Source organism: Melopsittacus undulatus, chromosome 3 (assembly GCF_012275295.1).
Source record: "Melopsittacus undulatus isolate bMelUnd1 chromosome 3, bMelUnd1.mat.Z, whole genome shotgun sequence".
Classification (NCBI taxonomy): Eukaryota; Metazoa; Chordata; class Aves; order Psittaciformes; family Psittaculidae; genus Melopsittacus; species Melopsittacus undulatus.
This window is the reverse complement of record NC_047529.1, coordinates 14884779-15312626: the sequence shown is the minus strand read 5'-3', so window position 1 is coordinate 15312626 and position 427848 is coordinate 14884779. Positions and strand designations below refer to the sequence as shown.

Genomic DNA, 427848 nt, shown 5'->3' with positions numbered 1-427848 from the left:
TTTTCAATCAAGGGAACTGGAGACTCCTAAGTACCACAATTCGCTTTGGAAACAAGAGACCCAAATTCCCGTATCAACAGCTGTCTCTGTTACCCCAGAAGGACAGTGAAGATGGTAATACAGTAAAACAATCTTCATGAGACAGTTTCTAGAGAGGTGGGAAGATTAATTGGTCCTTCATCTGCTTCCATTTGGGATCTAGATGAGCATTTAGATACAGATTAAGCTACAGAAATGATACTAAAAGTGGAACTGACATAGAAGAGCCATCAGCACTGTACCTCAGGATAATGCAGTGATTTGGGATTAAAAGGGGATGTCAAAAACAATGGGCAATTTAATGAAATAGAGGCTACAGCACATGCCAGGGAGAAGGCAAAAGTGCAGGATGGAAGTATCTCTTCACACAGATTCTTTATTTTTTCATTGCACTATAGCAATTACAGAAGAAAAGTAATGCAACAGGCAAGCTATCTGCAAGGTTTGTTACTGGCAGGCTTAACCTCTAGTTCTCTCTTTCCTTCGCTGGAGCTTCAAGGTGTGGTTTTGTAACTAGTTTTCATGTGTTTACACAAGCCTGGGTGATGCAGGCACCTGCATTTGGGTGTCTGCCCATGTGTGACTCAGCTTTGAGCTCCCACGATAGCCACTGAAGTGCTGGTCAGTGCAAGGCTTGGTTTTGCTGCCTGCACATAAGCATGTGGTGCCATTCCTGATGCTGTAGGGCACATCACCTACAGTTCAGGTGCTCCTCCAGGTTGACACTGGTTTCACAGTGTCATATCTGGAAGCTCTGCAAAGACATCTTTGATACTGTAAATCATTTCAAACAGTTCAACTCCTATATGGGTGCAGCTGAAAAAAAGTTGTACCATCAGTGGTGTGAGGAGAGCAATTTCAGCCAAGAAATGATCACTGGTTTAAGAGCTCATTCACTCCAGTGACCACCAAACAGAAAAGCCTTGCACATCTTCAGAGTTCGGGTGTCCCGTGCGTATCTAGACACCTAAAACGTATCCAGACCTTTAGCCATAACCCACCCGGGCACTGAAGTCAGAAACCTTAGCTGTCACACAGGTTTGTGCAGTGTTGTCTGTCACCACTGAGCTAAGGTCCTGCAGAGATACAAACACCTACAAGAACCAAATGATCATTTTGCAGCCAGGCAACTGGTAGCCAAAGAAGCTGCAGATAGCTCCTTCAATGGTGTGGCTTCTCCCAGCTCCAAAAAGTCCCTGGACTGAAGAGAAGTGACCAGCAGCTGGTGCTCAATCCTGGGTTTTTTTAAATCAAGATTTCCCACTGTGGTACAAAAAGTTGTGTAGGTCAAGTTCCAGTTTCTGAGAGAGCAAATTACTGGATACCTTGAGTGGTTGTTGCTACATACATCAGGTGAGATTGTCATTTAGCATCATTTCCTGCCTAAAATCTGAAATTTTAACACAGATTTCACTACTTGGAAGCCATCATGACACAGCTCTTCTCTTGGTAACACTGTAACTTCGGTAATTGAATTTCTCAATAAATACTTTCTATACAGTTCACTTTGGAATTTTTATCAGCTTGAATTCTTCCTTTTGCAAGATGGACTTTATGAACAGAAATAAATCACTATGGGTGAGGGCACAAAAAAGGAGTTTTGGGTGGGACTGATACCACCTAACTCTACCCACTTAGAAGTATGGCAGCTCATCCAAGCTGGGCATCTAGGTGTTTTCCATGGCAAACAAAGGGAGAGTGATGTCTTCAGAACATAATTCATCCCTTCTTCAAAGATGAGAGAGGGGATGGACTGTTCTCCAGAGAGTTTTATCTCATTCAACTCATACCAGGTGCCCTAGTAAGTCCCATAGAGTAGATACCTTGATTTTTTGATTAACTGAAATTTGTCAGAAATTATTTCCTTTATTTACCTGGGGGAAACTGCACAGTATGAGAGCAGATTTCCACCTCACAAAACTGTTACTTGAATTACATGTTGACTACCCATTCCAAAATAAATTGACTATGTAACATAACGTGTCCCTGCCCATGGCAAGGGGGTCACAACTAGATGATCTTTAAGGTCCCTTCCAACCCAGACCGTTCTGTCGTTCTGTGATAACATCCTTTACATTCCCCATCATAAGTAGTCTTTTATATTCCCCACTCCAGATTTTCCTTACTGATCTCATAGTCCTCAAGATTTTTTCCCTCACTAAGACCTTTTTCCTTCCTGAACCCCAAATTCATATTTGCTGAAATACTTATCTTTTTCAAGTTCTTCCAAATTAGTGAAAGTCTTAAACCCATTCAGGTAAACCCATACAAGTGTTTAAAGTATTTTAAGGACTTTACTTAAACTATCACTAGTGAAGAAATAAGAAGTGGTGACATTAAGGCTGTCCCTGTAACATTTCTCTAAGGCAACTGTACAGCTCTGCTGGAAGTACTGATGGGATCTAACTTGCAAATACAAAAAAAAAAAAATCTGAGTTTCCTTTACAATCTCCCGTAATAAATTCTGCAGATAATACACAGTATCTTCAAAATCTATAAAAACATCACTTCTGTAAATATAAAAAAGTATTTTTTTCCTAGCAGGCTGCCTTGCAATAGTGGAAAAAGTATTACGTATCGCCTAATACATTGCTGGCAGGCTGTTTTGCTTTTATGCATAAGTATGCACTTGGTCAAAATATTGTGGCTTTCTGTCTGGTTTCATTTTCATGTGACTGTAAACTGCACAATAGAAAACAAAACAGTAATGAAATCAATTGAGGTTTTTGGTGGAAAATTATGCAACGTAAACATGCTTCACCGGTGATTTTAAATGCATTGCACAGTGTCTAGTAGCTTCCTTGGCTTTGTCAGTCAGTTCTGGTTTGTATGCAGTGGCACTGATGACTTTATAAAAACAAATGACAAGTTTATGCTGCCCTACTAAAGGAAATAATCATATTTAACAGTGCTGGTTTCCCAGTTTAAAAAAAAAAAAAGAAAAAAACAACTCTGGTGCTATATGCTGTAATAAGCTCTTTATAAATGTGCTCCTGTGGTGCTCAGCAGAGCCTGCTGTGCCGATACTATAAAACCGAAAGGAAGCTTCATAAGCTGTAAGTGTGATCATATATTACCGTACAGCACCATGCCCTGTTATTAATAAAGTTTGTAAAAAATACACAGGCAAAGATTAAAAATACATGTATGATGCTCTCCATGGTAATAAAAGCTGATGTTGTTTGGACTGCTCGTTTATTTGCTTGCCCTATATGAGATGTTTTAAGGAGTATGGTGAATATGACTGAACAGATGAGCTATCCCTCAAGGCCCGGCTTTGCCCTGCCCAGTCTGTTCCTGGGAATGCTGGTCCAGGGATGCAGGCTGCTTCCCTGAGCCCTCTCGTGGGCTCCTTCCTCCACTGCAGCAGCCGGTTACTACAAACGAGGCAATTAGATGATCTTTATGAACCGTGAGCTGTTTCCTCACCTCCATGCATATGAAAAGCACGTGAAAATAAAATATAAAAGGCGATGAGAAATTTTTAGGGCTTTCACCACAGATACGTTATTTTTGCTCTGGCATCCAGCAATAACGGCGATTACTGAATTGCAACACAGAAAGCTCTTCTGGGAATAGATATGCAGCACAGCCCATCATTGCGTTGCAAAATGCATTCAGGTGCTGATGTAAATGGAAAGGTTGTATGTTTGAGAGAGTTTCACTGGAGAAAGCATAATAAAATGGATTAAGAGACACGTGAAATGCTTAAACAAAAATACCAGGACATTTCCTGGCAGCAGCTAGATTTGTGAGGGAAATGAAATGCCAGGTAATACTCTGTTTAGAAGAAAATAACAGCAAATGTAAAATATATCTGACTGCCTAATGAATTATCTTTATCATCCATGGGATGTACTGACTTTTAATTCCATTCTTTATTGGATTTGCAGTGCAGTATATTGCTATGTGGTACATACAGGAAGGCACAGGTCCAGGTGATCAAAGGTAATTTGGTATCGAGATTCTGTCAGTACCTAGATACTTTAATCCCAGTGGAACCAGTGGGACTTTGTCACCTCTTCTGCCCCCAATGAACTCACATTCCAAATGAGGCAGAATATCCCAAAGACATAATAAGCCCAGTGCAGGTGGTGTTTAATGAATATAGTTTTTTTGTGGTGATGAGATAGAACTACTAGGCTAGTTTAGAAACAGTGGCGTGAAGAGAATTCTAGTACAGGTCCTCCACAGAAGAATGTGTTTCAACAACTGTATAAAATAAGGCACCGAAATGAGCGTAAGAGGATTGCAAGCAACACAGAAAAAGAGTCTGCTACAAAACCAGATTATGGAGAGGAGTGGGACAGGGAAAAATGGGGTGTGGAGAGCTGCAAAACTGAGCAGAGCATAAATCACAACCGGTGTACGTGAATTAAACAAAGGTTATGACTTTCCACAGCAATGTTCTTGGACGATGAAGTGTCCTACAGCTGGTGTCATTAAAAATTCAACATTTGTCATATCTCAGTAATTGCAGTCCCATGGTATCTTCTATTCTGAGTGTGGGAGGTTATAAATATTGTTGATGACTCAGCATTTGCTTTAGACTTCTTGGTCTTTACTAGTCATGTTTGCACTACTTATTCATATTGTCACTGTTCGTCAATGTGAACCTTCACCCAAGTGGAGGAGATTTACAATGAAGTCTGGGTGACATTTGCCTTTAGCTCAATTAATGCAAATTTGGGCCCTTCTTTTATAAAGGAGATTTTTTAAATTGCTTTTCCTTTTCTTTAAAAGATGCAAAAGAAGAACAAGATGTTAGAGTTTTTACCTGTCTTTGAGAAGGACATGTCCCTTCAACTATTTTCCAGGATAGCTGGAAGGATACAAAATATCCTGGTTTGGGGATGAGCAGTTCTGGCACAAATACCAAGAGATGACACTTCCATCCTTAAAATAAGCCCCCCGACATAAGTGATAATTTAATATACATCATGCCATCTGCTTGCAGAATTGTGCAAGCTGCTCCCGAAGAAGTCAATGGGAAATGCATTTTCCTATTATTTTAAACATTCCAAGATCTAATTTGATGTCATAAAAGCCTGTGATGGTCACCTTTCCTCAAAGACAAAAACAGCTTGCCACCAGAGACAATAACAACCAATGCAAACCCCACTATTTCTCCTCCTCCCTCTGCCCTTCACAACCTGCCAGATGAAAACACAGACACTGCAGAGTGCTCTGCCAGTTAAAAAAGCAGATGGGAAGGGAGAAGGTTTCAGAGATATAAGGCATAGGAGCCCTGGCAGCAGCTTTTCTCTTCATCCACTGTGAGCTTCCATCTTGAACACTTTTCATAGACTCATAGAATCATAGGATAGTTTGGGTTGGAAGGGACCTTAAAGATCGTGTAGTTCCACCCCTTACCATGGGCAGGGACACCTTCCACTAGACCTGGTTGCTCCAAGCCACCTCCAACCTGACCCTGAAACACTGCCAGGGATGGGGCAGCCACAGCTTCTCTGGGCAACCTGTGCCAGGGCTCACCACCCTCACCAGCCTTTTACTAACCCTGACTTCACCTGCAGAAACATGTGTCATCATGCTAACAAGCAGCATTTGAGAGGATGGAGCTCTCCGTTTCCCCTATATACCTACTGGTCTACACAAAATGCTAGGCTGGGACAAGCCATGCAAAGGTATTTCTGTGTGTAAGTCTTCAGCAAAATGCCCACAGGCTCACTAGAGCTTGGGTCCAGCCTTGGCAGGACAGCACTGACTCCACTGAGGAGTCTTCTCTTTCTAAGCAAGCCACCCACAAACACTTGTAGAAAACTCTGAGAATAAGGAAAATGTGCCATGGCACTTCCCCAGAACCTCCTCAGCTTGTGGTGAACAAGTCTTTACAGCCCTTGACAATCTGCAGTAGATACTCCTCCCTTCTTCTCCAGGCTCAATTGTCCATTGCAGTCAAATTTACCTCTTCTCATGTTAGTCTTGTTCCATAACCTCTGTCATCCTCACTCTCCTTTCACTGACACTTTCCCAGCATCCCAGTGTCCTTTTTGAGGGGGAAGAAGGTGACCTGAACCAGTTTCCAAGGTGCAAAGGCAACATGATCTATAGACATGCAAAGCAATCCTAGATTTACAAGTGGTTTTGGTTGGAAGGGACAAGTAGAATTCGCCACTCAAATCGTACACTTAGCTTAGACCAGGTTGCTCAGGACCTTGGACTCAGGTTTTGGGTATCTGGAAGGACAGTGGTTCCACTGCCTTTCTGGGTTGCTGTCCCAGTGTTTGACCACCCTCATAGTGGAGATTTCTTTCCCATACATCTAGGTAGAACCTCCCTTGTTCTGTACATTTGTGTATGTGCGCAGCTTGTGCATGTTTCAATCTTGTCCTTTTGCTGTGCACCTCCAAGAAGAGTTTTGCTCCATCTTCTCAACACATTCCTTCAAGTTGGACTAATATAGCAACAAAATCTCCACTTGGCCTTTTCTTAATGCTGAACAAACCCAGTTCCTACAGCATTGGTTCATATTCCATGTGCTTCATTTTCCTAAGCATATTGATGATGCCATTGGACTCCCAATTTGTGAGCATCTTTCTTGCTGACTGGGGAGTTTAGAAATTGGATGCAGTTCCCTAAATGGGCTTTTACACATGTGAAATAATGGGATTTATTTTATTCTTTTTCACTTCCTAACAATTCCTAGCATTCAGTGTGTCATTTGGAGGGAAAAGAATTTGGGGTTTTTTTATTTCCTACTGGGCAGTGTTTCTGCTTTTTTTTTTGCAGCCCTATCTGCCATAGCTCTATACTTGCTTAATCAGTAAAAAAACACGTGTCTTGTCCATGGCAGCTTGCTTTTCTTAGCTCTTTGGTAAGGATCTTTGAAAGGTGACAGACACAACATAACCAGATTAACATACCAGTTGCTGGTGAAGTACTTTAGCAATTTTGTTAAGAGTTAACAGCAAAACCCATGTGGACTCTTCCCCAACTTCATGCACTTACTGTATCAGTTCTTTGTTATTATCACAAGCAATTTCCCTTACACAGACAGTTCAGATTCACATTCTTTTGGTGTTCTTCCACACATGCGCTATGGCCTGCGCATCTGAAGTTACTAATTTTAACACTCCTGTCCTCTGTTGGTTCTCCACACTGCCTAGCAGGCTTCTTAATCCAGTCCTGTTTGGGAAAGGATTGATAATTTCCTCATGCTCTTAGAAGCTTGTTCTTCAAATCTTTTAGTCTACCTTTTTAATAGAATGTATGCTCTATATTTTATCTTGTTTGAACACAAAGTCTTCTTACTTGTAATAGCCTCCTTCGCTCTGATCTTTAATTACAGTAGCTTTCTTCCAGTCTTTTTAAAGTCTTTCTTGATACACTCCATGTATTTTCTCTGAGCCTCTAATATGGTGTCTTTAAACAGTATCTCTGCTGCTTGCAAACATTTCACCCAGTCATGGCTTGTACTAATTTCCTTTTAACAAGTTGCCTCATTTTTCATAGGGCTCCTTTATAATCCAAGATTGTACTGGTGATATTTTTGGCTTTCTTGTTCCTACGACTGTACTGAAGACCAACACATTAAGCTTCTCGTACAGAGTGTCTCTTTCATAATACCTTAGTAAACCAGGAGTTCCTTTTTCACTGACTACATCTCCAAGAAGTGTTTGTTCACAAGTATCTAAAAATTTACCCCCAACATTGAGTTTGGACATTATATTTATCCAGTGTACATGATCTTTCCCCTTTTTATTGCATCATCTACACCCACAGCATCTCTGATTCCATTTAGGACATCTCAAGAAGTGTCACCACATGACCAAGCAACTGAGGAATAGCTCTGTAATAGAATCATAGAATCATAGATCTGGATTAAAATAAAACCAGCAAATACATATATGTATGTGTGTGTATATGTATATATCTAGATATCAACATATATAGATATAGATGATAGAGATAGAGGTAGTTATATTTGCTCATGGTTTTGAGGGATTAAATATTTTCTCAGACCTACTCCTAAAACTCTTTGGAGATGAATGCCACCAAAACCCAGTAGCACTGTCGATCTGCATGTTCTTCACTAACATAAGGCTCTGGTAAGGTCTGGGCATTATCTTCACCCTCCCGTGAGAGCAGAGCTGCTGATTTGGAAACAGAGTTGGAAACCATTCAGATGCTGGGAGGTGCGTGTGCTTGCTGCGAAGCCCTTACAGGTGCACTAATGAGAGACAGCGCTCTGCTCATCACAAGCCTGAGACCTTGGAGAATATTAGTAAAAATGCCAATTTTCATGTCTTGGGGTTAATTGAGGAAATCTCGGATGGAAAATCTTGCTGTCACTTCTGAAGCCTGTTCTGAATACAAATTGTATGTCTCCACAGGATATTGTGAAAGCTTTTCAACTTCTTTGCAAACCTGTAGAAACAAGGAAGGTGTTAGCTCCCAGAGCTCACAAAGCAAGTTTTCCTCTAAATTCCATAATCTTTTTACCTCTGTTGACATTAACACGAGACTCATAGACCAAGCATGGACAACATGTGAGATCCTCTACCAAACAAGCAAGAAAGCGGCCTGAGTATTTTCTCATCTGTAACCTAGGCCACATGCTTTTCAAAGGAAAACTTCCCTAGAAAATTCCCTTACTTTATGCACTTACTGTAATTCAAATTTCTTGTCGCTAAAAATAATTACTGGATTTTTATTTTTCTTTAATCTTTGATTAAGATGAGAAATTGTTTGACAATATGCAGTTGCCTCATAGCTTATGCAAGCACAGAAGAAAGGAATTAGTTAATTCACCTGATACTGGTGAAAAATCAGCACAGATTTCTATTATCCCAGGATCACAACGTGTTTCTTCATCATCTGATCTTCTAAGGGGGCTTCTTTGCTTTTACAGCTGTTTTATTATATGCCACTACAAGATGACCACCAACAGTGCAACTCACAACCTGAAATCCAGAATATTTCTATGTTTAATTGCAAATGCTCTGTGATTCTCTGATCATTTGATCAGCCGTGAGGGGATTTTATAAATGTCTTGCTCCACATTATGTCTGTATAATTAACTGCTCTCATTGAAACACCTTATTTTTTGAGGAGTTTCTGGAGAACACTAGGGAGAGGCATTGGTTTGATGCTGATTTTAAATGAATTATTACTTGGTTTTCAAAGTTAGCTTTTAGTAATTTTGACATTCAGTCTTTTTTTTAAACCAGCATGTCCTATGGGGGGAAGAAAATAATTAGAAAAGGCAAGAAAAGGGAGCAAAAAGACCAAATTTTGCCTTCAGCAAGAGTTCTGTGAAACCAAACTCAGTTTCTTAACCTCCATCAGAACAGGAAAGTTTTACCAAATCCCTTTCACTTATATTTCCAGTTTTCTCATTTGAGCATTCAGATGTTGCTGTGTGATGTGCTGATTTCAATGTGTCACATAGGGTATAATTAAAAGCCAAATTCTACCTTGATTATTGCTCTGATAGGTGCTCTTACCGGCAGTCGCAAGATGATGAGCTGCTAAAACCATACAACCATGTACAGTATTACAAATAGCACAGTGTGCTTTCATTTGGAGTGGCTTTCTAGTTAGTGCCATGGAGCCAGAGGGAGATTTTCTTGGGGTGAAACCTGCAAGAAGGGTGCTGGAGCCACGTGTGTGTTTGGTGGTATTGTGGTGCCTCCCTCTCTGGCGCTTTCTTGTGTGAGTATCAATTCTCCATGCCTAAGTACTGCATCAGCAAAGTGGGGACAAGCACACAGTATTCTTTCTCTTGCAAAAGCAAGGGACATTGAGAGGATAAATAGAATTAATTAGTGACTGAAATAGTAAATATACGTACTACAATGGTTAACTGCACAATGAATACAGGTCTCAAGTCTTGTCACAAGCTGCTGAAGGAAAAATAAAAATTCATTTTTTTCACTGGTGTTAACATGGGGAAAGCAACCCAGGCAGTCACTTCTGAAGAGAAATTAGGAACAAAAGAGAACACATGTGGTAAAATGTTATAATAGAGCCAGAAGATCCTACTCATTTCCTGTAGGAGGAAAGTCACCAAGAATTGGAAAGGGGAAAGCCCACATGATTAAAAGAAGAACAAGATTGACTTCTCTCTGACTGACAGTCTGTGCATCAATGCTATTCTGTTTCAAGACAGTTGTGTTCACAGGATAGTACAATCAAGACAAATGTAACACTGCAGAAAGGCACAATGACTGGCAGAGAGAACATCAAAGATTCACTTACTGATAGAAGAAAGAGAGAAAATTAAATCTCAAGTGGCAAACAAAGTTTCAACCCCTGCTAAGGTTGACCAGAAAGATACCCTAAATACAAGATATAAAACAGAGACTGCAAGACTGGAAGAAATAGGGTGTTGGGGGTGCGTTTAACATTCTGAGAAGTGTTGGGCTTCACATCCATCTCTAGTCACAAGGTAGGTATGAGTCTGGTGAAGCCATGGCAAAGTTCTGCATCCTGAAGTATTATGCTATAATAAATATTTTGGAAAAGACATGGTTCCCTATTTTCTCTTTATTGTGAAATTATTTTTAAGCTTCAGTGATTTTTTTGGGATGAAAGTGAGTTTCTATAGATGTGTTTACATACAATCATGTAAAAATATGTTTAAATGTATAAATATATACATGTATTCACATCCTTATATCCTCATTATCACCACATTCCAGTATTTAAAAGGTGGCTACAAAGATGGAGACTCCTTTTTTTACAAGGAGTCACGTGAAGAAGACAAGGGGTGATGAGCACAAGATCAGATGTTTTCACAATGAGAACAATTAGCCATGGGAATAATTTATCCAGGGAAGTGGTGGACTCCCTAACGTTGGACACAGTTTGAATTTGGCTGGACAGGGTGCTGGGCCATCTAGTCTAGGTCCTGCTTTGCCAAGAAATGTTGGACCAAATGATCCTTGAGGTCCCTTCCAGCCTGGGATTCTATGAGTCTGTAATTCTATAGACAGCATTACCACAAAAGAGATCTGCAACATATGGCTGGGACATACGCACTGAAAAATTTCCTTGCCAGACCATGAACTCCTCTGACCACAGACCTGGGATTAAATTTTCTAGGATTAGGACTAAATTTCCAAATGAGGCTTGGCTTGTGTCAATACCATAAAGCCATGAGCAAGGGCAGCCTTAATGTCTTCTGAGACCCACGATGCCTTATGTCCTTCAAATGTGGTAGAGCCGAGATGGGCAGCACTAGCCTCTGCAGCCTTGATCATGGCATCATAATGGCACTTGTTACTGCATATAACATATAAGGGACTTCCTCTTTGTAGGTTTAACAGTCCTGCATCTACTCCAGGTACTCAAGACTTTGCTTTCATGAAAAAGAGGGTCTTTCTGTTCAAACTCAGCAACTGTCACAATGCATCCACCCATCAGAGCATTCAGAGCATGTGGAAAGGACAAGCACGTCTTTCCCTGCCCAGAGCAGGCTTCTCCTCTCATTTGCTTTTCTCTGACCCCACTATAGACTCTTCTCAGTGAGGGGATGAATTTACCTCCTGCTGAAGCCGTTGAGATGGGTCTCTTAAGTGCCATATGTTCTTCGAGCTGCTGGGAGAGACCTGTGACCCAGACCTTGCTCCATAAATTAATCCCTCACTTTCATTCACACTAACAAACTAAACGAGGTTTAGTGAAGGCTGGGGAATGGTGCTTTGCCCTGAGGCCAAGCAGTACAGCTAAGCTTATTGTCCCAAAACAAGGGTGGCCGTGTCCACGCCATTCACTGGGAATGACACCTGGTCCATGCTATACCCTCTGCTATGCCTGGGGAATATTTGGGTCAGGGTTATTTAGCACAGACCAAAACTATGCCAGAGAACATGCCGACAATTTAATACTGCCTTTGCACCCTTATAGCCTGAACCCATAGTCATAAGCTGAGCCTCCCCCTGTCAGAGTCAAGCTAAAGGGTCATGTTTCCTCTTCCTCCCTCAGGTGCAATTAATATTTAAATGCTAAGGAAAACTGAAAAGCTCTTCTTGAAGGAAGATACCACACCTACATCCTGTCCTGGGATTGCAGCCTAAGAGCTTTGCAGAAAGATGGGGGCTCAAACTCTTCAGAGAAAGGAAGGAATAAAACTTTGGTATCAACATCCTATCAGAAAGCCTCGTTCCTAGAATTAATGAAGAAAAAACAGTCCTCCATTTCTGTTTTGTGCTGGTCCTGGCTTGCTAAAACCTTCCAAACAGATTGAATTGAAATGGAATTGATGGAAGAAACTTAAAATGTAAACCCTGACAGGTTCAGTGTCTAATAACATCCCCTGGCACTGTTAAATATGCTGGTAAAAAGGCCACTCACATGCTTGGGAATACAAATATTGCTAATTTGAGCATGGCTGTACATCAGCTATCTCCTAGGTTGTATAGCAACCTGGCTGGGACTCTGATGAACAGGGCTTAGGAATGGCACATCTAATGCAACCATTAGATTCATGAGATCTACCCAGATCCCTCTATTAGTCTTGCTTTTAATGTCTCTCTGCCTTATTTTCCTGCCTACAGAAGGAGGCTCAAATCTCTCTGCTCCCTATCCCAATAAGATTGTGATATGAAAATAAAGACATTGAATTGCTGGGTGCTGGGGTATTGAATGAGTAGCCTTCTCCTGTTCAGTCTTGCTTCCAAAATCCACGCTGTCTCTCTGCAGCAGGGTACCTCTTTTCTTCATCTTCATAAGACGTTGCAAACAAAGACCAGCTCAGAGAGGCACTTCTGACACCCTGTTCAGCTGGGAGCATTTCTGCATCTTAATATCAGGGGAGAGAGACAAACACAGGCACCCAGGTGAGAAGGGTGTGGGCACTGAGATCGTAATGTGGGTACGTGGCACCGGAGCAGTTGGGATGTGCCATGGAGAAATCCCTTTGCACTGAAAGCACACCCCAAGGTTATTAACATGCTGTGTTTTGTTTAGAAGGTAATAATGCTGATTTCCTGGAAATCTCACACAACCCCAAGTTTGCAAACCATCTGCCTTATGCCTTTTAAATGGTATGAAAAAAAAGGTCATGATTATTGCTAGCGCTCATAACTGAGCATTGCAATGTAGCAGGAATACAACCACAGCAAGGAAAATCTTTGGTTCTCCAAAATTTCCAGGTTCCTTGCATGCAGAGGGTCTAGGAGAAGCTGATCCCTTTACACCAAGCATCCAAGTGTCATCCATGTGTGCTTCCAAGCATCACAGTTACAATTTATCACAGTGGTGTACGCCATGACAGCCCCTGTTCACTCACCATCTATTAAACCTCTAACACCTCTCCAGAGCCTTTGCTTTCCAAGAGCAATTCACCTTTTTTATTCCTAATGCATTTAAGTTTGGATTAGGGTGCAATAAAACCAGCTGTCCCTTCCTCATTGTGAGTGCAATAAATCTAAAGGATACCTGGGACGTTCATCAGCAGTGCTTCTATGTTTATTTCTCAGTGACTAATAAAAACGTGGAACGATGTCAGACCTTGTTTTGATCTATGTGAGACTTTCATAAACATCCTTCCTTTTGACAGTGATTCTCCTCTGCAGACTGCTTTGTGAGATCATCCTGTACTGAATCCATTAAAGGGGTATTTCTTTGACACTGAAGTGTTATATCGTGCTAATTTAAATGCTTTGCAGAAGTCCAAGGACATTGGATTTACTCAAAAAGCAACATTCATTTTTGGCACTGACTGCCTGTTCACAAACATTATTAAGTTGCTGGCTGTTCAGTATGAGTTACTTCCGCAGAGTCTCGTAGGAGATAATCCCACCTATTGCATGCTGTAGAGGCCTTACATTAGGTGAGATAAAGCTGGTCAAGAGTTTCTGCATCTATCCCAATGTCTAAACCTTGTTGGTCTTCCCTGTTCTTGGGCAAAATTCGGAAGATGATACTGTACCATGACACCAAGGTGGCACCAGCCAATCTCTGAAGTGCCTCACAAGAGTACCCCAAAATCATTTGCTGTGCCCCAGCTCCATGCTTTGTACAATGTTTGATTGACCAGCACGTACATTGCTTCCTCCTGTTAAAGATAGGTTCTTTGAGGAGTGCAGATCCACACAATAGTAGTCTGAGATTTGTTGGGGCAGAAATGATTTTCAAGGTATGGTTTTGTGCAGAACCAGAAGAGCCCAGGCTGATAAGCAGGTCACCTACCTACCGATAAACAAGGCTGTTCATTAACAACCATTTTTAACATTTTACCTATGAGAGCAGAAAACCAGGCAAACAAAGCTTGAGCTGCACAATGAGAGCATGAAGACACAAGACCTTGTACTGACTTTGTGTACAAATGTGAGATACTTAATATGCATAGAATCATAGAATGGTTTAGGTCTTAAGGGACCTTCAAAGATATCTAGTTCCAACCCTTATTCCACTGCATCAAGTTGCCCAAAGCCCCGCTCAACCTGGCCTTGAACACTGCCAGGGATGGGGCAGCCACAGCTTCTCTGGGCACCCTGTGCCAGGGCCTCACCACCATTGTCATAAGAAATTTATTCTTTATACCTAGTCTGAATCTACCCTCTTACAGTTTAAACTGTTGCCCTTGCCAAATTGCTACAAACCCTATTAAGAAGTCTGTCTCCATTTTTCTTATAAGGCCCCTTTAAGGATTGAAAGGCTGCTCTAAAGTCTCTGTGGAGCTTTCTCTTCCCCAGGCTGAACAAGCCCAGCTCTCTCAGCCTGTCTCCATAGCAGGGGTGCTCCAACCCTCGGAGCATCTTTGTGGCCTCTTCTGGACCCAGCCACACAGCTCTACACCCTTCTTGTGTTGAGGGCTCCTGAGCTGAACACAGTACTGGCCACCTATTCTAGGTCATGGTTTGCCAACAAAGGTTGGACCAGATGACCCTTGAGGTCCCTTCCAATTGGTATTCTGTGTTTCTGTGTTTCTTTCAGGCTGTACCAGGGCAGTATTTAACAGGGGCAATATACCACAGGGTCTGTCTGCTGTAAGGTAGAAGTGAGAATGTTGGGGAGCACCATATGAAAGGCCTCACAGAAATCAAGGTAAATGACATCCATAGGTCTTTCTTTCCTGGTCCTGACAGTCACTCCATCATGGAAGGCCACTAGACTAATGAGGCACCATTTGCCCTTGGTGAAGTCATGGTGGTTGTCTCTAAAGGGGCTGCAGAGCTGTTGTCTTTCCATTTCCTAGCTTTGCAGCCAGCAGTCATGAAGCATTTATGATTCTCAGTCACTGTTAATTTACAAACTGGTAAAAATGAGCTCTCTAAAGCAGAAACATCCTTTTCTATGAACTGCTTTGGCATTTTATTTGAATCAGGTTTAGTTTTCTCGCTATGTCTGCAAATCGTGTAAATTCTTCACTGCTGCTTCTGTCACTGTTGTTAATGATACCGTTCCCCAAATATAATCAGGTTCCCTTCTGCGTGAAATCACTTTTGAATTCACTCACTACTATGACACCACAAACTGATTTGCTGCACACCTACAACATCTCCAAGTAAACATTCTACAGTTGGACTTTTTCGATGTGCCAAGCTAATAGATATTGTTTCATTTTGCACTTTTCATAATACCAGAGAATGTGAAATACTCTCATTTTTATTTTTAACATATTGCCACCTATCCTCACTTTCTGTAAGTTTCACAGATTTTCAGTGTTTCTGTCACTATTTCAGTTAATCACCAGATTTTCTGCAGAATAGCCTATTTATATCAACAGAATCACTATGACCAGAACTGTCAGCAGAGCTCAACAACTCCAGATGTTCAAGTGTGCACAACTTAAATTTGATATACCCCTGCCTGGTTTGAAAATCTGATCAGATTTGCATCAGGAGTCAGATGCTGAACACTTCTGAGAACTTTCTTGAAGAGCCTACAGTGCAGACCTGAAGTGCCTTTTACCCTGATGTAACAGAACACATACAGTCTGTTTGTCCACAGTTGTCTTCACACATAATCATAGAATCATAGAATAGTTAGGGTTGGAAAGGACCTCAAGATCATCTAGTTCCAACCCCCTGCCATGGGCAGGGACACCTCACACTAAACCATATCACCCAAGGCTTCATCCAACCTGGTCTTGAACACTGCCAGGGGTGGAGCATTCACAACCTCCCTGGGCAACCCATTCCAGTGCCTCACCACCCTTACAGTAAAGAATTTCTTCCTTAGATTCAGTCTAAACCTCTGCTGTTTAAGTTTCAACCCGTTGTCCTGTCACTACAGTCCCTAATGAATAGTCCCCCTCCAGCATCCCTACAGGCCCCCTTCAGATACTGGAAGCCTGCTATGAGGTCTCCACACAGCCTTCTCTTCTCCAAGCTGAACAGCCCCAGCTTTCTCAGCCTGTCTTCATCCTGGAGATGCTCCAGTCCCCTGATCATCCTCATGGCCTTCTCTGGACTTGTTCTAACAGTACCATGTCCTTTTTATGTTGAGGACACCAGAACTGCACACAATACTCCAAGTGAGGTCTCACGAGAGCAGAGTAGAGGGGCAGGATCACCTCCTTCAACCTGCTGGTCACGCTCTTCTTGATGCAGCCCAGGATACGGTTGCTTTCTGGGCTGTGAGCGCACACTGAAGCTGGCTCATTTTCATTTTCTCATTGACCAACACCGCCAAGTCCTTCTCTGCAGGACTACCATGAATTTCCTTTTTGCCCAACCTGTAGCTGTGCCTGGGATTGCTCTGACCCAGGTGTAGGACCTTGCACTTGTCATGGTTACACTTCATGAGGTTGGCATCAGCCCACCTCACAAGCGTGTCAAGGTCCCTCTGAATGGAATGGAGAAAAAACTCTCCAATATAAGACAAGAACTGCAAAGTTTATGGCATAGGCACAGAAATGGCCCTAGCACTGCTTCCAAGATAACGTGCTTGCTCCAGAATCCTTCCCTGTGGGAGTTTTTAGTTGGTTGGTTGGTTGTTGTATCAATTTCTGTAGTTTTCAACAGTGTTAACTTGTGATGATAAGTCACAAGATAAGTCCCCACAATCAGGTGATTATCTGAGGCAAAAAGAGGTTTAGTTTGAATAGCAAATATTTCTATTCACCTCCTGTGTTTTGCAATGCTCCTTTTTTTTTTCAAGAATACCTCTGCAACTCAAAGAATTAAAAACCTGCACGACAAATGAAAATTGATTTTCTCATACAAGCAGATACTGGATGGTTTCTGAGAGGGGGTCTCAGGATTATCGTGAAAATCATGAGATTTGGAATAAAATCATGAGATTTGGAATAAAACCTTGAGGGGTAGTGACCTCACATGTCTGCCTGGGTAGGACACGGTGTGTATTTTATATCCTAAGGTACAACAGTAAAATATTTCAAAAATAAAATAAATGTAATGTATTCATAATTGCTAATGTGATTGAGAACGTACATTTAAGAAATATAATGGCATAAACCTGAAGAAATCTAATTCTGAAAGGAAGCTGTCTAAATTTAGAGTGATGTAGTACTAATTAATCCATTTAGCATTCCATGCTGGTTTCAGCCCTAGGAATGACTAAACAGAGGACTGCCCTCAGCTTAGGAGGAGCAAGGAAAATGAAAGAGGTTGGATTTTTTTGCATTTTTATTTCTGTCAAGTCAAACCAGATCATCTCTGATCATCCCAGTGACAGAAGTATTTTTTCCAGGTCAGTTTGCACCAGTTGGGTTTGGATGGAAATGCTTTCTAGCAAAGTGAGGCCTCAGCTCACTGTTTTTCATGCATGTAAAAGCCCTTCAGTTAGGGCTTTATTTGCATCGGGCCAGCAAGACCCGATGTGATCGGTGGTATAGAGATTTATATACTATATAGTGGTGTGTAATGTACACACACATATATATATGTGTACATACGCATAATCCAGGGACTAACCAAAGTCTTATGGAGCCAAGCCAAGCCTAATATTTCCATCAGTGCAGTGAGCTTGGGATGGAGCTCTCCAGTTACCTGCAGGAAACCTTCTTGTGGGCCCTACAGTGCACATAGGAGAACGTCACATCAAGGCTTCAAGGGTGGAATGAAATTTTCCCACCAAAGATGAGGCCACTGCTCTAGTCCCCAGGCCCAGGAGGGGATTGGCTGAGTTTTAGCTTCACAGAGGAGAAAGACAGTAAATTCACATGATGTTGGCACGGATCAACAGGATCTGGCATCATATCGTCATCAAAGGGAGGCTTCAAGTCCATACTGTTTTCTTCCAGAAGTGGGCCAAGGATTAGAGGTTTTAGGGTTTTCACTCTCAGTCCTTGTTCCCCATAAAAAAAGGTAAATTGAGGCAAAAAGGAAGAGTCACTGTGACCATGGGACATAAACAGAGACAGAATCAACGTCCATAAAAAATCCTGGTCTCTGAGTCATGATACCTTCCATATAAACAATACAGCAGGGATGTTTTTGTTGTAGAAATCAGCAGATAGCAATGAATTCTTCTCAGCCAAGCATCATCAAGTCCCAGCCTTTTTATTTTCTGGAGGGCTGTCAAAAATTCAGCCAGTTGTTTAACTTGTTTTGTTCTCATTCCTTATTTTTACCCTTCTCCCTGTGAGAAGCCTTATAATTGTCTTCAAAACCTGCTTAAAGTCTGAACCAAGATGTTACTGCAGCATTGAAATCTCTCACAGCTCTTACTTATGCACATACTTCATTCTCCATGAAGGAGAATGCGTGAAAAGACATAGTATTTGACAGCTGTGGCCAGCATCACTGCACGCTGGTCTGTGCTACTATGGGACTAGGCCTAAAAAATATTCCAGATTCCTTTATAATTTTCCTTGCTATTATGAAGGAAGGAGTTCAAGTACAGGGTTGAAGACTAATGCGTCTTTGGAGTATCTTGGCATAGAGAACTGAGACTGCAGAGACATCAGAGACAGAACTGTTGCCTGAATTAAAAGTGTTAGGTGTCAAGGGACGTTACACTGAGCTACTGGGACAAGGGCATTTTCTTCTGTGATGTTCAGACATGTGTAACTGTGGGGCCCTGCTCCAGGGACACAAAAGGAGGTGCTGAATAGCAATTGGGCTATGCTTGAGCTATCACTGAGGTTGTATGGGAGATGCCACGCCATGCAATGCATTCCTTTTTGGGCATGAGCAAACATTTCCCATAGCCCATTTTCAGTATCCACTGGGAAGTCACAGGTCTGGGGCCACACTGGACAGTCTGAGAGGGAGGTCCTTTCAGGGACTGTGATGCTGGGATGCTCCCTTGGTATCAGTGGTATATAGAGTGTCTAGAAGGAAAATGGCTTCTAAAACCAGAATATTATATATACTCACACACACATCCATATCACTCTGTTCATATAAATATGGTCTTCCTTTCATGTTAACCCCTTACATCGTACCTGTCTTGCCCTTCAGGTGCTATAAAGTGATGTGCCAAGGTTGGCCAAGTTCTGCCATTTCAGCAGCAGCTCAGGAATTCACCGTTGCATCTCAGTGCGAGCAGCTGCGGACATGAAGTCATAGGGGAAGAGGAGCAGGAACCAATGCAGCTTCACTCGAGCAGATTCCCTGGAATTACGTAATTACTTTCTTCAAGCTAAAAGTATTTCAAGTGTTTAATTGCCAGTGCTACATAACAATCTGGAGTAATTATATAATTAGCAAGAAATTGCAGCTCCCATTAGGTACTTAGAACAAGTCAAATTTAGGTTTGATTTTTTAAAAAGGTGGGAAGTTGTGCACATGTGGATTTTTGCATAACGATATGACCTCGAAGAAGTGAAGGAGTCGATTTTCTTTTTCCTTTCCATAAATGAACATTTTAGTATTCATTTAGAAAATAGTTTGAGTAAGACTTGGTTGAAAATATTCAGAAAGCTAGTGAAAATGGTGCTTAAAAAGTTCATTGGGATTAAATTTTTTTCCTTACCAGAGTGCTTGCCAGGATAGGTAATATTGGATCTCAGTATCACTTTGAATAGAAAAAGAATTGGATCAGCTCCAGGACAAAGTCTTGCTAGGGAGAAGATGGGAGAAGAAACAAGATCTAACACCCAGATCATAATTCTTCCCTTCTAATGGGAGTTGCCCTCTGACACAACAGTGTTATCTGGTACTTTATAACCAGGACTGGAAAAAAAGGGCTATCACATCCATGCCATATTGCTGATCCTGTTGTTCAAGTGATCAACATTGCATTTATTAAAGCCATTGGAGTCTTGCCATATATATCAGCCAAATTTCTTCTCTGAGTGAGCTCCTGACTCTCCCAATGATAAACAATTTTATTGAAGAAACAGTATGAGCTGTTGGTAACATGCAGGTGGAGGGGAAAATGCCGGTGCGTTTTCCACCCAGATGTGCAAAACAAAGATCCTGCCTAACTAACCTCTTTTAAAGTCTTGAGCAGAGCCCAGGAGATATAATTGATTTGGATTTTTTAAAAGCCAGTGCCAATTTCATCAGAAAGACATCTTGTGCAGCTAAAACCCACCGGGAACTGGCATGAAATAATGGAATGGTTAAGTAACTTATTATGGACATCAAGGAGAATCTATAGCAGAAACTGTAGGCATGTCATTCTGGTGCCAGGTCAGAGAAATCAGTTACAAAATTGTTTTCATTTGGTGGGGATGCAAAAAAAACAAAGGTGACAGACAAAGGGAGATCAGACAAATATAATATTCTGGTTTCAACACTGAGCCTCTAAATGGGGAGAGAACGGTAAAGCAATGGGAGGGGGAAATATGGTTCAAAGAGCTGCACATGAAGACTGAAATTATATTGCAAACTTTGGAAGCTCTGTTGTCACGTGGAAATGTAATTTAATAGCTAGGCAGACAGATAGCTATGTCTCAGCTAAATGCAGGGCTGAGCAAACCTCATTGATTTCAGTGGAAGGCAGCAGCAGTCAGGAACAGATCCTGCAGTAGGGCCACTAAAATATGGAGCACCTCGACACAGTGATGGGGAGGAAAGCAGCATCCCATGCCATTTGGGTGCATCAATTCTTCAACCCAGCAACAACCTCCCTCATGCTGCAATGTGTCCGATCAGGGCAGAGGGTAGCCAGGATGGGAGCTGCCACTGCACTGTGCCCCCACTGCTACAAACAAATCTTACAGCTGCCTCCTAAGCAGAAAAAAAGCAAAGAGGGGGGAAGCAATAAATTATCAACAAGGACAAGGAATCTGATGGTGGAGATGGTGAAGTGGGGAATGGGTTTTGGAGATAACTGGTGTCATGCCATAGTGGATGAAAATCCCTACAGTGGAGTCTGGTCGTTTACACCGTGAGGATCCAGCCCTTTGTTCCCTGCAGGCTCCAGGATTAGTGGAAATGAAAAGGATAAAGAACAGACCTCATGAAGCTGCGATTCACCCGAACATTAATGTATGCGCATAAAGGGAACGGCCACCCGGGCCAGGCTGCAGAGAGAAAAGATGCTAAGGTCATTCAGGAGCAGATGTCACCTTAGCAGAAAACAAAGCAGTAAAATGAACAAGCCTCAATGGACCAAATGCCTTTTCAGGCAGGCTCCAGAATTCATGTTCCAGTAACAGAAATAAATGTACAGGGTAAATGTGTGTGTTTGTTTCTTTCTTTTGCAGCAATATAATCACATACCCACGTCTGTGCAGGAGCTACTTGAAATAAAGCTAGAACAACGCTTATCTCTTATCAGCACTAGGGATTTGCAATAATGAAAAGATTTGCATAACAAATGTTTCTTCTCCTTGTTCTGCTTGGGATGGAAGTATTAATTTCCCCTACCTTTCTACCATATTTTTTTACAATATATCTACCTTAGAGTCAAAAATACAAAACCCTCTTCTTTTTAACTACTGCCAGACCCCTTCTGTATGCTGATTTTCTCCTACCCCAGTCTGGGGATTTAAATTATTACACTTTTGCCCTCGTTTATATCCTTACAGACTCCTTATAGCTTTTATGTACTTTCAGAGAAAATAAAGACAAAAGGCCACATTCATCCCTTGCATGGCTCAGTTTTACACTCATGTTACCCTGCAGCCTTCTGCAGCCCTATTTAGAACAAGGGAGGTGCAAGAAGGATCTACCCCGCATAGTCAATTAATTATGAAGTCAATCAGGAGGTAAATATATGCATTAGCATCAGTGAGGGCTAGAGGGGATCTCTTCTGCTGTATCACAGCGTCTTTATGCACATCAGCCTGCTCTGCCCTTTGATCATTTATGCTCACCGCTGTGCCCCCTCCTGCGTGCTCATGTTAGATCTCCCGAGCTTTGTGCCTCAGATGGGCAGCAAAGAGAAATGCTCGGTGCTGCTCCAAGGGCTGGGAGCCAGAGAGATGGATGCACTTCCAAACGGTCTCCTGGCCAGCGCTCAGCCTCCACTTGCACTAAAGTGGAAAGAAATAGGCTCAGTGCAGTCCCAGCAAATATTTGACTCATTCCTTCGACCCAGCAAGAGCTCTCAGAGACCTTCCCTAGGCCATGTACCAACACAAAACATGGCAGAACAATAGCCTACAGCTAGGATCTGTATGAAACATGATGTGAGTCATGTTATATCTATGAAGTTCCCCATTCAAAGCAAATGAAGAGTTCTTGTTGAAGAGGGCACAGCCATACCGATGCCTTATTTTTCTTTTTTCAAGACCTTCTTGGAAAAGGGCTTTTTCAACTTTCAGGGTAGAACAGCTTTCCTAATATTTAGCCTAAACCTTCCTCCCCCAAATAAAACCTATTTCCTCTAATCCTCTTCCTGGGGAGCAACCTGCATTTACTCCAGAACAGCCTTTCACAAGTTTATGCTCTTCTGCTGTCCCATCATTGTACTTTCCCTTTGGTACCAAAAAACCCTGCTAAATGCAGCTTTCTTCTGCCCTTCCCTTTGTCCTTACTCCTGCAGCAGCAGAAAGCACACATGAGATACCAAAGCTATTGTCAGCCCAAGCTCCTGCCCTGGATCATGTTTGCAATTTGTCCTGCCTGTTTGGGGTGACTTTGAGGATCTGGGTTTTACCCCATTCACTGCTGTCCTTGGCACATCAGTGCCTTTGCACAGGAGCATCACAGGAGCGTGATGGTCCAGCCCAGACATGGGATGGGCAACTCCTCCTTCAGGACCGTGCCACGAGTCCCCCATTCTGACCTGCAGGGAAGCAGCGTGTTTACTCTTTCATGTCTTTCTCCTCCACTAAAACCTTCTGGAGCAGTAAAAGGGTATTTTCACCTTAAATGATTCTTCTTTTTTTTTTTTAAATATAACAAAGAAAGATCAAACATACTGTGCCCATTGGGGCCTGGAAAATTGCTAAGTGTACTTACAGTGTGACTTTCTGCATATAAACTAAAATCCAAGCTGTTTTTTTTCCTCTACTTTGAAAGGACAAAGTGCATAGATAGGGGTTAGAGCAGCTCCTTTCAGTCCTGCAACAAAGAGCATGTGAATCAGATGGGACCACATAGCCCACAGAGTAGCAAACTCTTTGGGAGACAGAAAAGAGAAGATGATTACTGATTTAGTTGTTCCTGTGTTTCTTTAGGAAGATTGTTAGCAAAATGATTTTAAGCAGTAAAATGAAAGGCTGGGAGCTGCACTAAGGGAATGAATATGTTCCCCTGCAAACTTCCGAGTCCGTTTTGCTTCTCCCCTTTTCTTGTGCCTGGCTGCAGGTTGGCTAGTCAGTGAAAGCTGTTCTGGTAACTGATTTCTAGCTAGTTAGTATCACTTTCAATTATCATGTAAATTATTCTTGGGAATAACAATGGCAAATCTGGGTAAAGCTGGGAGCATCATCCAGCACATAAAAGCTGAATGACACCTGGAACTTACTACAAAATCATATTTATGCTACCAAACAGGGACAACTGTGGATTTGTCAGCCAAGTGCCTGGCTTTATTACCAAGGGTGGCCAAGCTGCCTACAGGAATTGGGAGCTGGTTTTGCTCCAGGTCACCTGGGAAGAGCCTCAGTGAGTTGTCTCTGAAGGTTTATCAGAATTTGTGGCATGAATGTTCTGTCCCAAAGTAATCAGACCCTATTCTGACAGACCCACAATATCCAAGATAAAGTCCTGTTTCATGTCAGCCAGAAGTCAGTGTATTACCCATGCAGGCATTACTGTGGTAAAGCATCTATTTCTGCCGAAGAGAGGAAATTAAAAATATTACCATTCTTTCCAGTTCATTGTGCTGGAACAGTCCATATTAATGATATCCATAGGTCAAAAAGGGAGAGGGGGATGCTTCCTCATTCAGGAACATTATGTAGAAAAATTAACAGGCCCTTTATTTATTTATTTTTCTCTATTTAGGACATTCATGCATACCATCTCTTCTTTAAGGGCACTGTGCTTTTTAATTAGGACATAGGCTTTGGAATAATCGCATTTGAGAAGAATTGGGAAAGAAATAAAACTCGAGGACGTTAAACTAACATGACAAGGAATTAAAAATGCACATGATTTTCCTGATTTCTGTCCCACCCCGGGGAATAATTTTGAGATTGTTGGGTCATCAACATTTTTTCTAACTTAAAATAGAAGAAAATACATTCTTTCCCTAATATGACCAGAGAGGGAGATGAATCTTTGCAACATAACAAATAATTCTCAGGTCTCTAATTCCACACTTCTGTAAAGTCTAATTTAGTTTAGTATCCAGCCACCATGACAATGTCCATGGCTGACTTCCACATTCCTAACAACTAGGGAAAAATAAGTCAGGTATTCCATTTTCATTCTGGCTGTTTGGTCATACAAGAAATGATGCCTGTCTTCCTCAATTTCTCCTCTTGACAATGAAGTGCTGAACAAAAAACAGGAACAAAAAGGATAAGCATGAAAAGTTAATGCCACAGCATTCAGCTTTTTCTTCTCACTCAGAGGGGAGAAATTACAGTGACAGGTAAATTGATCTGGTTTTCCTGCCCAGGGATGGGTGCCCAGAGAAGCTATGGATGGTCTAAGGATCTTCTTGTGGAGGTCTTTCAGAGTACTTGCCTCTCTGCCCTGGGCAGGTAACAAGTACATATGTGTTTCAGAACGAGCACAATTTAGATGCAGATTGCATGCCTGTATCAGGTAGAGTAGATCCTACTTCTAAATCATACACAGGGTTCATATTTTGTTACCAGGACTAGAACTTCTTGGTTTCATCAGTAAAATCATTAGCCTCCATCTGATGAATTTGGTCCCTCTTCCAAGTTATGCTTGCAGGGACTTACTGGGCTGATCCTTGGCAGAAGGATGCAGAAATGCGTCAGACTGTGGGCAAAGGGCACCAACAGTGGAGCAGGTAACAGAAATGCAGTCTCCATCCTTGCATATTTTTGAGATCCAACTGGATGAACATTCTGGTCTAAACCCAGGGCTGACCCTGCTTTGAGGAGGAGCTTGTACCAGAGATGTCCTAAGGCCCCTTCCAGCACTGATTCTCCCACAGTCCAGTAACATACCATCTTGTTAGCTTTTCCTTTTGTAGCTTGAACCCCTCATACTCAGAACTGTTCCCACCTTCAAACAAGGATCTCTGTTACTAGCTGACCACCTGGGACATCCTATTTCAATCTCTACTTCCACCAGGTTTCTTACATGGCTTTCCATGTCTCTGATCTCTGTCTGCAGAATGGAAACATTGCTCTGTCTGCCAAAGGCAGCTGTGAAATTGAATTCATTAGAGATCAACGGGTCCTAAATTCAGTGGAAATAAGGGCCGTAAGACAGACAAAATACAGGGTGGGAAAAATCTGACAAGATTTTGATATCTGGTCTAGTTGCCTGGATACTCTCTCCTGGCACAGAAAACACATGCGCCACTGCCACCGTCACATGGTGTGAGCTCAGAAGTTGATTCACTTCAAGTCAGGATGAATAAACAGAAAATAAAATGTCTTCCATGATGATTTCAGGGCCAGAGCATTAGCGGTTATAAACTGCTAGAGACCTTTATCTTTCACACCTCAGGGTACCTTAGCTGATGCAGAGGAACAAACTTGTCTTCTTGCCACAAGCTTTGGATCTGGAGCAGCCTATGGTTGTGTTATGTTAGGAGCATGGTTTTGGAAACTGGGGAGTGTTAGACAGTCAAGATCTGCAGCCTACTTCCATATGGTCACATTAATTTCACGCCTTTACCAGCAGCTGTGCGGAGAGGAAGATGATGTGCCTCCCACCATCCTTGTGGGGGACAAGCAGTTCTTCTGTCAAGCGGTTTGCACAGGACAATAAACCCAAGTGCTGTCCCCTCCATGAACAGCATAGGAGCTTCAGATGGGGCTGTTGAAGCCTCCCATCACTTATGGAAACCACAGTGTCAGGGCAACCTGCTGTAAACCTTGTAAGAGCCCAACAAATTTCCTTTTCCTGGGCCACAGAAGAGTAGAACAAGAAAAACAAAGAGAAATAACTTCCGTTTTCTGAGGAAGGAGATGGTATGTAACTGTGGTTCTTAAAAAGGTTAATGAACTCCCAAAACATAAGAGTTGAAAGTCCAAAGAATACCAGGAGGTCCTTTTAAGGACATTATTATATTGCATCAGCAAGAAAAATAAATGTATGTCAAACTTTAAGACCTGTAGTCTTTTTATGGCAAGAAACAGGGCAATACATATTCTGGAGCATCACCATCATGAAGGTTCATTGCTAGCTGTAAACCAGTGCATACCTGCTTCATCTGAGGAGAGACACCAACACACCGTATTCCACAAGCTGTGGGGTTTGGGTGGATCTCCAATTGGGATTCATTTAAAGTTAGGAAAGACTTGCAGGAAATGGATTATTGGCACAGTACCTTTCTTCTGGCGGTCTGGTGTTGTGGGCATTTATCTCCGAAGAAATTACTTCTTCACCATCTTTTTTCTCTCATTTTGTTCGGGCAGGATTTCTCAATGAAATTTTGATTCCCATCAAAATTTTGGTGGGAATTTGAATTTGAAGCTTTGGCTTGGAGGTTTAAATTTCTGGATGTACAATGGAAATGTCCTGAGCCTCTTTTGATGGCTGTACAAGAGAGGTCAACAGTATAAATATGTAACAAAATCAGTTTGTTTATTTATTACAAAGCTCCTTTCAGAAGACTTTGTGAAGGTGGCACTGTCTCATATAGCTTACCTCAAAGTTTAAGATACCACCAAGACATGCCAATTAATCTCAGCAGAGCAACTGGTAGGCATGAGTGCCCATAAATATGACACTGTAGGAAAGATTTAAAACTCCAAAGACTGATAAATTTAATAAGCTTTAAGGGCTATACCTAAAGTGCCAGCTGCCAATCTGAGGGCAGCACTAGATGCTAACATGCCTGTGCATGACTGCTCAGCATTACAATTGCAAATGGCCTATTCTGCTGTTTCACAACATTAGCCTAAGCAACAAATGAGCAGGAAAAAAAACTACTTACTCTGTAGCACATTTGAAAAGGCATTTCATATGCATTTAACAAACTGCCCAGTGCAAAACCTACACACAAGAACTACCTGCTGGGTGGGAACTCCTCTGAAACCTCACAGGATTAGTGTCGGCCTAAAAGTGGTGGAAGGAAGGAAGACAGAAAGAAAAGCAGAAAGGAAGGCAGGAAGGAAGGAAGGAGGGAGGGAGGGAGGGGAAGGAGAGAAGGAAGGAAGGAAGGAAACCCAGGTTCAGCCACAGAAGTTTAATTTTCATTAACACTATTCTTCCTTAGTGCAAGTTAAATCTTGTTTAAGCAAGAAAAGCAAAAGGCAACCCTTCTTACAGTAAGTTTACCATTTAAACCAGGAGGAGATACTCATCTTTAAGAGTCTGGGTTATCACCAGCAGAGATAGCAATTAATTTTCTGGAAGATTGCATGATAATAAAGCCCAAATCAGTCCTGGCACTTGATCAGGCTGGACATTCTGATATTATTAAAAGGCCAATTACTATCACTTTGTGTTCCAGATGACAGCATAGTACCGTAGGAGCAAGCAACTGCTGGGAGAAAGCGTAGAGCAACCAGGGGATCTTAACAGTAGGACAAATAAATTCTTGCACTGCTAGTGCTAGTTAAAGCCCCCACCTAAGGAATCATTCAGCTGTAAGATCAATTCTGATTAAGAGGCTTGCAAAAACTTTACTAACAAGCAGGGAAATTCATCCTCACCTCTCCCTGAAATATTTAAAATTAAATATACCTTTCCTTGAAATATTTCATGTTATCAGTTTCAATCAGATAACTCAGATATTCCTAAATTAAAATCCAAAATAAGATGGAATATTTCCTCTTGACCTCCACCCAGCAGATAAAATGAGGACAATAAAATAAATTAAATTCACTCCAGCTCTCAAAACCCTTATCTCCCCAAAGCTTTGTTCAAGTGATGGGGGAAGACAGGAAGTCTAACACGGATAATAAACCACCCAGCTTCTGTAAAGGTAAAGTCAGGGCACTGTTCTGTGCCAGCCTTTGTAGAAGAGTCAGCATGGATACAGAAGGACCAGGAGGTGCAGGAGGTGTGGAATATCCCTGTCTGATATTGAGGTCTTCAGGAATGTTGTGTTCCTGAGCTAAACTCAGATCTGGGTAGTGTGAACGCCACCACCACAGCCACTTCTCTGACATTCCCAAGCACATCATCCTCGTCTTTTGTAAGTTTGTGGCAGAAGAGGATGTTGACCATGCTGTGTATTCCCAGTGGCTTACTGGGATATGTGGGACCATGCCATCCCACCTTGCACAAGCAGGAAGCTGTTTGTGCTGTGTTTGTAGGACTCAAAGATAACACAAGCATGACAAAGCAGATGTGTGTCTGCCACAGACCTGTTTATTAATGAAGGCTGAACACACGTTCTCATGGGGATCACTCACAGGGGAGACACAACTCCACATTTCCCTCTCAGCTCCCTGGACTTCAAGCCTTTCCATCAGTGATGGGACATATAAACCAAATCATCATGAATGACTTAAGTTGGTCTCTTGGGGGAAAAAAGGAAAACTCTTACCATTGGTTTCAATGGCAACTGCTTCAACCGCCAATGAAGAAAGGATCCTTCCCCACTGTCAGCTGTTAGCTAATTGCTGTTATTTATTTGTACCAGCATAGTCATTAAGCAGTACCATTACTGAGGTAACACTATGAATACCAAAAATGTTTTTCAGTTTAAAGATCCCTTTTGGGCAGAATGTACTTTCTAATTTCCTTGGCCTCTGTGTGTATGTATGGAGATCACTATGTTGGCCAGAGACACATCCTTTCAGGACAACTGGCCTTCTGAGGAGGAAGAGGTAGTTCAGACGTTTCATTGGGCTCTATTGAGTGAGACAGCCTTACAAGTGCTGGCTGCACAATGTTGGCATCTGCAGCCTCTGGCTGATGCTGGAAGTTGCAGATGGCTTTCCCCTTCTGTACTTGATTAGTCCTGAGTAGGTCTCTGCTGCTGATAGCAACATCCTCCAAAGGATTTATCAAGTCTGGCTTGGAACTATTTGTGATCATTTATGGTGCTAGCACACATATTTTGATTAACAGAATTAACCCCAGTGCTCTGGCCAAGCTCTAACTTGAATAACTAAGGTCTGTCCTGGAATTCTAATATGATACTTTAATTCATCCTAATGACCTGAGGAAGCATCTTGATGTTCTTCATCATATACATGTGGGTCCTCTCTTGTGGCTCTTCATGGATACCTCCCCATGTATGACCATGGGATTTCTTTCAAAGGAAAAAGCTACGTGGAGAAGGTAGGGAAAGAGCTGTATTTTATCCCCACAGTAGCAATGAATCTTTATGTCTGTGTCCATGGTGTATCATACAGCACTTTCTCAGTCACTTGCTCACTCAGTAAATGGAGGACTAGCTTGAGGTCCAGGAGCTATGAGAACATAGCTCAGAGGACAACCTGAAGACCAAGTATGATATCTCCCCAGGAATTCCAGCAGGGTTACTCCAATGACTGCCTCAGGGTTGGGTGGTCCTGTAGGGAAAAACAGCAGTGGCCTGGGAGCTTTCTGCACAGCATTAGAGATGCAATCCTGATCTCCCTGACTTAATTCACAGGGTTCTTCAATGCACTTTATTTGGTTAATATTTGTGAAGAGCTTTGAATAAAGGCACAGCAAGGGTATGAGGCAGGCAGCACTAAGGATGGCTATTCTGCCAGTTATCTGCCAGTTATTCTAATAACAGTTATCTGTTATTTGAATCTTGAGCTTTGAATTTGTTGCCATGCCACAAAATCCACAGGCATCTCATTGAGCAGGACACATCAACTGAGTGCAGCAAAGCTGAGCAGCCCCAGATTTTTTTAGCTTGTTTCCAATGGATGGAAAACAAAAGGATGAACAATATCTGCATCCATGCTGCCTGTGCAAGTCTCATATCACGCAGCGGTGCGAGCTGCCTTTCTCCCTCACCAGGTTTCCAGGCTGGGAGTTAAAGCCGTTCAGAGCCCACTTACTCCCACCTCAGCTCACTCACAAGCACAGATGAGCCCCATGGTTTCTGATTTGGGGTCTGACTCGTTGCACTGACTTCGGTCCTGTGCCAGCCAGCAATGCTACCCTGCCAGAACAGCACTTTGAGCCCACTTCACAATCGCTTCGAGCAGATATAAATGAGGACAGCAGGTGGGAGATGGGCCGGGTCGGCAACGTGCAGAGACACTTCTCTCTTATTGTCTGATATTTCCAGTCTTCACATAAACAGGCGGCTCTTGTTTCCTTCCCAAGGAAGACATACCCTACAAGAGGCTGTTATATAGCGCGATAAACAATTTTGATTGTCAGGTTTTCCCCCTTAATTGACTGGCAGAGAAAAATAAAACATCAGCAACAATAACAGCTCCATGCTGTCTTTCACTTGAACTTTCCCAAGCACTTTGCAATCCTGAGTGAAGTAAGCTTCACAGCCTCTTCTGAGGCAGGTGGGGAGGATAGGAAGGAAGGTGGAAGGGAAATAATCTCCTAAGGTTACCAAACAAATCAAGATACAGTTTCATCTATCTCAACTCACCATCCCATCCTCTAGCTGTCAGGATGGTACTCAGCATGAGAATCAGGGTAGTATTTGCTTGGCACTGGGCTAGAGTGAGGACGGTCACCCTGATGCTGAAGACCGCCTTGATGCTGAAGGTTTATTCCCTGTTTTTCACCCTAATGCTCAAACTGTCCTTACTGCAATTCAGTGCTTTGTTTCCTAGTCACAATTTTCTGGCCTGTGGAAAGGAAGCACGGGTCTGCATCTGTCGTTATCTCCTCTGCGTCTTTCTTAAAAGCAAGGTCCTTCTCAAGAAGCAGCACTTGCTTGCAGGATGTCCTAAAAAGACCTTGTTCTGCTGGGGTGAAGGCATTGGTTTCACTGGGAGCACTGGAGTGGCTGCCATCCCCAGCACAGAACAGGGCATCAGCAGCCCGCTGCTCACGGCATGCCAGGGCTCAACGTGCCGCAAGTGGAGGACGAGCTGCTGCCGCCCTCTGGGAGAGCCGTCAAAACATCTGTGATATTTGGTACCGTTCCAGGACGAGGGAATCAGAAGTGGATCCTGGAAATCTGCCTATTATCCTAATGAGGATGTTTCCGTATCATGGCAGACCATTCGTGCACGAGACGGGGAGCCTGGCACAGGGGAAGAGGTTGGTCCAAGTGACCTTCTGGTTTCCCAAAGGGTGGCCCAGCACAACGGCATTTCTGTCCTCCCCACTGGGGATCGGTTACTGGTTCATGTTGTGTGTTATTGCCTGTGTAACTTCAGCTCCCAGGAGGATTTTCCCATTAAGAAAAACAACAAAAAAGCTTTACACGGGCTTTTAAGCAAACAAAATGTGGAACATGTGTGCACACAAGACTTCACACCCACACACAATTTCCCTTCTAACGTCGCAAATGGCTCGTGTGCGAGGCCCTGGTGTAGTGCAATGGATCAGTGCTGCAAGCAGGGAGAGGGGGGAAAACCAGGGGGAAAACAGAACAAATACAAGCACATTTCAGCTACTATTTCATCTTAGAGAAATCATGTCAGTTTTTAGCAAAAAACACAAAACAGCTCTGCTTTATCTGATTGATGGAGTTGAAAACCCATTGGCATTCCCTCGCTGCACACTGCCACGAGGGTACTGTAAAGAAAATAAGAATTTGAAATAATAATAACAGATCTGGGGTGGCAAGTGATTTTATTTAGCATTTATTGCATCAGTGATTCTGGGTTTGCTGGTCCCCTTTGGACTTCCAAGTGGGTAGGGAGGACTTGGTGTGGCAATCGCAGCCTGGCTTGTAGGGCAATGGCCTGAGAAAGTTTCTGGATCATGTTTAAAACCTACCGAAGACTTTATGAGCGACATCAGGGAAGGAAAATCCTGCTATTCCCAGATTCTGGGAGAAAACAAACAAACAAACAAAAAGATATAAATGAAAACCAGAGTTTTTATGTTCACATCCAACAGTGGGCAATTTGCAATCTGTTCTGAATCCCAAAAAGTGGACCCTTTTTGTGTTTTCACTGGTGAAGCTGGCCACACAATAGAGATGACTTTGCTTGTCTATTCACCAGCAGAAATAATTCACAGACCTTCAGGATGCCCACACTGCATCTCACACCTGCTGCTCAAGGAGCAAAACTGCACATGCACAGCCCCCATATGCCTCTCCATTCACTCCACCTGCATCTAAAAATCTGGCAGACTGACCAAAAGCTGTGGGGGGCTATTCCCATGGCCTTTTTTGTCAGTGAAGGTTTTCCACCAATTTATAGATGGAGTTTGGATAAAATTGTTGTAATGCAAAAACCCACTTGCAGAGGACTATCTGAAATAAGGTCCCAGCCAGGACCCAGAAATTGTGTGTGCATGTCAAGTGTGAGCAGTGTTAATCCTGATATAAGTATCTACATGGTGTGACACTGAAACAGGAGGTGTTGTCTATAGACCAGTCTATTACGATGGCCATGTGGACATCATCAACTGCCTTAGCAGGGGACCATTAACACACACACACACACGCACACCCAACACTGAATTTTGTGCACCAGCTTGAGTCACTGTCAAAGGGTTGCATCATTACTCCTGGTCTTCTCAAAGCCAATTCCTACTACGTTCATTGAGTGTCCAAGTGCCTCCTCCCTGCTGCATCAGAAACACAAATGTGAAACACGTGCTCTGCTTCATTAAAAATTATGCTAATAGGAGACATAATTTAAATTGCTAATAGGGTCGGCTGTTTCTAGTAAGACATGACAAACTGTCTGGAAGGAATTTTTGCATTTTTAAAGATCCCCTTTATTCCCAAAGGGAAGCAAGTTGTTTCAGAGGGGAAAATATATATATGTATTTATATATACACACATGCACCACACACAAACACATATACACATACACAAATACTTTTTTTTTTTCTACCTAAAATGCAAGCGCTATGAAGCAGCCTTTCTTCCGTCAGTTGGATTCGGGACACCAGCTTGAATCTGGTTTTGCCACAGAGGCTTTGAGCTTGGGAAAAGGGATGTTTTGGTGATGCTGGAGGCAGGAGCCTGGGCAGGAGCTGCCGGGAAGATGTCATTTCATCACCCCAACCACCTCCCCACATTCCGCATGCACTCACTACTGCCGGCAAATTAGCAGCTGCTCTTTGCGAGGAATGCTGATTAGCAGCAGCCAGGGGATAGAAAAGCCACAGGGATGGATAAAAGATGAGGCCAGAAGAAGAACCAGGATTTGGTCTTCTGCTCCCTCCTGGGACCAGATCATCTTGGAATAAGTTATTTTTATAGCAGATTGGAGCAGACCCTACAGAAAAGGGGAAACCTCCCTGTATCCACTGTGTCTTAACTAAGCAGGATGCTTTGTCCTGTGGTCGGGCACAGTTTTCAGGTGCTTGCATCTCACCAAGAGAGAAGTTTGTTCCACATAGCAGTCATTAGAGGGAAAACCTGACCCCTGGAAGCATGCAGGAAACCCACCCCAAAGTGGTGGTGCCTCTGGGTTGTGCCAGTGGGAGGGGGACAGATGGCAGCACAGACACTGTGAACACCCCCTGTAACATCATCAATCTGCCAGAGGGAAAGGGCTTCCAACAGGGAGCAAAAGAGGACAGAGAAGCAATCAGAGGTGAAGCCAGGAGATAATGTAAACTGAGGACCACTGGCAGGAGCAGGTAGCTGCCAGGAGACTGCAGCTAAGTTTCTCCAAAGGATCTGGGCATCTTCCACAAAATTCACAGCAGCCCTCCAGCTGGGAACATGTTCACATGGTGCTATAGTGCTGGCATCAGTGACCAGAGAAAATATGCTATTTGCACCCACAGAACAGTACTTTGTGTCAAAACCTGAATCAACCCTTCCCCCCGCATAGGCTGGGCTCCCTAGCAGCAGCTCACAAATAGTCACTGCTTAAATGATGCTGTTGGTACTTTGTGATTTCAGTGGTTATTAATAAATTTAAGCTGTAATAGGGATCACCATGAATTCACTTTTAATTTTAGGTTACTTTTTCTTAAAGGCATTTACATTGAACATCTCTGGTTCTGTGGTGGCTCTTCTTTGTTGGGTTTTTTTTTTTGGGGGGGGTGGTGTTCGGTTTTGACTCACAGCTACATAATAAAAGCAGGAGCAGCCCAAATTCATGGGGTCTCCCTGTGCGTCAAATTTGAATGTAAGCTTGAAAAACACGCTTTAGCCCAGGTAACTTTACTATATGGCTGCTTGGGGGTTCTATGGGTATTTCAACAGAAACGGGTGCAGACAGATGTGCATTCACCAATGCCCTGAGCCGATCCTCCCAAGCAGAGGGTCTGGCTATGGACAAGCCGGCATAAACAGAAGAGGTGATCATGACCCCTCTGACCAGGGCTGCCACATCCACTGGAGGTGATTTTATCTCAGAATTACAAGCAAAGTGAAGATCACCCACGTAGACAGACACGAAACAACTTTGTTTCTGCTGCAGAGTCATTTCTAACATCAGCTCCTATCCATCCTCTCAAACATTCTCTTCTTTCCCTTTCCTAGTCTTGGCAGAATATACATTATTAACAATGTGACAGCCATAAGGCTGAGGTTGTTATTTTATCTTAACTTAACCACTGCTTGGCCTTTCAATTTTGGAGGTTTTTTCACCATTTCTCTTTATTTTCCCATGTATCATCACAACTCAACACACTAACACCCATAGACAAGAGTCACAAAACCAAATATGTGCACATGTCATAGAAAAAAGAACAAATAAAACCAAAACAAACCCAACCCTAAGGATACCCAGCAGCCAATAAACTTGTGCTGTACTTAGTAATTCAGGACATACTGGCTTATTCTGCCTCTGATGGAATATGATTATGTCTGGCCAACAATGGGCATAAAAACTGCCCGACAACCAGGCAACCGCTAAATTAAATTTCAAGGTTCCAATTACAACTTTCTTAGAGCACAGCTTTAGAAAATACAGATGAAGCCTATGACAAAACAAATGCACACTAGCAGAGGAAGATGGCTACTTTAATAACAGGCAGGATACCAGCAAATGGAATGGTAACTTCAGGGCTGTATCTGTCCTGATAAAATAAACAGCACTTGGGTCTGTCCTCTGGCCCCAGGATGGCTGGAGTGATGTGGCCACATCTGCACTGCCAACCCCCTTGTACCCCTAAACAGGGTGGCTGCACCCAGGCAAAACACTAAGAACAATCTCTAACCTGTGCTAATCTGGATTTAGGGATTATTTCATAGAATCATCAAATCATAGAATGACTGGGTTGGAAGAGACTTTTAAAGTATAAACCTCTGCCATGAGCAGGACATCATCTAGATCAGGCTGCTCACAGCCCCTTAGCTCAGTGCTACTTGTCCCAGATCAAACCATGCCAGGGTAGTGCTGCTGATTACCATTGGGCTCCAATATCCATTAAATTTACTATTTCTGACAGAGCCTACCATGACATGAACACCGGTCCCCAGGGACAAGATGTTCAGGTCTTACAACCAATTTGTAACTGCCTGAGGCATTGGGTGATGGAGACAGAAGTCCCATACCCACACGAGCCTGTGGGCAATGGAAGAGCAGAGTCAAGCAGCACTGAACTCAAAAGATTGGCTTTGTGAAGAAACATGAGCACTAACATTTAGGTCAATCAGGCCTTCCCACTTGAAGTGCACCAGGGCTCATTTAACTGCTACAGAAGGCACTGAGAAAACCCTTGATTATGTTGGGGGGTTTGTATTGTATGTAAGTTATACATTAATGTTGGTACAGATATTATGATATGCGCTTCAGTGAAAAGTAATTTCTTTGCCACATTTCAAGGGAATTTTGTTGAAAATGTATTTATTTATAAGAAGAGGCTGTTCTGGAAGATCTTTGCAGCCCGTGTTTCTCATGAGAGAAAAGTCAAGTGTCAGAGCCACCTCCAACATTCACAACAGAAACATTATGAAGATGGGAACATAGTGTTCAGCCCTATAGAACAGGTCAGTAAGATCCTCAGTTGCACCCAGAGGTGGAATAAAGAAACATGATCGTTCCAGGTGGGATGGTACTCAATGTTTCATAAGATTGAACTCAAAAGGATAACCTCAACTTCAGATTTATTTTAGATATTAGAGCATATCAGCACAAGTTTATACCAAGGGTAGGTCCCAAAGGAGTCACTCTATACTAAAAAATATCCAACTGCAGTCCTTTAAAAAGGTTTTTATATCATTAAGAGATGTGTTCCTTCTCAGTTCCTTTCTTCTTTTTTGCTATATTGATATTTGGGGATGTGTCTGAAGTATAACCATCTGTAGAGGCTACAATGACATAAAAAGCACATTTAAGAGATCTTTGAGTCAGAAAGACAGAAAGAAAACCCAGCCATGGGGTTCAATGCAGGGAATCAAGAATGGTACCTGCAGGCTGCAGATGGAAAACTCAAACCTGACTTCTATACCAATAGGTCTTACAGTAACATAATAAGGTCTTGCTCAGCACAGCAGGACAAGTGCCAATCCCAAAAAGCAGTTGGTATGTGTCCACCTGGTTTTGGAGACCCTGATAATATGGACATGGCATGACTCTTACAGTTGTCTCCTGGGTTTAGGCATGAACTAATAAAAGGGTAGTCAAAAAGCCAGGATGCAGCTCATCTCTGACATGGAGCAGCTGTGCTACATTATCCAGGTCACCTCCTCCACCACTGAGAAGTCCACTTAGATTGTATCATTGTGTGGTTCCAGGTTGCTTCAGGATTATTTGGGAGGGGGAATAATGTATTAGTATATGAAACTGATTTCAGGGGGGGCTCCTAGCCACATGGCCTTCATTGCACCTCTTAAGTAGTAGTGGAAGAGGTCTGATGTTGGGTGGCTACACAAATAAATCTGTAGAATAAGAGTTATCAAGCCTCTAAGATGTGGATGAGGAGCCTGTACCTCATATGGAGTAGTATAAGCCACCTCTGTGGGGTTTTAAGCAAGACAGACACAGCGGAAAACATTGTGCTTTTGAAGTATGGGTTAGCACTTGTGGATGCAAAGCAGAACACTGCAAGGCCAAAAAGGGACAGCAGCAGTGATCAAATCAAGAGTTCTCAGCATTTTTCCATGGCTCTGCCTCCCAAAATAACCTGCAGCATGCCACAAGAGCTCACCAGCTGCATCCACATTCAGCCAACTTGTAGATGCAGCTCCTTGAGTTTGAAGGGTTGTGTGACATCTCATGTTCCTGGCCCAGAGTTGCCAAGAAGATTATGCTTATAGCCAGCCTTAACAGGATCAGTAAGCATCTCAGAGCAGCCATGTGCAACCACCCACGTGTCAGCAGCAATGGGATGCTCTCAATCTGGCAAAGTTTCACTAGAGTGGTCAACCCATAACTCCAGGGCCATTTGCCACCTCTCTGGATAAAGCTGAGTCTCAGGGTAAAACAAGCAGCATCAGTTGGAGCTGTTTGCTTATGGGGCATGCAGTAATGCTTCTCTAGGCAACCTGTGCCAGTGCCTCACCACCCTCATAGGGAAGCACTTCTTCCTAACAGCTAACCTAAATCTCCCCTCTGTCAGTTTAAAGCCATTCCCCCTTGTCCTGTTACTACTTGCTTTTATAGAATTCGCTAATGCAAAGCACTTTGGTGCATACTATTGTTGCTATTGTTGCTATTAACAAGGACATTTCAAAGTGTTTCTTCGCTATTTTGATGCCAAGAGGTACCCATCACCATGACAATCTCATCACCAGTAAGGTCCCAGTCTGGTGGACAAATATAGGAAGGATGCATTTAGATCAACAAAGTGAAATAGTTTGAAAGGATCAGATGGTTCTGAGATGGTTAGTGGGAAAAATGGCCAGCTGAGCTGTTCTTTAAAATAGCAGGATTTCTGCTTATTGGAAGTCATATATCAAATTATAAAGCTAGGAAACTCCAGGACGTCCTTAAGCTGGGTAGGCCCTTGACTCTTGCTATGTGGTTTCCAGGAACACAGACCTCCATATTCTACAGGAAACAAACAGTATTTGATGATGCCTAAAGGTACGTTGCCTGGTCTCATGTTTGTATGCTGAAAAGTCTTTTGAGGTATGATGGTGTAGACCGTCAACAGCTCAGATCACACCCAGCTTGAATCAGTGAATTCACAGGCTGTGATATTAAAGCACAGACTATGCAGCAGGTAGGGCACACTTACAATTCTTACTGAAGTTCAATATCCATGGCTCAAACATAACCACGAGAGAATGTAAATTCACAGGTCTTCAGATTATTCCACTGGCTTGGGAAAATACATTTTCACACAGTTTATTAAGAGTACCATGTGGGGAACAAATACATTAGCAGATTAGTTTTTCAGAAATCAAAAGGGAAGCAAAAGAGTGAATCTGGGCCCCCACTCAGATAACTATTTTTGCTGCATGAATTTGCTGTCACACCTGTCAGAGCATTTTGAGGTGAGAAAGCTAAGAGTAGTTGAAACAACGATCACTCCATGGCTACCAGACTGCAAAGGAGAGGTGGCCTTAAATAGTCTCTTTTTGATGCATACAGCTGTCCATGCTCCCAGCAGCCAGCAGCCCCAGTAGCCCTGGACCATGTCAGTACTAGCGTACGGCACAAGCTGGTGTCCAAGTGACAGTGGGACATCTCATTAGGCACAGGGACTTTTCTTGTGGATGGAAAATGTGAGTCCAGGCTGTCCTGCAGCAGAGGTGCTGAGGTTAACTAACCTGACGCGTGCACTGCACGTGGCACCACTTGCCCTTAGCAGTAAGTGCACTCTCCTGGCATCCGTTTTTGTTGTATCTCCCGCTAATCCTTCCTCTCGCATGCCTCATGAAATCTCTTCAAACCTTTTCTCCTATTGGTTGTTGCCACTTAATCCTATTACAAGGAATGCTGTTTTAAAAGTTCAGCTGAATGATGCTCCAAACCCTGCCCGGTGTTTCACCTGTTTCTGAGGTTTGCTGAGGAAATAGCTGACCGGCTGGCAGCCCTGGCAGCAGATCATTCAGGGTGATGCATTGAAATACCATTTCCGAGACAAAGCCTAAATCCCCTGGCTCTTCTTTAGCCCTCACTCAACAGAGCCTCTCATGGAGTTTGTCCTTAGAGACCTCTGCAGGAAAGGAGAGAATTTGATATTGCACAGTCATTTTAAGGTTGTTTTACATTTTTTATTGGGATGGGAAATAATGCAGTATAAATATAAATCAGGATCTCTGATCTCAAAACCCATCCTGACCTATTAATGTGTTTTGGGTTAGACCCTTTCCCATTGCATCAGTTTTCACCAAAATTGGAGGGGGCCTGGTTTCAGCTCAGTCACATCAGCTGCTAAGCAGGTTGCATGAAGGTGAAAATGGGGTGACTTCTCCTTTGAAAAGCAGCCTCCAAATCTCTTGCCCTTTCCTGCATTCTGTGTGGAATGGTTCATGAGACACAAAACCAAAAGACCTGTGCCCATATCTTCTGGTTTAGCCCTGAATTTAGGCACGCCATAGACTGCCCTCACCCTCCCATTCATTGTCTGAGCAGTTGGGAATATTTTATTTACATTGCAAATGATGCACAGGCACCTGTAAAGACCTTCGTAGGTAAAAATCTCATCTAGGGGAGGCTTGTTTGGAGACATGAAACAAAGCTTCCTCATTACCAACCACTTCTCTTACACATATTTAATTATGAACAACTCTCAGACCTCCAAAATTTCACTTTTAAAACATATGTATCTGTATGTGGAGAAGTTAGGATTCATGTGAAAGGAACTGCTGTCACGTCCCATGTAAATTCCTTTCCAAAAAGCCACTGATTTCTCCCAGCTCTGTGTGCAACAGCGATGAAACATCAACTGCTTTAACTTCCCGGTGTGTTTTCCAGCTAACAACTGATTTCCAACACAGAAATAACACCTAAAATGCTCACCAAATTTTCCTCCTATGCTGACTAATTTCTGCTGACATTGCATACTTTTTCAGAGTAATGATATTGAAAATAGTAAAATTTCTAATCACATAATCCAAACAAGACAGGTTTCAGCTCCTCTTGCTAGAGATTTTCCTTCTGGTCTCTCGTTAGAACCTGGATTTTAACTGTTTTGTTTGCTGGAAAATGATCTCCTGCTTTAAACACTTGATTTGATGATTATTTGTGCTCATTATGATGTTTTCTCATTGTCTGAATCCTTCTTCATGTAAACAAACTGACCCACGGTTGGGAACTGCTTCCAGGAGAATTTATTCCTAAAGCAACAGCAGAAGCATTTTCTAAGGTAATGTAAATGAGAGCAAACATAGATGAAGACATCTGATTCAATTGTATCTGATCCCACCCTGGCAGAGCCCATGCCATTACTAGGCATCCTGTATCCATACAGGATAACCCAGTGCCATGTTCTCTCCCACCCTTGAATCATGTCATATCCCACCTGCAGCTCTGGCTGTCCTCCAAGCTGCTGGAAAACCAAGGCAAGGCTGGAAACCTTTCCCATCAAGGATGAACACCAGCTGTAAAGCTCTCTCAGCTTCCTTCATGGACCCAGAGCTTTCCATAGGGCTCAGAAATGTGAGGTGTCCCTCCGTGCAGAGCCACGCATCTTAAAAACAGGCTGAATATATTCCTGGTCAAAACATGTTATAAATATTAAACTGTGCTGCCTGCTGACACACTCAACTCAGCTGAAGCAGCACAGCATAGAGGGGGAGTCTTCATTTGCAGGTCCATGCTCCACAGTGCCACAGCTCAGCTGCGGGATGGCAGGATCCTAGCACAACTCCAAGGTATTAACAGCTCTGCCAAAGCTTATTTATAATTTTCTTCTCCTATTTGTGGCATTCACCAGGCTTTACAAGAAAGGAGAGAGCGAGAGCACTGTCCACTAATGAGCTCCTTCCCTCTCTGATCTCCTCTCTGCTTTCTTCTCTCCTGTCCCACCAGAGAATCCAGAAAACCCAAATCTAAGAGGCCCTATGAGCACTTGGACTGCAAAAGGGTGATACTTGTTGCCATTAAACATGGGTCCATTATCAAGAGAAGTGTTTCCCACAGAAGATGAGGAGAGACAAAGTACAAATACAACTCCCCATCCCTTCAGAATGGCACCTCTTTTCCTTTCTGTGCTAATACAAATCATTTTCAAAGTCACAGAAGCACATTAATTTCAGATGAACGAGGTTGTGTAAGTTCATTAGCATCAACAGTGGCAAACTCCCTCTTTTCTCTTTCTTGAGAGACAGATTTTGGCATTCCTTCTTCCACAAGCACAGTGCTGTTCATGGACATGGTCGTTTCTTGTTTGGACACAGCTCCTGCTGTTTTGACCCCGCACCAGTACTAGAATAGACTGCTTCATGTTAGCAACACATCATATATTTTCCAGAATTTATATGCAGACAGACAACGTCCCCCAGACATGCTACAAGTCACCATGCATGATTTCTGATCATGGATCAGGGCCAAAGCAACCAGTGTTTTGCAAGATCAAGCCTAAAGGAACATTATGCTTCTGCTCAGAAAAATTAAAATATGAATAAGTCTAATTCTAACTCAGCTTGTGTCACAAACATCTCTTTGCCTGGATACAGAAGGAAGAAAAAGAGTCTCTTCTGCTTCAGGAACCAGCACTGGTGATGGAATTCTGACAGCCAAACTCAGCATATAGCCACAGAGGATGGAAAAAGCAGAAGGAGATTTTGATCTCCAAATAACCTAGAGAAGAGCTTAAAGCCTTGTAGATGTGACACTTCAAGGTCAGGAAGTGCTGAGATACTCACCACCACCAAGTAACACCATAACCAGGACTGTGAGATGCTTAAAAATTCACTTGTTTATGTGGGTGACCACCAAAGCCTAGCCTCACAGAGGAGCAGAAAATGTGCCTCCTACATCCCCAGGATGAGGGATATGGCATGCAGTTACATTTCTGTTCCTATGTGTTAGGATCCATGGTGGAGGCATAAATACCTTCATGGATTGACACCTGGGCTAGGCAGTAAGCATGATGTGGTTGCAGCATGGGAGAGCAGCCCCTACAAATTCAGCTTCCTGTACAAATCCAAATCCTTCAGGGTCAGTTAAACACACATTGCCCTGAAGAAGTTGGGATTTCATGTTTGCTAGAGGGCTTTCTGGACTATTGTAGTGATACTGAAAAACGAGTTCAAAAATCTGTTTTGAAGACCATAAGGGATATATAGCTTGTGCTCAGCCTTGGTGCTGAGACAAGGGTGATCACTGAATACAGCAGACCAGACCAAGAGCTTGCTTGAGAAAGCTGACACTGTTGCTGGGAGAAAATGTAGGATGCCATGCTCTGAAAGCTCTGTGGGGGCTTACAAGGTGCTTGTGCATTAACAGGAGAGCATGGTTAATAGTAACAGCAAGTGCTGGTATTTAAAGTTTGGCTGTAAATCGGTTAAATAAACAAACCTGTTTTGTTGGGTTTGTCTGTGAGGGATGTAATGCAAAATTGTGCTCAACAAATACATGGTGGAGGACTAAACCTGTTAGAAAGAATTAATGTACTTCACATCAAGGCTGCGTGTTTCAGAGCTCCATCTCTCAATGCAAGAATTGATTACCAAAGAAGTAAGCATTACCAATCATGTAAATCTCAGATTAGACTGTTCGATCCAGCTGAATTACTCCTGCATAACCCCCTTTAAGCACTCTGAAAAAAAAATACAGCTCTGGGATAGATCCTACCATTAATTTCAAGATGCTTTAAGGAATCTGTGCATTACAACTCCTTCTGATTAGCCTTGGCTATGCAAGATTCGTCTGATCAATTGGAGACGGTTGTATATAGATTTTCAGATTTATTTCTATTGTGAAAGCAAGCCTCATATGAAGCAAATCACTCCACTGAAAAGGTGACTCTTGAATAATATTGTGTGCTCTATCTTGCAGTGGCTACGTGCCACAGTCTCCCTTCTCCCCATTCGCCAGCAGCTTTTCATCTGCTGGGCTCAGCACTTTCGCACTGGTGCAGTGGCCGAGGGAGGGGAGGGACCATTTCTGCTTCACACTGTGGCATCTCAGCCTAGAAAGAAGCAGAACAGGGGTCCCCGGGGTAATCAGGTTAAGGGGGTGAGTAGGGCAGCAGAGCACACAGCACGATTTGGGGGTTTCAGACCATATCAGAGTGTGGGTCCATCAAGAATGGGAAGATACTCACATGCAATCTGAGTTTTCTCCTCAGTTAACTGAACCAAGATGACATTGAAGTAGGAACTGGAATAAATATATGCAAGAAGTCTTTTCACAACGTTATTTAATTCACCAGAAGGGACACTTAAACATACAGCAGCACCTTATTTACATTGAACTACTCTTTATGCATCCTGTAAACATCAGAAGCAATTTCTAATAAATTACAATCCAGGGAGCAGCAAATCAACAATATCACCTGAGTTGCTTAAACGAATTCATTACAAAATATATTGCCTTTTTTTCCCTGTGACTTTCTTCGGATTGCATTTGAAAGAGTTATTCTTCCAAATTCTCTTTTCAGGATACATATGTGCAAAAATATCACCAAGCAAGAACAGATTATATTTTAAACTTTATTGCCCTTGACCTCAGATCCTTTTGAGTCTATTGTGTTACAGCCTTTCTGGCGTCACCATTGCTAGTGACATCTAACAACAAACAGCCCAAACAGCAGGTACCAGCTAATTCAAATTGAGATCACAGATTCAGCCATGGAAGAGTATGAAAAAGAAATCCTTAAAATTTCTATAACCTCTGGGCTTCTCTTTACCAGAAAGGATGTTCTCTGCAAAGTAATAGGAAAATGTAATATTGTTTGCCAGTTTAATTGGAAGTGTTCCTGTCCTATTATGAAAGAGATTGCCTCTTGCTGACCATGTATAAAACATAAGAAAAGAGCTGATCCTGGTCGTTCAAAGCAAAGAAAAAAGAGCAGTGATTTGAGACAATGTGACGGCAAGTGGGATGTTTTCTTGATCTCCATTTCAAGTGCAGAAAGGGGCTTTGGAAGAGCCACAAAGAGCCATTTTCTTTATGGTGGACATCAGCTTGATGAAGACAGTTCCAGCATGCCCAGATCCCTGCCTTACTGAAAATGAGGTCCAAGGAAACCCCAAAAACACAACTCCTGATATGTGAGATTAGTGGCTGTGGTCCCCTGTATCCTGCTGCTGCTGGCAAAACAAAAATCCATAGCAGAGAGGCACTTGGGTTTTGGGGTGTGATGAAGAGCAAAGCAAGAGGCTCTGGGGGCTGTTATTGCTCACCCTTCACAGACCCATTCACTAATTATTCCAAAACCAGGAGCTGGAAGAGCAGAAAAGGGAATGTGGGCAGAGATGATAAAGCAGTGGGCTCATTCACGGCAGAAAAACTTTGTCCCAGCAATACTCTTGCAGGCTACAAATTGCCAAGTGGAGTGGTTCAAGTAGCTGCTGTCTGCCCTGCTTTTTCTCCCTTCATTTACAGAAAGCCATGAGAAATATTTCATCCTCTTTGTTGAGGCAGTTTCTTTGCACTCAGGAAGGCAGAACAAGTGCATTTATGCTCTCACTCCAGGGCTTGCTGATGGCCATGAGAAGCAGTTGGGGACTAGGACCAGGCTTGTTACAGCTTCAGAAATTCAGCGGTGAAGTGCCTTTGCATTGAGTGAGAATGAGGAGAGCTCTCCTGTCAAACAGGAACATGCTGAGTGACCTCAGCTCCCCTGCAGAGCAGCCAAGGTTACAGAAGGCACCTTTCCACCATGGGGAGGTGGTCTCTGGTTACTTCCCAGGGCCAGATGTCCCTTTGGAGGTGTGGAGCTGCAACTGGCTGAAGTCCAGAGAGACCCTAGACATGGGAGAAGGTGTAAAGAGCTGCCTGGGGGTATCATAGGAGTTGCAAGACCCTGGCTTTGGTGACAGCTTTGGTGATGCCCTTCCAGCAGCATGTAAGGAGCTGAAAGAGAGTAAAGCATCAAGGCAAGCTGCTGGGGCAGCACAGGCTAATGAACCAAAACCATCCCATCCCTGACCTAAAAAGCTGGACCACTCTGTTTCCCATCTCTCATTCATCCTGGGCCACTACCAGAGTAGATATGCAAACCCCTTGGGACAAGTACCGAAATTTAGCTATGCATTTACTAATACATAAACCTGTGCCAGATGTTCTTCCCTAGGTCATGAGGTCTTTGGGGCAGGGGAGCTGTGATCATAGGGTGCATATGCAGTCTCATCCTTTCTTTGGTACCCCCAGATTGCTGCTTCAGAGACAGCTGGGAGCAAGTCTGGGCACTGGGAAACAAAACAACTGGAGTTTGGAGAGCTGAATCCCACCCCACCATGAGCAAAGAGACCTGGGTGATGTGTAAGCTTTGCTCTTCCCCTCCAGCAAAGAGTCAAAGCATATTTTGTCATTTTTTAAATTAGGTCATGCAAGAGGGCCTAGCTGGGGTTTTCTCTGCTCTCTAGTGTGATGCTGTCAGCGGCAAGCCTAGTACAGGGCTGGTGTAAATGCAGATCTGATCTAGCGCCACTAGGGTCTTTTTTGGTTTCTTTATCTATAAAAAGCCTTCCCTAGTCTCTAAAAAGAAAAGGACCCTGCACTTCAGGGCATTTCTGCAGCCAGAAATCCTTTCAGACAAGAAGGAAGACTCTTCCTTGGATGTAATTATTTCCTTGGCCAGACCTCCTATGGTAGACTGGTGCTCTGCTCATCTTTCCAGTCCCTGCACCAGCTCTGTGTGTTGCGGTACCTCTCAAAACTCAGAAAAGGTACAATTTGTTCCTCCAATCTCTATAGTATTTGCTATGAGTTGTTGCATTTCGTTAATGAGTTAGGTAGGACCATCAGCAGTTTGATTAAGGAGAAGACCACATGAGGCTCAGTCCAAAGAGGAGGGCTCAGACTGTGAGGATGTGGATCAAGTCTCGGTGGACTCCGTAGGCCACCCTCACTAAGGCACTTCTCCCCACACCTCCATTCTGCACGTGCAAACCAGATCTAATTCTCTGTACTTTACTTAGTGTGTGAGCCTTAATTAACGTTTTTGAAGAAGACCTGGGAAGACCTAGGACAGGAGTGGGTTTTGCCATATCTGAGCAGGCACCCTTCCAGGCCTGGACCAGCAGCAGCAGCTGGCTGCTGTCCAACCTCCCTCCACTCGCCGCACTCCGGGTTTGTTAACATCCCAATCAATAACACCGCGACATCAAATTCAGATTCAACTTTTCTCTGCGGGTTCAGCTGCAGCTCAGGGGTTTTCTTTTTCCCCCTCAGCTCGCACCCTAAAGCCTATTTTTCCAGCTCTTTTGAGCCCTGCTGGGAGGTATTAAGGTATTATTATTATTCCTCGTTGCCTTGGGAAGGGGTGAAAGCTAACGAGGGAGATGTACTCCCCATCCTCTCCTGTAAATCTGTTCATCTTTTCATGTCCCACTGCTGTGATCTTCTAAAAATAACAAATTACGGGTTAGTCTTCCTTTCTTTGGGAGGATGACCTTTAGGCTTTGCAACACACAGCTCTGGTGGATAAGAAGTTTTATTTTCCAGGGGCAAAATAAAAAGGAGAGGAAACCTGCAATTCTCACATGATCATACGGCGTTAGGAATTGGAACTTTAGGGGGAAAAAATCAGGCTGTTGAGTAACTTGATAAATTTAAGAGCTTCAAGTGCCCATTGCAGGACTGGAGTGGGTTGGCTCTTGCTGGGCACTGGCGCAGAAGTCAGTGATATGAAGGATGCGATCTAAGGCGGGCTCGTGCAAATATTACCCTGTTAATAATCAATAACTGCTATCAGGGTGAGATGATTCAGGCCAGATTGGTATATAATTGCTATTATTGTTATTCCTGTTTAAAACCAGTTCCTGTTCACTACTGCCACAAGTGATCTGAAGCAATGTATTTTTAATCTGTTCGCAGGCACAGCACAATCCATCACCCGGTGCTGCACTGGCTGGAATCAAATGTCAGCCCCGAGTGGTGAAACAGTTTTGTTATTTAAGTTACTGTATGCTAAGTTTATGTTGATTGCTCTGAGTATCATCTTGGAAAGTTAACTAGCGTTAAAGTGTTGATAATGTCCCACTTTCGCAATCATATTTGCATAGTGCACAACAGAGTTTAGCAGGAAAAAAAATTAGCTTAAGTGCTGTTTTTCATCAGCCCTGTCAGTCTCATACTGTTTGCTTCATCTCAGTACACGGGGCATTTGGTGACAAATGGTTATGACATTTTCCATCTAAGCATTACGTCATAATATAATCTCTGTCTCAGGTCTCGCGGCTGTATCCTTGCCACACGGCAGGAGAGGGGAGGGGATGAACACGGGAGCAGAGGAGAAAGAATTCAGATTTTTTGCATTTCTATTATTTATTAGTTTTATTCTCTTGGGGAAAAAATATATATATATATATATATATTTTCAACCTCCCTCCCTTCCCCCCTGCTCGAGGCAGCATCGCCAGAAGTATTCCCATGGGCAAATGGAAAGCATCCTGTTCCCATTGAAGTCAGCAGCAAATCGCTCAATATACAGGACCCATATACAAACAGGGGCAACCTCTCTTTGTTCAGGGTATGGTGCGGCGGAGTGAGGACTACTGTCACCAGAGGCCTTCTCCTCCCTCCCAGCCCAACCCGGGTGAAGTTCCACCCCACCCCACCCCCAATTTAACCCAGCTACATGATATAGAGTCTGGCTTTAGATTCTTTATTGCAGCAATATTTTTAAAAGATAATTGAAACATTTCCACAGCTCAGGAATAAAATCCCCAGAGTTCAGGAATAAAGCAGGAATAAGAGATCTCTGTAGTGATTTTGGTTTGGTTTTGTGTTTTTCTCCCCGCCCTCAGCCACTTTTCATCTTGATTTTGTAACTGAATTTAGGAGAGCCATTTATTCCTAACCTGGATCAGTTAGAAGTTTTAACCAGCATTTTGCAGGGTATTACAGTGGAAATTCCTCATCTGGGGCTCCAGCTCCTGTTTTGCATGTCAAGCTTTACACTTCTACGGGTAAATACAGTTATATTAAGGCTTAGAATTATTATGGACTGTGTTTTTAGCCTGAGCACCCCCTCCATACGTTAAGTAATTCATCCTTATTGCCATTAAGAATTCAGACGTTATTTTACGGAGGGGGAAGGGAGGGATGTATGCAGAGCACTGCTTATATTTTGCAGAGTTATTATTATTTTTTTGCAGTGAATAGTGATGATTTACTCTAAGAAACCTCCTGGAGAAAGGCTTGAAGGAAGCTTTATGGGGAAAAAAAGAGATTTCTAATATCACTTCCCTGCTAACGTGCAGCTCTTACAGCCTTGCTGTCTGAGTGTGCAGTGCAGTACAGGACACATTCGCCTTTGCATTAATAATAGTCCAATAAAAACAGACAATATTCTTGCCTAAATGCATTGAGTTATGTAGACCCTAATTCTAGCACAGAAGCAATGAAAGAAAAGCAGATATTTTGTCCTCGCTAAAAAACAAATCCTGTGATACAAATGCAAGCCGACATATGGTAAAAATTGCCTGCAGCCCTGCTGATTTACAGAACTGTTTTCACTCACAGATAATTCATTAAAAATCATTTCATATGGGCTGTATATACATAAAAAATATTTACTTGTGTAAATATCAGTCATGAAGGTATTGCTTTTTTTTATTATTCCATTCCCTTCTTTTTTGTTTTTTTGACAGCTGATGAGGGTAAAAAATAATCCAGAGATATATGATCAACATAGGGGAAAGCAAAGGTATGCCTGGCATTCATCCATTCGCCTTGCGATATAGGTCAGGGCTGGGGGTTGGCTAGGACTGCTTTTAAATCCGCTACCTGAACCATCTGCTGTTCAATGCCAGCTGAATCTGCGTATGGGAAACACACACTAGGCAGACATTTATATTGTGGCATACGGCACAAAAGGGACTAGGAAAGTGCTTTTACCTGATTCAGGGCTCTCACGTTGACCTATAGAACAATAGGAGCCAAGATAATGTATACGCCAGGAGATGTCACCGTAAAGCTGAAGCTGTGGGATTTCAAGGCCGTTGCTGCTGTAGCAGAGCAGCTTGGAAAATAAATAGCAAATTCCAGCAAGGGCGAGGCGAGTTTTTGGGTTTAATCCGCTTTGCAAATACTCACAAAATGACAGAGGCGCAAAATGTGAAGGGGTCAAACGATGCGATGGGGTTTGCGGCTCCCAAATATGAATGGCTCAGGTACATCTGAGATGAGCACTGATATCTCACTACCACCCTGCACATTTTAGTCTCTAAAATATGTGTTGCATTCTCAAAACCCTTAACCAGGCTCCAGCCTGCCACTACCTCTTTCCTTTTTTCTCTGTGCTTACTCCAACATTATTTGCTTACATACGATGCGTTATTTTAAACCCTCAGCTCAGAGACCTTTAGCTGATTTTTCCCCCCCCCAAGGAAAATTCAGAAATAAATCATAGAGTACAAGAGGTTTGGGTTGGTTTTTTGTTTTGTTTTTTCTCTACAGCCAGTTGATGAAATTATATTATTAAAAATGAGGAAGGGAATAAGTAATTGAAATAAGGATCTAGTCCATCAGCTTTCGTGCTCCACAAAACCCAGTAGTAAACAAAGCAAGAATATTTGGGGGCTTAGAGAGGGCTGCTCTTGGGGGAGCTGGGGGGTTAATTATGATGAAATGGCTACTTGAGGAAAGAGGGAATGTAGGCTTGCATCCCATGCCTGCATCCAGCATCTCATGCCTGCACCAATTACTGCATCAAGGGGAGAAAGTTTGGGCCCATTTCCCATGGGATTCAGTGCAATGCCGTTCGCCGCGGAGCAGAGGGCCACTGCCTCAACAGGGAATTTTCATATTAGGCTGAACCTGAAAGGGAAGGTAGAATAAACTCTCCTTTTGCCATTGCAGTGCCTACATGGAGAAAGCTTCTCCTGCTCTATTTTTACACTGTATAAATCGGTCTCCAGACTGTTACCATAGATAACAGAGGTTTTTTCTGCTGTTGTCTCTAACAGCTTCTTTTTTCCCCCCACTATATTTTGTGCAATTCCTACCTATCACCTTGGTGAGTAATTCTCCTGGTTTAAAGCAAATTACAACTTGGGAGCAAGCTGGGTTTTTCCAGAAGAGAGAGATTCTTCATCCCCCTCTTGCTGAATTTTGCTCCCAGTTCTCTACATAGCCCTGAGAAATCCTGCAGAAAGGGGAGCTATAGGTGACTGCATCTGATCCTGATACGTATTTAACCTTCTTGCAGTCTCCAGGAATTAACTATTTAGGAGGTAAGCAGCAGACGCGGGCGTCGCACCAGAATAACACGGTCAGGCTGCTTCGCAGTGATGCCGATGCTTTCCGCAGAAACCGTCATTAATTCTCAGTACAGAGCTTGTGCAGGACACATTGTCACAGGCTGGGATTTTCATTTGAAACAACTAACTAAATAAATGGGGCAGGTCCCTATTTCAGGGACTGATGGATGCAGCATTTCCCCTCTCAGGGATGGCGAGTTAATGGGATTTGTTGCTCCTGGCTGGGGGGGTGAGGGGGGTTAATCCCTTCCTTCATGTATATCCCCACTAAGCTGTTTTAGGTCGTGTTTAGAGTTAAAGTTTGTCAGTATGGGCTCTGACTATCCATCTCCTCAGTGCCAGGCATGGGGCTGAACCAGAAAGGTGCTGCCGGCTCTGGGTCTGCCATCTTCACCCCTTGCACCTTGCAGCACCCAGAAATTGAGCAGAACCCAAGGAAAAAATGTACAAAATATGAAAAATGAGGTTTAAATTTCACGAAAGCAGTGAAAAACCTTGTGAAGGCTTTTAGAAACGCTGCCATCATCGCTTGGGGAAAACCCACAGCAAGGCCCAGAGCCTATTGTTTGCTGCAATGTAATGTATCGTGGAGTGGATAGGGCAGAAAAGGGACTCAGCACCCACCTGCATGGATCCATTCCCCCAGAGCCACCTCCAGCAGTCATTAAGCTGATTGTGGGGATGTGGGTTTGGGTTTGTTTTCTTAAGTGCGTGGTCTTTTAGGAGCTGTCCTAGAAAGTGTTAAATAGCCTCACCTGACCTCCTCCAACAAAGCAAAGCTCCACATCCTTATTTCAGGGCATACATCACCTCTACAGTTTTCCCTCTGGCACTGGGGGTGGAGCAGAGATGTGAAATGTCATGGAAAAAAAAAGAAAAAAAATAGTAACTCTAAATCCATCCGAATTCGCCTTGAAACCCTTTTCCCATCCCAGCCAGCCTGAGTGTGCATCCAGGCGATTCCGAGCGGGGCGCGCAGGAGGGCCGGACACATATGCCATGCCATATGGAGCGGCGCGATTCTGGTCAATCGGATCTTTAGGAGTTTTATCGTTTAATTTCTTAATGTGCTAATAGTGCAGAGGGAGGGAATGGGTCATCGGTTAAGTCCAAGGATTTATGTTTTTAAGGGAGCCTAATGTATTGTCAAGCGGGTTGGAGTATGCTTTAAAATACCCCCAGTAAACACAGTGGGGAATGGGTAAGAGTGTGAACTAGAAAAGACCCTGGAAGAATTAACCCAGAATGGGTTTATAATGTAGCACCCAGCCCTCATGTGAGTGGGCTGAAATTCAGGCTGAAAATCCCTAGGTCCATTTTGCGAAGACATATTGCCCAGTGCTGAGGGCTGTGAGCGATGTGAGCCCTGCTCTGAGTTTGCATCTCCAGCCGCCTCCACGGTTTTCCATTTCCATGGCTTGGCTCTTTAGGCGTCTCCCTTCCATTTGAATCCATGAAGGATAGGTGGCAAAATGTCCCTGAGGCACTGATCCTCAGTTTCTCCGTTTGTGTAAAGGGGGAATTGCATTTACTTCCTTGAAATTGCCGCTTGGGACTGGTGCTTGTGCAGATTCCCACAGCATTTTGTTGTCCTCCAAAGGAAGGTAGATAGAGACAGAGCACTGTTACTTATAAAAAACATAGAAGTAATTTTGGAGGGGTGCTGAAATTGCAACTTTTCACCTCTAACCGTTACCTCCCATGAAACTCACATATTTATTTTTAGATAAAACAGCCCAGTTCTCTATAATCTCCAAGACAGAAAACCAAGGAGGAGATAAATAACATGATAATGCTGTGACCCCATCCCCAGCACAGGCTGCAGCACGGTCCCCATCGGGCAGCTGCCTGTGGGCAGTGGCTGATGCTCCTGCGGCCCCTGGCTCCAGCTGTGGTTGGAAGCGTGGCGGTCTCAGAGGGATGCTCTGGCTGTTGGTTTCTGTCAGTGAGACCTTTAAAATGTGTGCTATATGATTCCTTATTTGAATTGCAAACAGTTTAAAGGAGGTATATGAGAAGCAGCTCATTTAGGGCAAATAGGGTTTGGGTCTTCATTTTTAGCAAACAATATTGTGTCATCTTTTTTGGAGGGTGACATTATAAAGGGAAGACAGCAAGATTCTTGTGTCCCGGCTAGTGGCTTTCATGAACAATTTTAAACATCTAATTTCCAGTATTTCCTTGAAAACTCCTACGATTTGGTGCATTAGATGAAATGTCATTAACTCAATGGTAACAAAATGGTCCTACTGTTAAGCAACACTAAGGAGAAAAGGGCCACATCTCCCGTCCAGCTCAAAACGAAGATTTCAAGCACATCGGGCCTCCCCATCCCCCCACCCCTCAATGCGCACAGGGCTCTTGTGCTTATTCGGAGCTGGATACTATGAGCACACACAGTCTATGTTGAGGGTATAAACCTTGTGCTTGTGCTTCCATGAGGTTTTATCTCAGCAACTTCTGGGCCTTGATTGGGGGGAGTGAAAAAAAAAGGAAGGCACATATTTGTCTTCACGCAATGAGAAGGAATATACATGCGATGCGGTGTGATGCGTAGCTGAAATTATCTCAGCAGCACTACTAGCCGCGGCTTGTGCAAAGAGATCCCAGGAGCGGGCACATGCCCTTGACACGAAATCACCCGGCGAGTAATAAAGGATTTCCTGCCTCCAGAGCCTGCTTTAGCCAGGGGTTTAGCCTGGGTTACGCTGTGCAGCACCCTGGCAAGGTTACAGGGTCTGACAGGGCGCTCTGGAAGGACCAGTGATGCTGGGAATATAGAGATATCCCTGGATATAGATACAGAGATAGCCACAGCATACACTTCTTAGCACCAGTGTACACCAGGACCTCACCATCAACAAAAAGCACTCTGTTCTCCTTGAAATTCACCTTCAACGCAGTGAAATGGGGTAGGTTTATATTATTTGGGGGGGTTATTATTATTATTATTATTCCCCCCCTTCACTAGCAATTGTCAGCAGAAAGGCTGCAAAAAAAAGCAGAGGAGCCACTGCAGCCCGAGCGGAGCTGTCAGCCCCACGCCACTGCAGTGATGTCAGCCGCAAAACACAGCCACTGCCACCCCCAGCCCCTCGCACACACGCACACCAAGTCGCAAGAAGAAGAATTCATAATTACAGTAGCGTAGCCATGAAACCAGCAGTGCTGGGGGGGCTGAGGCGGGGGGAGAGAAAGTGAAGCCTCATCCAAAACTGGTCCTTTATGATAATTTTTTTATTATTATTTCCTTTTTCCTCGCGAAGCTGCGGCCAGCCCTGCAGCATCCTTTCTCCGCAGCGGGGCCTGGGGAGGCCGGGGGGGGGGCCAGGGTAGGGGTTCCCCCCTCCCCAGCCAGTGGGGGGGTGGCGGGGGGACTGGGCTGGGCTGGGGGCTCTCTCCCCGCGGATCGCTCCTTGTTTTAAAAGGCAGCATTTCTGCGGACAACACCCGGAGCATCTCTGCGGGAGAGGGGCTGGGGGCGAGGGCTGCAGCCGCCTTGTTTTCGGCGCACGGAGTCAGCAGCTGTGATTTTTTTCTCTTTTTTTTTTTTTCTTTTTTTCTTTTTTTTTTTTGGCTGAATAATCCTTTACGGGGAGGGGGTGTGCGGAGAAAGGGGGGGGGGGGGGAGGCTGGGGGAGGAGGGAGGGAAAGTGGATCAACATCACCGAAGGAGGACAGCGAGCGAGATTAGGGCTGGCTAATGATAAATGAGAAGGCGCCGCTGACAGCTCCTCTCTCCGCGCAGCGCCCGCCCGGCTGCTCCGCGCTGCGCGCTCCCTCCGCGCCCTCCAGCCGCCCTCTCCGCTCCCCGCCGCCGGCCCGACTTGATCCCCCCCGCCTCTTCCCTTTTCTTTTATACATATATATATATATATTATACGCATATATATAATTTTCACCTCCGCATAGCGCGGCGGGGGGGGAGCAGTCCCCTCTCCACCCCCAAGCATCATCCGCGGGATTACGCGCCTGGCCGCGCTGCTGCATCGGCTGCCGGACGGAGGGACCACAGCGGGGCTGCACAGGGGGTATTTCCTTCGCTCCTCGTATGGGGGGGACGGTTTGGGGTTGGGGTCGGGAAGTGGGGGGGGCACGACACCACTCAGCACCCCACGGGGGAGGGGGGGTGCAGGGGGGCTGCGGCCCCCGTTTTCCGCACCCTTTTCTCCCCCTTCGAGGGTTGGGGAGGGGGGAGCAGGGATGGTTTATGGGGGGGGGGGGAGGGGGGGGCTCTGCCTGTGTTTCCCCCTCCCCCCCCGTCGTACCCGGGTGACCTTTCAAATCCAAGCCCCGCTCGTACCTACCGAGGTGCATTGGCCAGCAAGGGCTGGGGGATGATGGGGAGGGGGGTGATGCACCCGGGCTCCCCCACTCCCCCTGCCTCCCCCCTCCCTCTATCCATCCCTCCCTCCCTCCCTCCCTGCTCCCTCCCTCCCTCTCTCTGCTGCATTTTGCATGAGCTATCTAGGTCATTAGCATTTTAGCGTATGCAAGACTTGACAAAGCTGATGAGAAGCCAGATGGGCCCCTCTCCTCTTTTTTTTTTTGCACCACTTGGGATCCGAGCGGAAGGACTGACTGCAGCCGGCGGTCGGGGGCAGGTTCCTACCGCTGCCCGGCCCCCCCCCCCCCCCCCCCCGGCAGAGCAGAGCAACGCGGCGGGGCTGGGGAAGGCTGCGGAGCGGGCAGCGGCGGGCAGAGCAGCGGGCAGGTAACGGGCAACGCCGGCCCCGCCGCCGGCCCCTTCCCCACTGCTCCTCCATTCATTTCATTTTATTTTATATCCTCTTTTTCTTTCTTTTTTCCCCGGGGGAGGGGGGTTAGGCTGGATTTTATCCCCCCCCCCCCGCCCATCGGGAAGGGCGCGCCGAGCCCTCCGCGGGGCGCGGAGAACAAAGGCTGCTCTCCGCGGGAGCGGTGGGCAGCGCGGCCCCTCTCCCACCTCCTCCCTCTTCCCCCCACGCTTATTTTAACCCGTTTCCCCCTCTGATCCTATATTTTTCCCTCCCGAGGAAAGGCCCCTCTCTCCGTGTTCACAGCGGACCTTGATTTAAATGTCCATACAATTAAGGCACGCGGTGAATGCCAAGAACGAGGCTGACCAGCATCGAGGCCGGAGGATGCTCTCCGCACCCGCGGAACCCCCCGAACCCCATTAATCCCTCTACCCGCCACACCAGGCTCTGCCGTTCTGCGCACCGGCGCAGGTGGCACCCGCAGCGGGAGGGGGGGGGGGGGTGTTGGGGAAGAGGGATGGGGAGGTCGGCACTTTTTTGGGGGGTCCCGGGAAGAAAAGCGGGGTGGTCCCTGCTCGCAGAGGCACCCGGGGGATGGAATCCGGAGCTGTCACTCGGGGTGACCCGCGGGGGGAGAACAGGGGGTCTGCTGCTTTGTGCTTTGCCTTTTCTCTCCGCTTTTCTCGGCGGGATGGTGTGGTTTTCCTTGCTAAAAGCAAGGGCAGGTCTTGGGGTCACCGGGGCTCACACTGCTCCCGCGGCGGGGGGGGGATGGGGGGGTGGCGGGGGAGGCTAGGGTAAAGCCGCTTTTTTTCTTTATGTTTTTAAACCTTTATTATTATTATTGCATATTTTTTCCGGTGGCTGTTTGTGTGTCTTTCCCCTCCACCCCCCACCCCACCCCCCCCCCTTTATTTCTCTTTTAATCCTTATAATTTAAATCAAAAGTGCCGGGGAGAAGAAGGGGGGAGCGCTGTGTCTGCAGGGCGAGGCCGGGAGTAAATCTCTTGGAGGGATAAACATGTCATTTGTTCCCTTTGTATGGTAATGCTGTCCCCCCCCAGCTGCCCCCCCACTCCCCCCCCCCCCCCCCCCCCCCCAGCAGCTGCCCCGGCCATACATCCTCCCTACAAAAGACCCCAATTACCCATCGACTGCCTCATTATACTCCTTACACAGCCCCGGCGAGAGGCGTGTGTGTGCGAGGAGCCGAGGGGAGCAGGGGAAGGAAGGGGAGGGGAGAAACAGCACCTGAATTATTCAAAAAATAAAATAAAATTCACGAAACTGGAAGCCCCGGGGGGGTGGGGGTGGGGGTGCTGCGGGGGGATGCTGCGACCCCGCGGCCTAAGCGGAGCAGGTGCCCCGCAGAGCTGCCTGCAGCGCAGGGGCTGCTCCGCACCACCTCCCTCTCTGATTTTCCCTTTCCTTTTTCATGCTTTGCTTTTTACTTCATTTTTTCCCCCTTCACCTTTTCAGCCGGAGAGGTGCCTGGGAGCCCATCGCCAAACCCCTGCCCTGCTCCCCGCTGGGGCCCTTCCCTTCCCTGCCTTTCTCCCAGCCCTTCTTCTCCCTTCCCTTCTCTTTGCAGCTGGAGGCCGACCTGCCCTGCATCCCTGCATGCCTGCATCCCTCCATCCCCATGTCATCCCTTCATTCCCATGGCCAGTTCGTTGCTCCCAGCAGGTGCTCTGAACTGGGCAAGAACAGGCCTTACTGGAAGGGATGGGGTGGCTGCACCCAGGCTGGTGGGGGTTGGGGGGTCCATCTCTCTTTGCAGCTCTGCGTGCAGACCCTCACACATGGGATGGTGCCTGTGGGAGAACTGACAGGAGCTCGGGGTCCCTGGGACGCATCTTTGCACCCTGTCCCCAGGGTGCTGCAGGTATTTCAGGGCAGCCCTCCCTAGGCTTGCATCTTGGGTGGTGTCAATGTCGCAAGGAGCCCTGTCGGGTCATGCCGTGCTGTGCCAATAAAGCTCTTTTGCTGCGGGCTCCTGCATCCTCTCCTTTGTTCATGGAGGTTTCTCGCCCGATTCTGTATTGCGGCAGAGGCAGGACCCCTCCCGAAGGACTCATACTTATCACCAGGTGGGGGATGAATGTTAAAATCCACCCCAAAATAAAAACCTTGACCTTTCAATTTGGCAGCTCACAGTCACCTGCTCAACCCTGGGCAGGCATCTCCACATCCCAGACCTCCAGGAGAGTCTGAACTGCCAGAGGAATCCTGTTTAATTAATAAAAGGGAAAAAGGGAGGAAAAGAAGTAGATCTGGGGTGCTTTCTATTTGGGATCGCCACCATCCCCACAGGCAGATCCGTGCCTCACCACACTATGTGCTGAGCATCCCTCTGCAGCACTGCTGGCCTCAGCCGCACACGGCCCTCACCCAGAAAACCAGCAAAACAGCTTTTCCATTAGTGAGCTACTGCATGGGAGAGAAAAACAAGATCTAAATAACCCCAAATAAATAAACAATCCATTTATTGCTTGTGAAATAGTTGGGATGAAGAGACGCCATCACCTCGCACCCGAAGGCAGGAGGCCTGGTACCCCACCGGGGCCCAGCTGCCTCCCTTGGGCTCAGCTCAGGGGGATGGAGAGGAGGGGGCTGGAGGCTCTTATTAATACTAATCCCAAGAAATATTGCTATGTCCTGAATAAATCATGCTGGGGGTTTCTCAAAGACCTTTGCCCCCTTGAGATGAGCTGCAGCATGGCCCCTCCTCTTCAGGGTGGACACTTTGGATAGGGAAGTGGCTCAGGGGGGTGGACAGATGCGTTTGCTGAGGGATGGAGGAGGAGGTGGCACAATTTTATTCCAAGCACGTCAGCTCCCCCCCCACCTCTCTGTCCCCTCCTTCCTCCCTCCACCCGCAGTCCGATGTAAACATAACGGCTAGAAACCTGCCGGGCTCCAACCCCGGCTGGATTACGGAGGGGGGGAGGAATTAAGCAGCTTGTGCGAACATTTGATTAACACAGTGATGCCCCTGAATAACCTTCAGGCATCTGGCCTCAAGGTCGCATGCAAGAAGGGACCAGCAGGGCTAGGGAGAAGGACCGGCAGGTACCCATGATGCGGGGAGAGGAAAGGGATGGACGGAGCAGAGAAGTGGGGTGCGCAGATCCTTCCATCTGCAATTTTGTGCCATTTTTATTCCTCCCAGCCCACGCCCACCCCCTGACCGATCCGCTCGCCAATGCAGTGCTGCTTTGACTTGAGATGCTTTGGCTCCAGCAGGGAGGCAGAAAGGAAGATGTGGGAAATTCCTCCATTTCCCTCATTTCCCGGCTCTCTGTGGAGTTCTAGCCCCATCCAGCTCTGCTGTTCATCTGCTCCCATGAAGGATGATGGTCTCCATGCAGAAAGGTCCTTTCCTCCACATCCCAGCATCATGCAGCTCCTTTTTTCCTATTTTTATGCCGCATGCCTCCTTGAACCGCAAACGAACATATCTCCTAGCAGCAGTAGTCAAAGTGGGCGTTTTATTGGGAAATCTAATCAGGATTCGAGGGGAAAATCCTTTCTTAATGTCTTGGCTGAGCAATGAGCTTGCTTAAATTGTTCAGACTATAACAAGGGCCAAGAGTCTCTTATTTTTTTCCTCCACTCTTCCTGGACAGCACCATCATCTTCACGCACCACTCCACTGTCTTCAAAGTCCAAATAAGCCTTGATGACACAGGACTTACATGTCATTCCCCAACACCCCCTTCCCCGCCTCCCCCCAGCAACAGAGTCACAAATCATCTCAAGCACTCTAAATTTAGACTGCCAAGGAGACCACAAACAGGGATTTCGGTGACATCACTGCTGGAAATTAAGGGGTCAAACAGGGAAGTTGAACACGGCACCCCAAGGAGTGGAGATGGAGCTTTAAGGATGCTCACACACAAGAAGGCCATCCTGTTTCTCCTATTAAGACATCTCAAAGCAGCCCCTCAAAATATATTTTTCCCTTTATCCAAAATGCCCAGTAATTAGATTAATTCCAGTCAGGAGCTGCACTTATAGACCAGGGGAATCTAACCGATCAGCATGGCTGAGATGCTTGATGTGAGTGGGTTTGCTCTAAGCCTGCGGGTGATGAGAAACCAAAGGAGCAGAGCCGGTGATGAGCCATGCCTGGTGCAGGGGTTGGGAAAAAAGGCAACTCGCATCTCCTGCCGCCCTGGAGCTGGAAGGCGGGTCCAGTATTTGCTATGCGGATGGTGGTGATGGAGGATACGCTGTTACCATGGCACTTGCACAGTTGTGTGTGCATGCGGTCCCAAATGCTGCTGTGATTATGGGGTGGTGATGCTGTTGTGGTATCCTGGTACCTATAGAACTTTCTGCATGCTTTGCTCTGCAGATGAAGCCAGAGCAAAAAGCACAGCACACAGGGGAAAGCAAGCCAGGGCAGAGTCCAAGGATGGGAATGGGGCTGTTCTGAAAAAGAGGCCTGTATGCCAAAGGATGAGTAAAGAAGAGGAATGCCCATGGCTTCCATTGTGCTGCAGTTAAAGGGGCAGATCCTGACCTCCTCAACAAGATCAGGTAGGTTGGAGGGCAAGAGTTGGATAAGAGGAGCACAAGAGATACTGATCATCCAGAAACAATCATCTGGACTTGCATCTAAAGGTTTAGCAGCACCATGATACCCAGTGCCATCACAGTTCTTTAATCACTAACAATACCAGGAAATATTTGAGTGGCATCACTCATTGAACCTATGTATACATTGTGATACAGAAATACACCTATACTCACCCCAGAAACACTAGTCCATAAAATGTCTATCCCACCACCCAGTGTAAGCACCCCAATTTTAGGACATGAACGTGTTCCAGCACTAAAAGCCAAGTTAGCAGGAGTCCAGACCCTTCCTTTTCCACAGAAAGGACACAGTGTGTTCCAGTGAGAAGGCTGTGACTGAGCCTCTTTTGGGGCATTTTGGGACCATTTCAGCCGAAGTGCAGGATAGAAAGAGGATGAAATGCCCCAGTGATTGGTCACTGGAGGTGGCCATCAGCACAACCTCTCCCCATACCCAAGGCAAGCTCTGAGCAGCCTGGCCACAGGATTTACTCTTGGTCTTACTCCTGAGAGCTAGGGAGCTGGGGCAGCCTGGAGGCTCAGTGGAGTACATTCCCCCTACCCACTGAAGTATTTTAGACAGGGTCTAGTCCTCAGCAAGTGCTTTCCAAGTTTCCCAGCCTCTCTTCACCAGCCTTTAGGTTAGGGAGGTAGAGGAGGTGCAGAGGTGTGATTCACCCTGCCAAATCTCAGCTGCCAAAACATCCTTTCATGCCTGTGAATCACATTGTGTGAATGTCCATTGCTGATGGATAGCCATCCCTTGTCTCTGATGAAAACTACCCTCTGGAAATCCCAACCTCTCTGCCTACTGAGGAAGCAGTCCAGCATATGCCACTCAGATGGGTGAAATGAAGAGAAGTGCTCCCCACCCCAATCTACATATATGAAAAGGGTTTAGGCAAAAAACAGAGGCCAAGGGACCCAGTTCTGCCAAGATCATAGAATCATGGGTTGGAAGGGACATTTAAAGGTCACTTAGTCCAATCACATGCAATGAGCAGGGACACCTTCCACTAAGCCAGGCTGCTCCAAGTCCCTTCCAGTCTGGCCTTGGACACTGCCAGGGATGGGGCAGCCACAGATTCTCTGGGCACCCTGTGCCAGGGCCTCACCACCCTCACAGGGAACAACTTCTGCCTAAGAGCTCATCTCAATCTCCCCTCTGTCAGGTTAAAGCCATTCCCCCTTGTCCTGTCCCTACAGGCCCTTGTCAAATGCCCCTCTCCAGATTTCTTGTCAGTCCCTTCAGGCACTGGAAGCTGCTCTAAGGTCTCCCTGGAGCCTTCTCTTCTCCAGGCTGAACAAGCCCAGCTCTCTCAGCCTGTCTCCATAGCAGGGTTGCTCCAGCCAGCCCTCTGGGCTCCTTCAGGGCCCCCTCCACGTCCTTCTTATGCTGGGGCTCCAGAGCTGAACAAGGGACTGCAGGGGGGTCTCACCAGAGCGAAGGAAAGGGGGAGAATCCCCCCCCTTGTCCTGCTGGTCACGCTGCCGGTGATGCAGCCCAGGACACGGTTGGTTTCTGGGCTCCAAGTGCACACTGCCAGGACTTGTCCAGCTTTTCATCCACTGGTACCCCCAAGTCCTTCTCCTCAGGGGTGCTCTCAATACCTCTATCCCCAGCTTCTATTTGTGCTTGGGATTGCTCCAGCCCTGGTGTGGGACCTGGCACATGGCTGCATGAGGTTCACACAGCCCCACTCCTCAACTTTCCCTGGTCCCTCTGGATGGCATCACTTCCCTCCCACATTGACCACACCATATAGCCTGTGTCATTGGCAAAATTGCTGAGGATCAGATGAGCTGCTCCTGGCACAAATTACTACTGGGAGGGCCACAACCTCTTGTAAAATCTGGTGACATCCAAGAGAGGCAGAGATGGTGCTTTTCAGGACCTTCCTCTCACAGAACCTTTGGTGATCAGTGACCCTTCACTGCCCTCCTGCTGGTTGGGGATGGAAAGATAGCAGCCATCGGTGCCTAAATCTGATATAAATCATTCTGGTCATGGCAGCATGAGAGGATTTCTTCATCTCCGATATGCAGAGTGGCAATTTTTTAATGTTTGCTTATTGGAGACTTTTTATTTTAAACCAAGATAGGCTGAAGTGTTTCCATGTGGCATCAGCTGTGGAGATGAGCTAATGCAAAGCTCAGTCATTTCCCAGCTAACACGGGTCTTCCTCTGCAGTCATAGTCGCACCAATAATATCTTACATAGGGAAAGACAAAAGTAATGCATATGCATGTGTAATTTTCAATGTCAATGTGTTCAACTATGAGTTAGAATCATAAAAGTTATTTCATTTATTACAATCGTACATAAAGCCTTTTAGAGCTGCAGACTTGGAATAGGCAATTATGCCCATAGGTTAATAACATACAGCGATTTGACTGACAACTGGAATTAGATTTAAACACGGCAGAGTGGCATGCTAACGGCACTTTATTAAAACTGTGGCTGGGGATTTGTTCAAAATACCAGTTGCATACCTTTCCTGGTAAAATATTTATAGATAGCACTATACCATGGCCTATTATATTGCATTTTCTTCTCTTTAAGTTCTGCTATATAGTGAGGCATTTAGCTGGTCAGACCTTCCTAAAGAGAAGGCAAATGCCCTTAGTTGCTTAAAATGAGGTGATGGAATGGAATGTAATATGCAGTGGGAAGGGCAGTGATCATCTCTACACCTACAAGGGACCTGAATTTACTTCACATCCTCTCTCCGTATACTCTCTCCAGTGCAGCATCCTCTTAACACTGCCCTCATTATCACAGTGTTAATGATCCCAGTAGCTCAGACAAAACCAGGATTCAGTTACTGACACCATCAGTAAAATAAAATGTTTGATTCAGTTGATACTGTGAGTTTTTGTTACCCTGCTACCAGGAAAGTTTGCTTTTATGAGGTTAGATTAGCATGGGGATGGATTGCCTGCAGCTGGGGTGGACACTCTGATCCTGGAAGGTTTTAATACCAGGTTAGAAAAATGTGTGTCAGGAATGACAGAAGAAAATACTTGATCCTGCCTTGGGACAAGGGTGCAGATTAGAGTCCAGTATTTTCCACTGTTCTTGGAAAAAAAACACTAAATGGCTTTAAAATGACCAGCAAGGCTTCTGAGGCTGCACCAAATGACAGCCATAAGTTTTGTTGAAATGTACATTGGTCCATGTAGGCTGTAAATTAGGGCTAAAATCCCAAGGGCTCTTTGTATACTATAGCCATCACCTGCAGCCAAAGGAAGACAGGTTATATCTGAAATGCCCATAAAATCACATAATTTCTTGCTTTCTTGCCTCGTTTCCACAGTGTTGAAAATATATACCAAGAGCTGGCTTGCAGCATGGTCCAAACCAGCAGCCATCCATGAACCAGGGACTAAAACCTACTTATCCAGACACACTGTGTTTGATTCAAGGATTTCTTTTCAAAATTAACAAGACCAAAATCAGCAGAGAAGAAAGAACAATATAATCTCTGGAGAAGAGAAAGGGACAGTCCTTGTTTTTTAATGCACTAAAGTCAAATGGTGTGAGTAGACCTTCAAGCTGGTGGCCAAATCCAGCAAAGTACAGAGAGAATTACGAATGTGTTTAGCAGAGGAAAAGCTTCTCATGTAGCACATCATTGGCAGAACAGAACATACAGTCAAGATCTCCAGATTCCTATTATTCTGGAACAAAATCAGAGTCTAATAAAAAAGATTGTCCTTAGTTTCAAGGGAGGGGAAGCTGGAGCTGCACTCTGCTGGGTAGTTCTGCTAGCTAGGAGACTGAATCTACCCCTCCATCATATTATTCCCTGTCTGGCTGAGCAGCATAGTCCAGACCACCCCATGGTCAAGGGGTCCCCAGTGGCCCATGGTCCCCAAGGATGAGTAACTGGCTCCATCAGTGTTCCAGCTCCAGATATTGGTCCTACAGACCTCTCCTACCAACCTGGGGATTCAAAGATTTTCAAAGCCTTTATTACCTGACAAATAAAAACCCAGCAAATCCTGAGAGCACCACCTATAAAAAGATCATCCCAGTGCTCCTTATGCATTAAATATGAAGACTCAGAGCCTTCCTGTGATGCTATGCCAGGCAGGAGCACAGGTCTCTGTAGGGGATTACCCCACAATGGTCCTGATGCTGGAACCTTTCCCCAAAGATCAGCCTGCTGAGCATCTCTCTATGGGGTGACCACTGCCCACAGCAGGGGTGGCACCATCCCCATACACACAAACACCCGCAGTGCACTTTCCCAGCAGCTTTTTCCAGCAGATTTACTGAGTGATGGTGCCAACGGCAGCTTTGGAGGAAAAAGTGCCAAGAGATGAATTAACCAGAGGCGTGTGCACAGGAACATGGTGGGCACCAACTCAATCCCAGGGCAACCTGCTTTGCTAAATTGCCCATGGGAGAAGAGACCTCTGGGTTTTTCTATGCTCTGAAAGATTTACAACATTTTTTGTCAGATACTCCCTCCTATCACTGATAATACTCATCCTGGCACAACTTCAGCCCAGCACCAGCTTTTAAAGCATGGCAGGGAAGACCTCTGTGATTTAAAGCAAACATCCAGTCCTTGGCAGTAGCCCAGTCTGAATTCAGGGAGGTTTCTAAATGGTTCAAGGCAAGGGAAGTGGGTGCACGTGTGAAACGTGCAGAAGGTGACATGAAGGATCAGGGCTGACAGGGCTTGATTTAACCAAGCCAACATTTGCCCTCTCATCGTGGTCATGGGCAAACAAAGCATGGTGCACTGGGCGTAGGTAGCTCATCACCCTTTTGAAGAGAGTCTTGTGACAGGGCTGCTGTGTTATCAGCTCATGTAATTTTACCACGCATCTCATTTTATGAAAGTATAAATATGTGTAGGAATACATATACATACGTATATGTTGGTTTTCTTAAAACCCCAAGCCCTAGAGGCAACTCCATTTCTTAAAAACCTCCATTTTCAAATGTTTGAGGGAAGAGCTGAGTTTAGTAGCTGAACACAGAAGGCAAATTCAAAGCACATTAGAGAGAGCACTAAAAATACAAGCAAAAACTTCGAGCCAATTTTGTGATCTGGGGGTTACTGGCTGTGATTTCTGGGCATTTGGGGCTGGAGATAATGGAACAGGAGTGAAGTGTGGATTGAGTTTATTTCAGGATCAATATCAGGGTGGAGCAAATGGTGTATTTATCTGCTAGCACACCTCTTAAAAGGTCTGATTGTGCCCTGCTTTACATTAATGTGGCTGCATGGCACCACCAGTGAGTACCAGGATATCCAAAATGTGGTTGTTTTCTAGTGCTCCCCTAGTTTTTGTCGTGCATCCTGTCCATCCCGGTATGCAATGCACACAGTATGTTCTACGGGTTATTGCGAGGATACCCAAATCTGTGCTCCAATCCCTCACTCATGCCTCAGGGTAAAAAAAAGGGACTGACATCATCTTGCAGGGCTTACCACTGGGAAATAGGTCCATATAGATGATATTAACTGGGGGGAGACTTCAAGGACATACCTTGACCAGCAGAGATCTCCAAGAGCAATAACTGCATGAAGAGCTGAGATTCCAAGGGAGACCCATCCCAGCAGCATAGACACAAAACCACAGTTGTCATCTGTGATGAACAGCCAAGAGGGGAACATACAGGAAACAGCAATTAAACCATTAAAGTCTTGGGCAGCTTCCCAGTGACCAGCAGCCCTTAGCTACATAAATATCTCATATGGCATAAAAGGAGCTATTCTTTACCTGTTATATGCCACCAATGACCTTCAAGAGGGGCACTCGAGTAGTGATTGCCATCAGACACATCAAACTGGCATCTTCTGCTCCATCTGGGGAGTGACACATCTAGAAGGGGGTTTGGTTCCCTTTGGACAAAGACCTTCTGCTTCCCACCAGCAGTGCTTGGCAGTGTCAGTGCAAGTTGAAATTATCCTATGGCCTAATTACTGCCTAGATCTGCTGCCTATAAATAGCTGGCCGCAGTGAAGGGAAATAACCCACCTGTCACTGCAGCCAAACTTGGGTGGTTTGAGCACACCTAGTGACAGGGAGCATGAAGGAAGTGAGTGAGGTTCCTCTGTGAGCATGAGAATGTGGCAAATGTACTGTTATTAACACACTTCAGAGTTAAGATAGAGGTCTTCATAGTTACCCTGAGTTCTTTGTATTCATGTTTTGTACCACACCCTGGACATCTTGAGCCTCAGTTCACTCCAGCCTGGGGCAGGTATTATAACACCTGCTGTGTACATTATCATAAACAACCATACACATGCCAGCACACAAGGAAACATTAGCAAAGCCACAGAGAAACCATGACACTCATCCCTCTGTTATCCTGTGCAATGTGCAGGGGCCAATGTGTTCTCCTGTAGTTTCAAGCAGAGACATTTCAAGCAGAGACATCTTCAGAGGGTCTGCAAGCAGGTCAAGGGAGGTGATTTTGCCCCTCTGCTCTGCTATGGTGAGACCCCCCTGCAGTACTGCATCCAGTTCTGGCTCCCTAACATGAACTTTAAGGTCCCTTCCAGCTCAAACCTTTCTATAATTCTATGATATTACGGTCTCACTGTGCATGTAACTGCAAAGCTCCAGCTCCTGGATTCAAGGGATAATCTGTTTTGCTTTTTTTATAAGCTTCCAGGGACCATCACAGCGGGGAAAGGCTGGGAGATGCAGTAGGCACTCCACAAGCAGCAGTGGAAGGGAAATCAGAAGAAACTCTTTTTTATATGGATAGTAACAAGCAGTCCCTATGCAAGGACATGGGCAGTACATGCATGGAACTGTTCCCAGCAGACAATTTGGATGCAGCTACCCTGTTAGGATGGGAGAGCATTTAATAAACTCCTTCTGCCACTGGTTAGTTTATTGGTTACTAACTAACTAGTACAGATGCAGCTTTAGGGGAAGCCTGGTGCCAGGTGAGTGGGCTTTGCCCTTCCTGCTGTGTGCAAGGCAGAACTACTCAGAGCACAGAAGTTCTTCTCATTTTGAACCTAAATGTTCTTGATGCTAAATAGAGAAATCTCTCATAAGAAACAAGAGGGAAGGCATTTTTAATTTAAATCTATGTGTTCCCTGCAGCAACAGACACTTGAGCACAGACAGTTTTGTGCCGGTGCCTGAGAGTCAGCAGTAACTGGGAAATTGTCCAGTTTATTTTAATAGTCAGGCTACTGAAATACAAAATAATTTAATGACTGCTGAAAAATTTGGTCAGTAGTTACAAACAGTTGTCTTTTAATTAGCCACAAGAATGGCCAGGAGACCAAGACTGGAACTGAAATAACCCAGGGAAGATCCAGGACCACAAAAGACAACTACAAGTAAAGTTTTCAGTAGTCAAAAATCATTCTTGGCATTCATCAGTATGGCCACATGTGCTGCTTGTTGGGAGAGCAGTTTTGTGGATTAATACCAAGACTGATTGCTCCATTCAATCTGGATGGGTTTTGTTAAAACCACCAACAGAAGGTTTAGCTGTGTTTACATTTAAATAAGTATCCTGGGTTTTCAAAGCCTTTTCTCCTTTGAGGGGTCTGGATCTCTGAGTCTCTGAGATGAGCAATATTCACAGACCTCTCAGGGATCTTCAGGTATGAGCAGAGCCAGGCATATATATTCACTGTGGGGAGTGTCAGATGTGCTGTTCTGGTTGTACCCAAGCCAGGAGGAGATGCTATGCTGCAACCTGCACTAGCCCTGTCTTCCCAACATCTACATAGCTACTCCCAGTTGTCCAGAAAAACCCTACTATGTGCTGTTGTTACCACATTTGGTGGTTTAACTCTGAGAATGACTGTTACGTTGGCTGAGCTCCATGGCAATGGAGAAGTAGAGATGTCCATGGGAGTCCTGTGTCGAATGGCAGCACTCTTCTATCAGCCATGGAGGCTTCCACTGCAATTCCTCCTGCTGCAAGGAGTGATGCTGCAGCAAATAGTGTGTCTGCAGGATGATGAAACACAGAGGAACTGTAACGAGATTTAAAATAAAGCCAGCTATTACCCTGGCATGTCTGGTCTGAATGACTCTGAAATGTTAGCAGTACAAAACCCATGTGGAGAAGTGCCCTTGACCAGACATACAGCAAGTCCCAGACGGGAAGCCTGATGCAGCTCTTCCCATTCACATCCCTCTCTGCTGTTTCAGGAGAAGAAATCCTGCATTGCAAACAGCCCATCCTAAATCAAGGAATGGCAGGAATTACATCAAGGTGTCCAAACCCCATGCAGGACAGCCAGGCACGACACAAGCAGTGAGTATGCTATAGGTCTGGCTTCCCAGCCTGCAGGGGCCACAGATCTCTGGCAGAAGATCTGATTTTGGCACTGCTGTCCATTCCTGAGCAGAGATGAACTGAAACGTGCAGCGCATCTCTCAGCATTTTGGTGCGGCAGCCACTAGAGGGAGGGTTCAGTCATGTACAGCCACAAGCTCAGTCCAAGAGTGGGACTCAGAAAAACCCTGCAGCCTTTGGGAAGGAAGAGCAATTTGAAACTCTGTGTGAAGGAAGGCGGGAGGCTTGCAAAGAAGGACTAGTGCAAGCAGTGCAAAAAAAGAAACCACACCAAACTGCCTATAGAGTTCACCATCAGGCTGTCTCTAAGCGATGTATCCCTTTGTTAAATATTCATGCATGCCCTTGCAGAAAGCAGTATCTTTCTAACAGCACTACAAAGCTGCACTGCTGGAAGGAGGAAGGAGAAGTTAAAAAAATTGCAAATTCTTTTCAAAACAGAGAAACACATCAACAACTTGCTAGTTTTAAAGAAAGCTGTCATAAATATAGAATCATAGAATAGTTAGGGTTGGAAAGGACCTCACAGTCATCTAGCTCCACCCCCCCCCCCGCCATGGGTGGGGACACCTCACACTAAACCATATCACCCAAGGCTTCATCCAACCTGGCCTTGAACACTGCCAGGGATGGAGCATTCACAACCTCCCTGGGCAACCCATTCCAGTGCCTCACCACCCTAACAGTAAAGAATTTCTTCCTTATATGCAATCTAAACCTCCCCTGTTTATGTCTATGACTACATCCCTGTAACCGAGCGTTTTACTTCCTATGGAAAAACAAGTCTCAGCAATGGAGAGTTGCAAGGTCCAGCCACATGCTTAGGATGCTAAAACTGAATAGACATGTGATGGACATATCTAACAGCTAAGGCACTCTTGAGGTCTCTCTGCCTGCAAGAATAGCCAGCACTGGAGATTTTACAGGAAGCCAAGCACGGTGTTTCCATCTGTAGCACCCACCCTGCCCCTCACCAACCTGCCCCACACACTCTCCATTGCTTCACATGGTTTATAAGAAAAATGGGGGCACACTCTTTAGCAGAGTTTGTAGCGGTAGTACAAGGGGTAACAGTTTCAATCTAAAAAGGAGTAGATTTAGACTAGATATAAGGAAGAAATTGTTTATAATGAAGGTGGTAAAACACTAGCAGAGGTTGCCCAGAGAGGTCGTAGATGACCCATCTTTGGAGATACACAAAGTCAGGTTGGACTGGGTCCTGAACAACCTGATCTACCTGAAGATCACAAAATCATAGAATAGTTTGGGTTGGAAGGGACCTTAAAGATCATCTAGCTCCAACCTCCTGCCACAGATGTCCCTGCTCACTGAAGAAGTGTTAGACTAGATGACATTTAAAGGTCCCTTCCAACCCAAACCATTCTATGATTCTATGATCATTCAACACATGGTGCCAGAAGACCTACAAATACTGCATATTGCTCATGCTGATGAACATCCACATCATCCCTAAGTAACCCCCCTATGATCCAAAGCAGAGGTGATTCATCTAAAGACCAGGTCATCTTCTACTTGTTTATGTGTTCTTCAAAGCTGTGGTCAGCTCTGGGGTTATTCTTGACTGGGGAGAGGGAAGGATGAAGCAATAGCTGCTACAGAACAAAATGGTACCCAAGCATCTATGTCGCACTATACTTGTGGTGGTGATGCTGCTGGTTGCTAGATGGATAGAGGTTGCTTAGCAACTTCTTAGTACTCGAGAGGGAACATAAAAGCTGGTTTGGCATAGAGGTAGTGTTGTCTACCTGAGGGGTCAGGGAGAACAGGAGCGCCACTGCCACTGTTGTTTGTGGAGCCATACACCATGTTCCCTAGAGCATCTGAGACCTTGCTCCCCTCATGACACTGATGTGGCAGTGCAATGCAGTATTGCAGAATGTCCTGATGCCCAAAAGTGTGTGAGGAAACACACTGCTGTGCTTCGGCACCTGCATCCAGTGATGCTCTGGCATGGGAGCCCAGCCACACTCCTTGACTCTCCCATGAGACAGTAGCCCAAGCCCAACTGGTACCCAGCACACCAGCTCTGGGACACACATGCCATGAAGGTGCAATCCAATGGCAGCCAAGAAATTGGCTCCTGGGATAAACCCCATGAACAGCGTAACAAGGGAAGCACGGCTCCAGCAATGGGATCCTGGCTGGGGGTGCTCCTGGCATCTCCAGTGCCAGACCAGCACCTGGATAAATGGCATATCTGGAAAGGGAATCTTCTAAATAACTTAAAGTCACTCTTAAAAACAAATCCATAAACCCTTGGTTTTGGGCTAGCTTACAGTTTTGCCAATACAAATCTGAATCTGCTAAAGTTAGTCCTGTGAAGCCCTGCTGCTGTAACCTTGTCTTGCAAGTGCTCTTAGCTAGGAGAAAACTTCCAATATAGCCTGAACAGTTAAAAATATGACTGTCTCCATGTCCAAGGAAGTGCTCAGTCATGAATGCTGTCTGCTCCCTCCAGTCCTCCACAGCCTGTTTTTCCAGTTTTCCTTGAGTACTGAAAATCCACCTCTTCTTTCCCCCCCTTGCAGAAGGTGTCTCTCACTTTCTCCACCCACTGAAGTCTGCACATGGAAATCGTACCTCCAGACAGGGAAGCAGGATCATATAAACATACCCTGTTCTTCTACTCTTCCCTAGACACCACTTATCACCATGCTTGGAGACATGATCTTGGGCTAGATGGACCTTCAGACTCCTCCACGACAGCCATCCTTGTGATGTGGAGATCTGCCTTTGCCTAGTACCTACCTTACTGGAGTGAGGAGCATCTTCTTTACTGGCTACTGCTCTTTTTGCCTACATTTTAATATCATCTATGCATTATTCTAAGGCTACAAAGACTTGAAACTGTGCAGTCCTCTCACAGTAGACAGACATCTGTGTTTCTAATCCAGAGCTAACATGTGTTTTCTAACATCATAAATCAATAATTTATGCCACTTCAGATCAAAAATTTACAGATTTCTCAAATAAATTTGCCTTCACAATATAAAACTCTGGTGTTTTTCTATATTTCTGTGCTACAGTTTTTCAAATTTCTCCTAAAAGCACGCAGAAGCTCTTTAACATTACAGCAATGACCTACTCTCCATCACTTACCTACCCAATGTTTTGCAGATTCACTGTCAATCATGCAATACCCTGCTCTCCTAACTCCTGTCATTAGACTATTTTTATGTTCTTCACCCTCCTGTGACCAAATTATTTGGTGAATACAATTTTTTCTCTGGTTTTATATTTGTTTCTATTAAAATACCAACAAAGATACAACTGTGTGCAGTACAACATTTAAAGTAATTTGATATTATGTTATTTAAGGATCACACCAACGCTATCATCTTGTGCCTTTGTTCAGGGATGGGTTTTGGATGGGAATGATTTTAAGCTGCAGGATAATGTCCCTGTGCATTTCAATTGCTCTATTACATTAATTCTTATGGGAAAATTTGTTTTCCTTTCCACCAAAGCACTAACCAGTATATTTTTCCAAGCCACAGTCCCGCTGTTCAATGGAGCTCCTCTATACTAAGTTTTTCTACCCAAAATTTTTATTTGTGACATTTTTCTTTTAAAATTTTTGCCTTTCCTTTGCAAGAAGTACAGTATTTCTATACTTATGCACACAGGGCTGCATTTTGTTTGTATGTTTTGCTTTCTATCTTCCTGAATTCTGGTTCCTCCACATATAATCTTTAACAGTGCAACAGACTGGCAGACTTTCAACCTTTGAACAAACACACAGTTTCCATAAGCAATTTCCAGTTTATCTTTTGAGTTTTCCTGTTTTATCAGGTGCACGAACACCAACATTAGGAAGGACTTCTCCTCCGCATAGTCTGAAACCTGTCCCTGTTCAATAGGATGAGGTTGTATTCTTGGACTGATTATATTCTGTATTCTCCAAAGTCTCACTTCTAATTTTAAGGGATCTTCTACCAACTGAGATTTCCATCTCCAGCTTCCATTGCATACTCAGATTCCTTCAGCCTTCCAAACCTATATATTAATTTCACAGTCTCAAATCCTTTATCACAAACCAAATATCTGACATAGAGTTGATATCTCTTAGGAGTTTCACTACTTCCAGACGTACATTCTCATTGTGTTTGTGCAACACAACTTGCTCTTTTTCATTTAAATGGAAGCTATGAAACAAATCTAATTCCTCAGACCTATACTGGCTGGGGTTTTTTTATGGCAACATTTAGGCAGTATCGTTTTCCCTCTGGAAAAGACCAGACTCCTGCAAGGATTTTCCCCTGTGGGGATTTTGGCTGCACACATGCTCCTGTAAAATCCTACTTGTCTTGTCCATTGAAAGGGGCAGAACAATCATCCAAGGCACTCTGAGCTGTACACTGTGTTCGGAGCAGCCTCTGGGCATGGTCCTTGTGGTTCTCTGTTGGCTCCATCCTTCTAACTTTGTGAGGACATCAGGCAGGAATAATAATCCAGGCTCCTTCCTTACAGAGACCACATAATCACTCCTAAAAGATCCCTGATGTTGCCTTTGGCAAGGGCAGATGAAACCTAGGCACAGTCTGAGACTGAAAACCTGCACAAGATGAAGCTGGTAATGAAGTTTGTTTTATTCAGAGTTCATGGAGATTCAGAACTATCAAACAGGTTGTTTGAGCACTACTAGTCCAGGTTATCTTACCACATATTTGGTGTTCATTAGCCAGTTCTTTGTACACGAGGAGCTACATAGGCAAAATGACTGATTTAGTGATGTAACTACATCTATGCATCTATGCAGGTTTATTCACACAGCCAGGAAAATGGGATAAAACTATAATTGTGACTAATAAATCCTTCTAAGCTAGTAAAACTCCACGGTGTCTATGAAATCCAACACAGCATCAATTAACCAGGTGGAAAAGACCCACTTGTACATATGGTGTCATATAAATCTAACCAGTGCTTATGTTAATGTACCTTCATGTGGTCACAAGATTTAGGGCCAAAATCTTTCACTTGTCTAGTTCTCAGAAGTATTAATAGCAGCCAGCAGGTGGGTAATGCCACTAAAGGATAGCACAGATGGTGTTAAAGCCATGAGTAGAAAGAACCTACTTGCTTTCAAACCCATCAGAAACAGCAATCAAACCCTTTCTTGGAGGAGAAGTAACAAGAAACCTATCTCAGGGGATGAACTGCAGAGGTCCTCAGAGCAAAAATGGATTTATGGGATTCCCTGGATGCATATGCAAGGACCAAAATATTGGTTATAGGGTAGAGAAGGAGCTGTGGCTGAAGGACATGACAGCAGCATGCTTGTGAGCTTCTATGCTGAGAAAATATTTGAAAGGAGTTTGGGCGGTGATGAGAAAGCCTGCACAGTGCCTTTATTTTGTTGCTCATCCTCATAGAAGAAAGAACCCTACAAAAGACCAAAGCTTGTTTAATAGTCTAACATTCACTTGCATCCTCAGGAAACATCTGACATATTGGTTCTGTACAAATAACCATAGCAGTACTGTAGAGATGATTTACTTGGTTTCCCAGTGGGTGTGTGAGTAAATTAGCAAAAATAAATGTCATGCGGCTATGACTTATTCTGTGTCTAAAGGGCCTGTTTTCCCTCTGTATTTTTGTTTGTTTAACAAGTTCTTAATTAAATACTGTTTTCTAGCATTTGAACTAATGTGATGACACATGATAAAGTTGTTTAGAATTCAAACCTTCCTTGATTTCTCATTGTTGCAAAGGAATAGATAACAGCAATCTGAGCTCCACAAGCCTGCTTTCCCCTAGTTATATGCGTCTGTAACATCAGCTAAACGGAAGCGCTCATGTTCAAAAAAAAAAAAAACCCTACTGATCTGATGGCTTTCTATTGGTATTTTGAGATGACTACACACAAAAAACTAATGTATGGGCTCCCCCTTCTGCCTGAGAACATCAGTGCATGAAAAGGAAGGGTCAGGATGATTTTCTGAAGTGCTAAATAATGGACAGTTCCTGTAAAGTACACTGGGAGATGCATTGAGCATCTCTGAGAAGCAGGAACAACCTGTTCCCAGAGCCATACACCTCTTTGTTTATCATGTCAGGGCTGGCAGGGTAGAGGAAAAGGATCTCTGAGCACTGAGATGGCAATGGAGAGCACTGGCAATCTGCATTCTCCAAATGTAAAAGGTCATCAGGTTGTTTGGAGGAGGAGTTGCTCCCCTTTACCGAGCTCTAAGTCAGGTCCTCTACATCTTCACTAGGAAGCTCAACTCTTGCTATGCCCTGTGGACAGAGACCAGCATGAGAAAGGGTGATTTATCTCATGTATCTTCAACACCTATTTTAGGAAAGGAATATTGTCTTCTAGATACTTTAGTAAGTAATTCTAGGTACTTCTTACTTTTCTCTTTCAACTGCAAAGACAGGGTAGATAATTTATGTTGATGGGATGCTATATTTTTAGGAGCTGAAGTAAATGAGAAAGGTGCTCTCTAATTCCTATTCAAGCCTTCCACAAGTTTCAGAGCATCCTTGTAGAAAAAAAGCATGGAGTGGGAAGCAGATGATCTCATCTGTTTAAAATACAATTTAGCTCATGAGGCCAGAATGATCTGAAGACTGGAAGAAAAAGCAAAACTGACTCAAACTGGAGATAAAACATCAGCAGCTCTAATTATGGAAAGAATCAAAAGTATACAGAAAGTGACAGTGTGCAAATTCATGGTTTATGTAGACCAGAGGAGCTGGGGGCCTCAGTGGTCTCTCCTAGCTCTAGAATACACCACTGAAGGCAAATTTTGATATGGGACAAATCTAGATGTGCCCTTGCAAGTTCAGAAGCAACCACTCCAGTATTTCTTGTTCTGCTGTGAGTTAATGAAAGTTTGCTCCTTGTGTGGGGCAATATGTTAAGCTAATTCATGTGAATATTCGACCTGTAGGTGTCTGGTTTAATTCAAGTACTGCCTTCAAGTATACATACAGCATCACCTATGAACTCAGGTGACTTATGGGAAGGGAGATTAAGGGATGGCCCCCTCCCACACAGCAGGGCAGCCAAAAACTGATTAAGGAAGGTTTGTACAAAGCTGAAAGTAGAAAACCTCGTGTGGCAGGCAGTGGGCAAAGATCCCACTAACCTCTTGGCTGGCAAGATGGCTTTCCTTCACTCTTTTAACAGTGACAATTCATTATTTGACCATAGCCTAGCGGTGACTTAGCACTTGCAGCGTGTACAGTGGAACGTTTAATGTTACATGAGATGTCTCAAATAATTTGAGGCAGTGAAGGCTGGCTGCGTCTGGCAAAGCCTTGAGCACATGATTTCTATGAGAGTCCCCAAACACAACTGTCGTGAAACATCTCTATCTCGTTAGCTGGTTGATTCTTCCCAATGCTTTACATTTTGATGTCTTTATTTGGCTTTTCATTACTTTAATTTCACAAGGGAGAGAAAAAAAAAACAAAAACTCAGAGAACTGAGGTTCTGCACTGAGTCTGAGCAAGGGTTTCTGCATGACTTTAGGCTGTGTATTTCTGAGATAAAGATGCTGAAAACTCACATTTTGCTACATCTTCACCAGTAACAATACATCATGAAGAGAAAAGAGAGATGCAGATGGAGAAGGGAATTGTTAAGAAGAAAGAAACGCAGGGTAGCCTGTTACAAAAGAACCTGGGGGACATTTTCATTCTGGAGACACTTTCTTCAGATGCAATTTTTTGATCCAACATTTGCTGAATATTAGGAGCAACATGATAGCTGTGAAGCTGTTTGACTATGGAAGAGCCTCTTAAGAGACAACATCTCCTCCAGGCAAGCAATAAGTCATATGCTATACAGTGCAACTCTGTGCAAGAGGGATGTCTCCATAAAGAGATGTAACTATGAGCAAAGGGCTGGTGGTACCTTTGTCCTTCTGGCAGCTACACACTTCTCCTTTTTTCTTTGGTTGTGATGGCCTTGTGCTGTGCAGCAACCTCTCCTTCATGTTCTTTGCTTGTAATTACATGGTTCCTTACCTTTCTGAAGATTCTATAAACTTATTGACACAAAAATGATGCTCCTTCCCATCCCAAATATTAAGAGAAAATACATCAGTGTTTTCTTAGTTCTGCAGTCATCCATGAGGGAGGGACCAAAGTACATTGACCTGCCTCTCCAACAATCGTCCCCTGCTCCCTGTTTTCTATCAGAAACAGCATCAACAGGCTCCTAAACCTGGGTATTACCAGCACCAGTGAAGCAGAGGTCTGGAACCAGAGTCAGCACCAAGGTCCAAGTATCAGAGCTGGGCTTCATTTTCCTAGCAAGCTGAATCAAAATACTTAGATCCAGACCTAAGCCTAAGCTCTATTTACATAAAACATTGAGGTATGGGTAGGTAGCTTAGGGAGCATGTAACATCAGTGCTCACACACACCATGGGGGCTTTTGATTTAGGAGCCAAACTGGTTTGTTTGTTCAATGGGCACATTTCCAGTGAAGGCCCATGACACCAGCTTTTAGCAGTACACTGCCAACACTTGGTATTTATTAAAGCCACAGCTTAGTGAGGGATGTAATTACCTGGGCATTTCCTTTTTAATTTTTAATAAGTTCAAATTAAAGTCCAAATAAAGTACATTTTTCACCAAAGATTACTACTCCTTTTCTTTTTTAGCACTTCCCTTGAGGTGGTTAACCATTCTTAATACCCATCAATAATTATGTAGCTGAAGTTATTAGTGTTACATCCACAGCAGTAGTCAAAAATGCTGTTTCATTCTTTCTGTCACATACTTCTTAGTGTACAATAAGCAGTACCTATTAGGCACAGAGCAAAAAGGAGCCCGCTGGTATTTACCTCTCTCTGATAATATGTGCTAATGAGTTTGTTGGCATTTTATATGAACCATGGTTAAAAGAAATCCCATCTCTTGTCTGTCCTAACAAGAACAAGCCCTGAGCCCAGACTTTGGGAAGAGCCATGTAAGGTTTGTGGCAAGATCAGTGGAAACCTGCTGCCCAAATTCAGGGTGCCAAGACCACATCTGTGCCTCCATGTTTGGCTGCAGTCTTTCAAGAGCCATGGGAGGGTTGCCAGCATCCCTTTGCTCTCCCAAAGGAGCTGGTCCAGGGGAATCAGTGCCATGAGGCGAGGAGTGCTTGTGCTGCAAGGGGGTAGAAGTAATCCCCTGTCCCTAGCTTGCTTTTTAAAAGCAGCGGGAGAAAGTTATTGAATAACGACAGGCAAGCAGGACATTACAGTTAGACCTGATCTTGTTTTGTCCTTTAGCCACCGGGTGTCACTCTTGTCTATAGAGGAAATTACGGTCGCTGTTAAAATGTTTCACCGATAAATCCTGCAGCTCCCAGCGGTGACAGCAGCATCCCCATTTATCACAGCTTCCCAGGTTTCAAATCAAATCACCAGCTCATTAAATAGGGGAGTATCTGGAGCCGACATTTTGGCCTGAGGTGCTATTTGCTAAACGCAGGCAAAACAGATTAACTGTTTTATTATTATTAATGTAAATGCAGGTGGAAAATTTAGATCTGGATTTGGATTGGGAGCTCAGCTGGTGTCTGATGGTGTCTGAGTCGCTGTGAAGCTTCTGGAGAGAGGGAAGGTGAAAAAGTATGGAATGGGCAGAAAAGCAAAAGTGTCTTTTGCAGGTGTCTCCTCTGCAGAAGTCGAGTCAGAACAACATGATTCAGCAGATAAAGCTGTAACACAGCCCAGACTCTGAAGTCAAGTCAATTCATCTCTTACCGATCATCTATGTCAGGAGTACTAGGAGGTAAATGCTGCAAACATTACGTAACTCTCTAAATATGCATTCTTCAGAGAATCAGTGATTGCCATTGTGTTGGGTTCTTTGCTTTTCAAGGACTTTGACAAGATCATCTTGCAGCAACTAAATAAACCCATTAAACTAAACAAAAAAAAAACCCTGCTAATTTTGTGGTTTTCAAGTTCTCTACAGATTCTCCATTACCTGCAAAGACAGAAAATCTATTTTATTTTCAAACGAAATCCAAAGTCAAATCTTTATCTGAGGAATGAACCACTCGCATAAAATGCCACGCAGCTGGTAAAACCAGTTGCTTTGAAACACGTTGTATCAGCAAACTGGGCAGCTGATAAGAATAATAAGAATTTTTAGTCAATAAGATAAGAAAATTCTCATTTGAGCTTCATTCTGCCAGCACATAAATTGCTAATATTACCTGGCACTGCTGCCAGAGTTATGAATTTGCATTGAAATCTCACTGTACAGGAGAAGCACCCCGGATAAAGCTAAGCTAAAAGCAATTTCACTGCCATAAACAGGGCACAGATGAGGTTTATGGAAAGATGAGAGCCTGGCTATCGATTTGGGATTCCCTCTGGGTCATAGAAGGAAGAGTTTTATGTCACATAATGCAATGAATTTTATGACCAGGACTTTGAACTTTGGAATAACCTTTAAAAAGTGGGGGCTGGTTACAAAATGTTCATTTCAAGCTTTACTCTTTTATAATCCAGTACTGCAGGAAGACTTCAAGAGTTCATTTATTCACCCAAGACACTGTCCTCTGTGAGGGGCCCAGTCTCAAATACCCTTAAAAGTCCATAGTAGGATCAGTAAAAATCAGTTATGAATGATCCTGGAAACTATTAATCCTTCAGTTTTACAGAGTTCCTATCAAAATAATAGAACACAGAAAGGGTCTTGCTTAAATTAATGTGTGCCTCCTGAACCTGTGCATGTGTGTAAAGCATTTCATGAAAAATTCAGCAATTCCTTAATTAAAAAAATAAAAAAATGGGGGGGGGGGGGGGGGGGGAAGAGATTTGATAACACGCAGAAAATTGACACAGCTGATTTGGAGAAATTGATTTTCTGCTTTATCCAGACTTTCTGACCTGTTCTTAATTTCTTTTGTTGCTTTCTTTCTCAATTATAGTTGAAAGAAATATATAACTAAGCTGTCTTCTGTTTTTACCTATTTACCTAGGCCTGCAAATTTCTACTACATTTATATATTGGTATCTCCAAGCTGAAAAGCAAGATAAACCTGAAGACAAAATCAGTGTATCAGAATAAAACTCAATACCCCAGGGACTGGATAAAACAGAAATGTACAACAGAACAGGTCTTGTATTTTAAATGCTTTGCCGAATACTTTTGTGCTGAGGACCTGATCACTGAAGATGCTAAAGAGCTGCTGGATGCCCTGAATGCCTCCCAGTGTCTCACCAGGGTTGTCCCAGTGGTGCTTGGCTTCTTGCAAAAGAGGACCCCAGTGGCAGTTCAGAGTTTGCATACAACTCACTAAGCATTGGAAGATCCTCTGGCTTAGATTTCTAATGCCTGAATGATTTATGGGCAGAAACTAGGTCTACAGCAAATTCATAATTGATGCATCTTGTTTGATACGCAGTCTAACAAAAGGGGAAAAAAGGACTGAAAATATGCTTGATTTGTTGCCTGTTATAATTTGGAAGAAGACACATCCAAAAGACGGTTACGTTTCTAGATGGTTTGTGTTTTAACCCTAAAAAAGAAAGCCAATTTATTCCATTGCAGCCTGATGAAATGTGCACCCCAGGCAGAGCAGAAATACAGGACACATGAAATCGCTTTGATTTGGTTACTTCTGAACAAAGTAAATCAAATTTAGTTACATATAGAGAATGAGACAGAGTTGTTTTTCTGTCCTCTCCATCACTGTCTTAATCCCTAATATGACCAGGTGGGTACAGCAATAACTGTGGCTCCTCAACCTGACGAAAATAGTGTTGCATTCAGAAACTCAATAAATGAATGGGAGGGACAACCAATGCCTCCCCCCAAGGATGTTTTGTTAATTAAATTAGCATTTAAATAGCCAGAGCTAATCTGGGAAGTCAGCCCCTCATTACAGTAACTAGGAAGGGGGGAAAGAGCTGCAGACAATTCCCTACAAGATGGGGTTAAGTTGGCGTTTCACAAACTATTTGCCCAGCTTGTCCCTCCCAAGTGAAAGCTGGCACCCCCCCTCCTTTCCTCCCAGCATAATTAGCATGTTCCAGTGCTGTGAATGGAAACAATATCCTCCCTCCAAGCTGTGCCCCTCCAGGGAGATGCTTCCCACAGACTGTGAAACACCGAGCCAGGGAAAAGGCTTGTCGAGGAATTCACAGTAGGGTAATTACAGAGATAGCTTGTGCCAGTGCAGGAGAAGTTGCATTACTGTAATTCATTGCAGGAGGCAGGAGCTTGCATAAAGGAAATGTCCAGAAGCAGGACCGGAGGGAGCCATGAGAAGTTATTGCCCCTGTGTGCCTTCCTCAAGCCCTGATAAAACCCAATGTTGAAGCTGAGGATGGTTCTTTGGGCTCTAAGGACATCTCAGTCTTTGAAGAAGTTTGCAGAAGAAAGGAGCAATGATTAGACGTGATTGTGGTTTCTCCTTGGCAATTACAGCTGAAATAAGGCTAAAAGGGTGACTGTTCAGATTTTAAATCAAGTTCTTCATTCTGAATAGATAACTGGAGCAAAACTGGCAATAATTGTATGCTTGCATTTGTTATCATCCATGTTCATGACACTTAAAACATGCGGGCACTACTCACTAACAAATAAAAAGGTGGTATGTGATCCTTTCCCCAAAAGAATTGCTGTTTAGTTTTACATATAACAGAGAGACCAATGATAACTAATACCAGAGGAGAAGACGCAGGAGGAAGAACTGGAGTTGGATGACACTTGCTATCCCCAGAAGTACACACATCTGGTGGGTTTCAACCCCTTTATTTAAATCAGATTCCAGGTGACTCAACCTGATGTAAAAAGAAACCAAACCACCCTCCACATGCTGCTCAGTGTGCCCAGCTGTAAAGCAGAGATTATATTTATCTCCATCGCAAAGTACTCCGTTTCAGAAAACACTGGTGTGGTTTGTTGAGGCCCCAGCTGGAAAATACCACAAGAAGTTTAAAGCTGGGTTTCATCCTGTAATTGGATCCTCAAGTTCACAAGTGCAAGAACCAACTGTGCAGGCTGAAAGTGGGGCGCTCCCTCTCCCAACAAGAAACTGTCCACAGCATCAGGCAGAACCAAGCTCTTAGGAACATGTACATTAATCCCATGTGTTACATGCCAACTTAATATCTGTATCCTCTCTGCTTTGCCAAGCTATTCTTCAGGTCAAGTAGGCATGAAATAATAGACATTGAGTGTAATTCTTCTGGGCAAAAAGTGTTACCTTCTGAAATCTTACCTCAAAACCACTCGGAAACGTGTTATTTATTTATTTATGTCATAAACCCTCATTCAGTGTTGAAGGGCCAAAGGATTACAGTTCTGAATTCAAGTTATTTTCCTGCCCTTGACAAAATCTGGCTTTTCAAAATAACACAGAGAGAATCCTTGTTTCGAATTACAATACCAGCTGCGAGGGTTTTCATCCATGACCATTTAAATGAGATTTTTGGGTTTTTTCCATCTTTGCATTATAGTTTCATTCTCAGTCTTTGTGATCAGTAGCTGTGATTGAGTGGTTGAGTCTTTATTCTAATAAAGATAAATTGCAATATTGTTCAAACTGTGTCTGATTATTAATGCTGAGCTCTTTTAGAGAGCCACCTTCGCCAAGCAAATCACACTGGGCCCGTTAATACCAGTGTGTTGATGGAATATCAGAGGTTGTCCAGTGTTACCAGACCCAGACACCACCCAAAACCATGGTCTATATGTTAGGTTACAGTTTGTGATCTTTAATGTGGGGTGATCTTCAATGTGATTTCTAGCAGGTGAAAACCCCAAAGGCCAGCAAAGGAATCCCTGGTTGGTTTTTACTCCCAGAGTAAACCTTGTGAGGTTTTTAATCTCGATAGTGATGCTGCTGTCTGCTTGGCATGAAATATCACAGTGCTCCCCAAAAAGGGGCACAGGGCAGGACTGAGGTGCAGTGGGGTTCACCCGCAGACACCCAGGGATTGAGTGGCAGGACACGGGGTGACCCTCAGACCTTCCTGTCCGTGCCCTGTTGTACAATATAGCCCACAGGCTCCATATGGGGCACCCCACAAGCCGAAACCCCTCTGTTCTGGAGGACTACATATCCCAGCATGCAACGCTACCCCCGCAGGCGGTCACAGCAGAAAGAACTACAGCTCCCAGAGTACACCGCGCCGAACTGCCCGCCCCTGTAGGCCGCGAGCCGCCGCGATGCACGCCGGGAGCTGTAGTCCAGCCGGACGTTGGTCACGCACGGTGCCTCCCTCTCGCCGCCGCCGGTCTCACCCCCCTCCCGCCCCGCTCCGCCCTCCTCCCCGCGCCGCCGGGTCTCCCTCCGTAGACGGAAGCCGAGGAGGGACGAGGGAGTCGGGGAGGTTGGAGCTGCACGATGGGGGACTCTAAAGTGAAGGTGGCGGTGCGCGTCCGCCCCATGAACCGGAGAGGTGAGACCCTCCTTCCTCAGCCACCCCCGCTCCCTTCCCGGGGGGCGTGTGAGTGGGGAGCGGCCTGAAGGACAGAGCGGGGCGGGAGGCCGGGGGTGCCGGTCCCCTCAGGTGTCCGTGGGGGCAGGTGTGCGAGTGTCCCGGCGCCGGAGCGCGTTTAGAGGTGTATATGTCGGCAGCTGGGAGTGTGTGTGTGTGTGACTGTTTATTTATGTGTTATCTACGCGTGTGTAGGTGCAGGGAGATTTATGGGCGAAGCACAAGAAGCAGCTACCTTCGCTCTCCTCTCCGACATCGGTTTCCTAAACCCGCCCTGGTTTATGGGGCTTTTATCTCCCCCTCTCCTTCTCGGGGTACACCCCTCCCTATACCTCTTGCACCTGCTTTACAGCCGGGCTGTACCCTGTTACCAGCTGGGAAAGCTCTTCCTCCTTCCTGGGGTTTTGGGGGGAAAATGCCTCTTTCTGTATTTTATTCCTGTACTCATTCAGCCCTCAGCTCTGTACCCCCTCTTCTTACCCCTCGATGTTTGTGTGGGACAGAGTTAACCAGGTAACCGAGACACTATAAGGACGGAAGAAACAAACCCAAGAAAACATGGAAGAGGAAGTGGGAATTGATAAGATTTTTTTTATTGTTGTTGGGTTGGTGGTTTGGTTTTTTTTCTCCCCTCAGTGAAACTTGCCTAAGGGTTATGTTAATCAGACCGTGGTCTGGGCATCTGTTTAAGTGTTCATTACTTGTCTTAATTAGAAAAACTTGCTCATGATGATGAGGAAGCAAGGATGAGAAGGCAACTCCAGCCAAGGAATGAGCAGGTGAAGAAGGCAAAAAGCCAAGAAACATGTAGGGTGGCTTTTTCCCCCACATTTTCACACTTCTCACACAAGTATGCCAGTAATTCCTTTTGGGGAAAGGGAATCCAGTGAAGTCAGTTTAATAGCTGACGCAGAAAGAGGGGTGTGTGTGTTCTTTATCTCCTGTATGATCTGAACCAAAATTGCTCTTTAATTCCTTTCAGTAAATTAGGATGAAAGGTTAAGGTGTTGAATAGAGTATTTCTATACCTTTTAAAATAAAAACAAGGGAGTTCATCAGCACTCTACAGTCCCACATTCAGAACAGAGAAGATGGAGTTGATGTCCCTACAGTCTGGTGTATTAGGGCAGTTGAGGAGCTGAAAGATGGTGCCTTGTTTCAGTGACAGACAGGCTTTCCTCTTGCTCATGTCCCTTTCCTGCCGTAGATCATTTCCTTGGCTGTGACCCAGACATCTGACTGTATAGTGCTCTTTACCCCTGGGATTATAAGGTGATTCAGGTTGGAAGGGACCTCTGGAGGTTTCTAGTGCAACTCACTGCTGAAAGCAGGTCAGATTAGGTAAGGTTGCCCAGGGCCTCCTTCAGCCAAGACTTGAGTCTCCAAGGATGAACAATGCACTTCTCCCTCCTGGTGGATGTTCTACATGTGTTCAGCCTTGAGTCTGTGCCCATGTAACAGGTCTTCAAGATGTTTCCACTTAGGGATTGAATTCAGAAACTATATGTGGGGAAGAAGTGGTGGAAATAAAGGGGAAAAATTATGGAAGAGTATAGATTTAGAGGAGTATGTGTATTTGAACCTTCTGGGGAATATCCTAACACTAAGCTGCATGAATCTGGGAGAATGGGAGAGTGTGTCTTGTTATTGGAGCTGTTTTATACTGCATAAACTTAAAAATGTTATGGACTGGAGAGGATGACTGTAGCCTGGTTAGTAGGAGGCTCATCCAGGAGTGAGGGACATTTGAGTTCATCAGAAGAAAGAAGGACCTGAACCCCATGCTCTTTGGCATGTAGCTGGGCAGTCAGGGCATTCCTGTCTAAGAACCACTTTGCAGCTAGTAAGCATCCTGTTATTTTGTGAGTGATACCTAAATCTATGTAAGCCTAGCCTAAAAGATCCATGTCTTTTTCTCCCTAAAACAAAATGTTCTGGAATTGATTGTTTTTGTTAGTTCTAAAGAATTGATGCCTCTGTGTATTATTTCTGATGCTCCCAGAATTTATAGAAACAAAGGGATATGAAGCCTTGTATCTTTCTTACCTATTTAATGGTAAATTAAAGAATCGTGTAACTGATTTTCTGAGGAGTCATCCCATTGTAAGACTTCTGTGGCTTTGCTTTTTCAATAGGCTTTGAGGCAGGAGGCAGCTCAAAGGAAGCTCTCTAATACGTACTTTTTTCTAAGTAGTATTTATATGAAGTTTTGGGGCTTTGGACCTGAAGCAAGTATTTGTTTTCTTTGGGATCACGAGTAATGTTCTTTCCTTCCCTCTGCACCGAAGGGCTTAAAATTACAAATCTATCAGATGGTTATGACTGTTGAAATTTAAGCTTTGAAATATTTCTTAGTGTTTATTTGTGGTGGTGGTGGTTGTCTAGTGTTTGAATTATGAATTTCTTAAGGCGAGGGTTTATTAGGTTAATAAAAGTGGTTTGTTTAACTGTTACTAATTTATGCAGCTCATAAAAGTATAATAGGTTCTTTGCATGCATATTGAAGAGATTTCAATATTTCCATTCAGTTCATTATTCATAGTGTTTGCATTTCAAGGTGATAGTATTGAGGGTCCTGCTTCAGTCTTATGCAAGATGGTAATCTGTTGGTTTATAGTACTAATTTTTAGCAGTACAGAGGAAGCATTCCTAATTGTCCTTGGGGTTTCTTGGGTATGGATTGTTTTTTTGCATCTACATTACTTTTTTGCAATTTGCTTCAAATTAGACCCCAATTCTTCAAACTGCTTGTGGAATATGTGCTTTTGTAAAACTTCTCCGTCAGTACACTGCAGCATCAAGTCTGGAGTTGTAGGCTCTGCCAGGTAGCAGAGTGACTTATGGTTTTACATACTTTCTACTTTGCAAACTGACATCTCAATTAGCGTGCTATTATGAATGAAATAATTCAGTACTGTTTTGTTAGCTAAGAGTATGTCTTTTGTTTTCTCAGTTTTGTCATTCATTAAAGTGTTCTCTAGTGCACTGCTTTTTTTCAGATGGGTTTTTGATAACAATCAGTAGTTCTTTGGTTGTTGCATTGTAGGTTTGTAGTGGATTTCTTTTTGTGAATATCATCAGTGTTTGACTTCGTTTAGCAGATATTCATTATATTTTGAGTAAATGCTGTGCAAAGTTCAAGCCATACCTTGAAGCAAAGCAAAAGACAGCTGGAGGCTTTTTAATTAAGATTTGCCTTACTTAGTATTTTGTTTTCAGGCGATGTTGGTGTACAGGCATCCCAGAAGTACATTTTAAGTCCTTGTGTTTCCCTGTGCCTTTGAATCAATTCAATGCACTGTTAATTAAAATATAACCTCTTTTATCAGTACTGAAAGAATATGACTTATGCTAAAGGGTCTGGCTGATGACACCTCAAGCCAGTCAAAACTTCCACTACTGTGTTGCTGCATCTCACTTGGGTTAATGCATTATTGTTTGAACAAGAAAGGCAGGAATCTAACTGAAAGAATATAATGTGTTTAGTGCTTTGGGTGAGTTTCTCAAGGAGCAGTAGAAGTACCTGGGACAGGGGTGGGTGGTGGCACTGCACGACTTGGGTCGGGAGTGGTGGCATGGGTGTGCCAAATTTAAACACTGAGGGGCCACAGCCTGTATTCCACCAGTGCTGCCGGATTAAACTGTTCATAGAATTGTGGTGTAAGACCTATAGCTTCCAGTTTAAATAGCAAAATTGCCTGTAAATATATTCCGGTATCTATTATGTTAATGTGTATATTCATGCAGACTAGTTTCTGTGTTCAGTCATAGATCTTTTTGTGCTTTGATGGTAAAGGTTCTGTCTGCAGTTCTTATAAGGGGTGAATTTTCTTCTATATCAGTGCAAGCTCCTGATCACCTTCTTAGGAGCTAATTTTGTGTCCTTCTCTTTGGAGGAGGTTGCCTTTCCAGTCACTTGAAATGTTTTTTGTTTTGGGGGAGGAGATGGGGATTGTTCTTGCATTTTTGTTTGTTGTTTGCTTGTTTTTTCACTGGGGATTACAACAGAAATAATTTATCTATAAATTGGAATTTGTGGAAGCAGTTTTACAAGATTAATTTTGATATTGGAGTAAATGAAATGGCGCCTGTTGTAACTTCATGGCAATATGCAAAACACAAGGCTTTTCTTCACCATTATCCTTGTCACCCATGAGTGTCTGGATTTTTTACTGTTCCCTGGTGATTGTCGATAACCTATAAAATCTTTGTGGTATGAGCGGGATTAGCCCAGAGATACTGTGGTAAATGGGTGAAGCATGTAGAGCTAGTGTTTCATCTTGAGTTCCTCAGTGAGGCAACTGTATTTTAAGAACTCCAAGGTGTTACAGGCTTACTCCCACAGCCAGTCTCTAAGACTACCAGTCAGTCCAACGTGGGTGCCGCAAAGGCAAGCAATTCTTGTGCTAATTACATCTTCAGAGCTAGCCTAAAGGGCGGTATGAGATTACCTTGCTGCTCTGGTTTCACTTTGCTCCTCCTTAAGTCAACAGAAGATCAGATAGACACACTGTGAATAGTTCTGCCTTGGTTTTTGGATGGCTAGTGGCAGACCAAACGCTATTGTGTTTCATTCTTGTTAAATCTGAAGCCTGAAACAAATGCAGCAGCACAGAGTTGTGTGTTGAACTTCCTCAGAGCTATTTGCTGCATTAGAAAGTTACCAGGCTGATTTAGTTACTTAGTCTCCATGAGTTGAGCATTGTATGCAGCAGCAGAACTGGCTGTGCATACAGGTAATGTCCAGATACACGGAGTCCCTTTACTAAAACTGCTTGGCAAGCTCTTTTTTTTTTTTTTTTTTTCAGAAAATGAAACAGCAGAAGATAGAATACACTTTTTGTATCATTTGTACAATGTAGCATTAACATGTGAGGAGAGCTTGCTTGGATTCAACACGCTTGTGAGCTTGAGTTCACTTGCACCTCATCCTGAAGATTAGATAGTATTGTGTGCCCTTCCAGATGCACTCATGCATATTTAATGATTTCTAATTGCTGCAAAATGAAAATTTCATGAATCATATTTGCACAGTTCATATATATATATATCTCAGAGAAGCTTGAAAGATGCCTGCTTAGACTTCATGTTTGTATAACTTAAAGGAATCAAATTACTGTGTTTTTGTCCAGAATCTATTGGTCACTATGTTATTAGTGTCCTAAAAGCACCATTACTCTTCCCCCACCCTCCCCATTTAAGCTCTTAGCATTGTCTTTTAGATCTAAATTACTTTCATGCTCTCTCATATAGTCAGTTAGTTTTTCCTTTATTTGTGTTGGCTTCTACATAATGGAAGACAAAGAGAAAAGTCACTCTAAGGCAGCAAATAGGGGCAGGGAAACTTGGAGACCTGTTGTCTTCAAGCTTGCTTTCCGATTTCTTTTTCAAACAAACAAACAAACAAAAAACCAAAAAAACCCAAACAGCCTCTCTGATTTGATTTTGCTTGGTTTTGCTTTTGGTTTTAGTTGGCATTCATTTAATTTGTGTGATAAATAAACTTTTAAATATTTCAAAGTTACTATTTAGACATTTCTCAGTGTTACTGCAGTTTGCTTTTCCAGACCAAGTAAGGTACAAGAAACCTACTGTACTTTGTTACTGAATGCAATTGAAGGCTTGGGCCGTAACATTCCAGTTCTAACCTTCGAGGGAATGTTAATCTCCCAAAAATCTACTGGCAATTTAAAATGTAAAATTTCCATCCTCTGTACAAGAGATTATTTTGAGCTTTTGTACTTGGGGCCAATTTTGGCTTATGAGCTTAGTGCATGCACTTTAAACCTTTCACATTTTATTTTTTATACTTCAGTTAGCTTTGCAGAAAGACTACAAGAGCAGCCATGCTGGTTCCCAGGGATACTACCAAGTTTAATGCCTGTCTCTAAGAGGTCCTTAGGTGTTAGTGCACATGCCCTAAACCTGGTGGCAGGATGAGGAAGAATCCCACAGATTTTATTCGACCTGTGTTATAACACCAGGTTCACATCTTCATTTCAGTGTGGTTTAGGATCAAATGGTATTTGAAAGGGCTGAAAAACTCAACCATCAGAAACTAATTTCTTAAATTGAGATCTGATGGGGAAAAATATATATATATATATATATATATGGAAATAAAAGCTCTTGATGAACTGGGAAATGCTTTCCCTTAATTCAGCTTGTACAATGTGGAAAAAATAACGTATATAAAGAGATAAATATGGAAGGTCATGCAGGTTGTAACAGACTTTTCAGCTACTGTGGCTGTTGTACTAAAAGCTGTTATGATACCATGGCCCCAACCACTAATTTAATAAATTGCAGGCAATCTTATTTACTGTATTGTTGCTCATTTTAAGATTATTTCAAAATGCCCTGTAAAAGCCATCTATTAGGATAATTCTGTTTGGTTCTGAAATTCAGTAACCTTAAACGTGGGATTACTTTTTAGGGTAGTGGCTGAAAAAGCTCCACTATCACTGCATGGCACTTCAGATGTTTTCATTATGCCACCTGATGCAGTTGGGCTTGATTCCGTACCCCACTAGGATGAGGGAGTTGCACCTAATCTAGTAAGACAGTTCCTTAACTGATCCATGAATGAAGATGGAGCTTTCCCAGAGTTGAGAACATTCCATGTTTTCTAGAATACTTCTCCTTTCCCCTTCCTCCAGGATTCACATAATTTTTGTCTTTACACCAAACCTGTTTAGTACATTTTAAAGTTGCACCTTTGCTGGTTTTTCCTAATGCTGTTGTGGAAAATCTGCCCTGTTGAGTTTATGATTACCAGACACGTGACTGCTGTTTCAGAGGGAATGCATACTCCTGCCTGTTGTTTGGAATATACCAGTGCCTGCTGAACCCACCATGGCATGCAGTGGTACACTGCTCCTGGTTTTGCTTTTCCTCCTCTCTTTTGCTTCGTGACTTTTCCAACATGTTTGAAATGTATCAAATTTCTTTGGCTAGTGAAAAAGCCCAAAGCATATATGGGTGGTGTGAATTCTTTTTACAACACCCATAAGGCTCTTGTCAAAGGCATAGTCACGTCTGTTTTATACACGAGTGTGGTTTCAGCTGAGATCTGCATTGCTTGAACTTAAGCCTTAAAACTTTTTGGGGAGAACTTGAAAAATCAAGGGAGATGGGAAGGAGAATTGTCTCTTTTAAGACCCACCTTCCAGTTTCACAAGTTAAATAAAAAGTCATTGACAGGCTTGAGAGGTAAGCCCATGCAAACTTCATGAAGTTCAGTAAGGCCAAGTGCAGGGTCCTAGGCTGGGGTAAGTAGACTGGGGAAATCTCAAGTGCAAATACAGGCTGAGTGGAGACTGGATTGAGAACAACCCTGAGGAGAAAGACTTGGGGGTGATGGTCAGTGAGAAGCTCAACATGAGCCTTCAGTGTGCGCTTGCAGCCCAGAAACCAGCCTGTCGTGGGCTGCATCACCACCAGTGTGACCAGCAGGTCGAAAGAGAGGATTCTCCTTCCCTACTCTGCTTTGATGACACCCCACCTGGAATACTATGTTGAGCCCTGGAGCCCAACATAAAAAGGACATGGAGCTGTTCGAGTGAGTCCAGAGGAGGCCCTGAAGATGCTCTGAGGGCTGGAGCACCTCTGCTATGGTAACAGGCTGAGATTGCTGGGCTTGTTCAGCCTGGAGAAGGCTCCAGGGAGACCTTACAGCAGCTTCTAGTGCCTAAAGGAACCAGAAGGGCACATGTAGAGGGGCTTTTGACAAGGGACTGCAGAGACAGGACAAGGAGGAATTGCTTTAAATTGACAGGGAGGAAATTATAGGAAGTTCTTCCCTGTGAAGGTGGTGATGCACTGGCACAGGTTGCCCAGGGAAGCTGTGGCTGCCCCATCCCTGGCAGTGTTGAAGGCCAGATATGATGGGGCTTGGAGCCTCCTGGTCTAGTGGAAGGTGTCCCTGCCTGTGGCAAGGGGTTGGAGCTTGATGAGCTTTAAGGTCCCTTCTGACCCAAACTATTCTGATTCATCTGAGAGACTCTCTGTGAGTCGCTTGGGTGCACACGACTTAACAATTATTTTTACACTCAGCCCAGCTTTAAGATTTCTACAGCTCTGAAATGTAAATGTGGAAAAGTGACTAAGATACGTGTTACCCTTTAATTATGGATGTCACAGCTCTCTTACTCTAAAGCTATGAAAGAGGCTTTCATTCCCTGCAATAAATGTTTCTTGAGGTGTTAAGAGTTTGAGTTTTAATTTTTCAAGAAGAAATTAACTGATTAGTTTTCTTGATTTGATGAAGCAAATGAGTAGTTGATTGTGTTTGCCTAGTAATGACTGAAGCTAGAAGCAGGTTAGCAGTAATAATAAGTGAGATCTTAAATCTTGTTGAGCTCAAAGATCTGTGATAAATCTCCAAAGTTTGACAGTGAGCCACTTCTGCTGTCTTTTAACTTGTCCAAAGTTTCATGCTGTCTGAAAAAAGCCCTTGGTACAGGTGAAAGAAATAATAATACTAGGCCTCAAGCAGCAAGTCCTTACTACAAAATGAACTAATTGGTGGTTTGGATGTGAAAGCTTATCATCTTTATCTTGTTGCATGCTCAGTCTGCATGTTGTTCAGGGGCAGCAAAAAGGCTGCTTACCTAGGAGACACTGAAACTAGTAAAAGTAAGGGTGAAGTCCTTATGTGATCATATTCAAAAGACCAGGAAGATATTTTTTCTATAAGGCTAACCTGCTTTAGTAATATTAAAAACTTAATGATATAGAAATTACCATGATATAGTAGCCACTACTGAAAATCATAAGATTCATCTCTCAGCCTACTGGAAGCATTAAAGAAATCAGAAATCAGAATTACACAATGGTTTGGGGATGGGACCTCAAAGATTATCTATTTCCATCCCTCCTGCCATCTTCCACTAGACCAGGCTGCTCAAATCCCCGTACAATCTGACCTTGAACACTGCCAGGGATGGGGAAGCCACAGCTTCTCTGGGCAACCTCTGCCAGTGCCTCACCACCTTCACAGGGAAGATCTTCTTCCTCATATCTAGTCTAAATCCTCCGCTCTTTTAGCTCAAATTGGTCAAAGAACATGCTTTATAATGGAGCCAGAAAGTGTATGATGTGCTATTAAAACAGAATTTAAAGTATTTCTTCAGCTAGAAAGAGTTACTATTTAAGTCTTTTGCCAAGGTAACTGGGATAAGTAGCCTTACGGCTGTCTGGATATATAACCCTGCTTAGAGGCTGAATACATCTGTTTCTTAAGGGTTTATTTCATGGGACACCATGAGCTGATGTAGCAGTTGGTCTCTGCTGGGAGGTCTCACTCTTCTGCCTGGTATCTTCATCTCTGTATAGGCCTACCCACTTGTTTGCATGGCCTTTGATGTTCTCAGAGCTTTTACTGGGTTGGTGTAGCTTTCCATAGTGTCCAAATACATCCATTTTTCATGTTGGTGAGTTTTCTGCTGTTGAAGTGACTTACAGAGGAGTCTGCTGAGGACAGTAGGGTGGAAGGTGAGCAACAGGCAGAGGTAGCCAGAAGGAAGGACTGAGACCTCCCTGTTTGGCAATAGCTGTTAGGTTGGCTCACCACATCTTCTGAAACCGTGCTGTCTGCAGAATGCCTGGGTGAGGAATTTTAACCTCACCTTTGTGATGACAGTAATCAGAGAGGGTGTGTTGTACATGACAAATTGTCTTTGAATCTTTTTTTTTTCTCTGTGGGGATATATGACTTTAAGGAACTATTATATCCTGTCTGTGTGCTTTCCTTAAAGGTACTTCACAAAGAGAGCTTTAATGAATGCCAGATTGAGATCACTGGGCAGTCATAGATGTGAAACCTGCCAGCAGCATTCTCTTTCAAGAGATAGATTGAGAAATGTGATAGAGACCACACTGCTTATATAGACAGTGCACATACCTTATGCTTTGCATAAGGGAAGTAGTGTGTAAAAACCTTCTTTAGCTGTTGAGGAAAAGCAGGTCACTGCAATACCGAATGTTAATCACTAACCAGCCAGACCAAGATAAAGTGGCTTGTTGGATATGGGATGTATAAAGAATATAATTTCATCTGAGCAAACACATATTGCATATTAATGATAGGTAAATTTTCTTTCAGGGTGTGGAGAGAAATTAAAATAAACACTGGTTTCTGAAACTTGTCTGCCTCTTCCTTCTACAAAAGCACAGTTCAATAACAGAGGAGTGGTTTTGTTCAGAAGGATTTCGGTTTCATGTGACTGCCTGCTATGACCAAGAATCATATAATCATGTAGGTTGCAAAAGGTCATTGAGTTTAACCGTTAAGAGTCTTGAGCTTTGTCCCTTCTTTCCAAAAATGACAGTGAAAGAAATCTTCTCTTACCATGTTATTTTACAGTAGCAAGGAGTCTGCGAGGTGCTGTGCAATAATTAAGATCTGCAGTCTTTGCCTGAGAGATTTTCAGTCTGAGTTTATAAGGTGCTGTAAGGTGAAAGAGCAAGTACAGGTGACGGAGAAGGAAAGAGCAGAGATGAAGGAGGATGAGGATTGTCATTAACATGATTACACAGGATATTCTGGTGATTCAGCTGAGGTGCTGTACTTCATATGGAGGTTATTCAGTGTAGCCCCTCATCATCATGGTGTGTGAGGGTGGTGCAGAGTGCTTGCTGGGTGTGATTAGTGTGTCATGCTTATAGGTATCGGCTCTTGGGTGTACTTTCCAGGTTTAGCATCGGAGTGTAAGGACATAGGACTGGACTTGTTTGTGTCCAGGCCTCTGCGTCTGTCGGCAGTGACTTCGACTGCAAGTGGCTGTGTGCTTTTTTTATATCTAACTCCATTTGTCATTGGGTGGATACCTTGGATGGTTGTCAGTGTTATCTGAAGCTTTTGTTTTCTCCACCTCTGTGGCTCAGAATTCTCATACATTCCAAATATTCTAATTACTCATAGCATATATCCCATTGCTTAGTGTCATGGGGAAAAGTTGGGCTTTTCAGCTGGCTGGGAGCCCGTGGGGAAGGATAAGCTCTTTTCTACATGATTGCACCTGCATTTTTTTTATGGGACTTGAATTTCTCTAAGCAGGTGCCCCAGGACTGACAGCTGACATGGCATGCTGCAGTAGCACAACAGTGGCTGGGGAAAATGTGCTGCAGATGGTAGGGGCAGCTTTCCCTCTGAACGTGTGAGGCACTGAGGGAGCAATAAGAAGAACTGTCAAAGTGATACCGTGCCTAATGGTTCTTTCCCTAGAAGAAATTTCATACTGCCTTGTGTATGTTGATTGTACTTCAGTAAAACCAAAGTGCTTTTTCTTGTTTTGAAAGGAGTGCATGCTTTAAAGCTGGACAGGATCCATCCCATCAGAATATCTCTAGAAGCGGAATTTGGCAATAGTCCTGTTTCTATTCTCTATCTGATGGGTGGCTGTCAGACTGCATGAATAAATTTGGTGTCTGGAGGAAGTAATGGTGTATGTAATCCTAGCGCTTTAGGAGTAGCACTTGACACTTTCTCATTTCTTTATAGAGCTTGATCTGCATACAAAATGTGTGGTGGATGTGGATGCAAACAAGGTTATTCTTCATCCTGTAAACACCAACCTTTCAAAAGGAGATGCCAGGTAAGATTTTTGAATGAGGAAGCTCAGGTTTCATAAATTAAATCTAACAACTAAGAAATGTAGGCCTTGATAGAGGGCTTTCTGTTTAAAAACTAATATATATTCTTTCTGCAATATAATTGCCATCATCTATAAAATGAAGCTGATTTTACCACACTGGGAGGATGCTTTGAGAACTTAATGCTTACTGCATTTGCTTCCTGCTCTAAACATGTTAGCAATTAATGCATCTGTGAACAGTTTTGTTTATTCTCATATGCTATTATGGAACACGAGAAATTTAAATCTGCAAAAGAATTTGACCAGGGCACAGTTTGTAATTTTGGAATGAAATTAATTTTCACAATTATTTTCTCATAATGGGCTTGTATTCACTCTGTAAGAAGGGGAGTGGAAACCTGTCGGGGAGGTGTAGCTTTAAGAGTGTCTTAACCATTGCGTGCATCAGAAATACTTGGAAAGGTGTCTGAGGGTAAGGACCAATTTAGATCAGAACTGACATCAGTTTGTTAAACTACTATGAAACTGGAAAGTTCTGTAATAGCTCATAAGGTTAAGGTTGTGACTACGGGATTTATTGCTTGTTTGTGAAAGGAGGAAATGAAAAAAAATATATGCATGAAACAAAATAACAGGGGTGCAGGAAAAGGTAGAACCTGTTACTGGACATCTACGATCAACTGTGATTCCCCTTCTGTAGGGGGAAGAGTCAAGGAGGTGGTCTTAAGGGTGACAGAAATGAGAAAAATCCAGTTAAACACATACAGAAGAGTTTTGTGTAAATGCATGGTAGCCTTTTCCTGTAAAGCAGAACTGTATGTTAGTGGTCAGTAGAAATATTCTTTACCTGTTCTCTCATAATTTAAACTTTTCAAACCCAGGTGATAGTAAATGGAAAAGCAAAGATATCATCAGGTCATCAGCTGAAAAACTTACTACAGACAGTGTGACTGGAGCTTTAATAAGTTACTTAAAATCAATCAGGCTGTGTGCGGTTGGGGTGGTTTTGTTTGTGTCAGTAGCTACCTCCTCCTGAAACACGTGTATTGTTTAGCTGCCAAATACCTATGTTGATTTGAGCCTTTAGAACTACTAAAAATGGCAGGAAATTGAGATTCTTAGAAGCCTGATCAGCCAGAGCTGTATTAAAAAATGTTATTCAGAGTTTCTCTCAAACATGGCAACCAGTCAAATGCTGCATGGTGTATACTCCCCAATATGTGTTTAAAAAGTGTTCACACTGCAGTCATGAGAGAATACGTCATGCAAATCGTGCCCCCTGGCAAGGGAGGAATCAGTTGGCAATTGCGTTGATATCCCAGACAAGATGGTGAGCCTAGTGTGAGAAACCAGCATGCCAGACCGAAGAATGCTTCATTTGCATATCCACAAATACCCATTGCTAATCTAAGCAGGAAGCATAGTAAATTTATATTGGGTGATCTAACAGAAGAAGAAAAAGTGGAGGCCCATTAATTGCACTAAATGCTTGCCTCTGCAAACAGCAAGGCAGCATAACTGCAAAACATAATTGGAGTAGTAAGGATTTGGAACAGGGTCCTATCTAACATGTAACAACACCCCTGAGAGGCTTGTCTTGGCTTCTGCCGCTCTGTCAGAGGAATCTTAAATATGAGTTAAAGGAAAAGGTTAGTTTTAGCTGCAGTTCTTCTAAGTTTGGTGGTTAATTTATGCTCAGGTTCTGCTTCTGTTTCCAAATCCACTGTCAACAGCTTCGCCTTGTGCTATGAAATCATTCACTTTGATTTCAGACTTGCCTAGTGTCTAAAGTGAGCTGAAAGAAACCTGGCAAACCTGGAGTGCTTTTAATTAAACAGAGAAAAGTAAATAATATTGCAGATATATTTTATATGCTTGCAAACCAGTTTAAGTTTGAAAATCTTGGAAGTTTTGCTGCATTTCTCATTAAGATGCCATGGTCAATATAGGAACTGGGAAAAGAATATTAGAAACAAGAATGTGTGCTGTCACATCCCCACTTGTCGTGACTCAGCCATGTTCTGGCAGGGAGTGGTATTTGGAAAACAGCTGATGACTTCTGGAAATAATGTTTTCCCACTTCTTTCCAGTAGAAACCAAGTCTGGGAGTGGGGTAGGTGTAAATAAATAGTTTAATGGCTGAATTGAAGAGTCATGCATATTTGTTTCCCCCAGGTGGTCCTGTCACGCCAGAGATCTACATTGTGTGTCTGTCAGTCTGATCAGTTAAAATGGCAAATACCTGATTTGCTGGTTTCAGTTGTCTCTGAGTTAGAAGAGAAGCAAGTTTTGAAGTTTGGTAGTGATGCATATACCTCTCCTTCTGCTTTTTCTATGGGACCTGAGAATAAAGGTGTGCAGAAGTCAGGAATGTCCAGTCTCTTCATATATCTCATGTTGCGAGATACCCAACTTGACATGTGTGTGACCTGACCTTCAGAGATAAGTGAATTGCGTTGATGCAATTGCCATTGAAACAGAAAAAGATGCTTTTTCAGAAAAATAGTATCTCTAGCTCTTTTTTTCTTAAATATTGAATTAAAAATTAAGGAAATTTGCATATTTGCAAACTGAATATATTATTTACACTTTTCTCTAGAGACTTGGGGATTAATAAATTCATGTAAAACGCATGCTCTCAAAAAGGGAAGTCTATTTTCATATGACTTCAGAAATCTAGCATTCTCCTGTTGGTCATTCCTTAACCAAGAAATGACCTTTCCTGAGATAGAGAAATGCAGTTGTTATGTTGAGCTATCCTTTGCATTGCTGTGCAGGTTTCAGTAATCTGGTCACATACGAAAGATCAATTTTTCAGTCCATTGGACAACCTCTGGGCTGCGTAGGATTTGTTACTAACCTTGGGCTACTGGGGGCAGGTTTGACCATTTGTGTGAAAATGGTCAACATTTAATTGCTTTTACAAAACTTGTTACAGAGCTTGGAGTTTTGTCACATTATTTCCCCAAATGACCTCTTTAAATCAAAATCTCCCTTCTCCAGGATGCATGAACCTCCAGGAATTTGCTGTAAATGAATAATATCATTAGCATGACTTGTGACTTCTGTTTGTCTGCTGTCTGTTCTCTCTGTTGCAAAGGTCAAGGCTGAAGTTTCTTTATCAACCTGGGATTTACTGTCTGATGCAAAGAATACTCCCAGCATTATTACTTGGTGGCTAGGGCTTGAAAGAGGGTGTGAACTCAGTTTGATTGACATGAATAGATAAGTAGATAAGTCCTAGGCAACAACTGAAATATTTATAAGAATTAATTGTTTGGAAAACTTCCAAATAGACTCTTAATTATGTTACTTTACAACTTTTTTTTTTTTTACCATCAGTTTGTTTGTGCTGTCATTTTAAATTTCCCAGGCAAAACCTATTAAAAAGACTTAAAAAATCATTATTTTTGACAGGTCAGACAAAGGAGTTTTGTTATATACTGCAGACATAAGGGTAATTGATGTGTAAGTGATACAAGCTCATGAATCAGTTGTGTATTAGGCTGTTGCAGGCCTATGAATGAGCCGTGATATTTGTAAAACAAAGCATTTATTAAATCTCTCCAACATGCCACCTTTGAGACTTTTTATTAAGAGTGCTGACTTCTGTGTGCTTCTGTCACAATATGTGGTTTGTAGAAGCTTTCCCCCTTGTTTTGTAGAACAGAGATTCCAAAGAATGGCACAGGGTAAAAACTGTTCCAAGGAGTGCGTGCAGCTAACTGGAGCTGACAAGTGTGTGAAGCCAGGCTGGGTTTTTCCTTTTCAGCTATTGTAATATCTTTACAATTACTGCTTTGTAGTAGATATTTCAGTAATTGTGCAGTTTTATAAATATTTTTGAAAGTGGTTTGCTTTTCAGGTATCTGTTCCTGGATTTAAACCAGTTTTCTCTTGTGTATCCACACAGACAATGTTTTTGTTCAGGAATCTGTGATGCTTAAACTCAGTTTGATTTCTCCTTAGTTTTCTAAGGAGTCTGGAAACTGAGAAGAGGCATACTATTATCTTAGACTTGGGGATTTCTGTAGCCTTGCAACATCTGAGCTTGATGATTTCTGCTTTGATGAGGAACTAAATGAAACCCAAGTATATTTTACTTACAAAGGAATACTTTTATAAAGCTTTGCAATACCTTGCACTCTTTCATGCTCTCTTGATAAAATGGAAAATGGCAATAGTGTAGATGACTGCACGGCAAATGCCTCAATAGTGAGGTGGTAGAACTTGAACAGAAATTTATTTGCTTTGCAATATATATATACAGGGAGGGTTTTGGTTGGGAAAATGTATATAAAAAAAAAACTTACCTTAAAAACTTACCTTAACCAATTATAAATAATCTCTTGCTGATGTGAAGAAGTATACGTATTACTTGTACAATTCCCTAAAATATGGTATATATGTGGAATGGCAGGCAAAAATCCCCCAAAATTATCATTACTTTTGATCTAAGTTGTAGTATCCTACAGCTTTTGCGTAGTTAATTGATTCTCTTCATACCTTCCAGAACAGCATACAAGACAGTCAAGATGCCAAGAGAGGAAATACTGACATGATTATTGAGATGTTCTTGTATGTGTGTATAGATATGAACTGGAAAAGCTGACTGGTAGGAGTAACTGGGAAGACTTTGACTTTTAAAAATAATATATGATAGCAGGAGAACACTTCATTCTTTCTGCCTTAGGAAAGAATGTGCATAATCAGAAAACGAGGAAAATGTATGAAGACAGTGCTATATATGGAATTAATCTGCAGAACTCCTTTACCCAAGAAAACAGTAAGAGGCAATTTCTGGCATATAGTAATGGGAAAATGCACACATTTTGCACACGTTTTCATAGAATCGCAGAATGGTTTGTGTTGCAAGGAACTTTAAAGATCATCTAGTTCCAACCCCGTACCATGGGCAGGGACACATTCTACTAGACCAGGCTGCTCAAAGCCCTGTCCAGCCTATTTTCTTGAAAGTACACCATGATCCTGCCTGATGTTGGGTTAAGAACTTCCTGAAGAGCTGCCTCATCTTAGGCTGTGTTTTATGTCTGTGTCCCTATTTGTTCACACGTTTTACATAGAAGCATCAGCTGTTCAACACAACCAGAAATTGAATATTGAACTTGGTGGAACAATTTGCATGATGACTCTTTGACAGCATGTCCTGGGTTCAGCAGTAGCAGTCATTTTTCTCCTTCTTAGTAGCTGGTGCAGTGCTGTGGTTTTGACTTTCAGCCTGGGAACAATGCTTGACACAGCAAAGCAATTTAAAGAAAGAAATATTATAGTCTTTGTAGATGGGTGAAAACTAATTGCGAGCATGTGCCTTTGCTTCTGTTTATTTTTGTATTAATTGTATTCCTTCCTCCAACATTAATCTATTTGGGATAGGAACAATTCAGACCAGGATGTGAGCATGCAGAAGCAACCCTAACTGCATAGCTGGTTGTGTTACCTCCTTATGCTGAAGGAAATGGCTTGCTATGTGGGTAAGGGTTCATAGTGATGTGTAAAACTGAATGAAATTTCTAGGTTAAATGTTAGTTCAGCTTTGTCTTACAGGGAACAGGTTTATGCAGTGTTTCATAATGGAGAAACATTGCAGGAAGTTGTGGGGGGAGGGAAAGAACATGTTTGTATTCCTGAAACTGATAGCTGACATCCAGAAGAAAGGGAAGCTTGCTTCTCTCAGCATCATACTGTTGTGGGTGCAAAACAGCTCACAGGAAATTTGTGTTTGTGAAAATAGAGCTATGGGATTTTTCTGTATTGCTGACCTTGCCTGTACAGCACTGTTGCATCTCTGTATGCAACTCTTACTTGAAGCATGGCCTTGTTCTGTAAAATGGGGAGTGTTACTGATGAGCTCTCTCAAGTATAGCTGCTTTTGCCTGATCAAGTGACTGAACAGCCTGAATAAGCTGGGGGGGGGGGGGGGGGGAATAAGATTCACCTAAACTGAACACAGTCATTTAAGTGGTTGAATGAAATAATGGTAAAAACATTGCTTTTTCAGTCTATTATCAGAGTTTATTTTGTAGTAAGTCTTATTAAACCTGTATCATGGAGCACATTCCATACATGTGCGTTAGGCTGCCAGTCATCTATGTTTTACTGAAAAATGTCTTCTGATATAAAAATTGTATGTAGAAATATGTCTGATGAGTTGCTGTAGTAAGAAGAAATCATTTTCTGTCTTAAAAGTTTGAAGGTCATCTGTTTGTCCTGGTAAGATCTTAAATAGGAGATGAGTTGGGACAGATGAAGGACAAAGATGATGTCTTGAGGACAGCAGGGCTAGCACACAAGCCTGTTATGGTGCACTCCTGAGTCTTTAGTTGTACGAGTGAGGGGTTATATTGCATAAGGAGGTTGCATATAAAAAACTTACCTCATGTAAAATTGAGAAGTAGGAGTTCTGCCAGGAGGGAAGGGGGTTGCTGCACTTCAAGCTGTGCTTTTGAGGAAGTGTATTTGCTACAACTCACATGCTTTGACTTGAGTAGAAGTGAAAATGCGAGATGATAGAAACTCCACAAATTCTTGTCACAAACAAAAGTTAGAACTTTGAACTGTGCTTATGTGTGTCAATGTGCTTAAAGAGAGACCTGTACCCTATTTTGTATTGCTTAACAAAATAAAACAGTAGCACTGTGTTAACAATTCTTTTATAGACAGTTCCTTTCCCACCAGTTGTGTCACACCTATTTACTTCTAACTTTATTACAGCTAACATAGCCATAACAAATTAGGATTGTTTGTTATTTATAAACTCTGTGCCCATATTGTAAGTGAAAGCCAGTTCTCACATGAGCCCTGTGGAATCATCCTTGGCCACCTTTATATCCCTTAGCTGAATATGAAAGAAACTTTATTACCAAGTCATTAATAAACTACTGTATTTGAGGGAAAGAGTAAAGATAATAAGTGAAGAATTAATTTGATTCACGCATAGTGATCTGAACCTTACACTTGTGTTTCATGGATTCCTAACCTCTAGTGCTTTTTCTTCTGTATAAAGTACCTGCAACCTTAATTTTTCACTAAACTGAAGGCTTTTATTAGATAACATAATCTAGCAGCACATTCTGGAGTACACTTAACATTATTGACCTGCTTACAGACAGTGTTTGGAGGTTGGTGGTGATAGTTGCTAAACAGCCTGTCCTTTATGCAGATGCCTCTGAGTTGGCAGAGGCTCCTGATAGTGAGTTCTGCTGCAAATAAGAAGTAATTTGTAGTCCCTTCCCATAGCAATGAGGTGTCAGCAGTAAGTATCAGGCCAGTCCCAGAGGTTTGGTTGGTTGGGGTTTTTTTAAATCCACAATCACTAAACCAAACCAAGATGCCATTCAACATGATTGATTAATAATAGTCAGAATAACTTTGCGCTGAACAAATCTAATTGTCTTTGCTGCAGGTGTTTTAGATTATGTGGATGTGTCCCTCCAGCTAATTTGAGATAAAATAATCTGAATGTGTTCAGAGTTGAGTATCTGTGGCAGACATGCTTTAATGCTCTCCTGAGAAGATGGTTAAATGCTTCATGGACTTATCAGTGATTGTAACACATATACTTTATGGCCAGCTAGAATACATGGGTAAGTAATGCCACATATAGTCTCCTGTGTTCCTTAGATTTTGGAAAATGGAATGTAAAGACTGTCAGGGTTAGTTTTCTAAATTATTTATAGGCTTACTATTACCTCTTAGTGTCTTACGTCCATTGTCCTGAGGAACTTGGAACAAGTTGCTGGAGTTACTTTTGTGCATCAGTTTGAGGTTACTTGTCCTTTTTTGTTGTGGTGGCAATAATGCAAATAATTAAAGAATAATAAAGAATTAGAAGTGCAAAAGATTACACTATTACACTTGATGCTCCATTATATTTAAGAGGGTTTGCAAATTTCTTCCATTGTTTTACAGCTTTGTAAAGTTGGAAGTAACTCTATGGAAGGCAGAGGAAATTGTTTCTGTGTATCTTTGTTTTCAAGCTCTTACAGTAAGAAGGAAAAATTGTAACTACTATAGCACCTCAGGATTTGCTTTCATTTTTTATATTCTTTTACCTATTTCAGTTTCAGTAGATGGGAATGAGATAAAAGGACTGTTTTTTCCCCTCTTCTGAGGAGGAGAAATGAACAATCAAGCTCTTGAAGGTATTTTGGGGGGTTTGTTTCTCATGAGCTAGATCTGCAGGAATGCAGCATCTGCTACTCTTGTACGGGCAGCACCCTTCCCTCTGGGTTGGAATGTCAGTCCTTCCTGGAAAGAAGCTGTGGAGAGATGACAGTTTATGGCCTCCTCCTAAAAGGCACACTAAATTCTGGTCGTCTTGCAGTTTTAAAGGCACCAAGCTATTCTCCCCTTGTTCTAATTTACATTAAAATAACTTGTGTCTTTATCCATTCTTTTGATATGGAGCAGGACAAAGTCTGATCATATAAACTTTGTCTTCTTGTGTGCTCCTGTGATATAAAGTGTCTGTATTCAGTAATCTGGGTGTATGTGAAATAAAATAACAATTTAATTAGTGCTTTAAAGTTCACAGCAGCTTTGATATGCATAAACCATCTTACAAAAATGCAAAGCCCAGTTGTCCAGTAAGTGATCCTCTGAGGAGAGACAATCAGGTTAAGCAGTGCTTTTTTTGCTATGTAAGTGTAGAGGGAGAGGGCTGGACTTTCAAGATACATAGGGAGAGGAAGGATGGGTGTTTGGTAAGGTCAGTGGCTGCATTGGGTGATTGAGGTTTTGCCTCAGCTTTACTGTATGCTTCTTATCTGATTGTAGGACAGTCACTTAACATTCTTTTCTTCCATTTCTAGCCTCTAAAATAAATTGGCATTTTTCCCAATCCTTTCTGTTCGATATCTAGTGCAAGAAGGGTTTTATTGTATGAGGAAGGTAGGGGTTTTTATTGTTTGAGAAGAGTGGGTTTTGGTTTGGTTTTGCTGTTGTTTTAGGGTTTTTGGGGGTTTGGGGTTAGGGTTTTCTGGTCTTTGTTTTTTAGAAACAGAAAGCTTCCTGTGCTGGTGTACAATTAATTAGGTCACATAGCTCAGTGGGACCACAGCTCAGGGCCTCTGTGTTGTGGTAGTGACACAAAGAAACCCTACATCTTAATGTGTATTGTCAGAGGTTCTCAGGCTTGTCCACTTACTGTCATTTTTAGCCTTTTGGAAAGCACAGTATCATTTTCATTCTTTTTCTTCAAGGTTTGTAGGCTTCTGACAGCATTTTATTCTGTTCTTCAGCAGTTACAGCTCTACTGTGCTGATCAGATAAATGAAACTAAGAAACAGGATATCCACACAGCTTTTATCTGAATAGCCCTTCCGCAATGAACACTTCCATCCCTCTGAATTGTTTTAAGCAGTATTTGCATATGTTTATGATCTGAATTTTATACTTGGTAACAAATGTAATTATTGAAATGTTACTGGATATGTATAACTCTGATCAGAAGTGATATTATCAATTGGTTTTTTTTTCTGTCCAGTCTTCTCTTTACTCTTCTGAGCTCTTTGACTGGTATTTGTCACTGGCCAGCCTTCAAGTGATAGCCCAGATAGTTCTGGTTTCTTCCTGAAAATGTATCCAGAGATAATGACTTATCCTGTGTCCTGGTTTTCTAGGAAGAAAATTAACTCTATCCCAGCTGAAACCAGGAGACAGTTTGCAGCGATGGTACGATGTGAAGGGAAATTGCAGTGTGCTGAGCAGAAAAAGAAATACTTCAGGGGTGTGAAGGAAGAAAAAAGAAGGCAAAAAGCATATGCTAATTTTGTGGCAGAGAAGAGAGAAATAGGGATGGTTCTGGGAGGAAGCAATTATCTGATTGCTTTACTCAGCTGCTGAAACCACATATGTACCAGCTGAGACATAGAAGCATCTCTACAGCCTGCAATCTTAGTACCTGTACTGCCCACAACAGCAAATAAATTACACAGTAACTTCATGTTAAAACCTTACATCCTTGCTTCACTCCAGCCTGTGCAGCTCTTCTCTGCAAAGTTTCACGCATAGTAATTATCTCTTCCTGTCACCACTAAGATACCTTTCTTTGCTGCTGCTAGTGTTTAATTGAATTGCAGGGAGAGCACTGGCTGGTTCTTTACAGCATACCCAACACATGAATTATGCTGGATTAGTAGAATCATGGCAGGTTCACACTGTAATATGGGAGTACAAGTGATATGCTTCTGGAAGCTGGATAATTACTGCAGCATTTTGACACAGGTTTGGAAGTAGGCATAGAGGTGTCCTCCATGACCCAGTCTCTGGTGACAGTAAACAGCCTTGTGCTTATGCAGTGAGGTGTTTTACTTGTCAAGGTGACACAAGGTGAAACTGATAGAGCTCACTAGTATCCCGTGACTTATGTCCTGGTACAGCTTCCTGTGAAACTGTGTTATCCTTCTATACTAAAAATATTGTATACTTTATAATCAGACATTTCCTCACACCTGTATTTTCCTTGTCTGTGCTTCTAGTCCCTGTTCAGGTCTCTTGGATGATACTTTCCCAGCTAAGGTGATGTCAGCAACCTGCTTCCACAGGACACTGCTGTGATTCCGAGCACTTCTGAGCGCTTCTACGCAGGCTGTTATGCTCAGCTGGGAGGTCAGCCCTGCCTTCAGGCTGGAGATCTGAGAGGCAGTGGGGTTCTAGAATATTTTAGAGCTGCTGTAGTGGTGAGCTGCTATAGTAGTGATAGCAAGCTTACTCATGGCAGTCTTAAATATAGTAATGTATGTGTAGAGTCACAGGCTGGTTGAGGCTGGAAGGGTCATCAAATTCAACCCTCCTGCTCAAGCAGGGTCTCCTATTGCTGGTTGCCCAGGAATATGTCCAAATGGTTTTCTTAATATCTCCAAGGATAATTCATGTAGCTCTGTACCTTAATAAAATCATGAATTGTTTGCATACTGTTAAAGAGTGCCCTTATACAGAATGGTGGAATTTGGAAAACACCTACCTTACAGAGACATGGTAACAGCTGACAGTCCTCAATATAAATACTAGCTGTCACCGTATAATTGTATCTATAATTAATATGTTTGAAAGTGAGAGACAGGTTCATTTTCAAGGCAGTAGTGATGTCAGCAGTTACTTGTAAGTTAATTTGTGAGGGGTTATTGGCAAGATGCAAGTCTTTGCCTTCTGGTGAATTATATTTAGCAGAACATCCATCCAGAAAGTAAAAAATAAATATATAATAAAAATCATACTGATCAAATGTTCACCATGAGTAATTCTTTTCTAAATTAAAATGTAGTTGATACCTCATGCTGGAACAAGACCCAAAGAAACTCCAAGGTGAATATTTTTGCCTCTGTGCCGAGTTGTAGCTGTTGGCTGCTTTGGCTTCTGTATAAACAAGCTTTGAAGGATGTCATAGGTTTCAGCCTTCCTAAGCATTGGAAATAGGACATTGATCATTAGGTGTTTTAATCGTGTATCATATGACCAATGCCTTATGTGGCAATGAACTATGGAAGCATTGTGAAACTTCTGGATTTTAAATAGATGTTGGGCAAGACTGAGTATTCTAAGTATCATGTGAGGTAACCTGATGTTCAGAAAAGGTTGAGATTTCATATGGTGAGTAGATGCAGCTGTGTTTTTTCACCCATCAGTAAGTGTGGGTGTACCTTCAATTTCTGAAGGTCGAAATCAAGCTTCCTGTTTCTTTGCTGTACCAGTTCTTGAACTCAGTTAACTGTCCCACTTTACCTAAATCATCTTCTGTAGCACTCAATGAAAATAGCATGTAGACTATTCTAGTAAAAATTGCTAGCTGTGAAATGGTTCATACAGATACCTTGAATTCTGCTCATGAGCTTCCCTGAAATGTTTGCATTCATAAAGATGACACTGCTGGTGCTACTGTCTGGGTTTGGGGATTTATGCCAGTTTGCTTTTTATGTGATTATCTCACCTGCAAACCCATAGAGCAGTGTTCTCACCTGTGTTTTTTGAACCCTTGCGAGTGTGTGTGTCTGGTGTAATTCCCGTGGTCCTTTTTCCTAAATAATCGCAGATTTTCTTGACTTACTGGTTTTCTTTCCTTCAGTCATTTGAGGAAGATCTTGCCTGACTTTGGGGGATCTTCACATTAGTGATTACAGACTGTAGCAAAATTTTCCAGAAACACTCCAGGTTACCATGAACTTTGAAATACTTAACATTTTTCTTTGCATTCTGAACATTAACTGCTACTTGAATCCTTGAACCTTGACAATGGCAGATGTTGGAAATGTAGGGTTTAAGTGATAGAGTCACTCAGGTGGATACTGCATTGGTAACAAATAAATCACCCCATGTAACAGATTGAAACAGCTCCTTTGTACGATCAACCAATTCAGAGATGATTTTATACAGAATTTTACATTTCCTAATGTATATTGGTATTTACTGCATCCTAATAAAAGGGCAGTCTGCCACATAACAGTTTTCTCTCATACCATCCAGAGTCATAAATGCTTGGATTTTTATGGTGCATATTGGATGGATACTTGCAAAGTGAAGTCCATACCTCCAAAAGCTTGTAATATGAAAAAAAAAAAGCTGTGAAGTGTTGGAAAGGAGAAGCTATAGTTTGAATATATTCAGTTTGACACAGCAGGTTAGGCAGAAAGAAGATTGGTGTTTAGAAGCTCATGGGTCCTGTTTGTGTCTGTGCTTTATCCTTGCAAATTTTGGCAGATAAAATTCTGAAGACATCATTGGCACTAAAAGTTTTAAAACTGTCGCCAAATTGCATAAAAGTCATTAATCCTTGTTTATTGTCAGAGTTAATGCTCAGAATGAGCTTGATTATTTAGGGAAAAGTACTGAAAAAATCCACCCTTTGCAGAAAAAATGAAGTTAATTTTTATGACAAAAGAAACTAACGTGATGACTTAGTCTGTCCTGGCCTCTCTAGGCCAGCTAGAAACTAATTACAACATAATTGTGGTTTTCTCCCACTGTCGTCCCCATCTGTATGTAGTGGTTTATAAAGTACTATAAAAATGAATGAGATGGCCATAACATAAATATATTTGATATTTTGCAAATAATAATAAATATTATAAAAATTAATAAATAATTATTAACAGCTAAAGTTTTTAAGCAAGTTTTTAACCTGTGCAATTGCAGAGGACTGTCATGAAATATAATGAGTTTATAATCAGACTTGAAAATATTGATGTTTACTCTAAAATGAGAAAGAATCTTACTTTGAAACAGTTACTCAAGGGATTTTTAATTGTCATTTGAAAACCTTTTAAATCTGATTTTAAAATTCAGATCCTTTTAGAATACAGTAACAAAGGCAGAATGTAAAATGTGTAATGATCGTAGTTCAGTATATTATCTTTGTTCAGCCTTAAAAGGAGATCTCTGTTTTATTATTTGATTTCCAAGTCACTGCACCATATTCTAATATGAATCTCTTGCTGCTGATGCTTTTTAGCGAATCTTTTTCATTGCTAAACCAACTGAACAGATACAAATTATAGCTTCTCCTGTAAGGCTCTTTTGTAGCCTTCTTCATTACTTAATGCTAAACGTTGCTAGAAAAAAATCATGTTGACAGTGCATCTGAGGTTTGGGGAGGGAAGATTTCCTCCCCAACTGAAACCCTCTTCCTTAAGGTATTTGAGTAACAAATGGGAAGGGACCCCAAAATGGCCTTGAAAATTCACTTTAGAGGGACCTTATACTGTTGCCATGCTGTTGTCTTTGGGCAGGAAGAGCATGGTGACCGAGACATTCAAACACAAAGCAAACTTGTCAAAATAGACAATTATCAGTTGCTGCATGTTCTGTAGAGATAGAGAGCCTGTGGTCATCACAAAGGATGAAGAAGAATCTGTTGTCAGTGTTTTCTGTATTTGCAAGCCATAGGCTTGTTTTGGAGATGCCTCTTTTTCTTGTCCTTGTCTTCTCTTCTGCCTTTCATCTAGGTGCCATAACATGCAAAGATGGCTTGATCAGAGTAGAATATCTGTTTCTTTGTGTTAGGTCTGTGCATGAATCCAAGTTACTTGGACTTGTGAAGACTTAGGAATTGGCAGATAGGGCCTCAGATGGTGCTGATTTAATTTTTTTTATACCAATTATATTTTGCATCACTGATTTTGTACTGGCAGAATTATTTTGGGTGGGCCTAAGACAGCGGTGGCTGAATACGGTGATATAGACACACTGCAGGTGTCGATAATGAATGATTTACAAATTTTGTAGTGTTTTGGGGAGCACGGTTTTCTTTCCTGCTGGAATAATGTTCTTGTCTGATAGATCAGTTTGCGGCAATGGAAGCTGCATTACTAATTTTATGGGTTACAGTCAGTTGTGGAATGCTGTAGGGCAGCTGTAACACAAAGCTGATGTGTGAGGCTATGTTTGGGAGGCTTGTGCATTGTCCAAACTTTGCAAAAGCAAATGATGTCCTAAGTTCTTCATAGTTACGCTGGGCAGGATGTCTGATGAAGGACTGGAGAGAAGGCCCTTGCTAGGCTTTGTCTTACCCAGCATGTCAGCAGTGCTCTGACACCTTGGTTTTGTCCATCCCTGTGGTTCACAGATGTGCTACATGCCCCAGAACCATGCTGGGTGAGGCTATTACATACACATGCTGTATCCCTCCAAACCCCTGATGTCACCCACTGCCTGCAACCACTGTCCCACAGTGCATCCTGCAAACATAGAATCATGGAATAGTTAAGGTTGGAAGGGACCTTAAGATCATCTAGTTCCAACCCCACTGCCATGGGCACGACAGACATAACATTCTGCCATCCATACTTTCGCCACTGAATGCATGTTTCTCTACTCTGGACATTGGAACATGTTGCTCGGTGAAGCTGTGGCTGCCCCATCCCTGGCAGTGTTCAAGGCCAGGTCAGATGGGGCTTTGAGCAACCTGGTCTAGTGAAAAGTGTTCCTGCCTGTGGCAGGGAAGTTGGAACTACATGAACTTTAAGATCTCTTCCAACCCAAACTGCTCTAGATACACTTCTGAGTCAAGTCACTTTCTTTATTTTTGTCCTGTGTTGAGTCTGAGTACCAGTTTCCCACCCAGGAACTGCTGAGTGCAGGGTACTTACTAAAGTTCTGGAAGGTCAACCCCAAACTTGAGTACTTAGCAAGCATCAGAGAACAGCATATCCTGTTATCCTGGGCAAGTCTTCCTTTTTGGAGGGCACAGCTGTTCTGGCCTGATGTACCTGCCTTATGTGACCAGAGATGCTATTAATAAGCAGTTTTGAAGTATTGCACATAGAGTTACCTCTCCAAAAACTTGGAGTATTTAATGGAATGAGTAGGGAGAAGTGAGTACGTGACAGTTCTGCCTGCTGGCTGACATTTCTCCCTGAAGCTATAAAATAGCTGCAAGTCTTATGGCTTTATTTTAACCCCCTGGGAGGTTTACCTTGCATTTAACAGCTGAAACAATGCGGCCATGAAGAACTTCAAAGTGACTTTGCTTCCACAGCAGTGAGATCCAGGCAAAGCAGGTTCCTTCCTGTAAACACTCGCTTTCCATGGCTCAAATTCTTTGCTTTTTTAAAAGCACTTTCATTAAGAATCACCTACTAATATTGTGTCCAGGAGTTTGACGGTGTGTATCATCATCCTGGTTTGTGCTGTGGGGAAGATAAACTAATCTTTTCACGTTCTTAGAAAATTGGATAGGATGGATTGAATTGTTTTTATGGTCAGTGGAGACCTTATATCAGTCTTCCAATACCTAAGGGGGCCCTCCATGAAGTGTGGAAAGGGACTTATGTCATGCGCATGTCATGACAGGACAAGGGAGAATAGCTTTAAACTGAGAGAGGAGAGATTTAGATGTGGTATTGGGAAGAAGTTGTTCCCTGTCAGAGGGTGGTAAAACCCTGGCATAGGTTACCCAGAGAAGCTGTGGCTGACCCATCCTGGCAGTGTTGAAGGCCAGGTTGGATGGGGTTTGGAGCAGCCTGGTCTAGTGAAAAGTGTCCCTGCCTGTGCAGGGGATTGGAACTGAATGGGCTTTCAGGTCCCTCCCAAACTATTCTGATTGTTTTTTTTAGTATTTCTATATTTTAGAACCTATTCTGGGCCTTCCTTGTGCACACAACCAACAATGTATACAATATGTTTATCTGTGAATCAGCGCTTCAGAAAGGTTTGTTCTATCAGTTTTTAATCAGCAGTGGTTGAGGATCTGATGCAGATAGAAATCTTATTTTTTGTCATCGAAGACTGCTTATTGCAGTGTAAAGTTCACTGCTGGCAGCTACCGTGGTGTCAGCAACCAAGTGATGCTGGTTTAATTAACATTGCCAACTTGAGCTGCAAATCCTGCAAGCTGAAAGGTAAGTAGGAGGCAACTGAGTTATTTGAAATGACAAGGTTATTTTCTCACAGTCTAAGTGGTTCTATTCTACCTTATCCCACTTGTTTGCTGATACTGTCTGCTGGCACTCGAGACTGTTTTGATACCATGGAGATTTTGTCTGAAGCTGATTGCTGCTCTCATTTGGGGTTCCTTATTTAAGTGGAGCTTTAGTGTTGCAGTTTCCTTGACAGAAATGTGAAGTGTGAATTGATAGACTAATGCTGTCTATTTAGCTAAACCAAAAAAAAAATCTTGATTTCTGCGCTTTGGTATTTGAAAGTTAAGGGATTTGATTTCTATTGCAGTACTCATTCTGTAAAAGCAAGACCATTTTCTGTGCTGTAGCCTTGCATACTTGTGCTTTGCTATGGCATTTTCCATTCTGGGATTTTATAAGAATCATTCAGTGTTTCCTGGTTTTAGCTTAAACCATGATGCCATAAAATATTTGTTCCTATGACATAAACCAGGTAGTCTTTGAATAGGTAGTCTTTGACACATAGTTTTAAGTCAGTAGTATGAAATGGCTTTAGCTGCTTATTGTTTGCTTCAGTTCCAATAAGCAAATCAAAACCTTTCCAATGGAAAGGTTTGGAAGTGGAAGTCACTTTTTCATAGGACTGAGTATAAAATATGGTATTTGTGTGTAAGATACATGCTACCAGCAGATATTTGTCTCATTACAGAATTTTGTTTTGCTTAAATATATCTTCACCGTAAGCTTTAGAGACTGAAGGATCAGACATGTAAAGTTATTCACATGCTGGTGCTAACACATGACTTGTGCATGATAGGAAGTGCTGTCATCATGTTGAAAACTTGCACTGTGAGAAGGGAAGGGTATGACAAAGACTAAGTGTATGAAAGCCTAAAGCTAGAGAAATACAAATTAGGAGTTAGTGTATGATTTTTAACTGCAAAGGTTATGAACTATTGGAGCAAACTATGACAGGTAGCAGTGGGCTCTTGTTTGCAATAATAAGAATGTTTTTTCAGAAGGAGCTATGATAGCCAAGCACAAGTTGATGGGTGTAATTTTGCAGCTGGTACTACAAGGTCAGGTTAACTGTTGAACCTGACCAGTTTTGATATTTCTGAATATATAGAGGATATGGAAGTACGGTGCATGGTCATAGGACAGATATAAATCGGTGATGATCAAGGCTAGGGAGGACAGGGCTTTGAGCAACCTGATCTAGTGAAAGATGTCCCTGCAGGGCTTGCAACTAGATGATCTTTAAGGTCCTTTCCAACCCAAACCAATCTGTGATGCTATGATTTATCGAATTTATTCAGTTTTAATATGCTCCAAGTTGTTCGCAGTTGCATTTAAACGAGATATTACATGGGCCATGTGACAATGTCTGATAACCACCCTGAAGTCTCTGTTTATATTCAGTTCAAAAAGCTGTTCATATTGATATGAACAACTCTGTGAACAAACCTCATTTAATTTGGTGGCTGAAAGGAAGGCTTCATGTGGGAAAAGGCAGTGCAATGCATTACTATTAGGTCTTAAGTGCAGTCTCCCTCCCCTTGCCTTATTTCTAAAGCCCTTAGATGCTGGACAAAATGAGTTGTGTTGTGAAATTCTCTTCCTCACGTTGGCATGACAGGCAATAAAGTGTGTAGCGGGAGAAGGGGACAAAGAAGGCTCTGAGCTCTGCCTTTGCTGCCAGCGCAGGCAGCCTTGGATAAGTTACTGTTCCCCTTTATCATATCTGTACAGTGGGAACAATGCAAGAGGCTTTCAGAGACTCTTGATGCTTTTCTATTATTTAAAAATTAAAAAAAAAAAAAGAAAAGCTTCACATTTAAGGAATCTGGTTTTGAATCATGGTTGATTTTGTTGATGGCACAGGTAGCAGAGTTAATGCCTCTGAACCAGGTGACAAACGTGCTCACAAGCCCCAACACTGCCTGAGCTAAGGTTTGTAAAATTTTAATGTAGATTTTTTTGAATCATATCCATATGCTGTGATGTGTTTAAGATGTGTTTAAGAACATAAAGCGAATAAGCTCGCTGGGCTTGAAAGACTGCTTCATTGCATATTGCTCATTGATAAATGATCGCTAGGCTTATTTGTTAAACTAAGCAGGGTTGTTTTTAATGAAGGTTTACTTTGCATCTAGTACGGGAAGGGTTATATGTGTACTTGTCCATGATTTTCTTTCTAATGAACTATGAAGGGCTATATATTGATGTTCTAAGTGCTGGAGCACCTCTGCTATGGAGACAGGCTGAGAGAGCTGGACTTGTTCAGCCTGGAGAAGAGGAGGCTCCAGAGAGACCTTAGAGCAGCTTCCAGTGCCTGAAGGAGCCAAAAAGGAACATGGAGAGGGGGTTTTGACAAGAGCCTATAGGGATGGAACAAGGGGGAATAGACGTAAACTGACAGAGGGGAGATTTAGATGAGATATGGAGGCAGAAGTTGTTCCCTGTGAGTGTGGTGTAAGGCCCTGACACAGGTTACCCAGGGAATCTGTGGCTGCCTTGTCCCTGGCAGTGCTCAAAGCTAGGCTGGATGGGGCTTTGAGCAACCTGGTCTAGTGGAAGGTGTCCCTGTCCATGACAATAGGGTTAGAACTGGATGACCTTTAAGTACTTCCCAGACAAAACCATTCTGTGATTCTGTGGTGTTTGAAAGGTTTTAGTATTGGATCTTCTAAGCACTCATAAGTCATTGGAAAAAATACATTTAGCAGTTGAACTTAAAAACCATTCCATTGGGGAAGAATAAATATCTTGGGGAGGATACCAAGTGCTTTATTTTATCTTTTTTTTTTCCTGCTAATTTCTATTGGGTTTGCTCAGTGATTTTTAGGCAGGCTAAGTCAGTTGCCTGATTTTTGACAGGAGCATTGGACTTGACACAAGCTAGGACCTTTGAATGGCTTACAAAAGAGCTTGAGAGTTTTAAAATCTCTTTTGGTATCTGAATCCTAATTGTAACTGTATGGCAGCTAAAAGAGCAAATATTAGATATTCCTCAAGTTTATAACGTGGGGGATTGCAGCATTGGCAGCCTTTCAAGCAGTCGCTTACAATACAGCTTTATGCCTGTAACATATTTTCCTTTCTTTTTGCAAGTCATGTTTTAAACAGATTTCTTTCCCTTTCAACTCTGGAAGGCAAATGTAATGTTTCAAACGCCGTGTTGCACTTGGAGAGGCTAGATTTTCCTCTCATTCTGTAGAACAATAAATGGGAACTTGCGTGTTTGGAATTGCTTCCCCTGGGAGCATTCAGTCATTAAATTGCTGATGGGAAAATCAAAGTTCAAGGGGAAAAAATAAGAGGTATAAGGAGCAAGTTAGAAGCAAGGGAAGGTGTCTTTAGGTGCTTGCTTTTAACACAGAGCCAAACACAAACTGTGTTTTGAAGCCCTTGTGTGTGGGCCAAGTGTCTGAATTCTTTCCAGCTCTGACACTTGACAGTTTCAATAGCCTGTCTCCTTTTGCTATCTCAGTTCTACCCGAAACTGTACAGCAATATGTGCCTGGACAGTCTGATCAGCCATGAAGGTGAAGCTGCATTCCTAAGGGCTGCTCCAGTCCTGCATAAGTGCTGATTTATTATTGTCTGTTGGGGGTTTAGGGACAGAACTGTACCCTCAGCCCTTTGATTTATAATTGTACCACTTATATAAAGTGCTTTATTCCCTGGAGACTGATTTCCTGGTCACTGTAACCAGCACAATAGCAGCAGTGCATTTCTGTCTCCCCCTCAATTCAATACTACAATAACTAGAGCCAGTGAAGGTTGCCAGCAAGGATAAATACCCTCTGCTCATTCTACACATGTTTCAGCAGCAATAACTCATGGTGGTAGTGCAAATACTGCAAATCAGGACAGCAGACTCCACTTTGCACTACTGGTAAGTAAGGTGTGGTAAGAAGCTTAGAATCACAAACTGGTTTGGGTTGGAAGGGACCCTAAAGCTAGTTCCAATGCCCACTGCCATGGGCAGGGACACCTTCCACTAGACCAGGTTACTCTGAGCCCTGTCCAACCTGGCCTTGAACACTGCCAGGGATGGGGCAGCCACAGCTTCTGGGCACTCTGTGCCAGGGCCTCACCACCCCCACAGGGAGCAACTTCCTAATATCTAATCTAAAAATTGGGTGTGATGTCTTAGCAGTGATGCTTCATCTTTAAACACCTTTTATTCATCTTCTGCTTAAAATAGCAGCTTAAATTTATTTATTTTTATGGGACCTAGTTATAAAATCACAGAATACATGTTCCAAGAGCATGTACAATTCTAATATGGTAACAACTGCAGCTGCAATACCTGTAGAGAGGAATTTTATCTCTGTGTCCTGTTTTTTGGAGCATCAAAAGGACCAAATTGAATATCCAGCATATCTTCTGTTCTTGTGGTTATGCTTGGACAGACTTATTCAATCAACTGCATGAATGAGCACTTGGGGATTTCATAAGCCAGAGTGGCCAAATTATGGTAATTAGGCATCTTGTCTATTTTGTTATTCTGTCTGCAGAGCAGTAATGAGGTTAAAGGAATACTGTCAAGTTGATGAAGGTACAAAATTGGCTTACCAAAAAGCTGTCGTTGCTCTGCTCTGTGTATCTGAGTGCTTTGAGTTTTAGGGTGTTCTTTCTGCATGTGTTTATTTTCATGACTGCCTTTCATGTAAAGGCAGGCAGAATGGTGCAGGTGTGTGGTATGGAAGTCACATGAGGTTATTGCTTCTTGGAGTTTGTCTCTTTTCAATAGTGTCAAATAACTTGACAATCTCTAAAGTTCATTTTATGCAGTGGGTCACCTGTAATGGTTCTAGAGATGCGTCCTCCTCCATTCTGCTGGGTATGGCATCTGTACATCGAATATTACAGGAAATTGAATGCAATAGAGAAATGGATAATGTTTTTAGAGTATTGCTGCTTGTGAATTCTGTTGTCTTCTATAGGTGCTTTGCTAAATGCGTGCACAACTGTCATAAGACCAGTTTTCTGGTCTTACTGTGTTTACATGGCTTAGAATGCAATGCTCATAATTAGAGGTGCTTCAAAGAACTCCCCCCCCCCAAACCAGCCAAAAAACAATAAAACACCACAAAAAAACCCCCAACCAACCAACCAAACCAACCCCCAAACAGACAAAAAACCCAACCCAAAACTGCCCGAAGAACCAGCTGAATAACACCAAAATTAGGTGAGCTAGCTTGTTTGCTAAAATTGAGCCAGTGTTCAGAAAGAAGTTCCGGCTGAGGAAAAGCCAGTGTGCTGAAGCCTGGTGTCTGAGGAGCTCACTCAGCTGTAACATGTGATCTGATCTTTACATGAATATCCCTTTGCTTCTGTTTCCTCTTATGTAAATTGTCACCTGTTATATTTAGTTCTTATGATGTCCATCAGCTTTTATCTGAAAGTCAGAGATTAATCTCACATTCATTAAGTGGTTTTTATCAAAGTAAACTATTAAGTCTTTTCCCTTTGCAAAAAGAAAATGCTAGGGGAAAGAGATGACTTCTACCCACCAATTTTCAAGGCTGTGTTTTGGGGGAAACAACTGTTAACAAATTGTTTCTTTTGCAACACAGGCTTTAGCCTAGAGCAGCTGACCTTGGATGATCTCCCAACCTGCCTGCAAACTGACAGCGTTTGCTTTCTTGCTTCCTGTCAGCAGGAGAAGGAGGATAGCTTAGCACATCCAAAAGACACGTTGCAGTGCTGGTTTAGAACTGACTGTGGGAGGTGGGCACGGGTGTCGGGCACTGTCCCTAAAGGTCTGCAGAAGAAATAAAGTCTGCTGCCTGTAGATGTAAATTTGTTCCTTCAGGGCTCACAGGTCCTTTAGAAAATTAATATGGCTTTATCAAGTGTGTGTGTATGAAGAATGAAAAACTTTTCTGGATGGCATAACAGCTAAATCACTTATTTTTCACTACAGCTTCAACCATTGCTGCCATGGCTGGTGTGGTACTATTGCTAGCAAGAGCAGAGAATCTGAAAAAGGAAAGTATACGCAGGGCTGCTTAAAGTCATTTTACCATGGTGGCTGCATGATCTTAGCCCTGTGCTCCAGATGAGACAGACAATGTGTCAACTCTCAGGGAGAATTTTGGCTGTTGACTATTTCCTCCCACCCTGTTCAGATGGAAAATACTAGCACCATGTGTGGCTCTATCATTGTGCTGCATATTTTCAGTTTGTCTCTTTAAGTATATACTGACTGGTGGTATATAGCAAACTTCTTTGTAAACCAATCAGGTTTGGGAATCCTTTTTTCCCTTCAGTTACTGCTTTTATGAATATGTGATAATTTATAGTGGTGGGCAAAGTGTGATCTCTGTGGAACAGCTAACCCACAAATACACTGTAGACTATTTTTAACAAGACTACTAGTACGTTTTCATGCAATAACTTTTCCTCCTTTCAAATAGAGAGCCCTCCTTCCTGTTCCCGCTACAAGCCCCCACTAAAACAGGTCAGACATTAAAGATAATGCTTCCTTAAGCAACTTGTATGTGTGGGGGTTTTGTTTTGTAGGGAAGTAGCATGCCACTGAGTTGATACATCTGCACTGTTTGGGGCAGTTATTGTCAGGAAAATGTCTACATGGAAAAGACGACAGTTGAGTTTAACTGATGTATGTGGTCTAACTGTAAAGCATTGTAGCTTCCACCCATTTGAGTTTCTCTGCTTGTATCATGTACTGTGGAAACTTGAAAATCATCCCCCTACTTCATTGGGAAGGGGTGTAACATTTTGGTTACAACTTCATGGTTTATTATTACACAGTATTTTATATGGTAACAATACAAATGCAAAGGAGACCATCTGACTCTTAAATTCCATACTGAGTTATGTTGGGTTGTTGTTTTTTTCGGTGTGACTGCAAATCTGCTGTGTGACTTCGAGTGGATGATGCAGTAACCATGGAATCTAGCAGTGACATTTTAGGAGTACATTTGATTAACAGTTCTTGTTTTGTCATCCTACATGAATTGTGTTAAGGATTAGATGTATAGCCTTAAACTAGCAAACAAATTAGTATTTGGTTTTCAGCTTCTCAAGAAGGCCTGATGTCTTTTGGATTTAGAGAAACACAGTATGGGTGATACAAGGGAATGGCTACAAACTGTTTAAGTCAGTGCTGTTCATCTGTTAAAATTCCAGTATCTTCCTGTTCCTCAACATAGATATTCATAACTGCTTTTTGTAGTTCATAGAATCATAGAATCACAGAATGGTTTGGGTTGGAAGGGACCTTAAGGCTCATCCAGTTCCAATCCCCTGCCACAGGCAGAGACACCTTTCACTAGACCAGGTTGCTCCAAGCCCCTGTGTCCAACCTGGCCTTGAAAACCGCCAGGGATGGGGCAGCCACAGCTTCTCTGGGCAACCTGTGCCAGGGCCTCAGCACCCTCACAGGGAACAACTTCTGCCTAAGAGCTCATCTCAGTCTCCCCTCTGTCAGTTTAAAAATATTCCCCCTGTTCCTGTCTTTTCTTGCCCTTGTCCAAAGTTCTTCTCCAGCTTTCTTGTCAGGCCATTTACACCCTGGAAGCTGCTCTAAGGTCTTCCTGCAGTCTTCTCTACTCTAGGATGAACTGCAGGTATTGCTCAGCGCCTTTCTAATCTCTGAATTTGTTTTAGCATTAGCAAGAATAATGCCTTTCTTGGTGATGATGCTTAAAATAATTAAAAGGGATTCTCTTGATACATGTAGAAACATCTGCTTTTATTATTGTTTATAGGGGCACTGCTGCATACAGTACTAAATCGCGATTGTGTCATATAAAGTGCATATGCTGTTCCATATGGATCACAGTCACGCAGGCAACAACTTGCATTTAAAAGCAAGACACTTCAGTTAGAAGAAACAACCAGCAGGCAATCTGGAAGTTCAAAGTTAGAATTAAGCAGAAACCATCATTTGACTCCTTTCAGTACACATGAAAGACTGACATCTCATTACTGTTTATGAATACCAGCAACTAGCTTTGTAGCCTGCACTTGCAGACTTAAAATAGCTTCTTTGCAATGCAAACTTGGCATTAGGAGTTGTCATGGTTATGTGATACTCCCTTTGTGTTGGTTATTTTTCAGAAGAATGAATGACTCCTTAACTGTGTATGTGAGCTATCATGCTATCACTGAAATAATCACTGAGACCACAGAATATATAACACTTTCCACATGGCACATACCACATTTTCTCTCCCAAATAGATCATTGGAAAAGGGAAAGAGAGGTGTAAGTGAAACCAGCTGCTAACAAGTGTCTAGTGCTGGTGGCTACTGTGGAACAAAAGAGCAGTGTAAGGAGGTAAACAGGTCACATTTTAGGTTGGAGATGACTTTTTATCTTTTACTTGGTTTAAGTTTTTGTACTTAAAGAATTTCAGCTTCTTCAGAGAGTATTCTGCCCAGAATGTAACAAAACCCATATTGATCATAGGCTACATAGAATCATAGAGTAGTTAGGGTTGGAAAGGACCTTAAGATCATCTAGTTCCAACTCCCCTGCCATGGGCAGGGACACCTCACAATAAAGCATGCCACACAAGGCTTCATCCAACCTGGCCTTGAACACTGCCTGGGATGGAGCATTTACAACCTCCCTGGGCAACCCATTCCAGTACCTCACCGCCCTAACAGTAAAGAATTTCTTCCTTATATCCAATCTAAACCTCCCCTATTTGAGTTTTAACCCATTACCCCTTGTCCTGTCACTACAGTCCCTAATGAAGTGTCCCTCCCCAGCATCCCTATAGGCCCCCTTCAGATACATCCACATACACTTCACAAAGAAATTGCATAGTATTTGGTTAAAATGTGGTCTTCTAGTGATGGTAGAATTATTTTAAGAAGGATGCGTATTTAGGTGGAGAATTCAGAAGTAGGAGCTAGAAATTTCGTTAGACTACAACAAGGAAATGTGACTGGTTTTCTGGATTATTAAGGGGTTTTCCTTCTTTAATTACAACACCTTATAGCAGGATTGACTGGTGACACAGAGACTTTTGCTTTATCCCTGTACCACCAGGCCAAAAGCTATTCTCATGATCAGTAATGAGAATGAAGTTGTTTCTACATTTTCTGCAGTGCCTGAGTATGCATTTTATATTAATCATTCCTGGCAGTGGGAACCAGCACTCAGGTCTCACTTCCTGGGTAACTGATAGTTTTGTTCATTAGGACTTTCTAAAAAACCAGTTTATTATGGCAGAGTTTACAGAAAAGCCAAATGACTGTTGTCACCACCCAGGATGGACATCGTAGATGCTTTAGTCCAGAAAAAGGCTCTGAGCTTTGAATTCACAATTAGCATAGGATCTGACCTGCAGTTATTACACTTTTAGTCATGGTGGCTTGTTCATATGTGGCTCTTGGTGCAGAGATTTTTGTTAGCCAGCTCTGGTTCCCTGCTCTATGTGCTATTTTCCTTATTTTGAGGTCTTTTACATGGTATAAGTGAGTGAGTAGGTACTTAAATAGCTGCATAGCTGCATTCTTGCAGCACAGGACATTTAAACATACAATGAACCTTTAATTGGCCTGAACTGCATGTAGTACGGCACGCATAACATCATGAAAAAAGACTTTTTTGTTATATATCTACAATCATTAACAGTTTTTGCTCCAGGAACAGTTTATGAAAGGGTTTAAGGCTCTTTTTGGGATTGCTTTTGGGTTCTTCGGGATTTTCTTTGAGGGAGAGGTGTCGAAAGGGATTTCAAAAGAAAAGGCATGCTGGGGGGAGATAAACAGCTCTGTGTTCAAGAGCAGTGCAGGAAGCGAATAGATGGCGTTGCTTTAGGACGCTCTTAGAAGTAATTAGTGATAAGAGTGAGGAAGGAGAAAATCTGTTTGGCAGCTGCTGCACATTTAGCAGTGCCTCTGACCTTGGCCTGTAGGTGCTTCAAAGCTGATAGGGGAAGATTTGCTGCCAGTGCTGCTGGATTTACCTGAATTCCCTTTGAAAGACTTAGTGAAATCTGCTGAAAACCTGTGGGGCATAACTTCTCATCTAAAAGGCCTGCATCCCTTACTCAGGTATGATGTAGTATATGTGATATAAAGTTAGTGACAGACTGAAAGACTCATGTTTGCACTTTTTAGGTGCCTAATAAGAGTACTAGGAATGGTCTCCTGTCAGTCTGCTGTAGGGTGGGAATTATATCCTCCATACAAACATGTCTTTACCCCGCCATGGGATAACACAAGAGCTGGCAAGAATGAACGAGTCATTGGCCAGTGTCCAGAGCCCAGGAGATTGGTTGGCAGGGAAGTACATGGCAGGATTTAGTCTGACACAATTTATTTGGATAAAAGGGATAACTGATGGTGCACAGTGCATGTTTCACCTTGCTAAATATCTGAGTTCTCTTGCCAGAGCTGTGAAATGATAACTTAATCCTTGATTGCTTCTTACAGTGCTGCAGGCCATAGTCTCTGGAAGAATGTTTTGCCAGCCAAAAATTACGCATAGCTTTGCCATCCCCAGTTGCAATGCCTATTCCAGCTACCTAACTTTGGAATTAGTTTGTGGTCAGATGCTTTTACACTGTCTACATTGTGGCTTCTGCAGTTGGTATTACCAGTCATACTTCTTTGCTGATGCCTGTTACTGATTCTTATTTTTTCCCAGCATGATTAAATCACAAATAGTAATATACAAGCACTAAAGCAGCTGCCAGATTGGGTTTTGGAAGTGAAGGGTGTTGGTAGATGTGTTTAAGGGATTTTTTGTACACAAGAATAAATAAAGATCACTGGAACAAGAAGTAGGGAATTAAAGCTTATTCAAAATTACCTTCCCCATTAAATACTTCAGGATTATCTGATTTCCCAAACAAGAGCTTCCAGTTGGAACACCATGGGCATGAAAGAACTGCAGTGCTTTGAAATAGTTATGTGGTGTGTTGACTGAGGAATAGTTCACAAAATATTTCCTACACTTAAAAATGACCACAGTGATTTGTTGAGGTGGGAGGGAGAAGAATAGACAAAGCAGATGTGTAAATTCATCATGTGGACAAAAGATGAATTTAGGAAATTTAGAGGCACAGAGGAATGTTGTGGTGAATCAGTAGCACTTATTTAGGAAGAAATAGTTGGGCTTTACCCCAAATACTGAAGAAATTTATATTTTTCAGAGAGCAAGAAATGGAAGTGCTGGATGTGGAAGCAGTATTTTAGTCTGGTAGCCAAGGACTCCTGCACCTTCAGGTTTCTGTCTTGTAGCTGTACATTCAGCTGCACCTTGGCTTCACTGCATGCATTGTGTGCCCACAAGCTGAATTATCTGTCTTTCCTTTTCACTCCAGAGATGTTTGGGGTTTGTTTGGTTTGTTTTGGGTTTGGTTTTTTTTTTTGTCTTCAGAACATGTTCTTGATGCATTTCTTTTATGCAATTCTAGATTTAAGCAAATTTAATTCTGCCTAGAGCACTATGACATTTTTTCAGCAGTGTGGAGCCATTAGTAGGGCATATACAGGACGTGGGATCTGAGCTGTCGTGGTGAAGGCTTGGCTGTAATTTTCTTAATACGCTGTATTTTCCCTTTGCTTCTGAGCAAAAAGGTCAATTATAGCCTATTTACCATCCTTGTGCTGGGAAAAGAACAGCTGACTTGAATGTACAGGGGGGATAAGGATTTCTTTCTAGGTCATGCAGAAGAGCAGTTTGATGCAAAAATGTCACCCTGAAAAGCAGTAGTCAGAGGGGCTATGCAGGGATCTAGGCTGCTTGTCTTGATGGTTCTTTCTAGTCTTAGTTTCTCTGGGGCAAATATTTTACTTATTTCTTCATGCCAAGTACTCCAGTAGTAAGGTTGCAGTCCTGAAAGCTCATTATAGTTTGGGAAAATGACAACAGATAGTAACTACTGCTTTCTGTAGTGAGGATACGAGTAGGTGGGGAAAGTAATCCCTTCTTAACATCATTCATGGCATAACTGTAATCTTGCATCTGCTGAACTGTTTGAGTGAATTTGCATAAATAGAATGCTAGGCTTGAAATCTTCCTGAAGAAAAAGTAATATATTGGTGCATGCCAAAATGCTTCAAATTTCTGTTGGCATTCAGCATATGGGAAATGTCAAAGTGAATATTGGAATCATATTTAGGTTAGAAAAGATGCTTCTGATCAAGTCTAACCATTAACCCAGCACTGCCAAGCCCACCACTAAACCATGTCCCTGAGGACCACATTTACACGTCTTTTGAATAACTCCAGGGGTGGTGACAGGGATATTGACTGCTGCCTGCTTTCTTATCTTCATGTTATCAGTCAAGTTTGCTAAAATGGGTTGGAGGAATATAGGCAGTATTGAAAGAAGTGACTGGGGGAGGGAAGTTATGTAGTCTGTGTTCTTGGGAAGAGTGAAAGACAGTATGACAAACTTTTCTTTTTTTGAGAGAGATCAAACCCTAATTTTACTATAGCTGAATGTTTGAGACTTCTAATGTATGTCAAGAGTTTTTTGAAGTGCTCTTTTTTGAGATGCCGGTGTCTTGACAAGCTGTCGTGCTTGGATCCCTTCTTTACTCAAGTGGTTCCGATACATTGTGCTGTTCTTTCACCTCGCAGGCTCCTTGGATGTCAGTGGGAGGTTTGAGTTGAGAGTATGTAGACATTGTGCAACAATCTCTGGTTTATCTCTGTGATCATGAAATGTGTGTTCTGAAGTGAGGAAATCCAGGCAGTTACTGAACCATGAAGGAAAGACAAAATAACTTGTATGCTGATGACCCACCCTTCTTGCCTACAGCTCCTACTTTCTCCCTCCTCCCCATACACAATTTGATCAACATCATTTGTGATTTCAAGTGTATGTATGTAGTTTTAAATACTGCTTGAGTCCCTAATTTGGGGTTGGATCCAAACCAGTTTATGAATTGACTTACCACATGGAAAAGGTAGTTTGATTTGTTATTTAGACCAAGCTGGAAAGTATCTCCTGAGTTGCAGTCTCTGTGATTATCTAGCATAAATTGCATGGACAGTCATGAGAGAAATGACTGTAAGTTCTCTGGGGATATGGTCTGTACAGAAGGAAGTGTATAGTGGTGAGTGTTATACTACAGACCTTCTTCATAGCCTAAGTAATTCAGTGGAAGGGAAATAGCAAGTATGCATGTATTTAAAATTAAAAATAATCTCTATTAAAAATTCAAGCATAGGAGAGGCACCTCTTGTACGCACTGTGTTTAGAGGGACTTATTATCTAAAAGAAATAGACAACATTCCCAAAATTTTCTGAAAGTTCTCAATGAATCATTTTTCTCCCTGGGTTGGAGAGTTCTTGCAGTAATTTGTGTAACTTGCAGTGATTGCCTGCTTCCTATGAGGGTTGAAAGCTCGAGGGCTACTCTGGAGGCTTGGAACCCCCATGGCTGCAGATTCACTCCTTCTGCAAATGGTTCTTGCTCTTGATCATGGACTGTTCTCTTTTAGTCTTCCTTGTCTGAAGCAGAGAGGTGCTGAAGTATATTGGTTTGTTTTTTTTGTCAGAGGATACTGAATGGATACACACACTTGTGTATAGCTAGGTAAGTTCATATAAATAAAACTGGGTTGCTGGGGAAAAAACCTAACAAACAACTCTTCCAGGATGGTTCTGGATGATGTATTTGTATTTTCAAGGAAGACAAATTCAAGAAGGTTTCAGGTAGAGGCAATGATGAGTTTACGAATTGGATGATATATCTGGCTTGTCTATAAAAGGAGTTTTTAAAATACACTTTCAGGGATTAAAAAAAGTGTGTTCTCATTCCTAGGTGTTCATAAAGTACTCTTCTCTCCTGCCACTCCTCTTTCCCACCTTTACTTTCTACTTCCAGCTGCCATTAGACTGCCCTTAGAAATGTCTCTGGATGTCAGCATGTTTTTCTTTGTGAAGTGAAGGAGTGTTGACAGTTCCTAAATCCTGTACAAGGGAAGTGAGCAGGGAAGTGCCTGGGGAGTTTGTCTGGTGCAGTTCCTACTGGTGGAGGAGGTACTGGCACTGGTTTGGCTTGTTCCCAATTTCTGTCCTTTTGCTGAGTCTGTAGGAAAAAACATCTTGCAACAAGGAATTGCAGTAAGCCTTGAGATGACTTTCAAGTGAGAATAGTGAAACAGATTTTTCCAAAATACTGCTCTGGACTGCTTTAATGGACTGAAAACAGACAGAAAAAGATGTTTTGAAAGATTTTCCTTTTTCCCCAAGAGACCAGGTGACAGGTTCTCTGCCCTGGTAACTCTGCCATAAATGCACACACAGAAGTCAAAAGCACTTTTCTATTCAGAAGGCTGCAAAAATAGGCATGGCTATTTGACATTAGAAAGGCCTCACAAAGAAAAAAATCTATATTAAATTTATGTTAAAATTTCTCTTTGTGTTTGAAATAATTATCTAATTGTTTTGTGAATGTGCTTTTGGTGTATTTAATCTCACAGCTGAAGAAGCTTAATTGTTCATGGTGGTTATCATAAGGTCTCCTAAATCCCACCTGCCACACAAGAAAAAAAGCCACTGCATTTTTAAAATAGGCATTTCAAAACCTTACTATGAAGAAGCTGGAGTTAAGGAGCTCTAAACACAGTTTTGTTCTCTGCAGCTTACCTTTGCATTACACCAGTTGCACTGTGTGTTGTGTGGTGAACTGTCGACTTGCTCACAAAAAGTCCTAAAAAATAAAAACGTTCAAAGTGGTAGCTATTCTGGAACTGAGGCTTCATAACACAATTTAGATATTAATTGCAGATTAATTCTGTGTATTGACAGAAAATAGAGCTGATAGTGTGTCCTGGTTTCAGCTCTAAGTTATTTTTCATTCTAGTAGCTGGTGCAGTGCTGTTTTGGCTTTAGTCTGGGAATAATGCGTATAATAGTGATGTTTTAGTTGTTGCTAAGCAGCATATACCCTGAATTCGGGGCTTCTCAGCCTCTCATGCTCTGCCAGTGAGGACGGAGCAGAGACAGGACACCTGACCCAAACTATTCCAGACCACAGTATGTCATGCCTAGTATATAAACTGGAGAGTATATAAGCTGGAGAGAGACTTTTGACAAAGGCATGTAGGGACAGGACAAAGGGAAATGGCTTTAAACTGACATACAGGACATTTAGATGACATCTTAGGCAGAAGTTGTTACCTGTGAGGGTGCTGAGGCCCTGGCACAGGGTGCCCAGAGAAGCTGTGGCTGCCCCATCCCTGGCAGTGTTCAAGGCCAGGTTGGACGGGGCTTGGAGCACCCTGGTCTAGTAGAAGGTGTCCCTGCCTGTGGCAAGGAGTTTGGAACTAGATGGGCTTCAAGGTCTTAAACCAAGCCGTTCTGTGAAAGCAAGTTGTGCAGTTGTCCCAGAGGTAGAACAGCTTTTTTTTTGCCAAATTCCAGGGCTAGGACCATCATGTTTTCATGTGGAGATCTATTGGTCAAGTTAATAGGCTGCCAAATCATAAGAGGGCTTCTTTCCTCCCTCCCATCATTATAAAATGATAGCTACATGAGGCTCTATTAAAAAACTGTGAATAAATTCACAATAGTAATTGAAAGTTTGGGTACTGGCTGTTCACCAAACATTCTCTAGAACATAATAGTATCCTGACATCTAAGTGTTTGCAAACAAAAGGATAAAGTTGTAATCCCCTTGTCATAACACCAACTTTATGGGATACATCATGCACCACTTGAATGTAGTCAGGTCTAAGCAGGTTATTATACTGACAATACTGAAAGTTTAGCTCCAAGTAGAAACACCCCAAACCCACAGAGCTGCTGTTCAGCTGGAGTTCTTCGGGTTTGGTTGTGGGTTTTTCTTTTTTTTTCTGAGTGAGCTGGCAAAAATTAGTTTTGTCAGTAGAAACTAAGTAACCACCAACTATGCCTGGAATGCCTTGGAGCACTGGAGGAATTTTCCAAGTAACAGTGATTACTTTTGTTCCTTTTAGGCTTTGAACTGTGTATGCTCTTTCAGATTTTCTTTGACAAATATAGGGATTTTGTTTTAACGAGACTGTTCCTGTTAGCAAAAAAGCTTTTTGTGAAATAGGGCAGTGCGATTTTCTCTCAAAGAGCTCTGTATTGCTACGGAGGTAAAATCAAAACTCCATAAGAACAACATTAATTGGAGGATACCATGCAGAAACTGGACTCCAGTGGGACTCTGCATTTTAATACCACTTGGTCTACATGTGTTGCATTAGTTATTTGATTATGGGGAGTAGGTGATACGTGATGCAGTTGTGTGTGTCAGAACCTGGCACAGTGATTATGCTGTTTTTACCTGCAAATAAAATCTCAGAATCACAGAATGGTTGTGGCTGGAAGGGACCTCTGGAAGCCATCTACCATTTGTCCTCTGGTGCTATGCTGGACTTTCTTTCCTTTGACTCAATACTGAGACCATATCTGAGGCTGCTTGTCGTTTTGTGTACAGTGAGTGAGAGTGAAGCTAAAGTTGCAACAGGGCATTTCTCTTCCAGATTTGCTTGAAAGTGTAGAGCAGGTGTCATGGCTCATATTTTCACAGAATGGTTTGGTTTAGAAAGGACCTTAAAGCTCATCTGGTTCCAACCCTGTGCCATGGGCAAGAGCACCTTCCACTAGAGCAGGTTGCTTAAAGCCCTGTCCAACCTGGCCTCCTAGGGATGGGGTAGCCACTGCTTCTGTGGGCAACCTGTTCCAATGTCGTACTACCGTCACAGGGAAGAACTTCTTTCTAATATCTCATTTAAGTTTCCCCTCTGTCAGGTTAAAGCCATTCCCCCTTGTCCTATTGCTACTTGTCCTTGCAAAAAAAAAAAAAAATCCCTATTCAGACTTCTTGTAGGCCCCCTTTGGTTACTGAAATGCCACGATAAGGTCTTCCCAGAGCCTTCTCTTCTCCAGGCTGAACAAGCCCAGCTCTCTCAGCCTGTCTCCACAGCAGAGGCCCTCCAGCCCTTGCAGCCTCTTTGCAGCTTCCTCTGGACTCACTTCAACAGCTCCTTGTCCCTCTTGTGCTGGGGAGCACAAAGCTGGATGCAGAACTCTAGATGATGTCCGTAGCTGTGAGTATTCTGACAGGGTCTGTGAATTTGGGATATGAATAGTTTACCTGGTACTAGATTTAAGAAGTGTCAGAAACAGTGGTTTGCACTATATCCATACAAACTTAAAAAAAAAATAAACTTGCCAGAAAGTGGAGTTGTTCCTGCAGCTGAAGGATAAATTGTGATGACACATAATGCCAGCTTTTTTAACGTGTGTGAATACAAATTGATTTAAGGCAAAGTAATTCAGCCAGGAGCATGAATATGTGGCTTTACAGAACTGGGAGATATGCATTTCTGCTGTTAAACCCCAAGTAGTTTTTGCCTATCAATATGTTTTTCTAGTTTTAGCTGCTTTCTAGTTCCTGAAAGCAGTTCCTGCTTGAGGGCATGAAACAGTACTTATTATATTGGAATTTGATATGCTTGTTTTTGCAGTGGTTATGGAAGATTGAAAGTGGAAAGCAATAAGAATTTCTGGAGGTTTGCTGAGACTCCTAATTCGTAGTTATTGTTGGAATTGTTCCCTCCCTCCCCCCCTTTTTTTTTAACCTGCAAATTCTTATTCTATTTCACTATTCCAGAAACAAATAGTAAAATGCTATGTTCCAATTCTGTAAATTCAGCATAGCCTTGTGCCCCTGAGGAGTATCAACCAACTTTATAGTTTGGATGTTGTTGTGGTCGCTGTTGGCATAGGAAATGTTCTTCTTTTTTTTTTTTTTAAGAAGAACAGAACAGAAAAAAAGTAGTCTGGCTTGTCAGATCTTGTCCTGCTGCCTCTCTACCTCTTTTCCCTTTTTTTCTGGCATGCTGCCTCCCACCTTTCTCCTCCTGTTTGCCCCATCTGCCCATTTGTGATTCAGGCAAAAAGCAAGATGTGCTGTGACTGATTTAGAGCATGTGCTGATTTGCCAGCTGGCCGCTATCTCGGAGCTGCTGGGTCAGCCAAACAGAACAGATAAGGTCTGAGCTGTCCTTGCCTCTTCCCAGTAATGTTTCACCTCATTTGCTGTGGCATTTTCCCCATGCGATATACAGAATCTCAAATATACTTTAAGGTCACTTTACCTTCCCTCTCCTTTTGAACATGGAAAGCCAGAGTAAAATTTCATTTGAAATGTTATTAAAATAGTGCTAATAACTGATGCTGAACAGAGTAGCTGTTTGTGTTCAAATATATAGTTTAAATATTAGTAACCACACATGAAGCTGTCTGATGCAGTTGACATGTTGGAGGAAAGAGATGCCATCCAGAGGGGCCTGGACAAACTAAAGTGGTGGACCCTTGAGTACCTCATCAAGTTCAACAAGGCCAAGTGCAAGGTCCTGCACCTGGGGCAATCCCAAGAGCAAACACAGGCTGGGCAGACACTGGATTCAGAGCAGCTCTGAGGATCAGAACCTGGGGATGTTGGTTGATGAGAAGCTCCCCATGACCCTGCGATGTGCGCTTGAGCCCAGAAATCAACCGTGTCCTGGGCTGCATCACCAGCAGCATGACCAGCAGGTTGAGAGAGGGGATGCTATGGTGAGACCCCCATCCCTGCAGTCCTGCATCCAGAAGGACATGGAGCTGTTGGAGCAAGTCCAGAGGAGGCCACAAAGATGCTCTGAGGGCTGGAACACCTGCTATGGAGATAGGCTGAGAAAGCTGGGGTTTAAGCTCCCTTCCATCCCAAAACATACTGTAATTCAATTGGGTATCCTATTACTTTTTAAAAAACAAAAGTGGTAGTGGTGTTGGACATAGAATTATGTGCTGGTGGTCTCAGCTGGAAGCTGTTCTGTTTCTGTCTGGTGTTTAAACTGTGCCTGAGATCTGTGAAACCAAATGTGTCCTGATGAAGAAGCTTATGCTGTGTGAGAACTAGCTTAAAAATAAATAATTACTCATGGCTGCATGTCTTCACTGTCAAGACATCACGTATATATTCACTTGGCTGTAACAAACAAAATACTAATAAACGTAGGCAGGTTTTTTTAGAGTATTCTCTTTCTCCTTTTTTTACTTTTAGAAACAGGTGCATTAGATCCCACCTTCTGTTCAACAGCGAGTTGAAAAAAGGTAAAAAGGGAACTGGTGGAGGGAATTCCTGTCAGTCTTGATTCAGGTGAAAATACATAGCTGAGTACATCTTAGTGACATTCTTCAGTACCTAAAAGACAAGTCTTCCATTCCTGTCCTGGATGGTTCTGCTGCATCTGAGATAGATGTAAATTGCTGCCTGCCAGCAGAGGAGCAAAAACAAGTCCTGCCCTCACCTCTGAAATGGCCCTGTCCTAGGTGATAACATGTGGATAGCCACTGGCTGGTGCTTTGAGTCCTGCCACAATCACTATGCTGTGTGCTCCTTTCACCCTCTACCTTGCAGATGCTGGCTTGGATGCGGGTTTTGGTGTGAGCAGTTTGCAGGTGACACAACACTGCATGATCTTGTCTGCTTTAGAACTACTTCAGTTCATTACTATTCATTACAGTTACAAGTTGTCAGTATTAGGATCCTCTGGATGTTTTTGTTAATGCCACTCTCAACCATAAAAAATGTTCTTTGCATACTTTGTCGTCTTCTGTGGTTTTATTGTAGGAGATAATTCCCTGCTCTGAAGGTGATGCTGTAGCTTCGTGTTTACCTTTTCATCACTGCTGAGACAGACTGTAGCCATGCACTGTACTTGGGCATGGAGCCTCTAAACACCCAGCACTTCTCATCTGTGCTTGTAGCTAAGCAGGCTGCTGTGGGTGCAGTAATTTCCCATGGGATTTTGAATCAGGCTGAAAATCTTTTCATGGATTTCTGGGCCCAGCTATCGCAGCTGCTGCACTGATGGGTTCATATGCTCAGCACAATGCTGCGTAATGCAGTGTGCACTGTTAATGCTTTCCTTAGGGAAAAACTTGTCTGATTTATTCTTTTCTTGGCCTAAAGTACACAGAACAAACTACAGCTCTAGATATCTCTGCTGTATCCTAAATGTTGTATGCTGGGTTTCTTAGATGTAGGGCTTCCTTTTGCTTGTGTTGGGATTAAGTGAGGCTGTAAGACATGGGTTTGTGTGTTTGTGCAGCTCTTTAGAAAATTAGATACTTACTTTAAGACCTTTAGTCTGAATTAAGCCTCATGATTTACAGAGCCTAACATCCTCTTAAAAATGTATCTGTGATAGGACTTCTGAGATTATATACTTATTGCTGTTTTAATCCAAATACTCAATAATACATCCTGTATTGAGGCTGCATTGCCACATTATAATCCTGCCTTGGGACTGGGCTGGACAATATGAGTGCTGCCTCTTGCTGAATTAAGAGCAGTGTCACATCTCTGAGTGCTGAACTCAAACTCTAATCTAGGCTTGCTATTCTCCTTATTTTACAGCAAGAATGGTCTTCCTGTAGGAATATGAATAAGACTGCCTTGTAAGCAGGAGCTTACAAGCGAAGTCCTTCAGCAAAACCACTAGCTTTTCAGAGCACAGAAAGCCAACCAAATCCTCTTGCATCTGTCTTTGAATGATGACAGAATGGTTTGGGTTGGAGGGGACCTTAAAGATCATCTAGTTCCACTCCTCTGCCACAGGCCAGGGATGCCTTCCAGTAGACCAGGTTGCTCCCAGCCACATCCAACCTGGCGCTGAACACTTCCATGTATGGGGCAGCCACAGCCAAAGATCCAGAGAGGCTCTCTCGTGTTCTCTGTTGGTATCAAAGCCCTGGTGAAGGAGAGTCCCTCAATACACCTTCATATCTATAACTCACCCATAAGCAACAGTCAAGAGACTGCAGCAAGCATGCTGCTGAGGATCCTAGAAGAGCTTCTATTCAAAGTTAGCCAGGTGCAGGTTGCATGTTGTTGCTGCTTACTTGAATGACCCTGCATTGAATAACCCTTACTTGAACGACCCTGGCCTGTCGTGGGGCAACCTTGGCTTATATAGTCATATAGCACAGCTGGTTACGCTGACTGCGATCCAAAGTCACTGTTGTTCCTGTTATGTCATACAGATACGCATATTAGATCCAAGCATGAGTAAAAAGAGATGATGGACTTGCTTAATACATAATTATTTTTGAGAGATGCTGCTGAGAAACTACTATTTTTAAACTTGCTTCTCAACCCCTCTGAGCAGCAAGAACTCTGAGAGTAATCTTACATGGCTCCCATGTCTTTCTCCTGCTCTGTTCGAAAGAAATCAGTGATGCTTGTCAGAAGACTTCACTTGTTACTGATGTCAAGAGCTTCTTAATATCATTTAGAAGGTCCAGGACAAGGAAAATACCACTCCTTTGTTGTGCTTTTGTTGCATTCTTCCATCTTCTGTAAAGGGGAGGCTGTGTAACCTGCTCTCAGGGCACTGATTGATGCTGTGCCATTATGTTAAAGATCACTGCAGTAATTTTGTATTTGCTCTTAAAAACAAGCAAAAAACCCTAAACAAACTTTTAAATTATGCACATAACAGATTAAAGGTATTGCTAGTCTCTGCTGCTGCTTTTAAAGGAAACAACTGTTTGCTCTGTGGTCCCAGCAGCCATGAGAGAGCTGAACTGGGCAAGTCCAAGGGTTGGACTCTGAAATTTCCTCTTGAATAACGTATCTGAAGTTCCTGTTCAAGTGGTTTTGGAAATTTTTATGTTGCCTGGGTACTTTGTTTTTAAGAGACAGTAACACCCACAAAGCTGGAGAGAGAAGTGTCACAAGAAGAAAAAAAACTGGGAGTGAATGAGGAAGAGATGTTGGCAGCATGAGGAAAATCAGTAGCTTTAGAGTTAAAAATCAACTTACTCTGAGCGCATCTCAAATCTTACTCCTGAAAAGAGATGAGCATTGGTTTATAAAATGACTTGGGATCTGTAAGCAAGCAGAGATCTTAGGAGATAAATGATTTTTTTAAATACAGCGCTCCAGTGATGAGGCATTAATGATAGAGCAGTTATGCTACAATCACTGCAACTAACAGTTTGTTTTTTCTTTTGTTTTTCTTCCCCCAACCCTGTATCAAATCCTTTCTGCTCCTGATGCTTTGGGGAACAGCAGGACCCAACCAAAGGTAAAGGCTTTTAGAGCACATTTAAGTCGCTGTGTGAAAATTGTTGTATCGCTTATTCAGCCTTGGGTTATCCAAATATTAAAAGCATTTTGACAAAACAACTCTGTAGTTGATCAGCTGTTGAGAAAGAAACTTCAAGCATCTCCTTGCTGCAGAAGAGCACTGTACAGCCTGTGCCAAATAATGAGTCACAGGAACAAATGAGAACATACATGCTCAGCATTACAGACTGTGAATGGAAGACTCCTTGTTGTTTGTGGGCTTTTAAAAGCATTTTCTGATATTTGTGTTAAAGCAAACTCATTTTGCTGTTACAGCTTATGATCCTGTGACTTTGTACTTTGTATGAAGACATCAATCTCTACCCTAGCATATCAGGATTCAGCTTTATTGATGTGGTCCTATAGCAAATATTTTATTAAGCCAATATTTTATAGCTAAGTGTTTTATTAAGGCCTGGCATGTTATAATAGCATGTTTAATTGTATAATGAATTCAAGGAACAAAAAACCACTTAATTTTAAATAAACAAGCCATTGTTTCCTCAGAGGATATAAAGTAACTCACTTTTATCTCTTCATGCAGAGATGTTAGCATAGTATAGGGAAAAAACCAAAGCAAAGCACAAAATCAAAATTTTGAGGATTTTTCTATATTAAGCATTTTCATAAATGTAGGTAGTAAGTTGGGATATGTTGGTAGTATGGATTTTCAACTCCTGCATTATTTTTCTAACTATTTTAGTTTAATTACTCGAGCAAGATTTGTTTTATCTCTACTTTACTAAAATGGAACTTAAAAATGTGTTAATGGATGAAATGAAATTTTCGAATGAGGGTTCAGAAAGTGAATGTGCAATGCTGAAGGGGAAAGAGCAGCCTTCATGAAGCTTTAGGAGAAATAAACAGCCAAAGAACGACACATTGCACTTCCCATTTCCTTTATCCTACAGAATGAAATTTGCCCATGTGACTACAGGTCAGACATTACCCTGATCTTTGGGTTTTTTTCTTGCAAATACAGACCATGGGGAGTTATTTTTGCAAACATCTGTCCCAAAATGCACACTGTCTTACTGCAGGTCAGCTTTCACGATGAAAAGTGCCTGTGCATTTTGAATGGATTGAGATTCTCTATTTAAAAAGTTTAGTTTTATCTAATCGAAACCTATCTATTAAAAAGTTTAGTTTTATCACAAGAACAGTAGCACTATAAATTGCTCTGTGTTGTTCTTTATAAGTCTTACACTTTGGTAATCACTGCTTCTGTTTGTTAACAGTATAGAAATACTTCTTCATAAAGAGATTCCTACCCTAAGGTGTGTTTTTAATTTATGTAGATGGGAGACATGGGGAGATGGTAGGCAAGAACAGCCAGAGGACATCTGTAATTTTGTAAAATAGAAATTTTGGGGAAAAATTAATTGCAAGGATAGGTTTAAAGGAAGATAAGAATAGTTCCTTGTCATCCACTGTCTTTCCATATGGAAAACTTTTGGAGAGCATGGAACAGGATTTACATAGTAGAGAGTCAGAAATAAAAGCAAGGATCAGGCTGGCATATGGGATAATCATAGAATCACAGAATGTTTTGGGTTGGAAGGGACCTTAAAGCTCATGCAGTTCCAAACTCCCTCCCATGGGTAGGGACACCTTCCACTAGACCAGGTTGCTCCAAGCCCCGTCCAGCCTGCCCTTGAACACTGCCAGGGATGGGGCAGCCACAGCTTCTCTGGGCAACCTGTGCCAGGGCTTCACCACCCTCACAGGGAAGAACTTCTTCCTAATATAGAATCTAAATGTCCCGTATGTCAGTTTAAAGCCATTCCCCCTTGTCCTGTCCCTACAGGCCCATGTCAAAAGTCCCTCTCCAGCTTTCTTGTTGGCCCCTTTAGGTATTGGAAGAGTAAGAAGATGCACTATTTGTTTAGGCTTCAAACTCATAGAATATGAGTAATTCTGTGGCAATATATATTATGTTCAGAACGCCCTGAGGAGCACAATGTTAGCTAACATAATACAGTGCTGTCAAAATTTGGATAATGTGTTTGATTTAGCAACAGTTTTTATAAGATATCCTCCTTCCTACAGGTGTTTGCTTACGATCACTGCTTTTGGTCTATGGATGAAACTGTCAAAGAAAAATATGCAGGTAATATTTACTGTAGCTTTGTGCTTGTTGTCTCCAAGTGTGAATGATGTCATTAAAGTACAATATTTGCTCTTGGGCACAGACCATATGGCATGAAGTGCCTCCCACTGTATGACTGCTTGTCAAAAGAAAAAGGAAAAACTTCAGTCATTCCTGTTTCTATTCTCTAAAGATGATAGCAAAAGGCATTGCTACCCTTTTGCAGTGTAGGAAGTTGAGAAATCCATCACAATAATGGGTTACTCATATTTGCACCTTTATTTAAAATACTGTTTCAAGTCCATCATTTTAAAAACATCAAATCTTTTTTAGGATTTGAGGAACATTTCTGTATGTAATTTCATGTTTCATAGTGCTGATGGGAGGTTGGCATCATATTAGAGCTTAATAATGGTGTACTAAAAAAAGCCTAACTTAATATAGAACTATGTGAATTCACATGGTTTGATGAGAATGTTCAAATTTTCTATGTATTATTGTGGCATATTTTGGCAAATAGTTACGGTAAAATATGAAATATATTTGGAATTGCCAGTTTTTTGATCTGTTCCTTTCATACTTGCTATCTTTTAAAACTGGGGTTTAGTTAAGCTTGTTTACATTTATTTAAAAAAAATAAGAAAAATAAGAGGCACATGCTTCTAGTTTTTAATTTCTTTACCAAATAACTAATGAATAGTAATTTAGTGAGAAAATGAGAATAATGTGCACTTTCAGCTGTACAAATTACATAGGAAGGTAAGTTTTTTGTTTTTCAAACTAATGGAGGCACCTGTATTATATCACATATATTACAGTTGATATATATATATCACATACATATATGTATATTTGTAAAATAATATATTAATACAGATATTATATCATCTGTATTATCACTTATATTATGGTCTCTTAGGCATTGGAAGTGTTTGGTACAAAACCATTCCACTTATGTGCTCCATTAACCCAGCACAGTTATTAGGAGTTTTGCTGGGGAATTTTGCATGCGTAAAATTTGAATTGAACTTGGATGTCAAGATGAAGACTTCAGTGAATGAGAGAAAGGAAAAGCTTTCAGGACCATTAACATATCTGAGAGGACTTTTCAGTCCATAAGTTTTGCCATGTCTTGTTAAGACTTTAGTTCCTCTGTTTGTAAAAGAAATTTTGAAAATAGAGGTTTTGCTTAAACAAGTAATATCCAAATACATGAAGCATTTCTTCCCATCCTTGTAAAAGGAGCCAAAAAGCTGTTCCTTCAGATTTGGTTCAATTACAAAAGAAGTGATATACCTTATATTTTGCTAACACATACCTTGTATTATGTCATCTCCCACGTAGCTGTGATTCCTTCTCTGCAAAAAAAATCACTTTTATTACTTAATATCTTTTATATATTACTTAATTATCTCAATATCTTTTGATATCAGTAAAATCTAATGCTCTAGTAATTGCCATAGATTAAAATCAACTGACAGTTGTTAAAATGTACAGGCTGTGTATATTTTGAGATGGTGTCATTCACCACTGGAATAAATTCTGCAGTCGGTAGTTGATTTTTTGCTGATAAAACCTTTGAACATGAACATTGATAGGATGTTGTTTTAAGCACATACAGGTATATTGCATGATAATTCCAGCTTCTGATTTTTGCAGTAGCATAAATCTGCTGGCTGATGGTCTTGCTTATCTAGAGGGAGTAAGTACAGAATGTGATTTAGGCGACAACAGCAGAAAATCACCAACTGCTTTTACATAATCACTGAAGAATCCAAATCAAGGAAAAAAAACTCTCTTGCTTTGTTACAATGCTAGCTTGTGTGTTTTGTTTCTTAGGTCAAGATGTTGTTTTCAAGTGCCTTGGGGAGAATATTCTTCAGAATGCCTTTGAAGGCTATAACGCTTGCATCTTTGCCTATGGACAAACTGGTAAGTCCCTTCAAGACATAAAGGAGAAATACTGTTAATACAAAAGGTGTTATGTTCTGACTGGAGACCCTTTTCATGGCTGTTGTGACATTGTTTCAGGAGAAATGCCATGTGATGTAGGTAAAAAATGTTTGTCCCTTTGGTAACTTTAGCTGTGAGGTGGGCAGGGTGAAAAATAGGATTTTCTCCCTTGCTGCTAACTACCCTTATTTTTCACATCTTAGATTATAATCTTTAGAAGGACCATGATCATCCTTGAGTTCAGTGCATCACTCATATTTTCTGCCTCTTCAGTTAGAATAATCTTTAATCATCATTTTAAGTGCAACGTGCAAAAATGAGTATGCTTACACAATTGATTTTTCTTATTGAGGCACCCACGTGGGTTTTTGTGGGTTGTCATCTACAGTGAGACTGTATCTACCTGAAAAAAGTGTTTTCTGTCAGTTTGAGCTAAGTTTCTTGGTTTACTTTTTCTTTTAATTAAATAATCTTTAGCCAAATACTGGTTTGATGAAAGTAGAAAACTGCACAAATATCTTTCACTGAAATGCAAAATTTATTTATTTTTTTTAACCTCTTCTCTCTATGACTGTTGAATGTTCTGCACAGCAAGAAACCTTGTTGCATGCACACTAATCATAGATTTATTCTTACAGGATCTGGAAAATCATACACAATGATGGGTACTGCTGACCAACCTGGATTAATCCCTAGGCTTTGTAGTGGACTCTTTGAAAGAGCACAGAAAGAGGAAAATGAAGAGCAGAGTTTCAAAGTGGAAGTATCCTACATGGAGATATACAATGAGAAAGTCAGAGATCTTCTTGACCCGAAAGGGTGAGTCAGCGGAACTGTACTGTGTTGCCATACACTCTTCGTTTCCATAACCAGTTTGACTTAATGGATCCCACCTAAGGCATTTGCGTAGGATGGCTTTTGCTTCTTCCTGATCTCAGTATCCTTTCATTTTAAATCAAAATTAAGTAGTAAGACTGAAAGCTTGGAGTAAACTCACCCTGATGCTAGCTTTTATTAAGTGACAAAATGTATCAGCATTTTACATGTAGACATAAGGCTTCTTGGTTTGCATTATCATCCTTGTTCAGTGCTTTATTATGGTATTTGTAAAACTGTAATGTTTGAGCTCTGTCTGTGAGAAATTGACTTTCTATAAATGTTGTCTTAAGTTAGTCATGTGCTTTTTTTTTTTCCAACCAGAAGCCGTCAGTCATTAAAAGTTAGAGAACACAGTGTTTATGGTCCTTACGTAGATGGCCTATCCAAGCTAGCCGTTGCTAGCTACAAGGTAAGGATCAATTTTATTAAATGCGTGTGTTGACATTCTAAACACTAGGGTACTGTCCCTTAAGTAGAAACATGGATTTTAGAGCAAGAGAGCTGTAGGATTGTTGTATTGTGATCACCAGGGAGAGCAGGGTTAAGAGCAGAAACTCATCTTCATCTGGTACTATTCAGTAGTTCTGGAAATAATGCAACAATTTAATGAAACAGCTTTCCTCCCAAACTTAAGATGAGCGTACACTGTGTCCATGAGAAAACATTCCATGATAGATTACAGAACCAGGATTTAGCAGAGAAAGGCTTTCAGTACCACATTTTGTTGCTGGCTCTCGTGCTATTGCCTGGTAATTTCACTCACTGGTAACGCACAGGCACACTGGAATTATAAACCACTGGTTGCTTACAAGGCAAATATATGAGGACATTACACAAAATTTGCTTGCTGGATAGTAAATTTGTAAGAAGCACAAATGTACTGTGGGACAAATTAATAAATATGGGATGGAAGTCTGTCATCTTAAGTAAAACATGAAAATAGTGCAACTTTTCCTATTGCAGTTTCTCATCAACCTCTCCATGGTGGTTTCTGTTAAGCCAAGACACATTGTGTGCTTTTCATTTATATGTCACCCAGCAGCTTTTGTGTAATGCAGCATACGGAGTCAAAGTGGTCTGTGGTGGTCTTTCATTTGATTGGTTTTGGGGTTTTTTTTTACCATCATCCAGCTAGAGATGCATGAATAAAAGTCAAGGCCAGGACTCTATAGTTTTAACCATTTTGTAGGATTGCTGTAAAACCCTGAAGCAGGGGAGCTGTGTATTTGTCAAGTATCACAACTTAGTGTATCAGAAGAATTTATAAGCTCTTATATGGAGAAGGAATATAATGGCCTCGTTAGTGTGGTTCTGTTTAATAAAACTTTGATTAAATCTTTAGAATTCTTTGGGTTGGGCCTCACCACCCTCACAGGGAAGAGCTTCTTCCTAATAGCTAATCTAAATTTCCCCTTTTCAGTTTAAAGCCATTCCCCCCTGTCTTTGAGCCTTCTGTCAGTATTACAGATTTCAGGAATATGTGTTTGACAACTGGGACTAAAATGTTCAAGTGTTCAAACATGAATTGTTGTTTCCTTACTTTTTTTCTTTGCTTTTGAGTATTATGCAGCCAGGTGCATTATTTTTGTTGATAATTTAATATCTAGGTAGAGGTAATGGATAAATACGCATGTCACAGCATTGTGCCATTTCTACTCTTTAAAGGGAGGTCACAGTATTATTTTCCTGACATTTTGTGAACAAACAGCAGGAAGCTTAGTGAGAAAATCCTTGCCATATCTTACCAAAATAAGATTGTTTCAGTAGATAATAAAAGAATGTTAATGCAGATATGCTTATGGCTGTGAAAATTGTATCTAGGACATTGAGTCCTTGATGTCTGAGGGCAACAAATCTCGAACAGTGGCTGCAACCAATATGAATGAGGAGAGCAGTCGGTCCCATGCAGTCTTCAAGATCATCCTTACCCACACACTCTATGATGTACAGTCTGGGGTGAGTAAAACAAGTTAGAGTCCAAATGTGAAGCTTGGATCTGTGTCTTTTGCTCTAATATATTTCATAAACTTGTAAACAGGTTGGTGGGAAGGAATCTCAGGAGGCCATTTGCCATAGTCTCCTGCCTTTGTGCACTGCTAGTGCTGAATAGGTTAGCTCTGGCTTTGGCTGGCTAAATTCTAGTAGTGCTCATGTGCTTGTTCTGCAGTGTAGGGAAATCAGTTGAATAGGTTTGAAAGAGAAACATGAAGTTTTTCTAAATGGAAAGCAGAAATGCAGGACCCAGGTTGCAGTAGACCTGCTGGAGGGTGCAGGAAAGATCTCTTGTTCCTAGAATCTACAAAGAAGAAACACTTTTCAAGCAGTAACGTGTACTGTACAGACTTGGGGCGGAACTAAAAACAAAATGTGTAGGTGAAAAATACAAGAACACTTGAGTATACATCTGGTAATCTCCTTCAAGAGCTTATTTCATGCAAATATGTATAAATGACCAACTTTTATAAACAAGAACACTGAGTAATTTAAAAAAATTTACATTGTATGGCATTATTTTTTATGTATATATATAAAATATCTAAAAGACATGTAAAGAAAAATGATTTCATATTTAAATTTCCTTATATTTAAATATTCCTTGGAGGGGTGCGTGAAATGTATTTGTGTGTTAATATTATTTAATCCCTCACAGAAAATGGTGATGAACTAAAACTGAAATAGGTCTTCCATACTAAAACTTTAAATTGTTAATAGATTCCGTGCTTGGGCAATTCTTTAATATCTTTAAAGACTTGGAGAAATTTTTAGTGTTCATGGAGAAATCTAAGGAGTGTATGTTCGTAACTATTGAATGCAATGTAAAGTGTAATGAGCATTTGAGCTCTTTCCCCCCTCATTTCTCAGTTTCTACCAATCTTCTTACTCAAAACAATTTTCTTTGTTCTTTATTTGATTTTTTTCTCTCTTTACACTTCTAATCGGCAGTCATGCTGTGCTAAACTCCTTGATTTGATGTAGTTTGTCATTGTGGTTTTGCTGTGGCTGAACTGTGAGCTTGTCATACAAATTTTTTGTGTGGTCATGGCCAGCCTGAATGCAAGGTGGTGGTTCCAATTATTTGCATTTTCCAGTGACCACTGTGTGAGTTTCTGGAACAGATTTCTCTGTTTTCCCATCTGCTGGTTCTTTCAGTCCTGGAAATGACTTGTTTCAGTATGGCCTGATGTGATTACATTATATTTTGAGAAGCTTAGAGTAACATCTTTGAAAACATATTAATTCTAATTATCCTGTTCAATTAGCAGAATGTAGCACTTTGTGCTACCAACATGCTAAAGTTGTCAATGCTGCAGGAGAGCAGCATGATGTGAGCAAACTGTTCTCAAAGGCATTTTTCTTTTCCACTTCAAATTGACATATGAAATTTATGGAGTGTTTCAGAATGCTGTTTTGTGTCAAATGAGAATAAAGTGTTTGTAACTAAATCTATGTTACAGGTTTAAATACTCACGTAGCTTGGATTGATTTCTAGGAGGACATTAAGGATATAGGAGACCTTGCAGTTGTAATAAATTTCATAAATTCTAGCATGCTTCTTGTCAGGTTCATTCTTTGTCTCTGAAAATCAGAAGCAACCTGGTATAAAATCTGAGGGTTTTAGGGGACTGTTTTCAAGATGGGATGGTAAACCCCACGTCTTTTGTTTGTAACTCCTTGGTCTGTACTACCTCTGCATTTTTCTTGGTTTTAATTTTACTAATATGGTCTATGTAGCTCTCCGCTGAGATGTCTTGAAGATATTACTCTGTCTGACTTCACATACTTCTGTTCTTTTTGAAGCAGCAGGTAGTGAGTTAACACAGGGTACTGTTCAAGTTCGATGACTTTCAGAGGTGTTGAAACAGCTGCAGAGAGTCTACACCAAGAAGTGAAGCTTGATTCTTCTTAGAAATCTGTAACTCAAGTGAACTAAAAGTAGCTGTTCTCTGATTCCTGCAGACATCAGGAGAGAAGGTGGGCAAGCTGAGTCTGGTGGACTTGGCCGGTAGTGAAAGGGCAACTAAAACTGGTGCTGCAGGAGACAGGTTGAAAGAAGGAAGCAACATTAACAAGTAAGACTCTGATTATTTATTTTTTTTACCTTTTTTCCTCAATGCAGTCATGACTGTTAAATACAGCATGTTTGTGAAATAGAATAAGGTCAATATAAGCTCTTGTAGCTGTTTTTCTTCTTCCCTTTACTTCTTGCTCTGACATACCAAAGTCTCGAGCAGAGATTTCATTCAGACATCTGTTTAAAATGATTGACATTTTTCCCTCTGTACTTGTGTTCCTATAACTACCACATAATTGCATTTTGAAGACATGATGATTAAGGCTGAAAACAAGGAGTAGAGCTTTTGTGAGAAAAGAATGATAAAAATGTATTAGGAAGCTTCTCCTTGGAGCTCATTTTTGGAGAGAAAGTAACTGTCTAAATATGCATTTGACTTATGAATATTTACACTGGTTAATGGCTGCTTGTGTTCTCTGTGCAGATCCCTCACAACCCTTGGGTTGGTTATTTCTGCCCTGGCAGATCAGGCTGCTGGCAAGAACAAGAACAAATTTGTTCCTTATCGTGATTCTGTGCTCACTTGGTTACTTAAAGTAAGTACTCTGATCTTGGTTTTTTAAAGAGAAATAGAAGTGAGAAGAAGGGGAGAAGAGTGCCATTCAGTAAAATAAAAGCCTGTTCTTTTCTGCCTCATTTTCTGTTTTTGATGTTAACCAATCTGATGTCTTTGGAAAATTAGCTGGATGTAAGCCATTAGTAGCTTTGTGAATCAAATGTGTTTTCTGTCTTCTGCTGACCTGTAATGGTCTAAAGAATAAGGAAATTAAATATATATATATATTATGCATTAGTTTACATACAGCTTCACACACAGCCTTGGGGCTAATTGCCACATGCAGCTGAATTTTACACGCTCTCAAGGTTAGCTTTGAAGGTTTTTATTAAGACTATTACCTTTTCCTAATTGTCTAATACATTTGTTAATATACTCTACTTTTGTCAGCCAAGTATGATTGCAGAGCATTATCCCAGTTACAGTCTGAGGAACAGGTCAGAAGACTTAATACATCATATTCATATTCATGTGAAAAGAACAGTTAAATCATTCAGTACTGTGTAGGAGTCTATTTGGTATTATTTTCGGGAAAATGAGTGTATCATGATGGCACTTGAATCACCTGTAAAGTCTAAATGAAGAAACACATTGTTAAGTATGAGGTTTATGTATGTCAAATTAAAAGGCAAGCTTTTGAGTTTGTTGTTCTTCCCACTTCCTAGGTACAATGACAGTAAAGCAGGGTAGCCTAATGACAAAAAATCTTGGGAATACAAGTTTGATTTTAGGAATAGTCATCATAAGGATTTCTCCCATGTTCTGAATGAATGGCAAGCACAAATGTAACCACTTGTTTTCATTAAAAGCTTGCCTGCTAGTGAAGGTGGCTTGTCTGTCTTTTCCTTATCCTGCCTGGTACAGCTTGAGCAATCTTGTTTGATTTGGATTTTGAAGGATTAGTGAATTAGGTGTCATATGTAGGTGATGTCAGTTTCTTTACTGTAAGCTGTCATTTTGCTAAAGTTTTTTTCTTTCTTTTGATGGCCAGGATGTTTCAGAACCATGTCTCATAAAAATACTTACTTACCAGGTTTCCTTTTTTATCTTGTGCTCTGTTTTATTGTTATTGAGGAGCAGCTAAGATATTTGTTAGTAGAAAGATATAATCTGGAAAGAAACTGATTTTTGGCACCACCAGCCTTTTTTTTTTGTCTTTTGTAAGTGCTCTGGCTACATTTGGTTGTCTTGAATGCTCTGCTTTGCTTCCTCACCCATCCTTAGCAATGTTTTTAGATGTTGCTTCAACTGAACATCCCTATGATTTAACTGCACATGTGGAAAGACAAAGAAAGTTGCAGATTATACAGAAGTGTGGAGATTAAAAAGGTTATTTTCCTTAAAGAGATTTGAAAACAAAGTGGACTTCAGTGCTTAAATAAAATAAAATCTTTACATGTGTAACCCCTTGACACCACAAGCCTTGACTTTTCTATGTGCTGTCTTTTAATGAACCATGAACCCTTTAGAGTGACTACTGTGAAATGATTTATCTCTTCTCCCAGTGTAAACATCACAGATACTAGTCATCAGGTAGTCATGAGGGCTACATAGAAATCAGAATGGCATAACAAAAATAGTGTCTATACTTTTCCTGCAGTAAAATAAACCCTCATATTACAGTGTTCCTTGCACTAAGACTTTTTTAGCATTTAAATAAGCTTTTGCCTCTGTATAGTCACACTGAGTTTTTACTGTAATTAAACAAGTGCTTTTTGGCTCTATGCAAAGAAGGGAACAAAACCAGCATGCAGCTTGCTTCAGTTTGCCCCATCAGCATGTGCTTGGGTTCTTGATGGGGCTGTAACAGTCTGAGCAAGCAGAGCGGAAACTTCCCTAACGAATTTCTAGCCTTGTTGTTAGAATTAGTTATGCTGCTCCATTTCTAAACAAATCCAGCAAGCAGACTGAAATTCCTGTTTAGCACCTGTCTGATGTATTGTAGCCATGATGACGATGGCCGTACCCAGCACTTGCTGTAGCTCATAAATAGAAGTGTACTTTTGTTCTGCTTTCTTTCAAGCAAACCTTCTTTGTGTCTTTAACATCCAGCTATGTTAAGTGCAAACAAAAGGTTTGGGGCTTTTGGATTTTTTTACAAACAAGCTCATTGAAGAGAAGCTTTATTTAGAAAGGGGAAAATTTAAACATTTTTTTTAATTAAAGATCAAAGGCAAGATTTATTCATTTAAAGAGGCCTGGTTTATAGAAGCCATGAGATGGTAGGCTATCTTTCTCTCTAACTTTCAACTTTTAATTATGATGCTGAAGTGGGGTAAATGTATTCTGACACTAGGAGTATCTGTCATATAGGGTCACTCCACAAATCTAAGAAACAAGCAGTGTTCAGGAGACCCCAAGATTTATCACTTTTTGTCTAATTTTGTTGAGATTATTTAGATGAAAGTACCAAGTGAAAAATATTATTGCAGAAAGAAGCTTGAAGATTAGCATCAGATTATGTGTAGGAATCAAAATACCTTGTCAATGCTTTAACTTCTTGGTTTTATCAAATAGTATCAGCACAAACATCTTGTTTTCCCATTATAGTCAGAAGCCCTGCAATTTTACTGATGGCTGCTATTAAAAATATCATATCTGATGTCTGCATTTTGTTTCCACAGTAAACTTGGTGCTAGAGAAGTCTGGGCCAGCTTAGTCTTAGAAATAACTAAACTCATTTATTTCCACTATGTGTGTCTATCTCATGCAACCCCATCTTTGCCAGGGTAATTTGCAGACACTGTTAAGGCTGGCTTACTATTTGTCTACCTTTCTTGCTTAACCTTAAAGAAACCAGTGAAATCAGCAGAATGGTTTTATACATAGACCTTTATCAGACAGTCTGGCATTGGTTTCAAATAGCTACGGTCCAACAGGAACTTTGCCCAACTTATAATGGGTGTATTGTGAATTATGGTGTATCATTGTAACAGCATTCTCAGCTGCCTGTACAGCAGAGTTGTAATTCAAATAACGAATTAATCCTATTTTGTAGCTAATTAGTGCAGTGAAGGAGGTTCCCAAAATACAAACTGTTAAGGTTTGATTTGGAGTGGAGTACCTGGCCAGCTCCCTGATAAACTTCATCTTTTGATGCAGAGCAGGGCCTGCAGTTGCAGAGTGTCATTCCTAATTTGTGAAAACCATTGAAGGATTGAAGAAAAGTTCTGGCTTCTCTAGAGCCAGAAATCCCACTAGATGAGTCATGTGCTCTTGTTAGTCTTCTTAAAGGTTTCAGTAAATGCTTTGGAAAAACATTTCTGTGTTACAAAGTGGGTCCTACCAGGGCATGTATTTGTTGGAGTAAATATTGGCTGCTCCTCAGATGAGGAAAAAAAGCCCACTGGTATAGAATCACAGAATGGTTTGAGTTGGAATCTCATCCAGTTCCACCCACCCTGCCATGGGCAGGGAAAACTTCCACTAGACCAGGTTGCTGAAAGCCCAGTCCAGCCTGCCCTGGAACACTGCTGGGGATGGGGCAGCCACAGCTTCTCTGGGTAACCTGTGCCAGTGTCTCACCACCCTCACAGGGAAGAACTTTTGCCTAAGACCTCATCTCAATCTCCCCTCTGTCAGGTTAAAGCCATTCCCCCTTGTCCTGTTCCTGCAGACCCTTGTTAAAAGTCCTTCTCTGGTTTTCTAGCTGGCCGCTTTAGGCACTGGAAGCTGCTCTGAGGTCTCCCCAGAGCCTGCTTTCTTCAGGCTGAACAAGCCCAGCTCTCTCAGCCTGTTTCCTTAGCAGAGCTGCTCCAGCCCTCAGAGCATCTTTGTGGCCTCCTCTGGACTTATCTATTCAATTAGTTGGAACACTTTTCAGTTGGCTTCTCTATAAAATGCTCTTACCTGCAAGTGTTCTCTAGCTGCTGGTGTACCTTGCTGTGCTGAACAATATACATATGAAATTATATTTTCTATCCAATGAGTTAGCTGCCCTTTTGCATGACCAAAGACAGCAGTGCTACTAATGCAGTGACAGTAGTGCTGGTCTGTGTGATCAATGCTTGTCTGAGCACTGAAGCAGCCAGGCTGCTGTCAAGCTATCTTAGACATCATGCAGCAAAAGAAGGTCTTAAGGAAATACTTAAAGGGGTGTTTTAACAATTGCTAGGGAATGCTATGTGTGTGCTTTGTAATTAAAATGCATAGACAAGCAGCTCATGTAGCCAGATTGTTCTAATGGCAATGCCTGACCTAGATTTCATGGGTTATTGAAGATGAAAGTTAATAGCGGGGTTTATCTCAGAAAGGGATATTGGGTAAAAAACAAACACACCCCTTCCACCCTCATTCCCTCCCCCTACCCCCCCAAAAATAAACCCAAAACCAAATAAACCAGCCAACCAGAAGAATGATTTGCTCCAAAAGTTAAAGCAGAATATTTTATCTTTTAGACTAGCCAAAATTATAAACCACAGTTTCACAATCAGTAAAAGATTGAATGCTTCCTTCCCTCCTTCCCACTCCCCCGGCACACTGCCTTGCAGGAATGTGGTTTCACGCCCTTCTACTCTGTCAACCAGATTCCAAAAGGGTAATTTCTTACATAACTCAATTTAGATTGTGAGCTGTGTAAGCGGGGGTGGAGGGGAAGGGCCCCATACTGAAGTGTTTAGAAGAATAAAATTAGCGTATACGGTTTGAGCAGATCTTTAAGTTATTTAAATTAGTACTGATTGGAAACATCTTGTTTATGGTCTTTAAAATAGGTTATTCTGAATTCATCATGATCTTTCCTGAGCTCCTTCAATACTATCTGAGAAGTTTAATGCTGAAGTGCTTATATTTCTGGTTTATAAACCTAGGCAGAGAAAACAGTTAAAACTTTGAAGTGCTTGCAAGGCCCCATAAAGCAAAAGGAGGGGACTGTTTTCATTCCTGATTAAAATAAAACTGATTATGAAAGCCAAGAATGACAATTCCTAAAAGTGAATTTAAAAAAAATGAAGATTGAAAATAACATCTTTCCTTGATATACACAGCATAAAATACTAGTTTTTAACCAAGGAACTCTGACAGAAATGTTCCTGTTATTAGTTGCCCCATCTCCTCCCAACCCTAGGTTACTCACTGCCTAAATTTATTGACCAGGTAAAATGGAAGAGACCTTCTGTTTTAATTTTATAACCTGTACCACTTTCCAGGATAGCCTTGGTGGCAACAGCAAGACTGCTATGGTAGCAACAGTAAGCCCAGCAGCAGACAATTATGATGAGACCCTTTCAACCCTGAGGTACGCAGACCGGGCGAAGAACATTGTTAATCATGCTGTGGTGAATGAAGACCCCAACGCTCGCATTATTCGGGAGCTCCGTGAGGAAGTGGAGAAGCTGCGAGAACAGCTCACAAAGGCAGAGGTACAAAGTACAGCCTTGACTAGTCCGTAAGACCTCTAAACCCCATTGTCAAGACTTTCTTACCTGGCTTGAATAATGGCAGCCACAAAGAATGACTACATGGTGTCTATGAAGAATCTGCCTTTATATTACTTCTTTCTACTTTTCTGCACATCAGTCTTGAAACACGTGTGATTATATGAGATACCAGGTTCTGTCTGCACACATTGTTGAGCATTCTTGTTTTTATTGTGAGCTACAGATCAAAAGCAAGAGGTGGTGGAGGTAGGAATAAGGGTGAACTCCTAACATTGTGTAGTTTATCCACAGAGCTTAGCCAGTATATTTTAGGAATTCAGTGTGGCTGCATCCTGCAAGGTGTGAATTCAGTTGAACAATGCTTACTTGCTTACAAGCTTAACTCTTCGCAATTGAATCTCAAACAGGAACTAATTGATATTATGAATATTCTGCATAGTTACCTCGATGAAATTGTGAAAGGAGCATGGTCTAAATGTTAGATGAAGGCCAAGAACTAACATAATCCTGAGTTCTCAAATGTGGCAAAGCAATGGTGATATAATCCATCTGTTTTGCAATTCAGAAAAAATATGATTACAATATTTGCCTCATGAGGTATGCAGGAAATGCTGGCTGTGATGTTAGAAATGACTAGTGAGTTTTTTACTGTTCTTATTTGAGCTGCTGAATATGCTAAGCATCCAGTAAGTGTATATCAGTTTCTTTAAGGTATCTCAAGTTAAATATCTAAAGATTTCTCTAAAATATGAACCACAGACTTAACAGTACACTGAGAGATACAAGTACTTACTATTTATTTCATTTGTGAGCATTAATGCCAAAATTATGGCAGCTTTCCAAAGTAGTGAAGTAGTGTTTCCTAAATATGAAGTAATACATATTTCCTTTCCCAAGTATTAAAATCCCACCCTGGTTGTCATCTCAGTGGCCTTGACAAAGCTCATGGAAAAAACGGTGTAGTTTGCTATTAAAAGGCTACAGAGTAAAGCTCAAAAATCCATATTCTTTGTCTTGTATTCCTTTTAGTTTATTACATTTTTGGCCTATTCTTACAGAAATGTGTACAAACAAGTTGAAGTGAACAAAAGCAGTGACCTGTTATGACAGCCAGGTTACATTTTTAAACCTCATTTCCAAATATAGAGCTTACCAAATTGTGGGTTTGGGGTTTCTTTTTCCCTTTTGGTGTCTGTATCCTTTTCTCTCCTAAACAGCCAAGACAGAACAGAGTTTGACATTTCACTTTTTTACCCCCAGAAGAGTGAAGCATTAGCCTCTTTTCGCCTTTTTTTTCATCCACCCATCCACACATCTCTTCTTGTCAAAACTGATATCCCATGTTTTAACATATGTGGCAAGACCACCAGATTGTCCATCCTAAGCTGGTAATTTAAACTAACTGCTTTCAGCATAGAAGCACACGTGCAGGTCTGGTGTGAACCTAGGCCTGTCTATGTGTTTATATAAGCATTGTAGGTAGTGAGGAGGATTACCTAGCTCTTTTTACAGTTGAAGCATGTGAAAATGTTGAGTAATTTTGCCCCAGGTCCAAATAAATGGCCAAACAAGATTTAGACTTTGAGAGCAACTGGGCTTCATCTGCCTGTCATCCATAGCATCCAGTGCCTTTGCACTGATGATGTTTTATCACTCATAATACGTCTTTGTTCTGGAGACTGCCTTGGCTTCATTTTCCTTCCCAGGTGGAATTGATGTTTCCTTTTATCCTGTATTTAGATATTTAAACCTGAAAAAGATTACACAGGACACATCAGCTGACAGTTTCTACTGTTGTGTCTTGGGGCAGAGGAAGTTCCTGTCTTAGAACAGGATTTTCTGCTTCTGGCACTTGCTCCTTTTCTTGCACGAACTGAGTGTAATGAGGCCACTCTGATTTGAATTCCTCTGAAGAGTGTTGACTTTGTGGGAAGGGATTGTGTGATGGACAGCAATGCTTGCATTGTTTAATTGGCATTGCATAAATACCTATCAGCCAAAACTATTTTCATCTTGTTAGCATTAATGAAGTAATCATAGAATCATAGAATAGTTAGGGTTGGAAAGGACCTTAAGATCATCTAGTTCCAACCCCCTGCCATGGGCAGGAACACCTCGCACTAAACCATATCACCCAAGGCTCTGTCCAACCTGGTCTTGAACACTGCCAGGGATGGAGCATTCACAGCCTCCCTAGGCAACCCATTCCAGTACCTCACCACCCTAACAGGAAAGAATTTCTTCTTTATATCCAATCTAAACCTCTGCCATTTAAGTTTCAACCCGATACCCCTTGACCTATCACTACAGTCCCTAATGAATAGTCCCTCACAATCCTGCCATGGGCAGGGACACCTCCCACCAAACCATGTCACCCAAGGCTCTGTCCAACCTGGCCTTGAACACTGCCAGGGATAGAGCATTTACAACTTCCTTGGGCAACCCATTCCAGTGCCTCACAAACCTTGCAGTAAAGAATACCTTCCTTATATCCAATCTAAACTTCTCCTGTTTAAGTTTTAACCCATTACCCCTTGTCCTATCACTACAGTCCCTAATGAATAGTCCCTCCCCAGCATCCTTATAAGCCCGCTTCAGATACTGGAAGGCTGCTATGAGGTCTCCCCTCAGCCTTCTCTTCTCCAGGCTGAACAGCCCCAACTTTCTCAGCCTGTCTAGAGAAGGAATATACCAGTGCCAAGACTGGAGGATGTAAATATAAGTAGCATACGAAATATCCTTTCATTTTTTGGAGAGTTTAATGCATTGGGGAGGTTGGGGGATGGGGATGGAGCAGGTAACTTCTTATCTGAAGTTAGTCCTTGGGTGGAACATGGCCCTTTGGCTATTTCACAGAACAATATTAGAGCTATGATAGATTAGCAAGAAAACTGAATTCGTGTTTCTGGAAGCACACATTAAGGCTTCTTTCTAGGCTTCATCCCCTTCATAAAATACATAATTAAATGCAGAGGTGAATAACCAGAGCACCTCAGATGAGTTTTTGTTTGCTATAGAAAGAAAACAATGGCACCCGTCAGGCCATATCAAAACAAACAAGAAAAATATTTTGGTGGCATATCAGTTTAAGTGACTGAGATGTCACATTCCATTTTGAGGGAACAACAGCTGAGAGGATGGTGGGTGGCCAGATCAGCAGTATCTTCGGGAACAAGACTGGTTTAGATATGAGTCATTTGGGACACTCATTTTGTGTTTTAATATCTTTGTGCAAATCTACTATCATCATGTAATTGGTTTACATTGAAGTCTATAAACTCCACTTCAGCATCTGTACTTGAAACTAATTAAACTTAAGATTTTGATGGATTCTGCATTTATATGCAATATATATTTTTAAAACCCATTTACTTACTGGTAAGTATGCCTTGAAAAAATGAGTAAAGTTATGTTTCCTTTTTTTCCCTGTCTGCGTGACAGCAGTGTGAATCAAAAAAAAAGCACAACAAGCTTTTCCTTCTATTTCTGCAGGCTATGAAATCGCCAGAATTAAAAGAGCGATTGGAGGAATCAGAAAAGTTGATTCAGGAAATGACTGTGACCTGGGAAGAAAAATTAAGAAAAACTGAGGAGATAGCACAGGTTTGCTGCTTTCTTTTCCCCTCCTTTTTTTTTTGATGAAAAATGGGTTTGTTTCCTTTGTCTGTCAGTTCATAGTCTGAATATCTCCCCATATTTAGGGTAAGTAGGTCAAGCTTACTGCCCTTTTGAAAAGCTTCACTTAATTCCTGTGATAGCTGGGTGCCTCCCAGATTATTATTCCAGTGACAATAATAAATTGTCACTGTATGCAAATGGAGAAGTTATTTTTAAAAAATAATAATCCATGGATGAGAGGATTATAGGGGGTTTATATTCTTCAGACAGTAAAATCATTGTGATGGAAGATGGGAGCATTGTGAGTGTTAAATGCAAGGTTATTTACACAAAGCCTCAATATACAAGGCAAAGGGCATTCAGAATATCGAAAAATAGCACTGTTCAGGATCCCTGTGTGTTTTAAGACCTCTTACACTGATATTTAGGGCCTCAGACCATAATTGAATATGATGGTTACATTGGAAAGTTGTGCAGATCACCATGATTATTGCATGACACCTCCAGTTCTTACCACGCAAATGCTGATGTATGTGTTTGCAGTAGGGAGCTTTTGAGGGGGAGGACTATTGAAAGGTGATGAATAGTATGTAATAAATAAGAAGAAAGTGGAGCCTCTGATACAAAGCCCTCTTGTAGATGACACAATTAGAATAGACTGTTGATTTTGGTTTTAAAGATCCATTGTAAGAAATACTGCTTGTGACTACGAGGGCTTCCTGGCTTTCAATGCAGATTCGTACATGGATTTTCCTCCCTATGTATAAGGGTGGAAAAAAAATAAAAAATAACAGTCAGATTTCTGCTTTCATCCTACACTATGGTTTCTAGGCACACAAACCCTGAGTGTGCGAGGAGGTTGAAAAATTAGAGTGATGGTCTCGATGCTACAGATTAAATCTGCCTCCATGTTTGCACATGTGCTTTAGCTCTCCTGCTCTTTGTCTCTAAATCTGAAGTCTGTTACGATGCTTCAGAGCTGACAGTCTGTTGAACAGACTGCTCCAGTGTGGGTCCTTTCCACGTGGTGCAGTCCTTCAGGAACAGGCTGCTCCAGCGTGACTGCCACAGGGTCACAAGTCCTGCCAGCAGACCTGCTCCAGCTTGGGCTCCTCTCTCAATGATCCGGCCAGGACCCTGCTCCAGCAGGGACTTAGCATGGGGTCACAGCCTCCTTGGGGCATCTGCCTCCTTTGACATGGGGTCCTCTATGGGCTGCAGGGGAATATTTGCTTCACTATGGACCTGCATGGGCTGTGGGAGCACAGCCTGTCTCACCACGGGCTGCAGGGGAATCCGCTCCAGTGCCTGGAGCACCTCCTCTCATTCCTTTTTCACTGGCCCTGGGGTCTGCAGGGCTATTCCTGTGACATGTTCTCACTTCTCTCTCCAGTTGACATTGCTCTTGTCCAGTAACTTTTTACCCTTTTTAAATACATTACGCCAGAGGCCCTACCACTGTTACTGATGGACAATAACACAGCAGGGGCCTGTCTTGGAGCTGGCTAGTGTTGGCTCTGTCAGACATAGGGGAAGCTTCTAGCAGCTTTTCATTGAAGCCAGCCCTGTAGTCCTCCCCTGACTACTAAAACCTTGCCACGCAAGCCCAGTACAGTAGTCTTAGACAGATCCAAGGTTAAATGCATTTATATTATGGCTTCTCATGTGACTTTATTTCTAGCCAGCATCCACTAACATCTGTCTTGTCAAATTGTAGCAGGGGAGGTAGGTAGGATAGAGAGGTAATTGTAAATCTCTGAGGAAAGGATGATTCCTCATAAAGAATGAGGGCCATCAAAGGCAGTTTGTAGAGATCGAGCAGCAGTAATGGTTCAAAGCCTTAAAGACTGTGCAAATAGGCAATTTTTTCACATTTTCAGTGAAAATTTGACATACTTTTAATGTAATTTGAATGTTTAAGTTAATTAACATTAGGTTTTGAGCAAAAGTTAAGCAGACTCATTATCTTTAAGTTAATCCTATGAGATTTTGACTGTGGGCCAAGTCCTCCTTTGGGCAACACGTTCTTTATCTCTGTAGATAATAAGGGATTCTGTGAACTTCGGAGCCTGGCACTGGTGATCAGAAGAGAGATCTTTGACATCATACTGCAGTTTTTCTTCTGTTCTTTGTTGTTTTTTTTTCCTCTCACACACATGACTTTTCCGTATGAGGACCATTATGTTGGTTTTGTAAGTGTGTGGGGAGAAAGGGTAGAGAAAGTCACAAGCAAGTTGTGCTGGGTATTCTTTGTAATTTTACTCTTGATTAGACCTGATATAGCCCCAGTGCTGAGCAGAGAATTGCACTGAATAGTACGACATACCTAATTCCTAAATACAATGCAAATTGGTAGGTAAAGGTCAGAACCTTAATAAATACTCCAGCATTATTCCTACATAATCTCTGAGAATTTTAGGGGTTTTTTTTTAAGTATTATCATCCTCCCCTGTTTCTTCTTCCCCCTGACAATTGTGTGAGAAGCCTTCCAAGTCTATTTTTTTAATGTTTTTTTGCTGTTGTGGATAGTGAGTCTCATTTCAGTTTCTGTATGATCCTGGGAACAATCCTCAACATTTCTATTGCAGTGCTCTTTATAGAAGAATCCCTTTCTGTTCTTAAGTCAGAAACGTTTAATGTTCCTCTTTCACTGCTCTAGTCTTCACCCAAACACTTCCCTTTGAAAGATGTACATTTTTGCACAGTAATGCTTTGTTGTTGAATTCTATGAAGTCTATTGACAAGAACAAAACACCATCCAAAATGCTACTATTCTTGTTCAGCAGGAAGTGTTATTTGCATTAGTTAAATAGCAGGTTGCCAGTTTTTTGTCATTTTGATTGCTCTGGAACAAAAGATAGACATGGAGCTTGACTTGGCAGGGATTTAACTTAACTTGTTGCTTTTTAGCTCAAAAGAGGAAAATAAAGGGCTCTAGAGATGTCTTTGTGGGAGCATTTTGCTGTTCCAGTGAGGTCATGGAGAAGCTCCTACAGTACTGCAGTGTGCTTCTCTCGGCTGTTTTCATTTTCCACTGGGAAGATGCAACTGTGTGAGACTGTAGCACGTAGCCCTCGGAGAGCAGAGGTGGAAGGACGAGAAGCTACAGATACCCTCATCAAAAATGATATAATTAGGGGTTTTGTTTCTAATCTCTTGCAGAAGAGTTACCTTTTTCAGAAGTAGCAGTTCATCATTTTGTCGTGTGGCTTTGGCAGATACGAATGCATTTCCGAAGGGCTGTACATCAGTTCACTTAATTTTGATGGCTACTTTCTTGCAGGAGCGTCAGAAACAGTTGGAAAGCCTTGGCATATCTCTTCAGTCTTCTGGAATAAAAGTTGGGGATAATAAGTGCTTCCTGGTTAATCTGAATGCAGATCCAGCTCTCAATGAACTTCTGGTATACTATTTAAAGGTAAAAATAAATATATATATTTTTTTTTTAATAGAATTAAGCTCTCATGACGTTGGCAGAGGTACACTTAGAAAATGTTATCAAAGCTGCACATCTAAAGCATTCTCCAATATTCACTGCTTCATTAAAAATGAGTACAACCTTTCTCAAAATTAATCCTTCATAGCAGAGGAAGGTTTGGGTATTTTATGGGTTTGGGGTTTTTTTGACAGAAATTTAAAAGCGCTCTCTTTAAGAAATTGTCTCCTGGTTGTGGGGGGAGGGGGCTGTTGTGTTGTTTTTTTTTAATGCCAACATTCACAACGTTTTACTCAGAAAATGTTTTATTTAAAGATTGGGCATATCGATAATCCTCTTACTTCTACATGTGTAGTCCAAATTCTGATTGCTACCTGCAATTTATAAAATGCATTTTTATTACTCTACGTGGAACTTGCCAGGAGTGAAAATCAAGTTCTGTTCTGCCTTAGCACTTCTGTTGATACACAGTCCCCATTACTGATGTTAAACATAAAACATGTGATGTGACTTTTGGACTCTGCACTGAAACATTTGGGCAGTTTGTTCTAGTTTAACAAACTGTAGATGTGATCTGGAGCCAGGAGGAGAAATGAAGCACACCCATATTGAAGTCACATTTTAGAGTGCAAGTTCTAACGTTTTATCAGTGTAAGAACACCAGCAGTCTGAGCTTCACATTAAATCATTTTCTTCTCTTTGAAGTGGTCTGTAAAAACTTTCAAAACAGCCACAGAATTAGCAATTGGGCTGAAAGGTAGTTTTGGTTTAGTTGGTCTTAGGAAATATGTTATCCTCTTTAATATCAGTCATTGTTGCTCTGCGGTATCCTCATGAAAGCAAGGGAAATAACTCTTTCAATGCTGTATCTGCTAAAAAGTATTAAAAAGGACAAAAAAGCTGAGGTTTTGGAAGAATTGAATTCTGTCCAGACACCTTTCATGTAGGTGTCCAGTCTATGACTCAAGCTGCTAAATCAGTCTTGGCACTGAGAACTGTTGGAGCAGCGCCGGCTTCTGTGGTGCTCATTGGGAACACATGACAAGAGCGTGCTGAGGCCAAAGCCTAATCAGAAAACAGGCCTTGGCTCATCAGCACCAGCAGAAAAGTCTCAGGTGGTGCTGTGCTGTTTTCCTGTTTTAGACAAAACCCCTTTGCATGGGGTAGACTTCGTGTGTTTCAGTTACTGTATTATTTTTTTTAATAACACAGATTTGTATTGTTAGTTGAGAATTCTGGTATTGAAATCCCTGTGCTTTTAAATTCTTTTGATAAAATGACCTAGACCTGTTTTGCCTGAAATCCTGAGACTGCTGAGCTGCAGATGTACTCGATCTTAAAAGTACTGAAGAATGATTTGACCTGACTTATCTAGGCTATAGTATCAGTTCCTCAAAAATTGCTTAGAGATACCTAAAAAAGAAATGGATGGGTTGGGGCATGCGTAGCATGATCCTTCATCTGTCAAATCCCTCATGCCTTGAGTACTTCAGGAATTTCCTAAGCTGCTGGAATCAGCATAATAGCTGTGGATCTAACCGTTGTGAACCTGTCTTATTTCCTCTTTGAACTCTTTTATTTTTTAGTTTTGGCTTCTACAACATCCCAAGGCACTGACTTCTGCAATTAAATTATAGAAACCTCTTCATCATAGGATTTAACTGTTGTCTGTAAACTTTCCTGAGTGCTCCCTACTTGTTACTGTTAGCCAAAGAAGGATTTGCTTTTGCAACGTATCATTCTTTTTCCTTTCTAAGTGAAGTATTAAGTAGCTTCCAAATTTGGATCTAGATAAAAAGACACATCTAGAAGGATAATGGATTAATTAGAACTAGTGAACTCTTGCAACCCATTGCTAACATCTGAATTAATTTTCCCCAGGAGCACACATTAATAGGCTCTGACAACTCTCAAGATATCCAGCTGTGTGGAATGGGAATTCTTCCTGAACACTGCATTATAGACATCACCCCAGAAGGACAGGTTATGTTAACACCTAAAAAAAATACTAGGTAAAGGAATAAAATACAGTTCCTGTTGTATAATAATTGTAGTTTTATCTAGTATTTTATGACTACTGGTGCAAAAAGATAATTAGAGAATAAACATTTCTTTCTGTTTTTAAGTGAGAAAATTCAACTTCTTGTATCTTGTTTTCACATTTTGCCATCATTTAGCTCTCTGTCAACTCATCTTTCATTTCTGAGATTTCTCTCAGTAATGGCGTTGTGAGTTCTCAAAGAGAGGGTGAGCAAACTGCATGTGCTTTCAGCAATGAGATACTGATTTGCAGCTGTGTAGCTCTAACTGTCAAAATTTGAATTAATTTTCTAGGAAATCTGTTGATATGCAAAGAGCTGCTGAAGCATTTGTTGCTTTATTTGATTAAGTAGCAGTACTTGAAGGGCAGATGGTATATTCAAATTGATCACAAAATGGCATGCATTGTCAGCATCTCTAGTAATTTATTGTTAGGTACACGAAATTCATCAATGTCACATTTCCCACCATTTGTAGTTGATCCTGCTTTGGGCAGGACATAGGAACTGGATGACATCATGAGTTTCCCTTCAAATTTGAATTATCCTGTGGTCGTATTTTCGAGCTTAATCTGATTCTGAAATAAAAGTAGTTTCTGATTATTCTTAGTTTATTGTCTTTAAGCCATTTATATAGCAAAGGTCTCTAATGTCTTATTCAAATGTTGCTATTTTGTGTCTGCATTCCGAAGTACTGTGAAAAGTGTTTATTTGTAGTGACATTAACTTTTTTCAGGTCCCTCATTTTTAAGCTCTAATTATACTCCCCAGATATAGCTGTCATTATCTATCCAAAAACACTGAACTCCATAAGCAGTCAAAAGAAGCTGCTTTCGAGGATTTTATGAAACTACACAGTATATCAGTGAAGTTTCTGGATATATTTTGTCTGGTTGCTGCAATCCATAAACCTGTTCTTCTTCCCTAACTATTTACAATAAAGAAAGTAGTACTAGGATTAAAAAAAGAAAAAAAAAGAACCCTTATATAGATGTATTTGCTTTAGATTTTTGCCTTTTCACAGGACGTTCGTAAATGGTTCTGCTGTCATGTGTCCTATCCAGCTACATCATGGAGACAGAATACTGTGGGGAAACAACCACTTCTTCAGGTACAAAAGACATTAAAGAAATTATAAGTTTGTGCCAACTTGGTTTTGTCTTAAGGTATAAAGAAAGAAGTCAGTGGAGCATTCAAGCTTCAGGAGGAGGTGATTTCTTTTACGTTGGGATTATAATCTTAGAATGGTTGGGTTGGAAGAGATGTGAAAGATCATCCAGTTCCAACCCCTTTCCATGGTCAGGGACACCTTCCACTTGACCAAGTTACCTCAAGCCCCGTCCAACCTGGCCTTGAACGCTGCAGGGAATGGGCAACCACAGCTTCTCTGGGCACCCTGTACCAGGGCCTTGCCACCCTCACACGAAACAACTTTTGCCTCATATCTCATCTAAATCTCCCCTCTGTCAGTTTGAAGCCATTCCATGCCCTTGTCCTTGTAAAAAGCTTCTCTCCAGCTTTCTTGTAAGAAGGCAGTGTTGATGAATGATCGTTCTTGAATACTGAATATTATAACAACTGTGCTTGTTTTCAATTTTGGAGCACTAGCTTGACTTGACTTTTGTATTTTCAGAGGGACTGTAATCTTGCTGATGGGGACCTTGCTGTGGTTACCAGTACTATTATCTCTTCAAAGAGGTTTAATTTTTGAGCTGGTATCTTTAAGGTGGCTTGGTACCACATTAATACTAAGTACGTTCTCCTTCACAGTGAAAATATTACACCCAAGCTTTGACTTGGGTAGGTTGCCTTTTGGGTTTTGCAGATAAGGTATTAGATTATGGACCTATGTTATATAGTGATCTGGGTCTTACAAGTTCACTATTTTCTGAGTTTTCTGGAGTTCTGTCTCCAGCCATACCTATGCTCTTCCTGTATCAGACAGGATCATTGGTAGGAGTTTTCAGTGACAGACTCAATTTTTGAAACCCTCTGTGGTGGGTGTGAAATACCTTAAAGGTTAGGGGGTTTAAATGATAATCTAAAACTAAATTGGTTTCATTTATGCTTGAAACAAAAATCTGTATAAAAAGAGATAAAATTTCTTTATTCCTTCTAAATTGTTTGGATATGTGACAACTGAAAAAATTGATGGTTATCTAAAATATATGATTAGTAATGTCATGTATTCTCTATTACTAGAGTGTAGAATAGTTTGCCTTTAACTCCCCTGTTTACACTGAGGAAAACTACACTCATAGTAGATCAACAGATTTTGAAAAGAAAAAACCTACAGATTTGGATAATCTGCTTAATTTTAATAGTCTTTGAAAGCAACCCTTTGCTTCAGAGTTGAGCAATTAATAGTTCTTTAAAAATTTTCCTGTTTTTTAAAGGCTGAATTTGCCAAAGAAGAAAAAGAAGGCAGATCATGAGGATGAAGAGCGAGACAACTCTATGAAATGCAGTAATAGTGTTGAACAGCTGGACATAGATGGGGACAATTCCAGTGAAGTGTCTAGTGAGATTAACTTCAGCTATGAGTATGCTCAGATGGAAGTCACTATGAAGGCACTTGGTAGCAATGGTAAGAAGCCACAGAAATTACTGGGAGTATGTACAGAATACAAGGTTACATCTTCAGGGACTTTTAACCACAGACTTTTTCCCTCACAACTTCCTACTGGTGATTTTTTCTTGTGAATGACTCATAATAGCCATTTTTGCAATTGAAGGGGGGAAAAAACATTGCAGACTCTTTGCTTTGGCAGGTCTTGTCGAGGAAAAATCCCAAACTGGAACACTGGTAGAACTGCAGCCTGCAGTCAAAATGTTTTCACTTTGTTGTTGTTGATTTTTCTTGTGTTATGTCTCAGTCAGACATTAACTCCCTTGATTTCTGTCTCTGAAGCCATGTCCTTTAGTTTTTGTGGTCTTATGTAGCTGTCCCAGAATGACATTATTTTGGGAAATAGGAAGAAGTTTTTTTCAGCTTGGTCTTTTGCCTTTCTCAGTTCTCTTGAGTCATCCAGTCTGTTCTGTAGATGTTTATTTTGTTCAGCACTTCAGCAATTTTTTTTTAATATGCTTTACAACAAAAATATAATCTCTTCCTCCTTTTATATGATAACTGTATTTACTGTCTAGGACATTCCTCACCATGAATTTCAGTTGCTACCTCAGGCCCTAATATGGATAACTGCAGATAGAGAATGGGGAAGGAAAGTACCAAAACATAATAATTCCCACCTTGCCCAAAGTCATACAGCGTATCTGTAGCAGAACATGGGAAAGATCTCGTATTTCAGAGTTCCCCATCTCTGCCCCATTTTCATGCAGTTTGAATTTTACGGTTAACAGGAATTCGACCCCCAGAAATACTAGCTTCTTTATTTTCAACATCTGCTTAGATCCAATGCAGTCAATTTTGCAAAGCCTGGAACAGCAACATCAAGAGGAGAAGAGGTCTGCACTTGAACGACAGAGACTGATGTATGAACATGAACTGGAGCAATTGCGAAGGCGATTGTCACCAGAGAAACAGCATTTCCGCAGCATGGACAGGTTCTCCTTTCACTCCCCCAGTGCCCAGCAGCGCTTACGGCAGTGGGCAGAGGAGAGGTGAGTAATCAAATCTATCCCTCAGGAGTGTTCATTTAAAGTTCTTTGGTGCTAGTGATTTTTATAGGATTTAATTGCATATCTCTGCAGAATTTCTGCGAGGACTCCTGTGGGGGACTGGGGAGGACAGGTTGAAAATATTGGAATAATCAGACCTATAATGCTAGAAAAGATGAGAAAGAATGAGTGCCTGCTTTGTTGTTAAGGAGAAACTTTCCTGATGAGCACTGAATTTGTCTAACAAGGAGGTGATTGGAAGACATTTTGAGACTCCCATATGAGTTTGTTGTTCTGTGGATCATGACTCAGCTGCTGGAAGGTTGTTTTTACTCTTGACTCCCATCTGTCTGAGCTGGACAGGTCTTGGCAACTAGAAGAGTGCAAAAAGAAAAGGGAATAGAAGGATGATAAGAAGAATTTTGATGCAGAGCAACGCAAAACTTGTCCAATAACCACAGAGGAGCCACTGTCCTCTTTGCCTTTTTCTAGACAATTGCACTCAGGTTATTTACTTCAGCCTCTAATGATCTTTTCCAGTATTACTGTCAAAAAGAGCAGCTGCAGGAGGAAGATGAAGCGTACCCAAAAACAATGAGTATGATAAAAACATTGTAATGCTAAAATACAAATCTAATTTATATGGCTAGAGAAGCAGTCTTTGAAATATTTTTGAAAATATTTGAGAAAGCCTATCAAGGTATTAGATCTGTGACTGGAATATTTTGTGGTACACGATTCCTGTCTTGCACAGTTGGCTTGCTTTCCCTCTTGCCAGGGAAGCCAGTGAGCAAGTGGGTATGGTGTCTGAATAAAACTTTCTCTGTAAATGGAACATCCACATCTGTGATGGGGAAGCTCTGGAATATGCCACACAAGAGCTGACTGTTCAGCAAATGCATGGAGAATTCTCCAAAGCCAGCAGTGTGTTAATGTTTATACTGCTAAACTCATAATCTTATTTGAAGATTATGCAATTTAATGAAGAAATGCTATTTAATTTACCTGATTTTTATGTTAAAAACCATAGAATGGTTTGGGTTGGAAGGTACCATAAAGGTCATACATACAGTTCCAACCCCCCTGCCTTGGGCTTTTCTAGAGCCAGAAGTCCCATTGAATGAGTCATGCACTCTTGTTAGTCTTTTTAAAGGTTTCTGTAGATGCTTTGGAAAAATATTTGTGTTACGAAGTGGGTCCTACCAAGCCATGTATTTGTTGAAGTAAATATTGGCTGCTTCTCAGATGAGAAGAAACCCACATAGAAGCATAGAATGGTTTGGGTTGGAAGGGACCTTAAAGACTGTCTAGATCCAGACACCTTTCACAGAGACACCTTCGACTAGAAAAGGTTGCTTTAAGCCCTGTCTAACCTGGCCTTGAACACTGCGAGGGGATAGGACAGCCACAGCTTCTCTAGGCAACCTGTGCCAGTGTCTCACCACTTTCACAGAGGAGAACTTCCTTTCTATCTGAATCTCCCCTCTGTCAGCTTAAAGCCATTCCCTCTTGTCCTGTCCCTGCAGGCCTTTGTCAAAAGCCCTTCTCCAGCTTTTTTGTTGGCCCCTTTAGGCACTGGAAGCTGCTCTGAGGTCTTCCTAGAGCCTGTGTTCTTCTCCAGGCTGAAAAAGCCCAGCTCTGTCAGCCTGTTTCCATAACAGAGGTGCTCCAGCCCTCAGAGTATCTTCATGGCTTCCTCTGGACTTGCTGAGTCAGTCTGAAGGCTTTTCTCTTAGCTGACTAGGGATACTTACCACCCCAAGGATCTGTAACTCCACCATTTCATGGTCACTGCAGCCAAGACTGCCCTTGAGCTTCACATTCCTCATCCCCTCCTTGTTGGCAAGAACAAGGTCCTTGTTCTCTCCTCATTGGCTCAACAGATACTGGGGTGGTTGAAGTCCCACATGAAGACCAGACCTTGTGATAACGAGGCAGTTCCTATCTGTCTACAGAGGGCCTCATCTGCTTGGTCTTCCTGGTCAAGTGTTCTATAGCAGACCTCCACTGTAGTGTCACCTGTCCCTCCCTCTAATCTTGATCCATAAGCTCTCAGTCCACTCCTCATCCATCCCAGGCATTGCTCCATGCACTCCAGCTGGTCATTGACATAGGGAGTGACACCCCCTCTTTGTCACCTCAGCCTGTCTTTCCTGAAAAACCTCTATCCTTCCATTCCATCACTCCACTCATAGGAGCCATCCCCTTACATATCTGTGATGATACCAGTAAGTGTGTGCATGTCTCTAACTCCTTTTGTTTATTCCCCATGCTATGTGCATTGGCATAGCGGCATTGAAGTGGGCCCCTGATGAAGCTGACTTCCTGATTGGACGTTAAGTTTCCTTCCTGTCAAGGGATGATTTGTTTTGCACTCAGTTCAATATTTAAATGTTGTGATTTTTTTTTTCCTGTCTCCCCCTCTGTATCCCCTTCTTTTAGAGAAGAAATGCTGACCCACAGCCTGAGAAAGCTGCGAGAGCAGATTGTTAAAGCCAATTTATATGTGAGAGAAGCCAATTTTATCGGAGAAGAACTGGACAAGAGGACAGAATATAAAGTTACCCTCCAGATCCCAGCTTCAAGCCTTAATGCTAACAGTAAGGTAAGGTATTGTTCAGTATGTTTGCCTTTTAACATTCGCATTTGTTGTATTATGACTTTAGTGGTCCAGATAGTTTGCCAGTCTAGTCATGTGCATTAAATATGGCTCTATGAGCATATGTTACATTCTTATTTCATTACCATGAAAACTTGATATATACTATCTTACTGATACAAATTTTGGTGCAGGTCCTTTCCACTGGTGCTGAAGTTCAGACTTGCTTCTGTTGCAGTGACAAAATCTGTGTAGGTTAGGTAACGTCTACTTCAAGTATTCACCATCTACTTGTGGACGTTTGGTTTTCCATCACCTAGTGAGCTGGGAAAATGTTGTCATCCCCATTGTGGAGGAAGGAGCTGGAGCAGAGAGGTTTTGGGTTATTTGGTTTAGGCTTAGAAATTGTTGAAGGGGGGAGCTGAGCCCAAGCATCCATGTCTCAGGCTGGCTACCTAAGTTGGTATTATTCATGTTCTTGGCATCAGCTCAATATTTTGGGGATACTCATGCTGTCATGAGTACAGTAGATGTATTTTATTCCATGATTAGAATTTTTATCAATTACTTTAAAAGTTTCTCTTGTCTGCTATTTTTTTTTTTTGCAGTCTTCTGGCACACCTACAAGCAGGATGGTAAAGAGGGTTAAGTGTTTTCTCTAGTTGAAAGTTGCAGACAGTAGTAATCTTAGCTGGGACTCCAGGCCTGCTGTAACTTGCTATTTGTGAAATGCTTAAATATTCCTACTTCTAATAGTTATGTAAGGTGAAAAGCCATGGAAACTAGTGTGTGTAGCTGTGATTAGACATCACAGTTAAACTGAACACAAATACACTGTGACAGCCAAGCTCAGAGTCTGTCATACTTGAATTTGAAGCTAGAATTAAAAAAGAACAGAATCTAGACTTTTGCCAAAGATCTTCTCAGTTTTGTATTGGTTTTAAACTGTCTCTTCTTTGTTGTGACACAGATTACTTACTTGTATCTCTAATTGTTTCATAGAGAGGGGCAATTCTCAGCGAGCCTGCTATTCAGGTGAGAAGGAAAGGGAAAGGCAAACAGATTTGGTCACTGGAAAAGCTGGAGAATCGATTGGTAGATATGAGGGATCTTTACCAGGAGTGGAAAGACTGTGAGGAAGACAACCCAGTAAGTAAAAATTTCTCCAGTATTGTGCTGATAGAACTACATTCCTGTTAAAATTTATGTTTAAGCAGATGTGAGAAAATCTTCTGGTTCAGGAGGGGGAGGGCGAAGGTTGGGAGGAAGTATGTAGAGATAAGTTTTTCTGAGCTTTTGCTTTTCCTGGTACTGAAGTGGTCTTCAGCATGTCAGTAAGCCTTTTTTGTCACTTTGATGCTTGTTTGCATACGTAGTTTGGTGATAGAATCCAGTGTACAGTAAGAAGCCATATGTAAACAATAGCAGTTGATGTTTATGCTGACTTCTCTGTTTCTGGTGACATTAAGGAGAACTTGCTGAGGACAGACCTTATACTTGGTGCAAAGTAAAATTCAGGTCTCTGTTCTTGTGATATAGTCTGGCCTACCACTTGAGTCCATTTTTCTTTCATTAGGTTGGTTGTGCAACACTTTGAAAACTTTTTCATTAAAGGTTTGGTTTTCTTACATTATTATGAATTTGATTGAAGGTGATGAGGGCTTACTTCAGGCGAGCTGACCCATTCTACGATGAGCAGGAAAACCACAGCCTTATCGGAGTAGCTAATGTTTTTCTTGAGTGCCTCTTCTATGATGTGAAGCTACAATATGCTGTTCCAATCATCAACCAGAAGGGAGAGGTTTGTCATTCTTCCATAATATATCCTTGCTTAATTATTTAATTGCAGTCTGTGGATCTCATTACCAGCATATAGTAGGTATTTTCCAGTTTCATGTGGACAAGCTCTTTGCTAATCATTTGGAATTACGCAAATCACATACTAACTTGTTAGAGTTGTATAAACAGTTCTGATTCCCAGCATGTTGACTGTAAAATGAGGAAAAGCTTTGTAAGCAGCTTTGTGAGTGAAACAGCCCAAATAAATACTTCGTAAAACAACTATGAGCTCCACTGGCTTTCACTGACTACTATCAAGAATAGGCTCTTAAATGTATGCTGTAAGAACAACTTCAAAAGCACCCAGAGCATGCCAGGTAACATTCTTCAATCTCTGGGTGTTTTTAATTCATGGCCCAGAGAAGCTGTGGCTGCTCCATCCCTGGCAGTGTTCAAGTCCAGGTTGGATGGGGCTTTGAGCAACCTGGTCTATTGGAAGGTGTCCCTGCCTGGGGCAGGGGGTTAGAACTGGATGAGCTTTAAGGTCCCTTCCAACCCAAACCATTTTATGATTCTATGATTCTCTGTGATGTGCATCACATGAACTTTGTAGACTCTCTAGAGACTGGTGTGAAGGTGAAATTGCAGTATGGTGTTCCCAAAGTTACTCTAGTGGCTATTTCATAATTTTACAACAAAAGCTGTTTGAGCCTTTCTCATAAGTGTTCATCTCATGCAACGAATGCACAGTACAAGATAATAGAAAGGAATAAAATGTTGTCTGCTTACACACTGGAAGCAGCAGTAGCTGTGATTACCTGAAAAGGGAGGAAGCTGTCACTGTTTTCTGGCACACCGGCAATTCTTACTCTTTTTTTATCAGGTATCAGGTCGTCTCCACGTTGAAGTTGTTCGAGTTAGTGGAGAGATAGACGACAGGTTGGTTGGAGGCGAGGATAGTCCAGACTATTCAAATGAAAATGACGTTCAGGAGAGAAAGCTTGTCTGCAGGGTGAGTTCTCGTTATATCCCAACCTATGAGCAACCTTCTCTCTTTCCATCTCAAGTCTTAAAAAAGTCCCTGGTGTGTTGGCTTCTGGACCTTAGATGCCTCTTTGGAACCTTGTGTATCATGTTTGCTTGTAGTATGCAGCCACAGAGGCAGAGTCCTGTCTTTGTACTCATTGATTGAGTATATGAAATTGTATTGATGTTTCAGGAGTAAAAAGTTATAAAAATAGGGCAAATAATTTAGCTGTACCTAATGATTCAGTTGTATGCACAGAATTTAATAATTTTGCTGTATTTGTTTCATGGTCTTATGGAATGCCCTGGGGCCCAGTGCTTGTCCTGAAGCACTGCTGTGTTTTCTCATGATATTTTATTCCTGGGGTGGCTAAAATAATACAAGATAACTAGATGGGGCTTGTTCCTTTCAGTCTCCATGATTTATTTTTTTAAGTCTGCAAGGTATTAATTAAACTATATACCCATAAAGTTCATTATAGTCTTGGAAGACATGAAAGATCTGTACTCTAGGATTGGAGCTACACTAATTCAAAAGGAGTCAGAACCTGATAAACTCCCATTGTTCTGTGAATCATTCTCAGTATTTCTCTCTATAAATATTAGTTTGTGAAATACATACAGGTGTATTTATTATTGTTAATAATAGAAGGAGAGTGTTTTCTAGCAGTTTCGTGTTGTAGTAAAGCACAAGATAGGCTAAGCTACAGCTAAGAAAAGAGAGAGGCAAAAAGCACTAGGAGGGAGTGGTACTCAACTTCTCTGGCTTCTGTACAATACGAACAATCTGGGGGCAGTTGTATTCCTTTTTATGTTTTATCCTGTCCCACAGAGCTCCAAGGGCTTGCAAGCAGTATGGGATATTGTTGCAGGAAACATATCCTCCTGAAGATCTTGAGTGCTACCTCACTATAGGAGCCTGTTTAATTTTATCTTAACTTGACAAATGGAGAATAGAAGTTTATTAAATAGCATGGCTAATATGGTGGATTCATTTAGATCAAAAGATACATTCAAAACATTTTGGTTTCTATTCGGCCTTGACTTTGAACAAGAGGGGACAGGCTACTTCTGTACTGTTGAGCTTATTTTCGTGTTGTTTCTATCATCACAGAATAAACAGGGATTTTGCAGAATAAAGGGGACAGGGTTAGGTAGAATTATGAGATTTTCATTATGTCCTTCTTAAATGGCAATGTTTTCATTACATCTCACCATTAAAAATGAACAAGATGTTTTGATGTGTTTGTAAAATCTAGCCCTCTAGCTTTTACTCCCAAGAAATATGTACCTGATGACATCTAGTGACCGTGGTCAGCCAATGCACTCAAAATATTGTGTGTGTTGGTGCAGAAATGCGTATTTTGTGGGGTTTTTTTTTGTTTTGGTTTGGTTTTTGTGGTTTGATTTTGTTTGGTTTGTTGGGTTTTTTGGTTATCCTTTGGATATAGAAAAACATTGTTCCAACAGAAAATATTTTAGTTCTATGTCTAATGAATAAGTGCTTTTTCTTCATTTCTCATCTCTTTTCTAGATTAAAATACTTCAGGCTACAGGTTTGCCACAGCATCTCTCCAACTTTGTGTTCTGCAAATATACTTTCTGGGATCAACTGGAGCCAGTCAATGTTGCACCTGAGGTGGATCCTTCCTTATCCTCTGTCAGCAAGGAGCCACGTTGCATGGTTGTCTTTGATCACTGCAATGTAAAGTATTTTTTTCTTTTTCTATTTCATTAATGAAATTTTAGTCAGTTTCACTCACATTATAATACTTCATGAGGCTGATACCTAATAGCATTTCTAATAAGAACTTAAACATCTTCAGAGTTCATATAAGTTTAATTATTCTATGCTGTTCACTAGTGTGGAAATCACAGAAGATGAAGTGGGTTAATAAAGGCAAGTAATCTGTTCAGCAGAGAGACTTATATTAGCTTACCCACAGTAAAGATGCAGTTGAGCATATATCACTTTAGACTCTGATGCAGTGGAGATAAATGTCCCAGTCATGGGACATAATGCCTGTTATCCTAATGTACTAGATTGAAGTAGTAAAAAGTTAGGTCATGTAGCTTAGAACAGACCATTTCTTCCCACTGATTTTGGAGCAACTGTCTGAGTGGAGTCTTTAACAGAGATAGATGAAATCAGCTTAGATGAATCCCAGGCAAATTAGCTGAGTTCTCCTCACGTTCTTTGTCATTACACTGAGCAATTTATTCAGCTTATAATTTCTAAAATAAATACAATACCTTCTGATGAGTTTTGATTTGCTGACTGAATATTAGAAAATATTATTTTAATTTTTTTGGAGCCATCAGATTATGACTTGGAACAGCTTGTGATCACTTTTCAGCTCTTTACAGACTCGAAGCTTCAGTAAATCATGTTATCTTTGCCTGACCTCCTGATTTTACAAATGAAGGTGACAGTTCTTTCTTTCCTTTATATTGTGGCTTGGAGACCAGGGTGACTTTACTCCATACTTACATTAAAGCCAAGGCAATAAATCTCTAAGCTTAAGTCATTGTGTAGTCACAGTCATCAACCGATTTGTCACTTACAGGAAGTTTCTGTAAATATTTCTGAAGACTTCATGGAACATCTTTATGATGGTGCTTTGGCAATAGAAGTATATGGGCACAAGCAGAGTGGTGACCGAAAAAATCCAGCCCTCTGGGATTTGGGAATAATTCAAGCCAAAACACGCAGCCTTCGTGACAGGTAAATATGGAAAAATAGATCCTTGGCTTAGAATTTTCAGGAAAATCCCTGTCTCAGGTGCCCAGTTCTGAGGCAGGTTTGAGATAAGTAGTCAAATTTTGAACTGAAGACAACTGAGCATGTTTTTGAGATTGTAGACTCTGTTGGAAAACCACCATGCAATTTGTCAGTAGGCTTTGAAAAAGTGAAAGAGGAGAAATGCCCATCCCTATTTCAAATTAGAAGTAGTAAAACTTGAAAGACTTAGAAGCCTCTTTTATCCAGGCAAACTCAATCTTGTGTTTTACAAAAGAGCAAGCTGATTATTTTCCTTTATATTGCTATGCGAGACTGCTCCAGAAAGAGCTGTCAAGTCTAAAACAGCAAGAGGTTGTCCTGACTGTATGCTGATATGTATTCAAGTTCTGACTCCAGTTCATTCTTGGCCATGAAATGTCATCCCTGTAGTGCTTCCACTGGAAGAGCCATGTTGCTAATTACTTCAGTTGGAGTAAATATGCAAAAGTATGGTAATTCAGACTGAAGGGGGCTGCTTGTTTGTTGTCCCCAAAGGAAGCTTAGTAGTATTCTCTTAAATGCTTTCCTTGATTTGCCTCTCCAATTAGAAGGCTGCTCTGCACCTTATTTTATTGGCAGTTAATTATCTTTTTACTTCCAGCCTAAACTTGTATTGAGCACTCTGAACATTAAGCTATATCTAGGGAAATTTAAAAGAAAAGTCAGGAAAATATGGCAAAAAGGAGATGGAAAAAAGAGGCTATAAAACCATAGAATGGTTTGAGTTTGGTTTAAAGATCATCCAGTTCCAACCCTGCCATGGGCAGGGACACCTTCCACTAGACCAGTTTGCTCAAAGCCCCATCCAACCTGGCCTTGGACACTGCCAGGGATGGGGCAGCCACAGCTTCTCTGGGCAACCTGTTCCAGTATCATACTACCATCACAGAAAAGAACTTCTTTCTAATATCTCATTTAAATTTCCCCTCTGTCAGGTTAAAGCCATTCCCCCTTGTCCTGTCTATACAGGCCCTTGTCAGAAGACCCTCTCCAGCTTTCTTGTCAGCCCCTTTGGAGGCACTGGAAGCTGCTGTGAGGTCTCCCCAGAGCTTTTCCTTCTCCAGGCTGAACAAGCCCAGCTCTGTCAGCCTGTCTCCATAACAGAGCTGCTCCAGCCCTCAGAGCATCTTTGTTGCTTTCTCTGGACTTGCTCCAACAGGAGTTCCTGAAATTCAGGAAAGTGCCCTGTATCTTGAAAGCTTGTGAGACAGAATCATATTTTATTACACTGTCTTCTGTTAGGACTAGCCATGCTGGGCTTCTGTGGCAGTAGCTGAGTTCAAAGCATAAATGTTAAAATGAAGTGGAATTGGCTTTTGGTTTGCAGAGGCTTACTTCTGATTTTTGACTGAAATAGTTGTTAGTAAAATTATAAGAACTGTACAGCTGGTAGCCCAGTCCTTACCGATGGCAGGCGGGGTGGAACTAGATGATCTTTAAGGTCTTTTCCAATTCAAACCATTCTATGATTATATACACTTAGAAGTGGTGCATATATTGACATGTTCCTTTGCTTCTTCAGTCTGTATTCTGAGCTAATCTGTTGTACTGATTCTTTCTTTGTGGAAAAAAAAGAAAGACAAACCATATTTGACATATTTTGCAGGTGGAGTGAAGTGACGCGAAAAGTAGAACTCTGGGTTCAAATTCTAGAGTTGAATGAGAATGGGGAATACTGCCCAGTTGAGGTGACTCCTGCCAGGGATGTGTGCACAGGAGGCATCTTCCAGCTCAGACAGGTAAGGTGGCAGATATATTTTGGCTGTAAAAAGAGCCTGCAGAAAGCCAAGAAGCTGCTATTTTAAAGGGATGGACACAAAATAAGTTATTGTATAGAACAGACAAAAAGTGGAAGAGTCCCTCAGGGTTTTGTGAAAATGCCAGTGTACATAAACTGAGATTGAAAGGAGATCAAATGCTTACAGGCAATCTTTTTGCTATGTTCTGTTCTGGGACAGCACCTGCTAGAACAGTCATCAGTCTCAACTGGACTTCATAATTTTTTAAAGAGGTTCAGAGTTTGCCTTCATTTGATCCTTCCGGCCAGCCACTCCTTTGTTCTTTGAATTCTATGTGCATTAAATTGTTAATGCTTAACTGAGTAGTTAACATTTGAAAGTGATAAGCTATTGCCCATAGAACACAAGGAATTAGTAAAAGTCAGATACAAGCTGAGCCTCCAAACTTCCCAGCTCCTTTGATGATTTTTTGCATCTTTTTTCCCCTGTGGGTTTTATAAAGGACAGTTACTGTGCTCCGCTAGTAGCACCAGGGGGTAAGAATTTTCGATCAAGTTTACTAAAATTCCAGTAGCTCACAAAATTAGACTGGTTTTTTCTCCTCTTTTATAGGTAGGGAAGAGACCCACCTGCCTTTGGAAGTACTACACATAAATTTCTCTAAGTGTATGTTTTAAAAATCCTCCATAAAAGTAAAATGGGAAGCTGCTGAATGCTGAATTTTTATCTTTTTGTAAATATATCAATCCTATAAATACAAATCCTTGCAACAGAAGGGTAACTCTTCAACACTGGGACACTGAGATCCCAGGGTTCACCACTTTGTTCTCCACAAAATAAAAACATAGTTGTGCTTGCGAGTAACTGCCACTAGAGGTCTCTATGTCCTTAAGCTTCTAGTATTATTCTCTTTTTCCAAGCATTTCCAATTTTTTTTTTTCGGCAGGGGCAATCTCGACGAATTCAGGTTGAAGTGAGATCTGTACAGGAATCAGGGACCTTGCCACTGATGGAGGAATCCATATTATCTGTTGGCATTGGCTGTGTTCAAATAAAACATGTCAAGTCACAAAAACTACCTGAAAGTTACCAGGTAAGAGTGAATGCTTCCTGTCATCTACAGCTATTTCCCAGACTGTAAAAGCATAAAGTGGTGTCCTGTGTGACAGCTGGAGGCAACTCCATTAATTTTAACGTTTAGTTTGGCTTTGGGAGATATTTTTTAAGCAACTTCTTAAACATATAAAGCAATATCAAGAGAAATTGGCAGAGTTACTTTAATGGTGGTTTTAGGGATTAGTCAGGATAGTTTGAAACTACACCTCTGTCTTTTTGAAAGTGTTGTGGAAGATCTTTTTAATCAGAGATAGTTTTCCATGGTGAAATAGTGTTTGTAAGACTACCTTCTGTGTGTTTTCTGGTTTTGGTATCTTTTTCCTATCTTTAAAAGCACCACAACCTTAACACACCATTCAAAGAAGAAAACATTGAAGTTTCTAAAATTCATTAGCAGTTTATCCAGTAGGTTTTACGTCAAGTATTTATATGCAACATATATTCAAACAGTGTTGAGTTACAAATGTGAGAATTATATGAACCGCTTGCTGACCCACAGTAAATGTTGAGCAGTTTGACAACCCCAGAAGCACTACATCTTATCTTAAACTGCAAGTATATTGATTTGGTTTTAGGGACTGTATTCTTGCACTCCTCCTATCAGTTTCTAGTGCAGTTTGACTTCTTCCCCAACAGCTGCATTAAAATCTAGTCACTGCTTGAAGTGAGCAAGGCAAAATCTGATGCAATAGCACAAGCAAGCCTCCAGACTTATTTGATTAGTTGCCCTGCTTAAGACTAGGCTAACTAAACATCAGGTAGTTTTGGGGACATCTCCCAGCTTTCTGTAATGTTTACCCTGTTGACAGACTGTGATTCAGTCTGTGTCTGCTCCTGTTTTTTAGCTTAATCAGTATTGTTTTTCTCTTTGAGGTCTGAAGTAGTTAGGTTTTTTGTTGTTTCCTAACCTTAACAGCCCCTTGCCCCTTGTGTGTCAGGGGTACAAAAAAGGGGAATTTTTTCCTCCTTTGCAGAAATCTCATGTTTCAGCAGCATCCTAGGCAGATTATTGCTTTCATTTCCCATTATGCTTCTGCTGGCAATTTTACCTTCAGGCTTTTGTAGCTGCCTTTCAATCACAGCAGTTTTTGATACCCATGGCCTATGAAACAAATAAACTGTTGTTTCTGTTTTACTCCTGAATGGAGCAAGGTTTTTGAAAGACTTTTCTCTACCAAGAAAGAATGAATGATTCTTGCAAATTTTATTTGAAAACTGGTACACACCTGCAACATACATATGCCTCCTTGAGCCTGTTTCAGAAGGAGACAAGTCCCAGGTGAACAGCCTGTCTGTCTCACTCTGCTTCTTCCCTAGTGAATTCCTGATCTGTTGACCAGTTTCAACCGTATCTGACAGAGCTGGCAACCCATAAAATAGCACATTCTTTCAAAAAGAAAGACTTAAGCTCTGCTTGAAAGAGAGACTAGTGAGTTGTGTCTGGCACTGATAACCCACATGGGAAAGGCCTATTGAAAACCATGTTTTATTAGTCTCTATCTTACAATAACCTTCTGACTTGAGCACCTGGATTTCTAGTCCCCTTATTAGCATTTCTCTGTCTCAAGTAAATCAGTATCTATGGAATATGAAAGATTTTCTAAAGATCTTGAACTAACAAAATGCTCTTCTATATAGCTTTTTCATTTTAGCTTAGCTAAGTTTTTGCTTTCATTATTAGATACAAAAGTAGACTCCAGTGGCTTGTTATTGCTTAAATAGATCAGTAATAACTCCGTGAGGACTGGAGCCCTCATTGCTTCTCCATTCACTATGAAGGAGTGGCAATTCTGCTTACTCTCACTACAAGTGGCTCTGCTTGTGATGAATGTTGAGAATGAAAGTTGGTGTCTCCTACCAGAAAATAATGGAAATCCAAATGTCAAAAGTCCACATTGCAACTCCTGATGTGACACACTTATTTAAACTCCCTAACAATTGACTTAGATGTTTACAGTTTTTTCCTGTAGATGCTACAGCAAGCTTACCTCAAATCCTTTATGCCAGACTGATTTTTCAGTAATTGCTGTACTATTGATACTGAAGTCTTATACCAGCACATTTTTCTTTGCTGTACAGGTTCAACAGGTTTCAATACTCCTCTTTCTTTCTTTCTTAGGGCAATTCAAGTGTTACACTTGCTTCCAATTACAAAGATTTGTAGTAGCTGTATCTCTGTCACTTTTTTCCATTATAATTGTTGGATTGTTCTGGATGAGCTGATAGCAGTGAGTCTTTGGGATGTCATCGTGTTTTAATTCTGTGATCATACTATTGCTAAGCTCAGACTTTTATGTAAGACTTGCTGAAATAGTTACACCTTTTGCATTCAGTGTGTATCCTGCTATAAACAAAATTAATGGCATGGTTTTGTATGTTTTGGCCTAGGAAGAAGAGGATGAAATGGACAGTTATCAGGTAAAACTTTTGAATCTTTTTTGTTTTTATGAACTCATGCATTTCAGATTAAAACACTTCAGAGTAGGACCAATATTTTGTCTTTGGTGTACTGGCTGGGTATGCAGAGAGCCTATCTACTGAAGAGACTAGAAGCTTGAGAACTGTGTAGATTGTTATGCTACAAAGCTGGGTGGTGGATTAGAGAAGTGGAAGGGAAAGAGCAAGAATCCTTAATGTGTATTTCTAAAACAAAATCCAATTACTTTTCATTTTTGGTGTTCTGTGGGAAGGAGTCTTCATTCTTGACAAACTATGGTATTGAAAGCAGCGCTGCATAGATAGACCTGGGGGCATTGATCGATGAGAAACTTAGCATGACCCAGCAGTGTGCGCTTGAGCCCAGAAACCAACCGTGTCTTGGGCTGCATCACTGGCAGCATGACCAGCAGGTTGAGGGAGAGATCCTTCCCCTCTGCTCTGGTGAAGAACACTCCATGCAGTCCTGCATCCAGCTCTGGAGCCCCAATGTAAGAAGGAGCTGTGTGAGTCCAAGGCTTGTTTGCCTGGAGAAGAAAGCTTTGAGGAAATCTTAGAGCAGCTTCCAGTGCCCAAAGGGGCTGACAAGAAATCTGGAGAGGGGCTTTTGACAAGGACATGTAGGTAGGGCAAGGGAGAATGGCTTTAACCTGACAGAGGGGAGATTTAGATGAGCTCTTAGGCAGAAGTTGTTCCCTGTGAGGGTGGTGAGGCCCTGGCACAGGTTGCCCAGAGGAGCTGTGGCTGCCCCATCCCTGGCAGTGTTCAAGGCCAGGTTGGACAGGGCTTGGAGCAACCATTGTCAAGTGGAAGGTGTCCCTGCCTGTAGCAGGGGATTGGAACTGGGTGAGCTTTAAGATCCCTTCCAACCCAAACCATTCTATGATTCTATGAGATTGTCCTGGTTGAGAACAAGAATAGGCATAGCAGTGTTGAATGTTGCAGTCAAATACTGTGTTCTGTTTCATACTGTGAATGTGCTATGTGTAAGACAGCTGGAGTGCACTGCATGGTCACCAGCCCTTAGGTGAAGAAGGGGGATTCTGGTCCTGGACCCCAAAGACAGCAGGGAAACATTACACTATTTTTTTCTATATAATGTCACAGTAATATGAATCTTAAAGGGGAGCTGATGAGATACAATATCTGTGATACCTTTCTCATCTTCTTGTGAATAACATTACAAAAGCACATCATTGTTGTTATAGATCTCAACTTTGTATAATGAGAGCAACCAGACATTTAATGCTTTCTGATAGATTCTGGCATACTTTAGGGGTCTGCAGCTGAGTTTATAGTCTTTCATTCACCCAGTTTTCATGACAAAGTATGTGTTATACTTTGATGTGGAATGCATCTGAACTGCTGTAAAAGAGGCCTGCCTGAAGGCATCCTAGAGCTAAACTTTGTGGCACCCAACATACTGCATGTCGAGTATCATTCATCATTTCTGAGCATTTCTCCACAAGAGACAAATGAACTGAGTGTTCTTAAGGACACCGAGGTGGGGATTTTTTTGAAGGACGTGAGCACTTCGGAAGAAATAATTTTAAAAGGCCTAGTTGCAAATGCCAGAACTAGGGATAGTCACATGATGCAGGGCAGGGATGGATTCCTAAAATGAGGCTGCTAAACGCTGAGTGGAAACAGTGAGTGATGGATAAGGACTGGTGTTTCCAGCCTTGCCACGAGGTAGTAGTTAGTGAGTTTTAGGCTAGTCTGGGGCAAAGATGTATAAAATGCAGTTTGTTCAGCTGGGAAATACAGAATAACAGCTAGAGAAGGATGCCTCAAGCTGGCAAACAAAACTAATTCAAATAAGATGTGGAAAGTTAGGGATTTGGACCGGTGAAGAAAGGCTAAGAAAACTGGGGTTGTTTAGCCTTGAGAAGAAGAAAAGACTCAGATGGGATCTTGTCAATGTATGTAAATGAGAAGGGGTAAAGAGAACAGAGCCAAGCTCTTCTCAGTGGCATCCAGTTAATGGAAAAGAGGCAGTGAGTTTGCACTTCACATAAGAAGTTGCTTGGAAAGGTTGTGGAGATCCCATCTGTGTTGATATTCAGATCTCAACTGGACGTAGCCCTGAGCAAGCTGCTGTGGTTGACCCTACTTTGGGCACAGAGCAGGGCTGGACTAGACAATCTCCAGAGAGGTCCCTTCCAACCTCAGTTGTTCTATGTTTCTGTTTAAGTTGTCCTGTGCAAAAGAAAATAGAGAAGAGATAAGTGACTTGTTGGAGGTCCACTCTGTGTCTTATTTTCTTCTTGGGTACAGGATGAGCAGAAGTGTTGAGGAAATGTGTAAGCCACAAATAGGAAACCTTGGCTTTCTTGGGTCAATATTTATCATGACTACTTTCCTCTTTACAGGATAGGGATTTGGAGAGGCTCCGTCGGAAATGGCTGTGTGCTTTAACAAAGCGGCAAGAGTATCTTGATCAGCAACTGCAAAAACTCGTTGGGAAGCCTGGTAAGCAAAATACAAAATGCAAAGGTAACAATAGTGATATGTTGAGGCATGCTCACATAATTTTTTATCTCAGTGTATTGTAAAATTTAGAAAAGAAGTTAATGGAGAGTCAAATCTCTGAACTCACCACTAATCTGCTTTCAGTGAAACTAAATTAGAGAAGCCTATATAAAATTGTTCTTGTGTACTGTGTGTTTCTTCTTTGTGTGCTGAATATCTTAGCAGAGTGAGGTTTTATTCTATTATAGCTGGTGTAAGATCACTGAGACATGATAAGGCACCGAATAAGAAATGCTCTCTATTGTCCTGCCTAACATCCTGCTTCTTCAGATAAAACAGAAGATGATGCGGATCGGGAAGCACAGCTTTTAGAGATGAGGCTAACACTCACTGAAGAAAGGAATGCTGTAATGGTTCCTTCTGCTGGCAGTGGGATTCCTGGAGCTCCAGCAGAGTGGTATGAACATACATTGCCATATGCAAGAACGAATGTAAAAATGATGCATGGCCTGTTCCTGGCTTGGATCATTGCCATTTTTTGCTTTCCTTAATCTGGCCTCTGTGCACCATATGAGCAAAGTTGTTAAAATTAGGCCTCTTGCTTAAATTATTTTATTAGGCTGTCTATCTGAAATTCAGAAATGGTATTTAGTAAACGATACTATTATTGATCAGAGTGTAATTCTGACCTTCTGAAAAAACAGGATCAATATTTATTACCATTGCACTTACCATTTAAAAAAATTAGCTAATATGTTAATTACCTAGTTCATTCGCTTAAAAGGCTGCTCTGTCATAATAAAACTGCATCTACAGGAGCATTTTGTTGCACTCCTGGTTTGAGCACAGTCTGTTTAGTCAGCAAGTGTTCCATGTAATTTTCTAAACATTAAAAATAGGAAGCTACACTATACTTGAGACTTCTGTACTGTAGCAGCTGTGAGTAACAACTGTAGATAAGGAGTCAAAGTTGTTTCACTTCAAATCTTCTGTCTTCAGTTGCTTTCAACTTTGTGAAAAAATTTTCTGAGCAAACATCTAACAGTATTTATGGATGGAATTGAGTGTCATGGAGTTTTAAGCTAAAGTTTGTTGAAGCTAGAAATTCTGAAACATAAAAATGACAAATGCTTGCTGGAAACACATCAGCCTTCACATCAAAGTGTTGGACTAGGTTGAAAAATAGTGGAGCTGCAGGAAACTTCCTTGAGGAAGAATCAGTTTTGAACACTTTCAGACCAGAGGAAATGTTTAGTGTTATTTCAGCACCATATATATTACAGAAGACTCCTGCTCTTGTTCACCATAAGTCCATGCTCTTGTTCATCAAGTCCAAGTTTGTCTTGAGGTGGCTACAGCCTTTTTTTCACAGCCAAGATTGCAACAAGGAACCTGAAAGTCTTATGTGCTTCATGTTACGTTTTTATTTCCTCATTAATGTGTAGCTTAAAGTGCTTAGCCAAGGACTATTTTGTTTAAAAAAAAAAACAGAACACCACCTATGTTACCCCTTCTTCCATTAAAGGTACCTTAAATAGCAGCTTTGACTCTTAAGTATGTGTGGTTTGTAAGAAAGAGTAATAACTGTGTAGTGTAGCAGCATCAATGTTAGTTTAAAAACTTTGACACTGGATGCTCAGGTTCTCACTCTGCTGTCTTCACTGCCATTACTAATGCAGAGGGGGTTGCATTTAATAAATGTATGTGTCAGAGTAAATAAACTTAATTTTGCTATTAGCATTTTAGAGGGAGAAAACATCTCTGAAAGCAGAGGTCAAAGAATATAATTCTAAAGCATCTAGGATAAAAGAAATACCAATTTAGCCGAATCTCTTGGAATCTGAACCAGTAAATTAAAATAAAACTGTTTGCCAATGTTATCAATAGTCTGGCTTAAAATGGCAGTTGTTCTGAATGTAATGTACTTGGGGCTTGTATCGTAAGGTACGTGTGCTGGGTAAATCTGTGTTAGTTTAAATGCTACCATTGTCCCTGTCTTCCATCTTAGGACTCCGGTGCCTGGTATGGAAACTCACATTCCTGTTATTTTCCTTGACTTGAATGGTAAGTGGTTCTTAAAATGATAGAGTGCTTTGAAACAAACTTTATACAGCCAGTGGCATTATAGAATTTAAGCATGCTAATAAAATGAAGACATGTCTGGAATAGCAGGTGGATTAATTTGGGAGTGCATGTTTTTCACTGAAACATTCTTTAATGTTCAAAATAGACAGCATTATATATGGGAGGACCATGGATTTTCATAATTACAATGTTTGTCATATTTTTTACAACTGAAATAGAAATAGTAAAATGAGTACATCTGAGGGAGTGTACAGCAATAGCAGTGTAAACTAAAAATTATTGTTGGGAATGTTCTGAGTTCTCAGTAATTTCTTTACTGATGACTTAGAAGAAAATGTGAAGTCACTGATAATAAGATCTAAATATCAAAAAAACATGGCATGGTTAGCTCTAATTAGTTTACAGAGAGTGATTGTGTGTGTTTCTTTTAAACAATGTATGGTCCAATACATCCAAGTACAAGATCCAGTTCAAACAATGTATTTATCAGATACTTCTATCAAAGACGGGAAATTGTAGCCAAGAAAGCAGCAACCCCAATTTAATCCAGGGAGCCAGCAATGCCTCATCAGCTGAACAAATTCTAGTTAAGATGCTGAATAGGGTTAACATGTGTTAGAAGCATCAGATGAGAGTGGGGAGGTGGCATTCTGCCTGTTGTGAGGAGGTCTTTGCTGCAATGCTGTTTACATTTATGGTTTGCTCATCTAACAAAGCATGTTGGTATATGAAATGGCTTCAGAAAGGAGCTAGTTAATCATTCATGGTGAGGGACTCAAGCCAGAAGAGATTGAGCTGCTTCTCAGAAACCAGATGAAGGGTTTGTTTAATCATGATCTGTAATTTTACTTGTGTAACCATCGGCTTATCTTTATTTAAAAAGAAAAACCCACACCACCTAAGTGATACCAGATGAGCAGTGTACTTGGTATTGAGCTGCAGTGCTGAAAACACACCTGTGGGCAAGGAGGGGATGTTTACAGCTGAGGGAGAGTCCCACACAAAGAGGACTTTATAAAGCACACTTGAGTCTGTGTTCCCAAATCTGTGTGCACGCTTTCTCTGTTGAAATGTGATTCTTTTTGAAGTGGAACAATGCAGGAGATTTTCTTTTGTACATAGAGTATAAGTAGCCAAGCTGGGGAGTTACTGATGAAAATGTGAATTTGTGACTTGCTGGATATTTTTAAAAAGGACAATTGCTTTGTGTCTCCTCACCTTCTGCGTTCACTTCTGTTTCTAGCTGATGACTTCAGCTCCCAAGACAACCTTGATGACCCAGAAGCAGGTGGGTGGGATGCTACACTTGTTGCAGAAGAGGAGGAGGAATTCTTTGAACTGCAGATTGTGAAGCATCATGATAGTGAGGTAAACAGAGATGCAGGCCAGTATATTTAGTTTAGAAGTCTGTTAATTGTTCTCCTTTTATATTCAGATGTGTAAATAGTGCATCAAAGACTGCATACTAAGTACAGAATACTCGTTTCTAATATAACTGACTTCATGTTTTCCAGAAGTATTCACTAGGAGTATAACCATGATTTGAAAAATAATAAAACTCAAAGATCTTCCTTCATCCAAATCCAAGCATTACAAAAGCTTCAGATTCAGAGTTTGTGTTTAAAAACCAAAACAAACTCCCTTAGCAAATTAGAAAATGGAATCCCCCAGCTGAAAAACTAAACAATATTAACTGTTGTTACAGTTAACATTTACCTGTTCATTGTTCCATTCGTTATACTCCATTTTGCCACATAGCTCAGGGTTTTACAACTTTCCAATTGTCGGTTTGTGATTTTTGCTCTTAGGCTTAGAATCTCTGATGTTATTTTGGTTTTCCTTACAGTTTTGCTCCTTACTCTGAGATTTATTGCTTTTTTATATTTCTGATGGTTTTGATAGGTTTGGGGTTTTTTGTTTTGATTTGTTTTCAAAGCCTAGAAAAATGGCTACCAGACTGTTTTTCTTATGGCTTGAATATAAACCATTTAAATATTCAGTAATACTTAACATTCAAGAAGAGAAATTCCAAGTTTTGCTGTATTGCTAGAAATGTTTCTGCAATGTTATTTCTCAAATGCAGACCAGGGTTTATGTAGTGTGATGGAAGATTTTCACTGCAATCTCTGTTGCTCTCTGGTTTATGTTAATAAATTAGGCCAAATGGTCCTGCAGTTCTGCATATTTTAGTTTATTTGCAATGATCCTGGGTATTCAAAAATCTTTTTTTCAAGAGGAAATGTTCCAGAGTTTGAGCAAGTTGGCATTTTTAATCCCAGCGTCTTCATTTGGCAAGCTAATCTTGATTTTTAAATGGCCTCTTCTGAAGTGCAGGGATTTTTCTTCACAGAGAGTGAAATGGAGAAGCTCACTCTCAAAATTTATGTATTATGTATTTTTGTTAATTATGCTTAATTAATTATAGTTAATTATACACCTAATTATGCTTATTAGAGGATACATTTTTTTCCTTTGCAGGTGAAAGCAGAAGCCTCATGGGATTCCACAGTCCACGACTGTATCCAGCTCAGTAAAGGAACAGCAGCAGATGAAAGAGTTTACCTTATTGTGAGAGCCACTGTCCAGCTCAGCCATCCTGCAGAAATGCAATTAGTGTTACGCAAGCGCATTTGTGTCAATGTATATGGCAGACAGGTATGTCTTCTATAATCGTTCATACTTTTCATTCTGCCCCATGATTATCACTGCTTGAAGAGGGGAAAACTGATTTGTGCAATATGCTGCTGCTATGACTCTTATTTTCCTGTATCTACTTTCATCTCTGTCCGCATGGAAGCACCTTATCAATCTCGTGTGTCGAGACTTTCAGCTGCCAAGTAATTTTCATAGTATCTTTTATATTGTGGATGATAATGCAGCTCTTTTTTAAAGGCTCAGTGGCACCCAGGTATGAGAAACTCACTGTTATTTGTATTAAATACTAAGTGCTTTATTCCAAATCACTGGAAAGAGTTAGCTTCTCATGAGCTTGCAGTTCATGTTTTGCAGAAACTGTGCATCACAAGAAATCTATGTGTTTCCTTACTCCTGTAGTATGTTCACACATTACTGCTGAACATTTCTCTATGTCCAGATATTTAAACTAACAGTAGTTGGAGCACAGATTCCTTTGTGTAATTTACCAAAGTTAATCACTCTGTCTCTTATGTTTTCCAGTTGGCTTGTGCTCTTAGAATAATTTGTAGGTAAGGGCATGATGTTTGATAAATGGAAAGCAGAAATTTGTCATTCTATTTGCAGCGTCTTGTCCTGAAAAATATTTCATTCTTGAGAAGGATGGTGAGGAAGAGTTCGTTCACGGTTGTCTCAGAATCCAGCTTCCCCTAGCAGTAATAACAAAGCAGAAAGCCTAAATTATTATTCTGTTTGCACGTCTGTAGTTAAAATCTGAAGCAAGAGCAGAAGAGGTGTGGTCACACCCTGAAACCCTGTTAGCAACTCTAAATTGCCTTTAGTGCTAGGAATAGAAGAACTTGGTGCTTCAAGCAGGCAAAAGCTTTTTCTCGGAAAGAGACCAGTGAATTTTTTTGTCATATAGATTGGAAGAGTATATTCAGTACAGAAATTGAGCATGCCAATAATTATGATTGTGTTAAGTCTTCATCGGTTCTGTTCGCTATGGATTTAGTCAGTGATGTGTTTTAGCTTTATTCAACACAGGATCTTTGGCTTTCTTGCTAGGTTTCTAAAAATCCTCGTCAATAACCTTTCCTGGGTGTTTGTCTCAGCAGCATCTCTGAATGACTCATCTCTGCATTAATTCAACAGTCCAGTTCTTAACCCTGCAAGGCGCCAAGTCAGCATAAACAATGACCATGCTGCCTTAAATCATTCTTCATAACGATCTCGTTGGTCAAGAATTTAAAGTCTGTACTTGTCAATATTCAAGACAAGTCACCTAGGGCTCTATAAAAAAAACACACCACTTCTAGAGCTAGCAAATGCTTTGTATGCTGGTTAAACGGTCACCTTGCAATGAAGAAAGTTGATCCTTTCCCTGTATCTGAACTACAGACAAGCAAATGATTTGTCTCCAAGTTAAAATCTTTGACTCTTACATATTTATTGAGTTTGGACTTCTTTCATTATAAAATATATTTATTCCATTTTAAATATGTTAAATCATATTCTCCTTAAAGAAATATTTTCCTTTTTCTTTTTTTTTTTTTTTTGTCTCTCTATAGGGTTTTGCACAGAGTTTCCTCCGAAGAATGTCTCACCGAAGTTCCATTCCTGGCTGTGGTGTCACTTTTGAGATAGTCTCAAATATTCCAGAGGTGAATAAGAAATCAGCACAGCTGGAATTGGCTAAGAGCCTCTAAATTTCTGATTTTTCCCTTATTTTGAGCATGCTAGCTCTTGCTGCTGCAAGCATAAACTCTGGTTCTTATGAAAGATTAAGCATATTCCTTTACGTGCTGTGACTTAGCAGCAACCTGTGTCTTATCAGTGTCGCTATGTATTTTGTTGAGTGAGCAGCTATTTACTGAGGTCCTTGAGGAGACAGAAAGAGAGAAAAAGTGGGAGTAAAGATGAGCAGGTGAAGTGCCTGATGTAGGGAGCATGAGAATATGTAAAAATAACAAAGTAGCTTTTTTGAAGTAATGTCTTTATGTAACTCTTGATTCCTGAGCATGTTCATAGATAGAATCTAATCCTTTCCTTCCAAACAGATGCTCTATTGGAGCACTTGTGAAAACATTAACACATAAAGAGCCAAAAAGGCTGGTTGATGCCTGACTCTGCCTTTTATGTTCTGCTGTATTTAGCACGCAGTGTTGAAATGTTTCTCAAGCAACTTTCTATTTTTTTTTTTTTTTTTTTTTTGGTGAGTCACTTGAAATTTTGTTTTCCTCATGGGATAGGTAACACTATAAATGTATTTGAGCACTTTTTAATTATGAAATTCTTCCCTGTGAGGGTGGTGAGGCACTGACACAGGTTGCCCAGGGAAGCTGTGGTTGCCCCATCCCTGGCAGAGTTCAAGGCCAGGTTGGACGAGGCTTTGAGCAACCTGGTCTGGTGGAAGGTGTCCCTGCCCATAGCAGGGGGTTGGAACTGGATGAGCTGTAAGGTTCCTACTAACCCAAACCCTGCTATGAGTCTATGAAATACATGAATGCAGCCCTTCTGCTAATCAATGGCAATGTGTCACTGTGAGACTTCCCCTTCCATCGCTTAAAAAAAAAACACAAACAAAAAACACCACAAAAAAAAACAAACCAACAGAAAAGCAGTAACCACATCTAGCTTGAGATGTCGTGACTGTAGTAGGAGCACCCATGCAGTTTGCGTGGCACAAGTTCCTTCAATGCAATAAGGCTTATATTTAGAAATCTCTAACAAAACATCTGAATCTGCCCCTGAGCTTAAGGGCGAGCAATGTTGAATGTGCTTTGTGTTTTAAAAACTAATTTTCTTCAGGACTGATTTGGGAGGTTTTTATTTTATTTTAAAAGGATGTCATACCTTTCATCTTCCCAGGATGCTCAAGGAGCTGAAGAGCGCGAGGCACTAGCCAGAATGGCAGCAAACGTTGAAGATGCAGCTTCAGCTGACTCTGAAGCCTATATTGAGAAGTACTTGAGGAGTGTGCTGGCGGTGGAGAACATTCTCACCTTGGATCGTCTGCGCCAGGTCTGTTTTTAAGGCTGTAGCAGACAGCAGAGAATGTGCTTACTGAGAACAATAGCAATACAAATGTTCTAAGTGCATGCAATGGCTAACAAACCAAAAACACCACTTCAGTGCCTACCTCCACCTTACAAAGTGTGCATATGGCAAACATCCAAGGATACAAATGTAGCTTTCTATAAAGAGATGCTCTCACTCAACTACCTACAATATAGATGAATGGGACTGGGAACTTTATGTTAAATGCACTGTTATGGAATGCTTGGTTTGATTTTAAGACTGTGCATTGCTAATTATGGTTCAGAAACGTAGTTGTGTGGCATTAGCTTTTGGTTTCTGAAGCCTGGGGTTTAGTAATAGTTTCCAAAGTTGCTAGAAGAATTCTTGTAATTTTGCCCATGTTCTACCTTGAAGTAATCACACCCGTTCTGTCAATAAATAAGACATCAATTGGGTTTAAGATTAAGTACCATAACTGAATCTGTTTACCAGGAAAAGTACAGAAGAAAAAAAAAAACATTTATTGAAAGTTGTTCTGGATATAAATTATGCAAGCACAAAAGAAAGTTATGCAAAACAAACTGGAGTATGTGCCTGCCCGCTATAAATTCATGGTGAAGTGTGATACACTCTAAGTATTGAAAGCAAGTTCTCTGTCGTATGTAATTAGTTTAAAGGATTAAAATAAGAGCTCAGCCAGGAAAGAGAGTCTTAGTCTTTACATCTGTAACAGTCATTTCCTAGAATCAGAACTAGCTACAAAATTCTATGTGTGCCAATCAACAAAATACTACATGTTGTAGTTTATCCACTCTTATGCCTCTAGCAATGATATCTGCAAGTTGTAGGTTACAATAGACTTTACAGACAGGAGCCTGGGCAATAAGGCTGTTTAGAAACATTTTTCTTGTATAGACAAAACTATTCTGGGGTGATTGGAGCTTAGATTCTTGCAAGGCACGCATATTTTCTTTGTTGTTTTTTTTTTTCTTTCTGATTGACAGGAGGTTGCTGTAAAAGAGCAGCTAATGGGAAAAGGGAAACTCTACCGCAGGAGCCTGAGCTCTCCCAATGTGAATCGAGTGAGTATACCATGCTGGTATCTACAGCATACTGAGGGCAGCAGGTCCAGTCTTTCAATTACAGGTCCCTATGATGCCAGTCATGGAGTATGGCAATAAATTTCCTTCTGTTTGACCCTTCTGTTTGTCTGTGCTATTTGTGAGCATGTAAATTGCTAAGTGGAGGCAAAATCTGCATGTATTCATGCTTTCATCATGCAGGCTAGTATGCTTGAAAGCACCCCCATAAATCCAGACTATTTGAAAAGGCAGTGCAAGAACTGCTGCTTTTTTTTTTCTGAACACTGGATTTTTTTTTCATTATGCTACCAACTTGAAAATGTTTTTTTTCTTCACAAGATTTAAAAGCCAAGTTACAAGTATTTATTGATCTTAAACTTTGTAACAGTGTTGTGCATAAGAAGGATGAGGCTTCTGTTGTTTAAAGTTTAGAAAGAAATCCTTTGACAGAACTGGTAATCAAACTTGTAAAATTCTTGCACCTTCCAGGTCAATACTGGAATTTCACCTTCATCTCTTGGATTTCAGTTCTGCTTTAACTGCAAAAGTGTTTCTTTTCACCCTTCCTTCTGTTTGTCAAGAGGCATATTTATCAGTTGTTTAAGTTTTTGATAAGAAATAATTCTGCTTGTCCAAATTATTTCAGCTTTCTGGAAGCCGCCAAGATTTAGCACCTCCGTATAACCTGAGCAGTAACCGGGTAAGTATCCAAAGGTCACCTGGGAAGTCTTCTGTAGAAAAAGGTAGCTACAGTAACTACAGTGTAGCAGTTACAGTGGCAAAGTGGGAAACATCTGTAAAAGATGGGGCACACCTGTGTGCTCTTTGTATCCTTGTGACTAGGACGTAACTAGTGTCGGATGTGTTGCACTAGGACCTCTTAGAGAAAGTTCCCAGACCTCCATCAGTCATACAGCAGTGCTGCCAGCCGCTGTGGGATGTACAATGGCAGACCTGGAGTTGAGCAGATGAGATTAAATGTAGTTATCCATCACTCAGGAGTGCATTTCTCAGGGAAAATCTTCTCATTGTCAAGCTTCAGAGCTCTTCCAAAGCTTGGCAGATGCAAACCTTCTGGGTAAGGAACAAATTTGGGTTCATATGTAAGGTTAGGTCTACTGTAGGACAGAACAGGGGGTTATGAGGAGAGTTTCTGACCTTCAGAGGAAAACCAACAGCCTGAAGCTTTTAGTGGGTTATTATTCAGCCCATTACTCTTCTTAAAAACAATGGTATAGATCAAAAGTATTTCTTTAAAAGTTGAAAGATTAAATTTAAACTTATTTTCCAAATCCTAGATAAACTGAAGGGTCTTCTGATAGATATTCTGCCCAGCAAGCGTGTAGTCATTTTAAAAGGGAGAAGCTAGTAGTGAAGGTGTAATGCATAATGCAGTTGCACAGAATAATAGAATTTTGATGTAGTGCTCTAGCATTGGTTGCTAAATCTGCTACATCTTATCCATGTAGAGAATGCTAAAATACATGCAGGTGATAAAGTGCTTATAGCAACTTCTATTTGGAGAGGACTGTGTGATGTTATAATATTGTAGAGTTTTAATGCAAAAAAAAATAAAGATCAGCGTTTTTAATGATTTTTGGTTTTTCTCTTCCCTTCCGCTCAATGGTTTCTCTCATTGCATGTTTCAGAGTCCAAAGGTCCCAGTGGAGGTAATGCATTAGGTCCACCTAATGAGTGGGATAATAATTTTATCTCACTAGAAAGTTTATTTTGCTCACTTACATGCTTTTACTTCCTGCTTTGAAGATGCTGCTGGTGGTGTCTCATTTGCATAGTACGCAGCAAATGAGTTTTACTATTGAAAAGCCTGTCATTAATGCAGTGTGAAACTAGTACAAATGAGAGAAGTTTCTCCTTCTTGGGTGCATCTCATGGTTAATTACAGAGCTATAGCTATTTAAGGCCTTTTCTCACAGTTCTTTGGACTGGATGAAGTTATTTCAGAAATGGCCCCATCTTAGCTAAAAAAACCCAGACACATGAAAGCAAGTGAATAGGTGCCAGTCATGTGTACATTGGCCTGGAGATGACATAAATGTTGAGAGTTTCTTCCAAATCTTTCTCTCTATGGCTTCTGATAGTTCAGTGTTAACAGCCCTTGATTCCTATGAAAGAGTGATTTGATATTAATACTGGGCCAACAGAAAACACATTTATGCTTAGTATGATGTTAACACTCTTGGAGGAATGACTATGCATCCCCTTAGTTGAGCCAAGCTTTGCTTAACCAGAGTTAATTGACAAGTTTGCATGGGGCTTTGCAGCTCTTCTCTGTGATTGATGTAGCTGCTGACAAACACTCACAGTTCTGCTACATGGAGCTGAGATTGCTAGCTTACCCCTTGCTTTGCAGCTTGCTTCATCTCAAGGCACTTGTTACTCAGGACATGGGAGGTACAAACTCCCCTTTTGGAAATTTCTCATTTTAAATGGATCTCTGGTTCAGTTTCCACAGGGAGATGAATGAAAGCTTTTGTAATCACAATGAAACATTAAACAAATTCTTGAATTTTCCTATAGCACACAGAGACCACAAAGCACAATGGTAATATCAGTCCTATTTTAGCATAAAGGATCTGAGCATAGCTTGGTATGTGGGGTTTCAGCTAAGTTAGATGTGTTTGTCACTTGCAGGGAAATTTAGCAAAAAACAAGTCTTCTCCAGCAGTCATAAATCATTATTTTACAGGAATTTGGTTTTGTTTACAAATGCCTATAATCTCAAACAAGTGGTTTATTATTTCCTGAGAAGCATCAGTCACAAGAGAGTAACAGCATCCTGAATTGGGTGCAGAACTAATCTGTCAAGCCTGCATGCTTTAATATTTGTGAAACCCTTGACACATTTGAGACTATTCTTCTTAACTTTTATTCCATTGCTTCATACGTCTCTCTGATTTTAACATTATTCCTTACATTCCTGCTGTCTTTACCATGGATTTTTAGCTTGTGGAAAAGGCACTTAAGTCTCATTCCTCTATGTAGAGTACCATTCATACTGGTAACATCATGAATGTGGATGCTGTGTCATTCTTCATCACTATGAATAGCCAGGACTACCTCCCCTGTAAACAAGAATATTAAACAGGTCAGAATAAGAAGTAAAGATGGTATTGGTGCAACTAAAACAGGCAGATCAGAAGTTTCCAGAATTAGGGCCGAGATTCATCTTGTAGCCATAGTTGAATCTGTTACTACAAGTGTGGATGGGTGGTTATGCCCCCATGAAGAGCTACAAAAAACTTCTGCTCTACTGAAGTAGAGGTCTGGGTTTGACACATTCTGAAAATAACTCAGTATCTCTGAGTACTGACACTACAGCAGGATGACTCTCAGACTGAGATATGTATTCATGTGCGATATTTAAGTCACCACTGGAATCTTTTTCATAATAACTCATAAGATTAAACTATCTAAGTGGCTGAGAAGGCAAGGAGATGCCTTCTAAATTTACTTCAGAAGACAGTCTTATGGATGTTTCATACTAGGTTAACAGGACTGCATTTGGTCTCACCTCTAAGGCATATCTGCTTGCTTAAATGAGAAAAAGGCAATTTGTACTCCTGTTATCACCATAGATATGGTTATGGGAGAGAGAGATGAATTTTGTTTAATCTTGCACATCAGCACGTGTCAGGTGATGCAGGACTATGGTCTCTTACTAGTCATACTAGATACAGACCTGGATTTTTATGTTCCTGGGTGCTTGCATTGGAAGCTTAAAAATTCACTTGACTTTAAGTGGATGAATCAGATGCACAAAGTATGGAAGGCACCTCTGACTTGTTTTACAGGCCTTCAGAATCACATATTGATGAAATATTTCATGAGTTGTTCTTAAACAAAAGAGTTGAATTGTCAAAGGCAGTTCTGTCTTTGACAGTCGTCCCTCCTTTCCCAAAGGTCTGGTGGTTTGTAGCTCAAAAGCCTCATACACCAACGCCAAGGAAGACATGATTGTTCCACTTAATCTTTGGGTTTTACCAGGAATCAGAGGGTTTTTTTTCAGTAAATTGGTACCATGTAGATCTATTTGAATAATCTTGCTGTTCACGAGAACAAGTGCCTTTTGTCCCAGCTGTATGCTTATATTTGTAAATGCTACATGGTCACCTTTTCCTAAGCCTTTTCTGAACTGCTAAAATAATAAAACACAAGAAGTATTCATTTTTCTTACCTAGTGGCTGCATTTTATTGGTCTGTCAACTTCAAGAAAAGAATTGTTGTCAGGTAAAGACTGCAGATGACTTAGGTAGTGATCACCCCTCTTTGCTCGGAAGATTTCGTGCATGTTGTTGCTGACCTGAAATAAATTCCCCGGTATTTTTCATGGAGGATGTGTGAAAGAAAGGAAGGCAGAGGAGAAATAGGAGAAAGTATTATAGAAATAAAGCACTTTATAGACAGCTATCTATCAAAATCCATCACGAGACATGCATTCTTCTGGTGGATATTTTTGATTTGTTAAGTCATTTGACCTCTCTTTGGTCACTTGGCAGAGACCAAATATATTCATGAAATGACGGCTCCTCTGCACAAATGATTTACAAGCTTCCTTCCCTTCTCTCACCACCCTTCTTGATACAAGAAAGAGTTACAGCACTTAAATAATACCAATTGCTTAGACTTTAAGTGTTTCAGTTACTGAATGCACAAAGCAATCATGCGAGAGTGCTATATAACCTGCAGATGTGAGACTTGGGAACTTCATCAAGTTAATATAGTTAATAATTCTTACATTTTTTTTTTCTTTTTGTGAGATTGAGATGGGTTATCTTTCAATCCAGCTTAGTAAAATCAATCATTCATGAACCGCCTTTTGCCTCTGCAGATTCTTCACACAACTGCTGACCCTTTCAATTGCCTCCAGTATTTTCTTTTGCAAACGTTTCTCCAGCCGTTGCCCTGATTTACCTACTTTTTAATGGTTTGCTGTCGTCTCAGACTTGAGGCTTATTTCACCCCTTAGAAACCTGACCTTCAATCTAAAGTGATGATCTTTCCACTCTCTTCAAAGCAAACATTATTTAAAAATGCAACATACTTTAAGTATATGGCCAGACAAATCCTTTTCTCAAGTTCACATTCCTGTTTTCAGGACCTTATTTTATTTATCCTGGCAAAAATCGTTAAAATTAGGTAGAATATGTACGCATCCATAATATCAAGGCTGAAAGATTTTTCCTAAAGATCCTGGGGGGAAAAAAAGGCTTTTCCTGAGGAAAATATCACTAAACATTGCCATTCTTTCTGTACAAGATGAATATTCTGCAAGTATTTTACTCCATTTCTTACTTACTCCAGATTTTTTCAGCATTCTTCAAATAGGTCTAGACAGTCAAGGTACTTGCCTGAGATTAGTTTTGTTATAGCAGTCAAAAAAGGGCACTGAAGACTCAAAAAAAAGTTGTTAAAGAAAATTATTTAGTTTCTTCTTACTTGCATTGAGTCAGTATTCTAGTAAGCTAGAAAACTTTCTAATAATAGTCTTTCTGTTTCTTATGTCTCTGTGGTCTATAGAAGCACTTAGACTTGGCCTATAGTTGAGAATTACAGAGGTGTATCACCTTTATCCATTTGTCTTTACTAAGTGGATCATTACCCTAAGATCCAAAAGTAACACTAATCAAGCTCTGTTATATCCTCCAAAAGAGAACTCTTCAGATGCTTTGCACTCTCCCATATTTTTTGTTCTTAACCTAATGCCACTATCTCCCAGGCTGATGGCAAACCTGACCAGAAGGCAACAAAACAGATCAGTATTTCAAGTGGTTGAGTCTTGTGATGACTTCCCACCAAATAGTTTTAATTTTTATTCTTTTATTTTTAACTCCTGAAGCACCAGTGAACTGATGCCTCCAAAAATACGGAATTACACTGATACATTTTCCTAACTGGATAGAGTATGAACTCTTCTCATGTTTCGACTCTTCCCCTGCAAACTAATCTGTCAGTGGGATCCAGGGAAGGAGACTTCAGGAAACATCTCACATCCTGAAGGGGAAGGCAGTTTGAGCATAGTCTGAAGATGCTGGCTGTTTCCATGCTGGCTTTCAGTGTCTGCTGCAGTGCATGATATCATCCAGATAGCAGGATAAGAAAGCAGACTCTGAAGCAGTATTTGGAATGGATATAAGTGGAGAAAGACTGCATATGGTAAGGCCACCTGAAAGAGACCTGAACCAGCTAAAACACAAGATGGCAAAAGCCCAAGTAAGAGTTTGTGGGAAGTGGAATAGGAAAAACTATTTCATAGAAGCATTTTGTGGAAAGAATTTTCCAGACATAGGCATGACTTTTTGATGTATGTGAGACATACATGATTTGCAGGTCAAAGATAATGTTCAAGTTGAGGCTTAACGTATGAGTAGAACACTGTCATCCATGCTGATAGAGCAGGAAGCCTTTAAGAAGGGTTTAAACACCAAAGTCCTTAAAAATACAAGTCTAAACAAATCCCTGGTATTTATGCTGGTCCCAGCCTGGGTTATATCATTTTTGACGTTCAGGATGGCTTCCTCAAGTGAGCTCAGATATCCATTAGTCCTTAGGTATCCCAAGTGTTACTTCACAGAAACAGCACTTGTTGGCTCTACATCTAATAATACAGATGTTTGCTAGTAGAGTCTGAAGACAAGTGCTACTCTGCAAAAGTGCAAGTTACTTGCTATTCAAAGCATGAGAGCTATGGGGCTAACTTATAGATCCAACTGGAAACGATTTTTGCTCTTGGCTGCTCAGTGTGACCTTCAACCCATTGGAGAAATCTATTCCTCCTATCCTGGCTTATTTATTCTTTGTGAAGCATTCATGACTTCAAGTTACAGTTAAGATTAGTTTAGCTGCCTGTCGTTTTTCTGTTCAAGGTCGGATTATTTCCTTGCATCCAACAGCGTGAAGCTTCTTGAAAAGGAGTGTTTTCCCCCTCTTCCTCCAGGAAAATTACATTAAATTTATGGTCTGGAATACAGTAGTCCATCCCTTGTGACTCCTTACTAGTGTATTCACTGTACCTTCTGGTTGTGAACGTATCTGTTACATCTTTTAAAGGAACAAGCAAGATTCAGATACAATATAATTCAGACAAGTACAGATATTGTATCACTGATAGCATAACTCCTTACCAGAAGTGGGATCAGGCTTCAGTTTGTATTGGTTTGACTGCACCATCCTATCATGGCAACATCTATTTCTGGAAAGTTAAGCTCTGTAAGCTTGTAGTCCTGAGGGCATTCTACTGCCTGAACAGGACAACACTTCCACAAGACATTGAGCCTTCCTGTAGCATTTGAGTCCAGATTCTTGTGACCCATAGACATGTATATGAATTTCCTTAACGTCTGCTATAAAGTAAGTAAATCAGCACCATATAGCTTGATTAGTGCCTACTCTGTAGCAGTGCAAAGGAACCACTTCGTCAGGCATTGTTGAGTGTGCATGTATTGGAAGTTTGCAGGACACCACATGGATTTCAGTGCCTGCCTTTCAGCTCTGCACACCTAATGTGATGCTCAGCTCAATGAAGCAATATACTGGCTGGTACCCACATGAAACTTCCAGCAGAGACACCCTCTAGCCAGTCACTCATTGTAATCATTGCAGACAAATCTGTGAGCAATTTTACACAGCAAGATGATAGAGTTAGGAAAGGAAAATTTGGGCACATAGATTCTTGATGCTTCTGCATTGATGTGAAATACTAGCTTGGAGGTTCTCTCTGTTAGCTGAGAGACTTTGCCACTGAGGCAGTTTCTGTCACACACCATGTGCAGAATCTCTCGGGATCCATATAAAACCCAACGGGAGAACCCTGGGACTTTGGGAAAGCAGATGGCCTACTGCTTTCTTAGTCACTTTTTCTTCCTACTTCATCTGCACTCAGGCTCTTGAAGGTCTGAAAATCATCATGTTTCATCTTCACTAACCATGCAAAACTCTAACCTGTCTTTACTTGATCTTTTTCTTGGCTCCTGGTACCCACAGCTTGTTGCTATGTATTCCGTCTCTCCCTTCCAGGCTGTACTGCAGTTGCTTCCTCTTGATCTGACCAGCTCATCCATTCTCTTACATTAGGCACTACTGTCCAGCCTTTAGGTCTAAGATTCCATTTCTTTTCTTGTTCAGAGCTCTGTCTGTCCTCACCCGTTCTTTCTGACACCCTGCATCCTGCCTTCACTCAAAGAATCACAGAATGGGGCTGTAATTCACAGATTAGAAAGGGCCTTAAAGCTCATCTAATTCCAACCCCCATGCCAGAGGCAGGGATGCTTTCCACTAGACCGGGTTGCTCAAAGTCCCTTCCAACCTGGCCTTGAACACTTCCACAGCTTCTCTGGGAAACATGTTCCAATGTCTCACACCCGTCAGAGTGAAAATTTTTTTACTGATATCTAAAATAAATCTACCCTCTTGCTGCTTAAAGCCATTCCCCTTGTCCTGTCACTACCTGCCCTTGAAAACTCTCCTCCTTGAAAGCAGCTTTCCTCTAAGTTCCCTTTAGGTATTTAGTTATCATGACTGCTTCTGGAGAAATAAACAAAATATTTAGGGATTTGGGGTAGGCAGTACTATCTATTTTCACCCGGTTGTAATGTAATCAACTTCCAAAGCACAGCTGCACAATTGAACAAACTATTATAGCTTTGAGTCTCTGTAAGTAGACTTTTAATGTGCCTTGATGCTGAGGGTGCATGTCTTTGCAGGACTCGGTGTTTCAACTTAAAGTGCATCTGGGGAAGGGTCTTTTCTTATTTCTGTGCATTCTGAACTTTGCAAAGGGGCTGTGCAGGCTGGCATGGATGTATTGCTGTACTCTTGCTGGCGTGCTGACTTTGAAAGGGACAACTTTTTCTTCCTCTAGGGCCGATGGGAGAGTCAGCAAGATGTATCCCAAGGTGCCACAAATTCCAGTAGAGGCATTAGTCCATCTCGTACCTCTCTGCCAGGCTCTAGGCAGCAAAATCACTCTCCTGATCCAGGTAAGGGCTTTCCTAAAGCTAAGAGAACTTTCCTAAAAATGAAATTAAGTTAGCACAGCTCCTGAATTTCAGATAAAGCTGAGCTGATTTCAGAGAGGCAGAGAAATTTCCTGAGCAATGTCTGTGCAGTTCCCTTTCTGTGGACATTTAGCAGTTGTGGCTAAGCTACTCAGACTCCAGGCAACTATAACTGGCCTTTCCTTTAAATCTGATACTAGTTCTGCTAAGAATTAAATGCCATATGTTTAAAGTTGTCTGAAAATGCAGTCTTTATCTCAGTAGTTCATTTTCTAAAGCCAAAACCTAGCTGCTCTCAGAACATACTGTCTGTTACATCAGTAAAGCAGCAAAGACAATAATGTTTTGGGAAATCAGCAGCACTGGAACTGTATGGCTATTTTGCAGCTGTTGTACCAAATATATAGGTGAGAGCACAGAGAGTAGTGATGTTTTGCATGTCTTAGGTTTTCTCAGGGGGAAGTAGTTTAGGAAAATGGCAGTGTGAGTAAGGAGATTTGAATGCCCCTAACATTTTTTCTTTTTCTTAACTTGGAACTTCTCATCTTTTACTTCTAGTAAGTTTTGTAATTGTTGTCAAAAATGTGTGTTGTATGGACATCCTTTTTCAATTTTGCTTCTTGATGTGTAGTTTTTGTTTGGGTTTGTTTTGGGTTTTTTTTCCCTGCTTCTGCAATTTATAAAGCATTTTATGTTTCCATTTGCAAACAACAAGCTTTTCATGCCATGTGATGGAAAAAAAAAAAAGATGTATGCTGGGGCCACAGATTACAACCTACCCCATTCAAGGGAGGAGCAAGCACTCAATGCTTTTGCTTGGCTGATGCTTTGACCGCTGGCAGATGTCACCTTAGACTAGAATGATAACAGTTCTGTAATTTGTTTGGGGGGTGGGGTTGGTTTGGGTTTTGGTGTTTGGGTTTTTTCTTTTCCTTTCTCCAAAGCATAACTGTTCTCATTTTTCGATATTTCCAACAGGTATTGGTAGCCTTGCTGCTTCCTACCTGAGTCCTGTAAAGTCCTTCGTGCCTCAGATGCCAAAGCTGCTGAAGTCTCTCTTTCCTGTTAGAGATGACAAAAAGGGCAGGCAGACCTCTCCTCTTGCACAGCAGGTAAAAAATGAAGTCAAATAGGCTATGTTGTTGCAGTGCAAACCAAGGTTTTGGTTATAGTAAAGCCTTGTGAGGCATTTCGGCTCTTCACTGTCCAGAGATAGTAGAGCTGTTTAAACCTCTTGATACACTCAGCCCACTTGGCTTTTTCGAAGTGCCAGGTACGCTACCAGCATGATTTATGGCAATACTACTTACAACATCAATATCATTTAAATTCATGAAGTAAAATTCATGAAGTGCACTTAGTGTTGTTTGACTATGGCCAAGTGGAAAAGGTAATTCTGTTTTTAATTTGTTATTTCACATGCCATTCCCTCCCATCCCTTGCTCCAGCTCATGTCACCTTTTACTGTCTTGCTGCTCTGTGCTTTGGCCAGTTGCTTTAATTTGTTCTCTTACCTATTCCACACATCAGAGAAGTATTCGATTTTAATTTTGGATGTTGTCCTGCAAAACTCCTCTTGCTGTGAATGTGAGTTCTGTGCTCTGAGGAGTAGGTGGTAGTCTGGTACCTGGTAAGCTGGTAGTCCTACTTTTTCTAGTCTGCATGGTCAAGCAGACTAGAAAAAGCTACTGTCTTTTAAAGAAAACAGGTAAAATAGACTAAAACTTTAATGTTTTGGAAGTAACTTATGACAGACATGACACAAGAATCAGGCAGATGTAAAATATTTTTAGTTAGACTGTGGTTTTATTCTCTTCAAAGTAATAAAGGGAGCAAATTTTACACCTGTGTCTTAATCTAATTTATTTGCTTTACTTTTTCATATCTTCTCCTACTTACAACAGCCTTGGTGTTGAGACTAGAGTCACATAAACTTACTCATCTATGAAACTTAGAGAATTAAAATTGAGAGTGGCTTTGTTTAAAACTATTTGGGTATTGAAAGATGCAAATAGGTGCTCTTTACAATTGCTGTGAGAGCCTTTTACAACTTCTTGAATTCTTACTGAATCAATGAGAGCTGAGATTAGAAATGAAGCCTAATTTCCTGCCTCTAGTCTAGCCACCTGTTACCACTCCTTCCTACTGTTCAAGATTATTTGTCTTTAAGTTAGTTTTTAAACAGCAAACATCTATTTAAAGATCTTTTAATTTATATTATAGATTACTATAGGAGCTCAAGTAATCAGACCGTGATCACAGCACCTTTTAAAAAGAGGTAGAATGCTATTTCTACTTTGCTTTAAAAAAATAAAGGCTAATATAGAAACAGGATTGTGTGATATTTTATTACTTAGTTACATTACATTTGTCCATGACCAGTGGATCTGTATAATAAAATGAAATTTTAAAGCTATTTGTAACTTCAGGGTTTTTAATAGAACAAGTTCAGTTGTATTACAAATACACCTCACTGGTTTGAGAGGTTTGTAGAGAGTCTTTGTAGCCCTATCAGTGAGGAAACAGGGCTGCTTCACTCCTGCTAGCAATTGCAGCTTAGAGAAGAGAGAGGAAAAACTGAAGGAACTGCTGCAGAATTAGCTACAGCTTCTTCTGAGCAGCACAAAAATAAGTACATGCTGTTGTAGCAAGACGGGCTTTAAGATCGTAAATATCATGTCTCATAATGTTTCTTGCTGTTTCTTTCTAATGGCCTGACGATGCAAATGTGGCCAGAAGAACTTAAATGGTGGTGGTGATGAATGGCTGTTGCACATGGTGGGTGATGGGGCTGTTATGGGGGTCACTGTTTGGCAATCAGCTATAACACCTTATTGCTAACCTGCCACTGCCAGGCAGCAGGCTAGTAATTCTTGCACAACTGTAGTAAACTACACAACAGAGGGGACACAGAAAATGCATCTTAGTTCTGTGGAAGAATAAAACTTTGATACAAAGTGGCAAAGGACATAAGTGAATGTGCAAGGTGGGAGTAGGTGGTAAACTATGGAAAATACAAGGGCAGAGTGAAGCCAAAAGGATTTTTTCAGCTGTAATTGCAAAGGAAACTGACCCCTAATTGGGAACGGATGGACTTCTGTTGCTGTATACTTGGGATAATTAAGTTCAAGAATAGAAATATCTAAAGGAATGCTTCACAAAGCAAATGGGAATTTCCATATTATTTTTTTCTTGGCTAAAATAAAAAAAGGCAGATAGGTAAACCAGTTTTTTCAACACAAATACCAAAAAAGCAAAGTGGATCAGTTTATTACTGTCTCCTGGTTCATCAAACAACTACAGTGAAAAAGAATTCCCAAAGTTCTTGTCAAGCTCCCTTTTCAAAGGGATCTTTGTATATCTGTTACAATATTTGAAAGTGCTTAATTATCTGGCTGAGAGAGGTGAGGTTGTTCAGCCAGATGTGTTCAGGGCCAGGTTGGACAGGGTTTTGAGCAACCTAGTCTAGTAGAAGGTGTCCCTGCACATGGCAGGGGGTTAGAACTAGGTGAGCTTTAAGGTTGCTTCTGACCCAAACCATCCTATGATTCTATGATCTAATGTCATTAAAACCTGTTCTGGAAAAATGCTGGTGAACCATCTTGAACTAGATGGTTGGTCAGGCTTATTCAATTTTCATGTGTTATAGTTAAATTATCAGGGTTAGATGGCTGTACATCTCTACAGAAAGCATCAGATTTTTTTTGTTACTCCATGTAAACAGGATCTTACACCTAAGTTGATTTTAGCAGTTTTGAGCATAGTTTCCAAGGGAGTCCTTTTTTCCAAGCTTATAACTGAAGTTTATTGTGACCAAGCAGCTTTCCAAGTGGATATGTTACCGAATCTCTGTGTGAGTAAAGAGAAGCTGGAGTTCTGATCAGTTGTTCTGAAAACACCTTTTTGATTTAAGCAGTTTTTATTTCAGTCAGATGCTGTTGCTTAGGCTGGCAACCTTAGAGCAAGGGAAGTTATCTTAAAATGTCTTTCCCAGTCCTGTTTGTGTTTGTAGTCAGTGGTTGCCTGAGTTTCAGAAATGCAGAGCCATTTCAGTCAAGGTGGTGGCAGCTAACAAAATTGCTGTCTTTGACCTTCTGATGCAAGTTTAGTAACTAATCTGGAGAATAATGAACCGCAATTAATGAAATCTGCTCTCGTATTCAAGTGTGTTTCTCAGACAGCACATAAAATAATTGAAAGAACTTCCTGCTCTCTAATTAGTTAGATTGAATTAATTTGGCATAATAGGATTCTTTATGTAACTAGCAGAACGGCTTCCGATGAAGCTGTTTATGTACCTAAAAGATTGGTTTCTGATGAAGCTGTTTATATACTTTTAAGTTAGAAAAGGCCTATTTTCTCCAGTATCTGATGCCTTTAAATTAATTGCCAGTAGTCTGTAAATAAAAAAGCCAATTATTTAAACCTTTCAGGACTGCTGGAATTGCTTTTTATTTACCTAGTCCGTTCTTTAAAAAGCTTAGTACCGCAGTGTGCAAGATCTAATGCCTTGCCAACCCTTGTTGGTGATGGGGAAAAGTTTAAAAATCTTGTGTGGAACATGCAGGTGGATGGAGAATCAGAGTTTCATCTGTCTGTGCTTAATTATATTGCATACATGCTCTTGAAGCTTGTCTTTATTAACATCCTGAGGCTTTCATAGTGTGCACCAAGCAGAATCACTGTTCTTTACCTTATGACCCTGCTGATCTCCAGGAACTGCCCGTGTAATTACATTTTAAGGGCATTGTTGGGTCCTGACATTAAGAATGTACATATTACATTTCATTTTCTGTGGGGTTTTGACATTGCTGTGGCTGAAGCAAATTCCTCTGACTGATTTCATAAGCAGATTTTGGTCACCTTCATACTTGAGGACCGTGTTGGGTGCTCAAATGTACGTTTTAACACATGGCTTGAATGAGAGATCTTGAGTCACAGCTGTCTTAAAAAATATGTTCTCTGACCTTCCATGTACTAATGTAACTCCTTTTGTTTGTGGTCTGAAAATGCAGACATGTGACTACAGAGAGGGCAGGTGTCATTTTTTTCTCCTTCACCTTCTGATGCAGATGTAGTAATTAATCTTAAAAAATAATGAAATCAGCTAATGAAAAACTATCTAAATAGACAAATGCCTTTTTCTGCCAGTGTATTAAAAATAACAGCTTCATGGATGTGCATGTATAATTGCTAGAACTGATGTTCCTTAATCAAATGTAACTAATGTGGCCTCAGATAACTGTCTTTAAAATCTTGAAGGCTTTTTTCAGTGTTTCAAATAAAGAATCATTTCGATGCTGTAATCAGCATAGCTCAACAGATCCTCTGTGGCCAGCTGAGCTGCTATGTGTCTGGCGCTTCTGACTGAGTTGTTAGTTTTTTCATTTCTTTCAATGTTCAGTTTTCACTATCATCCTCATACAAATAGTTTTTAATGAGAATGAGTATGGAGAAATTACTTTTATAGTTCTTGGAGCAAACCACTGAAACTTCTTTAGGAACTAACTTGAAAAGGGTTATAAATTACCCTCTTAATCTGCTCAGACCTAGGAATGAAATAATTTAGCTGCATAGAAAATTCTGGTTACTTTTGCATAAAGTATATTAGAAATTTGGAATTCAGAAGTGCTATTACAGGCTGAAATGTTCCACGTATGGAAGGTGGTATAAGAGGGTTTTGTTTGGGTTACAATTTAAATCAAGAGTTTCTTTAGAGAAGAAAACAAACACCAAACATACAACTAACTTGTACAGGGTTTCACATTTCCTTTTGGAATGCAGGAGACTTTATATTTGTATGATTAATTATGTTTTAATTATTTTAAAATTGAGGGCAGAGAGGAATATTTGGGTGTGGGGATGGCTTTTAAAAATCGATTCATCTTTCTTTGACTCTATCCTAGGGGATTCAGAGTTCTTACTGCATTGCTCTATGTCTTGTGAAAGTATTTTATCCCGGGTGCTGATTTAAACTGATTTAAATCTACATTTAATGAAGCAACTGTTATGCCCTGCTGCTGTTTCCAATAGCTGCTTTTAAACGATGATGTGAACATTATACTGTCAGTGTGACAGTCCTTGAGCTCAGTGATTCCTATCTGCAGATGGTAAAGCATAGACAAGAGCAGTGGAAGTTTTTTGATAATGCCTCTTTAGGATTGCATCAGCTGTAACCTTGGCTAGACCATTTCTGGAGTGTGGAGGTAATTCTGGTACACGCTCGCCCAGTCTGTTCTGTTATCTGCCACTGAACTTTCTGCATATTGGGTGTTAACACTGAAGAATTTTCATCCAGTGACATGAAATCAAAAGGCTTTGTATTGAAGTCATCAGTCACTATTGTCAGAGGCATTTTACAAAATGTTTAATGACATAGAAATACCAAATGTGTTTTTCTGAGCTCATTGAAGATGTTGTCATTATATATGCAATATATGGTATGAAAAAGAGCTCATTTAGGATTAATTTTAGTGCCTCTCTAAGTGGGGTGAGAGTCGCATTTGCTTTTCCTTTTCATGCTCACCAGTGTACCAGGTTGGTCTCCAGATTCCATTAATCACTAGCAACAACATGGCTTTTGGTCACCTTAGAGTATGTGCAAACTGACCTTTTGTCTGACCAGAAAATACGTTCTCTTAGATATCCTTATACACTCATTGCACAGAGTAGCAGCTCTCAGGAAGAAGACAGTTTTTTGTTCTACAATGATTCAAAGGTGCTTTAAAGTGAATTCCTTTCATGTTCTCTCTTAGTCTATATTTTGTCAGCTTGGTTGAACACATTGTGCCAAAAATTATCACTGTAAAAGGATCATGTTATGCCGGTGGGTAAATATATATGTCTGGTTTAGCAGTCGCTATCTGCAAATGTTTAGTGATAGAATTTGGCTCTCAATTCAGAAATACTTTTCATCCAGTAATGTCTTCATAGATACTCAAACACAGTATTTTTAGTATCCCACCCAAGTTACTTGACTGCGTTTCATAACACAGATTCAGTTTAGTACCCTTGCACCCCAGTGAGGGTGTTTCTGCCCATCTGTTTCTTGTCAACGCAAATGTTGGGCAAGTGCCACTTCTCATAATTGCTTTTTTCTCCATGTTTTTCTAAACATTGCTTGGCAGAGTTATTGTAGTTTTGAGATTTGTCATCCTTTCAGGAGGAGAACTTGATGAGGCATGATTAAAGTGTAATGGTTTTCTTTCATTTGCTATTTGATATCAACCAGAGTTTTAGGTTTTGTGGATTTACAAGCTGTAAGACTGAAGGTTTCTGAGAGATAAAAACCCCAAACAAGCTCTCTCTGTTTGTTTGTTACAAAGAGAGAAAAATAAATCAAAGGAACTGAGAAGTATCTTTAAACACTTTTTCTTATTTCAGTTCCAAGTGCTTATCTCTGGATAATAATACTAGACCTCAAAGTGTTTCCCAACCAAGGCGTGTATACTGGGAGAAAATGGGGCAAAAGGCTCAAGTTGTGTTGTGGTGCCAGTGAGCACTGGAGCTGGTTTTAGCTCCTGATACAAGCTCTGCTTGAAAAGACTGTTTCCCCTGCTCCAGCATATCACAGATAGACATGTGGAAGCAACAAGGACAGCGTTTCCTTTGTGCAACCTTTCTGAGATGCCAGAATGGACCATGGAGCTAGTTAACTGGGATAATTTGAATTCAAGAGCCTTGGCTTCTCAATGAGGCTCAGCTGCACCTCTGCAAAAGGTTTGAAGTGCTTTGTAAGTGCCTGCCTGGGGATTAGCCCTAATGTCTTGTGACCTTTTATTTTTAAAAGGTGGTATTTAACAGCACTTCCAGGATGGACCAACCCATGGTTCAAAGATAGTTGATGGGGAGAGAGTAAGTATTCTGCCAAGTACTCTCTTCCCTTTAACACTGTGATAAGTGTCTATTAAACCTAAAATTTGCAGGGCTTTCTCACAAGAAGGTTAATCCCTCTCCTCTCTAGTCTTCGTTAAAGTAAAACACTTGGCTGTTGTGACAGTCAAGTTATCCTTTGCCTATCAGAGTTAATGCTTAGGGAGTCCAAGTACTCGCTCACCTCATTGCTCTTGGCTATCTCTGGACCCAGTCACAAGTCACTGCTACAGTTGTTTTCAGATTAATACTTTTGTCTTAGAAGATTGTCACTTCATTCCAAAGGAAGCTGAAGTTCTGGAGTATGAAGTGTCTGAAAACCACTGGATCACAAGCCCTAAAACTGTATTTATGTTTCGGCTTCCCTGATTTGTTCTGATTCAGGTCACCATCTGTTCCTGGAGCCCCAGCACATGTCCTAGTAAGGATCTTAAAACACTAATGCCTTGTTCAGCCAAAATAGAGCCAGTTTGCTCTGAACCCCACTTCAGTGGTGTACTTTCAATCAGCAGGTTTAAAGATAAGCAAACCCCACCCCCTCCTGCTTTCTTTTATTGAACTGAGCTTTAATATCTCACATTTATTTTGATCCACTGTGAATCTGTTGGGGCTTTTGTCTTTTGTCTTTTTATTTTTTACCTTGAACAACCTTGTTTTTAATTAATGCCTGACAATCTCTGGGTAAATCATAGCTGTTCTTTTCTTCCATGTTTATTTGTTTTTGGGACAGGGTTAGTCACATTCCTGCTTTACTGTACATAGAAGGGGTGCAAAAGAGGAGTTACCTTACTCCATCTGGAAAGCTTCAGTTCTTTAAACAGAATGTTGAATTCTGGGAGTAGCTGTCTCAGAGATGAGCACTGCCTGTGTTTTTCTGCGGAAGGAGCTCTCAAGTCCCTTGGAGAAAAAAGAAAAAAGGCAGACTGCTCCCAAATCATATAATGTGTCACCCTTGAGGAGCTCTTCCCCTCAAAGTATGAATCTGCACTTGCAGTACGTTATTTAACAGAGCTGAAGAGAGGTGTTTCTGCCTTTATCTCCTCTCTCTTTTAGTTCTTACTTCTCTTTCCCAAGTTTCTCCACTGAACTGGTGCTCCCTTTCCCTCCTGTCTCAACAGTGTGTGTTAGCCCAAGCCTAAGATTTATAGTCAGGTATCACAGTTTGCTGTTACGGTCTTGGGAGAGTGATTATTTGAAATCTTAAAACATAAAAACCGAATATGGAGCAAGCGAGGGACATTTATTGTCAATACTTTCAGTATCAAGCCCCATGCTGTAAAAGAGAAGATACTGTTGAAATACAGAAGTGGTTCTTCTGGCACAGAACCAGTGTATCATGATTAGCTAATAGTGTGTGTAGTCTTCACTCTAGCATGCAGTAGTTGTGCCCTCTTTTAATAGGAGATACACAGATCTTGCTTTTGGCTTCCTTTTTGTGTTAAAGCAAGCAATGCTAAAATCTAAATTGAATAAGATACTGGAGATGGAGAAAGAGCTTTGGAGATGGACTGAAGCTGAGGATTTCACTCACCAGACCAGCGTGACCTCAGATCTCTGTCATCTGTTTGCTCACTGGTCTGTCTTTGACAGACTGCATGAAAGAAAACTTCCTACGCTATGAATTTGTACTTGTAGCTGCTTATATGTTAAAATTCTGGGAGGCCTTGGTTAAGTTTTTACCCTTTCAGAGCAGATGATCAGAATGTAATAAAATAGCAATGCTGCGTCCTTTTGTGACAGAGGTTTGTTTGTGCTTCCAGGATTTCATATACATGTTTTAGTGTTTACCAGTGTGACAATACTTAATCCTTTAAGTGAACAATGCTCTTTTTTTTGTCCCTGCAGGCTGTCCCACGAATTATGGTTCAGTCTGCCAGTATTGACACCAGTGCTGCAAGGATAAAACAGGTAAGCCCATTGCAGGAGATGATGATACAGTTTTCATATTCCCGTACCTGGAAACCAGAGGTGGCAGAAGCAACTGCTGGGTTAGCTATTTAAAACCTGTTGCACTTCTTTTGTTGAGACAGTTCAATGCAGCGTGTGTTGCCATCTTTTCTCCCCTTATCACCAGTTACACTTTTGTATTTGAAAGGCTGGTAAATCATATGATTGCATTAGCAGTTAACTAGCTAAAATTTAGCTGGTTTGCTGCTTTAAAAGGCAAATTGCTGGGCTCTGTTGCTTTCTATAGACAGAATGTGTCTGTTATTCTGGGTGTTGAGCTTAATTCTCAGTTTTACATTTCAAGACAATTCATGATATTGGCATGAATAAAGGCTCTTGCTAAGCTAAAGAGAAAATAGACACTATGATCTCCCACAGTTCAGCAGAACTTCAGTCCCATGAATAGCAAATCATCTTTCTCCCACTTGTGCTTTTATTGTCTTAGCAAAATGTGTTATCTGAACGCTTACAAGGGAAAACAAAGACCGAGCAGAGCTCCAGGGTCCACATGTACACCATCCTCTCCATAGAAAAGCTAAAAATAGGTCTGTAATCCATAGGAATATTGAAAAAAATTCTTCTGTATTACATTTAGCAGTAGCAGGATAGCATTTAGTTCTGAAATTCCTGTAATTCAGTCAAATCCCTCTTTCTCAAAATTCCTCTTATACTTCCAGTGGAAAAGGCACTGCAGAATAAGGTGAAAATCCTGTAGTTCGGGAGACTCGATCACTAGATGGGATAAACCACAAGATTTTGATCAGTAAACAAAAATGTACACTTGAGAGTTAAGATCTGTGCAAATCTGCAGTCCTCCAGCCACTGTTTTTTTCCCCTTCATATTAGCAGCCTCCTCCCTCCCTCCCAAAGAGATTTAGAGACATCCTAATCTTTTAGAGTACATGTGCTGGCAAATGATATTGATCTATCAGATTTAGTAAACTTTACAGCCAAGAAATACATCACTAAAATGGGCTGTTAATCTCATGAGGTGCAGTTAATTTCATACTCTGCAAGTGTGTGGTGCTGGCGGCATTGAGGTGGGAATGGCATTTGGAAATAGGGACATAAATGACAGTTTAGTTGGAGAGGCATGATTTATCAATCCTGAGAGTTAAGCCAAATAACTGAGAGACTTATAGATCATGGCTGTTTCACATTTCCTATAAATCCTGCTATTCAAACAGCAAATGACCATTCCTGCAATATAAACAATTTTTCAGTAAATATTGGGGGATGTATTTCTTGTAGTTGACAGACACTTTTCTTATTAATGGAAGAAATGAGCTGACAATCCTACCAGATTTGCAAGCTGACTTCAGATCAGCTTGCATCTTTTGGACTTTGCAGCTACACAGGGATTTAGATAAGCCAAAGGTCTTAGAACTTCCCAGAGGCCTTGTATCTATCCTTTTATCTCAGGTATTTTGGATAACAGGTCCCTATCCTTCTCTGTTTCAGATTAACCAAGAGGAAATAGGAAAACAGCCATTTGAAATTGCAGTGCAGACATCTGAGGTGGACAAGAGTCCAGAAAAGACACCCAAAGTGCCTTTGCAGCAGCCCGCAGGAGACACCCAGGCACAGGACTCCCAGGAGGGACCTCCAAGTCCTCTGAGTGAAGCCTCCAGTGGGTACTTTTCTCACAGTGTCTCGACAGCCACCCTCTCTGAGGCCCTTGCAGCAGGAAGTGATGCTGTGGCTCAACCAGGAAGTCAAACACCTGCAGCCAGTGACTTCCCAGCTCCTGCTGTGGCTCAGGTCCCTTCTGACACACCAGGGCTCTCAGACGGTTCATCAGAAATCTGTCTCAGTACTAAGAGAGAGAATCTACCTGCCTTCAGCCTTCAAAGCACTCATGCAAGACCTAAAGACATCACTGAAGTAAATGGAAATGATGCTTTGAAATCCAAATCTTGCATATCTCCTGTGACTCAAAGTGAGCAGGGAAATGATGCCTCTGTAGCAACTGATGCAAAAACCTTTCTTTCTACCTCCACTCCGAAGAAGGAGTTGTTATCCAAACAATCAATGGAGTCAGCAGGACAAGTTAGGAAAAAAGAAATGGCTTCAGGGTCTTCAGAACTGGGGTTTCCCAAACCACAGATTCATCCCGAACAATTGTCCCAGCCTGCTGTTGCAGCCTCACCCTTCAAAATCCAGAAGGTCAAGACATCAGAACTGAAGTCCTTTACAAGCATGCTGGGAACAGATCCCGTGTATTCACTAAACACGGAAGAGCAGCAAGAAGGAGAAAAGAGTACATCCACTACATCCGCCCCCCGTGGACTGAACCATAATGGATCAGAGACAGCAGAAGAAAAACTGGAGGTGGTTTCTGACTCTGAAGATGCCAATGAAATTCCTGAGTGGCTGAAAGAGGGGGAATATGTCACAGTTGGCGCAAACAAGACAGGCACCGTTAGATATATTGGGCCCACAGACTTTCAAGAGGGAACATGGGTTGGTGTCGAGCTGGATTTACCTTCAGGTAAAATAGACAGACAGCATGTCAGGATTTGCAGTGTTTCAGCTTAATGTCACTTTCTGATGAGGAGGAGTACATTAACCATTACTGGGTACATTTTGAAATGGGAAGTATCTTTCCTTGCTGTCATCTTTTTCCAGTCTGCCTTTGTAAACCTAGTCTCACTGACCTCTCACAGAATTCTGTGCCTTTTTAGTTGCTTCACTGGCTTCTTACAGTGGAGGTAGCAATCAGGATTGCTTTTACAGTGCAGGTAAGTAAGTAAATAGTTGCAGGGGACAGCCCTTGTGTCCAAAGAGTTCTCTTCTGGCTTTTGCTCTGTGGCTATGGTATCCAAAGCACAAGAGGAGCTGAGGAATTCAAACAACCAAAGGAACATTCAGGCTTAATAAATTGCAAAGGCTTCTAACAGGTTACCTAGTCTCTCACAAGCTGTTTAAAAATCAGCTGTTAAATGGCAAAAGACTATTTGTGTGTTTGCGTGTGTGTGTATATATTTATACACCTATATGTGTAGAAACCAGTAGGAAATAATCACACTTTGACCACCAGGACATACAGGTGATTTAAAGCTTCTTTCAGCTTCTCATTTGTCATTCATGTGTGACTCCTGCAGAGCTGTAGACTTCACAGAATTTAGGCTCTAATACACACTATTTGGAAATGAGGGTGCTGTTCCTGGAGAGGCTCTGTTCATATGTGCTGTTGCACAGTGATGGGGGAAAACATCACAAGATGAGAAGAAAGATGACAACTGGCATTTGTTCTCTGCTGCAGCTCCAGGTTTCATAACTTCCTTTCTTTGCAAGTTCATGTCCACTTTCAAAGGACTCGTCTTCTCCAAGAGCAGGAAGGACTGGGGGAAGGCAGGGCATGCCGGTGGAAAATTCAAGAGGCAAGCAGCAGATACCGCTGCCTTTGATATTTGAAAGGGTTTGGTTTACCAAGGGCACATAAAGCTCCTTATTTAAATCCTCTTAACCAAGCTGTAGCATTCCAGGTCTGCAGTGCAGGCTCTGTTTGGTGAATCAGCACGTCCCAGGGAGTTGCCTACACTCATCTCTGCTGCACACTTCCTGGGATGGAAGCTGCTCACAAAGATAAATACTGTGTCAAGGATCCAGAGCTCCCATTAAGTGAGCAGTTATCTTCTCTGTGCCTGGTGTGCTCATAAAAGCTGAAATAGAAGGTGTGCTTTCAGCTGGTTTCAGAAAACTCTGGAGTTTGCCAGTCTGGAAAGCAAACTGTGGCTCTACTCCCTTTGAAAGTTGTAAACCAATGCTCAGTCCTGAATTCATACCTCATTTTAAGAAACATATATATATTTACAGATTCATTTCCATTTTGGAAAGTCACCTTCCCTTCCTGTCTGGCTACTCTAATCCACAGTGGTAATTCTGTTAAGCTCTTTGCACATACCTGGTGTCAGTTTCACTGTCCATGGAAGAGTCAAACAGCTGCAAGAATCTTTTGGTCTATTGAGACCTCAACTGCTGATGTTACTGGGTATTTCTTTTCCCCATCTGTTTCCATGAGGAGTAAGTCCTTGATTTGTTGGAGCGTAACTGATTCACGTGCACATCTGGAGCTGCGGTTGGAAAATGTGATCACAAATTTCTATCTTGATAACATTTACAGGCAGCGGTAGAAGTCCAAGTCCTTGGCCACTTGAGGCTATGTGGGACCAAAAGCAGTGCTGGTGGTAGAGAGGAGATACCTGTAAAACAATAGGGGTGATTTTATGTCATTTAAAGAGCTGTCATATCATTTCACATTCCCCTTACAGATGGGAGCGGTCTCTGTCCCAGTACCCAGAACAGTGATGGGTGACAATGTTTGAAGAAGTTAAAGGCAGCATCAGTGTAAAGAAGTTATTCTTTCTCTTCTGTCGAGGTTTTATGACATGGAAACAGGAACTCTTCTCAACTCCAGATTCTCATCAACTCAGAAACCCAAACGTTCTTTTAAATGTCTTTTTTTCCCCTTCCTTCCTGATAGTTGCTGATGCTTCTGTTGCTGAACTGAGTATTTAACACTGTTGGTGAAATCAAAGTATTCCCCTGAACAGTGAGCAGGGAGGAAGAATAAGAGGGAGTGTCCCATTCAGAGTAACTGTGCAATGGCTTTGTCTCTGAGCATCTTTGTGGCCCCCTCTGGACCCCCAGCAACAGCTCCAAGTCCTTCTTATGCTGGAGGCCCCAGAGCTGGATGCAGGACTGCAGAGGGGGGTCTCAGCAGAGCAGAGTGGAGGGGAAGAATCCCCTCCCTTGACCAAGGTCAAAGTGATGCAGCCCAGCATATGGAGAGCACACCATACACACAGAATAAGAGCCATTTCATCTGTCATCTTTCTTTCCTCTCTTGTCACAGGTAAGAATGATGGCTCAATTGGAGGGAAGCAGTATTTCAGATGCAACCCAGGCTATGGATTGCTTGTGAAACCAGGCAGAGTTAAAAAAGCCACAGGATCAGCAAGGCGGCGGAGCACGGGGCTGAGGTTGCAAGGAGGAGTCGCCACTGAGAACAGGAAGAGCAGCAACTTCTCTGGTTCAGCCTCCAACCTGGCTTCACTCACAGCCCTGGCCAAATCAGAAGGAGGACCCACACTGCGAATGGAGAAGAACCAGAAAAATGCAGAGAACAGAAAGTCCTGGGCAAACTGAGACACCTCTGCCCAGAGCAGCGAACGCTGTGTAACACAGCCGAGGGAGCCGGTCTTCTAGCTTCGGGAAGTGCAACCAAGCACGTGAACTTCTAGTCTGTGGCAAACACTAATGAAGGTTTTTTTCCTCTGCTTTGGGTGATTGACATGTTAATTCTTTGCCTTGTCATGGTGCTGGATCTGTGTCCTTCGTTTCCTGTTACCAATTGTGACGCTTCGGGGCATGACCGAATGAAAGCAGCCGGTGAAAGCTCATGGTGGTGGGTGCGTGTAAGCTCTGCTCTCTTCCACCTCTCAGAGAAGGAAGAGATGCATAAATTGTTTGAATTATGACATGGCTTTCCAATAGCTACAGGACACTACCCATGCACTGCTGCTTCTCTTGCTGTGACTGGCAATTCTGAAGAAACCTCCCCAAAATAACAGTTCTTTTCTGCTATTGCAAGATGTGTCCATATCACATAATACATGGTGAAAGAGCAAGGTTATCATGAGTCCAGACAGGCAGAGAAGCAAACATAGATTTTTATTTGGAAATAAAGACACCCCCCCCAAATCTCTTTGTTTAAAAGAAACCACCAATTCCTTGGTTATGTGGCCTGAGCCCAGAGCCTCTTTGGTTAGTGCCCTGTTGTCCCTCTCTTCTGCTGTGAAATTGGCACAATATTTGTAGCTGTTTTGTTGGGAATGGACGAAGGCTCATGACCCCATGTAATAGTTTTAATCCCTTCAGGAAAAAGAGGAGCAAATTTTCCATCTTATCTATTTAACATGCTCTCTCACCATGACAGGATCCCCTCTCACTTGCTCCAGAGTGGCAGCACCTTCTTGTTGGTGCTGCTGTGTGGGCCAAAAGGATTTCTGCAGAGATATCAGCACTGAAGTGCTTTGATGTTCCCACCCAGCCTTTGGAGACAGTTGGATTTTTACCACTTAGGCAAAGTAGAGGGTCGCTGTCCTTGTCACGGCATGAATCCAGTCTATTTATTTGTATTTATTGTTTTAAAGTATGAAATGTTTGCGCTTTACAATCATCCACCACCTGACGTTGCACAGAGGAGCTCCACCAGATCCATACCGAGAATCCATCCAAAGAGGAGGTGCCTCTGTCGCCAGCTAAACCACCCCAGTGGCGCACAAAAGTAAACCTGGCTGAATGGGCTGAGGAGTCGTCCCCAAAACGAACCATCCCTCTTGGAAGTGGGAGGTTTGGGCTGGCTTTTAGGAAAGTTGATTTTATTTTCAGTAACCCTTGCTGTTTTTAACTGCCTGTGCCACAAATGACGTATTGCTGTGTGTGTGTTGTCTATACGTGTGCACATAGCAACATACACACACTCATTTTCTAACGAATGAAGAAAGGCCACAGACTTTTTCTGTTCTGAGCTGTTTATGTCTTATTTAGTCATCCTGGGGGGATTGGACAGCTTGAGCAATAGACATTTTATCTACGTGGGGAATATTTAGGATGCTAAATTAATGATTAAACTTCAATAGGTATCTAGTCGCTGCCCGTGCTGCACGTGGGTATCTAAGTGCCTTAGCCATCTGGTTCAGAGGTCCAAGGGAAAGATTCATTGTCATCAGAGGAGGTAGGGATGCTTAGCGGAGGAGATAATTATGCTGATTTACTGTAATTAATATTATTTATGCAGAAGGAATAAAATTAAAATAGAAACTAATCTGTAGCAGAAGTGGAATGGGTTGCAATGCAGCATGCATAGTACTGCCAGGGATTTGTGTATCCTTTGAGCTCTGTGTGACTAGTTTCAGTGTTTCCTAAATTTTCATAGAGAAACCTTAATATAAAATGTACAGACCAGCTCTTAAAACTATTTTTAGTGTACAGTTTTTCCTTCTTTTCCTTTGCACAAAGCTCCTGTCTGTTCAAGCCAAGGTGATGGGAGAATTTTAGTAGTAAAGAAATCAGATGCTGGGGTTTAAAATTGTAACTGGTTTTATGTACATGACCCCTGCAACAAAGCAGCGTTCCATTTTGGGGTGTGACGAGTCTTGCTGATGAAAAACCACCCGCTAATGAACATGATGCCTCTTGTACTGCCTTGTGAGTTTTCTAAACCCCATCTTTACTGGTTTTTAATTGCACTTTGCTCAGATGGGCTGCAGAAAGTCAGCTACCATGAAACAGCCCCTCACCGATAGCTGTGGTTTTTAGTCTCAGTGTTTCATTTGCTGGATTTAGGGGTATCTTTAATTGATGTTTGATTGGTGGCCCCTTTTGGGGAGACATAAAGGGAAAACCTCTCCAAGTCCTTCTGAAGCCTTTTTCCTTGCACTGCTGCCTCTGAAGACTGGAGTTCTGTGGCACATAAAGGTGTTGAAGTCACAGGGGGGAAGCAGTTGGGTTAATAGTTCACTGTTTATGCCACCCACTATAAATTCCTGTGGCTGCGTTTGTACTACAGCCCTGACCACCTAAGGGCAGATTTCAGTGTTTGCACATCTGGGGCACATGCTCAGAGGCTGCAGGTGACTGGAACAAGGTGGATTTCCTCCTCCACCTGCCCTCAGTCGTGTCACAAAACCATGCTGGGCGTATTCAGAGGGGTTTGAAATATGGCTTGGACAGAGCATACTTGCTGCCTCCTCTAGGATAACTTGTCCTGGAAGCAAATGTCTTGGATGTAGCTGGTTTGTTTAAAACATCAGTGGATGATCAGCATGATGAAGTGCTCTGTTAAGGGAGCGCTGTGTTGACCTTGGCAGAGGGAGGAGTTTACTCATAGCTCTTTTGGTTTTTACCATCTCATTTGACTGTTGAAACTAAGCCTCTCTTCAAATTCCACCCTGGCACCTGCCCCACAAATGAAGCCACCCTGACCAAACCACGCCAATGTGGCACAAGCTCCAGAAAGCCCAACAAGTCAGATTTGGCCATGAGGATGTTCTTGGAGGAGTCTGTCTCCCTCCTGCCCACCGCAGCTTTCCTGGGCATTCTTCCGAGGATATTTTCCAAGATTCCGGCACAGGGAGTGCGCATCCCTCCACTCAAAGCCATCTGTTACTTTGCACCAGCTAAGCCAACTAACCAGAAAGCAGTTTAAAACCATAATGAAGGTAATATATATCTATTTTATTGTTGATAGCATTAGAAAAGCTCTACGTTCAGCACAGAGGAGGTGCTCTTAACTGGGAGCACCAGAGACTGGGGCTGGCGTGTTGATAGCTATGCATATTTTCCAAGATTCTCATGCACTTTATAAGGGGAAGAAGAATATTGAATGCAGGAACGGTGACTTGTAGGAAGTGTCTCCTCTCCTGTGTCTGCTTGGTGATGCCAGGTTGCTTTCTTGAACCATGGGTACGTCTTGGATTCTGGATGTTGAAAGTTGTGTTGGTGGTAGGAAAGGTGATGGTCTGAGCCTGGGTCTGCAGCTCTGCACAAGTATTGTGGCATTTACTCCAAGTCAGCCAAGAGGATGCTTTCCAGGGGGACTTCTTTGGGTTTTCTCGAAGCAAGCCAAGACCTTTTCCTGTGTTACATTCAGCTCTCTCATGGTGTTTTGATCTCTGTGCCCCAAATCATCTTTCCATTCAAGGGCCTTGTCTTTGTGCTGTTTAGTGGTGTAGTTCAGTTGAGGAAAGCTAACAGAAATCAGTTCTGTGTGGTAATACTGCCCAAGTCCTTAAGAAGAGCATTTTGCCAGCATTGAGGTGGAAGCTTCCCTCTGCTGCCTGTGTGGAGGGAAGTTTGACACTTCTTTGCTTTCCTATGAACCAGGAAACCCATCTCATTCCTACCTATCTGTTGTGAAAACCCATACAAGAAGTGCTTGTGTGTTGTACAGACCTGTTTGTGCAAGAGAGGAGCTGTGGTTGAGTCATTTCTGTGTTCGTGCTTGTGCTGTCCGTATGGCAGTACTGCCAGATCTTTGCACAAGAGGCTGAGTTTTCACAGTGCCTTATCCCTGGGTCAGCAGCTGATGCAGCGAGGGGCTGAGGCCGTCCAGCTTTCAGGAAAGGGTGAGTGTGAGAAGTGAAGGTGCAAACTGGACACTGCAGAATACTCTTGAGCTGGGGTGCAAGTGTCTTGTTCCTGGATCTCCTTTATTTGTGCTTTGGTTTCTGTGCTCTCCATCCTCCTCCTAAAACACGGTCATGTTTTTCACTCCCAAGAAATGCTTGGCTGCTGCCATCTGCCCCTGAGCACTGGGCACAGCTGGGTTCATGGAATCACAGAATGGTTTGGGTTGGAAAGGACCTTAAGGCTCATCCAGTTCCAGCTCCCTGCCACAGGCAGAGACACCTTTCACTAGAGCAGGCTGCTCAGGTGGCAGTGGAGCCTCCTGGCACAGCCTGGCTGAGCCTTATCCTGGCTCCAGCATCTGAGTGCCACAGCAGAGGGAGCAGGGACATGGGTTGAGGCTCCTTAAACCCAGCAGGAATCAGGAGTGCAGAGTGGTGGGGATGCATTAGAGACATTTTATCACCCTCACCTGCTCAGCAGGAGCGGGGCTGCTCTCCCCTTGGGAATGCCTTCCAAACCCATTCTGAAGCTGACAGAGGAGCCGTGCTCCAAGCAGCAGCCGGCTGGGTGTGCACCAGCACATCCCTGCCTTGCCTCAGACATGGTGGTGTTGGTGCTGTTCCTGTGCTGGGGCTCGTTCTGTGTTTTCACCTCCATTAACACCCACTGTGTCTTGGGAGAGTCTGTTCCAGCTCCTGGTTGTGTTGATTGCTGTAAATGTAGTGGGTCTGTATATAGGGAGTGGCCATTCAGGCTGTGGTGTTCGTGCCCATCCGTGTACTTTCAATGAGCTAAAATCCAAAGATACTTTGTAATGAGCTGTAAAGTTTTTAATTATTTCTGTACAATACTAAATGATTGTAATATTGTATCATACGTGCGATGCAGCCTGCAGCACCGAAATAAACGTCTTCTTTAGAGCCCCTAGGACTGTGCTTTGTTAATCCGGGTCCCATCACCAAAACCTTTAGATGCGCTCGCAGCCCAGTGATGGAGCAGCATCACCCCAGGGTGCTGAGACCTGTTTTGAACAAGACTATTACTCGGTTGTCTCCAATTAAGGGATCTTCTGATCCATGCGAAACCAGTGGGTTTTTCCTTCCCTTCATCCCCCCTTCTCTTTGATGGCTTGCAGCCATTGGGATGGGGGAGTCACTGCCTGTGGAGCTTGTTTTCCCTATTCTAGAATCATGGAATGGTTTGGGTTGGAAGGGACCTTAAAGCTCATCCAGTTCCAACCCCTGCCCCGGGCGGGGACACCTTCTACTTCTACTAGACCAGGTTGCTCCAAGCCCCATCCAACCTGGCCTTGAACACTGCCAGGGATGGGGCAGCCACAGCTTCTCTGGGCACCCTGTGCCAGGGCCTCACCACCCTCACAGGGAACAACTTCTGCCTAAGAGCTCATCTCAGTCTCCCCTCTGTCAGGATAAAGCCATTCCCCCTTGTCCTGTCCCTGCAGGCCCTTGTCAAAACCCCCTCTCCAGCTTTCTTATCAGTCCCTTTAGACATTGGAAGCTGCTCTAAGATCTCCCTGGAGCCTTCTCTTCTCCAGGCTGAACAAGCCCAGCTCTCTCAGCCTGTCTCCATAGCAGAGGTGCTCCAGCCCTCAGAGCATCTTTGTGGCTTCCTCTGGACTCACTCCAACAGCTCCACGTCCTCCTTACATTGGGGCTGCAGAGCTCAATAAATAAAATACATTTATTATGCTAAAACAAAGAGGCAGGGATGTGATCATGCTCCCCCTGTGCTCTCAGGCTGCTGGACCTCAGACTGGACAAGGAGTTGTTGCTGCCAGCCCTGCCTTCAGTCCCTGTAGGGATTGGTGTTTCCTCTGTTCCTTCCATTCCCCTCATGGGCTGTAAAACTGAGCTGCCTGCAGCCCCCTGAACCTGGGTAAGTGTCCCAGCACTTGGGATCAGGGAGGATGGGTGCCAGCTGGGATGGGGCAGGGAAACCACTCATGGTGTGGTGAGTGGGGAGGGAGCCGGGATGGGGACAGCTCCTTTGGAAGAACAAATCCTCCTGAGCTTGGTCCTGATTTTGGTGTGATTGATTGTTTATTTTAATGCGATTACAACCTGGCATTACCTGACCCCCCCAGGTTTGTGCAGCTGCAACAAGCAACGGATGAGCAGAGGCGGCCCCAGGCTCAGCATCTCTTCACAGTGGCCAGTAAGATGTAAGGGTGAGGAATGGGTGTGTTTATGGGCAGGTGTCCGGGGTGAGTAGGAACCATGAGAGGGTCTGAAAATAAGAAACATCCTCTGAGGAACCACGTGCTCTGTCTGCGGCAATGGGATATTGCAGCCATTCCTGGCATGACCCTGATGTTATCCTACAGGCACAGAAGCCCTTGGGGGACCCCTCACCCCCAGCTCATGAGCAGCCAAAGGCACCCACCTGATGCCTCAGGGCAGCAGCATGCCCTTGAAACTGCCTCCCTCATTCCCATCATCCTGTTTAGCAACACCTATTTCCAAACCACAGCTCCATGGTGGAGCTGTTGGGGTTTGCTTTGGGTTTTTTGTGGCTGGTTTTGCTTCATTTCATTTTGTGGGTTTTTTTTAAGGCAGCAGCGCTGTGTTGATCCCACAATCCCGCTGAAAGTCATTTAGCAAAGGATATTTTTATCGGTGTTGTCTTGCAATCAGCGCACGAAAACGCAGCTGCCTTTTTCTCCCGTTTTAAAGCCACTTCCCTTTAATGTTTTACCTCCTGCAAAAAGAGCCCCGTCCTTGGCTGAAGCACAGGAGCCGTTTGAAGCGCCGGCACTTTGTTCAAGCCTCGCTCCTCGCAGAAGGTGGTTGTAACACCTTCCCCGCGCCGCAGCCGCGCGCCGCTCTCTGTTCCTCAGCCAAAGCCGCTTTTAAAAGGGCCCCCATCAAAACGAGCTGGGGAATAAATATGAAAACAAACCACAAAGAACACCTCTTCCCTGCCTGCCTCTGCATCGCTGCCGCTTCCATTGTCCTCACTTGGCTTCAGGCCCTCTGCTGCAAGAGGCGAAGCCAGTGGAGCTGATGGGCTCCAGGGGTGGTTGGATTCCTCCTTCAGGGGAGGGAGAGCAGGAAGGCAAGAGGATGGGGGGAGTCTGGCTTGACACCGGCTGAGCTGCGCGAGGAGCTGCTCTGCCACCAGCTCAGCAGCATCCAAAGGGGGAGTTTTGTTCACCCCTAGACACCCACTTGGGATGTATTTATGTTTTTCTTTCCCTTGTTCATCTGGTTCCCCAGGGATTAAAAAAGGCACAAAATGGGCTGGAAGTGGAGTTTTTTTGCAAATTCCAAGCCCCTGTTGTGTTTGTTTCTCCTTTATAGAAGATCTCCAGCCTGAGCTTTTCTGCATCCCTGGTTTTTGTCTCTGAAGCAGGGTGAGGGCTTCATCTTTCATCCTCCCCCCAGGGGCCATCTCTCCTTGGGAAAGGGCTCCCTGTGTGTTCCCAGTCATGCTGGGAAAGGCCCTCTCAGCATCCATCCTACCTTCTACATCCCCATGCTTGCACATCCTACTGCTCCCCTCCAAGAAAAGGAGCTGGGGGACTTGGCACTGATGGGCAACTCCAGTTACCAGTTCCTTCATTAACAGCAGTGTTGCTCCAAGGGCTCACCCTTACTGTGGAAATCAGAACTGCAACGTGTTGGGAATTCAGTTGTGAAGAAACAAACCTTGATGAAAAACAGCTCAAAAGGCACCAGCTCCCCCTGGTTGGAGCCCCCCCCAGATGCTCAGCACAACCTGTCAGGAGGAATGGGCACCCAAAGCCTCCTCCTGCCTTTGGCTACTCCAAGTTATGTTGCTGCTCATTACTTCACCATCTTTTGGGGCTTATTATCAAAAGGCCCTGAAGTCTCCTCCCTGCAGACTTCCAACAACTCCTCTAGCAAGAGAGCCACCCCCTTCCTTGGTCATCATGTTCCTGTATGGATGTGTACTTGTGACAAACCCAACTGTGCTCAGAGGAGGGGGCAGCACTCTGCTCATCAGCTCTCCTTTTAGTGGAAGGAGCCTCCAACACTGGACCAGCGCTCTAAGGCCAAGGGATGCAACTGCTTCTGATGTACCTCTGCCACCTTCATCCCTCTGAGACCATCCTTATGCAAAAGGGAAGGCACAAGAACTCCAGTGTTTCTCAAGGGAGTTGTATTTTGTACCTTTAGTAACTGCTCAAGGCACATTTTAGGTCCTACATGCGCCCAAGGACCCCCTTGGCTTTCCCACCCAGGCTCAATAGACAGAAAGGACGAGGAAGGACAAAAGCAGCATGCTGGAGTTATACATTTTTATTTTCTAATAGGTACAATACTAAAATAAACACAAATTAAAAAAAAGTTTTATTAAAACAAAACTGTACAAAAAAGCAGTTATACTACATTTTAATTACAGAACAGTCTACTGTCCAAAAGGCACTAATCCAGAATAGGAGATACAATGATACAGGACTCATTTTAACTATTTTAATCAATACAATAGAGCACTTGTTTCTCTGTCCATTCACGTATAGAAACAAGGACTTTTGCTACAGTCATTACACATTGTTATAAATATGAGCCCTACATGTAAAGATGCAGTATCGCTCTCCCTGGGCCAGGATCCAAACAGTGTCAGAAACCAGTAAAATGAAAGGAAAATAAAGGAAGAGAGTAAAGGACACGGGAGAAGGAGTCAGGTCAATACTTTGCCCTTTTGCAGCACTTGCCTGAGGGAGATGTGAGGGGTTATTGGCTCTCACCTGCATTTCAGAGATGGGCACATGGACACACATAGAAGGACCCATTTGCCTTGATGGTCTACAGCAAGCCTGTGGTGGGACAGGGAGGGGAACTGCCCTCCCTTGTGCCCAAAGCTTTGCATTGTTTTTCCTACCATGTTCTGTCTTAACTCTCCTTTGATTCCCCTTTTCCTGGATAGTTCTTCCCTCTATAACAGATAAATAATGATTCCAAGGGATAAAAGCTATTATTTTCCTCCTTGCAACAAATGAGGGAGCAGACCCATGGGCGCCTTGCAGATAAAAGCAGTGATCTGGAGAAGATCTGGAATATTCTTCTTAAAAAATCAGTGTCTTTACTGCAAGGGCATCAGGCCATGAGAGGATGGACCTTGCCCAGTACAGCTGCTATGACTGTTCTTACAGCAAAGGTCCAGTGGTCACAAAGCCACCAGGGACACACATGGCTCATGTGAGCTCCTGGGATGGAAGGACACGTTTGAAGTGGCACATGGGAAGTTACAAACTGTTACCTTCTCATAGCACCTTCCAAGAAGCAAACCCACACTTCAACAACATGCAGAGAGCTTTGGAAAACCCGAGTTCCCTGTGGCACCGTCCTCCATCTCCCTCTGTGGTGGTGTTACCTGAGATTCACTCCCCTGCCATACATAGTATTGCCTCCCTGGTGCCTTTTTTTACCATAAGCAACTTAACCAACACAAGAACCATTCTCCCTCCCAATCTATCCTACTTCTTCACCCCATTTATCCCTCAAAATCTGAAGCTGAGGACCAGTAGCAAAGATCCTACAGACGGTGTGGAGAACACCTGTGTGCAAAGCCACCAAGCAGCACAGGATTATCTGACATTACTACTGGGAGCAACAACACAACACACCCACTAAATGCCAGGGTGAATTATAGTCTTTAAGCTGAACAAGCAGCCCTTACGAAGATCAAGACCTAGGCATGTTGGTGGGTTTGATGATGATGGTGTGTAGCGTTACCTGACTCTTTCATGGTGGGAGAGGGATACTGCACCTTTAAAACAGTGTCATACACATAAGACAAAGACAGGCATCTGGATGTTAACAAAAATAAGTAACAAAGAAATATGATTAAACAAAATCTCTTCTCACATCATCCTATACTACATCCTCCTTCTGCTTAGCAGAAAATTGTACGTACACAAAAATACAAATACACAATTTTGTAGAACAGTCTGATTTTAATATATTTATATATATTTATATTTATATGAGTGGCAGGTTAGTTCATTATATAGAGCTTTTTGCACTTTTGGCTCATATGCAACAAGGCTTTATAAATTCAGCTTTAGCTTTCATTCAGGTTTTATAGCTTCTTGAACATTTGTTTTCACATTTAAAGCAGCATCCAATTTGCAAGAGGAGTTGGTGGTGGCTACAGCAAGGATCAGGTCAAGAGGTTATTTTGGGACGAGGTGGGGGAGGAGAATATACATTCCAGTGTGTGTGTGAGTGTGTGCGCTAGTGCTCATGTAAAAAAGAACAGACTGTGAACGTACAACTCTAGGATACCATGTTTACCTCTTGAGGTAGGCAGAACACCTACAGCAGATGAGACACAGGTGCCGTTTCATCGGGGCACATAGCAGGAGAAACAAACACACGCGTGGAAGATGCCAACACAGGACACGCAGGGACACGTAAGAACCTGCCGGTACATTGCGGTGACTGGCCGAGGTGGGATGCAGCTCGCCTTAAGCTACTGATGCACTTGGTAGACACGGGAAGTGTCCATAGGTGACCACCCAACACACACAGTACCACCACTGCACTTGCCCCCTCTGGGGATGCAAGGCTGACACAACCCCCCATGCTCCCAATCAATGTGACAGGGGAACAAAACTAAGACACACAAAAGTCTGAAGTGAAAACTGTGACTCCCAGGCGCTTTGATGGGGTTTTGCTTCGCTTTTTGTGAGCCTCAGATACTGTTCCACCATCCTCTCGCTTCTAGGCTTGCAACACTCACTACTACATTAATCCTTTTTTCAATTACAACCACTGCTATTGACAATCACTTGGTTTAGGGAAAAAACAATCAGTTAAAAAAGGCATCCCTAGAGCAGGGTGACGGTACGGCATCCAACAGTCCGTCTGTGTTACAGGCTCCACAACTACTTTATTTTCATTAGTACCCCAGCAATAGATTCACATTTGATCATTGCTTATATCAACACCCATCAACATCCTACAAGCTAATTTTCTCTTCTCTGCAAAAGAGATGTCCTTACAGCTTTTCTTGCCAATAGTAATTTCCTAGGCTTTCCTAACTCATATGTTATTAAGTTGTCAAGAGTGAAAACAACATTTTGTTACTAATGAAAAATAAAACATCTACATATGGATTGCTTTCATTTTCTGAATCCTTAAGTGGTACTAATACATCTTAATAGTGTTATTTCCTTTTACTATGGTCAGAAGAAACTCTCCTTTAATGCAATTCTTTAAACTAGCATTGATATCTCTTTCTTTTTTAACCCACATAAAATTCTTGTGTATGCTTACAAAATTATAACCACCTGCCAAGAGTTACAATTATTTGGACAAAATGCTTAGCAGGTGCCACTATTATAAACCTAGAAATAAGTAAGAATATAGGAGGAAACCGCTTCTGTGATCCCAGAAAGGGATGATCAATATGCATATTAGTTTTTTCCATCCGGAGTCTCAGACGTATGGTTACTGAGAGGTGCATATTCAACGCACAAACCTATTTCCATCTGCAATCCAAGAGGCAGTTTCCTGCTGAATTCTATCCAAGCTTCCCCCCTGTTTACCATCCACTCCAAATCGGAGATTGCTGAGGTTTGGCTGAGAAATGAGATTTAAGAAGATCCCCACAACAGACTGAAAACTGAGGGGGAAGCATGAGGAAGGAGAAGAGATTTCCTTCCAGCAGGATTCTGCAGGGCTCCGGACTCCCACCACTTGGCTGGAGTCAGGTGTGCGGAGGGACTGTAGGGAGGGCTCTTTACTTAAGAGGGAAATGAGGTCTAATCCTACTCCTCCAGCTCACTCTGGAGTCCTGTTACTCACTGAGGCACTTCTTCAATTGACACTAAGAAAAAAATAAAACAAAAAATAAAAAAGTACTGCACATATTTCACACTTCCCAGGCTTTCATCAGCCTTGGGAAGATCAGAAAGACCAAGAGGGAGGCAGCCAAGGCGATCTGTCACGAAAACAGTGCCCCCCCTGGACACAACTGACTTTTATTTGTCACCCTTTGATAGAACAGCAGTTCTATTGAACTAAATCTAGTTTAATTTTTTTATTCCTGTATTATTTTTAAAGTAAATGCCTGTCTTTATGGTGGTCCTGTGGAGCGATGGCATCGCTTTATCCTTTCAGATCTGACATCTGATGTCCAGCAAGACACGGTGCTCTCCTTGTTCAAGCCAGCAGCAGCATGCTGAGTGTGGCGCCAGTGCGGGATGTGCTGCCCACAACCCTCCAGAACATCTCTGATGGCAAATGAAGGAGCGTGAGCTATTGACAAGATTTGGAAAGACATCCTTAACAGTATGGGTAGAGCCAACAGCCAAAGGCGTTTCTGCTTTGGAGTTCGTATTGCAATGGGTGATGAAATGGAAAATACATCCCTCTCAAAAGAACAAACAGGACTCTGGCCACACAGCAACTAGAAATGAGTCCTGAGCATCAGTTCAGCACACGTCTCAAGATGATACCTAAACTTACCCAGAAACCAAAAACGAACAAGCAAATTCAGTGGATGATACCAAAAGGTGGGAAGCTCAAACTCCAAACTCTGTTTCCATTATAATGTTTCAAATTATAATTCTTCAAATCTAAAACAACTTTAAAAAAATCTAGTAAAAAGCTACTCTGTCTGCAAAAAGTGATCCCAAATGCTGGGTGAATGAAGTGACAAGGGGAAGTATCCTTCAGTAAAGCTATGCAAATCCATGCACCCCATCGTAAACCCTCACATTAAAAAAGAAGGCAACAGCCCGCCAACCAAGAGAAACAACCACACCAACTATGACAGCTTCCAACACCAAGTGCCAGCAAGACAAAATGAAATGAAAGAAAAACACACTACTGCCTTGTTTGTCTCCATCAACCATAGTCCAACACCTTGGAACTATCTTATTTTATACAGGAGGCTGCAAGTAAAAACCCTGCTGTAATCTGATGGAATTTATGAGCTGATTTTTGTTTCTGAATGGTCAAAGTAGAAAGAATTTTTCATGTTTATATTACACTGCAGACAAAACAGATTTGGACTGCAAGTAAGCAACTGATACAGCACCATTTAATAGGCAAAAGGAAAGGTGAATGCCTTCTGAGCTGGACTTTAGTATTAAAGGAATTTAAAAAACATCTAACTGTAAATAAGCTGCTTGAAGGTGTGAAGGTAATAAAGTGCCTGAGCAGGAAAAAGAAGAAGAAACAAGTGAATGCAGGGAAGAACAAAATTAAAATGACACAAGTCACCAAAGACTGTAAAAGGGCACAGAGAGCAACAAGGAGCCCTACCAGGAGAGGGAGAGGCAGCAACAACAAATGGTACGAACAACTTAACAGAACAGATAAACCTGAGAATGATAATTGTGTGCAAGAAACATCTAATCGGTCTGTTCCGAAGCACTGCTGTATCTGTGATAGACCTTAATTATTGCAAGCAATTTGCTAGAACATTGCTGAGTATCTGCTGAAGTGCACAGCCCAGTACCAGTCTTCCCAATAACAAAGAATAGTCCAAGTAGTAATAAAAAATATTAAAAGTTACTGTTTCCCTGATTTTCTAATCTAAGCAGCAAAACTGGAATGAGGGCAGGGAGGAGGGCTGCTAACTAACCATGCTGGAAAACCCCATGGTATTTTGGGTAGCAGAAAGCTTGGAAGAATTCCTAAGACTGAACCAAATCTAAGCTTCAGCACTATATTAGATGGCTTTTTATTAGGATGGAAACAATATATATCCCTTATCTGGAGATTGTATGGGATCAGGTCAGAGCACTGTGTGAGAAAAACACTGGTAAAACTGGATTACAGGGTGTGAAGGAGCTTGGATAAAAGAAATCACCTCCATGAGAAGAACTGAAGTTTGGGAAAACAATATGTGACAAATTCGGTACCAACGAGAATCAACTTCAGAGGAAAGGGCTCAGAGCAGTTGGGAAAGGTACAGTCCGAAATGCCCATATGGAACTCCATCAATGAAATACGTGCTCAGTGTAGGAAATAAGAGGAGACATCAGTTTAGCAAGAGGACTTCAGCTGGCTGTGATATTTTTTGAAGCACTTTGGCAACTGATGAAGGTAAAAAACCCCATTGCTTGAGGCACTGCAGCTAGAGGATGGTCACGACTGATCAAATTTTATTCATACTGAATGATTTTCATGTTGAACGTTCTTGAGTAATGGTAAAAATCCCTGCAAGGTACCCTTAGCAACTGGAATTCATGTACCCAGCGTCTAACATAATGAAGGTTAGAAATTCAGACTGACCTGGGCTTTTGGTTGGGGGGCTTTTATTGATTTTTATGTAAGATGCAAAAATAACAGTTGAAGAAAATAATGCTGCTCCAGAGCTACCTTAGCTGCTCAACACTGGCTGGTATGAAAGTAATTATCACTGTGTCAGTGGAACAAACAGCCTGAACTGGTAAGATACTGGAGCAAACCTAAATAATACAGCAGCATACAGAAACCACCTGTTATCAAAACTACATTTGTTTGATTCCCATTATGGCAGAAGTACAAAGTATAAAAACGTATTTATCATACAGAACTGGAACTCCACGTGGTTTAGAGACATAAGGCACAATATGTTCTCTGATGGAAAGTCAAACAAGTTCTTACTGCAGAGAACCCCTCTAGTACTCAAATCTCTATAAATTATTAAATACTATGAAGAGGTTATAAAGGTAACATAAAAGTTTACCTCTTTGGAATCATAGTTTTACAATTAAGGCCAGAAGGGACCAATCTATCACGTACAAGGAGACCCTGAATTTTAGACGGCCTCTCACAATCCTGATGCAAACTCCCTATTCTATTTACCTCATCCATTGGGATGAATGAACTATCCTGCCCTTCCAAATGCAAAAAGAAAAAATGCACCTGAAGAAAGAGGACTGCATCTGAAGAGAGCTCTAAAGGAAGGAAGGGTTGCAGAATTAAACTGCTACTGCCTGTGTGCCAAGATGTAAATGTTTAGCTAAACTGATACGAAACTACCTCTTCAACAAACCAAAGCATGTCTCAAATTCCAGTAACAACTCCTCAAGGAACATTGTAATGCTACATGGTGAGCCGTGAAGACACTTTGGCACACAGAAACATATGTTGGAGATTTCAGAGCATTTCATAAACTGCTTTGCCAAACTCATCAATAAAGCATCCAGTATGTTTACCCTACATGTGTAGTAGTTATGCATATTGTGCAATACACCCAGCAACACAATAAATTTCTGCTTCACCATTCTGAACCCAGGATCACTCCACCTAAACTCAAACCTTTCTATCCAATACTCAGAAAGGTTAGATGCTCCTGCTGCTACTTTCCACTCCAAAATTGTACCAAACTTTTTCAAAAGAAGAGCTTAAATGTGTTAAGTGTGAGTCTATGTCATTTTGGTCTTGTGAGGATCTGCTCACTTGCCAAATTAAATGGTTTGCACTCTAGTATAGGAAAACCAGATCAGTGAGTTGATATTCTGAGTTCCAGGCCCTGGTTAGCTCTTGAAGGATATTTTCAGTACTGCCATTACAGTCCTGTCAAAGAAAGATAGCTGCAACTTCATCAGCAGGCAGACTTAAAAAAACATATATCCAAAGTCAAATATGCTTTGAAGAATAGAATATATGCTTAATATTCTTAATGGAATATATTGGGTGAGAAATATTAATTAATAATTTACTTTCATTATCTCTTTGCCCTCCTTGAGAGATTTCACTTATCAACTTTACAAGTAAAATGTATTTTTAAATCTCAAACGACATAAAATATATCTCAGAAGGCTAAAGCCAACCTCTTAACTACAGAGGTGGGTTATTTAAGCTACATATGTCATCTTGCCATAACATGGAAGACTTTAATTGGTTAAGAAGAAGTGTTGGGGAGAGGAGGATAGGAAGCTGAACTGGGGTAACAGCAGCAAGTTAATGTCTAAAAACACATCCTAGAAAAGAAGTTGCTACTGTGAGTGTAGTACCACCAGAGGTAACCATGCTGGAAGAACTTAAGTACCTGCAGGTCTGTTCTGAACCACATGGCACTGGATGAGATTTACACACAAGTATTTCACTACAAAGAAGCTGAAAAGCATCTGAAGGATTTAAATAAGAACCTAAGGAAGCTCCTAATTTTTTTTGCAAATCTCTTGGGAGTCAAGAACCTGCTAATTTTTCTAAATTTGACTAACAGTCTCTATATGCACATAGAAACCTGTCTGACACTTAACTACAGCAGGAGAACAGCATTATGGAAAAGAAAGCTGAGGGCAAAAATGAAACACAGGCTCTGCAGTGCTCAAGACTGGTCAACAGATAAAGTTTCTCACAAAAACACAGAATAAAAAGGCACATAGCACCCTATGAAACCAGCAACCTACCAGAGAAAGATTACGATGTTACTTTAGGTCAGCACTATGTATCCTTTCCTGTAGTGAGGGACAACCATGCTGTCCAGCCAACCCTCCAGCTGCAGACTAGTTTGAGATTTCTTAAGTAAAGGTGAGTTAGCTCGTATCAGGACACCAAAAGGAGACAGCTTGAGGACAATACAGTTATAGTCTTGGCAACAACGGCTGATAAGGCTTTCAAACAATGAGACAACTATAAAGAGGAACCTGGAGGGACAAAGACAAGCTGGCTTCAGGATTCCTTGGTTCAGGAACCAAGGACAACAGTGCAATTGGTACCCTCTACCTGCAGGCAGGGTGAAAACACAGGATGAGTAGTAATTCAATGGAGTCCTGGACCATGGCTAATCCTCCCGAACACTCTAAAACAAATTAAGAGCAGCTAAACCAGAATCCTGGGTAATCTGTAATCATGCTGTCACACATAACTAAATGTCCTTTTTGTTTCTAAAACCCACTGAGAAGCAATACTTACACAAGGGGAGGAAAAAGGAAGAGAAGCAGCTTTGCATAGAAACTAAACTCTGTTTCAGTCCCTGCTGTTGTAAGTTACCATTAGGAACAGGTCATTATTTAAGTTTACGAAGTAGCTGTGTTCCAAGTGTCACTAATAACACTGGTATTAAAGAGAATTAGAGGGCGGAAGATCTTCTGTTTTCAATCACAGAAAAGACAGAAATCCTTTTAATTATGACCATGCCAATCCACATCTTTCTAAAGCAGCTAATTACATGTCAGAAGGACACCCAGTCATTCAAAAGAACTGCCATCACTTTTACTGCCATACTCTTACGCATTTATCCTACCCATCCCAATTACCCTGGCTGCAGTTTGAAAGGATTTAGCAGAAGTGTGCTGGATGTTTTGATCAGCAGAATACACCCGTTTCCATTTAACAGCAGAGAGAAGTGAGGGAATAAATGGCATAGAGAGCCTTCTGCCAAGCCATCTGAGCGAGAGATGCACTGTACATACAGAAACATCAAAGGCCCATTACACAGTTCACTCCAGTTCAATGGGTTTAGTTCACTCCCGCTTAAGCTGTTGGCCAGAGCACTCCAAAGCTTACTGGAAAGAATGAGGAAGAGCACAACACAGCAGCAATCAGATTAGTTCGTTTTCCTGATCAGCCTGATTAAAAGGGGCATTTAAAATACGTTTTCCGATGTTTTTCCCTCCTCACCAAAAATGGCAAACCCTGTTCTATCTCCATGACATAAACTATCAATATTATTTTCTGGATACAAGCACACTGCAGACATCACAGAGCATACTTATCATTTTGAAAGAGCAGAATATATTTGTTTACTTTTTCCAGCAAGCTCAAGTTAAAGTATGATATGGGTATTCATAAAGAACAACCTTAGCAAAAACAGAGAGTAGTTTGTACTGATTATTGTAATTGTGTTGATAGCATCTTAGCCACAGCATCACCTATGTTCAATGGATCCATATGTGAAAAAAGGCATGAACAAACAATTCTAGCCTATTTTTAAGTGACAAAACCTAAGGCCATGGTTAGTGACGAACAACTCTGAAATTGCTTGAACTTTTTCCTCCACATCTCCGTTTCACTGGTGCCACTGAGATCACTGTCACTTGTTTGATTTTATTTCTATTTGTTGGACAAAAAAGCAACATCAAAATGCTGTCATCTTACTGACAGTCCTCAAAACGACCAAGCCCACTTTTCTAGTTAAAACACATTTCTCACAAAGGAGAAAAGTAAGTTTTTGTGTATTTTAAATTTGAATTTATAGCTGCCATCTCTAGAATGCCTCTTCTTTTCATCAGTCGGACAGTTTAAACCCCATAAATTAGACAAAAATAATAGACGCTAAAATGAAGGATTCAGGGCTATGCTTTTCAGCTTGCCAAATGCCTCTTGGCCAACAACTGATTTAATATCCTGAGTAAATATCCCAGCTGCAAAAAGCCCAGGGGGAAATGTTTTATTCTGAACTGTCTCTGCAACTCTTCTTGGGAACTGCAAGGTACTTTTTGGTCCAGCAATCAACCTTCTCTTCCAAGAAATCACAGTGAAAATGCCTGATTCTACAAAACTCCATTAAATTAGCCAGGAACACAATACAACCCTGACTACTGCTACTAACACATGCACAAAATCTCCAGCTGCCTAATGAACACATTAGGTCACTGATACATAACACAGATTTCAAGACCAATCCTGCCAATGAAGATTCCTGCCAAATGAAAGAAGCTACCCCAAACTCAAGATTATTGCCTACAAGCTTAAGACTTTGATCAAAATAGTATTATCGAGTTAAATAACTTCAAAGAGTGCAAGAGCTACTTGGGTGGGAAGCTTTGTCTAAAATAAGAGCAAAGATTATTTTGACAAAAACAATCCCTATAATTTGCTGGTAATTATCCAATGAACTTAAAAGAAGCTGATGAACACTGGGGTTGAGGGCTGCACAATGATGTAACGGGGGAAGGAAGACTATAAACCTTCTGAGAAGAAAATTATTATCTAAAATAAGCAGATTACAGGGATAAAGGAGTGAGGGAAATCTCCTATTAAACATCCACAGGTCTCACACCAAGGGCAAAATGTCACACTGAATCTTAGTAACCTGCAGAGACAGGTGTGGATACAGCATTGCATTTGAGTTAAGATTACACACAGGCAAACAACATCCTGCATATTTAACTAAGCCAAGTGCAAGGTCCTACACTAGAGTAGGAGCAATCCTAGGCACAGTTACAGGTTGGGCAGAGAAGAGATTCAGAGCAGCCCTGCAGAGAAGGACTTGGGGGTGTTGGCCGATGAGAAAATGAACATGAGCCAGCTTCAGTGTGTGCTCGCAGCCCAGAAGCCAACTGTATCCTGGGCTGCATCAGAAGGTCAAGGGAGGTGATCCTGCCCCTCTACTCTGCTGTTGTGAGACCTCACTTGGAGTACTGTGTACCGTTTTGGTGGCCTCAACATAAAAAGGACATGGAACTGTTGGAACAAGTCCAGAGGAGGCCACGAGGATGATCAGGGGACTGGAGCACCTCCCATATGAAGACAGGCTGAGAAAGTTGGGGCTGTTGAGCCTGGAGAAGAGAAGGCTGCATGGAGACCTCATAGCAGCCTTCCAGTATCTGGAGGGGGCCTACAGGGATGCTGGGGAGGGACTCTTCATTAGGGACTGTAGTGATAGGACTACTTAAACAGGGGAAGTTTAGATTGGATATAAGGAGCAAGTTCTATACTGCGAGGGGGGTGGTGAGGCACTGGAATGGGTTGCCCAAGGAAGTTGTGAATGCTCCATCCCTGGAAGTGTTCGAGGCCAGGTTGGACAGAGCCTTGGGTGACATGGTTTGGTGTGAGGTTGCCCTGCCCATGGCAGGATGGTTGGAACTTGATGATCTTATGGTCCTTTCCAACACTAACTATTCTATGATTCCATGATTCTATGATTCTAAGTACTTTAAGAGCAGCGATTTTGAGTTTTTAGAACTCTCATACCAATCTTGTTGGTTTTGTCTACACAGAAAATAAAACCCGTTTCTTTATGAAACCCCTTTACAACTACCAGCTGTCTCGATGACTCAACTGCTCTGGTGGAAGACCAGCGCAACGCTTTCATTTTACTTCTTTGCAAGCAGCACTTCATTGTGAAGGAAAATTTTTCTGTCACATAAGGGAAGTCAAAATTTTGGTGAACTCATCGTCATGTTCTTAGGCACCTTCAAGGCAGCAGTTAGCACTTGGGCATCTAACTGACCCCATCCCAGTCCATGCTGACAAACACCATTACTATTGCTCTTCAAACTGACATCCAAATCAGACTTGAAGTTAAGTGTGGGTTTTTTTCCAAGAGGCGGCTAGCAGCAAACACTTAAGATAAGAAAAGGAAGATCTCAGTGAGGATGTGACTCTTTCCCAGTCAGAACCTTTCAGCTTCTGATAATCACCATTTCATGATTTACTGAACCGAAACCTAGCTTATCATAGTAGTCACCAGTGGGCTTCAGTTAATGACAGTTTTCTCTCTAACAAGTTCAGCTGTGTAAAATTTTTCACCTACACACTCACAGCAGCAAGACAACAATAAATTCCCACAAATGAAGGCAAAACCTGATCTACAGCACAAATGTTACTAAAACATGGGAAACTTACCAGTCTGGTGTTAGGTAATGAAACAAACAGAATAATTCAAATATCCCTGAAAAATTGTGTAAACAGAGGAAATAATGACATTTATTTCTTATGGCTTGATTGGAGCCTGGAGCCAGACCCTGCAAATAAAGCTCCCCCCTATTAGAAAAGTAGGAAAGAGAACTTTTTATGAATAGCAAAAGAGAAAAAAAACCCAACCAACCAACCAAGAAAAAAAACACAAACAAAAAATCAAACACCAAAACAAAACCCAACAAATTGAAAGAATTTCTTTAAACAAGTCAACACTAACAGATCAGAACTAAGAAACACCTCAACCTGAGCAGGTTTGTACTGAATCACAGAATAATTGAAGCCAGAAGAGACCTCTAGAGGTCTCCAATTCAATCTTGTCCAGTTGAGTTTTCAATATCCTAAAGGCTGCGATATTCACTGCCTTTCTGGGCCATTGCTGTCCCACTTCAAGCATGAAAAAATATTCCTCTTCATGTTCACTTGGGATTTTCTTTAATGCAACTTTAGCTCACTGCTCCACACCTTGTTGCTATGCACGTCTGAGAAAGGCCTGGCTATGTCTTCTCTAAACCCACCCATTAAGAAAGATGAAGAATAAAACAGAGGATGCTTCCAGAGCCAGCCCAAACAACACCAGCTCTTGCAATCTCTCACCACATGACATGTGCTCTGACCCTCTCACCTCAGTAGCCCTATGGTTGACTCACTCCTGCCCAACACTGCACACAATACTTAGATGTCACAGTAGTAATGAACAGAGGGGACTTGCTGAAGGCTCTTCTCAGTGACCTGCAAAGGTGCACTGCTGACTCACAACTAACTTGCTCACATCCAATATGGGACTAACAGGATTATGCTGGAACATGACATATGATTACAGAGTATTTAGAAAATGTCTCTGTAACACAAGACAACATGTTACACAATCAATGGATAACATGCCTGCTCGCACCTATGTTGACTTATTTTTATCAACTCATACTGCTTTTGCAAATGTCTGGGATCTCATATCCTCAGGAAAAAAAAACAAAACCAAAAGAAAACAAAAAAAAACCCCAAACACCAAAACAACCTGAAAAAGAAGTGGAGGTAGAAATTGTTGTTTTAAGAAGACAGTAAGAGATAATAACTCAAGTATAAGGACTTCATGAGTGACAAAATAACAGCCAGAACTTATTCTACAAAACTCTAAGCAATCTGTGCCCATCACAGAAGAGAAGAATCTTAAATAATTTCTTCTCTATTCACAGAACAATAAGGTAAATCTAGTCTGCCACCAGATCCACTTCAAGGGAACTGACATGAGAACAAATTGCAGTAATTCCAGATTGGCTGCAACAAATTCCAACTGAATTGAAAAGCTACAATAATGAAACCTAATTTTCAAGGAAATCCAGAGATGGAAAATCAACAGTCCCATACTGTGGGAAAACCCCTAAAACAAAGATAAAATTCCAGGACACACTCTCCACCAATTCACTCACTCCAGTTTTATGTACGCTTCCCCTGATATCACCACACTAACATCTGTTCTGTTCTAGCTAACTCATGAGAAACCAAAAAGCCACCAGCCAACAGCAAATTGTTCAGAATCGAGTAAACAAACTGCCATAAGCACCCTGGTAATGGCTGAAATCTTACACCCTCCTTGTACCTCTTGACGGTTGAAAGCCAAAATAGACAGGGGCACTCCAGACACTGACACATGGAACTGTCTGAATCCCCAGTTAAGCCATTTGTTATTTTCTCTGGTGAGAAGATGTTGTGGGAAAGCAGAAAACTGGTATTTACCAGGAAGCTACAGACTGGGAGGATCTGCCAATCTCCAGTCATTCACAAGGGGTTTAACTATTTAACTTTCCGATAGGATATTGATGCATGATGAGACCAGCAGCTAACTGACAGGGACAAACAGAATTAAGATGAGATTATTCTACATTAGGTGGCATAGACATACGATTTTAATGGTGTCACTTTGATCCTGCATCACATGAACCTATAATCAGGATATAGAAGTTCTAGTACTACTTTTATTATTCTCTATTGCTTTAAAAAGGCTATGCTTGAAACAATGACTTTTTTTTAAAGATGGTATAGTAAGCAATATTTCTTTTAAAATTACAGCTGTCCAACAGTTTGAGTCTGTTCTTTTTAAAATGAAACAGCCAGAACAAATGGTGGTGGCAAGCCCAGCGTAAAGAGGTCATCGATTATTAAAATCTCCTCACTATAAATCGTGGATGTTGCTTGTCAGCTTGGTGTGTGACTGTGGAATGAGTAAGTAGGTAAAATTGCACTAAGGCTATAGTTTGCTTGATCATTCTGCTGTGCAAAAATAGAAATAAAAGCTCTCCCCGTCCTTTCACTCTTTAGTACCAAGACATTCATACACACGTTAAGAAAAAAACTTTACTGCTGCAATGGTCGCTGATCCAATTCCTTCTTTCCTGAGTCTGCCCTGATGCTACTTACGAATTTGCCAACTCAAGAAATGAAATAAAACAGGAAAAATAAAAAAAAGACAGCTTCATTCTGCTTCAGTGATCTATATCTAAGCACATAAATTTTCCAATGAAATCCATAAGTAAAAGACGAGGCCAAGCCCTACCTACATATCTTCAGAGTTACAGAGCAAAGAGATGCCAACTCTATGCCCCCTGAAAGTACAAAATCTCCTCCACACTTACCTAAGCAATTTTCATGGGATTCACAGATGTAAAGATGATCTAGTTGGCCTATGCCTTGAAGGGTGTAAGCTGGCTAAAAACCTGCTGAGGAGCCACGTTTTCAGAGTTCACAATGCTATCTGATAGTTAAGCGTGAGGAATGGATGAGAACAAGACAAGTAACAGCAACTTCCCTTCGTTCCCCCCACCCGAAAAATGGAAGGGAGAAAAGGGAAACCCATCCTTCAGACTGAGCTGTTTTCCTTTTTTTAAGCTATTTCCACGTAAACTGGGAAGATAAAAATGGAATGTTGAGGAAACGCTATGCAAATTTTCATATATCTACATACAAAAATTTACACAGGTTTTTAATTTTTAGTTTTAATGCAACACAGTCCTGCCCATCTCTAACACTTCCCATGCTGTTTCCATTGAAATGTTTCCTCTTACCAGCAGCAGCATATCATTTTATCAGGATGCCAGGAGATCATTTCCACACAATGCTAGCAGATGTAATTTTCTTAGATGCACACACAGTTCATCATTTAGATACTAGATGACAAGGTGATCGCAGGGTGACTCTGTAATGCAAGTTTGCTGTTTGGTATTTTGAATTCTCAAATGATAAAAAAAAGACTTATCAAATATAAATATCTTTAAGAAAAAAGTAACAAAAGTGCTACATATGATCAAGGAAAACAATTCCATTAGTTTCTGCTACTTAAAGTAGGTTTGCTTTACAAATATTACCACATCCATTATCAGTATGGCTTCCAATTATTAATTAAATTGCTCGTAGCCGTAGAGCTTTCTCACATCTTAACAAGGACAGAGTAGAGAGAACACAAAACATTCACACCCCATTTCTCAGGTAAGAGATCCTCCTGCCTTTAAACAAACAAAAAGAGTTCGTAATTAGGAGAATATTTATGCTACGATGGTTTCCTAGCAAAGGTCAGATGCAAAAGTTCTCCAAGAACCTTTCAGGCTACTCAGGATGTAGGCATTAGTTACACAGATGTGTAAAAATCCACTCACCCATTTTATGACTTAAATAGCTTTCCTGGAAAACATTGCTTTTGAAAGCAGCAAAGTGGAGAGGGGAGTAGGGTGGGGACAGAAAAGGTGAGAGGAAGAATAATAGGTAAAATTGTTAATGACAGATCAATAGAGTCTAGACCTCTTCTGAGCAGGCACTGCTAGCCATGCCAAATAATGAATAGTGGTTTTGAGAAGTGGACTGTTGTCCATTAGACATTCAGCTCATTTTTCATATGATCCCAGGCTGGGCTTCAATCATGGTCCCAGAGGCAGAAGGCAGTACTTATCCACTAAGCCACGTAGCTTGTGAGAGTAGAGGATGTCTGTGTTGAATATGTGAACATCAACCAAAATACGTGAATGTGTTTCCAATGGACATTCTCAGCACAGCACCCAAAAGTATATCAAGTCACTGTATGACCAGTGAGGCACGGCTTATTGCAGCTGGAAATGATTTATTCCCATGCTGAAGTGGGGTTTCTAGTGTTCTTTTTACTCTCTGGTGATACTCCCGATCTGGTGTCCATCGACCCTGTGCCACTACCTCAGCTTGCATCCTTTCAGTCTCAGAGAAGGAAAAGCATACAGACTATTTTTAACACGATCTCTAAGGTTATCCAAGGTTTTAAGTGTAGCCTAAGACTTGTAATTGAGGGCTGTCTAAAATACCTGGAAGCACTTTGAATGCTAAGACAGAGCAGCAAGATTTTTCTAGCCACTGGGGCTGGGAGAGGGAGGTTGGTTGGTTGATTGATTATTTACTGGGAATTAATACTGAGAGAGTATATGCAAAGGCTGAGGGCACCATGCCATCTTCACAGAACAAGACCCTAACAGCTAACTGACGTACAAGAAACTGCAAAGTTATACTGTAAGAACACATATTAAGGACTGAGGAAAAGTCTGCTAAGGTGCTACGTCTAAAACTAAGTTACTTCTTGCTTTGACCCTCCCCTCTCTTTGTATCAGTCGTCGTCTAGAGCTTCTGTCTTGATCTCGTTGGCTCCTTGCCGGGCCAATGCCAAGATGGTGTGGTTTACTGCTGCCATTTCCACGGCTAAAGAAATGGGGTCTTGATGGTCACTATGGCTAGTGCTGTCATCCTGTGCATGTGAAAAGGAGAAGAGAGAAGCATTGTTACCCCATGAGTAGAAAACCCACAGATAAACAAGTGTGTAATGGACTATGGGCAGTGAATTACACATTTGTTACAGGGGCAGAATGTGGAAGGAATTTACAAAACTGATTTAGGACTGATATCCCACACTGTGCAGACAAAGGTAAGCAAAGCAAGGAGTGGCACACTCAACTTTTGAGAGGATTTTGAGGGGACAGGGAGGCGGACAGTCTGAGGAAATACTAAATTATAAAGACAGAAGTGATACATTAGCTATGTCAGGAAACCAATCTAAGATAGGAAGCACTGTGCACTGCAAATTCATGCTACACTTACATTCTGAATAGACAGTTCTGGTCACCCCAGTTAAAGAGACACAATAGGACTAGAAAAGGTAGAGAGAACGGCAACCCCAGGGAGGAGAGGCATGGGGTGGCTTCCTTATGAGGAGAGGCTACAGGGACTCAGGTTCTTCAGTTTGAAAAAGAAAATGGCTGGTGGTTGATATGGTAAATGTTTATCACAAATAACTAGTAAATAAAGAACAACTGTTCATGGCTTCTTGTGATCTAACTCACTGGAATGATTCTATACTCCAAAGTGGTAACACGAAGCACTGTCTCGCTTACCATGATTCAGTTGCAGGATTTACTGATTTTTGGTTCATATGAAAGTAAAAATGGCTTTAAAAGGTGGGGTTTAGACAAGTCCAGGGAAAATTTAATCTACTAGAAATTGTCAAAGATGAAAGTGGATACACTGCCTGGTTAAGGAAGCCTCTCAAAACTACTGACTTCCAGAAGCTGGAAGCTACTATAATAAAATATATATCCTTTAACAATCCTTTTTGTTTAAATACTTCTATTGTCCTCACTCAGAAGCAGGATAAAAATCTAGAATAATCCTTGGTCTGATGAGACAGTATGCTATGAAGACACTGAATTCACACAGGTATATGGGAAAAGATGCCAAAAAAACTCTTAGACTGCTAAGAAAGACAGTGAAATGATTTCAGAGGGCTGGAACCAAAGTAATTTAAATACATAGGTGAAGATACTGCCGGGTTCTCCAGTCCACTGAACTATATGCCTCATATTTCTTTGCCTGTTTTCCAGAGAGCAAAGTCTCTCAGCTGCAAGAGAACCAGCGTGGTTTTGGTTGAGGCAGTTGGCAAAAAAACCTGACACTGAGAAACTCTGCTGCTAAAGTATTGCAGTGGAAATTTTAAAATCAGTGGACTGTTGTGCACATAACATGGTGCATAATGGCATCGCAACAGCAGACCTAAAAGGCTGACACTTCTAGCATAAATTTTATAGCAAGTGTGCGTGTTTCACAGTCTACATCAGAAAGAAGGCCTGGTTTTCAGTAATAACTAGAATGAGCAACATCCAGACTCTAATTTCCAGCTGTCAAATCAATCCTGGAACTTCAGGCAAAATCATGGTGTTTTCCCCCTTTAAAACAGGGTACCAATAGTAACCACACCACAGCCCTGCAAATTTTTTTAATTATTATTATTTACTGAAAGGAAATGATAAACATTTATCAGTCTTCCAACAGCCTTTAAGTGATATACTTGTGAAATTTAAGATTTAAAATGCGTATTATGCATTTCAGATTAAGATGACAGGTTGTAAATGCTGAGGGAGATAGAAAATCCGGGATTTGGTAAAGTCCTGAGGTTATTTAAAGGAATGCACTCATTTACAACAAATGTCAGGTAAATATTGTGATGTGCACACACTTTTAAGGGCCTCTCAGTAATATTTACTACAGTAAGAAATACAAAGTCCTGACTTCTGGAGTTTTAGGCACTTCATTAGTATTTGGGTGAACTTGGTGTTTTAAGGTTTACTAGAGTTAAGGTGTCACTGTAGAAAAGAGACTTTACGGTTTTAACAGCTAAAGGATGTTATATGGTCATTAGGAGAGCTTGCCATTTAATCTGCTTCGCTGCTAATGCCTAATTACACTTCACAGAGGAGCCCAGCTAGATTACTGAGAAATGTAATTTTTAAGGGCTCTAAATAAAGACCTTTAAATTTTAATAACCAGTCTATTTATCTTTTCAAAGTATTTTGGATAGCACACAGAAAAAACCCATAGTTTGGGAGTCTACATAACACTTCACCTCATACTCAGGTCCTGTATCTGATTGACATGGAATTATGTGGGCTCAGCAGCAGTTTCAACATATTTTATAGCCATTACAGAGCAGCCTTCCATAACCTAGAGCTGGCAAAGCTGGTTCCACCAAATCTGCTGGTGATGACCTATAAGAAAGGCCTTAATACCCATCAGAAGCAGAGCGGCTGAGAATGTGTCTGCCAGATATCTGTTGTACTGGGCCATAGCCAAGTGTGCTAAGGACTCATTCCAGGACACTCGGTTGCTATTACTCTCTACCAGCAGCTTTTATAGAAGGAGACCTACCTAATCCTCTCCAATTGGTCAATTAAAAGTGATCTGCCCACCCCAGCTGCTGCTGGGTGTAGCACAGAACACAGCTCATGGCAAAAACAGAACTAAGTGAATTGTTGAAGGCCACTGGTGCCAAGCACACACAGACCTGGGGGGAGGGTTGGCCAACAATGACACCTGAAGGAAAATTGGGAAGGGGATGCAATACCTGTCAGGAAGGTGTGTGAAGGAAGGGTCACCAACTTTAGGGTAGGTGAGGGCTCAGAGTGCGGGAAGGGGTATTCTTTTGCTAGAGAATTTAAAAAAGAAGTTGCTGTCAAGGGTTAAAAGTAACCAAGGAAAATAGAGAATAGGCAAGAGTTAAAATGCAAACATAAGAAAAAACCCAAACTAAAAAAAGACAGATAATATGTAAACAATCCAAATAGTTACACATAGTTGTAGAGCAATACAGAACAGGTACAGAGCGAAATAAAAGTCAAACCTCATGTAATCAAATCCCTTCCCCCACCCTTCACCCTTTGTCTGTCAGTGTCTTCGGGATGGATCCTGAGATGCTCCTGAAAGGTACTGCCACAGTCAAAGAGAAGAAGCTCAGTACCTTACAGGAGGGCACTCAGCATCTTGCTGGGAAAGGTTGCCAAAAGGGATTATAAAGTGTACAGGGCAGGGACTTGCCTGGGTGCCAAATAAGCAACTCACAGGAGCTGTAGCACAAGCTGTAAAGGAGACATTTCTTGCAGAAAGAAATAATAGGTCTAAAAGGAAGAGACATGCCTAGTTTTGCAGGGAAGAATGTTGGTGCCTGATATATAGGAGCAACTGTTATAGACCTGTACAACCTTTCTTGAGGATGGGTAACTAGAACAGTGTTGGAAGTAAGGAGAGCCTAAGTTATGCATGGTGCACTGGGTGAGTTAACACTCTCCTAACATGTTTCATACATTGCGTGTGGCGTGAATGGTGTAACTTGCTTGTTTGGAGCAGATCCTCCTGTCTTCTTCTACCTTCTCTGCTTCTCTGCCTCCCTCTGAACATCTTCCCTCCTCCTCCCCATTGCGTACTTGCCAAGTGTCCTGTTGTATGACAATAAATCCATGTGGGTGAATACTGGTTGCTTCAACACATTCAAATAGGGGAGCTGTGCTCTTCCACTTCCCCCATTACAGTTACATAAAAGAAAACAACAAGAGACATCTGATTTGCAAGAGGTTAAGGGCCTCTTCTTGTTTCAAGTGAACTTTCCCTTTATGGGCCAGGCAGCTCAGCCACAGTGCTTACCTGCTCCGAGTAGTCATTGCCATCAACGTCATCACTGTTGGAATGACCTCCTGGACTCTGTACATCTATTCCATGGCTCTCCAGGATTGCTGCTTCTTCGAAAAAAGCAAATGGATCCCTAATTTATCTGATGCATTAGAGTAACTGAAAGTAATACTTTTTTTTTAAGAAGTTAGAACAACTGAAAGAACAGAGTTAGCTCTTAGCCTCTTCTGCTTCACTCTCTAGTATGTGAGAAGGCAGCACATGTACAGATACCGGTTTGCCTGAAATCCTTCCCTGCCAACTAATAGACTTGCTTGCAGGTAAGAATCCTTGTTTTCCAGTCAGTCCTATTAAATATTAGCTTAATGTCTAATGCACTGAAGTGGTAAAAGCATTCCCTGTAGATCTTCCACATAGTTTGGACAGGTAAGATTTGAGGGGGACAGGGAGTGTCCGAAGATAGATGGAGAAATTCTTTGAAGTACTTAAGGGATCTAAAAACACACACGTCTTCATCTTCCAGTAGGATCCAATGCATAAAGCTGCCTTTGGCTCTTTTTAATCTCCTTCCAACCCTCCTCCTCAAATTGCACAGATACAGCTATAACTTCACTCACCTTGGACTCACTTTGCTTTGTTCACCCCACTCCTTGACAGATTTAAGTTTTAGAAAAATAAAGTTTAGGTTAAATTTCAAAAACACATTAAATGCTGTAAAAAGAACTTTTTCTTGTTCACAAACATGGCAAGAAAAAGCAGATAGGAAAAGGAACAACATTCTGCAGTTGCAAAAATACTGAGTAGTAGACAGGTATGGATTTCTGTTTATCTATGGACTACAAATGTAACTGCATAGTATCTAAGGAAGCACATAAAATTTTGCATGCACTGCCAAACTTTGTTGACTCCTGGCCACTAATGTGAGTTTATTCTCATGAGAATGTCTTATGTTTGTTCACATTTGAAGGTGTACATCTTACAAGTCCAGAGTCACTTCTGATTTCCTTATAATCTGCTACTCACACAAAGAAACTGCAGGGATAACTCTGAAGTGACTTCTGTTTTATCCTGATCATCAAGATAAGTTACTACTTTGTTACAGCCATTTGCCCCTGTACAATCCCTTGGAAAACAGTAAGGAACACAGCTACAATCAAACTAAGCAGCTGGCTTGAAGAACCTTAGGTCCTAGTGGCTGTATCTGAGATGTAAAACAATTCACTGGACTCTGAGATCCCTGTGAAGTCTCAGGGACGGCAGTAAGAATGACAGCCCCAGTGGAACACAGACATAAAGAAATCTGCAACCAGATAAAAGCTCTTCACAGCATCCAGTTTTCATTTAAACTGCATGTTAAGATTATGCACTTCCCATTTTCTCAAAAATCCTTATTTCCCCCATTTCACTGCAGATATTTTGAGGTTTTAGTTCAGATTTTATTTTGGATACCCAAAGGAGCCCAAGAATAAAGAAATACAATTCTCCTCCCACCATCAAATTCTGTTTCATTTTTAAAACTGATCTTTCAGTAAAACTTCTTAACAGCATCATTTTCCTGCATTGATGATGCATTTCTATAAATTAAACTCTTACCCATATTTCAGGAAAGATCTGGAACAGCAAGAGACTAATTTTAATAATTCCTCCACATTTCTACTAAGAATGTCAGAACATCCAGCATTTTCATTAATACAATCTTACGTAATTTCCATCTCTCCTGAGCAAGTATTAGCACTAAACCTTGAAAACAGGTTCTCTGATACATTACCGATATTGGCTCTTCTCTTGATTTCCTTTCTTCTGTTGGCAAACCAGTTGTACACTTTAAGGGAGGTAACTCGTTCCAAATCCGATAACTTTTTCCCTATGAAAGTAATGGGAGGTGGGGAGGAGGAATAAATACAACATTGTTACTCACTGGGTTCCAAAGGCAGGCAAAAAGACCATTACACATGTGATAAACCCCTGAAATACAGACAGCACTGAAAAGTGCTTATAACTGAGAATAAAGTGAATTTTATGTGAATCAAAGTACTGTGCCCAGATGTTATGGTAATAAACACCAAATACCTCTCTAAAAACAAAGTAGCCCTTCTTCTTTAAAAAAAAAAATTGGAACTACAGGAATTGCTTTGCAGCTTCAATCAACTAAATCCAGAGCCGTGAGAGAGAGAATAAAGGGCTGCTTTCCTAGTTCAAGCACAAAACTGAGATTCAAAAAACTCAAATGCAGTTCACAGCCCTATCACAAATCATGTACCTCTGGGCTAGTTCTCTTAGTATGTACCGCAAGGATACAGTTCAATGACGTGTTTTCTTCAGTAGCAAAATGAATGAAGAAATTTTGTGTCATCCCCTCCACTCTGCTTTCCTTCTTCTAAACCACCAGCTGCTATTGTGCTTCCACAGCTCTAATTACACCCTCCCAAATGTGCCAGGACACTTGCGATCTTTTAGGAGAATGGGGGTGGATGTTGAAAACCAGATCGCTGGAGTTTTTATGCTTAAACCAGCAAAAAAATGCCAGCCACCACCAGCCAGCTACAGGAAACGCTGCCTTTTGCTGATCACCAACAGAAAAGAGGAATGCAAGCACATAGTGGAAACCTCTTCAGCTGGCCTTGACATTATCTAAAATATTGGATGTAGATGCATCCTCAGTCCTCTGCAGGCTACGCAGGGATGAGACTCCCCTATTTCAGACTGTCTCTCAATAGTTTATTTATTCAGCATACAAAGCATTCATGTAATTGCAGCAATCTGAAAACTTAAATAGGTAAGGAGAGATGACACAAGTGAAATTAAAATCTGGAAACAGACAGCTATGCTGTTTACTAATGTTGTGCATCAGTACCACTCACAAGATTTTATTGATCCTAGACACAATGTGTTCAAACCGTTTTTTCCAAGTTACTTAACCAACCAGCAGCACAGCCAAGAATAAAATCCCAGCCTCTACCTGACAGATCATTCTGGTAAAGACAAGAGGCAACACATACAAGTTGCAACAAGGGAAATTTTTACTAGGTATTAGGAAAAAGTATTTTGCCATGACAGTGGCTCAATATCATGGAATGGTGGCCCAGAGGTACCACAGGCAGGGACACCTTCCACTAGACCAGGCTGCTCAAAGCCCCTTCCATTAGCTGTGCTAAGGTTTCCCTGGAGCCTTCTCTTCTCCAGGCTGAACAACCAAAGCCCTCTCAGGCTGTCTTCTCTCTTAAGTATGACTTCTCCAGCAACACAAAGAAATGCAATTTTTTGATCCAAATCCAAGATCCTCTATTAGTACAAAGATTCTAATATAAGACCCTTGTCTACAAACTGTAAAGAAAATTGAAAGCTGGGAAAGCTGTGCTCCTTTCTCCTCTGACGTCCTGCTCTATAATCTTCAGCAAGCCTCAGCCTCTGAACCTAAAATTTCCCATCTGTAAAAAGGAATCAGTAAAACACAGTTTTGTGGAGTGTAAAATTCTCAGATTGCTACTGAATGCTTAGATAAGTACTTTGAAATAACTGAACATAAAGAATGAAAAACTTCCAGACATGTTTGTTTTCTTAGCAATGCCATTTACCAAGCTGTATAAATGAAAGGTTCAGATGCACAACTTGTACTGCATATCTCAAATGGTGGGAATTTAAGCTGCAGGCATCAGCATTTAGGTTTGAAACTTGCACTGACTGTCACGTTCACCCCAGTACAACAGCTCTAAACAACATGAGTCATAGACAGCTCACGAAAAAGCCTACTACTAGTTGAGAGCAGTGCATTTGTTAGTAACAGCCGTAAAATGAGATTTGCTGAATTTAGCAGGAGATGTTGAAATCTAATTGCAGTTGCCTTTGGAAAGGACACCATGATCAGCTCCTCACCTGGCTTTTGTATAACTGCATTACAGGCGTTTGCAATTTCTTCTCTCTTTGCTTCATCTGGATATTGATTCTCATTGAAGTAACTGCAAGAGGGAAAACAGAAAAAGTTTGGTAATTTTTATCAGAAATAAAGAGCATTAAGGCTCCAAAGCAGCTTCATTAAAGGTGCCAACTGCTAGTTTAAGCACAGATGCAGCAAATTTTATGTAAACCTGTATATGCACAAAGTAATACATGCATGCATTCAGATCCACCAAGTGGATAAACATTCCCAAATGCCTCAGGTAAATAAACACTATCTCAGTATCTGAAGTGTCACCTCGACATTTGGAATATTGCATTAGGAGATATAACACAGTAGGCAATGCTACAAATATGTGAATTATGACTGTCAAGTGAAGCATCATGTCAGAAGACATCATAGTCCATGCCTCTGCCTGTGTTTATTATCATTCACTTATTTTTTTACCCTGATATACCCCAGCTTAGGCAGCATCCTACAAATAAAGGAGCTGTTCAATATTTATGTTGATCCCCGGGTTAATATATATACAAATCCATATAGCGCACAAACACATACAAATAGTGCATCCTTTAAACAGATAGGTTCTGAAGATTACACAGCCTAAATTACACAGTAATACAGTAAGATTCCTAGAGTCAGGTATATTTGTTTTTTTAAATCACAATTTAAAAACGTTAAATCCCCAGAACAACACAGAGTATAGCATATTCCAACAGTATTTTTTTTTCTGAATAATCATGATTTTATTGTACTTTATATGCAGTAAACATCCTATAAAAGTTAAACTGTTTTCTCTTTTATTTCATTTAAGTGCTTTACAAATTTTAATGAACTGATTTACATTCTACAGAGCTTATCAGATTTGCATTAAAACCAACAAAAAGTCCTGTTTACTTCAATGGACTCTGATAAGCATACCATAAGCAGAGACTACTACTTTTTTTTTTCTGTAGATTGTCCATAATACACAATCCTAGGAATTCTTTGATCAACTTTGATCAGCAGCAGGTTCAGCTGTTGGACAGCTGCTCTAGCTTTTCAAGTAAGATATTTCCTTATTCCTTAAATCATTTGGTACTAGGAGATTCAGGCATATTTAGGCAATTATTATTTTCCATGGCCATAGTTCTCTAGTGGGTCACCCCAGCACAGTTACTTTCTACAGAAACCTGGAATCTGTTCCATGTAGCAACTGCTTCTGTCCATGCTACTTTTGAACAGTTTGCATTTTAGCTACTACATCCTGCTGGTCACAGTGTTACTTACAGTTGCAACTATACTAACAAATGAGGTCCTATTTCAAAGTCGCTATATACTGACTAAAAGAAATCAGGCATAAGCACAGCTAGTTACACTGTTAATGTATTTCCACTTGATTTGCTAGCTTAGAGAGCAAATGAAACCACAGAAATAGATCTGTCTTCACGAATTGAAGGGGAGGCTACGTCTATACTACCAATTCAGGCTTTGGAGGAAAACACATTTACATGTGAACATCAACTACTACTTCCCTGGACCTGCAAGTTGCTCTTATGAAGTAAATCTGGAGAGAATGACCATAACTGCAATTCCCACTATGCTTGCTTCTACTCTGAAAAAGCAGCTGAGATTTTGCCATTAGATCTGAAGATGAGGATGCCTGGTTACACTCACCTTCTGGGAAGGTTCAAGTACACAGGGCTGTCAAGTCTGGCACTGTTACCAACAGGAACACTCACTGAATTATCAGCAAGAGAGTTTCTTTTCCCCCTCCCTTTTCTTCTCCCAGCAGTACCCCCAGTCTCTGTGCATGGTATTTTTTTAAAGTATATTCTTTCCTCTTCCAGACATATTATCCTTTCTATTATTACAAGCCTTTGAAGTGATATGTGTGTCTATCTTACAAAATTCTGTTCAAAGGGGTCATGTTCTCTACAAAGATTTTTTGGAGAGCCTGATAAACAGAGCAGAAAATGCTTTTTCTAGTAGTTAGCGATGGCAGCAGAAGCTCAGGACCCTAGTCCAACTGCCTCATGACAGTGTCTCATCTCTCTCACCTACAAAATAGAACACTCCACTTTCTGCCTGTAGCCATGATCTATTTCCTCCTAAGTGCCATAAGATAAAGGAACAAAAAAGTCAAGACATCACATCTGAAAACTGCGTTACTATTTGTACAAATATATTGTATAACCTCGAGTTCTAATCAAGTACCCAGGTCATCACTGTGTGTACAAAAATTAACTTGGCAAATTCTGGTAACCATAACAGCTATTTTATGGCTTCCCTTTGCTGAATCTTATTTTGTTTACAGATATTTGTCAAAAAATCAAGAACAAAGACCACAATGTACTAAAACTAGGTGAAACCATGGTATCATGTGTTATTATGGATGTAGATCATCTGCGGTCCCCAGATTGCTAGACAATGCCTAACTTTATGGAAGAAATTACAAAAGATGTAAAATTAAGGAACCATATATAATTTAACTGTCCATTCTTATGTTGATGCAAGAAAAGACAAGAGCCACTAGTGTGATCCTTGTCTTGGCACATAAATAAATACCATCCCCTTCTAGCAAGCACAGACTGCTGTACACTTTCGCTGGGTCTAACAAAAAGGCTCACATTTTCTAAAACAAAAATCAGGTTCAAGTTTACAGTTCTCTGAGGTAGTAGGAAATTTCCCTGTGAAGGAGCTAACTTTCACAACTGGCAAATGAATGAGACACCTCTCCTGGCAACCAATGACTGTAGTCCAATAATTTTTGTGATTTTAAAAAAACTCGTTGCTGAAAGATTAAATTTTAACTCATTTTACAACTGAATAAGCTACACACATTTTAAACATAGTTTTCATCATTCTGAAACACTTTAATTCCAGAATTTTTTTTAATGTAAATATCCCGAAATTTCTACTAGAAAAGTGATTCCCACTTGAAAATCTGAATTTCTTTTCACCTTGAAACCCAGTTTTCTGCGGGAAAAAAAAAACCCAAACAAAATAAACCCTGAAAAAAATGAAACAAAAACCCAAGCCTGCCCCAAATTTGAATTTTCAGGCAGCTCTCCTAGTAAGTAAGAAATTTTAATGGAAATCATAAAGCTAAGTAGGTACCAGAGGAGAGCTGGAAGGGCACTATTGGATTTGTTAAATTCAGTTTCTGTAGCTGACACAGTAAATTTAGAAGCAGTCTCTTACTCCTTATCCACATTCAACACATGCTTCCTCCTTCCCCCACAGATTCAAGCTGCCTGTAAACTTGTTCAACTGGCAACTCATGCTCCCTAAAACTGTATCTTCTCCTGATACTATACTTCTCCATCACCACATTGTGCTTTTAACCTTTGACAGAGTGTAAGCTGGTTTTATTAAAGAGATGATACTCAGGAGCTTTCAGTCTGAAAGGAAAAGGTCTCATACAGCTATAGACAACCAAAACCATGCAACCTCAACAGTAAGAACTGATTTTCATGCTCAGCCTCAAAATTTGCTATAAATGTACACTACCAACATGTCAGGTTTAATTCTCAACACTTATTTCAAGGTCCTAATGGTACTTAGAGCAACCTGGTCTAGTGGAAGGTGTCCCTGTCCATGGCAGGGGGGTGGAACTGGATGATCTTTAGGGTCCTTTCCAACCCAAACCATCCTGTGATTCTATGCTTTGTGGGTGATATACCATGACACAAAGCATAAAATTTAAAGTCTTCCAACACTTTTGGAAAGGAAGGGAGAATAACTGTGTTTTCAAGATAGGAAAGTAATGGAAAAAGAAATCATTGACTGTTCCAGTTTCTCAAGTAGAAGTTGTGAAAACACAGTGAATTTTTTGACTACAGTTCTCCTTGCAAGCAGGAAATTTAATTAGTCTGCCTCCAGTTCTGTTTCTTATCAGCCAGGTATACCTTTGCTAAGGGAAAGAACATAGCATGCTCTTCGTAGCTACAAACAGCCTGTTCACCATCTGAAAAGTTCCTAAAAAATCAAGATGAAAAATATAAAGCAATGTGAACTTAAAAGTGGGGGGAAAAAAAGAAAAAAGAAAAAAAAAGAAAATAAAAAGAGCAGGCACAAGAAATAAATCCTGCAAAGGCACACTGCTTTCTAGACAAAGGGCAGCTGTCAGCTGAATACCTTCAATGAAGAAACCAAATGATCTCTTTTGTGGGAAATGACAGTGGAGGATTAAAATGAAAAGTGGCCAAATAATTTACATGAGATGAGAATCCATATGATGGTAAAGAATGTAGATATCCTTGAAGCAGTTTCATTTCAATAACACTGAAGCCTAGAAAAATTGCAGATTCAGAGAAACCCTTTTTCTTTCAGGGATAATGTGCTTAGGACAATGACGGAGAGAGAATCCATCTCAGCCCCGGGCTCTGTAATGGAAGAAAATGCGTTTTCCCCCCTCCTTTACCAAGGTGCCCCTATCTGAATTCCTGCAATAGCTGCCAATCTTTTTTTTGCTTGGCTGTATGGCTTCTGTTATCCAGGCTTAGATATCAGATGCATTAAGCAATGCCTCTGTAGTGTTCCTGATAATCCACAGTGGAAGTTTTGCTGCTTCCTATCAGCTTTGCAGCTGCCAGGGAAGGGTTTGATACAACCCAACCTATGGAGCAGCGGAAGGACAGCCAGGCTGGATGCGTTTTTATATGTCGGTTGTCAGACACAAACAGATAAAAACACAGAAACGCTCAGAAGACCCTGGGCTGGGGAAAAGCTTAGTTTACAGATGACATAACGGTTAAAGCTTCAAAGTGTGAAGTGATTCAAAATGGAAAGGCTCAAATGTGTTGCAGGATAACAATTCACTGTGAGTCAGCTGTTCCAGCAGAATTACACACACTTCAAGGTGAGGTAATTCAGGTATGTGTACACCAGGGCAGTCTCACTAAAAGAAGGATAATTTACATTGCAATTAGTGGTAGGTAAGAACACAGAGATGGATATTTATTGAAGAACAGTGGATGTGCTGCAAGTTCACTCCCTCATTTAAGTTTGCAAATAATTATTTCACCCCCTCACTTTGTATTTGCACCTCTGGGTTCCACTTTCATTGATACAGGAAGCACTCGCAAGTGAACATCCCAGCACACTAGCACAGGCTCCTGCTTCGCACAGGTGAAAGGAATGGTCTTATCTTCTCCATCATTCCCTTTTAGTGGGAAGGTTTTCTGCCCAACTGCTTCTCTGGTCCAGCTTCTCACCCATGCCAGGAGCAGTGGTTGTGCAGCCAAGGGAGGCGGGGAGGAGATGGCTGAAACATGCAGCTGGGACCAGCTCCCTCAATGACAGCTCACACACATCCCCTTCAACTGATACTAAAAGCAAAGCTTGAGTGATGGCCTCGGCGGCTGGCCCAGGGACATATGGAAAAAAAAAGAACTGCCCATTTTTCCCAGCTCCCATCTGACCCCTGGTGATAAACAGAAGATCTTGCTGCCACCAGGGACTGAGCTCCCTGCCAAAACCTCTGGTGTCTCAAAATACACGAGAGTGCAAGCTGCTCTTTTGTCTTTGATAAGACTGCCTGTAATTTCAGCTCCCTATCTAGTTTCCCTTCCAACAGTACCTCTGCTTTCCACTGACAAGTTACATAAAACACTTGAATATAGTTACCTACTTTATCTCTCATTAGTATGTTTATCAACATACTATCACCCAGTAGCAAGAGGTCATTGTTTCAGTCATTGTGGCTTTTAACAGAACTATTATTCAGGCTGTCAAATCAATGGAAATATTTCTGAAGTTGGTCTGTCATCTGTGCCTGAGATCTTATCTCTGTGTGGCATGAGACAGACTGTCAGAGAAGTGACATTCAAAGCACAATCTCATTGGAAAGTGTAATGACTAGTTTATTTCCCAGTAAATACTAACCAAGAATATCACTAATGCCATTTTCAGCAAGGTCAACAGATGACACCATCTATTTTATCTACTGATACACCTACAGATTCTGTAACAGCCTATGTGTCAACTAAACAGTTTGCTTCACAATACACAATATTTTCTACTTTAGACAGCAAAACTAAAGCTCTAAGATATTCTCTACACATATAAACTCTGATGGAGCTGAGAATTACACTGAAGACACCATCTTCTTTTTCCCCCCAAGACTGCAAAACATAACCACCAGTGTAGTTGCTACAGGAAACATCTGGTGAGCCACTTCTGCACTTGAGATCAGCCAAGGATGAGAACTGCAGCTCTCTGGATGCCAGCAGATGAACTCGAATCTCAGGATTCCTGCAGCGTCAGCTCAAACAGACCTTCCATCCAGGCAAAAGACAAACGTGAAAAAAATCCCAACCCCGTAAAAAAGCATTGATGAACACGACTGCTACAGCTCTACTATTTTCCTTATAGCATTATTTTTTCAAGACTATGGATTTAAAGGACTGTAGAACCACTGTAGGATTCTAGCTTGACCTCTTCTACAGCACTGACCAGGTTTCTCAGCAATCTTGGCATTAAGCCTAGATCTTCTGTTCTACCTACAGAGCTACCCATTTCTAGCAAAAAAATTGGCATTTTATCCAATGCAGAATCTACCATCACTTGGAAGCTTTGGAACCAAACTGTGAAAATCCTCATTCTTTAAAAATCTGCATCTTGTTCCCAGCTTGGGCTTTCAACCCCAGCATACTGCCATACTCTTTGTCTAGGGAGAGAACAGTTTCAACATCTCTCGCTATAAGAGAAGTTTCATTCCTTCTTGGAATGAAAGCGCAAATCTGGAAGAGAGATCTCAACAGGACTAGATCACATAGAGCACCACACATATATAAACTATTTCACAAGTCTGTATGTGCCTGTGTACATACATTGCACAGTCATTTCAGTACACATTTAAAAAACCCTCATACAACAGAGGTGACTATTCTGGTTTTACAAATCAGTGCCTAAACTTTGAGACAGTCATTTTACTGATGTTTCTTAGCAGGAATCTACTCTGCAATGTAGATTAAACTGCCAAAAATACACCTTGCACTGGAGTGCATAAAACTGTATGACCTTCAATGCTACTATAACATCATCAAGTTTCTCTGACTTTTTAGAAATCATTTTCTCAGTATTTTGACAGCATTCTCAAGCACCACAATCCTATCAAGCTATTCATATTATCCTAAAATTTGTTTAAAAACAGAATTAATTGATAATGGCTCTGAAAGCCTCACACTTCCAAAAGATAATCTATGCCTCCTAATCTATAGCACCCTACTGTCGAGATAATTAACAATTAAAAAAGAATAGTAAAGACATTGGAGGTGGTGATTTACTCATCCTTGTAATTGGATTTGGTGATAAGAATATTTTTGAAATGACACAACAGCTCTCTTCTGAGTAGACAGATTTGGAGTTTTCAGCCATTTGAAGCACACAGGTACTTTCCACTGAAGGCACCCTGACAACTCCCAGAACCAACACAGTAACTAAATTGTTTACAAAATAAAAGAGGGGGGAAAAAAAGGAAAAATAGATTGAATTTTTGTAAGCCACCCACTAACTAACACATCAAGACAAGATAAAGTGATAATTGTTCAATAACTGGTTGGTGTGAGTATATGGCACCTTCAAAGCTCTTCCTAACAAGGCATGAATAATAATATCTCCTGTTCTACTTTATTTACTTGCAATTTTTTGATTGAGGCCTACACACTACAAGGATGTATATGAGCATTAAATCCTCTGGACTTAAACAATTGATAATATCAAGATAACTGGGAAACAAACATCTCATCTACACTTTCTAACTTCATACAGGGGAAGAGTTAATTCTGTTACATCCTTTGGATTATCTAGTTCTCACATGGCGAGAAAAGCTAAAACAGGGTCAGTCCATGGACTCATCCACCTCAAATAGTGATGAGAAATCAATTTGTGTAGAAATCAGACCTAGAATTTAAGAGACCATCCAGTTGTAAGGGCTGTTTTGCTGCCTGGTGACCCACCTTTCCAACGAGATGTATAAAGACGAGATACTACTTGCAAGACAAGAGGATTTCGACTGCCAGGGATGGGGCTGCCACAGCTCTGAGCAACCTATGCCTGCACCTCACCACCTTCACAAGGAAGAGCTGCTTCTTAAGATCTCATCCAAATCTTCCTCTGTCAGTTAAAAGTCATTCCCCTCATCCTGCCCCCACAGGCCCCTGTCTAAAAGCCCCACTTCTCCAGCTTTCTTGTCAGCCCCTTTACAGACTGGAAGCTGCTCTAAGGTCTCCCTGAAGCCTTTTATTTTCCAGGCTGAACAAGCCCAGCTCTCTCAGCCTGTCTACACAGCAAGCATGCTCCAGCCCTCACAGCATCTTCTTGGCCTCTTTTGGACTCGATCCAACAGTAACAGGGAGAATGCCCTCCCTTGACTGTATTGAAGTATTGAAGAAAATATTAAACTCATGAGAGCCAGAACTGTTCTTAGCTCATCTAAAGAAAGATATTTCTAGAACAATAGCCTAGTTTTGCCTCAAAGGGAAGTTCAGCACTAGATCACAAAAAATGTATGTATAGAATGTCAAGTGTAAACAGTAAGGTCCCTCAAATTGTTATTAGCTTAGCCTCAGTAAGGTCGTGTTTTTCAAAAATCTATAGTCCTTCTGGCTGTGAAGCTTGAAGTCTCACTTTGTCCTAAGCCTCCAGGAGAAAAAATACCAATCATGAGATCTGTGATAAAGGTTAGCATGCACTGACAACTTCCAACATCATCACTAGCACTTCCCTTCAAAGAAGTTTTCTATTTTCAATTTCCCAGCATTGGACAGACTCAACTCAGAAGCACAGAGACAACCACCACTGCTGCTGCATTTTCAGAAAATAAAAATTGATTAAACTTATGAAAGGATCCTACAGGATTCAAAACACAAGATCAGGCCAATTCTTGCAGGATATCTAGCGCCTAAGGTCAAAAGGCTCAGGATCAAAGTTTCTGGTTTAGGGTTCATTGGATGTATTTTCCCTAACAACTTGTACCTCCAAGATCTGGAAAAGAACTATTATTGGTTTTAATTGCTCTACAGACACAAAGCAGAAAAAGGTGTTGTTTTGTTTGTGTTTTTTTAAATCAATCTATTCTCTGCCTTGGAACCTAAATACAATGCAACAGGTAGATATAAGCAAATGAGAACAAAATTAATGAACAAGCATAGCCAGCACGCCTGTTGATTAAACTAGTATGGTGCCAAGACCAACTTCATGATGTTCATTGTAGCCATCAAAGCAAATGAAAAGGGTTAAGGCAAGTTTTAAAGCAATGAGGTAGCTTTGTGGATCCCTGAAGAATACTACTTCTCAGGTCTGGCAGCAGCAACATCTTTTTATTTATTTGTACGGATTATTCCATGACCATTTGCCCTCTGTGGGGAAAGGAAATAGCTGAGCTTACGATCCAACTTTTTTCTAATAGGAGTACAAATAGTTACCTTGGAAATAATACGCTCCAAGGACTCTTCTCATTAAAAAACACCCATCATGCTCTGTATTTCAAAAGTGTTTTCTATAACCAGATCATAAATTCCTTTAAAATTTGAAATTGTGTTCAATATTATTGAGAAAATTTCCAGGTAGAAGAACAGCAAAGTTAAAAGATACAGACACAGACACAAGAAACCAGCCACAAAGCCACGTAATCAATCCACAGCTCCTTCCTCCTAGATTTGTGCTCCCTATCACAAGCCATGTTTTTTGCAGTGTGCTTCTTTTAAATGTCATTGCCACACCAGCTCAGAATAGCCAAGTACCCTGGGGACAGCATCTTTAGGAGCCATGACTTGCACAGTCCTGGTAGTGATGCTCTCAAAACAACTGAGATGCTGTTGATTATGTGCCCTATGTCTAGAAAACTGAACTATTCTTACAACTTTTGGACTTCAGTAGAAGCATTTGATACGGTTACAAACAGGAAATTATTAATGTAAAAGACAAAGAGTACAATTGTAAGATAGTATAGAAAGGAAACGTATAACAAACAACGGGGCTGAAAAGTTAAAATAATGGCTTGGGAGATGGATATCAGTGATATTCCTGAAGTATCATCTTTGGAGTATCTTAAGAATGAAACACTTAATGATCTTGACACAAAGTATGAACATGGTAATGAAATCTGCTGATGACAAAGTCAGAAGCCATGTCAATACACTGAATATGAAGCACCATAAAAAGTAATAGGCAATCCTAAGGGCAAGAACTAAAAAGAAATTTAACAGCGCAGTATGCAAGGTCATACAGTTTGGGAAAAACAACTTCTCATATACCCAAAAAGATCATGGGCTGGAAAGATTGTTTTCTGTTAACTATGACCAAAAGCCACAATGCAACAGAACCACCAAAAGGCAAAGCCTGATATAGCTGAGGATGCCAGCTCTTTCCAGTCCAGACAGAAAAGCATTAAAATGTTTGCATGAGAGTATGTACAATCCTGGTCTCCCACATTCAAGGAAGATGAATTTAAAACTGAAATTCTCAACAAGCAATTGATGAAAGTGGAATGGAAAGCCTGTGTTGCAGGAGATATAGCATGTTTTACCTGAGCAAACCTTAAGGCAGGTTTTGGTTTACCATAAATGCACGAAGGGGACCAACACTGGAGACAAGAAATGTAGGTAAGGATTTATTTAGTTAAATGATAATACTGATCTGAGAACAATGGGTCCCAAAATCTCAGGAATTTAGATATCTAGCTGCTGAAATGGTAAAAGCCTGCTGCGTAGCCCTCTCCTGATGGGCTTTTGTACCCTTGGCTACACCTGCTTCTGGGAGAGGGAATTTAATCAGTTTATGAAAAGCTTGTAACAAAGGGTGAGTGAAACAAATAAAGCTGGACATGAACCTGGAAATCCCAGTCCAATGCTCCTGTGATTAAGAGAAAATCAAGGGGCATTTAGAAACTGAGAGCAAGCCAGCCTACATATATAATAAGCAACAAACCAGGCGACTTTTTCTGTATCTTTTGTGCTTATGTGCCCTATTATTTATTTTCTTTATAAGAAAATCATATTAAAAAAAGCTCTTTGGAACAGATCCATGCTTTCTATTCAGTTGAAAGAGATCCTCAGAAACAGCGCAGTATTAAAAGAAAAAAATTAAACTCACGCATGTTCCAAAGGAAAATCAAAACTAAAAAGGTCAATTGTACTATCCTGAACCACCAAAAAAAAAGGATAAAAAAGGATGTGGTAGTGACTTTTGTGGTTAAAGCCCATATGGTTCTCTGATAAAGCACTCTTTTTAACTCTGTTTAAAGCGCTCCACAGTCTGACCAAGAGCCCATAAATACATGATGCAACATACTTAAGAGTTTTACTTAGGAATTTTCCTCCCTCACTATTCCTTGTAATTACTCTCTTTATTACTTGTATAAAGACCTCACATCTGTTACTAGATGGCAGAGAAGTTCTTTTCACTGAGGTAGGTTTGGACTCTGTTCAGAGTGTAGCTGCAGTGCAAGTCAGCAGGAACACTTTGCATACTTCTAGAAACCAGGAATGGGCAAACCCAACAGTGTTTTGGGCTGGATGGTGCTCATGTATGCTCCATGCTGACAGCTGGCTCCATCAAAGCAAGAGGTGACAAGATGCCAACCTGATTACTAATTCCTTCTGAATGCTTTCCAGATCAGATCACTCAAGAAGTTAATTCTGTAATTCACTTAAGTGGTTTATTCCATGGATATTACTACATACAGGTCAGGGAAATCACACTGTGAGCAATGACTGTCCCTTTTAGCTGAGCTTCGACCTGGAATGACCCTCCTTGGCAGGACAGGGCTACTTACTTTTTTCTCAGGACTTTAAGCAGGCTGAAAAGGAGCCAAAAGTGGAATGATCACATCTTTATGGTCACTTATGCCTGTCATTGCCCAGGGAGCCATTTGCCTCCAGGCTGAACAAGCCCAGCTCTCTCAGCCTGTCTCCATAGCAGAGCTGCTCCAGCCCTTGGAGCATCTTTGTGGCCTCCTCTGGACTTGCTCCAACAGCTCCATGTGCTTCTTATTTTGGGGCCTAGAGTGGGATGCAGGACTGAAGGGTGGTGGGGCGGTTCTCACTAGAGTGGAGCAGAGGGGGAGAACCCTCTCCCTCAACCTGCTGGTCACGCTACTTGTGATGCAGCCCAGGACACGGTTGGTTTCTGGGCTCAAGCAGACACTTTTGGGTCATGTTGAGCTTCTCATTGATCAACACTCCCAACTCATTCTCCTCACAGCTGCTCTCAATTCAGTCTCTGCCCAGCCTATGCTTGGAGCTGTACTTGGGATTGCCCCAGGCCAGGTGCAGGATCTTGCCCTTATCTGCTCACACTGAGTGAGCACACTTCCCAGCACTGTCTCAAGCTCCTTCAGTACAGAGAGATAGCAGAATGCAACTGTTACACCCTTGCACATCCAAAGACACATCATCTTTACCTGGGCTGCAATATGATCAAGAAATTTAGTTCCAGACAGCCTACAACGAATAGTCATTATGAAGCAGCTATACAAAATGCAGACAATGTGCCAGGGTCCAGTCCACACAGTTTCCATGACAAGCAATGCCACGACCTTCCCTGCCTCCTGAATTCATTTTAACAGGCAAGAAAATCACTATGTAGCTAATAAATCTGAGCTTTTTTTACTATTTGCTTCTGTACTTTAAACAGAACAGTCATAGGAAGAACTCTAATGTTGGCACAGAAGAAAGCTCGAAGAAAGATAACTGACAGCACTAGACTTGTACTTTTACACTCTCCTTACAGTAAGCAGTATCCAGAGGTCTCAACATGACTGTAGAGAGCCCACTGCACCAGGCTCTGTATATGCGCAGAACGCAAGCCCTTGGCTCAGCAAAGTTGTAACCTAAAATGACTGGCGTTAACAGTACATTAAATGGTATTCTGCAAAGTCAATTATTTATATTGGACACAAATAAAGCTGTTATTTTTGAAATTCACAGCAATTATCTAAACACTCCCATGACTGAACTTTATCTGCTATCTTTGCAAAAAACAGGGTAAGGCAGACGGAAAAGAACAAATCCGGACTCCTCATATACATGACTGGTTCTAAATTGATTGTAAATGTTCAGGAAAAAGGCATACAACATTGTGGACTAGTTAACATACTCTCAATCAATGCACAGAAGTGATCAGCAAAAACCAGATCTGAGGCTGGAGGTCAGAAAACAACAGGAATCAGCCTCTGCTGCCGGTATAAACTGGAATATTCAGCTTGGAAATATGGTAATCAGTTCTGCTCCTATCCCTACTCACCTACCCTGGGTCACTAAAAATTGAATGTAGAAATAAAGATCCACAGAAGAGTGACAATTAATATTATTAGACAAGTGAAGACTTGCCATCTGAGAAGAGATAAGAGAATGACTGTTTAGTTCAGAAGAGATAAATAAGCAGCACATTGACAGTAGTATATATGATGTATGATCATGGGAAGGTAAACATGATGTTCTTTCTTTTTCTTTCTCATGATACTCAGGCAAAAGGGACCTCCAACTTTTTAAACACATTTTAGCATATAAAATGAAACTAGGCATAATTAATTCTCCCAAAGTACCCCAAAGACCTTAGCAGACTTTATAATGAATTACATATTTATGTTAATAATAAGAATGCCCACAGCTGCAGTAGCAGGATTTAAATAAAATGACAGGATACAAGAGCTTTTGTCCACAGCCAAAGGGTCGCCAGGCATGTGTGAACTAGTCATAGGCCAAAGAGAAAGGGAGAAAGAACAACAAACACCACTGTAATTATCATGACCACCACCTGGGTTATTAATCATAGAATCATGGAATGGTTTGGGTTGGAAGAGACTACTCCAGACTGAATAAGCCCAGCTCTCTCAGCCTGTCTCCATAGCAGAGGTGCTCCAGCTGTCAGAGCATCTCCATGGTGTCCTCTGGACTCACTCCAACAGCTCCACATCCTTCTTATGTCAGGAGCATCAGAGCTGGACACAGCACTGTGAGGGGCAGGTCTTGCTTATTGCCAAACATTAAAGCATCAGTCACACGCCAGAACTCCACATTGCTGGTGTGGTATGGGTATATATCACCAAGTCTGCCCTTTTGCCAGGGACAGAAGATGGAGCTGTAAAAGGCACCCAAAGACAAAACAGCTGCTCTTAGACTAGGCTGACGTAGCAGATGTTAAGCCTATAGTTCACTGTGCATTTCAGACCTGCCATGTCACAAACATTTTCCTAGTTGGAACTCAGGTTGAACCAGGGTTGACTCGACATCTCCCTCTTCTTACACACTGCCCCAACACAGGTTTACATACTGGGGACAGCTACATGAAATCACTGCAAGGGCAAGCAGGACATCTGGGTGTTCCATATGTAAGCATGCATGGGGCTGCCCTGAAGTATGGAGCCCGTGAAGTACCTCAGCTGGTGCTGGAGAGAAATGCAGGAGAATATGTGGACTAGAGAATAATTCCTAGTCTTAAAATATGGGTTTATTGCACCAGACAGTGGTGCTGCAGGTCAGACTGACAAGGCTGTTTTGCAAATGTTGATTTCAGTTATTTTGACCTTGGCAGATATAAAATTTTTATCTAGAGTCTGCCACAAAGAGATGCTCCTCCCACAGATCTTTTTTTATTATTTTAGAAGAGAGAAAGAGAGGACACAAAGATACAAAAAGCACCTGAGCTCCCTGAAAAGAAAAATAACTCATTAAGTGCTGGAACCTTCAGAGACCACAGTCTGGTGAGCACTTTGGACTGACATCCTTGAGTTATATTTTACTGCATGCAATCTGCCAAACAACTGGGATTTGCTTACAGCTGATTAGAATAGGAAGCTTGTATATTATGCATGTCTAAGAGGGAACATAGCTTGATCTAATGCAAAATAAGGTAGATACTGTGTAGCAAGCATAAAATGTCTGCTCTTGCATTTTCTGAAGACATACAGCAATGACCCTGAGCAAAACCACTTGAACTTTCAGACAATAAGATGATCTTGCCTGCGTCTAAATTGTAAATTGAACTTTACTGAATGCCTTTGCAAAGTGCCTGCACTCACAGATCGCAAAGCGTTTCACCAATGTCAAACACAGATCCTAAAAAAAAACTCCCTACATCTCAAAGGACTTAATGAAGTTGAACCTCCCACTGCAAGTTGCTGACTAACGAACACCTTATGATAGAATAGAGCTGGAAGATAATGTAGCCACCTGATGTTTCCCCCTGCATTAAGATCAAATATACATCAGAACCATCCTGACAGATTTTAGCTAATTTGCTCCTGAGAAATGCTCCATAATTTCTGTAGATAGCCTGCTTACTCTCAACCACTGCTAGAGAAGTTTTTCCTAATGTCTAACACCGATTTTCCTTGGTAACCAAGGAGTTATGGGCATTTAGCACCTTGTTCATCCTTTATTTAAGGTTTGTCTCAGTCTCCCAAGCACACAGATCTCCAGCCTGGAGAAGAGAAGACTCCAGGGAGACCATAAGGCAGGCTCCCAGTGCCCAAAGGGGCCAACGAGAAAGCTGGAGAAGGGCTTCTGACAAGGTTCTGTAGGGACAGGACAAGGGAAAATGGCTTTAACCTCACAGAAGGGAGACTGAGATGAGATCTCAGGCAGAAGCTCTTCCCTGTGAGGGTGCTGAGGCCCTGGCACAGGGTGCCCAGAGAAGCTGTGGCTGCCCCATCCCTGGCAGTGTTTAAGGCCAGGTTGGATGGGGTTTGGAGCAACCTGGCCTAGTGGAAGGTGTCCCTGCCCATGGCAGGGGACTGGAACTGTATGAGCTTTAATGTCCCTTCCAACCCAAACTATTCTGTGATTCTATGACAGATATTTTACAGTTGACAATGGCGAGTCACTGAAAGGTGCAACAGCATGCAATGTTCATAAGGACAGCAGAGCACAACTCTCAGCACTCCTTACCTCCCAGCAGGCTGTGAGACAAACCTGAAAAAGACAAGCAGCATTCCCAAGCTAACCGATGGACATCCGTACATTGATGAGAAACTGATGTTCTGTTTCTAACAATGTATAAGCCTAATGGAAGGGGCCGAAAGACATTACTTCCTGCTCTGTTGTCAGCTTGAAAAGGGAGAAACGCAATGAATCCAAAACTTAAATCTCTTCCAAAGCCTTGCACAGGAAACTTAGATCCCCTATGGGGCCAGTATTAAGGTTCTGCTAGAAGACATAACTAAGAGTAATGGGATGAAATTAACTAAGAAAATATCCTAACTGAATTTCAGGAGCTAATAGAGCTCTCATTCTCCCCAGGGAAGCCGTGGAAGCCCCAGTGCTCAGGAGAGCTGCAGTAATAGCGCTTTCACAATCGGAAGAATTTCTAATAACGCATGTCAGGGCTGATATCACTCAGCGCCAGAACCATGCACAGGGCTCTGCTGGCCTAGCCCAGCACCAGCTTGCTGGAATCACTGCAGGAGGAGCTTCTTTCAGGAGAGGACGGTAGATGATGCTAAATATTCTCCAGTGTAAGTGTGCGGCCGATGGAAACGCAACAGTGACTGGTTTTGTCAGGGAGATAACTTTCCTCACCTACCTGGCTCCACTTTAAAGCGGGAACAAGAATACAACCTGGTCAAATTTAACAAAGAGTTTGGCAGTGTAAGACACTCCCGCTCCATGGCAAAAAACAAAGGGTACCTCTTCCATGATGCCAGCACCACTGCCAGCATGACCATGCTGTTAACTAAAGCAGGAACTCATCCAGCTGAAAGTAAGCAAAATCAGAACAAAACCAAGCAAATAAAAACAAACAAAAAAACCCAAACAACACCACCATGGAAAAATTGTTTCTTGTTTTGTTTAACTTCCCCTTACTGTGCCCTCAGTGGTGCACTCCTGTCGTTTGCACTGGGCCAGTTCCGGCACACCCTTGCTGCACAGCAAGCTGAACCAACTCAGTAAAATGCAGGGGGAAATAAAAAGGATTTATTTTTTTCTGAACTGAGCTGAACTGGCTGGTATTTCCATCAGACAAGAAACATATCTGGCACAAAGCGGGGTGGCAGGAGCAGGGAAACTGAGGAGGAGGAATTGAGAAGGGCAATGAGACAGGGTAACACCTAAGGATGAGATGGTGACAAACTGTTAATTCAGCTCAGCTGTATCATGAAACTAAACCCTCAGTACCTTGTGAAATCTAAACCCATTTCTCTTATGAATAAAGTTGCCTTGGATCACAAGGCCAAGTGGAACGCCTGACTGGGGATACTAAGTAGCTGTATCATCTAGTCTTATTTAATCTAAATACATCCTTACAAAAGGATGCTTCAAAAACACAGACAAGCATTAAAATAGAAAAACAGACTCATAAAATCAAACCAAATAACCCTCAACCAGAAAGCAAAGTCCCTGCTCCCTAGACAAAGTGAAATACTCTCAACTGATGAATTATTCATTTTGTTTAGAGCAGAATTTTCAGTTATTTTAATTTAATCTTTTGATAAAGCATATACATAAAGAACAACACTCAGACATTCCCCCCTCCCCGTCTTTAACAGCACCCATCAAAAAACGCCTTAAAACAGGTATATAGTAATACATTCTGCTGCCACTCTTGGATGGTTTTTTTCCCTGAAAAAGAAGATAAACTCCACTCCAACATATGATGAGAAGAGAAGCACAAGTCACTTGAGGAAAAAAAAGATAGACAAGACAATACAGTTTCATTAAAAAGAGAAAACCCTAAGGGAATTTTTAATTTCATAATTATAATGAGAGGGGTTGAAAAGAAGAAGTGAAGCAGAGAAAAGAAAAAAAGAATATCTGTGGGACAAGATGCAATGAAAAACATGAAGCTGAATCAGAGACAGACTTTCAAGTTTAACCTCAGAAAGGACTATTCTAGTCTTAGATCTGTTCCCAAAGGAGGGTAAGCCACACGACATCACCACCACACACAAAACTCAGCATATTTCATGAGCAGGAGGCTCAAGAAGAGAACAGGTCAAGGTTGATATCACTAGAACAGCAGCGAGAGGGAGCTTGCACTGCAGTTGTCTGAACCACACCTAGTCTGCAGTTAAATATAGAACTTTACTTTCTGGAACTATTGCTCCTCTTAACCTTCAGAGCATAAATATTCGGAGAGATATTTAAGAGGAAAAAAAAAAGAAAGAGGGAGAAAGAGTCCTGAATCTATTGTCCAAAATCTAAGCCTAGCAACTAATAAACTACCCTGGGAGAACTTCCAAAAAAGCAGTAAAGACTGGAGAATTGAATTACAGAAACCACAAGCAGCATTCCGGAAATCCAGTATAAACCAATTAGTTTCGTTAATACACATACCCTGTATACAGACACTTACGTACATTAGACATTTAAGTATACATACTGACCCTAACTCTAATCTTAATTATAACAGGTTGGCACCAACACAATAATGAATTGCACTGGATTTTTTGTTTATTTAAATATTTTTTTTAAAAGAGAAACTAGCCCTTCAACCCTTCTCATTCAGTTCATGTGCCAAATCCTGACTGGTGCTGTGCATTTTCAGTTGGAGAGCCTGTTCCTAGAAGCAAACCTCTCTAATTTTTGCAATCAAATTCAGATTCTTTCCTTGAAGTGCTCTCAGCTGGTTTGACACATTGACTTTTAGCAACTGCATTTCTTACCAACTGAATCAAAGTCAGAAACACGTACCAGAATTAACTGATAAGAGAGCAGCCCAAGAATTCGATCCTCGCCAAAACTGTCCTTATACAGCTTCACACCAATGTTTCAGAATTTATAGGAAGATGTAGTTCTGCATCACCTACACAAGTTTTCATTAAGTTCTAGATCCAACCCTCTTATCTTCAGGCATTTAACTAGATCACCAAAGTTAGGTCTCTGTTAGGTCAAAGATAGGAGCACAAGGCTCCTCTTTTGTAGCCAGAGAAGAAGGAGCATATAGCCCTCATATGAGTTGCATTAGTGGGATAGAATTGCCTTCTGGATCTCCATTTCTCATTGCTGAATAGCTAGAAGCCAAGATGAACAAGCACTTTACTAAGGTTCCCAAATAAGAATCTCAAAACTAGGTGCCTAAATCACTGTGTTCACCAAGAGCTGCAAATCCCTCTGTGCACCAAAATCTAGGTGTACCATCAAGATGCTGCAGGACACAGAAACACATTGCAATGAAATTTGTATTGATTAAAGAAAACAGTCCATTAAACTGAGTAAGATGCTTCCACTCACAATCAAAACTTAATCCTTCAGAAGAAAATGCAAATTACCAGATAAGTGGCACCAGACCACATGCAATGTCAATTAAATTTGGACCATTTCACTGGTCCAAATGTTCATTCCTGACACTATGGCATCCAGTGAACCTGATCTGCTTGGGCCAGACAGCCAGGGGTCTGGTTACCTCCAACCTGGCTGCTGTTAATCAGTCATATTAAGCACAAGCCTAGAGGACTCCAGTGACTTGTACATGAAATTAGTTAGCTTCTTCCTAAGGCTCACAAGAGAGTGCTTCAAAACTTGGCATATAAAACAGCTCATCCTTACTGCTCAACTAGGCCTATTAAAGTATAACAGTTAAACAACCATAGTCCCAACTTGCTTTACAGTGTAGTTTTATTGTCACACGAAGCTTTTACCACAGCTCGAGTTTACTGTGTTCTTGCATCAAGTAAACATCCTCAGCAACACTTTCCAGTACCCACACCCAAGGCTGTGAAATCCAGTGCTCGTAGGGACCTAGCAAAGGCTTTGCAAATAAGACTAAAGCCAAGATTAAGGCAATGTGGCAGAAGTCTCTGTGAAACAGCAGAATATGAAGAAAACCCCAGCAAAGACCTTCCAGAGCACAAGACACAGCAAACAAAACCAAGAATGACAAGAGAAAATTTAGATCAAGTGATTATGTATCTGTATATACAACTGGATGGTCCCCAGTATCAACACACTGACTTGCTTCTCTCCATATCCAAAATCAAAACTCACACCTTTCTAACAGACACATACCAAACCATTACAGGTTGCCTGACTTCTTCAGTGTCACAGCAGCGACTGGCTTTAGAAGAGATCTGAAGGAGGAAAGGGAGCACTTGCTTAGCTTTCTCCTTCTGCTCTGCTTCCACAGCACCTAGCACAAAGGAGTCTAAGGCACTATCGTGATTCAAACAGCAAATAACAGCAGTTATCATACTTTAGGCCAGAAGGAAATCAAGAAGGAAAATATGCATCCCCAAAACCCTCTAATTTTACTTCAGAGTAACTCAGTATTTCACATACAGAGGGTTTAATAAGGACATGGTACTGTCCTGAAGGTACATGGAGCTGTAAGAATTCTGCCATTTTACATACTGCAATCAGGATGGTCACACAAGCATTTTAAAGTGCTAAAGATCCTACTGCACATTGTGCCGCCTTTGTGGAGGAGGATACCATAAAAACCCAGTCCCCTACACTATTAGGCTTCAGTAGTTTGCATTAGTTGGGTCTAGCAAAGCAGAACAGAAGAGATTTCAAACATTTACATTATTTCCTTTGGGGACACATTCACCCAAAGCTGAACACATCAGTGCAGTGCCAGGAAAGAACAGGGAAACAAATGCTTTGTTACTGGTCTCAGCCCTGCAAAGACCCTGTGATAGCCTGTGGCCACTCAGATGTATGTCCCTCTTGCTTGTAAAATGGCTTGGGTCCCTGAGGGAGCTCAGTGTTTGGATCTCATAGGCAAATGGAGGCACTCTCTGGCTTCTGATCAGTTCCAGAGGCCTTATCCAAGCAAAATGAAAGAGAAGCATTATGGAAATGGAAGAAGATCCTAAAAATTCACTGGCCAAGAACTCAATGGAGTTGCAAACCATAGAGGAGTATAGCATACACAGAGTCATCTGGTGCTTTCATGGAAAGGAGGTTCCTCACACTCTCCGAGGGAAGAAAACTCCTCCCAGCCATTTAGCCCTTACCAGAAATAAGCATTCATTCCTAAACTACATTTGAGTTCGCTAGCCCTTTTCTATTATACGACATTATCCACAAAAGAGACATTAGTGTAAGGAGAGGGAAAGGCAAAGCACACAGGCAGCCAGGAGCCCAGACTCAGAGTGCTTCGTCTCTGCAGGACTGAAGGGCTGGGAGCTCTAATGATCACCTGCCACTCTGCATATGTATTTGAAAGATCCACTTTGCTCTGTACTGTTCCCAGCTCATGTAAAAGGGCTGTAAGAGCCTTTTTGGACAAGGAATCTACTGCTTGTTAGACAAAGTTTTGCATCCTGAACAATTCCAGCAGTGCAGAAATGCCAGTTACAACTATAACATGACTCATTATGAGGACAAATGAGTAAACTGGGAAAGGAGAAATGCGGAACGTAAAGAGCATGCAGACCCCCACTGTGTTAGGCTAAATGGAAAGGTTTCTGCAAAAGCAAAGGAAGAGGTGAATGTCAATGCTTCCAGACTGAGCTGTAGACAAGATGTTTTAGGGGCTACAAAAAAATGAGGCATTGTCCAAATGAGTGTAACATTTTTTAAACACGAGCAGTAAAATGGTTCCTCCTACTCTACCATCTAAAATCAAATTATTACACTGTTACTGGCTTGAGATGCTAAAACACATCCACAGAAATGAAGGTGGTACTCACCAGAGCAGGAAAAAGAACACTTACATTGGCTTTAAAATGCCCATCTCCAAAACCCCCAAGTGACATACCTTTCCATAACAGCCAGGCACTCCTTTCTCCAGGTGAACCGACTGCCTCGCCGTAGTCTGAAGGTCCCAGAGGTAGCTGTGACTGGGGGAGGCGTCTGTCTCCATTCTGGCTCTTCTATTGGGATAGGAGCGGGTCTCATGCTTAATGTAGCCCCTAAGAATAATAAATATAGTGTTTCCTAATGGATTAAAAAACATGCTCATTTCCTCACTCCTGCTCATGAAAAAAAGACAAGACAGATGATGAAACCATACTCAAACTAAAAAGGCAAAGCATTATCAAACACAGACACCTTGAAGACACACAAAGCCAGCTAGAGGTCCCATCCCCAACCTCCAAGCTAGAGAGGTATCAGGTGAGCGTGGAAATCTAACAGAGACATAAGTGAGCTGACAGCCTCTGAAAAAGCTGTCCTATCTTCATTGAGAAGAAAGGGTGAGCTATGCCTCAGCTGGGATTTATTTAGGTGTGCTGCTACCTTTTCTGCCACAAAATGGGAAATAGCAGGTTTCTCTTTAATTATACATCAGTCTCACAAAGCAAAATGTAGATTTATTCCCAAGGTATTTCAACATGTTCAAAGAGCTTAGTAAACTCTCAAAGTAGCTCCACCAATAGAAACACACCCCATAACCTGTACAAACATGGGCTCCAAAACTGCTAGGTTGCCTGAAAAAGTCACCAAAAGCAGGTTAACATCACACCTTTCCTCTTCTGTCCCCCTTCTATGGATATTTTTTTCTTTTCAAGAATCCTGAGCTGGAAAGCATCAAGCAAGAGTCAGGACTTGGCAAAATGCCTTCAGGAAAGGGCCTTTGAAGCTTACCACTGATTCTTTCCACAAGTCTCTCAGTTAATAAATCAAGATAAATCAAGCAGACTGAAAGACTGATCTTTCATACATCCCTTGGTGAGGATGGGAACCTGGTATAGGACATTAGTACGTAAAACAGGGTATGTTCTGAAGGACAGCTTTGTGCTCAGTGACTTCCTTTGGAGGGAAGAAAGTTCTTGTGTGCAAACAATTTAAAAACTCCAGTTGCATGACAAGATAAATCACCATTTGTATCCCATGAGCATACTGAGCTCTACTGGAATTCATGCATGAAACTATCCTGGATAGATCCAAGAGAAGCAGGCACCTCTGCTCACACCAGGAATACAGTACTGTGCACACATAAAAGCAGGGCCGAAAAAGCAAATCCCTCTGGGTACTCAAACTTACTCGAAATGGTTAGGATTTAATAATGAAAGCATACTGTGTTGGTGAACAATACTGCTTCTTTAATATAAGACAGAGTAAAAGGGTCAAGGGAATTTAAAGTTTCAACCAATAAGCAAATTCCTAGAGTTAAAAAGCAAGAAATTAGCTATTTAGGCACTTGGCAGTGTTCCTTTCCAGAAATGCACAGTTAGTATTTTCCTTACTGCCAGGGACTTGCATCAGTGTTAGGTATCAGAGCCCAAAATAACTTAAAATTCTTACCCAGAAGTCTCTAGGAAGGGAAGCCCACAAACTCTGCCTTGCATGCACAACGGATGGTGTCTCTTCCTAATTCCTAGCTAATGAGCCTACATGGATTACTTAGCTTTATTGACATGCGGAATATTTCCTATATTACCAATTTATCAGCCATATCAAGGAAATTTCCTTATCTGCCTAGTTCTTGCACACTGTAGAGGTCTGGGTCAGTACCAAGTCGCTAGGATTTAAATAACACTTCAAGAATAAATTAAAAAAAATTAGATTAAAAAAGAATCAGGGGAGAAGAGGAGAAGAAATTACCTTTCCCTACATCACCTTAGCAGTATACTTTCCCTACCTGACAATTTCATTTCAGAAGGGAGAGTATAGAAATCTCAGTGATGCCTAACAATCTAATAATAGATTTATATCAGATCTCAGGCAGAAGTTCTTCCCTGTAAGGGTGCTGAGACCCTGGCACAGGGTGTCCAGAGAAGCTGTGGCTGCCCCATCCCTGGCAGTGTTTAAGGCCAGGCTGGAAGGGGCTTGGAGCAACCTGGTCTAGTGGAAGGTGTCCCTGCCTGTGGCAGGGAACTGGAACTTGATGAGCTTTAAGGTCCCTTCCAACCCAAACCATACTGTGATTCTATGACTGAGATAAGAGGCATAAAGTACTTCTGTCAAATTTGCCTGAGATTTTTCAGACAAAGGTTGGAAAAGAATCTGCATTTAAAGCATAACTTTGCTCCTGCTACTGTTATATTCATTTATTGAATAGAAGATGCCTTCTTTGTTTTAGTAGCCTTGCAAGATCAATTTACTTATTTCTCTTTTACATGGGGCAACATCAGTATCAGCAGCAGGTCAGAAAGAAGTATGCTGAGAATTACAAGCAAATACCTATCACTGGTTTTGCACACCAATAAGGTCAGATGCATCTGAATGCATACAGAGGCCCAAATGTGCTTGGCTGCACAAGTAGCAAAAGTGGAGGACATATGCACTGCTGCCACTTTTGATAAGGTAACTATGAAGCTTTTCTTCATCACGCTCAACTAAATGAGCATTTGGGGATCCCTGTTCAAATGCTTCATTTCAGTGTTCTCGCCACCCAGCTCCACTTCTTTACAACTTAATAAGTTTCATCCTTGTTACTAGGTCAGATTCTTTTTACAAACCCCTCAAACACTTTTAAGAAGTGAGAATTCTCTCTTGAGCAGAATGAGCAGAGCAAAGGCACTGTACAATTTTCATCTTAGGATATGCATCAGAAAGCAATACATCTTTAAGGGGTATAGAGGTGAAGAATCTGGGAAGAACTGCTTTTGCAGAGAAAAATTAAATGCAACATCTCTCACTCCCTGCCAGTGCTGTGCACCTTTTGCAACACTACTGTATTTCCATTGTGCAAGCCAGCGTTTTCACAAATGCCAGGTATGACTTTGGGGATGCTGCAGGTGGGTTTTGGGGAAAGGAGGCAAAAGTGGTGCTCTCCAGCTAGAATGCAGCTCTATCTCTACACTCAAAATTCCTCATGGCAAAGGCCTGCCTTCTCTCAGCACATCCCAGACACTTTCCTGAAGAAAGAGCATTGCTCTTAGGAGCGTCACATGCAATTCTTGATCCACATCACATGTCTCAGAGAGGCCACATCATACAGGGGTGATGTGCAAAATGGTTGGAGCAAGCCTCAGGCCATCTCCCAGCTCCAAGAAATCATTTCCTGGCAAGCCTTTGCAGCAAGTACTTATCATATATTTATACTGATAAGAACAGATGTCATGCTGTATTTTTAGCCAGGCTGACCTGAGATCACATAATAAACACCTTTCAGTTACTCCTCAGCCAGGCTAGATTTGAATCAGCAGCCTGCACAGCAAAACCTTCCCTACAGAGCTCATTGCTTGGATAGAGAGGATCAAAGCAGGGACTATTTTCTCTTTACTCTGTAAAATAGTAAATCAGCAACAATACATTTCCAGTTCAAATCTCATGGGATAGCCAGCCCCTGATTTTTTCTTTCTTTTTTTTTTCTTTTCTTTCCCTTTTGAAGGTATTTCTTTTATAGCTAAACAAGAACTGCTATGGGAATAACACAAGAGATGCTACAACTTGATAACTACCTTTCTTTTTCCCTTTTGTTCAAGGAGGAAGAGCACATGGTTTTCTCCAAGGTGACCACAGCTGCCTTCCTATTACAGAAGACTGGCAGAAATAAATATCCAGACAAAATGGAATCAGTCTGTATCCATCTGTAACTTCAACACATCATTTCTAGATGCCAGCTTCAATATGCAGTACACAGAGGCAAAAGACATGCCAAAGTTTCTCATGACAAACTTCCCTCATTGCCCAAGACCCAGTGCCTGCCAAACTAATCAGACTAGCAATCAGCAATGTAAAATGGATTATTTATTTATTTATTTAAAACTTATGGGCTCTGTAAAACAGTCAGAACATTATAGGACTCTGCACTTGTACACCGGCTTCTGAAACATATACTATTTATCTACTGCCAAAATGCTCTCAGTCCTCTACAAAACACAAGAGATGTGGTGCCTGTCCGAAAAAACCTCAGGCTAAATTAAAAGCACCCTATTAACTGGATGAAAGACCTTTCAAATACTAGCATTTAGCATTGACTTCTTCCCTTCAACCAAAAAACTGCTTTTCACCCTAATTGGCAACTGTTTCCAGAAAGAATTTACAATCACCAGTACACTGGAATTCACAGTATTGCCATTAACTCTGACATCACTCCTACCAGGAAAATGTTGATCAAGAAATTTTTGAGCAAGCTTATTGCATACAGTAGGAAAAGTTGTTTTATTTTCCTGATACATGAGACTTAGTCTCTTGTGCAATGTTCAAGTCTGCTCGTCTGAACATCCACCACCAAAGACAGTAGTACAGAACCTGTCCATGCAAACCAGCAAGCAAAACCAAGCAAACAACAAACAGCATATTCAAGAGTTCAAAGCAAGCTGGCAAATAAGGAAAGTAATGGAATTGCTGAGTCCCTTCTCCATAGGAGCAAGGTCTCAACAGTAGCAACATCTCAAAAAAACGTTATAAGGCTCCACAACACCAAGTTCTTGGGTTAGCAAATGCACGACTGCTTGGGGTGATTTAAAGCATTATATAACACATTATACATTTGAAAAAAGAAAAATAAAATCTTTTTTTATGTATTTATAAATCCTCTTTTGTTTATATAGACATAGCAATAGACAGTCCCTGCTGTGAGGAGCTTATAGGCAAAGCAGGCAAGTCAAACATTAAATGGTCTCATCTTTATCTACGAGATGGGAAAGTGAGGTGCAAAGGGGAAGTCATTTGCTAGATGTTGTACAGAAAACGTGGCAGAGCCAAGGAAAGACTACAGGTCTGCCAAGTGATCACCAGTGCTTTCCGTATGAAACAACTATTCTTTGTTAAGAGTTCATAAATTGATTATATTTGGTATCCTAGCCCTTCAAAACTGTTTCAATTCTAAGCAAAAGTTTTCTTCTCATTATTACACAAACAAATTAAGTCAGAAAATGGACTAACTCTGAAAATCGAATTTTCCAAATCAAGGAGCTGAAGAAATGGGAGAACTAAAAGCTTCCAAAGATCTCACTTTGCCCATTGGCAACTCAAATGTGTAGGTGCCTCTGCACAGAGAGATCTGACTCTGTCACTCAAAGGGGAAGGACTGAGATGTTATTCCCAGCAGCTGGAATTGGAAAAGATGGGATATATGAGGATATAAAGCCAAATGCCACTTCCTAGTAAGTGAGAAATAGAAAAAAAAAACATGCCAGTCATTTAATCTAAGTTTCTTCAGGGAAGGACAAACTTTTGCACTCTACAGAAACTGCAATGACAGCACTGCTTCTTTTGAACACGGCAGGAAGTTCTAATGATGTTCATTTTCTGACTCTAAAGATGACAGCCGAATGGCCAGTCTAGTCCACTAGTCACAAGATACTGTAAGTAATATCCAAATCTTAGGCTCCAAATTGGTTTTGCAACAGTAATTTAAAGCCACAGTTCTTTGGACAAGGTTGTACCTTTCTTAATACACTGTATACACTTGCATGTATCCATGTTAATTATCTTTTGGCTAGCCAATCTGACCTGCAATATAGTAGATGGCAGTAATTCGAAGCAGTGGATTATCCTACAATAAATAAATAAATACCACCACATTTTCCTCAAGTAGACTTTTCCAACAGCTACAGGAAAACTGAGAGTTCCTTCCTTTATCTCAGTCTCTAAAAAGAAACCAAATGTTCCTTGGTTCTAAAGGGAATTTAAATGCATCTAAATACTCCCTTGGCATAGGCTGAGGAGCCATTTTGCCTTTTACACTTCTTGGAAATTCTGTGTAATAACTTTTGTTTGAAAATAAGTTACACTCAAGCAACAACTCAAGAATTTTTTCCATGTGTGTATAAAGAAAAGTGAACAAGACTTCGGGAAGACAGTGCATTGGAGAACTAGAGATTAATGTTGAATCACTTCAATTTAAGCCATAACCTTCAGTGTTGTAAGTCTTCCTTGCTTAGATGCTTCTCAAGAGTGAAAGGACAAACAAGATGTGAGCTTGTGGATGCTGGGAAGGAAAGAAATTTAAGAGGAGGAAGTAAAGATTTTAGTGCTTAGTTTAACATGGCTTTGCTTACCTCAACACAGAATACTAGCTCTTAAACAGTTCCAAATGGCAAGGTGCAAAGCCGTAAGATCCACACAATTTTCACTGTTAGCAGAGGAAATTCTGTTTTGTTTTGGGATTTTTTGTTGTGGGTTTTTTTCCCCCAAACTACATCTTCCAAAACCCCTTTAGTTCACCTTGCATAAAAGGGAAGTGGCTGAGAGTTACTTCATAGGCTACAACTTGAGGCTTTCAAAGCAGTTATACGGATAACTTTGCTGGTCCCTAGTATCACAATTCTACCCACTGCAAAATCAAGGCTTCTTGGCAATCCCTGCAGCTTGACAACACCTCACAACCCTTGGCACTTTCATTCTTTAAAACCATTTTCTAAACAGATGTTTAACAGAAAGGATGGGCTCAGCCATGAACCTGAACCAGCCCGACTTTAAGCTCAAGTTTTTCATTCTCAAACCAACTAACAGCTTCAGCCTCTTTGATTTTCAGCTTATACACAAAGCAGAAGTTGTAAAGATCTGTTTTCACTGGAATTTTTCTTAGTAGAGTTCTGGATATAAAGCCAAATTCACATTATGGAGTCCAAGTCTTAAGTTTCTTAAAACAATTAGACAGCTAATTTAATCATGCCATCATTTAAAGGAAATTGAATGTAAATATTTTGATCTTTACAATAAAACCGCTAAAGGGAAAAATAGGAACTGTTGTAAAAAAAAAAGTATGGAGAAGAACAATGCAAGGAAATTAATTCTACTGTGATTTTGAAGATTGCTGGTGAGTGAAAAGATAACAAGGAGCTTTACTCTTTGTATTTAAGATCTATTTTGAGATTTGAAGAAGCAGGTGGGATTTGAGAGGCGCATCTCCAACTTATCACTCTAACTATTAACATCCCATCCAAAGCAAAACCCTCTGAAGTTATCTCAAAGTTCCTCTACACAAAACTGCTTTTCTTTTTGATGCAACTTTCTATTATGCAGATGTTATTAATGTTTTTATTTGTTTTTTTCTGAAGAGCCTCAGCATGTATTTCATGTTACCCAACTACAACTTCACTTGAAAGCTTCTGATTCCCAGCACTGGCTATACTGGGGACAGGGTAACATGACTGAGGAACTGGACACATGGCTATGGATGAGTCAGCCATAGATCATTTACTGCAAAGCAAAGTGCACATTTGTTCCTACTCTCCTAAAAAAAAAGTAAACTGGTCAGAGGGAATATCTCTACCGGACACCAGACCAAGAGGTGAATGATCAGTGATAATAAAAAACAGTGACAAAAGGCTTCATTTATTTCCATAAATAAAACAGCAAGAGATGTTTAGGCTGTATTTGTTTACCAGGATTTGTCTTCTCAAGCTGGTACCATCTGTAAAATGCCCTTTTCTTCTGTTCACTCAGGTCCGACCCCTGCTGCAATAGCCAATGGGAGATCCGGCTCTGACTGATACCTGTAAAAAAACAGAACAAAAGAAAAGAAAAAGAGAAAAAGAGGAAGAGAAAACTTGTTCTTTTCAAAGCATTTTAAAGTGGTTTATATACTGATAAAAGGTGTCTTACAAAGCTCAGGAACTCATGATGTTTCAACCACAAAAAAAGTATAGTTCAAGCTTGCCCATCCCTGTCCCTAACTGTTTTGACTTCTCCCTGTTATCTTCAGCTTTACTCAAGGTACATCCTGGAATCAGCACAATCAGCCTACAAGCAAAGAGGGTACAAACTGGGAAGGCAGATCTATCACTGACTTGAACGGTCACAACTTCCCACATTCTGGAATTTTGTCATCTGTGAAATGGGAACAAGTCCCCTACCCCCTATTATATATAAAGAATGATAGGAGATTGTTATCATTAAATGCTTGAATAAGAAGGGAGATAAACACAAAACCAGTTTCTGTGATATAGATCAAATCAGTCCAGAAATGGAGCAAGCCAACTATCAGTAGCTATAACAGTAGCCAGAAAACAACAGACAAAAGGCAGCTGTCTGTCAGCTGAGTAGGATTCATGCTCTAGGTATCCACACGAGATAAGGGCCAAAAAGTTCCAGAGTTTTAAGGACAGAATTGTAAGAAAATAGTAAAATGGTAAAAATTTCCAAAGTCTGACATTGAAGTAAGGATCAATGCAGAAAGGGAAAAGAAGTGATTAGAAGGATGGGAACCAAATAATGAAAGAGGTTTAAAAGTGCTTTAAGAGATTAATTTGAAAATATCGAAATGCATGCAGTTTGCTAAATAACTGAAGTAGTACTGGACGATTTCCAGTGCTTTCCACAAGACTCCTCAGCTAACATAAAGGGTTAATAGCATCTAAACTCACCTGAGAAGTAAAGTTTTAGGAGGTGCTCCAAGAAATAATATACGGCTGAACACCACCTGTGCCACCACCTGTTTGATGATAACACTGAGGCAGGTAGAAGGCTGGTTTTCACATGGAAACCAAACTACCTCTCCCCTCTTGAGATACATCAAAATTTTATAATATCTCATAATCATATTTAACTCATGAAAAACAACCCCCTGTAGTTTTACCACTTCTAATAAGGGGATTTTACTATGTGTGGGGTTTGGTTTGTTTTTTGTTTGGTTGCTTTTTTGTTGGGTTTTTTTTTCATTGAAACACTGAAGCTAGTTAACTTTACAATGACACAACTTCACTCTAGTTAACTTCACAATGATACAGCTTGACTCTCAAACATCATATTCAGGGGAATTTACTCCAACCAGATTTTTACAATGTGGAGTTTATGCTCTTCACTGTTCTTCCTTAGAGAGGATTTCAGAGCATATGAAATTTTAACTGTCCTGGAAAAAAGGGATAGGTGTATTTTGTTTTGAGTACAGAGGCTTAGTGCTATTCAACAGTGCTCTGCCCACAGAACCTACTCAGGTCTGACTTTGTTTCCTGTTCTTAACACCCATTCTTAGAGACTGCATCTGCCCCACAGCTGGAAGATTTCAGAAACAGCTGGGGCACTCAGGAGTTGATCATCCCCATTGGGATATATTACTGAGTTCATATTAGTAGGGAAGCAAAATTATTCAGCTAAAACAAACCTTAGATTCTGACAGATTTACATCGTGTAACTGTGGAAGCATACAAGTTAATACCAAAATAAGTCAATAAAAGTTGATAAACCTCTCTGACCCAAAATAAGGCTTCAGTCTAATTGAAATCTCACAATCCAGATGCCTGATGGGCAGTGAAAAGACCAAGTTTTGAAAATTTGCAGCTCCTCCTTTACTATCATGATTTAGAAAAGCCATTTCTTTAACATAGTGTTGCGGGTCACAACTGTTCATGTCTGCTTTTGGCTGCCTGGCTCCTATTAATCAATGGGTAACAGCACCATTAATTAACTTGTTTACTACAGTCCACTTAGGCTTACTGTAGTGAATTAGTATTTGTTGAGTGTTTGGATAACAACACAAGATACAAATGAAAAGCATTATTACATAAAATTATAAATAGAGATTAAGTATCTTCAACAAGAGGCTACTGGAAAATCCAAATGCTGCTCAAGAGGCTGCCTGATAGGGTCATAAAGTGGTGCAGATGTTAGCCACTCCAGACAATGTGCTCAAGACAAAGCAAAGGAGCAGGAGCCAGAAGATTCAAGCTGTGTACTTCCATGTACACATTTGACCCATTACAAGTCCTCACAGTTTATAAAGTTGTTTCTGCAAAATGGAGATCTGTTAAGGATGCTGAGATGTACAAATTCAACAATAAATTCTCAGTACATTATTATTTGACTGTGGCATCTTGTGAACAGACTGTAGTCCATGGCATTTTTTGCATTAGCAAAAAGCCCACAGTCCATTTTGCTCTTCAGCTTACAGACCTCCATAGCAATGCTGCAAACCCAGAGAAGATGGCTGGTATGGCTTAGGCAGCTGATATTTGGTTTGGTCACAGGAAAGTTTTGGACAACCTCTAGAAGGCCTTTTGAAGTCCCATATCCTGTCATTCTTTTCTCCTATTTATTATTCTCTTTCCTTGTTTCAGACATCTGTAATAAGAGCCAACCCTCTTAAATGTTTCCTCTGCCTATATCACTCATCCTGTTTCTGCTTTTAAGATATAAATACCTTTAATCTGTACCTTAGCTTGGTTTACAGGCCCCAAAACTGCATATTCCAAACTGATTCAAGGTCACATGCAAAGTCCTAACAGAAGAACTGATGCAGAATCACCTAGGTCCTGGTACAGTGTTTTAATCACAAACTCATCTTTCACTCCTTTCAATTAAAAAAAACATATCCCCAAATTGTCACATCAGAGTTTCTTCAATCTCGAGTGGGTTTTGCACAGTTGACTCACAGGGACAATGACTAGTACTATCACCAGTACCCTCCTGTCACACCGTCTATAATCATGCTACTTTAGGAAATTGCACTGGCAGGAAAAAATAAATCAGTCTGCTGCCAGAAGCAGATTAATGAAATAAGTTCTCTGCAGTACTGAAAATACAGATGTCTTGAGGAAATTCACTCTCAAACTGAACCACGGACCTCAAGGAAGACTGCAATCCTCTGGACTCTGCATCAACAGGGGCATGAACACATTGTAATGAGGACTAGTTTTCTTACAGAAAATAATGAAGGAAAAAGTGGTAATCACAAAGATTTACAGCAATTCCAATGACAGGCTAAGAAAGTTGGGGTTGTTCAGCCAGAAGAAGAGAAGGCTCCAGGAGACCTTAGAGAAGCTTCCATTACCTAAAGGGGCTGACAAGAAAGCTGGAGAGGGGCTTTGACGTGCGTCCATAGGGACAGGACAAGGCACAATTGCTTTAACCTGAAAGAAGGGAGATTGAGATGAGCTCTTAGGAAGTTCTTCCCTGTGAGGGTGGTGAGACCCTGGCACAGGGTGCCCAGAGAAGCTGTGGCTGCCCCATCCCTGGCAGTGTTCAAGGCCAGGCTGGACGGGTCTTGGAGCAACCTGGTCTAGTGGAAGGTGTCCCTGCCTGTGCCAGGGGGTTGAAACTGGATGAACTTCAAGTTCCCTCCCAATGCAAACCATTCTGTGATTCTATGAAATGTTGACTTGTGTCACATGTCACTCCATCCCATAGCAAAGGACCATCTATCAATTTAGAATATTACCAAACCTTGCCTACAGAAAGCTTGCAAAGATCAAAGTGACAGAAAAACACATCTTTCACTGCCTTGTCATATTAAAAAAAAACAAACAAACACCAGGAAGGAAAATGTTTTTCAAAATCCAATTTCTTGTCATTTCAGATGATCAGTAACTAAGCAATTTTCTGAATTCTCCTCACAATGGAAGTACTTCAGTTTCACTTTTTATTTGCATTTGCTCAGCATCCCTACGCATCAGTTCCAAACCTTAAGGGATTTTATTTATGTTACAGCAGTGCTTCAAGGCTGCCCTCCATCGCACAAGATGCTCCATGTGTTTAGCAAACACAAATATAAGTCCTGAAGATCTCATATCAATTAAGATAGACAGCAGGACAGAGTTGAATGGTACAAGCAGAATAATTGTGAAGGTTAGTAGAACTGCACACAGAAAAGCTCTATGTATTCTGTATTAAAAGAAAAAAATAAATTACCTTCTCATTTTATTCTTTTTTTTTTAATGGTGGTTCAGTTTTTATGCTACTAGCCTAAGACTTGCAATATCTGGATTCAAATTCCTATTCTGCAACAGACTGTTTCCACTGTGACCCTCAGGGAAGTAAGGTTCTTTTTTGTTCCTTCACTCCCTATGTGTAAAAAATGGAAAAGCTACTATTTCCAAACCCTGCAGAAGCATCATCCATCAAAGCATTTAGCCTGGCTGCAAAAGGCTCATATGTGTATGCTCTTCCCTTTCTCCTTTACTGTAGTACATAACAGAAAGACACTACTTTCTGCAAACATTTTACTCACCCTCAATCTACATTTAGAAGCTAAGAGACAGCATCTCTTAACTAGTTTTCATTTATCCTTATCCTTTTCCCTCCGACCATAACACCCTTGGTACCTTGATACAATTTTGGGGGCAATTAAAGCAAATTGCAGCACACGACTTCAACTTATTGCTGATAAAAAAATTGGCATCTCAATTGCCACATGTAGGGCTAAATACCGACCCCCAAGTAAGCTGCAGCTAAGTTAAAAGGAGCTTCAAATAACACGATAGGAAATTCCGCAGGAACTATTATTAGCTCCTGTTTATACTGTCATTTTTCTTATCAGTAGGAGATTATTTATACAGAGCCCAACCCAAGTGCTTCTTGTTTATCTTATTACAGACACCATTAAAAAAAGTTTCTATAAAAAGCAGCTCCCGCATTTAAGACCAGCACTAGTAAGTGTTAGGCTAGCTTTTTGCTTCTTATGAATCATTCCCTTATTTTCAAGTCACTATTTAACACTTGGCTACTATTTTCCAATCTGTCCTCTTCTCTCAATACACCAAGCAGAAGAGATGGATGCTAAAAGCTGAGGCCACGCTATTCTGCATTTATTTCAAGTGCTACACAAAAGACTTCCAGCTGATGCAGGGTGGTAGCCAGTGGATGGGCAAGTCAAACACATCCAACATCCGCACTGCAGCCTCCAGTAACAGTTTGCTACAGTATTACAACAGTAATGGAGGGTGTAAGATCAGCTCCTGTGAGTTACTGATCTGTTCTTGCAGAACTGTCCCCTTGCACAAGTTCTTTCGCCAGAACAGTGGGTTCCATCTCCAATGCAACATAATGAAGAGGACCCTGAGACATTTGATTGATCACTGAAGGCTGAACAATCTTCTGAAAAGGTATCATTTCACTGTAATGATCCTCCCTTACACCATCTGCTACTGACCATTCTTTGGATTTCATTTACCTGTTTTAGCTCTTGTTTACTGAATTATTTACAGAACAACTTTACCACCAGGACTAAGTTGGTAAATACTGAGATGATACTATTTGGGATCATATATTCTGCAAAGCATTACCTCTGTCAATACAAACTGCTCTTTTAATGAACCAAAAGCGGTTCTGAGGCCTTCCTTGGGAGCCTGTTCCACATCGTGAATGGGAAGGGATGCTGGATACATCTGAAGAACACACAAGTCAACTAGCACTCATAAGGCCTAAGACAGCTTTGGAAGTGAGAACCCTCGGACATGTGCTTTCTGTGCTGGATCTCTGTCTCGAGCTATTTTCAGTCCCTCTTCACCATGTTGTATTTTTGAGAGGAAGCTGATATTTCTCCCTAGAAGTGCTGAGTATACTCTTTAATCTGGTCCCTTCAAACATCTCTTTGAGATTTACTATTTCTTTTCAGATAAGCCGTAACTATGTACTTAACAGTGGCACATAAGCACTACACATCTGATTATGTGAGGCTATGGGTTATATTTAAAATGAATTGGCTCACGTAGATCTTCCCATCAAGTGTGTGGAGGATGACACAGTTCACCTGTCAAGGGTAGTAGGAGGAAGAGACTGGTGCATGACAGTGTAGTGCAAGCCTTGATGCCACCTCGTCCTGTGAAATCGCATCACGTGCAAAATACCACTTCTTTTCTCATTTGAAAGGTCCATGGAAACACTGCTGCAAAAGGATGTACCCATTTAACATTTAGATCTACCTGGTTAATCACTGATATAGCTTGAAAACAAAATAAAGCACTGCCATTACTTAGGTCTTTGTCTGTCTCGCTGACAAACTCAAAAGCGACATCTAGTAATATTTTCTCTGATCACTGTGCAACTACATTCTGGATTCCCCCTCCTTGTTACCCAGGAAAGCTGAGTGGGATGGGTGTGAAACTTAGTCAACTGTGTACAACATGGATGGTGTCGTTTACTCTCAGGAGGAACAGCCTGGCAAACAATGAAAGCTTCCAAAGGCTAAATGCCAACTTAACAGTAACTGAAATGCAAGACAGTAGGTTGAGGAAAGAAGGAGCAAAATGATGAGGTGTGAAGAGACCAGTCTTGACTTTCCGACAGTCTGCCTGCAGGGGTATCAAAGACATGCACCAAGACACCTATATGGCTCCATTCCATTTACTGATACAGACTCTGTCTTAGACTTGGTGTGATAATTCTGATTCAATGGCCCGGCATGCAGCAGTCTGCGCTGACAAAAAAAAAAAAAAAAAAAAGAAAATGCTGGCTTCTTTTAGAGAGTCTTTTTCTGCAATTTTTTCCTCTTTGCTTTATTTCTGTTGAAGAGGAAGCTAGTTTGACTGCTGGTAGACATGAAGGTCAATTCAGAGAGGGTTATTCCAGGACTATATGCAGGCAAGAACTGCACAAAAGTAGGGGAAGGACCTACCAACTGCCAAAACTTCAGAGTTCAGGTATAATATAAGCAACTAGACTTAACATTTAATTTTTGAAGTAGTAATGCTACTGGTAAGGCTAATAATATTCCTCAGTTACACTAAATGTTAATCTCATGATTTTTCAGACAAAACTGAAACCAGGGAAGGACAAATAATTTAGCCCAAGATCACAGAGAAGAGTTGGATCCTAGCACCCGTTCTCTGTCTGCCTACCTACACCTCAACTGCTAGCATGTTTGCAAACTCAAATCTCCCAGGCAGATGGGTTCTTCTGACCTTTCAAATACTGGAAATACCATAAGAAACAAACTTGGCTTAAAAAATAATATCTGTTATAGGTATAACATGGAATTGGAGCTATCTGTTTTGTTAAGTCTTCATCCTAACATACTGAGACACTGGAGCATATGCAGGGAAGGGCAATGGAGCTCGTGAAGGGTTTTGTGAGGAACAGCTGAGGGAATTGAGGATGCTGCTCAAAGGCAAGTGATTCAAAAACTTCAATCTATCATAATTATCATAAACTATGGTTTGGGTTGGAAGGGACATTAAAGTTCATCTAGTCCCAACCCCCTTGCCAAGGCAGGGGCACCTTCCACTAGACCAGGTTGCTCCAAGCCCCATCCAACCTGGCCTTGAACACTGCCAGGGATGGGGCAGCCACAGCTTCTCTGGGCACCCTGTGCCAGGGCCTCAGCACCCTCACAGGGAACAACTTCTGCCTAAGATCTCATCTCAATCTCCCCTCTGTCAGGTTAAAGCCATTTCCCCTTGTCCTGTCCCTACAGGCTCATGCCAAAGCCCCTCTCCAGCTTTCTTTTCAGCCCGTTTATGCACTAGGTCTCCCTAGAGCCTTCTCCAGGAAGAACAAACCCAGCTCTCTCTGCCTGTAGTTATACAAACTATAGTTGTGTCTCCCTAATATTCATATACCTTTTATAGTAAAAATACACATTATACCTATATATCTCTCTCTCCCCATACATGAAGATGAAGATATGCATCTATTTGCCACTCTCCGCAAACAATTTTAGAATTAAGGAAAACCTTTTTCGTTTTAAGATAAGAACTTGGGGCTTACCATAATGCTGTAAAATAAAATCTGCTAGCACAAGCCACAAAAAGAAAAAAAAGAAAAAAGTGATTCACTGGGGAAGTTCCATGATGTGCGGGACAATGGGTCTTAAATCAAAGGCATACATTATCATGACTAAGCTGACAGATCTGCACTGCAATGCAGAAAGCCAAGCAATATTCCAACATCTGCACCGTGCAGAGACAGACAGCTAGGCACAGTTTCCCAAAATGAAGAAAGGACACCCCGAGCTCTTACCTGTTACCTGTGCAACAACTGCTTGGGAAATTCTCCGATTGGCTAGGAAGGCTTTGATTTCCTCCTTTATCACGCTGCTGTCCCTCCTACCAAAACAAAAAACCAAAAGAACACACAAAAAGACAGACAGACCAAAGTGCGCTTTGGAGATGCAAAATGGCTTTACTTCCTTTATTTAGGGGGCAAGGAGTAGGGAAGGCAGGCATTAAAATAGTCAAAGTGCCTCACCGGTGGACACTTCTTTTAACAAGTGTCACGTTTGATCAAAGTACCCTAGCAGGAGAATGGATGACTCATGTCCTATATAATTCATATTAGGTGCAGCACTGCCATATGGAATGTACAAAGTTTCATTACACAGGGATGAATAAATCTCACATACCAGCATAAAAACCTCAGTCATAAAAATGAGGCACAAAAATAAAATATAAAGGATAGCAGGGTCTGCCTGGTTAGCTGCACAAATGAATATTCATACACAAACCTCCTTAAACTTTTCAAGGAAAAGATTCAAAGGACAAAAGATTTTGCAACCTCTATCATCATCATTCCCTCCCCACACTTCTTTAGTCCACAGCTTGCACTGAATGAACAAGTGCCAGTTATTTAAAGCCTTTGTATGATTTTACAAGGTGTGCAAAGATAGCTCAGAAGGGACCAAAATTGCTAAAAAGAAAATAAAATCTGTAGGTTGCACAGGGACTGTGATATGCAGAAAATTTTAACTGCAGTAAACATATACTTTTCTCTCCTCTTCCTCTCTCCCCTTTCCTGAGAAGGGTAGACAATTAAAACCAGACTTTATCATTTAGTAGTTTGCCTTTGCCTTCTCCACTCCTGCCCCAGCAGCATTCAAGGCAGATTCAAGCTTGCAAATGTAAATGCAAAATAAATGCTATGTTGTGGGTTCATTTTTAGTGCTGTACCCAATGCTCATCTTCTGTATGCCTGCACATAAAAGCAGTTTCCATTTAAATAAGCATTAAAAGCATTACCTGAGACTTATTGCATAGGAACCCAAAACTCAAAGGAATGATTAAACTTCAGCAATGAGAACTTCTGCACACTGCTAAACCCACCACCTTCCTGCATTACTCCATTATCCCGCAGCCGACAGTACATGAGGTTGATCAGCTTTTCATACTGCTCATCTCTAATCCTCTCCAAAAGCTACACTTTTGCCCTAAGTCTCCAAACTAGTTCAAACGTATTTTTATCCTGGAGCTTATGGACCCTAGATCTATCACAGCTACTTCAGAAATGTTGCAATTTTTAGGGTTCTTTTCTATTTTTTTGGTGTTTTGTTTTTTGTAGTTTTTTTTGAGGGGGAAGGGGCGGGAGGGGGGGAATAAAATTCCAATATTATGACCAAAATTGTTTTGAAACATTTGGCCTTTCCTCTTATTTCTTTTTGCTATCAAGCCCACTGACTCTGACCTTCATCCTCAGTAGTGTAATCCCCTCTTTTCATCTTTGCCATAATGCTGAAAAGGAAGCCACTAAAGGTAAAGGAAGGTCAGTCTGAGTAAAAAAAACCCCAACCCACTGGCTCTCAATGAAGACTTTCTGCTTCTTCTTTATTATTTGTATTTTCCTGTGCCAACCTGCAGACTGTGCAAATCTTGGAGTCAGTCCTGCCACAAACTCTAAACAGATAACATGCTCTTCAGATCCCACTGGAAAGCCTTAATCAAGCAGATTCTCAACTCGCCCTATATATGGAAGGAAATACAACTGGCATGAAGCAGTGGAGGAGGATTCATGTGAATCAACACCCAGTCAGAAGTCTCCTGAATAAGAGGAGGGTGGAAAATTAGTGCACTGACATTAATTTAATTTTTTGGTACAGATATTTCAACAGTAAAACAGATTGGGATACCCACACATGGCCAGAGCTTCTCTACACAAGACTAAAAGGCAGGTTAGTGGTACTGAGATAGTGACCATTATGGAACTAGCAGGGGAACAGCTATCTAAAGCTGTTCCTGCTTTCTTGGCAATAGCCATCACTACTGAGTAGTCCTCCAACATGCCAATCTCTTCTGGAGGACCTCTCCCTCTGACTTTCCAAACTTTTTACAAAGACTTCTACTAACCTCATCAGTTCCTCCACTTTGTCATCAATGTCCAAGTCCTCTTCAGAAGCTTCAAAACTGTATGACCTTTGAGCCAAGCTGTTTGCAAGTGGGTAGCGGGTAGGTGACATCTTCCCATTGAATGCAGACAACCTCTCGTTACTCTCCCTCCCATTCTGATTAGTAGTGCAAGGTTGTGGGGAGGTATCGTAACTGTTGCTTGGTGATGGGGACATCCCAGAATGCTGGGTCTGTGTTGAAGCTGTGGCTGTAGAGGAAGATGCTGGGACATTGTTGGTACTGTTGCTGTAGGAACCACCTCCATAGCTAGACCTTCTCCCAAATTTGTCACTATGCTCTTGATCAAGACGATCCAAGGTTTCCAGAGCATGAAGGATTTCATGTCTGGTCATTCCAGTACGTCTCAGGCGCTGAAGCAGGTCTATCTGCTCTATGGTAAATCTTGGTTCGTCTGTGTAGTGAGACATGGTTTCCAGCAGACTAAAACAAGGTAAAATGTAAAAGCAAATAATTCAGTTCAATAGTTCTCTGTGGTACATGAAAGCACCTTACATGCCGGAAAGATCAATTCTGATCCAAAACTTTGAGTCACACACATAACAGAAATGGCAGCCCAATAGTCCACCTCTAAACAAGCTCAGCAGGCAACCTCCCACTAAAGCTTATTTTCTTTGAACTGCTCCAACAGCACTTCTCTCTTCTGCTAGCATTCCCTACACCTTCTACAATAGTACCTTTTTGCTTTTGATAAACTGCTGCTACAGAGAGACAGTGGTTGCTCAGTAATTAAGGCTGCAACTTGATTTCAGACAAAATATTGTCCATTGCTAAGTATCCCCCAGTCGGAAATCCCAGACTCCAAACCTGTTAGGTCAAGGTTGAGTTTTTCTGGAGAAGTTTTAACCAGTTATGACATGAGTTTTATGAATCTCTTTCAAATCTTACGTGTGAAGAGTTCAAGTTGCCCTAACTTTTTTGCTACCTTGAAAAAAAGAAGATAAAAAACACATCTAGCGGAAATTATACTGGCCTGTAGGACCAAAGTTGATTTGACTGAAGTCCCATATCTAAAGTTTGATTTATGAAGTCAGTAACTTCTGAACCTGCAATGCTGTCACAGATCACCTGCCCTAACAAGGAAAGTGCAGCACATCCAATTACTACTGAGCTTTCATTTAAAGAAATAAGTCTACAGCTTTTTCCCCTCCAAAGGCAGTCTTCTCATGTAACTCAATCATCATTGTGGCTCATCAAAAGCATTTTTAACTCCTAAACTTCCCAAAGTGCCAGAACAATGAACATGTATTTGCTGCAAAGCCCAGAAATGGAACTGGAAAAAAAATAAATCACAATATGCTCCTTTAGTCTCTTTTCTTTCCTAGGTCTCCTCACTACAGATCCAAATGACATACAAATGACAAGATCACCTCCTTCAGAACTCAAGATTTTGAGAAGGGATGGCAGATGGAGGGCAGACAGAACTTGGCAAAGAGATCAAGGCATTTTCCATCCTTCTTGTGAATCTTCTTATAAGTCAATGCTTTATTACAATTCCTGCAGGAGAGCAGGGTGAAGAGATCACTCAAACTCCAGGAGACATGACAGAGCTAATGTACAATCCCTACAAGTGAGAGCAGACAAACAACAGCCTCGGGAAAGTCAAGCAACAATTCCAAGGACCCAATGAAAACAGGAAGAGGGATGACAGCTGCCTCAATTACGCTAGACCTTCCAGACACAGGGCTGCCTATTTCTCTCCACAAATTCTGAAGATCACATCTCATTTCCATTTCTGCACTGGCACGGAGAAGTCCCCAGCAGAAGCCAGAGTGACAGTATTTCAACTGGTGCATTTAGACTTAAGATACATGAATTGCAGTGAAGTAAACAAAGTCTGTAGGTTTTTGATGCATAGCAAGAGAATCTCTTCAGGGGAGTAACCTCTCACTACATAGTCCTGACTAGGCAATGGGAGCAGGTCCACCCTAGAGTCAGAGGGTGCAGCCATGTCAATGCTAGGAAATTAAACAGGGCCCAGGAAGAGGGACTGTAGCATCTACATGCAGTTGTCTGCAGCATTACTAAATCACTGCAGCTGTCTTTGGCACAGTTTTGGTCCAGCACAACCAGTGCACTTCCAACCAGTCCACAGGCTCTTTTCAAGACCTCACATGGAGCAGAAACCACAAACCCTGTCTGGATGCAGCCACTCAGTCCCAAGGCTAGGAAGGTCTGGTAGTATGGAGGTGGCCAAGTGGCCTTGAGGTTGAAGAACACTGAGAATTGGATTAGGTAAACTATAGCTTAGAGCTGTAGCTAAAGAGTAGCTATACAAATAAAGCCAGGATGCATGAACCCACAAAAATGGCATCTGCAGCCTGGAAAACACAGACATGAGAAAAGGCTCCTGTCTTTGGCCTCACCAAGCAACTATTGAGCCCTTTTAATTGCTTCAACAGTGTGGACATAGGAGAAAGAAGCAAGAGGACAACACAAGGGGATGACTCCTATCCAAGAAAATGACTGTATGAGAAGACAGACGGACTACAGCCACGTAAGTGCTTCAGTCCAACCGGAATGTGCTGTCCTTTGGACAATTGATTACTGAAAACGTACAAGCCATTTTAAATTTTAAAAGACAAGCACCCAGATTATTTTACTAAGATGAGCACACAGCAGCCAATGCAGCAGTAGACTAGTGACTGACTGGAATTGTAACAACTAAAATTTGGAAGTCACATCTCAGACTAAGACACTCAGAGCTTGACAAGGAGCATTTGCAAACAGACATTGTGTTCTAGGTTTGGCCTCTGCATCAGGAGAGGCAAGGCTGCACAGTTTTTTTTCTCCAAGCACTGTGAGAAGTGTCACAGTGACTTACTGACTCACTTCACAAACTGCGGTACAGGCTGAAAGCCCCCATGTCACCTATGAGTGTATGGTTTTCAAATAGCGAATCTCTTCTTAAACATCTGGCCTTGAGATGGTTTTCACTAGATATGCCAGCTTGCCTTTCCTTAGAGATAAACCCATCTGGTGCATTTCTTACCTGTATTTCTAATGCTGCCATTTCCCGGATCATTTATCTGTCAACACCAAGTTTCACATGCTCAAGTACTTTGTTGAACTGGAGAATTTAATGAACAAGAACCTCCATGCAGAACTACCTCTACTCAAAATTCTTACTTTACTCTTCAAAGTTTAATACTAAAATATACTTTAGACTGTCTAGGTTAATCTCCCATTTGTCAAAGACCTAAAACCCCAAAACTTTCCTCCTTCTAGCCCAAGAACTGAAAAACTAGCATCTGACAAAACCATGACTTTCCAGGTAGCTTCAAAAATGCCAGGTAACACAGAACTTGCCATTTCCTGCAGCAGTGTGTGGCCATGGCCAGTCATTCCTTTTAAAATTTAAGTGTGATTCCTAATTTGTCTAAAATGTCAGGGCTGTGGCTTCTAGTTCTGGGTTGTCAGGCCAAATTAATCTCCTTTAGTGAATTACACATAATCCTTTAGTGAATCCTAAGTATCCTTTAGTAAATTACTAGCAAATTACATATAATGAACTGCAGTGTTCTTAGCTGTAAGAGAAATGGTTGACCTGGGTCGGAGCAATCCCAGGCACAGCTACAGGTTGGGCAGAGAAGAGATTCAAAGCAGCCCTGCAGAGAAGAACTTGCGGGTCTTGGTTGATGAAAAACTGAACATGAGCCAGCTTCAATGTGCGCTTGCAGCCCAGAAACCAACCGTGTCTTGAGCTGCATCAAAAGAAGTGTGACCAGCAGGTCGAAGGAGGTGATCCTGCCCCCTCTGCTCTCATGAGACCCCACATGGGAATATTGTGTACAGTGCTGGTGTTCTCAACATAAAAAGGACATGGAGCTGTTGGAACAAGTCCAGAGGAGGCCACGAGGATGATCAGGGGACTGGAGCACCTCCCGTATGAAGACAGGCTGAGAAAGTTGGGCTTGGTTCAGCCTGGAGAAGGCTGCATGGAGACCTCATAGCAGCCTTCCAATATCTGAAGGGGGCCTACAAGGATACCGGAGAGGGACTCTTCATCAGGGTCTGTAGTGATAGGATGAGGGGTAACAGGTTCAGACTTAAACAGGGAAAGTTCAAGTTAGATACAAGGAAGAAGTTCTTTACTGTAAGGATGGTGAGGCACTGACACAGGTTGCCCAGAGAAGTGGTAAATGCTCCATCCCTGGCAGTGTTCAATGCAGGCTGGACAGAGCCGTGGGCAACACGGTCTTGTGTGAGGCATCCCTGCCCACACTTAAGGTCCTTTCCAACCCTAACTATTCTATGATTCTATGACCTTCTGTAGGTTGCTGTATGTGGGGAAGTGGTCTGGCCTTCAACTTGTCCCACTTCAATGTACCAGGAATGTGCTGTGCATGTGCAGTAATTGCGATTGCACAGGAATGCAAGGGATGCTGGACAAGGCCATCCTCTGCTGTAAGGATGAGGTATTCAATGACTTCCAATTTATGTTTCACTGTATCCTCTTAATCTGTGGACTGCTCCTAAGAGGCTTGCAGAAAGTAATCTAAGAGTAGCGAACCTACTGTTAAATTAAATCCATCACACTAGGTTAACACAATCACTGGAAAAATGTGGCAATTCGAAAAAATAATGCAAACCAAACCAAATTCAATGGTCTGTCAATTTGCCCATGCAAAATATTCTTCTAGCCCTTCAACCTTTTTAGAAAAATTCTGCATAATTTTTCCAATGTTTAAAAAGAACAACAAAATCAGATACAGTATCTCACTGCTGGTCTAACTAATGTCATATACAGCAAAAACTGCTTTGCTTATACTTACATACACAACATATGTTGCATCTGGCATACTTCCCTTTGGTCTTCTTGATTTTGAACTCTTATTCACATTTTCAGGTACTTTTCTACACAACCATGAGATCTAGAAACAATGCTTCTGAGTTTTATGCATAGAAAACTTCAGGAACTGGGAATTTTCCATTAAAAACCCAAAACAAATATTGCAAAACATGGTGTTATTGAACATGTTCCAACACTGCCAACTGTCTACTTTTTAATGAATAACTATAGTAACATTATTTAGAACCTTTATTCTCACAGGGCTGCAGTTATTTACCCTTTTAAAAATATTTGAATAAACTTACCCTATTTAAAGATCAATTTACAATGCAGTTAAATAAATCAGCCATTTAAAAATCATTGTAATTTCATTTACCTCGTTAATTAGTGGATATTCTCCACTACTTCATATCCCCCCCCACCCCATATTGCTGTAAGAGCCTCTTATTCTCCTGAACTCCTCTGGCTAGCTGTAATTCGATTGCTTCCCCCCTCTTCTTTCTTATGAAATACAATCAACTGCAAAAGTAACAAGAAGTAAAATAAGAGGCAAGCAGAATGATTGGGGGCATGCACAAGAAAATAAAGATAGCAAATACTTTTCCTATGAACAAGGACTGCAGACTGACTGATTTGCCGTAGTCAAACTGGCAAAGTTTGCTGCCACAGTAGTAAAATATCCTCAACAGTTGCAGATCTTAGCTTATAATCACATGCTTCATCTCCTTATCAGTTAGTAAAACCCTCACCAGTTACTGTCAAGTTTCCTTGGGGAGATAACCAAAACAGAAGGCACAACAAAGAGAATTGTCATGCATTTTTCTGCCTGAAATTTTGAAAGCAAGACCTCTAGAAAGTACTAATTAAGCTTAAATCTGTAATTGACCAACTTTTTAACAACTGAATCTGGCCCTGAAAGTGAACAGTTTCTTTAGATCCTGACAGAAAAAAATGTAGACTGAAGTATCAAATTTATTTACATTTTTTACATTGAGTTGGCAGACACACTCCAAGTAAGACAGACCAATTCTAATTCCTGTCTCTTGGTATCGATAAAGCATTACAACCTCACGTTTTGGCTCATCCAAAAGGAACCTAGGGTACCTGAATATCACACTGAAAGGAGAGCTATAAGGAGCTAAATAAAAAAGAACTCATTTCACCTCCCAAAATCCATAGATATAAAATAACAAGCAGGTCTCAACCACCCAGATGCAGCACTGCTTTTTTCCACTTCTAACACCACTTTCTGGAGTCAAAGCTGCTTAGGGGCATAACTGCTCTCAATATCGTTGCTTTGCCTTGTCATACCACCAAGACATAGTCCCTTTTTTTTGTATGAATTTCACTCTTTAGATATGAGGATCCCTTCCCACTTTGAAAGTACTGATCGTGAGTGGGGCTATGCAGCAAGTTGACAGGGATGTTCTCTTCCCTTATTTCCCTGCATCTCATAAAGAAAAGCAAGGAAAAAGAAAGCATGGTTTTCTCACCTACTATCACAGCTCAAGCACCCACAGATACAAGAATCATCTACCTGACACGAAGTTTCTAGGTGCTGGAACACAGCAGAATAATCCCATAAAACTAGCTAAGAGCTAAGTCCATGTCCAATTGAACTTGAGAAGTTCAAAGCATTTCAATTACCTATTTGGGAATAAGCCCAGACACCAGCCTTAACACCTCTAACACTTCAGAAAATGGCTCTGGACTCCTTAATGATCACAAGAAATCATTTTCTCCACTTACTCACTGTACATGAGTAGGAAGTACTCTAGCATCACTGAAGAGATCCTCTTCTGCTTCTCCAAATATCCATTAAAATTCACTGCTTTATCTAATAAGCTCTGCAACCAGTTGCACTTTTTGATAAAAGACCTGTATTTGATATAATCTGCATAATATGGATGTGGGCTACAGCCAAAGTGTTCTGAACAGGATCCTGGTAATTGGTTTAAGAATGATTTTGATAAAGTCACATTAACTGTAGCAAACAGGATGGGGGGAGATGACAGCTTCTGCCCTCCTTTGACATATGGCACATACTGCTGGGTCCAGGGTTGGACGCTAACAGCACTACACTGTTCTGCCAGCAGAATCTTCAGAAGTTGTAATCTTCTCTTTGATAGCACCATCATTTCTTACAACATAACATATACTTTCTTGGTATCACTGAATACAGTTTTGCACTTTAAATGGAAGAGCAAAATTACAACGTAATGATGTAGTTTTTCAGCTGAAGAAGGTTATCCCAAAACACAGCACAAAAATTACTTTCTACAACCAGCTAACTGAACAAGTGTTTTAGCCATCACGGTTCTTCTCACAGCCTGAACTCCTTTGCCTGACAGTTGTTTTCCTGTATGTATGTGCATACAGTACCAGTGAGCACTGCTATCTGAACAACTATGGAAATGGATGTCCTCCAGCTGTGGTGGCTTTGCATGCCCAGGCCACAGACCATGCACTGGTCTGCAAGCACCCTCAGTTGCTATGACTGGGCTGCTATGTTTCCTTTCTATATGAGGTCTTCGATCTAGACAGCAAGCAAAAACGGATATTAAGGATGGTACTGCTATTTCCAAAGGGAACGTAACTTGCTTATCTACCAGCCCGATACTCAACAACCTAATTCACATGAACTACAGCTCTGGATGGTTTTTATCAGAACCAGTGACTACAAAGAAACTCCACTTCCAGCTGCCTAGTCTGTTATTATTTTAACCATGCTTTATATTATGCAAGCTTGTTTATCTCCCCATACATTTTTGTGAGCTCCAAGGACCCAAATAAAGTTTTATTCACTCCTTCCTTTCCTACATCTTTCCCACCATTACCATCCCAAAGGATGCAGCTAGTTCTTACAAAATGCTCAAGAAAGAGATCTTCATGCTAAGCTATAGCTGTTCCACAAGCAGAGTGGTTGATGTATATCACAAAGCAAACCATGAATACCATGCACTCATGTTCAGAGGCAAAGACTGTGACCTACCAAGTGCAGCTCTAAGGCACGACTGGAACCAAACTGGGAGCTTTAGGGCATAACACCAGTCTTCTGAAATTCAAGCTTTGGCCTTTTCTGTTCTTACTGAACAAGTGCATCTCCTTTTATCCACAGTTAACTTAAATATTTCAGAAGTACCCAAAGCTTTGCACTATATTAAGCAAAGCTGCCTTCAAAACAGTAGTTGATGCTATGAATTCTGGGGCGCAACAGAGGATTAAGGATCTGACTCATCTGAGCCAACACTTATGCTCATCAGTTGCAACTCCAATGTTTTCAGTGGAGTTGTAGCAGTTTTCAAGAGAGAGAAAAAAAATCAGGCCTCAAGTGCTCATCATGTCAACGAACACAGAGCCATCCTTATCCATACGTTAGCATAATCATCTCCTGCAGTTGCATCTCTTAGTTCTGATTTTCAAAGAGGACTCTACTCCCATTCATCCTGATTCACAAACAAAATGTAATGCTTGTAATGACTGCTCTCATCCAAGGGAAACGAAAGCCTCATACTGCAGCAAGGAGTGAAATCAGTCTACAAGCTGATCTACTGAGGTTAAACGTCACCGGTTCTGTTTATGAATGCAAAACAGTGCCTTATGAATGCAGAACACTGCCATACGCTTTCGATCAAAATGGTGACAATTAATAAGAGCAGCCTGAAACTTCTGAAAATAAATCCAACGTAATCAAATACTCACCGCTACACAAATTACAGAAGGCAAGCTGAGAGGAGAATATCAACATATCATTTCTTCAGGAGGCTTCAAGTTTCTCAGCTAGTTAAAGAGCCCTAAACCTCAATACTCCTCTTCCACATAAAATTTTCTTCCACTAGATCTTTGACATTCTTTACTGCTGATAAAATATTTTTTACTGGATGCTGGCACATTGGCAGTAAGCAAACCCTAGCAGTTTTGCTGCTGATTCCACTTGGGTGAGTAACTTACTCTGCTTTATAGTATCTGCTTTACATCTTCGGGAAAGAGAGAACTTGATATTGATCTTACAAGGCAAAAATATGTGTATATAAATGCCAATTATTGTCATAATCCAAGTCTTACAAAAGGGACTGACCTCTGACTAAGCACAGGGCTGGGAGCCAGATACTTCTGAATTCTACTCAAGGCACAGACTGGTTCACACTGACACCTTATCTGTCTAACCCTAACCTTCCCTGCTTCTAAAATCTGAGTTTCCTACTATTGTCGCAATTCTACAGCAATGAGGCAGGAATTCAAACTCTGAAGCTGGATTCAAGGGCAGAATTAAGGATCAGAAGGACTAACAAACAGAGAGAAGAGCTATAGTGACAGCTGACTGCTGAACCAGGGCCCCGAAGCCCAAACCTATGCCAAGAGCAAAGGAGGAGCTCTTGGATTTGGGAGCCGAAGACTACACATTGGATACATAAGCTAAGTAACAGAATCAGGGCAGGACTTGTGCATACTTGAGTTACACAGCTAAGTAAGTCTCACCAACACACCAAAATACTGTTGTTATTACACATGAGGAAAACACAGTCATTGCAGCAATAAAACTAAAACATGGATCTAACCTAGCCACCAGACTGGCAAGTCACATTTTCAGCTGTCAAGATTAAGGGTAGGTATACTGCAGTCTTCTGCCTCCTCAGTTCACTTCAGAATTTAATTACCCCTTTATTAAAACCTAGCACCTCAGAATTCTCTATAAGGAGAGGCTAGCTGAAGTACCTAAATACTTGAGCAAATCTTTCCACAGAATACCCCCATAAGGCAGGGAAGTAGAAGTATGCTCATTTTTGAGACCAAGAGTTCGCAGAAAAAGCCTGGCCTTCAGACAAGTCAAAATTACTTGTTCAAAGTGACACAGGTGTTCTGCAAGAATACAAACCAAGCATCTGGACAGACTTCAAGGGTTTTCTCTCCACACATACAGCCATCCTACAGGGTCCTTCTATAGCATCAGGTATGACAAGGCATAGGGCAAGTTTCAAGCAATGCCATCACCAAGATTTCCCTCACCTCTTCCACACGTAAAGGAAAAGAGACATTCTGAAGTATTTCAGGCAGTTTTTCTCCCTCAGGATCTATTACCAGCAACAACAACCAATACACTTACTTAAAAGAGGAATTTTACTTTGGAAAACTAAAATCCAAACCCAAATAGATAACAGCAGCCCCTTGAAGAACATATATCATAATGGCAAAAACATGGGGTTTTGGCTATGTTTACTTCTATATTAAAAATTCTATTTTATTTAAAAGCATTTCAAGAAGAAACACACATCCTAACGCACTTACAGCAACAAACATCCCTTTGTGCAGCCCAGATCTAACTAGGGAAATTTCCTCTTGTGTGACACAGAGAAGGACCCAGCCTATATTCTTAGGCCAAGTCCAAATCCTGCGCAGACCAGGAGGAGAACACTTGAAGATGCAAGTGAGATGCTGAACCAACCTATGACCTGTTCTTCAGCCCTTGTGCATAGCTCCAGGACTTGGTGAAAATCACCACTGACCAGTTCAGCTCACTAACTCAGGAGGAAAATCAGCCAACCAAACCACCAATCCACCCATTGCTAGTATTTGCCAGGGTTAGCAAGCTGGATGAGTTTAGAGAAGGCTCTGATGATTGCTATTATCAACTCAACAGATTAGGACAAGCCAATTTGGCCAAAAACATAAGCAGGCATAAGAGGTACATGTGCAACAAGATCACTTTATGGTCCCTTTCAGAATGGCTTAGCTGCTTGTAAAATCAAATTAATTCATATAGTTTAGTAAAAGTAAGGGCTCAGACAAGATACTATTTCAGTTATGGAAGCTTAAACCACCAACTATTTACACAATACCTTGTCACTGAAAACAAAAGGAGCAATTTAGCCAAGTTCTTTCACCCAAGTTCACCTAACAAGTTTCGTGTCATAGTTCCAGGAAGCTGGACAAAAGTTAACACAGCTCAGCCAGGCAATGACTTTCTAAGCCACTGTAACTCCACTGTCTGTCAGCATGTACCAGCTTCAGTATCCTTCACATACTTGTTCCTTTTCTTCCGTTGTTTTTCCTAAATGATGACAAGGCTTCGATTTAGTCCTTTTTCACCTGCATTACTCAAACTGATTTTCTTTCCACTCAGCAGGCTTTTACTCACTCCCAAGACAGCTCTGTCACTGTTGGCAGTTAGATTCACAAACCAGCCTGATAACTCCGGTAAACTTCAAGTGATTATGTTGAAACTGTCTAGTTCTATCAGAAATTGTATTTTGAGAGATAGTTTGAAACATGCAACACAAATACTGATGGCCATGTTAACACTCCCTATTAACACGTATTAATTAATCAATACTGACATAAGTCTGCGAAGAGTCAGTAATTATAGAGAATCCAACAGAGATTTCCTTTCACTGGCTAGAGGAAGACCTAGTTTTAGATAAATTACTAATTTTTGTGTGACCAAAATCAAGAGTCTTGTGCTCACACCATGCTTCAAATTCCTCTCAAGTAGTGACTCTCATTCAACTGTGGATAAAAATTAAGCAGGTGAAATGGTAACTTCAGCTGGCTGCCTACTTTGCTGTTCTGACAGAGGGTGCTTCCCCTTGGTAGAAATAAACAAACTACCCTCTAACCATGGTAGTTTTAAGACTGTTTAATGTTATTCAGTATTTAAGTTAAAACTTACTTTTATATTTTTCCTTTTTTTTAAAGGCTCTGTTTTCTTCTTTCCCCTTCCAAAACCATGATGCCTGCTTACCCTTTTTCGACGATATCTGTGGTTTAATCTGGAAACTTTATACCTAAGTGGGTCATCTTGGCCCATTTAGTCTAATTTAATACTCTTTAATCCCTTCCAAAGATGTTTACCCCAGCATTCACTCAGTCAAAAAATCATCCACCTATACTTCTATTACATTCTTGATGACTGTATTAACTGCACATATACTGGAATAAATGGAAGAAGCTGCTACTTCTTGGATGAGAAGGTGGAAGCTGATTAACAGGGCAGAAAATGTATAGGGGTAGAACATGACTGAAATCTAGCTAAAACACAGGAAATTAAAACTAAATAACTCACAGTTTGGAGATTTATGTTTAAAGTCTGATTCACAGTAGTAGCTGACACGCTGTCCTTGTGCTCACACAAAGTACAGGGGAGCTCTAAGAACACTACAATCTCTGAATTACCAGTGTAATAAAGATGCATAGGGCAATGCAGCCTTACCTCCAGACTTCTTTCCTGCTGTGAACTAGATCTTTACAATTTCAAGTGGTGATTTTAATACTGAAATCCAACATATTTCCAGCTAAAAGAAAGCAGAGGAGGTGGCTCAGCAGGCTGGCAACAAAGTAGGAAACCACTAGTTTTGAATAGAAGACTAAGCCACCAGAAGCAGAAAATAACTAATTAATGGTTGTATCAAGAAGGCCTTTTGAAATACACTGGTAATTTAGTTTCCAAAACAAAACCCATGGCAGCAGTTACTTTTCACTGTGAGTGCCTCTACAGAAGTCTGTGAGTACACTGCAACTTGTACTGTGACTGTGCATGTGCTGGATAAATAGTCATCATCCTTGTAATAATCCATCTGGGAACATTTGTCTTCATTCACAGTTGTCCAGTTTCTCGCTATCTGTTCTATAGACAGAATTTCTCTTTCCAACTCAATCTGTCAGAAGGTACAATCATAAGTCAAGAGGTCAAAGTATCTAAAGAATCTGATTGCCAGTGGACAAGAATTTGGTCATGCCTCTAAAACAGGAATGTGGTACAGTGATATAGGACTGGCTGATGAGAGATGGATGTACAGCACAGTACAGGTCAATCCTTTCCTTTAAGCCTGACAAGCTTCAAATTTGAATTCATTTGCTTGCTTATTGAAGAAACAGCATGGATACCAATTACATTGAAGATTTATGATAGAAGCCATTTGGAAGAACAAATTAATAGGCTCAAATTCAAAGATCAGATTTGGACAACTTCAGTTCATACTTGGATTCCAGCTACAGCAGCAATTACGTGGACCAACACATCCAATTCTAGTGTTAGGTTAGGTGCCCCAGGTTTTCTGCCTTTGCTATGTAACACTACGTTAACGGTGTACTAATCGTGTTTCACCAAGTCTGGTGCTAAACTCTCTTGCACACTCTGATATCCCTCTAGTATGTTCAGTAGATGTATGGAGACCTCTGTTTAGCAGTAACTTTCCTGTGATCAAGGTTAAATTTCTAAGAACTGCAGGATGTTCTCCTTCTTTCAGTGAAAGAAAAGTAGAAAAAACACACCAGCCAGACCAAGAGAGAAATTAAATGCTCTTGTTCCCTGGTTCAAATATCTAACAAATACCAAACCAGTGGAACCCTCCAATTTAGCCAACTGCTGATAATCACTGCAACCATTTATCTGCTCTTTTTAGACAAATTAACGGGGGGGGGGGGGGGGGGGGGGGAAAGAAAGAAAGCAAGCCCAAACTACCAAGCAATTCTTAATTTTTGGTTTGGTTTTTTTTTAAGATTGTACTTACACTACTGGAAAAGTTCTGAGCATACTTTACATGGGGATGGGACGTCACAAAGCCTCTTGAGGGTCTTCAGTGTTATTCACCATTCTGTAAGACACAATGAAAAGATATGAGAATGCTTGAGAGATTTCTATGAAAGGCAAATACATTCTGACTTCTTGTTATCTCACTTCCAGTTACACAACTGGCTTAGAGGAATGGCAAATAACCTGTTTAAGAACACAAAAGGAAAACGAAAAACAAATACCAAAGACCAAAGCCTTCAAGATCCTTCTCAGTCATCCAACACATCCCTCTTCTAAAAGGCAACAGAATGTATACCAATCACTAAATATAGCCATGGTTAAGAAAAATGCTCCCTAGAACCACATAGTTTTATCATCTTTCTGGGTTTTTTTTTTCCTTAATTGCCTGTTACAGCCTCAGCCTCTTTCGTTACTTTACCTTCAGTCGGAGCTTTCACATGGTCTGCAATGGACCCATGGTCTTTATGGCAAATAATCTTTTACATACAAACATCCTATGTATTATAATGGCTTAAGTTATTCCTGGATACTTCATAGATCTAAACAAGGCCAACCAGCGGAGTATTCTGAGCCTGTGTACACCCACAGGTTAAAAGATGGAAATATCCAAGCACGTTACTCTGGATAATCTGTGACTAATCCAGGCCCACATATAAGCCCAGTATTACAAATACTTCAATGGTAGATTCCTAAGTAGAAAGTTGATGGCTGGTAGCATAATCAGTCCTGAGACAAAAATTTAAATTACAATTGATTTCTTTTGGCCACAAGTAAATTAATCTATGCAATCATTTAGCCTTATGACAGTTACCCACCCTTTTAACTCACAAAAGCTATTAAAAGGATTATTTGGCTAACATCCGCAAAGAGCTTAGAAGACAGGTACTATGTTCTGAAAAGGAATGACCTAATAGAATTTTCTTTAGCTATCACTGCTGATGTCTTTCTCCACAAACTAACAAGGACTGAAGTGCTTCAAAAGTCAAACTATTAACCAAGAGAAAGACAGGATATTATATCCAGGGAGATACAGAAAGAACCAGAGAGAATATTTACGCTTTGAGCTACAGGTGTATGTGACTTGGAATAGGAAACGGGTGGGTAGAGTAGCACAGGGATTTGCATTGGATAATTCACTCTGCTCTATAAAGAGATGTCCGTAACATTAGCAACCAAGCCTGGTGTATGGACACATCTTGGCTATTCTCAACAGTTAAGAGTGGCCTAGACATTGTAGTATGACTCTTCCACTATCATGCCACTAGAGGCTTTGAGCAAGAACTGCACCTATTCCAGGCAGACCCCACTGGGCATACACAGACTGTATCATCATTTAGGTGGGTTTCTTTCTTTTTTTTTCTTCATGAAGGAAAACTTTGGAACTTTTAGGGCAAAAGGCTAGGCTGAATGAACTCCTCCAGAAGTAACAGCAGTCAGCCTCAGGCACCAGCTCACCCAGGGAGGTTAAGGCTGCCCCCCTAGGACTGCTACCATCCAGATGAGGCCAAGGAAAGCAGTGGGCATCTTGGGGAAGGAAGGCTGCTGAGATGCCTGCTACCATTTCTCAAGCAATTAATTTGGCCCACATATACATTTCAAGTTGCCTTTTTCCTCTCAAGAAAAGGAGGTTGCCAAGAGCAAGGTCACAGACAAGATGAGTGGTCCCAACATACTGTCCCAGCTCATGTACTGTGGCACAGGAGAGAAACCGTGGCACCGAAGTACTGATGGATGGAAAAGACAAATACGGTTTTTCACAATCAGCCACACCAAAGCTTCATAAAATAGTTCTATACCAAATGCTACTCTGCTAAATCTCTTAACTGCATTTAAAAGATATTCCCTGAAGCAGTCACAAAAAATATGAGATCATGCTGTTGACTTATTGCCAAATTTTGAGGTTAATACAGAGAGCTGTTTTGTTTTCCAAAAAGGAACAAATTAGACTTAAATATATACAAACTTCCTGAAGGTCAGAGAGGCTAATGATAGAGAACTGGATTCCTCAGAGAAAGATTTGCTTCCAGCATGAGCAGTGTGGAAGAAGCAAAGAACAAAACCCACAAAGGAAAGATCACTTTCCATCATCATGAAAACACTGTATTAAAAAAAACTGGAACATGAGGAGAGTAGACAGAGAGCCAAAGAAAAGGTTGCAGTAACTCAGGTGCGAGACGACAAAGGCAGGACAATGATATTAGGGATACTAATGGAAGAGAAGAAAAATGGTACAGGCCTCGGATGTTATAAATGAAGAGCCATTAGGATTTAGACCAAATCTGGGATGAGAACAGAGGAGGAAGAAGGAACTTTTCCAAGAGACTCCAAATCTTTGAGTGCAGACAGAGGATGACAGCATTTCAGCAGAAATAAGCAGGACAGAGTTCCTGCGAATATGAGAAATTCTCCATTTTTGCTATGTTAAAGGTTGAGGCAGCAATGTTACAGTCTGAATGCAATCCCAAACCATCACAGGCAGAGCCAAGTAGTAAGGCAGGTCAGGGAATCCTCCTGTCTGCTTTGGTGGCTGGACTGGTGAAAGCAACTGCAGTTGCACAGAAAAAAAAGGGATAGCTACTGCTTCCGAAGCCTGATGCCAGAACAGACCAGCTGCTATTGAAAAGGGTTACAAATAGTCTTTGACTCAATGCTGGTCTAAAGTTCAGTAGCACAGAAATACCTTCCCTGCCCCCATACACATGCAAAAGTTGCTTAAATTTCTTTTGGCAATTTAAGGGCCTACCAGATGGGAAACAGGCAACTCCCTTATCTTTAATTTTAATAAAAAAAATAAAAAAATCAACCCAAACCAACTTAACTTCCATCACGAACAAATCATGACTCTGAAATCATGACTCTATATCCTCTGTTCCCCCAGCCTCCTCTCAGCAGGAAACCAGGTTTGATCACAGCAGCAAAGGCAGGTATCATCACTATCTGAAGCTGATACGCAAGTAAGCACTCACCGACCTTTGCCCTACCACATTATTCATTAAATAAATTACCTGCTAACACTGGGAAAACACTACCAGCTTCCCTTCCTATTACTGGGACAGATAATAAAATAATTCCAATATTAATTTGGAAATCATCGCCACGGTTGTAGAATCAGATGTAACGAACAATCTTGTCCCCAGCTTAAGTTGCTACAAAGGCAGCTTAAATTTACAATGGATGAGTCTTCATGGCAATCTGTTTTTCCGACATTAAAAATCTCATTTTCTCGGTGCCAAGGACAAGTGGAAGTGTGAAGCACTGGAGTATCAACTCTGCATTTGTTTCGCTTGACATGAAATCATTCTCATTTTAGTTCCGATTTTTAATACATTCTTGAGATCCACTTCAGTTTTGTTCATTTCTCACTGTATGCAGTTAATTGTTTTGAAGCATAGTTCACCCTGATCCACAATGCCCTGCAGGAGCAAGGAGGAAGTCACCTGGTAAAGACGAAGCTGATATCACTTATTTGGAAGACAAATTAATTTTCCCTCTTAATTTCTGAGTGAGTCACATAGTAAAAAAATAACGCCATCACTTTGTATTTCACTAATATCTTCCTTGGTAAGTTCTTATAAAGGGCTTAACAAATAAGAAATTAAAAGCCTTTGTGCTTGGGGGGAAAAAATCACAAATAAAATATGAACAGAGGGGCTAAATTCTTGGCTTAAAGCCACATGGGATTGTTATCAGTGGCTGAACATGGTATCTGTCTGAGGACACAGGCCCCACTATTAAAACAGGACTATTACCCTACCTGCTACTGAAATGCAGAAGAACCAAGGTTAAGCTTGCTGCTAAACCTGGTGCCTTAGTGAAGAAAACCAGCCCTGAAAATGATGTACTACCACTACTGAATTCACAAAAGTCAGATTCCCAATCCCACACATAATTACAAACCAATACACTCCTAGAAGCAACAAAAAACAAACCCAAATTTAAGTCTTTTACTTAATGTACAAATTAAGGTCTATAGAAATCATCAAATCTTCTGGCTGGACTCTGTGTGTGTATGTATCTATAAACACAGGCTGTTACACTTCATCTGGTTCACCTTCTCTATAATGAGGTCAGCATGAAGTAAAACAAACCTATTAACCTGGTTAACTTATGTCCAGGGGACACCTCGTCTCAAAACCAGCAAGACACCAAAGATCTGTCCATTCTAGTTCATTCCAGTACTTAATCACCCTCTCCATTACAAATTTGTACTTGATATCTACTTTGAATGCGTCTGGCTTCAGATTCCAGACAGTAGCCTCTGTTAAGCACTCCTTTGCCAGCTTGGAGTCCTTTATTCCTGGGAGATGTTCAGCCAGGCTGTTGTTTACCCAGTGCTTTTAAAACTCATGCTACTGCATTTGTATCAAAACTTCAAGATAAATTCATCTGCGTGCATGCACAAAAGTAGGACTAGTGTCCAAAATACTAAATCTAATCTAGGACTCTCTAGCCCATTTTCCCAAAATAGTCCTATTAGAGGAAAAATAAAAAAGCTCTGCCACATGATTTGAGGATGTGTTACACTTGTGCCCTGGAAAGCAAGGTTAAGAACCTTCTCTAAGAACTGCCACCTCCCGAGCACATGCTGTGGCTTGGTGGAACACAGCATCCAGTTTTATGCAGCCTTTGTACTGCCACGCAAAAAGTTGCTTCCTAAGTATCCAGGCTCTAAGTTATTTAAGTATCACTACTTTAAGTTAGCACACTGATCTGTACTTTGAGCACAGTTTTGTGCAGACTCTCAAGAAGGTGCACAACAAGCTCTTGTGAAAACTCATGCCTAAACAAGCAACACAGTCACTGCATTTGCTGTAGCTTCTGCGTAACCTTGAACCCATGTTTGCAAGGAGCGTATTGGCTAAGTTGCAAGGTAACAAGGCATGAATTGCTGTGGCAGAGATCTTAAGGGACAGGTTATGACCTTCTAATCGCAGAAGTTTTTCTGTAGAGAGGATCTGTCTGCTTCAAAATGTAGCCTGGCCTCCGGCTTGCCCTATAGGTAATGCCACCTAATTAGGGAAGATTGTTTTGCGTGGGATTGGAGAGGGAAAAGAGAGAAACAATTTAAACAGCAACTTTTGGCTAACTGATCTCCAGGGCATGTTGTGGATGCAATAATTTATCTGCTTGCTCTAAGTTTACCAACTGTGGCGTTATTGTGAGATTGGGGGGGGGTGGTGTTTTCTAAAGGGAAAAAGGATTCTTTTGGTGGTTTCCCCTCAGTTAAAAGAGTTCTGAGGAAGAAGAGGATCCTTCAAAAAAATTTTGCTGCAGGGTTGGTATGATGCCATTATATTCCCTCACCGTAATCCCAGAATATGGCTTTCTCCTGTGTTGTACTGTGAAGGCTTTGGCAAATGAAGCTTTAAAACACTTACATACCAACCACAGGGATTACACCCAGAACTCTGGATATGTACACTATGAGGCATACAACGTTCATCTGGACAGAACTGCACATGGGAGATTGCCAAGTCCCTGAGTCCAAGCCTGGGCCAAACATACAATAAATGAGAGGCTCATTCAGAAAAGATCCCAATTAACACTAATTACCTTGACAATTTCCTGCTAGGAATATGGTGACATAGTAGCACTGGCTATGCCAACTGAAATGAGATTCTGTATTGCCAAATTTAATGTCTGCATGCCACAAGTATACCTCCACTGCAGAACACTGTTAGATGTCAGCAGCTCTGCTTACTTAGTCTATTCAGGCAGGCTCACCTGCGGTCTACACCTGGTCATTATGACCCTAAGGATGCTTAAAATTTTTCACCAGCTGAGGCTGCTCACATGAACTACTATGCCCTAAGCTCTGGTAGAACTTCATCTCCTGAATTGCCCCACTGTTTGCCATCTCTCAAGTCTAGCTACAGAGTAACAGTTTTGGCACAGAGGAATTACCTTGTTTGACTGAAATTTGGGTGCAAGAGCATGCAGATCAAGCACATAAAGCCTAGCAGTGCAAACTAGGAAGAAAGAAACGACTGCTACCATGGCTTCCAGGTCCCAGCAAGGAGCTTGCTCACTTTGACACCTGACAGAGTTGCCCTGCATACCTCATGCAGCAATAGGTACTGAAGTGAAGGAAAACCAGCAACAGCACAGCATCCTGTGGGTCCAAGATGGCCAGCATTCATTCAGAACATTCATCCAGAACGTAAAACTTCAGTAAACTAATCTCAGCCTACTACTGACATGACACACGAAGATGAGAAAACATACTAGTCTTCCCAATGTCTAGAGGACAACTAATAGAGATTGCAGTGCTTACAGAGCTTGGGTTTTGATCTTGAAGCTGTGCAAGTTTACATGCTGGACTTAAAATATAGTCTTTAAAAGACAGGACTTCCCTTGGCTGTCAGTTCCACTGAAACCTTCACCTTGCTTGCTCCAGAGGATACAAATGTCTACTACGAAGACTAACACTCCCTTGCCATGTAGGTCATGGCTGGTGACAAGCAAGTTCAAGAGCATGGAAATGAGAGGCACTGCAAAATATACAAGAGACCCAAGAAAATGGATCATTCATCTGACTGGACCAGCAGAGACCACCATTTATCCAGGACTTTCCTGCAGGGAGATGCCTGCATCTTCACAGATGCCACCAATCCTTCTTTAGCAGAATTCCAGAAATCATACCTGGCATCAGATTATTTGATAGAGAGAGATTAACTGCAGGACAGGAGTACCTCAAACGCTTGGCAGGCACAAAAAACTGCTACTGCACAATCCTGTGTGAATATGATGATGTCTAATGCAAGATGTAAGCATAAGCAGCTGAAGCAAGCCAAAGAACATATACCCAGCTGCTGACTTCAGAAAAGAAACCAGAAGTATATGTGCTATTACTAGTACCAGGAACAAGCATGGAAGAGAAGTAATGCCTTATGTTCTTCTTGCTGTATAGCCCAAACAAAGTATTAAGAGGAATGTGGTATCACTCAGCAACAGCAAATACATTGCATAGAATTTACGTGTTATCTGTTTAAAAATAGTAGATTTTGGATTTAAGATGATCATCTCCTTTTCCCAAACAGTAACTTGATAACATGAAGTACAATGTATAAATTTGTTAGGAACTTTACAAAACATTAAATAATGTTCTGAAAAGCTCTGTGAGCTTTCAGTTACTTGTAATAAAAAGCATGCAGCCCTTTCCCACGCCCAAACAAGTCTGCATAAAATCATGCCATAAGGAGAGACTACAAACACAGCAGTCTCGCAAATGCCTGCCCTCTGCCTCACAACTGAAGGCAGGTTCATGACCAATCATAGAGCACCCATCTGTTGTTCACTTTGGAATACAACTAGTTTTTATCTGGGAATCTGCAGTCCACCAGTTATGCTGGAGCCGAGCCGGGATGTGGAGATGTGTTCTCACTTCAGCAGAAGAACAAACACGTCTCCTTGCCCCTCTCTATCCCCATGCCCTTCTCAACTGGCTGTGCTTAAAATACTGATCCGCAGTTCTACCTTCCTTTTTCACTTTCCCCTCTTCTTCCTCTCTGATGACACAGACTTTCATTAGGACCACCTCTCAATGTATTATCCACGTCAAGCAAATACTGTGATCCAAGTTCTCTTTTTCTCATACTTTGCCAGAAAGCCTGTGGGGGTCTTTCCCCCCTGCAGAGGTACATGGTGCAGCAGATGCGAGTGAAAGAGGACAATCATTTTTGTCCAAGGTAAAGTTGTACTCTGACAGTTTTATTCTCACGCTTCTGTCCAAATGAATACATGAATAAAAAAGTGGCAATAACATTCAAGCAAATATCAACTGGAGGCTCAGCAAGTGGATGCTCCATCCCTGGCAGTGTTCAAGGCCAGGTTGGACGGGTCTTTGAGTAACCTGGTTTAGGTAATGGTGTCCTGGCCCATGGCTGGGGGCTTGGAATTGGATGAATTTTAAGGTCCCCCCAACCCAAACCAGCAAGCAAGTAACAGCAAGCAGTTACTTTCTCAACCTGTCCCTGTAGCCTAGACAGCACTTCCCAAATGGAGATGACTTGCCAGCTAAGTATTTTTGTTGCAAAAGCTTTCTCCTGCTTAATATATTAACAGGGATTTATAGGAGTGAATGTCTGGAACAGTGCTTAACAATGCTAATAGCAGAGTTCCAAGAAATCAGTAGTTTGGCAATTACAAATACGGCAATACATGCTGAAATATGTGTTCATGCTTGCTAAACCTGTAATCCAAGTTTTCTTTTTTTTTTTTTTCCTCCCCACAATAAGTGGTTTAAATTTAGTAGGCATGATTCACTTGGTGCAGGTCTGCTTGAACTTTCTGGTTTGGCATTTTTTTTGGACTTGGAATCCATCTTGGACGACATCTAACAGGAAGACTGAAGGAGAGAGGCAGAATCTGGCTTTCTAAAGAAAAGCCAGACCATTAGATGCAGTATCTTCCATATTCCATATTTGTAATAACTTAAGTATCTCTACATCCTAACAATTTCCTCCTGGCATAAACAGCAGATACAGGGCAGACACATACCCAGCAAGTATTCTACTGATACTTTCCCCCTCTAAGCTAAGTCCAGGCCAAAAAAAGAGCCATTTTCTGTGGTTTTTACACATACTTAATGCCCAGATGGTCTGCTCTTGCATTGTGATACAGATGTAGGAACCTCTTGTGCTGCCCTCAACCTAACCAGGCTGAACAGCACCTTTGATTTGCACAAGCCAGGACTGGGGTCAAGAAGAAAAACACAAAATTCCCCCTACTTGAAGACTTCAATTAGTTTCCAAACCTGCTGGTCTCATTCATAACTTTGGGAGCTTCTTGCAGAATTCATGGTCTTCACCAAAGACACAGAGGAAGTAACCCAAATTTAGAATCATCACAGAATCACAGAATGGTTGGAAGGCACTTTAAAGCTCATCTAGTTCTAATCCCTGCCAAGGGCAGGGACACCTTCCACTACAGCAGCTTGCTCTAAGCCCCGTCCAGCCTGGCCTTGAACACTGCCAGGGATGGGGCAGCCACAGCTTCTCTGGGCAACCTGTGCCAGGGCCTCACCACCCTCATAGGGCAGAACTGCCTGAGATCTCATCTCAATCTCCCCTCTGTCAGTTTAAAGCCATTACCCCTTGTCCTGTCCCTGCACGCCCTTGTCAAAAGCCCCTTCCCAGCTTTCTTGCCAGCCCATACTGGAATCTGCTCTAAGGTCTCCTCTCAGCCTGTCTCCATAGCAGACTGCTCCAGATCTTGGAGAGTCCTCATGGCCTCCTCTGGACTTATTCCAACAGTTCCACATCCTTCTTATGTTGTCACCCCCAGAGCTGGATGCAGGACCGCAGGGGGCAGGGGGGAGGTCTCACCAGACTGCAGCAGAGGGGAGATCCCCTCCTCAACCTGCTGCTCTCATGCTGCTGCTGCTGCAGCCCAGGACGTGGCTGGTTTCTGGGCTGCAAGTGCTCACCGCTGGGTTGTGGTGAGCTTCTCATCAACCAAAATCCCAAAGTTCTCCTCCTCACAGCTGCTCTCAATTAATTTTCCACCCAGCCTGTAGTTGTGCTTGGGGTTGCCCTGACCCCATGTACACTAGGTAATCTGTGCTACCCAGCCACTAGCACACAAGGAGGACAAGGATGTTTAACCTCTGCACTCTACCTACCATCAAAAAGGAGCTGTATCTGTGGCAGATAGCCTTGACCACAGAAACAGAACTCTGGCAGGTGGCTTTTGACGCATGGAAGGTAAGTGGGAAGGAGGTAGGCAGAAGAGCAGATGACAGCTTTGGGACAGCGCTTTAGGACTATTACGGCACAACTTTGCTAAATATATCTGCAGTGCAAAGTAGGTGGGTCAGAACATACCTCCAAGAGAAATCTGTATTTGGAAGCATAGCCCAAGCGGCAAGCTATATGTTCAAAGTAGGTATAAGCATAAGGGCTTTAAGCAATAACACTTGAAGGATTTGGAGTTTGCATTCCCTCCTCACATATAAATATTCAGACAAAAGCACAAAGCAAGCTTGCAATGTAAAATACTCTTTAGGAAGTGGGCCAGAAAAATAAACAGATGCACAGAGAGGTGAACTGACCTCCAGTCTCAAATGAAATTATTTAGGAAGCTTGGAACCAAATCGAGACTGAGCTACCAGACTACATCCTCTTACCTGCAACTGGACTGAGACTCAGCAACTCATTCTACATGTGACACGCAAACCTGCTGAACTGCCAACAACGAGCCTGTTATTTCCTGAACACAGAGTACTCTCAGAGCTATACAGAAGAGAATGCTAATTCCCATGTCAAGAACCCAGTAATATGAGGACAAAAAGTAGAAACTAGGGAAGATTTATTATGAAAAATTCTGAAAAACTGATGTATTTTGTTGGGCTGTGACAGAATTCTGCTGAATTCTCTTAGAACAGGAAATCCAGCTTCAGCTGTGAGAATGTATTGCAAGTGTTGATAAAAGCCAAAATTGCAGAACATTTGGAAATGCATAATTTAGTAGAGGACACCCAGTACATATTCATAAAACGAAGGTCATGCCTGACAAATCTGCTGAAATCCTTTTTATTATACGACCAAATCGTTAGGTTAGACAAGAGTGAAACAGTGGACATAAGTTATCGGGATCTCGGGAAAGCATTTGATTTTGTTCCACTCAGACTGATTTACAAAGTCATAAAGCATTGTGCAGGAAAAAGGAATTGAAATGGATTAAAGAACATTTTAGGGATAGGAACAAAAGCAACTCAGTGAGCGGAAGGAGTTTGAAACAGAGAGGGGTAAAGGTCAGTCTCCTGCTAAATGCATGAAAATGGGCTCTGAGAAGGGTCAAACTTTAGAGCTCACCTACAATTTAGAGGCAAGAAAACCTGAATTTGGTGACAGAATGCAGAAGAGTATTTCTAGCAGTTGGTAAATTAGCAGGAAATCAGGTGCAGAAAGACAGATGAGCTAGACTTGGCATTTGACAAAAGGACATGAGAGGAGCTACAGCAACCTGCGGGATTCACTTGTACTAGAGCTGATGTGTGAAAGGACGTTCTGGCTGGGAATCTGCATTCATTTTAAAGAGGATTTTATAATTTTATGGTCATTAATAAAATCTGCAGCTATGCATGTTGTGGTAATGATATGGGTAATTAAATCTGAAGTTTCTGGGAATTAAGCTGATAGCCTGAAAGGGTCAAAAAGAAAACTCCTCCTTACTTAATCACAGGAATAGCTTCGTGAGCCGGATAGGTGCATTAATCATCTGACCACTACTTGGGACACACATCAAATGGACGTCTGGATTCAGTCAGCTCAACTCCCCACAAAAATTACTAAGATTTGAGGTAGGACACACCAAGAGAAACAGTCTTTTTGGACCTGCATGAAAAATGTTTGCTTAGCTCCTCTGAAACAATGCTGCACAGACAAAAAGTACTTCCACTTATCTCAAGACTTTCAATGGGCTGTGGTGTTACATCCTGAAAACTGCCGATTATTCTCTTTGTTGGGAGACTGGAGATGAGGTCTGTTGCTTGATAGTGATGCCAAAAGTTTTTATCCTTGTCTTTTCTTTCCTAAGAGAGTAGCAAATCTTTACAATGCTCTCATGAGCCAGGGTAAAATTCTCTACAGAAAACTGAGCCTCAGCGACATGCTACTTGGCTCAAGGTCACCTGTGATAAAGATGAGAACAGAACTTGGATCTTCTGATTCCTACTCCTGTGCCCTGAATACCAGGCCATAGCGCGGCTGCCACCACCTGTGGGGACAGCCTTTCAATTTTTAAGGCTGTCAAAATGCAGCAGCTTTTATGATCGCTAAAAATCACTTTAAATAAACTTCATTTTTTAAAAAAAAAAGTTACAGGGGAACAGGTGGACTCCTGTGACACCAGAATACTTCAATGCACAAAGAATCTTTCATCTCGCTGTTCTACACAGCACCTTTAAATATTCTTCTACATAAAGGCATGATATGCAAGAGCAAAAGAATAACTGAGAAACAGTAATCCCTAACAGATCAACTGTGCTTTATCTACACAGATTCTGCCTTCATAAAAGCACAGGGGAAAGAGAGGGGGGGAAGGGGAGGGAAAGAAAAGTACATTCTTATTGTTTTCTGAAGCTTAAAATAACCACAAAGTGAGAAAAATCAAAGCTGTTCCATAGAACAACTAGGAAAAAAGTCACACTGAGCATTTGAGAAAGACAGTAAATGGCAGAAGATGGAATGAGAGATTTAGTGAGTGCTATGGTCACCATGCTTAGATCCTAAATTTGGTGTATGCTGAAACCAGTGTGGTTTAAATGGGAAGCATCTGTTAGAATGTATGCGCTCCATATATAATTATAGCTGTCACTGGCAGCAACGGCTACAGTTATGGCTACCATTATATACTCCATTTTCACTTCCTAACTTCTCTGAAAACTTTCTTATTTCAAATATAATGCAACTGAATGCAGGAAATTTCTGCAGGAAACTTGGTAACAGTGAGAGGCACAGAAGGCAAAGGGATACAAAGAATTAAAACAAATCATCAGTACTGAAGAGAGGTGGAATTGCCATCAATTTATTCTCATAGCTGATTGATCACAAGGTTTTTCCACTTCCAGAAACAAGCAGAAAATGCATTATCTGTTATAGCTGGTTTTGAACCAAATACCGTTTGTGCTTTACGATGAGGTCCAGGCTGGTGCTCAGGAAGCAGCAGGAAAGGGGCCAAAATAACAGCTAGCAGAATATTAATTTATTCTTCATGTTCAAATATTTCATATTTTCCCAAGTGTTGAGCTCTTCTGTAACACCTATGGGCCATTGTGCTATTTCTGCTTGCTCCCAGAAAGAACCAGTGCCACACCCAGGGTTTGTACAAACCCTTTCTTCCTTGGGCTGTATTATCTCCTGGACTGCCTATCTATGGAAAGCACTGAAAACCCCAAACTTCCTGCTAACCAAAAAGCTTCCTAGCCACAACACAGCTTATTTTCTGAAATACCTTCGCACAAGCATTTTCTTGGAGCTGTTTTCCTGAGCTGAGCTCTCTACCCTTTCATGCAGTCAAGCAGTCTTAAGGTATCTCCTCGCTCCTGTACAAATGGGTCAGGTACCTAACAGCTCAGACAGGGGTTCAAAAGAGAGCATCTCGGAGCAAGGTTGACTTGCCTTCAAAGCAGCAGACCACTCTGGTGTATAGCGATAACACAATGAACAGAAACCATCTGAAGAATTATTCCAGCCCTGACTTTCATCATTTTTCGATATGTCTTCCTGTTACTCTGTCTCCATGCTATACCCTGTATTTCAAAGATCACAGAAGATTCTTTATAATTCACCATTCAGACTACCAGAAGCGTTTTATATTTGTGGGTTTTTTTTTTTATACAGGCACACACACTTCATTTTAAACCCAACCAAATGATGCAGAGTCCATTAACCTCATCCCATTTAGCCCCAACATTCAAAGAGATGTAGGTGCTGGAGAGAAATCCAGGACTCTGGCCATTTTACACACATGTGTAATTCAGATTTGAATTAAAGTTACAGTGGTTGCCAATTAAAAAAAAAAAAGCTGTAAGACTTTTTGTGATGTGGATGGATGCTTCTATCCCCTCTGTTGCCAGCTGCTGTGGTACCACAGATGAGCCAGCAGCATCCTCCCAAAACATGCTTCAAGAGGCACAGTTGTATCATCAACAGTGGTAACTATAGCTTCCCTGCATGATTTGCTGCCACACAGACTGCTAACATGTTTCTAACAATTAGGACTCCTAATTAGCGGTGCAATACTGAACCCAATCATGTCCTGGGCTGCATCACCATGGGAGGGGATTCTGCCCCTCTACTCCACTATGTTGAGACCCCCCCTTCAGTCCTGCATTGAGCTCTGGGGCCCAAACATAAGAACAAAGAGAAGCTGTTGGAGCAAGTCCAGAGGAGGCTCTGAAGATGCTCCGAGGGCTGGAGCAGCTCTGCTATGGAGACGGGCTGAGAGAGCTGGGCTGGTTCAGCCTGGAGAAGGCTCCAGGAAAGCTTAGAGCAGATTCCAGTGCCTAAAGGGCTGACAAGAAAGCTGGGGAGGGGCGTTTGACAAGGACCTGTAGGGACAGGACAAGGGGAATGGCTTTAAACTGACAGAGGGGAGGAAGTGCTCAAGGCCAGGTTGGATGCAGCTTTGAGCAACCTGATCTAGTGGAAGGTGTCCTTGCCTGTGGCAAAGGGTTGGAACTAGATGAGATTTAAGGTCACTTCAAACCCAAACCATTCTATGATTCTATGATGATTCCACAATGATTCCATGATTTTACCCTGTGTATCAGTGATACTAAAAATTGGCAATTCCAGCAATAAGTTGCTGTTTTAGTTTAGCCCTACTGCCTACACTACAAGTTTCCAATTCTAAGGGCAATGACAGAGAAACCAAATTCTTTTTAATTCACACACTACTCGCATTTTGATTCTGAACTTTCAGATAAGTGTCATGGCCTTCCCTAAGTGCATGTATGCTGGTCAGAGGAATGTTCAACCCATTCAAGTGTATACATTCAAAAATCCAGATGGGAATGAGCATAAAATAAAGCCTTACCTATGCACTCTTTCAGACCTATCACACTCATCATTTCACCACTGTCCTTTAGAGCTACAGAGATGGTATCTTGATCTGAGAACTGAAAATGTTTACTCTAGTTACTGAACAGGGGTATCCAAGCTTGGAAATTGGATGTCCACCAGAGGACTGGAGGATATATAAATCAACGCATGAGCTCTAAAATGTAAGAGCTACCACACAATAATGCAATATGCCAAAAATAAAATGTGAGATCCTCTAGACAGTCTGCAACACACAATTATCTAAAAAACGTTTCTTCACAAAGTTCTGCACGTTCTTGCTGACTGACAATTCTGCCGCCAAGCACAAAATACTATAGGATGAATTTTTACTCTTTAGTTAGTTCTAAATACTGACTTATCTAAAGGGTTACTTTCAACTTCATTTATTACTTAGATCTTTATGATTCTTTACATCCTGTTGATAATGTATTGGCACACTTATCTGCCATATAAATCTCTGTCCCTATCCACACAAGGATACTATTTGTTAATGGTTTACCCCCCTGTTTAAATACGACTTACCATTGAAAACACCGTTAATTCCCATGACTGAGGTTAGTCATACAATTTAAAGAACACCTGGAAGAGATTCAAAAATTATAGCAGTAAGACTGCTGGAAGATCCTCCAGAGAACAAAACAGGACAGCAGTTACTGAGGACATTTGAAGACTATGAAAGACATCTCTCCCTCAGTACCTACCTTTCTAATCAAGTACCTAAACCATTGTTTTAGGATAAGTACCTAAACCATTGTTTTAGGATGTGAGTGCAAATTCACTGCATGCATTGGTTATGAGTTCTCTCTCATATAGTAGCCAAAACAGATGGATCTTCCTAGATACACTTTGCATTAAAAAAAATCTGAATTTCTTCTGACAGTAGAAGGGATGACATGTCCCTACAAGAAGATGCCAGTTTCTACATGGGCAAGGTATCTTAAAACAGCTAATTTAAAAGCAGTCTTGGGAGCGAAAAACCACAGCAGTGTACTTGGAGAATATCATGACAGACTGTGCATGCTGTGACAGCAGTAAGACTAAGATGCCACTCATGTGGAAAGCTCACAAAATCCTTTCAAGATCTTAGCAAGCAAATGGAGAGGGAAAAGTTATGACCCAATATTAACTAAGCCTTAAATTCCAGCCTCGCCACTCTAGGAAATTACAATATTGTATTACTTAAAGTGATATGATTTCCTCCCTCATCTCTTTACAGTGACACAAGGATGCTTTTATCACTATTCCAGTAGAAACAGGGGACCAAGTACACTGAAGCAAGTAATCCCTCACCATGTCAACACTGCCCTCTATGCAATATTACTGTTCCGGTAGAAATCATCCTTTTCCCACACCAACATAGCCACAGAGCTAAATTTCTCAAACTAAAATCACCAAGTCTATTCCAAGAGGATAATTTTGCCTTGTCCGCTCTTGCTGCCATTGAGGTGCTTGGACAACATATGATGAGCCCTGCAAGAGAAGCAGTATACACACAGTGAGCTACCTGGATCATGGGGAAGGGCTAACAACTAACTAGAGAGTGCTAGCTGACTCCCCGCAGTTCTCACCAAGGAGTTGCACTAACGGAAGCCTTTAAGGATTTGAAAAAGAGAAATAAAAGTGGGGTAACTTTGACAGTCTCTTTTTTTAGGACTTTCTTTAGAATCCAAATCAGAAAGTAAAATATCTTAGCCATTCTCCCACTGTTCTCACATTCACAGTTCACATTTGCTCTTCTTTAAGCTTCAGCTCCTGGAGTCAAATGATAGAAGGGAAAGTGGCAAAAGAAAAGCTGAGAAATATAAAGTGAATAAATACATCTTATACCCTCCCTAAGACAAAAATAAACCCCTTCACTTTATCAAACTCTGATTCAATAACTTCTTTATTTCATATTTTATGATGTAAATAACAAATATCAGCTAAGAAATTCTTCACTATAAGGGTGATGAGGCCCTGGCACAGGGTGCCCAGAGAAGCTGTGGCTGCCCCATCCCTGGCAGTGTTCAAGGCCAGGCTGGATGAGGCTTTGAGCAACCTGGCCTAAGTGGAAGGTGTCCCTGCTCATGGCAGGGGGGTTGGAATTAGATGGATATCCCTTCCAACCCGAACCAACCTATGATTCTATAAATTTCAAAATACTGCTCACACCTAACATTTTGGAATATTAAGTTCTTGGGAACAATCAAATGGGTTCTAAGGAACCCTCTTCCCTCTTAACCTGTCAAAGGGAGTTTGGATCCATTCTTACTCATGACTGAGACTGACCAGTCAAGAACCAGCAAGTGGCCTTGTTGAGAAGAGCTCCACAGCAGACGGGCTGCAGAAGGCAGGTCAAGTAGGCTTACGGAGAAAACTGGTAACAGAGAGAGAGAGATTTGTCCAGGAGCAGAGTAGAGACGATGAATGGCCTGAACTTTGTCAGCCCTAATATATGAATCTGAAGCCCTAAGCATGGTTTCCGCCACTTCTTCAACTGCTAGATAAAGGCTGAGTTTCTGCAAGTAGTGTTTTTACTGTAATCTGGCTAGTCTGACCATCAGTCTGACCCTGCAGGGATATTACGATCCTAAATGGCCTGGGCACAATTTATGTACAGCCGTTCCACAAGCCAGAGCATGTGAACATATTGTAAAACATGGTACATCAGAAAAGACTCATTCTGCATCAAGGAGAAAACTGACACCATAAGTCAATACCCAGTTGGCTGGGGTAGAAGGGGAGATGACACATGCATGCATACAAATGGATTAGATCACAGCCTTACACTTGCTGTAAAGCAATCTAGTAAGATTTACCTTTAATATTCTTAAAACATTTTTCGTTTTGAACTCTAAGACATGAAAGTGCCCCATTTCTCACTAGCTGAAGCCAAACTTGAAATAACAAAACCATCTTAAGTAGTTAGGAGGCTAAAAAACTCACCCTGATTTCCAGTCAGCATTATAGAGACTTGCAGAGTAACACTGTGTACCCATTAACTCTAAGTCCACAATTTGGCCAGAATTTGTTTTGCTGCTTTACAGCCAAATCACTTTTTGTGTCTGTCTTCCTCCTACGTGGGATTGCCTTAGCAGAACAGGATGCCAATACTGAAAGCACTGACTGTCTCGGACTTTACCATCTTTGATTAAGAAGGCCCTTTTATTGCAGGATGACTTAGACATTACAGATAACTGTTGCTGCATTGAGATTAAGTTACTGGCAAGAAAACCTTACAGCAACTCAGGGAAGAGCAACCAGAATATTAAGACTCCCCGAGCGAGCTATTCCAGAAGTCCAACACAGAAATTACTTTCCTAATATCAACTTTTTGCTGAAATCAGGATGACTATTTCTTGCACTCCCCACAGCTAACACAGAAAACAGTGTACTCCTCATTTCTTTAAAGAAGCTTTCACACTGGGTTTAAACAACTCTTAGCAAATGGGTGCGCAAATGGTTTCACTTTAAATGTCTTTGCCCTTTTCTTCCCCTGTAAGAATCGTCTCAGAACTCAACCCACCATCCTTTCACTGCCACATTTTCAGCTTCTAGATGAACTTCACATCTTGCTTCCAGTCCTGTTCCTGCTCTACATTCCCATCCCATTTTATCTGCCTGTTCAACTAAGCAAGAAAAAGTACCTGCTACAGCTGGTCAGGAATTGCCTCTGTGTGGACTGATGAACCATAAATCTGTACGGCTACTCCCATGTCCACATTTTTGACGGACCCGATAAATCACAGGATCAGGAATTGGGTGTTTCACAGCAACAGGCAAGAAATCCTTGTATTTTATCACAGCTGGCATATATCCTGAAGGATATCCTTTCCATTTCATTTTATATCTACCACCCCCTGTATTATGAGTAAAAGTAAATAGCAGTTACCATTTGATATTTCTACTCTCGTTTCACCTTTTTTCTAAATGGATGTTCCGACTGGCTCAGTACACTGCAGCAGCCACCAACTTAGTCTCTGTATTCAGATACGTGCAAAGGTTTCTGGAGACTGAGAATTAAAACCACAGAATCATAGAATGGTTTGGGTTTTTCCTACCTTAAGATCATCTACTTCCAACAGCCCTGCTATGGGCAGGGACATCTTATTCTAGACCATGTTGCCCAAAGCCTCATCCAACCTGGTCTTGAACACTGTCTGGGATGGGAGAGCCACAGCTTCTTTGGGCAACCTGTGTCAGGGCCTCACCACCCTCACAGGAAAGGACTTCTTCCTTATATCTAACCATAACTTCCCCTGTCTAAGCTTACACCCATTACCCCTTGTCCTATCACTACAGTCCTTGATGAAGAGTCCCTTTCTGGCATCCTGTAATCTATGATGTGGGACATAAGCACCCAAGGATATAACAACAGACATTTCTGGTTTATCATAAGATTGTATATACTATTACCCCCTCCTTTGAGTTTTACAGATCTGAACAGCAATGGCATGTTGCATTCAAATAAAGGCTTTTTACCTCCCCATCAGAAAAAAAAAACTATTTTCTAACTTATTAAGCAGAGCTTAACATGTGAAAGAACTTTGTAAATTTGTCATTTCCAGCAGCAGCCACTTAAATGATGGAAGGTAAAGCTATTTATCACAGCATCACCAAAGAACACAAACAGCAGCAAATGAATAACCTGACAATACAGAATTCAAGTGAAACTGACAGTGACAAAATGTTGGGACCTCACTTTTAGCCCTGACTTACAGTATAGCACATTCAACAACAGAATGCTGGTAAATCACGATGGTGGGGCGTTTGTTTTAAAGAGGTACAGAAGTAGAAATGCACATTCTGAAGAATCAGTTCCAGGAGTTTGGGGGGGAGAGGCCCTGCAGAATCTTCCAGCCAAATACAGAAACAATTTTCAGCAGAGCACAAGCACTGTGCTGTAAGAAGCATTAGAGATTTGATACTGTTGAAGATGGGAATGTATCATCAGCTTTGCTCAAAACTACTGCCTTTTTCCTAACCATAGGTACTTACTGTGCCTGAGAACGCAGAGCAATAAGCAAATAGTTAACTGCCAAAGGATTTAAGGTGTTCTTGACAGTTGAGACACAACTGTTATCATCCCATCAATTTAAATAAAATAAGTGTAATAGAAAATCTAAACAGACCGGTATCTCTTGCCTATTCTTACTCAGCCTTCATTAGAACCACTTTACAGCTTCAACAAGTCTTGTGGTTTAGGACCAAAAAAAATGTGAAAGACTCTAGGTTTTAACTGCGGAGAAGCAGAACTGCATCTGCCTGCCTTTGTGAATTTAAACAGTGACCAAACCCCTTGAACCTGTCTGTGAGACAAACACACTTTATGCTGCTAGAAAAGAAATCTGCTGTTAAAGTCCTTTGGGGAGGATAGAAATTTAATATGGGGAAAGAAACTTAATATGTATTACATCCTGAAAACTAGCTTCCTATATTTCTTTTACCCTGATTACCAAACCTAGACTGCACTCACCATCAAAAAATTGCTAAGAAATTCTCTGCATTGATATTCGTATAGATTTCATATGGGAACATTAAAAAAGGTTTTCTGAATTACATTTTTATTGACTTTTTTAAAAGTTCTATTCAAATCTTGATCTATTCAAAGCATAAGCTTACTATAACGTTATTTAAAATTACACGTAAAATATTTAGCAACATTTGCTATTGCTTTGTGCAGGGGAGGATGGAAGGAAGGGAAATAAATTCAACTCCTAACCAGTGAAAACTACAGCATAAGCACCTGAAGGAGAGTCACAATCGCTAACCCACTTTTGCCCTCTTTCACACATATAAGGAGTATTTTGTTCATTTTAGCTTATTTATCTAATTCAAATAAATTACTTGTTCATTCAAACACTGAATAACCAACTGGGAGTTTAAAGATAATAACAATAATCAAATGCATTTAAAAAAATAAGCAGGAAAGCTTGCTTTCCTCTTCTAATCTTAAAATAAGAGACAGGTAAGAGAGTAAGATCTACCAGCTCTCACACTTTGAAGGACATGGCATCCGGAAACAGTTCAGTTCATTACCCGCAGATAATGCTTTCTTTGTTTAATGTATCAGTTTTAAAATGCTAAACATTTATAAGACCCTTTTGTCTTTTTTTTACTAGTTTTTTTTTAAACTAGCTTTTTTAGACAGCTACATTTAAATAGAGATCTCAAAACGGTGAGATTTTTTTTACATTCAGTTCCAATCCTCATCTATATAAAGCTCATTTGCCAATTCTAGAAAATGTAAATGTTAAAGAATTTCAATGAGGATTTCTTAAATTATGTACCTGCTTAAGGACAGATCCCTGCCCCACTTACCCTACCAGTTAGTTAAGCATTCCTTCTCCTGCCCAGAGAAAGAAATTAAGAAATTAAGAAATTAATTTAAGAGCTATACTTGTTTGCAAATAAACACGCTTCAAACAGTTACCAGCCAATAAAAATCAACCTGCCTTCAGGAAAATAATGAAAGTACAATCCCAAAACAAGATTAAAATCAATGATTTAAATCAAAGCTTCCCTCTTGCTGATGTAAATCAAAGTGATTTAAATCACTAGTTTTGATCAATTCCTTCATTTGCATAACCTTGATCATTTATCCCCTAAAATGTAATCTAAGGGCCAAAGTCAGCTGAGTATTTCTCCAAATCTCAATTCACCCAACATAAGCAAGGCTTTTGTGTTTTCCTGTAAAAATTTATAAAAGACACTATCAACTAATACATGTCCATCACTGATGTCTGAGAAAGTTGGGGCTGTTCAGCCTGGAGAAGAGAAGGCTGCATAAAGACCTCATAGCAGCCTTCCAGTATCTGAAGGGGGCCTATAAGTATGCTGGAGAAGGACTATTCATTAGGTACTGTAGTGATAGGACAAGGGGTAATGGGTTAAAACTTAAACAGGGAAGGTTTAGATTGGATACAAGGAAGAAATTATTTACTGTAAGGGTGGTGAGGCACTGGAATGGATTGCTCAGGGAAGATGTGAATGCTCCATCCCTGGCAGTGTTCAAGGCCAGGCTGGATGAAGCCTTGCGTGGCATGCGTTAGTGTGAGGTGTCTCTGCCCATGGCAGGGGGGTTGGAACGAGATGAACTTAAGGTCCTTTCCAACCCCTAACTATTCTATGATTCTCTAATTACATTTGGAATTTTGAAGTGGTTTAAAAGATAAACAAATGCACATTCTGCAGTAATCCCAAGTAAAACTAGAAATATATTACAGCTGATGGCTGCTCTGTAGATGTCCTTACATCAACAAACAAGCAAACATGCTGATGGGACAAACAAGTGTTTACAAGAGCCCCTCAGCCCATCAATTATCTTTAATACAGTGGGTAGCTAGGGACTATTGATCTACAGTGGTAAATTTTCACAGCATGCTGTTTTCCTGCATTGATCATTGGAGCAAAGTCGGGATTAACACAGTGTAGGGGCTCCTTCATTAAAACAAACCTGCCTTTTCTAAAGGTGACAACTTAGCCAGAACCTACTAACCTCTGTGCTCGTGAAAGGTGGATTTTTGTTCCAGTTCTCCCTGGCCTGCTTTGGTCTTTCCTATAGAAACTATTTCTGATGTACTTACATCTTTCCCACCACTTTTACCTAGTTCCCTTCTCCTTCTGACTCTTCACCTGGGCTTTCAAGTGATTCTGATACAATCCAAGCCCTTTTGTAAGTTACCCATCAAAACACCAACTCGTCTCCATGGTTCTACATTTTTTCCTGTAGCATCTAGTTCAAGGTACAATGAGGAAAGGAAATGCTGGAGAAACTGGAAGGAGGAGAGTGCACCAAGGATGTCAGGATCATATAAAATTAAACAAGTATAAAGCACACTGGGAAAGCACAAGAATCTGCTACTAAGAATTCAGACAATGCTTTCCACGCACAACATTTTACACAAACTACGAGTCTTAAAAATGAAGAGTAAACATTAAATGCTTTTACCTTTTTTATTGGTATACACAAAAGCAAAGTTGTCTCAAGTGCCAAGTAGGTTTTTTCAAATGCAAACATTTTAAGGCAACAGCACAAAGCTAATAACTGTATCATGGTCATTTTGATCCAATTACAATATATTTTAGTATAAAGTATTACAGTACTTTAAAGATTAAATAGTGCTACAATTTCTCATATAAAGTTACCATTTTGAAAAGTTTTTGGATAGAGAGCCCATGGCCCCAACTGCATGAGCCTTTCTACTCAGGAAATTCAAAGTGGATTTAGCAGGATTATTACAGCATTTTCGGGATCAGAGAGTAAATGGTATCTCCAACACACATGCAGGGAAATAAAGTGAAGGAAAAAGGAATCTGTTCTTAAGAAACTCAGAAAGCTATCGATCCTAAGTAGTTTTCTGCTTTGGACTTCAAACTAAGGGAAGGAATGCAAGGGAAACACTCTACAGTTCAGTAAAGTAGTTTTACCTAAGTCCATGTATTTATAATCTGTGCACTTATCACTAATTGGTAAATAAAACAAAATAAGCAATAGGAAAAGACAACATTTTTAGATTACATAACTCAGATCATACTCAAGGCTTTTATTTGTTCAAGATTGAACAAACCCCACAAACTTTATAAATATTAAATTATTATGCTGAGTGTTAAAATACCCTAAAGCTGGACAAACCAAGAAAAAAATCCTACCTCAACTCCTTGTATGGAGCAAAACACCATTTCTCTCATTTTTAAAAAGTAGAGGGAGCTTAGCTCATTTCAGGAGATCAAACATCCCAGATCTACAGAACTGGAAACATTAATGTCCTGAAAGGAGAGCAAAAGACACTATTATGGCTGCATACAGACATTTCCTGCCTCAAGATCTCAGAAATTCGTTCCCCAATACGCTTAGAAAACTCGAGCTGCCATAAACTGATGCCCATATTTGTTTCCCAACTTTTTTTAACCTCACGATTTATTTTTAACTACCGCACAGAAATTGCATCTGTTGGGAATGCTCATTTTGCAAACTGAGCTCCTGCTCCAGCAACTGCAGGGCGACTTTCCTGTGTTTCCTTCAGCAGAGTTCAAACCATTTAGTATTCTTCTATGAATTAATTCCAATTTTAGCGTTTACAGACTGCAGCTCTGCCATCCACTCAAGCACTACTGCCTGGTCAGTAAAAGGATATACAGCTGCCATCTTTAACATCTCACATGAGCTTCGAAGGATTTAGTAGATGGTCTAAGTTTAACTTGCATTTAAAGGCTTTAAAAGTTGAAGGAGTACTATGAATGATGCCAGGGCAAGCATTATCTATAAAGATAAACAAGCTCAAAATAGCTGACAGAGAGCCCTGTTACACAGCAAGTATCCTGCCATGAATGTATCCTTCAACTGAGGCAATTTAAGTTCCTTTCCAACAATCTTCCCGAGACTCACCCTAAAAACTTAGGAGCAGGCACAACAAAAGAGCCAAATAAACCCTACCATTTAAACAGCTGAAGGACTTAATGTAGACATAATCTTCAGAGAAGAGCTAACTCTTTAGTATAGTATTTGGATCACTTCTTTTCTGAGTCCAGATGTGCAGGCAATGAATAAACATAGTTAGAATCACAGGCTGGTTTGGGATGGAAGGGACCTAAAAGCTCATCCAGTTCCACCCCCCTGCCACAGGCAAGGACACCTTTCACTAGACCATGGTGCTCAAAGCCCCATACAACCTGACCTTGAACACTGCCAGGGATGGGACAGCCACAGCACCTCTGGGCAACCTGTGCCAGGGTCTCACCACCCTCACAGGGAAGAACTTCCTTCCTGTCCCAAGCCCCCCACACCACTGAAAGGCTGGTCACAGAGGAGTGCCCAAATCTGGGATATGAGGCCGCCAAACAGAACAGACACCGTAGTACCAGGCTGCGTGTACAGGAGATTCCCAACCAGCAGAAGAGAGCCAGGAGGCAGCATGCCCTGTCAGTCCCGCATTCAGCTACAGGGTATCTGACAGGGCTGGGTCTGCCGTTACACATGCCCTTGGTTTCACAAACACAGCTGCAATACTCACAAGCAAAGGTACATCTGCATTGCTGCGGAGTCATGCGGATTAAAAATAAAAGCTTTAAAATTACTTTCCAATTTAAAATAGTCGAAATTACAAAAATGAGTAAGACGCGTGTTTTGCAAAAATTTCCCAAGGGAAAAAGATGATCAAGCCAGTGAACTAGTGGAAGTTACTTGGTGAGCAGTGGGAACTAGCATCTGATTAAGCACCAACCCATCTTTCAAGCAGTATCCTTGTCTGCAAGTACAAAAGAACAAACATTTTCTTTTTACTTTGCTTATTTAGCTCTGCTCAATGCCTACTGCTTTCAAAGTTGAGAAATCAGCTGGGAATTCAGAAAGCAGCAAAAACAGTTTCTCACTTTTAAAAGAGGAATAAAAATAAGCTGACGAGCTCCACCAGCTCCATGTTTTTGAAGGGCAAGGTAACCAGAAATTAAGTGAAATTTACCTTAACCAGACAAGGCTCATTGTATTTAAAAAATGTCTTGTAAAAGAAAAACTGTATTTTGACATAAGTATAACACAGCCTTCACGTCAAGTAAAACTGCAATTTTCAATTGAATTCTATTTTCCATACAAATGCAGTTTGACAAGATTTTAAATAAGGATCAGCTGGGAAATGTGAAGAGACTTAACCATTTTCTAATTCATCATTTAACAAATGTATAGGAAGTAATGTAATTGCTTAGGTTACTTCTTGACACCTGACTTTCTCTGCGGAACTAAATACATACATGTACAAAACAACACTGAAGATCAATTATTCAAACCAAAGTTTCCTGCCTGCTATTCGAACCACTTTGATTCAAATCGATCTACATGCTGCAGTGTTAACTGTGATGATCAACCACCCTCCCTCTGAAGCCACACTTAATACATCATCTATGGGATGCATTTAGTGAAGGTACGAGAACTTCTGGAATCTATCCAACAGATCATTTACCTACCTAGGAGGCAGTTCTATCTCTGTCCTAAGCAGCTAAGGGAAGGGGAGCAGACAACAGGAAGACCAATGGCATTTGGGCAGTTTAGCCAGTCCCTGTTTTGGGTGGGTTATTAAGAGCAGAGATAAGCAAAGAGGTTCCTTAGGCTCCTCCTCCAGGTAGAATGACAGAATGATTTGGGTTGGAAGGAACCTTAAAGCTCATATAGTTCCAAGCCCCCTGCCACTGGCAGGGAAACCTTGCACTAGACAAGGCTGCTCAAAACCTTGTCCAACCTGGCCTTGAACACTGCCAGGGATGGGGCAGCCACAACTTCTCTGGGCACCCTGTGCCAGGGCCTTACCACCCTCACAGGGAAGAATCCCCTACAAAATATCTTAACAGTGAAGAGTCCTCTACAGATTATTCCAAACAGGAACCTGATTTCAGATTTAGTTGCTCCCTGGAGAAACTTCTGTCTGCCTTCTAAGAGGCCAAAGCTAGTCTTTGTAGACACCTGAATGACAAGGTTAGCTAGAAAGCACTGCTACTGCTGCAATTCAAAGAGCAGAAGCTACGAGGTCCTGCCTCCACTTGGAGTTTGTAGTGCTGCCCCACTCTACTCAGCGCTTGCCAGACCACACCTGGAATACTGTGTTTAGGTTTGGTCTTCACTCTACAAAAATGCGGATGGTCTGGAGAGGGTCCAGAGAAGAGACACAGAGATTATCCAAGGACCAGGCAGCCATATGAGGAAAGGCTGAGAGAGCTGGGCTTGCTCAGCCTGGAAACAAGAAGGCTCAGGAGAGAATGCATCATCATGTTCCCTTATTTAAATGGTGGCACAAGGAAGATGGAGGCTCCCTTTTTACAGGGACTCACATGGAAAAGACATGGGTTGATGGGCACAAGTTACTCCTGGGGAGATTCCAACTGGACACAAAAAGAAAACTTTCACAATGAAAACAGGCAGCCACTGGAATAGCCTCCCCAGGGAAGTGCTGGATACACACACATTTGACACTGTGTTGATTCAGCTGGACAAGGTGCTGGGCCATCTAGTCTAGGTCATGCTTTGCCTAGAAAGGTTGGACCAGCTGATCCCTGAAGTTCAGTCTAACCTGGGGTTCTATGATTAAACCAGACTTCAAAGCAATTAAAGTAAATCTGAACAACCTGAGTGCTACTGGGAGTGCCTGTACCCATTTCATCTTAAACTGGATCCCCATCAGCTTTGTCTCTCCACCTGTAGGAGCTCTCCTAAGCACAGCAAGGCAATACCCATGAACTGACCTCTACCCACTCCCATGCACGTAACTAAATGTGATTTATACCTGGTTGCAATTTCACCCATTGTAAGTTACATACATAAACAAACATAAATTTTATGTACATACAAATGCATTTGTGTGTATAAATACATGAAAACAAACCACCACTTGTGCTCCAAATCTAAAAGCTTCTCCCAGCCATTCAATAAACCTTACAACCAGAGCCAGACACGCTTTACGTTTTTATAAAGTCTGCCACTAAACCTTAAAATAAATAATAAAAAGGTCATAATTCATCATCCTGACATCAAATCAGCAGATTGGGATTTCAGTATATCAGAATGATGGATATAGACTTGCTTTAAGTATGGTTTAGTCTGCATTATACCAGAGCGTTTATTGTTGCCTTTAAGACTATTTCCTTTCCAATACATTTCAAGCAAGTGCAACACTCTTTTTTTCCCTTAACTGACTAGATATATGAGCCTTCTATTCAGCAAAAAAGAAAAAAAAATGGCCCTCAAAAAATCATGCCTAGGGAAGCAATAGGACAGCAGGTGCTAGAAAATACAACTTCTTGTTTATCCTTATTTTCTCTTGCTTGCCAGGTAATCTAATAACCACTCTTTAATGGATCAGGAGTTAAGCAAAACCCTCCCCAGTAAACTCCCAACCACCACACAACCTCTCCATCCACTGCTGATCACCTCTGCCATTTCACCTTGCCACAGTTTCAGGCTGCCAGAGCACTATTACCATGTGCCCTACTGCCTACAACCAGGAAGGACCAAACCAGTTCCCCCAGAATACTCACATCCATTACTGTCCAGCTCCATGTCTACTTGATCCCCACTGATTTCCTGCCAATGTTTCTCTGCTTTTGACAGGGTGAGATGAAAAAAAAGCTCCTAGTGTCCCCATAAATGAAAACTCTGATCTTGTATCAAATGCTATTCAATAAATTAATACACATTTTCAGTTATAAGTTACACATATATACATATTTCTATCACCAAGACACACTGAGAACTATTAATTCTCATTACAACCCTACACGGTAGCAGAACACATCAACTTTGCAGACAGTCCAAAGTGGTAGGATGCATGGAAGAGGTCTGTTAACCACCTAGGATGTGCTGTTTAACCTGTACTCGATACATTGCTTTGTTTTGCCTAAGGCTAAGAAGATGACATTCTTAGCTAAATCTCAATACTTTGGAAACAACTCCATGAGCCATCCTGTGTCCCACTAAGATACATGGAAGTGGTAGAGTCATAAACCCACTAACCTTATTGATAGAACATTTTCTTAATGAAAAATATTGATAAAAAATCCTGCATCCCTTCAACTTATATTTCTCAGACAACACCAAGAAGCATCAACAGCACTGGAGAACATGTCCATAAGTAGAGCACAGAATATTTAATTTTGCTACAGCTATTTCACCCATTCTAATACCTTCTAGACCACCAAGAGTCAGCAAGTCACTAACACTAACAGGGAAACTTGTTTGATGCAGATTAAAGCAAGACCTCCTTGGGTTTTGATCTGTGATGTTAAAAGGTGCTTCATAAGCACAACTGGTAATCAATTTGGATAAGAAAATGTAAAAGAATAAATTATCATTTTTACCAGCTTCCCTTGCTCCACATCCCCCAGCAGTTTTTCAACTTTTCTTTGAGCCTACTTATGCAAGCAGTCAAACCAGAGGAGCAGTGGTAGAAGAAGAGTGGATGAGTGGCTGCCACAGCACACAGGTCTAGGAAGAATAACAGTGTCAGAACTTGAACTGTTTTAGGAAGTGCCCCAATCTTTAGGGTTCCTCATATCACTTCTTTTCTTGTGGCAAAGCAAAACAGCTTTTGGTGTATTCTAAGGGTGCAGAACATAGTTTCCAGGTGTGAGGGTATGCACTCCTCACATGAAAAACCAAAACTAAAAACCACTAACCAACTAAATAATGATAGCAACCTTAGGTCTGGCTGTACCCCTTTTGTGAAATACTATCGTATATTCGTCACAGTATTTGTAAATAGGACTGGTTTTATCACCTACACAGGCTAGAAAGCCCCTATTATTTACATTGACTTCTCTCACTTAGGATGGAAGCTCACACACAAGAGTATGAGTTTGCAAATACAGATAGGTATAAACAGAGTAATAGATAAGCCATGGTGCAAGATGAGGCCGTAATTCCATCGAGCGAGAAAGCATGAAAGTAACCCTAGGTAGTGTAACTGGTTTTACATATTCACACAAATAATCTTACCCTGTGTCCTGACACTAATAGAGGAACACAATCTTACGGACCTTGAAATCTTCCCCTAGAGAAACAACTTTGCAAGAGCAGAATGGAAGAAAACACACTGTAGAAAAGAATGGTTGTAGCTTTGCTTGCTATTTAAACCAGGCTGATAAATCTTTAAGATCTAACAGCTTTTCACATTTTTGCCTTACCTTCCCCCCATTTTAACAGTCCTTTTATCAGTGCTCTAAAGTCACAGCACACCAAGAGCTATATTATGCCCAGGATGGCATACACACACCCTACTGAGTGCAAAAGCAACAGCTCACATAAGAGCTCAGAAACCACCAATCAGCTGGAGACACAGGAGAGGTCAAAAGTGGAATACAAACCCAAGGAGAACTGGCATGTACAAATCTCAAAGAGAAACATCCAAAAACCATGCCATTACAAATTTTCAGGTTGTCTTCTCAAACTGGAACCATCAGGGTTCACATCTGTAAGGTTTTCACTGCAAAAGTGAGATCTCAGGTCCTGCTAAAATATGAGATTGTTCGATAACATGCAGATTCTCAAGGCTGACAATAAAAAAAAACCACCCTAAAAATGTGATAAAGGATGCCAATGTTGACACCTTGCTTTTGTACATAGCAAGGTAAGAATGGAGGACAAGAAGAAAATACTCAGAAAAGTATGAATGAACAGAAAGTGTTTATCAGAAGCCTGTTACCTGGAGAGAGAGCTGCTTTGTTCTCAGCTACAAACAAATGCGTAAGATAGGCCACCCCCTTCCTTGACTCTACTTTGAACTCAAAAGCACTAACTGCGAGACTATAATCTGTCACATAAGGTTAAGTATCTATAGAAACGTTTCCAAGTCTAGGCCTTAAGAAGTGGAAGGTAGTCCAAGGCAGTCCTTCAGCACACTAGTGGGAAACCAAGGTTATGTGGAGAACAGAAAAACCACAGGACACAACACAGTACAAGCACATTACAGAAGATTTCAACTAGGAAATGGGCACCTAATGCACCACAGGAGAGATCTTCCTTCTCTTAAGTCGTTACTTGGGAGACAGGTGAAGAAAACAGAGTCAGACCACCATTAATCACCAGGATATAAACCTGTTTCTCCACATCTCAGGTCTAACTGCACAAAGTAAATGCTGTTTGCCTTTGCTAGAACAAGAATTCCTGCATAAAGTGTACGAGCACAATGCATATGTTGCACAAAGCCCAAGTTTACATAATAAAGAGAATATATGTTTGCTTTGATCTCAAGTTGCCCCATAAATTTTTAATAACAGCTGTAAAACAATCTTTGGATGGAAATCAGCAGCAGCAATGAAATTTTAGCATGCTAATCATTTCAGGTTAAGAAAAACCATTTCCAGTCCATTCCTATTAGAAGTGTTACCAACTTCTCGCAAGGAGAAATGCAAATGTCTTTCACAGCCATTTACTTGCAGATTATTCTCTTCAGCCTGCTGCTTTCCCTTGCTCTCTCCAAAACAGAGGCAGTATGGGACCATTCAATCTGCTCTGTCATTTCTGTTCCTATTAGTGATGACAACACTAAGTTCAGATATTGCAGTCCACTCATTTTATATTTCACTGGAACGATGTCTTAATCGGGGGTTTTCTTCCTTTACACAGAAACTTAAACCAAAAGCACTAAAAAAATACTTTTCTACTATGCACCACAAATAGATTACAGTTTCTAGTTCAAGTGCAAAAGGACAAAGAAACTAAAATCTTTTTATATGCATACATTAAAATAAAAGCAGAAAACAAGATTAGCATCTGGAGAAAAACATTAACCCTTGTGCTTTCCATGATGCAGCTCACAGAAACTTCGTTTGAAGCACTGCTTCCAACTCCCCCCCCCCCAAGAATTACTCCTGTTGTACAGCATTTGAAACAGTATGTTCACATACATCCTATTAAAAAGAATTAAAATAACCTTCTAGGTAAACTAGGAGGCAGTCAGGCTCCAAAAAGCTGTAGCTATCAAATACATGTCTTAAATTAAAAAACACATGTGAACTTTCTTGTTCAAGACTTACAAATATCACCATAGCCAAGAAAAGTCTTGCACAAGTGGCATTTTATAGGAAGAAGGATTTTCAAAAACAGTTTTAAAAGAGAAAGATCCGACACTATCAGGAGGCAGAAAAGAGATTATTTCTGTGCAGAATGATGAGCATGAGAAAGCGCAAGCTAATGGGATACAAAACTGCATACACTGGAGAGAGCTTTAAAAGTTAAGAGAAATGACAGCCGAATAGCAATCATACTACACCAAAAAGGTACTGACAAGTTAGAAAACCCCCTACATTTTCTAAATGACAGCAGACTTAGTCCTCGTGTATGAAGAGTACACAGAGCTGCAGTTAAACAGTAACTGCTAGTCCTATAGATGTTTGCAGACGACCTAAACTGGAGAGAAATCATTCACCGCCCTTGTTCTGCAGCATTCACACTACTCTGAATGCAGACAGATGGATTTTTCCGGATGCAGGTATGTCAGCAGAAAGCCAACCTGTGGGTGACCTGTCTCTGCTGCCATCACCTCCCTGGCAGGAGGGAGCCACTTGCAGAGTGGCATGGAATTTTGGGTGAGCACTCCCCAAATAACTTTCTGCAAAACTACTTGGGCTGGATCAAGCATAATACTACACAAAGGTCTAGGTTACCCCAACCAATTTAACCTGAACCAAATGAGTTATTACACAAGCCCTGTGAATAGAAGTGAGGATGGTAACTGGAGGAAGGGGGTAGGGAAGAAGGTAAGGATTTACTATCCAGCACACAGATTTTAAAAACTGTATTTGTTCATGCCTGAAGTGGCACAGGTTAGGACTGAGCAGACACACACACACACAAAAGGAGTAAAACTACCCGACCATCCAAAAAAAAAAATGTTAAGTACTTTATCAATTAAAGACATTTGCACACTAGGAACTAAACTAAGAAAAACATTTCCCTTCACAAAGGCTACTCAGCCTCCGGGTATGTGACATTATACAGGTGGAAAACACTGCAATGGACACAGCTCAGGATGGTAGTTTGTGTAGACAAATGGGCCATTAAGGATTTAACATACCTAATCTTCTCTAAATGGAAGAGCCAGGCTACAAAAGATACACCTAACAGGTGTAGCACACAGTGAGATTACATGCAAATCTATGCTGGGGAGATATCAAAAGTTTTCCCAGTTCCTTGGGGCTTTCCTCCACCTCCAGGACTGCTGGTTTTTACAGAATCGCAGAATGATTTAGGTGAGAAGGGACCTTAAAGCTCATTCACTTCCAAGCCCCTGCCACAAGCAGGGACATCACCTACTAGACCACGTTGCTCCAAGCCCTGTACAACCTTGCCTTGAACACTACCAGGGAAGGAGCAGCCACAGCTTCTCTGAGGCCAGGGCCTCACCATCTTCACAGGGAACAACTTTTTCCTGGTATACCATCCAAATCTCCCCTCAGTTTAAAGCCATTCCCCCTTGCCCTGTCCCTACAAGGTCCTTGTCAAAAGTTCCTCTCCAGATTTCTTGCCATTCCCTTTAAGCACTGTTAGATGTTCTAAGGTCTCCCCAGAGCCTTCTCTTCTCCAAGCTGAACAAGCCCAGCTCTCTCAGCCTGTCTCCACAGGAGGTTCTCCAGCCCTCAGAGCATCTTTGTCACCTTCTCTGGACAAGATGGCTTGCATACATAGCCAAGACAGAACTTTCCATAGAAGGCTGTAAATCCTGCAGCTGAAGCAGGATGCCTACAGATCCTCATTTACCTTGAAGACCCTTCTACTCTCTATCTTGCTAAATGCTGTGAGAAAGGTAGGCTAGAGAAGCTCTTAGTTTTCTTGTGTGCCTCACAAAATAAAATACACTAGCTACATGGGAGCTGAAATTAAGATGAGCGCATTTAGGTTTCACCATTGTCATCTTCCCAGAAAGGGAGAAGAAAATGTAAATTGTGACTGTTGCAGATTTTGTCTGCTCTACCTCTTGTATGTCAGAGCTGGATTCTGCTTCTCACACAGTGGATGACCATCTAAAACAAAACCAAAGCTTCACCTCTCTTTAAACCCTGCCAAAGCTGCCTCCAAGGAGCATCTTTACACTAATGAAGTTCCACTAGTTTACTAGTAACTTTGAGAGATTTCCAGAAGTTTACTATGTGAAGCCTTCCCCCAGCACTTCATGGCAGAAATCTGCTTCTGGTGTCCTCCTGGGTGCTGCTTCCCAAGTGTTCTTCACGTTCTCCATAAAAACCTCAACAGTGCTGGGGCTGAAACACTTACTCTATTTGCCCACTCTATAAAATGTCCAATAGTGAACAGTATGTGCTAAATCTCCTGCAAATAAACACAGGACACTGGATAAAGATGAGGATCCTTCAGTTTTCTTCTAATGAAAATTACTTCTGAGAAAAGACTGCAGGCTCAGGGCCATACTGCCACTGCAGTAATAGCAGTGTATTTTTTGGCTGCAAATGTGATTTCTTTTTTTCTTAAATATTTAAAGGGAGGAGTTACGACTTTTGAGGTATGACTGTGTGGAGACATTATTTGAACAGAACTAAACTCTTCTGCGTTAATTTGGATGTGCTGGGTATGATGAGCTCTGTGTGCTTGTAGCCACTAAGGACAGTCTTAGACATTGACTGGTGTTCACAGAAACCAGAGGAATTGCAAATAATGTGTGTTTCCTACTGCATCTTGAGTCTTGTTTGCTTGTTTTTGTTGCTCCTGGTGATGGTCTTTCATAGCTGTTTCTATGCCATTTGAAGTCAGTTCCCAATTATAAACTTAGCTTAAACCTCATTTTAACTAACTTTCTAGCTCTGGCTTTTGTCAGCCACGTTGCTAAAGTGATTGAGCAATGTTGTCTCCGGTTTCTGAAGCCACCATGCCAAATAGTATGGGTATTCCCATCTCACAGCTCTGAGGCAGCTTGTCTTTGCAGGAAGATACGTCTTTGTAGTCCAGTTATTACCCCAGCACCAACCTAAATCCAGGTGGGTCATCACATCCCTGCACATTTATTTTTAAAGCAAGTTGCACCAGAAAATTGCATATGCAGGGGGGTTAGACTTGACACGGTTGAGAGGTGTTATCCAACCTCCACAATTCTGTAGTATGTGCAAACAGGGAAAATAAACAACTAGTTTTCGTATAGATACATCATCAGGCTTTTCATCCTGTCCCCCATTTTTTTTCCTCTCTTTATTCTTGAAAGCTGTACCACTTAAAGCCTTTTATAACAGTTCTTAAAGACATACTACTCTCACCAGATTTAACACTATGGCTGGCATAAGGGAGGGTTAGAAGCCAGTTGTTTAATTGGCATTTTACATGGTAGACTTTGAAATTATGAATTCAGTGAGGTTCTTGCTTTGCTGCTCTTTTTCTGCAGAGCAGCAATACACACTACTTCTAAAAATAAGGGCATATATCATGAAAGTGTTCTGTGAAGCAAGGCTCTGATCTGCAGTAATGGCAGAGCTACGCTAATTTGTACCTCTGAATACAGGCAGCTACAAAATAAGGTTTATTTAAGAGTAGCAAAACTCAACATAGAGACTAAGTTCAGTTAAAATCAGGTTTAATATATGAATGGCTGTGGTGACAGATCAGAAGTTCACCTTATCTCTGGCAGTAGGCTAGATAACAAGGGCCTGTAAGGACAGGACAAGGAGAATAGCTTTATACTGGCAGAGGGGAGATGGAGATGAGATCTTAGGCAGAAGTTCTTCCCTGTGAGGGTGCTGAGGCCCTGGCACAGATTGCTCAGAGAAGCTGTGGCTGCCCCCTCTTTGGCAGTGTACACGGCCAGGTTTGATGGGGCTTCGAGCAACCTGGTCTGGTGGAAGGTGTCCCTGCCCACGGCAGGGGGTTGGAACTGGATGGTGTTTAATGTCCCTTCGAACTGAAGGGATTCTGCGATTATATGATCCATCAAATAATCCACAAAAAAAAAGCATGCTAGTCAAGGAGCAATCTAAAGTAGAAATACAAATATGAGAATGAAAGGTTTTTAATCCACCCTTCTATTGAAGTGTGGTGCCTTGGTGTGAGCTGAAGGGAGGCAGCTCCATCAGATCACAAATTTAAGACTTGCAATATCCCAACCAGAACAAGGTGCCTACAGCCTTCAGTATAAGCACTGGGTACTGGCAAGTCCTTTAAGAAAAAGGACAAGCAGAGGTGTCCATGACAGCTTCATGATCACTGTCTGCCTTTTACCTGCCAACTCGCTAGTCAAACACTTCTAAATTATGAGAGACATCTGAATAACTTGTGGCTTGAACCTGCCTCACAGACATCAAACACCTCAGAGTGCCCTACACCGCCCAGCAAGTCACTGGTTACCCCATGGGCAGAAAAGCTTATTTCTCCCCTTGAAGCTTTAATTTTACATTGAATTAAAAAAAAAAAAAGGACTGGAGAGACCTTCACACTGCAGAAAGGCAAAGGCCTGAGCAGCATACCTGCATTTCAGTTTCCACCCCAGGTTATTAGCCAGACTGTTTATAAAACAATTTTAAAATGCCAGCTTTTATGTATTACAGTTTTATTAATCTTGAATGATACATCATATGTGCTGGATGCATAAAAGGGTTACAGAAACATAGCTTGCATTTTAAAATGCTTTAGTGAAAACAAATGAATTCTCTTTGTTAAGTGAATTGAACCTTGCTGTGTCCTCCACTGAAAAATTTCAGTATTAGTGAATATCTTTGCTCACTGTTCTTTCTTCCCACCTTATGCTAGGCGAGGAAAACAAGCATTTCTGCATTTACAGCTCCCAAATGGTTTCTCAGCTTTGAATTACATCTGTGATCTGAACTATCTGTATATACAGAAATCCAGAAAATATTCCCCATGCACATGCAGAAAAGGCTACTTCTGGCAAAAACTGGTTTACTACTTCATCAGAATCTGGTTCCATGCGCTCAGTCAAGACTGACAACCATCCCTTCACTGGTGTGACTTTGAGACAATGGTGGTAAAAACACCTTGCCTAGGTTCTGTTTAAGTACATTACAAGAATTGCAGGCATTACAACAGATGGTTTAGGCTTAAGAAAAAAGGAGGTATTTCTATATTTGAACCTATTTAAAGAGAAAACATTTTTAACAAAACCCAAATTTTGTATCCGTATCATAAACTCAAGTTTATAAAAGGGAGTGTAATTTCAAAGAGAGGGTAAAAATGTTTCACTGCTGGGTTTGCCAGCTTACTTGGCCAACAATCAGCTTTTGATCAAAGATACAGATACATCCATTTGCTTTTAAACAAATGTTTTCTGCAAACTAGAGGTAGCTCCCAGATTCCAGATAAGAAGTGAATCTGACCCTCTAGTATCCTGAAGTGTCCAGTACAAGAATTTTAACACCTTCTTGAAGCAGTATTTAAATTGATCACTGGTGTAAACAGAAACCTCTAAATGGACTGTCCTGATGGGCAGCTAGCTCTTTGGAAGTAAAGACTGTCTCTTGTCTGAATAGTTGTTCAATGCTTAAAACACTTTGGGGCCCCAGTGCTAGTAAAGCTCTCAAACTGCAACCACTAATCTTCATCTTAAGTATTTTAACAGCAATTTATATGCAAACATAACCCATCTAAGCAATAAAGCCCCCCAAAAGAACCTGCCTCAGGACAAGGGGAGATAGTACCTAAACAAGTTACATGTTCCAAAAACAAGGTTTTACAGAGAAAGGGGAGATTGGAAGGAGAGAGATGATCTTTCCATAGCACAGCAATGCCACAGGAAAGCACCAGGTTTAATGTAATCAAGCTCTACATCGCAGCCATATGGAAACAATTTCAGTCAATAAACAACTCCTGCAAGAAGACAGCAGAGGAACAGAAAAATCAGATACCGATTTAGCTAGGAGGAAGGAAAGCCGCTGGCTGAGCTCAGAGCCTCGCATTATAAAAAGTATTTATGTCCAACCAAACAGCACACATTTTTTGATTCCTATTACCTGCCTCAGACTTCCCCAGTGCCACACCTCAGACTTCAAGCAGCAAAAATGGCATACCTTCTTTCACACTATCTTCTCCCGCCTCTGAGATCCTGTGTCTCAGTCCTCATTCCTTTCTTCCCCCTTCCAAATCTCTCCTCAAAGCCTATCGCTGTGGCAGGTTTCCCACTAGACAGCCAGGAAGGAAGCAGACATCCCAAACTTCGGATACTCACCAACCTCTTTGCATTTTATCTACCTGGAATTTGCAGGTTTCAAAACAGGGTCTTTCTCGGGGAACAAGTCCTTTCAAACTCTTTCCTTGGAAAAAAACAAACAGACAAAACCCCAAACCACAACACACTCCACTTCTTACTGACAGTGGTATTTAAATGAGATTTGGTTTCAAGATGTCATAATATACAGTATCCTAAAAAGCAATGGCAAAAATACGGCCTCCCCTAACAGAAAGAGACATTCCTGTGCAGGGCTGATTACAGCTGCAACATGGAGGGAAGTAAAAGCTAGATCAGGATGGGGCAGGAAAAGGGAAATTCACAGGAACAGCCAGCATGTGAGGGCAGCTGCAATTTTTAACAAAAAGCAAGAAAGCAGATTGCTATGAATAAAACAGAATTTACTTGAGTGTGACAGAGGAGTGACACCAATATTTATGAGAATAATGCCCATGAAATTAACTGAAGGATAATTCACAAGTCTCTTCAGAAGTAGCCACTTGGAAAGGTTGGAAAAGGTCTTCACTTCCATGCTGCCATGCAATCTGCAGCAGATGCGCCAGAGCTACCCTGAAAGCACTGCAACTTTATACTTTCAGGCATTTAGGAACAGAAAGATCTTGGTATGTTCCTCTTACTAACTAAAGTGCAAGATTCAAGATATGAAAAACAAATAAAGAGTAATACAATTTAAAAAACAGTAACTTTCTAGTGGAATGGAGTACCAATGAGATACCTGTGAACAGTTTTCAGTTAGACTGGGGTAACGTGCTTCCATCACATAAAGTACCTTCTAATTCACCAGTAATAAAAGATGATTTTCAGCAAACCTTTTAGCAGTAAAACATTTTAAATCAGCCCAAAAAACAGGCACCAAAGAGGGCTTTTTGCAGTCTTGTAGGGTGTTTGGGTTTTTTTTTTTGTTTTCCTTTTTAATGAGCAACTCTCCAGAAAATGAGGGCAAACCCCCAGGCCAGGTGGATGCTTGTATCATGCCAATGCTCAAAAACTGGACTAAACAAATCTGGAGGTGTAAAGTGGTCAGCTGATTATCAACCACCCAGACAAACCAAAGGGGGGGGGGGGGGGAGCAAACATACATTTTCCCAATAAAGAATTTAAGAACAAGGACATCAGTAGCGCAAGTCAGCATGCTTTAATGGAAACGGCTCTATAAAGGCCTAACTTTGTTCTTTGAGATTACAGTCAAACAGAACAAAGTATGTGCACAGAGCGTACTCTGGTTCTAGTGGCAATCCACACTGGCTGCTTCGTATCTGAGAGCTGTCAGTTAGCCAGTTCTTAATCTACTTCCTGGGATTGCATCATGCTAATTTTTTGTCACTAAATTTAAGGTCTGATGCAGTTCAACATTTTTATCACTACAGATAAAAATCTGTGATTGACACCAGGACTATAGGAACGTACATTATTATGAGGAAAGGACAGGGAAACAATATGAATACCTACATTCAGCTCAGGAGAGCACAACACATCCAAATACAAGGGCAAATTTATAATCTAAGAAATGCAGACTAACTACGAAATGGGAGACTTGAGAAGGTATCAACGGTGGAAGATCAAGGCTCACAAACAGGATTTCCCTATGCAAAAGTGCTACTGTGAACCTCTTAAATAGCTGCATAGCAAAAAGGGCTGTCACCCCTCCGTGCTCAGTATGGAGCAGACACAGGTTGGAACATTCACCATTTTTGGTTTCCACAATGTTAAAAATAAACGGAGACCATGAAGAATCACCGGATGATCTGAGTGCTGGAGAAAATGCCTCAGAGTGAGACTTAAAAGCTCAACTCTGTTTCCTTATCAATCGTGTAACTTGATTACAGAGTGTAAGTACCTTCATGGCAAGAAAGTATTGGATACTAAAGGGCTCTAATCTTGTCAGGAAAGTTGTAACAAGAACCAGTGGCAGAACTTGGACAAATTCAAATTAGAAACCAGCCACTTATTTTTAACACTGAGATGGTACAAACTACCAAGAGAAGTGATGAGTCTGAAATTACTAATGATGGACATTCAAGGCCGGAAAGCTCTGGAATTGTTTTTAGCCAAACATCAGTAACTGGTCTCAGTTTCAGAGTAAATTATCAAAATTTAAAAGCCTGTGATCCAAAGCATATAAAACCTAACAGAGAAGGCAATTTAATTGTCTCTTCTCACCCTAAATTTCATGAATCTCCAATATGTTAACATCATTCTACTTCTATGGACCAGGAAATTAAAGAGGGAGGAGTAAGTTTCAAGTTCAGTAAGTTCCCTCTTTCTCAGACTGCTATACTCACCACTAAACAGCATTGCTCCATCAAACAGATGGAACCCCCATGAAATGCAGCAGTTAGTGAATGACCAACTACAACGTCTGGAAACCATGCATAATACAATTTAGTTGAGAAAACTGTAAGCACCTACTCACCTCTCCCATCTGTGGCATGAAAAAAAATCAGCATTAGCTTAAATAACTACTTCTTATTCTGTGTAAATACACTTATGACATTCCTGCTTATACTACCGAGAGCAGCAGCATGCACTACCACCCAGCCAAGAATCTTCAAATACTTCACAAACATGAAAGCATCTCAACAACCCTGAAAGGATTATTTTCATATTACATACTGGAACACAAGCAAGTCAAGAAGTTTGCCCTGGGTCATGAAATAAGACCTACGGCAGAGTCCAGAAACGAGAGCCCCACATGATTTCACTGCCAGGAAGAACTTTCCTTTTCAACATTTGCGCACTACTTACATGTCAGAGTTGCTGCATACCCAGCTGCTCAAACTCCAAAACCCAGCCAGCTAAATCACAAAGAGACTTCTAGTGAAAGCGACATTGTAATCAGAGAATCTGATCATGGCAGAGAAACTGTCCAAAATAAAGGTCAGAATAAATATCCAAGTAGAAACAGCGCTTTTATTTTATGAACTAACTAAATGCTGCTTCCATTAGGACTACAGTACCACTAGAAGAACAAAAAACAGATTCAGTGCTTGCTTCGGAGCTCATAAGAAATGGGCAGCTCAAAATGCAGGAAATGACTATATGCTACACTTCCCAATTGATAGGGCATTGGCTTATCAGAACAGAACTGGCTGTTCATAAGGCTCACTGAAAGAGTAGCCCACAGTATTGTTTCAGAAGGAGTAGCAATTTTACTGCTGAACTTAAAATTTCATTTTATTTTTCCCAAGAATGGGAAAGAAAATAAGACTTAAATATTAAGTTCAAAAGTGGAGAAAAAATCGACAGCTGGAATTCAGAGCAACTGAGAATTCGTTGGGGGTAAAGCCACACATAACATGTTTCAATCATAGAATACCAGGCTGGAAGGGACCTCAAGAATCATCTGGTCTAAGCTTTTGTATGCCTGGTTTGTAAATTACTTCCTTAGTTCAATGGTAAGAACTCATCTAACTCCATAGCAGTGAATGAGGTTCAGATAAATTTAATACAGCCTAAATAGATGTACGTATAGAGAACAGAATGGCACCTTTACAGATGAAGTGGGTAATAAAATTTGTTTTCTAGGGCTGCAAGAAACTCCTCACTAGATCTGGAAACAACACTCCACCCACTGGGCAAACAGTGACTGGAAGCAGTCCTCATCAGCATGCCATGGACACCCAGAGTCAGGTCTTTGTCAAGCTGTATTACAGAAGGCACTTGGATGTACACGTATACACAACCTGATTAAGGGCTACACCTGGCAGTACCTTTCAGACTAGTAATTGCACTGAAACCAACACGAAACAATGAAGTAAACGTTCAAAGAGGAATTCTGCAGGAGAAAGTTAACTGACCTTCTGGTTGGCTGCACAGGAAAGATAAAGCAGAATGCACTTTGCCAGAAGCACTTCGCTCCAGTAGTTCCCAGCTTTAGGAGCAGTCTTTAACTTCAGACTCTGCATGCAGCTTTGATTAAGAACTGGGAAAGGGAAATCTGCACACAGACGGGTAGAACCACCAGCTATAAATTATTTTTTTAATTCTTGAAAAAGTGCATCAAAATACTAACTGTTCAGTCTTTTGGTGTCTCCATTAACATGGTGCTGAATCGAACCAAGTAACAAACATGCATGTGCATTCCCAATATAGAGCTGCAGTACAATGCTGAAAAACTCCTATTAATCAAAACAGAAGAAAAGCCTTGGAAGAAAAAAGGGTATCCCTTACAGCCTGATAGAAAGTTCACCCTATGGTGCTTCTGGCCTGATAGAGAGGCAGGGAATCTAATGAATTTAAAAGCAACAAAGTTAACTGAATAAGTAAGGTTGACAAGTGTCAAACCATGGAAGTCAATGGAACATCAGAAATCCATCACTGTAAAAAGTCTCACTGACTTAGGTATTCTTATTAAGCACGTTAGATGATAATAAATTCCTTATATGGTTAATATATATTAATATATCACAGATGTAAGAGGGCAATAGATGAGGAATAGAGATAGCCATGTTCAGTTGCCACTGACTCAGTACATGACATTAAGTGAGTCACTTGGCCCTTACATCAGTTTTAGTTGTAAAATACTGGTACCTCTGTAAAGCACTTAAATATCCACAAATGAAGGTACAAAGTATTATTTTATCACAGAATAGTAAACGAGAAGGACAGTGGCTTGGCCATAACAGATCAGATATAACCCATCAGAGGTGTACTCTAGTAGCACACCACATCAGTTGTGGCTGTAAATCGATCACTTCTGATTAGGTTAGGCTTTACGATGCAATAATTGTCATAGCAGCAGTTTCATAACTGTGAAACGAGCACTTTGCTCAGCAGCGTATTATGTAGGCAGCATGCATGAGCCACAAGCTCTTGGTAAACCTGACTGCAACAGCAGAGAGCAGAAGTATCCCAAACACAATATACTTTTCAAGTTTATCTATCATAAAAGCTCCTCCACAAGCTTTTACAGTCACAGGCTAACCCTGTGTAAGCACCCAGTCAAGTGAAAGGAGAGGGAAGGAAATCAAACAATACCATGTTTAAAGACCAGATTTCAAGCTAATATATCTCCTTCTAGCAGGCACAACACAAAAAGAAATGTATTTCTCACAGTTACAGGATGAAATTTTCAGTTGGTCAGAAACTACAAAGCCGATTCTCTACTTCTGGCTGTGGCCACATGACTGTCTCAATACATAAGGACATTTCACATGCCAACTTGCAATGAAGACAACATAGTTAATAGTTTGCAACCTCCTTTCCCCCAGAAGATCTTCTGAGTTGAGTAATAAAATTCCTCACATGATTTCAATGAGAGGGTTCATTTGTCAGAGGCTGTTTCAAGATAGTATCATATGTCAGGGAGGTGCTGTTCAGGAGAAGCTTTCCAACCTTGTGTTTTCAAGGCTTGACTGAAAAATGAAAAAAAAAAATCTCAGGCTATAAATTTTGAAAATCGACAAAAGAAAAATTAACTCTAGATGTTGTTTTCAAAATGTGGAAGTTAGCCAATTAACGAGTGAAGGAAGAAAGCCTCTGATTAAAGCCCTGACAAACCCTTGAGATCACAGAGCAATGACTAGTTTTGCCACAGACTACGCGTCAGAACCCAGGTAAGTTAATCCTTCTACATCTTGGTTTGCCACCTGTGAAATGACAAATAACACTTTCTTTTCATATCCTGTTATTCTCGCTTGTACTGTTCCCCAAATTAGAAGCATTTGCCAAAACACTTATCTTTAACACTGGAAATTGCACTCACAGCTAACAGAATCAGTCTGCATGAGTGAGTGTTCACATGTGAACTCTTAGTATACTTTGCTATCCAGCCATCCTAATCTTCTATGTCAGAAGAAAGCTTTAGTCAATACAGGAACATGAGAATGCCAAAATACAGCTGATTAGTAATCTTATATATAAAACCAAATTTAGGGATATGAGTTAGATGAAAAAAAATCTGAATTCTTCTCATCATCTCCTAAAAATCCTACTATAATTATGACATTGGTCTCACTTCATTGATAACCCACAGTATCATATTATCAGTAGGTATAATTAAAGCCCAATCCCATGAGGACATGTATGCAGAATCCAATGCCTGCTCCATTAAAATCAGTATAAAGTGAAATCGACTTCAGTGACTTTAGTGGAAGTGTCAAAGCTGCATAAAGTTATCAGTAGAAGAAACAACAGCACGGGGTCTGTGCAGCAGGATTTCTAAGCTGACAGATTCCTTTCAAGTGTTTGATTTCAAATCCTAAACTTTGCAGAAGATAAAAAATACTTGCCACAGATCCCAACACTGTTAATTCTTTAAGTGTCCCTAAAAGCTCTGCACAGAAATCCCTGTAAAGCACAAGTTGCTTTCCTTAGATTAAAATGTGTTGTCATTTCATGCAAATTAGTTTATTTTCTGACATACACAACCAAACATCTTCTGAGATCCCTTTATGAAACCCCTTATGAAAGGGACAGCCCAGCATTCTTCCTTTCTCATGTTTCAGTTTCATTAATTCTTTCAATTATCCACCCAAACATTATATCCAAAAGACCCAAATTTCACCACTGCCCCACTGACATACAACAAAAAAAACCAGCAGCCCTAAAAGTTGACAATAGAACAATTCCTGAATTCATGCTTATTAAAACCCCATCTTATTAAAAATAAAATTAATTTTGAAGTAAATGTCTGAATTCCACTGTTTTCCAGCTTCATATACAAATGAAAAAAAACCCATAGTAAACATTTCCATGAATGTATGGATTATTACTATAAAGACTTTATAATAATTGAATTTTCAAAACAAAAGACTACCATGAACTTTTAATATCCTTTTGAAAGAGAACAGTAAGACCCACACAGGATCTGCCTCAGAAGTAAGCTTTCTGCAGCTGACACCGGTTACTGACTGTGTGGAATTATCAGAATCACGCTGCTAGAGAGCTTGCACGTTTTCTGGAAAGGTCAACAAAGAGAAAAGAACTGCTCCAGACGGCTCAGTGAAGTAGTTATAGAGATAAGCAGGCCTCATCCACACAGGATTTTCTTCAACATTTCCTTACCACTCTTTAAAAATCCTGCAGTTGCACCTAACTAAGGTAGCATTCCTGTAACACAGCTGGCAGTCTGCATACCACAATGTCGTCTAGACCTGCTCTGAACAGTTGGATGACACAGGAGTAAAAATGCTGATGCCTGTTCTGGTGTTTGCACTGGTGCTAAAGGAACGATAGGAGGAAAAACAGACATAGCGAGTAAAACACAAGTTCCTTGTTCCTAGTCTCATGCCCAGGCTCGTCAGACAATTCTGTCAACCATAGAGAAAAAGTTGTGGCTGTTGTAGGGCTGAAGCAGCAGCTTCACATGAGGAAAAACAGCATTCCTAAACCCCAGTTTTCAGATGCAGTATCAAAACCTTGCTCTTTCACAGAGCCCAGTGCTTCCAGAACATGCAGATAACAAATGCATCTCTGCACAAATAACATATCCCATCCCTTTCTCACTTCTCACCTACTTCCTTCCCCCATTTGCATCTGAGAGATGTTTTCTTAGCAATTTGGAAGAGAAATGGCAAAAACGGAGATATAAAACACAGAAATAAATTAAGTTTGTTGTCTGCTGTTGACGGATTTGGTTCTAGTTTGATGGGAGAAAAAAAAACTAAACCAAAACCTTAAGAGTGATAAATCCATATATACCTACTCCAAACTACACCCCACATCCCAAGGGACACAGTATAATGGTAAATAAATATAGATGCAGTTCCTACTAATGAGGCAGGGTACAGCAAGGCCACAGAAAATGCAATCATCTCGGGGAAAAAAAAAACTGCACAGGACTCCTCCTCTCCCATCCATGGAGGAAATCAAACGCCAGCTGCACCATCCCAGGAAGGAAGCAGAGTCTGTACCTGATGAGCCCTGCAGAAATGAGCTAGTCATATCACGGGACGCAAGCAGGCACTTCAGGGTTTTGCCAGCCCACAAATTGTCTGCAGAGCACACTTCATCTCTCCGATACGATATATATTTTACATGGCATCATTCCTGCAAATTGGATGGGGCTATTTTCCCCACCAGTTTCTTTTTCTCCATCCCCATCAGTCAGAAGCAGGGGCACGTAGCTAGTGTCTATCAGATCTGCTCCAGCACTGCTCTTAAAAGCGTGCCTTAGCCATCAGCTTAACACTTTCCTCCCTACAAAGTTTAAATCTTCCCACCTTTTGTTCACATACATTTTGTACTTAAAAGCCACTTATCTGCAGTTCCAACGTTACTTCAGCAGGAAAACAAACTGAGATACACCCGATTCCGCAGACAACCAGCAAACACGCTCACAATCTTCATTTCCTCTTCCTTCTTCTCTCCCCACCCCCCTAAAAAAGCTTTTTTTTTTGTCCCTAACGCGAAGGAATCGGGAAAAAAACAGCATACACACGAGTAAGGCTTTTTCAGACCTATCACAAAGACAAAAATGCTCCCCGAATAAGTGCTCTGCAAACATACCAAGAGACTAAACTAAGCTCAACTAAAAAAGAAACCCACCAGACCAAACAGAGGTTGAAGAACTCGGCTCGCTCTCCCTCGCATGTGTATTCTGCACCTAAAACCACTTGCCCCTTTTTTGTTTTAACCCCGACTCAGAGCAGAACAGTCCAGCGGCATTCCCTGCCGCTTCCTCCAGCCGGTCCAGCGGTCAGACACACTGCTCTTCCGAAAAAATATCCCAGGCGCGGCTACAAATACATTTAACCCCCTCCCCATCTCTTCCCAACAAGTACAAAATAAACAAGCCTATGACACCCCACCCAAGCTCTCCCCGCACAATTTAGGAATGACTGCCCTCCGGGTCCTCCTCCTTCCCCACCCGTTCTTATTTTAAACTCTCCAACCTTCGGGTTCACGCCTTTGCCCTCCCAAAAAACCCTCTCTCAAAGCCCCGGGAGCTGCAACAGATCTCGCCCTCTTCGTCGCGCCCCAGCCCTGCGAGCCAGAGGGTTTGGAAAGAGCCGGCCCCGGTTTCCCTCACACCCACAGGCACAAAGCACTTGGGCTCCCCTAGAAAGGAGCCCCCGGAACCCTCGCACACCTCTGACAGCCCCACAGGCCCCCGGCATGGCAGAGCCCCGGTGAGGGGTCTCGATGCCGGGCGCGACCAGTACGGCGAACCGGTCTCTAGCCCAGCAGGGTCGAAGCCTCCCTCGGCCTCTCCCGGGCCGGGCCAGGGCAGCTCCCAGGTCCCGGAGACAGATAGCGGGGCCCCGCCGCCCTCTGCAGCCGCGCTGGGCTTCGCAGCAGCCCAGCCCCAAACTCAGGGTCGAACAAAACCGAAACACCACAGAAATACAAAAAGGCACCCACCCAGGCTGAGGGGACTCCGCCACCAGGAGTGCGTGCCCCCCCTCACCGGGGAAGGATGGAAGAAACAAGAACAGATAAATAAACGGCAGGAAGAACCATGGAGGGCTCTCCTGTAAAGCCCGGAGGTGGCCCTGCCCTCCCGCAGACCCCGCGGCAGCCTCCCGGGGACACCGTCCTCCTCCCCTGCTCCGGGGCCGCCGAGAAGCGGAGCCCCTCAGAGCCGCGGCTCCAACTCAGCCGGCGCAGCGGCTGCTGGGCTGCCCCTGCCCGCCCCCCGCCGCCCCCCGCCCAGGCTGCCCCCCTCACGCACATCCCACGTTACGAGGAAAGCCGCTCTCCGCCTCGGCGCGACTCCCCACAGGCGGCCGCGGCGCCGGCTGAGGGGGGACCCCCTGCACGCCCCCCCCCTCCCCTCCTTCCTCCAGCCCACCCACCCGCCCGTCCCCTCCCCTCCCCTCACACCGCCGCTCCCCCCTTCCAGCAACACTCACCTCTGGGTGCTGGCGGCGTCTCCACCTCACCATGTAACGGCAGGAGTGGGGGGCCCCCCTGCCTGCCCCAGCGTGAGGGGAGGTGAACGGGAGCGCTGAGGGGCGAGGACAATAGGGGGGGAGGAAATCCCTCGGCCACCTCACCCCCCTCCCCAGCCCCCTGAGGACCAGGGACCCCTCCCCGTGCGGCCCGGCTCCTGCCGCTCCCAGCGCCTCGCCCGCTCCCTCGGGTTTGTTTGGGTTTTTTTGGCTCAATCACACCAGACTGACTGTCTTTGTCTGTCTGACAAGCGCCATGTTGATATCAACATCCGAGCTCCCACCTGCTGCCGATGTGAGACCATGGGACTTGTAGTTCCCGCCTCCCCAGGGTGACGGGGAGACCCGCCGCGCGCGGACTACAACTCCCAGCACGCCTAGGGGTCGCGGCGCGCCGACGGAGCGCGGGGCTCAGCGAGCGGCGGACTACAACTCCCGGCATGCCTCGGGAATGACTTCATCCTGGGCGGGGGGGGCAGCGGGACTGCAAGTCCCATGATTCGGTGGGGCCCGGGCAGGAAGGGAAGGGGGGGGGCAGGATTGTCCCGGTAAATAGAGCCGGGGGCAGCATGAAGCTGGTGAGTGCATAGGGAGGGGGGTGTTGTTTGGGGCTCGGCCTGCCCCCTGCGGCGGGGCTCCCCGGGTTGTCCATGGGCTGCGACAGCGTCAGCCCCGGCGGGTGGGAGAGGAAGCGAAAGCTCTGTGGGGGGTGGCCTGGAGGGGCCCGTGGGGGCGGGCCCAGCCCCAGCGCTCCGCTCCCCTCAGCACCGCGGCACGCGAGTTGCCGCTGGGGCAGGCCCACCGAGAGCCGGCGGGCGTGGGTGAGGGCAGGGGCACAGGCCGCAGCGGAGCTCCTCCTGCCTTGTGCCGGTGGTGTAGAGGCTGCCCGGGCTCGGGGGGTTTGGGCTGGATGCGCACAAGTCTTATGAGAGGCGGCTGAGGGAGCTGGGGATGTTCAGTCTGGAGAAGGTTCAGGGGGACCTTACTGATCTCTACAACTGCCTGACAGGAGGTTGTAGCAAGATGGGGTCGGTCTGCTCCCAAGGCACAAGTGATAGGACGAGAGGTTCAGGCTGCGCCAGGGGAGGTTTAGATTGAATATTAGGAATAATTTCTTCACGGAAAGGGTAGTAAAGGTATTGGAACAAGTTTCCCAGGGAAGTGGTGGAGTCACCATCCTTTCAAGTGCTCAGAAACCATGTAGATGATGCCGTCAGTGACATGAGTTCGTGGTGGACCTGACAGTCCTGGGGTAATGGCTGTACTTGATGATTTTGGAGGTCTCTTCCAAACTAATTGATTCTGTGCTTTTATGATAAATGTTTGTGCGAGTCACAAGGAAGAGGACAAGTTTCTCTGCCCTTTACACAGCACAAGCCTTGCCATGGAACAGAGCAGGAGCTAGCCCACTGCATATGTGACTTTACTGGGTTGCTCTAAGAAAATTAATAAATACCTGTGGTTCATAATGAAGTTGTTTCCATCAGCAGTATGATGTTAATACAACTAGTTACTAATGAGAAAACCAGCCTGGAATAACTTTGTCAAGTGTGCACTATGCTTCTGACAAGTACTTTGGTTTCTGATATAACAATCATGTAAAGGGAAAGTTGACAGAAAATACATTACCCATATTATTGGTTTTCTCTCCAAATCTCCCTTTTCAACTCCTTAAGTTCTTCAGAGACCTTTGATTCAGCTGCTACCTGACTTTCTGGAAGCTTATTTCTGCTGCTTTTTTTCTAAGGAGCTGTGGCTGCCCCATCTCTGGCAGTGTTCAGGGCCAGGTTAGATGGGGCTTGGAGTGACCTGGTCTAGTGGAAGGTGTCCCTGCCCGTGGCGGGGGGCTGGTTCTAAATGAACTTTAAGGTCCCTTCCAACTCAAACCATTCTATGATTAAGAATTTCTGTTACACCTAATGTACTACAGTTCTTTGGAGGTGAAAACCAAAGCAGGTTTCAAGATACCTGAGCATAACATTTGAGTTGTATAACCTGAAGTTACACTGTTGTTAAATATATGATTGTGTCTGAGTTTTGAGACTGAGCAGCTTGTCTTGAGGAAGCTTCATAGCAGTTAACTTGGATTCTGGGTTTGTTTTGAGGCTTCCAGTAAATCACTATCTCCAGTGTAACCATGCAAAATAAATTCAGTAGGCAGGTGGCTGAAGAGCTTGATCATAGAATGATTTGGATTGGAATGGACCTTAAAGCTCATCTAGTTCCAACACCCTGCAAACAGGCAGGAACACCTTCCATTAGACCAGGTTACTCAAAGCCCCATCCAACCTGATTGTGTAATCTTATATATGCAATTAAGCCTCTGTGCATGGATGCTACCAGTGGGACAATCTGCAAAGCTAAGCACTTCCGGACATGGTTGTAGAGCCTGAGATAATGTGGGGTGGGGAAAGCAAACTGAGAAACATTTAAATGAAGACCATAGTGGAAATGCAGGGCTCTTTTAAAATCTAGAGTCTTGCACAGGGGTAGAGAGAGGAAAGAGGTTGGGGAGGAGGGGAATAGAAGCTGCCTGAAGTCTGTATTGTGATGTTTTTAGACCTGTGTATAAATTTGGAGACTGGAGATCATACAGATTCTTGATCTTACATTTATCTGGAGATGTGCCTGTATTTCCAGGTTGTGGTGGGAGGAGTTGAGTGCTATTTCATCCTCTTTATTTTTTCCATCTATTTGGGTGGAATTTGGAAGAGCAAGGGAGAGGTGACAGACTCCAGACCTGCTTCAGAGTCCAGTGAAAATGTCAGACTCCCACACATTCAAATGTGCTTTGGTCCAGGCAAATCTAGTTGCTATTTTTGCATTAGATTTTAAGGTAGCATGTGATGCTAACACTGGAAGAATGCACCACAGTATTTGTTAGAATTCGAAGCACTGGCTTTAACCTGCAAAATGTTTTGGAGCTGCTAGTGTGAGACATCATCTTTTCTGTCACATTGCCATCCATGAGATCATCAGAGACACTCTGAGCTGAGAACCTGCTGTGAGGGCCTCAGCAGCTGGAGTAAGCCCTCATTCTGATCCCTGTGCCCGGCTCTGTCAAACTTCCATCCAGTTTACAAAGGCTGCCAAGAAGGTTGTGAGCTGAGCTGGGAATGTTGGTACTTTCTGAATGTTTTGTGACTTTTTTTCTATTGATACTTTTTAGTTAGGCACCTCGTGTGTTCACTGCGCCAGCCTTTAGCCATAACGGAATAAAGATAGAAGGAAACAAATCTTAGAGCAGAAAGGATGTGCATTTTAGTCCAGTCAGGAGTATCAGTGGCTGGAATCCCTGGATCTGTTTTAAACAGTAGCAAATATGAACCGGGTAAAAAATATAATGTTTATAGTGCATATAGAGATGTATATTGTACAAACACTCAGATTCTCAGGTTACTAGTCTAAAATTCTAATAGAGGTACAAGCCCAGAAATGTCACCTGTGCAAATAGCTCTATAAGATATGAACTGCATTTTTAGTTCTTTTTAGTCCCTTCACTTGAATCTGGTAGAAAGAACCCATTGCCTCCCTGGAATCCATTTACTACAGCACGACAGCCATAGACATAGATTATTTTAGATGCTTTTAAAGAAGAAAAAAGAAAGATTTTCCAGTTAGCTCGGAGATGTCAGGGTCATGATCCTCTTCATGATTTTAATAAAAGCAAGAAAGTGTTTTGCTGATAAAAGTGGTGATATTTCATTGCCTTTTATAATTACAAATGCTTCAAAAGCTACAAAAATAGTTTAGATATTTTTTTTCCTTTGTTTCTTTCTACTTGCTTGGATTTATAGCATCAACTGTCAAAGGTCTGGTCTGGGAAGGACTTAATTTCACATGTGTATTTTACATTTACAAATAAACCAACTGAATTCCTTACCTGTGTACTCCCCTTTTCACCAGCCTGGCTTTTCACAGTTGTTTTGAACTTTGCTTACAGCAGGCAAAATCTAATGTCTAATAACCAAGGCTTTGTGAATTTAAAACAAAAGTCTTTGTGATCTTCTTAATTTAATATTGAGGCCTTAGTAGCTTTTTAATATTTAAATATAATTTAAAACATGTTTCTGAGGAATGTATTTTATAGACTCCTTGGGAGTTGCTAATCCAAACACTTGCAGTCCTGCATTAACATATCGTGAGCAGAGGTAGGAAGTGAAATTATTAATCTGCCTTCTTTCCCCTTCATCGAATGAAGTATAGAGAGCAAGCATAACTATAAATGACTTAAAAAATGACTGAGTCTGGGTTTAATGCAGTTCATGGCCAACTACTTGAGATTTTTCATCTTAACTGATCAAAATTTTAATTTAAAAGCTAAAGTTTGACCACCTGAGCTGCCAGATGCCCAGACTTCAGAGATGCAAAAACTTTCCTTCCAGATGCAAAATCTCTTTTACTTGCAGTCCCGGAAGGAATTAATCCTTCTCAAAGAAGAGAAACACTCACCTCGAGGCGTCCACGCTCTATTCAGGCATTTACGTTTCAAACCCCGAATTTTAAAGGTGGCATTTTTATTCGCTTTGCTTCTTATTCAAAGCTTCAGCTGCTCCTGTGCCTTGTTAAGTGTTTGCCGCACTCCATGCAAGAGGTTGACTGCATCTCAATGATGCTGAAGTGCCCTGGTACATAACCTGCTCACTGGCTCATTAAGCTTGCAAAGCAGTTGGGATTTCTCAGTACACAAACCCTTCCATTCAGGTATGGTTGTCCATTCCCTCATGTTTCCTGTTTGCGTTTAGCAAGACAAAAAGCAGGTGAGAGCATGCCCCAGAGCTGCTTCGGTGCACACTACAGCTTCCCCTGCTGATCTGTGCCAAGCAGCCACAGCCCCTGCTGTGCCTTGTTTGGTTGTTTAGTCAGGTTTCTTAAGGAAATAAAACTTGTTTCTGCAGGGATTCTCTCCCTCTCTTTCCACCCCAAGCAGTTTTCGAATTTGCTAGCCAAGGTCAGCCAGGTTTTGCCAGTAGGACCAAGTTTTGAAGAAACTTATGTTTTGGGATTTTTGTGAGAATAGGTGATTGTTAGGGAAAAAAAAAAGATTCCTCATGTGTCCTAAACTGGAAAAGGAGCTATGCCATCCTCTCAACCCTTGTCTGAAGAAAATCCACCCCATAACTTCAGTGAACACACATCTGTGTGAGACACAGATTTATAGGAAATCAGGTTTTGTTCTGGTGTGTATGAAACTGCATGTTGAAAAATAAGGGGAAAAAAGGCAATTTTTGGTGGGAGAGGAGGTAACTGTTAGTAAAGGTCATGAGTAACATCCTGATCGTATTCTTGCAGTACTGCCTGTCAGGACACCCAACCTTACCATGCAATGTACTCAAGTTCAAATCCACCACCATCATGTTGGACTGTGGACTGGATATGACGTCTACCCTCAATTTCCTTCCACTGCCACTGGTTCAGAGGTATGTTCTGCGGCCTGTACACACTTTGTCTGTGTCTTCTTGGGTTGCAGTTGGAGTGCTCTGCATGAAATGGTGTATTGGAAGGAGGGAGGGGATGGGTACAAATGAACAGCATCATCCGATATCATAAATAGACTTTGTTCACTTAAAAATTCTCTTTATCAAAATAACGTCCTTTGGCTCAGTAGACGGAAGACGTTTTATGGATTTATTGATTGGTTTTTCTAGATAATTTATTCTAAGCTTCAGTAAAGTATTGCTGCAACTGCTCAGCACAAGTGAGGTCACATATCTGTCATCTTTCTGGCTTCTTCATGCAAGATGAGATAAATGGATAACTGAGATGAAGTGAGTGGAGCCCAGCAAGTACTGTTTAACCACCATCTTCTCAGGCTTTTCTTCAGAGCACAGACTAATGCAAAGAAGAATAGCACTTAACAGTCTTGTTAGTTGACTTGATGGCATAATTGTTCCCTTTTAAAAATTAAATAAACAAAAGATCCGTGCAGCTGAGCATGAGAATGGAACAGCAATGAAACAAAAGTAGGATCTAGAAGAGAATCCTTAGGTCAAGGCGTTCCTTTCTATGCCCAAAATAGAAAGTAATCTTTTCCCTGGTTTTTAAGTGAATTTGGTTATTCAGCTAGGGTGATTTATGTCTTGCATAAATGAAATAAAGTACTAAAATGAGTGGTTGGAAAGGTGGAAGTGAGTAAACTCTTGACGGTGGGAAGCAACAGGAGTTTTCACGAAAGCCAGTTAGTAATTTTGATCAACAAGCAAACAAGTGAGGAATGTTCTGGGTTCAGGGAGGCTGGATTGAGAAAGGGTGAATATGACTGAGAAAGGGAGTTTCCTAAGAGACCTAATGAGGTTAAATCAGTTTGTCCAGCACTTCCTATGATTTGTTATTTTTTGACAGGAAAAGAATAGACAATGTATGCATTGTTCCACAAGAACATGGAGTTCAAGATCTGCTGTAGAGTAGGCAGCAGATGCCTTAAGACAGATCAGTGTGGTAGTCATTTTTTGTCCCATTCCGCAATTGCTAACTACAGTGTTTAGGGGCAGCAGTTGATTTTTAAGGGATCCAGAAAATTTGGCAAATGGAGAATTGCCTTGCATTTGCTTTCTCCTGAGTCAAGGAGGTACAAAATCATAAAATGAAATATAAACCTTTGTAAATAAGTATAATCAGTTTTAAATAACGTTAAGTTTGGTGGCTTTGTAACAGGAGCAATGGAAAATAACTGGGGTGCATGATTCACAGATTAAAAAAAAAAAGTAGAGTGCAGCTAGAGAACATGCTGAGAATTCTTGTATAAGATAAACCGTTGTAGTTGGCGTAGTTTTAGGTACTTATGACCTTAGTACAAAATAAGTGTAAGAAAAACAGGATAGAAAAACAGGACGTGGGGACGGGGAGTATCTGGGACTAACAGATGTCCAGGATGGACTGCAGCTAAGCTAACTGATAAGAAGGACAGGATGATTGCCATGTCTATAGTGTTAGCCAATTAAGTTGGTATAAACATCTACCTCGTGCTTCAAAGGCTGCCAGAAGTGATGAAGATTGTTGGAAGAAGTAAACAACCCTCAGAGACCACCACCACAGTTCTGTACGCATGTGGGGAAACTTTCTGGAAAATGATGTAATTCATACATAGCCTCATGAACATGCATGTATGTCCAGTGACTATATAAGGACTGCTTGTGTAGCAATACAGGGACACATGCTAGGTGAAGCTATGCCCTGTGTCTCCTGGCACCACAATAAGGAATACCTGCTTGTCAACTTAAACTTTGTTGGCGAGTTTGTTCCTGGAGTTTTCTCCGATAACTCCCATCTCTCACAAAGAAAAAAAAATCAGAGAGGAACAAGTAGCAAATTTAGGTGATTGAACAAAGGCTTTAGAGGTTCTTTAGAACTGCAGGCATCAGCGCTCCCCCAGGATATGCCAGCTTTGTCTGCTAATAGCAGACCCTGGGAATGAACAGCCAAATTACAGGTCACAACCTGAAATTCCCCAAGTACCTCCAGAATGTCTGCACTGAAATGACTCAAACTCAATAAGAAAGGATGTCAGATGTGACCCCTGATGGCCCACTGGAATCTGAAGCAAACAGTTGGATTTAAATCCAATCAATCTTGCCAGTAAGGTGATTGAACACCCCTTACAGCAAGGATTGTCCTAAGCATATGGACTTGGGCAAGTAATTGATCTCTTCAGTACTCTACAAAGCAGATGTCCTGCAGGCAGTTGTGGAAATGAGTTAGAAACTTGAGGAGGAATGTGGCTGTCGCTAAAAAGTCCAGATGAAGACTTGTTCATAGTTGAACTGTTACCGTGATGTCTAAAATACCCCTGGAATTCAAAATGTGTATTGCCAAAACAGCAGGATGACAAAGAGCTGATATTTTCATCAGTTTCCAGGTGAGAGACTACAAGAAGGACTGACTGCCTGAGCATGAGGCACGTAGCGTCACAAGAATTTGAACAAAGATTTGGCAGACCTGAGTTTATTACCAGCTGTGTGTCCTCCCAGTACCAGATGTGATGAAATAGACCCATGTGCAATAGCTATGGTTCTCTCTGGTGTCTTTAAACCAGAGGTCTCCAGAGTATGATTCATGAACCACTTGGGTTCTGCAAGTCTCAGTATGTGGTCTGCAAAGCACCCTGGTTTTTACCTCTGTGGAGCTTAAAGGTATGGTATTACAGAGGATCTTCGCTATGCAGCTAAATCCTGTGTTGTACCTGGCATGGGGCCCTCCTTGTGCAAACATTTTGAGAGACTCTGCTTTAATCTGTGAGAGGAAAGTTCTGTAGTGTTTGTGTCATTAAAGGGACTGGACATTTTTTAGAGTTCTTTGCTCTTCAGAAAAAAGCCTGTCAAAAGGTATTTAGATTCCACCTTATCCTGGAAATGGTAGTCCTTGTTCTCACTAGCCCATGGAGCATGTGCAAAGTACCTGCAGTTGCCAAACACTTTATGCCTCATCACATACTTTAAAGGAGGTTTGTCAACTGGAATTTTCTCCCCTGTACCAAAGTCAAATGCAAAACCGTAAAATGAACATGTGGGAAGCTCTTAACCTTTCCTGTCTAGCCATGACACACTTGCTCACATTATTTATGGGACAGTTCTAGCTATTTTGTATTAATCAATCACTCTATTACAATGTCAAAACTATGTCAGCAGGAACTGTGTTACTTCTTGGCTCCAAGGTAAAGAGTCCTTTCTGTCCTGTGTTGCTTATTCCACTTTCATACACACACAAGACTTATCTGCTAATTTTACCTCTCCTGACAGGACTGTATACTCTCCTGTGGATGCCAGATTTAGGTTTTTAGTCAATAGTACTCTTTCATCATGAATAAAGCAAAATGATGCTAGGCTAAATTAGGGGGAGCAGGGCAAGCATATCAGGGAGAGCTTACTCTGTTCTGCCGCATGCTGGTGAAACCACAAATGGATCCAGGTTTGGATTTCCAGTCAAAGAGGGACACTAAGACACTGAAGAAGGAGTTCAGGGGGGCTTCAAGATGGTCATGGTCTGGAGCCCATGACTATGTGGAGAGGCTGAGGGAGCTGGGCTTGTTCCGTCTGGCAGAGAGGAGGTGAGGTGGGGAGCTAACAGTCACCTACAGCTGCCTGAAAGTTACAAAGGCAACAGAGCCAGACTCTACAGTGGCATTCAATATAATGGGCTAATGGCCACATAGAGTGTCTTGAGAGGCTCAGGTGGCAATTTCACCCATTCCCAGAGAGGTTCTAGAATCTCATGCTCCAGGGATTTCCAAGACACAGCTGGGCAAAGCTGTGGCTGACCTGATCCATTGCTGGCTTTGAGACATTGGACTAGAGACCTCTAGGTGTCTTTTCCCGCAAAGGCTTCTGTCTTTTCCCTTGTCTGTCAAAGTTATTGCACTTCAGAATGGTTTATTTTTACTTTTTCCCCATTTTTTTCCATAACTCTTTTAGTCTCACTACACCAATTCTACTCAGTCTCCAAAATGCTGCTCTTAAGTTGTGCTGTTGAATGTGGCAGTGGGGAGTACATTTAGCCACCTCATCTTTCCTATAATCACACTTCTTCAGACTTACTCCTTATCCTCAAAAGGGGGTTACACTTCTCTGGTACAGCTTCTCAATGACATATCCTTCTGCTCTCACCTGTTACCTTCTGTCTTCACTCATTGAGTCTTAGGTTTCCCCCTTTTCCTTCCTTGAGACTTTCTGGAGTGCCAGTTAGGATTTGTTCTTTTATATTGATGTTAGTCTGAACACAGCATTCCTCTGAGCCCTAGTATGACTTCCTATTTTCAAGTTCTCGAATTTGAAAGCCCTGATAGAATATAAGCATGCCTGTCTGTAGAGCTTGTGCACAACGCTTGCAGATTTCATTGCAGGTGAGATCTCGAGTCTCCAAATCTGAGGTTCTCACAGATCTTGGTTCCAGGTGGCTTCAATTCCTTTGTGTCCTCAGCTTTTTCTTTTTTTTTTATTTCTGTAGATATACTTCAACACAGTGGGTTTAGAGCTAAGTTATAGGCTCATACAAAAATCAGACATCAATGTGAGGTGTGAATAAGTCTCTCAGTTATGGTAGCAAGAAATGCTGTAGCAATTACTACTGTAAACTCAGAATTGCAACATCCACCTTGAAGTTTCTTTATTAATACTTAAAACAATTAAAAAAAGGGGCCCTGCCATTGCTGGCTGGTACCAGACCTGCCAGCTTAAAACATGCAGTTGACAGCAAAATATCCTTCCCCTTTTGTCTTTCCAACACAGGTAAATGCACTGTACAGCTGTTGATGTGGGTATTTGGGGTGAGACTTCAGCATGAAGCCATGGTTTATGTGGATATAAAATCACAATCTTTGCGTCTCTAAATGACTTAGTCCAGAGCTTTGGTCTTTCCCTGCCTTTGCTAATGGGAATATTTATCCCAGAGCATTTTTAAGGTGTTTTTATATTGTTTCAGGCATAGGGTTTGTTGCTGCTCTAACTTCTGTTTCTGCACCTAGTTTCACCACAGGGCAGTGTAAGCAGTGCTGAGCCTTTTTGAAACTCTCACTGTAAATTACCAAAATCAAACTCCCTGCATGCATCCTCTTTTTATTCTTTTTACTTGTAAGTGTCATGATTTGTAAAAGTCATTTTAGTGAACATTTAAACACAGTGAAACTGTCTGTCTGTTTTATTGAGATTGTTAATTCCCTGAGACAGAAATGGTGTTCTTTTCCAGTATAACACCAAATAGAAGGTCTATGCTTAGCGACTGATAATGGTATAATTAATATTGCAATAACGCTTTTTCTCTCTTTCTGCAGCCCCAGGTTGTCCAAACTTCCTGGTTGGGTTTTGAAAGATGGAAGCACGTTTCTGGACAAGGTACTATAGTGATGGTTAGAATTTTCTTGCATGCAAAAAGCTCCCTGACAGGTTAGGAGCTTGCACTGCATGAATAATACTTCCATGCTGACTCATCGCAAAGGTTTCTATGTGTACCTTTATCAGCCACGACGTCCTTGTATAGCAGAACATTTTGAAACAAAATGCTAATAGCAACATGGAGGCTTTCAGTCTTCAGAGGTAGCCTAGCTTTATAAAAAATCCTCTTAAAATTCAGAAATCATCAGTATGAATATTTTCTTATTTCATGGAGCTCCATAAATAATAGTGCTTTGCCTTCTTAGAGTGCCTTTTATTCAACAGTCTCACTTTTCTGACACTAAAGCTTCATAGCATGCTTATAAATGAGGTTGGTATCATACCCTCTTTTAGGCAGGAGAACTGTGAGAAAGTGAATGGTTTTCCCCTCATGGGAGGTCTCTCACAGAGGAAAAGCATGTCTTTGGCCTCTGAAATCAACATGTGTTCTGCTGCTGGATATAGCAGGGAGGGTATTATTTCCAGCCCCCTAATTCTAAGACACAGGACTTACCCAGCTACATGAGAGACACAGATTTTTTTCCTTTTCCCCTCTTTTCATTACATTAGTTTTGTAGGCAGAATTTAGCTGGGGCTTCAACCAAAACTAGGCACTGCAGTGTCCAGCTTGATCTGCCACAGGGGAACAATGAACACAAAAATATGTCAGATGTTGGTAAAATAGGCAGATACATTTCAAATGTGTGCAGCAATAGGTATCAGTAGAAAAAATACAGTTTTAATAGACGGTTCTCTGACTATGTGGACATTAAAGAAAAACAGTAATAATAGTTGCTTTTGTAGGGGACTTTGTGGTGGACAAAATGGATTGATCTGATTTTTACAGACAAGGAGAAGATCATAGATTAAAGACCTGATTTTTTCTTCTAATTGGAGACAAAAGAAACTGTACAGGCAGTATTTCTGTTAGTAAAATAGTAACAGCTCTATTCAGAGCACATGCTAACTGGCAGTCACACAGCTACAGAGGCTCAGAGAAGGAATGGAATTGCTCAGCTTGAGTTCCCTGGAATTTGTTTCTCCTGAACCCTAGCCTTGGTCTCAGAGCTTTGGGCTCCCTTCTGTCCAGGAAATGGTAGGCTGTTAGTATATTTCTATAAGTGATGTATTTACATTTCTGTGGTGCTGCGGCAGTGTGTGCTCAGGAGAAATCTTCAAATTTGCTCAGCATCAGTGCAAATCGTGTTAAAAATTTAAAGGCAGCATCTCTTACCTTCACCTTGACCATTGTAACTGCTTGGAATGGTAAATTCTTTGACCCATGCTGGAAAAAGGCAAGAGAAGGAGTCAAAGGGGGGTGTTTTATCATGTCGGGTGGCCATTCCTGTTACAGCACTCTCTGGATGACAGTTATAAAACTTAAGTCCTGGAGAGGCATTGAAATTTGCTGCGATCTAGTTTTAATCATTTTGAACACCCTTGAGATGAGGTTAGGAGACTTCTGCCACTAGATGTAATTGCTCATTCGTTATTAGTTGGCAGGTGCACTGTAATTATTAAGAATTGTATTCAATCTTTAATTCTGTCAGTCTGAAGCTGGCTGAGACTACTCGCTTTGGGGCAAGCAAGAGAAGCATCCACAAGAGAAAGCAGAGCAGGTGATAGGTAGCCTGTGAGGTGTGTTAGGACTAAAGTTGGGAATGTTTTTGTTCCGTACATTATCCTGAAGAATGTGACTTTTCATGTGACAAAGATTTCTGATGTCAGCCTTGAAAAAGAATGAAGAAAATAGAGGACTAAAGATCCAGTAGAGATAAGTCTAACAAAAAGTGCCACTTGGAGCTTAGATCCATGGAAGATGTTTCATCAAATGGTCCGACACAGGGGCTAAAAATTGTATTGTGCTCCTAATAAAACAGAAAAGGTTTGATGTTATTGGGAACCAGAACTAAATTCCAAACTTGTAAGACAGGCAGAGCAGTGTAAAGGTGCTGTGCACACCTTTACAAGAGCAGCAGTTCTGAGAAGAGTGGTCTTCATGACCCACTTTTCAGTTCGTACTTTCCTTCTGGTTGACAAAGTTGGTTTGCATTGTTACACATTTCACAGCCAATACATCTGCAATTGGAAGAGCAGAGAAAATGCAGCTTCGCAGGACAGCACTTCCTCCGTGGCCACGGCAAAATGAGCTGGAAAGAGCCACAGTATCTTTTCTTACCTACCAGGGTACTGTCTCTGTTGCTTCAGATGAGAATCTGATCCCTTGAAGTCTGCTTACAGCAAGTTTTATCTAGAAAAGGGGATGAATATTATGTAGGACTGGGCTGGAAATTACCTGGGATAAAGAAGAGGTTTTGAAAGAGCAAAATCTGCTGCACTGGTGTAACATTGCATTGTAATTTTGTGTCTTTTCTGTTGATGTGCTTTTCTTACAGGAACTAAAGGAGTGCTCTGGCCATGTGTTCATAGACTCTGTGCCAGAGTTCTGTTTACCAGAGGTGAGTTTGTTCGAAGTCATGCTGAAAAATCTGATTCCATTGTATCATGTGGGAGAAACTTGCTGAATTATTAAATTTATCAGCACTCTGTAAACAATGCTACTAAACCCTCTGTGTTGTTAAGGTGCCTCTAGTATCTATGACGCTGGAAAAAGGGTGGAAACAGGCCTTTTCAACAATGGTTTGGGGCAAACTGGAAGGTCTACTTGAGCAGATCGATATCTCACAGAAGAATAAGACTTCACTGTCTCTTTTTATGGGCCTTCCAGAGACAATATGACTGAGCTGGACTTGAGTATGACAGGATACATGTGCTGATCTAGATAAGAGCAGTGAATGAAGACAAGGAAAACTACTTGTCTCTAACCACAGATGCATGACCTGCCTAGTGGAGCTCCCCTGGGGAGCCAACTGTGTGGTTAAGCCACTGTTTGATTCTGCTACACTGCACTCAGATGTCCTGTTCTGCTGGCAGCAAATTGAGGTTAAAAAGTTTTGCTGCCTTCTCAGCTTTTCATCACTGCCTCTTTGAGAGAAGGGCTTTACCTTCATATCCACTGACATAACTGCAAGTGGCTCCTTCCCAGGCTGGGTTTTTTTTCCAAGAGTATCTGGGTTAAAAAGAAAAAAACAAAAGAAGGAAAGAAAGACTATTGAAAATGTTAAATTAATTGTGATTACCTGACTGATCAATTAAAGGTGTATACAGGGGAGCTGGAGAAGTAAAAAGCTGAGCAAAGAGTGGTGAGGGTAAATGATGGGGAGTAGTCTGGGAATAGTGTCCTCTTTCCTCAGCTGTGTTCTGACTGTGATAACATCAGTTCTTTCATTTCATGTTGGGATGTTTTCTCTGTCTTTCAAAGACAGAGGCAATTGCTTTTGGGCAGTGATTTTTTTTTTGTCCTTTCTGCCTGACCTTGTTGACAGGAAGTACAAAACACTCCTGGAGGGTTGTTGTCAGCTTTGCTGGGGTGCTGGTAATAGCATTTCTGCCTTTTCATTCCTTTCAACTCACCTCTTGCTGCTTCTGATTCTTGTTGTCTTGGTTCTTCTAAGCAAGAAGTCGTCTTGGTTCTTCTAACACAAAAAAAAACCGCAACAAAAACTTGATGATTTGAGGTTCTTGTGAGGATTCTGATTACTGTCCTGTGCAAGGGAGGAGTGTAGGAAGCATCTTTATACCTAGAAATTATAGCCCAGATCTTGGGAAAGAGTTTATGTTCTGGATTTCCTTTGGCTGTATACAGTCATGATAATCTGGGGTTTAAGGTGCTTCAGCTAGGCTTTGTTGTTACGTTGTTGGGCTGGAAAATACCCACAGGTGTAGCTGGAGGAGATGCTGGGTCTTCTTCACAAGCCCTAGAAACAGATCTGCTAGTTGTACACAGCTCTCATCTCTAGCTTCATAGTCTCCCTGTCTGGGGGAGGGTTCAGATGTCATGGCCAGCGGAATGCATCAGCGGAGTAAAAATGTTGCTGGTGTTTGGCAGAACAGTCTAAGAAGGAGCTTGTGTGAAAGAGCCTTTGTCTTTTTGTCTCCTTCAGTGCCACTTCTTTTGAAGAAACTTGTATGCAAAGGCAGTTAGTTTGAGAATCACAGTATCACTTCCAGGAACACCACTGCCAAAGAAAGCCAAGTTTTGAATGTAATCCAGAAGCCACAAGGTGATAAGAGGCTGTCTCAGCAGCAGAGTACACTTCCACATGTCAGAGTGCAGGGTGCAACCCTGTCTTTGCTTGGCAACCCCCTGGTCTCTCTGACTTCACGTTCAAGAAATGTTTTAATCCTCTTCTCTTCATGGGCACTTTTAGTGAGATTGCCACAAGTCCCAGGGAAGATTTTACTTTGCTTTGGTTTTGACAACCTTTTCATCCTCTTAGTAAGTGCTTCTAGCATGCTGAGATGTGAGATGCTTAAGCTTGTAAAATGGTAGTCTGTATCCTTCTGGTAGCTTGCTAAGGGCTGAGTGACTCCCCACTTCGTAGAATCATAGAAAGGTTTTAATTGGAAGAAACCTTAAAGCTCATCCAGTTCCATCCCCCTGCCACAGGCAGGGACACCTTCCACTAGACCCCAGGTTGCTTCAAGCCCCGTCCAACCTGGCCTTGAACACTGCCAGGGATGGGGCAGCCACAGCTTCTCTGGGCAGCCTGTGCCAGGGCCTCAGCACCCTCACAGGGAAGAACTTCTTCCCCAGATTCATAGAAATCTCCCCTCTGTTCAGTTTAAAGCCAATCCCCCTTGTCCTGTCCCTACAGGCCCTTCAAAAAGTTCATCTCTAGCTTTTTTTTGTCAGCCACTTTAGACACTGGAAGCTTCTCTAAGGTCTCCCTTAGAGAAGGAGACAGGCTGAACTAACCCAGCTCTCTCAGCCTGTCTCCAGAGCAGAGGTGCTCCAGTCCTCAGCACATCTTTGTGGCTTTCTCTGGACTTGCTCCAACAGCTTCACATCCTTCTTATGCTGGTGGCCCCTGTGCTGGATGTAAGACCAGGAGTGCAAGGGGCTCTCATGAGAGCAGAGTAGAGAGGCAGAATCCCCTCCCTCAGCCTGCTGGTCATGCTGCTGGTGATGCAGCCCAAGACATGGTTGGCTTTCTGGGCTGGGAGCACACACTGCTGGGCCATTTGGTTATGGTCTGGATGCAACTGAAAAGCAAGGCATGAAGAGCCACCTTGGTAGGAGCAGGCATCAGCAGACTGATACCACATAGAGAGTATTTCTGCCTGACAAGCTTAGTAAGATAAAAGGGTGCCTTGTCACAAATCTGGGGATGGTGTTTCACCTACTGCACTCAGCTTGGAGATCATGCCTCCAATATTAGCTGTGAGCATGGATTGAAATCATGAACGCTTAGCTATGAGTTAAGCAGCTTGTCACCAGAGCACCATGTCAGCCCTCTGAATAGCTGAGTGACCTACTTTCTTGCCTTTTTCATTCAAATTGCTGGACCAAGCCTTGTAATCAGATAATATGTGCTTGATGAGTGTTGAATTGCATTAGCTGCTCTATAATAACTGAGTTAGAGGTCATATATCTTGTAAATTTCTGACTTGACACCATTTGTGTTATAGCATTGCCAGTAAATATTTCTAATTAAAATTCTTCTACCAATGTTTGAAATCTTTACTTCTCTGAACTACTGCCTAAGCTGTCACATCAAAACAAGTTGAACCCACCCATGTTTTGTTGCATCCTATGAATGATCTTAATCTTGTGTTGTAGAAAACATTAATGATAAAGATGACAAGCATTTAGTTTGGGAAAATATGAGACTTATTTTAAACATAAGGATAAATGCAGTCTACATTCATCTCTCTCACTCTCTTGGGGTACACTACTATGTGCCACATAAAAAAAATACAAGATACCGTGCTAAATAACTAACTGTGGAAATTTTGGTGTCTACCCAGTGTTCCTAAGGAAGCTCCTTAAGGAAGTGTACACAGCAGTTCTTTGGTAAAAGAGTCTTTTTTAACAGCAGCCATTTCATTACATGAAAGACAGACAAACCCAGGACATGGTTTCCATTTTAAATTTTAAAAGGGAATAATTTTAGGGAGCTTTTTAAATAAATATTGTGAATTTTAAGGAAATGTTATTTCTTTGCCACAGCTGGCACGTGCCCCTCCCTGTTTTTCTAAACTGATTATAAACTGATTATATTTGTGCAATATAAAGTTTAAAGGAAAAAAGAAGAGGGAGTTTTTCTGCCTTTGCTTAAGCTGCATGAAAGGGTTACATATTGCTTATCTCTTTCCTCTGTTTTCAGACTGAGCTGCTTGACCTCTCCACAGTAGATGTAATCTTGATCTCAAACTATCACTGCATGATGGCATTGCCCTATATCACAGAATACACAGGATTCACTGGAACAGTTTATGCCACTGAGCCCACTGTTCAAATTGGCAGGTAAAAAGCCCCTTAATATTCTCTTACTCCTCTGTCATCACTGCTAAGCAAAAGGTGTAAAGGACAATATGGGTAGAGGAGTGGTGTATAATGTTCCAAAGAGGCTCTTAGGCAGTAGCTGAACACCAGCCAAGTCCTTAGTGCTGCAAATGTGTTAACTCAATGTTTTCCAACCTCTGGAACCATCTGTCTTCCAACATTTACAGCAGCTGTTTTGTGTAGGCAGTAGATGTTGGATGGTAGATCTTGAGTGGACTGAGACTCCTTGGGCAGCAATTACCAGAAAGCCAACTTCAAACCTTCAAAAAACATGAATCAAAGATCTCTCCTGCTCCTCTCTGCTCCCTTAAACAAAAGAGGAATCACCAGTCTTTTCAACAGTAAATGACTTTGATTATTGCCTTGTTGTTTTTCAGTGTTTGAAATTTATATTATCACACTTTCCCTCACACCACGGAAGGGAGTTTAAACTGGCTGCATCTCAAATGACAGTTGAGATACATAAGCTCTGAACTCTAAAGAGGAACTCCAAAGAGAGAAAAACAGCAGAAATACGAGACTGAAGTAGAAAATATAAGGCCTGACAATGCAGTCAAAAACTTAATACTTGGTCATCAAATCGTATAGTCTTTTTTTACAGATTGTCTGTTGACTGGATAGTTCAATACCAAAGGCTGCAGGTTTGGCCCTCGGTGAAGTCTCACTGGAGTTGTGCTGTGTGCATCTGTCATGCAGAGCTGCTACCACGTTCAATAATGTTGTGGTTTAAGCTAAGCCGACAACCCAGAACCATGCACCTGTTCTCTCACTCCCCCTCTCCTTCCTCTCCCAGCTCCCGAAGGGATGGGAAAGAGAATCAAAAGAATGTAACTCCCATGGGTTGAGATAAGAACAGTCCAGTAACCAAGGTATAACACAAACCACTGCTGCTACCACCAATAATAATTATAAGGGAAATAACACGGGAAGAGAATACAACTGCTCACCACCCGCCGACTGATACCCAGCCCGACCTGAGCAGTGATCTAACCCTTCTGGGTAGCTGTGCCCAGTTTATATACTGGCTATGACGTGCTGTGGTATGGAACACTTCTTTGGCTAGTATGGGTCAGGTGTCCTGTCTCTGCTTCGTCCCGGCTTCCCCTCCTCCCTGGCAGAGCATGAGACTTAGAAAGTCCTTGGTCAGAGTAAGCATTACTTAGCATCAACTAAAAACATTGGTGTTATCAGCGCTGTTCCCAGGCTGAAAGTCAAAACCACAGCCATGCACCAACTACTAGGAAGGAGAAAAATGACGGCTGCTGCTGAACCCAGGACAAATAATTAGAGACCAGATTAGGCCATGGTAACTGGACCTCTCTGTTAGCACTTCAGGGCAGGAATCTTTGTCTGTTAAAGGTCCTATGCAAACTTTCCATGGCAGAGTAATTCTCCCATTGTGTAAAAGCAAACAGAAACTGAAGGCCCTTGTAGGTGAAAGGAATTGTGTAAGTATGAACTAGCAGTAGACCTCTGGGATATAACAAGGCAACAAGCATAGTCTTGTTGGAGAATATAATGGTGTGGTTCTCCCCACCCCAAGTAATTCCAGGTGCCATTCTTCTGCAGTTATATCTGACTCTGCCTTCAAGAAGAAACATTCATGCAATTACAAATGCTGTTCAGTTTTGGGCAGTGAAATCTGCAGTTACAATTTTTAACGCCTGACGTTTTTCTGTCTTGAATGCTGTATTGTGCATTTTTAGATGAGGAGAGTTCACTCTGACAATGTTCTCGACTTCTCTAAGTGATAAACAAGCATCGGCTAATGAGTTTTCTTTGTATATTTTGTCTCATTCCATATGACAAGCAGTCAGTAACAAAGAAATCATCTTGCACAGCAGAAGAGAGATTTGGGAGTTCCTCTTGTCTTTCCACTTTCCAAATAATCCATAATCCAGTGGGCCAGATCCACTCCTGTTGCAACCAGCAGATAGAAATTAACTAGCTTGAGTTTGAAACAGTCAGTGAAGAAACAGGGGTAGGATGCCTCTGGGAAGAACCCCTCTTTAAAACTGCCTAATAGTGTTACAATTTTTGTAGTATTTTGGAAACATCTGGGACAAAGTTCTCTCCTGTGTGAAAGGCTGAAATACTAATTTAGTTAGGATGGATGTCTTTTCAGACTTCTCATGGAAGAACTGGTGAATTCCATTGAACGTGTGCCAAAAGCTCAGTCTGCCTCCATGTGGAAGAACAAGGAGGTACAAAGGTAAGGAACAAGCCACCAGGAAAGGGTGACTGTCCTAAAACACTGACCAAAGTCTAGAATTCATTGTAATGATGAATCAGCTGCCAGCATTTGAGATTTGCTGCTACCACTGAGCAGAAAAAAAAAGCCTAACAGGTTTACATCTATGACTCCTTGGATCAGTTCTTTCTTTCATCAGCCATCAGTGGTCATTCAAACAAACATGCAAGTTTGAACCTTGGAGGAAGACTTGATAACACAAAAGTGTTCCCTGATCTCTGCTCACATAGTTTAGCTTCATGATGGTAAACAAACCCAGCACATTTTTGTATTAACTTGTAAGAAATTGTTGAAATTAGCAAGCAACATAAACCTATTTATGTTGTGTTGGAGTAATTTTAATTTACAATATTTAATGTTTGCTGAAATGGTAAGAAAGTCAAACTACAGCCGTTGAAGGTCACTGGTGGCCGACAGCAGAGCAGTGCTACCTCTCCTCTCAGGACTTACAGCGTCTTTTACACATGAAGAGCAGAGGTGGGGGGGGGGGTATTTTTTGGCTTTTCAAAACTTAGAAGCAAATTGAAATCTGCATAAAAAAGGTTAGTTGCAGGCTCTCTGTCCATTATTCCATCTAAACGTAAAAACAAGGTGCTCAAAATTGAGGTCTTCCACATCTAGAATTTTGAAAGTCTACGTAATCTGAAAATTATCCATACAGGTTACTAATTGCAGATAATGCTTTCCTTGGAAATAAAACAGATGTAGGTGCACAACATGTTCTATGGAGGAGACAGTTTCATTTTTAGCACATTTTAAAGATAGGGACTGTTGATTAGAAAGTTATTTTTAAAAGCTGCTTTGTGCATTTTTAATTGATCTCCCAGTTTTCTACTCCTAATTCTTAACGTTGCTTGATTTAAAGCTTTACTAAAAATGAATTATTTAATGCACTATAAAAGTTGTCCTGATATTTTCCACTATTACAAAGCAAAGGAATGAAAAACCCAAATTAACATATTTTTAGCTATGCATTGTACTGCCCTGCTGAGCTTAGGAGCAGTCTTAACTCAGCACTGTAACTCTTACTCTTCTGAAGAAGGCAAATGAAACACACACATAAACCAAAACCAAAGGCAGTGAAGTTGATCAGGATTTTGTGCTGGTTGATGTATACTCGGATTAGAATTTTGTTGGTTTTTTAAATTTTGGGTCAGCTAGCCTGCCCAGAACCACTTGTAAAATACGAATTCACTTCTCTAAACAAGATAACAAGGTTTTATTAAGGGACAAAGTCAATAAAGCAAAAGCAAACGGTGCTTGGCGCATGACCATAGCCAGAGGCGCAAATGATTAGTATTTGTTACAGGTTTATATACTTTCACAATTCCATTAGTCACATACATATTCATAATTCCTGCATATAGGCAGGGAACATTATACTTAAGTCCAGTAATCTATTATCAGAAGTCTCCTCCTCTTGGCATCTGCGCACTGCTCTTCAATAATTGTGGGCAGGGGTCTTGAGGATGAAATAAGCAGTCTTCCTCATGTGAGTAGGGGTCTTCAAGATGAAGTAAGCAGTCTTCCTCACAGTGTGCTTTTCACCTTTGGCACAGTTGAACGCCCCAGTAATCACACAACTCGCTACAACCAGCCATATCTGTAATTATTCTGATAACTAGCAAAGATTTAAAACAGTGTGACCTTCCTGCAAAATTTATAGCAGGATGGGCAGACAAGGAGTATCCCAAGCTAGCAGATGTTTGGGAGGCTCTTTCTCTAAACTAACTGATAAGTAGAGGGATGGTGTGAAGTAACTCATTCATGTTTAGTGGGATCACTAAATCTTGTTATCTCACCACAGACTTACAACACAAACATTGTTCTTTAAAACTAAAGATACTTTAGAGGACTAGTGTGAAACAATTAACTCACATTTAGTGGGGCCACTAAATTCCACAGGCTAACAACATAAACATTGTTCTCTTTCTACAACCTAAGTTAAGCTAAAAAATACTTTATATTTTACAGACACTAGCTTTTCTTCTATCAAGCATGCAAACCCTGCCTTTCTTCTTTTTACCTTTACATATTCTTCTACTATGTGACTCCGTTTTGCTCATCTTGTGTCTTTATAGAGCTTTGTTTTTGTTACTATAAACTTGTATAGTTATATCCACATAACCACACCTGTGATTTGTGAAAGCCAATACATTTATGTGTTTATCACACACTCCTGAAGCTCACAGTGTTGTGAAGAGGGAGGATTAGAGCCGTTATTCTCATCACACTACTGCATATGTTTAGTATGCATGGTTTAAAGGAGGATCATATATCTTGGAGCTCATTTAATGTCACTTTCCTGGTGGTCATATTTTAGAAAAAGTGCTGTTTAGCACTTTGTGTGCTGTTGACTATTCCAGGGGCAAACACAGAGAACTAATCTTTATTCTGATTTATCTGCTAGAGAAGGCTGTAGTCTTTCTGTTGGAGCAGTATTTAAAATACTTTTCCCTGTCTCATGTTGCTTGGGAAGTACTCTAACATCAATAATGCCTCCTTGGTACTGTTAAGTAGCTGTTGTAACAGAGTACCAGATGAGGTAGGAGGAAGGTGTAAGAGTCTACCCCACCCCCCCAGGGTAGCAGCATCCTGTCCCACCTGTGGGAACATTGTCCACATCCCACTGCCACACATCCACACTGACATGTCCCACTGCCATAGTATGGTATGTTGGGAACCTCTATTGGATGGCAGGTCCCTCAGTTTCCATGAAATGCACACGTTGCTAAGATATGAGACAGAGGCAGAGCAATGAAATGCTGTGCTGGTCGGAATAGTCAGACGTGGTACTGCAGCTCTTCAGTAATGTAAGTTTGTGTATTGAAAACTCTTCTTTGAGGCTGGTATGAACCAGTGCAGTCTGTGAGCTGGAACAAGGGGATGAATCCGAGCTCTTTTTTCCAACTGTACCCCACCTGTGCTCTGAGTTTCCCCCTTCAGCTCCCTATGCTACTATAAAATGGAGCTCCTATCCACCATAGAGGGTATACAGGGACTTAATTAATGTTTGCAAAGTGTTTTGAGATTCATGGTGACAAGTGCCATGCAAGCGTAAATGGAACTGATTATTATAGCATGTGAGCAAACATCTACTGATCCACAAATTAACACCTGGCTAATAGCACATGCAGGGTTGGACTGACATCCGTTATTTAAGAAAATGGGATCCTTGATGAATTTTTTTTTAATAGTTGGCAGTTGCTAGAACAGAATACATATTACTTCTGAGTCTAACTTCAATTTTCCAGGCTGATCAATCACCATTACTGCTTTACAGTTCAGCTGGTTCTACTCTAAATAGTTAGTATAAACCACAAATTATTATCATCTTCATTAAATAAAGTATTGAAGCATTTTAAACGCAAATACTGTATAAATATAAAAGTTCATTATAGTGGTTTACATTTTTTCATTATCAGATCCAGTCTGAACTAATTGCTTAGCCAGTTGTATTGCCATTGGTTTGTATTTTAAATGAGCAGTCTCATGAAATCTCCGTAGATGCTCACCCAGGATATCTTTCACACAGATTAGGATTCAGGAGGCTAAAAAAGAAATTTGTCCCATGAAAGATGCTTTGTTGACTACCTATTTGATGGTTTCTTCTGTCTTTCTATCAAAGTGTCTGAAACAGGCTATTTCCTGAGACAGAGGACAAGAGAGGCCAGTATTCTGATCTGGTTTGGTACTGCCATCCTCCTCTCCCTTCAAACAAGAACATGTTATGTTATACACTATATGTTATTTGCCTTGAACAGGAGGGACTGTCTGTCTGCAGATGCCCAGTTAAGAATACAAGCCTCTGAGTTTCTTAGGCATAAATTTTATATACTAACCACAGGACCATGCTGCTTTGTGATACCTTCCTGTTTGTGGCTGAAGGCTGGCTGTCCTGGCATCTGCTCGTGCACATCTGGTTGTTATGAGGTGATCCGTAATGGGATGTTGCCATAGTGTTAGAAGGTTGATTCCAGACTCTAAAATATCCTCTAGTAACTTCCTGTACAAGTTTTAAAATGGCGGGTGGCAGGTTTAAATGCCAGCAGGCCCATATCTGAGGAATCAGCAGCCCTCATTATCTCCCTGTGCCACATGACAAAGAATTGAACCATTGGAGAATTGTCCCATTGGTCTCTGTTGGGGATCAGAATATATTTACCGTGTAGCCACAGAGTGAAGACTAATAGAAACTTACTTCAATCACCAAGGACAATTCCCCACTCTTCTCCATTACCTGTAGATATATTTTCCTCTTCCCAGAAGAGAAGCTCCTGAAAGCATCCAACACTAAATGCCTCTTATGGTAGGTTAAAGGCTTTTACAGGCAATTTGCTTCAGTGCAGTGGTGGACAACTATCCATGTTGTTTGGCTTTTTTGTTGCTTACGACTTCCCAAAAAAGATCTTGAAGACTTTGTTTGTTTCCTTAAGCGCAGTATGCTTTCAGCCTGCATGTGCTGGAATTACAGTTCTCGCACTAGACCTGTGCATTGGTCTTGGCAATAGCTGGCCTTAATCCTTTCTTCAGTGTCTTAAATTATGAAAGAGTTCACTGACCTAGTAGATATAACAATAAATTAAATTCCTTTAAACAAATTGATCAAAGAGACTTGACCAATTTCCATAAATCTTTGGAAATTGGTTTGAATTAGCCTTTGATTTAGCATTGGTTTAATATACAAAAAAATCTCCTATTCTTCTTATGCATTTGGCAGCTGTGCTGCTTCCTGCCTCAGTTCATGTTGCTAAGGAAGATTTATTTCCCAGAAGTTAGCTATCGCTCTTACAGCCTGTGACATTATAGTTCACTTCTTCCCTTGACGACGCTGCCCAGCTAACTTGCAATGTCTGTGAAGAGCAGAATGGATGGATTTTACTTTGGTGTAAACCATCTTAAATATTTCCGTGTAGGAGATTTCAAGGAGCTCTGCAGTGTCAGCTAGTATATTCTTGCCAGTATCCTGGGAAGGTAAGTGGGGTGTTGAAGTTGAAGTCAAGGAAGCTGAGGTGTAGGGGCACATGCTCTTCTAAAAGACTGGTGACAGAAATAAGAGCAGAGCCAGCCTTTGTTCATGATCTGGTACCTGTACTTTAATCATGATATTGTGGCTTACTTTTGTTTTCAAATTCTTAGGAATATACATATCCTTAAGATATGCAAAATAGACCCTGATTCCAGATCCCAGTCAACTCTATCAATTCTGGTGGTGCATTTCATGTTGACATCTCAGCTCAGCCAGCATCTTACCTGAAAATACCACAAGAATTGCTGTTACGCCTTCATCACAGCTATGTCTGTGATGAAGGACCTGAGTGGAAACAGCTACAAAGAGAGCTGGAGGAGAGCAGTCTTCGGGGTGAGGCAGAAATGGGCAGTGTGGTTGTGCTCCTCAACAGGCAGAAAGTTACGCACCTCACTTTGAAGGACAGGTGTATTTAAAATAAAAAGATAAAAAGAAGAGAAGAGAAAAATTGAAGATCTGGAGCATGTAAATGGGTACAGAAACTGGTGGTCCATCAGGAAGTCCTGAAAATGCCCACACCCTGTTGATTTTTGCAGATTGCTGCCTGGCCCTCTGAAGGATGCAGTGGAGGTGTCTATGTGGAGGAAGTGCTACACCATGCCAGAAGTGAACGCTGCACTCAGCAAGATCCAGCTAGTGGGGTATTCTCAGAAAATTGTGAGTACCTGTAAAGCTGTTGGCTGGTCAAGAGGAACAACTTGTTTTCCAGCTTTTCTCTGGAAATATCCTTCATTTTCTGTTTTTCCTCTAGATCCTGTTTAAGATCTGGTTACCCTAGCCTAGGAAAGCAAGATAAGATTATATTGAATGCCCTTCAGTCTGCCTCCCAGGAAGGGTTCTTGTTGGGTGAAATCAGGGAGTATCTATTTGTTTCTTCTCTTCCCCAAGAGGACCAATTTTAAGGCAGTGTACCTTCAGATTTGGAATTGATGGCTGGCCCACTGAGAGCTGGGAGGATGTACCAAACAAATGTATCCTCTCTGTCTGTAAGCCACATCCCCTTCTGAGTTACCATGTATCTCACTTCTGGGAATCTTTTGAGTGCTTTAGCCTCCACTTTCTTTTATACTGCAAATTAGGGACTGTAAACAAAACCTAATGGTTCGATCTGAACTTCAGAAGCCCCTTTCCCAGGGTTCCCAGCTAACATTTGTTGTCTGTAAGGCATTGACTATAACCCAGTGAAGTTTCTAGAATGAACTAAACCAACAGTTCAGTAGGTTCCCGTATGACTTGCAGGCAGCATGTGAGCCATGAGACCTGCTATTGTGGCTCAGGGCCCAAAGAAATAAAAAGGTGGGTTAAAGTAAGTTGTGTACCCAAAGCTTTTTCTCTGTTCCCTTTTCTTAAGCAATGGGCCACTGAAGTTTGGAGACTGCTATTTATGTGTAAAACAGTTCGAAAAAGTAACCAGTGCTGCTGTGTACTAAATTTGGTGGATTTGGGTTTGTGTGGTGCTGCTGCATTAGAGCTGCTGAAAAAGATCCCCAGCCACCACTAACATGGCTGCTGACATAAATAACAGCTGCAGCTTTGTCTAGTAGCTGGACAGGTTGAGGGTGTTTGTATTCCTCATTATCCCAGTTACTGTTCATTTTTTACTATCCTCACAGTGTGGATGCATCTCACCTAATTTTAGATCTATGCATCTGAGCCAATCATTCTTTTATAGTTACCGGGAAAAGAGACATATTTTATCTCTTCCCAAAGCTAGCTTTTAAAGTAATCAGATTCTCATTAGCCAGTTAACCCAAAACTGGGTGACAGCATCAGGAATAGTTTGCTGTCCATTTTCCATATCTCCGTATCAGCAGAACCCTAAAGCACTCTGAAGGATGGAGACCCTGCCTTGTTTTGCAAGTCATCCAAATACATATTGAGATACTAGAAAAATTATTAGTATGGCATGAGTCATATGCTTGTTCTATTATTCAGTAACCAGAAAGTAGATCACATTAGTGAGGTATACATGGAGGCTTATTTTTGTTTTGCAAAACAAGTATAACACATTACTGTGTATGGATAAAGCAATCTACTGTCTAATGACACCTGGAAAGGAGAGAACTATCAGGTTGCTTATGCTTAGAGCAGAAACTGAAATTTGGATTGAGTTTGCAGGGTGTTGTTCCTAAATCACTAGTAAATAGTATTTAAAAAGAAATAACATTTGAAAGTGAGTGAGTTTGAGGTTAAGTTTATGTTTTCTACAGCAAAATCTGTAACCTAGATAGAGTGTTATATCAGAACAGGACTACGCGTTCTTCCTTCTCTCCTGCAGGCCACTATCAGTAAAATTTGACTAAGGAAGCAGAGCATTTTCAAAGATTTTCCTACAGCCTTCTTCAGTACAGCAAAGGCAGGCAGAGGATCAAGACCCCAGCTGATTCCTCCATTTAGAGTTATGGCTGAGTGTGAACTCACTTATACACTGTAGAATTCACACAGAAGAGAGATTTTATGAACGTACTACCTGAGGAAAAGCTTTTCTTAGAGCATGTGTCCTGTTAGACATGGGTAAATAAAAACAGTAGACATAAAGCTCAGGAAACCAGCTTCATAAGGGCTTTGACTAGCAGAACTACTTTTAAAATTCATACCACTGATGATAAAATGACTTCTTCTTCCATCTCTCAGGGCTTGTTCATGTTAGTGTCTCTTTCTGTGTGTTTCAGGAGCTGTTTGGTGCTGTACAAGTCACCCCTCTCAGCTCAGGCTATGCTCTTGGAAGTTCCAATTGGATTATCCAGTCGCACTATGAAAAGGTTTCCTATGTTTCAGGATCTTCTCTACTTACAACACACCCTCAGGTACAGTCCCTGACTTTTGTTAGTCTTCTATAGTGGAAAGTGTTTTTGGCTCAAAAAGGAAAAATAGCAGGGCTTACTCCAGCTGGGATCAGGTGTGGTACAGAAGCTGTACTGAGATAACTGGTTACAACTGACTAGACTTAACAGGCACTGAGAAGACATACTACCCTGATAAGTGGACAGGTATCAATAGTTACTAGGGAAAGATAACCAAAGTTCTTTGCTATTGATGATTTGATGTTAACCTACTCACAAGCTATGAAATTCTCCTTCACCTTAAATAGGAAATCTTCAACAGTTAAACAATAGAGCATTAGTGACTTTTTTTACAATCCATATTTCACTGAAGAGCCTTTACAGACAGTTCACAGACTGCTTCTATATCACTTCTGAAACATCCTTCCTTGGGAGAAATGATAGCTAACTGGCTGCCAACTTTTCCACCCTGCTCTGCTAAGGGCAAAGTCTTTATAGTGCTGTAGATGTAATTTCCAGTAAATTAATTCTCTCTAGATCCATAAATTCTTAGTGCAAAGAATGGCTTGAAGTTTGCAGTACTGTGTGCTTCAGAAGTTGTCAAAATAGTTAAAAGCAATATTAGCAGGAGGTATTTAAAAATAATTTAGAAAATGTGTCAGGTTCATGATCAGTAAGTAATTTCCCCCAAGGTGAGTATCTCCTAAAGAGCTTTCCTTCTGAGCATCCTTCATTTAAAAGCTTGATCTCAGGAGCTGAACAACTGCAATAGATAAACCATCCTTAATAGGATGGCTGCATGCATATGGCTGCATGCAGCATATCAGAGACTTTAAATCCCGTTTTCTCATCAGCCTCATAGTGGCCTTGTGCTTCTTCGTCACTTCTAGTAAAGGAGCAGCAGCAATATTTGCAATATATGAATGGAATATTTGTGTGAGGAGAAACTTTGCACTGTAAGAAGTAATTTGGTAACTTAAAGTGTTTTCCCCTCACTGACATTCTAACATTGACTTATGGAGAAGAGAAGGCTCCAGGAAAATATATGGGCAGCTTCCAGTGTCTAAAGGAGCCGAAAGAAAGCTGGAGAAGAGCTTTTTGAAGGGCATGTAGTGACAGGGCAAGGGGGAATGGCTTTAAACTGACAGAGAGGAGATTTAGATGAGATCTTAGGAAGAAGTTCTGTCTTGTGAGGGTGGTGAGGCTCTGGCACAGGCCACCCAGAGAAGCTGTGGCTGCACCATCCCTGGCAGCATTCAAGGCCAGGATGAACAGGGCTTTGTGCAACCTGCTCTAGTGGAAGGTGTCCCTGCCTGTGGCAGGGGGTTAGAACTAGATGGTGTTTAAGGTACTTCCAACCCAAACCATTCCATGATTCTGTAACTATGACATGAAATGATGGGTCAGATTATCAGGTTAGACTGGCTATGCTTCATAATTTTCCAAAGGTGAACATTTCTCTGGAAATTTCTGGTAAAATCCCTATTTTTAAGGAAATTGCCTCCCCATGGCAGGAAATGGTCTGTGAATGAACTGCCTCTTCGCAGCCCATGAGCAGCAGATCTGCACTCACTTACTGTAACCTGCAGAAGTAGTAGCAGTTAGACAGGGCAGTTTCAGCTTTAAGAAGTGCAGGGAAAAGTATTGTGAGCCTGCCTGAAACCCTCGAGACCTACTCTGTTGGCTAACAAGAGGTGAAACCTTGACTGTTCACTCTGCTGACAGTGTTGCTTGTCCCACGCACTCTCGGAGAGCTTCATTTTTTAGCATACAGTCCATTGCACTTTTCATCATTTTACATTAATGCATAGTTTGAAGGAATAGCTTACCAGATAGTTAAAATTACATCTGATTTGTGCTTTGCTTGCAATTTACCTGTCGTGGTTTAAGCCCACCCAGCAGCCCAGAACCACGCAGCTACTTGCTCACTCCCCACCTCTCTTCCTCCCACTGCTCCCAGAGGTATGGGGAGGAGAGTCAAAACAATGTAACTCCCACAGCCTGGGATAAGAGCAGTCCATTAACTAAGGTATAACACAAACCACTACTCTACCACCAATAATAATAATGATAAGGGAAATAACAAGGGAAGAGAATACAACCGCTCACCACCCGCCAACCAATACCCAGCCCCACCTGAGCAACGATCTAGCGCTTCCAGGTAACTGCCCCCAGTTTATATGCTGGCCATGATGTGCTGTGTTATGGAATACCCCTTTGGCTAGTGTTAGTCAGGTGTCCTGTCTCTGCTTCGTGCTGGCTTCCCCTCCTCCCTGGCAAAGCATGAGACTCAGAAAAGGCCTTGGTCAGAGTAAACATCACCGAGCAACAACTAAAAACATCAGTATTATCAGCATTGTTCCCAGGCTGAAAGTCAAAAACACAGCACAGCACCAGCTACTAAGAAGGAGAAAAAATGACTGCTACTGCTGAACCCAGGACAATATCCACCCCTTATTCCATACCATTCACGTCATGCTCAGATCCCACATTTTTCAATATACCATCACTCATCTCATATACATATATTTATATATACATACACACACACACACACGCACACAGATACCATTGCTTAGTGCATGGACCAGTCCCTGTAAAGCTGCTGAGTTCATCCAGTCCATGATGTCAGGTTCTATCTCTTGTAACAGTATTTCAGAGCAGGAGAGGCTGTGTGCAGTGTTGGAATATTACCTGCTGATGACACTGTGGATCTCGTCTGGTCACTGCTAAACTTGTCTAGTTTCTTCAAGGTTCATTCTTTGTTGGAATGATGGTCAGAGGGAAGTCAGGGCCAGTTGCTGGTGACCTGAAGACATCTAGTTGGTGGGCTATAAAAGTGCTACATAGCAGGCAACAGCATACAATTGAGCACATTGGCTGTTTTCCCCTAACATCAAATCCCCTTGAGGTACACATCGGACTTCCCATCTTCCCGCATTACCCACCAAGTACATCCAGGTCCCTGAGCAAAAGCAGTCCCATGAGTGGGTTTGCCTTTACGTGAAGCAGGAATAACCCAGGCTGTCTTCCTCAGCAAATTCTTTATGCGCACCACAGGAACTTTGTTCCCTTCTACAGTATGTAAAAGTTCTGACTGGGCTGGTCCAGCCCTGTTGGCAGGTCCTCTGGTGTTGACCAACCAGATGGCCTTTGGTAAATGTGTATCCCAATGTTTAAAAGTCCCACCACCCATTGCTCTCAATGTAGCTTTTAACAGCCCATTGTACCATTCATTTTTCCCAGAGGTTGGTGCATGGTAGGGGTTGTGATATACCCACTCAATGCCATGCGCTTTGTCCCTAACGTCTATAAGGTCGTTCCTGAAATGAGTCCCATTGTCTGACTCAGTTCTCTCTGGGGTGCTGTGTTGCCACAAAATCTGTTTCTCAAGGCTCAGGGTAGTGATCCAGGCAGTGGTGTGGGGCACAGCGTATGTTTCCAGCCATCCTGTGGTTGCTTCCACCATGGTATGCACATGGCGCTTGCCTTGGCGGGTTGGTGGGAGTGTGATATAGTCAGTCTTCCAGGCCTCCCCATATTTGTACTTCAACCATCATCCTCTATACCAAAGAGGCTTTAACCGCTTGGCTTGTGTAATTGCAGCACATGTTTCACACTCATGAATAACCTGGGCAATAGTGTCCATTGTTAAGTCCACCCTTCGATCAGGAGCCCATCTATATGTTGCACCTCTACCCTGATGGCCTGAAGTGTCATGGGCTCACCAGGCCAAAAATAATTCACCCTTATGTTGCCAATCTAAGTCCCATCTGAGCCACGTCAATCTTAGCAGCTTTATCCACTTGTTGACTGTTCTGATGTCCCTCAGTGGCCCAGCTCTTGTGTACATGAGCATCTACATGGTGTACCTTCAACCACCAGGTTCTGCACCCAGGCAGCGATATCTTGCCACAGTGCAGCAGCCTAAATGGGTTTACCTCTGCATTGCAGTTGCTCTGCTTCCACTGCTTCAACCACCTCCACAGGGCATTTGCAACCATCCATGAGTCAGTATAGAGATAAAGTACTGGCCACTTTTCTCGTTCAGCAATGTCCAAGGCCAGCTGGATGGCTTTCAGCTTGGCAAACTGACTCGATTCACCCTCTCCTTCAGCAGTTTGTGCAGCTTGTCCCTCAGGACTCCATACAGCTGCCTTCCATCTCCGACACTTCCAAAGCACTGGAGGGACCCACTGGACTAGATACTTGCTCATACTGTCATACACACCCTGCCACTCATGACTGCCCAGCCTCAGCGAACATATCTTGGTGGTCCTCCTATATTGTCATCTAACCCTAGAGAAGACCCAAAACCCAACCCTGCTTAGCTTCCTTGATCGGACAAGATTGGGGATTCTCAGGGTTGTAACACTGTAGGCAAAACATAGAGCATATGCAGCAACAAGCTGGTTCCCAGCAAGAGGAGCAGGGTGCTTTCAAGGGCATTGAAAGGATATTCAGGATCTTTAACTCTTCCAGAATCTACTCCCACTGTAAATAGCCTGGTGAGGGAGCAGAGGGTGTGAGGGAATATCTTCTCCATAGATTGAGCCCCCAAGGAAAGGAGAAAGAAAGATGTGTAATTGCTAAGTACTTCCATTATATTCCTCCCAAAGTATAGAGGTGATGACCACACTGGGAACGCAAGCCAGATCAGTTTCATAATCAGTAAGTCTGTTGTATTACAAGTCATTACCATAAAGTACAGAGAAACAAGAAACTTAGCCCAAGGCCCTCAGCTGATAAAGACTAAAACAGCAAATAATGGCTGTAAGTAAGGTGCGACATGCTGAAACTCTTAGATCAAGAGCAACAACTTTGAGAGCCAATAAATCAGCATTGTAATGAGTGACTATTAATCCGAATCAATGAATACTTATCACAAATGCAATTAGACACACTCCAGTCAGATCTGTCGTTATCTCAACCCTTCATGCCCCGTGTTGGGCACCACAAAGAACTGTTATGGTTGAAGCCCAGCCAGTAACTTAGAACCCCACAGCCATTCATCTCAATCCCCACCTCTCTTCCTCCCCCACTCCCGGAGGCATGGGGAGGAGAATCAAAAGAATGCAACTCCCACGGGTTGAGATAAGAACAGTCCGGTAACTAAGGTATAACACAAACCACTGCTGCTGCCACCAATAATAATAATGATAAGGGAAATAACAAGGGAAGAGAATACAACTGCTCAGCACCTGCCGAGCGATACCCAACCCGACCTGAGCAGCGATCTAGCCCTTCCGGGTAACTGCCCCCAGTTTATATACTGGGCATGATGTGCTGTGGTATGGAATACCTCTTTGGCTAGTGTGGGTCAGGTGTCTTGTCTCTGCTTCGTCCTGGCTTCCCCTGCTCCCTGGCAGAACATGAGACTTAGAAAGTCCTTGGTCAGAGTAAACACTACTGAGCAGCAACTAAAAGCATCAGTGTCATCAGCGCTGTTCCCAGCCTGAAAGTCAAAACACAGCACCAGCTACTAAGAAGGAGAAAAAATGACTGCTACTGCTGAACCCAGAACAACCACACCAAATATGTTACCAGATATCCTTTGCATATCAGATATCATCATCATCTTGAATTTGCTCCCAGATAGTTTTTAAGGCAATGGATAGTTTTTGTCCTAGTGTTAATCCCTGTCAACATCAGTACAAGTTCCTACAGTATGGTGATTCTGTAATGACTAGTGGTTTTTGTGATCTGCCAGCCAACTCTTCATGTGCTTGATGTTTGACAGGCAATATGTAATGATAACAGTATCTTGAGTGGCACAGAGTCAAAATTGTGTTCAGTAAATCAGCATGTTTTTCAGGGACGGAAAAGTTGTTTCTGACCTCTTTCTCCATAGAACCACGGTGAGCAGTCATAATGAAATTCCTGTCTTTTAACAGCATATAAAAACAGTCACTGCATTTTGCTTTAAAAAGAATATCCATTTAATCAGCATAAAAACCATGTAAAACCATATCTAGAGTATAATAGTAAAACATTAGCACTTTACTAGTCTTCTGGATTTCCCTCCATAGGTATTACAGGCAAGCTTCAGTTGACCAGACTCTCATCAGCCATTTGTTTAGGGTCATAAGATGCAGATTATTTGGCCATACAAGTGGAGAAATGCTTTGCCCTCTTGCTTCTTGTCTAGTATACAGACAAGCCTGGAAAGCATTTCCTTCTCTCAGGGTTCAAACAGGATAAGATTCATCTCACCTGACCAAAACTGGGCCTCCAACCAATTCTTTCCTCCTTTTCCTTTCTGCCAGCACTGGGATTTAAGAGCTGACATTGTGGAGATGGCAGCACTGGTGGGAATTAGGAGTCACAGAGAGTGGAATTGCTTCTTTGGCATAAATTACAGCCTAAAGCTTTCTTGACATTTTATGTTACATCTGAAAAACAGCAGTTTACATCTACAGTCAGTCCATCTCTATTAACAACTGGTAGAAAGTGAAGCAGTTAGCTTAGCTTAGACATGGCCCAGGATGTGCTGAGTAGCTGAAGCTGGGTGCATTGAATGCTGGCCATTGGGTCGATCTGGATGCAGCAGCAGGAATATCCTGCAAAATCCTCAGCCGATCTGTAGGAAGAGCAGGTGAAGGGTTCAGCAAGATTGTATTCATAGCTGCTGAAACTGAACAGCTTGAAAAGGTTTCTTTGAGAGTTCTGGCACCATTAATTGTTCCCTTTACTTCTGTCTTCTGGCAAATGGTTTCTATTGAAAATTTTGCCTCACCCTTCACTGAAGATAGAATTGACACCAATTGCCACTGAAGTGGAGAACAAGAGTTGACAGTACAGGTCCAGACATGTCACTAAAAGCCTTTTAAGACATATTCTTTACATTAACCCCCCAAAATCAATGCAAGCCCTCTCAGTGCAATAGCATCTGAAATTATGCGTATCTAATACAGGATAATCATTATGTACATTATCACAGGCAGATTCGATATTATTTTTTATTGCATTATTGGCATTTCATTTTCACAGACACACTACGGAGAGTCAAAGATTGCAATAAATCTCACCTGTTAGGTCAGGTCCAACATGGAGATGCACAGTGTGATCTTCTGTCAAAGTTGATATGAAATTCCCCTGCATGTTTCAACAGAGCAAGGTCTTTCTCAACTACTTAAGAACGGCACTGAGGAACTGTGAGCAATGGAATTAATGGTACAGTGGTCTTGTAGAGGAAATCTCTTTGTCAGTCTTTTCTGGTCGAAATCTTTCCTGGTTGGTGAGACTACAGTCTATTAAGAGTAAATAACCATAAAGTACCACACATCTGGCTGCAGTTACCCACCTTTGCTTGAATAGTAGCTGTGGGAAGTGCATCCCAGCACAGAGCAAGGCTGAAAGTTCACTTTTCACCGTAGCTGTACTGCATCTGCAGAGAGAGAAGTGGATTTTGCCTTTTCAAGATTGCTTATGCTAAGTTTTGAGTATAATGAATATATATTTAATATCAGGTCAAACTTACGTATTGTTTCTGGATATCAGTTCTATGTTTGCTAATGGAGAGAAGCGGGTATGTGTTTTCATTCTGCTTTAATAAAATGCCAATATAAAACATGTTAAATGATTTACTTCGGTGAAACAAATCTTTAAGCACAGTTGAGGCAGAAGCAAATTTTGCTTTAACATTAGGCTGCCTGCCAGTGGCCAAGGTGCCACACTGTTTCCTTGGACTGTTTAATTGTCAGTCCCTCTGCTGCATCTGTGAGTCACAGGATAGACTGTGCAGATGGAAATTCTTCTGTCCCTCAGGAAGCAGACATGGCATGGATAGGTGTTTGTAATAGCTACCTCCAGCACTTTAATCGCAAAACCTAGGATTGCGCCTAGGACCAAATGACTCTGTACAACATTCACTGTAGATCCAGCAGATTGGAGGTCATCTATTCCGCTTTGACATAGCTTAGGCTGTAGTATAGTCTTCAAAGAAAGGTATTGGAGGAGGGAATAGTGCTAATCTGATTCACTAGGGAGACTGGTAAGCCGAGTTATATTTCCTCTATTGTTTTAGGTCTGATGTTGCATTGGGAGTACTACTTTTGTTATATGGGTTTTTTTTGTGCAGTTGAAGCTGTGATTTTTCACCTGCTTTCGGCTACTGACTGTTACTGAAATACTTATCTGTTTGGCCTAAATTTAAAGGTATATTAAAAACAAAAAGTATGTGTATTTCTTAGATAAACTTTCCCAATATTAAGGAATCTAATCTGTTTTTTTGTACCAGCAGTAGCTATTTACTATTTCACAAGGACAGAATTCTGAAGAACCTTGCACAAATAATCTTAAATGATTATTTGAAAGTCATACTTGTAACACTGTGGGCAGAAGAGCAGACTCCACAGTCTAGGGCAGGCTTTGTGCAGCATTCAGATTCATGCACAAACTTGAGAGCTTCTTCATGACCTCTTCTGAAGAGAATCCACTGATTCTCCTTGGAAGAGGTTGAGGAAAATGGTATTGCCTCCTGTAGACAGTAAGCCCTGGAAATCAAAGCTGGCACCTTAATTTGCAAAAGGAAGCAACTTGGAACCTAGTGCAGCCAGCAATAAGAATTCAAGTGTCAAATCATTCCTGACCATACTGCCACATTCTCAGCAAGTTATTGCCTTTGCAGTGTTCAGCTCCTGAGGCCATGAAATGATTAGTCTATGGAGACCACTTTGAGATGGATCTGGTTACAGTTCCATTGTTTGTTTTGGGCTGTAGTGTGCAGGTAAACAGTTGTATGTGTTTTTATTAACTTCAGTTAGGTTTCCACAGATGGAGGACCATGTGTTCTCCTTCTTAGCCACTGTCTATTACGCATTGCAGTCTTCTTTGTAGAGAGCAGAGAAACCTGTGTTATGACTCTCATGTAACTCATTTTATTTCACTGTGCTCTATTTCAGCCCATGGACCAGGCTTCTCTTAAAAACAGTGATGTTCTCATCCTGACGGGTCTTACGCAAATCCCAACTGCCAACCCAGATGGCATGGTAGGAGAATTCTGCAGCAACTTGGGTAGGTCGTTGAAAGAAGTTTTCTGCCTGTTTTATCATCTTATTCATTGCTCTTGGTGGGAAATAATTCTGAGATTCCTGGAATTGAATAAGTTGTCCAGCTATAGCTTCTGGCATAAAACTAGCTGTTTAGATTTTACGATGTGCTCCTGATGTCATTAATACAGTAAGTGCTTGGAGAGACACAAGTTGTACCTAAAATGTTTTGGAATGGAACAGGTATAATGAGTTTTAATCATCTGCTGCTCTTGGTTTGCTAAGTATGTCTCTTAGCTGCCAACAGGCTACGTGTTGCCTAGGTTTTGGATATTGTTCCCATCTGTAATATTACTATTTCCTTCCTGTATATCAGCCAATGCAAAATCTTTACATGCTTTTTTATGACTTTCAGTTTTGAAAACAAGTACATCTGCTTCCCTTCTTACACCTGATTTTAAATATATCAAAAGCAAACAGCACAATCTCTGTTTAAAAAAAATACCAAGATATATTTATAGACCCCAGAAATATAAAACCTAATCAGACGCTTTCACAGCTGGAAAAGCTGATAATTGCAAAGCTGTGGTATCAGTGTGAATGGCAGTATTTTCCAGCCTGTTTGAAAAGTCACATCCAGTGCTGTTCTCCCCTTTTCTCCCCTTCCCCCATCTCAGTTCCTCTGTGCTCTCACCCTTCTTTCATCAAATCACTTCCTTATGTCTGTCCTGCTGTATATTTTCTGTTCTTTTATCAGGTATATTCCCTTTATTTTAAACCAAATACTTTGTAAAAAGAAGACTAAAAAGCTTATGATAGGAGAATTGTTACAAAGGTTACCAAATGACATCAGAAGTTCTTACTGTAAGAAAGTGTTTTGGTTCCCATCACAGACCTGGGAGAAATCTGAGCTGTAGTATTTAGGTGGCTTACCCAAAATCGCAGAATAAGATTAAGAATAGGACTGAAGTGCAAGTTCTCAATCTTACTTTTTACATATGAATGCACCCTTGGAGAAGTAAAGAAACCCTGCAATATTTTGTTTTTTTCCCATTTTAAAATCCTTGTGCATATTCACATTTGCTGAATATCTATGTACTGTCTTACAAGCCCAGTGTGAGATTGCCTTGGTAGTGGAAGGCAGATACTTAAAGGAGTGTGATAGACTCTATCACCCACGAACTTTAAATCAGAATCAGATATCCCTACATAGGACACATCACAGTTCAAACAGGAGTCATAGGTCCTGTCGTGGGATGTACAAAGTAAAATGATGTGGGTTTTGTTTGCATGAAAAGATGAGGTAGAGGGCAAGGATGATTCCTTGTCATGTAAATAGCTATCAATAGAGTGTGTTTTGGCATTTTGTAAGAATTGTAATAATCAGTTATGCCAAAGACCCCCTCTACCAACATCCTGCAGATGACTAGAGTAGAGAAGAGAATGAGGTTATAGGATACTTCCCCCTCTTCATCTCATAGCCTTCAAGTATTTTTCTTTCAGGAATTTCCTGAATCAGACATAACTTTTGTGTGGTTAGTAATGTTCAGTGGATTTCTCTTCCAAGAACCTGTTCAGCCTCCCCTTGAAGCTGTGTTAATTCCTAACACCTGTGACTTCCTTTCCTAAGTGATATGTGTTTATGTGTGTGTGTATTATGGTCTGGGTTTTCATTGTTTTTAAGAATTGTTAATTTTATTACTCTATGAGCTGTCACAGATAAGCTTTCTTGACCTTGTACTAAATCCAGATGTGCTGCCCTTCTCTGTCCATTATGGATCTTTATGGGGGTTACAGTCCCTTTGACAGATGGTAGCATGGTCTCATCCGATCGTCTTACCATAAACCACCACAGAAGCAAATCTGAGTTGAAATGTTATGCTTTGTCCTGGAGAGGCTGAGGAGTGCTAGGTCTTGCTCTGCTGCCAACTCTGTTGCAAATCAGAGTCACAGAATGGTTTGAGTTGGAAGGGACCCTGAAGCTCATCCAGTTCAATCAATCCAACCTCCTTCCAAGGGCAGGGCACCTTCCACTAGCCCAGGTTGCTCCAAGCCACATCCAACCTGGCCTTCAACACTGCCAGGGATGGGGCAGTCACAGCTTCTCTAAGCATCCTGTGCCTGTACTTCCCCACCCTCACAGGTAAGAGCTTCTGACTAATATAGCATCTAAATCTCCCCTCTGTCAGTTTAAAGCCATTCCCCCTTGCCCTGTCCCTACAGGCCCTTGTCAAAGCCCCTCTCCAGCTTTCTTTGTTGCCACCTTTAGGCACTGGAAGCTTCTCTAAGGCCTTCCCAGAGCCTTCTCATCTCCAGGCTGAACAAACCCAGCTCTTTCAGCCTGTCTCCAGAGCAGAGGTGCTCCAGCCCTTGGAGCATCTTTGTGGCCTCCTCTGGACTCTTTCCATCAGGTCCAAATGTTCTCCAGCAAGTATCTTGGTGGTCAGTTGTGTCTTGAGCTGCAACAGCTGTATGCTCAGTAAACAAGAGTGAAACCGTTGTTAATTAAAATGCTTTTAAAAATTAAACAAAGAGATGTAGCTTGGGCCAAAGCAAAATCCAAAAGATGAATGCACATAAATAGATGTGTTACATATGTAGGTACAGGTGGATGTTCATCTGCACAAGTTGCTCTGGTTTACAGCAACATTCTGAACTATTTTGAGGGTTTTGCAGATGGTCTTCAAGCCAGCTTCTATCTTGAAGGAGACATACTCAGAGAAATTAGAAAATTATTAAAGGCTCAAGGAAGATATATGCTTAAAATAATGCCATTGTAAGAATCTGGGATTTGAGTGGTATTTCCCAAAACAGCAGCCTGAAGAAATTAAATAATTTTATGCGTAATGCAGTCATAGGGTTGTCTTTTACATGACACCAGCTGTACTTAGACATTTACCCAACATTAGGAGAAGAAAATAGTGAATCAGTTTTCTTTCAAATGTGTAAAAAAGTCCAAAAAGCAATAGGTTACTGGGAAAAGCAATGGAGAAGGCAAGCTGAGCACAATCATTTTAATATATTTTTCACATTTCCAAAATGCTCAGTGCACTTCACAAGAAGCTGAGCATGCACTAGGTGAAAACTCTAAAGCAGACACTGGGAATTTACCAAAAATGTGTATCATGAGGTACTGGCATGCTTGTGAATAAGTGTCGTGAAGCACAGAAATGGAAGTGTGAAAATTTCACCTTGATCTCTGTTTTCATCCCAGCGTGTAGAGTTGTAGATGCCAATTCCCATTATTACCAAGTCACATGTATGACTTCCTCCCAGCATTGTGTGTGCAGCACTGAAGCCATACTTTGTCACATCTCCGAGTTCCACTCAGTTTAGCCCAAACCCCATTTTTCCATGCTAAGCACTGCAGCACCAGCACTCCTGCAGCTCAAGAAAAGCAATTGTATTTTTACATTGCCTTGGGCATCATCAGCAAATTTGCCAGACTGTCTGTAGGGACAGTTTGTGATATTTTGTGTGCGTGTGCGATCGTGCCTCTGTGTATGTGTGCATGTGTTTATATAAAGCAGAAAAGAGCACAGTTTGCTTTTTAGGTGCCAACTTGACCTTGTGGTGGCAGCTGTTCGAAAAGCAAGTATCTCATTGTGAGCTGTAAATTGAAAAACTTGTTATGGAGCTACTGAAGGAGACTAAATTTGAAATGCCAAGATTATTATGCAACTTTTATCAAGAGAGTGCATCCATCAGTCACAGGGATAAATTAGGCTTAAACAGCTTTCAAATATACATGTCTTCTTACTGACAACTACAGAAAGTTGCTGTAGTGGTGCAGAGAGCCAGATTGGACCTACTATTTGCATGGGAAGCAATATGCTTGTAGAGGTTTTCATCCCTGTTTGGCAGAAGCTCTTATCCCTTTATGGAACCACTTAGTAGCACCCTCAAGAAGCAGTGCCCAGCTGTGCTGACCCCAGCACATATGTACAAACTTGTACCAAGGAACCGCATAGTGTATTCTAAACAAAAAAGTTGTCACACAGAGCCTTGTCAGAGGTGGGGTAGCCATGCTGCTGTCCTTTCCTGCCCTGGGGAGAAGTATGCACCAGGCCAGTTTCAAAGGTGCATCATTGTGCCACCAACAGCATGAGATTCAAGGGACCAGCAGCCCTGGGTAGAGCAGCTGGCTGAAAGAGTGCTCCACTCCCTGATTGAGATATTAATTATTGTTAACCAGCTCTATAGTTTTCCTGGGAACAGAAACTCAAGTTGGCATCTGCTCCAAGACCTTACCCTCTGTTATTTTCTCCATGACCCCAGGAATCTTGAACTTCTGGTTGTTTTCCCATAGTGAATCAATGATTTCAGGGAAGGGAGAGCTGTGAATTCTAAGTGTATTGGGTTTGCCTGGCGAGGTTTTGGTATGCAGGGGGCTACAGAGGTGGCTTCTGTGAGAAGCTTCCAGAAGCTTCCTCTGTGTAACAACAAAACCAGCAACTTCAGCCAGAGAGAGTGAGAAAATGTGAGAGGAGCAGCCCTGCAGACCCCAGTGCTAGTGAAAAAGGAGGGGAGGACGTGCTCCAGGTGCCAGAGCAGAGATTTCCCTTGCAGCCCATGGTGAGCCAGGCTGTGCCCCTGTGGTCCATGGAGGGCCCCACACTGGAGTAGGGGTGTGCCTGAAGGAGGCTGTGACCCTATGGGAAGCCCATGTTAGAGCAGTTTATGCAGTCTGTGGGAAAGACTCCTGCTGGAGCAGTTCATGAAGGACTATCTCACATGGGAGGGACCCCATGCTAGAGCAGGGGAGGAGTGTGATGACGGAGTGCAGAGACAACATATGATGAACTGACCATAACCCCCATTTCCTGGTGCTGCTGGAGGGGAGGAGGCAGAGAGTTTGGTAGTGAAGTTAAACCTAGGAGAAAGGAAAGGGTGAGGGGAAGGTGTTTTTTAAGGTTTGGTTTCGTTTCTCATTATCCTGCTCTGATTTGATTGGTAGTAAATTAAACTAATTTCCTTTCCCTAAGTCGAGTCTGTTTTGCCCATGATGGTAATTGGAAAGTGATCTCTCCTTGTCCTTATCTCAACCCATGAGCCTTGCATTATATTTTCTCCCCCTTGTCTGGGGGGGGGCATGTCTCCTTCATAGGTTGACCACCCAAGGAGGATAAAAAGGATGTGTAATTGCTAAAAAAATCCATTATATGCCTCCCAAAGTATAGAGGTGATGACCATGCTGAGAACACATGCCAGACGAGTTTCATGATCGATGAGTCTATTGTATTAAAAGTCATTACCATGAAGTACAGAGAAACAATAGGCTTGCCCAGGCCCCCCAGCTGATAAACACTAAAACAGCAAATAGTGGCTGCAAGTAAGGTACGGTTTGGAACTCTGTGACTAAGCACAACAACTCTGAGAGCATATAAATAAACATTGTGACAAGTGACTATTAATCCAAAACCAATTAATGTTTATCACAAATACGATTAGACATGCTCTGGTCAGATCTGTTATCTCAACCCTTCATGCCCCATGTTGGGCGCCACAAAGAATTGTCAGAGTTTAGGCCAGCCAGTAACTCAGAACCACGCAGCCACTCAGTCATTCCCACCCTTCTTCCTCCCCCCCACTCCTGAAGGGATGGGGAGGAGAATCAAAAGAATGTAACTCCCACTGGTTAAGAACAGGCCAGTAACTGAGGTATAACACAAACCACTGCTGCTACCATCAATAATACTAATGATAAGGGAAATAACAAGGGGAGAGGATACTAAACAAAAAGGGGAAAAGGAAAAGAAGGCAATAAACACAAGTGATGCACAGTATAATTGCTCACCATCCACCGACTGATACCCAGCCTGACCTGAGCAGCAATCTGTGCCTTCCAGGTAACTGCCCCAGTTTATATACTGGGCAGGACATGCTGTGGTATGGAATACCCCTTTGGCTAGTTTGGGTCAAGTGTCCTGTCTCTGCTTCCTCCAGCTTCTTGTGCCCCTTCTCACTGGCAGAGCATGAGACTGAAAAAGGAGGGGAGTGATGAAGGGGCTTACGTGGAGCACCTAGCCTCCAGACAGGGTCAACACACCACAAAGTCTTAGGAGTGAATCTCACATTTTTCATGTCCTGGACAAATTCTTTCACCAGCCTGTCATTAGGTGAAAGCTGTTCCTCCAGGATCTTCAGAGGGAAGGGTGAGCCATTCGTTTTAACCAGGTGAAGCTAGTTGGTGCCTGAGGAAAGAAAAGGGCACCTATTTCTTGGAGACACACACCTTGGTGTTTCAGCTGATACATGTTTACTGCAGATACAGAACTGGAGGCATAACTCGTGTTCCACTGACCACTAATGTACCCTCCACTCTGCATCCTGTCTCTGGCCCATGCAGCATTCCTGCTGCTATGGATCTAGGTACTCCTCTTCCCTCTCTGCAGAATTTTTGGATGCATAATAAAGCAATGCTAAGACTGGTCCTGGAGCCAGGGACTTAACTTTCATCCCCCAGATGGCTCTGAAAATATTTTTCTTAATCTCATCCCTCTCTTCACATCCTCTTTACAGATGGGACAGTTTAAACTTACCCATGTAGGAGTGATAATGTAACACATTGCTGGGATGTTTTGTAACATTTGAGGTTCTAGACAAATGTAAAATATTGCTATTCATATTTACAGATATTTTGGTGATACAATTTGCATGTGCCCTGGACAAAACCTAGGCAATAATTCACTACAGTGCACTTCTAATATAACTGTGATGTAGAAGGTGTCTTGGACCACCAGTTGTTGTTGAGAACAGCATGTAATAGGCACTGACTGCTAAAAGGACTTAAGCACCTAAATGCATATGAAAAATCCTTCGAGAGAGTCTCTGCATTTCCCCAGACTCTGTAAAACCTTTAAACATTCAGCCATAAAAGTCTTCCTTCAGCATTCAGGTGGGGCAAAAAGACCCTTAATGTGCTAAATCTGTACCCCATCATAGCTTGTCAATAAATTGAAGTCAAGGAAGTGGTTATGGAGGGTTGTAATATATGCCTTTTCAGGCTCTTTCACGGCTTTTTGTGTAATGCCTTGATGCATAATGTTACTGCTGCTGCACTGCAATTAACATCAGTAGATGGTTTTACCCCAAGACCACAGATTAAATCCTAGTGAGGCAGCAATTGCTCAGTGAGCTGGACAGAGGATTTCCAGTTTCCCATAAGGTACAGTATTTTGTCATTTATTCTGCCGAAAGAGCAAAATATTTTGCTGTTGGACTCAAATCTGTCTCAATTACAGAGTAAACCTATTTTTCTTTTTCCTTTTCCATGTTTTTCTCTAGTCCCATGCTGTCTGAAATTCATAGAGGTTTTAAATTGTTCTTGTTGTATTGAAATGACAGAAATATTTAGATTTTTTTAAAAAGGAGAAACACTCCACCACCCACTTCTAGCCTCAAGGGCTGTTTGAAATAACTGTAACTTAAGCCTTTCATCTGGAGTACTGAAAAACAAGTACAGAACAGTTTACCATGTGTAGAGCTTTCAACTGAGACCTGTGAACGGTTGTCCTTCCCCTCTGGTCCGCAGCTAATATAGATGGAGCAGGGTTTATTTTGATGATGGGGTGTTTTGTGTCAGTCGTTTATCCTCATGTGCCAGTGCAAGACCGCCCTCTCGTGTCAAGAGTTTAGCTTGTGCTCAGTCTGTTATGTGCCCCCCAGCTAATGGAGTATAATCGTTTTCTCCAGTCTTGCTTCCTGGAGAAGGCAGTAAATAAATGTATTTAATGATCATAAGTGTTCCTCTCAATTCATATGCATAATGTCTTCTGCTAATTCATGTGATAGCTTTTTATACCTTATGTGATATTTGGATTATAGTAATTTATTAAAAAGTTTAAATATGAACCCTGTTAATTGATTTTTCTCATTCTCTCTCTCTCTTAGCTATGACTGTTCGGAATGGAGGAAATGTGCTGGTTCCCTGTTATCCCTCTGGAGTAATATATGATCTGCTGGAGTGCCTGTATCAGTATATTGACTCTGCTGGACTCTCCAACGTCCCTTTTTATTTCATCTCACCTGTTGCCAACAGCTCCCTTGAGTTCTCCCAGATCTTTGCTGAATGGTAGGTGTTAAAGGGCTGCTTCATCAGCCTTTATTCACATACTCAGCTATGGTAAATAGATGTATACAGGTTATCTTTACTTGACACACTCTAACGTATACTTGATTAGAATTGTGAACACATTTCTTTAGTCACAAGGGCATGTGTACATGTGTAAGTGGATGTTCTGTATTAGGGAAATATAATTTCCTATAGAACACACAAACTTAGTAGTCTGTGCTTATTGGTACTTGCACTGATAATTAAATTATGTACCTGACATGAGTGAACTTCAGCTGTGCCTGTTTGCACACCTTATGCAGTGCCCCCACAGCTATACCATGGGATCACTGCATAAGGAAAATAGATTTTTCAGGCTTAATTCTGCTGAGCCACCAATGTATTTACATGGCAAAAAGAGGCTGGCAGTATCCTGGGCTGCATTAGACAGAGCACTGCCAGCAGGTCTGGGAAGGGGATGGTTGCACTCAAAGAGTTGTAGTCAACAGCTCAGTTTCCTGGTGGACACACCTGTCCTATGGCTTGAGCACCGAACTAGAGCACCTTCTCTATGGACACAGGCTGAGAGAGCTGGGCTTCTTCAGCCTAGAGAATAGAAGGCTCCAGGGAGACCTTAGAGCAGCTTCCAGTGCCTGAAGGGGGCAACAAGAAGTCTGGAGAGAGGCTTTTGACAAGGGCTTGTAGGGACAGGACCAGGGGGAATGGCTTTAACCTGACAGAGGGGAGACTGAGATGAGCTCTTAAGTTCTTGGCTGTAGGGGTGGTGAGGCCTGGCACAGGTTACCCTGAGAAGCTGCAGCTGCCCTGTCTCTGGCAGTGTTCAAGGCCAGGTTGGACAGGGCTTGGAGCAACCTGATCTAGTGAAAGGTATCCCTTCCTGTGGCAGGGGCATGGAACTACATGAGCTTTAAGATCCCTTCTAACTCAGACCAGTCTATGATTCTAGATTCTATGATTAACAGTGTGTAGAAATACCTGATGGAGAGAAATGAGGATGAGGGAGCCAGACTCTTCTCCACAGGGCCTATTGACAGAACAAGAGGCACAAATTAAAACACATGAAAACAAGTTCTGTCTGAACAGAAGAAACACACTTTTTTACTATGAGGGAATTCAAACCCTGGAACATGTTGTGGTGCGAGTTTGTGGAGTCGTTGTCTATGGAGGCTCCAGAGACCAACTGGACACAGTCCTGGATGACCTGGTGTAGTGCTTGAGCAGGGGCTTGGACTGGATAATATCAGGAGGACTCTTCCAACCTCAACAGTTCTGTGATTTAGAGACATCAAAAGGAAAACCCAACCACTTGTAACTGTTCCTGAATTCTTACGAATTAAGACATTCTCTGGATTATTAAATAGAGTAAGTTAGCTTTGCCTTCCTTTCTTCCTCTCCAGACCTTTTAAGTCTGGAGTTCAGGAAAGAAAAGATATGTCCTGGAAATCTTAAGTGGATTGATCCCATGGGAGAATTGTAAAGAAGATTAAAATCCGGTCAATTTAATTACGTTGCTTTCAGCATAAGTAGGAAAATCAAGCCTTGGTGTCTGGGCCAAACTTTGTGTACTCACCAGGTTGCGTTGACTCTTGGCAGTTTATAGTTAAACAGTTATTTGTTCACTGGTTACCCATTTCAGTAGCAGGTGAAGTAGTGGTTACTTACTGTATAGTTCCTGTTGCAATAATGCTGTCAAAGTAGCAGCAGTGTTACCTGTGCCACTTAGGTCGTTCTGCTTGCTGCATCTAGCTGGCGCAACTCAGACACCCAAGTGGTCACACGCCCTTTTTTTTGAGATCTACTTTGCTGCAGTGACTTGCATTCAAAAGTCAAACCCAACATTAGCTAATCTCCAAACACTTATGTGTAAGGTGAACATTTTACTTACATGGAAGTGCAGACAGAGATTGAACATCTGCAAACTAGAGGGTCAGAACAGGAGCTAAAATTCAGGACTCTAGCCTTCCAGTTCTACTGCTTAGTCAGCTAAAATAAATGCCCCGCTCTTAGTATCTCTTAGACTTTATCAAATGTAGTTTGGCCCAGGGTTATTGCTATGTGGTAAAGTGAAGAAAGTATGAGACAGGTAGTGTTTCCCAGAAAGAGCCACTAGGACAATGTCACTACAGATAACTGCAACATCACACAGACCTCTGACAAATATCTTTTTTCAGCTTCTGTAATAGAATGAGTCTGGCTACAGCTGATCAACAACCTTCAATATTTATGTTTTAAGAATAAATGATTGATGTAGACTCTCAAGTAACAGTGAGCACTATGCCATGGTGAGAGGCAGTTAACCAACCTCGTAGCTGCAATACTAAAATGTATAGGGGAATTAGATTATAATAAACAAAAGGACCAAGTCACTGCTGAGAAGTGGGATGAGGTAAGTGGAATTTTTCTGTTGATGAGTGATTTGGCTTTGCAAACGCTGCTGAGCTCTGCTCTATGAAATGATGTGGATGTTGAGTTACAAATTTGCCTTCAACAGCAAAGGAGTTCTTCTACATTGTGTGTAAAAAATTACTCTCAGCTGTCTTGCACCTTCTCTATTCTGTCTCCCTATGGGTGAATTGTTATTTTCTGTAGGTGCTGGTCCCCTAAACAGAGCAACAAAACAAACTGGTGATTTTGCACTTGATGCCACAGGTGTGGAATGGCTTTCTCCTATAACGTTTAACAGTAGATGGCAGCAGATACTGTAGGATGTTCTGCACCTCTCTTGCCTGGCTGATTTTCCTTTTCTTTTAAAGGTTGTGTCATAACAAACAAACAAAGGTGTATCTTCCAGAACCTCCCTTTCCCCATGCTGAGGTAAGTAAACCATGGTCTTGCTGTTTGCAAAGATCATAGTGTGATTGGGTTTTTGGAACACAGGTCTATGTGGCTGTTGTTTTCCTGATGAACACTTCTACAGCTATTTAAATTTTGTGAAATTATCCATGCAAGTTTGGGTTTTTTTCCTTTGCTTTCAGTGATTAATTTGGGAGCATGGGGGAGGAATGAATGATGGTGTTCCCTCCGCTCAAAAATTACCATGATGTTTATTTCAGCATATAACTTGCATATGCTTGCCTGCTTTACTTCTTCCCCCACAGGAGGCTATCTGGTGTACACATGGTTGAATCTTAGCTCTTATCAGACTGCAACCATGAATATCCTCTTTGTCCAAGCAGTTTATTTCAAAGTCTGTAAAACTAAGAGCTTGTTAACAGAGACAGCTTAGTCATCCCAGCATCTCCCTAGCTGAAAGAGGCACCATGTTGTCTGCTGCAGGAGAAACAGTATCTTGAAGGAGAGGTCTGATGTAAAAAAGCTTGCAGCACTGGGTGCTGTCTTTGACAATTTTAAATGAAATTACTTGAGCTAGCATCTTGATGCAGCAAAAAAGAATAAGAATCCTGTCTTGGGGGGGTCTCCCTGCAGCCCATGTTGCGGGGATCTTCTCTGTAACAAAATAATAACTTGAGGGGAAGTTTTAGCCAATTAGACATTTAAATAAACTCATGCCTTTAGAGTTATCTCACATATGAAGAAATGATGTCTCTTAGTTTCCCCACTGTGAACCAGTAGCAGTAAATGAGAGACTGGCTGGGAAAGGAGGAAACAGGACTGAGAAATTTAGCAAAATCTACTCCTGTGAGACACCATTTGGGGCAGGGGCATGCAGCCTCAGAAAACTGCCTCTTTTAGAACTGTTTTTATGAGATGTGGCAATTACACATTTAAGAGTCCAAAGATTCAATGCTTTTTCAGGCATTGTTTGGGTTTGGTTTTTTTTTTTCCTCTGAGATATCTCATCAAGGGACTTGTTTTGGAAATTGCCATTGCCTGTCACATATATCACCTGTAGGTGCTTCAGAGGCATCGTTAAAAGTAGATCTGACCAGGAGCCCTGACTCTTTCTGGATGGACAGGGAGATAGAGCATCTCCTGTTTGAAGACAGGCTGAGAAAGTTGGGGCTGTTCAGCCTGGAGAAGAGAAGGCTGCATGGAGACCTCATAGCAGCTTTCCAGTATCTGAAGGATGCCGGAGAGAGGCTCTGCATCGGGGACTGTAGAAATATACAAGAATATAAGACTCTGTAGCCATGCTGCTTGGTTGTGTTTTCTAATTCGCCCTTGAGTCTCTGTTTTCTGGGGTGTCCTTGTTGATCCACAGTGTCATTGGTTTCAGTGACAGCCTATATTCTACCAAAGACATTGCTTCAAATTTTAGTTCACAGTATGCTCTGGAACTGGCAGGTTTAAGTGAAAGCCCTTCCAAAAATAAGCCGAACATGCAGCTGTCAAAGACTGGATTAATTGACCCATCTTATGTGATGGGTCTTTGTGTTTATAGAGTGATGTGTCCTTTGATTTTTAGGACATATTATATTCTCCAGAGACATTTTGATAATGAGATTTTGCCAAATTATTGTTTAGCTATTGAGACATTCCTCTGTGCTTCATGTGCAGATCAAGGTAATTATCTAGGAAATGACTCACAGCAGTGGATAACAGATCAGTGGATAACAAAATGCAGTGCACAGAGGGAGTAACATGCCTGTTACAGGTACAGCCTTTGGTTGACAAGGCCAAATCATGCAGATCATGACCCACAAAGCTCGGGACATACTATTGTGAGGTGCATAGCTTTATCCAGACCCATGGATATCATTGGCAGGAGGCCACTTTTCCTTTTTTGCCTAAATATTGCCTTAAATGGGCTGAATGACACAACATACTGTGAATGCACATCCGTGTGGCTCCCAAACTATGAAATGCCTGTAGCCTTTAGGCATTTCAGCAATGAGCTGCCATCTGAAGTAGGTATTGTACATTTCCCCTCAATTCAACTAACTAAAATTGTGCGTTTGGGTGTTCATGCATGCTGCTGTATAAACACTGGGAAGTGGAGTAAACACTGGAAAGTGGGAGTAACCTGTGCTACCCCCATTCCTTGATGAACAAAATGGGTCTCTTCATTCCTAATTCCTGATACACATTGGCTGTTTTGCAAAACCAGTTTATATGGTGTGAGGCAGCAGCCCTAGGCATACAGCAAAGCTCTTTCAAAAGCCTGGCTTAGTAGCAAAACCAAAACAAAGTAATACCCAGGCAAAGAAAGTCTGAGGTTGCTATTTAATTTAGTACTTTTCCTAAGGTCATAAATCACTGAAGTTTAGACATGTGTCAGAACACCAGATCAGATTGCTCCTTTTTTCTTCTGTAAGAGGCATGGGTTGGTTTAGTTTAGTTTCAAACAAAGCATACTGAGATTTATATAGATGATTGACATGTGAGACATGCTTGCCAATACAGTGCCAAGACATCCATGTCAGGTACCCTGCATTATATTCCTTGCTGCTGTCCTCTGAGGGACAGCTACTGTCATTCTTTTATTCCTGTAATGCTCAGCCACCTCGGGCTGCATTCCAGTTACAGTGATACCTACAGCCGGTTGCAGTTTAATGCTGTCATACTGTTTCTAAGGCATGGGAGAGGGGCTGGGTTTCTTTTTCGTCTATGAAATACAGAGTTGGAAAAAGCAGTGTAAACAGAAGAAGGGCAAAACCTTGCAGCCAACACTGTGTATGTAATTTATATGTGAAATATCTTGCATAACCTCTTTTTAGTACAATCTTTAACAAATGCAGTTTTTATTCCCAGGCAGAACCCTGTGATTCCTGTGCACAGAGTAGCCATGGTAGACTCAGCTGCCATGATGTTTTGGTGTAATTTCACCAAGAAAAATGGTCTTAATACAGACCTGGCCTGAATAACCTGACCATGGCCATACCATCAGCCTAGCAAGGACTTGGACTCAAGGCTTCCAGTTGCTAATTTAGAGCCAGCCTTTTTGTCTTAGGTGAACACACTCTTTCTAAATCTGTGAATCCACAACCTCACAATCAGGAGCTCTGCTTACTAGCACTTAAGGGAGTTTTTAATGAGTATCAGAAGCAGACATCAAATGATCATTTCTCATGGCCAGGTTGTTAGTGGAGAATTGCCTTACTTTTTTCAAAGTAATGGTAGGCTTTTGCAATGTAACCTAGATGGAAATAGCCCATCATGAAAAGATGTGCTTAGCTGCTCTCTTGTTGGAAGAAAATAGGGAATTACTCAGACATGCCTCTTAGTTATGAGCAAGCATTAATAACATGCCTGGCATGATACATCAGAAGGGGACAGACCAGGAAATAAGCTTCTAATTATCTACAGAATAAGTCCAGCCCAGCATGCTGTCTGGTCCTGAAATTTGAGGTTCCTGTTTGTTGTATAAATAGCAAGATTTTAAAACAAACAAGGAAAAATAATCCCCCAAATTATAGAAGTAGTCTCTTGGAGCAATAAGTTCCAGTGGTGCCTGATGCATAGTATAAAAGAGCATTTACTTCCCTTATGATTGCATTTCACTTAATGATCCCTTTGTTATTGTTACAAGAGGATAAATAGAACTATCTTCATCTTCTCTACAATTATTTTTATTTTTATTATTTTTCTCTATACTAAGTTGTTTGAAGCTTTTCCAGTCTCTTTGCGTGGAAATTTTCCAGGTTTATTATTTGTTACCTATTTTGAGCTCATTTCTTGTTCTGCTGCACTGAATAAAACCAGACACACTGTTCATCTGTGCAGAGAACCCAAAACCCTTCTACTCCCTCCTTGTTACTTCCATTTTAGTGTTGTAGTAGGTGTTCATCATATTTCCTCCAGCATGGTAACTGCGTACAATTTTTTGGGGTGGCATTTTATTTCCTAACATCTAGTCCAAGTGAACAGGAAATATATTTTCTCTCTGTTACAAGCAAGGAATGCAGGCTAAAGTGCTCTAGGCTTGTAAGAATGGATTTGGACATCAGTTCCTACTAGTGTTAATACGGATGGAATGTCCAGATTCTTACACAAGCTTTTGAAGTCTCATCTGCAGCCTTTTAGCAGTGCACTTTGAAAGAGCTGCTTTTAAAAGGCATTTCTCTCTGATAACTGGTGTGATAGTTGTTGTGACTCTCTTGGAGGGAGTTAGGATCTGGAGCACGACTGCTGTACATTGCAACTAGTGACTTCCCAGGAAGAAAACTGTGAAAGTGGAGAAGCAGTCAGTTAGGGAAGGGATGGATCACTCTGTGGATGGTTCTCCCCTCAATTTTTCACCAGCAGTTTCTGTGATGGGGAAGAGAGAAGGGGCTTAATCAATCTGCAGTAACACTGGAAGCTTCTGGAGACATAAGAACTGGAATTCACAAATGTTTGCAAATATAGCAGGCTGGCTGAGGGAGGTGGTGGCTTTCACTTCCAAGGCACTATATCAGTTATACTCTAGGATAAGCTGTCTAAACAGGCTTAGGTTTAAGCTCCACAATGCCTAGCTGAAGTGCTGTGAAGCATAAATCAGTAATTTGTTTTGTTTAGAAATGTTATTCTGGTATCCCAGAACCAACTTGTAGTGTTTTACCAAATCCCTTGAGCACATGGAAATGTCCCATCCTAACACAACCCCACCTGAGGAATCAGCAATCTCCCCAAGCATTTTAAAAGAAACCATGGATTGTACGCTCCACACCATCCCTTTTGTGGAGGTAGAGATTTTATAAATGAATAGCTGGAATTGTGCTATCAAGGCAAAATGAGAAGCTTTCTGTCCTTTTCCTTTCTGCTCAATCTTTAAATAGATGATTTCAGGCTGTAAGATAAGTGAATCCAGACTCCTCTAAATGTCAGCAACAGAAAAATTTGAGAGGTAATTTATATTGATCATTGTTTGCTAGTGGAGGAAGAATTTGGATTTAGTGTCCTCTTGTTAAGGATTCTGTTAACAACATCTAAGAGAAATGTGCTGAAAAGCCTCTTTTTCTGACTCAGAAAATAGCCAGGGTGGGAACAATACTGATTCTTTAGTTTGTCATCTTTGTCTTTGATTCCCTTCTCCGTATACTGGTTTCTGCATAACACATTCAAAGCAATAAGTACCTGGGACCATATGATTGTGTAGTATTATATTTTGTCTTATAGTATAATATAGAATTAGGCCCCTGTTGGTATTGGTCTTACAAAGGGGGGTGAAGTAATAAATGCATCACTCATTCATTGATGAGAAACTTATCTGTTCAAAATTCTGGATCCAGAACACACACACCCAAAAACACACACAGAGTAAATAGCAGTGCATTTTGGCTCACTTCAGTAAAGTGTACACAAAGGCTCTGGAGATTTATCCTGTTTATAGCAGCAGTTGCTGACCCTTTAAATCAAGTCTACTGCTTTAAAGGGAATCATAACCATTTGGGATTTAGGAAAAGAGCAGCTCTCCTCAGTCTAGGTTCAGTACTTTACCATCCTCTATCTTTTAAGCTTTCAGTCAATAATGGTCATTTCTGTAGAAAGATGCTCTGAATGTTGCTTCTGGTTTCCAGGAATCCGTCCCATTGTGAAAATATTGGTTAGCTAAATTGGTTTTAGGCATTGGTTTTAGCCCCATCTTAGTACAGATTGAAGATCTGAATGTGACACAGTAACAACCGTTGTGTTTATACAACCTGTCTTATGTGTAGATATAAAAGACCTCCGTGAATCATTGCAAATTTAGCCCCCTAAATGATTTGTGAAATTTTGTTGGACCTGGTTTGCAAATTCAGCTCCATATATTTTTTATTTGGTAATTAGGAAACATTTTACCCTAGACACTAAAATCTGCTAGCTGCTTAATCACTGGAGTGAGCAGAATGCCTTTAAACTTGTTTCTGTAGCCTTTCACCCCTGCCAAGTCCAGTGGTGAGAGCGAGAGATTGTTAGTATGGAGCTTCAGTAGACTTACAAGTAACAATCTCACAGGATAAAAAGAAAACATGTTAAAAACCTAAACGCCACAATTCAGGACATAGTGCTGAGGATTCAGTATGTGTCCCTTTTCCCTCCTGAGTTTGTACCCCAGTTAGAAGCAGTGCAGCACAGTGATGGGCTAGATGGTTTGTGGCTGGAAATAATAAAATATGTAAAGAAAAATAAAAAGAATGACACAGGACAAAAACAAGGTGCCAAAAACTGGATTAGAGATCCTTCATCTCTCTACAAAGTAATAGGAAGGGATTTGAAGCTTCCATAATGCTCTGAAGAGAATACAGCTTTAATGTTTATAAACAATGAACATTTGTATAGCTGTAACAATGAGATAGGCTGTTGAGAGAATGCTTTTGCACAGAGTGCTGCTCTCACACCTTAGCAAAGGTTTAAATGCTGTGATTATATGCAGATACATATATAATCCTAAGGAACCTGTGAAACAGGATGCTGGAACAACAGTTTGTGATTTTCAGAAGTGTGCTTCATAGAATCACAGAATGGTTTGGGTTGGAAGGGACCTTAAAGCTCACCCAGTTCCGATGCCCTGCCACAGTCAGGGACACCTTCCTCTAGACCAGGTTGCTCTAAGCCCCTGTGTCCAGCCTGGCCTTGAACACTGCCAGGGATGGGGCAGCCACAGCTTCTCTGGGCACCCTGTGCCAGGGCCTCACCACCCTCACAGGGAACAACTTTCTCAAATCTCATCTCAGTCTCCCCTCTGTCAGGTTAAAGCCCCTTGTCCTGTTCCTACAGGCCCTTGTCAAAAGTCCCTCTCCAGCTTCTCTGTAAGCCCACTTAAGGTATATGAAGGCTGCTATAAAGCTGTAAAAATATATTTCATATATCTATCTGGTGGTCCCTGACAAAGTTTAGCCCTGGAATGTCACATATCTCTCTTACTATATGAGATTGAAATTATCCCCTTCTTCCCGTTTACCCAATTGAAACTGCATTTGCAACTTCAGTTTTGAGGCTTTTGGCTTCATGGGACCATTTCCTTCCCATACTTTTAAATGCCAGTATTTTATGGAATCAGATTTGTTTTGCCCATTGTCTGCTAAACTGCAGTTTTTATTACTGAAGCTAAGTTTAGATTCTAAATATTGCACTCCAGATGTGTTAATCAGAAATCTTTGCCAGTCTTAATTGCAGAAATGTTTTCAAGATTCAGTGCATATTAACTGCCAGAACGGTTACCGGATGTTTTTTACAAATTTCCCTTTTGTAGACTAAATAGGATTTTGGTATTACTAGTAAGCTGCAAAAAGTTTAGTCCCCTAGACAATTCCTCCATAATCCGAGGATCCATGTGGAAACAACAGGCTGTGTCCACCTACGGCTTCCATCTTACATCAAACCCCAGAAGGAATCACATGGTCCCATGTAGGAAGGGACCTCAGGGATCACCTGGTCCAACCTTTCTAGGCAAAGCATGACCTAGACTAGATGGCCCAGCATCCTGTCTAGCTGAATCTTAACTGTGTCCATCACTGGGGAGCCCACCACTGGAAAGATACCAATCCAGTTCCATTCTAGCCAGTTAGGTATGGGGCAGCAGTTACAAACAGGACATGTCAGAAGTCAGATGCAGAATTGCAGCAAAATACTTGCTGTTAGGAACTTGAACGAGACCAGACTCCAGGAAACAAAGGAGTGTGCAGCCAACTTTCTGTTGTTGAAATGGCATTGATGATAAGTTTGTACATTGTCGGTTCTAGCACCAAAGCATATCTTTAGGTGATGGCAGCTAGAAGTTGAGTAAGGTTGATGCTTTTGCTCAGTAATGTGAAATTCAATTAAGAACTTAATTGTGTGATAACCTCAAGTTCTGAAATGCTTTGTGGTGCATAAGTTGCTAAAAGGCTTAAAAGAAGCATTAGACTTCTCAGCTTTCGGTTCATTTCCATATAGACTTACTATCTTGGGTTAGATCTACCATGGTAAAATGTAACAAATAAAAGAGAATCTAAAAAGATGAATTACAGCTTTGAGAGACCAGAGGAGCTGCTTATCACAATGTTCTTTCTTAGTTCCTCTTTTGAAAATCAAATATGTTACAGTGAAGAGCAACGTCCTGAGTGGCAGGTTTTTCTGCTAGAAAGGCGTGATGCACATGTCAAGTTATGACACGTAGTGAAGAGCATTCTGTTTGCTAATTAGTCCTGTCGTCTGGGGTTCCATGGCACAACAGCCCTGGAAACTTGTTGCTGAGCCCTGCATATGGGAATTCTGCATTCTGAGCCATGTTGCAACTCCTGGCAGGAGACAGCAAAGTATGGTGAGATCTTTGATGAACAGTCCCACCTCCTTTAAAAAACAGCTGACAAAGGAATTACTGTTCCTCTCTTTCACACCCTTTTACCACTCTTAATGTTTTTAGTTGTTCAGTGTGTAATTTCATTATGTTACATTGCATACTGTATATTTACTGTTATTTTCAGGCTGGGGAAGGATACATATACCTGCCAAGAAAATACTTGCAAAATATTGCATGAAAGTGCTTGGCAGACTAGTCTATTAAACTGTTTTTTAAGTTGAACCTTGCTTTGCAGAGAAGAAAACAGTGGCAGGAGGAATGAAGCAAAATTCTTCCTCAAAAGCACCTTGATAAATAAACTTCCCCACCTTAGTAAAGAAATCTGTTCCACCTGCATGGCTGATTACACTCTGTTTGCCAGCTCTAGTCACAGGTACTTCTTATTGCTTGGCTCATCGTTAGCAGTAGTTTCAGCCATAGTTAAGGAAAAGCAAGTCAGTCTGTTCTTTCATATGTTTTTTTCGGAAGACTTGACTTTGTGTGAACCCGTTATACCAATGAAACTCACAGTAACATACTGCTGAAGGCGAAATTGCCTTGGTACTTCTGTGATGCAAGAAACTCAGGCTAAATATCAGTGCCCAGAGCTCTCTGTAGACATGGCAAATAGGAAAAAGTAGCTTATTTTGAATTTGGCAGCTGAGCATTCTGTTCACTCCAGGAAAGTCTAAGCAGGGAGTGTTTGCAGTTCTCTGTAGCTGTACTGCTGTACCAAAGGAGTAAGAGCAAGGACTTGGAGGCACCTGGCCTCATACTCTCACTTCCTTTTCATAACATATGGGCATAGTCATGAGTAAATTTGTTGGAAAATCTGGGGGATATTCAGGAAGGGACTCAGTAATGAGTTAAAAATAAACTGTAGAATATAATCTCATGTAAATAAACACACTGAACTACAGAGCAGAGGTGTGAAAAGTTTGTAACGTCTGGATTTTTGTTTTTCTTCCAGCTCATTCAGACAAACAAATTGAAACATTATCCCAGCATCCATGGAGACTTCAGCAATGACTTCAAGCAGCCATGTGTTGTTTTCACTGGACATCCTTCTCTTAGATTTGGGGATGTGGTTCATTTCATGGAGTTATGGGGGAAATCTAGCTTGAACACTGTTATATTTACAGGTAAGTAAAATGCAGATATCATTATCAGATTAACAAGAGGTTGTGCACTCCTGTTCAGTGTGGCCACATCCTAAGGGCCTTACTCATTTGTTCTGGGGCAGAAGTTTGTGAGTTCAGTAGGAGCTCATCTAAATTAAGACCCCCAGGATTGACTGTAGGGAGAAACATAATTATTGTGCCATTTAATTTGTTTTAGCCCTGCAGAGCCAACCTTTGCCATGCAGAGCCTATTCCTGCCATTTCTAAGTAAAATCTGTTATGCACAGCAGTAAAATGCCTACAGGAAATTAAGTTTTGTACTGAAAGTGGCTGGCTGCAAGTCAAACCCAGGCAAGACCTAATTGGTACTGGTCAGAAAGGAGCAACACTTCTCTATGTTTCGTTGGAATCACAAGCCTTTCCTCATCCCTCCTCCTGCCCTTTCACCAAAACCTCAGGCAATCGGACAGTTTGTTTTGTGGCTGTTACCCGTCACTCATGACCTTCAAGTTAGTTTCAAGAGATACGCCCCAATTAAAGTAATTGGTAACATTGCAATGTAGATATGCATTGTCTTGGAAATAGGGAATTCTGCTCCAGAATGGAGTCCAGCTGGGACTTCAATTAAAACCAGAGTGCGCACACCCTTTGCTGGGTTGTGTATTTCAGGAATCCCTAGGACACAGGTGACATTAATCATGTTCTGAATGTACTACCCACCATCAGTGAGGGTATCAGAAACTGGACTCTAGTGGAAAGAACTCTTTATTTTGTGCCTTCTTGGAGGGAGAGGTAATAGACCTTTTCTTCTGTGAAATAAGGAAATAGAGGAGGCTTCTATTAAAACTTGGTTTTGGAAAGTTGTTAAGGCATTTGAATGGCTATCGTAACAGATACATCAGGTCATGGTCTTTCGAGATTCATTTTACTTTATACTTCAAATGAAACTGTAGGTGAGATCTCCTTTGGTTGTGATGATCTTGGATTGTACAGTGATTCCAGGTGCTGGTGATGGTTTTGTTTCCTAAATTCATCTATGCATGGCTTTTGGACTCTGTGTGTCGGCATATCCACTCAGTGATACATTCCTAATTCCTTATGACTGTCTCAACTGGAACAAAGATACGTGGTTTAGCAGTTGACTTGGCAGCGTTTGATTGGACTTGATGATTTTAAGAGTCTTTTCCAATCTAAATGATTATGATTAGTATCTACAGAATTGTGGTCCATTGAAGCAGTGTGTGATAGCAGATGATGTTCTAGCTTTTCCTGTGAAAGACTCCTAGCTTCTAGTAATTAGGACCTTTAAATTACAAGCCATCCAGTGTTGTTAATGACACTGCTTGTTCAGTCTGCAGGAGATAGGTAGTCTCCACCTTTCCAATTTGTAATGTAAAAAGCAACTATGAGAGAATATAGACTAAAACAGCAGCTGCAGCCAATAGACAGGGCACCAGCTGTGAGCAAGCCGTAGTGCTGCTCTGCTTGCTTGTGTTATCTGCAAATGTTACTGCTGAAGCAGTATTGAATAGATTATTGATTAAAAATATTGAATGCCACTAAGCCACAAAGAAATTCTAGAAGAAAACACAGTAGAAGGAAGTCTGCTTCTTGCTGTCTCTCCAGTTACAACAGTGCTGTAAAAACTAACTCCCTAGGAGATCTTAAAAACAGCTCATGCATGCCACATCAGTGCAGTACAGTGGAAGATTTTATAACACAGTAGTAAATCAGATGTCTTGGAGGGTGGGGAAGCTAAATACCTGTAATTCTGTCAGAAAAAAGTCAGTATGTGTCCTTGACAAGCTCTGTCTTCCATCAAACAGGTAAGTTTTAGTTTCTTGGTAGTTTCAGATCAGCTATTCCTTGTATGTCCCATGAGCTCACTGTGAGACTAGCTCAAGTTATGTTTTTAGTAAGTTCTAAATCTTCAAAATCCTGCATTAGAATTTCTTCACTAGAATTTCTCACTTTTCCAAGGCTTTTACATTCTTAATAGTTGTTCAGAGAGACTACAGACTGGATGCCATTTTGGATTTTTAGATCAAAAATCCATGTCTGTACATTAGAGCCTAAAGATTCAGAAATACTTAGTCTGAATAGACTAAGTGGCATTATCAGATACAAGCAGTCAAATCTCTGTGCCATCCACAACACCAGAGAGGTTGGAAAACCTCTCTTCTGATGACTTTTTAAACATACTATTTGTAATTTCATTGTACATCTCTAGCAGAGGACCTCCCATGTCTGACTTAAGTTGTCTGGTTTTCCCCAGTAAGTTTTAAAGTATCTTCTGATTCAACTCTAATTGATCACTGATCATTCTTCAGTGAACACCTTCTCAGTATTCTTATTTTTAAGCTTCTGTTCATTGCAATTAAACTATACTGTCATTAGCTCCCATTTTCTACATCGATATTTTTAGGCTTTGTTTCACTGCCACTAACACATCTGCTTTTAACTAGCGTGGCTTTTTGCCCAGGATAATTTTTGTTTCATGTTTGTGGATTCATGGCTTTTTGGGCATCTAGTAAGATGTTCTTGTACAACTATCATTTCTTGTTAATATTTCTCACTTTGATGTTCCCAGGCGGTTATTCTGACAGTTGCTTTAAACTTGGGAAAATTATCCCTTTGACAGTTCCAAACCTATGTATTATTGCCTGATGCTATATTCTGTTCTCACAGGGTAAATATAACCACATCGTGATAGCTGGGACTTAGCCAGCAGCAGATTTTTAGGCTAGCAATTAACTTGTCTTTATCAGTAGAATGAGGCCCAATATTGAATGTTGGATGCTGTGCTGGGTGCTGAACTTCCAGTGGTAAAGTTTTAAAGGCACTTTTTCTTGCTGTCTACAGAAGAAATCCAGCCAGTGCTCTCATCAGGGTGATATAAAACTACAGAAGATGGCTGTCTAAATCTATACTGAAGTCTCTATATTTAAATGTCCTTTTTCTTCATCCTTTTGCACAGCCTGAGCAGATACCAGAGAAATACCTAATACTGTTTTCTAGCAAGGCTCGGTGCTTTGCAACTGTGCTTTGCTCTGCGGGTTGCCCTTTGAGACCCTGGGGTATGGAATAGTCTAGTAGATAAGTATTTAGTGTATCTAGTAAATAAGTCTTTCTCATTCTGTACTATCCAGGCTAATTCCAGTCTTTGTTTCTCTAGCATTCCCTTTATGTGATCTATCCCACAATTACCAGGTAAATAGTGATGGCATAAGTTTTTCCAGACCATTAGTGGACCCCAGAATCAAGTGGCTACATGTACCTTACACTGTGTCACCTATGAGACCTACATTTTTCTTCACCAAAAAAAAAAGTATTTATCTGTAGTATATTCAGTGTTGTATTACTCTCTGTGTAAGTAAAAGCCCATTCAGTCCATGACTTTTCCCTGGCAAACCTTTAATCTGATTTTTAAATGTCAATAATAAAAGTACAAACAGAAGTTGAGACTTGCTAGGTCTAATAAAGATAACAACTAATAAAAGCTTTATCTCCTTCCGAATAGCCCCTACCAAAGGCAACCTTCACTTCATGCTGGCCTGAACTAGACCTGCTTTCCTGGCATGATTGTAAAAACCTCAATTGTCTGTCCTTCGACAGGAGGGTTCCCTGCAGATTCTCTAGGGTTATGTTAACATTTGGACCTTTGGACCCTTGTTTTTCCACCTCTTTAAACCTGGCACTTTGTTCAGAAATAAATAAAAAAATATGTATAAATGCTGTAAGGGATAAAAGGAGTTGGGAGGTAATGTGCCTGCAGCAGAGAACATCAGTATACCTTCATCAAGATATGATCTTTACACTGCTTTTTTGTCACTGTGAAAAACAAGCTGACGTTTGTGTTACCTTATGATACCCAAACTGTCTATATCTTGCCTTCTTTTACAGGATCTGATTAAAAATAAGAGGTGATGTTTTTGTGTTCATTAAATTTGTTATAAAAATCATGCAGTAATGTGTTCAAATGAAATAGTATTGCTCTGTTGCTTGATTAAGGTAAGACTAATTGTGGGCATAATTTTCATCAAATTAACTGAAAATAACGGGTGGGGGAAGGAAGAAGGGAAGAGAAATCTGAAACAGAATTAACACTGCGGAACAACAGTTTGTCTAGACTAGAATGTGGAATCAGAGAGGAATTGGGACATCTTTGTTTTTAATAGGCAGTCAGTGTTTTCAACATTTCTCTTTTCAGAACCTGATTTCTCTTACCTGGATGCCCTGGCTCCTTACCAACCTTTGGCGATGAAATGTGTTTACTGTCCCATTGACACAAGACTGAATTTTATTCAAGTGTCTAAATTACTCAAAGAAGTTCAGGTAATTAATTTTCTGTTGCCTTTTCTTACGTTTCTTCACACAAAAAGGTCAGTTGTGAACAACTCTCACATTAAATGACAACAAAGTCCAGAAAACAGACAGATTCTTTTTTCCATGAGAGAGCACATGGCTTTGAGCTCTCCTTTATCATCCTGCTCCAAAATGGGCATGACATGATCGCCAATCTGCACAGAGTGGCTAGAAGATCCCTAAAAGCTTAAAGTGCAGAACAGATGGTGTGTAGATGCCTTTCTTCCTTTTTAGGTATATGTAGTCATAATAACTTTTTTTCCCTTGATTATTTTTCTTGTTTGTTGAATAGGCTTGGCTGTGTCTAATATGAAGGGTACCAAGTTCTGAGTATTCTCAATACCCTCAGCTTTAGCCATCTCCTCTGCTCTTTATCCTGCAGTTGCTACTTGCTTTGGTCCTGGCACTGCTGCTCTGGAGTTTCACTCTCACATCTCTTGCAAATCCACTACTTTCCTTACTCCATTGGCAAAATCCAGACTTCTATCTAGGAAAAAGACCAGAGCATTCCTGTAGTCTGTGCTCTCCCCCTTTGACTCTTTTTTTGTGGCTTCTCCTTGACCATGCAGTGTGTTTCTACTGAAATATGCTTTCTGACTCATGACATGATACCCATTTTTTTTCTGGCTGAGCTTTTCCCTTCATTCTATCTTCAACTTGTTGAACACAAAAATACATATTCTTCCAAACCGTTTAACAGTGTCTGGATCACTATATCTTACTGTTCTGTGACCTGGCTTGTCATCACACAACTGATAGCAATCACCACTAACTGGTTTTTGGGCAAGTATCTCCTTCCATGTTACTACTGAAGTATAATGCTGTTTCCAAAACAGTTTGCAGAAACACTGTCTTGTCTTTTGGCTTCCTTATATCCTGCAGCAATCCTTATGGCAACCAGCCTATCTATGCTTTGTCAATATGCTGCTGACATATCATGAAAACTCAGTTTATTGTGCTAACTTTTTTGCAGCTTTGCATGTTGACACATCTGCCTCACTCCATGCCATTGTATGATGGTCTTTGTCTCTACTGTAGTTTTCTCCAAATATAGATGACAACAGTTTGGAAGAAAAAGCTATTGAATATTCTTCTGTTTCTCCCTATGGCAGTTAACAAGACTGTTGATACCTAAGTGGTGATTAAAGATAGAAATGTAGGCCTTGTTACCCTGAACACTGTTGTATACAAAGCAAAGACTGCCTTCCCCTTAACAGCTTGTTCCAATACTCACTGGATCTTCTAGGTTGCATCTTTTGGATGTTTTTTTCATACAGATAAACTAGCTTGCTAACAACGAGCTGCAAGCCTCCTTATGGTAGTAATTGCTGGTGTAGGACAGCACACAGAATCAGCCAAACATTTTTATAAGTCACCACATTCTTTTCCAGCCTCTCCATGTCGTTTGCCCGGAGCAGTACACTCAGCCACCACCCACCCAGTCTCATCGTACAGATCTGATGATAGACTGTCAGCCTCCACCAATGTCCTACCGCAGAGCAGAGGTGCTGACCCTTCCATACAAGCGGCGCTATGAGAAGATTGAAATTATGCCAGAAGTAAGTAGCAATAGTGGGGAAAAAGATGGTGGCTTCTTGCTCATACAACCAAATTCAAGCGTTGCTTCAGTAGCCCATTTGATTGATATCTTGGGGCTGTGATTTACTACTGATTATGATCACATAAAGCACTTCCTATCAAATGAATGGCTAAGAAAGAAGCACTTCTGAGGGAGAATTTCACTGTGTAAATGAAAGGAGAATTATGGGCAAGCAAAAATATGTTCAGGTTAATTGTCCTGTGCAAGGAGATATCGCATCTCTCCTATGGAGACAGGTTGAGAGAGCTGGGTTTGTTCAGGCTGAAGAAGAGAAGGCTCTGGGGAGACCTTAGAGCAGCTTCCAGTGCCTAAAAGGGCCAACAAGAAAGCTCGAGAGGGGCTTTTGACAGGGCCTGTAGGGACAGGACAAGGGGAATGGCTTTAACCTGACAGAAGGGAGATTGAGGTTAGACATTAGGCAGAAATTCTTGGCTGTGGGTGTGGTGAGGCCCTGGCACAGGGTGCCCAGAGAAGCTGTGACTGCCCCATCCCTGGCAGTGTTGAAGGACAAGCTGGATGGGGGTTTGAGCAACCTGGTCTAGTGGAAGGTGTCCCTGCCTGGGACAGGGGTTGGAACTAAGTGGTCTTCTGACTCAAACTATTCAGTGATTCTTTGATGCAAAACAAAGGGCAATCTCTGCTAGCCATCTGTGAGGCAAGCCAGTCATCTCCAGTTTAAATATGAGTAAGTTGAGGCACTGCAGTTTGAATTAGTGGTCCAGGGCCATGGAAGGGATCCCAAGAATCTGAGAGTTTGTAGCCAGGAGCTGGCTTTCTCCTTCCCTAGCTGTACCTACTATGAGAAATACCTTTTCCCCTGAGGAGCAGTATTCGGTCATATGTTAAAGGCAGTAGTGAGATGACTCATTTATATTACAGCAGTTCCAATAAATGGTTAATTCCTACAGTCTGCTGAAGTCCAGCAGGTTAATTGGTTGCTTGTAGCCCTCTGTACTGTGGACTGCTTATTCCTGCAACATTTATTAATAATTTATTAGTGCCATAAATCAAATATAAATGTGTCCATACTACAAAGGGTAACCCATCTTCTAATAGACATGATCTTAAAATATTTTTTTGACAATCCAATCAGCACAAATGCATCCTTGGATTGAAGGTCACAATGGCATTTTCCAAACAGGCATTACTGCCATTTGGAAACTGTTGAATATGTAAGTCTACTTTTCATCAGAGTAGAGGAAGTGCCCTTAGTTAAGCCAAACATCGATACAGAAATGGTACTCCCTTAATTACTTCCCTCAGCTAGTCTGCAACACCCATTTCTACCATTTCACGTGTGTCTGCTTTGTACCTCACTTCTGTAAGGAGCTTTCCCAGCCCCTAGTTAGAGGACTGCCAGAGACAAGGAGGGATTATTTAATTAGAAAATATACTTGGATGCACCTCCATCATGGCATGTATATTTAATTGTTTTGGCAATTTGCATATTTATTGGATCCTATTAAACCTAAGAGTATCAAAACATGGCTTCCATTCACTGATGTGACCAAAGCAAATCTTACATTCTGAGTGCAGAGAGCCAGCAACATGGCTTACCTATTATTTAGATTCCACTGAAGCTTTGGTTGTCCCCTGAACTGTGAGGGTGAGTGAGCTTTTGTATGTGAGCCTATCCCTGGTGTCAGCCCTATGAAGAGGGTGAGTACCAGCCTTCCCTGCAAACAGAATGCAAATTAGCATGGATGCTACAGATGAATATTCACCAACCCTCAGATATTTTGAAGTTCCTATCAAGGGGGAGGCTTGTCTAAAAGCATAGCTGGTCTGTGGGAATGGCAGGTTCAGTTTCTTGCTCTGTCAGTCTTCCTGTATGATCAGCACAAAGTCTAAGCAACAAAATTCAGCTCACATTGGAAAGGACACCAAAGACTGCATAGTTCCTTGGCAAAGCTTATTAATCCAAAGGCTCATGTGGCTAGACTGCATCAGAAAACAAGTCAGTGTTTCTCTTGCTGGCTTGGCTGTTGTCAGCAAGATCCCTTACACTTGAGGCTCAAGAGGCCATGTGGATTCAGTCTCATTGGCAGCTATTAATGTGAAAGTGCTCTCAATTTCTCAAGCCCAATCTCCAATAGTTTTTAGGTGCTGTCTGTCACCAAAATGAATGGATTCCTCCTATACCTCTAGGTAAAAGCAGTGCACAGAAATAAGAGCACTTCCCAAAGCTGCTGGGATGTTGGAGGGAGAGTGCGCTGTAGACAATATTATATTCACCAACCTAGGAATTGGCAGCAAAGAAGCATGCAGAAGATGAGAGCTGGTTCCTATTGCATTCACTCTTAACTTGGAGAGTTTGAGCAGAAAGCTGCAGACAGGAATGTTGACAGAAATGTCCCTTTTCCCCCTCTAACAAAGAACATCAAATTCTATTCACCCAGGAGTCCTAATTTCACAGGTATCTGTGCTCAGGGAGTAGAAATATTAAGTGATTTTCCACAACCAGGTCTTTTCTCTGGTTCCAAAGCTGAACTTACCAACCTGTTACAAAAAACTACTTGGTATGTAGTCACACTACTGAAAAGATTTTTTAATATGATACCAAAAAATTAGGTATACCAGGTAATCTCTGAGACTTTCAGGAAAGCTTTTGTTCTTACCCGCAGGTGTTAGGTATATAGTGTTTGCTTGCCTCCGGGAGTTCAAGAGTTAGACCTTGCTAGAGGTTAGGAACTTGCTGGAGGAATAACAATGCCAACTTTGTAGTGATCACAGACTGTGTCTCCAGGACAATCTCTATTTCAGCATGTCTTCATCACATCACCATGGAAGGCCAGTTTTTTGCTTCCAGCTTGACCTGCAGAGCGGTGTTAAAGCATGGGAGGGACCGTACATTGTCTCCCACTCTCTGTGACTTTGGGCTTTGAGTCTTAGCAGTATAGTGTCACTATGTAATCTCTCATACTCTGTGTAGCCAGTTACAACAGTCAATCCCAAAGGATCATTCTTTAGTTTTGAAATAAATGGGAGGAGAAGCTTGTATTTCCTTGGATGCTAAATTCCCTTAAATAAGCACCTTACCTCCTGTCGTGGTCTAATTTTTATGTGCCATCTGCATGGATTGCCTTATTCCCTTCCCCAGCAGAAGAGCCCTGTCTGTCTGTCCTGTTGTGCAGAGAGATAATTAGGACATTGGGTTTTTGAGGCTGATGCAAATGGCTGATTTCAGGCAGGGCTTTCACAGTGGTGGCAAAAAATGGTTGTAACTTCCCCTTCTGCTGGGTCTTTTGTGCAGTACAGGATTGCAGATATGATTGATGAGGCTCACTGGTGGGGAATATTTGCTGCCTAATGTCTCCTTTTCAGTAGTCTCATCCAATACCTGAATATATAGGAATTTTTATACTGCAAGGAAAGAGCATTTGTTTCATATGGACTACCACTAGCTCCGGAGTTCTGTGAAGGCTCAAGTGGCAATTGGAAAGAGTGTTTCATAGCTCCTAGCAAACGTTGCAAAGACTTCTTATTTGTCAAAACCATGTTAGCCAAAAATGCAATGATGAAATTTACCCTGGGGAAAAAAGTAATTGCTACATGAGCTGCAGGGCTAAGATTTGTGTCCAAAGTACAGCTAAAAGACTCATAAACAAATGTCTGCTTCAATGAAGCCCTGATCAGGGCCCTGTCCTAACACCCACAGCCCTTTCTTAGACATGGACATGTGCTGAAACTGCTGTCTGGATTCTTAAAGCTTTTGAAAATCAAACAGTTGTTTCAGCATGGTTTCAGTCAATACAGACTGATGGTATGATAGTGTGAAAGTTCCTTTCCAAAACTGTTATAGTGGTTCAGATTCTGGCCTGTCAGGCAACAGTAAATTTATATTGCTGGAGCTTGTCTACTTTTCAATCACTTCACCAAAGAGCAAAGTCAGGTCAAGCAGGACTGTTGTATGTTAATGAGATTTACACTTGGAGCAGCTTTTGTTTTGAGAGAGGTTTTAGCAGTCCCGAGGCACCAGGCTGGAATGGCTCTCAGAGGGATTGTGGAAACCTTTACACTTTAACTAATTTGTTCTTCTTGGCATCTGCTTTTCATTTTAAAAAATAATAAAGAAAAAGACTGCTTCCTGGAAATTGTCTAGGCATTGTCTATTCACAGGAGAATGATGGGAAAATGGAAAACACCTTCTGGAGCAAACAGATAAATTAAACAGTAGTGTTTGAGCAAATAATGTGCCTCCAGTTTAATTACAGCTGAACAATGGTGTGGATCACTTGATTTCAGCAGCAGACTGACTTCAGTGAGGGCTTTGTGGTTTAAAATATATGTGCAAGTTCTTTAGAACACAGACCAGTATAGGAGAGTGTGAATGTGCAATGCACAGCCTGTCATGAAGTGAAATTATAAAGAGCTATTGCAGAGAAGATTTGGCAACCCGTTACAATGATGTAGCTTTCATGCCACCCCACCTTTCTCCTGTCCTGACTTATCTTTCTACACTGAATCTTGCCAGTCCCTTTTTTGAGAGAAAGAAAGGCAAAACACAGGTTTCATCTCACCCCTCCAACTTCCTTCATGTTTCAGGGACTGAAGACTTGTAATTTTCATCTTTCTTCTAACGCTCAACTTATTTTGGTGACCCCACATTATCCTGATCATTCTGTTCCTTTTCCTCTGACTATTCCCCCTTGTGTAAAGATTCCATAATCTTACTACAAAGTAAATGAAATGTAACCCACCTGCTTGCTTCTACTTCTATCATTCCTCTCTTCAGCTCCCAGCTCACTGAAGCCACTGACTGTAAAATTGCCTAGGGTCCCCCCTCATTCTTGAGTTTGACCTCGCCTTTTGACATTCTACCAAAACTACTCTTGTCCCAGCTTTTACCACCTGTTTCTTAAACCCAGCCATAGCAACTGAAGTCTGCTGTCTTCTGCTTTATGTCATTGGTGTTCAATGCAATCAGCTGTTCTGTTCTTAAATATGCCTTCCACCTCACTCCCATGTCTCTTCAGCCTCCCATGTTTCTGCAGGGAATTCTCCTCCTTCCCACTCCCTTTTGTTTGCTTTGAATGTGCTACACTTCATTTCCTTTACTTTTTTTTCCATTTTGTTGTTCTTTCTTCTGTATCTTATTTCTGATTGGTTTTACCCACATGTTGCCCTATTTAGATTGATGAAAGTCAAATCTGCTTTTCTGCTCCCAGACTGCATTTGCCTGCCCATATAAATGTCTAGGTTTGTTTCTCCCTTACTTTTGATGACTGACTGTAAGATAACCCTCTTTTCTAGCCACACACCTCTCCCAGTCAGCTTCAACAATATCACATTCTGACTTGACATTCTGACCCACAAACTGGTTACTATTTTCTTTCAATATTGTGGTTGATGCCCTTTTCATATCTTTCAAATTTCTCATAGAATAGAATCATAGAATAGTTAGGGTTGGAAAGGACCTCAAGATCATCTAGTTCCAACCCCCCTGCCATGGGCAGGGACACCTCACACTAAACCATATCACCCAAGGCTTCATCCAACCTGGCCTTGAACACAGCCAGGGATGGAGCGTTCACAAATTCCTTGGGCAACCCATTCCAGTGCCTCACCACCCTAACAGAAAAGAATTTCTTCCTTATATCCAGTCTAAACCTCCCCTGTTCAATTTTTAATCTGTTACCCCTTGTCCTATCAGTATAGTCCCTAATGAACAGTCCATCCTCTGCATCCCTGTAGGCCCCCTTCAGATACTGGAAGGCTGCTATGAGGTCTCCCCACAGCCTTTTCCAGGCTAAACAGTCCCAACTTTCTTCATACGGGCGGTGCTCCAGTCCCCTGATCATCCTCGTGGCCTCCTCTGGACTTGTTCCAACAGTTCCATGTCCTTTTTATGTTGAGGACACCAGAACTGCACACAATACTCCAGGTGAGGTCTCACAAGAGCAGAGTAGAGGGGCAGGATCACCTCCTTTGACCTGCTGGTCATGCTCCTTTTGATGCAGCCCAGGATGTGGTTGGCTTTCTGGGCTACAAGCGCACACTGAAGCTGTTCATTTTCTCATCAACGAACACCCCCAAGTCCTTCTCCACAGGGCTGCTCTGAATCTCTTCTCTGCCCAACCTGTAGCTGTGCCTGGGATTGCTCTGACCCAGGTGTAGGACCTTGCACTTGTCATGGTTACACTTCATGAGGTTGGCATCAGCCCACCTCACAAGTGTGTCAAGGTCCCTCTGGATGGCATTCCTTCCCTCCAGCGGATCAACCGAACCACACATCTTGGTGTCATCGGCAAACTTGCTGAGTACACACCCATTCCCACTGTCCATGTCACCAGCAAAGATGTTGAACAGGATCGGTCCCAACACCAATCCCTGAGGGACACCACTCATTACTGGTCTCCAGCCGGACACTGAGCCATTGACCACAACTCTTTGCATGCACGCATCCAGCCAGTTCTTTATTCACAGAGTGGTCCACCTATCAAATTGATGTCTCTCCAATTTAGAGACAAGGATGTCGTGTGGGACAGTGTTGAATGCTTTGCACAAGTCCAGGTAGATGAAGTCAGCTGCTCTATCCCTGTCCATCAGTTCCGTAGCCCCATCATAGAAGGCCACCAAAGTGGTCAGGTAGGATTTCCCCTTAGTAAAGCCATGCTGGCTGTCACCAAGCACCTTGTTGGTTTTCATGTGCCTTAGCATGCCTTCCAGGAGAATCTGCTCCCAGATTTTGCCAGGCACAGAGGTGAGACTGACTGGTCTGAAATTCCCTGGGTCATCCATTTTCCCCTTCTTGAAAATAAATCTTTTGCATCTTTTTGCAATTTTTTTTTGCATTTTTTGCATCTATAAGCTGCTTGCCTTTACTTTGAAGATGGTTATGTCCTTGCTTCCCCTACCTGTCATTCAAGTTTGAGGCTTATTTCTGCTTCAGCTGGTTTTGGCTTCCACCATCCTCTTGTACATTCCTCAAACAACTGTTTCCTGCCTGCTCCCAGGCTATGCAGCACACTGGGGAAGAGCTTCATTAAACAGCCATAAATCTACTTCATTACACTTCTTAAATACCTTCGTAAAACTGTCTCTTGGCACAGCACTGGCAAAAAGCCATTTTTTAGCTTTAGTACTGAGACTACTGCTTATGTTTCTGCCCAGGATTATTTCTTGTTGGTTGGTCAGTACGTATATTTCTGGTTGGATTTCCAGGCTTCAGCACATTGATCAGGAGCCCTGGTCCATTAGTTGAGCATGGAACGTGTATGTGAAAAAGTAGAGGTTTATTTTGTTGCTCAAAACTGCAGAACTTCAGCTTGTTTTATTTCTCCACTAGATATTGGCTCTATGGAAGAGTAAAGCTAAGATGTAGGCATTTGCAAGCAATAGCATCAAAACTTCAGATATTTATGGCATGATTCTTCATCCACTGAAGTTAATGAGACTGTAAAATCTGCTCCAGAGAGAATAGTAGCAGACCCACAGAGACTGAAAGATGTATTAAGTTAGGGTTAGTTTAGCAACTTAATCATCCCATTTAAAACACTTGGATTCTATAAAATCTGAGGCTGGCGCTCCAACAAGATATGACTTGGATCACCCACTAATGATTATATAGATGCCCTTAGTTCTCAGATGTTTATTCTTCTCTGCTGGAAATGCACTTGTTCCTTCAAGTCTCATTACAAAAATTCCTCAAATTCATTGTACTGCACAGTAGCCTCCAGCATACTTGTGCCTTGTTTAATGTGCTTGCTGGTCCTGAATACTTACTCCACAGGCATATTTAAATCTTTGTACTTTTCCCCTTCAGTGCATGTGTTTGACTACATATCTATTTGTTTCCTCTGCAGGATCTGATACTTGCAGACTTTCTGCACTCAGACTCTGCCTGATTTAGCAGATGGTATAAAGCCAAGGCTGAATCTGTTTGAGAGTTCTGCCCACACCATAACCTCTTGTGCATTTCTGTGTGTGGTTTCAAGTGACAACATATCTCCTGATGCTTAAATAGTGAAGGGATAAGAAGAGGCAGGGAGGTAGGAGGTGAGGTAAATTGCCTTGCTTTCCTAACATTGCTGGCCAAATATAGTGACAGGATGAGGAGCATGTATTTTCTTCTGTTTATAAGACTGACTATACAGGTCGATCCTGCTTGTGAAAGGGCTATTTCACAGCTTTTAAGCATGTGGAATATTTGGTCACCCTTTTCCTATTAAAGGTAAACTGGGAAGATGCTTTTTTGCATTCAGAAACTGGATTTGATGTGTGTGAGGAGCAAGGTGAGAGGAGAGATGGAGGATGAGGCAGGCTGTTCTCTGTTCAGATTTTGCTGAGGACTACTTCCTATAAAATCCTCTGTGAAACTGTTGCCTGGGTCCTGGTGGACTCCCTCTGAAGGCAGGCAGATCTCAAAATCTTTGGGCTTTTTCTCTAATAAATGGGAGAGAATATTTTTCTGTTGCATACAAATTGCATCTGTTTTTAAAGGCTAGGATCTTGCTGAGAGTCTCTTCATACCTGGCAAGCTCCGAGGCTGTAAGCAGTCATTTCACCCGGAAATGGAAGTGCCCTCATGGGTTACCTGTCCAGAATCCTGCTGCAGTTAGTAATAGTGTTTATAATGTGCCTCAAAAAACGTTAGGCACCAGCTTCAAATTGTGAAGACTTTTGCCCCTGCTGTTCCCATTAGAATGCTGTTCAAACCCCCACTGTCTCTGATGGCTAGAAACGTCCTAATTTCCTGCTTACGCTTATTCATGGCTGTTCTGCACATACTTAACATCATGTTTTAGCATAAATAGATTTTCCCTTTTGTTGGTATTTTCCCTGTGGTGTTTACGTAATCAAATTCTCCTTCTTGCTTTCTTTTTGCCAGGCTAAACAAGCAAAGATATTTAGTTTCCCCTTACAAGACAGCATTTCCTGCCCTAATCTACCCTTCAGAATATCATACTTGAATTTAAATTACCCACAATTTACCAGTAGTTCAAATGATATCTTCCTGTGCCCCATATAATAGCAGTTACTCATATCTGCTAGAATTACCTGGTATTTTCTGGAGCTACATTTAGCTTTTTCATGGCTGTGTCACATTTGTGACTCTCGGTACTCATGGGATGAACTAATACCCCTGGACTCTTCACCTCTGTCATTTCCAGGAGCTGCCAGCTCACAGCAGAAATTCTCAGTATTAACCCAGTCCCTGGCCTTGTATTTCACACTATTGAATTTCGTCTTGGCTTTCTCACTCCCGTTCCTGAGGTCATCTAGTTCTTCCTCTGTGATAGTCTGATCTTTCTTTCTATTGAGGGTGCCTCTACAAACTTCAGTGAGGCCTACTGAACACTCTCTTCATTTTGTACTGGGTCATTTATAAAAACTGTAGGGGAGTAAGCTCAAGACTGACCCCTTTTAGGGGTCTTTGCTTTAGCCAGTGCTTTTGCCACCTCAGGGCTGCTGTGCAAATCCAGTTTGTAATTTCCCATGTGGTACCTTGTAGTGCTTCATGAAGCACATACTGGGGCTGCCCCAGTTCCCTCAGTAGTTGTCTTAGCAGAGGAAGCTCATGTGTTAGTTGCATGTGATCAATTATTGATGATATTTAAAATTTTTTCTTCATTTACTTTATTACTGCAGTACAGTAGCATTAGCAATGGACCCCTTTGGTATGATTTCTGAGTTCTATGTATTGCACAAGCACTGAGCAGAGCTGGTCCCTGCTACAAGGAATGAATTGCAACTCTATTCTTTATTTTCTCTGAGGACTTGCAATGCATTGAGTTCATAATGGGTCTGTTCTGCCCAGTGATTTCACATCTCTGTGTCATGTCTTTGGTTTCTCTGGTCTGATCCAGAATTACAGCTCTGGCTTCTACCTCTACTGCAGGGTTCATACATTTATGCACAGTGTACAGATATGGGAAATACACATTTAATGTTGATGTAAAAACCAAGCTATGTCCATTTCTAAATGCATGTGCTATAACCTAGTGTATACATCAATGAATTTCAGATCTTAAAGGTTAAGGAGATTTTAATTACTGCTAAGCTTTGCTGTGCAAAGCTTACTGCTAAGCTTTCCTGTTCTCCTTTGCTCCAGTCCTAGAGGGTGAAAATCCAGCTCACCTCACTCAACTCGGGCTTTGCCTCTCCTTTCTGGGTCAGCCTTCCTACCATAATGCTATTGCATTTATAAAACTTGGAGGTGAAGAAGGAAAAGGGAGGAGTTTGGAGAGGTGTCCCAGAAATCTAGGAATAAGTCACTGATAGTCAACACTGCAGTTTGGATGTTAAAATACTGACTGGTGTATGTCTGTCTCTGGGAAAATCATCCAGAAGACCAAGACCGTGTGTGGTAAAATTCTGGTCCTCTTCTGATTTTATTCACTGATTATTCAGCCTCTGGGTTGGGTTTTTTTCCCCTCCAAGAGTTTCAGATCTTATCCTCAGTTATTGTTCATCCCTTAATTACCAATGAGAGGATTTTGGGCTGGTGACTGAAGACAGCATGTGACGTTATGCCTAAGGGAGAGTTGTCCCTAATGAAGCCTTAGTAGAGGCTTCTGAGAAACCTAACACTTGTACTTTGTTTTTCTTTATAAGTAACTATAGTTTGGCGAACAGAAGTGTTTGGGCTCACATAGTGATTCAACTGCAGTTTACGTTAAAAATGTCTGCTTTGTAAGAACATAGATGGACAGCTCTGATCACAGGAGCAGCACATCCCAAGCTGAGTCTTCTCTCCCTCTGCCATTATAAGGTTCACATCAACACTTGCAGCTCCAGACTACTGAGAGTCAATGACTTAGGTTTTGGTTGGTCTCTGTTTTAAACTTCCCTTAACAGGAGGGATTGAAAAAATGAAATACACAGTGCACATACACAGACAAGTTTGTCTTTAGGCAGTCCAAGGGCCCATCCCCAGGCAGGGGACTGATTAATGTGATGTTAGTTCTTAGTGTTGTGTGTCTCTGCTTTCGTGACTTTCCTCGTGCCAGCATGTGGCATTAGACTTGTGATAATGACTGGAAGGAAGACACATTTATTCTTGCATAGTGGGGGGCTTTTCAATCTCACAGACAAAGGCTTAACAAGATCCAGAAACTGGAAGTTGGACAAATTCAACCTTGAAATAAGACACAGTTTCCTAGCTGCAGGGAAAATTAAAGTTTGGAACAGCTTGTGACAGGAAATGGTGGAGTTGCCATTGCTTGGAGTATAGACAAGATTTGCTGTCTTTCTGAAAAGGATTTCTTTAATCCAGCATTTTGGATGAGGTCTGTGATCTGTGTGTGTAGGAGATCAGTTGAAGGGAGTATACCAATCACTGCTGTCTGGTCTTGGTGGGTGAATTACTGGATATGATTAAATGATCTTTTTGGTTTGGGTCAGTGAACTTCTATAATAGGATTGGCCGCAACATGGAGAAGGCTGTGAGATAAAGCAATATCTTAGAGAAAATAATTATTAACATCTGCTTTACTGTCTGTTTGACTTTTAATAATTAAAGTGTTGCTGTTCACCAGCTGTGTGGTTAAAAGCTATATAAATGTTAATAACAAAAGTATTTCAGTAGCAGAGGAGTACCTGGATTCTAAGCAGAGCTCTGTTTTTTAAGGATCTTTCTCTTTTCGGTGTTTGTCATTGTGCTATGTATTCTTCATGAGAGGCCACTTCGTATCGATCCTCCTCTGGAAGGTGGTGGGAATGGAAAGTGCCTTCGACCACTGCAAAGTGCAGCATAACACAGTGCTGCAAGTGTTACTATTTTTAGGTCCCAGGGGAAATCTGAAGCAATGATTATCATTATATTTTCATTCTCTAAGCCTTCAACAACAAATTGTAAAGGCTGTATTCAAACTGCTGGCTTTAAAGATCCTGAAGGGAGTTCCAGAGAGACAGCAATGTGAATTACTCTATGAAATTTTGATTTCTAAGATCCACCAAGTCTGAAATATGTAAAATTTAGGGGATTTGAATGCAGCCCTTAAATGTCTGTGTTTCCAACACAATCATCTATCCAACTGTTTTATTTCAAGGAGGTGCTCTCAAAATGTTTCTGCAACTTTAATAGTGGTAGGTAAGATTTTCAGATGTCATTAGAATTTGCTGAACTTTGCTGCCATTGAAGCCAACAGACAGGAAAATCTTCTCAGTGCTTCAGTGGCAAAAGGATTAGGCCTGTAGTGAGTGCTTTTTGAAGTCAAGTTCAGTTGCTTCTATGTTCACAAGGATTGGAGCTTTGCAATAATACTTAAACATAATCGTAATTTACGGCAGACCTGAGTACTCGGCAGTAAAGTATTGTTATCTGAAGTCTCTTGACAAGTGGCAGGGTTCAGTTGTTCTGCTCCATCTCTCTCCTGGTTTGAATCCTGTTGAGAATTCACTAGATGGTCTTTGGTAAAGAATATAATCTTTCTTTGCCTCAGGTGCATTGTCTACAAAATGGTACATGCTTTTCAAAAACCCATTCAGTTTCTCACCTGCTTTTCATACATGGGAGCATCTAGCAAGGTAAAGATTAGAATGACTCATAGCATCATAGCTCATCCAGTTCCAGCCCCCCTGCCACAGGCAGGGACACCTTTCACTAGACCAGGTTGCTAAAAACCTGCTGGTGTTGCCTTGCTGGCAGGGCAATGGTGATAGCTGCTTCTCCAGAGCTTTGCTCTGTGGAAATACTGACTGAAGTTCCAAAAGAATTCGTTTACCAGGAGGTTAAGCTTTTCTTAATGCATGGCTTGAACTGGAAGTACCATGTGTTTGGAAATGAAAAGGAACCATGAAGGTCTTCTTGTACAGGCTCTTTTTACATGAGATGGGTTGATGCGCTGGGTAGGTTGATGCTACAACTATTAGGATAAACAGTCAAGTGGATTCTGCCCCTTTAAGTGTTACTTCTCAGATCTAAAAGATCTTCCCGTTCAGAGGTATAATGCATGAGCAACCTTACCCATTTTGTTCTGTGAGTCTGCAGGGTTTCCCCACAGGCACAGAGCACATTTCATGCATCCTGGCCTTCAGGTCTACAGTGAATAACAGGGAGGAATACTCAGAAAGAGCTCAGGCTGCTGGCCCATGCAGTGGGAAGGTACCTCTTTATCTAGGACTAGATCCTGCCAGCAGTCATGGACAGAAATCCAGGGCACCTAGTGCCTAGATGAGAATATATGTCATCTAAAATTCCTTCAGAGAGAAGAAGAGAATAATTTCTTGTGGTCATGAGCACTGTTTTCTGCAGTGTTCCTTTGGAAACATGGCTGGGAGAGGTGCTTCCCAGTTGGCCAACCTCCACAAGTCTCAGCAAGTGCAGTACTGCCCACTCCACATTCACTGCCAACACCCCCTGTACAGATGGGCTTGGGAGGTTGCCGTTGAATTCAAGGATGGAGCCAAAGCTGAATTTCATTTCTTTCAGAGAGGAATTATAGAAAAGGCAGTGGCAGGGTTTCTGTACAGTGTTGTAAGGAAAAACTTCAGACCAGTCAGCAGAGCCACTGGGTTTTAAAGGGCAAACTCCTTTCTTCCAGCTATTCTGCAGTCAGAATGCTGTAGCAATAAGGAACTGAAAAGAAAGTGGCTTGGATTTTTCATTGTCCATCAACACAACAAACATACTAAACAATACCAAATTAGATTATCAGGTTTACTAATCAAAATTATTAATGAATTCATTGATGTCTTTTTAAGCAAGGATTCCTTTTAATTGTGCTTTTTGACACTTGCCTTGGTTATTGAAAACCTTGTGCTGCTCTGATAACAGTATGAAAGTCAGTAGCTTTAAGAGCTGGGAGGAGGACAGAGCAGGTAAGAGGAGCACTTTGTCATTGTATCAGTGGTTTTGTGTTTACAGTTCATTAGTCTATGTTTAAAAATACCATGCTGCCAATTTAAATCACAGCTGGATTCATACAAAGTTTGAAATTATCACTTGCTGAACAAAATCCTTCTTTTGCTTTAGCTTGCAGATTCGCTTGTGCCCTTGGAGATTAAGCCTGGTATTTCCTTAGCAACAGTTTCTGCTGTGTTGCATACTAAAGACAACAAGCATGTGCTGCAGGTACAGTATAATGTGAAAAGGAGAAAAATATCCTTACACTGGGTTTCCTGCCATCTGGGACCCCAGCTGTTCTCATAAGACAACCCCTTCAACAACTCTTCCTATTGGAGCACAGTCAGATGCTTTGTCCTGGCATGTGTGAGTGAGGAATTACACTTAGAGTAGAGAGTGGGCTGCAAATAAATCTCTACCCTCTTTTTATTGGCCACATGCCTGGTGAAGATAAAAGGGGAAACAAAATTATTCCTGAAGAGAGGCTACAAATCATTCTGCTCTCCTCTGTAACCCATACACCAGGATCAGCATTATCCTCTCATAGACTTAGAACTGAGGGTGAGAGGAGAGAGATGACCTAAAACATCAGACGTGTGAAGGGACTGTCTTCCTTAAATTGCCCTATTCCCCAAGAAGCAGCTTGCACATCTTTGTGCAAAGGGTGTACACTCTCTTTCTACTACCTCCTTTAGTCTGACACCACAATTCCTGGCACTGGTACTCTGCAGAAGGAGATATCTGGTGGACCTGCTTAGTGGTGGATGCCCTGCTGCCCTTTCTCCTTTGACGCATAAGCATGCAGGGAACTTGGTGAAGCCACACTGCATGCTGCTGCCTTTCCCGCTGGGCAGCAGAGCAGAGCTGCACTTGGGAAGAGGGGCTAGTGTGGTCACGTCTTTAATGCTGGGATGTAAAGATCAGTGAAGGATTTATATCAGTGCACAGCAGACAGTCTTACTTTTTCCAAGTCAGTTCCCTAGAAACACTAGGAAACACTGAAAAAAATGGAGTATTGCAATCCAGTTGATCTGAGACCACTTTCTCCTTTGTGTTGTTCATTGAATCTCTTCTCTACTGATCTCTGATGCCAAATAAATGTAGACCTGGCCTTAAAATGCAGAGCCCCCATAAGTGGATGAGGTAAGCCAGCACAGCAGCATCTGTCAGTATTGGCTGAGCCTGGGACCTCTGGGAGTTACAGAAGTTGTGTGTAGACAGGCCCCAAAAACTCAATCTAAAAACACAGAACCATGTGAATGATTCATGCATAAATAACATCATGCATGTGTGTAGGCACACCAGCTAAAGGGAAAACGGTGGGGTTTGTGAAGTGAGTCAAGTACATCCTGCCTGTGGAATTGGAGCCTGGCAGACGGCATTTCTCTCCTAAGGATGAAAAACACCCTTCCCTGGCTGTTGAAAGAAACATGGGGACATCACCACAGCAGGTTCAGACATGATGCTGCATGATGGGAAAGATCCAGAGTTGAAAGGAGACCAGGCTGTCACCTGGAGAGTATTGGGTGCTGCACAGCACTGGAGTTGCTTCAGGCAAATTCCCCATGTGTCATGCAGGTGCATTGCTATCAAATAGTCTTGCCAAAATTTTGGGAGAAATTTTCCCAGCATCTTTTTCCCAGGGACTGAGTTGCTAGTTCACTGGGAAAGACCAGTGCTGACACTTCCCTAACCTAACTATCCTGGTGAAGGGCACATGAACTTAGAATCACAGAACAGTTAGGGTTGGAAAGGACCTTAAGATCATCCAGTTCCAACCCCCCTGCCATGGGCAGGGACACCTCACACTAAACCGTATCACCCAAGGCTCTGTCCAACCTGGCCTTAAACACCACCAGGGACGGAGCATTCACCACCTCCATGGGCAACCCATTCCAGTACCTCACCACCCTAACAGTAAAGAACTCTTTCCTTATATCCAGTCTAAACTTCCCCTGTTTAAGTTTGAACCCATTACCCCTTGTCCTGTCACTACAGTCCCTAATGAAGAGTCCCTCCACAGCATCCCTATAGGCCCCCTTCAGATACCGGAAGGCTGCTATGAGGTCTCCACGCAGCCTTCTCCAGGCAGAACAGCCCCAACTTTCTCAGCCTGTCTTCATACGGGAGGTGCTCCAGTCCCCTGATCATCCTCGTGGCCTCCTCTGGACTTGTTCCAACAGTTCCATGTCCTTTTTATGTTGAGGACACCAGAACTGCACACAATACTCCAAGTGAGGTCTCACGAGAGCAGAGTAGAGGGGCAGGATCACCTCCTTCGAGGTAACTTATTTTACATGAGAATTTCCCCACTGTTCTTCTTATAGGAATCTGTTTTTCATCTCCATGAAATGATCTATAAAAAGTGCTTAGTTAACTAGACACTGTGCCCGCACGGGCAGCAACACACAGTGCTGGGTCAGCTATCACTGCACGTGCTAACCCTGCCTCGCCCACCCTGCTGATGGAGAGGGGGCTCAGGGATCAGTTAAGCTTTCTGAAGCAGCACGAAATTACACCCAGATCACATTCAGTGATTTTTCAGGCACTGCAGCATCTCTCACGCCTCCTGTCTGTATTCAAGTTCTTCATAACAGCTCACTTTACTGAGGCCAGTGAGAAATAAATTATCCATTCTTCTCATTCCCTGAGTTGTTACTTGCTCTGTATTTGCCTGTTTCTCAACCCGTTACATCTTTCAGAGTGTGATTTTCAAGGTATTGACTTCTGTAAGACATGATTCCTAGAAAATACCACAGAGTACTTGAATGCTAAAATAGAAAGCTTCGGTCTTGAGCTGAGTCAGACAGACCTTTTAGCATGACAGAAATTTGAACAGAACTGAATTTGACAGAAGTTTCAAGACGATGGAGGTTTGAACTAAACCTGCTGATATATTTCTATAAATGGTAGCTTCTGTGTGCGGAGCTGCAGTGGAGCCCAAGGCTGGGTTTCTCCTCTCCCCTTCAGCACAGCACTGCAATATTCCCCTGTAGTCCCAGAAAACAAAATCAGTATGCCTTTCCTATCTCATGTGCTTTTCATTCCAACTACATTGTAATAAGCTGATCTGATTCAAACGTTACTGTGCACCTTCTCATCCATTAGCTCCCTCCAAAACCTCCGCAACCTCCTGCCAGCAAGAAGAGAAAGCGAGTGAATGATGACGTGCCAGAGTGTAAGCCTTTGAAGCCATTGCTGAGTGGCTCCATTCCTGTGGACCAGTTTGTGCAGACACTCGAGAAGGTATGATGTCTTTAGTGACAAGTGAGGTTCAAGCAGATTTCTACTCTAATCTCATAAATGTACTGCTTTACTAGCAGAGAAAGGGAAAATAATTTTCATGTAGCTTAAAATGGAGAAGAGCTTACAAGCTAGCAAAATACTTCAGGAAACCTGTATCCCTGCACTGAGTATGGAGGGGATAGTTCTCCATGGAGACATGTCCTGATACAGGGGCTTCCTGACAGTCATTTCCTCCTGGTTTCTCATGGAAGTAGAGCTTTTGGGGGCACTCTGGATGGGTGAATTTTCCCTATATAACTTTTGGATTTATCAGCAATAAATTGAAACGATGGGGAGAAGGTCTCAAAAGTATTTTAGGTAAGCAAGTGAAGAAGAGATCCTGGAAATGCCTCCACTGTTGTGAGGTTTTCTGGGGAGCTGCAGAACAGGGGCTTGGTGGCTGAACTTGCAGGCAGTTGGTTACTGCTTTGTGGAGCCCTGTTCTCACCTGTGGGACTTCTTGGAGAAAGCTTGCAGGAAAAAGGGCAGGATTGTCTGTGAAGAAGTTTGTTCTCATCTTTGAGGCAGTGATGTCAGCAGATGGTCACTTCTGTAGTTAAAGGAGCCATTGTCCTCTTTGCCTCTCAGGATCTTGCAGTTGCAGTGGAAAATGTTGGGTTTAACCTCCCTGTTTATCCATCTGTATAATGAGGGTCTGTGTGTGTTTCCTCTGCAAAGCCTTGACATCTGAGATGTCTAGAGTGGCACTCTGTTTTGTAACCATTTTCCCCTCTCCATCCCCCTGTGCCCTAGGCATTTATCTCTATCTGTTTTCCTGAGTTGTAGTAACATCTCTTTCTTTTAACTCCTCCTCAATGCTACATGTAGCATGGTTTCAGTGATGTGAAGGTGGAGGACACAGCCAAGGGCCACATCGTACTCCTCCAGGAGGCAGAAACTCTCATTCAGATTGAGGAGGACTCCACACACATCATCTGTGACAACGATGAACCTTTGAGGGTGAAACTGCGTGACCTGGTTCTCAAATTCCTGCAGAAGTTTTAACTCATGGACATCATGCTGCTCTGCAAGGGGGGACCCCAGGGCACCAGAGCTAAAAGCTTTCCAGACGGTGACCCCAGGGAGAGAAAGGGTTTGCTGATTCACAGAGACCAGAAACTACCTTCCCCTTTATGGAGAAGCAAGGAAGTATTTTTAATATCTATTTTTTTAATTTTATTTTTAACTGGTTTTGGAGTATTTTGGAGGGGATTCATGTTCTGTAAAATTGGGAGTTTGAATCTTACAGGAGATATGACCTGCAGAGTAAATAGAGTGTATTTACAGGGTGAAATTGTTTGCAGACACAGACATTTCTTTGTGTGACCCACTCAGCAGTGTATGCCCCAGTCCTTTACCTTAGGAGACTGTAGGAATATTGAAACAGTGGCCATGGATATGAAGAGATTTGTGTTTCTCCCCACTGCTTCTTCCTGGTCACCAGATCCCATTTCCTGTCTGTCCTCCATTTACCTTGTGCACGTGCATTTCACTGGCACAAAGAAAAATGAGAAAACTGGGGCAAAGATTATTAAAACACAGATAGGAAAAGGGGGCTATGCTGGACGTGTAGAGTAGCTGGGAAGTGGCAAGATAACACGTGTTAGCAGTGCAAGGTGTTTATTGATGCTGCAGCCTCACCTGGTGTGACCAGATTTGTCCACCCAGCTCTAGGCTCTTCACTGAGACAGACACATGGAAGACCAGTTTCTCTGGGGTTCCTCCATCATCAGTGGAGCAAATGTCTCAGAAAGGTACAGTCAGAAGTACATGAAGTAGTTAAACTCCTAGCGCTCATGAAAAACCTCTGAGATTTAAGTGCCTCTTGTTTCTACCTTGCAAAACCCTATCCTTCCAGCCCCCATAGTCCCAAATCCTGGCTGAAATACTGAGTCATGTACCCAAAGCCATCTGTACTGCAGACCTGGGGAGGTTTTTCACTTCCCAAATCATATATTTGGGGCCTAAACTTAGTTAATAGTATTGCTTTTAAAAGCAACCGATTCCTCAGATTTACTGCTGTTTTTTATTAGATTGCTTTGTATTTATTTGGTGTTAAAAATAAAAAGCATAGTAAGACTGCCAAGGAGGAAGCACATTCTGTGGTTTATAAAAGTATCTGTGTGCCTCTTCCACATCTGCCTCTGTGTGTCTGTACACATTTGTGAAATATAACTACTCCTTCAGTTTATAGCTTTGGGGAGATTAAGGCAGTGGAAGAACAGCTCTGTAATAAAAACTATTTGCAATTGCCTTTTCCACATCACATTTTGTACACATTAAGGATTTCTGTGCAATTGGGTGTACAGACTCCAGTGTCCATGACTTTGCTCTCTGTAGATGTCATGGCCGTGAGAGAAATCATACCATTAATGTGCTAAAAAACTTGTTGCAGTAGCATTAATCCTCATAAGGGTTTACAACGTTTGCAGTAGCTCAGCTTCTTTATCATCACTCGAGAGCCCGATAAAAGAATTGGATATATTTCACTTTGTAATTAAATCTCCAAGGGGATTATTTTGAACATATCTGGGGCTGGGGGAGAAGGAAGAGAGGGCCTTGTAATATGAGTCCCAAGAGCATCTTTACCTCTGCTTGTTACCCAGACCAGTGCTTCATAACCTTATCTTGTGATTATACTCATTTGCATTTATAGTTATAAGGAACTTCACTTGCTGCTTTAAGAAACCAGACCCAAGGCTGTGTGTCAGTGCTTGGTGCATCCCCCATGGCTGAGCATGGCTGTCCCAGCGGTGTGCGAGTGGGCAGAGCATGAAGGCAGTAGTTTCTGCTTGGTGAAGGCTCTGCTGGAGTGGCAGTGTTACGAAATACAAAGTCATTGTGCTTCCATGGAGGACTCAGCAAGGACCTTGCTTACCCTGGGGCAAAGAACAAGGATGCCTAGTTCCCATGGCCCAAGGAGTGAGAAGCATTAAAGCCCAGTCAAGAAGAGCTCAGCTGGGGTAGAGTGAGTTGCAGCTACCTGTGGTCAAGAGGCAGAACCCAAGAGCTGGGTACTGAGAGACAGGAGGACATTTCTATCACATTTGTGTGGTTATATGACATGGTGCCCTGCAGTAACAGGCCTGCTGATTCACTGGCTTAAAAGATTTAATGGAGCTCTCTGTTTCTCTGACTGCAGGTGTGTGAAGGGCAGGAAGGTGAGAGAGATCTGCTGCCTTTGCTGAAGTGACACAGTCCAACCAGCTGTGCACATCAGGGGAGAATAACCTCCTCAAGTACTCATCCAGCACAGCCTCCTCATACAGAAAGTCAGGTTAGACACAGGCTTTACAGATCTCAAAGTATTAAGGAAATATTTAAATGTGAAGAGTGAGACCGACTCTATTGGCTGCAGTCACTGCTCCACAGGAGTGACTAGTGTAGAATTGGGCCAAATAAACCCATGGAAATCTCTCCGTTCTGCCTACCGCGACAGAACTATAGAGATGCAGTCTAGTTCTGCCTCTGATGGATGCTTTTGGATGTGGTCCTGGCTCAGTGCCTCATTCTCCCCTTACATGAAATAGAAATGGTACCATCCCCCTTCACAGGCTACCTTGAGATTGAAAGCTGCTTGTGGCAGATATCCTATTAAAAGCACAGTGGTTTGAAGGTAATTCGGGAACTGGGAGTGGGCTTCTGTGATCATTAACAGGGTTACCCTGTACTCAGTCTCAACAGGTAGTTTTTAGCCTGGTTCACTGTTGAAAGGCAACTGATTTGATTGGGCTGTTACACAAAAATCCTTACTTGAGGTGCAGAGCTTTGACTCCTAGCAGTAACAGCCCTGCCAGTATTTCATCAGGTCATCTGGTGGCTAATGGCTTTCCAAAGGCTTATTACATTTTTCTTCTTGTCATTTTGGGCAGGAAACCTCCTTTACTGCTCCAGTTCAGTGGCTGAAACCGGAGTCATTCCTTATAAACACAGAACTTGTGCCTGCTTGAAAAATAAACATGGGGGGAGGAGGGGAAGGAAGAGGGAAAGTCTTTAATGAGAAGATCTTAATTAAACCAGCAAACCCAAGTGCTGGTTCATTCTGCACAGGGAAAGAAAAATAAATAGCATTTCTTCAGGCTGGGTCAGTCCTGCCGAGGTAACCATGGCAGCCCAGGAGAGCTGCGAGCGGGGGGGGGGATGGATGGCAAACACATTCTAACCAGGCTTGCACACTTTAATGGACAAACAGCAGCAAAGGTACTTGGTTTCACACTCTTTATTCCAGAAAGGAAAAATATAAAATCCCTTTGGCTACTGTGTGATGGTCACTGGGCTGTGGCCATCCCCAATCCCTGTAACCCTCTGTGATGTGGGAGCTTCCCATGCTGTGCTGTGTTTCACTGCCGTCCCTCTGCAGCTCTCCTAATCAAACACAGCTATGGGTGCAGCTGAGCTGCTTCCCAAGCAGCCGCTTTGCAGGGCTGCTCCTTGGCCCTTGGCAAGTGATTAATTCTCAGTGCACTTCCCAACCTGTGCGCTCCCGCAGCACAGCCAGGGCTGGGGATGATGCAGAGAAAAGGTTAAAATTGGCTTTCTTCACTTGGATGGCTTTTATGGAACAGATATTCCTGGATGGAGTGAAGCATGCTGTGTTTTCTTTCTATTAATGTGAGCCTTAATAAAAGTAACTGGACCAAGTCATTTAATTCCAGGCTCATGCTATCCCACATGCCCAGATGCAGTCAGCAGCACTTGGGATCACCTGATGAGAGCCCTGAACCACACCAGTGCCACCTCCTTGGGGACTTGGACATGATAAACAGGGGAACCTGAAGCAAGATGTTGGCCCCACTGACAGCTCAGCCTTAGGAAGGAATGGGGCAGCTTGAGTGCAGAGGGTTGGGGTTTCAGCTGCACATCATGGCCTGGGTAGGCTCATGGTGGAGAAGGTACATTGGAACAAATGGGTCCCCATTTACACATCACATGTGACCCGTCACCCAGGACTCATGAACTGTGAGCCCATCCCATGGGACCCATCCACTGGGACCCCTGCACTGTGAGCCCGTCCTCTGAGGAGCCATCACCTAGGACCATGATCTGTGAGAACCCATCCCTTGAGGAACCATCCCCTGGGACCAATCACCTCTGTCGCATCACTAAGGACTCTACACTTGAAACCCACCACCTGAGCCCCATCATTCTGAGGATCCATCACAAAGTCTTGTGGCCCACGGGTACCAAGCCAAGCCTCTCCCCATGACCTTGGGGTGACAGCCAAGCCTCCCAGTCCTGCTCTGCAGGGCATGCCAGGGGGACCTGTGTTCTGAGGAGGCAGCTCTGAGGTCTAGGGGCCATTCTCACTCCTGGGGATGCAGTACTTCTCCCATGAGGACACTTGGGGCCACAGGACACTGCCCAGGAGCTCAGGTTAGCCCTGACCGGGACCCAGTAGCAGGTAATGTACCCTGGGCACAGCTTTGTTAGGGCCCGAGATCATTGGCTTCATCCTGCATCTGTCCTGTGGACTGATGCAAGGGAGCAGCACCACAGCAGGCTTCTAAATCAAGAGGGATTTATTCAGCCCGGAGATGCAGTGATCTTCCCAACCTCCTCTTTCAGTTTGCTGCATTTTTACTGGCAGGTTGAACAATTAAAGGCTCTCTGCCTTGGCTACAGCCAAAGATTAAAGTATTCCTCCATCTTCTCTCACTGGCTGCCCCTTGGTGTCCCCAGGACACGCTCCTCTCCTTGTCCCTGAGCACACAGGATGCTGTCTCCAGCTCAAGCATAGCAAGCCTGGGCTGCCACTGGTAATTAAAGCTATGTGACTGAATGTCCTGAGGCAGAACATAATTCAGTACAATTAGGCCAAGCTGTGGGGTTAGCATGAGCTCCCTGCTGAGAGAACCTCTACCAACCAGCTAGCTCCTGCTGCAGCAATAACCAAAGGTACAAATACTGCCCCCCTCCTGCTACATCTGCATTATTGTGATTTGATATTAATGGATATGTGGTAACAACAATGGTGAGGGACAGGGCAAAGCCGTGGTTCCATGAACACCAAGGTGGAAGGAATGGCCATTACCTCCCTTCTCCTTTTCACTCTTGCAGGGAAAAGTAAACCCAAAGTGTGCTGGGTTCCTGCCACAGGGCAGCTCCAGGGCTTGCTGCCTCCCCAGGGCAGAGCTGGGCCCAGGCTGGTGGTCACAAGCAGGGGTGGTGCTGGACCCAGGCTTATTCCCTTTCTCCAT

At 41.7% G+C, this 427848-nt stretch overlaps 3 protein-coding genes across 6 annotated transcripts; 2 read left to right on the top strand and 1 right to left on the bottom strand.

Annotated features, from left to right (window-relative positions):
- Window positions 1–82265: 82265 nt before the first annotated feature.
- Window positions 82266–214053, top strand: KIF13B (kinesin family member 13B). The gene is given in 43 exon segments (XM_013128381.3): window positions 82266–82373; window positions 82441–82578; window positions 82581–82653; window positions 94196–94289; window positions 132694–132709; window positions 134800–134860; window positions 136679–136771; window positions 137431–137611; window positions 137993–138080; window positions 139493–139627; window positions 141629–141741; window positions 142168–142279; window positions 147447–147659; window positions 151170–151280; window positions 154579–154713; window positions 156613–156743; window positions 157795–157881; window positions 159167–159357; window positions 160181–160391; window positions 162831–162993; window positions 163990–164136; window positions 164639–164788; window positions 165650–165778; window positions 167327–167497; window positions 168360–168517; window positions 170181–170313; window positions 171260–171406; window positions 173818–173847; window positions 176238–176337; window positions 176668–176794; window positions 178346–178401; window positions 179666–179790; window positions 180901–181077; window positions 182628–182720; window positions 183928–184080; window positions 185082–185159; window positions 185806–185859; window positions 186809–186829; window positions 194041–194158; window positions 195155–195288; window positions 203894–203956; window positions 205457–206486; window positions 208854–214053. Coding segments are annotated over 43 exon segments (6141 nt in total). The 3' UTR covers window positions 209147–214053.
- An 18687-nt stretch (window positions 214054–232740) lies between these two features.
- HMBOX1 (homeobox containing 1) lies at window positions 232741–342020 on the bottom strand. Of its 4 annotated transcripts, none has more exons than XM_031046603.2 (11): window positions 341933–342020; window positions 294894–294977; window positions 281538–282017; window positions 279442–279527; window positions 271155–271265; window positions 263690–263843; window positions 242041–242123; window positions 239936–240031; window positions 238183–238277; window positions 237846–237977; window positions 232741–234463 (listed from the first exon to the last, which is right to left on the bottom strand). In XM_031046603.2, the coding sequence occupies exons 2-11, from the start codon at window positions 294914–294916 to the stop codon at window positions 234326–234328; spliced, it is 1398 nt and encodes a 465-aa protein (XP_030902463.1). In that variant the 5' UTR covers window positions 294917–294977; window positions 341933–342020; the 3' UTR covers window positions 232741–234325. The 4 variants fall into 4 exon arrangements, with proteins under 4 accessions (XP_030902463.1, XP_030902464.1, XP_030902465.1 ...); XM_031046604.2 differs by having other exon boundaries at window positions 238183–238274; XM_031046605.2 differs by having other exon boundaries at window positions 238183–238271.
- Window positions 342021–342502: 482 nt separating this feature from the next.
- INTS9 (integrator complex subunit 9) lies at window positions 342503–423744 on the top strand. Its single transcript, XM_005146393.3, has 17 exons — window positions 342503–342549; window positions 347264–347391; window positions 352734–352794; window positions 355230–355292; window positions 359064–359203; window positions 361368–361454; window positions 367059–367179; window positions 369195–369329; window positions 378209–378320; window positions 386189–386369; window positions 389123–389183; window positions 398462–398633; window positions 402823–402947; window positions 404369–404536; window positions 418496–418594; window positions 421475–421612; window positions 422480–423744. The coding sequence occupies exons 1-17, from the start codon at window positions 342541–342543 to the stop codon at window positions 422654–422656; spliced, it is 1977 nt and encodes a 658-aa protein (XP_005146450.1). The 5' UTR covers window positions 342503–342540; the 3' UTR covers window positions 422657–423744.
- Window positions 423745–427848: the final 4104 nt, after the last annotated feature.

Coding starts and splice junctions, on each gene's coding strand:
- HMBOX1 (XM_031046603.2), bottom strand. CDS start 294,916: ATGCTCAGAACTTTTCCAGTAGT. Junction 282,018..294,893: donor CTCAGAACTTTTCCAGTAGT/GTAAGTACAATC, acceptor ACCTTGTTTTAG/TCTGCTGGAAACCATGTCTC. Junction 242,124..263,689: donor TGCCTGGCTGTTATGGAAAG/GTATGTCACTTG, acceptor TCCCTCTTGCAG/TTACTTCAATGAGAATCAAT.
- INTS9 (XM_005146393.3), top strand. Junction 352,795..355,229: donor GAAGCACGTTTCTGGACAAG/GTACTATAGTGA, acceptor CTTTTCTTACAG/GAACTAAAGGAGTGCTCTGG. Junction 398,634..402,822: donor GAACACTGTTATATTTACAG/GTAAGTAAAATG, acceptor TTCTCTTTTCAG/AACCTGATTTCTCTTACCTG.